Below are 576,716 nucleotides of genomic sequence, written 5' to 3' on the forward strand. Positions count from 1 at the left end.
AATGTCATCTATTGTAGAATTTGAAAAAGAAATTGGAAAAATATATATTCTGAAATAATTCTATTCTCTATTCTCTTCTGAATATAAGATATTTAACATACTAAGGTATTTAACATGAAAACAGGGACTTTTTTTCTAATGGAGACCTAAAACACGTAATGCATTTACGAAATAGCAATTTTATGAACAAAAGACACCATTATCTAATGACACGTTTTTAAATACATTTCCTTTCGTGTCAGCTTTGCTGTATTTTCAAACAGAAAGTATTATTCATTTCATATTTATTTTCAGAAATATTTAACAAGAATTTTAATCCAATAAATAAACCAACTGTACACCTGAAGATGATTAGCTCTTTTCCTGCCGTAAAAATGCCCTATAAATAGCTTTTCCCATTCCCTTTTTACTACATCTTGTATATCCTTTTCAGATTATTAAATATTATCCATTGAAATACAACATACAAAGGTCATTTTTATATTAAATTATTGAAATGTAGGCGACAAATTTACAATTTTATTAAGTTCCAAATTAATAACGAAGCATAAAATTTTATCGTCGCCTTCAAATCTATTCTTTCTATTTCGTATGTCATGCAAAGAATTTACTTTAGTCTTAATGACTCCATTAATCTAAATTATAATCATATCGTGCATCAAAGGCAAGATCATAGTCAAATCTTTCATTTAAAATTCGCATTAAACCAAGTAAGAAACTAAAGAGTCATTCACATGCAATACTCTAGAGCTCAGAATTTACTAAAGCAATTCAGAAAATTTAATGTAAGAGTTTATATTTCGACATTTTAGCCGTAAAACCCCACTCTGTAGAACAATTCTATTTTCCTACAACTCAATTGAATATATTTATATTCTTCTGAAAATTACAGTTCTTAAGCAACGCTGTGTTGATATATTATTTTATCGTTGAACTTCATTATAACTTATTTGAATCAGATTATAATAGTAAAATTTAGTTTGCTTGTTAAATTAATGCTTTCTTTTGACACTGCCATAGAGATTGAAGGCGGAAATTTGATTTTTTTTTCTATTTGCCTTCGAACTTGCGCAGTTCTACTTTGTTTGCAGAAAATGAATGAATTTAATAAAAAGAAAAATGAATTTAGTGAGATTTATATTTCAATTTAAATCCTCAAGATAATTTTAGGAATAGACTAGAAACGAATTTCATTAAATCTAGAATGAAATTAGACACGCATTAAATTATAATTTGTCTTACTCAAATGAGTTAAGATTGCTTTCTTATAGCGGTATACAACTAAAGCGAATAAAAATTCAATATATAAATTGCTCGAATTTAGAGTTTTCAAAATTCTGCCAAATAAAACAAGCATAATTCATAAGACAAATAATTCTAAACAATAGACTGAATACAAAATAAATCCGAAACACAAGCTTTATTTGCTAAATTTCTATACAGGTACATTCAATGCAATAGTTAACAAGATTATTGCAGCAATAAATGTAATACACGAATACATTTAAAATAAAAATTTAGTATGTATTAAATAAAGTATCAAAAGCACTTTTACATTAATAAGCCATACATGCACCCAGGCAGTTTAAAACATTCAATTTAAATTCGTATGCACCAACTTAAAATTAACTAGTATATATATAAATTTTTAATGCAAAACTAACATTTCCATCGGTGATTAATAAAAACATAGTACGAATGGAGGAAATAAAAATTACTTAATACATCTTTACAAATTACTATACAATGGATGGATTTTTTTATTTAGAATTTTTAAATGTATAATGCACATTAAAACATTTCATTAATATTAACATTATACCATAATATTTAACATTTCATTAAATTAGGAAGAATGTTCGTGCAGATTTTATTCATTAGAAGCTGATAATTCAAAATTCCCAACTTTCCCACCCCCATCATAATTGGAAAAGGAAAATTAAAAATTAAACTTTTATACCATTTACCATTCATTTCATCCGTTCGCTCTTCTAGAAGTAAAACGATATTCCCGACAATCTATCCATACAATTTCTCTTAAAAAGGCATTCTGATCACCATGGTGATCAGGCACAGTGATCAAATGCTTTTTAAGAGTACAAAGATATTTCCATTGGTTGGCCGGCCGAACCAATCAAAATATCCTTTGTTCGCAGATGAAGATTTACAAAAAAATAAAGAGCCAAAATGTAAAATAAATTTAAAATTTTCTATTGATATTACCAAATTTTATTTTAAATTTAATAAAAAGATTAATTTAAAAATATTTGTAAATGGATGCAATGAATAGACCAAGGTAAAGTATTTCTAAAACTTAATTTAGTTTAAATTTAATGATTGCATACATCTTTAAAATTTTAACCTAAAAACAATTAAGGCTAGAAGTTAAGATGAAGATGATACATGCAAAATAAATCTTACTATATAATTTACATTGTCTTTTAATATAAAAATTGTTCTCAAGCATTAAAATTAGAAATTTGTTTAAAGACATTTCGAATGCGATTAATAATACTTCTCTGCAATTATAAATTATTTTTTCAAAACTCGGGATTTCATGTGTGCCAATACAAGATTTAATTTAGAGAATAACTGCAATATTTTCAACCTTATTTCAAAAGATTAGAAAAACCAATATATCTGTTAACAATGCATCTTTCTACCTCATACATAATACAGAAGCATTTTTTTCATTAAGGAATATTTCATACATTAATCAAACAAGTACATATTAAACGCCACATATTATATTTTGTACAATTCTGAACTTTTAGATTGAAGCTCTATCAAGATTTCGAGATTGATAACTAACGGAAATTTAAAGAAATTTGTTTACATAGTTGATTCTAGCATTACAGAGATCAAAATCCTCACAAAAACAATGCACATAAACTTCGTTATAGATACAGGAATTAAACACCTATTCGAATATGAAGGATTCTTTAGTAATCGTCATTCAAAATCACGAAATGAAATATATGGTCAAGAAATAGCTTCAGTTACAACGAAGTGGTTCAGTTTTCTTTATAAAATTGGTTTGTAAATTTTAAGAAATTCTGCCGATATAATGGTTAAAAAGATTACTGTAATGAAAATCAGAGACTTAAGATTGTATAGTGGCAATCTGTCATGTCAAACAATTCTTATCAAATTTAGTAATAACAAATATGTTCTCAAATGCAATTTATAGAGAAAGGCACAGCGAAAATTAAATCTAGGTTTTGTTACAAATTTGTTATATCGCTGTATTTACAATATCCGTTTCTTCCATTGAGTCAATTAGTTCTGTTTGACATTTTCTTGTGAACATGTTGATAATGTAAGTTCAAATATAGTCTTCGCCCATCATTGAACTGTGCAGCATCCGCACTCCAATATGCGCTTGATGAAGGGTCCAGGTATTGTCTGTTATGCCGAGATCACTTCGATGAAAGCGTGTTCTTAACAGACACCTAAAGGGAATATTAAATATTTTAATCAATACAATTTCAATACCAATTCCATTGAATGTCAAATAGTATTAATATTGCTCATAAAGTGTAGTCCATGAATATAAAGATTAGAATTGAATAAATTGCCTATTTAATCTTTTTAAAGTTCATAACAAAAATTAAATCCTAATAAAGCTATTTGCACTATTTTAATTGCACTTGTAGAATTTTACTATGATAAATAATTGAAATATTTAGATAAACTCCTTTTCCTGAAAGTTTCGAGTATGTATTATTTAAGATAAACTGTGATGACAAATTAATAAGTTTCTTCGCAACCACCCTTAAAATACTCTAAAAATGGATGTCTTGTATACCGATACAATGAAATGTCGCTAGAAAAGCATTTAGTTTTCATTCTGTGGGCAGAAACCAAAATATTGGGATTTTCACATTAGACTCTTGAAAAAATGTAATTAATGTCCTTACCAAGATAATATATTATTAACTTAAAAATAATGAATCATTGAGAGGAAATTGGAAGTCAATGACAAAAAATTTTAGGCTCCTTGAAAATAAGTTAATCCGGAAACAAAACGAAGATTTAAAGGAAACGCAGTTACCGACATTTCTCGTTCTGTTACTGTACCTGAAGAGGCTGATAGTAGAGCAACATTTTAGTAGTGAGGAGGACTTGCAGAAGGCTGTCAAATGGTAGATTCATTCTCTATCGACCGATTTCTTCAACTATAGTTGCAGAAGTTGATCTCGGAATGGCATCAAATTCGCCGATTCGCGTATTGAGAAACAGCTGAATACACTGCTTCTGTTCCGATAGATATTTACAAATGATTGTGGTTTGCCTCCTTGCAGTTTACTGGAAATTTGCCTTCAACAAGAATAAAAGTGATTAGAAAATGTCATGTTCTTGTTATTTAATTTGATTAAGAAGTTGAATGTGTACTTAGAATTCCAATATTTTAATGTCATTTGTGGCGAATATTTCATAGCATTCAGCGCAGTTGCTTCCGGTTCAGCATGTGTGGAAACAAGAAAGCGGTATCTTCTGGTGATGTCTTAAGTCTTTTGATCTGTAGTCCTGATCTTTTGCTGACTAAACCTATTTGGAACTATACTGAAAAATTAAATTAAGAAGTAGCAAGTTAAATTATAACCTATTTTACATTCGCAAAGTAGGTTATTTAATGGTCAAATGAATGAATGAATATATCCCAAATTCATTTCGGTATGACAATGACCGAAATTCTTGCAACATACCGATATCACTTCAGAATCATTCAGGTAAATTTCTTGTGTTGAGAAATAGCTGGAAAGCCCGCTTCTGTCTTAATAGACGCTTTCACATAAATTATGTGTAGTTTACATCTGTATAGCTTCAGAAAACTTGCTTTCTAGAAAGAAAAAAAATATTTGAAAATGCCATGGCGTTTCGATTATTTCAAATAATTAATAAAATTATACATTAATTATATTTTAAATAATTCAGGAACTGAAGTTTAGCAATGGAAGTATATAGTCATTTTTGGTGAATATTTTACCACATTCAGCGTCAATGGCGTCAATTCCAAAGCTATATGGAATCCCGAAAGCTTTATTACTTCATGGATGGATAACATGTCTTATTCAGAGAAAGACATTTAATATAAGCAGTAGGTACTCCAACTTTTATATATCTATAAAAGGAAAATGTACATTGGTAAAGTTGCAATTTAATAATCAAATTCTATCTTCATTTTGGTACGACTATTATCAGTTCTAGCAACTTATCGTTATCTCTACGATACCATTCTGAGAAAAAAATAGTTTCTCGATCCCCCAGATTGCTGGTAGAGAATTTGTCAGAAACTGAAGTAGTCACTACAAATGAACTTTGAAGGATCATCAATAAGAATTTTATTTGATCAGGTGTACATGCATCGACATAATTAGTAATAAAAAAGCAAAGTACACAAGAATTCATTTCTTTAGAAGCCATCAAAAGCCGGCAGTATTTTAAATATATTTGTAAAAACATTCATCTAGACTTGTTATTGATCATACAAATGTGTTGGTTCGAGAATCTTTCGTGAGTTATGCAAATGTTAAAGAACGTAAGTTTTGCATTCAATTAAAGTACAGTCAATAACTGTCTAATGAAGATTGCTGCACAATTTCTCCACCAATCGTCATTAAATGCTCTTGAAATAAAAGCCATCATAAAGCGATGAAAAATTTCGTTTGAAAAACATTCATTTATTTTATGTAAGAATCCAACTGAAAATTTTGTGCCTTGTTATATTGAGACACTTGGGAAAATGTTTTGTACTTCTAATTAGTTGCATATACGCGTCTAATTAGAACTAAAGGATTTTTTTACAAATTAACAGTAAAATTATTCAGAAAATCAGATCCTCGAAAGCGAAAAGCTTTAAGAAATAATCCAAATTACCTGGAAATATTTGTTCTATTTTTGCACTTTAAGAGAGGTTCATGGCCTGGCAACACTTTACTTGTGACGAGGATACATGCAAAAGGCTGTGGCAGGTTGGTTCCATTCTCTGGCGATTGATTTGTTCGGTCCATCTACTCACGAAAGTTGATCTCGGGATGGCATGCGCTTCATTTCCTCTGCTTTTATATTTTTAGAAATAGCTGGAAATTCTGCATCCGTTTTAATAGATGTTTACGAGTAATTATGGTTTGCCTCCTTGCAGTTGAATGTTTTCTGGAAAATAAAATGGTTAGAAAATGTCATTTTTGTGATTTCAATATTATAAATAGGAAACAAGATACTTGAATTTCCAGCATTTCAATGTCATCTGTAGTGAGCATTTTACAGCATACATCGCAATAGATGTTAGTTCATAAGTGTGGGAACCGAGACAGCAGTCTCACTTTTTGTGTGAATGGGGACCCTTTATTCAACAAAAGATCTTTATTATACATCAAAACCTATTCCAATCCACATATATTTAAATAGCATTATTAAAAATAGTAAGCAAGTTTAATTATATAATAACCTACTTCACATTCGTAAAGTTATTTAATAATCAAATGAATAAATATAATCTATATTCATTTTGATATGATAATTATCAAAATTCTACAACTTACCTCAATGATTCTGAAGGATATCAGTAACACTTTCCAAGTCTTATTCTTAAGTCGACAAATAACTGGAAATTCTGCTTCTATTTTCATATATGGTTTCAAGTAGCAATGGTTTCTTCCTAATTTAAGAGAAATTTTTCTTTAGAAAAATACCACGGTGTTTTGGCTATTTCAGAAAATAAATAAAATTATTAATTATATTTCAGATAATTCAGAAACTAAACTATATACATGCGTTCCCAAAATTGATAATTTTTGTTGAGAATTTCACCACATTCAGCAAGAATGCCGTCAATTCTGGGCATATGTGGAATCACGAAAGTCTACTTCATGGATGGAAAGCACGTCTTGATTCAGAAAAACAAGTTAATATTAAACAGTATGGGTTAATATACCTATAAAAATAAAGTATACATTGTTAAAGATGCAATTTAATAGGTTTTGACTATCTTTATTTTTGTATGACAATTATAAATTCTTGTAACTTACCCTTATCTCTCCGATACCATGATGAGAAAGTTTCCATATCATCCAGATTGCTGCCGAAGATGTGTCAGATATTGAAGAGTCACTCTACAAATGGACATTGGCACATCTCCAATAAGAACAGAAATTTTATTCCATTAATTAAATCAGATATACATGTAATCAACACAATTACGTTTTTTTGAAGTTAACAGCAATTTAATTCCCTATTGATAATCAAACTACTCTCCGTATTTTAAATGCATTTGTAACATGTTAATATAGTTTTATTTATCTTACTAAAGTGATAGTTCCTCAATCTTACAAAGGTTATGCAAGCGTATTATTTTAATGACAAATGTTGCCATCAATTTATTAATCCTCCTTTTAACAATCATTGATTATACTCAGGATTACAGTACCGTTTTTCTTGCAAGCGCCATTAAATGTCTTCAGAAACCACCATATAGTGATAAAATGAAGTTATGCTTGAGAAACATTCAATTTTCATTCTGTATGAGAGCAGTTAAAGTTGTGGCTTGACATATTTAGACGTTATAAAGACACTGCTTTGTGATCATAATGAGCCACATGTACACATCTCATTAGGACTAATAGGATTGAAGATTTTTTAAATCAATAGTAAAATATTTCATTCACCCATAGAAATTCTCGGGAAGCCAAAGACTGTAAAGAAAGAAAAAATTACCTGGAAACGTTTATACTGTTTTAGCACTCGGAATGGTTCCTTCCTAGCCAGGCAACATTTTCCTGTCGAGGACGACATTCAGAAGACTTTCGCATACTGGCTCCATTTTTAGGCGATTTATTCATTCTACTCTTGCATTTGCAGAAGTTGATCTCGGAATGGCAAGCGTTTAAATTTCACAGATACTTGCGTTGAGAAGTAGCTGGAAATGTTGCATCCGTTTTGATAGACGTTTCCAGGTAATTATTATTTGCATCCTTATTAGCTTATGGGAAACCTGCTTTCTAGAAGAACAAAACGATTAGAGAATATCGTGCATTTTTTTTTTTTTTTTGAAATTTTTATTATAATTAAGAAACCAACTAGTATTTCCAATATGTTGGTCATCTGTAGCGAGTATTTCGAAGCATCCAATATAGTTGATGTCAGTTCAGTTCATGGGCGGGAACCAAGAAAGTAGTCTCCCTTTTTCATGGCGAGTGGTATCCAGCAATACTATAGGTCATAAGTGTTCTAACCTATTCCTACTTAATGTGCCCATTAGTAAAGTTGCAATTTAATAATCAAATCGAATGTTTATATTCTATAATCTGGTACATAATTATCAAACGTTATCTTCTATAGCATACTGAAAATATTTCCCAATTCCTGGAGAGAATTTGTGACAAACTGAAACGGCAATCATTCCATAGACGAGGGTTGAGGGATGTGTCATTGTTCCTATTATTAGCATCTAATGCATTTGGCAATCAATTCATACGATTCGACAGAACCTTCCGATATAAGTGAAGCATTTTAAATGTAAGGTAACTCCAAGTTTTTTATATTTACTCGCCTAATTCGCCTATATTTCTTGTACCAGCTACTACTAATAAACAGAAAAGTCGTAATGGTGCTCTGTTGCAGCAGACAATACCAAGTATCGCCTATGTAATTGTGGCAATCTCACCGCTAAAAGGCCGCTTCTGCTAAATATCTAGACATTACGAACACTTCTTCCGTACTCAATCAGCATATCAAAAGTATAGATTTCTACGGAATTCTGAAAACTTGGGAACGATTCAAAACTTCATAACCAAGAAATTACATTACTCTTGGCGGCGAATTTCACAAAATCAATTTCGGATATAATTTTTGAACTGTAGTTTTTAAGCCGAATTTATTCTTTATCCTTATGAAATCGTCTGCTCATTTTTAAGTTGACTGTTTCTATCGTTAATAAGTTAAAAAATACAAAATTTTATAACTTATTCACCTAGTTTGTTATGAACAAGTTTACTCTTCAATAAAATATACTTAAGACGCAACAATATTTTCCTCAAGTTTCTTTTTAACATATCTATTCCTTCTGATAATGCTTTTAGTATATCTAAATAGAAAACGGTAAAGTTTGATTCAAAATTGTTTAAATTGTTTCATTAAAATGAATAACTTCATTTTGAAATAATCTTAATTTATCCCGAATGCTGCATCCAACACAAATATATTTCTCAAAATTCATTCCAAGTTCTATTTTTGCCGATTTTTACAGATCATTAAATTGCAATTTAAATATGTTCAGATGAAAAATATATTTGTATTCAAATTTTTTTTTGTTTATTTGTAATATGAAACAAACAAAATAAGTTCAAAACTAGCTAAATATTTCAGCTCAAGTAGGCTCAACTATTATTAAAAAGATAGTTATTGCATCTTTAATATTTGTACATTTTTATGGCGGATTGAGATAGAATAAAGCCAGACTGTGTGAGATAACGGATGAATTGTTACTTCAACTATAGGAATGATGAATAGGATGATTCAACTGCATGGAATAGCAAAACATTGAGGCTTACTGGATTAAAACTTGCATTATAGGCAAAAGAGGAAATTTCATTCCGAGAGTAAACGAAAGACCTGAAAGTGCGAATGACTTCAGAACATTTCGAAAAAATTGTATAGAAATATGTCATGGAAATACAATTGGTACATTTCTGAATATTAAAAATTCCTAATTAATTTTTGAAGGAAATTAAATATCAACTATTTAATCAAAGATTTAGAAGTTTTGAAATGAATATGGTTAATTCTCAATCAACTACCCTTTTTATAAGGTCTGTTTAAGCGAACGTATTCGAAGAAATTAGATACTTAAAAGATTTCTATTAGACATTTCATTAGAATTTAAGAGTTAGGAAGGATTTTTTTTTATCAAGCTCTCCCACGAAGAAAATACAAGGAATATCTCTAGTAAAGTCACAAGAATTTCATAAAAATTCTACTTTATCCAATCCATTGAACTATTAAGTGCTGTGTGTGTTCTTCTCATACCATAAAGAAATAATTTCGATTATCTGTTGTAATCAACATAAATTACGATAGTTGACTAATATAATTCCAACTCGAATTAATTCTATGAAACACTGTCAGAAAAAGGACAATTAAATCGATTTAATAATTAAAATCTTCCTCAGAGTTTCCATAACCTGTAAATTAGTGAAATTCAAATACAAAAGTGCGTTTAATATTAACAAAGTTCTTAAGTTGTCATTATTTAAAATCGCAATACATTCTGTTCAATTGTTTCCTATTGATATGGGCGTTTTGAATTCTTAATAGATGCCCCATAGTTTCATCCATTTTCCTTTCCAAGATCACAATATTCTTCGCGAAGATTAATTTTCTAAACTGCTTTCCTTCAAAATTCTAATTTCCAGAACTTAAATCGATAATTCTCACAAAAGCACACACACTGACCACACTGCATCCACGACAACTCGTCATCTCACAAGCACACATATTAGTCAAGCCACACCACAACGACTCCAGAGTCTCATACACACAACCAACAGCCCAGAATCCACGCACTTATTACCCACTCCACCGACCAAAAACACGATTCCACAGTCCTCGCACTCATTACCCACGCCACCAACCAACGACACGATTCCACAGTCCTCGCACTCATTACCCAAGCCACCGACCCCAGCGCAATTCCACAGCCATCACACACATTACCCAAGCCTCCAACCTCATGAAGAGACCACACCTCTCTCGCACACATTGTACACGGCGCCTGCCCCACCGCGAATCTACAGCTGATACATTACCCACACCTCCAAACCTGACACGATTTCACATTTCCCACGCCGCCACTACCACACAACTAGTCCTCGGCTTTCACATGAATTTCTCACTCATAATTGCATACAATATCCAATTACGCGATAAGCGATATTTAGACATTTTTATTACCAAGCCCTTTCCATATAAATCCGCCTTAACAGGCCCACACCACAACTTCTGAGCATGGCCACTTAATTCACAGCTCCACATTACAACAGAGTCGGGACTCGCACATTGTGCTTACCTACTATGATCTCGCACTGTTTCTGTTTCACATACAACCATCTCTTAAGTATATTAATTTAACTCCATAGATCGCATGACAACTTTCTTAATACACATCACAATGCAATTTTCCCATTCGCATAATGCACCGCTCATTCCGAGGATAAAATGCATCCTACTTCCCAAGTTCGAAAAACATTTCGGTGAACATTTTATGTCCAAAACGATTACTTAAAATGTCCAAAAACCCAGAGTCGTTACTCCTAGTTTTGATGAGATATATCGAGTTAAAGCAGGTTAATAGTAATGCAGGACTTGCAATTTATTCAACAGCCATAATTTTGTAGATTCTATACAAAAATTCCTACATTCTGCGTAACTTGCAAAATTTTAAAAAAATTCCAATAATCGGGTTAAGTACTGACAGCTGTCAACTCCCGGCCATGCATTTTGACAGTTTCGTTGGTTACAATAAAGGTGCATTTTGAATATAAGGTGGATTACGTTTAATTTATATCAAGTATACATACGAGACCTAAGGAAGCCGATATCAAATCAGAAATGGTTAAATTGAAATACACTTCGACTGAAATGGTAATTGTAAATTACTCGTGTAATAACATAACAGAAAATTCACGATTTGGATACATAGTAAAAAAATATTCATCAAGTCAGAAATAAGTGTAGGGCACTAGTAAAATATAGAAAGTTAATATAATAGATTTGTTCGATTAATGGTAACTAATACGTACGATATTAAACCACTTTACATAAAAGATAACTCACACGCGCATAGCATCGAATAAATGAATTTTTAACTCTGCAGTTAAGTGTATATATGCAATTTAATGTATTAACTTTACATGCAAAATTCACAAAGGCTTCAATACCTCAAGTATATAATTAAACAGCAAAAGTCTCAAATAATTCATTAAGAAGCCATATAGAATAAGAATATATTAAGGAAAACAATAGAATAAGAATCTATATTAAGAAGCTAAGCAGAATCACTGATCAGAGAATCAACAAATAAGAAACTAAAAAGACCAAAATACAAATTATTGCTCGACAAAATCTAGCTAAAGGATATAATTCAATTAAAATTTGTAGCTACTTCATGAAATGATTAATTCTTTATAGAAAAGGATTTCATGTTTTAATATATATCTAGCAGAGACTAAACCTAAATTCGTGCAGGATTAAACTGACACCTATTTCTATCGTATTATTTTTTTGCATCTTCTTTCATTGACTGAGTGGAGTTCTTGGTGATAAGGCAAGCCTACTGAGTATTTCTAATAACAATTTGTAGCTTCATTAATTGATATGCCAATTATGTGCAGTTACAAATAAGTTCAATAAAATATTCTGAAGTTATAATTTTTTTTTTCTTCGGGTAAAATTTATATCGCCTTTTAATAAAATAATGAATAAACTCTGATAATAAACTTAAGCAGGCTGCGAGTTCAATTTAGATTTTATTAAGTAATCTGAAATTCGCTAATTCATAAATGAAGCTTTGAATAGCGACATATACTGAAGGTTTCTATTGCATTCGAAAAACTAAGCTTGGAGAAAGATAAACTAGAAACTCCAAAAATTATAAATAAGTTAATTTAAGCATTCAAGATGCGTTTGTAATATCCCGAGTTGAAATTATACACGAAATTAAGTTAAATGCTTTGGACAAAGACATTATTTAATGGATGGACTGGTCACTCGGTTAACGATCAGAAATAAAAGTCGTTGCTAAAAATGAATCCGAGTTTTAGTTTGCGATTCATTTCGGAAAATTACCTTAATTCAAATTGAGAGAATATCCCAAATTTAGGAGGAAAAAAATTCGTTTTTAATATTAGGGAAATTCTAGTTTTATAATCCTTATTCCTATCCGAAAATGAATGATTCAATTGTATGATAATCTGAACTAAACAAAGAATCTTAAGGCATTAATTTTTGAACTCTAATATTCTGATTAAACAGGCAAGAAATATCCATGATGTACAAATATTCTACATAAGTAGCCTCCGAGCAGCTAAGATACCACAATAAATAGACATACCCAGTGAAGTCCAGTGCGACAGACGTGAATACCTAAAATTTTACGCGTCATCCTTCAAGACTTAACATGACGTGGTGTTTTGTTACGTCATCAAGGAACTAGTATTGGATTTCAAATAAGTAACAAAGTAGAATACCACTTGCTGCGACTTGGGCTTCGACATGAGCACATTCCATCCTAAGGATAATTTGCACTTTTATGTATAACCCTGTTGTACTTCAAATTATCTTCTGCAAAACTGAGATCTGAAAAAAATGGGGATAATTAATTTTAAGTAATGGCATTCGAGTATGTAGATTCTAAAACTAAGGATTTTTTATAAGAAATATGCAACTGCTTGCACAGAATAGAGAAATCGAATAGCATTTCAATATATAGTAAATTCCATAAGAATAAAATGACATTTTAATGCTTGAAAATAGTATCTTTCACTTTCGTAATTCTTTGCCGGTCCGACCATTTCTTGGAGATGATCTACAATTGAGATGGCAAGAGTAAAATAACTAAACTGAATTAATTTAAAGTCACATTTTGAAAGACAAGAGATTTAGGAGAAAATGGTAATTTTTAACGATGGACCGAAGACAAGGACGAAATTAACACCAGCAATGGAAATGACAAACAAAAGCCAACAAAAAAAAGAGCTCTTTAGGTGACTAATCCACTTAAGACAATTGCGGCCTTTTGAAATAAAATTTATACTGTTGCAGTCCATTCGTATAGCACTATAATCTCAAACATTTCATCAAAGTAAATGTCTCACTGTAGAATATTGTGTGTATAAGTTCGTCATCGTATTTAAGCTGTTTTATATCTTATTACATTAACATTTTGCGTTAAAAAGACCTTCGGTTTTCAGCTGTAAAGCAGAAAAAGTTTATACATAAATATTTTTGTAGCTTCCAATTAAAAATCGCGAATTATTAAAATCATGAACTAAAAACTCGAAAGCAAGTTTTATCCTACAATAAACCATCTTTAAAATATTAAACTAGAATACATAACTTGTAAATTCTGCAAAATAAATATTTTGACAATGAAAAAAATTTATTCATTCACGGTTTATGTTTACAACAAGACAAACCGATTCCAATAGGTGCACAAGTCCAACTGAGCTTTATTTTCCACTTTATGATAAATAAAGCAGCCGAAAAAGTTTTAGTATAAGCTTAGAGGGGGTTTTTTGTATAGATATTGTTGAAATATCAAATACGTTTCATATTATGAACTGGCTTTAGCAAATTGAAAAGTTGGGATTATTGGGGTGATTAGTTTGAATTGTTATTCGGAAATTTTTTTTTGAATGATACTTTGTTTGGCCTACTTTTCTTATGTCTGAAATACAATTTGATTAAAATTCGATATTAAAGGAATGCATATTCGAAATTTCAATTGTAAGACATTTTATAAAAATGGCAACACTCAAATTTGAAAGTTTTGTTTGGTATAAATATATGAAAAATAAGAGTTAAAAAATCCGTTCGTAATTGGGTTTGTATCGAAATGCAATATTTATGCAATGTCGTATTACCTCCATTTATACAATTCCATATTTCAATTCAATACAACACCTTTCAGCGATTTTTGTAGTTTTTACTTTCTAAATAATAAAAGTTTTATCTAAATTCTCGGCTTCTATAAATTAACATCAATTATGCAATATATTGGTATAATTTTGTTTATTCAATAAAATTTCATAAAGCTTTTATTGTTATATGTTAATTCTACGAAATTAAAGTTTTAAATAACTGCGCCGCAGAATTTTTATTGTGAATATTCTGATACACGTCTTCGAATTTTCGAATTATCTTCGATTTTTTGCCTCTGAATAATGAGTAGTAAAATACGGGATAAATCGCTATATTTCAGACCAATTTATTAAAACAGATAGGAATTAAAACGACAGTCTTCTAAATTACTCTTTGAATGGAAATCTTAATACAACACAATTTTGAAACTGAGCTCCAAGAAGGAAATGAATTTCATTTGATAGACCTCAAATCTTCCGATATAGGGGCTAGTTTTATAGTGCAGGAAAATACACAACCGTTTTCATCTAGCGCAAAAAGAGATTTAATAGAAAATCAATCAAACTGAAGTAATTTAAATAAATTTTAGGGATTACCAAAATTAATAATTTTGCATTTAAGTAGAAAAATAAACGCAAAAAAATTTCAATTAACCAATGTTTAAATGAATAATTTCAGTACAAACGACTTACTTTCAAATGTTTCTGAATTCTTATAACTGAAAAACCAGTTTTAAAGAGATGAATTTGAATTAAGCTTTGAAACAATTCATGAATCAAACATTGAAACAAATAGAACCTTTCGTAAATAGTAAAGTTTAATACTACATTAGATAAATTTCTTTAAAAGCTATTTAAAAGAATTTTTCAATTCTTTCATGAAAAGAGAAGCAAATAGTTGCAAGAATAAATGGATAACTGCAACAATTTCAGTGGGAAATATACACAAGACTAACTAGAATTTTTTTTAGTCACATTTCATAAAACTAGACTTCTCTTTATGCGTGCCAAGAATTTATACATTTTTTTTTCAAACTCATTTATAGTAGGAAGAAAGTTGTAAATGTTATCTTTTAACTTACAGGTTACGAAATTGGAAAGTTCTAGATTTTTGGCGAAACTTCCGTCTGAATAAGAGTTTGAATATGAAATAAAAAGTTAATCTATGGATGGGGTTTTTTTTTCTGCCTCAATAAAATCATTGCCTTTTTCTCCGAAACCAACTGAACAAAAATAAGATTCTTAAAAAGATATACTAAATGTGTTGCTTCTATACTTTAAAAACAAACGAAATTCACAGACAGACGATAAAAAAAACCACCGTCAATGTTTAATATTTATTCTTTCGCCTTTTATTAAATAGAACTGCTATTTACACAAAAATGATTACCCTCATTTTTAAAACATGTACGATATACATTTAGTTCTCAAAGAAAATCTGGCTTTTAAATATTAACTATGTTAAATCTTTTCAAAAGAAATTAAATTATTGGAAGAGAATATTTTAGTGAATATAAAGGCTTCCAGTCTTCAATAGATGTGAAACGAAATAAATCATAACTCGATGATAAATAACTTGAAAGAAAACATAACTTACCGAATATTATTGGATACATCAAATGCAAAGAGCATCTAGACAAGTCTACGTAGCACCCAAAACCAATACGGAGGTAAACGGTAAGTCACGTAAAAGTAACTAATAAATGGTTATACCTATTGATATATTCCCTATTATAGCCATTTAAGGTTCTACGAAAACGTTAAAACAAATATACTTCGCCACGCGAAGAATCACAAAATGAAAAGCGATTCATTCTCTGACACTTTATCAGGTTGTATGAGGTATACATTGTTCATAAATTGTTGTCTTCTTCCAAAGATTTATAAAAGGTGGCTCTGCAGCAAGGACGAGGAATTTAAAAAATTGCAAAAATTAATATTCGAATTATTCGATAATAATTGCATCCACAAGAAATATAAATTTTATGAAATAAACAAAAATTATTGCGCAAATTGAAAAATAAATCTACCAAAACTATCGAAAGACGAAATAAAGGTGGTCTGTGCTCATACTGTAGATAGGATGATTACTTTAAATATTTTCTACCGAAATTTTATGTCAAGGGCATCAAAAAAAAAAACAATGGCAAGCAACATAGATGTTAATGAAGAAACAAGATGAAAATATTTGGTTTCGAATTTCAGCTAACTTTCGCTGATATTCCTGCATGACTCCCTTAGGGGACTACGGTGGCCTAGTGGTAGGGTCTCTCCCATGGAATTGGAAGGATTCAGTTTCGAAATTCGATTCCACTAAAGATTCATCGTTAATGCAGGCCGAGTGAACGCTAAATAGCTATTGCAAATATGCAGAATTTTGAAAGAGCACTACCAGTGGTGTCACCCTCATCATCGGAGCTCATATTTACAAGGTCCATCCCATATAAAAAAAAAAAGATAGAATCTAAAATACTAAGTTGAAAAATATGAAATGACCTAAATTATTTCAGATTAATGCCATATTCATCAAAAAAAGGGACATTAGTAACAACTCAGTGATATAAAGATATGATGAAATAAGTGGTTAAATTATTAAGAAAAAAAAAATCAATTCGCATTATACTTTTAAAATATGTTCCTAACTCAAAACATGTATTCTCAGAATCTAAAGAAGTCTCTTCGAAAGTTTCAGAGAGGATAAGCAGACATTTAAAAAAAAATCAGATGTCAGTATGTTGTTTCATTGACCTCTATGCATCGAAACCATTACTTTTTTTTTACTGTCCTTAAAGTAAAATTCCCACAAATAATATTTGAAATAATAATGACATTTGTTGAATGAAAGATAAATAGTCTTTTCATCACATTTTCCTAATATTCAACCATAGCTGGCAGATTTATTTTTAAATTTATAGCAATAATTGTTGGTTATTAAGCAACATTCATATATTTTATGCATGCTTTTTCCGGGTTCAAATTTGGAAAACTGTTCTGTATTTAAAAGAAATATCCATGCTTTCTGCAGAGCCACCTTGCATAGTTCTTTGGAAGAAGAGAAGGATTTATAAAACACGTCAATATCTTTACTATTTAAAAGTTTCAAAAGATTTATCAGTTTTCGTTTCGTAGTTTTTTGCACGCTGTGATAATTTTTTTAATGATTTTTGTGAAACTTTAAATATTTTGAGTAATGCTGGGATCGATATATTTTATAATTTAGTATATTTTGCCTTATTAAGTAATATCTTGGTGTTTTGATGCCATATTGACTTCTAAGTGGAGATGACCATTGAAGGATAAATTATAATGGGTAAGTTGTGTTGTTTCAAGTTAAGGTAAGTCTAATAATGAATATAAATTATTTTTTCGTTTTGCGTCAATTGTCGAATATTTTCTCGCTAAAATATCCATTTATATTAAATGCTTTCTCCAGAAAATCTGAACGGTGAAACTATTTTAAACTCGGACTTTCTTTTTTAAATGTTACCATAATTCATATAATTGACGAAAGATCAATTCTATCACATTACACCTTCGTTTGCTCGAAGAATGAATGAATAAATTTTAATTCTGAAAGAAAACTTTTTGTTTACTCTTTGGGAAATTTTTGTTGAAGCATTCAAATATAAAATCTGAAACGTCAATTATTTGTTTTTGTGAACTTTGTTTTGGCCGAGCGAACAGAATGATTTTTATATAAAACATTTGTTTGACATTTTAGTTTTAACGTGTAATATTTTGCTAAATAAACTTAAAAAATCAATTCTAAAAGCGAAGTCACTTTTTTATTATCTAATTTGAAATCTGATTATTTTAAAGAATAGAAATATAAAATTTTGTACTAATACTATATTATTGAAATTTTATAAAATCAAATTTTATTTTTTCTATTTGATAAAATTTAATGTGAATTTTCACTTCCGATATGTAAGATTTTATTGTTAGCAAAGCTGGTAAAAAATGGAGAATAGTTCATGAAACACTTTATAAATATATCTAAATCAGAAGCTACTTTTTCTTGTCTACAGAGAATGACATTTGAATAAGTATAAAACTTGCCTGAACTGTTAATTTACGTAGCAAGATTAACACAAAGTTTTGAGGCTGATTACTAGAAATAATTTACTTCATGACTACAAATTTTTCATAGCTGCATAGGACCATCTGCTTCTATTTTAAAGAATTTTGAATTATTTTTATGGTTAAAAACGGTATCTGGAACAAAAGTATGCACAATACTCGATAACTCATAGTTTGACCAAAAACCTCTTTCCTATTTAAGCATTTCATTAACGAGGTAATTACTTCAATGATGGATTGAGATTTATTTCATTGTCAAAAAAAAAATTTAATGTTTTAGGCAATCGATATTACATATATTCTGAACATTTTATCCGATTTATGTTATCTTAGTTCCGTTCTCTTGCTCTTTTATTCTACCCGAGTGTGATAATGTTCATTTTAGAAACGTCTGAAATTTAGCTAAGGAACATTTCAGGTCGTTTGAACTTCCAATATAGCACTCACTTCTTATTAGGTTAGTTAAAAATTATTGTATTTTATTCTGCACAATAAAACTAGCAAAAATGATAAAATCTTATGTTAGAAAATCTGAGGTTGAGCAACTCAAATCCATCTGCTTGCAAAAACCCAGCTTCAAAATATCGAATTAATTCAGTATCGTCATTGATAAAAAAAAAAAAAAAGCTTTTTAGTAGGCAGTCATTTCTATATATTGTAATAAATTGTTCCAAACCATAGATATATGTCCGATAATAATTGTATATTCTGAGGGGGAAATGAATCGGAATGACCATTGCAATAAAAGCTCCATAATTATTAATCGGTATTTATAGTTCAAGTATTTAAGAATTGGAATTTATAAAATTCACTTATTTATAGTAATAAAAGGATAATGCAGTTTTATTAGAAAAATATTTATACGAGTATATTGTAGTTAATTATTGCAACTTCAAAAAAATTTCATTCATTTTTAATTAAGGAAATAAAAACTATGAGAATCGTTGAAAGAAGTTATAATCGATGTTTTCATTATTGCAAAAATGAATGCAAGTTATAATATTTCTTCACGATTTGACGGTATTTCGTTCGACACGTCTACTAAATGTGACTATTTTTCAAAACTTTACATCAAAGGAAATTTTAAATAATTTGATTAGAATGCATCTAATGTTAAAGATTGCTAACAATGCTATTTTGGTAATTGTTTATTGTAATTTAACAATTTTCATGCATTTCATCCTTGCACTTTGAAATGTATTTCTTGTATACCGCATGCATTTCAAAGAATTTTTTTTTAAATTACGTCGAAAAATGTGCAGTACTGTACAAATTAATTTGCATAAACATTTTCACACATGTAATTTAATTAATATAAGTTCACTTACATGAATGGCACGGCAATTTAGTAAAATGTGTGTCTTCTTCTAGATTTAATGATGTCCTATATACAATTGGGTATGAATTCTATTAATTTAGAAAATAATTTTTAGCATTCTCAATCATTTTCTCTTTCTTGGGTATGAATTTTTTTTTTTAATGAGCCTACCCAATTTTAAAGTAAAACTACTTCTAAAAATACCATCTCTCTCTTCAGGCTAAAAGAAAAAAAATTAATAAATAAAATTAAATCTGATTTTCAATTTTTAAAAATATAAATGTATTTATGGAAAATTCCACCTTTTTAGAAACGCGTACAAATCTAATCAATAAAATTGTAGTGAATGCCTATCATGAATCATAGATATCTATCATGAATCATATAAATCATATCCATAAACTACACGCTCCGTCAAGGCTGAATAGCTTCTAAAAAAGCTATTCTTTCTCCTTCTCTTCGGAACTCTCTCGCGCATTGCCTCGGTGAAGTTCGTAGCTAAAATCAAATGTTTAATTTCTTTAATTAAAATGTAAAAATTATTTTTCTAAAACTTCCCAATAATTGGAATAACAACAAATACACGCAATCCTAATTACGACAATAAAAGCGTATTATCAATAAATATTTTTCTAATTAGAAATTTTTTAAATAAGTGGAATGTTGTAAACTGAATTTATACATTTGAAAAGTAATATATAATTTAAATTATTATGAACCTATTGATACACACCATCTTCAGGCGAAGATGGAAATCTGATGTAAATTAAAAGAATTGTTTTCTTTAATACTTGTATATGATCAAGAACGCACGAATATTCATATTTTCATTTATTGAACAATTTTATCATTAACAATAACTTTACAAGAAAATGTTTAAAAATTTAATAATAAATGCAAACAGTCTTCGGTACTCAAATTATTAATTAAACATTAAAATCAAGCCAATAATTTTTTTCCTAAAAAATGAATATATAAAATATTTTGTTTTATGAACGCCTTGTATCAGTCATTTATATAAAAGCGGTCGAGTTCCAACTGCCATTTTCAAGTTTCGGAAACTAGTAGCATAGTTGGTTCATTTGTTGGGAAACTATATACACCTGACTTTGTCATTTCGAGATAGCCTGGTTTAATGAACCCTCAGATAAAACACGCAATGAATAGTTGGATAATTTAAACAACACGTTTCTGTCTAAAATAGCATACAACTTTGGTCTGAAATGGAGCTGCATTTTGACCATCTAATTAATCCTTCTTGACTGTCACACTAAACTGAAGGAATGAATACAGTTAAAATAAAGATTTTGACAAAATTGTAACAACGAAGAAAAATAAATTTAATAAAATTCTAACCCCTTAATTGTATTGTTCTTTACTGTACAATTAACTGGCATTTTTGATTTGGAATTCAGCTGTCGTACTCATTCATCTTGGAAACCATATAATATTTTATATCTACGAGGATTATTTCTTATACCGAGTACTTGTACTCTTGAATGATTTCCTTGTAGTCTATATACTTACGAAGCGATAATTAATTGCTCTTATGACTTACGGGTGAACGGTTTTAAAAGCATTTTTGCATATTTATAAAGGCGATATGCTATCGGTTTGTAATCATTCGAATAAGATAAACTACAAAACGTAAAAAGCCGTTAGAAGCAATTTCACGTATAAATTTTTCATTGGTATTTTAAAATATATTAGCTATAATTTTAGATGTATATTAAATTCCGACCATATCTATCAATGCATGTGGTTGATCTGTATATTACCTGTCTTACTTGTGACTTAAATAAAATTTGGTTTCTGGTGTTTATGAAAAAATTATACATCTATATTAAGTTTGGAATCAGTTAAAAAGCAAGGTGTCCAAATTATATATTCAGATTATTTTATCATATAAAATTATATCATTTATGATATATTAATTCAAATTATTTATAATTACTATTATTTTAACACATTTTAATAAATTTAACAGAAAAAATTGGTGCTTTATCATTAAATGTAAAGATAAAGCTGCATACTGCGTCATTTGAAAGTAAGGGAAGAGTGTATTAGCTCTTGCGGTTTGCCGTGACCTTCGAGGATTTGCTTGCATCCCTTTTAATCATTATTTTTTCCATATCCTCATTATACACCCAGAAGAGGCAGAGAAGGACAAAAGGAGAATGGAAAAAGAAAGTATCATACTGTCTGGTATATGAGAAAGTCGAGGAGAGAACACATCTGCTGTTTTTTCCTCTCAGTCTGAAAATGGAAATAACATACAATAATTATTTCTAATTGTATCAAATATTCATGGTCTGTGTATTTTTACTACTCCTACGATAAATCGCCAAAGGAAATGCAAACCATCTTGGCGTCTTATGTAAAATAGATCTTGGCGAAATTTGGAAATCGTTAAATAAACTCATTATCCTGGTCAAAATAACTCATTATACACCGTTTATTTTTGCGCATAATGTAAAAATTGCGAAATCCAAAAATGCAGCTTATCTTGGTATTTTATGTTTAATTGGTATAATCTGAAAATCATCAAAAAAAAAACCAGATTGTTCTAAGAGTAGATAAGTAATACTTTCATTATATCTCCTGGCTATTTTTTATATTTAATACTCGACTTAAAAAATAGTTAAAAAAATAAAGCAAATGGTGGTTTAATACAAAGTAAATAGATGTATTCCGATTTTTTGGTAAAATTTTAAATCCACAGTATAATTTTTAAAATTGAAAAGTTCGAATCCTTGTTAAAGATGCTCAAACTACAATTTTTTTACAAAATTTCATTTACATAAATTTAAATAGAAGGTTGTTTTGTTATTCTTAAGAGACAATGAAGATAAATTTCAAATATTTTGACACAATTAGGAAATCGCATGAAACTATTAGAATCTTTGCTTCATCCAATAAATTATTGAATCCTTTCCATCAACCCTCATGAAGAACATGAAGCTCATGCGATCACATCCATTATACATGAACACTTGATCCAGAATAATATGTCATCTGTGTCTTGATCCTGGCAGCTTTTGCTCTCACAACACAATAAATTGAGCTTCTAAAATGACATGCTTCAATGAATATGGAAGCAAATGTTTACAAGAATTATTTATAAGAAAGATTTTCAAAGCTTTTTTTTCTAAGCAATTTATTGAAATCAATCAAACTATATCAGAAATTGACTAAAATAACCACATTTCTTTACACGTTACCATACCTGACACCTTCTTAAATAATTTCTCTAAAACTATGAAACACGATTATTAAAGCTCTATCGCTGTAGGTGCTAATTCATTAATCTAGTTTATAAACATAAAATGGAAAGGCACAAATTGGGGTATTGTCTTCGGAATGTGAAATTGTATATTAAAACTATGCTTTTCAGTATATTTCTATGAGTGTTAACTATAACTCAATTAATGGAATGAACAATTAATAATGAAAATGAACAGTTATATCATATATAAAAGTGATTAGTATTCTAATTAAAAAAATTTGCATGTTGTTAATTCTTTCAATATATGATTTAAAGTTATCTTGAAAAGACAACTTATATCTGTTTGGTTCTTTTCCTGTAATATTTTAATTTAATATTAATTTACTAATCTATTTTCCGAATTAGCAATTGAAAAAAAGATATGAGGCGGATAACTGACTTCAAGATGAGGAAGGGTATATTAAAACTATATCTTTGAGTATACAAGATATTTTTTAGTAATAATTCAAACATCGAGGGAATGACCAATTACTTTATATATAAAAATAATTAGTATTTTATTTTTTTAATTTGAAATGGTGAATTTTAAATCATTCATTTCAAAAAATCATTTTGGAAAAAATAAGTCTTGAATAGAACCCTGATCAGCCTTTACATAATTATTAGTCACAATGATAATCATTAATACAACAATAATCATTACATAATGATTAATACATTTAAAGCATTTTAAACAATTTTATTATAATGCCATATTTATTATAACGCCATATATTTATAAAAATAGTATTATGGAATTTCACATTTTTCTCTTATTTCCGCTGAAAATACTACTTGTTTAATTTATCATGTAGACGGAAATATCAATGGGTGCATTGAATTGAATTTCAATATATTAGCTAATTAAACTTTAATTCTATACATGGACATAACTATTAGTGAATTTAAGAACAAATTGATAATAAGAATCCATAATATTTATTACTGGTCACTTCTGTTGACCATATGGTCCAACGGGAATATTGATTAGATTAAAGTTAAATCGTTTAAATATAATTGTTCCCTGATTCCATCAAATTGTCAGTCATTAAAGCAGTATCATTTTAATTATCTTTCATATGTTCTGCTCATTGTGTATTTGGACCTTTCCAATCTAGATTAGTCTTGTGATGTTATAGCAATATTAAAAACGTAAATGTGAGGTTCATCCATTCAATTAGTTATGGAGTATTGTAACCATTTTTATATTCATCTACAACGATTTAAATAGAATTCTTATTCTTTCAAAAGTTAAAGAAAATCAAGTAATTAAATAAATATTTGATGAAACAATGGAAACGTTTTAAATTTAAAAGTAACAATTTAATCTATTGTCTAAAATTAGAGATAAAATATTTTTAAGTTATTGCTAAAATTCACAATAAATTTGCACGATTATCAAATTGATAATCCTTAAAGAGATTAATATAAATTTTGAAACACTACAAAATTTATTTTTATGCTGCTATATCTTCGAAAGTTATTACAGAAAAGCAACAAAATTTTTAATTAATTAAAATGTTAATTACAATTTCAAAAAATATAAATTTGCAGTGCATATTTTCATCGTCCACGGTATGCGTATGTGTCAGAGTTCGCAGCTGTAGGTAAGATGGCCTTACCTGTAGAGCGCCAATGAATTTATCTTTATTATTAGTTGCTATATTGATTTTTGTAACCCACGAAATATATGTCCGATGCACTCCTGGACTTGATGCCGACTAAACTAGCTTATAAGAGCTAAAATTTTACTTTATTATTCTATTTTCAATGCATGAATTAGCAATTTGTGTAAAAACATAATATTGAACAAAATATGTTTAAGATGCGATAGGAGGAAGTAGGTTACAATTGCCTTGTTGTAAATATATGTAAATACTAGTCTTGCACTCGTGGCTTCACTTACTTTTATTTATTCTATATGCATATTTAGGAAAAATAAAACACAAATACCTTTATATCATACACATTTTATGTTCAATTCTTTGAAAAGAAATTCACCTGTAAGTAAGTATTAATCTGAAGATTTCATATAACAAACAATTTTAGTCTTAAATTTGGAGCATACATAAATATATAAAAAATGCTTGGAGCTAATAATATATCATTAGAAATATCGGGTTTCCCATAAATTTGTAAATACTTTAAACATTCATAAAAATTGAAGGACTGGGTATATTTGAATGCGGTTTGCGAAACCATTATTCTCATGAAGGGGGATTTTTTTCGATACAGAAAAAAAATAATTCAAAAATTTGTCAATAGAGGGCGCAGCACACAAGCAAATCAGTGGAAATATGCAAATTAAAGTCTTATGAAAGACAGAGTGAGCGATTGACACATCATTTCTAAAGGTTTGCATAAGGTTTGTATTAAGATGTTGACACTGGTGGATAAAACACTATTGGTAAAGTTGTTTTATGTCAGCAACGAATCGGCGGCTGAAGCCTTACGAAAGTTTAGGACCCAGAAAAGATTGAAGAAAGGTTCAGGTCCGATCACTCCTGCTGGACTTATTTCCCTAGTACGCCGTTTCGAAGAAACTGGAAGTTTGTGTCATCGGCCACGCAGTGGTGCACCTCGTTTAACAACAGTCCGTATGTCTCTTCGCAAATGGACACGCTAAGGGAACAGTCTACAAGTGCAGTCAGTAGCGCACGAGAAGTGGCACGAATAACTGGTATACCAAAGACTTCGGTGTACCGTATCCTTCATGGTGTATTGCAATTGTACCCATACAAATTGCAATCGCTACATCAGCTCTTACCAAATGATACAGCTAAGAGATTGGAATTCTCAAATTGGGCTTTGGCGAAAATTGAAGATGATCCGCGATGGCTGCTGAAAATATTGTGGACAGATGAGGCTCATTTTGCCTTGCATGGAGCAGTTAATACCCATAACTGTAGAATATGGGCACATGAGAATCCACATGCTTATGGGCACATGAGAATCCACATGCTTATGGGCACATGAGAATCCACTGAGAAGCCCCTGCATTCACCACGGGTTACTGTTTGGTGTGGTTTCACTGCATCCATTATTGTAGGCCCTTTTTTCTTTGAAAAGCCCTGTAAAAAAGCAGGTTGGAAGACATGTTCAGTTAATGGAACAAGTGACTTGGAAATGTTACAGAAGGAAGTGATACCGTCCTTATTGGAACACGATGTCCTTGACACAGTGGCATTCATGCAAGACGGGGCACCTCCTCACATCGACACCGAAGTGAAGGCATTTTTGAGAAGAACTTTTACTGAAGAACGGATAATCAGCCGTCACTTTACACATGAATGGCCTCCATGCTCACCAGATTTAACACCCCTTGATTTTTTGGCTATGGGGTTACCTTAAGTCTCGGGTGTACTGCCATAGGCCAACTTCGTTAGTGCAGCTACAGGAAGCCATTCGCCACGAAATATCATGCGTTCATCCTGATATGCTGTATGATGCAGTTACCAGTGTTGTCTCCCGCTTCCAAACTGTTATTTGTGGTGATGGCGGACACATAGAACAAGTACTGTAGTACTGGTGTGATACGCATGTAAACAATTGCTTGCATGCAAGTAAAAGCATTTTTCCCGTAGAATTGTATGTTTTGCTTGTGTTTAGCGCCCTCTATCGACAAATTTTTAAACTATTTCTTTTTTTTTCTATGAAAAAAAAATCCTCCTTCATGAGGATTAAAATAATTCCCGCATTAAAATATACTCATTCCTTCAATTTTTATGAATTTTTAAAGTATTTACAAATTTATGAGACACCCGGTACTTCAGTAAGTACATATTTAATTCTGTCATTTAATTTAATTTTCGTAAATATTCATGATTTCTTTAATTATTAACATTTCTATTAAATTATAAATATGAACTTTACTAACCAAAATGAAAAACTGGTATCTAAAAAATAATTATTGCGTATCGCTATATTATTTATTTGCGTTTAAACAATTATTTTTGCTTTGCATTATTTCTGCTATCAAAAGTCAACGACATTTTTTTTCAACTAATTAATACGAAATTTTCAACAATAACTAACTTCTCACAGCATAAGAGTGTCCATCGACTTCTGAAATAATATATTTGTTTAAATCCAATATTTAAGCATCGTAGATATTATGGATGTGAAATAATATTACCTCGCTCAAAATAATATATAAATAATGCTACATTATGTTGCCGGAGTGGGAAGGTTATTTAATGTGAGAAATATATATGTTTAATGGTTAATAATATTATATATCATTATTTACACATTGCTTTCATTGTAGTTTTAACTATACATTATCATAATTACACACTTTATTATAATCTTATTTAATTGTATTACCTTTCATCTGTCGTTTAAAAAGTGGGAAAAGAAATTCTTATTTTGAGAACACATTTTATTTAAAATATCTATTTTACAATCCACAAATTTGTCCCTAAGGTGTGAAAAAGGTTAAATCTCTTAATGTAAAAGCAAGAGGGAAAACTTCATAAAATAAAACTCTTTAGAAATTATTCATTTTTTAACGCAAAGAAAATCGGAAGTAATGGAATTAACAGCCGTACATTAGATGGGAAAAAAGACAGCAGATAATCGCGAAAAGAAGAATTTTAAAAAGATTTCTTACTTTTCTTGCTTTTTATGAGCGTGAAGCCAAAATAATTTTCAACATTTGATGAACTAAAATAATCAAGAAAAAAATCATTTATAGGAAATTGAATATTGATTTTCTATAGTCAGAAAAAATTAAGTGAAGTAAAGGGGAAAAAATGGGAAACTGATAAGAACTTAGCTTGCTTAGAAGTTTTAAAGAAAATAAAATGAAGAAATATTTTTCCCATGAACTGGCTGTTTGATTTCCATTATGTGTCTTGTGGTTAAAAAAATGAGAAACTTAAGTCACTTTTTTGTTTGATAGATCAAACAATGTGGCAAAAAGATAGTGATACATTTACATGACTGCAATTTAAGTAATATTTAATGTATCTGCTGAAGAAAAATTGTATGTATAATTTTGTAATACTCTGATCTTCCGATCACTGTTGTTTTTGAATGCATATTTAGTTTCACCTGTGCAATGTACAATGTTCTAGACTAAAATCAAAGTGAAAATATGCCCCCCCCATAATATTATCATTCATAATAATATTTTTATGTCCCCTTCTGATATCCATTAAAGTCAAAAACTAAAAAAAAGCAAATATATGATATTATTTTCTTAGATAAGTTTGTCCATTTTTATTGCATTATTTTATATTTTACAGTATGAAATTCAAATTCATACTTAAAAAAGTAAATATTTGCAATTGGTTTTAATAAGTTTTCATTCACAACTACAGACTTTTTGCCTTTCTTTAATTCCACGATAATATTCAAATATCTTTTTTTCTCCTATTAACCATTACCATTAAAATACCAGGCTCAGGTCTAAGAAAGAGATCTTAAATATTTGATTATACATCACAGAAAATTCCTAAATAAGAGTGAATATCTTATCATAAAATTGAAAAAAATATATATTTAGCTATTTTCGCAATAAATAAATAAACATAAAGAAAGGTACTCTTTAAGTAATTGCTTATTTATATATACTGTTACGAACCTGTGATGCGGCTTCCCAGCATAAAGCTGGTTCCATAGGAGGTCCCAGAGCTTGGCGACCATTTGACGACTTGGCGATGAATTTGGCGACTTTGGCGCCAAAATAGATTATATCCGAGACATCGAGAATTTTCCCGAACCGTCCAGTAGGAACGGAGATACGCCTCGAACGTTCCTGATTGGTTGAGAGGCTTCTAGCCCTGCCTCCTAAGACCTATAAAAGGAGCTGCAGCTGCCGGGGAGTGGAGTCGAAGAGTAGTTGGAAGCGACGGTGAAGAACTCGTCTTCCAGGGACTAGCAAAGCAGCGACGGAGTAGAGCTGCTGTGTATGCTGCACGTCTCGGCTGAAGATAATCGTCTTCTGTGCTGTATATAGTTGTCGTCTTTGTGCTGTCATGTGTGTCTTCGTGTAAATAAACGTCGTTGTTTCATTTTCTACTGCTGATTGAGTTCTACTGCTGATTGAGTTCATTTTCTACTGCTGCTAGGTTCTTCACACCATATAACTCCCACTATCCAAACGATCCCCGGAAATTTCGTAACAATACGTTGGCATAGTTCAACGCGCACCTAGTATTTTACACTGAAATTGTCTTCCTGAAACATTCTAGAATACTCTCCAATAAAGGTCTTATAACTCTTACGTCCGGTAAAATTGAAAAACAGGTATACGCACTAGAGTATCTTGCTTGTTATTGGTGAACTATAGCTACGAAATATCGATCTTTGGAGTAAATCTAGCATATTTATGGAATTTATCGCAAGAATATGTATTTTAGATACATTTTTGCTGGTCAAATGTTATACAGTTTGACAAGAAACTACACCTGTATTCAAGCGATAACATTATGAATGTCAATTATTGCGTTTATATTCATGCGAAAATATGGACAGACCGACGGTCAACTGTTTGACGGATTTGGTTCAAAATTCGACTATGAGCAAGTGCACTAGACGCTTATACTATTACGTTTAATTATCGTGTTTCATAGTTCAAGTATCTATATTTTTAGTAGATGAAGTACTAAAATACTCAGTGAAGTACTCAGTAGATGAAATGGGGTGCATCAGCACCCCATTTCATCTACTGAGATATTTGTATTTCATAGCTATCAAGTTCACTTTTAGCTGAACGATAGACAGACAGTGAATGGGTTTCATTCAACATTTAATAAAAATTACACATTTTGTCGTAATTCCACACATCAAATTTAGCCGTGGAGCTGAAAGCATTTTTGAGATATTGTGTTCAAACATAGACATAATGCCGAAAGTGTGTTGTTTAAACTTTTCTATACTTCCTCTATACATCGCATATAAAAAAGTAAAAAAAAAAAAATGTTTTGAATGCAACTTTACTATTACTACTAATGACTAAGTATCTGCCCTAATTAGTTGGTTATGTCCAACAAGATTTGTATACAATATACATTTTTTCAAACTAATTTTCTAAATATATAATTTAAAGATAATAGCATTTAATTAAAAAATCAGTTAACAATTTTTATTTAAAATATTAATCATTTTTATCATAAAATAATTGTTCATTTTCTCGATTTGAAATTAGAGTCCAAACTTGTACTAACTTATCCAAAGGCATATATTTAATATACCATTTCTCATCCAAAAATGAATATTCCAATTCTTACCTTCCCATTCTTAGTTTATAAACTAGATTATTGACCTGATACTAAATTAAAATACTACGAGGAAATATCAGCAAGCAATGGGGGAGGGGTAAATTATCGTGTTTCATAGTTTTCGACAAATTAAATCCACAGTTGCCGGGTTTGAGAAATGTAGATATTTTAGTCGATTTTTATATGTTTTGATAGTTACCAAAAGAAATCATTTAGATTGATAATCAATTTTTGGTAAACTTCTGCTTCTATTTTTATTGAGACATCTCTTTAAAGATGCTTAATTCATCATGTTATGATAGCCACCACTGCTAAGATTAAGACACATATTGCACAATAATATTTAATTCATGTCCATTGAATGCAATCCCATAAACCTTAATTGTATGTAAGAGTATAAGCATCAAATGCGTTTTCGTTCATAATAATGAATAAGTAATTTATATGATGACATAATGATTCGTGTAGTTGCAATATCTATATAGTTCCAAAGTATTCTTGTAAAAAACAATGTCAGTTAAGAAAAGCGTGGTTGTTGAAGCGAAAATGTTGAAAGCGTTGTTCGAAGAGCGAAAATTGTTTACATAGCAAATTCTAAAAAAATGAATTTTGGAAAATTTTTAATTATTAGTGTATCTACTACGATGATCTAAACTTTTCAAAATAAAATATACATACATATTACACATTTTAAATTTTATGGAAAAAAAATTGAAATGCATATAATAATAAAGCTATTGCTTTCTTCGCAACCACAAATTACTTTATATATTAAAAATTTAAATGTTGTTTTCTTAAACTAAAGATTAAATATAAACATAATACTTAAAAGATATATTAAAAGCGGAACTTAAGTAAATTTACGAACCCCGTTTACTTAGAAACTTCCAGATTAGTTTAAGTTCGACACGCTCCATCATGCGTAAAATAGTTGCATTCCAGCAACTATTTACTTAATGATTTTCAAGATATGTAAAACCCCATTATAAATAAGATGCCACGATAGTTGCAGACTTCGGTTAGTGATGTTCCACATTTTTTGGCTATTTATCGAGGGCGTTGTAAATATTTACGAGAATTTAATTTATAATAATAATAATAATAATAGGACCAACTATTGGATGTTGCTTCCATTGTCGAAAAAAAACTTAAAATCGGTTGAAGTTTTCTCTCCTTGTTTTCTTTGAATACTTAGAAAATATTGTATCTTTTGTATTCTCATTTTTTCTTCTTTGCATCCCCTGAAAGAATAATGAGGGTAGGACAGTAAATAATGGTATGAAGAGAGTCGAGCGAACCCTCAAAAATCATGATAATCCGCAAGAGAGAGTGTCCCTTTTCTTTACTTTCATGTACAATGACTCAATAGAGCGCATTTTGTGATTTGAAATATGATGAATAAAGCTGAGTAAACATTTCAGATACTTGCTTTACACCCTTACGATCCAAAATCAGACGCAGATCTACAGTTATGTAAACAAAACCCACGTTTATTTATTTAATTCTTCGCTTTATTCATTCATTGTATTTATATAATCATGATATACAACCCAAAGATATCCTTTAACAGATCAGAATCGAAATTTAAAACATCAAAAATTTTGATGAAAAATTTTTATACTAAATTGAATCCATATAGCTCCTTTCGGGTCTGGAATTCCCGAATTTACATGAATACGAACAAATAGTATTAAATATTTATAAAAATTTTCACTGAGACCTATACCAGACTGCTTTCACCATTTAACCGTTGTGACTGTGCGTCATTTCTTGCATAGAATTATAGCTCATTTAATACATAGGCTAAAATTTAATCATGCAAAAACACAATAATTCGACATAAATTTACTCGTGTTCCACAAACATAAGCTTTCTAAATTTAATCAGCAGAATAGCACATCCCAAAACGACAGTATTCTGTAAAATGCAGAATTTGAAAATAGAGAAACATTTCTTATGTGTACAAATTAGATAGTGAATTTTGACATTCAAGTTCGAATCGAAAATTATTTTTTAATTTTAAAGTGGTGTGCACAATCATTTAAGTTATATATGTCACTTTTCAGTAGCATAATTCAGTTTCCACCATTTTAAACATTTTAAAATCTAAAAAAAATGCTTAAAGAAAAAACGTCGATAGTATGATTTTAATTAATTGGAATTTGTTAAATTATCTTTTTGTTTAACCTCAATTGGATCGTTCAGATACCGTCTAATGAGGAAGGCGCTCATTCTTCATCGCGGCAAATACAAACATAATGCATAAAGCAAACTGTTAAACTATAATAAAATTCTTATGTTGACTGACAGGAACTCTCCTTAGGCCTGTAGAGGTAAAAGATACTTGATAAGCAACGTTTACGTCAAGTTGATAAGAAACAAGCGAGAATCATCACTCAAGTTACTTACTTTTATTCAATATAAACCGCTATTATGACTCTAAAATACAGAAGATCAAACTAAGGAAACTATTAAAACAGAATTCTCGGTTCAGTAACATTCGCAAAAGAATTAACGTCTCCAGATAGCCAGCATCAGCATATATCGAGATTCATACATTAGGATCTAAGAAATGAATTGCAGTTTTGTTAGATTTTATACTCGTATTGCCAATAGGAAAAAAAGTCTTTACATGCTGTTTTATCGTATAATGCGTCTATGTTGGAAATATCCTCATTTCATCCTTAATTTGAAGTGTTAACAGCATTGAGTATTCTCGAAACACTCAACTAAAAAGTAAGAGAACTTTGACATCATTTAAGACTGAAGAGCTCTACTGTGAGTATGAATATGGATACACTGGACAAAACACATGTAAACTGATCTAGAACTACAAAATGTAATACTTTGAGAAATGTACATCTCGGAAAGATGTACGGATTTCTTAACATTTCATTGCTTTTTATTAGTTTTCATTAAAATGTGAATATTTAATTTAATAAGAGAATTATCTTCCTCTAAAATAATATATTGAAAGAATGTACATTTTAATAATTTATGATTACGCAGCCATTTATGATTACTAATTCTGAAGACCCTAAGCATGAAAAGGTCATCTCGTAAGAATAGCAAGCTTAAATACTTTATCAGAAAATAATGGATCTTGCTTGTATAAAAGAACATTCGACTACACGAAACATAGATGACATGAACATAGATGAAGCATTCCTTAAAGAAAAAGATTCCTTATTACAACCAAATTAGGTAGAGGTTTTCTGTAAAAGAATTATAAATCGAAGATCTGTCCTCTTCCTTCGTTTCATTAAATTCTTATTGGACAGTTTGGCATGAAACGGATATTGCTCTTCATCATTTATTCCCCTGTATCGAACGATAATTATTTTTAGACTAAACAAGATTATTGACTTTAAAATAAGTAATTAAATTCAATTTTCTTTTTATTTTCAAAACATTTATTTTTTTATTATTCAAGGAATGTTAAATTTCGATTTAATGTATATTTTAAATTATTACATAAAGATTAAAAGATAATTACTGCTATAAAATAATATTTCCAAGCAGATCTGCAAAATAAACTAAACAATCAAACTGAATTAACATCACACTTTTCAAAAACATATCACTTTAATGAATCGAAATTTAATATCTAAATTTTTTTATAAACTAAGCTACATAATTTATTAGAGTTCATATTATTTCTTGCTTTATTTTACCATATCATCCATCCCGATTAGATGGTTTCACATACTTCAAGAAGATACTTTATGGAGCCTTAAATAATAACTTTTGGTCTGAAATTGCTTATAAATTTGTCCTGTGACTTATTCAACAAAGATAAATGATAGCTCTTTACTAATATGTAACTAACAAAGCATTTTACTGCACATAATGAATATTGTTACCATAAATCCAAACTTTATTATAGTATTTCATGTGTAGACAATTTCCGTTCTCAAAGTCAAAGATGAACGTTTATTCTGTGCTTAGAAATCGGTAGAAGACTAAGCGTCAGAGGTAATTAAAGAGAAGATAAATTAATTATCAAGGAACTAACCAATTTATTATCCTCTAAGCTGAAAAGCAGTGAATATCTTCTGACAAAATTAAATTCATAAATTGTTCAGATCGGTGCATTTTTCTTCTTAGAATTTAATGATATTAATTTAGTAAAAGTAAAAACTAAATATAAGTTTCCACAACGTAGGAAAGAGGAAACTTTTCTGGAATGCCCGGCCATTTAGGACGATTTCTACATTTGGAACGAAGGACCAACATTGACGTTTCATTAATGAAAAAATTAAAGATTAAAAAGATAGGAATGAAAACAGATATTTTTTTCGAAATTCAAGAAGAGTTTAGTTACAAAAAATCATAATGAAGAAAATCTTGGAAATCTCTGAAATTATTCAGAATCTATGCATATTTGTCTTTAGTAGTTCTGCAAACTTACAAATCAACGTTCATTGTTTCTTTAAACTGCATATTGCAACTTTTTACAATATTCACAAAATATTGCAAAAATATTCTGCGATAGACAGGCTAAAAAGTTGTCTGAAATATCCATTAACAACAACATACCTTGTACTTTCTCCCCAACAGTCAGCTTTACAGTAAAAGAATGCAGTGCTAAGAACTCATCTACCTGACTTTATCCGAAGATCCCAAATACCAATAGTTGCATCTAAAAGATTAAAATACTTGTCAGATAGTCAATAAAAAATTTTTCTTCACTTCTATTATTTTTGGAATTATGTTTACATATACCCATTTTTATTCGATTATATTTTCATTCGATATTTGTCAATCACAACACAAGAATGGACCTTGACTCATCCAGAATAGAGGCTTCAATTTGTAATATATGCATTCTGGAGAGAATACGATAGATCTGTGAAAGTTATGAGAAAATATTGTTGGTATTAGTGGAGGAACTAAGACATAAGGGATTAAAACATATGAGCAAAGGAAAATTGTTAGCATTCTTTTGTAAAATATGAAAATTGTACACGCTTGAAATACAACCTGATTCAGTGAAAGAAGCTTTTAAAGGATTCTGTTTTAATCAAAACAACATTTTATCCGTTTCTCCGACACTGCATTTGTGGAAAGATCCACATTCTATTCGTGTCATAGCCTTTTAATCGAATAATTTACATTCAACTCTGTTTGCATTGAAATATTTGTCATATTCAATTGAAGTTTAATTATGAAAACACGCAATAAACTTTATGCTGTTAGAAACACGATATCACATCTGTCATTATTTTAAGCTATTTTTTAAAAAACTTAGCCCTATGATATAAATTCAAAATTGAGTTCCATTAAAGTAACTGATTACTAAAATGGATCTTAGTTCAACATTTTAATACGACAATATTTCAGTATTGTTTCTGATTGCTAGGATGAGGAATGGGTACTATTAAAAAGAAAAATATGAAATAGAAAGATTTCATGTTATCTATACGGTTAAAGCGTTTCAATTAATCTAAGTCTTTCAAGGAACTTGGAGAAATTAGAAAATAGTTAAAAAATAAGGGATACTAGAGAAACAAATGGTTAGAACCATCAATGCAGTATAGCGCAATTTGTTCGCTTTCTTGAAGTAAAGAATTTTTTTTTTTAAATATATGTAAAGACTCTACGTAAATCTCTACGCAGTGGAATTGATAAATTTACAACTGAAGAAAAAATTCAGAATATAATTCTTATTATGTTTAAAATTCGACTACAATATACAAATCGAGATGAAACACATCTGAAAATGAGTATAAAAAGGTTATATTTACTGCCATTTTTGGCTTATACCATTTTTATATTAAATTCGCTTACCATTTATCAAAGCAATAACGAAAGAAAATTTACTCATTTTTCTAAAAAAATTATTATAATACGGAAACATTCAATAATTTGAATGTTAACCAAGTGTTGTGAAACTTCAAACTAAACGGTAAAATTCATATAAAATAGTAAACGCCTAGTTTATCTGGTTTAGTTGTAGTCATATCCCATTTTGAAGGAAAAATACTGTTTAGAGAGAGACTTCCTAATTTGATAACTGTGAGTGGGCTTGTAAAGTGCCATAAGTCACAACACACACTTCCTAATTTCATATGACGATCAGGAGGTAACCATAAACGCTACTCCGAAAGAAGGTGTTCGGATACAACGGAAGGACAGGAATACTGTGACAGCATTAGCAGAAATTATGCATCTTTAAATTAAAAAGATCCAATTGTTGGTTTTGAGTAAGTCACTTCGTAAAATAGAAAAAACAGTAACATTCCACAGTTCAGAGTTCTATTAATAGATAAAATGGCAAAGGATTGAAAAACAAATCCGAGGACAGCAAACGAAAGATATTTCATTCTTATGAAGAACGTTTGGATTATTCGTAAAGTTAAACAAAATCCTCATATAAGTATTCCCAATTTAGCTTTTGAAACAAAAACAATTTTAAATAAGAATATTCACTTTGAGGCATTAAAAAAAATTTTCGTAGGAGTTGCGAGAAACAAGCTTTATATAAGAAAAGAAATTAAATAAAGAGGTTATGCTTTTCATTGTATTACATTAAGTGGCATTTAACATTTGGAAGAAAGCGCTTTAGGCTGATGAATTGTTTTAATATAATGGAAAGGTAAAAGTGGCGGAACTGTAATAAAGAAATAAATTCGGAAAATGCGAGAAAAACTGAGTATTGGAGAAGGAAGCATGATGGTATGGGGTGTATGCACACTTAGGCCGATTGATGTTTATTGAGACTATGAAATAAGCAACTAAAATCTATCAAAGTTAATTTGTCATCCAGTGCATAAAAAATTTGAGATAACCAACCACTTTCCAATTCCGTCATGATAATGAACCCAACTAATCTGTACTCGATATTCAATGTGCGGCTATTGTAGAATAACACTGGGGTCATTAATACTCCTCTGCAATCACCAGACTTGAACATCATAGAAAAGCATCAGATGTTACTGTAAAAAAAAATCAAATAAATATAACGCAATCAAAAGAATGTAACAAAATAAATAAAAATTAATGTCAATCTTATTCATTATATACCAACACGTTCGGAACATTTAATTAAAAATAATATATATCCAACAAAATACTAAAAGGAAACATACCATGTTTCTTGGTTTAATAAAACAGAATTCTGCAGAATGTATACGTTTTTAATTTTTTCGAAACAAGTATAGCATTATTCGGACAATATAAATCTAGAAGATTCGTAAAATAAATATTAAGTGCTTTACTAGTAACTAAGAAAAGTATTCAAATTGTTTTTATTATCTTATATCTGAAATTCGAATAAATATCGTAGTGTACGAAATTTGACTTGTATTCATTGGTTTACCTCTTGTTCTTACATAATTTTATACTTTTCCTTTCGCTCTTCAAATTCTTTCGTAGTTTCTGTAACGAAATTCAATAGATTTTTATAATTATTTCAAATATTCACGGATTTGTATGTATGAGGTAAGCAATAAACAATTTATACTCCATTTTTATTTTCATTAATAAACACTTATCTCAATCAATCTCCTTTTCATAGGTAATGATAATCAGTAACCAGATTTTTACATCAGCTTTCGGCTGCAATTTGTTACATCTTACGATAGTAATATAAACACAATCTAATTATTCAAAGATGTTTGATGCATCATAACCAATCCAAATTTATTTTGAAGTTATTTCCTGTAAGTTTCTAATGCCTCTATTTTTAAAATGCATAAATGCAAATAAAGCGTCGTCCAAAATTGAAATTTTAATACACCATCCTACGACATTTACTTGATCGCTTCTATAGCCTGTTACATTCTTATGAAATTTAATTTGTTTTTTGTTTAATTTATTAATTATTCAGGACAACTCAATTTCTTAATTCATTATTGAAAATGAATTCATCTTTGTCAATCCTGTGAAACTTTTGCATAGGTTATTATCTCAAGACAAGTTTGGAATTATTTGAAAACAAGGGAATCTGGTAATTTAATGAAATGTTACCGTTGACCTTTAAAAATGACCTTAACGTTAAATGGCCTTTGGATATGAATTATAAAGGAATTATTGAAAAAAGTTTTTAAACTTGAATACTTTCTATAAATTAAGGAGATAGTAAAATTGGCATACAGAGAATACAATTAATACACTTAGACAAGATAAAAAAAATACACAAAATCCAAATCTAAAATAGAGTTAAGACGCACAGAAATTTTAGTTTTCCAAAAACATTATGTGCATAGATGTATATAATGAAAATGTAGATTAAATCCGATTAAATCTAAATTCAAAAAGTAATGAAACTTTAAATTTTCTAGTAATGAGAACAATAAATATTGCAATGTAAAAAGAAAACTAAATGAAAAAATTCTAAAAACAGAAAACGTAAAACAAAATAGGCATTTTGATGAAACTTGAACTGCCAATTCGATGCAGTAAAAGTAATATTTAAGATGTGTACCTGGCACTTTCTATTCTTTACAATGGATTTCAAATTTATAAGCTTCAAACATTGTTAATGATGCGAAACAAATTGACTCCATTAAATGTAAATGTTAAAGTTGGGTTATTTGGAAACAAAGTTATTCGAAGTTTTATTTGACAAGTAAGCCATTAGGATAAATCAAGAGCTCGAAAAACTTGCAGTTAAAATACGTTTTTGCACAATCTACGAATCGTTGGAAAATTAAATACATGCCTGTGAACACGCTTCAGCAGAATTCTCAAACGTTAGATTAATCAGATGATTGAATTTTAACTATTTTTTAAATGTTTTGAAAGAAATTTTACTGATTTATTAAATAAACTTTTCTTATCCCAAACGAAATTAGTGTCCAAATTCTTATGCCAAAGAGAATTTTTAACTTATCCCCGATTATAATCATAAGACAGTTGGCGCAAACATAGTGTGATTGCTAATCAAATTCTTGAAGGTTTCATTTGATGTAAATATTTGAAAAAGAACCTGGTTTGGATGTACGTGTGTACAAACTTTAACATAACCGATTTTCATTTATTCATGCAGTCGCAAAAACATTCATCACCTTTAAACAATTCTTATCTTTCTGAATTTCTTAATTATAAAATAGTATATAATTATTTTAAGCACACAGTTAAATAATAATTTAACTGTAAAGCATTTTTCTAATCAGATCTTGTAATTCTATTACTGTTGAATTATTACAATTAACATACAGTTAAATATCAGAACATGATGGCTTAATAATTAGAAATTTTATTGAAATGACATTTTCTGATCTATTCCACACATTGAATTTTTCCCCTCTGCATAAAACTCATCACTAAATATTGTGAGATAATTCATCTTAATTTGTTTTAATAGAAATAAAACCGACTCCTAAAATATTCTATCAATTGAAAATCTGCATTGTTATAGTATTTGAAAGCGGGTTGCGCATGCAAACGAATTTGGTTAGGTGATTCCAAGCCTACCAAATGCACGAGCTCTTCACTTTTACTAACTCCAACGTGTAGAAAATATATAACATTTTTATTTAGTACAAAAAGAAAAGAGCGATGTATTTATTTTCAGTGAACTTCAAATACATCACTCATTCGCTCAATTTACGAAATTTCCAAAATATAAAATTTTACCCTCAGATGAAAGAAAAATAGAAAGACACTAAAACTAAACAAGTACATAATTCAAGTAAAAATTTCAGAATATCGTGCCGCAAGTTGTAGTCGCATATTCGAATATTTGCAGCTCTATAAAGCTGTTAATTGACTGAAGTGAGTCGAATTCATTCAATATAATTATTAACTCATGAATCAAATATTGAAATAGGAACGAATAATGTATAGTCAAATGGCAACCTATAACAGCTGAATACTTTAGTGTGTACACGTTTGATAGAGATGTCATTCTAAACCATAAAAACAGATTTCAAAATAATTTAAAAATAGAAGCGGACAGTCTCGTAGAAATAGGAATACCCAACGATTTCAATAATATCTCTACTAAAAACTCACTTGAATATATTCTCGTTTCATTTACTCTTCAAACCATTGAAGTAATATTACTAGGCAAATAATTCACGTAAGTTTTGCTCTAACTCAAATGGATCTTTTTCTTCAGAATGAAAACTATTTGTCTTTTATGCGGATATATTTATAAAACAAATCATAATCTACTCTCCATTTTCAGTGAAATTCTGCTTTCAATAAAATCCTTTACATCGAAACTGAAAAGACTCTACTAATTTTGCTTGAAGAAAAGACATTTTATCCATTACATAGAAATAGATTCAAAATAATAATTTCAGCGATTTTCAACCATATAATATTTGAACAAAATTGATTTCTCATTCTTTAAATAAAACGGAATTCCCATTGAACAAATAAAAACCGACTCCTGCTTTCAACGTTTATTCACTCCCTCGTATAGCAAATTCAAGTATGACTTGCGCTGTGATCTTGGTCAATGATAATGTATATAATAAATCGCATTAATTTCCCAAGAAAATCCCGGTATAAAATATTAATTATAAGCCTTTCTAAAAGAAATTTATTGCATATTTCAGTGTATAAAAGCCTACTAAACTTCGGTAGATAAAAATTCGAATAATGATTCATAGTCAACTACAGAAAAAAATAATGCAACTCATCCATTATTATCTAAAATAACATTAGAAAGCAGACCTCAATCCAACAAGGTATTCTTCATTACTCATAGATAACTAAAATGTTATTTATTTTCATTAAAAAAAAACTTCTAAACGGTGAAAAAAATCGAGTTCAGCTACATTCATAATATTTCGCTAACAGAATTCTAACGTCTACTGTAAAGAACTATAAAATGAAAACTGAATAACTTTTTGAATCTTTATGAAATTGTAAAAATATTAACGTTTCTTATATTCTCTTCTACCATATACAAGGTGGCTGTTCAGAAAGCACAGATATATACAAAAAATACTTACCAAAATTTGAACCCGTAAAAGACAGGCACATGATTTATAAATGTTGTTAAATAAGCAACAATTATTTTATAAATGAAACAATAAATATGCCAGCCTTTTGAAAAAACTAGGTCAAGGTGAAAGAAAGGTGGCTTAAATTTATTCAACAAACGTAGTGATGACTTCAAGTACTATTTGTGAGATTTTTATCCCAGGAACATCAAAAAGGAAGAGTCCAACAGTATAGATGGAACATAATGAACATATTTGTTTACGAATCCTAGCTAATGCTATTTTTGAATAAAAATAGTAGTATAAATGATAACTAAAAAACAATAACTGGAATGACCTTTGCAATAAATCGGCTAGTTTTCGTAGGAAACAGTGGCAAAGCGAACATAGGTGACCCCTCATTAATTCAACAAACACAGTGATTACTTTAAACACTATGAAATGGTTTTGTATTTTAGGATATTAAAATTAATGGCCCAGCAGCATAAGTATGAATGAAGAACAATGAAAATATTTGGCTTCAATTTCTGGTTAATCATTTCTGAAATATTCCAGTATGACTTCGTTATACACTGCTAAACAATCAATTATACAATCTTCGTTCCAACATTATTTCGTTTTCGTCAATCGTTTCATTGAATCAATAAATTCGAATAAATCAAGTTAATAAAGCACAATTACTCAATGCTTTTTATAGGACGTAGTTCTTCGAAGTATGTTGGTATAAAAACACTATTTGTATATATAATATAAGTGAAAAGTTGGTCACTGATGGCGTCATGAATTTACGGTTCCAATCAATTTATGAAAAAAATTAAGCAATTTCATGTTATATTTATTTGCGATTAAATATTTTATATTTATATATATATTTTGCGAAATTATTGTATATTTTTTCGATATATTTCTTTGCGAAACAAGTTAATAACGTTTACAAAAATCCTCGATAAAGCTCCGACATAGAAAATGCAGCTTACTTTATTGATTTTTAATCCTCCTTTTTATTCTTCCAGACCTTCTGCATCTTCTAATACTAAGCATTTTATACACACATTTTTTTTTTATCGAAACGATTTTTTGCGATGAAATGAAACCTATTTTATACGGTTGGTCATAAAATTGGTACTAAAGCATTTTGTTCACATTGACCATTGGTTTGGAATCTCAAACTTCCATTAAGTTTCAGGAACTAATTTTTCTTTATGGCTTTTCTTATGTCTTTCAAGGCATCTTCGAATCCAAGAACTCTATAGAAGATTATATTGATTTAATTGTTTCCTTTTTTAGCGCATAAATAAGCTTCCTCCTTTTAATGCGATTAACTTAATTTTTTTTAAAATTTTGAAATTAAATTTAGCTGGAATTGTAGAAACCATGTCTCAAACATCTTAAGTTAGATAGTATTGTAAAATAAAAATTTAAAAAAAAATTAAAAAGATAACAGAAAAATAATTCCTGTAATGATTTCAGTGTGTTTCCCTATAAAATTCTAGACGATTTATTGATTTGTCTGTCTCAGTAGATTTTAGAATGGGCTTTCTAATTAACTTAAAATGGCGTGCATGATTTTTATTTTATGAATTAGCAGCGGCTGTTACATTAACAACTAAGATGTAATTTGGAAGATGCTGTCAATGCTTCACCATTTCATAATGCATGTTTGTACAACTTATTTTATTTTGCAATTTTTAAATAATTGTGAATAAACTAATAATTATTTAATAAAATATGTACTTATTGTAAATTCATATGAAATATCTACGTATAAATTTCCATTTGATCTAAGTACTCCGCCTATTTGAAAACACAATAAAGCAGGAACAAAAAAAGTTAGCCAGATGAAATTTGGTATGTAATCTTTGAATCAAATTGCTAGGTCTTTATCAAATGTTGAATGGAATCGGCCAAATGGAAGTTTGTCTATTGTCGTTTGATTACGAACATTATAAATCAAAATTAATCTTGCTAGATGAATGAATTTTGGAATATCTATCATGGAATAATTTTATCATTAGAATTGTAGGCCTGAGTGAAATTTTGAACGCAGTCTTTTTTTATTATATTTCTGAGCAAAGTAAGGAACGTGTATTTGCTTTTAATTATATCCGAGAATTGAACAGACCTTAAAAGTGTAAAAATTAAAAGTAATAATTAGTGATATACATTAATCATGCATTATTAATTAATTATGCATTATTAATGATATGCATTAATTCATGTAGAATATATTTTTCTGTAATTAATTAAATCCATTAAATAAAGGCATGGCATGAGATAAATACTTCATTTATCAGAAACATTTTATTTTGATTAAAAGAACCTATAATCATAAGTGAAACTATCTTAAGGTTTGGGTTAAGACTTTAAATTACTGAGCAAGTACGGATAAATTTCATGCGTTGGTCATGCATATGGAAATTAGTTATGGATCTTTTCAAATTAGAAAATTAATTTAAAGTGAAGTCCTCAAGGCGTGTTGCAATGTTGTGTAGTTGTAACTACATATTAACTCTTATACATTGATTAACATAAGTTAGCAGATAATCTTAAAAACATAGGGAGTGAGCGTAAATAGCCTTAACTAATAATCTGCGTATGAGACAACGCATTTAGAAATCGAAGCGATAATTCTGTGCTTACGTAAATTCTTGATTAAATTATTATCAGTTAATGTTCTCCTCTTTAACGTTTTTTTAATTATATTTTGGTTGTTCATCTGTTAAAGAATGTTATAGTTTTAAGACCATCATCCTATTTGAATTATTAATAGGTTGTTTATAAACCAATTTGTTATTAATAGAATTAGATTCATTAATGCTTGTTACTCGATGGCGTTCGGTAGAATGTCAGAGCCATTGCGCTTTTCCGAAGGCTGAAGACCAAACAGAATCTTTAGAAAATTTCTGAAATTTAACTAAAAAGCATTTTAAGTATGCCTATAATGTTCACTTAGAATAAAGTTTAGGAAAGAATAGATAAATATTTGAATAATTTTAACTAAGCTTTACAAATCTTCAGACAAAAAATTCTAAGTCAATCCGCGTCAATTTAGGGTGGCCATTTTCAGTTTTTTTGTATAAGATATTTTTACAAATCTCCAGATTGTACAGCTCCTTCATTGGAAATGCACTTTTTTAATGCTATTATTATCTATCTGACTGTGAATGTAATATCTGAAAACTGATTTGGGCTAGATGGATGAAATTCGATATGCAGTGTTTGAACTAAAGTTGTATATTTTTGCCGAATTTTAAATAAAACCTGTTCACAGGAATCTTATGCCTGTCCATCTAAGAAAAATTAAAACGATATTTATAATGCGCGAAGAACTGTACAAATAAAATTTGCTTCCTAAATTTAGCATCTTAAGTGTTGATATTGATCAAATATTGGATTAAATCTGTCAAAAAGCTCATCACCTGTAGATCTGTGTTCTCTGAAGCATATAAAAGCAATAACTCGAAAATACGATGATTTAGATAAATGAAATCTGCTGTGAGATCTTGTAACTAAAATTTTAATTTAGAGTCAAATTTTAAGGGGTTTTGTTTTGTTTTTTTGTGAAAAAAATTCGTCTAAAATACACGCTTGGTATTTCTTTTCAGAGCACGAACTGGTTTTATGAAAAAATCTGAAAGTAACAGGATGAGCAGTCGCGATATCCATGTTCTAGACAAATGTCCGCATTGTTTATCGAGGGGGAGGGAGAAACACCTATATTCGCGAGTATACAAGACAGTTTCGAAGTACTACGCGTTCAATTTTGTTTTTACTTATATGTAGGCATCTTTCCTTTAATTGTCGGTGGAGGAGGTTTGAGATTTGATAATTGGGATAAGGATTCTTGATTTGATTAAAGAAGCTTCTAAGTAGTCTCCAAATGTAAAGTTAAAATATAGAAGTAGATAGAAAAATGTAAATAAGTATAAATAATAAAAAGATACATACATGTAGAGGTTTCTACAACTCAGACTCCAGGGAAATATCAAACTTTTCTCACCACAGGACTTCATCTCTATAATAACGAAAATAAATCCTTGAAAAGTCGCAGACCCTGACGGTGTTCTTAATAAAGCCATTGAGTATCTTTCTCGAGTAATTGAAATAAAATTGAACTCATAGCAACAATTGCAGAAACATGAAAATATACATTTTTTTTTTTTTGAAATTCTTGAATTACTGTTTTTACATGCATGCAAAAGTACATAGACAGACGATTAAGCATTTTATGGATTTGCTTGCAATACACAGTAGATTCTAAACCCAGGTACCAAATTTTATTTATCCAGCTCTTTTCATTTTGTAGTTATAGCGTACAATTTTTCGGACACTCATACGAACTTCCTTTGAATGAATTTCTTTCAAAATTTTATAGTAATCTATATATTTAACTAAAATATCACATGCCAAATTTCATTCGTTTAAATCAACACTTTTTTTATTTATCATATTTATAGAAAGACTGATATAATTCGAAAAATACATTGAGTTTTTTAATGGTTGTTCCGCCTTAGAGACGCCTTTCCCCTATTCCAGCTGTAGTCATCAGGAAACCGGCGCATGCGCAGTTTCTGTTGAACTTTGATACGCTTCTTTTTTATTACTTTATGATTCAGAATTTTGTAATACCTAATTAGAGATGTAACGGATGTGTTTCCTGTTGCTGTGTGTGCGCGTGCTTTTGTGATGTTATGTTAATGTGCTTTAGATGTCTTCGTCAGTAGCTGCTTTATGTATAATAAATGGAAAAAAGACAGATCAGGTCCCTTTTATTTGATTACCCACGAACATTTTGGCGCCCAACGTGGGGCCTGATCTAATGGAAAAGCAGCTATGAAGATCGAAAGGAATCAGTAACCAGAAAGGTGAGCGAATATTTTCCTTTATTTAAGAGAAACTCGGACATTTAAAATAATTTAATTTCATGGATTGGAATGTCCGAAGTTAAAAGGAATGAATGTAACAATATAGTGAAATTTGATTTTTATATTTGAAGTTGAATTTTTGTTACATATTGATACTATATTCGCTTTAAAGATATTGGTTACTGATAGAATACTATTGAAATATTGATTGATAATGCATGAATAAATCTAAAATTGATATTGAAATTTGATGTATTAGAAATACAATTTTAATTTGGAGTTTTTGAATATTAAATATAAGAACGATGGATGAACTTTCTAAATTGAGAAAAACCAGAGGTTTGCATAGATCTTCAGTTACAAAGTACATTAACAAAATTAATAGCGATTTGGAAGAGAAAATAGATTCTCTTACCACCAAAGATTTGCAAGAGGCCTTAAATTATTTGAATATATCGTCTACACAGTTAAAAGACTATGATAAACTTATACAAAATCTAATCAAAGATGATAAGGAATTCGAAACCGAAATTGAGTCGGCTTTCGAATACAATGAAAAAATCATAGTTTGTTTGTCCAAGTTATCAGCGCAATTAAAATGTTTACAAGACGAATCAGAGCGCCAATCAATAACACCAAATGTTTCTTTATTAGGCGCTACAGGAAATCCTAATTTAGATGCAATAAACAACACTCAGGAAAGTTCAGCCATTGTACCTGTAAACGAATAAAATTTTAAGACCATAAAATTACCTAAACTTACAATTGAAAAATATTTTGGAGACCCCTGTTGCTGGTTAGAATTTTGGAATCAATTTCAAAATTCTATTGATAATAACAAATCTCTGTCAAAAATAGATAAATTCTCATATTTAAAGTCACTATTAGGGGGTGCGGCCGCGATTGCGGTTAATGGCTTTGCGCTCTCAGACGAGAATTATGATCAGGCTTTAAAATTGTTGAAACAAAGATTTGGCAGAGAAGAACTGGTTATTAACGCACACATGTCAAAATTACTAAATCTTGTACCAGTAACTGATTCAAATAATATTTATGGTCTTAGGAAGTTGTATGATACCGTAGAGATAAACTTAAGAAGTTTAGAATCATTAAAAGTTACTTCAGAGATGTATGGGCATTTACTCTATCCCATTTTAATTAAATTGATTCCCGAAGATCTTGTCCTTGAATTTAATAGAAAAAAAGTTGATAATTCGGTGAAGTTCGAATTTAATGTAACTGAATTATTAAATTTTTTAAGAATTGAAATTGAATGTAGAGAATCCTCTGCGTTTATGCATACCTCAAAAAGCGATAAACGCAAAGAAAATTCGCTCCCGAAAGCGAAACAGAATCCTTTCAACAACTTCAGTCGAAACACAGCTAGCTCGCATGATATATTGCGAAGTCCAAGGTCAAGCGCAAAACCGAAAGATCTTCAATGTTTTTCCGCGTCAGCATTAAACGAAAATTGTTTATATTGTAAAGGCGAGCATCGATCGGAGTTATGTTCTCAAACCGACTTAGAAACGAAACTCGGTGTTTTAAAACAAGATGGCAGATGTTTTTTATGCTTGAAGCCAAAACATCGAGTTAATGAATGCCGCCAGAGAAGATATTTGACATGTGAAATATGTGGAAAGAAGCATAATAAATCTATTTGCTCTCAAGCAGACTCTAATACACCCGATTTGAATAAAGATAATAAGAACGTAATTACCGCAATTTCACATTACGATAAAAACAAAACAAACTTTTCTCGCGGTAATATATTTCTTCAAACATGTGCAGCCCTAGTACGCAATGATGAAACAAACGAATTTGAAACAGTACGACTAATGTTAGATAATGGAAGTATGAGAACATTTATAACACGTGAAGTTTCAGAAAAATTAAAGTTAAAAGTAATAAGAAAAGAATCTTTATCGGTATACTCTTTTGGCGCTAAACAAGCAAAGGAACATTCTTACAATATAGTGAGAGTAGAATTAAAAAACCGTGAGGATCCCTCTTTACGTATTGAAGTAGAAGCTTTGGTTACAGAAAACATTTCAGCCACTACTCTTCCTGTACCTAACAACAATATTACTAAAACGTACTATAAATTAAAGCATTTACAGCTAGCTGATAATATTGATAATAGAGGCAAGAATATCTCAATATTAATTGGTGTAGATTATTATTATGAAATCGTTTCAGGCAGAATAAAAAGATTAAACAACAAACTGGTAGCGACTGAAACAATTTTTGGATGGTGCTTGCAAGGTCACGTAGGTTTATCAAATGATTTAATGACCATGAAGATTGTAGTAGATGAAAAGGATATTTCGGACCAACTTAAACAATTTTGGGATCTTGAGAATTTAGGGGTAGAAGGGGTTGAAGAGGATGATTTCGAAAAACATACTGTAGATAAAGAAATTATGAAACAATTTGAAGAAAATATTGTTTATCAAAATAAAAGATATACTGTAAAGTTTCCTTGGAAAACAAATATGAAAGAATATTTAGCTAATAACTTTGAAGTGGCTAAAAGGAGGTTTTCGCATTTAAAATCAAAATTTATTAAAGATAAATCGTTATATTTAGATTATAAAGCTGTTATTGAAGATCATTTAAAAGAAGGTATCATTAAGAAAGTTATAACATGTGAAGAAGAAAAACCTTCATTTTATTTGCCTCACAGGGCGGTAATAAGGGAAGATAAAACTACCACTCGTTTGAGAGTGGTATTTGACGCGAGTTCTCATGCGAAAGGACAGTTGTCGTTAAATGATTGTTTACATACTGGTATCAATCTCATTCCAGATCTTTTTGAGATTTTAATAGGTTTTAGAGAACAGGCTGTTGCCATAACTGCCGACATAAAGAAGGCCTTTCTGCAAATACAGATTGCCGAAGAAGATCAGAATTATACTAGTTTTTTCTGGACGGAAGATCCGGAAAAGGAAGAAGAGGAAATTTTCAAGATGACTCGAGTTCTTTTCGGTGTCAAATCAAGCCCCTTCCTCCTTGCAGCTACAATCCAATACCATCTAAAGAGGTATGTAGAACAATTTTCTAATACCTGTCAAATGCTAGAAAAATCATTGTATGTCGACGATTTAATCTGTAGCCAAAGAGACTTTGATTCAGCTTTTAAAATAAGCCTAGAATGTTATAACATCTTTAAAGAAGCGAGCATGGAATTAAGGAAATGGAAAACTAACTCAGTTGAGCTTCGTGATAAATGGAGAGAGGTGGGTTTAGAAATAGATGAAGAAAAATATTCAATTAATGATAACTCTGCTTTAACTCCTTGTAAAGTGCTAGGATTGGCCTGGGATTCCGATTTAGATATATTCCAGTTTGACACTCGAAGCTTAGAGAAATTCCTGTCTAAAAAGGTAAATTCCAAACGATATGTTCTTCAAGTAGCTGGACGCATTTTTGATCCAGTAGGGTTTTTAGGACCTTTTACCATCAAGATAAAATGTCTAATACAGGACATTTGGTGCTTGGGATTAGACTGGGATGACCCTCTCCCGAAAACACTGATCACTAAAATAAATGAATGGTGCGAAGAAATAAAAAATTTGCATCTTATTAAAATACCTAGATATTTTTTCGCCGAAGCGAAAACCAATGAAATAGTTGAAGCTCAACTACATTGTTTCTCCGACGCCTCTAAGAGGGCATATGGAACTGTAGTGTACATTAGAGTCTTATTGAAAAACGGGGAAATCAAATCAAATTTAGTCGCTTCAAAAAGTAGAGTAGCCCCTCTAAAGACACTTTCGATCCCAAGATTAGAACTAATGGGTGCTCTTTTAGCAGCAAGACTAAGCTGTAAAATAGTTAAGTGCATTAACTTTCCTGTTACACGATTCTTCTGGACTGACTCTTCAATTGTTTACTATTGGATGAAGGGTGACCCTGAAAGATTTAAAGTGTTCGTAAAAAACAGAATTAAAGAAATCCAAAATCTAACCAATCCCACTGAATGGAATCACACTCCTGGAACTGATAATCCGGCTGATCTAATATCAAGAGGGTTAACGGTACATGAACTGAGAAACTCTAACTTCTGGTGGCATGGGCCAAATTGGTTGTTAAAAAATGAATGTAAATGGCCTAAATTAGCTAAAATAAATAATGAGACAAATATCAAAGAAGACGCAGACAATTTAGAATTGAAAAAGAATGTTCTAATAAGTTCTACAATAGCAAAAGTAAATCCATTAAATGATGATTTGATTAAAAGATATTCTTCTTTCAGCAAATTAATAAGAGTAACTGCATGGTGTTTAAGATTCTTACATAATTGTAAATCAGCTCTGCAAAACAGAAAGAAAGATCATTTAAATGTAACAGAATTACAAAATGCTACAAAATCTTTAATAAAAATTATACAAATGAGAGAGTTTGAATTTGAAATAAATTGTCTACAAAGGAATAAAGTTCTTCCAAAGAATAATCCCCTTCTGAACTTAAATGTATTCTTAGATAATGATGAACTTTTAAGAGTAGGCGGAAGATTAAAATTTTCTGATCTTCCAGATTCACAAAAATTTCCTCTACTCTTACCAAAGAAACACCATTTCACAGATATACTTATAGAATACTTTCATAAAAAAGCACTCCACTCCGGTGTTCAAACTACTCTGTATTTAATTAGACAGCAATACTGGATACCAGCTGGTCAAGCCAAAGTAAAAAGTGTAATCAAAAGATGCTTAACCTGTTTTAGAGTAAAAAATAAAACTATTCAACAGATGATGGGCGATTTACCAAGAGATCGAGTCATCCTATCTCGACCATTTGAAAAGGTGGGACTCGATTTCGCTGGTCCCATAATTACTAAACCTAATCTAAAAAGATCTAGGGTGACTTTAAAATCATACATTGCAATTTTCATATGTTTTAGTACAAGAGCTACCCATTTTGAAGTAGTGTCTGATTTGACTACTGAGAGTTTTTTAGCTTGTCTTAGGAGATTCATAGCTAGGCGGTCAAAACCCTCAATCATATGGAGTGATAATGCCACTAATTTTAAGGGCGCAAAAAATATTTTGGATTCTCTGCTAAAAGCATGCAAATCGGATTCCGTGCAAAGATTTTGTGCCAAGGAAGGTATAGTGTGGAACTTCATACCTCCAGCATCTCCTCACTTCGGTGGATTATGGGAGGCAAATATTGGAGCTATGAAACGGATCTTGTTGAAGGTGACTAAATCAACAGTGTTGACTTTTGAAGAGCTTACTACGCTGGGGACACAGATTGAAGCAGTTTTGAATTCAAGACCACTGTGTCCTCTTTCTGCCGATCCAGCTGATATTCAACCTTTGACACCTGGCCATTTTTTGGTGGGAGCACCACTGTTGTCAATACCAGAACCCAGTGATTCCTTGACTAACATTTCTTTATCTTCTAGATGGTCTCTCATCCAGTCTCTTAGATCCAAATTTTGGAAAAGATGGAGTCAAGAATATCTCAACTCCTTGCAGTCTCGAGCTAAATGGAAACTACCTGAACTGAACATCAAACCCGGACAGCTGGTACTCCTGAAGGATAATAGCAAGAGCCCCATGGAATGGAACTTGGCCCGAATTGAAAGGACATATCCTGGAACAGATGGACTAGTCCGTGTCGCAGACATCAGAACCCCTAAAGGAATTTTTCGGCGAAGTATCAACAGACTCTGCCCACTCCCTTTCGAAGAAGGTGTTGGACAACTGTCCAACGGGGGCCGGGATGTTCCGCCTTAGAGACGCCTTTCCCCTATTCCAGCTGTAGTCATCAGGAAACCGGCGCATGCGCAGTTTCTGTTGAACTTTGATACGCTTCTTTTTTATTATTTTATGATTCAGAATTTTGTAATACCTAATTAGAGATGTAACGGATGTGTTTCCTGTTGCTGTGTGTGCGCGTGCTTTTGTGATGTTATGTTAATGTGCTTTAGATGTCTTCGTCAGTAGCTGCTTTATGTATAATAAATGGAAAAAAGACAGATCAGGTCCCTTTTATTTGATTACCCACGAACAATGGTTAAATTAGGTTCCCTTTTTTTATGTGAAGTTTGTCGTGGAAGGCAATACAATTTTGAACTAAATAATTGATTGATTGATTGAATTGGAAAATCTGGGGTTTTTAGCAGCAAGGTATGTAATCCAGAGTCACATTTAATAAATATAAAAAAACTTCAGTGAACTAAGAAAAATTTGAAGAAAGCGTTTATGAAAAACAGTTTTTTGGAACAGAATTTTAAGAGACGAAATTTCTTGTTGATTAAAAGAAAACTTGTTCCAAGAATATCTTCATTGAGTTGAATTCTTTAGACAGTGCGCGAGAATATGTTCAATGTCATTTTCTTGGTTACCGAATGCAAACTAAAAAGTTGACCGTTTTGGCAATGTTTAACGGCATAATGTTGGAATATTTCAGCAAGGATTAGCCAGGATTCGACACCAAATATTTTCATTTTTTTTCATTAGCACTTATGATTCTAGACCATTACTTTTCGCCATTGACATGAAAATCTAACGGATAGTATTTAAAGTAATTACCATATTTGCTGAATTAATGACAGTCCACCTGTATTTGACCCTTTTCGTTATTTATACAATAGCTGACAAAATTATTTTTATATTTATTGCATTAATTGCTGTTTATTTAACAGCATTGATATTTCTTGTGCATAATACTTCTTTCGGGTTCGAATTTGAATAAGTATTTTTTTTTTTTTTTTGATTCCTTAAACTCCTCGCGCTTGCTGAACTGCCATCTTGTAAAGATCTTTGGAAGAAGAGAACGATGTATGCAAAATATCCATCTCTTTATTATCCTATAAAAATTCTATAGACTGAGCAATGCTTCTTTTGTAGTTCTTTGTGTAACCTTATTGATTTCTTTCATGATTATTGTGTAAATTGAAATAGCCACGATGCTGAAATTAATATATTTTAGACATTTGTTTCAATTACGTGATTGAGTAATATCGTAGAGAAGATAACCATTGATATTTACGATTATATTGGGTAAGCTTATCTGCGTCATTAAATTTCTCAATGAATTACGATTTAGTTGTTTTATTTAATATTTTTTGAAGATTGGGAAAACCTTTTAGTTGAAATATCGGTTCATAATAAATTTCTTTTTGCCGAAAATTGTTAACGATGTTACTACTTAAAATCTGAAGTTTATTAAAAAAAACCAAACGTAGACAAATAGAAAAGTTGATTTTAAATGCGAAAATTGGGTTTATTAGCTCTCTAGGGATTTTACTTTTTCTGAAGCAAAGAAACGTAATATATCGCAGAGAAATCTTACTTTGGTATCAAATTTATTTCTAAGAATTCGGCAATATTATCATTCTGAAATAAAACGTGTTTGGCGTTTCTGTTCTCATATGGAAGTTTTTTATTTATATAAAAATTTCATCTAAACTTCGGAAAATTTTTAGGTAATTCTATAAACATTCCTATATTATAATAGTACATATATTACTTTCTGCATAAAGAAAATTCTATTTTAGGAGTACAAACATTGTGTATCCTTTTAGATAACAAAGACTTTTGTAATCTTATGAAGTCTGAATGAAATATTTTTATACTCGCATCGATTTGAAGCATGGGGGAAATTTCTAGATTCTTTTATTCAACTGTAAAATATTTTAAGAGGGTTGTTTTAATGACATTTCGAGCAAAAAATAAAGAAAATGTATAATGGAGTGCTTCATATTTTGCCATATGATCAGAGTCCTATTTATTCAATGTTGCATTCATGAGTCTAAAAATTTTAATTTCGATACTAAGCACCTTCGTAAAGTCGGAGGCATCTTATGGGGAGCCAGCAATACTCAACTTTCTTGATTTACTTAAATACTTAAGTAAATGCAATGGTGGAGACAATTCTACCTGAAAATATGAGGAGGGTATTTTGGAAGCATTATAAATATAACTTAAACTATCTGCATGTTATAGTTTAAATAATTATGCACTTTTGTGCAATAAAGTTCTAAAAAAATGTTCTTGTATTAGGAGATTCGAGGTTTTCCAATTAGAGTGCATATACTTGTGAAAGACCAGCTTCAAAACAAAATAGCAGGACCTTTTTCCATGATTGAAAATTATGTAAGAAACTTAAATTTTAATTTTTCATTTGTTTTTAACTGTACTAAAATATCGCAATATTCCCAATAACGTCAATTCAATGAAAACGGTTTATACGAAATCTACTGCATTATAAATTCTGTAATAATTAGTGCTGCTCGGATATTTCTAGTTCAATTCGTATAATTAACAAATGTAATAAAATGAAATCATATTAGAAATATATATACCATGATGCACCAATAAAATTTTTGGTATATGCATTCAAAGATTTTTTTTCTATTGCAATTGGAAGTAAAATCTATTGAGCAGTTGAAAGATTCATTTCGTTGCAGTCCTGATGGTTTGCTTACGATTTCGTTCATCTGAACCTTATATTTAAATATTTAAAAAGTAATAGATATTTTGAAGTATTTGATTAGCGCTGGTATTAAGTGTGCAACAGGATGCTTTACCAAACTTTCGGATTAAGAAATAATTCTTTGACATTAAAAATAGACTTAGCAAGGCAGAAAGTTTTCCTTCAAATAATTTTGAAAAGAATGACTCGAATTCAAGCAATCGTCTGATTTATTTCGGGTTTTGAAGTTTTGTTAAAGCAAGTTCATAAAAACGCATAACGCATTTAATATTTCAATAATACAATTTATGCAAAAAAACCTATATAAGATTCGGAAAAAAATAGAAGTATTTTATCTATCTTAATGGTTTACTTGGCAATTCGAATCCAAACAGTCCGACTTGTGCATCTAAGGGAGTCAATTCATCTCGTACGGCAAAAAGATAGTCACAATTGAAAATTAAATAAAAAAGAAATATTATATCGTGCACTTTATGTTAACAAATGATAACTCTTGTCGTCAAAAGGTATTATTTCATAAAATTGGCAATTCAATTTACATTGGATTGCACATTGAACTTCGGCTTCCGATTTAAAATTGCTTCATTTCATTCCGTTTCCTATTTACATAAGGATGTTAGGTTTTCTGATACCAGCAGCTTTTAGTTAGGTTCCATCTTTAACAAAATTTACAATTGAACATAAATTTAAATATTTACAACATTGTAAAAAATAAAATTAAATATAATAAAGATATAAAATTAACTTTGAAAATAATTAAAATTAAAGAAACACTACAACGTTACTGAAGTTAATGTCTTTTTAATTCGTGCACAAACGATGCCATATATTACGAAATGATTCACAAGAGCTTTCAAATTGCAAAAATCATCCGAATATATTTCTCAAAGGTTTCTCTCAATAAGTAAAAAAATTTAGAAAATTCTTTCATGGTGACTACCTTTTCCTTAAGTTATCCATTATGATCCAAATCTGTTAACTCTAGGTCTAATTCTGTTCGAATAACGTTGAATGCCGTACATAATATATATATATAGGATTGCATCTTGCAATCCATGGTAAGCATGTCAGTCTGATATTAAGGTGTAATGTAGAACTAAAGCATGCCTTTGAATTTCGACATCGCACAGTTATCATAGCTAGGGATTGTTAGTTACAAAAAGGTTTCCGTACGATAATTTTTCTTCGTAGGAAAATGTTTAAAATTTAACTATAGATTCTTATTTATACTGTTCCAAACGCTGTAAATGGAATTAAGTGTTGTCAACTCCATGAATAGGGTTTTGTCACTTGGATTAATGAGGTTTCATTTTATTAGCAATAATTGTTTGTTTTTAACACTTATTACCCTTCTTGCTCCTTTCGTTTGTGGAGGGAAGGCGTGCCATATCAGGTATTGTGTTCATCTGCTGATTATGGTACAAAATTAGTCTACCTTCAAATGGATTTTTTGCAAAACGGAATATTAATAAAATTAAACCAAATGTTCATCTTAATGCTCTTGCACTATTCCATGAAAGGATATTGTATGTAAAGAATTATAAAGAAATATCTATTAAAATGCGAACATGTTTTTTCATTCAGAACAGTCTGTATTTCAACGTATGGAATATCTTGTATATGATTCGTCTATGATTTGAACTGTTTGCCTTTCTTTGAAATCATTCCATTTTTGAAATGTTAATATCTATTCATAATTAATCTTAGCCAGCATTCAATTCTATTTTTCTTACAGATCATTGCGAAGAAGATAGATGGAATTATGTGACACCTGCATCTTTACGTTCATATTTTATGTAACTGAATGTGTTGCCATTCTTCATCATGCCAAGTTAAAATCCAGTGCTAGCTTCTCTCTGGCTTTAAAGAAACGCCTTCTGGATCACCTCATCATACCTCAATGGGCCATTCGAGTCGCTTATAGTTAAAGGACGGATCTCCTTCTGTTGTATTGGACTATGCAAGTATTATGTCTGCATAATTGCGGTATCCTAGCTGCTCAGACTGCTTTTGTAGAATATTCAAAGATTGCGAATATTTTTCCGCGTTCATTAAAAACTAGTTTCAGGTTCTAACGCTCTATTTCTAATTTGATTAATAATCCCAGGCATTTTTAAAATGGATTTTAAATTCTTTCTGAAACTTGATAACGAATTAAGATCTATGCGATACCGTGAATTTCCTCGGAGTTGGAAACGAATAGTTCTTACACAATCTTTATTAAAACGACGGTAAATTTTCAAAAACTAATCTTGATAAAAAGTGGAAAAATTTCTTTTACTCTTGGTTTAAAAATAAATCGATGTTAATTTTTTAGGACTATTAGTATGATAATCAGTTTATCCACAAAATATAAATTCGAACTTCACTTAAAGCGTTTTCTTTCAGTTCTTAGTATAACTTCATTTAAGCATATTTCCCGTTCATCGCGAATTAACCATAAAACGTATTCACAATTCCTGCAGATTATTCCTGATCCAACTTTTCATTGAATATTGTAAATTCAAGTAATAGAATCGGTACAAATCGCTATTCGTTTACATATTATGGTACTGTAAATTTCAGCTTACTGAATATAAACTGAATTTGTTTACCAGCAAAGTCGTTATTTATTGACTGCGTTCAGTTATTTAATTAGATGGGTGATTGTAGGTATTGCATCTGGAAAAATTAGATTAGCGCTGATTTTTTTTATGGAGTTAAAGCCGATTTTGTATCAAATATGGAGGCATCTTAAATTTCCGAAGTTACAGATTAGAATTTTTTTAAATATAAACATAAGCGATTATGTGAATGCTGAATAACATCTCGGCTAAATAATTAAAGTTTAAATATACACAACTTTCACAATTCTAGATTTACGATTTAGAAATTAAAGATTACAATTTTTTGGTACTGCTTTAGAAATTAATTGATAAAGTATGGTGCATCTATTTTTCCTCTTCACGTCTAAAAAATGACAGTTGATCCTGTAATCTTTGTCTCTAAAATATGAAAGTTGCTTTAATTTAAAAAATACTACTGGAATTCTAATCTTATTAACCTTTTTATGTTAAATGAAATTATCTCATGCTTATTATATGTAGAAAATCCCACTAATTTATATTGTGCCTTCTCAAGTCGCCACTCGAAATCCTAAAGAAACTTCCTTTCTGTTTCAAATAATTCGAAATTGTTAGGTTTTCTTGAGTTTTATTAAATCTGAATTATATAACTTAAAATGCTTTTTATTAGTTTCTGTAATTAGTATTAGTTTCCTATTTATATTGTCTTTGACTTCCTTATTAGATAAATATCACCAAGATTTCATTTCAATTCCATTAATATACAAGGCATTGGAAGTATTGAGTTTTGTGACTTTCGAATTTAAATTGCTTTCATTTAAATGCAGAAACGACTTAATGCGATGCGCATTTCGGACACCTCGTATGTGTAGGAGTGAAAATCGTTAATGTTCAACTTCATTAACCTAGTAAATTTAAACTTTGTATATTTTATTAGTTTCGTTTACTTAATACCGAGTGCCATTAAGTGATCAAATCCTAAATTGTCAGACTTGTTATATTAAACATAAAATTTCAATCGATTGCGGCTTAAATTCAACTTACTTAAATTTCAAAATTTTGGTTGCATTTTAGAAAAATTTTCTATTGGTCTTGTATCCATTTGTTATAGGTAGTATAATGCTCTCGGATAGCTAGATTCCAAATTAAAATGCAAATCCTAAAAATGTTACAGAAACCATATTAGTGATGCTATGTCTTAAAAATAAGTGTTGCATTCAAATACCACACTTTGATTGGAATTAAATCGCTCTTTATTTTATTGAATAATACTTAAGCTAACTCTGATTGTTGTTTTGACAGTAGTCAATCACGAGATGCGAAAGGAAGAACTAAGGATTAACAATTTCAGAATGTCAAATTTGGTGCCGAACTTATAAATTGCTGTATAGTACAGAGCATTGGAAGTATTTAATAGAATTTATAAAATTAATGGATTTAATAAGTTTCACATCCTAGGTTTATTACCCTTTAACTCCTCGCACATTCAAGTTGGATAAGCGGTGCCGGGATCGGTATTGTTAAAAATTCGTTTTCATGTACCTATACAAAGGCTAAATATTTGATCCCTCTAGCGAAATAAGGCACTGAGATAAATTCATAATCTAGGCGAGATGTATTCGAAAACGGAATTGCCTTTTGATGTGCATTACGAAAATAGGGTATGATGTACGAAGTAGTAATTGGTAGTTGTGCGAGCAACGTAATCTGTACAACTTCTCGGTAAGCGGGAATGGAGCGAAAGCATAAGTGGAAGTAGACAATGTGTAGTCAAAAGCTCTGGGTTTTTGCAGTGGGTAAATGAAAAGTGAATGCGTCGTGGTCAATTGTTTTCGTATTGTTGAGTAGTGTGGATTTGAGAAGGCGGGTAATGTGTGATAGCTGCGAAATCTCGGTAGTTTCGATGTTTGAGTAGTGTTTGTGAGGGGTATAATCTGGTGGAGTTTGGAGGCGTGGGTAATGAGTGTGCGAGCTGTGGAATATGATGGGACTGGTGGCTTGAGCAATGTGAGTGAGTGGAACCGTGGTGGGTCTGGAACAATGGGCAATGTGTGCGAGAGCGAGATATGGGATCTTTATGGGGTTGGAGAGGTGTGAGTAATATGTGCGAGAACGAACAGTGGAATTGTAGTTGAGCTGACGGCTTCAGCAGTGTGTGCAAGATGTAGTCATGGCGTGGGTAATGTGTGTGTGAGCTGTGGAATCGTAGTTGGGGTCGGTGGCGTGGGTAATGTGTGTGTGTGAGCTGTGGAATCGTAGTTGGGGTCGGTGGCGTGGGTAATGTGTGTGTGTGTGAGCTGTGGAATCGTAGTTGGGGTCGGTGGCGTGGGTAATGTGTGTGTGTGTGTGTGAGCTGTGGAATCGTAGTTGGGGTCGGTGGCGTGGGTAATGTGTGTGTGTGTGTGTGAGCTGTGGAATCGTAGTTGGGGTCGGTGGCGTGGGTAATGTGTGTGTGTGTGTGAGCTGTGGAATCGTAGTTGGGGTCGGTGGCTTGGGTAATGTGTGTGTGAGCTGTGGAATCGTAGTTGGGGTCGGTGGCGTGGGTAATGTGTGTGTGTGTGAGCTGTGGAATCGTAGTTGGGGTCGGTGGCGTGGGTAATGTATCTAATTTGCTCGGGATGATCGTTTCTCGTTTAGCTTTTATTTCAGGCTTGAATATAGGAACAATAAGGCTTCAGAGACTGGCACACATAGTTGAAGTAGGAAAGCAAAGAAATGAGCACAATGAATAAGCAGTTTTAATGTGCTCTAATACTTAAATACTTTAAAATTAAAATTAATGCTCGCTTGATTTTAAATCCCACCAATTAGGCAGTAGGATTTTTATCGGATGGATACAAGATCAAATAATGCTAAATTCCCATCTTTCTTTAGAATAATTTCAAATTACAAGCGCGTTTTAACAATAAATTTATAAATAGATAAAACTGCTGCATTTTTTTTTGACAGGGCTATTTCATTCTTTCGTAATCGCAACACTTAGTTAACAACTGTAATTTATAAATGTAACAAATTATTGAATCGGCTCTTGTTTGGAAAGAATAGACACATGGGATTTGACTTTTATTCTGATTGGCAGAACAGAAATTTTGTTGAAATTCTTGTGCATGGACTGACACCGTTCTTTGATTTACAATCTCGTAAAGGAGCCGAAGAAAAGTTAGACCATAGCTTTTAAATGTCTAGTTTCTAGTTATATTATCTTGTTGTTCATTTTAAAGCTACAGTTAGTATCTTCTTGCGATTTAGTCATAGGTTATTCTAAAGCGTATCCACATTTGTTAAAAGAATTTATTTCGGCTTAAGTTTAAAATCTAAATCCACTTTTTACCAACTAGAATCTCCCTTTCCAAGGTGCATATTTTTCTTTCGCTATTCTCAATTGTTCTGAAGCTTTATGCAGATGTAATATTCTTTTATTTATAGTCTTAAAGTTAAATTCCGCTGTTAAGTTGTAGTCCGCTGTAAATTCTGTTTTCATCTTTATTAACCCAGAACTAACGAACTAATTTGCGATATCTCATTCTAGTCTTACTAGGTCCTGTGTATTATTCAAATGTAAATACGAACTAGATTTTAAGGGGTAATTGTGTTTGCTTTTTCAGAAAGTAACTTGTAAGTAGAAATTAAAATGAAAACATGTAGTGAATACGAGTGAATTAAAATTATATTTTAAACAGCGAAGTAGTCAAAATAGGATCCAGGTAATTTTTTAAAAATGTAATTTCTTAGACGAAAGATTTCGTTTAATTTTAAAATGTCCCAACATGAAACTACTCTGGACTTGCAAAAAATGCTTTGGACAAAGTTTGTGTTGTACTTTATCTGTGTGCCAAGATATAATGTTTACTATATATATTTGCATAAGATGGGATAGGTATTTAAAAGGTAACTTGAAAAAAAATGTGTGCTTAAAATTAAATCAAAACAGCTTGAAACAATCTTGAGCAAATTAGGTCTTGAAATGGAGAGGGGCATGAAATATTAGTGCAGTTCCGTCCGTCTGAAATCGGCATTGAATTTTAGTAGGATAAATACTTAAAATCACGATCATTTAATTCCTATTTTAATTAGTTCAAAAATTGTTCCTTTAAAATTGCTCGGACGTGTAATGTCGAAGAAATGCTCAATTAGGTTTCCTTACTCCTTTGGAAATTCACTTCTGAGAACTTTCTCGCATGGTTTAAAAGAATCATCTGAAAGCCTTCAGAATGCATTCGAATCAATATTTCTGATATCGTAAAATGCGAAAGAAATATTCGTAATCTTTAGATATTCTGTGCAAGCGGCTTCTAAGCGGCGAGATTGCTACAATTATGAGGTCATTATTTGGCATTGTCTGGTGCAATAAGATCTTTGATGTTTTTCATACCATGTACTTGAGAAAAGGAAGAATAGATAAGAATGACATTTTTGGGCACTTGAATCTTCAGTTTATATTGCAAGACTTGCTCTAGGTTTTTAATGTTGATTCATTTGGAGTCGTTACCATATGCATTAATTATCTATTGGAAAAAGGACATATTCCAATGCCTTTTCAAACACTGCTGTTTGAATTCCAAACTCAAAAGCTGTCGAAAGCGGATACCTGTATATCCAAGAAACCATTTCAGGATGGAATCGAAATGATATTGGTAAGTTTTCGTGAATTATAATTATCACACTGAAATAATTAAATACAATTTTGTAATTGCTACATAATTAGAATTTTACGGAGGTATTCTTTTTATTTTATTTGTTATGTATAGGTTGGAAAACATAAAACCTGCATTTTTTCTCTTCTGGTGAATAGACATGCCATCCACCAGAAAGAAGCAAGACTGCTTTCTACATTCCACATTACTTATGAATTGTCAACTTCAAAGGAATATTTTCTCGAATCCAGTAAAGTGACTTGTAATAGAAATTCAAGGCCAGGTAAATTCCTGTATTATAAAACACCTTAAAGCGATTTGAAAATGCCATGTAATTTATTTATTCTTCCAGAAGAGATTTTCCAACTTCTGTAAAGAAATTCAAACATCAGGATAGGGACACATCTTTTAAAATAGTTACAGCACTTTCAATTCCCTCAACACGGATCAATTCAAGCACGTGTCATTCTGAGATCACTTTCTTGGTATATAGGGACAGAATTAATCCGAGATCTGAGTTGGTCAGCGTGTGACATCCACGAGGAAGATGTTCTTCAATAGGACACGTTCGGCTAGGAACATAAGGAGCTGAGCACATAGCACAAGAAATGTTTCAGGTAAACTGGGTTTTTTTCTCTGTACTGTCAAGAACTGTATTAAGAATAGCTTATTTAGATGAACTGTTTCACAGGAATTTTTATAATACCGGGAATAATTTTACTATCTGCAGATAAATTTTTCAAAGCTCGGAATAGTTCATTTTACTAGTTACATTACACAAATAAAGCAATAAAATTCATTTTTATTTGAATTTGTATATATATGTCTAAAGATCAAAAATTAAATTGGTTACGACATTGCATTCTTAATGCCTGCATTTGTCTTGGTTATTTTAATCTTCATGTTAATCATTCTAATTTTCTAAATTATTGGGTGGTTTTTAAAAATGGTATATAAGCATTAATCGTACCTTTTTTTTTAGAACTGTTGCATACCTATCATCGAGTTATTTCATGACTATTGATTTTCATACTTCTATACGCTTGGATTTTCTAGACATACTTTGTTTCGAGTTGTATTAAAATATTTGTATCAATTTAATAAATGATTATGAAGATTTTGCCAAAATCAGCTTTTGTTCAATCAAACGCAAACTGGTTTAATTTATATATTTAATATTTTTTTCAGATATCTGCTAATATGAATCAACCGAAATGGGCGACGTTTAGCATTTTGAAATTATGTTTTACATTTATGGATGGAGAACCAGAAGATATAGCTAACAATCTGTAAAATCCTCAATGCATATCGCCAAAAAATGTGACTACGAATACGGATCTTCAGAACTAAACTAATAAATAATACATAATCCATTTCCCCTGAGTGGATTCTTTATGTGTGGTAACCAATAATTTTTTTAGCTGTCTATACATTTCTGATAATTTAGATGCTATTTTAAGAGATTAGATATTTGTATTTTATTTCAGTTCCCGACATAAATTCTGTGAATAACAATTTTGATTGCCAGAAAACGATGTCTTCGGTATCAACCTGAGAAATCGTTATGTTGCAATATTTGCTATCATTTTTAAATGAATATAGGGTATAATCATTTGATTTCATAACAATATAATTCAAAATTCAAAATAATGAAATTTTGAAAATCTTTAAATTGATATTCATTGGTTGCGTATGAATTTTTGTAGAATAACGACATGCCATCAACCATCAGAAGACCGGCTACATTCTCAACTCCTTGATGAGTTGACAATTTATACAGGAAATGGAAAATAAAGATGACATCGAAATAGAAATACAAATACAGTAAGTTCGTGAATTTTAATAACCATTGCCAAAACATGCTATTCTTAAATGCTTAATTGTGATCCTTAAATATTTTCTTGAAGCCTATAATGCAGATTCAAGCCATAATTACCTGGCAACATTTATCGAGACAGATGCAACATTTCCAGCGGTTTCTCAATACAAGAATAAAGGAAATCGAAACACGTATCATTGGATCAACTTATCCATGTGAGGGTAGAATTGATCGTTCGCCTGAGAATGCTACAATCGTCTACACGTCGTTGCATTCCAACCAAGTACCTCTTCAGATGGTGAAACTGATGGGATAAAGATTGTTCCCAGGTAATTTTATTACGCCTGTTTTACCTTCCGGAAAACTTTTCTGGGCGAATAAAATATACTATTCATAAATAAAACTTTCGTATTTGCATTTCTTTTCTAATTGTAACAACTAGCAAATTTATTTTCTGCAAGTTTCTAAGCGTCTCGGTAGCAATCAAATGCAATTCTGTGTAACAAAAATAGAATACTTCTCGATTATTTTCATTAAACGAAATGATTTCCTTTTGGAAAGTCCTGTAAATGTTGAAATCTTACTATAATAAATCTTATCGCTCCTCAGTCCGCCTTTCTGGTGGTTACATATAATTTAGACACAATACATTCTTATTAGATTAGAACATTTGTAATAGTACTACTAGCTTTCACATAAATCTTTATAGCAATTCTAACAAATTGGAAAATATTTCGTAGGTTTCTAAACCTTAAAGATTCCTTGTATTCGCATAAGTATAATGCATCGCATTAGTTTTCGGAGTGGGAAGCGTTACGTTGAACCATTTGAAAATAGGAATTTATTCATGTATGTATTCGCAACCTATGACTTGCATAGACTAAATACACGCAGAACTCCCGAAATTTGCAAGCACTGTTTCTTTAAGGAAATGGAAAGGTTATTTAGATTTTTTCAAATGAATTTCAATACTTTTGCTAATAGGCAACTGAAGAGGGAAATATTTAAAGCTCGCAACAGTTCAGTTTGTATTCAATTCCGTACAAAATGTAATGAAGAAAATTCTATTTTAGAATAATCTATATAAATTAAAAAAGCAAAATGAATCATAAATGATTTTGCATTTCATAGCATTCTTTACAGATGGAATTGCATTTAATTTGCCTTAATTGAAATACTTATCGTTTCAGATGCCTGTTAACATGTTTGAACTGAAATGATTGCAATAAAGCAAACATTCTGACCCTTCTTCAAACGCATTTTGGAATTCGATGCTTCTACAAGTGAATTGCGAGAGAAGACTGAGGTGATCCTATTGATACTTTGTAAATCATGCGATTAATTTCAAGCTCAATTTGTCATTAAATGTTAGTATAAAACCCCCAATATATGAAGAATCTGCTAGAAATATTTCTGCGATCTTCGTTAATTTTGAATATCCAGGCATGTTTAAAATGTTTGCTTCTGCATTAAGGTTAAGCGAAATTTGTATATTTACTTTTTGCAGAATACTATTGACAAATGGTGAACTACTTTGTTTGAAACTCTACGAAAGCTTGAAGTTAGAGCTATAACTTCCGTATGTTTTATATCGCCCTTATTTGTTCAAAACAATAATTGATATATCAAACAATATTTAATCTTAAAATCTTTGCTCATGTTTTATTCAGAAAGAAACTGAATACAATTACGACACATATTGTAATGGCTATTCAGTTCTTTCAAAGCATATTTTGTACTCTTTTGTAAACAAGCTTTGGAAAGGATTTTGCGATGGTAGCAAAATTCCTAGTGATATATTTTGTGGTTCACTATTTTGCTAGCAATCCCTTTTTCTTAAAGGATGGAAGCATGATACATTTGTTCGCTGTATAATGAATAAAATCTTTGTTTAAAATTCTACTTGTGACCATGCCTATTAGAAGCTCAGCATGTTAATTAGCCTATTATGAGCTCTGTATTCATAATAATTATTATTATTACAACTATAACTTGGAGTTAAGAACTGGAATTATTCCAATTATTTTTCCCATTGTATTTATGACGTCTTCCGACATTAAATGCAATTTATCATTTGTATTATGGCATTTGTGAATTGTTAATATTAAATGACGGACTTCCACTGTATAATTTTGAAAATTGAGCTTTTCTATTTTTGAAATCTTGTGAAACTCCGCTATATTGGTAGAATATCTTGCTGTTTAATCTCAAATTTTATAAAATTGCTGCTCTTCTTACTATAGTATCGAGTCGATTCATCTGTCTTCATTTTGCGAGTATGAATTGAATACCAAAGAATACTACACGATTAAAAATATAATATGGATAAATGTAGTACCTATATCGAACTTTGTATATTTTATAAGAATCTTGATATTCTCATTTGTAATAGTTTTATGATTTAGGAATTTGTTTATTTTATGTAATCGAAAATTTCTATCTTGAATAAGAGCGTTATTCCAAAAGCTCTAAAATGAAATTCTGTTTGATATGCAATATAAATTGTATAATTCAGTTAATATAATGCATGAATAGTCTTCCTTAACGGAAGAAACGTGTTTGTATTATATATAGAAGACGAGGTAGAAAGATGCGTTGTCAACATTCATGTTTTCCAGAAGATAATTCGAAATAAGATTGATCGAAATTTCAAATATTCTAAATTAAATTGTATTAAGGAGCATGCAATAATGCTGCGTTTTGATAAAATATTTTAATATTTATTGTATAAAAATATTAGCAATCGTATTTCAAATATTAACTTCTTAATTTGAGAATATTTCATAATTGTTAATGTAATTATTTTAAAGTGTTTCAATTTCTTTATCTTAAAATTCTTAACGTTCATTTTTTGCTTTGAAAATAACTATGCTCATTAATTTAAATTTAAGAAATATTTTTAAAGGTTTTCTAAACATTATTTCATTGCATCCATTTTCAAATGCTTAGATGTAGTAAATTTAATAATATAAATAGCAAGTTCAAAATTTTGATCTTAAATTTATCTACATTTCAGCTCTTTATTTATGTAAATGTTTATATCCGTGGATAAAGGATATTTTTGTTGGTTCGGCCGGCCAACCAATCAAAATATCCCTCTACTCTTAGAAAGCATTTGATCATCGTGTCTGATCAACAGGATGATCAGTATGCCTTAAGAGTAAGTATGAAGTACTCGCATGACTAGTATTTTTTATTCATTTTAGATTTTAAAAATAAAATATCGCTCTAATTGTTCGGTGAATGGATGTGATGAATTGTAAATGTAGGGTATTTTGCTTATAAATTTTTCATTTTACGGTAGTAAGAGGGAAAATTGTTTCAATATAGTACTTTTTAAGGCATCTTAATTTAATATTTTTCTTATTCACATTCCATTGTCTTCTTAAGTCAATATATTCCATTTTGAAAATTGTATAAACAAGTATGTAATTTTTTTACATTATAAATCTCGTGAATAAATTAATGTATGAAAATGAAATTTTTTCATTCATGTGAACTTTTTTCTTTCGAATGTATATATTAGTAATACCCATTGAAATACATAGGTTTCGCCTTCAGTGAATGCTTCGCAGGAATTCTTAACTTGTGTGAAACTGAGATTTTACTTAATAAATGTTATGAGTTCTTATTTCAACATTCTTAAGTCACTTTTATTGCATTCATCTTGTAAACAAAACCTTTTTGTGGCAAATAAAGCTTATTTCAAATTCATGGTGTATTTATTCAAGTATTCGTAATTACTATATTTGCAATATTTCAAGAAATTTTTAAACTTATTTGTACACAGAGTTTCCCCTCATTAACTTAAATTCAATTATCCTCAAATGAATTAAAAGTAAATACATAGGAATTTCTTCGAAAGTTGTCTTGCTCTTGAAATTAACCAATTCGTCTAACATCTTGTTCTTTGTACTCCCTTTTAACCAAAGTTTAGAATATCGTATTAGAATTTAAAAGGAATTTTAAATATTTTACGAGTTAAATAAAAAAACCTGAATCGGAAGTAAATAATATAAGTTTTTCATTTTCCTTTTAATCTTGGTATTAAATTCACTTCTCAACAGACCAAAATTCATTTAAATAATACCTCATTAAATTTTAATGACGTTTAACATTTATTTCCTTTGATAAGTCGGGTACTGTAATTAAAAAAAAAATTAGATTCTTGAGTTTGCATTTGGAGCCGAGATTTATCAAATATATTGGTCCTTATTTGAGCATAATCTCATTAGTCTCGTCTGTGTAGAGAACAGTAGGATACTTGTCAATATTCTGATCTTATTCGTATATTAATGCTTCTTTCTAAAAATTGAATGCGTATAAAACATATTTTAATATCGAGTTCGATAATCTTCCATTACACCAAACAGCATCATGGACATTCATAATCAAAATATTTTTTAAAGAATTGCGAATTTCTTCTCCATTTTAATTTGTTTAGATCTTCCGTTATTAAAATTGCATTCAAATACCGTTAAATATTCCATATGTTCACGTAGTTGCGCACATTACAATTTGGAAATCTTTGTAATAGATTAAACAGTATCCATTCTTTCTATATTAACTTGATAAATCAATTCTAGTGAAGATGTTTATCCTATGCTTTTCCATTTATATAATTGAAATGTTACGCGATTATCTTGGGAAATATTTGAGAAATCTTTTTTAGATGCTACTACTTGGATTCTTTGTCGGAAGTGTGGCGAAAGAGAATTGCTTGTTCTTTTATTTCTATGTGCAATGTTACTGGAATTTTCAGCTAATTTTCTTGTCTGGTTATTATAAATTCACCTTAAGTGATTAATGTAAATTACTCTGGGGAGCAATATAAAGTAACATGAATTGTGAATTTGCCCTCCGGATAATCGAAAGCAATGCAAATGCAAAGAATATTACTCCGATTCTAAATGATTCTAAAGTAAAAATGATTGATTACTTTTAGATGCGATTTCTACTTTCATACATCCAACTTTTCTCGATTTTCATTTCATCTTTAAATCTTTTCTTGGAAACGCTCAAAATACCCGCTCGAGCAAATTATGGTAGTCTACCTAAATGCCTGAATGTTGCTCGAAATTTCACCTTTCCTACGTTCATTGGATTGATTGAATACACTAAACTGAATTTCTTATGAGTATTCACCTTGGAGTTTAGGGGCTTTGATGACAAACAATTCATTTTAATACCCTTCAAAATATCTTCGTCTTCTCTGAATAAAATCTAAATACCCGATGACTATTGAAGAGTTCCCTTTACAACGTGGCTTGTCATTTCAATATTTTAGAGGATAAAGTTTTCTTTGAAAATATTACTTGCATATTTTTGAAAGAACTGGGGGTCTTCAATATTCTGAGGTCCCCAAATTCCATTCCTGTACTAGAAATCAGAAAGTTGATAAATTGTCAGAAATGATACGAATATATAACATCTGAATGATTTCAGAAAAATCAAAAATTGAATATTATCAAATCGTATATAATATGCTTAGTTAAATCCATGTACGTTAAGTTCGGATGTCATTTTCACATTCTTTAGTAATTAAACAACATTCTTCGCCATTAAATCATCTCATCGTCTGAAGCCAATGGAATTATTTATTATAGGGTTAAAATGAAAACTCACTAATTTTAATTGGATTCCTTAGGTGTGCCCTAATATGCATGCCATACATACTCTTTACTTATGTCTGTCTAGTAGGTACAGTTTCATCTCCTTCAGAATTCAATACATTAACAAACTTTCTAATTTCGGATCTTCCGATACCTACATTGCCAATAAATTCTGAGGGAGAAAAATTAATCATCTTCCGAATTTATGTGTTTAATCTTGCCAAAAGATATTCTCATCTCATCGGCTTCGTTGGGCAGTATGTTTAGTTTCAAGATAATTCACTCTCTTCTGTGCGATATCGATTTCTAAATAAAGATATGATAAACGTTCCTCTTTGATTAGTAAAGAGATCGTACATAATCTGGAGGATATTACTATAATAAAGTATGGATTTATAATGGTGATATTCATCATATGAAACAATGTACTTTATAATTAGCATATTTAATAAAGTACCATCGTGTTTGAGAAATTCAGAAGCAGCTTCAGAACAAAAATTCTGATTTAACATGGCATAAAATATTTATAAGCAAATTAAACAATTTAATCAGGATCGATACTCTATTAGAAAAAGTAAAAAATAATTGGAAGAGTTAGATATGTGTTGTAGCATAATTTATTGATAAATTAAGCAAAAAATAAACAAATTTAAGATTAGTTTTTGAAGTTGAAATTACGATAATATATTGATGAATGTAAATCTAATTAAGTTTGAATAATCGAGTTTGCATTGCCATTCAGCAAAAGAGAATGTGTTGATGATAATTTAATTCATGTATTAAATATAAATGAGTTTTGTAAATATAGAAAGGAACACTGAGTTTAATTTTGAAATCTAATGCATTCAATCCTCTTTAGTAGACAAGTAATTATCAAATTCGACAGAGAATATGAAATATCAAAGGATGATATTCGTCTGAGGCTAAATTGTGTTTTCAGAACTTAATGAATTACTAATTTTATTTTTTATACCTTTGAGAAAATTCCTACCTAACTTGAAAACCATCGTTGTGATTTCATTAATGAGATCCATCGAGTACACGCGGTATCATAATTTCTTAGAAGCAAGCAATAAACTTTAAAGCACTATTATGTTGGAAATGGAATGATGAAACTGCCGTTTTCAGGACATAATCTTTCCATCTTAGATTTTTCAGCGTTGGGTATTGCGAATAAATGTGCAGTCATTTGATGGTTTCAATACACTTATTGCATTATTGTAGAGAAAGATAAGTCCGAACCCCATACTATCAAATCCTTCAACTATCTCCTAGCAAACAAAAACTTTTAGATAGACTCCTATAGGAAGACTACATATTGCAATGGTTCTCATGACAAGATTTTGAAAAAAATTCTGCAGTTCTTCAGCGATCAAGGCCAAACCAATGCTTCATTTAAAAGTGTGTATATATATATATATATATATATATATATATATATATATATATATATATATATATATATATATATCACTTTTTCCATGTTATCTTGTGAACAAGATAAATAGAGTCGCTTTGTTTGGATTTTAACCAACTTGGAATATGTTGTAAGAAATGTAAAAACCTTGGATGAGTTCGTAGATGGGCCATCTAGCTTAAAGAAGTTAAATGAAGGAAGGTACAAATTTTTATTTCTCTAAACTTATAACTAGATAATAAAAAATTAGCCAAATTAGCCCTTTATTATGACGAATAAACTTTGCATTTAATTTTTTCGATAACTGCAATATCTAAGAAGTTAGGCTCTAAAAAATAATTTTCAAATCAATTTTGATGATTCAATTTTGACTTTTTCTAACATTTATGTCACTATTTTTGAAAAAAAAATGAAATGAAATATCCATTTCATTTCTTTAGTTTGAAATTGCTTAAATGCGCATTGAGTGAAGATTAAAAATTGAATAAAACTAATTAAATAAAAAAATAATAATTTAATGACAACCTTATGTAAAAACGATCAGTTAAGAAATTTCCAGAAGCTCCTTGTTTTTTAGCTCGTTATGTATATATATATATATATATATATATATATATATATATATATATATATATATATATATATATATATATATATATATACAGGGTGGTCAAAAAAAAACTTCCCCTATATATGAAACCCTAGCGGCCTATCCGCTCAACCAATCGAACCAAAACTTCAGACATGGTTGTTGAAGGTATGCGCTCGAGATTGTGATGATTCTAAACAACACAGGGTTAACGGTTACGGTTACAGTGAGAGAATTTTGAAATTTTCGAATGGCAACACCCACTTTTTCCTTGCGCAAATTGATCAGCGTATTGAAAAACCACAAATGGCGTTGGACCGATTAGCGTGTGACTAAAATTGCCGCCGTTAAGCATTTGCAAAGAAAAGCATTATATAGGACTAATGACAACACAGAGAGGAAAGAGAAAAAAAGTTTTATTGGAATTGAAAGTTATAATTGCAGGTTTTCAACATTTTCACCTTCGCAGGCGACAACGCATTGCATTCGGGAGATTGTGGACAACAATGCCAAACGTAACATGAAAGGAGGAATCTACATAACTTCACATGTTATGGCATCTTGCAATTCTGACACATCTCGTGGACCAGGCGTGTACACCTTAGATTTCAGATAACCCCAGAACCAGAAATCCATAGGAGTGAGACGAGAGATCGCGGTGGCCACGAAACTGCAAAGTTACTAGAGATGACTCTATCACCAGTGTTAATGCAGCACTGGTCGAACACATTGGACGACGAGTGGAGGAGCCCGATCTTGCCTCCATACAATGTCCCTAATGACATTTCGTTGCTGCAATTCAGGAATAACATAATTCTGCAACTGTGTCAGAATTGCAAGATGCGATAACACGTGAAGTTATGCAGATTCCTCCTTTCATGTTACGTTCGGCATTGTCGCCCACAATCTCTCGAATGCAATGCATTGTCGCCTGCAAAGATGAACACTTTGAAAACCTGTAATTATAACTTTCAATTCCAATAAAAACTTTTTTTCTCTTTCCTCTCTGTGTTGTCATTAGTTCTTTATAATGCTTTTCTTTGCAATTGCTTTACGGCGGCAATTTTAGTCACACGCTAATCGTTCCAACGCCATTTGTGGTTTTTCAATACGCTGATCAATTTGCGCAAGGAAAAAGTGGATGTTGCCATTCGAAAATTTCAAAATTCTCTCACTGTAACCGTAACCGTGAGTTCTGCATTGTTTAGAATCATCACAATCTCGAGCGCATGCCTTCAAACAACCATGTCTGAAATTTTGGTTCGATTGGTTGTGTGGATAGGCCGCTAGGGTTTCATATATAGGGGAAGTTTTTTTGTGACCACCCTGTATATATATATATATATATATATATATATATATATATATATATATATATATATATATATATATATATATATATATATATATATATATATATATATATATATATACAGTGGCTCAGAAAATTGAGAGTACACCTTATTTTTGCTTGATAAATCCGACTTTCAATATAAATAACACATTACCGGGAAGTGCAAACTTGTTTTTACTTTTACACATAGCAAATGGTTTATTTTAGAGTAAAAATAAAGAAAAATCAACGAAATTCTTCTAAATTGAAAAGTTTCTGGAGCATTTTAAATAAACATACGCAGAATTTTGCCTCAAAAAATTAAGAATACACCAATGAAATTTTTGCAATATCTCGAATAGAAAGAACGTGTCATTAATAAGTTGCATGTCTTTTAGCTCTTATAATTGCCTTTTAATGTCATAGTACCTATTCGACCAATTTTGGATGGTATCTGAAGATATTTTACTCCATTCTTCTGGCAACACTTGTTTTAATTGGGTTTTGTTTCTAATTGTGTGTTTTTGAACCACTGCTTCGAGTGTGGACCACAGATATTCAAAGGCATTGATGTCGGGGTACTGTGGCGTGTAACTGCTGTTTGCAATGAAAAAGACACCATATTTTGATGTTACGTGCATTCTGTTTGGGGCCGTTATCCTGCTGGAAAATGGAATTTCCATCTGAACCCAAATTTTTAGCACTTTCCTTTAGATTGTTGCGACCATATGGTTAATCCAACTTGTTTCAGAAACTTTTCAAATCATAGGCAGAAGTGTAAGTGCTGAAACTGTGCGAAATGCCATTAGACAAGCTGGATATAAAATTCGCATTTTTAGAGAGAAACCGTTCATCACCTTGCAAATTCGGAAATAGCATTTGAAGTTTGCAAAAACTCATCAATTGAAGACCAATAACCTTTGGAAGAAAGCTATATTTAGTAATGAAAGAAAACTCAACATTTTTGGCAGTGACAGACATTGTTCTGTATGGAGAAAGCCTAATACTGCTTTGGACCCAAAAAAATTTACATACTATAGTTAAACATGATGGTGACTCAGTCATGATTTGAGGTTGCATGGCTTCATCCGGGGTAGGAAATTTAATTTTTATAGATGGCATTATAAACGATAGGGTTTACTTGGATATACTTCGCAGCAATCTAAAGGAAAGTGCTAAACATTTGGGTTTAGATGGGAATTTCATTTTCCAGTAGGACAACGACCCGCATGTAATGTCAAAATATGGTGTCTTTTTCATTCAAAACAGCAGTTACACACACCACCACAGTACCCCGACATCAATGCCTTTGAATATCTGTGGTCCACACTCGAAGCAGTGGTCCAAAAACACAAAATTAGAAACAAAACCCATTTAAAACAAGTGGTGCAAAAAGAATGGTGTAAAATATCTTCAGATACCACCCAAAATTGGTCTATTACTATTGGTCAAATCGAGGCCATTATAAAAACCAAAAGACATGCAACTAAATACTGACACGTTCTTTCTTTGCAAGATATTACAAGAATTTCATTGGTGTATTCTCAATATTTTGAGGCAAAATTCTGCGTATGTTTATTTAAAATGCTTCTGAAATTTTTCAGTTTAGAAGTTTTTCGTCGATTTTTCTTTATTTTTACTCTAAATTAAACCCTTTATTATGTGTAAAAATAAAAACATGTTTGCACTTCCCCTTAATGTGTTATTTATATTGAAAGTCATATTTATCAAGTAAAAATAAGGTGTACTCTCAATTTTTTGAGCCAGTGTATATATATATATATATATATATATATATATATATATATATATTAAACGAGCCTTTAAATGAGGATATTTTATTAATTTAATTGTGATTTCGTTTGATGTCTGTTGCATTATTAAGAGTACACTATGTTAAAAAGTATTTTATTAATAAAAGGTAATCGTTATGGATTTAATCCAAATATGAGCACTTCTATCAAATTATACAGATATCAAAATTATACAGATAAAATCTTAATTCTGAAAATAAAGAAAACAGACGATTTTTCTCCTCCAATGTAATTGAAACATCAACTGATAAATTCTAAATTTGTACAATACAGCTTTATTGTCAACATTTAATTGAAGAAGAATAATTGAAAACGATAATTTATTTCTACAAATGTGTTTAAAATGTTGACGAAAAATTGCAAACGATAATCAGTTTTTTCAAATATGTTTAAAATGCAAACGATAAATTTTTAATTCTTACCGCTTGATACGATCGTTTGCCATTTGCTTATAGAATTCAATTTTCGATACTATTTTCTAAACAAATCCGAAAACAAAATAATTTTTCACCTATTAATCAACGGAAAACCTCGAAAAGATATCGGAAGATGATATGATATTGTTGAAAAAACGCTGCAAAGCTGTCATTCAAGGTAATTTTTATTTCATTTTCTTGTACTTGACTTTTTAATTATGAACATTAATTTTAAAAAATGGATTTAATTTTTACATTATTTTATAAAATTTTTTAAAAGCTGCAATTTTTTTTTTCTGTTTTTCAGTAGTTTTATTATTTTCAATTAAATGAAAAAGTGCGTTATTTTCATTTAAATTACTTCTGATATTTGATATTCATAAGTAATTCAATAATCAGATTCAAGCTGTGATTGACATTAAAATTGTGTTATATTAATGACATAAATCTTTTTTTTTTTTACATTATGTACCTGGATATTTTTCATGGATTAAAATTTTTTTGACATCATAGTGAAAATAAAAAACTGACCTGGTAATTTATTCTCTATTTAAATATTGCCTTTTGGGATTTAATTTTCTTATCCCTTTAATAAATCATGCAGATAATGAAAATGGATTGCACACACATACAAAGACATTTTGCAAAGAAACACTTCTTTAAAAATTGGTGAAAGTTCAAAGAAAATTATTAACATTAAAAAATAGGTTTTCAAGTTCCAAAACGGCATACCCTTCCATATTGGCCTTTCTTTTCATTTGATAGAGGAACAAAACGCGATAGTTACTCTAATTATTATTATGAAAGGCAGATGAAGTTACTTCCTAGTACTTCTTTTGGATCTTCTGAATGCCCTGTGTATAGTTAATTATTACTTTAAGAAAAGAAAATACTAATTAAAAAATAAAATGTGTGGCTAAGTAAAAATGAAGTGGTATTAATAGATTTCATTCGAAATTAGATAGAATCTAATCTCAGATAGAAATGGTAAATCTAAATAAGATTCACTTTTTTTATTTTGAATACTTAAGAAAGTTTGTCGAATTTTGATACATATAAAATTTTTGTTTTAGAACTTTGTAACAAAATGTATTGTGCTTTTTCTTAATAGACGTCTATTAAGAAATTGCAAATACCCAAAACATTTGCAATTTCAAATATTTTTGAACAATTTAGAAATTAGACGACACTACATGATTTTTTGTGCCATGCAATTAATTATTTAATAATTGTCGTCAATGTATATGAAGTTTTCACACACTGACGTTAAACTTACACTTCTGCTATCTCATCTATTATATATGACACATGACATTTGGGAAAATAATTTGTCTAAAGCTTTGGGCACGATAATTAAATAAGAAGTATTCCGGCGTCTTAATCCTGGCAGATTTTGCTCTCATAGCATGATGAATTAAGAATCTCAAAGGGCGTGTTTCAATGAATATGGAAGTAAATGTTTGCCAAGAATTACTGATAAGAAAGATTTTTGGAATTTCTATCTGTGGGAGTTCTTGGAAAACCAACAGATCATATCAGATATTGGTTAAAATAACTTAATTACTATTATTTACACTTTCTTATATATCCTAGTAGCATACATATATTTTGCAATATTGTATGATATTAAACAATATTCGCAATATTGTAAAATATTGGTGAATATTAAGTGTTATAATATAATATCACACAATATTGGAAATTATTTTGAAACAAGATGTATTACCTAGGATGTGCTTTTGACCAGATTGACACCGTATTTTAACTTTTAGTGGATAGCCGTGATGAGAATCTTAGGCCGTTCCGGCGCTCTCAGCATACGAGGCTTGGTGGCAAGATCTGCAGTGTGTGACATTAGTTTTTGCAGAACTTCAGTTCGATTCCCGAAACTTTGCAAATAGTTTTATATACTTTATTTTTTAAATTTATTTTAGCTATTTTTCTCCAATACTCCTACTGTTACTATGAATTATTCCAAATCATGTCTCAAAAAAAAAATTTAATCTCAAAATATTTCTATATTTAATCGAAATTTTACCAGTAGAGTTCACGCAGATGCGCAGATATCATTAATATTCTTAGCATTGTGCTTTTTGACCAGATTGACACCGTATTTAAAACTTTTAGTGGATAGCTGTGATGAGAATCTTAGGCCGTTCCGGATCTCTCAGAGTACGAGGCTTGGTGGCAAGATCGGCAGGGTGTGACACACCTTTTTGCAGGACTTCAGTTCGATTCCCGAAACTTTGCAAATAGTTTTATATACTTTATTTTTTAATTTTATTTTAGCGATTTTTCTCCATTATTAATACAGTTACTATGATTTATTTGAAATCATATGTCACAAAAATAAAATTTAATCTCATAATATTTCTATATTTAATCGAAATTTTACCAGTCAATTTCACGCAGATGCGCAGATATCATTAATATTCTTAGCATTGTGCTTTTTGACTAAGATTGACACCATATTTAAACCTTTTAGTGGATAGCCGTCATGAGAATCTTAGGCCGTTCCGGCGCTGTGAGGGTACGAGGCTTGGTGGCAAAATCGGCAGGGTGTAAAAGTCCATTTTGAAGGACTTCAGTTCGATTCCCGAAACTTTGCAAATAGTGTTATATACATTCTTTTTTAATTTTATTTTAGCTATTTTTCTCCATTATTCCTACAGTTACTATGAATTATTCCAAATCATATGTTTCAAAAATAAAATTTAATCTCAAAATATTTCTATAATTAATCGAAATTTTACGAGTCAAGTTCACGCACATGCGCAGATATCATTAACAATTCTTAGCATTGTGCTTTCTAACCAGATTGAAACCGTATTTAAAACTTTTAGTGGATAGCCGTCATGAGAATCTTAGGCCGTTCCGGCGCTGTGAGGGTACGAGGCTTGGTGGCAAGATCTGCAGTGTGTTACATTAGTTTTTGCAGGACTTCAGTTCGATTCATGAAACTTTGCAAATAGTTTTATACACTTTATTTTTTAAATTTATTTTAGCTATTTTTCTCCATTATTCCTAGAGTTACTATGAATTATTCCAAATCATATGTCTCAAAAATAAAATTTAATCTCATAATATTTCTATATTTAATCGAAATTTTACGAGTCAAGTTCACACACATGCGCAGATATCATTAATATTCTTAGCATTGTGCTTTTTGACCAGATTGACACCGTATTTAAAACTTTTAGTGGATAGCCGTGATGAGAATCTTAAGCCGTTCCGGCGTACTTAGGGTACGAGGCTTGGTGGCAAGATCGGCAGGGTGTGACACACCTTTTTGCAGGACTTCAGTTCGATTCCCGAAACTTTGCAAATAGTTTTATATACTTTATTTTTTAATTTTATTTTAGCTATTTTTCTCCATTATTCCTACAGTTACTATGATTTATTTGAAATCATATGTCACAAAAATAAAATTTAATCTCAAAATATTTCTATATTTAATCGAAATTTTACGAGTCAAGTTAACCCACATGCGCAGATATCATTAATATTCTTAGCATTGTGCTTTTTGACCAGATTGACACCGTATTTTAACTTTTAGTGGATAACCGTCATGAGAATCTTAGGCCGTTCCGGCTCTCTCAGCATACGAGGCTTGGTGGCAAGATCTGCAGTGTGTGACATTAGTTTTTGCAGGACTTCAGTTCGATTCCCAAAACTTTGCAAATAGTTTTATATACTTTATTTTTTAAATTTATTTTAGCTATTTTTCTCCAATATTCCTACAGTTACTATGAATTATTTCAAATCATATGTCTCAAAAATAAAATTTAATCTCATAATATTTCTATATTTAATCGAAATTTTACCAGTCAATTTCACGCAGATGCGCAGATATCATTAATATTCTTAGCATTGTGCTTTTTGACTAAGATTGACACCATATTTAAACCTTTTAGTGGACAGCCGTCATGAGAATCTTAGGCCGTTCCGACGCTGTGAGGGTTCAAGGCTTGGTGGCAAGATCTGCAGTGTGTGACATTAGTTTTTGCAGGACTTCAGTTCGATTCCCGATACTTTGCAAATAGTTTTATATACTTTATTTTTTAAATTTACTTTAGCTATTTTTCTCCATTATTCCTAGAGTTACTATGAATTATTTCAAATCATATGTCTCAAAAATAAAATTTAATCTGAAAATATTTCTATAATTAATCGAAATTTTACGAGTCAAGTTCACGCACATGCACAGATATCAACAATATTCTTAGCATTGTGCTTTTTGACCAGATTGACACCGTATTTAAACCTTTTAGTGGATAGCCGTGATGAGAATCTTAAGCCGTTCCGGCGCTCTCAGGGTACGAGGCTTGGTGGCAAGATCGGCAGGGTGTGACACCTTTTTGCAGGACTTCAGTTCGATTCCCGAAACTTTGCAAATAGTTTTATATACTTTATATTTTAATTTTATTTTAGCTATTTTTCTCCAATATTCCTACAGTTACTATGAATTATTCCAAATCATATGTCTCAAAAATAAAATTTAATCTCAAAATATTTCTATATTTAATCGAAATTTTACCAGTCAAGTTCACGCAGATGCCCAGATATCATTAATATTCTTAGCATTGTGCTTTCTACCTAGATTGACACCGTATTTAAAACTTTTAGTGGATAGCCGTCATGAGAATCTTAGGCCGTTCCAGCGCTCTCAGGTTACGAGGCTTGGTGGCAAGATCGGCAGGGTGTGACACACCTTTTTGCAGGACTTCAGTTCGATTCCCGAAACTTTGCAAATAGTTTTATATACTTTATATTTTAATTTTATTTTAGCTATTTTTCTCCAATATTCCTACAGTTACTATGAATTATTCCAAATCATATGTCTCAAAAATAAAATTTAATCTCAAAATATTTCTATATTTAATCGAAATTTTACCAGTCAAGTTCACGCAGATGCCCAGATATCATTAATATTCTTAGCATTGTGCTTTCTACCTAGATTGACACCGTATTTAAAACTTTTAGTGGATAGCCGTCATGAGAATCTTAGACCGTTCCGGGGCTCTCAGCATACGAGGCTGGGTGGCAAGATCGGCAGGGTGTGACACACCTTTTTGCAGGACTTCAGTTTGATTCCCGAAACTTTGCGAATAGTTTTATATACTTTATATTTTAATTTTATTTTAGCTATTTTTCTCCAATATTCCTACAGTTACTATGAATTATTCCAAATCATATGTCTCAAAAATAAAATTTAATCTCAAAATATTTCTATATTTAATCGAAATTTTACCAGTCAAGTTCACGCAGATGCCCAGATATCATTAATATTCTTAGCATTGTGCTTTTTGACCAAGATTGACACCGTATTTAAACCTTTTAGTGGATAGCCGTCATGTGAATCTTAGGCCGTTCCGGCGCTGTGAGGGTACGAGGCTTGGTGGCAAGATCTGCAGTGTGTTACATTAGTTTTTGCAGGACTTCAGTTCGATTCCCGAAACTTTGCAAATAGTTTTATACACTTTATTTTATAAATTTATTTTAGCTATTTTTCTCCATTATTCCTAGAGTTACTATTAATTATTCCAAATCATATGTCTCAAAAATAAAATTTAATCTCAAAATATTTCTATATTTAATCGAAATTTTACCAGTAGAGTTCACGCAGATGCGCAGATATCATTAATATTCTTAGCATTGTGCTTTTTGACCAGATTGACACCGTATTTAAAACTTTTAGTGGTTAGCCGTCATGAGAATCTTAGGCCGTTTCAGCGCTCTCAGGTTTCGAGGCTTGGTGGCAAGATCGGCAGGGTGTGACACTCATTTTTGTAGGACTTCAGTTCGATTCCCGAAACTTTGCAAATAGTTTTATATACTTTATTTTTTAATTTTATTTTAGTATTTTTCTCCATTATTCCTACAGTTACTATGAATTATTCCAAATCATATGTCACAAAAATAAAATTTAATCTGAAAATATTTCTATATTTAATCGAAATTTTACGAGTCAAGTTCAACCACATGCACAGATATCAACAATATTCTTAGCATTGTGCTTTTTGACCAGATTAACACCGTATTTAAAACTTTTAGTGGATAGCCGTGATGAGAATCTTAAGCCGTTCCGGCGCTCTCAGGGTACGAGGCTTGGTGGCAAGATCGACAGGGTGTGACACACCTTTTTGCAGGACTTCAGTTCGATTCCCGAAACTTTGCAAATAGTTTTATATACTTTTTATTTTAATTTTATTTTAGCTATTTTTCTCCAATATTCCTACAGTTACTATGAATTATTCCAAATCATATGTCTCAAAAATAAAATTTAATCTCAAAATATTTCTATATTTAATCGAAATTTTACCAGTCAAGTTCACGCAGATGCCCAGATATCATTAATATTCTTAGCATTGTGCTTTTTGACCAAGATTGACACCGTATTTAAACCTTTTAGTGGATAGCCGTCATGTGAATCTTAGGCCGTTCCGGCGCTGTGAGGGTACGAGGCTTGGTGGCAAGATCTGCAGTGTGTTACATTAGTTTTTGCAGGACTTCAGTTCGATTCCCGAAACTTTGCAAATAGTTTTATACACTTTATTTTATAAATTTATTTTAGCTATTTTTCTCCATTATTCCTAGAGTTACTATTAATTATTCCAAATCATATGTCTCAAAAATAAAATTTAATCTCAAAATATTTCTATATTTAATCGAAATTTTACCAGTAGAGTTCACGCAGATGCGCAGATATCATTAATATTCTTAGCATTGTGCTTTTTGACCAGATTGACACCGTATTTAAAACTTTTAGTGGTTAGCCGTCATGAGAATCTTAGGCCGTTTCAGCGCTCTCAGGTTTCGAGGCTTGGTGGCAAGATCGGCAGGGTGTGACACTCATTTTTGTAGGACTTCAGTTCGATTCCCGAAACTTTGCAAATAGTTTTATATACTTTATTTTTTAATTTTATTTTAGCTATTTTTCTCCATTATTCCTACAGTTACTATGAATTATTCCAAATCATATGTCACAAAAATAAAATTTAATCTGAAAATATTTCTATATTTAATCGAAATTTTACGAGTCAAGTTCAACCACATGCACAGATATCAACAATATTCTTAGCATTGTGCTTTTTGACCAGATTAACACCGTATTTAAAACTTTTAGTGGATAGCCGTGATGAGAATCTTAAGCCGTTCCGGCGCTCTCAGGGTACGAGGCTTGGTGGCAAGATCGACAGGGTGTGACACACCTTTTTGCAGGACTTCAGTTCGATTCCCGAAACTTTGCAAATAGTTTTATATACTTTTTATTTTAATTTTATTTTAGCTATTTTTCTCCAATATTCCTACAGTTACTATGAATTATTCCAAATCATATGTCTCAAAAATAAAATTTAATCTCAAAATATTTCTATATTTAATCGAAATTTTACCAGTCAAGTTCACGCAGATGCCCAGATATCATTAATATTCTTAGCATTGTGCTTTCTACCTAGATTGACACCGTATTTAAAACTTTTAGTGGATAGCCGTCATGAGAATCTTAGGCCGTTCCAGCGCTTTCAGGTTACGAGACTTGGTGGCAAGATCGGCAGGGTGTGACACTCATTTTTGTAGGACTTCAGTTCGATTCCCGAAACTTTGCAAATAGTTTTATACACTTTATTTTTTAAATTTATTTTAGATATTTTTCTCCATTATTCCCAGAGTTACTATGAATTATTCCAAATCATATGTCACAAAAATAAAATTTAATCTCAAAATATTTCTATATTTAATCGAAATTTTACGAGTCAAGTTCACCCACATGCGCAGATATCATTAATATTCTTAGCATTGTGCTTTTTGACCAGATTGACACCGTATTTTAATTTTTAGTGGATAGCCGTGATGAGAATCTTAGACCGTTCCGGGGCTCTCAGCATACGAGGCTGGGTGGCAAGATCGGCAGGGTGTGACACACCTTTTTGCAGGACTTCAGTTTGATTCCCGAAACTTAGCGAATAGTTTTATATACTTTATATTTTAATTTTATTTTAGCTATTTTTCTCCAATATTCCTACAGTTACTATGAATTATTCCAAATCATATGTCTCAAAAATAAAATTTAATCTCAAAATATTTCTATATTTAATCGAAATTTTACCAGTCAAGTTCACGCAGATGCGCAGATATCATTAATATTCTTAGCATTGTGCTTTTTGACCAAGATTGACACCGTATTTAAACCTTTTAGTGGATAGCCGTGATGAGAATCTTAAGCCGTTCCGGCGCTCTCAGGGTACGAGGCTTGGTGGCAAGATCGGCAGGGTGTGACACACCTTTTTGCAGGACTTCAGTTCGATTCCCGAAACTTTGCAAATAGTTTTATATACTTTATATTTTAATTTTATTTTAGCTATTTTTCTCCAATATTCCTACAGTTACTATGAATTATTCCAAATCATATGTCTCAAAAATAAAATTTAATCTCAAAATATTTCTATATTTAATCGAAATTTTACCAGTCAAGTTCACGCAGATGCCCAGATATCATTAATATTCTTAGCATTGTGCTTTTTGACCAAGATTGACACCGTATTTAAACCTTTTAGTGGATAGCCGTCATGAGAATCTTAGGCCGTTCCGGCGCTGTGAGGGTACGAGGCTTGGTGGCAAGATCTGCAGTGTGTTACATTCGTTTTTGCAGGACTTCAGTTCGATTCCCGAAACTTTGCAAATAGTTTTATACACTTTATTTTATAAATTTATTTTAGCTATTTTTCTCCATTATTCCTAGAGTTACTATTAATTATTCCAAATCATATGTCTCAAAAATAAAATTTAATCTCAAAATATTTCTATATTTAATCGAAATTTTACCAGTAGAGTTCACGCAGATGCGCAGATATCATTAATATTCTTAGCATTGTGCTTTTTGACCAGATTGACACCGTATTTAAAACTTTTAGTGGTTAGCCGTCATGAGAATCTTAGGCCGTTTCAGCGCTCTCAGGTTACGAGGCTTGGTGGCAAGATCGGCAGGGTGTGACACTCATTTTTGTAGGACTTCAGTTCGATTCCCGAAACTTTGCAAATAGTTTTATATACTTTATTTTTTAATTTTATTTTAGCTATTTTTCTCCATTATTCCTACAGTTACTATGAATTATTCCAAATCATATGTCACAAAAATAAAATTTAATCTGAAAATATTTCTATATTTAATCGAAATTTTACGAGTCAAGTTCAACCACATGCACAGATATCAACAATATTCTTAGCATTGTGCTTTTTGACCAGATTGACACCGTATTTAAAACTTTTAGTGGATAGCCGTGATTAGAATCTTAAGCCGTTCCGGCGCTCTCAGGTTACGAGGCTTGGTGGCAAGATCGGCAGGGTGTGACACTGATTTTTGTAGGACTTCAGTTCGATTCCCGGAACTTTGCAAATAGTTTTATATACTTTATTTTTTAAATTTTTTTAGCTATTTTTCTCCATTATTCCTAGAATTACTATGAATTATTCCAAATCATATGTCACAAAAATAAAATTTAATCTCAAAATATTTCTATATTTAATCGAAATTTTACCAGTCAAGTTCACGCAGATGCCCAGATATCATTAATATTCTTAGCATTGTGCTTTCTACCTAGATTGACACCGTATTTAAAACTTTTAGTGGATAGCCGTCATGAGAATCTTAGGCCGTTCCAGCGCTCTCAGGTTACGAGGCTTGGTGGCAAGATCGGCAGGGTGTGACACTCATTTTTGTAGGACTTCAGTTCGATTCCCGAAACTTTGCAAATAGTTTTATACACTTTATTTTTTAAATTTATTTTAGATATTTTTCTCCATTATTCCCAGAGTTACTATGAATTATTCCAAATCATATGTCACAAAAATAAAATTTAATCTCAAAATATTTCTATATTTAATCGAAATTTTACGAGTCAAGTTCACCCACATGCGCAGATATCATTAATATTCTTAGCATTGTGCTTTTTGACCTGATTGACACCGTATTTTAATTTTTAGTGGATAGCCGTGATGAGAATCTTAGACCCTTCGCGTCCTCTCAGCATACGAGGCTGGGTGGCAAGATCGGCAGGGTGTGACACACCTTTTTGCAGGACTTCAGTTTGATTCCCGAAACTTTGCGAATAGTTTTATATACTTTATATTTTAATTTTATTTTAGCTATTTTTCTCCAATATTCCTACAGTTACTATGAATTATTCCAAATCATATGTCTCAAAAATAAAATTTAATCTCAAAATATTTCTATATTTAATCGAAATTTTACCAGTCAAGTTCACGCAGATGCCCAGATATCATTAATATTCTTAGCATTGTGCTTTCTACCTAGATTGACACCGTATTTAAAACTTTTAGTGGATAGCCGTCATGAGAATCTTAGGTCGTTCCAGCGCTCTCAGGTTACGAGGCTTGGTGGCAAGATCGGGAGGGTGTGACACTCATTTTTGTAGGACTTCAGTTCGATTCCCGAAACTTTGCAAATAGTTTTATACACTTTATTTTTTAAATTTATTTTAGATATTTTTCTCCATTATTCCCAGAGTTACTATGAATTATTCCAAATCATATGTCACAAAAATAAAATTTAATCTCAAAATATTTCTATATTTAATCGAAATTTTACGAGTCAAGTTCACCCACATGCGCAGATATCATTAATATTCTTAGCATTGTGGTTTTTGAACAGATTGACACTGTATTTTAATTTTTAGTGGATATCCGTGATGAGAATCTTAGACCGTTCCGGGGCTCTCAGCATACGAGGCTGGGTGGCAAGATCGGCAGGGTGTGACACACCTTTTTGCAGGACTTCAGTTTGATTCCCGAAACTTTGCGAATAGTTTTATATACTTTATATTTTAATTTTATTTTAGCTATTTTTCTCCAATATTCCTACAGTTACTATGAATTATTCCAAATCATATGTCTCAAAAATAAAATTTAATCTCAAAATATTTCTATATTTAATCGAAATTTTACCAGTCAAGTTCACGCAGATGCCCAGATATCATTAATATTCTTAGCATTGTGCTTTTTGACCAAGATTGACACCGTATTTAAACCTTTTAGTGTATAGCCGTCATGAGAATCTTAGGCCGTTCCGGCGCTGTGAGGGTACGAGGCTTGGTGGCAAGATCTGCAGTGTGTTACATTAGTTTTTGCAGGACTTCAGTTCGATTCCCGAAACTTTGCAAATAGTTTTATACACTTTATTTTATAAATTTATTTTAGCTATTTTTCTCCATTATTCCTAGAGTTACTATTAATTATTCCAAATCATATGTCTCAAAAATAAAATTTAATCTCAAAATATTTCTATATTTAATCGAAATTTTACCAGTAGAGTTCACGCAGATGCGCAGATATCATTAATATTCTTAGCATTGTGCTTTTTGACCAGATTGACACCGTATTTAAAACTTTTAGTGGTTAGCCGTCATGAGAATCTTAGGCCGTTTCAGCGCTCTCAGGTTACGAGGCTTGGTGGCAAGATCGGCAGGGTGTGACACTCATTTTTGTAGGACTTCAGTTCGATTCCCGAAACTTTGCAAATAGTTTTATATACTTTATTTTTTAATTTTATTTTAGCTATTTTTCTCCATTATTCCTACAGTTACTATGAATTATTCCAAATCATATGTCACAAAAATAAAATTTAATCTGAAAATATTTCAATATTTAATCGAAATTTTACGAGTCAAGTTCAACCACATGCACAGATATCAACAATATTCTTAGCATTGTGCTTTTTGACCAGATTGACACCGTATTTAAAACTTTTAGTGGATAGCCGTGATTAGAATCTTAAGCCGTTCCGGCGCTCTCAGGTTACGAGGCTTGGTGGCAAGATCGGCAGGGTGTGACACTGATTTTTGTAGGACTTCAGTTCGATTCCCGGAACTTTGCAAATAGTTTTATATACTTTATTTTTTAATTTTTTTTAGCTATTTTTCTCCATTATTCCTAGAATTACTATGAATTATTCCAAATCATATGTCACAAAAATAAAATTTAATCTCAAAATATTTCTATATTTAATCGAAATTTTACGAGTCAAGTTCACGCACATGCGCAGATATCATTAATATTCTTAGCATTGTGCTTTCTACCTAGATTGACACCGTATTTAAAACTTTTAGTGGATAGCCGTCATGAGAATCTTAAGCCGTTCCGGCGCTCTCAGGTTACGAGGCTTGGTGGCAAGATCGGCAGGGTGTGACACTGATTTTTGTAGGACTTCAGTTCGATTCCCGGAACTTTGCAAATTGTTTTATATACTTTATTTTTTAATTTTTTTTAGCTATTTTTCTCCATTATTCCTAGAATTACTATGAATTATTCCAAATCATATGTCACAAAAATAAAATTTAATCTCAAAATATTTCTATATTTAATCGAAATTTTACGAGTCAAGTTCACGCACATGCGCAGATATCATTAATATTCTTAGCATTGTGCTTTCTACCTAGATTGACACCGTATTTAAAACTTTTAGTGGATAGCCGTCATGAGAATCTTAGGCCGTTCCAGCGCTCTCAGGTTACGAAGCTTGGTGGCAAGATCGGCAGGGTGTGACAGTCCTTTTTGAAGGACTTCAGTTCGATTCCCGAAACTTTGCAAATAGTTTTATATACTTTATTTTTTAATTTTATTTTAGCTATTTTTCTCCACTATTCCTACAGTTACTATGAATTATTCCAAATCATATGTTTCAAAAATAAAATTTAATCTCAAAATATTTCTATATTTAATCGAAATTTTACCAGTCAAGTTCACGCAGATGCGCAGATATCATTAATATTCTTAGCATTGTGCTTTTTGACCAAGATTGACACCGTATTTAAACCTTTTAGTGGATAGCCGTGATGAGAATCTTAAGCCGTTCCGGCGCTCTCAGGGTACGAGGCTTGGTGGCAAGATCGGCAGGGTGTGACACACCTTTTTGCAGGACTTCAGTTCGATTCCCGAAACTTTGCAAATAGTTTTATAAACTTTATATTTTAATTTTATTTTAGCTATTTTTCTCCAATATTCCTACAGTTACTATGAATTATTCCAAATCATATGTCTCAAAAATAAAATTTAATCTCAAAATATTTCTATATTTAATCGAAATTTTACCAGTCAAGTTCACGCAGATGCCCAGATATCATTAATATTCTTAGCATTGTGCTTTCTACCTAGATTGACACCGTATTTAAAACTTTTAGTGGATAGCCGTCATGAGAATCTTAGGCCGTTCCAGCGCTCTCAGGTTACGAGGCTTGGTGGCAAGATCGGCAGGGTGTGACACTCATTTTTGTAGGACTTCAGTTCGATTCCCGAAACTTTGCAAATAGTTTTATACACTTTATTTTTTAAATTTATTTTAGATATTTTTCTCCATTATTCCCAGAGTTACTATGAATTATTCCAAATCATATGTCACAAAAATAAAATTTAATCTCAAAATATTTCTATATTTAATCGAAATTTTACGAGTCAAGTTCACCCACATGCGCAGATATCATTTATATTCTTAGCATTGTGCTTTTTGACCAGATTGACACCGTATTTTAATTTTTAGTGGATAGCCGTGATGAGAATCTTAGACCGTTCCGGGGCTCTCAGCATACGAGGCTGGGTGGCAATATCGGCAGGGTGTGACACACCTTTTTGCAGGACTTCAGTTTGATTCCCGAAACTTTGCGAATAGTTTTATATACTTTATATTTTAATTTTATTTTAGCTATTTTTCTCCAATATTCCTACAGTTACTATGAATTATTCCAAATCATATGTCTCAAAAATAAAATTTAATCTCAAAATATTTCTATATTTAATCGAAATTTTACCAGTCAAGTTCACGCAGATGCCCAGATATCATTAATATTCTTAGCATTGTGCTTTTTGACCAAGATTGACACCGTATTTAAACCTTTTAGTGGATAGCCGTCATGAGAATCTTAGGACGTTCCGGCGCTGTGAGGGTACGAGGCTTGGTGGCAAGATCTGCAGTGTGTTACATTAGTTTTTGCAGGACTTCAGTTCGATTCCCGAAACTTTGCAAATAGTTTTATACACTTTATTTTATAAATTTATTTTAGCTATTTTTCTCCATTATTCCTAGAGTTACTATTAATTATTCCAAATCATATGTCTCAAAAATAAAATTTAATCTCAAAATATTTCTATATTTAATCGAACTTTTACCAGTAGAGTTCACGCAGATGCGCAGATATCATTAATATTCTTAGCATTGTGCTTTTTGACCAGATTGACACCGTATTTAAAACTTTTAGTGGTTAGCCGTCATGAGAATCTTAGGCCGTTTCAGCGCTCTCAGGTTACGAGGCTTGGTGGCAAGATCGGCAGGGTGTGACAATCATTTTTGTAGGACTTCAGTTCGATTCCCGAAACTTTGCAAATAGTTTTATATACTTTATTTTTTAATTTTATTTTAGCTATTTTTCTCCATTATTCCTACAGTTACTATGAATTATTCCAAATCATATGTCACAAAAATAAAATTTAATCTGAAATTATTTCTATATTTAATCGAAATTTTACGAGTCAAGTTCAACCACATGCACAGATATCAACAATATTCTTAGCATTGTGCTTTTTGACCAGATTGACACCGTATTTAAAAATTTTAGTGGATAGCCGTGATTAGAATCTTAAGCCGTTCCGGCGCTCTCAGGTTACGAGGCTTGGTGGCAAGATCGGCAGGGTGTGACACTGATTTTTGTAGGACTTCAGTTCGATTCCCGGAACTTTGCAAATAGTTTTATATACTTTATTTTTTAAATTTTTTTAGCTATTTTTCTCCATTATTCCTAGAATTACTATGAATTATTCCAAAGCATATGTCACAAAAATAAAATTTAATCTCAAAATATTTCTATATTTAATCGAAATTTTACGAGTCAAGTTCACGCACATGCGCAGATATCATTAATATTCTTAGCATTGTGCTTTCTACCTAGATTGACACCGTATTTAAAACTTTTAGTGGATAGCCGTCATGAGAATCTTAGGCCGTTCCAGCGCTCTCAGGTTACGAAGCTTGGTGGCAAGATCGGCAGGGTGTGACACTCATTTTTGTAGGACTTCAGTTCGATTCCCGAAACTTTGCAAATAGTTTTATACACTTTATTTTTTAAATTTATTTTAGCTATTTTTCTCCATTATTCCCAGAGTTACTATGAATTATTCCAAATCATATGTCACAAAAATAAAATTTAATCTCAAAATATTTCTATATTTAATCGAAATTTTACGAGTCAAGTTCACCCACATGCGCAGATATCATTAATATTCTTAGCATTGTGCTTTTTGACCAGATTGACACCGTATTTTAATTTTTAGTGGATAGCCGTGATGAGAATCTTAGACCGTTCCGGGGCTCTCAGCATACGAGGCTGGGTGGCAAGATCGGCAGGGTGTGACACACCTTTTTGAAGGACTTCAGTTCGATTCCCGAAACTTTGCAAATAGTTTTATAAACTTTATATTTTAATTTTATTTTAGCTATTTTTCTCCAATATTCCTACAGTTACTATGAATTATTCCAAATCATATGTCTCAAAAATAAAATTTAATCTCAAAATATTTCTATATTTAATCGAAATTTTACCAGTCAAGTTCACGCAGATGCCCAGATATCATTAATATTCTTAGCATTGTGCTTTCTACCTAGATTGACACCGTATTTAAAACTTTTAGTGGATAGCCGTCATGAGAATCTTAGGCCGTTCCAGCGCTCTCAGGTTACGAGGCTTGGTGGCAAGATCGGCAGGGTGTGACACTCATTTTTGTAGGACTTCAGTTCGATTCCCGAAACTTTGCAAATAGTTTTATACACTTTATTTTTTAAATTTATTTTAGATATTTTTCTCCATTATTCCCAGAGTTACTATGAATTATTCCAAATCATATGTCACAAAAATAAAATTTAATCTCAAAATATTTCTATATTTAATCGAAATTTTACGAGTCAAGTTCACCCACATGCGCAGATATCATTTATATTCTTAGCATTGTGCTTTTTGACCAGATTGACACCGTATTTTAATTTTTAGTGGATAGCCGTGATGAGAATCTTAGACCGTTCCGGGGCTCTCAGCATACGAGGCTGGGTGGCAATATCGGCAGGGTGTGACACACCTTTTTGCAGGACTTCAGTTTGATTCCCGAAACTTTGCGAATAGTTTTATATACTTTATATTTTAATTTTATTTTAGCTATTTTTCTCCAATATTCCTACAGTTACTATGAATTATTCCAAATCATATGTCTCAAAAATAAAATTTAATCTCAAAATATTTCTATATTTAATCGAAATTTTACCAGTCAAGTTCACGCAGATGCCCAGATATCATTAATATTCTTAGCATTGTGCTTTTTGACCAAGATTGACACCGTATTTAAACCTTTTAGTGGATAGCCGTCATGAGAATCTTAGGACGTTCCGGCGCTGTGAGGGTACGAGGCTTGGTGGCAAGATCTGCAGTGTGTTACATTAGTTTTTGCAGGACTTCAGTTCGATTCCCGAAACTTTGCAAATAGTTTTATACACTTTATTTTATAAATTTATTTTAGCTATTTTTCTCCATTATTCCTAGAGTTACTATTAATTATTCCAAATCATATGTCTCAAAAATAAAATTTAATCTCAAAATATTTCTATATTTAATCGAACTTTTACCAGTAGAGTTCACGCAGATGCGCAGATATCATTAATATTCTTAGCATTGTGCTTTTTGACCAGATTGACACCGTATTTAAAACTTTTAGTGGTTAGCCGTCATGAGAATCTTAGGCCGTTTCAGCGCTCTCAGGTTACGAGGCTTGGTGGCAAGATCGGCAGGGTGTGACAATCATTTTTGTAGGACTTCAGTTCGATTCCCGAAACTTTGCAAATAGTTTTATATACTTTATTTTTTAATTTTATTTTAGCTATTTTTCTCCATTATTCCTACAGTTACTATGAATTATTCCAAATCATATGTCACAAAAATAAAATTTAATCTGAAATTATTTCTATATTTAATCGAAATTTTACGAGTCAAGTTCAACCACATGCACAGATATCAACAATATTCTTAGCATTGTGCTTTTTGACCAGATTGACACCGTATTTAAAAATTTTAGTGGATAGCCGTGATTAGAATCTTAAGCCGTTCCGGCGCTCTCAGGTTACGAGGCTTGGTGGCAAGATCGGCAGGGTGTGACACTGATTTTTGTAGGACTTCAGTTCGATTCCCGGAACTTTGCAAATAGTTTTATATACTTTATTTTTTAAATTTTTTTAGCTATTTTTCTCCATTATTCCTAGAATTACTATGAATTATTCCAAAGCATATGTCACAAAAATAAAATTTAATCTCAAAATATTTCTATATTTAATCGAAATTTTACGAGTCAAGTTCACGCACATGCGCAGATATCATTAATATTCTTAGCATTGTGCTTTCTACCTAGATTGACACCGTATTTAAAACTTTTAGTGGATAGCCGTCATGAGAATCTTAGGCCGTTCCAGCGCTCTCAGGTTACGAAGCTTGGTGGCAAGATCGGCAGGGTGTGACACTCATTTTTGTAGGACTTCAGTTCGATTCCCGAAACTTTGCAAATAGTTTTATACACTTTATTTTTTAAATTTATTTTAGCTATTTTTCTCCATTATTCCCAGAGTTACTATGAATTATTCCAAATCATATGTCACAAAAATAAAATTTAATCTCAAAATATTTCTATATTTAATCGAAATTTTACGAGTCAAGTTCACCCACATGCGCAGATATCATTAATATTCTTAGCATTGTGCTTTTTGACCAGATTGACACCGTATTTTAATTTTTAGTGGATAGCCGTGATGAGAATCTTAGACCGTTCCGGGGCTCTCAGCATACGAGGCTGGGTGGCAAGATCGGCAGGGTGTGACAGTCCTTTTTGAAGGACTTCAGTTCGATTCCCGAAACTTTGCAAATAGTTTTATATACTTTATTTTTTAATTTTATTTTAGCTATTTTTCTCCACTATTCCTACAGTTACTATGAATTATTCCAAATCATATGTTTCAAAAATAAAATTTAATCTCAAAATATTTCTATATTTAATCGAAATTTTACCAGTCAAGTTCACGCAGATGCCCAGATATCATTAATATTCTTAGCATTGTGCTTTCTACCTAGATTGACACCGTATTTAAAACTTTTAGTGGATAGCCGTCATGAGAATCTTAGGCCGTTCCAGCGCTCTCAGTTTACGAGGCTTGGTGGCAAGATCGGCAGGGTGTGACACTCATTTTTGTAGGACTTCAGTTCGATTCCCGAAACTTTGCAAATAGTTTTATACACTTTATTTTTTAAATTTATTTTAGATATTTTTCTCCATTATTCCCAGAGTTACTATGAATTATTCCAAATCATATGTCACAAAAATAAAATTTAATCTCAAAATATTTCTATATTTAATCGAAATTTTACGAGTCAAGTTCACCCACATGCGCAGATATCATTAATATTCTTAGCATTGTGCTTTTTGACCAGATTGACACCGTATTTTAATTTTTAGTGGATAGCCGTGATGAGAATCTTAGACCGTTCCGGGGCTCTCAGCATACGAGGCTGGGTGGCAAGATCGGCAGGGTGTGACACACCTTTTTGCAGGACTTCAGTTTGATTCCCGAAACTTTGCGAATAGTTTTATATAGTTTATATTTTAATTTTATTTTAGCTATTTTTCTCCAATATTCCTACAGTTACTATGAATTATTCCAAATCATATGTCTCAAAAATAAAATTTAATCTCAAAATATTTCTATATTTAATCGAAATTTTACCAGTCAAGTTCACGCAGATGCCCAGATATCATTAATATTCTTAGCATTGTGCTTTTTGACCAAGATTGACACCGTATTTAAACCTTTTAGTGGATAGCCGTGATGAGAATCTTAAGCCGTTCCGGCGCTCTCAGGGTACGAGGCTTGGTGGCAAGATCGGCAGGGTGTGACACACCTTTTTGCAGGACTTCAGTTCGATTCCCGAAACTTTGCAAATAGTTTTATATACTTTATTTTTTAAATTTTTTTAGCTATTTTTCTCCATTATTCCTAGAATTACTATGAATTATTCCAAATCATATGTCACAAAAATAAAATTTAATCTCAAAATATTTCTATATTTAATCGAAATTTTACGAGTCAAGTTCACGCACATGCGCAGATATCATTAATATTCTTAGCATTGTGCTTTCTACCTAGATTGACACCGTATTTAAAACTTTTAGTGGTTAGCCGTCATGAGTATCTTAGGCCGTTTCAGCGCTCTCAGGTTACGAGGCTTGGTGGCAAGATCGGCAGGGTGTGACACTCATTTTTGTAGGACTTCAGTTCGATTCCCGAAACTTTGCAAATAGTTTTATACACTTTATTTTTTAAATTTATTTTAGCTATTTTTCTCCATTATTCCCAGAGTTACTATGAATTATTCCAAATCATATGTCACAAAAATAAAATTTAATCTCAAAATATTTCTATGTTTAATCGAAATTTTACGAGTCAAGTTCACCCACATGCGCAGATATCATTAATATTCTTAGCATTGTGCTTTTTGACCAGATTGACACCGTATTTTAATTTTTAGTGGATAGCCGTGATGAGAATCTTAGACCGTTCCGGGGCTCTCAGCATACGAGGCTGGGTGGCAAGATCGGCAGGGTGTGACAGTCCTTTTTGAAGGACTTTAGTTCGATTCCCGAAACTTTGCAAATAGTTTTATATACTTTATTTTTTAATTTTATTTTAGCTATTTTTCTCCACTATTCCTACAGTTACTATGAATTATTCCAAATCATATGTTTCAAAAATAAAATTTAATCTCAAAATATTTCTATATTTAATCGAAATTTCACCAGTCAAGTTCACGCAGATGCGCAGATATCATTAATATTCTTAGCATTGTGCTTTTTGACCAAGATTGACACCGTATTTAAACCTTTTAGTGGATAGCCGTGATGAGAATCTTAAGCCGTTCCGGCGCTCTCAGGGTACGAGGCTTGGTGGCAAGATCGGCAGGGTGTGACACACCTTTTTGCACTACTTCAGTTCGATTCCCGAAACTTTGCAAATAGTTTTATATACTTTATATTTTAATTTTATTTTAGCTATTTTTCTCCAATATTCCTACAGTTACTATGAATTATTCCAAATCATATGTCTCAAAAATAAAATTTAATCTCAAAATATTTCTATATTTAATCGAAATTTTACCAGTCAAGTTCACGCAGATGCCCAGATATCATTAATATTCTTAGCAATGTGCTTTTTGACCAAGATTGACACCGTATTTAAACCTTTTAGTGGATAGCCGTCATGAGAATCTTAGGCCGTTCCGGCGCTGTGAGGGTACGAGGCTTGGTGGCAAGATCTGCAGTGTGTTACATTAGTTTTTGCAGGACTTCAGTTCGATTCCCGAAACTTTGCAAATAGTTTTATACACTTTATTTTTTAAATTTATTTTAGCTATTTTTCTCCATTATTCCTAGAGTTACTATGAATTATTCCAAATCATATGTCTCAAAAATAAAATTTAATCTCAAAATATTTCTATATTTAATCGAAATTTTACCAGTCAAGTTCACGCAGATGCGCAGATATCATTAATATTCTTAGCATTGTGCTTTTTGACCAGATTGACACCGTATTAAAAACTTTTAGTGGATAGCCGTGATGAGAATCTTAGGCCGTTGCAGCGCTCTCAGGTCACGAGGCTTGGTGGCAAGATCGGCAGGGTGTGACGCTCATTTTTGTAGGACTTCAGTTCGATTCCCGAAACTTTGCAAATATTTTTATACACTTTATTTTTTAAATTTATTTTAGCTATTTTTCTCCATTATTCCCAGAGTTACTATGAATTATTCCAAATCATATGTCACAAAAATAAAATTTAATCTCAAAATATTTCTATATTTAATCGAAATTTTACGAGTCAAGTTCACGCACATGCACAGATATCATTAATATTCTTAGCATTGTGCTTTTTGACCAGATTGACACCGTATTTAAAACTTTTAATGGATAGCCGTGATGAGAATCTTAGGCCATTCCGGCGCTCGCAGGGTACGAGGTTTGGTGACAAGATCGGCAGGGTGTGACAGTCCTTTTTGAAAGACTTTAGTTCGATTCCCGAAACTTTGCAAACAGTTTTATATACTTTATTTTTTAATTTTATTTTAGCTATTTTTTCTAAATTATTCCTACAGTTACTATGATTTATTTGAAATCAGATGTCACAAAAATAAAATTTAATCTCAAAATATTTCTATATTTAATCGAAATTTTACGAGTCAAGTTCACCCACATGCGCAGATATCATTAATATTCTTAGCATTGTGATTTTTGACCAGATTGACACCGGATTTTAATTTTTAGTGGACAGCCGTCATGAGAATCTTAGGCCGTTCCGGCGCTGTGAGGGTACGAGGCTTGGTGGCAAGGTCGGCACGGTGTGACACTCCTTTTTGCAGGACTTCAGTTCGATTCCCGAAACTTTGCAAATAGTTCTATATACTTTATTTTATAAATTTATTTTAGCTATTTTTCTCCATTATTCCTAGAGTTACTATGAATTATTCCAAATCATATGTTTCAAAAATAAAATTTAATCTCAAAATATTTCTATATTTAATCGAAATTTTACGAGTCAAGTTCACCCACATGCGCAGATATCATTAATATTCTTAGCATTGTGCTTTTCGACCAGATTGACACCGTATTTTAATTTTTAGTGGATAGCCGTGATGAGAATGTTAGGCCGTTCCGGCGCTCTCAGCATACGAGGCTGGGTGGCAAGATCTGCAGTGTGTGACATTAGTTTTTGCAGGACTTCAGTTCGATTCCCGAAACTTTGCAAATAGTTTTATATACTTTATATTTTAATTTTATTTTAGCTATTTTTCTCCAATATTCCTACAGTTACTATGAATTATTCCAAATCATATGTCACAAAAATAAAATTTAATCTCAAAATATTTCTATATTTAATCGAAATTTTACGAGTCAAGTTCACCCACATGCGCAGATATCATTAATATTCTTAGCATTGTGCTTTTCGACCAGATTGACACCGTATTTTAATTTTTAGTGGATAGCCGTGATGAGAATCTTAGGCCGTTCCGGCGCTCTCAGCATACGAGGCTGGGTGGCAAGATCTGCAGTGTGTGACATTAGTTTTTGCAGGACTTCAGTTAGATTCCCGAAACTTTGCAAATAGTTTTATACACTTTATTTTTTAAATTTATTTTCGCTATTTTTCTCCATTATTCCTAGAGTTACTATGAATTATTCCAAATCATATGTCTCAGAAATAAAATTTAATCTTAAAATATTTCTATATTTATTCGAAATTTTACGAGTCAAGTTCACGCACATGCGCAGATATCATTAATATTCTTAATGATTTATTGGACGATTGAATCGTACGGAAATGTCTGGTCCCAATATCCTTCTCGTGCCCCCCCCTTTTCCCCCTACTAATTAGACAAATTAGCTGTAAATTTTATGTTACGAACATACAATAAATACCCTTCGTAAAAAGACTACTAGGATTCTTTTATGTTTGTTAAGGTCCATGGCTAGGCGGAAGAAAAATTAACCCTGTATGCAGGAAATAAGAAAGATACCTTATGAACGTCGCCTAATTGGAAGCAATCGACTAAAGACCGATCCTGCTTATTTCTTGGTCTTATACTCAAGAATGTGTTTGATATTGTCGATATTAAACACCATTGTTATTTACTTTATTGTTATTGTAATTAAGGGAAAAGAATAATATAAAGATAGATTAAAATGAAACCTAAAATAACATTATACTACGATATTTCGAATTAAAGGTTCGAATCACCTTAATATTTATTTTTTGTATAATTTCTGTGATAAATTTGAAAATAGTAGTCTATAGAAAATATAAGGATCTTTTTGATCTGCCGTCAAAGACATTTTTTTTTCTTAATCTGTTTTTTCCTAGCAGATAACAAGTGGTCAAGATCAATTACATGATTACAAAATTAAAACACAGTGCCTGAAAATTTGCCATTGTAGGATATCCCCTTTCCGAAAACTAAGAGAACTGCTCAACTTCGGGCTCCTTCGTGGGTTTTTTTCTATCTTTTTTCCTGATAGGTTTTCCAATATCCTTCTATTGGTAGCGTTTGAAAAAGTCATAACAATAGTTTTTGATGCAAATTTAATTGAATTTTTTATTTCTTAAGATTTGAAGTCTGATTGGAAAAATTTACTTTTTAAAATCAAATATCGTAAATCCCGTTATGGGTTTGAAGGGGTTTATACATTCCAGCTTATTTTCATCAAATAATCTACAAGCAAGTTCATTACATTTTCAGAGAATAAATGTAGATTATTCAAAGAATAGTAGTTGATTAGAAAAGATATGTAGAAATTTATAGAATAATTAAAGGTCCATGCTACACATTCAACATTAATATAACAATATAGGCGCATACCTGGCAGCTGAACATAAACACTAAACAGAGAATCAGTCAATAAATATTAATTTTGGATTTTAAGAGGAATCGGTCCATAACTAAGCAGGTATTCCATGTATGACATGGCTAGAGTCGAAGAAGAAACATGAGCTCTAATGTTAGCTAACTATTTAATATATAAACACCGCGTTCCCCAATGATATAGACTGTTTTGTTTCACATTGAAAACACATTTACATTATAAGGATGATTATTGTTAGACGTATACTTTGGAAACGAAATCGAAATAATTAGGGATGTACCAGCTGCTTTCGGTGACCAGCTGGTACGTCCTTCATACATTTAGTATTACTTTAATTATGTCATTTAAAGTATTTGCAATAAATTTAATTTTGTTTAAATTAATGCATGAATTGCAAAAAAATACCAAATTATATACAATTGTAAATTATTATAAAAAATACTGTTTATGAGAATTTTTTTTTAATTCTTAATTTTAGTTTAATTCTTTTTTAATTCTTAGTTTTTTTTATGAGAATTACTGTTTAAGCAAACTATACTATATAGATAATTAACATAACCTTCGAAAAGAATTATCTTGAAGTTGATGGAAGATTTATTTAATGATTGAGCTAAAAAGTGAATATATTAAAACTAATAGAAAGTTAATTTTTAAAATTGCTTTTTATTAAATGATAGAAAAAAAGCCATAAAAAGTTGGTCAAATAAAAAAAATCAACTGTATTTTATTAAGGGGGAAAAAAAAGATGATGCTCCAGTTATACCTAATTTTTAATCTTATATTAACCTAAAATAAATAATAGAAAGGAAAATAATGAAGTAGATTTGAATCTTCATCCAAAATATTATAGGAAGCCAAGATTGTAGATTTTAATTGTTTAGTTTTATATTATCTTTAAAAATACATAAAATTGTATTTAATATCACTGCAATGTGCTCATATAGAAGTATAGTTTACTAAACCAAGGAAAGATATTTTTGAAAAATATGTTTAAAAGTATTTTGGAAAATACTAAGATCAAAAAAGAAAAATATTAAATGGAATTAAAAAAAAAAAAAGATAACTGAAAAACTAATTTTTTTTAAATTTAAAATGTTTTTGATGAGTGATATATTTCGAAGTTATTAAAGAAATTGCTGGAATTTTGTTAATTTTTTATTAAAATTTTAATTTAATTTTTGAAACAAGATTTCTTAATATTGCTATTTAAGAAATAACTAATTGCCAGCCAAATTTGTAAGCTCTAAGTCCAACAACCTGCCTCGAAAGATGCAATTTATTGATAGCATGCCAGCCTATAAATTTTATTACATTAAAAGTATGAATAATTTTATCTCATATTTTTTAACAAAGAAAAATCGTTCAGCTTCGATTGAAAAATGAAAATGATTTGTCTTTCATTTACGATATTGCTGAAAATCAAAAGTTAAAAAATTTGTTAAAATAAAGAATATTATAAGATTTTATAATTAAAAAGATATATGTCTAAATATACTTTTATTTTAAAGATGAATTAATTTTTTTTTTTAATTTGGAAACATTTTTGGAAGTTATTGCAGAAAAATTTCAAACTTTTTCGCTGTTTTAAAATAATAAAAATTAAAAAATTGCTCTACCAAACATTACACTTTCCCACCCACCAAAACATATTTATTCTTCTCTGCATACACACGCGCACGTTCTCTTTTGTTAGAAAAAAATTTGCATATAGTAAAAAATTATATATATATATATATATATATATATATATATATATATATATATATATATATATATATATATATATATATATATTATATGGAGAGTCCTTGCAGTCAAATGTTATTTCGAATCGTAATAACATAAAAGCATTTGTAGCGGCTCGCCACTAGCGCGGAAAAAATGCCAAAGCGGCGAGAAGAAGAGAAACCGGTTTCAGCGGAGATAAAAGGAAGAACTCGACCTTCGACCCTTCACTTGATTTCTGGAAAGCGAGCGGTGAGCGACTTCCTGCATCCCGATATTGGTGACCTTTGGACTTGAACAAACCATGCGCTTCTTGTGAAAAATCCATCACCATCGAAACGGTTTTAACAGAAAAGCGACTAAAGTTTTGTGTAGAGATCTCCTTGAACTGTGCTCATACAAAATATATCGTTATTTTTATTGCTTATCGTAATTATGCAGAACGAAGCAAGTGGAAATATAGCACGTGTCGCCGTCAAATCCCCTCTATTTTGGCGTGCTAATCCGGAACTATGGTTCAAGCAAATAGAGAGCCAATTTATTCTCGCCGGTGTGACAACTGAAATTACGAAATTTCACCATATTGTGTCGGTATTGCAACCTGAAGAATTGGAGGTCGTCGGTGACATTATGCAAGATCCGCCTGCAGAAAGACCCTACGAAGCACTGCGAAGAAGATTGTGTTGTCAGTACGCTCAAAGTGAGGAGCAAAAATTAAAGGACGTTATTTCCGGGATGCAGCTCGGGGATAGAAAACCTTCCCGATTGCTGATAGAAATGAGGAATAAGGCCGGCAATAAGTTCAGCGAAGAGGTATTGAAGTCCTTGTTTCTTCAACGACTGCCTAACCACGTGCAGCAGATCTTGGCTATCACCAACGACAAATTGGAGCGGTTAGCGGAGATGGCCGACGGAATCATGGCAGCAGCAACGGATACTGTTTCGATCCAGGCTGTGTCATCAGAAGCATCCATGCAAACCACTCTGATGGAGATCTCGTCCCGCCTATCTCGCCTAGAGGCACGTCCCAGGTCCCGCTCCCGAGAGTCTGGTAGACGATTTCACCAGAGAGAGGCTAACAGAGAAGAGGGAAATCCTTCCCACTGCTGGTATCACCAGCGTTTCAAGCGGAGAGCACAGCAGTGCAGACCACCTTGCTCTTTTTCGGCGGAAAACTGAAACGGCCGTCACTCGGACCATCGGGTGACGGCTCAACTGAAATTCACCGTTTGTACCTGTCTGATAGATCAACATCTTCAAACTTCCTGATTGATACAGGTGCAGATATTTCAGTTATTCCACCCTCATCGCCCAAGCAACGCTCTGAAAAGGCGAAACTTCAACTTTTTGCAGCAAATGGCACTGAAATACCTACCTTTGGTCAGCTTCTCCTCAAGTTAGATTTAGGCCTGCGTAGAGCTTTCCATTGGCCGTTTGTAATTGCAGCAGTTTCGCAACCAATTATTGGTGCAGATTTTCTTCGCCACTTTGGACTGTTAGTCGACGTTCGCCAAGGATGCTTAATCGACCCTCTTACAAAACTTCAATCACGAGGAATAGTGAAGAGTGATCAGAGTGCCAGCATCAAAACAATCAAGGGAGATACAGAGTTCCATCAACTGCTGTCTGAGTTTCCTTCGCTCACTGAAGCTAGTTCGACGCACCAGGCTAAACACGATGCCAAGCACTGCATTCAAACTACGGGACCCCCAGTATTCTCAAGACCGCGAAGACTACCCCCTGACAAGCTAAGGGCTGCGAAGCAGGAGTTTGAATTTCTGGTGGCAACAGGAGTTTGTAGGCCTTCGAAAAGCTGCTGGGCCTCACCTCTTCACATGGTTCCCAAAAGCAATGAAGACTGGCGTCCATGTGGAGATTTCAGGAAGCTGAATAGCGTGACAATTCCAGATCGCTATCCAGTGCCACATATCCAAGACTGCTTGCAGGTGCTCGAAGGAAAGAAGATTTTCTCAACTCTGGACCTGGCAAAGGCCTATCATCAGATTCCAGTGCAAGAAGAAGACGTTCCAAAGACAGCCGTTGCTACGCCCTTTGGACTTTTCGAATTTTTGTACATGCCGTTTGGACTTTCCAACGCTGCTGCCACGTTCCAAAGATTCATTCATCACGTCTTGAGTGGTATGGACTTTTGTGTGCCATATTTCGACGACGTCCTGGTCGCATCAGAAAATAACAGCCAGCATTTGGAACATCTGAAGAAAGTATTCCAGCGCTTACAGGAGTACGGCGTGCGACTAAATGCTTCCAAGTGTGTCCTGGGGAAATCATCCGTGAAATTTCTGGGCCACATTGTTACGCTTGATGGCATTATTCCACTCCCAGAAAAGGTATCGGCTATTACGGAATTCCCTGAACCAAGTACGGTGAAAGAGCTCCGGAGATTCCTGGCACTCATTAATTTCTATCGGCGTTTCGTGCATAAACTCGACCTTCGACCCTTCACTTGATCTCTGGAAAGCGAGCGGTGAGCGAGTTCCTGCATCCCGATACATTTATTTATTCAAATTTTGCATGAAAATATTTCTATTATTTTCGACTGTTGGAGACGTTTACTTTCAAATAAAAAATAATTATACAATAATAAAATAAATAAAAAATAATAAATAAATACATTTATATTTTTAATAAGTTATTTAATAAATAATAATTTTTAACAAATGACTTAAAAAATTCTTAATAAATAAATACATTTTAATAATAATAATTTATTTACATCAAAATCAATTTAAAATAAAAAATTATCAGATGAAAGAGTGTAAAAGAAACGAGTAAAGTTTCAGAAAGAGTAAAAAAATCGAAAGAAACGAAAAGAAAGAAACGTTTCCAAGTTTTGGCGGAATAAAATATAAAACAAAATCGCGTAATAGGAAATGAAAAAGATTGGCATAATTCGCCACAAATATGCTTATTTGCCAAATCTTATAACCCCTATTATAGCTAATCCTGGAATTGGGATAGTTCTTGTTAACACCTATAGATGGCTGTAGACAGCTGGCGCCGTCTACAGGCACTAATTGGAACCTAGCTTGATCCTCCAATACGTCCTCCGGTTAACTCTACCCAAAACAAATCTGAAATAAATAAGAGATAATATCAATATAGCCACTCAAAACTTTATCAGCGCTCACACTTTGTAGTGACAAAATTCGTAACTACAGTCGTTACAAAATTCGTAATAGTATCTCAAGCATCTGACGCAATTGTTTTATTTCTGGTGTAATGTTTTTTTACGTTGAAGATTTAATTTTCAACATTGGAAATCTACTCAGCATTTTATTTAACGATTTTAATTAACATTTGAATTCTTTTTTATTATGGCTTGAGAACAATATAAAAAATTTGTTTTTATTTCAATTTCTTTAGATGTTAAATTTAATCTTAAATCTGAGTTTTTGAAATAACAATTGTTATCACTTTGTTTTGTAGCATTTTTATTGATACGTAAACTTGTCTTGTTTAAAAGTAACTGTAGCACTGCTTCAATTACTTATTTGAAACCTCACTGCTGTCTGATATGGTATACTACTCTGCAAATTTCTTTTCTATAACATTGCGAAGATGTTTGATTCTTCATTAACTGGACGGTAGATTTACGGCCGTATTCACGAACCGTTGTTAAACATCAGCTGATGATTAAATGCTGATCAGCAGTCAAATCGGTATTCACCAGACCAAATTCATTGTCAGTTTCTCCCTGTTTTGCCCCATTTTTTGATTCACGGACTTCCGATAATCAAATTTGATCAACGGTTTTCCGCATGCGCAGTTCTCAAGAAGGACAACTGTTAAGGTGGGTTCAGACGAGGCTTATTATTGCGCGCAATAGAAGGTCACGCCTACTTCAAGAAAATAACGGGACAATGGCAAATGGTTGTCCCGTCGGGACAACTATTAGCCATTGTCCCATCAACGTTGTCTCAACTGTTCACACGGGGACAATAGAGGGACAACAGTAGAGAGACAACGATTGCGCGCAATAAAAAGCCTCGTGTGAACCCAACTTTACATTAGTTTTCAAACAAACATGGAGGATTTAGATACATGGAACTATTGCAGTTGATATCAGATAGGAGGTGAATAATTTACACTGACAGAGTATCTGATTTGGATTTGCTAGATGAATACGATTTTGTTTCGAAGTACAGACTTCCCCATAATTCTGCTGAATGCATTTTATCTTTGAGAAGGAGAAATTAGGCACCAATATTTTACGAAACAGTGCTGTAACTACTGAAGAGAAATTGTTTATTGCCTTACTTTTTTTGGAAGTCATCAGCAAATAATTGGCGATTTCAATCAAACTAGCCAGTCATCATGTTGCCGGGCTATAAATGAAATATCTAGATGTATAGCTGAAATGAGGCCAAGATTCACTTACCTACCAAATAATGAATCTGTGCGACTTGAGGTATGCTTACATTAATCTCTTTTATATCCTTCATATGGGAATCCCTTTTTATTATTATTATATCCGCGTTGATTTTTGATTATTATTTTCTAGAATTAAAACTAGAATCTGTCCTTTGTATAATTCTTTGAACATTTAATTTTTTGAAGCAAATAAATTATAATTAAAAGAATTTGCTAAACGTATTAATACCTTTTAGATAACTCATCAAGTTTTGTATGATTATACTGTTTTTTGTCAAATGATTGTTCCTTAAAATGCTTCCATTAAAAACATTTTATTGCATATTTTCTATCTGGTTAATATAATGACTTGCTAGTAAAATAAGTTGTTTTGTATCTATACATATTTATATCATTTGTGTAGTCTTATAGTTTTTTTTTACTTATGTTATTATGGCGATATAAGTTATTAAAAATTGATGATGTTGGTATGTAATATTTTTTCAAATCATTTTTAATTAACTTTTAATATTATTTTTATAACTAGAGTTCATCTTTAACAGTTTTTTGCATTTGTCATGCTATAAGAAAAGTTTCCCATTCTTTACTAAGACAATGTTACATGTTAATCAATTTTAACCTTGTTCCTTTTATTGTTCAATTTTGTAAATCTGTAAAAATATAATAAAGAATTCAAGTATTAAAGGTTATTTGCAATATAAACTGAAAATTTTCATTATGCTTTATTCCATATTGAAAAATTCTTATTTCTCCACCCGTTCCGTTATACAGCTGTATATCAAAGATTATGGCAGATTTTTGTATGAATATTTAAAGCAAGAAGGGTTTTGGAAAAACAGCCACCTAAATAATAAATATGTTTTCGTTGAACTAATAATATTATAAGATTAGGTAAAAAAATATTCTTTCTGTAGAATATTTTCCAAAGTTATCTAAAATCACTTACAAATTTTTTAGAATGCACATTTCTAATGATTGAGAATAGAATATCTTATGTCTTTTTTCTTAATAATAGATGTACTGTATAAATGAATTCTAAATATTTATTCTAAATTTAGATTCAAAAAATGGTATTTTTGAATTATATCAAATATTTGTATTTATACTAGCAATTTTTTTTCATTACAGTTATTTATAATGTTATAATTAATTCTTATTTCACATTTCTCAGATTAAAGACTTGCCAAGATATGGAAGAAATAAGGAACAGCTTTTTCCTTTTGAAAAAAAAAAAAAAAAGAAAAGAAAAGAAAAGCAACAAACAAAGAAATCTTTTTCATCTGTCTGGTGATGATTATACAGGATTGCTTTTTGTATTTTTGAAACTTTCCTGTATGACTCATTTCCATGACTGTACACTGTTTTCACATGGATATATAAGTTTTTTTTAGTAAATTGATTTTTTATGTTATTATTTATATTATAGAAAAAGAATTATTGCAGTTTTTATTATGATTAATAATAAGAAATTTAAAGAAATTACTTTTGTTACTTATAAATTTTGTGATATAATAATGTGCTTAATCGCTCAATATAGCTATTTTATATTTTACAATATCAGTTTACTTCAGCTTTAATCTTCAACAATGTGTATAAAATTAACATTTTTTAAAGAGATCAAATCATGACCTTCGTATCTGCTGAAAATGATTCCCAATTTTTATTAATGTTTTCCTTCTCATTATACAACAAATTTTAACATTACTTCTAATGACTCTACCTAATTATTTTTTGAAAGATGTTATTCTATAATTTATCTGTATAGAAACGACTAAATAATTCCTTATTCAAATCTTTGAAAATCAAATATATTTTTAAATTGATGTTGTTCTTTTTATGATTTATAGAAAATGACATACATTTATGGCTCATATCAGTGTAGTTCTTTCCTAGTGGTTTTGTGTGCTCATTATATGATTACAATATATATGTATTAGAGAAATAAAGACACATATAGAAGAATTTTGTATTAAGAATCAGCATTAATGTTGCATTTTAAAGCACCTTTATTGACACTTCCTTGTAATTCTTGTAGAAGAATTTTGAATTAATAATCAGCATCAATATTACATTTTAAAGTGCCTTTAATGGCATTTTGTTTTAATGCTTGTAGAAGCTGTAACTTCAGAATTTTCTTTTTTAATTCATATAATAAGTTATTTTTCGAGTCAGAATTCAATAAAACAAATTTTTGTGTACAGAAGTCCTTTTTTAATTTTGCATATTTTAAGATATTATGAGAAGTGTGTAAAAAACAAAGAAAATAGATTAATTGGGATTTGAAAATTTTCGAATTTTAAAAACAAATGTAGATAATAACTTATCTGAGTTAATTCAAATGCAAATGATGCAAATATAAAATTAAAAAAAAAGAAGTTTTTATTTAAAAAATTCATTAACTTAACTGACAGTTTAATGTAACCTATTAGAATAATATTTAAGATTATTTCAAGAAAAATTTCTTTGTCAAAAATTCTTTTACTTTCTTGAAACATTTCAATTCGGATCATATTTCATCATATTTTAAATATAGAAAGAGATTCCTTGTTTAAATTCACAAGATTCCGAGTTGAAAAATTTGACAATTAAACAAAGGAAATTATGCTGACTTAACTGTATTTAGTTAGATAGTTGTGCTCATAGGTTTATGATTTCAGGAAGTAACGATTGTCATGAAGATATGAATAATTAAAAACATCATTGGAAATTAATATAATAAAGTGACAGATATTATTCAAGTATTAATAGAAACTTAACAATAAAATATATAAAAAAAATAATAACTTATTTGGTACAAAATTCTGGGGAAAAAGAAAAAAAAAGCAAGAGCTTGTTGAAATAAATGGAAAATATCACATTTTCTTGAAAGAATTAAAATATCATTACTAGTTTCTGACAGGCTAATCAAGTTAACATGTGTTGTTTTTTGATTAAGTTTGAATCATCAAGCAGAAAGTGTTAAAAATTTATTGTTAATTGTAGATGTTTTGCCACTCAATTTATTTGAACAAAAGTGAATGCTTATGATGTGCAAATTAATCATTTATTTTATTCAGGGATATCAATTCTAAAATAAGTATGGTTTTCATCAATATTTACATTATTTTTATACTGATTTATATGTCAAGTACATGTTGTCAAGCTAACAATTAGCCCATTTAAATTTAAAGAGTTGTTAAATTCATTGTTTACAAAAAGTTTTAGATATGAGGTATAAATGAGCTTCTTCACTTCCACAATAATAATATACTATACAAATTTATTGCATGAATATTTATTTTGGTGAAACAGCTGTTGGTCTTCAATATTCATATACAATTTTCACTGACTTTTGTTTATAATTTGAATCTTCTGATTTGCAGTATATATTCTGAATGTATATATTCTTCTAATATGTATATATTCTGACATTTATATCTATAAATTTTTTTAACAATTATATATGTAAAAATTTAATATTTTGATAATTAATAAGAATATTTTTCCACATTTGCTTTTCTACAGAAATAAAAGCATAGCACAGAATAAGCATTTTTTACTTTTTTTCTGCTTTGAGAAAAGAAAAAAAAAAAAAAAAAAAAATGTTATTTTGAAAACTACTGAAAATTTAGACAGCTAATACATATTTAAATATTGGCACCAAAAATAATATTACTATTTTTTTCAAATATAATACATATTGCTAAAATAATACATATTGGAAGTATAATACGTATTGGAAGCTTATACATATTGTGGAAGTTTAAAACTTATTTGTTTTCAAATAAATGCTGAAAGTCAAATAAAGAGAAATTTGTAATATACGTTATAAACTTCATACAAACAATTATATGGGATTGTCAGAGATATCACTGCTTTTAATTACAATTAAAATAGCTTTTGGAAATTTAAATGTTTTGCGTAAATGAAAATAATTTACTAATATGAAAGTCATAATACTTTGTAAGCAAGAATTTATACACTACATCCCCCCTCCTCTTTATTTTATTAAAAATTCAGGATACTAATCCATTGCTCATTAAAATGCACTCTTAACAAAATAAACACAAATGTTATAAACATTTTATGAATTCGTTGCCAAAGGCAAGGAAGTTGCTGTGTTTTAACAATTTGTATGATTATTGAATTTTCATTTCCGATTACTCAAAAAATTTGCAGTATATTTCAGCTTACATTAAATAAAGCTTCCCACATTTAAAAAGGTTATTGAACATTCATGAAAATTAGTTCTCCATTTTAAGGAACTTTCCTAAAAGTTAAAGGATTAAGAGTAAGCCTGGAAATACCTATACACTCACCTAAACCCAATTCCTTTATTAGAAGACAAAATGGTACGACCGGAGTTTACCCCCTGCTTGGCTCAATTTTCTAAAATCGCCACCGACTTTCTTGCGCCGTGTTTCGCGAAATGTTCAAAAGCGAGGGAGCAATGTCCAATCATAACCACGACCTTCGTATTACGTAGGTCGTGTCATAGCGCATAATAAAGACGAAAGATAATAGGTTTGTCAGTCTGGATTTGGCGCGTTATCGTGATTTGGCGAAGAAGGGGCTTGAATTCCGGTTCAACCAAAGGAACGAGTAAAAGAAACAAAACAGTTTTATTTAAAGTTTTAACGGATTAAAATGAAAGACAAAATCGAGTAATAGGAAATGAGAAAGATTGGAATAATTCGCCACAAATACGCTTACTTTCAAAATCTTATAAATCGTATTATGTCGTAGCCAACGATTATAGCTACTTACTGCAATAGAGATAGTTCTTGTTAGCGCCTATAGACGGTTGCAGACTGTTAGCGACATCTACAGGGACTAATTGGAACTTGGCTTGATCCTCCAATGCGTCTTTCTGTTCGGTTCGCTATCGGTAAGAACCGGTAAGTACTCTCTCAATGCAATTATATTATAATGCAATATTTTCATGTGAGTGTTTGATTTCTGTTACTTTCGCTCTTTTTCAATAGGTATTATCATTTAGATTAAAAAGGCAGTAATTTTCTTTTACATTTTGTGCATGGAGATTTTATACAGATAACTAGTGTGAAATATGTATTAAAACAATATATGGTTCATCCATATTTCTTTTTTTTTTTTGTTCTTTTATTTTATAACTAGATATATATTATTCAGAGATAGTCTTAGCTTAAATAGTTTCATTGTACTCAATTGCCTAACTTTTAAGGTGTAATTTTTTTTTTTCATTCACTCTTAATTAATACAAGCTTTTATGTTGTTTGGATATATCCAAATTCATACTTTTAGCTTTCTCAAACCTAGCATTTCCAAATTTGTAAAATTGTTGACTTTTTATATTTCTCAGCTTTTATTTTAGAAACAAACATATCATTCAAAGATTAATTTTATGAATGATAATAAGACAGAATGTTGAGTATTTTTTAATATTGATGGTTCAGATGATGTAAAGACTCTGAAATATTATTTGTTTTTTAATGAGAATTTTATAGCAATCAAATTTCTCTTAAGACTATTGATAAATAGTTTAAGGATAATTTGTTGAACAAGTTAATAATTTATCAAAACTTTACTTACCATAAATCCTTCTCCATCTGTTAGCAATTCTTAATTTTTAATACTTGTTTATTTATATGTTTCAGTTTTGCATCCAATACTTGCAAATATATATATATTTATTCATTTTATCCTTTATCAAAAAGTCTTTTTGATTATACTGAATCTTCAATTTTTATCTAAGAAAAATATGAACACAGAAATTAGAAAAAGCTAGAGATGTAGCTCTATGAAACAATTCATATAATTTAATTTTCATATATTTTTATATAGTTTTTCTTTTCAGAATAAAATTGTTTAAAAATGTGTGTTTGCCTATGTGTATATCACTTTATTATCATAGGTTATTTGAAATTATATCATGTTTTTGTCATAGAATTTTAATCAACCCTCTTTATAGTTTATTTTATGATTTTTTCCTTTATTTGTGAGGTTACCTAAAATATTTCATAGAAAATAGGGTTTATCTTTCCTAAAAGAAAAGGGTAGCAGGTAGAAAAAGCTTTCCAATTTATAGATGTTCTTTAGAAAATAGTACGTTAAATATCTTAATTAAGATTTTATTTCATAGGATATTTTAAAAAAGGATGTCTCTTGCTGATGAACTGCTTGCTGATCTGGAAGATGCTGGGGAAGTGGAGGATGAGCATCTCTATCAACTGGATGCCCCTGTCCAGGAGGTGGAAGATATTCCCATGGAAGTGGAGAGTAAATTTCAGACAATCAGAGATATAGCCAAACTTAGAGACAGTGAACAAGTAAAATTATTTTAAAAGTTCTATCGGTTGTAAGTTATGCAAAATCAATAACAGAGCTGCCATGTCTTTTGTATTCATTCCTAAATGTATTTATAATTTACTTTTAATATTTTTCATTTCTGTGTTGAAATACATGTAATCTTAAGGAATTGAAGGTAAAAAAAAAGTATTATAATCTATACCTTTCATGTGATTTCAATGATCTTGAATATAATCTATACCTTTCATGTGATTTCAATGTTCTAATAGTTACTTAGAACTAATCTTTTTTTTTTTTTTTTTTTTTAAACTTTGAAATAGCTTGAAAAATAAGTTAGTGTGCATACAGAAATGGCTTGTTTATGTGATTGAAGTTGCTATAATGTTAAGCTACCTTTCCTGAGTCATAAGAAAATTCTGAAGTATGCAGTCTTAATATTGATCATTTTTATTTTTAATTAAACATTTTTGGCGATCAAGTAGTTCACAAGAATTAATGGCTATTAAATTTTTTAATTATTTTATGTAACTTTGTCTTAATTGCGTTTTCAGCAAAATATTTGTAAGCTTCAAATTTTTATAGGTATATAATTTATACTATTTTAGAAGCCTTATGGTTAGTCATTATTAGCCTTATAATCATTCTGTCTATTTTCTTTTTTACAATGCATTTCGCTTATTTTCTGTCAGCTCTCTTAAAATTCATAAAATAAAAAATGGATACACTTTGCTCTTTCTAGCAAAATATATATGTGTCAAGGGTTAAATGGTCCAGCCTGTAGAACCCCAGCAAATGCAAATATACATTTATCTTTATTAGAAGTAAAGATGCTTCCACTTCAGTATTTGTTTGCTCTTTTGCTTATTATCCATCTTAACTTTTTCTTTATTTCTCTTAATTTAAATGTTTTCTAAATGATTAGTTGTTCATATGAAAATTTTTCTCTAATGAAGAAAATAAAATGTTCAGATTATATGTTTTAAAATCAACATTCATTAGTAATGAGACAGACATTAAATCCTGTAGAATTCAAGCAGACATTAAATAATTATATTCTGAAAATGTTTGGAGTGCTGTAGCTCTGCTGTACCTACTTCTAGCTGTAGATGGCATTCATATGTGGAAGCAGGTAAGAAAGTCAGTTGGGAAATGTATCTGTTCCATCCCCCTAATAACTAAACAGCACTGTTTTATGAACTATATTTGTAGTTTAAACTACATTTTTGCTAAAACATGCATTTTGATTCTTGGGGATACTTGATATTGGATTATTCAATGAGATGTACTTACAAATGAATTTTGTTGTCTGACATTAAATTATCTAATATTCTGTTTTAGCTAACAATAGTTTAGAAATAATTTAAAATCCTGAATTAGGAAATTCAAAACTTTATATCAATGGGTATTTGTTTTGATAATATATTATAGATATCAGCGTCAAACAGACCTCTCATCTTTTTTTTAACTATACAGCTGGTAATAGCTTAGAAAATTCAAGTTTATTATACTACTGTGGTACAAGTGTCAAATTAATTTATTTTTTTTAACCTTTTGTATATATTCTTAAGTCATCTTCATTGGTTTCAAAATCTCTAGATCTGTCAAAATATTTAATTATCCTGTAAAAGATCAGCACAAAGAAAATAAAGCCTAAAAGTAGAATTTGAAAATTTTTTGTTTGTTACATTTTTCTATAGCTGATATTTTTTTCCAGCCTGGAAACTGTGCTTTCATTTGATCGTATTTGAAGTGCAATCTTTATAGTAGCTTTATAACTTTTGTTATAATGATCTTATAAACTATATGAATTGTATAGATAATAAAAATTTTCCATGTCAAATGTAGCAAGAGACTATATACTAATTCTTTTTATGTGTTTTTACTGTGTAGACATTTTTTTTTCTTTTTTTTTTAAAGTGAAAATATCTAATTTTAATTTTGATAGGATTTGAATATTATGGTTTTATTATTAGTTCTTTGTTTTGGCTAAAGCACATTTTATTTATTTGTCACTATGAACTATATTTTATTTATTTATTCATTATTATTTTTTTAGCTCCAAAGAGTTATGCAAGAAATTACTGAGAGAAGACATTGTGAAAGAAAAGAAGGTATACTTATTCCTTTATAAAATGGAACTAAAGCATCTTTTGATACTGACTTTATAAAAAAAATTTATCAGTAAAAAATATTTAATTTCTTATTAAACTGCTGAATATAGCATTTTTTGGTACTTTGGGATTATCCCGTCAACCATTTTCGCCAAACCCGATATTATCGCCAATAACTGCAAATTACTTTTCATTATGATGGTGCCAAAGGATTGGCACATTTTCGCGAATGTTGACAGGTCAATGGGATAATCCCAAAGTATCAATTTATATATATATATATATTCAATTGCATATCATGGCTGCCATCAAGTTAGAATTTAATGATTTCCATCTCAAAAATCTTCAGTCATTTAAACAATCTTATTTAGAATTATTTGTCTGTTTAGAAATGTAGTTTTATATGTTTCCAGTTAATTTTTTTGAATATGTGGGATTAAAGTTTTGACAAATTCTTTTCTAATATCATTTTAAAGTAAGTTATTCTGAGCAAGTTATGTTGTATATAAACAATTTAATTTTACTAGAACTTTATTAAATGTGATATTTATTCACATTAGAAAAATTTTAATAAAAAATTAATTTATTCTTAATCTTTTTTCAGCTAATGATGTGATTTTTTTTATTAAATAAAACCTAATTGGTAGATATTCTGTTTTTTAAACACTTTTGTAATTCACATAAAATAAGATATTAAAAGTCTAATAGTATGTGACATGATTTTAGTTTCTTTTATTAACTATTAAAATTGATTTCGGGGTTTCTTTCAAAACATAAAATTTTATGTGAGTATCTGGTGCATTGAAACAATAAAGGATTAAAATAGAGATATATTTTTTTATCCTGAAGTTTATCTAAGAGTACAGTCATACCTCATTAAATAAGCAGCTCTCATAATGAAGTAAACAGAGTATAAAATAAGTGACTTGCTTAACCTTTTCTAAGTCTGTGAGAAGTATGCTTACCACCAAATTTATCAATCTTAGTATAAATTTATATAGGTTGGCATAAGTTCTGACAATTTTTTTTAGAAAGACAGAAACAGATGCTTCAGTTATTTATCTCACACAAAATGATGTGTCTTGATTTGCTACTTAATTATTAATTAACCTAATTAATTAATCAAATTAAATTTATCTAATAAGCTAAATGAATCCCTTTTCTTATTCTAATTTTAAGCCTAAAAATATTTTAACATGATATGACTAGAAAAAAATGGCCCTTTAAAGGGTTAACAATGTTTTGCAGAATGAGTAGCTAGATTGCTCCATTGGCATGTCTCAGTATGTGTTGAGAGAACTTTTATTTGACGAGATTTTGTCTCTGGCCAAGATTATGGAGCTTGATGTAGATGACAATGAGCTGATAAAAAGTCATAACCAAAACTAATAAAGGATTTAATGGAACTGCAGTTTGTGTCACAGTAAAAAGCTGCAGTAGAGATATGGTTAGGAGAGGAGGAACAATAGACTTCATAATAGAGGAAAAACCTTCTGGTGAAATGAAGGAGATACTGAAAGCATGAAATTATGAATCCTGAATATATATATTATGTAAAGAAGCATTGTCCTAAAAAGCCAATAGTTATGCACAGGACAAATTTATTTAACAATAATGCTATCTCTATAATGTCTCATTTTCATCAAATTTTGAAATGTAGCTAAAGCTAAATGTGCCTTATGAATAGTAAATCACATAATACAAAATTTATTGAATTTTTTTTCCAGAGTGGAGGACTGTTTCCTATTTGACATGATTTCTTATAAAAAAATGTCTTTGTTAATGAGCATTTCACTTTACAAGTAAGATTCGGGATCAAATTATGCTCATTAAGCAAGCTTCCATTGTAATTATGGCATTTCTGTAGAAGACTTAAAATTAATAAATTATGCAGCTTGACTTTAAAAGGATAGCTGAATAAAGGGTGAAAAACAGCATTTGTTGTTTAAAATATGAAGTTTTTGATGTCCCATTAATTTTTTTCAACAAAAGAAATCTAAATACTTTTTATTAAATTTTTGAATTTTTCTATTTTGAGTTATAATAACTTTTTAAATGTTCCATAAAAATTATTTTTTTGTGATTAGTAATAATAATAAACACAGATGCATTGTTTAATCTTCAACCTGAGTATATGTTTATTAAAATATTCACATGGCTGTAAAAATTTCAGACTCTTACATTTAAAACATCAAAAGTACATAAATATTCCTAAATATATATATTAAAAATAAGCAGACTATGGTAGTCAATGCATTTAATAATATATTATTTTTCATGTACGTTAAATGATACATTTTCACTATTATTTGATTCTTCTATATACAGCTTTACAAAATGATTTTGCATTTTTTCTTGGATTTCTTTCCCCTCCCCTCTTTTCCTTTTCTTTTCTTTATCTCTCTTTTTTGTGAATGACTCCATAAAAAGCATTTTCTATACTTTCAGTAAATTTGCTTTTTTTTTGTATTGCTATTTCTGTTATAATAATTATTGATCTTTTTTTTTTGGAATTTATTTATTTATTATTATTATTATTATTTTAGCTGTTGGACCAGTTGAGGCTGATCCAGAATATCAGCTCATTGTTGAAGCAAATAACTTGGCTGTTGAAATTGATAATGAAATAAGTAAGACATAAAACATTATTTTAAAATTAATTCATTGCCTGTAAATAAATATTTTATTCTGACTTGTACCATTGGTAGCATGTATTTATTTTCTTCCTGTTAAGAAATTGTTTTGATTAAGTTTTTCATACGCATAATATATATATAATATGGAGGATATATATATATATATATATATATATATATAATATGGAGGAACTGTAGATTTTGTGGCTTCAGAAAAGGAAATAAAATATAATAGTCTGAATTAAATTATTATTAATTTAATATTAAATTCAAAATGAATGTATGTGAAATTATGCACAGTTGACTTTCAGAATAAAGTAAGCTTGTGGAATATTATGCAGAATTGCTTATAAAATTTATATAGCTGAAAATTGTAGAAAGTTATTTAAATGATGTTTATAGATTGATATGTAAATGTGCAAAGATTTACATAAAGTAAATTTATGTAATTGTATGAAATATAATTCTAAGTAAGCTTGTTTCCTGTGATGTAAGATAATTGGATGCAAATTATTCAAAGTGATCTTTCTGAAGAAGTTTATGCAAAATGCATTCAATGAATATTACATAAATTGAACTTGCAGAAAGTTATGCAAGGTATACTTAAGGAATATTATTAGGAATAAACTTTTGAAACATTATATCTGTTGAATGTAGGTAAAGTAAATCGATAGCAATTTATGCAAAATAACTTTGTAATCTATCTATCTATACTTATATAAAGTTCAATGTGTGTGTGTGTGTTCGGGCTGTACAGGCCAGGCCATTTGACCTACAGATACCAAATTTGGTACATGTTTACCTTAGAGGTCGGGAATGTGCACCTGGGGTCCCTTTTTTTGAATTTTTAATTAGAATTTTAATTATTAATTAAAAACTAACTTTCCTGCCAAATCTTCCATTTTCCTCACCGCCAAATGAGTAAGTAATAAGGTCCCAACAGTAATAAGGCTAGGATTAACATTTTTTGGCCAATTATTTCAAACGATTCTGTTTATTTTCTTAATGTTTTATACATTTAAAATTAAACATTGTTAATTAATAGATCTTTCAGGTTCATTCTGAAGTACATTTGAATTAAAATAACAAAGAATAAAGGAAATTAAAAATGTCTAATCTGCGTAGTGTTACCCCAACTGACTAGAAAAATTCACACATTTGCGTTACCGTAACTGGCGTTGAAAATTCACGCATGCGCATTGTATTCTGATTGTTGACATGACAACCATTATCAACGGATGATTTAAATGATTTTTAGACTAGTTGCATGTTTTTGTAATTAAAGTGTATTTATGTTAGTTATATATTTTCTGTATATGCTTATAGTTTTAAGTCCATCGTTTTTTAAGTAATTTTTTTAAACCTGTTTTCAACCGATTATTTTAAATGATTCATTTTATTTTCATAGTGTTTGATGGATTTAAAATTAAACATTGTTAATTAATCGATCTGTTCATGATGAATCTGAGAAAATTTTGATGACAAATTCTTGAGATATTACATAAATTAAGAAAGATATTCTTTAGTGTCCATAAAGTTTAAACGCTTAGTGACTCTATTAACAGTAATCATATTATAAAAAAATACTTTAAGTAAAAAATATTATTATATTAATTGCAGATTAATTGGAATTGGTTAATGTTATCAAAATTCTTAAATTCCAAAATGATCACATTAAGCAGTATCTAGTGTGCCTTTATTTCTCATGAAATGTGTAAGCTAGGAATTATAATGTTTATCTTATAATATTCTACTTTATTTCTGAATCCAGTATTTTTTATATTTATTGTCATTATTAAGTCTAGTTTTTCAAATGAAAAATTAATGCATTTATTTGTAAATTTCTTCAGAAACTGTAATTTGTTGAAGTTTACCAAAACTCTTAAAATAAAATGATTTAAATCTTAAACTCTTGTTTCATACATATATTTGAAGGAAAAAAAGTCAATTTACATATCCTCTTTTTGCAGCTATTAGTTCAAAAGTTTAATACGTATATGATGATGATTTTAAAAAATTTATGATGGCAAATTTCAAGTTATCATGCGAGAAGATTATTATTTTTAAGTCATTATTTGTCTTAATTAATTTAAGTCATTAACCAGTTGAAACCGGTTCGAAACAATCACAAGACTTCTCTATAGGTCTCTATCCTTCTCTCTCTCTCTCTCTATATATATATATATAATTTTTTTAAACTTTCATTTTTAATTTTTCTAGCTGGCAAACAAAGTTTTGGAGCTCAACCAATTTTGTGATGAAAAAACCCATTGTTTTTCTAAATATCAATCCATGCGTAATCTGATAATCTCGTTATTGTTTCAAACCGGTTTAAACTGGTTAATGACTTAAATTAATTAAGACAATTCATAAGAATTCAGAGAATGAATAGTTTGGAAATCAAGTTGTAACTTTAGTTGATGATAAATCGCCAAATGTGACAATCTTCTGCGTTATTTTCTAATAAACCTAAAAGCAAAAAATTGAGGCCTCAAAAGCGATAAATCGCCAATTTGTTATCACATTTCTATCATATATCACATTTTCTATTTATTTCATTTCATAGAATCATGTGCTAAAAATTATATTTTTGTAGATTTAATTTACAGAAGTAATTAACTTATTTTTTAGTCAGAGCTTTTGTAAATGTGATAGCAACAAATAAAAGCTAATTTTTTGTGATGTTCATGTAGATTAAATTTTATTTTTATTTTGTGTGAAATTAATTGTTGAAAAATATAATTTAATTATATTTTTAAAAATTCATTAAAAATAGAAATTTAATTTATAGATCAAAACATTAGTATCATTGAAACGATTATTTTTTGAACTTCAATATAATGTAAAAATCAATTTTGTGCTTTAATATTTTCGCTGAATAAGTCGCCAATTTGTTGCCTAAGTATTTTGATTTTGAGGCTTCAACGATTTGTTGTCTACGCATTTTGAGATTTCAAAAACCTCAAGCAAAAACAACTTCATGTTCTCACATGATAATTAAAGAAAGGCTGTACTTTTATACTTTTTAAGCATTGATTAAAAGGGGGGGGGGACATTTCCAATTACAGAAATACCATTACAACTGATAAATTCATAGACTGTACCTGAAATTTTTATTCTTCGGTGATTTTAATGGAAGTCAGGATTTTTCTCCAAAATGCGTTATCAAATTATGTTAACGTTTAAAATTTTTAGGAAAGTATACATCACCCTTAAAACCTAATCTTTCAAAGTAGCATAATTTATATTTTGATATTTAATGCATTTATTAAATTATATAAGTGGCACTTTTTCATTGCTGTATTTAGTGAAAATTGTAATGAATATATCAATATTTTAATGCGATGAACTTTTTAAAAAAAAAATTTCTCTACTGTTTTAAACTAGATATTATTCACAAGTTCACTAGGGATAAATATTCTAAAAGGTTTCCAGAGCTTGAATCATTAGTTCCTGTACCATTACAATATGTTTCTACCGTAAAGGTAAATATAGATAAATATTGCTTTTGTTTTCTTTTTGTACATTTTCTTTATACTTTTAGTAGTTTTTGGTTGTTTTATTAAGAGAGTAATTTTCATTTCTAAAAAGGGGGAAAAACTATTTTATAAAATATTATATCTGTGAAAGATAGCTTATTTCACTGTTATATTAAGATACTTTTTCTTCAAGTTATTTCTTGATATTTTAGTTTCTCTTTTATTCTTATAGGTATTTTCATTTATATATATATATATATTTTAAAATTAGTGATTTAGATGTAAATGGACATCTTTCTCTAAAAATTAATAATGTTTAAAATCCTTAAATATGTTTTTATGAATTGTCCATATAATAGTAATTATATGGACAATCATGATGGACTTATATGAATCTACTATAGGACACTGGCAAATTTGATTGGTTAATCAATTAAAAATGCATTTATTTGCAAACTAATATTTTGAATAGAATAATTTTCTTTTATGAAAATATCATACTCAATTTCCATAAAACTTCATTGTCAAGCATTTTTTTTAATATAGATCTACTATCTATATATCAAGAAATCTGTAGTCCCTGGTAGCTTTTTCAGAAATGTAATTAAAAATAATTATGTATTTTTTATGATATATTTAAAAACTGTTTTAATTTTATTGAATTGTAGGAGCTTGGGAATGATTTAGACAAGGCTAAGAACAGTGAAAAATTACAGGAATTTTTAACTCCAGCAACTATTATGGTTGTCAGTGTTACTGCCTCAACAACTCAAGGGTGAGTTCATAAATGATGAAATTGAAATTTTGTGCATAAATGATGAAATTGAAATTTTGTGCATAAATGATGAAATTAAAATTTTGTGCATAAATGATGAAAGATATTTGCTTTTAGCCCTCATTATTTTACACATTATTTAAAAGTGTGCTCAAATTACAGTTCTTTTCAGGCAGCTGTTAACAGATGATGACTTAAAAATTATAGTTGAAGCATGTGATATGGTATGTTGATTCAATTTTCATTATATCTTTAAAGACTTTTAAAGATGAAATTATTTTTAACAATTTTGTTTAATCATGTTGTAATTAAGGATTTGTTGCATGTTTGTATTTTTTGATTTTTCACTCATGTCTTGATTTTCTCAAGGAATAAAATTTTGTGCTCAAATTTATTTTTGATAACTTCTAACTTTATACTGCTCAAATTCTGATTATGAGTAAAGTATTGATTATATTTTGATTCTGCACCTAGAGTTTGCCAAGTTTAAGAGACAAACTGTGATAAAATTTAAAAAATTCTGCTGTTAGTAACAAATGAAACTTGCTAAAATGGCACAGAGGTTGAGAGCTTTTGCTATGTGGCTTAAGTGTCATTCTCATATTATTATCACAGTTGAAAATTATAAGGTCCTTTCCAAAATGACCTTCATTTTACTTCAAAATGAAACATGTAAATTTAATCAAATTAAATTATATGAATATAAATGTGTTTTTTAAAGCATTTTGAAATTTTTTGTGATAATATTTATAACTAAACTTTTCTTTTAAAAAGTACACATTCTTCACGAACTTAAAAAATAATTCTCTTTATTATTATTCATACTTTTCAAATAGTCAAAATTCCATTCCATTATATTTAACCTTTATATGCATAGTATCCACTCTAATTCTTGATCTTTAACTGATCATTAAACATATATAAGTATTTACTTGCATATAGAAAAGTATTTTAAATGAAATAAAAAATATTACTATTACTTTTTTCTTGAGTTCACTACATAGAGTGAATCAAAATAAATGTCTGGATTTCAAAGCTTTACATTTTAAAAGGTAAGGTTCGTATTTATTTGAAATTACATGTGTGGAAAGGTAATATATTTAAGTTTTATGGGCAAACTTCAATATTTCCACATTTTGTTGTATGGCATATATCAAGTCTTTAATGCAGCTCTGGCTAAACTATCGTCAATGTTTGCAATAATAACTATCCTATGAGTTTTTAAATCAAGGATGAACAATCAGTGGCTTGGTTGTTTAAATAACAAAGCTAAAAAAAAACTGGTGGTGTTAGTTTGGTCACCACAATGCCAAAATTGCTCTCTAAGTGATTTATTTTCATGAAATTAGTCATATATATATATATATATTTAATATATGACAGTGAAAACCCACATTAACTATGGAGAATGCATTCTAATTGAACAGCGCTTGTCCAATTAAAACCGTAATAATCTAGATTTTTTGTTCATGAAATTTTCAAAAGAAAGTGCAGCGTCCAATTTTGATTCATTTGTGATGAGTGAAGAAAATGTTATGCTAAAAAGTGGAAAAATAACTTTCTTGAGCAATTACAACTGTTACAGGAAAAAAAAAAAAAAAAACCAGAATAATTTAAATGTTATTACACTTGATGAATATAACACTTTTTTTTAATCTGAGGTTGAAGAAGCAATACTTCTGTTCAGTACCACAGACTTAAAAGATTTGACATTCTTGAAATCAGTGGATTAAAAAAGTTGATTTCTTCAAGTGAGCCTATAAAATTGTATTTACCAGATGAAGAAATTTTTGATGTTATTGAAAGTGCATATGTGGCCATAGGACATGTTGGTAGATGCAGACTTAAAATTGAAACTTCAAGAAAACATGCTAACATGCACTGAGATGATACAATTTTTTTTAACAATGTGTGAAACATGTCAACAGAAAAAAAGTATGAAAACAAAAGATTTGGTTTCTAAACCTATCATTCACTTAGAAATGAATAGTCGCTGCCAAGTGGATTTGATTGACATGCAATCTCAGGCAGATAATGAGTTAAAGTTTATTATGGTTTACCAGAACCATATAACAAAATTTGTGTTACTACAACCACTTCAAAGTAAAAGAGCAGAAGAGGTTGCATTGCAAGTACTTGATATCTTTTTGATATTTGGGACTCCTTGGATGCTGCAATCTGATAATGGAAGAGAGTTTGTAAATTCAGTTATAGAGCAGTTACGTATGTATTGACCAGAACTGAGAATTGTTCATGGGAAGTCTCGTCACAGCCAGTCACAGGGTTCAGTTGAGAGGACCAACCAAGACATAGAATTGGCTTCATGAATGAAGGATAATAAAACTGCAAAGTGGTCTTATGGTCTTCGTTTGTCCAATTCATGAAAAACCGAGCTCTAATTCAGGAATTAAACAATCACCATAGGGAGCTATGTTTGGGATTGAACCAAGAGTTAGAATGACAACCTCAACCTTGCCATCAGATATTATAAAAACTATTGAAGACAAGGATAAACTTTAGAAAATTTTTGAGGAAATGAATGCAAACGAACATGAAACTGAATAAGCTCAATCTGGGAAGAATATGGTTGCTAATAAATCAACCAACATTTTTCAAATTAGAGAGGAAGCCAAAGAAAATTTAATAAAGCAAATCAAACAAATAACAAAGATCTCCAATGTAACTCGTCCTGAGGTTGATATTGGAGGTAATGCTGTTGTTCCCATTTCAGATGTTGATAGAGCAAAACCTGATTTGCGAAATCTTATCGGTATAGAACTTGAAAAATATAAGGAATTCCTGTACAAAATTGGTACAAAAGATGGAGTTCTGAACAAACTGTATATGAGTTAAGAAATGATATTTAAACTTAATTCGTTCAGTATTTATTCAATAAATATAATTTATTCAATTTATATTAACTTTAAATTTTATATTTATACAGTAGATTACATCTGTTCAGGGTGGAAGTTTGATACAAAAATTTAACATATTCACTGATTTTTAGATCTGAATTCAATGTATTATCGCAAATTTTCTTGACTAAAGAACAAGTACCGAATCAGGAAATTTCTCTTAGAACAGCAGCAAGAAAAGGAGCTATAGAAATAGGACAAAGGTTTGTCCATTATTCTTCAAAGAGATGTTTCTGTATGAAAAATGGTTCTCTTCGCAATTTTAAGTGTCTCTGTAGTTTGCCATGTCGAAATAAATAATTTGTAATAATAGTATTGCTTAAAACACTATCCAAATAAAGTATTTTTTTCTTCAGTGATAAGTTTTTTCCTCAAATACTGTTTTACTAAGTATAATTTAATATAATAATTTGGATAGATGCAAATAATTCTGTAACATATCAGTCAAGACATGAATAAAATGGTTATCCCTAGCACTGTTAGTGACAATGCATTTTCCCTCGTTAATTCGGGTTTTCACTGTAACACACATATATATACATAATATATAATATGCTTCACAACCAAATCTGTTTTAGGAATTACAGGTTTGGTTGTGAGATATATTTTCATTATATTATTTTACATAATTTAGTTTGAGCTTCCTGTTCAGAACATTTTGTTTCCATTTTAACTTCTATTGTTGTATGAAAATAATTTTTTAACACTTTTCGTACATTGATGTTTTAAAGAAAATTTTTTTGAATCCTTTTCATTATATAAATAAAGAAAGTTGTTTCATATATCAAGCAATTCAGTAAGCTATTTAATTTTTTTAGCGAATGTGTAGGTGATGTCTTCGCTTTGTGAATGTTTAGCATTGAAAAACAAATATTCAATATAAATGTTAAAATATTTTTTTTTACAGGCAATAGAATTGGATAATTATAAGCAAGAGATCTATAAATATGTTGAATCCCGTATGTCATTCATTGCTCCCAATTTATCCATTATTGTTGGTGCATCTACAGCAGCAAAACTGATGGGCAAGTACATTATTTAAATCTGGTGTTGTAATTAATTATCAATGAATAACTCTGCAAAAAAATCAGGTACTTGATTATTAAGAAATAGAGGGAAAACGATGATTTTAAAACATTGTGTTGACTAATCCAGTTGTTAACAGAATTTTGGAAGTAATTAATAGATATTAATGCCATTTTCCACCAGTGATAGATATATGTTCAAACAAGTTTTTATATAACACTTATGTGCAAATTATGGTTGTAGGTGTATGTGTTATATGTATGTAAGATTCCATGAAATGCAGGTAATCAATTCATAATTCAAACTACTAAGAAATACAAACAGCAGTTTTCTTTTAACAAAATAAAATTGTAATACATAATGTGGATCCATAATAATGTGAACATAGAGATATGTTTTTTTTATTTTAGAGTTGAGTTTTTCCTGAAACTTGCTTCAATTCACTCGGCAGTTACATCATCTTGAATAAAATTAGTATTATTATTATTATTATTTTACTACCATTAGTAATACAATATTTTAATTTTCAATGTGAATTTTAGCCATATAACCATTACTAATTGTTTTTTTTTTTTTTTTTTTTTTTACTCCAAGAAACACTGAAATTTATATCTTTCACTTAAAAAAATATAAACAACTAGAAGTTTTCACAACTGATCTTAATTCGTTGTTTACTGATGTCCTGGGATTGTGAAATTGCTTCTGTTACAGCTTCACGCCGATAGATGGTGTATCTGTCGAATAAGAAGTTTTTGTTAATTCTTTTTTGTATCTTAACGTTGAGTGTGTAAGAACGATTCTGTGACCTAGACGTGGCATCTGATTTTGAGAGGTGTCCTAATCTGTAACAGTCTACCTGAAGGGGCATAAAAAATGTGCCCGAAAATAAAATGGTGTTCACCTGAAAGAAATGAGTTTTATTTGAAGAGAATTACATTAAGTGGGCCATCGACTACGCAGTATTAAACCATCGAGAGTTTTGAGAAAAAGTTGGCAAGTGTTTCGGTTTTGCTGCGTGTGTTTGCTTGATATTGTTCTCGGTGATTTCTGAATTGTTAGTGATTTCCAATGGATATAAAGTGTAAATTCCTATGATTGGATAATTGTGTCCGTTTTGGTTTCAAGATAACTGAGTATACTTTTGGTTTCCAAATTTATGTATTAGTTTCGTTTTTATGAGTTGCATATATTCACTTTTCAAAATGCTTTCAAAACTTAAAAAGAGTGAATTAATTGAAGTTGCCGAGGAACTAGAAATTGATATTCCTTCGGGTGCCAAAGTAATTACTATTAAAGATTTAATTGAAAAGAGCGAGATCTATAAAGATAATTATGAATTCATAAAAACTATGGTAGAGTCAATAATTGAAAAGAAAAAATATTACGAGAAAAATGAAGCACAGAAACTAGAATTGGAAAAACTTAAACTCGCGCAATTAGAAAAACAACTTAAGCTTGCGAATTTACAAAAAGATGTAACACAAAAGGTTAATGTGACAAATAGCGATTCCGATTCAAATTTTAGTTTAGAAAGTTTGATAAAAAGTGTCAAAACTTTAACTAGACCAGTTCCCACACGAGCAGAGTCGTATAATTTAATTTTCCAATCGCTTGAAAGAGCTTTCAAAACCAAAAATGTCCCAGAACAATTCAAGTCATTGATCCTATTAAATATCTTAGGCGAAAAAGTTGCCAATTTAATGATATATTTAAATGAAGATGAATTGTGTATGTATGACAAATTAAAGGAATTAGTGTTAAAAGAATTTCAATCCACCCCACAAGAAGTTTTAAATAATTTCCGTAAAGCGAAAAAACGTCCAAATGAAAGCTATATCCAGTTTGCATCGCGACTTTCTGCAGCATTTGATTATTATTATCAATTAAGAAAGGTAAATGATTTCAAGGGGGTTTGTAAACTCATGATTTCCGAAAAAATATTTGATTCATTAGATCGCGAACTACAAATTCATATTGGCGTGAAACAAGGAGAATCTTGGTATGTGCCACCAGATTTGGCCAGGCATTGCGATATTTATGTATCGTCAAAATTCAAAAACGATTGTTATGTATTTTCACGACCACAAGTTGTAAACCATTCTCAAAAATATCGTCAAGAATACAGACCACAAAAAGCATTCGTAGCGAAGTTAAAACTCCGAAATGTGTAATTTGTAAATCTAATGAAAATCATTCTCTGAATGTATGTCCTGTGTTCAAAAATATACTTGTTAATGAGAGACTTGAAGTCGTTAAAATTAAGCAATTATGTTTTAATTGTTTAAATCACCATAAAATTGCTAACTGTTATTCAAAATCCAATTGTTCCATTGCAGAAAACGACATCACACTCTTTTGCACCTGGGAAATACTCAAAGCGAAAATGAAACTCGATCGCAGAAAGCTAACGCGGGATTGAATCCAAGGTCAAATGTATTCGTTCTGCGAATTGAAAATCCCAGTAATAATTCTTCGCAACTGACGAATGAATCACCTGCGAACAATACGTATTCATTCACTGCTACCAACTTAAATGTAAACAAAATGGTTTTATTAAATACTGCAAATGTGATGATACAGAATAATGTAGGAATGTTTACGAGTGCACGTGCGTTACTGGATGTCGGTAGTATGAGTCGAAATTTCATTTCAAAACGGTTAGCCGATAAACTGAATTTGAAAAAAGAAAAACGAAACATGTCGTTTCTGGACTAAATCAATCATCTTCTGTTATTAATTGGATCGTAAAAACGAAAATTTCGAACGTTAGCGGAAGCTTTGAAAAGGGATTGAGGTAGTACCACATATAACAGATTGTATCCCTTCCAAACAATTTGACATTGATACGCTAGAATTAGATAGTTTCAATTTAGCGGATGTGAGATTCAATGAACCTGGAGAGGTGGATATTTTATTAGGTGCCCAAATATTCTATGAACTTTTAAGATCGGGTCAAATTAGGTTTCCGGGAGCAGACATTGTTTTTCAAAATACTGTGTTTGGGTTTGTTGCTACCGAAAGTGTTCCAATCGAAAACGAAACTACTGTTCATTGTGGGTTGATAATAGAAGATTTGGATGCAAATGTAGGGAAATTTTGGGAAATTGAAGATGTTGAGGGACATTGGGAGATGATGAGGGATTGAGGGAGGGAAATTACAAAATGATGAGAGTTTAATATGTAAAGATCATTTCATAAAAACACATTTCAGAAATGACGATGGAAGCTATGTTGTTAAAATGCCGTTTAAAATAACACCCCCCCCCCCCATGTTTAGGCGAGTCAAAACACATTGCTACTAAAAGATTTAAATCATTTTGGCAACGTTTGTGAGATAACCAGACTATATGCAACTATACAGCGAATTTTTAACTGAGTATGAGAATTTGGGGCATATGCAGGCAACTTGCGAAACTCCAAGGTATATTATGCCTCATCATGGCGTTTTTAGGCCAGAAAGTAGTTCGGTAAATATCATAATCTAAGTCTGTTAATAGACATTTAGCAGACGATTCCTTTTCAGACATTTTATAACTGCTACCATTTTTATTTTGTTAAAATATTATTAAAAAGTAAAAGCAAAGGATTTTTTCTTTGATAAACATATTTTGTTAATATTATTTCGTTTATTTTTTGTATAATAGCTGATGATCAATTGTAAACCTACTGGAATCTGGCAATATTTGTAAGATACGTTTTTGGTGCGTGGCTTAACACGCATTGCCAAATTTACTTTAAATTTAAGTATTAAAACATTTTTATTTAATGAAAACTGCCAGCCATGTAGATAAAAAAATAAATTTTAATTACAAATTAAATTAGCAAATATAGATCATGATACATTGGCCGTAATTCCATCGACCAGCACGAGGCAGAAGTTCGGAGCAAGCCGGCGAAGCCAGGAAGTGAGTCACTCGTATTGGTTGGAAAGCAAAGTTCATCCCCATAGGTATGAGTGATGTTTGTCGCCATCTGGCTAAACAAACAGTCATTTATCGCCTGTTTGGCCGCTGCACACTCCCTCCACAGTCTCATTGGAAATGGACATAACGACGTGGGGGTCGAACTTGTCGCCCTGTGCGAGTTGTTTGTCTTGCTGGAACGACTATGGATGTCTCAGCTGGAAGTGTTTTAGTACACTTAGTAGTGGAACTTGCTTCTTGCTTGGCTGGTGGTACACTGGAACACTCAGGAGGAATTATAAAAGCAGGTTTCAGACGGTTTATAGAAATGGTATGGGAAGCTCCCTTGATCTCGAGATCAAACGTTTTCTGTCGCCTGACAAGAACTTTTTACGATCCATCATATGGTGCTTGTAGGGGTTTACGTACACTGTCATGTCTCACAAATACATGTCAGCACACGTTGAGGTGAGAATGCACAAAAATTGTTCTTTGGCCATGACAGGACGTAGAAACTGGTCTCATCGTTGCAAAATGACGTTTTAAGTCCTCCACGAGCTGCTTGGGTGATGCGTCTCCAGTTGTTGGATCGAAAAATTATCCTGGTAGTCGCAGAGACTTGCCATATACCAGCTCAGCTGTCGTCACTTGTAGATCCTCTTTGAAGACGGACCGGAATCCGAGTAACAAGGTGGGCAGTACTGCAGACCACTGATCTGTGTTGTAGGCTTTCAAAGTTGCCTTTAATGGGCGGTGGAACTCTTCGATCAGGCCATTGGCCTGAGGATGATAAGGAGAAGATCTTATCCTTTTAATTCCTAGTAGTTGAGAGAGAGCACGGAACAAATCACTCTCAAACTGTCTGCCTTGGTCAGTAGTAATTCTTACAGGACAACCAAATCTGGCTATCCAGTGCTTAAAAAAATTTTGTACTACTGTCTGTGCTGTCATGTCTGGAATTGGTACGGCTTCTGGCCATCTCGTGAACTTATCTATCATTGTTAAACAGTAATAGTTTCCTTCAGAAGGAGGTAGAGGGCCTACAAGGTCCAGGTGCACATGTTCGAACCTCTGTGATTGGTCTACAAATTTTCCTACTGGGGTTTTAGTTTGGCGAATTACCTTCGATTTTTGACACGGGATGCAATGCTTAGCCCAATTGTTGCAGTCTTTTCGAATGGAAGGCCAAATAAAACGCGATCGAGTTAATTTTGAAGTGCTGCGAATGCTAGGATGTAGTGATGCAAAAATTTGTTCGATTCCGGAATGTAAGGTCAAGCTGTACCTGTTGATACATCACAATAAATGGGCGTTTCACAATTTGGAAACGCCCATTCTTTTAAATTGTAATGTTTCAGAATTATCGATTAATTTTTTTAATTCAGAATCAATTTGTTGCGCTTGTGCAATTTCGTTATAATCTATGGGATTTGGCATGTTTATAGCGTTTATCCTCGAAAGTGCATCTGCTAATATATTCTCAGAGCCCTTTATGTGGTGAATATCGGTAGTAAATTGGGATATAAAGTCTAATTGTCTAGCCTGTCTCGGAGAGCATTTGTCCAAGCGTTGTTGGAAAGTGTAAGTTAACGGCTTATGATCCGTAAACAAAGAGAAATTTCTAGCTTCAAGCATATGCCTAAAGTGTTTGATGGCAGCATAAGCTGCTAATAACTCTCTGTCGTAAGCGCTATAGTTTCTTTCTGCTGGGGAGAGTTTCCGAGAAAAGAATGCGAGTGGTTGCAATTCTTCATCTACTAATTGGGACAATATCCCTCCGATTGCAAAGTCTGAAGCGTCGACTTGTAAAATTAATGTGGCATCTGGTTTTGGATGTGCCAATAAAACAGCATTTGCAATTAATTGTTTACAATTTTGGAATTCTTCTTCCGCTTTATCTGACCAGTCCAATTTCGTTTTATCATTCTTTTTTGCGCCTTTTAAATATGAAGTTAAATGTACCTGATGTTTTGCTATGTTCGGTAAAAATCTACGGAAAAAATTTTAAAAACCTAAAAATCTTTGAAGATCTTTAATTGTTTTTGGTTGTGGATACTTGAGAATTGGTTCAACTTTATGGGATAAAGGTTTAGTCCCCGAACTAGTAATTAAATGACCTAAGAAAGGAATTTCTGAGACGCCAAATATGCATTTTGAAACATTTATGGTTAGACCATATGTGTTTAATCTCTCCAGTACGATTCGTAAAAGAGCTTTATGCTCTTCTTGACTGGAACTAAATATTAAAATATCATTCAAATAGACATAGCAAAATTTAATATCTCCCAGGATTTCATTCATGAATCGCTGAAAAGTTTGTGCTGCCCCACATAGTCCAAAATTTAAGAATGGGAATTCAAACAGTCCAAATGGTGTACAAACTGCGGTTTTTTGTATATGATCCGGATGCACTGGTATATGAAAATAAGCGCGGACTATATCAAGTTTCGAAAAAATATTTTTCCCTTGGAGTGCATTGGAAAAATCCTGGATATGGGGTAACGGTCCGGTACAGTACAGGCATTCAATCTCCTATAGTCGCCCACAGGACGAATGCTGCCTGAGCTTTTGGAAACGACATGAAGGGGAGATGACCAAGGTGATTTTGATGGCCGGCATATGCCTTGGTCCATCATGAACTGAAACTCTTTTTTTGACGGCGTCATACATTTCTGGATTTAGTCTTCTAGGTTTACTATGGAAAGGCGGACCGGTTGTTTCAATAAAATGCATCGTATTATGTTTAACAGGTTTTACACCAAATGTTAATTCTGGGAATTCTTCCAAAATTTTATGGTATATTGATTCACCAGAAATAAGTTTTAGAGACGCATAATCTTTTGATTTTGAAATTATTCCGGGTTGGGTAAATTTAGTAACATTATCAATAAGTTTGCGTCCTTTGAGATCTATTAATAGGTCAAAGGTTTGTAAAATATCCGCCCCTGTTATGGGAACAGGCACATTAGCAATTAAAAATTTCCATGGGAAATTTTGCCTGAGACCTAAGTCCACATTTAATAATTTAGATTCATAAGTATAAATTTTGGAGTTGTTAGCTGCAAAAAGTTGCAGAGAATCAGGCTTTAGATTTTTTTGATTTTTGTTGAGTGGTATACACGAAACATCAGAGCCAGAATCTATCAAAAATTTTAAATGTGATCTCTTATCAAAAACATGCAACCGATACGATTGCGCGGCTGCCGCCGATGTATGTTGATCGACAGCCGCTATTGCGAGTTTCCCTGATCCGCGTTAGTTGAGTACGAACACGGCGATCGGCACTTCTTGGCCTTTTCTCCGAAACACGAATGATAATAACAATATTTTCTCCCACGATCACCGGAACGCCCGCGAGAAAAACTGCGCTGTCTGTTTTTCCGATGGAACGGGCCTCTGCTTCTGTCGCGGGAAAGCCGTTGTACCTGCTTACTTAAAGCGGCGATTTCGCTTCGGAGTGCAGTAAACTCATCCAGAGTGGAAGCTTTTCGCATGGCAATACTTTCCGCGCCTCGGCTGACGGCAAAGATGCTATTATCTGTTGAGGAAATACGGACCTCGACAATTTTGTCAGCCATGTTGGCCAAATTGTCCAGGGGTTCAGAACTTATTGATAAAATTGCCTGCATTTCTGACGGCAGTCTTTGCAGCCACAAAGTTTTGAGAAAATCGTCTTTTATGCCTGTGCCACCACCGAGTTCGCGCATCTTTCGGAGTAACTGCGATGGTTTATCGGCGCCTAAATGCAGTTCTGAAAGCAGTCGACGGATCTGTTCATTTTCCGAAGCGGAAAATTCGGCTATAAGTCGAGCTTTTAACGCATCATATTTGTTGGTGTCGTGGGGTGCGAGTAAAATATCAGCCACCGCTGTTAAAAGTTTCCGGATCAATAGACGCAATCAAATGATTGTATTTTGTAAGGTCTTTAGTTATTTTAGCTAGAACGAAATTGCTTTCTACTTGGATGAACCACAATTTTATATATTTCCACCACAGCGGCGGTATTTTCACCGAAAGATGGGACACCTGCGACTCTGTTGGAGCGTCAGCATTGACAGTTTTGAGTATTAAGCATTTTTGGTTACTCGATGTGGGAAACTGATAATTTTTACAATATTTACGAGTATCAGAAAAAGTTATGATTATTTAAAAATACATTTTTTTTTAAAAAAAATTTAGGAGTTAAGAATCATAATAATAAACATGGTAGCCAAAACGAAAGTAATACGAAATTAATACTTCGAATACGAAAAATAACACAAAAATTAATGCTGAATATAAATAAAGATTTCTTCGCCAAAATAATGAGGAAATGAAATATTGACCAATCGCAGAGAAATGAAAAGAAAATTCGAACACATACCTGGTCCTTTATGCATTACCTCTCGGCACAATAATCTCAAATAATCCATAATGGGTGGTATGTACGAAAAATAATTGAAGAGCTCAGTTACTAAAATCTGATTTGAGCATATTTTAGAAATTTTGAGGCTGGATTTCGCAAGTTTTAGAAAAGTAAAAAAAGAAAGTACCGGGTCACCAGTTTGGTGCGTGGTTTAATTCGCATTGCCAAATTTACTTTAAATCGAGGCAGAAGTTCGGAGCAAGCCGGCGAAGCCAGGAAGTGAGTCACTCGTATTCGTTGGAGAGCAAAGTTCATCTCCATAGGTATGAGTGATGCTTGTCGCCATCTGGCGAAACAGTCATTTATCGCCTGTTTGGCCGCTGCACGTTGTTATGTTGAAAGAATAAACAAGCCGATGGAATTCTAAATTGCTTGGAGTATTATTTTAGTTTTAAGAATTTGAGAGGCTCTGCAAGCTATAGTTTGAAGCTTAAGAAAACGGGTAGTTTTTTTAGAAAACATGCAAAATTGTGGCGACCCGGATGTGATTTAAGAAAAAGGTCAGTAAATTAAACTTTCGTTTTTCGTTGCTTTCGGTTTCGATTATGGAAGATCTGATGAAAAGACGTAATCCAGTCAGGGCGAATTTTATAAAACATCATAATGCAGTAATAACGGCGTTGAATGAAGAAAATTTAAATCGTGATGATATTGAAATAAAACTTTGTTCTTTAGAAAGAGTTGCTACTATTTTGGCAGAATTTGATGACAACGTATGTAAAGCATTAGTAGCTGCTAAATCTGAAGAATAGGAAGAAGAGTATTAAAAAATAGAAGAATATCGCGAAAAATTAGATGCTGCGCGGATTCGTGTAAAAACATGTTTAGAAAAACTCTTCTACATCCGAAGCGCCGGAATCAGTTAATGTAGAGAAAGCTAAATTAAAACTTCCCGAAATAGAATTAATTAAGTTTGGCGGTGAAGTTAAAAATTGGCTTAGCTTTTGGAGCCAGTTTGACAGAATTCACGAGGACGTTACCATCGGCGATGAAGTAAAATTTCAATATCTTATACAGAGTACAATAATAGGCAGTAGAGCGCGGGAAATAGTTGATAGTTATCTGCCGACTGCAAAAAATTATGCTAAAGTTGTTGACAGCCTGAAGGCTAGATTTGGCCGTGAAGAACTTCTTGTTGAATACTATGTAAGAGAACTACTTTCAAAAAATGCTGTTAATATGAAATCAAAATTGAATACAATGCAACTCTTATGATAAATTAGTCATATTTAAGGTCACTAGAGTCTATTGGAGTAACTACCGAAAAATATGCTGCTATGCTTTTCCCGCTAATGGAATCTTGCATTCCTGAAAATTTATTGAGAGCATGGCTACGAAATCCAGTGATAAATAAAGTAAACGATACAAATTCTTATGGCGATAAATTGTCGCAATTGCTATTATTTCTCCGAGCGGAAGTTGAAGGGGAAGAGAGGATTTTGATGGCAAAATCAGGCTTCAATTCCATAGAAACTCGAAGCGGTAAAAAATATCGAGAATTCGGTATTCCTGTTCCCACGGCTAATGATTTGGCTTATGAAGCAAAATATTTGGAAGAAAACAAGATATTTTAAAGAAGAATAAGGCCTGCTTTGCCTGTTTAAAGGTTGGACACGTTTCTAAAAAATGTGAATCTAATGTTCAATGTATGCTTTGTCAGCGAAGACATTGGACAATTATGTGTCCTGAAAAGTTCAATAACGCCAAACCTAACGCTGCAGAATGTCCCAGCACTGATGGAAATATAGTGTTATCAAATCAAAGTGAACCGGAAATTCTTTTGCAAACACCTTTAGTATTAATTGAGATGGGTGGAAGAAGCGAAGTGGTAAGAGCATTATTCGATACAGGATCGCAAAGATCATATATTTTGAAATCTACTGTAAATCAAATGAAAATAACCACAGAACGAAGCCAAAATTTAACGCATGTAGTATTTGGCGGCGCTAATTCCAAGAAGAAACATAATTGTTACGAACTGTCAGTGAGCAATTTGAAGAAAAATTATTTTTGTAAGATACAAATTTTGGACCAGGATATTATTTGTGGTTATATTCCTAGCATACAAAAGGGTCCATGGGTCAAGGAGCTACAGAATAAAGGTATCCAATTCACTGATGTTGGGAAAAGCTCGATGCCTATAAAGTTGTTGATAGGAGCTGATTATGCTGGAAATCTCTTCACAGGAAATATATGCCCCTTGTCATCTGGTTTGATTACTGTCGAAACCTATTTGGGTTGGAGTGTAATGGGAAAATCAAAGGCTGTTTTCAACAAAAACTCCTCTATATCTTTTTTTATACAAAGTAATGACATTTCAGACCTTTGGAGACTAGAAACTCTAGGTATAATGGACCCATGTGAAACTGACAATTTAAAAGAGTTACAAAGTAAAGCTTTTGATTATTTTTCCAGAAATGTAAAAATTGACGGGGATAGAAGATATGAGGTCAAACTTCCCTGGATGCGCAGTCAAGATGAACTACCTACAAATAGAGACATTACTGGGAATAGGCGCGTTTCTACTAGCATGAAGTTGTTAAAGTGGAATCAATTCGAGTGTTATGATGCTGTCTTTGAAGAATGGAAGAAAGAAGGTATTATAGAAGATTCTGATGAGGGTCCTGGACACTACCTACCTCATCGAGGAGTATTTAAACATGATTCCACCACCAAAGTGCGGCCAGTTTTTGACGCTTCATGCAAGTCAAGAGGTAACTCACATTGAATGATTGTTTGATGAAAGGTCCAAATTTTATAGAGACAATCGATACCTTCAGTACTTATGAAATTTCGGGAGAAAACTTTTGGTGTTGTATCAGACATCAAAAAGGCGTTTCTTCAAATATCTGTTGCTGGAGGAGATAGAAAATATTTGAAATTTCTGTGGTGGAAAATGAGAGCAGAGATGCGACTAAACTTTATCAGCATGCCAGAGTAGTTTTTGGCCTGAATTGCAGCCCCTTTCTGTTGAATGCTGTCATCCACCACCATTTGGACCAGTATTTATCTTCTCCTTATCATGATACTGCTGTGAAGTTAAAGAAATCATTTTATGTCGATAATTGTATGACATCTGTAGATTCAGAGCAGGAGCTGCAACACTTTATCGAAGATTCAACAAAGCTGATGGCACAAGCCAAGTTTGACCTTAGAGGTTGGGAATACATAGGAGAGGCAATTTCATTAAAAGATCCCAAACCAACTCCTGTTTTAGGACTTTTGTGGGAAAAATCAAAAGGTGTGCCTTTTTGTGATAATTCTTTACTGGAAATGCCTCCCGATGCAATTACTAGACGTGTGATTTTATCTAATGCCAATTTTGATCCGATTGGCTTTACTTGTCCAGTCTCTTTGAAACCTAAAATATTATTGCAAGAGAGTTGGCGATTGAAACAAAGCTAGGATTCGGAAGTAACAACGGATATAAAGGAAAAATTTCTTAAATGGATAGAAGATATTAAAATGTTACATCTTGTGAAAATTCCAAGAAAAATTTTTAGCAGCAGTGTTTCTTCCTTGAGCTTCCACGTATTTTGCGATGCTAGCGGCATTTCATATGCAGCAGTTGTATTCATCCGATGCCAATCAATCCATGGAACCTCTGTACAGTTACCAGCTGTTAAATCTAGAATAGCTTCATTAAAATCCATTGCTATACCGAGACTGGAATTGCTTGTCTGTTACATTGGTGCAAGGCTCTTAAAATTTGTAAATGAGAGTTTAAATATTGTAAATGTGAAAATACAGTTTTGAACCGACTCTACCACAGCTCTTCAAGGGATCAGATGGGACGAAACTTGGGAGTGTTTTTGTCCGCAATCGAGTGAATGAAATTGGGAAGCTATCAAATATAGACGACTGGGGACATGTTCCGGGACCATTAAACCCCGCCGATTTGCCCTCTCGTGGATGCTCCATTTTGAAGCTTCCGAGTTCTAAATGGTGGGAAGGACCCAAATGGTTACTCTTACGTGAGGATTTGTGGCCTGAATCGAATCGCCATTTTAATGAAGAGATTGTCTGTAGAAAAATGTGGCAAATTAATTAGTCTTGTAAACAATTCTCTTGTTACTGCAAGTCTTCTCTCGGTTTTCCAGCTGCGCCAAAATCATTAAAATTTTGGGTTGGATTTCAACATTTCAGCATAATTCTAAGACCGAAAAGGAATGCAGAATGGAGGGATGTTTGACTACATCTGAAATAAATGAAGCAGAAAAAAGGATTATTAGGATGATTCAAGAATCTTTCACCGAAGAATCAGAGGTTTGAAGACCCTCAATGTCTTTAGAGATGAGGAGAGTATTTTAAGGATTAAAACAAAATTAACTGAGAAGGACGGCTTGCGAAATTTTAGATACCCCATTCTTCTTCCTGGAAAACATAGGTTAGTAGAGCTTCTTGTCAGAGAGGCTCATATGGAAAACTCTCATGCTGGGGTGCAGATTCTATTATCGAAATTGCGAGAAAATTTCTGGATTATAAATGGAAGAAGAACCGTTCATAGAGAAATTAACAAATGCTTAAGAGGCAAGAGATACAATTCCAGGAACTTAGAGATCCAACCTATCGGTTTGCCTCAGGACAGAGTAGAAGAATCAGATGCATTTGAAATGAGCGGCGTAGATTTAGCTGGACCACTTACGCTTAAGGGAGGCGAAAAATGTTGGATAGTTCTTTTCACGTATGCAGTGTCTCGAGTAATATACCTCGAACTGACACTGTCACTTGATAATAGATCCTTCCTCCTTTGCCTTCGGCGGTTCATAGCTAGACGAGGCCGACCAAAGGTTATTTACAGCGATAATGGCACTAACTTTGTAGGCCCTGAAAATTTTCTTCAAAAACTGGATTGGGATGTGATTGAAAGAGAAACTTCTATTCAAAGAATAACATGGAAATTCATACCACCCTCTGCACCCTGGTGAGGTGGATTTTGGGAACGCATTGTATTAATGGTGAAAAAACTTCTTAGACGTGTTTTAGAGAATGCCTGCTTGTACTATGAAGAGTTAGTTATTATCTTATGTGATTGTGAGGCGGTCATTAACTCCATACCTCTTACGTATTTATCTAAAGATTCCAATGATCTCATTCCACTCACTCCATCAATGTTTATACAAGATATACCGTCGGTGGGAGTGCCCGATTTAGATCAACTCGACACTACCGATGTTAAAAGGCGTCTGAAATATCGACTAAATCTTAGACAACACTTAAGAAACAGATTTCGCCGTGAATATTTAGGCATATTATTAAAACCACGGAAGAAAAGCAATTATTATGAAGTAATACCTGGAGAAATTGTCTTAATTGAAGAGGATTCAAAGAAAAGATTAATGTGGCCAATGGCTAAAACTTTTGATGTTTATCCAGGTAAAGATTAAAACGTTAGAGTAGTGCGATTGAAAACACCAAGTGGTGAGATTGTACGTCCTGTTCGTCGGATTTAACCTCTTGAGATAAAGTGTACAGAAGATGAAAGCCCTCTTAGTGAAAAGCCTCTTACAACAAGAAGAGGTAGAACTGTAAAAGTGCCTTCAAGATTTCTGAGGACTTGAACAATGCAAATTATATTGTATCCAATGCTTATTTGCTGTTTGATTATTAACGAATAATCAAAGGTGGGAGTGTTCGGCAAATATCGTAATCTAAATCCGTTAAAAGACAATTAGTTTTTAGCATGAGCATAAAAGCTTTAGTATGAGCATTAGTTAGTAGTTTGAAGCTTAAGAAAACGGGTAGTTTTCTAGAACGCATGCAAAAGTAGTACTACAAAATTACGCGTTGTTTTTAACGCATCAGAGGCAACGTCATCTGGACAATCGCTTAATAATAATTTGTATTCAGGATCTGTTGTCCAAGATGATTTGTTCGCTATTTTGTTGAGGTTTCGAAAACATTCTGTTGTTTTTACCGCCGATATAAAAAAGATGTATCGTCAAATTTGGATACATCCAGATCAGTGTGATTTACAATGCATTTTATTGAAGGATTTAGAGGAAGAGAAATTACGCGCATTTAAGTTGCTCACTGTTACCTACGCAACCAAATGCGCTCCTTACTTGCCGACCAGGGTACTAAAGCAAATATGCTGTGATGAGCAGAACAATTATCCATTAGCCGCTGCTGCTGGCAAGGATTTTTACGTCGATGATATACTCGGTGGTACCGAGGATTTATCTTCTGCCATTGAACTGTTCAGTTAATGAAGATCAGTTAATATATTTGTTAAAATCAGCTGGTATGGAGCTTCACAAGTGGAGCTCAAATAATCCTGGTTTGTTACAAAAAGTTCCAACGTCGAACCGAGAATACAATTTCGATAACCCTAATTCAGCAACTTTAAAAACTTTGGGATTACAATTCAATCCTGAACAGAATACATTTAGTTTTAGTATTCAAAAAATTGTGAATCCTGCAACAAAAAGAACAATGCTAGTGGACATATCCAGATTGTTTGATGTTCTTGCAGAAATTGTGGATTTTGAGAATTGATCGGGACGATGAAGTTCCCTAACACTTAAATAGAGAGTGGGAAAAATTTAGTTCTGAACTGAGTCAATTGAAAAATTTTAATGTAGAACGTCATGTGTTATGTTCTGAGGCTCTGAAAGTAGACCTGATAGGCTTCGGAGATGCTTCGAAAAATGCATACGGTTGTGCCGTCTACACCAGGTCTTTATCAAGGTCTGGCGAGGTAAATTTGTGACTCTTATGCAGCAAATCTCGAGTTGTTCCCATCAAAGAAATTGATATCCCACGTTTGGAGCTGTGTGCAGCGGATCTGCTTTCCAAGCTTACCGTTAAGGTTCTGTCATCCTTGCAACTAGACATTCATGGAGTACATTTGTACTCGGACTCCACAGTGGTGTTTGTTTGGATCAAAAATCCACCTACATCGTTGAAAACTTTTGTTGCTAATCGAGTCAGTAGGGTTCAAGAGTCTATTAAGGACTTCCAATGGCATTATGTAAATACTGCTGAGAATCCTGCTGACTTGATATCACGAGGAGTTTTTCTTTCAAAGATCCGACAGTTGGACATTTGGTGGAATGGACTATCTTTTCTTTCATCTAGTAGCTGGCCAAACTTCAATGACGATCCTGGTATGTCAGATGGTGAATATCTTCTTGATGTGAAAGGAACTGCAAAGAACTCAGAATAAGGATCCTATGATTAACCTTTCCAGTTGTAATAATCCCAGATTTTTACAGTGTCTATTAGAAATAAGTAACAATTATAGTAAAATTGTTCGTGTTTTAAATTATGTTTTCAGGTTTGTCAAGAACCTAAAAGGAGCAGTGAAGACAACAGGTCCACTGAATGCTGAGGAGTTGAACTATGCAGAGACATTTTTAATTAAAAATGTCCAAATCCAAGAGTTTGCTAAAGACGTCATTAGTCTCCAAAAACATCATGTGTGTCTCCTGGTAGTAAATTAAAAACTTTGAATCCTTTCTTGGATTCTAAAGAATTGTTAAGAGTTGGGGGACGGTTGGGTAATAGTAATTTTAGTTTTAATAAAAAGCATCAGATAATTTCGCCAAAAGATCATAGATTAACTCTAATTATAATAGAACATTTTCATAATATATAATAACATGTTGTTGCTTCTTCTTTGCTCTATCTTGTTTTAGCCTCTAAATGGACGTAATAGCTGCAGAAAAATCGTTCATTAATGTATCATTTGTTTCAAAGCCCAATCAATTGCGCCTACTCAAATAATGGGCAATTTGCCCAAGGAAACAGTGTCTCCAGATTTTGCTTTTAATTGTGCTGGAGCCGATTTCTGTGGGCCATTTTATATTAAGAATAAGGCTCAGCGTAAAGGTGCTTTACAGAAAATTTATTTTTGTATGTTTTTGTTTTAAAGCTGTTCATATAGAAATTGTTTCAGAATTGACTTCTGATTTCTTTATAGTGATTTTAAAAAGATTCATGGCTTGAAGAGGTAAATGTGCGAAACTATTTTCAGATAATGCTAAGAATTTTGTAGGAGCTAATAAAGAAATTAAAAAACTTCATGAAATGGTTAGAAAACCAGATGAAAAGCTGGCAGGCTATTTAGCTGCAGAAGGTATTGAGTGGAAATTTATTCCACCAAGATCCCCACACTTTGGCGGTCTTTGGGAGGCAGCTATAAAGTCATTTAAATACCATCTAAAAAGAGTTGTTAAGGGGATAAACTTAACTTACGAAGAGTTCTTAATGGTAATTCTGCAAATTTTGAATTCTCATGTCAGCTAACGAGGACGATTTTGAGGTTCTTACTCCCGCACATTTCTTAGTAAATAGGTCTTTAACCTCTTTAAATGAGCCTGATTTGACAAATTTAAAGGAGAGTCATATCAAGAGATGGCAAAAGGTAACTAGACTTGTACAATGTATGTGGAAATTTTGGCATTGTAATTATTTAAATCAATTACAACAGAGATCTAAATGGATGTTTGACAAAAATAATGTAAAATTAGGAGATTTAGTGTTATTAATCGAAGACAATTTGCCTTGTTATAAATGGGCTATGGGTAGTACAGTTAAAATTTATTATGGTGATAAGAAAATTCGTTTTGTTAAGATTAAAACGCAGTCTAGTACTTGTAAAAGAGTCATTTCTAAAATTTGTGTATTGCCTATGGAACATAATTAATTTGTAATATTTAATTTTTTTTTTATTTGTAAGTTTTGAATTGTTATTTCTTAAGGATATTCATTATTATGTTTCTTGTGTGTTTTTTATAGATTTGTGTAAAAGTTGTAAAATTGTTTATGTTATTGAACATTGTAATCTTTTGAAACCCTGGGGTTTCAAGGTGGGGAGTATGTTACAGCTTCACGACAATAGATGGCGTATCTGTCGAGTAAAAAGTTTTTTTTTTTTGTATCTTAATGTTGAGTGTGTAAGAACGATTCTGTGACCTAGACGTGGCATCCGATTGTGAGAGGTGTCCTAATCTGTAACAGTCTACCTAAAGGGGCACAAAAAATGTGCCCGAAAATAAAATGGTGTTCACCAGAAAGAAATGAGTTTTATTTGAAGAGAATTACAGCTTCTAACATGCCTGTTATAAAATATTGAGATGTTCTGTGACTTTTTTTGTGGTGGGTCTAGATTTACATATCTTACATTAAGTTATTTGTTTTTGCATCATTTTATTCCTAATAGATGATATTTTAATTTTGGCTCTTTTTATCTAAATTCTGAGCGGGAGATTATTCTTGAATTCATTTGAAGTTACAAAAAGCATCTTTTTGAAAAAATTATATATATATATATTACATTTGAAATTAGAATTTTTCACATAAAAAAAACTAGGATTAGAATTGGATTTTTATTTACAGTACAAGAATAATTTCATCTCCTCTCACTTTTTAAAAAAATTTGTAAATATAAACATTGAAAAAAAAATTTGTTTTAAGTATGTTCTGTATCATTATTAGGAAACAATAGAAACCATTTTATAATGGGAAATATATTGTGTCTCTGTTCTTGAATCCATTGAATAATAGAATATTTCTAATGGGTTATCTGTTTCATCAGGTGTTGCTGGAGGGCTGAGTCATTTGGCTAAAATGCCTGCTTGCAACATTCAAGTCCTTGGGTCTCAGCGTCGCACTTTGGCTGGATTTTCGACTACTGCAATTATGCCTCATACAGGATTTGTTTACTCTAGTGATATAGTGCAGAATACTCCAGCTGTGAGTTTGTATTTTACTTACTGTGATGTCAAATTCAAATTACTCTATTTTTTAAATTTTATGCTCATAATTGGGATAGCTAGAAAATAAATTTAAAAAAAAGGCCATCATTTACATGTTTTTTCTTTTTGTTTCATCCTGAATTAGCTACTTCCTGAAATTCATATTTAAGTGATAATTCTATTCAACATGAGTGAATTACATCATTCTTAATCATTAAATATAGGGTTTAAATATTTTTTTTATTTAGAATTATTCCAATGTTAAATTCATTAATTTCGTAGCATTTTTGTTGATTTTTGTTATTTAAAATAATAAATTGTTCCATTTTTTTTAAAAAAAATTGTGAAAATCAAATGAAAGATTTAGAAAATTATTACCGTAATTTTCTTTTCATGTTTATAATATTTAAATATTAAGTAAATGTAAAATCTCTTTTATATATATATATATATATATATATATATTATATTTTTTAAATTTTAAATAAAAGAATAGTTTCTGAGCTTGCAGTCTTTATGTTGCAATAGAATCCAATTATAAATATGTCATTGCATGTAAATGCATATATTTGTATTTTTTAAAATCAAACCTGGTACAACTATTACTTTATAAATTAATTTTTTAAAAATCTGCTGTGCCTTAATATCTTAATCGCTGCAGAAGCAGTAAAAATCTGAAAAAAGCTAAATCTGGAACAATTATTTCTCAAATTAATAAAAAGAAAATGTCATACCTTAGTATCATAATTTCTGTAGAAGTGGGAATCTGGAATCATAATAAAAAGCTAAATTCTGCAATATTCTAAAATATTTTCAAATGCTATTACTTTTTAGAAATTTGTAGAATTACGTATCTAAATATATTTCTGTGGCATTTTGGAGTAACCTAGAGCATTATGCTATGCCATAGAACATCATTATCTTTGAATTCTTGATCAGTCTAGAAATTTTAAGTGTTTGAATAACATTTTGAAGAATTCCTCCTGTTGTAGAGAGGATCTTGAAAGTTCTTTTTCAATGTAATAGGAATCATAGTGTCCTTATTCAGCTTGGACTGAAAATTAATAAGTTAAGATTGAAGTGAAAGGTATAAAATCATAGAGCTGATATATAAATGTAGGGAGCTAGTTGTATGTTTCTTATCAAAATAAGTGCACCCAACATGAATCACATGACTTAGGGAGAATCTGAGTAAGAATATCTTTTTTGGTGACATATCGCAAATCTTGACTACTCAAAATCTGTCTTGCAGTCTTTTGCTTCCCGGCATTGGGTGCAGTCGATTTTTATTTCCTAAAAAGTTTATTTATTAATTTTTTTGTTTTGAGATTATCATTCTACTAAGCAAACTGATTTCGAAAATAATTTTTCTTTTTCATAACATCAATAGCTGAAATTGTTGATTTAAATCATGTTTAGTTTTTTACTTTGATTTTTCTTTTGTTGCATTAATTAAAAGTGGTTATTTTTCTTCTTTAAGTAAACATTTTATTTCTTTTTATTTACCTAAAAACGTGTTTTAATTTTACATTACATATTCAAATACTTGTATCATTATCTCAAACAGATAAAAGAAACTTTTATAAAAACAGATTATAAAAGTGATCTAAGTTTTTTTTTCTTGAATATTTAAAAACATGCCTTTGTATTTATAATTATTTTTCTTTCTAAAAATTAAATTTTAATCCAAAAATTAGGAGAATAAATATTTATTTTTACATAAGTGGAAAAGATATTAATTGAAACTGTTATATTATTTTGAAATAATTTAGAAAGATAATAATTTATAAGCTATCTTGAAAGTTTCAAGGTTGGTTATTGAGTCTTAATTTTTTCATAAACGAACATTCTAAATGTATACTATCATTATACAAAATCTCATCCCAAACTCAATTTAAAACCACGTGCCTTCCCCTTCTTAATTTTAATTTTAAATATTTCGCTTCTGGTTTATAATTTTGTCAGTAGCATTGCTTCTAACTACTGCAGAAGCAAAAGTAAATCACTTTTGGAATCTTAATTGTGTTGACTTTAATACAAAATAACAACAAAAAAAAAATCGAAATTTTTACGAAAACAATGATTTTAGGGTATATACATATTGCAAATTATTTATTAACTAGCCGCCTTTGTCGACCAGCCGGTTCGCCAATCTTAATGTTCATTAAAATTTTAATAATTTAATATTTTATGCAATTCCTACTTTAATAGCGTCTTCAGCAAAATATTTTAAAACTTCAAATTTTGATAGTCATATAATTCACTCATAATATTATAATGGCCTTCAGTCATAACGTAATATGTATCTCTCTAATTTTCTGTTAGCTCCTGTTAGTTTCTGTTAGAATTTATATTTTAAATTAAATTGGAAAGGATTAATCTGCAATTAATATAATAATAATATTTTTTACTGAAACAAATTATATTTTTGTAACATGAGTACTGAAAACAGTAACTGAGCATTTAAACTTTATGGGCACTAAAGAATATCTTTCTTAATTTATGAAATATTTCAAGAATTTGTCAACAAAATTTTCTCAGATTCATCATGACCAGATCGATTAATTAACAATGTTTAATCTTAAATTCATCAAATACTAAGAAAATAAAACGAATCGTTTAAAATAATCGGTTGAAAACAGGTTAAAAAAATTAAAAACGATGGACTTAAAATTATAAGCATATACAGAAAATATATAACTAACATAAATACACTTTAATTACAAAAACATGCAACTAGTCTAAAAATCATTTAAATCATCCGTTGATAATGGTTGTCATGTCAACAATCAGAATACAATGCTCATGCTTGAATTTTCAACGCCAGGCACGGTAACGCAAATGCGTGAGTTTTTCTACACCAGTTGGGGTAACGCTATGCAGATTAGAAATTTTTAATTTCCTTTATTCTGTTTTATTTTAATTCAAAAGTACTTCAGAATGAATATGAAAGATCTATTAATTAACAATGTTTAATTTTAAATGCATCAAACATTAAGAAAATAAACAGAATCGTTTGAAATAATCAGCCGAAAAATCTTAAGCCTAGCCTCATTACTGTTGGGAAAAAAAAACTGAACCCTTACTCATTTGGCGGTGAGGAAAATGAAAAGATTTTTTGGCGGGAAAGTTAGTTTTTAATTAATAATTAAAATTCTAATTAAAAATTCAAAGAAAGGGACCCCAGGTGCACATTCCCGACCTCCAAGGTATACATGTACCAAATTTGGTAGCTGTAGGTCAAATGGTCTTTTCTGTAGAGCGCCAACACACACACACATATTGAGCTTTATATATAAGTATAGATGTTGACATTCAGAAAAGTTTTATCTATAAAGATAGCATTTCTTTCTTTAATAGTTTCTTATCTTTAGAATATCCACTACTTTATTTTTAGCTCTTAATTAAAATTTATAAAAAACATGCAGTTATTACTACCACATTTATGCAGTTATTACTACCACATTTTACTGTATAACATTTTCAATAAAACATACGTTTTAGTTTCATTATTTCATTCACAATGATGATTTCATAGCGTTCACAGTATGATACGATTCGAATATTTATGGTAAATATATATATATATATATATCTTGGAAATAATAAGTAACTTTATTTGCACTAAAATAAATACACAATTATTAATCACTCAATAACGTTTATATATATACACTTGTATTAGTTAGAAAAGAATCATGCAAAGCTTGCAACCAAGTACATGCAACGCATTTGAGATTAAAATAAAGCAAGTAGTAAAATATAAAGCAGTTATATCAGTTTAAATGAAGCTTAATAATAAGTTAATTAAATTAAATACAATAACTAAACCAAACTATGAAATATTATTAAGTTATAACCTCAAAATCAGTGATCCAAGTTACAAAATTTTAAACTGACTTAAAATGGATATAAATAGAATATGTTTTTTGTATATAGCTGTGAAATGATACATTACTATCCTTAGAAGATTTTTCTTTGCATCCAAATTCACGGCAAGAGTTAATCATGGCTTAAATAAGCTTTGAAATTTAACAGTTAAGATTGAGAAATAGTCTGCCATTGAAATATAATGGAGAATGGAAAATGCGTTACAGCAAATACAAATTCTCTCCTTAAGTCATGTGATTTTATCTTGTCCTACACTAAAATAGGGTTGCACTCCCTCTGTCACTATTTCAACTCTCTGTATAAAACTGATTTTTTTTAACTGAAATAAATTCAGACAATATTTTAATGCATAAGAATATTTCAGGCCATATATCTGAGAAGTTTATAAGCTTTAGATCACAATCCTACAAGAAAATATAAGTGCATAATCATATTCAACCAAATAATACCAAGTATGCAGGCTTGCCTAAAATAAATATTTACATCCAATTATGACTTACACTGTAAAATAATAATGAGTAATTTAAGTTAAAATACCACATTCATTTTTCAATAGTAAAATATAAATAACTGTTGACAAAAATTAATACTCTTATGGAAAGTTATGAACAAGATTACCACTCTTAACAAAACTTAATGGCATTTGCTGCAATTGATATTTTTGAAATTGTAATGAATAAAACTGCATCAACTCTTTCAGTGATGCGGTATCTTCAGTTACCAAAGTCGCATTTTATTTAATGTCATAACTAAAGCTAACTATTATTTAATTAATAAAAAAAATATGTTCTGGTTAAAGAACTAGAAAATAATGTTCCAAATGAAATTATTGAACCTATCAGTGAATGATAAAGAATTTATTTATATTTTTTTGTAAATATCAATAAAATGGATGAAACAAATATTTCAAGAGTAATAGTGAGAAATAAGAAAGATAATAAAGTATTTCTTATAGGATTTGAGAAGGAAAGCTGCCCGCTTGGTTGCTGCTAAGTGTGCCCTTGCAGCACGAGTAGATGGCTTTCACGAATCCATAGATGGGCAGGTGGGCCACTCCTTGAGGGAAGATATCGAGAGAAAACTAGACAAACTGCAGGAGCCACCCCCTGTGAAGCAAGTGAAACCACTTCCTGCACCTATTGACCAGCCCCACAAAAAGAGAGGAGGACGCAGGTAAGGGAACTTAGTTTTGTGATATCCACATTCAGCTCAAAGACTGAAATTGATAGACATGTACAGTAGGATGGAACGAAAACGGCCTTAATATATATATATATATATTCGATTTTAGTTTGGTAATAGTGGGGAAATGTTGCCATTTAGGTTCATAAAGAATAATTGAAAATTTGTTGCAGAAAAGGTGCCTTTTAGGTTCAAGAAATTTTTTTAAAAATTTGTTTGCAATACTATAACATCTTGAGGTGCCGTAAAGAACTTAAAGTTTGTAAAAAATTGAAAAATTTGATAAAAAGTCTAAACTTTGATAAAAAGAAATTTATGAATTTTTCATGGATATGATGTTACAAAAGATGGTTTTAAATACATATATAAGCACTACAACTTGAAAAATTCTTAATTACAAAATATAATAATAAAAAAAATATATTGAATGTTAAAATTTGTTTCTTAGTTTTGTATCCTTAATGATTACAAATGCTACAGTTGAAAATCTTTTCTTCTACTTCACTGTCACATTAAACTGTTGTTGTTTTTTTAAATTAAATTTTGGCATATTCACACGTGAGTCAATTTTTGCTCTTATGTATCCTTCTCTTGCGATTGAACCACAGACATTTTTGGCCAGTTCGGTCACCAATTTTACAGCTCTTTCCACAGCTTGCGTGTGACAAGGAAGCCAGAGAAAGTCGATAACCAATTCCGCTATTATTTGGTTCAACTTCAGATGCCTTCAGTATAAAGTCTTTGAAAGAGTCACTGGAAACACGTTTTAACAAGGGGGCTCAGTTACGTCATTTTTAGACCATGAGATCAACCATGTAATCCTTAGCATCGAAATTTATCTTTGGAACTTTGAACTTCCTAACTATGTCTCTACTTCCTGTTCTTGCTTTTAAAACACGTTGTAAACAAGTTTTCTTTGAATTTTATGTTCATCACTTAGCATGGATCAAAGGATATTTTCTGGAACAGCAAAGCACACATTTCTTTGAATAATCGAGTCTATAACGTTCTTGAGATTGTCAGAGAGATAGCGTGGATATGAGATAAGATTAAACAGATGCTTGGAACCATACGTACATGATGGTTTTAACTTAATATTAAACCCCACAGGCACATATACTTTCACAATATACTCAGCTAGAGTTTTCAGTTGCCACATACAATCGAAGCAAGCAATTGGCTAATGTCAACCACCTGGAGGGAGCAAATTTTTCAGGGTTTCTTAATGATAAAACTAGTGAGCAATTTCCACTTGATACAGTGATACACATATCCAATAAATATTTTTGATCTGTATTTAAATCATTTTTGTTTTCCAGAAGAGGAAGTTTATTTTGTATTAGCAAGAAGGAAACCATAGAAAGACTAGAACAGTTTTCTAGCTGCTGACCTATTTTCCCTTTAAACTCATTGAGTCCTTTTATTTTACCATATAAATGACAAAAAAAAAAAAAAGAAACGTTGCAATGATAGCTTATTACAATAGAACAAACAGATTAACTATTGTAAAGGTCTTCCTATTTCCTTTTCCATCAAAGATATCACACCATTATTATACCCAGTCTTTACAACGGTTCCGCCGCACCCAACAGCAGTAAAGTTCAAAAGTTGTTTGTTGTGTTCTCTATCTTTAAGAAATTCCAGCATACTGTCTGCTATGTCTTTTCTGGTGCCAGATTTAGGTGTTAATGGCCTAAAAACTTTGAGTTCGGAAGGCATGCACTTCCGAAATAACTTTTTTATACAACTTACTACCTTTTTTTTTTTCTTGAACAATTGTTACGCTTTTTCCCCCATCAAAAACAATCCTCTATTACCAGTTATCTTAGTATAACGATTGTCTTTAATGAGAATTTTTCGATTTGTTGATCTTGCTCTTCTAATTGTCATCCTGTCAGTTACATAAGTTTTGTCTTCTTCTGTGATTACACCCAAGTCCTGTAAAGCAGCACTAGCTGATATTCTGATACAGTCAGCAATGGAAGCTATAGATGGCAATTTAATGCACATTTGTGTGCTTTTCTCTTCGTTTGAAGGGTCTGGTAGTTTTATCTCTTCTTGTCTATTTGATGGATCTGGTTGGTCTGCATCTTCTTGTGTGTGCTCTCTTAAAGAACATTGTTGTTCTTCAGCTCTGTCAATAACCATTTCTGGCGCACTAGTATTTTTTGCCCGCTCTTGATTAAACTTAACTATTCTCTGTAGTTGTTTATTTTTTCTTCCTTCTCTCTTCAGCAAAGTGCTTGTGGTAGCAATATCATTATTGGAGAGGTTCGATAATGATGACGGACCTTTTTTGTATTTTAAAGATTTTATTGTTTCTCCGCTTTCGGGAGTTGGATTGAGCCTTGCCTTTCGGCGTTGCTGCTTCGTCGATGATGTTACAAAGACTGATGGTTTTTTACATATACCACTAGAGGGCGTTACAAGTGAGAGGCGGGGCAACATGCTTACATAACATACTCCCGCCTTGAAATTGCACAATTTCAATATTCAGACACTATATGAATTTCACACATCACAATAAATTCGACAGAATTATTATAAAAAATGAATAAATGTAAAAAATAATAAAAAAAATGCTGAAATAATTCTTATATATAAATTTACACAAAATAATGCTGAAATAATTCTTATATATACAAATGAGTTAAAGTCTCTATATATTATTTACAATCATATACACATATAAATCCAATTAAATTTTTGGGAGTAAACATATTTGACTAATACCTCTTTTAATAACACCATTCGAAACTCTTATTACAACAGTTCTGACTAAACCATTTGAATCTTTTATTCTTTTATTAATTCTTGAATTCTACCCAGTCTCCATTTATATGGAGGCAAGTCTGGATCTTTGATTACAACCATATCATTAAGATTTACATTATTCGTAGTTAACTGCCATTTGTTTCTAAGATGTAAATTATTCAAATAATTACGTTTCTAATTTTTCCAAACTTGTTGTACTAATTTAGTTAATTTTGCCATTTTGACAAATAATTAATTTCCTCTGAAAATTCAGAAGGTTGCACCTTGCTTACCATGAAGTTGGATGCTGCTTGAATTTCCATTATTATTATCTTACCTTTTTTACATTTTAGAAGAACACTTCAAATGATTAATAAATCTGAAAAGATAACTTACAATTTTAGTATAGTTGTTACTTAAATTTAAAATATTCAAATAAAATTATTAGAAATATTAGTTAGTCAATTCAATTCACAAAGATTTTTAACTTCTTTCATAAAGTCATTATTGATTGCACATACTCGCGATTTGTTGCACAAAGATTTGTTTTCACTTCACTGGATTTATTTTTTGAGAACACATAGATGACTGCACCGTAGTTCTTAACTGAGGCATCACAGAAGCAATGTATGTCTATGGTGGCGGGATTCTTGATGATAACACATCTTTGAATTTTTAACTGTTGTTAAGTCTGGAAATTCAAAATTTAAGTTTTGATTTATTCCCTAATAATTCAGGATGGTTTGAAACCCATTTGTGAAGTTGCATGCCTCCTTTACTTAAAAGTTCTATTAACTGCTGTTGTAAAGCTTTGGTTTCTGGAAAGTTATTTGAACCAGTTAAAATGTCGTCAATATAAACATCAGTAAGAAGTGCTGCAGATGCTTGAGGAAATTCACTTTTTTCTTTCTCAGCTAATGCCTTGAGTGTTCTGGTGGCTAAAAATGGAGCACATTTTGTTCCATATGTCACAGTCCGTAGTTTGTATGTTTCCACAGGAGCAAATTCATTAGATTTCCACAGAATTTTTTGCAGGTCTCTATCTGCTTCTGCGATCAAAGTTTGGCGATACATTTTCTTTATATCTGCACTAAATGCAAATTGATATGTTCGGAATTTTGGAATGATGCAAAATAGTTCCTGTTGAACTGTTCCGCCGTTCAATAAAAGGGAATTAAGTGAAACGCCATTGTTAGAATGTGCAGATGCATCAAAAACGACACGAAAGGCTGTTGATGTGCTTTTTGGACGAAATACGGCATGATGAGGAACATAATATTCACTATTGGCAATTTCAGGAGAATCTAAAATTCCTTCCATATGATTTAACTGGAAATATTCATCCATGAAAGCCTTGTATTGTATTGCCATTGTTTTATTTTTATCTAATCTTTTCCAAAGTAAATTTAAACGTCTTTCCGCCATTTCTTTTGAATCGCCTAGAGTAGAACGTTTTTCTTCAATTATTGGTAATTTAACATTTCTTCCGGTACTATCTCTCTTATCAGTGGAAAGAAAATGTTCCTCACAGTAAGTTTCTTCATATGTTTTTGATTCGACTGAATCATCTGTATTATCACCAGGAAAAGATTCTAAGTTAAAGAAATTTTTAACAGAATTCTCCAGATTATCATTTTTAAAAATTAATCCAGAAAAGAAATGAGAATTTCTGCCGTTGATTGTTCCAGTTACTAAATATCCGAACACACTATTTTGTAACAAGAGTGAATTATCATATGATCTAAATTTTTCTGCCTTCAATAAATCAAAGAACAACTCGCATCCGAGTAATGCATTAATTTTACTAGGAATATGAAAAGTCTCATCTGCAAGTTTTATCTCACTTGGGAAGTTAACTTTTGAGATATCAATTTCTTTAGAAGGAGTTAAATGCGTTATTTTAGGCATAATTAAAAATGATACAGTTCTGGAAAAATCATTGTCTTCATTAAAAATGGTAGTGGTTAATTTATTTTTAACGAAGAATTCTCCTCCGTTAATACCAGAGATGGATGCATTAACCTTTTCCCGCTTCAAATCTAAAGAATTGGCCAAATCTGCAGTTATTATGTTTACCGAACTCCCTGAATCCAACAGGGCCTTTATTTTTATTTTTTGACCAAATGCGTCTTCAATAAATAACTGCGCGGTGCATAGAAGGTTTGAAGATAGTTTCGAGTTACTTGCAAGCGCTGACTCAGCCTCAGGGGTCAGTTTTTGGGGGAACCTCGACGAGCCAGACGGTTCATTGTTTACATAAAGTTGCTCCCCCGCGTCTGGGGGCGTTACCTCTGCAAGGCGCGTACTTTTAGGATCCAGATGTATCAAAGAATTATGGCCTGATTTTTGACAGCTTCGGCAGCGGAATGTGGATTTGCAGGGTCGTTTATGCAATTTCAAACAGTTCTTACAAATGTTATATTTTTCTAAAAGCTCGATTCTTTTCGAAACACTCAATTTTAAGAATTCAGAGCATCTTTGTAAAGGATGTTCCAATTTACATAAAATACATGGCTTTACATTACTTAGTTTATTCGCATTAAGAAGAAAGTTTTTTGGCTTATTTATTGCGCCTTGAAATTCCTTGTGGAATTTGTTACTTGTAGGGTATTTTCCTAATTGATCGAGTACCATCGCTCTTGATTCTAAAAATTGCAAGAGCTCCTTCAATGACGGTATTTGTTTTGATTGGATGGACATTTCATATGCCTTTCTGCTCTCTTTGTCAAGTCTTTCTAATATTATATTTACTAATATAGCATTTGTTAAGTCATTACATTCTAAATTCAAACTTTTTAAACCTCTCAGACTTTTATTTATTGTGTCTGTGATATTTCGTAAGCCTTTTGCAGACTCAAAATTTAATTTTTCTAGTTTTAGCATATTTCGAATGTGAATATCAACAACTGCTCGCTTATTTTCAAAGCGTTCTTCGAGAGCAGCAAACAGTGACTCAAATGTATCGTCACTTGTTTCTATAAATTTAGCTTCACCACGGAGGGCAGCTTTTAAATAAAATAACTTTTGATCATTCGTTAATTCGGTATTATCGTTTATTAGACACATAAATTGATTTTTGAAATTACTGAATTCTTCCATTTTTCCGTAAAATAACGGTAAGGGAATTTCCGGAAGTTTCGTTTTTAATTGAATATGATTGATATAAGCGTTCAAATTTGAATCTTGATCATTTATATTATGCATTACACTTTCGTTAACATTATAATTAGAGAGTAAGCATTTCAAACTTACCTCTAATTCGTTTCTTTCTTCTTCGATATCCAACATTTCTTGATCACACTTTTGGCTTAACGTTTCATCTTCGTCGATTTCTAAATAATCCTTGAATAAAATTTCTAATTCTTGTTTTATTTCTTCCACAATTGCCAGCTTTTGTTGACAGCTTAATATGAACTTATTTTCTTCTTCAACCGTTGAACTACTTTCAACAAACTTTTTAACACTTGTTAGTTTCGCCTTTATCCTTCCACGGATTCTATTTAACTCTTTGGCTTTTTGAGTTTTATTTTTCTCCATAGTTTCGCTAATTCGTCTCCGGCTCGACGGACCAGAATGGAGAGGTTCGATAATGATGACGGACCTTTTTTGTATTTTAAAGATTTTATTGTTTCTCCGCTTTCGGGAGTTGGATTGAGCCTTGCCTTTCGGCGTTGCTGCTTCGTCGATGATGTTACAAAGACTGATGGTTTTTTACATATACCACTAGAGGGCGTTACAAGTGAGAGGCGGGGCAACATGCTTACGTAACAATTATTACCTATAACTATTTTCCTGTTAGAGCGTTGACTGTTTAGAAACTCTTGTTCCATAACTGGTACTTTGTTTTCTTTTATACAAATGCAAGTATTAAAGTTTACGCATTTATAGGCAGCAATATTAAATAAACGTTTAGCTTCTCTAAATTTTCTGAGGTTGGAATCGAACTTATTTGAATCTTTTCTGCTTTTAGACTTTAATAAATTCCTGTATTTAGCATGATAAGCTTTTATTATTTGTAAGATTCTTTTGCTAGATATATTGGGAATAGAAGCTCTTGACCATATTTGTTCTATTTTGCAAACTAAAGTGTCACATATTTCACTGACAGAAAGATCCTTCTCTGAAGCAATTTTGAGGTTATGTCTAATATAACAATAGCACTTCATAACAGATTCGTAAGTAGGCAGTTCAACTTCAAGCAAATCACTAAATTTCCCAAAAACAGGGCATTCTGACATTTGTCTTGTCTTTACTAACTTAACTTGAGCCATTTTTATTAACTACAAAGTACACAAACGCATAAATACACAAATCAATTATGTTAATCGTTACACAACAGACGGAGCGGAGATTCAAACTCAACTGAACTCGGCACCAGCTCTGATCTCATAACCAAATGCAGACATAACTCAGCCTCCCTTCAAAAACATCTACTTCAGTGATGACTCAACTTGCTAGATGCCATACCAATGCAAGAGTAAAATTGTTTTTATTTTTCTATTCATATTATAACGCCTATTTAAAGCTTTTTATTTCCAAATCGAAACTCGCAAAAATTTTTACAAAGTTGCAAAAAGTGTGTTTTTATGAAAATTTAATATCCTTATGGAACCACAAGATGTGTTCGATTATTTTTTTTATCATTTTTATTTATCTTATCTATATTTTATCTGTCTTTTCACACTACTACAAATTTAAAATCAAAAGTTGATTATTTCGTTAAAAAAACCTTTAAAATGTAGCAAAAATTTCAATTTTTTAAATCTTTAAATGCTCTTGTGGCACCTCAAGATGTACTCTAATATTGATCATATTTATAATTTATTTTATCTACATCAAAAGGCAACTTTTCCGCACTATTCCAAATTAAAAATCAAAAGTTCGTTTTTTCGTTCCACCCTAATGTAAGTCCTTATATATAAAGATATATAAATCTTCAGAGATGTGAAAAGTATGCTGTAATATTCATGGCAAAAAAAAAGTACAATTTTCTTAGAATTAAATTATACTTTTTAAGGATATTTCGGAATTTTATTGAGGTTTAAGAATTCAATAGTTGAAAAACTTGACAAAATCATAATAATAAAAGTTTGCTACTTTAGAGTAGATATTATTAAACATTTTTCCCCCTCACAATCTCATCAGTGACAACAATTTTAGTACAATGATGAAAAATAAATAAAAGTGAAGTATCAATAACTAAAATCAAATTTAGTTAAAAACAGCTATTCCACAAATTTTATTAAAATCTTGCATCAAAATGATTTTTTTTAAGTGTCTTTGCATATTAAGTTTTCTGAAGACTTTGAATAAAAATTGTCATTTATGTATTTAATATTTTAAGAATGTAGGAAATGTTCATTGTGCAGATGTTAAATATATCTATCTTATAAGGGCTGTAATTATGTTCTCTCTTATCAACTCTGCACTCTCGAAATGTACTTATTTCTCATATTTTCGTTAAATAATTTGACAAAAGAGGCTTAAAAATATTCTTCTTATATAATGTCATAAAAAACACATGGGTATCCAGTTTCATTAACTTTTTATCATATATGAATTGTTCTTTTTGTAAGCATTACAATATAGTGATTTTATTCTAGTTCTTTTCTGCTGATCCCTTGTTAATTCTTTTAAGAATCTTATAAAGATGTCATTTTGCAGTTGTCACACATTTTCTAAATTTTTTTCAGTTTTTATTTTAACTGCAAAACTAGTGAAATTTATTGTTAGTTTTGCAATAATTGGGGGCTATTTCAATATCGAATTCTAATTGAAATTTATTTTATCGAATTTTAAATTGATTTTTATTTTAAAACATTATTTTGAAAAGTAATTTTTTCAATAAAATAGATGCAATACCTTTTATATATATATATATATATATATATTTTGATGTAAGGAAAATGATATAATGACAATTTTTAATGCAACTGGTGAAACTGGATATTTTCCTATTTTATTAGATGTTCAATGAGATGCGATTTCTTCCACTTTCTTTTACAGGGTTCGAAAAATGAAAGAAAGATATGCTATCACAGAATTCCGGAAGCAAGCTAATAGAATGAACTTTGGTGAAGTAAGAAGTATTATATTAATTTTTAAATTTAAAAGAGTAATTTTTAGTTTTATTACATTTTCTGATCTTTTCAGATTGAAGAAGATGCATACCAGGATGATTTAGGTTTCAGCCTTGGTCAAGTAGGCAAGGCCGGTACAGGTCGCATCCGTGCCCCCCAAATTGATGAAAAGACCAAAGTGCGAATTTCAAAAACACTACAGGTTGGTTTTTTCTCTTACTTGTCTTAGTCTTAGTTGGTTGTCTCTTACTTGTTTCAGATATTCATCTAATTAATCTTTGAACACTATTAATAGATACATGTAAGATTTTATGTTTATTCATGAGAAATAAATTTTTCAATTGGAGAAAAATTATATATTTACCTGTTTTCGTTATGTTTTATTCATATATATTTTCGGCAGTTCAATATGCCAGAAAATTAATGCTTGAATTAGTCACAATGACATATATTATTTTTTTTTTATTGCTAGGCATGTAATATGCCAATGTGTGTAAGTTATTTCTTTAATATCTGGGGGGGGGAAGTCTGAAATGTATATTTTACTATTTAAATAAATTTATTTGTTTTGATAGTTTGGTGAAGTGTATATAAGTGATACTCCATTTGATTTTTAAATTTTGGCTCCAGTAAATTTTTATGTGCTTTTTCAAGATCTTGCTTTCTTACATTTTAGATTATTTTAATTACAACATGAATTATTTACAGAGAACATCTGCTGTCAAATCATTATTTCTTTTCTTTCTGTCTGAAAGAAAATATTACATCTCTCAAAATGCTGTCATTTTTACTTTCCTCAAAATAGTTTTATTCTATTGAATAGTTCAAAAAGTTTGTGTCCTTAACATTTGAATTTTCTTTTTTGAATATAATATCAATTTTGTCAAAAATTCTATTTAATTGTAATTATGCATTTTACAGAAAAATTTACAGAGGCAACAGGTGTGGGGTGGAAGTACCTCTGTTCGTCGACAGATCTCTGGAACTGCCTCAAGTGTTGCTTTCACTCCATTACAGGTAGATTCAATTTCCTATTCTAAAGATTTGAACATCAGTCATTGCTCTGGGATTAACAAATGTTTATGATAATATCAGAAATTCAATTTTCTTGATAAAATATTCTAGTACATCAAAAAATGAATGGAATATTAAAACCACTTAAAAAATTTCATTTTTTAAAAATCTGTTGTTGGCATTTTGTGAAGTTGTATATTCCTGATAATAACATTTTAAAAATTTTATATCAATTAATTTATTAAATTTTTATACCATATGCTTGCTACCATGTAATAAAGATATTAACAGAAAAAAAATATTTTAAGATTCTATAATAAACAATGAATTCTTAAACATATTAAAAATTGAAAGGTAAAAATGTCAGATTGTTTCCAAATTCATGCAGGCATTTGGTTAATTCACTCAATCAAGTTTTTGTGAACAAAAATGTTTATTATTTCAGGGTCTTGAAATTGTGAATCCCCAGGCTGCTGAGAAGAAAGGCACCGAATCGGCAAAATATTTCTCAAATACATCAAGTTTTATAAAAGTGGAAAGGAAGACATGAACACTTTATTCATTTTGTATGTACAACATTTCATTTGTGCAGTGATTAAGACTTTTTTAATAAAAGATAACTTTATTACAAAAAAAAATGTTTACATTATTATAAAGAAAAAGAATATGAACACATTTTGGGTGCAAACAAATTTGCTGTTTTAATATCTTTGCCCAACTGCACAATATATAGTATTGAAATGCACATTCAAATATTTATCTATAGTCTTGTGATGGCATTCATTTATAGAACATCTAAAAATGCAAATAAATGGGTTGGATTCTCAAATATACATTAAATATGGCTGATTAAAAATAGCACCATAAAATAGCAATCATTGAATCTATAACAGTGAATTCATTTTTGCTATAGAGTATTTTATCCTGCTTTCTCATATTTCAATACATGTCTTCCTCACCTCAATTAGAGTTTAAAAATCAAGTTTGATGCTAAAACTGAAAATTTCATTGTTTTATCACAAACTTCCTTTGTAAAATCCAGCTCTGAATCCAGAAGTATGTTATTTTATTTAACTTGGTTTACATCTGTTTGTATTTAAGTAAGGTACTTCCTCCTTCCCATTTATGATTAATATTATGATTTGTAGTTTTCTAAGCTTAATTTCTTCCTAAATTTGATGCAACTGGAATCGACTTTATTTTGGGTGTTATTTCAAATTTCTGCGTTAGGAATCACATTAATTTATTTTTCAGAAACGTAATGTTGTATCCAACTAGATTAGTAAAATATCTGTTTCCAGATGTAATAGAAATGGGCATTTGTGACATTTAAGATTCTAAAGATTATTAGACATGATCACTTCTCAAAACATGTTCTCAAACTGCACTGTTGGAGACAAAATTGGTTACATCAGTTTCTATGATATTTAAATATTGAGTCACCTTAGTTTCAAAACATTTTGCATTTTTACAAAAATATAGATTTTGCAAAATTTTTAATGTTAGCTTAATGTTTTATCAATTTCTTTTAAGATTATGACTTACACTGAATCATGAAAAATGTTTGTAGATTGAGTGGAAATCCGTTGCATTTTAAAGTTCTGTGACAGGGATGTTTTCTTTGTATGAGGCTTTGCTGTATTTGAGGACCTCGATATCCTCTGAGATCTCCTCCGGGACGTCGCTCAGTTGTCGGTTCATCCGTGCAAAATGCACAGATGAGCTTCGTGGTTTGTATATAAATTGGGGTTCATCTTCTTCACTAATGGTCAGTTTTTCCAGATGTTCTGCCTGATTAAAGGATGATTTCCTCCGGTTATTCCTATTGGACATTCCTTCATAAATATCCTGAAAAAGAAAGGCAACAATACATAAACAGCAAAGGTCTTTCGATAAAAGTTTTTCTTTGTTTTCTGAAAGGTCTTAAATGATGACAACATTAGTGTAGCACATATCATAGTGAACAGAACAATGCAGTGATCTACAAAATTTTTAGATTCATGCACCTTTGAAAGTATGTTTTTATGGTGGAACCGAGTACTCTGTTATTTAGATGTTTGTAGCTATATTATTCCCGTCACTATTTGCTATATTATATAATATGAGTTCCAGCTGAATTTAAATGTATAATGTTATTTTATTTCCCGGTTTAATAATATAAACCAAGCTACTGGTATCAAAAATGATAAAAAAAATAGAAAATATTAATAAACCAATGATACATTTTAAAAATGAAAAATAATTATTTAAAAATAAAAATAAGTATTAATAATATCCAATTAAGAGATGAATTTTAAGTAGAATCATTTACATTAATCTCCGATATCGAGTGTTCATTATGTAATTTTATTTATTTATTGATAGGATCGGTGTTTCTGCTATCGAAGGGATTAAGGTTTTCGACCACTTAATAATACGATACTTCTAAAATAGCATTCATGTCTATCAATATTCAAACACCTTTTGGTGAGGAAGCCATTAAAATTAGCTTACATATAAAAGATTTATTCGGAATTTTATCCCAATAACCAGTTGATTGCCAGTAGTGATTAGTAATTAAGTAATTGCTTAATTTTTTTTAACCAAAAGTATTAAATTATTGGATTTCATAATATTTTGCATTTTTTTAATTAGAACTGATTTTGACGTCCGTTATAAATTTTCACGATATTTTTGTATTAAACCACATGCCAACGATTAGTCGTCAAAAAAGAAGTCGCCAAAGATCGCACTCCAATGGGATTTTTCATAATTAATGTTTGCCAATGGCATACGATTGGTTGATCAAAACAAATTATTTTCAAAAACGTGGAAAAGTATTAAGATTATGAATAATCTGAGATCTGTCATTATTGGCTGACTTTATGATCAAATGACTGATGAACTCACCGAGCAGTAACTCTTTCTGCGCCTTTTGTTCTGACGGTAAACGAACAGAAGTGCGGTCAGAGCCAGGACAAGAAGCACCCCGAATCCCAGTCCAATACCCAGCACTAGGTTCTTAAAGACCGGCTTCGCTTGCCGTTGTAGCTGCACCAGGACGTCATTAAAGGAGTTGGCGATGGACTCGAGACCTTGGTAGTACCACCCGGACTCAAAATGGGCGCGGCACTCGGACACGATCCGTGTGGCCGTCGATTCGGAAAAGATTTTGGCGACGGCGGGACCTAAGCTGAAATCGGACTTTGAAAAGAAAAAGGAGAATGTAAAGAAATAGAAAATGTAATTGAACAGTTTTCTGTAAAATTATACTAAAGAGCAACTCCTTGAATCGGAATTATATTTGTTGCGTGAGAGATATTTTCCGTGAAACGGAAGCAGGACTGAGGGAGCAGGAACTGACGCCTCAACTCGAAAAAAAAGAACCCTGAGAAGTAGAATGAACTGAAAACGAAATTGTGTAGATTGGATCTTGTAGCGTTCTTAACGAAATGTTATGGTTAATGCAGCTTTGTAAATAAGTTTTTTTCATTTTAAAAGAAGTTAGTATTATATACTCGTTCAAAAGTCAAGAATTTTATTTTCACAGTTAAAAAATCTGACAGGACTAAAGATCAACCATCTGATGGAGTTTTTTCATTACACCCAAACTAAGGACCGTTTTCAGTGAGATGGTTAAAAGTTTAGACCATTTCTAGTTTTTTTTTTTAAACCTTATTATTATTTCTGGAAAAATTTGCCATTGTCTATTATTCTGAAACTAATTATCGCACGTGAAAAGTCACTGCTGTAATGTGTTCTCGATAAGTGTATAAAATATTTTTTCAAGCATGGAGTCTTCTATATACCTAAATTTAAAAACACAATTTTTTCAGGATTCTTGAAAATTTTGCACTAACAGATAGCAGCATTCGATTTCAAATCCATGTCCAAATTCTCCAGATTAAAATAGCTCGAACAGATGTTAAATTTTGTATTTTCGGGTAAGCAGTTGAGAAATTATACAGAACTAAAATTTTTAATTTGCAATGTCTTGAGAGTTATCTTTTTTTTATCAATATATTTCAAAGTATAATAAATTTTGTCACTAAATCTTATTTTACATTAAAACATCTAATAAAAAAAGCAAGTAATGCATTTAAAAAGATATTTTATATTTTTTACTAATTTATAAATAAAAACACAGATTTTGAAGCCAATCAAAAGAACAAGATCTAAAATATCGTTGAAAATTTTACCCATTTCCGTAAAATAGTTTAAAGGGCATATAACAATAAGCACATGATTTCGGCATCCTTTTCATTTTCTTTGGGTGGTATTACAAAAGGATTCTCTGGCAGGGGAAAACAAAGCACGTCTTTCAACGTTACCTTAAATTAACTTATTTTATTTCTTCTATACTTATAATAAAGCTCAATGTGTGTGTGTTGGCGCTCTACAGGCCAGGTCATTTGACCTACAACTATCAAATTTGGTACATGTATACCTAAGAGGTCGGGAATGTGCACCTGGGGTCCCTTTTTTTGAAATTTTAATTAGAATTTTAATTATTAATTAAAAACTAACTTTCCCGCCAAAAAAATCTCCCATTTTCCCCACCGCCAAAAAAAATCTTCCATTTTCCCCACCGCCAAATGAGTAAGGCTTTAGTTGTTGTTGTTTTTCTCCCAACAGTAATGAGGCTTAGGTTAACATTTTTCGGCGGATTATTTCAAACGATTCTGTTTATTTTCTTAATGTTTTATGCATTTAAAATTAAACATTGTTAATTAATCCATGTTTCAGATTCATTCTGAAGTACTTTTGAATTAAAATAACACAGAATAAAGGAAATTAAAAATGTATAATCTGCATAGCGTTACCCCAACTGGCGTAAAAAAAATTCACGAATTTGCGTTACTGTAAGTGGCGAAGAAAATTCACGCATGCGCTTAGTGTTCTGATTGTTGCCATGACAACCATTATATGGGGACGATTTAAATTATTTTTAGGTTAGTTGTATGCTTTTGTAAGTAAATTGTATTTATGTTAGTTATATATTTTTTATATATGCTTATAGTTTTAAGTACATCGTTTTTTAAGTAGTTTTTTTTTAACCTGTTTTCAATGATTTAAATTATTTTTAGGTTAGTTGCATGCTTTTGTAAGTAAATTGTATTTATATTAGTTATATATTTTTTTGTATATGCTTATAGTTTTAAGTACATCGTTTTTTAAGTAGTTTTTTTAAACCTGTTTTCGACCGATTATTTTAAACGATTCATTTTATTTTCTTAGTGTTTGATGCATTTAAAATTAAACATTGTTAATTAATAGATCTGTTCATGATGAATCTGAGAAAATTTTGTTGACAAATTCTTGAGATATTACATAAATTAAGAAAGATATTCTTTAGTGCCCATAAAGTTTAAACGCTCAGTGACTCTATTATCAGTAATCATATTATTAAAAAAAATGCTTTGTTTCAGTAAAAAATATTATTATATTAATAGCAGATTAATCATTTTCACTTTAATTTAAAGCATAAATTCTACGAGGGGTAACAGAAAATGAGAGAGATACATATCACGTTATGACTGAAGGCCTTTATAATATTATGAGTGAATTATATGACTATCAAAATTTGAAGTTTTAAAATATTTTGCTGAAGAATCTATTAAAGTTGGAATTGCATAAAATATTTAATGGCACGACCGGAGTTTAACCCCCTGCTTGGCGCAATTTTTAAAAATCGCCAACAACGGCCTTGCGAAATGTTCAAAAGCAAAGGAGCAGATGTTCAATCATAGTGCATAATAAAGATTGCCAGCTTTGGCGCGTTATCGCAACTTGGCGAAGAAGGGGGTTAAACTCCGGTTCAAGCTATTTAATTATTAAAATTTAAACTAACATTAAGATTGGCGAACCGGCTGGTCGCCAAAGGCGGCTAGTACTTATAATAAAGCTCAATGTGTGTGTGTTGGCGCTCTACAGGCAAGGTCATTTGGCATACAGCTATCAAATTTGGTACATGTATACCTTAGAGGTCGGGAATGTGCACATGGGGTCCCTTTTTTTGAAATTTTAATTATTAATTAAAAACTAACTTTCCCGCCAAAAAAATCTTCCATTTTCCAAACCGCCAAATGAGTAAGGCTTCAGTATTTTTTTTCTCCCAACAGTAATGCGGCTAGGGTTAACGTTTTTCGGCGGATTATTTCAAACGATTCTGTTTATTTTCTTAATGTTTTATGCATTTAAAATTAAACATTGTTAATTAATCCATGTTTCAGATTCATTCTGAAGTACTTTTGAATTAAAATAACACAGAATAAAGGAAATTAAAAATGTATAATCTGCATAGCGTTACCCCAACTGGCGTAAAAAAATTCACGAATTTGCGTTACTGTAATTGGCGAAGAAAATTCACGCATGCTCATTGTATTCCAATTGTTGCCATGACAACCATTATCAACGGACGATTTAAATTATTTTTAGGTTAGTTGCATGCTTTTGTAAGTAAATTGTATTTATGTTAGTTATATATTTTTTGTATATGCTTATAGTTTTAAGTACATCGTTTTTTAAGTAGTTTTTTTAACCTGTTTTCAATGATTTAAATTATTTTTAGGTTAGTTGCATGCTTTTGTAATTAAATTGTATTTATGTTAGTTATATATTTTTTTGTATATGCTTATAGTTTTAAGTACATCGTTTTTTAAGTAGTTTTTTTAAACCTGTTTTCGACCGATTATTTTAAACGATTCATTTTATTTTCTTAGTGTTTGATGCATTTAAAATAAAACATTGTTAATGAATCGATCTGTTCATGATGAATCTGAGAAAATTTTGTTGACAAATTCTTGAGATATTACATAAATTAAGAAAGATATTCTTTAGTGCCCATAAAGTTTAAACGCTCAGTGACTCTATTATCAGTAATCAAATTATTAAAAAAAATGCTTTGTTTCAGTAAAAAATATTATTATATTAATTGCAGATTAATCATTTACACTTTAAGTTAAAGCATAAATTCTACGAGGGGTAACAGAAAATTAGAGAGATACATATCACGTTATGACTGAAGGCCTTTTTAATATTATGAGTGAATTATATGACTATCAAAATTTGAAGTTTTAAAATATTTTGCTGAAGAATCTATTAAAGTTGGAATTGCATAAAATATTTAATTATTAAAATTTTAACGAACATTAAGATTGGCGAACAGGCTGGTCGCCAAAGGCGGCTAGTTTTAAAATAAATATGAAAGATCGATACATCTAACAGATTCTGCTTAGAGTATTGTTATCAAAATTCTGCTGATGACATCGCGAGTGGAGGACAAATGGGAGTCGATTACAGTTGCAGAAATGATTTGTGAGATTTCTAATGAACAAAAAAGAAAAATTCCGTACGAAATACGAATTTCTGTGTACATACAATAGCAATTCCTTGTGAATGGATGATGCAGTGTAACTGGCGCTTGGCAAAATATTAAAAGAAAGAAAATCTAAAAAATATTTCGGCAAATTAGAAGAAAAAAACAACTAATGAACCATTTGCCAATCACTGGTCCGATGTCGGCAAGTTTTGTATCACACGAAAGCTCATGACTTCTAGATATATCATTGGATCACTGCCTCCTACCACCCTCCATTTTTGAATAAATCGAAAAAAAAAAAATCACCATGCATTTTCTAAGGGAAAAAACCTTGAACAAAGTTTGCCATCTTCAAATATTGATTTCTAGACTGATTTCAAAAAATTAACTTTCTTATGAAATTTCACAACACTTATATATATATATATATCATCCAAGGTTACTGCCACCTTCTGTTCGTCGCTTTTGAGAAAAATCGAAAACACATTACTGTACTATACATTGTCTTTAAGAAAAAAAAAAAAAAAAAAAAAAAAAAAAAAAAAAATCAGCGGAATTTCTAACCACAACCATTGTATCGAGAGAATCGCTATTGCCGCTCACCTCGACATTCATCAATCGTTGCAATTATTTTTGAGGACTCCATTGAGTTCAGCTGAAACACTGTTTTTGTTCATTTTCCTTCGCCTTATTCACATTTGCAGATCGTGTTAAATGGTTAGCAGAATTCATAAAGGTCTTAATAGTCTGTAGTAAGTAAGTTTATGTATATACGTATACATAAACTTTATCGTATAATTACTTCGTCTAATTTTGAAATGGCATCCTACATAGTCCACATATAATTAATAACTGCAAAATAAAACTTTCGTACCACCATCAACTTCAACAAGTCAATGGAAAAATGTCGCCACTTTGAATACAGTTAAGAATGCAGAAGTCTCCAAAATTATTGTGCAGTTTTTATTTATATTACGATAACTATAACATTTGTTATACTATTATTGTGATGAGATTTAGTTTATCAAAGCTTACTGATATGACTAAATTATTCTTAGTATTACCAATCATCTTTGCTGCCATTTTAATACCATCAGTATAGTCATCATGACAAATTTTAATGAAATATATTGTATCGAAACGAAAGGAAATGTTATTTTAAATTACGACTGATTATAATGACAGGTATTTTAATTAGCTGCGATTCAAAGCTAGAAATCAGTCCCGTTTTTGAGGCTAGACACTTTGTAAAACGAATATTTCATTGATTTGATATGAATTTCATATAACCATTGGTGAACTTTAATTTTAAATGAAATAAAAATGATAATGGGAATCCATGACACGTGAACATTAGTGGTCGCTGAGAGATTGAGCAAAGAGGGTGAAACGGCTCTTTGCTTACTTATCAAGATCATTAACTCATTTAAATATGGCGCATTCCACCTGCGCACCAATGGTGCAGGGAACAACCCCTGGCACTCTGCTGGAAATCAAATGTGACTATGGCTCCCAGACTGTTGTGGCTAGACTAAAAAGTAGCCAACTTAAGTGTCTATTCTTTGAAAGCGGTAGAAAAATCAAAATAATTTAACAGTTTTAATTAATATCTGGTACGAATTTACCATAAGTTAAGCTGGTTCATTTAAATTTTTTAATAAGTGGACTGTATTCTTTTAAAAATCAAACGACAATTCGAAAGCCAACTTTTTATTTCATCGAGGTGCAACGACCCCGCAACGAACTCCTCAGTACGAAACTGTTTTTCAAACTGACCCCATGTCAGCAGGGTTACAATAATTTTATCACTGAAGCCAAGTCAGCGTAGGTTTGCTACATTCCTTACAAAATGCGCCAACAAGGCGGTAACATTCCGCCCCGCGTTGCGTGTTTATGCAACACAAGTTACAATACAAGATTCAAAGTTATAATCCACAATATACAACAAAAAAAATTTTTTTTTCGAGTTCAAACATGAAAATATATATAAAAAAAGACATAGAAATATAAATAAGTATAAAGCATAAATGTACAATTAAATATGTAGAAATAAAAAATAAACATTTGAATATGTACAGAATAATATACAGTTTTTTTATGTACAAATTAGAAAATCAAGTCTGAATGGGTAGGAGGCAAATTTTAGAGATTGGTCTTTTAAAATGACCATTTTTAGTTTTGACAATTACAACACGAACTTTGCCGTCCTGTCCGGGAATAACTTGGCTTATTCTTCCAAGACACCATTTAAAAGGTGGAAGGTTATCCTCCTTTAGTATAACCATATTATTTTCCTTAATATTATTTTTTGAAAATCGCCATTTTTTTCGGTCTTGCAAATGATTTAGATAGTCAATCGACCAGCGTTTCCAGATTTGTTCTACTATTTTTGTCAGTCTTTGCCAACGGGTTAATTTACTGTCTAGTTCATTTATTACTGAAGGCTCTGGGATAGAATTTATGGGTCTGCCTATTAAAAAATGGCCTGGAGTTAATGGTTCTAAATCCGAAGCATCAGAAGATAAAGGTGAGATAGGTCTTGAGTTTAGGATGCCTTCTATTTGAGTAATAACAGTTAAAAATTCCTCATAAAATAATTTTGCATCAGCAACAGTTCTTTTTAGGTGATGCTTGAAGGACTTAACTCCAGACTCCCAGAGTCCTCTGAAATTAGGGGCCCGAGGGGGAAGAAATTTCCAGGAGATATTTTCCATTGCCAAAAACTTGGATAAATTTTCATCAGGAAAATTAACAAGTGAAGCGAGTTTTTTCAATTCTTTGTTGGCTCCTATAAAGGTTTTACTATTATCACTAAATAAAGTTGAGCATTTCCCTCGACGTGAGAAGAATCTTTTCAAGCAAGCAATAAATGCTTGTGATGTCAAGTCAAAAACTATTTCAAGATGTATAGCCTTAGTAACTAGGCAAACGAAAATAGCTACATACACCTTATGTAAATTACCCTTTCTTTGATTTTTGTACTTTATGAAAAATGGACCGCAAAAGTCTACACCTGTGTTAGAAAATACAGGGTTGGGATTTACTCGCTCTGGAGGTAAATTCCCCATTAATTGGTCTAAGGGAGTAGGTTTGCACCTAAAACAAGTTATACAGTTGCGCACAACCTTTCTTGCGATATTTTTGCCTCCAATGGGCCAAAATTCTTGCCGAACAAAATGTAATAATGATTGAGGTCCTGCGTGAAAGTTTTTTATGTGATAATACTGGAAAATTACAGTGGTAATTTTGTGTTTTTTAGGCAGTATTATCTGATGTTTATAATTATAACTTACATCTGCATGAACCAATCTACCACCTACTCTTAACAAATTGTCTGCATCTAAAAAAGCATTTAAATGACTTATAGGACCCTTCTTCAAAGTTACTCCGTTTTTTAGGGCCTTTATCTCTTTATAAAATTCACTTACCTGAATAATCTCCATTAATTTCCTTTTTGCTCTTTCCAATTCACTATTTGTGATTGGACCGGTAATTTTTGTTTTATTCTTAATATTGAATAAAAACCTGCAAAGAAAACTAAATACACGAATTAGTTTTACATAGTCATTACTAATGGCTAAAAAATCCTCAAGAAATGAAATATTATTTACAGACGATAAACTAATGTTTGATTGTGATTTCAGTTCAGTCAGATATTGTTCATCTGAAATTGCAGACTCATCAAGTTCAACACTAGAATAATTTTTAGAGTCCGGTAAATAGTCAGGACCACACCACCATAAGTCGTTGGTTAAGAGTTCATGAGGGTTCAAACCTCTAGATATTGCATCAGCAGGATTCAGTTGGGAAGAAATATGTTTCCACTGGAAGCTTTCTGTTAGAGTTTGTATCTTTGATACTCGAGTAGCGACAAAAGTTTTTAGTTTATATGGAGGTGTCTTTATCCAGGCAAGTGCAATTGTTGAATCTGTGTAACAGATTATTTCACTGATTCGCATCTGAAGAGAAGGACGAATTCTTTCTATCAACTGCGAGAGAAGGAGACACGCTGACAACTCCAAACGAGGGATCGAAATTACTTTAATGGGAGCGACTCTTGATTTACTGGCAATAAGTTTATTGACAGCTGTGCCATCTTCCATAATAGATTTCATGTAAACTACCGCTCCGAAAGCAGCTTCAGAAGCATCAGCATAACCTACTATAACAGTTCTTTCATAAGATTCTGTCAAGATATGTCTAGGAATTTTGAGATTTTCGATGACTTTCAAAGATGTCACAAAATTCGACCATTCTGGCTGAATTGACTGAGGGAGAGTATCTTCCCAGTTCAATTGTTGGATCCATAATTTTTGCATAAAAATTTTGGCCTTTGTGATAACAGGACCAACGAGACCTAATGGATCATATAAACGAGCGATAACAGATAATACGTCTCTTTTAGTGTAGAAAGGCTTGATCTTTAAGTCTACCTTAAAGAGAAAATAATCTTCTTTTGGTTGCCAATTCAGACCCAAAGCTTTTACTGAAGAATGTCGATCAACGAGAAAATATTATTGGTTAGTTTCCTCAGAGCTATTATTTATGAGTTCAGAGGAATTTGAAGTCCATTTATGAAGCTCCATGCCACAAGTTTGCAGCATTTGTATCAACTGCCTTTGTAATTCCTGGGCTGCTTCTAAAGTAGCAGCACCCGAGACGAAATCGTCCATATACACGTCTGTTAGTGTAACTTGCGAAGCTAACGGAAATTGTTTCGCTTCATCCAAAGCGAGTTGCTTCAAACAACGAATGGCCAAAAATGGAGCCGATTTTGTGCCGTAAGTGACAGTGTTAAGGCGATAAGTAGTTGGAAACTCATTCATATCATCTTTCCATAATATTTTTAGGAGATTTCTTTGCGATTCATCAATTAATATTTGACGGTACATCTTTTTAATATCTGCCGTAAATGCGTATTTATAAGTCCTAAATCTAGTCATTATTTCAAAAATATTTTCTTTCACTGCACCGGCAAGAAGCAAATCATTTAGACTTTGTCCCGATGTACTAGGGGCGCTGGCATTAAATACAACCCTTAATTTTGTGGTTGAGTTTTCAGGTTTATAAACTCCATGATGCGGCAAGTAATAAGATCCTTCACAAAGGTCATTATTCACTTTTTCCATATGACCCAAACTTTCATATTCTGCAATAAATTCCCTATATAAATTTTGCATCATGGGATTCTTATGCAATCGCTTAACTGTTTGGTTAAGTCTAACGTTGGCTAAGGCTTTAGAATCACCCAACAAACCTTCTTTCGTCGGCATTTTAACTACGAATCGACCATCCTTATTTCTGGTGTGGGTTTCTTTAAAATGAGCCTCGCAAAACTCTTCTTCACTACTAAGAATAGTATTTTCTTCACTAATATTTTCCACTAACCAGAATTTTTCGATTACTTTTTCAATATTTTCATTTCGAGAAACTAAAGTACATAAATTAGTACATGGCTCCTGATTATTTGTATTTACATAGCCACCAGCGACATAACCAAATACAGTATTTTGAAATATTAATGAATTTAGAGATGAACGTATTTGTTCACCCTTAACAATTTCAAAGAAGGTTTCAGCACCTAAAAGAGCATCAATTTTGGAACTCCGTGTAAATTCCGGATCACCAAGCATAACCTGTGGAATTTCTAAATTCTCTAAATTAACATTTGTTGCCGGAACCATATCCGTAATTTTATCTATCACAAAAAAGGTTTGTGATAAACAGAAAGATCCATTACAATTGGCGATATTAGCAACAGCCTCATATTCAATCGAAGTAGAAATTCCTCCCAATCCAGAAACCGATGTATTTATTTTTTGTTTTCGCAAATTCGCGCTGTCAGCAAACTGCTTTGTTACAAAATTTGCCTGAGAAGCACTATCTAGTATTACTCTAGCCCTCGAGAAGTGGCCATAAATATTCTGAATAAGTACTATTGCAGTTGGAAGTAGAACGCTTTTATTTTTTACGACTAAGCAGGCAGAGGAAGTATGCTGTGAATCGGCCAAGGTCACATCTGTGGGGGATAAATCAGCCCTCGTCTCCGAAGGAATTGCTTCGGAATGAGTAACATTTTCTCCTCCGATCGAAGGTTTGCGATGTCTGTGCAAGAGATAATTGTGATTACAATTGCAGATGTTACACAAATACTTAGATTGGCGACAAAAAGCTAATTTGTGCCCTGGTTTTAAGCACAACACACACAGAGAGAGTTTTTTAACCATATTAAAACGTTCCACAGCATTTAAATCAAGAAAACTTTTGCATTTATAGATAGGATGATTTGCTGGTAGACGACAAACAGGACACTTTGATGAAGTGTCATTTACCTTTGTTACTAAAGTACGTGGTTTAGAACTTTGGGAAATAAATTTCGATTTTGGTGACTGAACGATATTACTTTGCAAATTTTCTAAAATTTGACATCTTTTTTCAATAAATTTTATAAAGTTATTCCAATCAGTTAGCTCATTTGACGTCAAAGTCATTTCAAATTGTTTACGCGATTCTTTATCCAATTTCTGCATAACAATGTTAATCAACATAGCTTCACTTAGTTTATCCAAATCTAAATCCAATAATTTTAGAGCTCTTAAATGTTTATGTAATTGATCAACTAATGATCTTAAATCTTTGGCACTTTCATTGTGCAACTTTTCAATCGAAAATATTTCATTAATGTGAGTATTAACAATAATTCTTTTATTATCAAATCTATCTTCCAAAGCTTTCAATAAGGAATGAAATGTATCGTCATTCGATATCATCCGAGCCGCACTTCCAACTAAGCATGATTGTAAATAATAAAGCTTTTCACTACAAAGTTGTGAAAAGAGATGAAGATTTAGTGGAAATTGAAAATAGCTTCGAGGATATCGACTCGGATCTCCTAAAATTGGAGGTAAGCTTGAAAAAACTTTTTAATAATTGCATGCATGAAAATGGGAATGCAAAAATTAACGAATCAAATTGAGCTTTAAAAATGTTCCATTCCTCAAAATTACCCGAAAATTTTGGTAATGGGATTTCTGACAGCTTGATATTAACATCATTAGATTTATTAATTTTTGCATTCCCATTTTCATGCATGCAATTATTAAAAAGTTTTTTCAAGCTTACCTCCAATTTTAGGAGATCCGAGTCGATATCCTCGAAGCTATTTTCAATTTCCACTAAATCTTCATCTCTTTTCACAACTTTGTAGTAGTCTTGTCTTAAAAGTTCAAACTGTTGATTTAATTTACGTACTTTATCCAACTTGACTTCAATTTCTTCTATTTCAACATCCTCAAACTGCTGATCCTTTATTGACGTTAATAGTCTAGTTATTTGCGCCTTGATTCCACCACGAGTCCTATTTAACGAAGTAATGTCTTTCTCCATTATTATTTACTATTCAAATCGAAATTTAATTAAAATTCAAACTCCGGCTCGACGGACCAAATTTTATGGTACGAATTTACCATAAGTTAAGCTGGTTCATTTCAATTTTTTAATAAGTGGACTGTATTCTTTTAAAAATCAAACGACAATTCGAAAACCAACTTTTTATTTCATCGAGGTGCAACGACCCCGCAACGAACTCCTCAGTACGAAACTGTTTTTCAAACTGACCCCATGTCAGCAGGGTTACAATAATTTTATCACTGAAGCCAAGTCAGCGTAGGTTTGCTACATTCCTTACAAAATGCGCCAACAAGGCGGTAACAATATCTTTTTTCATTTTTTGTTCAAAAATAAATATTATTCAGAATATTCAAGAAAAAAAAAGAAGACTTGGGTCATTTTTATAATCTGCTTTTATTATAAAAAGTTTTTTTTTTATCTGTATGAGATAATGATAAAAGTATTTGAACATGTAATGTAAAATTAAAAGATGTTTTTAGGTAAAGAAATGAAATAAAATGTTTACTTAAAGAAGAAAAATACTCACTTTTAATGAATGCACAAAAACAAAGTAAAAAAGTAAACATAATTTAAATCAACAAACTCGGCTACTGACGTAAAAAAGAAAACATTATTTTCGAAACCAGTTTGCTTAGTTTTCAAAGAACCGGAAATGAAAACCGACAGGAACCAATGCCGGGAAATAAAATGTTGCGCGGCAGTTTTTGAGTATGCCAAGATTTGCGATATGGCGCCAAAAAGGGCTAGATTTCTTCCAAGTTACATGGCTCATGTTGCGTACACTTGTTTAGGCTAGAAACAAGCGAGAAGTGGTGTAGTTTAAGGAGAGCCCGCTTCCGTAGAAGCTATCTCCTGTAGATGGCAGGAAGTTGAGGAAATTAGCCTAGCGTTCCTTAAATGCCGTGGACTTTTTACATCGAGAGGAGCGGTCCGAAGGACCGCCCTCTCTCGTTGCTAGAGAGAAATGAAGCCTTGCAAGGTGGGAACCGGTGAAGCAGGAAAGTCAAGGGGAGTAGGTGCGGCGGTGACCAATCAGGAACGGTTAGCTGGGGGAGTGCGGGTGAGGGTGTTGTTGACAGTTTTCGGAGCCAGGTGGTGGATAATCCATTGTTTGAGAAGGGCGAATCAGGAACTTGCTTATTGGGGGTGGGCGGGTGGGTCTGGACTTAGTCGAGGAGTGCGTTGAGGAGGATCAGTTTTCTTTCATCTTTGGATGTAGTTTCCTTTAATTTGGCTGCAACTGTTAATAAGCCGGGAAATTCTTTCAAGAGATTCCTTATTTCTCTAAATACTTCAAATAGTTCTTTCATCTCCTGGATGTTTATTTGAGGGCTGTGGGCTTCTAAAGTCGGGGTAGCATTAGGTGCCTGTTGTTGGTGCTGGGGTCTCTGTCTGGGTGCAGGTGGGTTTTGGGCTGATTCGGTGGCTTTTTCAGGGTTACTATTTCTGTTTCCAAGGATGTCTGCATATGATCTTCTATTTCTCGACGTTGGGGCTGTTGTAGGATAGGCAGGGCATCCTTTCCAGGAGGCCAGGTGACCTGAGTTTTTGCAATTAATGCATATAGGCTCTTGGATTTTTTCCTTCAGTTGGCATTCGATGGTCATGTGATCCCCGTTGCATTTTATACAGCGCGGATTGCATCTGCAATTCCTAGCGCTGTGGTGAAATCCAGCACATCTGAAGCACATCGTGGCCTTTGCCGGTCTCCTGTAGGTTTCTATTTTAATTCTGATAAAGGATAGGTGGGTGATGTTATAAACGTTATTGAAGTTCCCAGTTTTCTTGATTTCCACGAGGAAGATGGGGTAGAGGGTCTTGTTTCTATAATTTTTTAGCTGGGAGATGCGTCCAATTTTATATTGCAGGGCTTCTAATTCTTGTTTTAGCTCATTTATGTCGTGATTTATTGGCAGTCCCTTGACGATGATTTTCAGAGGTCTTTCTGTAGGGTCTTCAGTCAGAACGTACTCAAGCTTCTTTTCACAAAGGATTTCAAGGATTCCTGATCTTTCTGCTTCGGTGTTGGGGGCGATTCTGATGAATACGTTACTATAGATATTGTCGGTGTTTGGGTATTTTCTATTAATTTCTTGTAGCACCAGGTTATATCCTTCAGTTAGCTTTAGATGTATAGGGAGAGTTTCTTTCTTAAGTTGCGGGGTTTCCTCCTCTAGGATTTGGAATTTGTTACAGGTGGATATATCAGGGTTTTCGACAGAGTTTTTCCTTTTGGCCGTGTGTTTTTTGTCAACAGTTGGAAAGGCGATTCAGATTCGATATCCATTTGAGCGGGCTGATCTTCGTCCTTATTATTCTTTTCTGGTGTGTTACCGGTATCCATGACTGTAATTTCTCTCTCCGTTGTGTGCTCTAGGTTTTCTGTTACTAGGGGCTGTCTTACGTTGTCAGGGGTATGCCTTTCGCAGTTATCAACAGAGCAGGGGGTTACGTCATCTAGTTCGTTTGCAATTTGCCTGATCTCCGCTTGTATTTTCTTTAATTGGGCGAAATCATCAGTGTACTGGGCTGTGTGTTCTAGATTACTTTCCTTCATCTGTTGTAAAGTGTCAAGAAAAGTCGACGCAGCGTAATTGAGTCTTAGCATTCTTTCCTGGGATGTGGAAATGTATGCACATAGATTTCTATCTCCGTCATGAGTACGGCAGCCTTTATTCATGCATGGTTTTGCGTTTTTTAATTTTTCCTCGTTGCATTTAATTAATCTATTTAAATCCTCTAAACGCTTCAAAAGTCCAGCCTTTTCAGAGGGGCTACATCCTTCCAGCCTATAGTTGGTTTGGCATTTTCTATTTACAGCAGAGGTTAGTTCTCTGTTCCAATTCTTTAGATCCCGGCAATGGTTCATAATGCTCACTACAAATTCAGAAGCGACGGTGCTATTTCCATTGCAAAAGGTCTTATTACTATAGACACTCCTATTACTATAACCACTCTTGCAGCTGCTAGAGTCATCCGAGCGTCCGTCTCTTTCCATGGCTAGAGACTGAATCCCAAAATACGAATCAGCTAGAATACGCTAGAAACAAGCGACTAGTTTCCTCCATTTATATATCAGCTCTATGGTTACATCGGACTTTCTAAGGGAGACTTAACATCCGATCCCCTTATTATTATAGATTTCTCGGCGGTCAACAACCTACTGAAGCTGATTTGACATATGTCAGATCTTTTGTGGATAAGCAACAACAACAAAAGTTTTAATTAATTTAAATAATATGCCTCGAAAATGAATTAAATTCATCTAAAATTTTTAATTAATTAAAAAAATGTCTCGAAAATACTATTTATTATTAATTTTTTTTTTGTAATTAAACATGCAAATAAAAGCATATGTTATACATTCTTTTTTAAACTTGTTTCATTGCTATTAGCATCCAACTTCAGAGAGGCATTAAACTTTCTAAGAGCAAAGTTACCCAATTATCGACTAAAATGAATTCGAATAAAGGAAAATATTGTTAGGGCGACTTATTTGCTATTTTGGCAAATATTAAAACAGTTCCCAAGCCTTTTTTTTTTTTTTTTTTCCCTCTTGTATCACTGTTTATTTTGCATTGATTTGTTTAAAATTTTATGCATGGAGATTTCTCAAATGCAATTTCTCATTCATTCAGATGAAACACTGGAATTGCAACTGAAGATTATGCAAACAGCCTTACACGACTGCGATTTGAAGAGAATGGCATTTTTTTCCTTCCACTCAACTTATACGGATCGTGAAGCGCTCTTCCGACGAAACGCGCGTCTTTGCAACTTCAAGCTGAATGATCGAGCGTCGCAGCACCGGTGATAGTAATTTATTCAGAGATCGATGGATTAATTTACATGAAGTCGCAGCCTTATGAAGAAGGGAATGCTCACGTCAGTTAAAGGCAGGATTAGCCGCCTTTGGCGACCAGCTTGTTTGACGGAATCAATACTCGCAGAAAATTTGAATTAAATATTTTATATAATTTGGTCTCTTAATAGATTCTTCAACAAAATATTTCTTAATTTAAAATTTTGATAGTCACATAACTTATACAAATATAAAAGCCTTATGCCGTTCTGTTCACTGCACTGTGTATCTTAATAATTTCTTCTCAGTTTTCGTGATTTGAAGCGAAAATGATTATACTTCAATTATACATTTAAAAAAAAAAATTTTTTTTAAATATGAGTACAGAAAACAGAATCGTTCAGCATTGAAGTCTTATGTGCGCTACAGAATATATATATTTTTTAATAATTTATGCAATATTTCAAAGAATTATTCAATAAAAATTTCTTTGATGCATCCTAAAATTCAGTTTTTGAATTTTACTTTCAAAAAGAATAAATGACTTAAATAATAATATTTTATTTTATTTCAATCAGTAAATTTACTTCTGAAAAAATCACGAAGTTTAAATTTTATGCAAGCTTTCCATTTCTTGAACTTCATTCAGTAAAATAATTTTGAATCTAACATTTCAATTTTCTGCAATCAAATCTGACCGAGTTTTAAAGTTTTGAATATACTTTTATTTAAGATAATCAACATTTTCTCTATTTTAGGTCTCTCAGCTTTGGGAAGACTTTCGGACGTTTCTTGGCGTATTTTCTTTGAGATGGTCAGTGGAGGTATCTAAAATCGCACATTTTATAGAATAATGTTATTCAGATTTTAATTATTCAGTTAATTTTAGGCCCAAAAGAATAAACTTTTTTTTTTATTTAAAATATTACTATCTCAAGAATATTTTATTAAATATAACTCACATGACGGAGGGTTTGTGTAGAAATTTAAAATTCGTGACTCTTCAGAGCCTTTACTGACTCAAATTACATAAGAAATAATTATTTACTTCATTTAGAACATTTTTTATCAGATGCATATGCCTATTATTAAAGGTTTTGAATTTAGCTGTTGGGCTCTGATTAGAGTGAACATTCTCTCTAAATATAAACCATGTTTGCTTTAAATAAAACTATTATTGAATTAATAATATAGATATTTTAAAAAGTCACTGAAAACACAATAAAATATCAGAGTTCATGTTTATTTCATTTCTTACAGATACATGCTAAAAATTAAATTTGTTTCTCAAGGTTTAGTTTCTAGTTATTTTGCTCTAAGTTTAATTTTCAGAAAGAATTGGCTTACTTTTTTAATTTGAACATTTGGTTAACATGATGGTACATGTTGAGAAAAACCAATTTTTCCAAGGCACGCAAATGTAACGTGCTTGTGCAAATTAAAATTTATTTTTATTCTGTGCAAAATATATTATTGGAAAATATGCTTGAAATATTTTTTAATTGATTAAAATTAGTAAATTTATACGTATGTTAAAAATCGGTATCACTGGAAAGATATTTTTTGGAACTTTAAGGTGATGTAAAAATTATTTTTGTCCTATAATATTTTCCAAAGCTACTGCGGATAAACTTTTGTTTAAGTTTTAATTAAAATTTCAAAAAATCTCGCTAAAAGGCGCTCATTTCTACCCTCCAAAGTATGTATGTGCCGAGTTTGTTACTCTAGGTTACACTGTCTGGTCTACAGAATGCCAACACACACATACTCACAAACATACATTTGTTCTAATTATTATTAAAGCCGATATAACGGCTGTTTTCTTTCATTCAAATGAGCAATGAATTCCAGAATTAAATCGCGAGGAATATCTTATGTGACCACCTGGCTTTTTTCGCAAGTGAGACACGGATCACCAGTTTCACTTGAAATTTTATATATATATATGAGGCCAGAATTTTTTTTTCGTGAAAAACCAGTTTAAATTGGTTTTAAACAATCACGTGACTATCAGATTACGCATGCGTCGATATTTAGAAAAAGATTGATTTTTTTTCATCTCAAAATCATTCGAGCTCTACAACTTTATCTCGAAGCGATGGTTTAGAACGATGACGTGATTACTTTATTGCGCAATGGTCACCTTTTAGAAAAGCGTTTTTTTTTATTCTTTTCCCCCCATCTCAAAATCGTTCGAGCTCCAAAATTTTTTTGGCAGCTAGAAAAATTGATAATTAATATATATAACTTTTGATACCTCCCCTCGCTGTTTCGCGTTCATTCCTTTTTTTTTTTTTTTTTTCTCAATGCTTCTTTGGGAAATAACTTCTTACGACCTTGTCCTTTATTGGCCATACACGAGAATCGGATTCATGGCGGACTTTCGCGCCAAGTTGTAATTTTTTGTCAACGATAAGTAGCCAAATGCGACAACTTTCTTTATTATTTTATAATAATTCTAAAACCCCAAAAATTGATGTCCCCAAAGCGATAAATCGCCAGTTTTCTGCCCGTGCATTTTGGGGCTTCAAAAACCTCAATCAAAACAACATCATTGTTCAAACATGATATATATATAACTGCTGATATATTGCAGGTAAATCAGACTCTGGCACTTCAAGGTTGTAGTGCCTTCAAAACATGCCATTCTCCCATTTTATGCAGTGATCAGACCACAGGACCCCATTGCAAATAATAATGGTTTAGAATAAAAAGCTTTTATTAATGTGTATTGAAGTATCTAGGGAATTGATTGAAAGCGATTACGCGCTGTCATCTGAGTTGGATCACGATGAGCTATGCTCAATATAATTATGGAAAAATCAGCTGCATCCGGTGGATGTATGATGAAAATTACAACACACAAAATAACAAATAATGACGCTTTGTTCGATTCAAAAATAAGATAAACAAGTGACATATTCCAAATGAAGCGTATACAAAAAGTCACTTGCACTACACAACAGTATGGAAGCAGTAAATAGGTAATAAACAATCGTAATAACATAAAGCTGTTAGAGAAAAGTCAACATTCCAAAGCGGCAAGAAATCAACATTCCAAAGAAGGACTTGGTTCAACTAGTCATTTGAATTCAACTCAACTGACTTCTATTGGCTATTTGCAACTCTATGTACGCCTCCCCTTTTTTATATGTTTCAGAACAAACTCGGAATATGAGCCTTAATAAAGCTATCTCCACGATTCTTGATTATTCGAGATTTTTCATTTTTGCCACTAAAGTCGCCAAGTCCAGGGGTTACTGACTTGCATCTATTCAGCAGTTATTATTATACCTGTAAAACTATTTTTACGGCATAGTGATTTATTATATAGAGAAGCAATTTTATAAATTCGTAAAAAATTATTGAACAAAATATTCATATCTTTATCTTCATTACGGTAAAGGTCGAGGATTTGAGATTCCATTTGTCCAAATATCGGCATTTGTAGATAGGATATTTGAAATCTGTCCTTCCATTGGTGTGATCATTATCTGACTACGGTTCAGAAGGACATACATACCTCATATGGTCATGCGTGCGAGTATTAAACTGGCTCAAAATTTGAGAAAACAGAAAGCTTTTTTGTGCTTTACAAATCCCTTTATAAGGTAAACTCGTGCACAGGTGTCGCTCCGATTATGTTTTGAAGCCCGTTGTCTAATTTCATTTCTCTCGCATCTTGTAGGATCTATGGCTGTTTCAATCATGCCCCATGAAATAAAACCGTCGAATTTATCTAAAGGAGGGATAGATAAATTAGAAGTAAATTTAAACCGCATCTGCACTTTAATCAGAGTTCTTTAGATCGCCATCTCTTAATTTTCCCACGGCAAGTTTAAAGAAATTGTGAGGAACCACATATTTGAAAAAAATAATCAAAATGAATTTTTTTAAATTATTTCTGTAAAGAAAAATTCAATGATCTGAAAGACGATTACGAAATAGTTTCCGCGATTTCATTAGGAGGCCAACTGACATTAGATTTTTAAAAATGAATCTTCGGAATATTTGTGAAATTCCCGTTCCTTAAAAACAACCGCTTATTGATTAATGAGGCAAATGATTTCTGCGTGAAAGAAAAATATTATTTAGCAAGAGGAGAAAGATTTCTGTCACCGATTGCTTCAGTTACGGGAAACAGACAATCTATGCTCTATTCTGTTTCTGATGGGCTCTCAACACTGATACACAACCCGGCCTGGTGCGAACTTCCTAGAAAGCCCCATTTCGCCTCTGGAATTCACCTAGCAGTTTCGCACTTTTGCTTCCTCCCTATTTGCTTTGCTGTGGCTTGGCGTGACGTCTTCATTCGGACAGGTTTTGTGGATAATATTGTGATGTAAATTTTCCCCTTTCTTTTTCTGTCCCCCCCCCTTATTCCTATTGTTCGTAATTTTTATCATTCCTGTACTTAGAAATGACTTTTGTCAATTTCTTTCTGTAAAACTCATTCCGTCATGTAACTGCATTTGTTGCATTGTTATTCTCCTCCTGCATTTTCAGGTGTGGAGTCTTTGAGTTCAAGCACTCCGATGAAAGAACGTCAAATCGGCTAGCGAATTCAACCAGTCCATCAAAAATAAGAGGAAAATAAAATACAATCAGGCTTTATTAATACTTCTGATCAGATTTCCAAGAACCCGTAACATATTGTTTAAATTTGGCATTTTGAACGCGTATATTCCTTTCCGGCCGTCTCTGCTTCCGAGTGTCATTTTATTCGTTTGTGTTTCATTTGAAAACGATCTTTAAGACATTTCCTATTTCGACTGAGGTTAATTTGGACGATTTGTTTAGAGAAGAGAGGATTCTGAGGAGGCTCTCATGAATTATTTCAATTTAAGAATTGAGCTCACCATGTTTTGGTGCGTGAGGAGCACGACGACGATGTCACTGCCGCATGGGGAGAGGGCCCACTGCCTCCGCAGCATTTCAGCCAGCGCCTTGCCAGTCGGGTGCCGGGTCGCTGCTCTGAAACAGATCACATAGTTAAATGATTCACTCTGCTCCAGTCCCATGAGCACGGTAACCTGAGTTCCGACTGATGGGAGAGGAAAGTCATTTCTTCTTTAAAACAAACTGGACGTTTGAACACTGCTTGGGATTTTTATGCTGATCGCTTCGCCCATTTAATTGCCACGGATTGAAAACGATTTTTAATCCTCACCTCCATTGGTTTAGAAAACTCCTCTTCCACCCTCATAGCTGCAACTTTTACGTAATCAGTGGAATGTCCAGCTAAAGATAATTCCCTTTTGTCTCCCTCTTCGTGAGGCACAGACCTGCAAGGCTTTGCACCTCTTTCGATGAACGGACGTGTCTTGTTAAAAATACTGAAAGCAAGTGCAAATGGCTCAATATTTTTAATAGTGAATTGGATGAAAGAGTGAAGTTATTTTTCATTGGGAAATATTTAATACTTTGAATATGCAGCAATAGTAAAACTATCCGTTGCACTTCGGAAATAACGTCTCTTCCAGTAAATTTTCTTAAGGGTAACATTCGCGACCTATTCTACTTTTCTTACATTAGAAAATGGATCATGATTAAATCAACAAATAATTTCGATTATTAGCGCACGACATGCGTTACGGACGTTTCATCGAAAGCATCGGACGACTCAATTAATCATGATTATCAAATGAAATGCACCCGAACGAAGATGAGCGAGAAGGAAAACCATGATCCTGATAATTTTCAGGACAATTTGAGTGTAAGTTGATTTTCCATTCAGATAGCATGACAATTATGGACAGGTAACTTAAATGGACAGTTCGCAAAATTTTTTGGCTGGCGTAACATGTGTTCCTACGAATTGAAAGGCTGAAAAAGGAATAAAATGAAAAAAAAAAAATCTTACGTTTTTATTGCACAGAATATTCAAATTCTCTTCATACATTTCAGTTAACAAATGCATATCATAGGTCAAGAATTAGCGTGAAAGTTTGGATTTTTATTCTGGGTGGTGGCTCAAAAAATAAAAATAAAAATGGAGAGCTATATCTATACGCTACTGCCCAGAAAGGGGAGAATGAAATTAATCACTTGATATGGCAATAAACTCGCGAGTATCAAAACAGTCCATTCTAACTCGAGGCCAGGCCACTCGAGGCAAGTATTCGTTACCTTAGAGAAATCGGAAAAATATTTATATCTTCTAAATGAATTAATTTTCGACCTAAGATTGTGCTCCGGTAAATTGTGTTCCTGCAAACAATCTCGAACCTCAAATTTTAGTTCTGCGACGTGCGTGTTGACGGGTGCAATACGTTCCTGGCGGTTCTGTGACAAAGCATATATGCGTGAATGGCACCGCAAGAAGTTAAAGCAGCACATTTGAAAAGAATAATTTTACATCAAAGCAACAAGACGGCAGACAAAGGAAGAAAGGTCACATCGAGTCAGCAACATCTGGCTTCAGGCTGATTTTTTAAAAGTGAAATTAGTTAGAAAGATTGGCTGGAGCATAATTTCAGTATTTATTGGTTACGTTCTATTATACAGTAGAATAATGAATGCAACTGGTTTTATTCACTTTCGGGAATATCGGACCAGCCATCATGCGGCAGTTCGGACTAAACTCTAGGGATACTTATGCCAACCTAAGAATAGCGGGGACATGCTTTTTAACGACAAAGAAGAGAAGTGCAGAAATTCATTTGATGAGTGACAATTATTAGCTGCCGTTGCATTTTTGCTCCTTCTCGAATCATCGATAGAAACCGACGGGGATATAATTTTCAAATATAAACTGACCCTTTCTCAACTTTCCCAAATTAGTTCTCGGGCGCACTGTTAAAAAAAGCTTCGTCGCTTTCGGTCTAAAAAAATCAATTAGACATATATCTCATTATTAGGCCAATGAAGATTTGGTAGGTGGCTGAACTAGTATAATTTTTTGAATAAGGTTTAGAGTTTAATATAATGTGTCAATTAAGATGTCTTATGTAATGACAACTGAAAGAGAGTACAGAAACATTGTACAAGATGTACAGAGCTCTGTATTCTAAAAAAAAACAATAACCTATTTTAACAATATAAAAAAAATACGCTTCAGCTAAAGCAAACTGAAACGAAAGGGAAAACGTTAACATCTCAAATGCATTGACAGAAATCGAGGGCTTTGAGGTAACATCACAGTTTAAGGCTGTTTTTGTTTTCATCCACTAAATCTTTAAGGTTTTAAACGGTTAAAAAGAACTGAGCGCAATAATTACGACTAGAATATTCAGTTGAAATATGGATAATAGAGTTGATTGCACTTTAATGACAGCCGGAAGACATTCGTTCTCTAAAAAGCAAATAAATGTGCCAGTAATATTTGTGGCCGATGCAGATACGAGTCCATGTCTTGATTTTCCAAAACCGGCAACTTAATTATAGTTGGTTTGATTAAATGTAGTTCATTATTATTTTGAAATTCCAAATTCTCTATTACTGCAAATTATTGTATGATATTTCCTCGATGTTATTCAGTATTCTGAAGGTCGGACAATATTCATGAAGATGTCTAAATAATGTTGTGGGGTATTTTGTGATATTAAGGCTGCTATTACTTATAAATATGTTGTTTAATGAATATAAAAATTTCAGATGTAGTAAGACAGTGATTGTGAAAAAAAAGACTGACTTTACAGCACTGTCGTCTTGTTCATTACTGCGCACGCTATTTGCAACCTAGGGTAATATTATATTATATAAGACCTTTTTTTTCAGCGACGCGTTCTATTTAATGATACTGAAAAATAAAAGAGAAAGAGTTTTGCAACTCTGCAAATTCCGCAAAAATTCACAACAGGATGCAGTATCCCCTGAAAATCACAGACCACGTTTTTAAAATGATAAAATTTTAGAAATGAACACATATTGCGCCATTACTCAGCACAGATTAAAGACTATACAACAAGACGAATTACACAAGCAGCTGGTGGTACTTTTCGGAAAGGCGAGCACCGCTGACACTTGTTTAGGGATATTCGTTGCACAACTAACACTGAACTGCACATTGAAATGAATTTTAAAATATTGCAAGTCAGCAGAAATTTAAGTAACCGATTCACGAAATTCCTCCAATCGATGGCTCGTTAAATACAGAACACGACTTTCATAGATTCTCTCATAGAAAAAGGAAGACATCTTACTCTTTGGAGATGTTGTGGCTGAGGAATATTCCGAGGGTTACACCTATCTCGCACCTGGAGCACAAGCAGGAGGTGGACTTGCGAAATTCCGAGGCTATTTGGTCCAGTTTCTCGACTACAAGGAAAACCGACTTAAGTGCTCATATGAAAGATAATCCCACAATATGTAAAAGAAAATGAAAATAATAATAATAATGATACAAGAACTTTACGTTACATTAAAACCTGTATTTTTTTCAAGAAATGAATAAAACATCGCTCATCGGTGGTGCAGTCTCTCGTATTTGGTTAGCTACAGTGCTGCTTTTTTTTCCGAGTCGGGAGTAGAATTTTTAGCGACTAATCAAATTGTTGTTTCCAGAAAGTGCGAAACCTTCCTCGGAATTAAATATTAAAATGGTTTTCCACACACACACACACACACACACACACACACACACACACACACACACACACACGCACACACGCACACACACACACACACACACACACACACACACACACACACACACACACACACACACACACAAAATGTTTAACAAAAAACAAAAACAACCTTGTCCTTTTTTCTTTACCTCTTCTAATATATATTCTAAATAGGGATTGCAATACCGGGATACCGAATACCGGTATTTTGAGCCATTTGTACAATTTTGTAATACCGGTATTCACAAGTTTAAATACCGGTTTTTCGGTATTTACTAAAAAATTTTTAAATTGTCTCCACTATATGTTCAGGGATCGCGAACATAGCAAAATAGTATACGTTTTTGTTTTTATGTCTCCCTAACGGGCGAAGTTAATTAGCTAATTAATGGCTTAATTAATTGCTTAAATCTAAATTAGCGATACATGGATTATCCCCGAAAGAAAATATTGTATCCATAACGACTAATGGAGCAACAGTTATGAAAAAAAGTTGGAAAGTTGATTGGTGCAAATCAGCAATTGTGCTATGCGCATGGAATTCAATTAGGAATAATAGATGTATTATACCAAAAAAATAAAGAACAGAAGAATCCAAATACTGTGGATATAGAAACTTCGGATTCCAACTTTGAATAAAGTAAGAGTGAGAATGATATTGACAATGACAATGTAATTTTTGAAGAAGATATTGCTAATGAGGATGAAATATTAACCATCAAGAATTGCTTCCTATAATTTATAAAGTTCGAAAAATTGTTAAGATATTTAAACGTTCCCCTATAAAAAATTATATATTACTAAAATATATACTAACTGAAAATAAAACAGAATATATGTTGATACTAGATTATAAAACACGTTGGAACAGTTTACTCCTAATGATGGAACGATTTTTGAAACTGAGAAATCCAATCCAAAAAACAATAATCGACTTAAACCTGTAAATTAATTTTTCAGATAGTGAATTCGACTTAATATCCAGAACTATATCAGCTCTACTTCCAATAAAACTGACTATTAAGGCATTATGTCGGAGAGATTCTAATTTATTAACAGCTAATGCAACAATAAATTTCATGTTGCAGTCACTGAAAGAACAACACACATCACTATCTGAAGAATTATATATTACATTGAAAAATCGCACAGAAGAAAGGCATACGGAAATAAAAATGTCTTATGGTATTTACATAATTATAATGATTTTAAAAATGAAAATGAAAAAGAAGAAAAGAAAATAACCATTTCAAATCTGATTAAGTTTAGAGTAAATTTTCTAAAAATTTTTTACCCACAAACCTATCTCCCGGTTCAGTTATCGAAGATTATGATGACACTAATGTCGATAGTGAAAAGGAATTGTCTCTTGAACAAAAATTAGAATTTGCGATGAATAAAAAAATTTCAACGAACCAAAATACAATACAGAAATCAGATATATCCAAAACCATCCGACGAGAAATTGATTTATTTGAAGATGAGGGATTTAGAGGTAAATACTTACAAAAAGTATATCGCGCATTGCTAACAGTACCACTAACTAGCATAGATGCCGAAAGAGCGTTTTCGACAGCTGGTAATTTTTACACAAAACTTTTTAGGCTTAATGACAGTACAATGGATGCATTATATTTTTTAAGATCACATTTCAAAAATTTGTCATAGTACCACAGACTGAATAGTGATATTTACACTTGTTTTGTGATTGAAATAAATAAGATGTTCCTTTACTTTTTTGTGATTCTTTATATACTATTATAATTTATAAGTTACAAATTATTTTTTGTGATATTTACACTCTCTAATAAAACTGGCAAATAAATCAAAGAAACACCTGTGTTTTCTTTCTTTTTCTAAAATTTCTAATACCGGTATTAAAACCGGTATCCCGGTATTAAGATCTAAAAAATACCGAATACCGGTATTGAAATTTTGGTCCGGTATTGCAATCACTAATTCTAAATACATATCAACCAGAATAAATTCTTTCGTTGATATTTATTCTAAGATACACAATTATGTAGTTTCTAATAAGTTGAATTATCGATACAATCTACAATTATAAAATTAAATAAAGTTTAATTATAAAATTAAGAATTTAATTAAAAAATTATTATTAATCTCATTAACAGTATGCGAAATTCGAAAATGTAAAGAATGGTAAGTTGAAAAGCGCAAACGAGTGATACCTCTACAAGATTAAACTGCCTTATTTGCGTGTAAACCAGACACGAGATTTTAATTATCAACTTTTACTAAGATGCCTTTCTCAGATTGAGAAGAACTTTCCCATTTGCCCATCTTTCCTGCTAACTATCCTAAACAGGTGTTGTTCGGTCTAATCCTAAATTATTTTTTGATGATGGTCCATTCTGTCCTTAGCGGCCTGAAGCGTGCACTTTTGTAAAACTGAACGAACTTAAAAAAAAAATAGCGGAAATAGTGCCCTTTGCGCACTTCTGGTGGTTATTTTTGTGGTAGTGTCAATGCGCTGACAGATAATTAATGTATTGATGGAAAAGATACACCATGGCCATACATAGCTAACAAGTCCCACTTTTGGAGAAGACAAAAAGAGGCTTTCAATAGCTGGCATGAAACCATTGTCACTCAAATGCTACACAAGCACAAGGAAGATTAAAATTACATTCATAATTGCCATTATTTTGTCTCACTCGTTGCATCATATTTACAGTTGTAGTCACTGTAATAGTCATCATATCTATTACAGTTGTATTAGATATGATGCAAACCTTTTTCTCCCACAATTACAAGTCATAAAGATCTCAGTTTTTAGAATGTATTTAACGCATTTCAAAGAGGATTTTTGCTTCTTTGTTGAGATATCAAATTTTTGAGATACATAAGAGATACAAGATATAGAGATTGCCGTATTTTAAGGTATTCTATAAAAATGGAGACTGCGACTGACAAGTGCTTTCTGCCATTTCCGGATGATGCCCTTCTCTTCCTGTATTATGCATTGATGGAGACTGAAACGAACAACTGCTGGATTAAAAGTTTCCACGGGTCATAAATGAAAATACGCTTCGTCGTAAGCAAATTTTTATACCGCAAGAAAGAACTCACCATCCCCTCTGGACAGGATGAAGTGCGGGTCGCAGACGAAGGCTGGCCTGGGCATTCCGCACATGCGCCATTCAGTTTGCGGGTTGGGGAACTCTTTCGCTCCTCCCAAGACCAGCTGCAAGTTGAGCAGGAGAAGCAGAATCGTCATCGTCGCTCCAGAAGCATCTGACGAGAAAGAAGAAAAAAAAAGAAGAAGAAGGCTGGTTTATTCTCAGTACTAATGCGATCGCTGCAGCTTATCCAACTTTTTCCCGATCACGAATTTTGAAAGTTTAACACTCAGTAATCTAATGCACTTTTCTTTTTATCGTTTCGTTTCGTTCGTTTTATCCATTTCTTTTTATCTTCAGGACAAGTGGACGCGGAAAGCGGCGTGCTTCTGTTCAAAATTCAGAAAGAATTAAACTTTTGCTTCAGCACCGATTTCCTGCTCAGCACGCGCAGAAATGAAGTGTACTCGTTTAATTTATACAGTTTGTGAAGGGTACTGTCCAAAATGCAGTGTCAGAGATATTAAAAAAGAATGATTTTTCTTTGCATATGACGAGCTTCAATTTTGAAAATAAACAAAAATATGAAAGATTTAAATTAATGACAAATAAAAAATAATTTAAAAAAACATTGAATTATATTTTTCTACACATAACTTATATGTCATGCATTTTAAACTTACACTTTTAAAATTTCTTTAATTAATCAATCGTAATTGTATAGATTTTCATATGTAGAGCATTCAATCAAAAAATTACTTCCAAGTTCTTTTTTGAATTGAAATTAAGACTGCCGGCGTCCTGGCCTAGGGCTTTCCCCTTGATCTGGGCGTCCCGGGTTCGAATCCTGGTTCGGGCATGGTTGTTCTTTATCCTTTGGTCTATCTGTGAGGTATGTGAAAGACCCTTCCCTCTCTGTAAAAAGGGGATGTGCAAGCGAGTGTGCTCAGGAGCCTTTACCCTCAGAAACTATTGCGCAAACTCGGCTTAAATCGTCAGTGGGTTTGTCTATGTCATAACTAACAACAGCAGAATTAAGGCTAGCTACGACTACAGCGCATGAGCTACCACCAACATTATAATCAGTGTCTGCTTGTTGCGTCGTGTGAATGCGAATCTCGTCTCTGGGAAACGCAGAATGTCCGTTCAGTTTGAAACACTCGCCAACTTCTTCGTTGAACTGTTACTGCAATGTTTGTCATTTTGAAACTTCTTCACTATTATATCTTGCTGGAGCTTTCCAACTTCCAGCCGGGCAAAAAACACCTCATTAGGAAGGTTTGAAAATTCGATTCATAATTTTTAACTACCTTGTACATTCAAATATATAAAATAATAAAGAAAAGTTCAACAGACCCATCCATTAGATCGATTTTTCCAATCTGTTTAATGTGGAAGCTTATATCCCCTAGATACATTAGCAATAGTCTCCATCGTAGTCTAGTTTGGTGAGAAATTTCAAAAGCACTATTTCACTGTTCATTCTTTAAGGTGGAAAATCGTGACTGAGTTCTTATATAGAAGGGATTTGGAAAATTACAATTTTATGTGAAAGTCCATGGCCCATAGAAAGTTTATCAATGGTCTCTTCTTTGCCTTAAAGTTTTGATAGATGCCTAAAAATAAAACTTTGGTAGAGCCCCCAGCCTTATTAATTGGACCAATTTTACCTATATGACTGTAAAATAAAAAGGAAAATTAAAGAAGTAATTCTTCAAGTCTAATCATCAGTCCACTTTCGTCAGTTTGGGCAAAATTGGACCAGCCATGATTCATAGATCATTGGTTGACTACTTATCGTATCTTCATTTTAGAAAAATATTGTAAAATAAGCTTTCATAAAATCATTAGCGCCAACAGCTGAACCAATTTTATTAACTTTATCCGTCAATAAATGAAGAAAATCAAGGAATCAATCTTCCATCTCGAACTATAGTTCTGATTTTATTAATTGTTATTTCATATGGAAGCTTAAGACCTCTAGATTGTGTTATGAATGCTCGCTTTATTGACTTGTTTTCCCCCAGCTCCAAGAGGATTCTCAGATACCTTTTCAACTGCATATTCTCAATAGTAAAAAATCTCGAGAGAGTTCTGAAACGATTTTGTTAGTTTTTTATTTCTATTGGAAGTTTATGACCTTTATATACCTATATCAGCAATGGCCAGCTGTCTTTCTTCCAGTAATCTAGCTTGAGTGGTCCTGGAAGCCATTACCAGAGGATGGAACAAATTAATTGCATTTAACACGGACAATACGGTTGCCTTTTCATTCGTTGAAGAACCCTTCTGAACATGGAATTGCTGGTATCGGAATACAAACAAAACTTTATTCCAAATGAGCTCAGACCGGAAAGGAGGAGAAGCAATTTATCGCTGTACTTGCGCTTTTCATAGTTTATTTAACAAAACAATGTTTACACATTTCTATAAAAACTGTAATTCGTTACAAACCTGATTAATATTCTGGTGAACTTAGAATAATGGGAGAAGACTCTTTGGGAGAGGAATCTTGATGGCTCATCAGTTGCACCTAAACTCCGTAAACCAGTCTTGATGTACGACAGGATTGAGATGTATTTAAAAATCCTTCATACGTTTGAACACTGTTTAGATTTAAACCGTAGGTATTCAGATTTCAGCCAAACTCTGTGTGTAAGATTTTACTTTAAAAAATGATTTAGGGGAATCATTACTCACGGCGCGACTCTCTTAGGTTTAAAGTAATTGCAGTTGTCGCTGCTGCGACGTCACTTCCTTTTTCTCCTTGAAAGAGGAACAGTGTATTCCAGAAGTGAATTAACCAATGAATTAAGAGATTCGCCAAACAAGAACAATCGAGGACCTTCGATTGAAGTGTTGAACTCACTGTTCTAAAAGTTTATTTTCCGAACTTGACAATCTATAAATTCGCTTCTTCATCGAGCCGTGAAGTTCTCGTGCATCTTGAACGCTGTTGCTTTTCGATCGGTGCTGATTTATTGTTGCACTCGGCTTCTCATTCGAAACGTTGCGAAGCTAAAAGTCAGTTTCCGTTGTACGTGACATCAGATGCAGCGTTAGAAAGGTGCTCCTGTTGGTTTGAAGTTGAGAATTTCGTTGGCAAAACTCTGTTTCGGGATCATTGTGGAGAACTGGGCATTAACGAATGTGATAATTTAAGAACTATCTTAAACTCTTATAAGCAATCAGAATATCTAAGTAATGGTTTCAGTTGACAGAATGACCGATATTTGGAAAAATAGCCGACAAAGTGACATGTTGCATTTTATCGATTGGCCAACAAAGAAATTGGCCCACTAAGATGATCTAAAGTTCATATATTTTCAGACATCTGATTCAAATATCATTCATTCAGCTTATAATTTGCACTATATATGGCAAAATAATCCCCAAGGTGGCAAGTTAATATGGTATCGCATTTTTGCCCACTATTCTTCATCTTTGAGCTAAGATATTATCAAGATTTACGAAAAAAAATTTTCCCCCACAATTTTGATCACCTATCGATGGCCTTATTAGAAAAATTGAAGCATAGCTCTGAAAGGGAAAAAAAGTACAAGAAACAATAAGAACCCGTGCCTAAAAATGAAGATTGGGAAGTTGAAATTCCAATTGTTTTAAAATAAAATTCAATATTTTTTAAGTCGTAAATATGCACATAGAAAAAAATACACTGAGAATATAATACTTAAGCAGTTCATTTTTCGCAAGTGCATTTTTCATATTTATTAAGTAATACATAAAAGAATAAATCTATATGTATGTTTACAAAATACTTTCCCCGGTTTTTTTAAAAACAGTATCATCATATGTTTTCCGCACTTTATGTTTTTCTTATCCGAACACAGAATCGCAAAACATCTGGATTCTTGATCGTTGTTGTAATCCTTATTTAAAAATTCTTTCAAGTAGGTGACAAATCGATCGAAGTAAAAAATCGATTTGGAGTGAAAATAACGAACATGTTTTATTACTCACTCTATATTTCTGAGAAGTTTTTTTTTTTTTTTTTTTTTTTTTTTTCAGAAAACCGTTCGAATTTAGTTCTCACACTCATTTTATATAGCCTCCATTATAGGAGCATATCTTCTTTTGTTTCGCATGATTTGTCATTCCGACGAAATCGATATAAAGTTGAAAGCGTTTTTTGTAAAGAATGCATAGCTTAAAAAACACGAATATTAAGCATTCCAAACAACAACGGAGAGCTACGGCCTTAGAAGTGGGAATGAAGAATTCATGGGATATTATTTCATGAAAAGCTTCTGACTTGAAGACGATGGAAGATAAATTTTTTTCTTTCTTTCCGAATGGGAAGAGATTTATAAGAATAAACATACGATTTTTTTTCTTACGTTGACAATGTCCATTTATTCTTTTCGTGCAATAACATACTGTTGAAGCACTGTTAAAAAAAATTAACTAATCAAGAAAACTTTAAATGAATTTTTAGAATCACTCATTTCACTGTATTATTATTTTGCATGTGTCCAATATGAGGCATTTATAAATTACTGCAACACTGCTTAATTAATTCATTTTTGATGCAACTGATATATTTTACAGGTATTGAAAAAAGACACAGAAGATGAAGAATTTTGTTAAATTCTAATCAAATTCAGTTAAAAATTTATTCCTTATTCATGTCAGATTAAATATTTCCATACTCAGGCTACGACGAATTTCTTGATCTGTATATTAAATCCGTAATGATGTTTACAGATCTATATACTAAAATCTAGAATGAAATTTAAATATTTTTTCTTTCTAGGATGAGATCTCAGCGCAATTAAATCTCATAAAAATAGACTTAAATTTTGATCATCTTTTGATTGTCAGTAAAAGAACAGTTTTTTACAAATATCCTAGCAAATTTTTACCGATGAGAGACAAATTAAGGCAGAATCTGAATAAAAAAGAAAATAAACTTAAGAGAATGAAACATTTTACTGAGTTTATTAATAATTAGTTTTAATTATTGCAACATTCACTTCTAGGATTTATTTCATAGCTAAATTAAAGAGCCTGTTGCTGTCCCCTTGTCTTGCCGCCCCATTGGTGAACCTCTACTGCTAGCCTGAAGAAATGAATGCTGAAACGTCGGCATTATTACTTAGAAGAAACAAAGTGCCTTCAAGCGGTGGTTATCTTACAATTTGATTCAAGAGAGAGAGAATAAAAAAAAAAAAAAAAATGTTGAAATGACTCAAAGTTGGACGTTGCTGACCCCGCCAGTAAACTAATCCATTTTCAATCCGAAGCAGGTCTGTACTAATAGTGGATTTTCGGTGCACCATTTTGACGAGCGCTCTTTGAAAACAAGCGAGAAGGCGAAGGGTGAGATATACTCTACAGAGTGCAAATTTTAACTTAAAGATAAATACTTTATAGGCACATTTTAAGCATCTTTAGTGGTAAAAAAATGAGAACAACATGACGCAATATTTTTTATTACAGAACAATATAGGATGAAATGCATTACGTTGGCTAATTAAGTAAGTATCCAACTATACACAAATAGAAACATGAAATGTCACCAATAATTGCTAAATATTTTTCACCAACAGTGAAACTAAGTTATTAAAAATGTTTTTTACGCAAGATTCGTTTAAAAATCTTAACAAAGCACTTTTATTGCATATCTTCAATTTTTTAATAGCAGTAGTGATATTTAAAAAAAAGTTATATCGCCACTTCATTGCATTTCCCGAATATATATCTGGCAACAGCCAGATTAGAGAAAGGAACTGTTATGTATCTGGCAACAGCCAGATTAGAAAAAACCTTCCAGGTTGTGTGACGCGCGCGTGTTTGTACCTTTTTGAGCTCCGTAGTTCTTCGTATTGTACTTGTTCGGTGTAGTTGTTGTTATGCTCGTTCGTGCCTGTGCATCTTAATACTAACAAATATTCTTTGCGTGTATGTAAAACGAATCGTATCGTCTCTCGGTCTACCTGGCATACATGACAAAAGAGTTGGCGACGAGGATGGGATCTTCGAACATTAGTTTTGAATCTTATGATGCGTCTGTGGAAGACTGGTCCAGTTATGTGGAACGTTTAGAATCTTACTTCGTTGTTAATGGGATCGAAGATAAAATGAAAGTCCCTGTTATTTTAAGCCTTATGGGAGCAACAACGTATAAATTGTTAAAGAATCTGGCCACTCCGAACATTCCTTCTGAATTGACTTATCAAGATATCGTAACATTACTTTCGGAACATTTGAATCCTAAACCACTGGAGATGACAGAACGGTTTCGGTTCTACAAGAGGAAGCAATTTGAAGGCGAGTCCATTGCAAATTATTGTGCCGAATTACAAAAACTGTCGATACACTGTAACTTTGGGAACAATTTAAGTACGATGCTTCGTGATAAATTGGTGATGGGTCTCAAAAACGAAAATATACAGAAAAAGCTGTTAGCAGAGGATAAGTTAACATACGAAAAAGCTAAGAGCATTGCATTCGCAATGGAATCTGCTCAGAGAGATGTGTGTGAAATTCAGAATCAAATGGTATCGATAAAAAATTACATAGCTCGCAAGATAAAACTATCAAAAAAGATTTTTCTAAATTTAAGAAATCTGAACTTACAAAGAAGTTTGATAAATCTCGGAAATGTTACAGATGTGATAGTACTCAACATTTAGCTCACGAATGTAAGTACAAGAACACTCAGTGTAGGAATTGCTTAAAGAACGGGCATTTGGCAAAAGTCTGCCGCTCAAAACGTAATGAAGCAGTTAAACAAATATAATCTTGTTCTGAAACTGTACTAGTTAATAGCGTTAAATCACCACGACATGCAAGGGATAAGATTTTATTAGAAATTTTTGTTGAAGGGAATAAGTGTTTATTTGAATTAGATACTGGAGCTGCTATTAGTTGTATGAATGTGAATGAATTTAAGAAACTTTGTCCGGATGTAGCCATTAAGCCTACCAAATTATTGCTTAGGAATTTCGATAATTCTATGATAACATCAGCTGGCCAAGCAGTGGTGCAAATTCGATACAAAGATCAAATTAATACAGAAACTATTTATTTGGTACATGCAAAAGTAAACGCAGTTTTTGGTCGTGAATGGTTGAGAAATTTCCAATTAGACTGGAGCTCAATTAAAGCAGTTCGGGTTGGAAATTGTAATTCTCGAACCAATAAATTAAATATCTTGCTTCAAAAGTATGAGCATTTTTTCTCCGGGTATCGGGAAACTGGAAAAGTTTTGTTGCCGTCTTCAAATGAAACCTAATTACAAACCGGTATTTTTTAAACCTCGACCAGTACCATTTGCTTTAAAAGAAAGAATAGAAACTGAACTTAAGAGGTTAGTTGCAGAAGACATCATTGAGCCGGTGACATATAGTGAGTGGGCTACACAAATTGTTCCTGTTATCAAACAGAATGGGAACCTACGAATCTGTGGTGATTATAAGGTGACTATCAACCCGGGACTAAAAATTGAGCAGTATCCTTTACCCCGTATCGAGGACATTTTTGCTGAACTGTCAGGAGGGGAGTTCTTTACTAAAATCGACTTATCTGAGGCATACCTTCAAATGTTAGTTGATGAGCAGGATCGACATCTATTGACGATCAATACTCACAAGGGTTTGTTCCGTTATAAGAGAATGAATTATGGTATAGCCTTAGCTCCGGCAGTGTGGCAGAGAGCCATTGAACAAGTTTTATCAGGCATCGCGGGGGTACACGTATTTTTAGACGATATTACCGTAACGGGGAGAAATGATCAAGAGCATTTTGAAAGGTTAGAATTAGTACTACAGAGACTAGAAGAATATGGTCTCAGAGTAAATAAGCGGAAAAGTGAATTTTTTAAGAAATCTGTGGTCATACAATTGATAAATTCGGCCTCCACAAAACACAAGAAAAAATCGATGCAATTACGAAGGTACCAGTTCCAAAAAACTGTATCTGATTTAAAAAGTTTTTTGGGTTTAGTCAATTACTACGGAAAATTTATTCCCAACTTATCTACTCGTGTCTCTCCTTTCAATAATTTACTGCAGAAAGGTACTACATTTTTGTGGACTGCAGAATGTGAAAAAGCTTTCAAGGCATTGAAACAAGAAATTGCTTCAGACCGAATTTTATGCCATTATGATCCTAAGTTGCCTCTTGTATTACAAACTGATGCATCACCAGTTGGAATAGAAGCAGTTTTAAGTCACATTATGCCAGATGGTTCGGAAAAACCAGCCATGTTTGCATTAAGGTCATTGACTAAAACGGAACGTAATTATTCGCAGATAGACAAGGAAGCATTGAGTATCGTATGGGGAGTAAAGAGATTTTATCAATATTTATTTGGTCGACATTTTGATCTCGTAACCGATCATAAACCCCCTAGTATCAATTTTCGCACCTAATCGTAGTTTACCATGTCTATCAGCAACACGAATGGTTCATTATGCACTTTTTCTCCAGGCATTCAGTTATACAATCAAGTATCGAAACACAAAGAATCATGGCAATGCCGATGCACTTTCACGGTTACCACTAGCAGTTGACAAGGACTGTGAGTACTTGACTGAAGCAGACGTGACAAATATTTCGCAAGTTGAATTAATGCCTGTTACAGCAACTGACATAGCTAGAGCTACTAAAAATGATAGGAAATTGTTCGAACTGTATGAAAGTTTAAAATCTGGAACTGAATTACCTGTGCCTTGGAAAAGTAGAGAATCTGAATTTTCATTGCAAAATGGTTGCATAATGTATGGTCATAGAGTACGCATTCCTGAAAAGTACCAGAATCAAGTTTTGGAAGAACTTCATGTTGGACATCCTGGAATTGTCAAAATGAAGGCCTTAGCTAGAAGCTATTGCTATTGGCAAGGTATTGATGCCAGTATAGCCAATTTTGTTCAGAACTGTTCAGCTTGTATCGCAACGAGGAACGAACCAGCAAGGATAAATCGACATCCGTGGGAATGGCCAAATGGACCTTGGCAAAGGATACACGTTGACTACGCTGGTCCTTTTATGGGGAAAATGTTTTTTGTAGTCTCTGATGCATATTCGAAGTGGATAGAAGTCATTCCGATGAAAAATATTACAGCTAGTTTTACAATTCATCATCTTCGTATCCTTTTTGCTCATTATGGAATTCCCTTAACTTTGGTTAGTGATAACGGCGCAAGTTTTACTAGTTACGAATTTCGACATTTTTTGAAACTGCATAATATTAAACATATAACTTCAGCACCTTACCATCCTGCTACGAACGGACAGGCAGAAAGAATAGTGCAGTTGTTCAAAGCTTCGTTGAAATCGAGTAGAGGTGATTCTGGAGATCTAAATGTGAAATTACAAAGATTTTTATTACAGTATAGAATAACTCCACATTCTCTCACGGGAGAAACTCCGAGTGCCTTGTTTTTGAAGAGATGTATTCGCACTAGGCTTGATCTTTTTAAACCAAATTTGAGAGACAAAGTTGTTCAGAAACAGAGTTCGAGACTTGGCACAGAATCTATCTTGCGTGAGTTTCAGGAAGGGGAGAAAGTAGCCGTAAGAAATTATTCCGGACCTAACAAATGGAAAATTGGAACAATTATAAACCGAGATGGAACTTTGAGTTATAGCATACAAGTTGGAACTGAAATTTGGAAGAGACACGTAGATCAAATAAGGAAATGTGGGAAGTCGATTGAATTATCCCAAGCTGCTACTGAAATTCCAATTTACGATAAAGAATTGAATTTTCCAGATGAGCCAGTATCCGATGATGTTGCTGAATCGGAACCGCCTGCACCTGTACCTGAAGTTTCCCCTGAACCTAAGGATGTACCTGTATCTGCCACTCCAAGTGATGATATGCCACCTAGCCCTGTACCAGACGCTTCCGGAAAGACGAAAACTGATGTGCCACTCCGACGCTCAAACCGAATCAGGAGACCTCTAGAGAGACTCCACCTGTGACTCTATATTTTGTCGGGGAGGAACTGTTATGTATCTGGCAACAGCCAGATTAGAGAAAGGAACTGTTATGTATCTGACAACAGCCAGATTAGAAAAAACCTTCCAGGCTGTGTGACGCGCGCGTGTTGTTTGTACCTTTTTGAGTTTCGTAGTTCTTCGTATTGTACTTGTTCGGTGTAGTTGTTGTTATGCTCGTTCGTGCCTGTGCATCTTAATACTAATAAATATTCTTTGCGTGTATGTGAAACGAATCGTATCGTCTCTCGGTCTACCTGGCATACATGACAAAAGAGTTGGCGACGAGGATGGGATCTTCGAACATTAGTACATTAGAAAGTACATAAGTAAACAAATCTAGAATACAAAAATGATTCCATTAAAGAGTTTCTTTTTACAAATTTTTTCAATTTTAAATTCAGTAAAATAAAACCTTAAATTAGAATAAATAATTAAGATACTGATATTTTATAGATCGGTTTTGTGGAAAAGAGAGACCTCTTCATGTGCACTGCCGTCACGTGGCAGAGCAGAACGCAAGGTTTCGGAGGGCAGTCCTCCATTCGTCGCGTGTTTGGCGGTGGATTGTTTCTGGGCCATCTTAGACGAGAAAAAAATGAAGTTCACAACGAAAGAGCCTACCACGTAAAATAATTGAGAACTGCTCTCTGAATAACGTCTCATGATTTCGTGAACTTTTTCAAGCAGCATTCTTGATTGCCCACGGGAATAATTTTAACAGTAAGATTATAAAAAAATTTTTTTTTTCTATTCTATATATGCAATTAATTCAGAAATACTATAATATATTTAATATTTTTATTAATCTTTTTGTAATTTATTATGGAATTTTGCATTATTTAATTGATAGAAAAGCACTCATTTTAATTTATAACATAAGAAAAGCCCTAGCCGCCTTCGATGACAATCTAGCTATTCGTACATCATATCAATAGTACTAATTTAGTTTATTATCAGCATTTTCTAAATAGTTTGAAGACCGCTGCAAGAAACCTAAAGGAATCAAGTTATTTAATTAAAGTTATGCGATGACTTTCTAAAGCTCGGTGCATCGTAAAATAAACGCGCTCCTTGCAATATGCTGGCGTTTTCAATTAGCCTACGAACAGCTACGCCTTCCTTGATGGTCATCTATTAACAAAATAAGATCTATTTCATATTTTGTTGAAAATCTTCTTTCATTAGATATCAATTCTAAGTTAAAACGAACTGTCCGGCTTTTAAAAAATACATATAAATGAATGCAAGAAATATTTTCGCAATGTAACTTTAAAAAAAAACTTATCCATACTGCGATAAAAAATGAAACCAAAACTCTTGGAGCGTCCACTGTGTTTCTCATTTTCCGAAAAGCTACTTTCTTCTCAATATTCGCCTTGTCGCAACTTATGAATGCACTGATCAATAGCAGATGTCTCACTCTCACAACAACTTCGTGTGACAATTCGTCTATTGATTATTTTTACGACCCTTCATTGATTCTTGTGGCTTTTTTATTCTCTCCCATCCTCCATGAAAAAAAGGATGAAAATTCTTCAGAATACCTTCGCTTCACGAAACGTTTCAATATGCGCCTACCTAGTTCACTTGACAAGCGTCAACGCTACATGAGAGTGTAAGGATGCGCATTAAAGAACCGCGGTCAGAACGGAAGGTCGTAGATTCCAGATCTGATTTGCCGTACTCTAAATTCATCAGGGTCAAGCGTCTTCCTAATAATACATAGTCGAGGCGAAAGAGGGATGGCGGCTCGTTTTATAAGGGGGTTCCAAAAAATATTCCTCTCGCAGTTTTAAAATAGGCCATAAATCTAAGTCAAATAACGCAGAATTGTGATATAATGTCCTATTTTCTTCTGAAAGTCCAGGCGATTCCAAAATAGGTTGGCCGTGCTTTTCAAGTATCACGTAAAAACCCCACTGACAAAATTCCTTTCTCTTTTCTTTTTTTTTTTTAATAAACCGCTTTAATTTAGTTAGTTTGCTTCGCGACTCTGTTTTGTACTAAGTCTCATTTTCTTAGATGGTTATGCAAGGGGGAAAAAATGTTATTACAGATAAATAACCTGCACGTGAGATTGCATCACTCTTGGGGTCCTCTCGCCTCTTATATTAGATTAAAAAATGAAAGGCACATCCGTTCCTTTGAAAAGTGCGAAATTTTGGGATGATTCAGTATAGGACATTCAGCAAATGCACCATCAGAGGATATGCCACAGCGTTTTGCCCTCACTACAGTTATGTCTCGTTTTAAACACGATGGCTATTTACATTCGGGTCAGATACTTTAGAGAAAGATACTTGAATCGTCCGAATTCCCCGCTCCAAACTTGCTAAAGGGTGCCTGATCCCAAAAAATTTAGAAAGACTCTCTTACGTGGCAGTTCGTAAATACAGTCATTGTTGCTCGTTAAAACCCATAGTACACTGATGGAGCATTTTTTTTGAGGTGACACAAAAGTTATCTATACTATTCAAGGAAAATTTATTTTTACAAATATTGACCTGATAAGTTCAAGCATTTTTAAATTTTTATTCTTTAATCAATACGCTGATTCCGAAGCTACTGCTCTATGTAAATTTCTTGGAAGGGAATTTGACTAGGCTTCAATAAGACAAAGGACTTCATAAATGACATTGAAATTTGAAGAAAAGAATCGTTGGCTATTTGTTATTTTCTCCTGAGATATGGAAGAGATTTATTGCTTAAGTTGAGAGATATGGAAATTCAAGTTTTTTGTCCAGCACTGTCCGCTGCATGTTCTCTGTAAATATTTTAAATCGTTTGTATCACGCCTCAAAATATTTTGTATATTTACTATGAATTTCCAAGGGTAATGCGCCTCTACTGGCCATATTTTGAAACTAGTTTTTTTTTTTAATTTTTTGAATGAGTTTGCCATTTGTTTATTAAACTTCTCACTTATGACTTTTATCTTTTACTCCTTTTCTGATGATTGGTTTTAATAATGGACCTCTGACCGCTGTTACGCCACCCAAGATCAATTCAAAAGAACCCGATTGAAGCAAGGAAATAGGAGGCATAGGAAAATAAGACATAGCAGGAAAAATCTTTAATATCTCAGTTAATGTTTTAATTCCACTAACTGCATTAGAGAAAATGCTATTTTTTAAAAATTAAACATGTTTTTTTTTCCTTCCTAAATTCAGCACTGCTGGGATTGGCAAGGTGCTATCGAAAGCACGCTCTCAGTATTTGACGAAATCAACAATAAGCCTTGCAGGACGGAAGAAGTCGTCAATAGCTTCAAACAACAACAACAAAAAAAAAATCAGAGGACAATTAAATTCATTCGTCATCTAAGATATATTCCTGCTCTGTACTTCAATGTGCAATCATCCAATAACTTCGACATCAAAGTGTCTCACATTCAGCAGCCAAGGAAAGAACACCATCACAAATTCTCAATTTACTATATATACGTAGTTATCTATTTCAAAAAGTTTCAATTTCCATAATTTGTGCATCCAATTATTGTTCTAATTTACATCATGATTTTATACTGCTTTATAAATCGCCATATACTGCTAAGAAATGTACTAGGTTAGTATTCTTCATAGTATAACTATATTTATTATTATTATTGATATTTCTTTTTTCACAGTCACAAAGCAGCTAGTTCTTTTGAAGTCGGATACAGTTATTATCATTAACTACATAGGTTTGTATTTTCTGTAAATACTTTGTTTTAAATCAAATTCTCATGCCATGTACATCAAATCATTCATTGATGGTTCTAGGTAACAGTTTTTACTGTGTGGTACTTTATTAAGCCCGGATACTTTAATGGCCGGAGTAGAATACCGTGCAATGAAAAATATGTCTTGTGGATTCTGCCTTGGGTTAGAATCCATCAAACCAGCCTTTCGCAGCACATCTGGGGCAGCGAAGAAAAGAACTCACATTTTTTTAAGAGATCCGCATGCATCTATGCGCCTCTGGATAAATAACTAAAACATAGCATCCTAGTTAGTATAGTATGCTCTGATTTAATTTTGTCACCTCATGCATTTTAAGGATCGCCAACAAAGCTTTTCTGATTTCATTCCTTTTATGTCTGCACTCGATTGCGCGGGCTGATATAATATTTTAGAATTATCAAGGACTGCAGAAAAACCTGAAATTATTATACAATTGCATGCATTGTTTTCTGCTATCAGCATTGCTTTTTCTCAAAATTAGATTTTTAAAAAAATCAAATTTTGAAATAGCAAATTCAATTAACGTTAGAACACATTGTTCAAGGTAGATGACTTCGTTGAAAAGTCGATTTTAGGCGAAATATCTTTTATTTAATATTTTGGGACAGTTTCTTTTTTATTAAATCGTTTTTGAATTTTGTTTCTATGTTCGATTTTACGGAAGTTACATTGATTTTTATATATTGTTAGCTTTCGCTTTAATGCTATTTTCTTAAATCCTAAACTTTGATAAGATCTCACAAATCAAAATCTACTGTTATTCTGCAAAAGAACCCCCCCCCCCCCGCCATATACATGCTCCTACAATAACGTTTGCATTCAAGCAATGTTAAATCTCTATCCCGACCTTCTCAAAATTCTCTTTTAAAGATTCAACACAATGCGACTATTTTAATTCATAATTGTGGCTTTTTTAAGTTGTAAAATAAAAATAAGTGAATCTAAATAAAATATAAAATTTAAGTAAAAAAAAAAAAGACAAAAAGCAATAATTCATGAAAATTATTTTTATTAATTTTATTTGTCTTCAGATTGTTTTTTATAGCAACAAACAAATAGATAAAATTGATAACAATTCCCAAAATCGTGATTAGGAAAAACGCACTCAATCTTATCCAACGAGTTCAAAATCTCATACGAAAATTTCATCATGAAAACGACCCATTTTCATGCACTCCTCCGCTGAACTGTTCCTGCGAGAAAGCCATTTTGTGATCGGTCTTTTCTATAAAACTATGTTGTAGCTATCGCATAGCCGCAGTTATGTTGTTATAAAAGAGATGCCAGAATAGGAGAGAAAAACTAGAAGATTGTTTTTTATTTGATTCTTCTGCGTATTAACACGAGGTGAGTTTGCAACTTTTCAGAGTGTTTAATATGGTGGCTAAAAAATAAAATAAAATAATGCTTTAGAAGTGAATGGAATTGAAGATTCTAGAGCATTCCCTCTGTGTCTCACATATAAAAAAAAATTTTATAATGAAAAAAAAATCAAACATTCAAATAAGCATGAAACACGTGCAAAAAGTGATCGGGAGGATGAAGAAAAGCAGAACTTCAACGTGAAATGAACTTAAGTAAAAATACATTTTCAAAAATAAAGTCGAGTAATAACATGACTAATTCAAATTTTGTTGCCGCTTAAGAAACGGTGAAACGATAGAAGCCATTTGCAGATGGCCCTTTAGTTTTTCTTGAAAGCCTGGATATTTTTTCGTGATTTCATAAACTAATGCAGAAAAATTGCCGATATTTCATTTCCACCAAAATAGTTAAGAGGCAAAACTGTGGTCGATGTCAGCAGGTTACGAATTTAAATTCAACATCAGAATCTTCTATTACCAATGATACTATTAGTTTTGCTTTGTGCACATGTATTGATAACTGATTCCAGGACGCTGTCAGGCATTGGCACCACAGTCACCAACATTTTTGAAGACATCGTCGTTTTTGATAAATTGCAATGCTGCACAAGACTTAAAGATCTGATGAAGATGCGCTTATTTTTCCAAGGAAATAAGATGCGCCTAAGCTGAAAAGACGATTACAACAGATTTTACAACTTTCCGATTTGCTGACACATTTTGCGAAAGGAATAGACTGATAAAAAATTGCATGCACTCTATCAGTGTCAGTATGTGCATGTGAAAGGAGTTTCAATAAACTGCGAATAATTCAAAATTATACACGTGCCAGACGCATAGAATAAGATTAAAAACGTTTTTTGGAAAAAGAGTTGTTTCATGTAACAGAAGATAAAATACATAAAAAAAAACTGCATAAATATCTTTAAGACCTACTATTAGTTTCAGTGGTGTATCATATTTTCCAATAAAACACAACAAATTTGTCTATTTGTAGTTACGTCTATTTTGTAATATATATATATATATATATATATATATATATATATATATATATATATATATATATATATATATATATATATATATACTAATTTTTTTGCAATGTGAAATATACTATAAAATATCTGTAGAGGGCTGCTTTATTTATTTGTAAATCGAAATTTATTGCTTATAGCACGCTTAAATATATAGCAAACGCATTCTTACATTTTTCACTCTTGTGATAAATGCAGTAAAAAAAAAAAAAAAAAAATGCTAAAATGTTGTGTAATGAAAGGTTACAAGGGGACATATAAATAATACATGTTAATGTAATTGAATTCAAGGATTTATAATTTAATCATTAGATCCCATTTTCGTGTTTTCTTTGAGCTTGAATTAATTTTAAATGGTTTTAACTAAGAAAACAGAATTACGCTATTTGAGACTGACTTTATAAGTGATGGGGGTAATCATTATATTTTTTGAAGTATACAACCAGAATAATATTTTACGAAGAAAAAAAATCTTTGCTACATTTTGACAATTTTCTTTTATACTCTGTTCCCTCCATCGGGCAGATCGCAAATCGGAATTTAATGCCATTCCTGACAACGATATAAAAGAGATTACATGCTTATTTATATGCCCATTACTCTGACGGAAAGAGTTACTTGCCACTTGTTGGGCAAACTCGAGACGAATCTGTTGTCACTAATTGCTTGAAAGTAACTTCAATAAAACAATATCAGTAGCAACTGATGGAACATTAAGCATAGAAAAGCGAAACGGAAAGTTCCGCGTCTTCGTAAAATATATATATATACACACACGTCTTTTTATTGCGTGACTCATCAAGAAATACCTTGTTTACACATCTTTTTGAAGTGGATAACTATAGTTATGAGCTTGGCTAAAAACCATGAGTTAGATCGCGTAAGACCACTACATCACTAACAATGACGAAAACATCTAGTTTTCTTATCTTTCACACAATAAACGGAAGAGCAGCATTTAAAAGATTCGCTGCTTTTGCTGAAGAAATAAAATTATGTTGATAACAAAAAGATTTTGAATCTGCTGCGTTCAATGATCACAACTGGCTAAAATTTTTAACCTTTGGATGGATATGACCTCGCATTTAAAACGACTTTAAACAAGATATTGCAAACAGTTGTTTCGCCATTAGAAGTTATTAATTTCAGACAAATATTATGCTTGCGCACCGCAGAATTAGATAAAGGTACTCCGTAGAAGAAGCCGATAAAAATGGCAGATGATTTTAATGCCAGTGGTTTGTTTAACCTATTTAACTGAAACGAGTAAAAAAAAAATAAAAAAAAAATAAATAAAAATAAAGCAGAAATATTAAAAAAAGACTAAAAAAAAAAAAAAAAAAGGTTTGAAAGAAAGGGAAAAAAAGTAGTTCAAAGTTCCACCTTTGCCAGCAAGAGTGTATCTATAAATTTCCTTACTTCGGAATCGATTTCAATTTTGAAAAATCAATACAAAACAGTATCCGAAAACGATCTTGAGTGGTGTTTCTCGATGCGAAAATTTGAGAAGAAGCTTGACCGAAGAATACCGCACAAAGAAGAAGATGGCCCCAAAGTAAATTTAAAACGACAAAAATGAAGGAGATGAAACGGAAAGTTAAATTCATGAAAAGGTAAAATTTTGAATTTTAAAATGCAATAAAAATATTTCTTGTGCTCTGTAGAGAAACAGCTCAATTTTCTTTAATCGAGTATTGAATTAACTTTTTGCAAGTGGATGATAATCCTTTTCTTGACTTAAATAATGAGTGGGAAACCCAGCGAGCAGGTGGAACAATCGAAGTATGCACAACGGCTTTACACAACGGTACGCACAACGGTGACGATAAAACTTTTAAATTAAAACACGTAGTTCAAATGCATATCATTTGAAAATCGGTCAACTTCCAAACCAAGAAGTTCAATTTTGAAAATTTTTTGTTGGCAGTTTTTAGAGGATTATATTTTTACGATTCTTCCATTTTAAGCGCTCTTAAATGCAAAATAAGTAATGCAAAAATATATAAGTAAAATATTTGTGGGCGTTTCACAATTTATTAAATGCAAAAATTCTGACATCGTGTCTATTTCTTTGAAAAGTTGGCTTTAAGTCATGGAGAATGATTCACTGAAAAGTACATATTTGAGAGTAATGTGGCTGGTGCTGTTAACGCGTGCGCATGACAACTTCAGACTTAGCTTAAGCTTCTACTAAAAAAGTTCTCGACAATTTTGAAAATAAAGTTGCGAGGATTCCACAGTAGCGGTTCGAACTTTTTTTATGATAGTTCTAATTTTAAACTCGCAAGTTTAACCTTTTCAATTTCTCTCATAAGTAAAAAAAAAAAAAAAAAAAAAAAAAAATCGGAACTCGAGGTTTTGATGAAATGCCACGTTTTAGACCTCTTAGAAAAACACATTTTTGGCATTTGCCTGTCTGTCTCTGACAAAGATAACTCAAGAATGCTTATTAGAGTTAGAGAGATGAAATTTGGTATACCTGTCTATCACCAAAGTTTTACATTTCTATCAAATTTTGAACAAAATCCGTTCAGAGGAAGGAAGTCTGTTACAGTATAAGTTAATAAGATAATTAAAAAACGAAGAAAACTAGCTGGATATAATTCGGAACATAGATTTAACATTCACAGTATAGACAACTATAAAATTTTGAGCCAAATCGAACAAAGGGTTGATTGTCTATGGGTATATAGAACTTTCAGAAACATGTAAACAAAACATCACGCAAATACAATGTCCCTAATTTATCAAATTTGGAATGTGATTTTGTGCTGCAAATGTAGTTCTGTGCCAAAATTGTTTCAGTCGGTTGGGAGAAAGTTCTCTAAAATACAAATTTGGCTTTCGGTATATATTATACCAGGGATTAATCGCTAAAGCAACTCGTCAAGGATCAAACGATAGATTCAGCAAAAATGCTAAATTCAAGCCAATTGTAAATATTTCGTAACTGCTGCACTCCAATGCTACGCAAGGCGGGTTGAATTCTACTTTAATGCATCCACAATTTGTCGCCAAAATGGTAAACCAAATAAGTAATCTTCTAGCAACCCTAATGCTTATGTGTTACTATATTTTACCCTTGTTGATATGTATATGAACTATTTTATGAGAAATGCTAAATTAAAAATAATCGATAAATAAATATCGATTAAAGAATTTAATTGTATATTATAATTAAAAAAATTATTGCTAATAAAATATTTTAGTGTTATTTTTAATATGAATTATGAAGAGATAATAGTTATTTCTTAGCACTTCTAACTGAATTATTTTATGTTAATTGAAAACATATTTTTAGGATTATACTATTTTATTTAAAATTAACTTATTATTCTAATTAAAAACGTCTGCACAGGCTTTTTGGAATCATTTGCATTGTTAATATAAATTCTTTGTAATCTGGCAATTCTGTAAAGGATTTTTCCCCCCTATTACGTAATGAATTATTTGCACCTTTTAAAATTCTTTTCTTGAATGAACGGTTCCCTTGATACTTTGTCATTTCTTTATAATTAATGCATCTCCTCTCTGTACATGAGAAATGAATGGAATGAAGTATGTGCAATAATTACTTAAAATTTCTTTTGAAAAATGCCTAAAAATGCGCGTGTAGCTTCTGAACTAGGAACGGACGTTTTTTTTTTAATTATTATTATTATTATTATGCAGTACTGTTTCTGTCATTCTCAGAATCCTTATGCTCAATGTGCTAGAGAAGCTACCAAGTTCAGGTTCCCGCAGCTAGCGAAATAGTAGGATGTTTTTTTTTTTTTTTCTTTTCTTCCTCTTTTTTTAAAAAAATTCTGCGGATGTTTTTTCAGATACCGAATTCATCGCGTGTTTTAATTTTATTGTCTAAATCAGAGATCGGTGCAGCCGGTTTGCAAAGTTTCTTCATTTCAGAATTGAAAGGATATTCAGCATTAGTGATCCATTAGAGTTAGGAAAAAAAAGTGTCCTTGCATAGAATAATAGTGATCAATGCATCTCATAATTTTAGCAAACATACTAGCTAACAGTAATTGTTTATCTGGCCCGCCATCTTAATTGGCGAGTTAAGGGACACACTTATTGTCTGGGACAACACTTTTATTGGAGAGTATGCGAGAAAGTTTTGGGTCGACCGCTAGTTTCGTGTAATTATTGAATTGAAGAAATGCAATGCTGAAACTGATAGGATTTTTATTCATTTCAATAATGTCTGAGGAATTCTCTTAAAGAATTTACAATTTTCCCAAAAATCTCAATACATTTTCATGATTCTAATTGTAGGGTCACCAATCGCCAGAGTACTTTCAATATTTCATAACAAAATTCTTATTCTTCACTATCTTTGGGGATGCTTTCTTTTTCATCATTTGGATTTTGATAATATTTCGAAGAGTTTATCTCTTGTTTGAATTTTTTATATGTATTCAAATTATTTCAAATAGAAATAAATTATTTCCTGAAAAATCGAGCAGTTAGGTGGTTTTATATTTATTAAATAGAATAAAAATTGCACTTTTGCTTTACTGAAATAAAAGTCAATAAAAATGGATTTATTGAGGAAAAATATGAAACCGTGGAATTGTCTTCACTAATTGTATTACCTTAAAAAAGTATTCTGCCTTTTAATTTTGGAAGTGGAAATCAAAAGCGAAAAAAAAAAAAACTTTAATAACCACAAGTTTTGTTATTTTTAATTTACAAGCTATCAATTTTGCTTCAACCAAAACACTTTTAAAGTGAAATAAGAGCTATCTATTATTTTCCTGTACCTTACTAGATTAATTAATAAGTCTTTAAATTTTATTATGAAAGGGATTTTAAAAAATATTTTTTCTTTGCGATTTTATATAGTTCTAAAGCATAAAAATAATATTTTCAAAATATATACTTTGAATAGCAAGATGTTAATAATCAACAAAAATAATGCGTTCAGTATCCTTTTCCGCCAAAAGGAAAGCATTCATGTCACAAAAGAAGCATCAAAATCATTGTAAAAAGAAAATTTTTTAATACGTCCAAATATACACTGTAACAATGCATATACATAAAAATTTAGTTCTTTAAAACTGTGGCATTTTTATAAATAAATTCAATGTATTTCTATACTCCACAAAAAGAATATTTCGCCGAGTTCATCGAGCGCTCTAACATCTCGGAAATACTTTCACGTCTCAGTCGAGGCTCAGAGAAATCCGGTATTCAAGAAAAAGAAAGAAAAATTACTTTAAAAATTAACGGTCCACCTATTCTCGCTCGCTCACTATCGCCCGGACTTTGAGTGTTGAATGCATCATAAATATTTAAATATCGCTCTAATGGAATGTAACATTATCAACAGAGAAGTGGTCTCGGTACATAGAATAAAAATTTCTGTGTATCCAATAGAAAAATCCAGAAACAAGAATTTTGCATATATTGAGACAGTGAAAAAATAAAAAGGAATATATATATAAGAAAAAAAAGGGGGGGGGCATTTTAGAAATAGAAATTCACAGAGGATTGAAAGTTGTACCTGAAAAAACAATACACACTTGTCTGAGTCTTATGTTATTCTTACTCTCTGTTCCAATAGCCGTCTCTTTCCTAACTAAAAGAATCATTCTTACTTTAAATCCCACAAAGCTTCCGATTTATTAAAATTACATCAAAAATCGTTTTTTAAAGTGAAATTGAGCTCAATAAACAAAAATTGGGAATATAAAGAAACAATTATATATATATAGTGAGAAAAAAAAATTTAACAAATAAATCTTCATATTTTTTTTTTTTAAATTGCAACTCAGTTATAAATATTTTTGACAGCATAAGAGATCTAAATTCTAAAAATCTGATAAGTCAGATGAAGTGGTATCGAAATATATAAAAATAACAGTAGACTTAAGGCTTGTCCAAACATTGGAAAACACATTCAAAAAGCATTTTGAAATTCCAGAATATATAAAGAATTGTATTTTGCAATTTGCATTATTATTTATCGAATCTCTACATATCAAAATCTTTCTACGAGTTTTCAAGTTCGACATATAGAAATTTCACAGTACTTACTTTTTTCATCAACATCATTCAGAATCATAATAACAATATGAATAGAAAATTTCGCATTTTTTTTTTTCTCCTACTAACCTATGTGAACGAAAGGATAATTAAGACGGTAATGGCTTTCAGCGTGCATTATCAATAATTACTAATCTGTATATTTCTTTTAAAATTTAGAGCGCATACGAGAGTCTGAATTACGATTCATATGGGATTTGTAACCACTTTTGCAGAGCAGGTATTTCAAAACGTCTTCTACCCAAAAAACCGAAGGAAAGGAAATGGACAGTAATTTTCTTTAAAAAGGAAAACATTCGAGAAGGTAGTTTTTCATCGAATCTTGCAATTCTTTCTACGGCCACGAATACAAACAAGAATTAAATGCATATTTAATAATGACCCATGAAACGAGAAAAGCCGAAACTTACTAGTGATCGTGCGAATTCTGTCTTAAAAATGACGTTCTTCGGTGGAATGGAAGTTATCGAATCAAACATCAGACGTTCTCGAAATCCGCCATTTTTCGCCTGCTGTCACGGGAACGAATCGTGTTGGCAGTAACAGCTCGTTTGTTAGCATACGCTACACCTGTACACCAAAACAATGTCAGATAACGGGCTCTTTAAGAATGATAAGAGACTCTTACCTCTTTCTTCAGTAGCGAGTGGTCTCCGAAATCGAAAGCAGATGCAGACGGCAATGCATTGGATCGAACACTTGTTATTTGAAACCCATAAACGAATGAATCAACGGCTGGATGCACGTTCACCGGTTGGAAATGGACTTCGGACCGAGATAAAAAGCGCAGGACAATAAAAATAACATTAGAGTGGGAAACCGTTTCAGCGCATCTGCCGTTTGACTCCAATGTGATTTATTTCTCTCTTGGGAGAGCAAGATGCGGTTTCCACTGACCACAGTCTTCGAAAACAGGGGCATAGACACTAAAGCACCCCGATTATTTTTTCATAGTATAAATATCTATCTATATATAAAATGGTGACGCGTGTGGCACAAAAAACGCTTTTATTACTTATTGCTGAATGGCAACAGTCAAATGTAAGCAAATCACTATATGAACGTTTTAGATTGCTAAATAGATTTTTTTTTTTTACAGCTGCATTTAATTCAGAACTTTGCTAATTAGTGGAAATGCAAAATATTATTAGAAATGTTCTGGAAAGTATTGCATTTCATTCAGTTAAACAAGATGTAAAAGAAATAACGAAATAAACACCAAATAGAAAATTTGTCAAGTGCCAAAACGGGCTTAACCATTGCCAGATAGAAAATTTCCCATAATTTATCCCATCATTTAAAAATCACTATATGAACGTTTTAGATTGCTAATTTTTTTTTTTTTTTTTTTTTTTTTTTTTTTTTTTTACAGCTGTTATATTATTATCTGTTCAATTCCGGTCGACAGTTTGAACAGGAAAGAAAATGCAGCCCGAAGGACAGCGCACGCGCACCAACAGCTGTGGCAGAAATTTATTTCGCAAACAATTAACAATTTAATTAAGAAATAAAGCGACATTTGATGGTTAGCACGAGTAGCTCTTTTCATGCACAGCTTCAAAATGCATGTATGATACATTAACAATGAAAAGTTCGCAATAAAATGAATTAAATTTAATCTCAATGTTACTTTTAACGGTATTCTAATTTTTACGTAGCTTAGTAATATAGTATGAATCTTCAATCATAATAGCTTTGGAAGCAAAATGCTGCAAATTGTATCAGAATACATCGAAATTCCTATAGAATTCTAACTGTCTGTGAGCAAACCAATGAAAGAATTAAAGAAACGATTTTAAAAAATTCAATAATTTTGTAAATAATAATTGCGCAGAAAATTAGACACATGACTGAATTCAAAACTTAATCCGATTAAAAAAAGAATAAAATTTCTAACGATGTAATAATTAAATTAAATAAACTAATGTTATATCTCATTTCATGATGTATAGCATTTTTAACTTGTTAAAAATTTTATTATATTAAATTAAAACTATAATAACAATTGTAGTGTTTTATTTAATTCGTACAATATCAATATAACAGAAAAATGAACATAAAGTTTGAAAAATTCTTCCAATTAAAGAAAAATTATAAAGGATGAGCTTCAGGGTGAAATCAAAATCCGACACACGTGCACTTTTCAACATCTTGCGCCACTTTTGTTTCGTTATTATTTCACATTGCCTGACAATACATCTTTTCAGTTAAACTGTTTCAAAGTAAAAGCTGACATCTCTATATAAAACTAAATGTTTGAATCTTATACATTCCACGTCTCTAGACGGATTCAAACAAAACTAAGCGACATTTTTCTTGGCATCTAAAAGGATGAACTGCGCCATTAAAAAATAATCATAGTCATCAAAAGGGGGGTGAAATGGGGGTAGTTTCTCCAACACCTCCTAATGTACTTTAGGAGGTGTTGGTTTCCCGCCTCAACAAACATCATTCAAACATTGTCTATAAATATTCTTAAAATTATATAAAAAAAGTTTTTCAATGGCATCAATAATTTCCGAATGACTATTTCACTAAAGGAATCAATTTTTCCACAGTAACACACACTTTATTATTTTTTTTTTTGTTTAAATATTAAATTCATTTCACTGGTTAACCACATCCATCATTCGTCAGCTTTTGTCGATATTACAATTTTTTTTCCCTTCCAATATATTTTCCATTCGTGGTAAGTGAATTATAGTGTACACCCTGCTGCGCCAACAATGCCAAGTCGCCAATAAAAATGGCGGACAAAATAAACAAATACTTCCGCGGAACAGTTACGATTAGCATTTCCTGCCATATAATTAGAACTTTTTACTGATAAGTATTGTTTTTTTTTTTTTTTTTCCATACTGCCCGGCATTTGTAGAAGGCACCGGGCAGAATTTTTTAACTTAAAAAAAACATCCTACGGCTTCGCTAGCAGCGGGAGCGGGAACCTAGTAGCTTTACTAGCACATTGAACATAAGGACTGTGTGGATAACAGGAACTGTACATAATCAATTGAAAAGAAAGAACGGAGAAAGTAGGAACATTTTCCATACAAAATTTCAAACAAACATCCTTTTCCTAACTTCATCAACTCATAAAAAAATATATTCCACTCACCCTTCATCCATTCTGCCGGTTCGATATGAGACCATTCTCAATACAAAATTTCAACCAAACATCCTTTCCTAATTTCATCAACTCGTAATATATATATATATACTAGCAGACCCGGCCACGCGTTTCTGTGGCTAAGGTTTTTGTTTTATTACATAGTAGTAAACTATTCAAGGGAAACGGTAGGAGAACACCAGTCATGGGGACCACCATGCTTTTTTACACAGATGCCATTTGTAAAAAAACATGGGGACCTCCATGATTGATTTTCTACTACCGTTGATATTGAGCAAAAATCAATACAAAAAAAAATTTAAATTTCTTTATTTTTTATATTCAAGTTTGTAACAAATGAGTATATTACAAAGTTGTTAGTAAAAAACACGTAACATTTAAACTTATAAATGAGGTAGGTAGGGCAGATAGTTTTAAATCTTTGATAATAATGTTTATTATTTTGAATTATAAATACTTTTAATTTCAATTTAATTTAGCACTAATCGGTGCACAATATTTTTGGTTAACATGTCTTAAGCTAACACAAATAGATTTGACGGTTTTCCTACACGTGAACATGCTACATATAGTTGCCCATGAGAAAAACACGGATTTTCCAAATCTAAACCACAAATGGACATTGTCTGGCCTTGAGACATGGCAAAAGCTAAACGAATTGGAAACTGTAACCTTTTGAAGAGTATCGTAGATTCTGATGGTATCATCGAAATACGTGGCAACAGGACCAATTCTCCTTTAAACTTTCCAGTTAAAATGGTAGCTTCAAGTATACCGTTGCATAATCGAGGTGGATTCAAATTACGCAGGAGAATAATAGGTGAAGCAATCTTTAATCGAAGGTTAAAATATTTCTACACTTATTGAAAAAGTGTGAGAAGCTTTGTAACACTTTTTCATATATATATATTAATTAACTTTTGATCCTGAAGCCTTAAGTACCTCATAACCATCAAAATACATATATCATACAGTGTGATTTGATGTATAGCAAATATATAATAATATAACTATCTGATAATACTTACATGTATATATTTAAATTAAAGATTGTTGAACAATGAAGCACTAATAATTAAAAAGCAAGAAGAATTCCACTGTATTACTTTTACTATAATATGAATTCAATTTATACTTCAGTCTAAATAACACGTGGTCGGCTATGCTAATACCAAAAATTGAAAAAGTAAGAACAATTGAATTTCATTGTATTGCGTTTACTACGAAATAAATTTAACTTATACTTTAGCCTCAGCAACACGTGGTGGTTATGCCATTAAATTGTAGCTTATGTGAAACGTTGGTACTTTTAACACAACGCCATCTGTTAGAATACTTACTCAATCCAGTCAACAGATACCGCCATCTGTTAGAATCGCTTGGAGCTAACAGATAATTGTGACTGTCAAATAATGAACAAATAATTTGTTCCTTCTTAATACCTTCCTTCTTAGTATAAACCCTTTATGATGTATAATAAATCCTCTAACTTCAGTGATACAGATTCTGGCTTCCTCAGCTTAAAGGAAAGATTTAAAAAAAAAAAAAGTTCTATATTCCACACATGAAGTTGCTATGAGATTTATTCCGTCATTGATACATTTGTCTGTTGCAATAATTCAAAATTTATTTACAAAATGAAATCAGTTTCAGATACATTTATTAAATAATGATAAGCATTGTTTGTAGTTGAAGTGAATGATAGCCGAGTTGATGATAGCTGACATAACTTGATACGTACATGCAGTTTATTAGTAAAGAAATGAAAAACTGAAACGATTATTGCAACCATTTTTTATGCGAGTTCGCAAATTGTACAGACTAACTCTATGGCAAAGGATACCGACGTGCTCTGATTGGTTTAAGCCTTGGCATCTTTTTGGCAATGTTTTGCACTCATTATAGTGTAGTTATCGCTTATTTGGCTCAAACCTTGCAAAACTGAGCCAAACTGTTTCCGATCTTTGTTGATATTCTTGAATCCATTCCTAAAATATGTGTTAAAGAAATGCAAGAAATAAGTATTCAAAAGAAAGTATAAACTGTTTATATATTTATAAATCTGAATATTAAGTTAATAACAAATATCAAGATTAATAATTAGATTGTTAATAACTATATGAATCTAAATATCTTAACAAATATAGGCCATTGGCAGATAGACATCTTATAGTAATAATTTGAATACGAAATAAATAAATAAATATCACCTTGTGTTATTTTATTTTGCATGAATATTCAATAAGAATTATAATGATTTCTATTCCGTTTAATGTCAACTAAATATCTTAATACATACACTATATTTGCATATAAATATTTTATGGTAATGATTTTAACGTGAAAATTTAATAAAAAAAATGGCCGATCATTTCCCGTAAAATAAAAGCTTAATTTTCAAGTCTTATTTTAATAATACTTCACAGAAGAATTGCTTCCTGTGCTAATTCTTTATTTACAAGATCTGAAATACGAAAAATAGCTCTATTCTCATCAATCTCAATTATTTTATAATTGTATTTCTCTAGAAGATTTAATTTCTCCATTTTGAAAAATGGCAGGCAAAAAAGTATGTAGAAAACAAAACAATGCAACAGGGTTGCAGCAGCTACAGCATGTGCGAAAGAAATCGACCAATCAGAGCACGTCGGTATCCTTTGCCATAGAGTTAGTCTGTACAATTTGCGAACTCGCATTTTTTATTAACGTATCTTCAATAATTTATATAAAAAAAGATTAAATTTCATTTAGCATACAAATGAGTTAATATGTTTTTATTATCCGATTAGAGGAACTTATTATTGGCTCGTTCACTTAACTTTTTTACGATATCCTTAACAAAAGAAATAAAATCATTTAATTCAATGAAGGCAACAAATAAATGTTATTGCCGTACAACATTTTTCTTAGTAAACAGTCAGATAAAGAATCGGAATTCATTCAAAACGAAAAGTAATAATTATCCGTGTGCACCTCCAAGTATTTTTCCAAACTTCTTTATAATTAAAAAAAGCAGAATTTTAGTATGTTATATTAATTAGTGATCCGTTAAAACGTTTGTAATTAATCATTTTCAAATAAAATATCTTATTTCTGAGAATTGCCACCGTGCACAGTAATACAAAATTCAAACATACGATCGTGATACTTTATCCGTTGCAACGTATCAAATTTATTGTATGCATTAAAAAATAATTGTGGAAAATGATATCTTATTCTTGAGAAACGTTTTCGGATAGGATCATAAATAATTCGATCATTCCGATTTGAAACGTAACGCAAATGCGTGAGTTTTTCTACGCCAGTTGGGGTAATGCTATGCTGATTAGAAATTTTTAATTTCTTTTGTTCTGTTTTATTTTAATTCAAAAGTACTTAAGAATGAATCTGAAAGATCGATTAATTAACAATGTTTAATTTTAAATACATCAAACATTAAGAAAATAAATAGAATCGTTTCAAATAATCAGCCGAAAAATCTTAAGCCTAGCCTCATGACTGTTGGGAAAAAAAAACTGAAGCCGTACTCATTTGGCGGTGGGAAAAATGAAGATTTTTTTGGCGGTAAAGTTAGTTTTTAATTAATAATTAAAATTCTAATTAAAAATTCAAAAAAAGGGCTATCCTATCTTTTAAGTTAGATCAAACTGCACACGGTGTGCAAATTTGATTAAAATCGGTTAAGTAGTTTAGGAGTCCATCGCGGACAAACCACGTGACACGTAATTTATATATATATATACTCCCGTATATATGAAATTATGAAGAGAACCAACCGTTAGAACACCAAAAGAATTACAAGAACTGCGAAGAATTCCATTGCAGCTGTCTTTTAAAGTGAGAATGCAAACGATAAAGCGCATACTGAGAATTAAGAATTGCAAAAGAATAAATATTTTCTGTTCGTATTCACATTAAAAAAAAAGAAAGAAGAAAATAACTTTTAATTATAAGCTTAACTTTCTTTATTTAATAAACTTTTAATTATAATAAAGAACAAAATTAAAATCTTTAATCGATATTTTTTTAATATTTTTAATTTAACATTTTTCATAATATAGTTGTAGTTTATGTACAACTCAACCATTGCAAAAAAGCAGTAAACAAAACAGCATTATGGTTGCTAGAAGAGCGATCCGATGGGTTGCAATATTGGCGACAAACTCGGGAGCACACTATTCTTCACTTTATCCGCCCTTTTTAATATAGAAGCTCAGTCGTTTAAGAAAATCTTTTCCCTTCTTTTGAAGTTATTGCATTTTCTTTCACTTTTTGGCTTCATTTCATCTCATATTTTAGAATTAAAAAATTTAATGCACACCGCTAGTATCTCGTATGTCTTTTATTTATTTAATTTTTAGCTTAGACTTATTTTATTTCATGGATAACTTTTCTAATTATAACATATTTTGTCGCGCCAGCTTAAAATTCATATTTCATGAAACATGTCACCGGACATTTTCTTTTAACTTTCGCGGACTATATTATGATTTTCCTAATCCTCAAGTAAATTACTCGGACATTAAATAGAATCTTTCTTTGTTTACCTTTGATAAAAGAAGAAAGTTACGCGATTTAATATTCAATTATATCAATAAAAACAGTTTGAATTTCATTGCAACATTGGATTCTATTGTTGAAAATCATGCAAAAAAAAAAAAAAAAAATGTTTTGCAAAATTGTGACAGTTTAGGGAAAAAAATGCAGAACTTAATGAGTATCATGAAGGAAAGTTATTTAAAAATGCGTGAAAATAAATTTTTTGCAATATTTTCGGGAGTTTCAGCGGAGTAGAAATGTTGGCTTTATTTTTAGTTTGGTAGCTTTATTATTTCCATTTATGACAAAGGTGGACGTGTGCGCATGATGCGTTGGTCAATAACAACAGAATTGGGCACAGAGGCATTTTGGAAGAAAAAAATGCGCATTTCGAAAAAATTTTTTTAAAAATTTTAATTAATAAAAATTAGGTAGAAGTTTGGCGTTTCTTTTAAGTTCAGCCGTTGCAATTTCTGAATACAGATTTTATAATCCTACAATCATTTATCTACAGTGGCACCTCGCTCAATAACCACAATTCGTTTTCTAGTTTTACTCCTCTCGTCAAATGAAACAATTCTTTCCATAGAATCAATGTAAAATAGGTTACGCGTTCCATTCCCCTAAAATATATCCAAACAAATTTATAACAATAGAATCTATGAATATATTTCAAATGCTACACAGAAATCGCCCTAATCACTTACAACCGAATGGCAATAATCGAACATAAACAAAGCGCCACACAAATGTCCAAGATTGCTTCGTCGAACATTTTCATAACTGCGCTTCATTTAACACTTCGCTTTAAGAAATAACAGAGCTGCAAAATGTTGTTATAATTTCTTAGGTGCAGACTTGCCATGTCACCATGAAGTCGATTCAGCTAGAAGAAAGAGTATCTGCAAGCAGTAGAGATGATAGAAACAAACAACAAATAAAGTTTATACGAGCGCAAAAATAAGCTCAAACACCGCCCAATGGATAATCGCAATGATTTTCCTGCAGTTCCAAAACTATTATTACTCTATTCATCTTCCAAAACTAATATCTTGAAAAAATGGTTTCTGTAGTACTTAAAATAATTTTTAAAAATTCCTTTTTAAAGATATCCATTTCATTTCCGTACCATTTCTTTTTATTTTTAATATATATTAATTTACTTTCGTTTCAATCTGAAACAATGTTATGATAAACGATTTAATTCATCTATTAAAATATTCAATCGCGTGCTTCTGCTAATGTTGGATTTAAGATTGGAAAGACAGTTATTTCTAATATATACTTTTTTTTTTGTTTTTTTACACTCAAGTTATCTATAGTTATATGTTTCTCAAGTTATATGTTTAACTCAAGTTATATGTTTGCCTATGCTTCAAAATTTGGCGAAAATGTTATTGATAAATGAATTTGTTGCGATCATAGCTACAGCCTTATTCGGATGATGCTTCTTAACGTACGCTGCAACAGTTTTCCACGATTACACTAGATGGTTGATACGATACTGAGGCAGTTACCCTTCTGACGAAATCTCCACAATTTCTTGCTATGGTACAGAATGCAGCTCCTGGTTATGCTAGACTTTGTGCTCGCAAGCTATTGAAATATTTCTCACTCATATTGCAGTGGTAAACCACTAAGTATTTCCATTTTTTGACGTCATATTTTACAGTTTCGTTTTTCATTTCAGTAATAATAATAATAAAGAAACACGTCACCTAACAAGAGTTAAAAATAGACCGAAAGCCTAGATACATGCGCGATTCTGCATGTGATGGTGCCTGTTACATTAGTATTTTGTCACTGTATCTTTTTGCATACATTGTTTCTTCCATTCAACACAGAAAAAAGACAATTTTTATCCTCAGATTTTCTTGAAATTTTGCACAGCTGTATCATTGGTATAGACTTGGAAAAATATGAAATTTCACTTAGATATATCGAGTCGTTTATGAATTTGTTTCATAGTTAAGGGAATTGTTTCTACTTTCGATGTGCCATAATTCTTGCATTTCAAAGTTGTCATAAATAGGGCTAAAAACAGGGAATAGCATTAAAAAAAAATCGATGTACAACCTTTTTGAATTGTGTTAGATGCTCGGGTTCAGTTACCATTTTAAAACATATTGATTGCTCTTTCCAATGATGTCCAACACCAAATAGGTTCCAATAAGGAAATAAATAAATTTAAAAATTGATAATGGCTTCATTGTTTAAAAAAACAAGTCTATAATTGTGATGTATAATTAATGATAAATAAATGGTTTCAATAAGATAGTGGAAAATAGTAGATGGAAATGCAAGAATTATGGCGCATCGAAAGTAAAAACAATTCCCTTAACTATGAAACAAATTTTTTGTTGCTGCTGCTGAAAGTTCTTCATGAAAAGGTGATAATGACATTGTCCACAAATTAAGCTTTCCAGATGTTCAAGTAGGAGAAAAAAAATTAATAATTCTAACATGTTTACATGGAAGTTGGAGCAATGCATAATTATAATGCATCAAACTACAAGGTCAAGCAATCAAAAAGAATTCTTAAAGAGAAAGGCCTTTTGAAAGATATAAATTTGAAACTAGGGAAAAGCTTGCCAACAGAGACAGATGGAAGTAAATCAAAAATTTCGAAAAGACTCACAGTGAGTAACTTTAAAAAAGCATATAAACATTTTCAGGACAAGTTTAACATCATAAACATAAATTTCTCTAAATATGCTGAATTGACACTTAAATGTAACGTGTTAGCCGGTTAGCTCTATCTGAGTGTGCATTTTTTACCAAAACATGAAACAAATGATAGAAAATACTACATTGAATATTGTAACAAATAATAAAAGGGAAAATTACAAGCATACCTAGCAAAAATGCTTCGTAATCCATCATCTTTAGATTACAACATGGGAAAATGTGCTTACTGTCGAGATAGAATTGAGATATGTAACATTTTGGAAGAATCTTTTGCTGATAATTCAGCTGAAAAAGTACATTTATGCCAATGGGCTGCAGTTGAACATTGTAACCTAAATATTTTGGAGAAAGGTTCTGAAAAATTTAGTGATCTTTTTTTCTGCAGCAGGTTGTCTTCTTTAGTTCAGCATGATTTTGTTGTCAAGTAGCAGAAATCTTTTCTTAATTATAAAAAAGGAAATATGAAAAAATCAGAGTTCATTGCCATCTGTGATTTTTCGGTAAATTGCAGCATAATCTTAGAAGATAAAGCACAGAGCTACCACTGGACAAGTCAGGAGATCACAATCCATCCTTTAGTTACATATTTCAAAAAGAAAAACAGAGTTCAACATGTCAATTACGTTATTATTTCCGATTCCTTAGAACACAATACAGTTGCTGTGTACACCTTTTCGAACAGCTTTATATTTTTCCACGCCGTGGTTCTATACTTTTAGTGTCGCACAACATTATGAAGATATAGTAACATGTTACTGGTACTCCGCCGTTAATATGGAATACTTTATCCCTTGTTTAGTACACTGAATAAAATGACGCAAGGTTTTTATAATACAAGTTCCATATCTATGAAATTGGAAATTTAAAGAGGCTGCCATTAAGGCCAAGTTACATAAAGTATTCGTTTAGCAAGCATTAACCTTGACGAACCAGCTGGTTAGTAATAAAAATGATCTGGGTTACCAATTTCTATTGTAAATATTGTTTTAAATATTCTTCATCGTAAGATTTAATATTGCTATTTTCGTTTTTACAACAGGCGTCTTTTCATCCAAAAGCTTTCTTTTATATCTTTGCCATAAATATTTCTTTTATAAATTTCTATTCAAGAAAAGATAAAAATAATGTATGTTTATTAATTAAAAGTATTCAATAAATGACACGGTAATAATAATTCCTTTCATCTTCTTAGGTTCGTTTTTATTTTATGAAAGAGGAGCAACAGATGAGGGAAAAAAAAAAAAAAATCTGCTGTTTCTGAAGGAAAAAAAAAAAAAAAGGTGTGTGTTTAAAAAAAATACTTAAGTTTTTCCTTATAATTCTTGAGCAAGAAAGCTGTAAGGTGTCACCAAGAAAATAAGCACCATTTTAATGAATACTACTTTTTTTTTTAATTGCGAGTCAGAACACTTAATAGTCAGAATCATAAAAATAAAATTAGATAAAAAACAACAACAACAACTATGGTCTGATTCCTGTTTTGAATTTGTCTGGCATCTGGACCTTCCGCTTATAATCAGGTGTCATACCATCTTCAGCAATTTTGTACAATAGATGCTCCGATAGGTTCCGATACACCACCTCCATCTTGGGCTCCTCTTGGGGGTTCTTCTTCCGAGCGATCTCGGCCAGCACGGGAGGCAGGGAGTCGTACTTCGGAAGGATTTTGACCGTTTCTTGCGACTGATAATTCAGATACTCGTCCTCATCCTCCCTGGGTATGAGGTGCCAGTCCGGTAGATAGGTGGGATCTTGAATCAGTTTCATGCCTTCCAATTTTCGACCTAACAGAAAAATGAAAAACTATTCAGTATAATCACTCTTACCTATATAAACAATAGAGTAGACAAACTGCCTGACAAATAAATTTAACACCTGGAACAACAACCAGTTTTCATACAAATTTCATTTCTACTAGCCGCCTTTGACGACCATCTAGTTTGCAATCATTATTGACTTTTTAAGGTATTCAGCAATTAATATGGAATGCATTTCTTAAATTTCAGTTTATTTGATATTATTTAAAAAGTTAAATTTAATTGAACAAATTATTGCGGGCACAAATAAAAAGTGTAATTGTATTTCTTACGTAATAAAAATGGAAGTGAAAATCTTAAGAATCTTAATGTCCAAAAAACGATTTAAGTATTGGCAAAAACACGAGAATGAATATTTGGACGGAAGATTTTAAATTTGCTTATAATATTAAAAGCAGCATTAAAGCTTGAAAATTTTATTAAATGCTGAGAAAAAAAAACTGTAATGAAATCGATATTATTAAATAAATAATTTTTTGAGTTTTAAAAACTGTGTAAAAATTATTTTTGTGAGATTAATAGTTTTGGAAGATATAGTCATCTCTTTTCATATATAAGTCATAGCAATTATCATCTAGTAGCGGTTAAGCCTACTTTCGCGTTCGATTAAACTTTGAGGACTATTTCTTGATCTCTTTTACATCTTCTTTCCTCTGGCCGAATAAGGTGTTTGACATGGTGAGGTGCATTTATAATAATACTTTATTAATAGATCATTAATTAATAAAGTGTTGAACTAAGTAAGTACAGCTATAAAAACGTTGAATGAAGCAATCTGAAACGTTCGCATATCGATTTGCTTATATTTTATTGTTGCCATTCTTCAGTAAGTAATAAAAGCGATTTCTGCCCTACGCACGTTAGCGTCATATATTATATATATATATATATATATATATATATATATATGTAGTATGAGCCCCTATGCTACTCCCTGTACCTCGCCGGCAGATGGCAGTAGTGTTCCAACTAGAAGTATAAGTGAGGCAAACGGCAGAAGAAAGACACGGGGTGCGGGAGTGTGTGAGCTTCTAAGTTGAAGGATAATAGCCATGCTATGTTCGCCTGAACTGCAATCAACCCTATACTTTTGTTCTTTTGCTTAATGTTCGTGTAGTCCTGTGTTCGTTTATTAAAATATGGAAAAGACAAACGTGCAGTCTTCTTTCGATTGAGGACACGATCCTACATGGGAGCTCTGGCCGGTTGGATTTTGGCCACTCAATACCCTAGACAAGGATGATGATCATACAAAAGTAGTATCTTCCACAACGGCAAACTGTGAGTAAAACTTTAATTGATCATTTTATTCGAAAAAAATATTTGATGCTTAATCTAGAATTTTGATGTAATACAAACTCTTAAATTTGATGAAAATTTCAAGTGTAGGAAAATTGAGGAATAATTCGTGAAGTTATTTGATATTGAAGAAACAAATGTTCTTTGAAGAAATTTGTTGATATTAATCGCCTATTTGATGTTCCTTTGATGCTGAATTTAATTCTTCTGTTTTCTTCCACGGTTATTTCATTTTTGAAGATAATTTTGAATTACTAATTTGAAGATTTCCTAACAAATTTTGAATTACTATTTGATGTTGTATTAAAAAATTTGTTTAGAAGAAAATTGTGAATTTATAATTGGAAGATTTCGTAACAAATTTAGAATTACTATGTGATGATTAATTAAAAAGTTTTCTAGAATATTTAGAATAATATTGCTGCTTATAATGAAGTTGATGCTTATTTGAATTCATTTCTTAAGATTACTGGAATGAATATTCTTTGAACGAAATTTCGAATTAATACATTGCATCAAAATATTATTTTTTCATTTTTGAATTTATCTTGCATATTTTCTTAACATTTGTTGATAGCATATTCTGATTGAATATTTGGTGTCTTCATTTTGAGTGTATAGTAATCGCATAAATTTTTGAATAATTCTGTGAAAATTGTCTAAAAACATAGAATAATGGCTACTCTTAACGATTATCCACAAATTGCAAAGTCTTTAAAAACTAGTAGTACGAATAACATAAAACTTCTGCATCGTCTCGTTTTTGGTGAAGACGGCGATAGACAAAATCGATCAAGATTAAGAAAATTTTCGGGATTTCCAACTCCTTTCAATCTAGAGGAAACAAAACAAAAAATACTCCAAGATTTCTCCCTTAAAGATTTAATCGCGATTTGTAATATACTCCATTTAGAATTCTTTACTGATTTGGAAAAATGTTGTGATGTTATCCTTACTAATTTATGTGATATCTCATTGCTGAAAACGGAAGTTTCCGATTTGAGCACTGACAATGACCTTGAAACGGAGCCACAACAAAATCCTAGCCATAACGAAATTCCTGATGCATCGAAAGAACTTCACTCTGAACACCGGAAATCGCCGATTGATTTAGATGCGCTGACTCAGAACTTTCCCCTTTCCTTGAATACTTCTGAGAGTTATTCCGAAAAAACTAACACTTTTTCTGCTTTTAGCTTGAAAGATATTGTCGAATTAATAAAACCTTTTTCGTCTCGTGATAACTATAGTGTGGAAACTTTCATTTCTGATGTGGAGGATATTTTTGATTTATACCAAATAAAAAATCCAATTCATCAAGTTATTTTTGTAAAGAAATGCTTAACTGGCCCAGCTTTAACTCTAATAAGGTCTATTCGCGGAATTAATAATTGGGAACAAATGAAAAAACACTTGATAGAAGAATTTTCTCAAAAAATTAATGGTCTTCAATTACATAATTTGATGCAAGCTAGACGTTTGAAACCTACCGAAACTTTGCAGGAATACTTTTTGGCCATGAGAGATTTAGCACATAAAGGCTCTCTTGATGAATCGTCCTTAATAGATTATGTTATAAATGGCATTCCTGATTCTTCAAACAACAAAATTATTTTATATGGCTGTAAATCCATTTCTGAATTTAAAGAAAAATTGAAAATTTATGAAAAACTCTTTTATGCTTCAAAAACTTTCAAACAACATGTAGATAGGAAAAATGATAATCACACACATGATGCAAGGCTTGACCACAAACGTATCACGCAACCACAACCCACTTGTTACTCATGTGGACTTAAAGGTCACAAAAGTACCTCGTGCACAAATAAAGAACGTGGTAAGAAATGTTATGGATGCAAAAACTTCGGCCATATACATGCTAATTGCCCCAAAAATTCTACCAATTCTATATCAACAGCTAATCGCAACACCTCCACCCCTTCGGATAGAACTGTTCACCCAATTTCTGAATCGTCTGGACAAATTTCCGCAAATCCGATGCATATTCCCATAACTCTTGCCAAAATTCAATTTACTGCTCTTTGTGACACCGGTTCACAAGCCACTATAATTAACGACAAAACATATCGAAGCATTGGATCCCCACCATTGCATCCTTCATGCATAACATTCTCAGGAATTGGTCGAGACAAAATACACAGCATTGGATTTTTTCAAGATTTTATTACAATTGAAGACACAACACTCCCTGCCAAAATTTATGTTGTTAGCGACACTTCAATTCCCCTTGATGTCATCATTGGCATGGACTTTTTGCAACAAACCGAGTTTACATTTGGTAAACAGGGCATACGTCTATGTAACAAGAGTACGGATGACATGTTAATTGCTATCGCTAATGTCTATGAAGATTCAGCATCTGTTGTTGATCTTTCCCACATTATTAATAACAAAATTCGTGATGATGTTCAAAACTTGATAAATAGTTACAAACCTAACAAAATTAAGGACACTAAATTGAAAATGAAAATTGTTTTGCAAGATGACATTCCCGTTTGTCAAAGGGCTAGGCGACTCTCTTTCCCTGAAAAACAAAAGGTAAACGAACAAATCACCGAATGGTTAGATAAAGGAATTATTAGGAACAGTTGTTCCGATTACTGTTCTCCACTAGTGTTATGTAAAAAAAAGGATGGCAACTTAAGATTGTGCATAGATTATCGTAAATTGAATGCTAAAACAATTAAAGATAGGTATCCGTTACCGTTGATTGAGGAAGTTCTTGATCAATTACATGCCGGAAAATTTTTCTCCACCATTGATCTAAAAAATGGATTCTTCCACGTGGAAATGGAGGAAGACAGTAAGAAATATACCTCATTTGTCACACATGATGGTCAGTACGAATTTAACAAAGTACCATTTGGCCTTTGCAACAGCCCAAGTATTTTTCAAAGATACATTAACAATGTGTTCCGTGATCTCCTTAAGGAAGGCATTGTTATTATCTTTATGGATGACATCATTATACCCAGTTCCAATGAGTTGGAAGGTATACAGCGCTTAGCCATGGTATTAAAAACTGCATCTGAATATGGATTGGAACTAAATTTGAAGAAATGTAAATTCTTAAAATCAAAAATTGACTTCCTTGGCTATATAATAGAAAACGGCAAAATCGCTCCCTCTTTGGATAAAACCGCCGCTGTTCAAAATTTTCCACAGCCCAAAAACGTCAAACAAATTCAAAGTTTTCTCGGACTCACTGGCTACTTCCGAAAATTTATCAAAGATTACGCACTAATAGCCAAGCCATTAAGCGACTTACTTCGCGCCAACACAGTATTCTATTTTGGTCCCGAACAACAATCAGCATTCATAACTTTAAAGCAAAAGCTTTCTGAAAATCCTGTATTGCATATTTACAGACAGGGTGCAGAATTAGAATTGCATACTGACGCAAGTAAATTTGGCTACGGCGCAATTCTCTTGCAGCGATCTGACGATAATAAGTTTCACCCAATTCACTATATGAGCAAAAAAACATCCTCCCAAGAAGAAACTAACTCAAGTTACGAACTTGAAGTTTTGGCGATTATTGAAGCTTTAAAAAAATTCCGCAACTATTTGATAGGCACTAAATTTAAAATTGTAACAGACTGTTCAGCTTTTCAAAAAACTATGAGCAAAGCACAGCTCACACCCAAAATTGCTAGATGGGCATTGTTTTTAGAAGATTTTCATTATGAAATTGTACATCGCCCAGGGAAGCAAATGAAGCATGTAGATTGTTTAAGCCGATATCCTATTATGATGATAATACATGATGACTTGACTTCTAAAATCGTCCACTGTCAAAAAGCTGACGAATATATCAATTCCATTAAACTACTTCTGGCAAACAAACAAATTAACGACTTTATTCTGAAGAATAACATACTGTATAAAATTGTAAACGATTCTGATCTCCTAGTGGTCCCTCAACAAATGCAAGCTGAAGTCGTTAAAAATTTCCACTCTAAAGGACATTTCGGTATAAATAAAACAGAAAATAGTCTAAAACAAAGTTTTTATTTCCCAAACATGCGTAAATGCGTAGAAGATGTCATATCGAATTGCATTGAATGTATTCTCGTGAACAAAAAGCGAGGTAAAAGTGAAGGATTATTAAACCCCATTCCAAAAGACGATGTACCTTTCAGTACATACCACGTTGACTTTTTAGGACCCCTGCCTTCGACTAATAAAAAATACAACCACATTCTTACAGTAGTCGATGCATTCACAAAATTTACTTGGATCTATCCTGTTAAATCTACATCTTCACAAAACGCCATAGAGAAACTCAAACAACAAGAAATAACATTCGGAAACCCAAATCGGATCATAACAGATAAAGGCAGTGCATTCACATCTAAAGAGTTTCAAGAATATTGTGACACTGAAAAAATCCAACATTTAAGTATTACAACCGGAATTCCCCGCGGTAATGGACAAGTGGAAAAAATTCATGGTACAATTATTCCAGTTTTAGCCAAACTTTCTATTGATGACCCCACCAAATGGTTCAAATTCGTCCCCGCAGTCCAAAAGACACTTAACTCCACAGTTTCAAGGAGTACACAAAGAACACCTTTTGAGCTTTTAACAGGAGTAAAGCTCAGAACCAAACAAGATTTACAAATCCTTGAGCTTCTCGAACAGGAGAACATCAACGCTTTTATAACTGATCGTGAGAATATCCGAGATGAAGCCAAAAAGAACATCCTAAAAATTCAAGAGGAGAATCGACGTACTTACAATAAGAACCGAAAAACTGCTCATCAGTATAAAAAAGGTGATTTGGTGGCAATACGAAGGACCCAGTTTGGTACTGGCTTAAAATTGCGACCAAAGTTTTTTGGCCCGTATGAAGTGCTACAAGTCAAGCCTAATGACCGCTATGATGTTAAAAAAGTTGGTCAGCACGACGGACCAAACTCTACCTCCACTGCAGCCGACAACATGAAAATTTGGTGCAGAGACACTTGAAACACCGACTTACTGCACTAAACAAGAAGCATTTGTGTTTTTTTTCTCCATGTTATTGTCTACGTACTTTGTCTGTTTTGGTTTTTTTGTTCCTTTCAGGTTTTTCTTCAAATTCCCTCTCCGCTGTGGGCAGCTGGAAGTGTCAGGACGGCCTGTAGTATGAGCCCCTATGCTACTCCCTGTACCTCGCCGGCAGATGGCAGTAGTGTTCCAACTAGAAGTATAAGTGAGGCAAACGGCAGAAGAAAGACACGGGGTGCGGGAGTGTGTGAGCTTCTAAGTTGAAGGATAATAGCCATGCTATGTTCGCCTGAACTGCAATCAACCCTATACTTTTGTTCTTTTGCTTAATGTTCGTGTAGTCCTGTGTTCGTTTATTAAAATATGGAAAAGACAAACGTGCAGTCTTCTTTCGATTGAGGACACGATCCTACATATATATATATATATATATATATATATATATATATATATATATATATATATATATAGAGAGAGAGAGAGAGAGAGAGAGAGATTGCTTAATACTAGACAAAATTATCTCAAATACTGCCATCTGATATAAAGTCGACGATTTAATATTCACTTCGGATGGTGCTAAGTGGACATCAAGAGAATGAAACAGATTAGATGTCCATATCCACCAGATCACAGAGCTATTCATTAATAAATGCTAAATTGCAGACAAGCCTTCATCCAGTGGTGGATTTTCGACTAAACAGCAGCCTAGAGCCCCTATATTATTAAGCACTATCCTTCCCGGCGGAGCTGCCTATGGCCGTTAGGCAGAGAGAGGGCCGAAATAGAATGATTTAAAAACTTTAATTTCTTAGTTATCAAATAAATAAATCTGTAAAATATATTATATCCATTGTAAAATATTAGGATAATATTAACAAGTATTATTGGTCAAGTTTTTATATATTTTATTATGTCTGTTTCGTTAATTACAAATGGCGAACACATGCTTCAATAATATTGCGAGCACACACGGATTTCGGCCTATTTGGTGCCATCACAAATAAAGACAAATACATTTTTGCAAATAAAATAAACCATTAATAAATAAAAAAAATATGAAAAGTCCAATTTATTGAAAGAGGGACCCCATATTGTACATTGCTATGACTGCCTTCTCCAAGAAGTTCATCAACAATGATCATATGAAGCAATTTTGTTATTAAATGTTGGTATTTTTGTCTAGTATCTTTTAATAAGGACAAAGCAAAGTCGGAATTTTACTACTTTTTTTTAACAAAAGTCTTTTTATTTTTATATCTGAGGAGGGAAAAATATTTAATAATGTTTGAAGAAAAAATTCAACGTGCTTATATTTTGAAGAATTAAAAAGCCCCTCAAAATCCCACATTCGCATTCTGACGTTATTAGCAAATGATTTAAATGCCAAAATGCAATTTTGAATTCAAATATTTCACAAATAACAACCATGCTAATGTATGTTTCACACAAGATGCAAAATCACGAAAGTGAAACGTACCAAGTAAAGTGCGCGAGAATTCACGGATAATTAAGCTTAATACTTGGAAAAGTTATCGGTAAGCACAGTTAATGCTTATAAGCATATGTGAGAGTAATAAAGACAAAATTAAAAAAATAGTAAAAAAAATAAAAAGAAACGCAGAAGATTAAACAGAACAATTAAAGTCTTCGGTGTAGCTTCGTACAAAAATAAAAGCAGAAATTGTACAATAGGATATTTTTTTTTTTAATCTTTTAAGACTTCAAAAAGTGTTTTTATCACAACATCGACACATCTTCTCGCTCGATCAAAAAGCTACAGATGTTGACTTTCAATTACCCTCAAATGTAAAAAGCAATAGAATTGGAATAAGCTAGGCTTTCAAATACATACGTAGTTCCTTTATTAATTTTGATTTTGAAATTTCGCGAGGAAAGTTCTCCATTCATGAAGTATTCCTTTTCAATGGTGAATATACCAGCTGTTGGCTAGTGGTGACGTTACACTGATGTATTAAAAGAAGTTGTATTATTTCTAAAGCAAAAACGTCTACAGATGAATGCGATTATATTGCCGCATAACCTTTGGATTCTTACTGATAGCCGCAGCTCAATGGAACACCTCAACAATTGGACCTATGTTGGAGATAAAGCAAGTTTGTCTATTCTTCAGAAGTTGAAGCTGATTTCACTCCAACATGATATTCATTTCTAGTGGATCCCATCTCATGTGGATCTACTTGGTAACGAAATAGCAGACAGGCTTGCAAAGAAAGGAAGCAGCCTAGCGACTTCATCTTCTGCTGAGCTCACATACTCAGAACTGTTCTCTCAGGTGAAATTCCTAAATAAGAAGAATTGGATGGTTCCCCCTATTCATGATTGGTATAGAGCCAATAAGCCGGGCCAGTCCTTAATTCTTCCTTGTGATAGAAAAACCAACACTTGCCTGTCGCGCCTTGCCAGTGGCCACCTTAAATGTCTTTTCTTTTCTCAGGATGAGAAATTTTACCCTATTTGCCCGAAATGCTGCCAACATCAGGCCTCTGCTGAACATATTCTAGACTGTTTAGGACTTCATTGGAGAGAAATTTATTCTTCTCCCTTACTCGTTTTTGACTTTCTTCTTGTCAACGGATTTTTGGTTTGGTCTCACTAAGTCAGGCCATGGAGATTAGCAACAACAACAACAATATTGCCGCATTGAAAAGAGGCAGTAGATTCTCCACCGCCGAATGGTCATAGCACTGGTCTCTTAATCAAGAGATCGTAAGTTCGAATCTTGCTAGAAGCAATGCGATTCACAGTCTGTGTAAATATTTAATTCCTTGATTTTATGTTTTCCTTTATTTCATGTTCCAGAAGATGCTGGACATTTCTTTACTTTATCTGGCAAGTGTTCTGGACTTCTCTTACTGTCCCCAGAAAAGTATTCTGGAACTTTCTCTGCTAGTATAAAAGCAGAAGATCTGTAAATCACTGTGTTCTCAGTTCAGAGTTGAGTTAATAAATTGGTTTAGCTCTACTTCTGGTGTGTGTCATTGAATTCCACACTAAAGAACCTACGTGACAATATATACGCAGGGTATTCCAAAGAAAATGGAACAAGTGTTTATTTAACTAAATATTGCAGTTAGATGTATATACTTCCAGTTATAAAATTTCATTAAATAAAGTGGCCAATTGTATGAAAATACTTCTGTGAATAGTAAAAAAATTAATTTTGATATATTCCCCATAGTAAATTTTATATCTTACATATATCTATGTAAAAACTCAGTTGAACATTCCTATCTATGAAATTTGTAAAGATACTACTACTATGTTGTTTTTTTTTTAATTTGGGAGACTAATTACAAATTTATATGAAAATAATTTCAAAAACTTTAATTAATTCAATAAAGAAAAACTGTCATATGCAAATATATATTTAGAAGTACTTCCAGGGTGGGTAGTGAAAAACTGCTGCAAACAGTAAGTACTTTTAAGCACTTTTTAAGCAACTCAGTCCCAAAAATTAAGCACCTTTGTATAAGTATGCACACAGGAACTGTGTATTTTCTAAGCGTAGTATTTTTTCCCTATTTTATCATAATGCATAGTTTTTATTGAAAAAAATTCTTAAAAATTAATTTCAAATATTTATTTTTTAAAAATTTTAATATTTATTTCTGTATTTGTACAACATCTTCCATTGTAAAATCACGCCTTTCTGAATTTGACAAAAGCATAGAAATGATCATCAAATTGAGAAAAAAAAACAAAACAAAAAACTATTAATATCAAAAAAATTAAGCCAACTTTTAAAAGATTAACAATAAAGATCTTTTTCAACTTTTCTTAAAATTAAAATAAATATCAGATAGATACAACATTTCTGAAAATGTCGATAATGGTGTAGGAGCTCAGCATGACCAAATATTTTGTATTTGTTTTCAACATGATCCAAGGTTTTTATATAGGCAACAACAATTAAGATCCAACATTACTGGGATGGAAAGAGTAAATTTCTCCCTACACTGAGTTATTCTATTAAGTAATTTCAATTGCACTCTTATAACGCTAAGAACTAAAGCATTCATATGGCCATCATCATAACACTGGCAAGACTGCCATGAAATTGATGATAGAACAAAGTAATGTTCTAAATAAGCTTTTTAAGTCATTTTTAATAGAAAATAATAGCAGCATTTACAAATGATCAGACTAAAAAGAAATTGTCTTATCGCCTTTTATTTTTAAAAGTGTAGTAAAAGTCTTTTTTGAACGTTTAACGTTTCTAAAATTTAATGAAAACCTGCTTTTTAATCTATAAACAACAATTCTTACTTTAAAAAAAAATTGCAGAAGAAACGGTATACATATAATTTCCGAAGAAATGAAAATGCTTTGAAAAGTTCATAAATAACGAAAACAAGTGAAAAACAGCTCTGTAGTTAGAAGTTAAACGGAAATGAATCAGCTAGAGCGTCTCCCCAACATTTTCTCGCCTATTGCAGAGAAATGCCTTGTGGCGTACATTACGGAATATTATCACTAGGAGTGAATTAAATATTTTTACTGTTTCTATTTACTATTTATAGTATTATTGTTGGCAAGTGTTTTGGGATTCATCTCTGGCATGCGGTTGAAAGCATCCGAAAAGCAAATTTGGGTTTTAGACGCATTCTTCCCAATTCATTAAAACAAAAATTTGACTCAAAACTACACTTATCGTCACAAAATTACATACCAAATTTGCTATATTTTTGAGTTGTCGCGTCTACATATTTCTGAAAGTACAGGCGGACATGTGGCGCCTTTGTTGGATTTCGCTCAAAATTTGACAGATGTTTATACAATAAATACTAAATTTTAAGTATCTAGCTCTCTTCGCTTTGCAGTTATCATGCTGAATTATATTCGAGCAGTCAAACAGATTTCCTCTGAACGGATGTTGCTGAAAATTTGATCGAAAACTACAAGTTTGGTGTGAGGACCGCATATCAAATTTCATCCATCTAGCTCAAAATCTTTCTTTGCCACAAACAAACACTTTCTGAAAATGTGTTTTCAAATTCAAGGAGGTATGAAACGTGGAGATACTCGATTGCAATATTTTTGTTAAATTTGGTATACGGAAAAGTAAAAATGCCAATTGAAGCTTTTTTTAAGAAAGTCTTTCTTGAAGCCAGCCCGAGACAATATATCGCATTGTCCAAAACTAATTTCTCAAAATAAAAAATAATGAAAATTTACATTCAACCAAAAAAATTTTTTTTATTATTCAAAAACTATTCTTTTTTAACCTTTAAAACGGTGTTAAAATAATGTTATGCCATAATATGCTTTGATGTTATGAAAACACGTTAAAATTCTATTTTTTAACTAAACTTCGAATTAAAAGTTTGAGAAATCCGTTCTTAGTGTGCCTCTAATGCCCAAAAAATAACTTCCCAAACTTCATGCTCCTAACTTCAATGGCTTAATGCTGGGCGTTGCTCAGGACAAGGCTTTATATATAAAGAAATATTTTATGGGGAAAAAATTTCTATAAGAGGTATAAAAAAAAACATTATAAAATGATAAAACCTAAAAAAAAATTCTTTGTAAATTTTAAGTATCAGATACAGCAGTTCCTTTTTTTTCTTAGTCAAAAAAAAAAAAAAAAAAAAAAATGGTAAGATTAGTGAAACAAATAAAAATGTTCAAATGGATGGGGAAATTCGTGATATCATAGCAGGAAGAATGTCTATGGAACCGGTTCCGCGATTACAAAAGACAGGGTGCTAATACTTCCACGGAAAAGACCCTTGGGTTTTAAACATGTTATGCAGAAATTAATACTTTGGCTTATCTTGCAAATTATCAACATAGTTTAGTATACGAATAGTCAATCTAGAACTCAATATTTCCAAAACTGATAGTGTGGAAAATATTTCAGCGTAGTATCTGGCATCCGTAGCCTTTGAACAGCGCCACGAGCGAAGTTTAGAATTTTATAATTGGGCCCTATCATGCGTAAAATCAAATCTTTCTTTTCTGAGAAATGCAATTTGAACAGATGAATGGTGCTGTTATCGAGATTGAAATTATAAACTTTTAAGCATTTCTGATGCTTAGTGTTATCTGATCTTTTTTTTAAAAAAATTAATGAAAGTAATAAGGTTATTATTTTCCGATTCTACCCTTTAAATAATCTTTCGAGTTATGAATATTATCCTTGAATATTATAGCGAAAGTCTCCCTCATATATCAATCAGTGGTGTGGAAAAATGGTCTAAATCAAATTTGCCTTTTAATATTTCAGCAAATTTTACAGGTAAAAGTTTGCAACATGGTGATCTGATAGATAAGTGAAGGAAAAACATGAATATATAAAAAATGTTATATAAAGCAGTATAAAAAATTATTTTACTTTTTATTAATTTCCTCAGCTAAAGTCAAACTATTTTCATATATTTGGAATCTTATCTGATAAAACTTTGCAACTGGTAATATACACCGACGGAAAAAAAAAATTCTCATCCTTCAAATAGCCAAAAGGTCTGCTATTAAGAGTGTGTAACAAAGACATTTGCTTTAATTTCGAGCAGAGTTAATTGCATCCACTTATTGTTATAAGCTTTTTAATGAAGTAATTGATTACTAATTTAAAAATGTACTCTATCAAGCTTTTAAAAAGCAATCTCTTTTTATAAACATTATGTAATAATAAAAATGTCCAGTGAAATCTGTAATATATAAATGACCGCCAAATGAATAAAGAAATCAAAATTAATTATGGGATCTTAAATTTCATATTTTATTTATATTTTCAAAGTAACTCAACTTTCACTTTACAGATCAATTTTAAATATTTTTTTTTTCAAGACCTTTCATCAGTATTCTGTATTTGAATTGCACTTTTTTTTGTTAGTGTTTAACTGCTCCAATCTGATTTTAGTAATTAGTTTTAATTTCAGAATAATTTACTTTTAATATTTATATCTAAAATGCAATATAAAAAATAATTTTTTAAAAATGTCTTAAGCCTTCTGCCAATGTGCATGAGATTTCCTACTACAACTTTTGTTAATAAATCTGTGATCATGTCTGAGATATTGTTAACAGAATTTAACAGCTCATTTATATGGACACCTTTTCTAACACATATAACAATAAACTTCATACATGAAAGTCTATTGCAATAAGCCTGAAAGAAAAACTGTTTGAAAGAAGAATTATATGCTTTCCAAATAATTTTAGAAAAAGCATGAGTTTATTGCTATAATCTTAATTAGAAAGTGAGTAAAATTTTCTAATTTATATGTTAAATTGTGAAATGCAATGCATTATATTCTTCGATTAGTCTATAAAATATGTAATTCCAGACTTTCTCTAACTGCCTCTGAACTGAAATAATAATGCCCAGGTCACTTCAAGTGAAACAATGCCCTCTAACATAGATACATTACATTTTCACATACATGCTTCATTAACATTGACATGCCCAATATATACTTAAAATCTTATCGGAATCCTTTGAAATCCCACAGTATTGCTTTTTCTAGGCCAAATAATTTGTTCCAGAATGAAAAGCATCCAGAATAAAGTAGCACATATTATCTGCAGGTTCATCAATTTAAATTTCAAAGTTTGTCAAATGATAAATCTAATGTTGACACAACTGTTAATGAATTATTCATTTCTAAAAAATAGAGTTATTACCTGTTATTTTTCTGATACTGATCTGAACTTCTTGTTATATAGTTGAAATTATTTGAAATGAATTATAATTTTATGTACGGAAAGATTATAAAAAATGTACCAATATTCATAATTCAGTCAATATTAACATTTAAAAAATTATGTGGAACTGGCAAATATTTATAAAAAAAACTTACGCATGGCTGAAAAAGTATTAAGATGCTTTTTAATATAACAATTCATTAAGTGTTCCATTCTACTTAGGGTATTTTAATTGAATTTATTAAAAAATTGATTCAATAGGTATAAAAATAATATATAAAATTTCTTAAAAGATTGCAGATCAATATGTTTAATATGAATGAAAAAATAATTCTCCTCATTTCAAAATGCAAAAGCATTTAAATTGTTTGAAAACTATAAAAGAACCAACATTTATCTTTATCTAATTCATTAAAAACTTAAAACTTCAGAATAATTTTTTTTCCCCTCAGTAATGAACTATGGACCTTAAATACCTCCGGCCATATTTTTAATAATCTTGTTTATGAATAGCAGATAAAATTAGGTTTTTCTCAAGTAACCTTCCATTAATTTTAATTTAAAATACAACAAAAAACAACAACTGCCTTCACTTTGGACAGGAAACAAACATTTCATGACTTTGAAACAAGTAGTATGGCCAATCTAGTAACCTCTGCCGAGTTATGAACAAGAGACAATGCCTTTAACTTTCTTTCAATATAATAAAATTTACATCATAAGAGATAAAATTTTGCTATTCATTATAGTTTAAAAATATTTTTTGTTTCCCGCAATAATTCTGCCACAAGTCAAGGGTAAGAAAATAAGTAATAAAGACACAATTTGATTTAAATAAGTAAAATTCAAACAAAAAGACATATCTTCTGCATTTAAAATAATTATAAATTTGGTAATAAAATGTTAAATGATTTGATTTACAGATTATTCACAAAGAATTCCTGTTTATTCATATTAGAGATATATTTTTATTGACAATAAGGCTGAATTTGTGCGTGCGTGTTGGCACTCTACAGGCCAGACCGTTTGACCTACAGCTACCAAATTTTGAATATATATATATATTTTGGAGGATGAAAATGTGTACCTTGGAGTGAATTTTTGAAATTTCAATTAATTAAAAATTTTTTTTATTCTGGCCAGGTGCCAATTCAATACACGTGTGACCTTTGACACCTTTTGAAGGGTAAAAATATCACTTTCATTTAATACGTAGTACTGATGGCGCATTATTTTTACAAAGGAATTAATTAAACCGAAAGTGGAATTCGATCACGAAATAAGAGAATATTTTAGAATGAAGTTACTATGGGCTAAATCGAGATAAAAACTTGGAAATTAATTAAATTGAAATTAGAATTAAAATATCATTACATTCCCCCCCCCCCACACACACTGCAAGCTATGTAAGTGTATCGAGGCCCTCGACACACCGCCATACCTTACAGTGGCTTTCAAGAAAGAAAAATTAAAAGTATATTGCTGAGTAAGTTTAATTTTAAAGGTATACTGAAAGTGACACCTCAGTTTCCCTTACCTTTACATTATACAAACATTAATACAGACATCATTTTTTCATACAGACAACAAGATTATTTAGAACATAAAAAATATAAAGTGATATCTGTGAAAATATTAGATAAATTTAAATATTCAACAACACCAAAAAAAAAAAAAAAAATTAAAATGTATAATATAAAAAAAAAAAAAATGGTTTTCTGCAGAAACTCAGTCAATTGTCTCTCAATCTGCAAGATTGTCTCGATTTGGTGAGGAATGTCTCTAAAGAATGTTTGCACACAGTGTCCTTTAAACAGTAGAAAGCTCACCAAAATCATCAAATGGGATATAAAATAATGGAATAACAAATTGAACTTATTTAATAATAATTTATATAATATATAATAATATCAACTTATATAATAACAATATATCAACACAGTTCTGATTTTTGTATGTAAAACTTGAATCCGGAAATAACGAGATTCAAAATACTCTTATTATAAACATTAATACTAAAAAAAAAAATGACATAAAAATGTTTAATTGTAAAAGAAAAAAAAACTTTTAACCCACTAGTTAGCCAAATAGTGGTGCATAGTTAAACCTTGTCCACTAAGTTCTAGTAGTGGGTGAAACTTAATGACCTAAAATTAGGACGTAATTCTTACTCTCTTTCTACCTTCATCCAGGAATATTTATTTCCAACGTGGAGAACAACATATCCAGGATAAAAATAGAAAGAGATAGAAATTAATTGTGTGGTTGACCCTTTACTCGCATCTCAATAAGACTTCTGTATTTGAATTTATGTTGTGATGGCGCCTATCACATCATCATCATGAAGAAACGAAAAACTAACTCTTACGAGTGCAGACAACGGGCCAACCTAAGTTGGGGATTATTTGGAAGAAACATGGAAAATAAAAGAATTTTTTTATTTTAATTATTATTCATGACTTAATTTTAATTTTTCTGGAGGATAATATGTTCTTAATTTTGATACATGGATAATATCAGTAGCTTTATTTGTTAATGCATTTGGTTTAGTTATTTCATAATTTACATCTGAAATTTTAGTTACTATTTCATATGGACCTGAAAATACTGGAGATAATTTTCTACGATTTGGATAATTAAATTCCTCATACATTACAATGTCACCAGGTTTGAATGGAGAATCTATAAATCTAGCATCATATCTTATTTTATTTTTATCATGATATTTTACTGTATTATCTTTAGCTAATTTTCTGGCTCCTTCTACTGGAGGATACAATTGATTTTGAGTTACGGGAGGAGAATAAGGTAAAGTGCCAAATAACAAATATGCAGGAGGAAATTTTGTAACTGAATGGGGTGTTAAATTATATTCATTGATTACTTGTTCCAAAAGTTTAGCCCAAGGAATTTTAGTAGGAGAAGAATTGACTTTGCACTTTAATTAAGTTACTATTGACTGGTTGACTCTTTCACATTTCCCATTAGTTTGTGGATGATGTGAAGATGTTAACAGATGCTTAACACTGTAATTTCTGAGGAAATGTTTGAATTTAGATGAGGTAAAAGCACCATTTCTATCAGTTAATAATTTGGAAGGAACCTGAATTTGGAAAACTTGCTTTAATATATTAATATAAGTTTAAGAATTTTCATTTTTGGAAGGAAAAGCCCAAACATATCTAATCGCATGATCAATTACTATATGAAGAAATTTTTTAGTTGAATTGTAATAGTTAAATCCACCAGAACGACAGAAATACATTCAAAAGGACGATCTGTGTGTGTGTGGTGGTGGTGGTGGGGGGGGGGGGCACAGCCTGTAAAAGGCCAAATCTTTTTTGCTTTTTATTTAATTGACAAATATCACAATGTTTAACAAAAAGTGCAATATCTTTAGTAATATGGGGCCAATAATACTGAGAAGTAATTAAATTTATCATTTTTTGAGTGCCTGGATGCCCAAATTGTTCATGAGCTGTTTGCAAAACTTTTCTCCTAAGAGAAAAAGGTGTAACTATTTTAAATAATTTTTCTTTTTAACTACAAGTACATCATTAATATTTTTATATTTAGTATTATCTAAATTGTCTAAATTTTGATAGTGTTTTATCCCATCCAATTCCAATAAATGCACAGAATGTTGGATATACTGAGCAGTAAGATGCTTTGATAACATATCAACTTTAACATTAGCTGTTCCCTTTAAATATTTAACTTCATAATCAAACATGCTTAATTTTAAAGACCAACAAAATAATCTTCCCCTTAAATTTTTTACATTTTTAAGCCAAACAAGAGCAGCATGATCAGTATGAATTATGAATTTTTTCCCATGTAAATAGTAATAAAATTTATCAAGAGCATCTACTAATGCTAAACATTCCAACTTAGTTATACAATAATTTTTTTCATAAGGGCGTAAAGTTCTTGAATGATAAGATACAGGATGTAATTTACCAGAACAGTCGGGCTGTTTAAGGACAGCTCCAATGGCTACCTGAGATGCATCACAAAAAACATGAAGAGGTAAATTAGGGTTATATAGTTGCAACACTGGTTTAGTTATCAATTTATTTTTTAACATTTCAAAAGCTTTTTGACAGTCTTCTGTCCATTGCCATGATGTATCTTTTTTAAGAAGATTATTTAAGGTTTCTCTAATTTTAGCATAAGAATCAATAAACTTATTATAAACATTTACAGAGCCAAGAAAACCTTGAAGTTGTTTAACATTTTTTGGAGGTGTAATTTTTTAATACTTACAATATTATGATTATCAGGAGAAATGCATCCTTCTTTGACTTCATACCCCAAGAAATTAATTTTATCTTGAGCAACACACATTTAGAAAATTTTAATTTAATGTTTTCTTTTTCACAGATTTGAAAAATCTGTTTTAAATGATCATAGTGTTCCTCTAATGAGTTAGAGAAAACTACTATATCATCAAAGTAGTAGCATGCAAAATTTGAAAATTTATGCTTATTTAAAATTCTACGAATAGTTCTATTGTATATTGCAGGTGCATTTTTAAAGCCAAAAGGTAAGACTTGAAATTCATATAAACCTTCAGTAGTTACAAATGCTAATTTATGTTTATCTTTTTCATGCAAGGGTATGTGCCAATATCCAGATGCAAGATCTAACGTTGAAAAAACTTTAGCCGTACTTAATTTATCTAATAAGGTATCTATTCTACGGAGAGGCTCTGCTTCAGATTTGCAAAGAGAATTAATTTTACGATAATCAATACAAAGACGACTTTTTCTATTTTCATCTCTTTTATATGTTAAAGTTACAGGGGAGGAATAGTTACTAGTAGATTCTTTTATTAAACCTGCATCTAACAAATTTTTAATTTGCTTACTTATTTCAATTTTATCGGTAGCAGAGGTTCTATAAGCCTTTTGTGAAACTGGTAAATCAGATGTTAAATGCATTCTAGGGGGTTCCATTCGTATTCTACCAACATCATATTTATTTTTTGCAAACATATGAGAATATTCTGACACCAGAGATAACACAGGTCCAGATAGTTTGTTTACAGTCAGAGGTGGAAACATTTCCACTGAGGTATTCACTACCTTGGCCTTATTATCACCAGTGTCATTATTTTCAACAATATGTAAAGACATATAATTATTATTAGTATGCAAGTTTGTGATTATTTTTCCATTTTGAAATATTTTGTTTTTATCACAATCTATAATTAATTTATATAAACTACAATGTGGAAGTCCTAAAATAATATAAAATTGTCCATAGTATATAATATGATTTTCTTATTTATTTGGCCAATTTTTAAAAATACATCACAAATTTGGGTTAATTGGAATGTTCCACGAGCTTGTTTGACTCTAGTAGGGTTTACATTTTTTCTGGTGAAGTTGAGTTTTTTTACAATATCTGCAGATATAATTGAAAGAGTAGATCCTGTGTCAATAACAATATTTACATTACTATGAGGGTTATAAACATTGTCCAAATTAGCTAGATTTAGTAAAGTTGAGATGTGTCCGGACACTAATAATTGTAACTGTGCTGGGCTAGAGGCCTCCTTAGGAGAATTTTGTCTTGCTCGAGGATTTTGAGAACAGCCAAGAGGGACTTCTGTGCACGAGGAAGTCAAATTGGCTTTTATTTTGTCATAAATTCGGGTTGATGAAAAGGACATACTTGGGTCCAATGATAAGCATTTGGAATACCTTTTTGAGTACAAATTATACATGGCGAAGAGGGTAATCTTTGTTGAAAATGCAAATTATGACTATAATTATTGTAATTATTGGGAGGTGGCCTTATTGAATTCTGATAATTTTGTCTAAAATTAGTGGGAGCTCAAGGAGTAAAAGAATTTTGAAATCTATAATTAAAATTATGCCTAGGTGTAAAAGGTGCTGGTTGCCTTACTCTGATTCTGGTTTCATTATACCGGCCTGGGTTTGGTTCTGAAGATTCTTCCAATTTTAATAGTTTAGTTGTTATTGTAAGCCATTCTGTAGGGGTACAAGGAGCTTTTATGCTTACCAAATGTTTTAGTTGAGTTGGCAGTCCATCAGTAAGACCTTTAAAAATCAGTTGTGGAGTAAGACCCAACTGTCTGCCACAATTTAATTTTTGATGAAAATAATCAACTAATTTAACATTTTTTTGAATAAAATTTCAGTTGTGAAAAGTCAGAAAAATTGACATTATTGGGTTGAATAAACTGTTCAGTTAATATACTATATAAATCATCAAAATTATCAATATTTAAACAACTATTTATATAATGAGTTAAAGCTGACCCTTTTAGAAATTTAGCAATATATTTAATTTTCCATAAATCAGTTTTGTTATTTTCTTGACAAATTTTATTGAAATATCCCAACCATAAATCCATTTTCATCCCATTTTCAGAATCAAAAGGGATTATAGAGGGTTCTATTTGATCATTTTCTTTTTTACCAATTTTATTTTCTGAATTTTGAGGGTCAAACACATTTGTTTTATCTTGGTCAGTCCTTTTTCCAGATTTTAACAATATTAAAATACTTTTCACATAAAAACATTATTAATTTATGCATAAAATTTTAAAACTAGACTTGATAAAAGACTAAAAATTCAATATTTTAAATAATAGTATAAAATAATTTAAAATAATATTAAAATCTAATATGAAAATTAAAAGAAAAGCAGACAATATAAATCTTCATCTTCCCCCATTCACCCAGGAAACACGAATTTAAGAAATCCCAAAAGGTAATTTTGAACACTGATTAACTGGAACTTCCCCATGATGACAAGGAGCACAAAAACACCATGCTATCGAGCCGAAGTGTCGGTTGATGTCACAGGTTAATGCGGCAGGAGTAACGATGATGCGGTAACAAAAACGAAGTAGAATTTCAACTACGTGGAGAATCTATCTGAAGAAGCTATGCCATGATCTGAAGACGCTAACCTGGCAAGAATCATCTTCAGATTACCGGCGGATCAAGGAGCCGTACCGTAACATCAAATTGCCTCTCATTCCAGGGATTTAATTCTTTTCATTCATTTGAACATTTTTTTCACAGGAAACTATCCTTGTCGACTAAATAATATGTAACATATTTTGATTGAAGTAGAATGCAGGTTGAAATAGTGAAGAGAATTGGTATTTTTAATTACGTTTTATTCTATTCCGAGTGGCAGGCATGATTATATACAAGAAAACGCAGCATGGCACACACAGAAGTAAGAAATGGGAAAAAAGGGCCAAACAGATAATCACTAGCCTTATATAACATTGAATTTCTGGCCAGGTGCCAATTCAATACACGTCTGACCTTTGACACCTTTTGAAGGGTAAAAGTATCACTTTCATTTAATACATAGTACTGATGGCACATTATTTTTACAAAGGGATTAATTAAACCGAAAGTGTAATTGGATCACGAAATAACAGAATATTTTAGAATGAAGTTACTATGGCTAAATTAAGATAAAATCTTGGAAATTAATTAAATTGAAATTAGAACTAAAATATCATTACATATATATTGCTTAACTTCCAATAACAGATTATTTTATTGCTCTGAAATTGAAACCATTTTCATAGTTTCATCAAACACTTAATTGTGTGCGATTTTCTTCCATTGTTGAAATGTAAAGAATAATGATCCCATTTAATATCTGTGTTATTTACAAAACAAAAGTTACAATATTTTAAAATTTAAAAGATAAATAAGGCGAATATTTACATTTTTAATGGCATCAGGGTGTTACAGACTGCCTCCATTCGAAAGGTTCATGTACAAGATAAATAGTTTTAGTTAAATTCTGTGTATTTTATACATGAACCTTTGTAATACAGCTTAGGCAGCCAATTTGGATAATCATGATAGTTTGGTAGAATCATGAAATGGAATTATAAAAAAACTATTTATTTGAAATCAAATGCATCCAATACTCCTGGCTAACCAATTGAATCAACTAATATGTAAAAATTATTTTTCAAGGAAATACAATAATATATTTATTTCTTGTATCATCATAAATTGACCTTTCAATTCTTTCTTTCAATGCAAATTCATTTTTTATTTTAAAGTTGAGAGTTTTGAATAATTGCAATGGCAGAAAATGTGTTCAAGACAACATTATTAATTATTCAGATTTTTTTTTATCAATATAAACTTATTCCATTCAATCAGAAGCATAAATAATACCCATATAATAATATAGTATTGCTCAGACAGCCATAAATTGGCCTCCTTTGTCATTCTAAATTCATCTGAATCCTGAAATCAATGTTTTGAATAAAATATATCATGCACATTCTAAACAAATATTATTGAATCAAGAAATTTGCTTTTCTTAATACTGATTAACTGTAAAAAGCTGATATATAATCTGAAAAGCATCTACTAAAGATCAAGAATAATTCCATCTGTCTATTATTTGACACATTATATGGATATAATCAGAAATTCTGAAAAATTGAAAAAGAAACCAGATAAGCAAGGACTTTGTTTCCTCTCAGCAAAAAATAGAGGGAAAAGTCCTGCATTTTTTTTACCATAATAATAATAATTATATTGGTTATATGGAAAATTTTGTTTAATGTAAACACTATACTTTAAAACAAAATTCTGAGATTTTTAAAATACTATTTTTGGTAACAGTTTTTCCTTTTCCCAAGAACATAGATAAACAATTCACAGGGAAAATATGTAAGATCAGGACAAAATAAAAAGAATAATATAATTACCTCTAAATACTTCTTCAGCCCATACATTTCCATATACCATTTCCTACAACAACAACAACAAAAGTTAAATTTCCAACAATAATTGATAAAAGGAATTTGTAAACAAGTAAGTTATATTTCCAACTAATTAAAATAGTAAATTATTATTTCTATAGATATGAAATATTTAGTCAGATATTTATAAATACAGGCATTTCAAAGAATAATCTTTTATATATATACAAATACAGCATGTTACTTCAACAGATAACTTTATGATGCACAAAAGTTAATGGTTTTGATAAGAAAGTACATAGAAAAATAATAATTATTAGATTCCTGTGAAAGTGCTTATCTTAATAACACAAACTCCCTCCCTCTCCAAAAAAAAAAAAAAAAGCACTTGCAAATATAACAAATGCGTTAATTAATTAATTAATTTTTATATATTCTAGATGACAAACACCCATTCCATCTTTCTATATCACAAGCTAATCATGTAAATTCATACAGAAATGGAATGATTTGTCCAATTTTCACACAAGAGAGAATGGAACAGAGGATATACACTTTTTGGTTAAATCAATGCTATTTGAAATCCCATACTATAACATTTGTTGCTTTATGAGGATCTGCAAAGCTGTTATTAAAAAAACTGGCATTAGTCTCTCTCTCTTTTTTTACACATCTTATCATGGTTTAATGATTCTTTGTAACTCAATCATGAAGATCTTCGGTATGATTTCAATGTTGCCCTAACAAACCATTCATTGCTGGACGGTGTTTAGAGTAGCCACACAGGATTTCAGATAATTGAAAAATAAATAAATTGAGTGACTGATATTAGGACAGGAAGGGTAAAATTTTATTTTGTTGAACCAATAAATATATTTCTAAAAAAGTAATGAAATCTATCTTTTTATATGGTCCTCCTATCTCAATTATAACTAGTGATATATTCTTGATACTATAACATTTTAAACAAAAAATATCCCACAATTCATCTTTGATTAAAACTCATTAAGCTAAAAAAAATTGGAAATCATCATTTTAGATGAACTTCATGGCTAAATTCGAGGTCTCAAGATGGACTTTAGGAGATAATTCGTAATTTTCCCAAGAAGATATATTACCATTGCTTTGAAAAATATTTCTAATACATAATTATTTTTTAATCATTCTTATTTTCTCTTCTTAATCCTATTCTTTAGTTGTTTCATTCAAAGAACAACTTTTAATTTGCATTTCATATGAGCACTTTTTGAACTGAATTCAGCAAAAAATTTCAAATTGCATTTGAGAATGTAAAACATATGATATTAATAATAAAATGAGTCATAAAGAGGCCAAGTAGTTATAAAAGGAAAAAAGAAAAGAAAAGTATTGATATTTTTAAATGAAAAAAATAATGTCTCGCAGACCATAAACCAACTATCAACAAACAATTGAAAATTTAAAGCCTTCTTCTATAATCCAAAATTTCAGCTATTTGTAACAATTTTTTCAATATTATCTTAGTTGTTTTTTAAATATTTTTATTTATATGGTAAAGTAATTTTTTTTTATTTGAGTGATTATTTTTTAATTAAAATCAGGTCAGTATGATAACACTTCTGTTATTCTTATTTACACTTTGTCTGCATAGCTGTGCACAAGGCCAAGAATTAATTATACAATTTATATTGCTTTGGATATAAAGACTAATAGTAAATTGATTTTTATTTCAAATCTTTGAATTTATTGATTATAATTGGTTTTTAAATATTACTTTATTTTGAATATTACTTTATCAAAAATTACTCAAGTTTTTTCCCATGAAATCTTTAAAAAAATTATCAAACAAGCAGTATTATACTTCCATTATTATTTCTATGCAAACTGAATAGCTATTTTATATTCTTGCAATGAATATGTAAACTATTAAAAAAGACTACTAAGGCATTTTTCAAAACATCCAAACATTTTAAATTTTCAAATTGTTCCTAAAAATAAATTTGTTTAAGACCTCAATTTTGTTTAAATAGCTATAATTCAGTCAATTTTTGTCCTAAAATAATAGGATATTTTTTATTGTATGTTTTGAGATAAATACTTTTTGAGACCATATAAAAAAAATCAGAATTTGTAACTTCAGAAATACATTCTTTGACTCAAACAACACATAATTTTTTTCATTACTTAAAGCATTTTGTCCCAATTTGAACTATCCGTCTATTTCTAAAGTTTCAGAAATTAGCAATTGAGCCTCCATAATAATAGACAGTCTCTCACCTCCCTCTCTCTCTCTCTCTCTATATATATATATATATATATATACACACAATCTAAAACTAACTTAAGGGGAAAAAAATTACTTGCATCCATAACAAAATTTACTTCCAAATAATATTGCATTAAAAATTTTTTTTTATAAGATTTAAAAAAAAGCAAATTACTAAACAGAATTTTAGAAATGGGAAAATGTAATGGATATCAAGTGATTGCTATAAAATATATATTTAAATTCTCTATTGTAATTTTGATAATCTACAATTAAAGTATATATGAATACGAGAATAAATAGTGATAACTTCTTTTTCCTTTCCATTTAAACAGTGACAACTTCCTTTAAATGTATATAACAAAAATTTAAATTTTTTTTAATCATATAAAAATAAAATAGAAAATGTCAGCTAAACATTCAGATAAGCATTAAATTAAAAAAAAAAAAACGGTATCATAAAAATGAAAATTAAGATGTGTATATATTTCTGTTGTGAAATTGTAATGAATAAAGCAATGAAATATGTGTCTGGTAAGGGAAATTATAAAATAACATACATTGATTGATTTGCAATGTATAAAAAATATTATTTCTAAAACATTTCTCAAATTTAATACCAACATTTTAATCTATAAATGCTGGATTTTGACCATTTGTTTAATCAGAGAATTAATTTTCAATGCTAGAGAAAGGAAGATTTCAGTTCATTTCTATCAGCATAAAAATATCCAGAATGCAAAAAATAAAGAAATATCCCTTTGCAAAAACTCACAATTTTGTAACATACTGTTATGTCCAGTACTAAAAGGAAAGATATATTTTAATTCTAGTTACACTTGACAATAACCAATGTTGAAGTAAAGGAAAAATATCTAAAAAATTTTTCTCCCAACTATATACTACTATAAAATTTTTTCTACCAACTATATACTTCAATCCACATTGAAGTGGAGATGGAAAATTAGTTCTAAATAATAGTACCTAAGGCTACTTTTTAACAAATAATGCCCTTATGCTTTAAATAAAATTTACACAATAGAGGAGGAGATATAGATTTATTATTATCAGGAAAACTTAACATTTTCTCATCAACTTCATTTTGTTTATTGAAATAAACTCTGCATTAAAAATCGTAAAGATAAATAATTTTTTTGGAAGAAAATATACAGTGAGAGTCAAAAGAAAGTAAAGACCCATGATTGATTTAGAAAATATGTTATTACAAATCTATTATTGACTTAAAATATATATATACAATTAACTTATTTAAGCAGAATTAAGTAATAAACATTCAATTAAAATAAAATACTTAAAGAAATAACTCAACTTTAATCTAAGAACATCCAATTTTATGCATAAAAAAAAATAAACACTCATAACTCTTTCCCCTTCAAATGTTTTAATTTTATAGATATTAACTTTTTTTCGGAGAGGATCTTGATGTAAGTTAAAGCCATACATTCTGCAACAATTTATGTAAATTTCTAGAAAAATCTGGGAGATTTTGTGATGGGGAAACAAATAACACTAGAAATGAGAAAATCAATAATAAACTTAAAGCAAAATGGTTAATCCTTAGATGAAATAGAAAAAATTGCTGAAAATAGCCATCGCACTGTCAAGAAAATTCTTGACAAATATTCCAAATACAAACAGATAAAAGGCCCATTCCATGGATTTTGAAACCAAGGGGCAAATTTTTTTTTAATCTATTATCATGGTTATAACACATAATTTTAATGAAAAATATCTGATTTTGCTTGTTGTTGACTTGATTTTTGTGTAAAAATATTAGATCTCATCAAAAATTGCATTTTTTAAAACCTTGGCTGAGAATTTGTAAATGGCCTGTTTCATTATTATATTTTTTAAAGGTTTCTATAATTATTTCACCTTTCATAAGGTGCCTATAGAATTTTAATTTTCAATTGTTAATATGTTTTTAGTAATACTATATCAAAAAATTACAAATTAATGTCTATTTTGGCTTTGTTTTAACAATCAAAGCTAATGAAGATTGTGGAGTGTCACATACATGACCATTAAAACTTTTTTTTTATTTTTTGCATCATTAAATTAATAGAAAGTTCTAAATTTTTATTTTCTAAATATAATCATACTATTTGATGAAACTGCATTTAAAAATTTAAAAAATATTATAATTAATTTATAATTTTCAATGGTCAGGTATGTGACTTCAAGCAGTTATGTATGTGACATTGAATTATAAAATCCAAAGCAGTTATTTTAAATTCATCTCACCAGATGGCAGTACATTCCTTTACTTCTCCAGCTATAACCTAATGTTTGTTTTTAAGCAAAGGTTCACAGCACACTGTGTTTGAAGTATGCTGCAAGTCAGATTTTGCTATCTTTAAGCATCTTAGTCTTATTTTGCTATTTTAAGCTTAAAATATGGATGATGAACAAAGAATAAAAAATGCTACTAAACAAAAGAGATATTATGAGAAAAAAAGAAATGATCCTGATTTTAAAGAGAAAGAAAAGCTAAGGCAGAAAAAAATAAGAGATTTAAAAGCAGCAACTATGACAAAAAAGGAGAAAAAGAAACAAAAGCAAGCAGCTAGAGAAAGGCAGAGGAAATGCAGAGCAGCCAAAAAGATAAGTAATTCTACAAAAATTTCAAGTTTGAATTCTTCTATTGCGACTACCCCAGAATGTTCTCCTTATACAGTTCCCCAGACACTTGGCAAAGCAGTTAAAAAAACTTTGAAAGCCTTACCAACCTCACCTCGAAAACGAATGGCTGTAGTCAGCAATTTAGTGGAAAAGGTAGGTTTAAAACTGCAAAAGGAAAGAGAGTCCAATATCAGTGATAATAATCAAAACAAAGAACTTGTGGCAGACTTCTTGTGCCGAGCAGACATAGTCTACACTGCTCCAGGAATGCATGATGAAATGATAATTTGGGAAAATGGCATTAAAAAACGTGTTCGTAAACATTTTCTTACAATGTATATGAAAGAAGCACATGCTTTGTTTAAGGAAGAAAATCCAAGCATTAATATTGGATATTCAAAATTTTGCAGTTTAAGACCTAAAAATGTTCTTCTTCTTAAAGACACACCTAGTGATCAGTGTAAATGCAAGAGTCATGAGAATTTCATTCTTTTGTTAAAAGGATTAAATATTGATTATAACAATGATTTTTGGAAAGAAGTGCTGTGCAATTCAGACTTGGAATCAAAGTGTTGGGAAACAAAATGTGATAAATGTAATGCTGGAAAATTGCTTTTAGATTTTATTGGCAAAAAAGGATTAAATAATGCTTCTAATGTACAATGGCACCAATGGGTTAAGTCAGAAAATAAGCGCTTCTATAAAGAAACCAATGAAGGTTGCATAGCTGAATTAACTGATAATGTTTTAGAAAATTTTCAAAGTTTTAAGCAGCATGTAAAAATTAAACGAATCCAAGCTGCTGCCTTTCAATCTGATATAAAGCAAAGCAATACTGTTGTATTGCAAGTAGATTTTGCTATGAGTTATTCATGTGAGTGGCAAAGTGAAATACAGTCTGCACTATGGAGCCGGGAAAACGTAACTTTGTTTACAGCTGCATTATTTGAAAAGAATCATAAAACACAGAGTTATCTTATTGTAAGTGATACTAAAGATAAATCTAAGCTATCTGTGTCTGCTTTCATTTTGAAGCTTTTGGAAATTATTAAATTTCAGGCAAATAAACCAAAATTAATAATTTGGAGCGATGGACCATCCAGCGAGTTTAAAAACAAATTTATTTGTTACTTCCTCTTTATTTTATTCAAAACACAAAAGCATTTTTCTAGTTTCGAATGGAAATATTCAGCAACTTCCCATGGAAAGGGAGTTGTTGATGGGATAGGAGGTACTGCAAAGTCCCGAGTCTATGCGGAAGTAAAGGCAAGAAGAGCTATAGTACAGAATGCAGTTGATTTTGCTACAGTTGCTGCAAAAGTAGTACAAAATATCACTGTCATTCCTATGCTGCAAAAGGATATAGATAAAACTCAAATTGATTGGAATTTAGCTAAGGATGTTCCAGGAATTAAAAAAGCCCACATAATTAAATGTTTGGATGAACACATTTGTTTATTTACAAGTCAGCAAAATTTGGATACAACTGTGCAAGAGCTATGCTTTTGTAAAAATACAGAACAGTGTTTGAAAAGAACTCCATTACTTGCACAAAATCACACTTCTGCATATATTTCACTTGGCAAGTTTTTACTTGTAAAAGTGTTTGGAAAAAAGTCCTGGAAGCCTTATGTAGCACAGGTGTCTGCATTAGATAACACCGAAATCAATGTTATTTTCCTAAAGCAGGTATCCGTATGCAACTTCATTTATCAAGAGAATGATATAGGAGTTATTCAGCGGGATGACATAATTAGAGTATTGCCAACACCTATAATTAACGGTCGCAATACTGTAATATTTCAAAATGCAGTTATGTGAAATTGAACGATGTCACATACATGACTACTTGTCACATACATGACCTGTAAAGTTACATTTTTTTTTTAATTGAAAAATTAAAGAAATATTTAATGCATTTATTAGTTTGTCTTCATTAAACCTTTTTCTTATGGGAAACTTTTTTTAAGCACGTTTCATGCATATAATTCACTGATTTTTTTAAAGAAAGTTGGTGTTATCAAATCACAGTTCCAATTTTTGTCACATACGTGACTATCTAAAAAAAATTTTAAAAGGTCTCTCAAAATTTAAATACAAATATATTTTTCATTACCATTTATTAAAACTCTTTTTTAATTGTCTAACAAAATTAAATTTTTGACTTTCACTACATTTGTACATAAATTTATCAGATATTTATGCATATCTTTTAGTCCGATTGTCACATACATTACCGTGGAATGGGCCAAAAGATTTTCAGAGAACAGGAAGCCCAAGATGACTTACTCATACAGAAGTGAAATCAGTAGCACGAGAGATCAAATATAATTCAGCTGCAATTGCTGTTAAAATATCTCAAAGCATCTCTTAAAGATCAGTGAAGACAGCAAGTAGAACCACTGTAAGGAGGATTGCTCATAAACATGAGTTACATTGCAGGATACCATGTAAGAAATTATTCATCACAAAACAGAGCCAGAAAAAATGTGTGTTGTTTGTCAAAAAGTACCTTAATGAGGATTTAGATTTCTGTAATAATATTTTATTTAGTAATGAGGGGAAAAAACTGAATTATTTGGCACACAGAAGTTTGCAAAAATATGGAGACCAAAACATGAAAAATTCACTAATAACTATTCAGTTAAGACAATTATACATGGGGGAGGGGGGTATTTATTAAGATCTGGGGGTGTATGTTGGCAGCAAAGGTCAGTAATTTAGTATTTGTTGAATCTACAATGAACAATCTAAATATTATTTAAAAAATGTTGTCCCTAGTGTTGTGAATTAGGGATTATCACAAAGCTAGTTCTTCCAAAATGCTAATGATCCCAAATAACATCAAAGATTTTAGAAGAATGTTAACTCTATTGTGTTGCAAAGGCTTTGGATCATCTTTTACAGTCACCTGACCTATACCCCATTTAAAATTTAGGGGTATATCTTAAAAAAATATCTCATAAGGAACAGTTAAAATAAATTGATGAAAAAGGCAAAAAATCCCACATAAACTAACAAAAAAAGAAAATCTTGTCACAGCTATGCCTATACAATTGAAGGCTATGATAAAATCTAAAAGATTGTAGACAAAATATTAATATTAGAGCTTTTATCGTTTTTTTCGGTTTCAGTGTTCTCTGTCTACTTTTTTTTTGACGCATGAAATCTGATGATTTTCTGCTTTAAATGAATTATTTCTTTTTGTATTTTGATTTAATTAAATCTATACAAGTCGTTACATCCTACATGAATAAGTTAATAATTGTATATATCTACTTTATATTATAAGTCAATAATATATCCGAAATAAAATATTTTTTTATATCAATGATGGGTGCTTACTTTCTTTTGATTCACTTTATTTGTTAGAGAGAGGATATTTCAAATTGAATTGAAAATTTTCAAAATATAAAATACAAGAAATATGGAAACTTCTGATAAAATTAAGAGAGAGTAACCAACAAATTTAGTAATTTCAACTGATTAAGAAATTTTACTTGATTTAAAAATATTTATAACGGAAAATAATTTTTTGGTAGCATCAATTTCATGGACTTTATGACAGCAATTCTTATCTTTAAATTTTTAAGCATGTTTTTTTTTTTTTTTTAAATAATGGTATAAATGTTTACTTTGGAAAAAAAATGATAAGCATTATTTTATTTCCATATAATTCTTAAATTTGTATCTTATTAGAGACATCAATATTTTTAACACTTAACTGCTCAGAATTGCTTAGATTTTAATTTTCATATTTTATTGGAAGAATAACACATAAAAATCCAACTCTTTCGAAACATAATTCAAGTTTACATATTTTTAGAGTGCAGACCACAACAAAGGAAATATATAAAATTTAGCACATTGGATGAATTAAAAACCTAGTATATTAAAAGAGTGAAAGATTAATATTTAATTCTACTTACAATTTGCAATTGATCACACACAAAATCGATAATATTTCGAAAAAAATTCTATATTTATATAAAGCAACATATGACTAATAAAATGTAACGTTAAAACAAAATAAGATGTCATTATAGAAAAATATTTATTTTAATTTATAATATACTTCTAAATTGAACTTAATACAATGTAAAAGAACCTTACTTCAGGTCCAACACCAATAAGTTCACGCAAAGGTACAACTTTTCGAATGACGTAAAAAGATAATTCTGGATACTTTTTATAACTATTTCGCATTAGAACACGACCTATGCCATAATTCTTTAAATTATTTAAAATTTCAAAGAGATAATTGCCCGTATAAGGGCTTATTTTACCAATTAATTTCACCGGCATCTTCCGATTTTATTTAAATCATAAACATTGAATTTAAGAGCACAATAGTCTGCTTTCAGCAGATATCGCAAAATTATTATCAATTTCCAATAATTGAAATTTAACGTAAATATATCAAAAAATATGAAGAGGAAATATTATATTTATTAATTTATCATGGTAAATTAATGATTATCGATAAACACTTTTTACTAAGGTGTTTTGAATGACATTCTAAATGAGAACTGAAAGGAAAAAGTAAACATTTCCGGATCCGCCACGCGAGAAATTGACGAAATTAACTTTAAAAATCAGTTTGCAGCAGTTTGTTATTTGTATTGTTTATGTATATATTCTATTATTATATATAAAATATTTTCATAAGTAAATGAACTCATTTTGGTTAATCTGCATTTCTTTTAGAAATTTAATTTTCAGATAGACCTTTTTTAAAAGTTCAATTCATTGGAAAACTATTCGAAACGCAGCTGATATGCCAATTCTCAATTCAAAAGACAGCAAATGCTCACATGTTTAGTTACATAATACAGTGGAAATTTAAAATATGCTTGCTTAATAATGTATAGTCAGAGAAACAATCCCAAGAAAAACTTAATAATATCATGTAAGCAAATCGATGAGTTTGCTTACATGATATTATAAGCGAGAAAATTACATCACATTGTTTTCTCGCTTGATCGCCCCACATTTCTTATACATATCTCGGAAAGAAACAAAATAAAAATAAAAACATGAAAAGAATCCAACCATCAGCTGATAATCATGTGATATATCTGGACCAATGAAAATCCATTTTCGGTTGAAAAAGGCAGAAAAAGCTGCCTTGATGCTTAGTCGTAAAACTAACATTCGTGAATACCAATGATCATTGGTTGATGATTTGTCATTGATCATGGGTTGAACGATCCTTTGTTTAGCAACCGGTTTGGTGAATACGGCCGTAAGACATGATGCATCCGTGAAACAATAGCCACAACTCTAAAATACAATACCAAGAGTCCAAATTCATGATGTAACATTAAGATCATCTTGTTTGGATCCATCACAGGTCCCCAAAGTCGGATTATATGTCTCAGGGATCTTTCGATAGAGGTGAGAAATACATTTCGGAAACTTTCCGATAGAGTCTCGGCTAGGCACTCCAGGTTGCGAGGAAGACTCCTCAAATTGTTCGTATACAGGCGCATTGATTTCTAGTGCGTCCCACATTGTAAAAGATTTAATGCAAGAAAGATAATGGAAAACTCTCAAAGGGTCTGAAGAATTTATAAGCCAGCATGAGAAAAAAAATTTTTTTTTTCATCTGTAGAGTGCATTGTTTTTTACTTTGATGTAAAAATTTTTGTGTTCCAATTACAAATTCCATAAAAGATACTTTTTTTCCGATTACTAATAAACAGTCTCAAACCGCAAAAATTACCTTTCCAATCTTGACAATAGATTGATTCAAACAGATGGAAGAGTGTTTGATGTAATGCATCGAACGCTCTTCCATTTTTCTGGGAGATATCAATTAAATCTCATGACTAATCATGATTAGAGTTCATTTCTGCATCTTCAATATACCATCGTTCTGCAAACAAAATGAGAATATCGCATGCGTCCGGCGGCGTTTGGCTCATGAGACAAGCTATCCAAGTTGTCCAACAGGCACAACAAGTGATGAACGCAACCACACTCCAGCAAGTGGAGCTCTTCATTGTTCCATAGTACTGAAATGTACATTTCCAGTGAAATATGCATGTAAATGGAACATTTCACTTTTGCAACAAACTCTTTAAAAATTCTGAAGCACATGGTGAATTTGCACAGCGATATTAGCAGAAAGTGCATGCTGAGTATTTTGCATCCTCTTTTATACTGAATTCTGAGTAACTGCCTCATGCGCAAAATGCTTTGTGAGGGAGCCACTTTCACTGGCTGTTGGTGAATGATTTACAGAGTGTACAAGATTGGTTTTAAAGAAAATAAAATATCTTTTCAGCTGCTGTCATCAATTTTTTTCCATGTGACTTTTTCAATACAATTTTGGAATTTTTGCATTAGTTTTTAACAATACAACCAAAGAAATTATGCGCAAAACACGTGCTTGAAAATGTAACGTTAAAAGTAAAACTTTGTGCAAAAAACGGGGCAAGAAAATTTCTGAGCCCAAAATTTTTTTCAGATCAAGACGAAGCATGCCTAAAAAAATTAATTAATTAATTAACCTGTGTTTTGTCTTACGCGTCAAAAAGTTTCCTTGACCAAAATTCTTGTCATATGTTTTGGGTAGATTATTTTCCTTTAATATAGGATGTATAGGGATTACTTACGTTAAAGATTATTTAGTATTTTATCAAGTTTTATGGGTAACTTAACCATGCTTTACATCAAATATATGGTCACACACATATATTTCATATCAGCACATAAAAGATTTTACCTTTTGATTTCACCATGTCCACTTTCCCTAAACGCATAGTGAAACAACTATTTTTTTTTTACCATTAACTTATTTGGCATAACTCATAATGAGTTTTACCGTAGAATTTGTTAATGTACACACCTAAGATGCCTTTGTTAATACCAACGAAAGAAAGGTTTTACCTTTTGGTGTTACCATGACCACCCACCCTCCACGCATGGTAACACAACCATTTTACCAAGACTATGGTCATACACACACACACACACACACACACACACACACACACACACACACACACACACATATATATATATATTACCAAGAATCTATTTTTTACAATACACATCTTTTTACCATATACCTTTTGTTGGTACCAACACATAAAGATTGTACCTTTTGGTAATATCACCAACTCATATACACACATATTTATTCACTATTTATTTGTAACACCATTTCTTATTAATTTGTAATTTATTCACTATTTATACACCATTTATTTGTAACACTATACAGAGATTTTATCTTTTGATTATACTACTAAGACCATATATATATACATACTTATTTATCATTTTATCATTTAGATAATTTTTACTATACACCGTTTATTTTTACCAAACACAAAGACGTTTTCCCCAAATCAAACACATATCACCCCCCCCCCCAAGCACAAAGATATTTCCCCCTCCCAAATCAAACCATTTTGTCCCTCAAACACACACACACACACATTTTGCCCCCTGAACACATCATTTCACTCCCCCCCCAAAAAAAAAACATAAAACCCATTTTACCCCAAACACACTTATATAGGTTATCACTTATATGTAATTTACTGTACATCATTTTAATACTTATACATTTCATATGAATATCGTATTAACCCTTTCGCGGCGAACAGCGTCTTTAGGTGCTCAGGCAGAGTTGCTCTCTCCGAATGAACAACGCCTTTTGGCGCTGTTCATTTGTTATCATTTACTGCCCAATAATGTCCATTAACTACTTCGTGGTGAACAACGCTTTTAACCATTGTCCTGAGCGAAAGGGTTAATACAAATTTCCCCTGAATATCATATCAATACACAAACAGTTTTTTACCTTTTTAGTGTTACACCTGTTTAAAATTTTATTTATTTTTTGTTATCATGCCCTTCCACCAGTCCCTGTAATTCAAACTCGACCGTTTGAAATCAGAGTTCGGACCGTTTAAGTGGATTAGTAAACACGAAACACGTCAAGCAGACAATCACAAAACATATAACCATGAGCTCAATGTACAGTAGTTGTCATTTCATTCTTTATCTATAAAAAAAAAGAAAAGAAAAAAAAATCTTTCAAATTTAACTGATATAATTCGCAAGACAAATAAATGCACCCTGAAGAGCTTTATTATTTACGAGGGAAAAGAAAACCTTGAAGAGGTTTCTTATTATTGAAATTATTTTTCTAAGCGCAAAATAATTCTCACGACGAAAAAAAAAAAAAAAAAAAAAAAAAAAAATACTAGTTTTGTAAGGAAGCTTCCATCTTTACTTACAAACTATCACTAATCTAGCTAACAAAGTAAAAAATGTAATCTAAAAGTGGCAAAATAGCATCCAGCACGAAGAGAGAATGCAAGGCAAAAAATTTTTTATTTTGCTGTTGGCCGTACGCTGACGCTGTTAGGTTTCAAGCCAAGAGATCAAGCAAGTGAATAGACAATAGCAAAGATTTAAAAGCATAGAGAGGATAGCTAAAATGTGCATTTACCTATCCGATGAATGCCACTTTTGGATCATCATTATTTTCTTCCACATTCTTCTGGTTAGCCTTCAACAATCAATATTTTGAGTGAATCTACCAAACGCATGCCTTTTTGTTGCTACGATTTCGAGGACCTATGAGCACCACCGCGCCTTCTTCATGAGCTCTGACAACGTTGGCCGGAGCTCAATGACCAGATGGGAGAGTTACTAAATGAACTCAGTTGCATTCGAAACCAGTTGCTTTTTCTGACAAATAAGTAATTTGTAATAATTGAAATGGAAATCATGAAGTATGAAGCAGCAAGAGAAATTTAATAAACAAGGATGGGTTTTTATGAACTCAGAAAACAGTACAGAAAATGCTTCATTAAATATATTAATTTGGATTAAATAAAGTATAATATATATATATATATATATATATATATATATATATATATATATATATATATAATACTTTATTTAATCCAAATTAATTTCCTAAATTTTTGCCTGATTCGGTCCATGTTGGGCTCATTCTAAAGTGTTCTCTTGTTTCCTGATCTCATTCCACTTTTGAAGCTTTGTAAAAATGATGCGCCATCAGTTCCACGTGACGAGTGAAAATGATCCCTCCGTTTCTCTTGTCAAAGGTCGACACGTGGCGAAAATCCCATATTATATAAGATCAGGGATAAAATTTTCAGTTGGCCTTCATTCTCTCTTTTCGCTCTGTGTCGTTGTTCTGCATTATGTGTATTCTTCGCTCCTGCTTGTAAATAATGCATGCTTTTCCTGGATAAAATAAAACGATGTCAATAAATCGAAAGTCTCTTCAATGTCTTCAAACCTGCCTTTTGCTTTCAAGAATTATAAACTTACATTTTATATATATATATATATATATATATATATATATATATATATATATATATATATATGTATAGAATATGTATTTGAATTATTTATCTGAAAAACAAGCATTTTCTATTGGAGTAAAAATCGTTTTAGAAACAATTTGGAATTAATCGTATACTTTTCTTCAATACACCAGTTTATTGTTCTTAAAATAATTAGGTATTAGCAATTGAAATTATTAATAAAAATCAATTTGATATTCATCACTTCTAGAAATCGGAAAAGTTCTCTTCTATGATCAATTTATATGGCGTAATTTATATATATATATATTGATGTATGCTTATTAATTTGAATGATCAATATTTCACAGTGGAAAGAAATTCATTGAAAATCACACTAAAATCACGAAAAAATAAACACGCTACAATCCTTACTTTTTTGTTCGTATTTTTGCTTCTTGTTTTCCTAAATGGGGGAATTGTTTTCCCTTCTTTTTAATTTCGGTTTCGAATTAACGAGCATCCTGAGTTTTAAATCCCTCTTGCTTTTGACTTTTTCAAAGTTTGAAGCCTGGTTTAATTTCTATTAAATTTTTAACTGTCTCTTTTTATGACCTTGCTACAATGGAATTGTATGGGAATTAAAGGAAAAAAAGTCTGGCCCAGAATTCCTTTTCTACCACTCTCTTTTGGGTTTTTCAAGAGACGTTTCTTTTCAAAACAAAAAATTTTGTTCTTTTTAGAACAGAATTTTTTTCCCCTACACACAGACAAAATAAACCGGGTGGTGGTCTTCTAGTTTGTTTCCCTGGCAACCTGTTCCGCAGAATAATTTCCAACAATATTAGAGAAGACTTGAATTTTGAAATTTTAGCAGTCGAAGTGCAGTTCCAGGACACCAAATTCAACATTATTAATTCATATGCTCCATAAGCTTTTGATATTGATAAAACAAAACACTTCTTTGATTAGTAATTGAAAGTAGTCCCTGCCTACTTTCATCTTTGGCAATTTTAATTTGCACCACACTCTTTGGGGAACATCCCGTTCATCAGCTCTTATCCTTAACTATGTAATTTTTAATGTAATTATTCCCAAATACAGTCCTCTAAGAATTCAATCATTCTTAGATCTTACTGTTTGCTCATCTGATATTCATAATCATCTGATATCTTGCCATGTAATGCATTCAGCTTTCAATATAAATCACAGCCCTATAGGTGCCTCCTGATCGATAATAGAAACTGCATGTCGCAATTTAAAAACAATTAATTGATAGATGAATATGCGACAAACACATGGAATTTTTTATAATGTTAGCGAATGTTCCATAGAAAGAATTATGGTGAATGCAACTAAGATGATAATCTGGTATGCTTCAAATAAACTGCCGTCGTCCTCCTTGATGGAATATTTCTTGTCATAATTATGAAAAGCTAGGTAAGTAATTTCGTGACAGAAAAAAAAAAGCAATCAGAAACATTTTCGCGACAGATTGGATAAAATACAAAAAATTTGCAGGTCGGTGCCTTTTTTACGTTAAAATGGCGAAAAGAGATTATTTGAAAAAAATTTGCACTTTATCACCTAATCCAAATATGTTTTTTAAAATCCTAAATAAGCTTTCGAATCACACAAATCCGAACTTTAAACACAGCATTATAAAGTAAATTAGTATTTGCAAATAACTTTTCTAATGAAAATACAGTTATTGAATCCATAACTTTGGATTTCTATGAAATAAATTCCTTTCTTAACAGCAAATTAGGAATTTAGGGACTTAAAAAAGCAATCTATAATTAAAAAAATTCTAATCCTGGATTTGATAACATCTCAGACAACTGAATAAAACCTCTGAATGGCGATCAACTTCAAATTATTTCAACAGCATTTTGATTCAACTTACATCCACAAAGAATGAAAACACTCTGTAAACATTCCGAAACCAAACAAGAATAAAACTTTTCCCCCTCGGCCAATCGCCTTAACCACAGTTTTTTTGCAAAGTGTTTGACGTATCCTCACTCAATGCATTACTTATTACATAATTTCTAACAAAAAGCTTTACAATAACCTACCTAATTTAACATCCTTTAGAGATAACCAATTTTCAATTTATAATATTGAGACAAAAATCAGAGAAACTTATGAACGGCAAAATTTTTTTCTTTGGTTTAAATCTTGATATCAAAAGTGCATATAATTCAGTCAATATTGACTGCCTTATTTTTAACTTGATACAACAGGCAATATGGCAAATTGGTTGTCCAAAGTGTCTTCCATCAACCCAAAACTTTCCAGATTCGTTTGAAGTACTCTCTTTTTAGTATCAAAGCACTGAACAGAGGCTTACTTCAAGGCAGTGTTCTTTCTCTCATTCTGCTCGTCATCTTTATGTACAACTTCCATGAAACATAGAGGACGGGGTTCAATGTATTCTCTTTGCGGATGATTTCTTTATTTTTTATAGTCATTTCTATATTTTATATAGTTTTTGGGAAATCATTATCAAAAAATTAAAAACACATTGGAAAACATTTACAAGGGATTACTGTAGGGGGCAGAGAAAAGTGCAATAGCTGAGTTGTCCAAGAAAAAAATCTCAACGTATCCACGTGTTTCTTTTGTGAGGCACCCTTTAAAATTTAATGAAGAGATTAAGTTTCTTGGTATATATTTTTCTAAAAAAAAATAAACACTTAGTAATCCTGAAAAAACTCAGAAATAATGCACTTAAAAAGATAAACAGTGTCAAGATATTTGCATAGAAAAACCATTGCCCCAGAAATAAAGCATAATAACAATATTTTTAGCATATTTTACAATGGTTGGAACCGTAATCAACTAGTTTTCTAAGACTTAATTTAAAGCATTCAACACTATTCAAATAATAGATCTGAGAATTGTTCTAGGTCTTCCAAAAGGGAACCTGAATACTGTAAAGTTCTTCACAGGAAATTCTTTCAGAAAAAATTAAGCAGCTGATTTCCTAATTCTTCATTAAGAAAACAGCTAATGTCTTACATTCCCCATTTCTAACAAAGCACTCCTATAATAATCGGAAAATCCAATTAAGTACCAAAGACAAAAAACCCATTTTGTTTATTTTTTTAAATGTATCTTTTAGCCAAATTATCACCTTTCCTGAAATCCCATTGACTCACTCCAATCGCTTCAAAATTTTCCTTACGGATTTTAAAATTCAAGATAAAAATCTGCTCCATCTTCACCAAACTAAACCAAAAAATATCCTTCCTGTGGGAATTTGAATTTTACTGGCACAAGAGCCATATCTGGCTAAGCTGCGCCACACATCTGACCTTCCTGTGGGAACAGGGTCACTCGAATATAATCTGGAACGACCTTGCATATCATTTAGCAGGTTGCGAAATAATTATATTGTGCTCTGGTTTCACTTATCTTCATTACACCATTGTGTGCACCTCATAAGATTTTTTCCATAAACTTCACCTCTGAATAAGTCTCACTACAGGTCTTTGACCAAATTCTGCTGAACATATGGTACACATATTTTTAAATTTCTTCTGAACAAAAATGGCTGAAACTATGACTTTGCAATTCTCGGCACATATAGAAAGGTACACAAGATCAATATCTGTCAAGTGGTTTCTTTCCTCGCTTTTAAACTGTGAGGGTGAGACAGCAGTCCAAATACTTTTTGATCACTACTTGTGTCTCGGAATTCACTCACCTGTTTAGATGGACATAAGGTTGTAACTTTTGTTCGTAGATTTTGCATTACTGAAGTGAAATATTTAACCTCAACTCAATTCAATGATAAGTTCATTAGCTGTGGTATAATGAAATTCATCACAATATAATCCTTCTCGATTCTTAACGAGTTGTGCATCGCCGCCGTCATCCAGAAGAGTTTTAGGTTTAGTTGGAAGAAAAGGGCTATCGATACTGGTGCAATTTCGAATTGAAAGTTTCATTCGGTGAAGTCAAGAAGGCTGAATTTTACCAATAATGGTCAAGTTTGTAAGTATTCGAATCATTGGAATTTTTTTTTACCTTCTATATTCGAAGAGAAAATAAGATAATCAATGAACAAAAAATTCAACCGGGGGATTTTACTGAAACGTCACGTTTCAGATTCCCTTGAGTTCGAATTAATCCTTTATTGGACTTGTTTCCAACTATAATGGCACAATGAACTAGACAGATAAAATTGAGCTTGTAGTCTTTCTACTGCAATTGTAGATCTCTCATATTTTGGACGAAACCCTTTAACCCTACCTGATCATTGAAATCATAACTGAAAAACGCAAAGAAATGGAAATAATTTATGATTAGAATAGTAAATGTACATCGAATACTGGACTAAATTCAGTCTGTCTTGATCCAGTCTCCAATCTTGACTGTGCTTCGTTTTGTTTATCCTTGTTGATAACCCAATTATTTTGAGTAATGAAGATAAATGAAATTTAGTGCGTTAATTTTCACCCAAATTGTAACTCAGTATCAAATTTCCTACCCAGATGGTCAAAGAGAAGACATTTATTCTGCTTATTTCTTTTCTCTGTACGAAGCACGAAAGACATTATATTATTTTGCCATTTTAAGTATGCAAACAATTCGAAGAAAGCCACTCTCTTTTCTATTTTTTTCTTCTTAATTTTTAAGTTAAATTTTTTTTATTGCATTAAAGACTGCTAACTTTTCACTAAAAAAATTACTTATTTGAACTTCTCACTGATCAAAAAATTACTTAAAGAGCTATTCCAGTTTTCTAGAGTATTGAAAACTTTTTGCATTTAACGAATTTTGTAAAAGGCGAAGCAGATGGTAGTTCGATGAAAAATTGCAAATATTTCGAAGTTAAAGATGCACATTTTCCCCTCAAGTCCAGCAGATAGCCTCATAGCCGGCAAGGTGGTGTACTTGGGGGGAATGAGGGAAGTACGTCGAGAAAGTAATCTCCTGGTAGGGAGGGTCACACAAGGCGAGAAAGCCGTTCCATTATGCTCAGCTAAGGCTTGTAGGCAAAATAGTAAAGACATACTTCTATCATTGGACATTGTCTAGAATGTTCCTGTCTTTTAGACCAACAGAAGCTGCTAACTTCCTCCTCCTTATGGTTTTATTGCTTACTGAAAATGATGCTGCATCGTCCGAAGTGCAGAATAATTAGACACGCGTTCGAAATTTAGGCAGAGGGCTCCGTTCGAAAAGTAATCTACAGTCTCCTTATAAACTAAAAACCCTGAAAATTCTACAATGCAGCATAAATGAACTCTGAAATGTAGCTACTAGAGTTAGACTCGAACAAATGTTCGATACTGTAAATACCCATGATGTACAAGTTATTGCAATCCAAGAAACGAAGATAAAAATGACTTCGAACTTGAAAATTAAAAGATACAACATTTACTGGCTTGAAAGACCCTCCGGGAGAAGAGGGGTTCTGGCGTTTCTGATCAGAGGAATCAATTCCAAGAGCACTGATTTTGTAACTCTTAGTTCTGACTTCGAGATACAGGGCATAGTTGTCATCTGGAGAGGTAAACCATTTCATATATATAGTTAATACCATTCCCTAATCAATCTCGACTACCTTAAATCTTTATTTGGCTCTGAAAGACAACACGCTCATTTTAGGCGATCTCAATGCCAAAATCCTTCTTGGGGTTGCTCTTTAAGCAATGGCAGAGGAGAAAAATTGCTGCATTTAATAGATGACTATGCTCTCATTGACGGTACTCCTACACATGCATCCAATAGCTATAATACCACAGAGGTGCTTGACATTTCACTTATCAGTTAAAACATCCATCAGTTATGCAAATGGACTGCGGTGGGCCTACTGCCACCTACCTATTTTAATATATATAAGGAAAAATAGCGCATTCAAATAATCAAAGAATCTTACTAAAATTCAAAGAAATAATGCTAAATAATGCCAGGATATTTATTCCTAGGAGAAGCATAAAACACTATGTGCCATTCTTCATTCATAACTACCCACTTTTGGAATCACTTTCAACTGAGAGAAAACTCCTGTTGCAGGAATCTGTCGACAACAATAATAATCATAGCTCTAGAGCCAAGATAAATAAAATAAACGATAAAATCAAGACTGCTTGCTCACTTCTAAGGCAAACTAAATGGAGAGAGCTATGTAATAAACCTGATGCTAAAGTGTCCGTTTCTAAGCTTTGGAAAATCATCAAAAGCATAAACAAAGAATAGCCATAATCTGAGACTTGCAGCATTTTAACGAACTCTGAAGGTAAACTCTCCCCTGTTGATAGGACTGCAGCCAATTTTCTGGGTTCATTTTATCAAGAAACTAGCAGATTGAACTTCTCTTATGATGACAGACCTTATTCTCTTATGATTAAGCAAAAGGCAAGGAACATAATCAATGGTTGTCGCAATACAGATTTTGAGTTCTCCCAACTCACTCGGAGGTATTTCCCACAAGAATTACTCTCGACTCTGGCCTTCTTGGATTTGACCAAGTTTCCTGGCCGTGATGTATTACACGGCCAAATGTTGGAAAACCTTGTCATAATTGGAAAGCAAAGACTTTTGGGCATAATTAATTATTTTTGGACCTGTGGACAACTTTCTGTAGAAGGAGAGAGATCCACTGTTATTCTTATCAGAAAACCAGGCAAAGAAGCAAGCTCTCTTGAGAGTTAGACCTATAGCCCTAATCAGTATGACTTATAAACTCATAGAAAAAATATTTCTTGCAAGACTTCATTACTTTCTGGATCTCAATCATTTAATACCATCTGAACAATACGGTTTTAGAAAAGGACATAGTACCACAGATCAAGTCCTATATTTTTGTCAAAAAATCAGGGACACTCAAACAAATTTTGAACCAACTCGACATACTATGGCGATCTTGCTTTACTTATCAAAGGCTTTTAATAAAGTCTAGAGAAACAAACTTATCTTTAAACAACATTGCGCTTTCAATATTAGGGACTCGGCTTTGGATTGGATAGTTGATTTTCTGCATCACAGATCCATTAGAGTTGAATTCAAAAAGATATTTTTGGATCCTTTTAGACTGAGACAGGAATCAGACCTCAGGGATCAGTCTTAAGTTCTATTTTTTCCTCCCTATTTTTGGACGGTGTAGAAAAAAAGAAACCCAAACTTGTTGATATTGAAATCTTTCCTAACGATATTGTTCTTTGGAATTCAAGCACTGATGTGAGTAACATTGAAGCGATCTTTTACATAACTTTGGTTGCACACTCTGAATTTGCAACAGAACACAAATTGACTTTCAATGCAAATAAATCAATAGAGAATTTTTTAACTACTAATAAACAACTATATAATTATAAACCAAAGTTGTATTTCGATGCCCAGCCTCTCACATACGGAAAACATCCCAAGTATCTAAGATTCATTCTTGATCCTGAATTCAACAGTAACAGACATATAGACCATTTGGTTTGGGAGGTCCGTAAGCGCCTAAACATCCTCAAATATCTAGCTGGCAGAGATTGGGGAGCTGATGTAAACACTCTTAGAACCACATATGTTTTGCTAATAAGACCTAGAATATGTTATTATGGAATTTATTCCTGTGCGTCTGAAACCAATCTTCAGAAATTAGAACGCTTACAACTGAGTCCACGTTCAATGGATCCCACCACACGTGAACATTAGTGGTAATGAGGTCGCTGATAGATTGGATAAAGAGGGTAATGAGAATAAAACAGCCACTGGCTCTTAGCTTACTTATCCAGAACTATACTCAAATGAAAGATCTAAACAATTTAATATGGCGTATTCCACCTACGCACCAATGGCGCGGAGACCATCCCCTGGCACTCTGCTGGAAATCAAATGTGATTGCACTCCTAGATTGCTCTGGCTAGACTAAAAAGTGGCCACCTTAAGTGTCTTTCCTTTGAAAGTGATAGAAAATCCATCCTACTTATAAAAAGTGCTGTGACCATCCATCTTCACCGGATAATATTATGGGTTACATCGGATTTTCTGAGGGAGACTTAACATCCTATCCCTTTATTATTATAGATTTTTTGGCGGTCAACAACCTACTAGAGCTGATCTGACATCTGTCAGATCTTTTGAGAATAAGCAACAACAACAGATGCACATTTCAAATATATGAATGAAATGTTTTAATGTAATTGAACAGCTATATTTTTTTAACATGAATGGCAGCAATATAAAATAAACAAAAAAATGTCTCCCTATTTTTACTGATGTCATTTATTTGCCAGACTAATGTGGCTGAAACTTCAGGTAAGACCCCAGAAAATATTCTCTGTTTTTTTTAATGCTTCTTTAAAGATTATCATAGTGATTACTGTTTTTTCAGTATTCTTTTTACACGTGACTCAATTTTAGCTGCCGAATTTCTGTGGTAGTAAGGGATGGCAGTCTTTCCCGCTAAAAGTCCCAATTTATCCATTTGAATGTTAATAATACATAATTATAATAGCTTGCCAAGCAATGTCTGATGGGCAAAAACATTAATTACTTTTTTTATTTTCAATGATATTTTTTTGGTATTTATCATTTTTGTCATATTGTCTTTTTTTATTGCAAGTTACAAGTTGAAATATAGTATTTTGGATTAAATTTAAGAACACAGAATTGAAATATGTCTCAAAGTGTTAATTCACATTACCAAGGACGCCATCAATGTCAAATTACTAAAATGAAAAATCAAGATGGCCGGAAAAGTGAACAATACCGTGCATAATGTAGAATTTGAATGTAAAGAGCATGCGACATACAACAACAAAGACTGTTATTCCCTTATTGACAGAAGGTGCAGTAGTGGTTTCAAGGACCAGATGAATTGCTACACTTACTCTTGTTTTACCGTATTGGTGACAAATTCAAGGAGTACGTTAATCTTAACCGGACGTGATTCTATCTCGTTGTCAAATTTGTAAAACTATCATTCGCTGATACTTGTTGGTTGTAACAGTGACCAAAAGGCATCATGCAAAAAGTTCGCCAATTTGGCGATTTCAATCATTAAACTATATAGCGTGTGGACATTCGCTTTTTGAGTATATTTTTATAATTTGGCGAAATTGTTCCTTGGCGCTTTTTGGTTGCAATTAAAACCGAACTGTACCCATTCGCTAAGATGATTATCAATCATTTTATTTTTATCATATTATAACTGATGTCAAATTTAGGGAGTTAACACTTTACAAAATTCAAGTTTGGCGGCTGTACAATGCTTTAAAATTTAACAAATGCATGTAAGCATTCGTTGCTAATCTATACTTATAATAAAGCTCAATGTGTGTATGTATGTATTGGCCTGTACAGACCAAACTCTTTGACCTACAGCTACCAAATTTGGCTTATGTATACCTTGGAAGTCGGAAATATGTACCTCGCACTATTTTTTTGAATTTTTAATTAGAATTTCAATTAATTAAAAGTTAAGTGAAATTTCGGAGTTTTTTGCTGTAACTTCCGAAAATATTATTGCGCAAAAATGATTTTTACATCAAGTTAAAGTTAAAAAAAATAATCTTTTCAATGATACTAATGTTTTAACTTGTAAGTTAAATTTCTAATTTTAATGAATCTTCAAAAACATAATTTAATCATATTTTTCAACAATTTAATTCGCACAAAATAAAAATAAAATTTATCGTGCACGGAAGTTACGCGTGCATAGGAAAAACATAGGCACTGATCAACGACTTGCCATCACATTGACAAAAGCTCAAATTAAAATTAAGTTTAATATTACTGCAAACCTAGAAAAGCGTAATTTTCAGCATGAGTCTTATGAAATGAAATAAATAAGAATTACAATATTTTCTAAAAAATTGAATTGCAAGACAAAGTTTTCTGTGATCTTTTACACCTACAATATTAATTCAATAAATCAGCTTAATATATATTAAACAAGGTTTAATATATATTAAGCTGTTAATTGTATATTCTTTCAATTTGGAGTCCAACGGCTTTAATTTGTAAACCATTAATAATAACAATACATGTATTAAAATGGTCTAAACGAAGAAAATAATTATATTTTATGTAGCTTGAGTCAATAAATGTTCTAAAAAATAACGAATGTTTAATTTTTATATAGATCAACTGCTCTGTTAATCGTATTTAACACTAATATCTTAATTAAAAAGACCTGCATTCTAATTAACTGAATCAATTTAAAAAAACTCACTGATTTATGAAAATTTGAATATTACTATTCACTTTTAGACCATTTTATGACCGTCTCAAAGAGGATACACCAATTAGTGCTCATGTTTTCTCTAGACATATTCACCTAAGATTATGAAAATGTATATTGATCTAAAATTGTTGTTATTGAAACTTCTTAAGTTGGACAGTTTTGATCACAGAAAATAGAAATGTTCATTTATTTATTTAAAAGTTGGAGTTTCTAGAATGCTTAGCAGAATGTGATACCTTAGGACCAAGATACTGTATAAAATTTAGACTTCATAATTTTTTGAAGTATTTTTATAGACAGAAACCAAATAAAATATTGTCATTGATGTCATTTAAATCCTTTTGAAAATAAAATTAAAAATTGAATATTATGATGAATCCGTGAAATTTTTGTTAAATAATTCATGAGATATTACATAAATTATGAAAATTATTCTGTAGCATACATAAGACTTGAATGCGGAATAATATTGTTTTCAGTACTCATATTAAAAAAAAAAAAAAAAAAAAAAAAAAAAAGGCTTGGTTTCAGTAAAAAAATGTTTTTATATTAATAGTTGTTTAATCATTTCCACTTTATTTTAAAGTTTAAATTTTACGGGAGCTGATAGAAAGAGAGGTACATAGTGCATTATAGCTTAAGGCTTTTATAATAGTATGAGTGAATTATATGACTATCAAAATTTGAAGCTTAAAAATATTTTGATAAAGAGGATATTAAAAGACAAGTTACATAAAATATCTGATTGAAAATTTTAACGACCATTAAGACTGGTGAACCGGCTGGTCGCCATAGGCGGCTAGGGTAGTAATATAAAGAATAGACATAGATAGGGGTTTTTCATAGCCGAACTGTCAATTAAACACAAACTTCTAACCATCTTCGGAAAATATGTAATTTTTTAAATTTTTTTTTATTTAATGAATTTTTTTTTATTGATTTATTATTTTGGAAAAATTCCGTTCCACTAATCTTCAAATGAAGGCAAACGAGATTTTTGTTAAGAAGAGGATTTTAGAACAGAAAAATAAGAAAATTGCTTTCCCCTTTTTTATTTATCAAGGAGCAATTTCTCTTACTTGCGATGCAATTAAAAGTAAAAAGCATTACTATCCAAAGTCCAATATTATATGCGCATCTGCAACTCCAGCTAAGAAAGGCTTTCAAGAGTGAATATCGAAGTAAGTAAAAGAGGTATGATGAAGTGAGAAGGAAAGATGCGCCAACAAATTGGTGATCTGATTTTATTTTGTCTTCTTAGGTTTTACTAATGTGTTTAGTAAACAGTTTGCAGTTTCAAGGAAAATCTTAAATAAAGAATAGTTTATTTTTCTTTGGATAGATTTTATTTAAAGAGAAAAACATAGTTTATAATATATTATTGTACTCCAAAAGTTCATATGATTAACATTGTGCTGTTATTATAAAGACTAAGATTTTTTTTTTTTTTTTTTTTTTTTTTTTTTTTGTGTGTGTGTGTGTGTGTGTGCATGCCAGGTTTAGATATCTAAATGCGAAAGTTGTAAGTATAATGACGCATAGATTCAAAGAAATTTACATTCAAATTATAAGTAATGACAAATTTTTTTTAATAATTGATATCTAAAGAAATTACAGAAAATATTTAAGATTTTTAAGACCTTTTTCATTCTAGATATGTGTAATCTAAGCAATACACTTTATGATCACAAAACATGAAAAGCATACTAAACCTGCATCATACATAGTATTCTTCATACCAGAAGTTTGAGTATTTGTAAATTACAGATTTGGCTGTAAATTACAAATTCGATGCGAAATCTGTATAGAGTTACGTGATTCAAAGTTATAAGCCCCTCTTCTTTCTTTCTCTTCAGAAAACGTACAGAACTTTGTACCAAATGTGAAAAACTTTCCTCAGCTCTATATTAGGACGCCCCGAATTCTCAAAGTTAATTAATAAATTCGAAAAGGAAAAGAAAAACTTTTCTGCCATTATTCAAAAATCATTCCCTGAAGATGAACAAAAATCAACTCAAACCACCGAAGAAATTGTTAAGCAAAGCGAAAGATTTCTCAGATTCCACTCCTAGGAGTAACGAATTCCTCCTGGGAAATGCCATGAACATGATGGAGTTACTACAAGAAGTCAAAAATCTTTTACAAGATCTAACGATTAGGCTAATTCCATTCTCTGAACTATAATTAGAACTCCTCTGCAGACTTTTCCTTAATAACAAACTGCGATTTTTTCCACCAGCAATTCATTAATGCCCGCCGACCTCATCACGTGATTGTTTCGCTCTCTTCCGTTTCCCGTTTTCACTTGCATTATCCGATTTCCCGCCTGGCATTTGGTGAAAATGATTCTGTTTCATCATTTCAGAAGCAAATGTATAGAGGAGGGGATCAGGATCCCGACCCTTATTAATATCAGGGAGGATAGTAATTCATAAGATCTGCCATTTCTCCCAAAGTGTTGTTTATGCTTCCCTTGTAACTCGAGTAGCACAGTGCATTGTACAATATCATAAAAATGAAGAAACGATATTGTGTGATGATTAATTACAATAATGAAGCAATGCTAGATATAAGACATTTGTTACATTATGGAATGTCGGGTTACGGTCCTATAGTTCCTTCATCATACAACTTACTCTTTCGACATTGTACAACATATTTTCTAGATAATAAATTCAATTACCTAATAGAATACGAGAAAAATAAATTTGTTACTTTGTTCAACATTTGTTTATTCCATATATTCCGTGTACCACTTATAATTTATTTTGACAATCAAACCTAAATCTTCAAATCGGTTAATCAACATTTTATCCTTTTGAATAGCGAGAATTTGAGAAAGGTAAGTAGAATATGGGTTCGGAGAATCTGCTATCCGGACATTTGACTCTAAGTAACTTATTCTGAAATTTAGAATAATTCCTTGAATTAAATAAATGTTCTTAATTTCACATCAACAATGAAAACCATTGAAAATTTTGCGTAATTTTTTTTAAATTTCAAATTAGGAAACAAATGGACAATAAATAATTATATTTAAAATTATAATTTTTGAAATTGCAGGTACAAATATTGATTTTATGTAACAATATATTTTTGAAAATTATCATCCAAAAAATACCAAAATCTTGCTTACTTTTTACTTTATCAACATTCTAATAAAAATTTCGAAGATATTGCTACGATTTGCACATTTCTATCTTCCAAAATAGACTTGGACCAAATTTCGAAACTCTAGGTGAAATGGTCTCTCTCTCTTTCCTGTAGAGTGTCAAAAACGAACACACACACACACACACACACACACACACACACACACACACACACATACACACACACACACACACACACACACAATTTTATTTTTATTATATTTTAAAATAATAATAATAATAATGTATAATAGTCATGTAATACATTAATTGAAGCTCTTAAAAGCTTGTTCAAAATGACAAACATTGACTATAAAGTAATTTGTCTTTTTGAATTTGACAGCAAAAGTCGAGAACATGTACTGCCAATTCAATTGTACTGTGTCACCAATTTAACATGAGTATTCAGAAATTATCCTAATCAGACTGAATATATCGGCCACAATTCAGCACTCTTTTGCATAAAATGGAACTAACAGAAATGTCTCAAAAAATGCTACACTATTCATTTATAGAAAATTATCATCACATTTGTCTGTCCAAATATGATTTTTTCGAAAGAAGAATTTGATTTTACTTAAAATAGAGTGTAATTGTAAAATTTTGGACGTCTATCACATAATTGTTTATGTAATTGCTGCAATAGCCCATGGACTGAACAAATACTGTATGAATATCAATTATTGCATTGAAATAATCTCTACGATGTCGAATTTTAGAATGCTGAGTTTTGAACTGACTGTTCGTACACTAGTATGAGTGTAATTTGAAAATTAAGCCAACATGTTATTTCTACATATGTATGCCTCTTGATCCTCCACGTTCCTCGCTAACAAAATAAGGATCTTGCAGTTTGTAATCGTTAAATCGTTCTGTAGACCCACTTCGTAGAAGGATACCGGGAATTCGGAAAACGACGCTTGTTTCTGAACTACGACTAGACCTTATATATTTAAGATTACAATTACAAACCACATATACCGTCAACATATCCAAACACTCTTTGCAATAGAAAATGTCATTCGTTTAGAAAGAGCACAATGCAAATAATTTTATTTTCTTGCTTGGCATTCCAATACATCTCTGAGATATCTTAAATGTTCAGATAGTCAACTATCTCAACTCTTCTTCAACTATCAAACTCGCTGTTGAAACTGTTCGAATAATCAAATTGAATCATGTTGTGCACGATTAGCAAAAAAAATTGAGGTTACGATGATATTGAATTCTTTATTGAATAAATTTGTATTTCTGAAATAATTATTTTAATATAAATTTCTAATTCATTCCTCCAAATAAAAAATAAGCATATCTTTACAAATTTTGTAGATGAAAACGTATAGGCAATGAAAAAGCAGATCAACTGGCAAAGGACGCAAAGCAAAATGAGCAATTTTATATGCAAACAAAGCTTCCTAAACCCCATATAAAAGCCCTCCTCCGGAAATACATGCTTGAGGAATGGCAAGGATATTGGAGCAATGTTGTCACAGGCAGAAAATTTTTTAATATTCTGCCTTCAGTCAACCTCAATCCCACTAACTGGATCAGAGAGGAAATTATTTTCTTCTCAGAACACGGCCCTTTTCCTGCCTACCTCAAAAGTTCAATGTATATGCAATCTGTCTGAGAGTGACCAGTGCAGTTGTGGTGGGATAGGCACCACACTTCATTATGCTACGGAATGCATCCTTACAATCTCTTGGCATATGAAAAAACCATCACCAAGCCATGAACAGGAATAGCTGAAAAGTGTCGCCAGCAACTTCCTTTCCAGGCAAAAAATCCACAGTATAATCAAATTTATAAGTAAAAATAGAGACATATTCTTGCCTCCATAGCTCTCAACATCAAGTCTCATACCAAAAAAGACTAAGGGAAAAAACAAGCACCGCAGTCTCCTGTCACACATTTCAATCAAACAGAGATTTCCATCATTTCCATTTCTCAAATTATTTTCCATCTGATTTTTTTAACTGCATCCTGATCTACTATATTATAAAAAATAAGTGAACACAGAATATATGTATATTTTTACACATTTTATCTCTCAGCATTATATTTTATTACTACAAATTATATTTCTAAGTTGAAAAACTATGTAAACGGTCTCATCTTCATATCATTTCTTATATTATTGTAAATTCTGTAAATAGTTATTTTTGTCCGTTTTTCTACTGTAAATATTTTGTTAATTAAATAAAATTCCCGTAACATGCCCACCAAGCCGTTCAGTGACCAGAATGGTCACGGATACGGGGGTATGAGACGGCGCTCTGTTCTGTAGATAAAAACGCCAGACTTTGTATTTGCAGAAATGAATGTAGAATAAACATTTTACGAATTGTTGCTTTTACGTTATGGGGGACATATAAAAATCAAATTTTTTACTAGCCATAGAAACTGAAGTGTTTAAATTGAAACTTTACGATTGAAATTATAAGACTAGGTACAATATTTAAGAAAATAAAAGCATATTACATTTTTTTCTAGGATATCTTGTATATAAAAATTCAATAACAATCAACTGATAATGTTTCGAGCGGTTTTCCTTCAGCTAACATTCGGGTTTTACTTAAATTTCTCAAGAAGGAAATGGCCAAAATTGGGATTAATTCATTATTTTTCGTGCCCCTAATCTTTGGGTTTTTGTGTGATTAACCGAACAAATAAAATGCGAATTCTTTTATTTTCTTTTTAGGGGCAGAAAAAGCAAAGTTTGATTGGTTGGCTCTTTAAGACATTGTATTTATTCTGTGCAAGTAAGTTGTTTAGTATTTTTATAGAATACGTGCCAACGAAGTCAATTCATGCCACATCACAGACAAGAGAAAAAAAGATAATAATAAAAATAACTGCGCATAGTTGTCTGATATTTAACAGCACATTTTTATTTTCTCGTATTTAAAAATCGTCAAAAAATTCGGACTTTGATGAATCTCTGCATTTTAGACCTCCCCGAGCTCGAAAAAGACATTTTTGGCATTATATTTGCTTTTCTCTGTTGGTCTATCCGTCTGTCTGCTTTTCTGTTTGAGAGAAAGGTAACAGAAAACCGCTTTGAACAAGACTGAAATTTAATACATGGATTTTATACCAAATTTGTAAATTTTTATCGAATTTTGAGCGAAATAAGTTCAAAGGAACTCTGTCTGTCCAGCTGTTTGAATATAAATTAAACGATAACTAAAAAATAAAGAGAGCTAGATGAATAAAATTTAGTAAACAGATTTAACATCTAAAGTAACATCGCATTTGCAACCAAACCTGTCCAACGTTTGACTCCTTGTCGGCCTATTGTTTCACAAGTATGAAAACCAGATAATTCAAAAGGCAACGACGGCATCTATTGTGAAATTCGAGGAATTAATCTTCCCAAAAAGTTGCCAAGGTTCACACTATATATTCAGCAACTATCTTAAATTCCCGCAGAGATCAATATTTCTTAACTATCGTGCACTATTACCATGAAATACATTCACTGCCTTGTCCAAAGTCAACAATTTTATGTGGGGAGGAGGGAGATAAAATTTTTATTCGAGAATATTCGAAAAAAATTTGGGAAATCACTCTCGCTCTTTTTATGGCGTAATGCCCATTTTTTTTTACTCAAAGATATGTATTGAATTGCCACTCATTTGATGAATACCAAGTTGGTCGTTTCCATTATCTAAATAACACTTTGGGTGGAATGTGAAAGACTGCAAAGATGAAAGCAAAATTATTCTTTACTTAAAAGGAAGCTAGTTTGCTCTGCTTTAACTTCTTACTTTCTGGTGATGTGGTGGCGTTAATCAGTTGCTGAGGCTGAAACACAACCCGCCAAGAGAATATATAGACTCGAATCCTTGCGAGAATCGGCCACTTTAACTAAAATTATAAAAATTCACAGCCAATGGATATGGACATGCATGGAAGAAAAAATAAATTCTGTCCACCTTTTCTGAAAACATCGAAAAGAAAAAAAGGAGGACAATTCGGTGTAACAGATGATGATATATTTTTTTTAAAATTACTCTAGAAGAAACGTTTATATTTTAAAACACTCAGCCATCGTTCTTGCGTGGGAGGAGCAGAATTTTGATTTTGTACCAATGATTCTCACTGTAGAAGGAATACCAACCAAAGTTCTTGTTGAAACAAATTCTTTCGAGTAAAAATTGTAAATGTTCATCAGTTTGAATTCTCGCCAATCAATGGGCTTTGAAGGTTGCATTTCTCACTTTGAGATTTGTAAATTTTGAAGTGTTTTCACCAGAGAACTTCTTTTAAATAAACGTAGATAAAAATAAATTTTGACAGAGTTTGAAAGTAATCATCCAGTGCTGTGTAGTGACAAATTTTTGCAAATATGCGTTTTTTTTGAAAAGGTTTTTTTAACCATATATTTTGTAAATAAGTTAATATTCAAGATTTAAATCATTCTCATAAAGTTTTCTTTATTATATATGATTTGCTGTAAATAAATATTCAGAAAAATCAATTTTTGTCCAAATTGCTCACGACATTGCAGCTTTATCATATTTATAATTGGTCTCAATGTTCTACATTCGCAAAATAATTGCAAAAATGGCTGCACCAAGGATTTTTTACAAATATGTATTGAATCTGAAAGACATTGTTACCAAAAGAAGCGAATTTAAAGAGTATGTAATATAAAAAGTACAGAAGAATTGTATCCTGAATTAAATTCCATCAATTTTCTGTTTTACTTTTGCATCGTTGAATAAGTTTTTATGCACAATTATTCCAGGAAAAAAAATACGTTTTTAAAATATTAAAATAAACTAATAATTAAATTTATCTCTATCTTCAGCCGCCATGTATTGTAAGGTGCTAAAACTAATTTTTTGTGCCTTTACTAGTACCGTCGGATTTTAATTTCAGTATTAGTTATATTAATGTCACGTTTTAAAGAAATACTAGAGATATTTCGAGATGCAAATCTTAATTTTGAACGGCGATCAGATAGCGAAGACATCATCTAAGCTCGTGCTCACTGCCTAAACTTCCGCCCCATGCTAGCAAGAGGACGTTAGGGCCCGACGGATTCCCTGTCACACGGCTGTTCTTCGGTGAAATCTAGTCTTTAACCTTAAATCCCCTGGTTCCGAAGCCCTGAGCAGAATTGGAAAAAACGATAATATTGTGAAGATACAAGCATGAATAAAGATGTTCTTTCAAATACCATCAGAATATAAAAGGCAAACTTCAACAAGATCCAAAAAAATACAAGAAAAGAAATAAAATGGAGACACTTTATAATTACTTAATGGAATCCTCAAATGAATAAAAAGAGAAAAAAAATCAGGGAATCGGATAACAAAAAAAAGGATAAAAACATATCCATATCATTAGAAAAATACCTGTGAGTCCAGAGAGAGGAGGAAAAAACTCTTTCATTGAAGAAACCATCTGATCCGATCACTTTTGGCAAAAACAAAAATAGTCCAGCAATATTCATTTTCATGTTAAAAATGCGACATACCTTATCTGTGAGAAGCTTTTCATAAAAACTCTTATTCTTTTCAATTGCAGTGCAATTATTACGTGCCTACCTTTGCCGTCCTTCCGATCTTCCAGACGGCGTGAACCTTATCGGAACCTGCAATCACCCTCGCCAGAAAGGGTGTAAGGTCATATGCGAGGTGAACGGCACTGTCGTCTGGAAGGAGACTGTCAACTGCCTGCATTCCAAAAAGTGGAGCTCCTTGCCTCCCTGTCGAGCCCTGGAACTGCTTCGCTGCAGTAAATCGAATGAGTTTTCCCAGACTTCCCCTTTGGCATGTGTAAAGATTCACATCGCTATCCCGGGGGCCAACCTGGCTATGAAAGCGATATGTCCCGATATCCTTCGTCTCTTTTTTGTTTTTGGAAACTGTAGCTCGGTGTCTGGAACCAAGTGCGCAATCAATTGTAATGGTTTTGTCCTCTTGTGTCTGGTAAACAGCAAGTGGTCGCCGAAGTGCTCTCTTCCAGTTCCATCGCTGTGTCCGGAACTGACATTTGGAGATCTTCTGAACTGCTCGAGGATTGAAGGAGTGTCCTGTAAGGTGAGATTTTAGTCTTTAAGTCAGGCTCAAGAAAAATGTTTGATATTCCCTTAAGATAAAAAAAAAAAAAAAAAAAGAAAGGAAAAGAATAGAATTTATGTTTTTCCAAGTCATTAGAAAATGCGGGATTATCAACTTTTCCCTTCCCTTAATCGCAATATATTTATCTATCATGCATATCTTGGAATAATAAGTATGATTTGGTGAGCTGAATTTCAATTAGTACCGCTCAAACACATGAATAGTCATCATCATCATATAAAAATATCGAAATCGGAAATTTCAAGTTATCGTGCAAGAACATTATTTTTTTTAAAGTCACGTGGTGTCAATACGACAGAAAAACATCACGTTCTTACATGACTCATGTTTCGCATCACCAACATTCAGAAAAGCTATGTTTTTTGACCGTCTCGAAATCGATGGAGCTCTACAATTCTTTTCTCCAGACCAGAATATTTTTTTTGTGAAAACCAGTTTCACATTTCCCAAGCGTCGTTATTTAGAAAACGATGTGTTTTTTATTTTTCTCAAAATCGTTCGAGCTCCAAAACTTTATAGCAATGCCAGAAATTTTCATTTTTGTAAAAATGAGTTTAAACTGGTTTGGAATGATCACGTGATTATTGTATAACGAGGTGTTTTTCCCCCCACTTCAAAATAGTTCGAATTTCAAAATTTTTTTCGCCAGCTAGAAAAATTTAAAAAAAATTATTTGTATATACAAGGTAATCGAGAAGAAGCCTTCTCGTATGTAAATTTTTCATGCGTTCGAGAAAAAATAAAAGCTGCGAGCAAGCATTCATTAATGAGCATTGCAGAATTGATGATCGTTATACTTCATTCACAAACTGCAAGTCAGATTTCACGAATGTAATTAAAATGTGCTGGTGAGACATCATGCATTAACCACATTTTCTGGCGTACAATTGTCGATATACCCTGTAGTAAATTAAGAGGAACGTGCTGGAAGAAAACAAGGTTCTTCGTGCCGCTGAGGCGCTCGAGCAAAAGATACGGTCGAAATAGATGACTCTGCCCAGGTGTTAATATCAAACTTGTGTTGTACGTCCGACGAGATAGTGATGTGGGGATTTTCGAATGACCAAATATTCGCATTGTGCGTGTTGAAGACACCTTATCTCGTAAAGCAGGCATCATCTGAGAATAAAACTCTAGCAGAAAAGTGTGCATCTTCCTGTGTGGCATCAAGCATCCTCCACCAGATTTGCGATTTTCATTGAAAAACGTTACCTGCGATCCTATGCTTTCTGATAATTTTACATCTTCTCAATGCATATTATCCTTGCTCTGAATTTGTCTTTTGCTCTCTGCAGCAACGGTACTATGTGCTCTGCAGCTATGTTTTCTGGTTCCGATTTTAGTTTTTCTTGAATATTTTTAAAACTCCCCAGTTCTCATACTACACACGTATATCAAATTATAGAATATAAAATTCCTTACATTTTCAAGCTTTTATTTTTCTTCAAGTTTTAATATTTTTGCAAATATGGGTTTTAAGCTACGAGCATGAGAAGAAAACTTTTAAGAATAATGTGCTTTCACTTAAAAAAAAATCATAATTGAAATACCATTTGTTATTTTTTAATTAATTTTCTCTGACTCTCTAGATTTTTGCAATTTTCACCAATTAAACGTCGTCTGGGACCCCATGTTGTATGGTGATTCTTTATCCTCCTGATGCCTACTATCAACCCTCTGAATTTGTCGGTCGAATTCAGCAACATCCCGTATATTAAATTTATTTATATTTATAGATCTGCACGAGGTTTAAAGGTCATTGTAATATCGCAGTTAGTTAAATTTATTTTCAGATTAGATGATTTTTATTTCATATGAATTCTACTTACTTTAAAAAAATGAATGCTTTTTTTTCCCATTCAAACGACATAAAATTAGATTGCAGGACAGAGTAACTGTTGGACCCACACTGCCGGGCAGAGTAACTGTAGTTTACCCACACTCATCGTTTGCAAGCAACTGAAATAGCGATCCAAATCATTTCTGGCCATTCAGTAAATTGGATAAGGCTAAAATATGAAAATTAATTAACATCTATTATTTATATATTCAGTGGCTAAATGTTAATTCATAAATTTCTTTAATTATGTGGAGAGTATTTTAAAAATATCTTTAGAAGGATTCCCTCAGAGTTATAAAATAATCTCCTTTTTGCAATTGCGTTTATAAAAAAACATTGTTCCCGAACCCTTACTTCGACATGAAAATGTGCCTCGCTGAATTCGTTTACATTTATTAATCTTGATTATATCAGCCGTTGCATAATAGAAAGAATGTCTTACGATAGCTTACAGTAAGTAAACTTAATAAATCTTCTACCCAATTAACAATTATTTCCGCCTGAAAATAAAAGTCCATCTTTTTAAAAATACCAATAATTTCATCGCTTAAAATGTCTTTAAAATATGGAAATTAAAAAAAATGGGTTAAAATTTTTGAAAAAAAAGGTTAAAAACGTATTTTATTCGTCATAAAAATTGATACATGTTAATTTTACATGGCCAAATCAACTAAAAAAGACTGAATTGTGAATTAATTTTTAAAGTAATGGAAATTCATCCATCTATATCTATACTTATAACTAGCTGATCCGGCAAATGTTGTTCTGCCATATAAATTATTTCTAGTGAATATTTTCGTAGTTAATTAAAAAATAACGAATATATTGTAAATGTGGGGATGCGATTTATGACAGAAAGAGGAATGGAGCGCTGTAGACGATGATCGCCGATAAAAGAAAAAAAAAACATTAATTTTCTCAATACAATGTATTTTATTAACGTAACGCAGCGTTTCTCAACCTTTCAGTATTCGTGGCCCAGTTTTCAATCATAATTTTCATCGCGCCTCCCCGATTACAATAAAATGTATACAACAGTAATATATATTGGGTATTTTGAATTCTGTTTTTAAATTATTTTTAACTAACTGCCAAAACAAGAGTAAAAGCGAGACAACGTTGGCGAGAAACCACATCTGGCATTTTGCGAAGCGAGCGGTGAACAGATGAAACGTATGAAAATGGGTAAAATTTAAATATTATATTTGAAATGAAAGCGAAACAGAAAAATAACGTCAAAAGAATATGAAAGTAGAAAAATTAGTTAATGAAAATTAACCTAGACTGGGTGAGCTAAATTTAGAAACTAGGAATACATTTTTCCGAATGATAAAAGAAATAAAGCAGAAGCATGACTAAACAAAAGAGAAAGAAATAAGTAATATGTGGAAGGGAATCCACACGACCGATGCCGTGTTCTTCAGCTTCTCCCCTGGGTGACCACTGTGACATTCCTTTTTCCCACACTCGATAATTTACATTCCGGGCCATTCTTCATCAACGAAACTCCCACAGTGTTAAGTGCCTCCAGATTGCCAAATGGAAGACCCTCCTTTTAGGTACGGTCGTCTGGCCAATTAGTGCTAATCCAGATAAGGAACCACACGTGCGTTTCCCAGGGAAATAAATCGTGTCTTCGAAAGGCGAGAGTGTCAAACACTCCAGATGTCCAGATGTCCTTCATTTTTCCCATTGTGGAGGGTGGATCATCAATGGACATTTCCCACGGGCGACCAGAGACGATTCAGGTTGTTCTGAATGGTGATTGGGTAACAGGGAGTGGACAGGAAAGGTGGAGTCTGAGAGAAAGATAAAAGGTGAGATTTTTCGGAAGAAGGGAGAGAGAGGAGCTTGGTATGAAGTGGACTTCTGAGAAAAATTCAACCCGAAGGAAATTCGGTGGATTCCTAGAGCTAACCCTGCAGTAGCCTGAGACGCCAACCGCCTGTTAGCTGTTCTTGTGAAGGCGTTTTCTCCAAATTTGTTCGAGGAACTATTCTTGTTTAAATTTCGTGCTATAAATAGCATCATTCATTTAACCTAGATGAGAAAGAGTTGTCTTTATGTAATAAAGCTGTAAATAAAGAATTTGATCATAACGCTACCTGTTATTGGATCGAGACTTTACACCGTCTTCAGCATGCATTGAGCAAATATTTTCTCATAGGAAGAAGGAAAATGTTCGATAACTCAAATTTCCTAGTCTCATTCGAGTCGATCTTTCCATCATTATCGATTCTATCGTGAATGTTTATGTTATATATGTTTTCGTGTTAATTGCAATTCACCACATTATATATTCAGACTCACGGATAAATTTTTAAGCGGAAGTAAGCTAGCATTAGACGATTGTCAAGAACAAGTACACAGACCAGCGTGGTTCCGAAAATAAAATCAAAAAAATATTCTCAAGAATGCTTAAATTTTGGGTTTACCAGTACTGAAGTAAATGAAGAAGAAAGGTGCCCCGTGTATCATTTGCTCAAAAATGTTGGCTACAGAAAGCATGAAACCTAATAAACTTAAACGACATTTGGAAACCCTTCATAGTGAGTACGTCAACAAACCCAGAGAATTCTTCGAATTAAAATTAAAATCCGGTTCAATATCCGGAAGATTCCAAGGTATACAAGCACTTGTAAAACAAAAATCGTCTCAGTGCGTCTAGACACATTACATGATTCACAGAGAAGTTTTGGCTTCGAAAGAAATGAGTCCTGGTCCGAATATTGTGTTAAATACGGTTGTAACCGCAGTAAATTACATAAAAATGAAACCCCTGAAATCGAGAATCTTTTCCGCACTTTGTAAAGACATGAGCTCAGTACATTCAGTGTTACTATTTTATTGCGAGGCAAGATGGTCATCACGTGGGAAATTTTTGCAACGTGTTTATGAATTAAGAGAAGAAATCGCTATTTTCTTAGAAGAAGAAAACAGACAGGAGGCCGAGAATTTTCGCGATGGTTTATTTGTGATGAAATTGAGGTACTTGGTCGACATATTTGAGAAATTAAATAACTTGAATCTTCAACTCCAAGGAGTTGTTGGATACAAGTGATAAAGTTAATGCTTTTTGTAGGAAATTGGAATTGTGGAGCAGAAATTTAAAGCAAAAAAACCTAACAATGTTTGCAAATGTTGATGACTGTGCTAAAACTTACAAGGCTGAAGAAGAATATGTAAAAGTTGATTTTGTAACCATTGAAAATCATTTAGCCATGCTGGCAAAGAATTTGAAAAAGTATTTTTTTACTGACGACAAACTGATAGCAAGTTACGAGTGGGTTAGGGATCCATTTCATAAAACTCCCGAAGAACTCTCAATTGATGAGGAAAAAAAAAATCATAGACTTCACGACAAGTGGCGAAACTAAAAGACAAGTTAGTAATAAATCACTATTTGAATTATGGGCAGGACTAGAGGAGGATTTTTCTGCACTAAAAACAAGGACATTTCACCTTCTATTACCATTTTCAAAGTCCTACCTTTGTGAAACTGGCATTTTTTGCTGTGGCTTCTTTGTAGACAAAATATGGATCTCGGCTAAATATAGTTACAGAACTGAGAGTGGCTATTTCTAATATTAAGCTTTTTTTCGAAAAACTTTGCTTTGCAAGAAGGCCCAAGGGAGTCACTAATAATTATTAAATTTGTTTTTAATTTAGTATGTTTTGATTATGTAAGTTGTTTTACTTTAATACGTTATTAAATATGTCGAAATGTATTTTATTTTCTTTGTGTATGTATGCTTTCCTTTCGATCAGTTTATCAATTTTCTTAAATAATATTTTCTCTTGGATATTCTCGCGCCCCCCCTAGTGTGCTCGCGCCCCCCTAGGGGGGTGCGCCCCACAGGTTGAGAATCGCTGACGTAACGAACATATACATTGTTTGATCTCTTAAAGGTTGAACTTAAAGTGAAAAAAGTAATATATTTTTTATCCTAAAATATAAAAATGAAATAAAGAAAATCAATATTCATTTCGAAGAGCAATTGAGTGAACGATATTTTTTTATGTCCGTCTTTAGCCAATACAAATAAGCTCGATGCTTTGCCCACGCGAGAACATGCCACGTATAATTGTCCGTGTTAAAAACAGACATCGTTTGGCCTTGCGATTTAGTGATTATCATTGGGAATGCCAATCTAATAGGAAATTGAACGCGTTTGAATTTGGAACGTCTGTGAGAATCATTGGAATTCGTGGCAGCAAAACATTTTCGGTTAGGAATTTGCCATTCAAAAGGGTGGCTTCGATAACGTTTTTCATCAATTTTTTAATTACCAATCGCGTGCCATTGCACATCCATAGTGGGTTCAAATTCCGAAATAAAATAACCAGAGATCCAACTTTCAGTCATAGAAGGTGTGGTGACATGCCTGGCAAATCCAGTGAGTTCAAAAACTGTTGAATAATTTACAGCTTCGTTAGCATCGCAAAATGTATCGATCGATTTGTTTGATACTCAGTCGCCTGGCAACAACTGCTGTTTCTTGAAGTTTAAATCGTCCACATTTTTTGCTGCCAAAATGGCTCTTTCTGCCATCCACGCATGATTTATGTATGGTATGAGTACATCGGGAAATATGCGGTCAATGAGAGCATTTTGCGTATCAACAATAGTACAGAAATTTGTGGGCAATTTTATGCATCCAATATTTTTATAGACAGCAACTTTTCATTTGCCGATATCTAACAAGTGGTCCGAGAATGTGTCAGCAGATGGATCTTATAGCATTTGGACGCGCATGTTTATTTTTAGCTGCACTTTTTCAACATTACGTCACAGTGGCGATGATATCAAGCAAGCGTTGATCTCAGCGTACGTTGAACGTGGATAGGAACACCCTAATTACCTAGCTTTATGAAATATACTTTACGACCTATTCTCATACCTACCAAATACACATAAAAAATTTAATAAAAATCGATCGAGCCGTTTTGGAGGAGTACGAACACAAACACCGTGACACGAGTTTTTTATATATTAGATAAAGCTCAATGTGTGTGTGTGTGTGCTTGTGTGCGTGCTGACGCTCTGCAGGCCAGACCGTTCGACCTACAACTGCCAAATTTAGCACTTGTGTATCTTGGAGATCTGGAATGTGCACCTCGGAATGATTTATTAGAATTTTTAACCTAAATTAATTAAAAATTAGACGAAATTTTGGCGTTTTTGCGCTATAACTTCCGACAATATTACCGCACAAACAGGATTTTTATATCAAATAAAAGTTCAAAAAATAATCTTTTCAATGATAATAATATTTTAACCTATAATTTAAATTTCTATTTTAATGAATTTTAAAACATAATTTCATTATATTTTTCAACAATTTATTTCGCACAAAATAAAAATTAAATTTAATGTGCACGAGCATTACGCGTACATAGGAAAAAATTAGCTTTGATCAACGAGTTGCCATCACTTTGACAAATCTCAAATTAAAATTAAGGTAAATATTACGCGAGTTCGCAAATTGTACAGACTAAGTCTATGGCAAAGGATACAGACGTGCTCTGATTGGTTTAAGCCTTGGCATCTTTTTGGCAATGTTTTGCACTCATAATAGTGTAGTTTTTGCTTATTTGGCTCAAACCTTGTACTTTTCATTAGTTTTATGGAAGATACGAGTGAATATCAACACGCTCTAATTTTTATTAATATAATTCTTTTCTCTAAATATTACTAGTAATACTACTAATACTAATTATTATTATTAATAATAAATATTACTAATAATACTAGTAGTACAAGTTAGCAATGTTGTTTATGCACAGAAGTATAAAGACTATATGAAAGTAATTACTCAACATATGATGCAGCAATTAAATAATTCTTATTTTTCTATGATTTTCGTGTCTTTATTAGATAATTTATGCAGTCATTGCAACTTGTTGCTGAACGTTTGTTACTTTCCCATCAACTACATATGGGGAGATGATTACTTATACGCAAAACGTATAAATATGCAAGCTTTAACACAATATGTGATTTCGTAGTTAATTTTTTTAGTTATATCAAAATAATATTAAAAAGAAACACACATAAAAATTTTTTTTAATAAATTGTAATTTTTATATTTCCTGAATTTAGGTTTCAGGATTTGATCTTTTCTGCTGTATATGTGTTTCAGATTAATGTTACATGTAAACCGTAAGAAATAGGGGGGGATAAATTCCCATATTTTATTTATTTTTATAAAAATTTAATTCGGTATGGCATCTTTTTGGCACAAGATGCCATACCGAATACCATACTTGGCATCTTTTTGCCAAAAAGATGCCAAGGCTTAAACCAATCAGAGCACGTCGGTATCCTTTGCCATAGACTTAGTCTGTACAATTTGCGAACTCGCAAATATTACTGCAAACTTAGAAAAGTGTAATTTTCAGCACGAGTTTGTATGAAATCAAATAAATAAAAAATACAATATTTTCTAAAAAATTAATTCAAGACAAAGTTTGCTATGATCATTTATAATGTCTACATTATTAATTCACTAAATCATCTTTATTTAAGGCAAACATGGTTTAATATTTATATGCTTTCAATTCAAGACTCAAAGGCTAATTTGCAAACCTTTAATAATATAACTGTATGTGTTAAAATGGTCCAAATGAAGTAAATAATTATATAATGTGCAACTTGAGTCTGTAAATTTTCTAATAAATGATGAATCTTTAGCTTTTATCTAGTTTTTCTGCTCTGTGAATTATATTTAACAAAATATTCTAAAGAGACTAATATTTTAAATAAAAAGAGTTGCACTCCAATCAACTGAATTAGTCAATAAAACTGACTGATTTATGAGTATCTGAATATCACTATTCAATAAAAACGGGTGATTTTGGACCACTTCATCGGCCGTCTCAATGATGATACTTCAATCAGTTTTCTCAAGACTGATTACCTTAAGTTTATGAAAATGTTGATTGTTCTAAACTATTCTATCAAAACTTGATAAATCGATCATATTTCATAACAGAAAATAGAAACGCTCATTTATTCATTTAAAAGTTGTAATGTCAAAAATACCTCGCAGAATATGATTCCTTAGGACCAAGATACTGTATAAAATTTAGACTTCATAATTTTTTGAAGTATTTTTATAGACAGAAACCAAATAAAATATTGTCATTAATGTCATTTAAATCCTTTTGAAAATAAAACTAAAAATTGAATATTATGATGAATCCATGAAATTTTTGTTCAATAATTCATGAGATGTTACATAAATTATGAAAATTATTCTGTAGTACACATAAGACTGAAATGCTGAATGACTCTGTTTTCAATACTCATTTAAAAATAGATGAATAGTTGCAGTAATTTTTTTATATTAATTGTAGTTTAGTCATATCCACTTTAATTTAGTAATGAAATTTTGCGGGAGCTGAGAGAAAATTAAAGCGGTAGTACATTACGGCATAAAGCCTTTATAATGGTATGAGTGAATTATATGACTATCAAAATTTGAAGCTTAAAAATATTTTAATGAAGAAGCTAATAAAAGACAAATTGCAAAAAATATTAAATTGAAAATTTTAACAAGCATTAAGAATGGCGAACCGTCTGATAGCCAAAGGCAGCTAATATTTAAATAAAAAGGAAAAAAAAGTATTTATATTAAAAATATTAACATTATCGATAAATCTGAGTCATCATGTTTGCTTCTCCTGGAGAAAAAACGCTAAAGAAGTCTTATTTTTTTATTAACAATCAGAGCCTTGCTTCATGTGCGGCCTCTGGTGGTTTGGCTCATTTTGGGCGGATTCTTCAGCAAACAAAACTAAAATATCTCGAGAACTACTAAGCATTTTCAAACCGAAATTCGATGCACTTGCATAAAAAAACTCAAATGATTAAAAATTCTTGATTTAGGTAATGGAAATTCTATTTTAATTAACTCGGTTGCCCAGTTTGTGTATGCCAACAAATCTGGGCATTTCATTAATTTCCATAGACAGCAGTTTTAAGAAGTTGCAATGATAAATAACAAATTAACAGAAGGATTCCATTTCTTTTGTTGACTACTATACCAGTTCATTAACAAGTCGAAAATTTCTGGGTGTACTTTCGAAAATCCGAAAGAAACGTATTCAATTCTTTTTAAAGTAAAACATATTGAGTCCTTTTTAAAACTGATTATTTCAGGATTCATTGTAATCTGAATGGAATCGGTAATTAAATGTGAGTGAGAATCACATTTAATTACTTATACCATCAAAAATACAAAGAGAAGTAATTGTGAGCATGATTGCCAGGTTTCTCACACGTTCAAAGATCTGCGAACATAATTAAAAATACACATATATTGGCTGAGTCATTTCAATGCAAATACAAAACATAATGAGGGACGTCTAAAAGAGCGTCATCTCTAAGATCTATAAAATAAAGTAAAAAACAAAATCGGAATCATAGTCTTGGGTAGACTGGTAAAATAAATAACCTGGAGAAACAAATTTGATTTCGATGGCTTTGATGACTTTATTTGATCGAAGATTATTCGTTATGGAAAATTCCTCTACAGCTCCTTTATAGGAATGCTACCTATTACAGTGGTTTTCTGATCGCAATTTTGAGAAAATTTCTGCAGATTATGGTCCCTCGAGTACAAAATCACTCTTCATTGAAAAATGTATATCTGCGTGATATGAGTAACAAACGAGCTGAATTATCACCATTCATAAAAAATATATTGATTTTTAATTCTTCCTATTCATAATCAAAATTAAAAAAAAAAAAAAACCTTTTAAGATGTTTAGAATAAATACTGTATAATATGTGAAAAAAACAGACGGGATTTCTGATTTATTCTAACAATTTGATGTTGGAAAAAAAAAGAAGGATATTTTTTCATTTTTACAGAGATGGAATTTTTGAATTGGTTTTTTACTAGAATTAAAAAATTGCACTAATGATTTCTAGATGACAGTATATTATTTTTATATTTTAGGAACTTTATTATAAATCAATCGAATTATTTAATTAAATTTCAAATTCATACAAAAGGAACCTCTACCAGATAATTCGGGGAAAAACTGATTTCAAGATTTCATAATGCATGTTATTATAATGAATTATGAATTAGATATCCTAAAGTAATACAAGAAAAAGTAAAATAATTAAAAAATAAGAAAAGTTTTTACTTTTTAGCACAGCAAGAAAAGTGCTTTTTTAACTTATTAAGATTTGTTTTTTATTTTAGGTTCGATGTCCGAATGGCAAACTAGCGGACGAAGAAGCCATTTGCCTGTCGACCCTGGAATGGTCTCCTCTGCCGGACTGCCGATACCGGCGGCAGTGCGCAACGCAGAAACTTCCCGATAAAATCCGCTTCCTCGTACCCTCCTGTCAGAGCTCAAACTCCCACCATTGCAAAGTGGGATGTTCTGTCTCTTCACGTCTTGTTGCAGTTCAAGATGCAGAGTGCACACCCTGGGGCGAATGGAGGGGATTGCCCGACTGCAAGAATCTCCCGATTCTCTTCAGTGACAGCATTAATCAGAAAAAGAGATGCGCGAATAGACGTGATAAATGCATCAGGTGTGAGGGGCGATCCAACATTCGCTGCTCCAGTTCCAAGACACACAAGCGTGACATTCCCTTGTGTTCACCACTGCCTCAAAGATTCGAATTAAGTGGAGCATGTTCCCGGATGGTAGGTTCAATATGCATTGTACATTGCAAAAATGGGAATTTGGAAGGAAACAAAACAATTTTTTGTTTCTTGACTGGGCAATGGTCCGAGCTTCCTCTTTGTCTACAACGAAATGCTACCTGCCCCAGAAAAGTTTCTCCCTTTTTATCATTCGTTTCTAACTGCTCGTTCGTTGAAGGAGCGAAGTGCCAAGTTCGATGCCAAAAGGATTACGTGCTGACTGGCTTGCACATTATTACCTGCGGGAATGACTCTTGGAAATATGTACCGAAATGCTTTCCCGAAGTATTATCTCCTTACAAAGCGTTGAAAGTGGAATGCAGGTTCCCGCCTCTCTTACACAGTAGCTTAAAAATCGTCGGCTCATGCAGTCCTAAAGGCGGAATGAGTTGTGATGTTGCTTGTAAAGATGAATCCGCTACCCTAAGAGGTCCAAACGCCACCACGTGTCTTTCGCCTGGTCACTGGACCGATACGAAGTTTTGTATTGGTGGTGAGCCATTCTGTCTAGAGCCAATATTGTCCAAATATTTAGAAGCAATTGAAAACTGTTCTGATAAAATTGTAGGCTCAATATGTCAGGTTCGATGTCGGGCCAGGCCTGACATCAACTTTACTATGATTTGCAAAAATGGACTGAAATGGAGTGCACCACCTAAGTGCGCATGTCCAGAACCTTCATTAAAAATAGGCATGGAATTGATTGAAAAGTGCAAGAATAAACAACCAAGCGAGTCTTGTTCTGTTAAATGTAAGCATGGGTTTTCGATGAATGGTAAAGGTATTATCATATGCAACGACGAATTGAAATGGACATCTATGGCTTTCTGCACAAAAATCCTTTGTGAAAAACCCGAGGTGGGTAATATGCTTATTTTTAAAAAAGAGTGCATGTCGAAATCACCCGGTGACAGCTGTAGATTAGAGTGTAGAAAAGGAGGCAAGTTGCTGGGACACAGCAAAATTCAGTGCACTGATGCAAAACATTGGACCAAACCACCCAAATGCGCATGCCCACTGCCAATTTTAGATGAGAGTTTGAAAACCAATCACAATTGTAACGAGATACTTCCAGGTCAAAAATGTTTTCTGAACTGTAAAGACAACTCATTGATAATGAATAAACGATTTATTACGTGTCAGAAGGATCTGTCATGGAGCAAGGCACCTGAATGTGAGAAAAAATTATGCCCAAATCCGAAACTTTCTGATGGTCTTACATTTGTAGAAGACTGCTCTTCAAAAGAACCAAATGAGCACTGCAACATAGAATGTCAAGAGAAAGGCAAAATATTTGGGACTAACTACATTGCCTGTATAAATGCAACGCACTGGAGTTCTCAACCTCTCTGTTTTTGTCCAATCCCTATTTTAGCTATTTTTTTAACAGCAAAAGGGGATTGTAGAAACAAATTACCTGGTCAAAAATGCCATCTAACTTGCAAAAGAGATATGACACTTATTGGTGATGCTTTTATAAGATGTCAGAAGAATATGACATGGACCAAAGAGCCCATATGCAAAATAATCCATTGTGAGAAAAAGAAGTTACCTTCATTTCTCCAATATGCAGGGGACTGCACTGCTGTATCGCCAGGTGAAACGTGTTTCCTCAAGTGTAAAAATGGTGGTAACTTGATAGGTCCCAAATTTATAACTTGTAAGATAGGCCTTCTTTGGACATCTTTGCCGACTTGCTCATGCTCGATTCCAAATTTATCGGAAGATTTAAGTACGACCGAGAATTGTAATAACAAAACTATAGGTGAAAAATGTCATTTACTGTGTAAAAAGCATTTTTCTTTAATTGGTGAAAACTTCATGAAGTGTCAAAAAAATAGGCAGTGGACTACGCCGCCAACATGTAAGAAAATGTTCTGTTCAAAATTGAAATTACCAAAAATTCTTGCTTTCAAGGAAGATTGTTCATCAAAGTCGCCGGGGGATTACTGCTCGGTTACATGTAAAGGGAATGGGAAGATTGTAGGACACCAAAGAGTGATGTGTATAAATGAGAAAAAATGGACTGCATTGCCAAAATGCTCTTGCCCTCATCCGAAAGCACACAGTAATTTGGTTACTTCTGAAGATTGTTCCAATAAGTTTCCAGGCCAAAGATGCAGCTTAAAATGCAAAGGAAATCATGTCATCTATGGGAAGAGCTATATCATTTGTGGGAAGGATACACAATGGAGTTCTATGCCAAGTTGCCAAACTGTTCACTGTAGTTTTCAGAAACTTCCTGAAATATTATCTTACGCGAGCGATTGTTCCTCAAAATCGCCCGGTGAGTCATGTCTTCTAAAATGCAGTGAAGGAGGAAAGCTGATTGGAGCTAATAAAATTACATGCCTTAATAAGACTAGCTGGAGTCCTTTTCCGATTTGTACATGTCCAGTGCCACATTTAGTAGATAATTTGTCAGCAATAGAACCGTGTCAAGGCAAAACAGTCGGTGAAAAGTGTCACTTGACGTGTAAAAGTTCTCTGTTATTGATTGGAAGGCATTTCATTATTTGCCAAAAGAACACTCGATGGAGTTCGATGCCAAGATGCCGAAAGATATTTTGTCCCAAACCTAGAATAAGAAATGATTTGGAACTTTTGGAATATTGTTCTTCGAAAAAAGTTGGAGAGAAATGCAAGTTGAAATGCAAAGAAGAAGAAATCACCTCAATATCTATTACATGCATAAAAGCAAAAGGTATATTGATTTGGACGCCTTCGCCGCAATGCGCATGCCCGAAGCCGATGCTGGCGGAAGGGCTATACGCATCTGAAGACTGTTCAAGAAAGGTACCCGGAGATAAATGCAGACTCGCGTGTTCCAAAAATTTAACTCTGATTGGAAAAGGCTTCATAACTTGTGAAAATAGTACCAAATGGAGTCTATTACCTAAATGCAGTTAAGTGTCTAGCTATAATTCAGAAACATTCGTAAAAAAAACTATTTTTATTTTATCAAGCAATTATGCAAGATTATTGAATGAATGAACTATGGAATGGATATGGAAGTTTCTGGTCTGGAAATTTTGACTTTATTATTTCTACCTGCCTTCTGAAATTTTTGTAAGGTTACGATGAATTTTTAAAATATTTTCTAATTAATGAAATAAAAGTGTAACGAGTAAGTAATTTTTACTGTTAAAATATTAGTCTACCAAATTGCCTAACTAAAGCAGTTTCATTTGGAAATCAACAGCTTTAGGCTAACGACTATCAGTTTCTTACTATTCGATGGAGACTTTTTTTTAATCAAAAGCTTCTAAAGATTGCAGACATTAACTGACATTATTGAATAAAGAGAAACCAAAAGAATCCGTATAGACAATTAGAGCCAATCTTTAATTTTATTAGACTAGTGGGCTTGAAACTGTGCATTTCAAAACACTAAATTCCTTTAATTTTTTTAAAGGAAAATATTATATAAAATCTGCGACATTTTCAGAACTTCTGTCTTGAAATAGTTGTTTCCCTAGTTCACAAATGTTGAGCATGTGTGTTAGGAGCATGTGCAACTGAGAATTTCAGATAGGAAGAATTTCTTGCCTCAACCTATTTCTATTCGAATTAATTAAATAATGAAGCGACTGATAAAAATGTGACACACAAATTGCGTTAAAAGCAAAGGAATCTAAGATATTTAGCGATGAATCTAGTCCATTGCGATGTCGCCATAAGTATCTCAGTAGAGACACAAAATGAAAAAACCAAATTACGGTGAGAGAATGGAGAGATAAAAAATTCAAGTGCTGAAAAAGGTATATGAGGGAACAAAGGTCAAAATATATGAACGCATTAAGAAGAATTTCAGATCTGAGGAAAAATTTGCAGAATGCAAAATTAGGAATCTTTATAGAATACCTTTACAGGAAGACTTCGAATCAATGAATTCGTAAAAAGCGATATCTGCAAAGAGAGCACATTTTCATAAAGAACTTTATCTGCCATTGAATACTTGTTTATTTATACACTTTCGTAATGTTTTTTTTTTTATTGTTTCGAAAGAAAAAAAAAGGTATGTATCTGCTTTAAGAAGCAAGAAGGCACCTTTTCTGAGCATGAAATTGTATGCTATTCTGAAATATTTTCATCCTCTATTGTTCTGAAGATTACTGATTTCTAGAAATCAAGCAATCGCTAGGTAACTTTTTAATCGCAATTGCATAAAAAATTAATTTTTCAAAGTTATTTTTAGTACTTTCCTCTTACAATATTAATTAAAATTTCAATTAATTCTGAAAATGCGAGTTGTGTGAAATGCAGAAAAGCCTAGTGAATGCAATATAAGTGTTTTTAAAGTTAAGTGTACAGACCTAGTGAACCATTCCAGAAACAGTAACCAGAAATCCAGAAACAGTAACACAACAAAACTGAAAGTTGAAGAATCGAAATCTTTAAATGTAATTAATGCAAAGCAAAGAACAAAACTTTCTCTAATTTCCAACTAAAAAATTTTTTTGTGACTTTTTTTTGTTTTTTTGTAAAACTGAGTGACACGTAGATGTCTTTCTTAATTACATTAATGAGTTGTGCATTAAAAATTATTTTGTAAATATCTAGATTTTAACCGTATAGGTAAAGCTTAAAACGATTGGTCATAAAACGCTTTTCTTAAAGGATGTAACGCCATTCTCACATGCTCTTTTAATGTTCATCCCAAATGAATTGGAAGGAACCAGGAATACTTTGCATTTTTGTTTAGTTTCGATTTTCGTACAGTGATTCCCTTCATCTTTCAGAACACAATAAATAGCTACAAATCGTTTTTTGATCGCACGCTGTTTTGATTGGATCTGATTTTTCAGATGTGGAAAACGAAGAAAATCTAAGCACTCTGCATCCGTTGGAAATGCATGTAACGTAAAAGTTTACTTGTTTGATTATATTGATTCTGTTCTTAATACTGTAAAAACCTTTTTTTTTAAGAATAAAAGTTTTTTTGATTGAAAAGTTGTCACTTTCTTTTATTTCATAGATAAAGGACAGAAGTACTAGAAATTTTCTTAATGCAAATAAATATTCAGCTAAGATAGCAACTTGAAAAAAAAAAAAACAGTGAAAATAGTGATGCAAAAGTATAGTATTTATGCTCCTTCAATTGATAAATGAAATTTGTTCAATTGATAAATTTTTTGCTCACATTTTTATCACCTTATTCAATTTTATCTACATCCTCACCTCTCCGTGACAATCATTCGGTTATTGGAGAAATTAGTCAATCTGAAACTATTAAATTCATTAGTTCGTAAAACGTGCCGAAAGATGGCGCCGCAGAAGAGTTCATTATTTTCTATATGTTCGATGGTTTCGGTTTCGCCTTCATTCACTGTTGACTCTCTCGGATGGATAGCAGCAGGTTGAGAATCTCGTGATACTTTCGGCGTGGATATGGATTGTCTCTGAGGGAATGTCGTTCATGGATACGGATCGCTTCCACCGGGCCGCCCGGGACGGATACTTGGATTTATTGCAAGAGGCGAATAGGAAGGAGCTAAACTCGAGGGATGAAGACGGCATGACCCCTGCCATGTGGGCCGCCTACTATGGACACCTAGACGCACTCAGGCTCATTGTAGGAAGAGGGTAAGTCTTTTCTGCTAATTGGGAGCAACTGGAATGAACGGAACGCTTCGAATGAAGTTTAAATTGCTCTCATATGTGGCAATTAGTGATCAAAAGAGCAGAAATAAGTCTTGGGGGGGGATTAATTAATTTATATTTTTACAAATGGTTAAAAAAACATATCAATTTTTTAAATACAATCTAAGTACTCTTAAAGAAATGTGTTAGGATTATTGCTTCATGATTCTGTTAGTCAACCGCAAAGATAAATGAAAAAATAAATAACCAGCACTGATAGCGAATTTGAAAACTCGAAAAAATACCCTTTTAATAATGCTTTAAAATTTAATCGATGCTTAGTTTTAATTTGCATCAGTTCCAAATAAATTGTATTCGTAAATGAAATGTGACTAAATTATTCTGAAAATACCACAATGAATAAACAAATCAAGTAGGGTTTTTTTTTGTTTATTATTCTAGCCAGTTACTTACTTTAGCTGACTGGCTCTGGTCACCTCGGTTTTGAGATTCGAACTGCGGTAATTCCTTCGATTGGCAGAGGGTTTTGATTAGATTTCCGGATCGTTTTGTGTTGATAAGAATTGGGTGTTCCAAAAACTTCAGCCCCTTTCTGATAGCTGAGTTTTATATATATATATATATATATATATATATATATATATATATATATATATATATATGAAAAATGTTGCTTTCGAGATATTTTGAAAAATGATGCTTTCGTCTGTACTTGCCGTTGCATATCCACCAACATTGGTGCTAGGATGGAGAGAGAAAAATACTGTTTAAGCATTTAATGATTTTTAAGCGCTGTGTATTTATTTTCTATCACGATTCAAATGTATATATTTCTATTTGTAGAAAAGAGAAATGATAAATCAAACAATCTTTTAATTGTGCAATGACGCTATTTTTAAAATCTTGTATTCTATGAATCTCATACTTCAGCTGAGGTAGTTTAAGTTTGGATTCAGGCTTTCCTGCCTTCATGGAATATCGTAAAGAGTTCAGAAAATCCGGGTGCTGAATAAAAGATTTTATTTTAAAATCATATGTTACTGAAACATTGGCTGACTGTGCATCGTGAAGTCCTCCTGCAATAATACTCTAAGTTAATCCGACACAAATCTGTAATTCAGAGTCAGAGGCTGATTTTTATAAATGCGTTTCGAAAGTTTTCAGACGTGATTTGTAAGGCCTGAAGTATTGTCAATTTTGCTCCATTTCTGGATGGTTTGTGGGCCAAATACTGAATTCGTATTTATAAAAAAAAGCAGCATATTTCAATTTTTGGTAAATTTTAAAACATAAAATTCCTCCCACAGTTTTTAATGCAGCAAAGATTCATCAGAACTTGACTGATAGCAATTCATAAAATAAATTCTTTTCTTTTATTTCACCGTTAAGGGTGAAATTTTATTAAAGTTTTGATGACGTTCTCTCATTTGTACTTCTCTCTCAAAACATTTCACATAAATCTAATGTACTCAAAAAAAAAAAATCACATGCGATTGTGGATTTTATCGCTAAATCTTTACAAGACTTTTCGCCATAAGCGAATCTATAAATGAATCGAATTTTCCTGCACACAATTTCACGACCCGTATGCATCCCTTAATATTAATGAAAAATCATATAACGTGTACAACCAAAAGAGATACATTACTTTACTTCCAAAGAATTGAAAAGGGAGGAGGGGGACTCCCCGTTTTTCTCTGCAAGAATCGCTGTTTCATTTTTATCTTAAGCGTGCATAAGAGACTGGCATATTAAACTGAAATAAAATCACCACGAATTACAAAGAGATAAATTAACATACCATTAAAGTAATGCAAATGAATGAAAGATAAAATATATGTCAAATTATAAAGAAGTGACTAAATTCACTGATTAATCAGCGTTTTTTCTAATTTACAAGTTACAAATGCAGTGACCTAGACTTGATGATTTTCTATAAAATAAAAGATTATACAGTTTAAGGCAAAAGAATCCTGCTTCTAACTGTTACGTTTTATTATTTATTTATTTACGAATAATTATTTCACGTAAAAAAAAATTCGAAAATAATAGCAAAATAGGAAAGAAAAAAGTAGATACCGAAGAATTCTCTTTTCTATAATCGTATCACGCGCATGATTAAATACATAATCTTCTTTTTAAAGTGGACTAGTGAGTGACTATGCATCTGGAGTGGGATCGGATTGTTAAATAGACAATTTCCGAGAACTTTCGAAAGTTCCAAACTCTCGAAATTTTGGGTATTATTTAAAAAGTTTTTTTTTAATTTTATTCATTTCTTTAATTATAAAGGCATTACAATTGAATTTAGTTCAATCTAACTGAAAATATTATTTAAATTAATTTTAGTACATTATTCTTTTAACATTCTTAATGAATTACCATTATCATGTATAATACCAAGTTATTTTATAACTTTAAAATAACGTGGCTCTTTAACATTTTAAAGAGTGCCATATTCTATTAATATTGTCTAGAGTGTTTTAATAAAAGTTTTGTGATATTTTTTACAATTTTTTTGAAATTATTTTTTTAAACGCGATATTTTGAAACGTGATCTATATTTGAGCAGTTTCACTCTGTTACCTAGTCTACTTGTATAGCGGTGAAACTTTGAGCCCACTGAATAGCTTTTTTTTCTTTTCTTTTCTCCCGCCGGTTCGAAAAGTCCAAATCAATCCGAATGCAGTTCGCAACCAAGACGTCCACTGCGTTCTTCTGCTGCTTGCGAAATCATTGCAGATGCCTGTTTTGCATTTTCTTGGACAGTTTACAGTCGGTTCTTGCGACAGAATTTCAATTATTAAGAAATTCATTTATCTCTTACTTATAAGTTCAGAAAACTTAATTTCATTTTCCGTCTATTTTAGAAACTTCCATTGTCATTATTCGTATTTGTCTAATCTAAATTATGTATTTTTAGTTACTTTACTCGACATATTTATGAGATTACTTTTCAATTTTCATAAATTAACCGAAATTATATAATATACTAAAAAATACTACACTAGAAATGTATATAGTTCTAGAATTAGCGAAAGCCTATATGATTAAAAAAACGCGTTTCTCAGTTCGATGTAAGATGTTTCTTTCTAATTTTAATAGTTCATACTTTTAATAATTCAGGACTGTTAACAGGAAATTTTAAAAACGGTTTCGAACGATTAGAATCTTTTTCTTTTGCATTACAGTGGCTGAAACATGAACAATAGCATTTTTTCCAAAAAATGCTTCAACGGATGTTAGATGATCAGTGCGTATGCACATTGCGTAATGCCCTTCAACATTTAGTGTCATGCAACATGCATAATTATTTTTTCATGTTAGTAAAAGTGAATATACACATATATACTTTGGAGTTTGGGAATGTGAACCTTGGAGAGATTTTTTTAAAATTTTAATTAATTAAAAATCAAGCAAAATTATGGCGTTTTCCGTGATAACATCCGAAAATATTAAGCAGAAAAAATAATTTTTATATCATCTTAAAATTCAAAAAAATATTTTTTCAACAATGAATTTTTTTTAAACATTTGAGATAAGATCCTATTTTTAGCCAGAAAAAAAATAAAGACAAAATAACCTGCGCGAGCACGTTATGCTTTCGTTACTCAACACGTTGCCATCTCGCTGACAGTGCAGTAAGAATGAACTTATTCTTTCAATTTAAGATCGAGTTAACTCTCACCGCAAACTAAACCTAGAAAAAGTGTTATTTTGAGCATGTGTTTTTGTAAGAAATGAAATGAACATGAAAAGTATTTTTTAGAAAGAAAAGTGCAAGCGAAAGGGTTTTTTTTAAAGAAATTCTGTAGTGTTTAAGGCAATCATCTTTTATATATACAGGAGTCCATTCTAGAAGATATCCAAACAATTTTGGTCATATTCATCAAATAGGAAAAAGGATCCAAAACAAGTACAGAATAGGATTTGATGCAGTTGTAATCAATAAATATCCTGATGAATATTCAGATCCTTGGTCTTGTGAGTCATATTGTGCGAAATATTCTTGAAAAGAAATACCCACCCTATTGCGAATAGAAATACCCACCCTATTGCTGAGTGAATTATGAAAATTTGAATATTACGCGCGATTTTAGACCATCCATTGACCATCTCAAAGAAGATGCGCAATTAACTCCAGGTAGATTAATCTATAATTTTGAAAATTGCTGATAGTCAAATTTATATTCAAAACTTCATAAAGTGGTCACATTTTGTTGCAGAAAGAAAGTTCTTTTGGTTTGAAAGACGAAGTATCAAATTTTTTTCACTGAATATGATTTCTTAGAATCAAAGGACAAAATACAAAATTTAGACTCCATATTTTTTCACGTATTCAAAAGTACATTTATCGATTGGAACAAAATAAAATAATATTTACGCCATTTAAATCCTTTTGAAAATAAAGCTAACAACTGAATTTTATGTGTATCAGAGAAATTTTTTGTGAATAATTCTTTGAGATACTGCATAAATTATATATATAAAAAATATGCTGCAGTGCATGCAAGACTTCAGTGCTGAACGATTCTTTTTTCTGTATTCATTAAAAAAATATTTGGTTTTAGTAAATAAGCTATTGTCTAATTGAAGTTAAATCGCTTCTGTTTCAATTTGAAGCCAAAATTTTATGGGAGTTGACAAAAGCGAGATACATAGTATGATGGACAAAATGAAGTAAAGCTTCTATATTGGTAAGAATTATATATATATGATTATGAAGCTTAAAAATATTTTGTGAAGAAATTATTAGGAGATCAAGTTACATAAATTATTTAATTGAGAGGATTAATCGGGGTGAAAAAGTTGATCGCCAAAGGCGGCTAGTAAAATAATGCTGCTATTTAAGTTTTGGGAAAAGATCATTGCGGGTTATAAAAGAGTCTCTCTACTGCTCTTCCTTGAAACAATCTGTGTCTGGATTCTTTGAAAGAGAACAAAGCGTAAAGAAGGGGCGTTGCAGAAACTGCTTTTTTTTTTCTTTTTACGGTTCGACCTCTTTTAAACTTGGATGCTGATGAAGAACGCCTCGCCAACGAAAAAGAAGCATAATCTGTTTTTTTAATCCAATCGAATTGTACTTTTCCCTGAAAAAGAAACATAGAATATCAAGCTTATTGGCTTAAGTTGTTGAATTGCAATCTAAAACAGATTTCTAAATTTACACCGCATTGTTATCGGAAGTAGAAACGCCGATTTTTGCCATTTTAATCCGAAATTATTAATCGGAAAGGAAAACTTTAAATTAAGAAGCTATGGGTTGTATAAGGAACGCTAAATGAGCTAAAGAAAATTATAATAGCTCAATTAGGCCAGGAGAACACTTCAAAAAGTGCAAATCTGGAAAAATATATGTAATTTTAAAAAATTGAGCAAATTCCACTTTGGATATCCATTTAGGAATGTGTTATATAGAAAAGAATATCTGGTAAAGAATTAAGTCAATATTTACACGATTTTTTTTTTAAAAATTAGAGTTTGTTAAAAATGAATACACGCACACATTAGCGGGGGTATTCTCTCCAAAATTTTCGTGCATTCTTCAATAAAAAATTCTTGCATATTCTTCGAACCCGCATAAAATTGTGAAATTTTGGTAAGCCAGAGAAGGCATTGATTGGCATTTGGAGAACAATAGTTACGAAAACTTTGGCACGAATCTAACATTTTTACTGAATATATCGTGAGAATATGTAGTTTGAACCCTTTTTAGACCACTAACTGATGCCAAAATATTGCACAAAATTACAGTTGTAATGACAAGATAACATGCCGATGTGATTTAAGTACTGCATTTACATGTAGGCTCTAACTCATGTATCGTATCAAAATTTGACATTGAAAGCTGGAAACTCTTGAAAATTTGCATCAAAAATTATTTTTGTGTTTGGAAGAATCTTCAGATTCCTTGTAATTATTTGAACTAACAAAAGTTATTTGAGTTTTTAATTTTGAACGCATTTAAAATGAAGAAATACGCAATTTCGAAAAACGAAACAATTAGAAAATATTAATCTCCATTTCCAACGGAATTCTTTTTAGCGCAGATCTTTTAGGAATAGGCAATAATTTAGAGAAACGTCTTTTTTTTTTTTTTTTTTGTTCTTGCTTATAATTTTTGCTATGTCCTTTGTTGTAGTCAAATTACAGCGTAAGATTTTAGAATTAAAAAACATTGGTTCTTCAAATGGCAAAAAATGTTTCATACAATACCATGCATCTCTCATGAAAAAGGAGGTGGAATATTAATGACGGGGGTTGAAAGCATTCGTATAAAGCAATTAATTTCCGAATTGGTACAAAGGCTGTGGAGAATCCAACGGATGTTTTTGCACCTAGAAAATGTAAAAAGAATGGGAGTTGTTTTCTATTTCTCTAGAAAATAGAGACTGGTGACCTTTCATAGGAAATTAAAGTTACTGAAATCGATCAAATGTTTGTGCCTTGTATTTCATTAAAATACATTTGAAATCTTTTTTCTTTTGGTAGCTTCATTTTAAGTTTTCCTGTTTTTGATTTCGCTAATATTCGCCCGTTTTTATTAAATAAAATGAAATATTTTGAATTGTTAATGGAGGAAAGAAATTCTCACACTTGCACTTTCAAATCGAAGTAATAGAATTATGAATTATTTTATGGCATCATTTAATTATATTTAATAAAGATTCATTCAACTCTTCTCCCTTTTTGAAAGCTGAAAAATAAAAAGTTGTTTTTAAAAGTGCTTCATTTAGACGAAGGAATTCCAGAACTGTATTTGAAACAAATCACTAAGCGCATTAAAAAAGTCAACGAAAATAGTATGTCTCTTTTTATTTTGATTTCGTTTAAAGTTTTAATTAAATATATTTGATGTTGAAAACTTATAAGGATATCGGACTTCATTCTTGACAGAATTCAGTATACGAAACAACGTTAAAGCAGGGCATCCGTTCTGCATGATCGAAGCGGTTTTTTTATAGCATAATTGAATAAAAAAATTCAGTCTCTTTAAGTCGATAACTGACCTTAATATCCGCCAGGTAATCACTCACTTTTTAACGACTTATATTTTCAGGCGAAAAGGAACTAATGAGATAGTTCAAATTCCTTAAACATCAATAAGAAACAAGGGTATCGCAACGCGCGAAAGGCGAAAAAACAATGTTAATTGCTGTAGAATACTATTTCTTAATACTATTTCGTTGATTTTATACATGCATATTCCGGAATAGTTTAACCGCCATTCCAGGAAAAGTTTGCTTATCATTGTCCTAAAAATGAACTGCAAAATACTTCCTTGTCAGTGAATATTCTGCACGATCTGGTCGAATAAATAAATAAATTCAGATTCCACAACAAAAAAAGATTTAAAAAAAGAAAAAAAAGAAAAAAGAAAAAGGGAATGGAAGGGAAGATTCGTACAGGAGAAAAGGGAAGATGGAAAAGAATAAAAAAGTCTGCTTTCTTTTTTTCCTGTTTCCCGCCAAAAAGAATATTCCGAATCGTGATTACTATTGCCTTTTCCCTTATTGGACAGCTTTCTCACGTTTCTCGTGCAAGATGTCTCTTTTGTTGCTGCTGCTGTTTGTTTGTGAACTGGCGGAAGTCTGCGGCTGTTACGAATACTATTAAAAAATGGCGAAATAATGATGTACGAATGGAATGAAATCAACCGAAAGTTCAATTGAAATTAAAATTACTATTATTAAATGAATAAGTTTCTTGTACTGGATTTCGTAATATAACAAAAGTCAACGCTAAATTTAAATTTTAACGTGAAAAATATTACTTCTTTTTACATTGTTACTTTTTATCGGTACTTTCTTTACACATTCCCTGCCACGGGTTTTATTTCTCAGACTACAATTGTGAACTTAGTAGAATCAGTTCATGTGTGTCTTCTAAATAATAATAAGGGAAAACGCGCGTGTATATATTGATGCTGTATAGAACATACCGTTTTCTAATTTGGCATACACATACTTTGGAAAATGGAAGCATACACATTGAATCGATTTTTTAAATAGAATTTTAAATAATTAAAAATTAAACAAGATTTCGGCAAATTTCCCCTGACAAGTCCCGAGAATATTATCGCATAAAATTGATTTTTACATTATATTAAAAGATTCTTTTTCATGATACCAATTAAGGCGGCATGTAGTTTTTTCCTGCATTATGATAATTTTTAAAATTATTTTTTTTGTGACCTTCGTTAATCGATTCATTGTTGCAATGGAAATTCAAATCATTCTTACTGTTCTATTAAATATTTAATCGCTTGATTTTCTTTAATTGTTGAAAGTTAAGGAAGAAGAATTCTTTCAATATCTGGGAAATTACAGGATAAATACGAAAATGAGGTTACAATCCATCGAATATTAGAAGATATATTAACCAGATAATAATGTTTTGAATAGCGCTATGATGTCTTGAAATTTGACTCTATTAGGATGGCTTATATACACAATGAATAGAACAAGTGTAAGGTTATTAAATTACGTCACAATTTCGTACTTAAAAATATTTTTTTTGGGAGGAACATTACGCATCAGAGATTTCATTGGAAGTATCGAAAATTCCGACGAACCAACGGAATCCGAAGGTTAAATATGCCACATCCATTTCATTTTGAAATCCATTGAGAATCTGGCTAGTGGAAATCCTAAAGCAGTACAAGATAGTTTAAAATTATATGGCTTTAGTTGACCAGCGTCAAGTAAATAAGTTGTCATACGAATTAAGTTTATCTTGTTTTCTTTTGTCTTAACCGCCACGCATAAGGTATCAGTAGAGGGATTTTTTTTTCACCTAGGCATATAGTAAAAAGTCAGGAGCTGTGTTCATTATTTCCGACACTCCAAACTACATTTCTGTTTAAAACGCATTATTTGCAAACATTTAAGAAAAGAAATAAAACGTCACTGATATTGTGACGTGACCACGTAGTATATGCAAGGGCTATTGAGAAATGATTCAAGAATTGCTAAATCTAATAATATTTTTACACCAAACAAATAAAAATCTAGAAGATAACATTCTGGCATCAAATATTGTTTACAAAGAAGTGGCATCAAAATTCTAAAGGCTTTCTTTTTAATAAATTCCCTTCGCCATTTTGTGTCACCGAAAGTTTAGTTTCACTCACTGAACAAAAGATTAAAAAAAAAAAAAAAATCGAGTAAGGGGGAAGGTCAAAACGAGCTTGGGTTTTGGTAAAAAGAGAAGCTTTTTCGTGAATGAACTGACTTCTGGTGAAAACTATGACATTAAGAATTATAAAGTTATCTTCCCTAAAATCTTTAAACTTTGCAATAGTTCGGGTTTTTCTTGCTAATGTGAATGATTCATTGCATTTTGTAGTTAGTTGAAGATTACTAAGGAAGAGTTAAGGAGGTTAAGGAGGGAAAACAAAACAAAGTTATCTTCAAAAAAAAAAAAAAAAAAAATTGAATTCCACCATTATTTTCTCAAGCCCAACCCTGAATACTACCACAATTTAAATTGCCCGTTCTCTCTCATCTGAATTTGAATAGACTCGAGCCCATTGCAGAACTAGAGCAACTCAACCTCACTCTTTTAAATCGAAGTTCCACAAGCTAGTCACGCATCCAATAGAAAGGTTCTTCTGCAGAACATTATTGGATAGTCTTTTGTTTGCTTGCATTTCAGTGCTCTGAGAGCTAGCAGGTAGGAAGGAATGGGAGGGAGGTCAAAACCGCACTTGAGACGACACCCAAACTTGGTTGATGGTGGAGCGAATAGAAATGGAAGATTTATTTTTAATGAAATAAACTCAATCCAGTGCTCAGAAGATAATTAAAATGATGAAATATATTAGATTTCAGCAATAACTTTTGGATGCACTTGTATGGGTTGATGCAAGATAAAAATTTTATTTTAATTGAATTCTTTAATTTATGTATTGTTTTGTTTTATTTTACTGACCTTTCTGAATTCGAAGTACATTTGAAACACAACTCAGTACCAGTGTGGCAACCTAAATGTGAGGAGGAAAAAACATCCTGTTTCAGTTATTTTAAAGAGCATAAATAACAAATTTTCAGTCTATCGCTTTCTCAGTGTCAAAAATTAAATAATCGACATTCTATACTAACATCATTTGATTTTATTTAAACGTAAAAATTCTTAATATGAAGAAAATGACAAAAACAACTGACATTTTTTTACGAAATCTTCAAAGGTTTGATGGGCCACACATGCTTCTAAATGTTTAAATTTATAACATAAAAACGTTAAATCTCATGTTTGTAAATTTATTTACGGTAAGGTTCACAGAAGAGAAAAAAAAACCTGTCACATAAAAAATCACCTAGTACATTTAAATCACTAAGAAGAACTATATTAGTCAGAAATTCCCAATTCGAGATTATACAAATTTATCAGATATTGTTCTTGATACTCATCAAAATTTAAAGAATCAATGAAGGCAGGTTGGTATTTGCGCTTACATTCATCTACGCTTATCGAACTGATTTATTAATTCAACAAAACGAAAGAAAGTGAAATTTAAAATTTTTGTTCTTCTATTTCTTACCGATTCATTTAAAGATGAAGACTCTTTTGTACTGTCTTAAATCTAAAATAAAGTTACGATATTTTCAGAATTCGTTAGATATTGGAAAGATGGAGGCGAAAAAAATGGGACAAACTGAGTTCATGTACATGGTATCCTAAATTAAATGACCCTATTTTTAAGTTGTTTATGGATAGTATCCTTCAGAAAGCTATAAAGAAATAATAAAGTGATGGAATTTGTTGGAATAGATAAAAATAACAGTTCAGAATTTCAGCATCAAAAGGCGTTTTTAATGAATTACGTATTTAACATATATTTATGATAATTTACAGATTTTTATTACTATAAAACACGTTTAATATGACAAGCATCGTTTTCAGCTGCCATCTGGAATTGTAAGACGGCGTGTTCCACAGTTAACCGGAAGTCCTGGAAATGCTACATCTCGAAATGCTGTCTATAAAATTAGGTAAATTGCTTGAATTATCACTCTTTACCAGATGCCCCCAAAGCATGAAATGAAACGGGGAAGGCCACAGATGACGAAAGTGGGAGTTGATGATACGTTTTTCTGTGAGGTGATTTTTGAGGAAGTTCTCAACATAAAGACGCGCGTACGTGTTACAAAAAAATTGTGAGTGATGACAGATTCGGAACAATTTTATTCCGTAACAACGATGGATATCGAAGAGCAGTGATAGCACATATTACTGAATCTCTAGCGCTAAATTTCTTATAGAAATACGGGCCGAGAACAAGTAATGCGATCAACCACAATTTCTTTTAGTGACTGCAATGGAACCTACAAGATTCACATTTTTCGGTTCCCCAATTCGGCAGCTGTGAGTATTCACCGAACCATTCAAATGGCGCTTCTTTTATCCAGAAGCAGAGCCTGACTAAGGCAGGGGCATACGGGACAGTTGCCCTCCCCCCCCCCCTCAGAGGGGGCCCACAAATCGAATAGAAAGTTTATCTTATGTTCCCTTTTTTAATGAACGTTTTTTAAACAAAATATCAGTGCAGTGTAAAATCCGTCAGTTTTATGTTAGCTTCTTCATTAATCTATCGTATGAACACAAAAAATCTATAGCATTTTGTCAGATTACATTTTAAATTCAATGTTTAAATGTGGTACTTCGAGTTAAGACTAAGAGTTTAAGTTTAAATAGCATTTTGTATTAATTAACGAAAATTACCATTGACAAGTTCTATATACTTCTATGCACAGTTATTCATTACTGAAAGCGTGAAGCAGAGAGGACCCCAAAAGAAGTTTTTGCCCCGGAACCCAATTAGGTTAAGTCGGGCCCTGTCAAGAGGATATTCCAAAGCCATTTTAAATCGAAAGCAATCAACAAATTGAAGTAAGAACCGGTGTTGAGTCTCAAATCATGTGAAAGAAACCTCTGCACATTTTGAATATGTTTGTGTGGGTAATGCTAGTGGATACGCCGTCATTTGGCCATTTGAAGGGGCATATCCAATTCTTCTGCCGTATGACGGATGCTGGTACTAACATTACGTTGGAAGTTCTGTCCTCTTCAACTTTTTTCAACCTTCTCTATTGAAACAGGCTCTCTTCCTAATTGAGAATGAACATTAAGCTTTTTCTTCAAATCTGGCTATCATTAAGTGAATGGTCATTTTTGTATCGTTTTTAAAGTCAGTTATTTTCGTATGGAGAAACTAACAAACACGCAACGACATTTTGATCAGCAATAGCGAGAACATTGAAAACAAAATCTTTGCGAAATGCTGTATGTTTTAAAATAGCTGTTGCATGACGTGGACAAAAATGTAAATTTTTGCTTCTTTTTTGCTCTTTTAAATCTTTTGTTCGAAAATTAATGGTATAACAAGTTTTCGATCGAGTTCACTTATCAAATGACACTCGTTGTGCTTTGCAGCTACATTCAAAAATAAATTTCGTAAGAGTTCCTCTATCGTAAGAAATTGCACCGCTTGAATGTTTTATCGCGTGTTAACTTTCAGAAGGGCCGTTTTTTTTTTAAGTTGCACTGGAGAGTAGTGAGCTCGGGTGTGTCCGTTGGCAGTTCGTGTCGAGGATTTAGCTAAGAGGATTTTTAATTGTTTTAATTAAAGTTACACATAAATAAAACATAAAAAGTTACACATACATAATACCTTAAAAACGCCTCTGGCAGGTAAATTTTGAACTTATATTTTCATTCACTCAAATAAATTCCCATCCCTTCATTATGTCCTGCACAAAATCTCATAAGCTTTCAGAACGTTAATTTTATCAGTAAACTTTAAAACTGGGTCGTTTCAAGGGAATTTCAATTTGTTTATAAACTTTGTGACAGTTCCTTCAATTCATCTTTTTATATTATTACGTTCAAAAAATCTCGTGACCTATTTTATTATAGAACAACTGCAAATGGAATCAATTTATTTGGTGAAGTAACTGGCCTGTGCTGTTATGCTTTCTTGACTTTGTTATTACGTAAATGCAGACACCAGGCATCTTCCCACCACCTTTGTTCTGGGAAACTTGAGCCTGACCATAATCATCAATCATCATCAGGCCTGAGCATCATTGCCTCATAAAAAAATTCTTCATTCATGGAAAAGGCAATTTGGAGACGCGTTTGGCGGAGTATATTTGGCCTTTCATTCTTCGGGCTCTCCAACAGGCGGTTCAGTAAGACTATACATTCACCCACTCTCTTTGGGGATTCAGTTCTCCCTTGATGGCCACTGCAAAGGAGGGACTGGTAAGAATTTTTTAGTCTGCCATTACCGGAGATAAGACCCTGCTGGGGCTAGGCGCCTCGTCAAACCAACTCACATGGGATTCAGTTCTTCCCTTGCTTTGCCAAGCATAATACCTTCATCGGAACAATTTTGCCGAACTTCTGTTATGTAATTCACCCCCCCCCTTCCTTTTATGTTCTTTTGTTCTCCCCTGATCTCCAAAATTTTCATTTTTATTATGTATTTGAAATTTTATTTTACTTTTCCATTCAGCATCTTCCTTTATACAAATGCTTGTTTGGTACTATTCTTTCAATATTGTTAAGTCCGGAGATTAAGAACTTCGAGTTCAAATACTCTGTTATCAACCTCTCAAATAAGGAATAAATTGATTTATTTTATTACAGAAGAATAGTGAAAGTATAGGAATGGGCTATTTCGATGGGTCATTTCCCACTTGGAAGAACTTCTGAATCGCTATTCCATCCTAACCTCTATATAACTTAAAATGTAATATATAATACAATCTTTATATAACTTAAACAAATTGTAAAACTTTGACAGATTTTTAAATCTATTCACAAAGGCGACTGGGTTTTAATAAATGTTTAGGGATTTTACTTTTTATGATAATTTAATATAGTTTAATTTGCTTATGCCATTACTTTTCTCTCCTCACCTTTTTATGAAACCCAAGCTTTTTAAGGAATAGTAACATTTTTTTAAGAATGCTTGTTTTAATTAAGTTTTTTTTATTTACATTATTTACTGATTTTGGTTTTTATGTATTATTATTATTGAAAATGTTATGAAATCATTTCTTTTTGAAATGTATTACTGAATGTCACTGCTTGTATTGAGTAACAACTTATTCAAAGCCAATCGATTAAATGAGAACTACGTTCTCAAAAACATCGAAACTGTAGTATTGTCACCAAGAACGCATGACTGCAAAAAAATTAAGAGTTTTGACCTATCAGGATGTGAATGAAAAATAAATCGCAAAATTCCATCTTTACAAATACGAGAAAAATGAAAAAGGAGTGAAAACATTAATAAGATTCCAAGAAGATATTTTAAATGCTGTCACGATAAAGCAGCGGGAATCTTGTATCGAAACAATAACGATTGGAAGCCAGCTGTGTTCTGCTGTTTTCCTGTTTGTGATTATTTATGTTACGTGCTTACTACAGTTTCAAAGTAATGAGCAATTCCATCCGCGTTAACCTTAGCATGTCGCCATTTCTTGAGCGCAGAAACTGCGTGAATGCAGGAAGAACTGAAGAAACGCGCTTCGATAAAATTCAGTCATGGGTCCCATTTAATTGTTATCCGTCATTTCTTAAAACGGAGCGAAGTAATTATTCGATCTCCGTGGAGGCTTCTTTTCTTATTTTTATTTTTAAACATTAAATTGAAAGTGGTTTGAGGAATGTTCCTGTTGATAAAGTTAAAAAATATGTAAAATGATTCTTTATAATCTAATTGGAACGGGAATCAGTCGAGTCTTTGCGAATAACATCCAAAACACATTTTCCTATAACCTTTAAAATGTATATTTACTTTAAGTAGATATCAAAATCGGGAAATAATAAAATAACATTAATGTATATTTTGAAATTATTATTATATATTTATTTTACTTTTTTTTACAAGTAAAACATGAATATAATAAAATATTAAGAAATAAATATTTTAAAATTTATGGTAATTTTAAATTATATTCAAATTATTTAATATTAACGTAAAATTGCGACATGAATATATATTATTGAGAGGAAAGAAGGACAGGTCACGGAGAAATAATAAATATAATTGTGCTAAAGCAGGCACATTTCCCTTACTACTCTATGGAGCGCTGTTGCAGAATTTGTAATGAAGATCTGAGAATGCATGATTCATCTCCGTTTTCTTTTAAAATGGACTCATTTGATGTAAAATATTTCCTGTGTCGCAATCGCCGACTCGCCAGAGCTAGACTATAATACAACATGAGTTTTCAGAATCAAAATCTGAAATGCCTTCAGATATTGAAACTAATATTTTTCTCCAAGCCAGAAGAATTACTACTACAACTACTTTCCACCACCGTTTATTATTTTCATTGATTTGAAACACTAATAATACTTTTGAGCGTAAAGGGAAAACAAAGATTATGCTGTTATATCCCAACAAAATTTTGCTTCTACCACCTGTTATGATAAATTGTGCTTTAATGAAAAGAATTTGCAACACAATTCTATGACTGCATTCTTTTATATGGTTTGGTTATATTAACGTCCCGTTTGAAGCAACACTAGGGCTATTTTGGGACGGCTCTCGTAATTTTGAAGCACGGTCAGATGAAGAGGACGACACCTGAGCTGGCAGCCCCTCTCCACACCACACCACACCACACCAGCGGGAGGATGACGGTTCTTCGGTAGAATCGGGTCACGAACCTGAAACCCTCTGGTTCCAAAGCCGAGACCTTACCACGAGGCTACCACGGTCCACATTCTTTTATATAATTAGTTGCGGAAGCTAAGAACCGCCGAGTTCAAGTACTCCATCCATCCTCACCACATATCGGCATATCGCGTTGTTTTATAGAGGCATTTTATAATTTTTTTTTTCCTGATGAAAAAAAAAAAACTTTCGTGGTTTCCACTATACTCTTAGTTTCCCACCTTGTTTATTAAGAATGTTTGTTGTATAAAAAGTTAATGTTTGATGGGATAATAACTATTTCGACGCCATTCGCTTTTGTTTTAGCTGCTTTAGAGCTGTGACAGAAAGTTTTAAAGATTCTATACGAAATAGTTAAACATTCGAAACGATTCTTTCAGAACTTCAAAAATGTTGATAACTACTTAAACTTTCCACATTTTAATTTGATTTGATTTGTTTGATCTTCATAACAATTTTTTTATTGGCTTTCTGATATGTTGGTTTTGAAATTTTGTTCCCTTTCACGTTCTCGATAGCAATACACAATCTTAATACTTTCAGAATTTAATTTTCAGCTAATCGGTTCCTTCATTTGATCTCATGTATGCGATATTACCTAACAGTGAATTTGAGAATATTCATAACATTAACAAAAATGAAATGGTAAATGAGAGATTAAAATTTATAAGATTCATTAAAAGGATTCTTTGTTTAGTATTCTATTTAGTTGTACATTTAAAACGGTTGTTATTAAAGTTATTTGCTTCCTATTTAAGCTATGCACAAAATTTCAATACACGCTTGTTCAAACGACGCTCTTATTCCATTCGTTTACGATTGATCCGAACTTAATGATCCGAATCGGATGCCACTGTTTCATTTCTCTTTTCGCGGAGTGGGATTGTGGTAAATGCGGCTTCTTGCAGGATTTCGTGTTTCGAAAGATCCTTCGCACTAAGAAGATTCTTTCACCTGGCAAATCCCCCAGATATGACCCAGTAAACCTGAAATCAAATAAACAGGGCTCGTGTTTCAGTCAGAAAAGCAGTAATAATTTTTGTGAAAAAATTTTTTTTTTCGAAATAAATTTATCTAAATGAATACCTTGTTTTAAAGATACACGAGGGCTATAGAAGGAGACGTTAAAAGTTTGACCTCCTTTTGCCCGAAAAAATCTTTTTCGGGCCTATGTCGATCTGTTCTCTTTAAACATAATTTAAAAACACAATGATCGAGATGTATGGAATTGGATGCGTGGCTTTTATATAAAAATAACAGACATCTATCATCTTTCGAACGGCATCTGCCTTCAGCAAATCTGTTTATCACCTTTCAAATCCGTATAAAAACGATAACCCAAAAATGCAAATAGATGGGTAAAATTTAATATATAGTTTTAACATTATAATACAGATCTATTTTAAATTTTGGACTTAATCTGAGACATCTAAAATAAGTATTAGATTTTTTTATAGTATGCTACGAAGCACAAAGCATGCAGTATTGAATACAGGAAACGAATGCGAATCATCTTACTAATATGAATTGTATGAAATAATATCTATTGCTTTTCACAGTAGAGTTACCTGGATTTTCAAAACGGGGCAGCCATCTCCTCTGACATTGTTGTAGCGTCAGCCAGCGAAACATTTCTTGTAGGCCCGCAGGGTAGCTGGCCCAACAAATCTCCGAGGAAGTGATGCTTCATTTATTTGTTTGATGGATTGCGAAGTGGAGATTCACCCTACAAGGGTTTCAAAGATCGGACCTCGGTGGCAATGGGTCAGCAGCGCTGACAAATAAATAAATAAAATTCATTTCTTGGACTCAGAATGGAGATAATTGTTGCACTCAGTGCAGTATCTTTGAACCATTAAGTTGTTGCTCCCCGCCGGGGGCTTACTTGAAATCATTCCGGTGTCTTATTTCCCACATCGCAGGCAGCCCCAATCATCAGTGTTTTCTTCCGTCTTTAAAAAAAAAAAAATAGTTTTTTTTTTTTTTTTTCTTATTTCGATGAGATTGGTCGAGATATTATTATGAAATATATTTATTAAAACTATTTTTTGATATATACTTTTATATGCGCACTAAAATAATAATTTTTCTCATTTCAATTATTTTTTCCCAATTACTTCACGGATTTATTACCAATAAATATAATTGATTAATTCACGATTATATTCAAAAAAATGTTAAGATAGTGTAATGTTATCAAGAATACACAAATGTTAAATATTTCAATAAATAAAATAAAATGAGCATTTTTTTTTTTTACACAAAAGGAAGTAAGTAAAAAATAGATTAAAAAAAAAATCCATCTTTGCAAACTTGAAAAGAATCAAATTATGTGTCTAAAAGAGCGTTACTTTTCCCCCTGATATATGGTACAAGGGCTAAATTTTTATTTTATCTCTTAAGGGAAGTAAATTTCTTTTTCTTTACTTTATTAATTTTTAATAACCTTATAGGATTGACCTGTTGTATATGTACATACATGAAAGAAAATCTGGTTGTAGATGATGGACGGCCCTCTCCCCTGAGTCTAGAGAAGTGCAACTAATGCAATTAATACAACTAATGAGAATTCACTAGTTGGGCATTTTTGTGAGGGAAGAGCCGATGAAATGAGATGGAGAAAAGGGGTAATCCCCCACCCCGTCAAAAAATAGAGAGACTTGAATGAGTTAGACAATGCTTTGTATGACATTGGTGTACTATAAAATAGTTATATTAACTGTTTGTGCAAAATTAGCATTTTCACTAAATCTATTTTGTGATCCTTGGCGAGTTTTTTTAGCAATCATGAAATTAATGGTATCCTAAATTCGAATTTGTGACATGTTTTCACGCCAACCGATTGAAACCAAAATTTGACACAGAGCTACAATTGCAGTCACATACTGAAATTTGATTATCATGCACAATTTAACACGAAACTGTACTTAAGTCATTGCATTTTTGATTTTACATGCTTCTGAAACTACAAATTGACAGTCGCGAACATCTTGTTGGACTCTCAAATTTCGATTTGTGTTACAGCTTAGATGTTAAATATGTGTAAGTTCCTTTCGTTTTGTAGTTATTCTGTTAACTTATATTCGATCAGCCGGACACACAGACACCCTCAGGATGAATTTTGCACAAAATTTGATGGCAAAATACAAATTTGTCGTATATACCAAATTTCACCCGTATCGCACTAAGCGTTTTTGGATGATCTTTGTCAGACAGACGGACGGCGAGTCATGATACCAAAAATATATTTTTCGATCAGAAGACTGAGTGTTCAAATCACGTCCGGGTCACCATATCATAATTTCAGTTGCGTGTATTTGTTGTGACTTCAACTATTGGGACGTTTTAGAAAAATAATTTTAGTTACTTTTTAACTAAAGAAATGAAACATTTGACTTTTGCTACGAGCTTCAACGAGGCAGTGTGCGAGAGCGTTCCGAAGAGAATAGCTTTTCTTAGAAGCGTCAATACCTGGATGATGAGCGACGCGTCACACACAGCCTCAACGGAGCCTGTAGTTTACAGATATTTGATATGATTTAGAATAGGTATATATATAACTTATGATAGGTATTCACTACAGAGATTACAATATGTTCTCTATATTTTATATACGAGAAAGTAAAAAGAGACTCGCCCACTCACACATAGAGTGTAATGTGTTTATACACGCAACTTAGTTTTTATATCTTAAATTATCCCATATTACTATATTCTAATTTTTTTTCTTATTTCCTGATACAAATCCGATTTTCTTATTTAATCATTTCTAGAGCTCGTTTTTTAAAAAAATACCACAGTTGCTCTAGTAGAAACTGGGGTATATATACAGTACTGTGCATATTAATTGGGACAAACACAAAAAATTTCACAAATGTTATTTAATTAGTATAGGTTGACTTACATGCGCAGTATAGCAATCTAATACAAAATAGGTCCTCCTCTAGCTTGATTGAGATCCTGTACACGGTTAGGCAAGGATTCCACGAAATTAGAATATAAATTTTTGATCTGGTCATCACGAAACCAAACTTTTATAGCATTATCAGTCATTGTTTTCTTTGTTGAGCAATCCATTTTACTCAGATGTCTCTTTACAACGCTCTACAAATTTTCGATGGGATTTACATCAGGAGAATTACCAGGCCAATCCAAAACCATTATTTTCTGTTTTTGAAAAAAATTCGTTGTTAGCTTAGAAGGATGGCATGGAGCAAGATCTTGTTGAAAGATACCAACACCAGCAGCAAACCTTTCCATCATAGGCACAATTTTACTTTCTATTATAGAAATGTATTGTTTAGAGTTCATCATCCCTTCAACTAGTAATAAGCTGCCAGATCTTTCAGAAGTAAAATAACCGTAAAGCATCTGTTTCTGAGGGTGCTTAACTGTTTGAATAAGATGTTGTTCCCTAATGGGTTCTCCACCACTTCGCCTGACAAATCTTGGTCGAAACCCTTGTACAAGAAAATGCGTTTTGTCGCTGAATACAACCGTCTTCCAATCTTGTGCAGTCCAGGATTGATATTTCCTATCCCAACCCAAATGTTTTTTCTTCATTGCAGGTGTTAATGACTGTTTTTCTATTGGTTTTCTTTCAAATCTCCCAGCTTCACTAAGCCTTCGTCGAACTGTCGATGAATCCACGCTCACACCAGTAGCTAATAATTCTCTCTGAAGATCTCTACTTGTTTTGTAAGGATGCATTGTACTATTTCGTACAAGAAATTTGTCTGTTCGAAGCGTGGTCTTACGTTTGCGTCCACATTTACTCTTTCATTTTGGAGACACTGCCCCAAAATTCTTTTGCTGATTAATAATCCTAGAAACACTGGATTTTCCAACTCCAATTACTGCAGCAATATCCCTCACAGCCATAGAAGTATGCTGACTAAGGGTAACAATTCTAGTCCTTTTCCTGGGAGTGATATCCATTTTTTTTAAAATACACGTTAGAAGGAGACAATTCAAACAAGCAACCACTTTTTAAAGCAACTGAAGAGAAAAATTTTCGACATGTCGTGATCACGTGGTCAAACCGGTTTAGACTAGTCAAGGGATAGTCGCACGTTCTAAGAAAATGCAGGTGAAAACGGTTTGAGGCAGAAAAATCCCGAGAAAGGAACAATTTTCTTAAAAAATCTGTTTGTTCCAATTAATTTGCACAGTACTGTACATACATAAGATGCCTCACTCCGATTTTAATCCAATACCTAATTTCTAACCCGCCAGAGATAAGCCAAATGACACAAAATTTTTTTTTTAATATTATTTTATTCACTTCTGAAAAAATTACAAAACCTAAATTTTTATGCTTCCTTACCTCCTGGCAGTCATATTTAGAACATATTTGTTGGTACACAATATTATTAATTTCCTACTCTTCCGCAATCAAAATAAACCGAAAACTTTCAAAATGAATTATGAAGCTTTGAGTATTAAACGATTTCAGAGCAATTCAAATTGTATCCTTCAGTGCATTGTGTAGCCATTTGGCTACACGTTTTTATTTTTATTTATAAATTTTGCATGATTGTTCCAAAAGGGTAAGAATGAATGTATGGAAATCTGTTTTTAAATTCTTTTTGATAAAAAAAAATGTAGAAAAAACGATAGGTTACAATATTGGTATTAGAATTAGACTGAAAACTTAAAAAAATATTTGGAGGGCTGTTATATGCATAGTTCTATCATTAAAAATACAATCAAAATAATTTTTTTGCTCCATAAAAAAATATTAGTAAAAAGGGATTTTTATTTTTATTGCAGATTTTTTATAATATGATTTGTGTCATTGAGGTATTGTAACCATTTTGTACATTTCAATTTTTTTAAAAAATTTCACAAAAAGTATTTAAAAATTTTCAAAATAATTTTCTTGAATTATATACAGTTATTCAAATCACATTTTTTTTTTTTTTTTTGTAAAAGAAATAAAAATCCATGCATTCTAGAATGAAGTTCCTCTCGGCACGAGGTCCTGCGCGTTTGCGTGCTTAGAGAAAAACCTGTTCCATATCTCTTTCCGCTTGTGATAAATGATCGAGAAGCGGTATTTTTGGGAAACGCAAAACACGCGACACCTCACTCGCCTTGAACTCAATAATGGTTTGGCGAGGAGAAACACTTCTCTCATTTCTGTAACGACTGATTTTTCGAATTTCAAATGAGGAGGCTTCTAAGGAGGTGGGATGAGATTTTATTGTTCCTCAAATATCGAATGAAAGCGCCGTTATTTGATTTCGCTATTGCTTTTAATGTTTTTGCTTTCTCATAAACATAGAAAAAATATCGCAATCGTCAAAGAATTCGAAGATTTTGACGAATCTCCACGCTCCAGACCTCCCCGAATCAGAAGACACGCGTTCGGAAAGGGCTTCAGAATGAGACGGATAGAATTCGGTGTTTATATCAAATTTAAATAAAATCCACCCAGAGAAATTTTTTCTGTCCAACTGACCGATTCTAAGTTCACGATAACTATAAAGCTATAAGGGCTAGATAGCTAAAATTTGGAACACCGATTTTTCATCTAAAGTGTCGATAAGATTTGAAACCATACCGTCTATCCACCTCTACTTTCGCATGCAAGCAAATGCAATAGTTCAAAAAATGCCCTAGCCTAAATATGTGAAATTTAGTATTTTGTGGCTACCATTTGAGTTCTTCGTCAAATTTTGTTTTGAATCGGTCGAAAAAAAGGCGTCCATTTTTTCTTTGGTGTTTATGCATTAATTGTATCCCATCGATTCATCGCCCCCCCAAAACGCTAAAGACCTCTCTCTAATAGGCTTTCCCATTCACATTGTTTCCATTCGGACGCCTTAATTCTGTGTAGTAAATGCTGGGGGTGGGGGAGGGCGAAGATTCTGTTTTACTTTGCATTTTTTTGTTAACTTAAAAAAACATTACACACGAGCAGAAAATCGTTACTATGCAATCGCTACAGAACAAAGCGCCAAAAGAGAACTCACTGAAGATGAATAGTCCAAAGAAAAATTCTCTCGTCTACTGACTTTCGTTCTTATGAAATTCAAGACGCACCCACCTCCTTACCTCTAATGACAAAAATTTTCTAATATCTGACTTCGAATAAAATGCAATACATTTATTACTCTGATCATTGAATAAACGATAGTAGAACGCAGAACCCGTATCTAGTTAAGGAACCGATTCGAACGCTCCCTCCCTGGAAAGGCTATAGAGCAGTTCTCTTATGGGAATTGGTCAAGATCTTGATTTATGATGATGGATTTCAGTACCAGAAACGGGAGCCAATCAGAGAGAAATGTTACATGGGTGGTTGGGAGGCTACAGGAACATGAGTTATATTGAATTGTAAGGTGATGTTTGGAAATCAATCCATGAGTACATTGAGTAAAATCAGCTTCTGTTCTTCTTGGCTTTTTTTATTTTCTTAATTACTGAAATAAAATGAGGGAATTATTTGACTAGTGCTCTAATGTCTTAAGGCCGTCCAAATCTTCTTTATTATTGGGAATATCGATTATATTTGTTGCGTTTCTATCTTATTGGTTATTTCCTTTTTATTTCTTTTTCGATATTTGATTATAGTTAATGCTTATTTTTTGTTGTTAATTGAGACTTTCTGGGTTGAATTTTCTGAATTACTGGAAATGTTTTGTAGCCTTACCAAGGGACGAGGTGTTCTGCATTAAAGTTCATGCAGATAAGTTTCTCTATTTTTTTTCTTTACACGTAAAATTCTTCAGACGTCTCCATTGCATTTCTTGCTCCTTAGCTTGCATTTATAATTCTTGGTGCTATGATAAAAACCTGCACATTGGTAGCCAATTATTGCTCTTTTACAATAAGCTTTTATCTTAATTTTTAAATTGGTTGGTTGCAGGATCTTGAAAAGACATCTGTGCACTCGAGTTCCTTAGCTCACGTAACAGGTCATCGAATGTTGTAAAACAAACGAGTCCTGGTAGAAATGTCACCAAAGTTCTCAAGTATTTGGGATCTTTCATTTTTCTCATCAAAATTTCACGCCAGTGCCAGGGGTCATAAAAACGGGCATCCATTCAACAACCATTAAAATACCTTTAAAGTTCTCTTCTTTACCATGAAACTAACTGCGTAGGGACGAATATTTTTTGGGTGTTTGTAGCAATTAGCAATAGCAATAAAAAAGTGGAAATAAAATTCCGTTTTGAAATCGATGTCCAAATAAAGCAGCTATTGTTATCACAACTCCAACGGTGGCTAAATCTTTCAGTGAAGCCATTTGATGAATCAATAAAAACAGTTTTAATTACAAAAACTGAAAATATTGTTATGAATTATGTGTAAAGCAAATTTATTGAAAAATCAAAGGCAATTAGACGGCACCAATAAAAAAAAGAACCGTTTGCTGTTTTAGATGGTATGTGAACAATTTTCGCGAATTATTGGAAAGAAACCGAGCGAAAAAGTCAAAATTTGATTTAATTTTTGTTATTTAAATAAACATCTTAAGTATTAAAAAAAATTGAAATATGAAAATAACATAGTTGACTCTCAAATGGTCCAGAATGAAGTTCATACACTGCCGTTCATGGTTTCGGAGAAACTCTTATGAGACACACAGGCAGGCAGACTTGCATTTTCTGTTTGGTATGTATTTTAAGAACTGGAGTATAAGCAAAAATTTCTTAATTTCTTATTTTTTTTTTTATTTATGCTTAAGAATAATGCCTAATTTCTGGTGATCAAAGTTTTTCGATAATTTGCTCTTTTTAAACCCCATAATATTATTGATAAAGCGCTCAGAAAAGCACTCGTCACAGAGCAGAAATGCATGTCTCAGAGCAGATTCTTAACCATTAACACATCTTGCGATAAAATAACAATGAATAGGACGAAAAGAATTGCATTCTGCAACTCAGACGATATAAATTTATTCAGAAATTAAATTATGCTCATTTTATCTGGAAATGCATGTCTCAGAGCAGATTCTTAACCATTAACACATCTTGTGATAAAATATGAATAGGGCGAAAAGAATGGCATTCTGCAACTCAGCTGATATAAATTTATTCAGAAATTAAATTATGCTCATTTTATCTGGAAATATCGAAATATCTTCCAATAACGAAATTACTGCCGGTAGAAAGCGTTTACCACTATCATTAATAAAAGGGGGCTATCTAAGCGAGAGAAGTTTGGAATATGTCTTAATTTAAAGTCGTTCAAAGACATTTTCGCGTGACATTTGGTAAAGAACCACCGAATAGTCGCGATACAGAACAGTGGTTGACTGCTTGTGTAAGGAAACTAATCCAGGGTAAACACTGACTAAAACTAAAATGGCTGAAAAAAATCTTAAAACATTTTTACGAAATCTTGAAAAATCATTGACATAATCACGTCAATACCTGGATGGTCGTCTACCCCGTCGCTGGATCAAAAGATAAGCAGCTGCTTTCTTGTCCCCCCCCCTAACGATTTTTTCTTTTGGTGTTTTGTTCTTCGGGCGTTTACTTCCACAGGATTTACAGCTACTGAGCGGGGGATGATGGGCGTATTGACATGGGATATCCTATCAGGAATGCGGCAGGAACTGAAATGCTTTATAGATATTTGATATTTGCCACTTCACTGTAGGGGGGGAGCACATAAAACGGCTATAGAAACTCGGATAATAATAGTTTTTCAGTAAATTTGATTTATCAAAATAAATTAAATAAGGCGTTCGAATGTAGGCTTTATTTTGTCCCATTCACTGTGAATCACCCTTTATTTTAAATTAATTGCAACCTATTCTAACTTGCACACACACGTTTTATTAAACAAAAATACTAATAAATGTTGGAGTATTTCTTTATGTCATCTGAATCACTTATTAAAGATGCTTTGAAATCAAATAAAAGAATTAAAAAAGTTATTAAACGTGCGAAAAGTTTATTTTTACTATTAATAAAAGGGGTTACTACCCAGTAAATTTACTATTTACTAAGGGTGCCCTCTAAATATTTTGCTGCAGGTCACTGCCTTGTTACATAATGTAAATTTATTGGGAAAATAAGTTTACATTATGTAACAATCGAGAGGAATCGAAGGGCCCCGTTGAGAAAGACATAATAAATTGCATATCGCATATAAGAGAAACGAAGTCCATCCACAGTCGCATACAAAAGTTCTTGTTGCTCTGTGTTATGATATTTCTTCCGGATACACAATGCATTCAATCAACAAACTATTCTATGTTCCATTTCGAATCTAGATAATATCTGACTGGGGAACGTCAGAGAACGACACCTCTTATTTGACATCATCGTGCGGACATATGACTCAAGAAAGCAAACTTATTGTCCACCATCATATACAAGGTTCGTTCGATGGAATCGGGTTTCCCACCGGCAAGCCGAAACTCCGCCAGGGCATACATGTCTTTCATTGGCACGAACCGGTTGATCAAAGATATGACGAGCGGGAATTAAAATATGAAGCACTTTAAAACATTAACATGTCCTGGCAGTCATATTACGCATATTAAAGATGACTGGCAAGAAAGGCTTAAATCATGCACCAGATGCCACTTACCCTTCTTGAACACTGGAAAAACAGAAAAACAGCATCTTCTGGAATGAAGAACTGAAATGGAAATTGCAATGAATCCGATTTAACATAAAGATATTTTTAACTGGTAGAGGCTTGTAGCCAGCCTGTGGTCTGCTGGTTCATCCACCTGGAAACAAAGATCCAATTTCATTGAGCTCTGTAAGTATCACGCATTAGTACGTTACCGCTACTTTATAAGGTTTGACATGATGAGGGGACGAAAAATAATAATGTCTCCCTGACTCTTGTTATATCATAGCTTTTTCATCCATCAAATGAATTAAATTAATTTCGTATTGTTGTCAAATTTTAATTTAATTATTAAACTTATTTACTTATTGGGAAATTGAAAGCATTAATTGTTACAAACAACCAGGAAACAAATTGAAAAATATGGAGAAAATATATTAATATTTAAACTAAGTTTTGATGGATAAGAAAAATGATGTATGCATTGAAATTTATACTATTATCAAGTTGATGATTTAGCCTTTATATTAACTGTTAAAAACCGAAGTGAGCAAAATTAGTTTGAAAAACTTTAATTATGCTTATTCATCATTATTATTTCTTTTGATATTGTTACCATGCATTTCATTTAAGAGTAATTACAAACTGCTTAAATAATAGTAAATGCACAATAAATACAGATTTGAATACTAAATTAATCATTACAGATACTTATCCTAAACAAAACAACGTTACTATTTGGGGTAATTAGATATATCTAAAAGCCAAAGTAACCATCTCTTATCCATTCATCTATTTACATAAAAATATGCTTCGCATTTCAAATATAATTCTCAAAATATAAAATTTTTATGTATTTGTAATATGTGTACAGAAACTGACATATCAACTATAAACTGTAAACATCTGGAATTCTTGGCAATATTACACACACACACACACACATAAAGATTTTTTTTAGCTCCCCCAAATAAAAGTAGAATTAATTGATGTTCAACTCAACGATGATGAACTCAACAAATAACATGAAAAGTCTAATCAGGCTTTAGAGTACCTAGTTAAATATCCATCACTGAATTTTCTTTATTATTTGAGTAATACTAAATCTATATATAAATGTGTGTGTGTCAAAAAATGATTCAAAGGAACTCTAAAAATCTTGGAATGAATTCCCGTTTTCCCCGCTTTAATTTGCTGATTAAAAATAAAGTAAATCCGCACTAATTATTTGCTTCAAATCTTGAAAAGACCACTAACCAATCAGTATGAATAAGAAAACTATGATATTTTCTGCTCTTGTATAAGGTCGGCTATTCTACGAAAATAATCCATGTATTAAAAAAATCCAGATTTTTTTCGAGGAAGCTCTGAAGATGATCAAGTAGACTTGTCCTACTCTCCTTATTGCGAAACAAAAAATTACTTAAACAAATTTACCTTTTCAGTCTTATTCAGCAGATATTTGTAGCACACATAATTTGCTATTGTGAAATCTTGGCTCGAGTCGGTGGTTTCCAGGTTGCAACAAGGACAAGTATGCTCTCTGACACTTCATATCGGAATCATTTAAATTTTTAAGAATCTGAGGGATAAGAATTCAAATAAAATAATAAAATAAAAGCGTAATTTTCCCTTAAATGCTATTAGTTGACGCCTTACTTTTTCCCCCACCTGTGATCTCAGCTTGTTCCTACCTGGTTCGCCCCACCTTACTTGCGCCACTGGAACCACCAATACCACCCTCAACTCAGCTTCCTTTCCTTTTCTTCCTTCTTATCGCGACCGGTTTTCTCCGCAACTCAAAACAAAGAGGAGGGGAGGGAGGGGAGCGAGGTTGTTTTGTGGTTGCATCCGCCATTCATTCGTAATCACCACGCAAACGATACCCTTCGACCCAGATCCTCGTTCCCGTTCTCATTCCATCCCTTACTTTCCCACAAATTAATTCTGCGATTGATCGAGACTCGTGTCCATTAATTTTCGATTGGATCCCCCCCCCTCCTCACTTCAGGAGAGAGAACACGTGGAGTTTCGTTTTTGTTGATGAGACGCTAGAAACTCTCTTTCAAAATGAATTAGTAATGATCTGAGGACATTTTATGCTTTATTTCCCATTCATTTCTGTCTTTTTAATGAATTGGTACTTCGGATTTAAATATCGAAAATTCCGCTTTTTAACGCACGTTTCTGACACGTCATTTCGGTACGAGTTCATAGCTAATATACCATTCATATTGATATGATTTATTTACTGTTCTTTGCTGCAATGATCGGCGTGAGTAAAACTAATTTGCAACTATGTTATAGAAAATCTGAAGCAGCGCAAGTTCTGCCGATGGTTCCTATGAAATAGGTTATCTCGCTCAGGATTTTTAAAAATTTGGTAGCAACATGTGACTGCAAAATTGTTCATTGAATCAATTCATATTCCCTCCCCCCACCTCTTTCATACTCGCAAATGTATAGACTGGCAGAGGGTGGTTGCTGTGAAATACTTGATGTAACATTTGATATCGATTTAGAATTCTAATGTTAAATTTGAATTTTTAATTTCGTCCATCCAGCTATTTGCATTTTTGATTTAGGGTCTTCACATGGAACGCAGACCAGACAGACTTTCCATTGATAAATTTCTTCTCAAATTGTATACAGATCTAGAAATATGGCAGAAATATCAGATTTCATGAGTCTGGCTATTTGTTTTCTTGGACAAACATGATTTTAAAAAAAATGTTCACACACAAAATCTGGAGTCGTTTTTTGAAATTCCTTTAGATTTTATGATGGATTTTTCAATGTTTACAATAGTTTTTCTTTGCATTTTTTTTAATGCGAGAAAGTATAAAAACCTTCATGCGTTTCCTTTTGATTAGGAGAGTTCTCCTTTCACTGTTTGCAAGCACCGAGCTAGAGGCATGCGTGTTATTAACCGACTTCTCATACCGCTGCAGGCAACGCTGTAACTGAGGCGGTAAATAACTGGCAATCTACTGTAGTCATTTCAAAAAGCGTTAATTTAAAATTTAAAAAAAATCTTTCATTCTAAATTACAATAGTATGATTCAAAAGTAAATATGATGATCGAATATAAATTGAATAATATAAGAATAAATGAGTAAATTTCAACTACAGAACGGCTTAACTCGACATTTATTCCTTTCGACATTTAAGGACTTGATTGCCATTTTCGGAAATGCATCTTACATATCAACTTCCGGGAAAGAGAGTGGATTTGGATTTAGATTTCTGGCGCAAGATCCTAATATAGAATATGCTGCGCCGAAGCAGTTTAAAATTTTCACATCAAGATAAAAAGTAGTTTATCGTTACAAAAAGTGCAACTGACAGTGTTCCAACTGATCAAAAGTTAAGGTAAGAAGGTATTAAAACTATAAGTTATATTTCATGGATGATATTAACATCTTTAATGTACGAAAAAATGTTTGGACCGGGAAAGAGAGAAATAATATTCCTTTCAAAGAAAAGTGAATGATCTGATGAAAGCACATCAGCTGAACCTTCCGTCGTGGACCACAACTCTTAAGTGGAACATATTGCAGAACCGCAGTTTTCCTTTAAAATTCTCTAACACTATTACTGCCACGACTTTCACTTGATAATTGAACCATATATCTAATTAAACGAAATTTACTTTTAACTACAGTTGAGAAGGAGCTATCTAATTGGATAGCAGGTGTGAGCCACAGGTAAATCACGCGGAAGTCAACATGTTAATGTTTGCGAGTAAAAATGGAATTCATAGAATTTCACTATTTAATTCAAATTTTCTTTAATTTCATGGATGTCTTCTTTTTACTTATGATTTCTGAGGTTTACTTATGATTTTCAAATTTTCTTTCTTTTTTTTATCTTCATAAAACTCAAGAAGTTACCTAAATCATATGTAAATGTCCTACCGCTGGTGTGGTGTAGAAGTTTGGAGAGATGAGTTCTAGCTTAGATGCCGTCCTCGTCATCTGGCTGCGGTTTAAAACAACGAAGTCCGGCTTAAAATATTCCTTGTATTGCTTTAAAAAAACGCTACGTTAATATAACTAAACCAATTAAATAATTTCAAGCAGGGAAATGACGCGTGCTATTAAATAATATTGAATAAGTTGTATCAATGGAATTCATACAACTGGATCAAATATATGGTGAGACCTTACTGAGCGACCAGTCTTCCGTTCGGAGAAAATTTGGCCGCTCAGAGGAGGTGCGGGTGGCCGCTTTGAAGGGTTTTCGTTATAATTGCATGATAATTACTATAATACATAATATAAGCAAGTCTGACACATTTAACACACAATAAGCTCGAGACTTATATAAAGAGAAAATAAGTCTATTGCTTTATTTAATGCTTTTTGTTTATTTCATCGAAAAACGATATTCTGTTTTAAATTTTTAATCTTCTTACAAACAATCGCTTTTCTTTTCAAGCTCGTCTTTCAGTTTAAATACGTTTGTCATTGCGTTGATTTGTTTGCTATTGTGTCAGAATTTCTGAATTTATTTTCCTCAAAGTCATTTGAGTTGAAAGTTAGCTGGCTTATGACAAACCGCATCAGAAAACTCCCCGCCAAAGACGGAATCAGAGCGTAAAATGTCACAAAATTTCATTCGAAAAAAAAGTTTAAACATACAACGTACTATCTAGTTCTTTTAAACAAATGAATTTTAGATTTGATTAACGGCAACTCCTTCATCAAAAGGCCATCCCGTATCATTGGTGCTTCGTGCTGGAAGGATTCTATTCCAGGAAGCTTTCGCCGTCAATTCGTGGAATAAATCTGTCTCTCTTCTACTGATTGCACAGCTAACACGAAGCATTTAGCGATCGCTTTGTATTTTTTTTCCAGGAGGCTTTAAAATCATCTCCGACAGAAATTTTCTTTGAAAGTTCACTAGTACTTTCGTATTCATCCATATGTGCAATGACATGTCGCAGAGCGCATTGTCTGTATTCCATCTTAAAATATTTTATAGTAGCATGATCGAATGGCTGATGTTTTGATATTGTATTTGGAGGTAGAAATAACAGCTTAACATTTGTGATCTGAACTCCGTGTTCATGACACGCCGCCTTCTCAACACGAGGAGAACATTCCTGTCTTGATTCCCCCTTTTTTTTTAGTCGAAGTTTACCAACCATTATTCAAAAATGAATGACGTCATCCATGTTTTTTTGTTCGGATACCATGACACACCGAGATGGTTTAAATATTTTTCGTCAAAACTCTCGGGTCTTTGACATCTCCAAATGACTCCTCTTTCTCTTCGGCTGCGCTCACACAAAAAATAATGATAAGCCTCTATTTCGGAATTTTTCCACCTTTTGACTTCTTGGCATTTTTGAAACATACCTTTATTGGACAAAGGGCCGGAAAAAAAAAGAGTATGTCGTTTCGTCCATGTTGAATATGTCTTTGTCATCATATCCAGCCGAAAGCAGTGTCTTCACATGAACTGAATTCGACATCGGCCGCTTCGCCACACAGTGATTGGAAAGTGATGTGATTCCGTGTACGAAATCTGTTTAATCACCCATTGTTGGTAGAGAAATTTTCAATTCTCAGAACATCAGCAAGTTCTTTTGTCTTGTGTTGAATCATAGGTTCACCGACAGGAATTTTCTTCGCACGAACAACTTTAAGACATTCCAAAAAAGAGTCTCATGTCGGTGTACTTTTCAAATTTCATCCGTCTGCCACCACGAAATTTGAAGTCCTCAAATTCTTTCACAATCTAATTCTTTTCTTTAATGATTCTGTTGATTTGCATTTTTCCGAAGTTAAATAATTCAGATAATTTTCACATCGATTTGTCATTCTCATAATGATGCAGAACTTGAATATACTGCTCGAGTTTTAGAAAAAGGCGCTTCCACATCGTTGCAACTCAGATCAATAATCAACTAATGAACGAAGCTTGAATGACGTTTTTGTTCCAAAATTATCGAAATTCACTAATAGCCAATAAGAAGTGAAAAATATAAATGATCATTTTTAACATGACCTTGAACCTTTCGATTGTGCGCTACTTGCGCTCTTTCAGATCTGCGTTCACTCATTAAATATGTAATATTAAATGTATTCACGCATTAAAATGGCTGCCATATTATAATTTGCATACAAGGTTTCGCGCATTGACAACGAACAACACAAGATAATCAATCGATGACATCGTAATTATGACACCTCCGAAACGGATTGGAGCTTGCGTGGAAAATTGCTGATATCCGTAATTATTGCTCTTTTGAAACGAACAATTAATACCGCGTTTCAAAATTGCGTTGAAAATAATAAATAAAACGAGAGAAACTTGCTTCTAAAAGTATATTTAAAAAGAATACATCTATAACTCTGCCGTATGGGACACATTTATAAAAATTATTAATTTGATGTGTATAATACTAATTCAATCTAATAAACCGAATGTAATTTTCAAATTTAATTATTATAGCTTGCAAATTTAATTTTTATAACTTTCTTAATTTATTCAACAAAATGAATTAAAATATACAAAAGATATTTTAAACGCACGTTTAAATGAATATCAATAATATTTTGTCCTTTCACTTGTATTTAAAATTCTTCAGCAGTACAACTGTCTTCTAGTGTATGTTACATATCTATTATGCGGTAAACTATGCAGAAATCAGTTGTGAAAGTGATTAAACGTATGAAAGAGACCATTTCGTACCGTCATCGCGGAAATTAATTTATTAATGTATAAATGAAAACTATGGATGGTTTTTATATTTTTAAAATGATTTTAAAGATTACATTTAAACATAAATAAATGTCGCAGATTTCTCATTTCCCTTTTTATCACTTTAATGAAGATTGATAGATTAATAAATATTTAAAAGATTGAAAGTATACTAATTTATCTTCTATCATGATCTAAATTGTGTTGAAAACTCCTACAAAACTATCAATTTCACAGTTATAAATTTGAAAAAAATTACAAACTATTTAATAGAACATCTGATTCATTAGAGCTGTGGAAAAGTAAGAAAATCAGTGCAATTCTTGCAAAATCATAGTTAGCATCCTGATTTAAATTTTGTGGGGTCAAAAGCTAAGAAAGCTCATACAGGTTCGTCTCATACATTTTCAACTTCCTTCGTTTAAATTGCTACGAATAATAATTGAAAATATACAAGCTTTTTAATTATTAAAAAATACACTTTTTGAATTCTTTAGGATAAATAATTATTTGCTAAAAAATGAAGCTAGAGGATACTTTAAATTCCAATTAAAAATATTTTTGTCCATGGTTATCCAAAAACAAAGCATATATAATGCAACTTATTGTTTTCAACGCTCATAATGCGCTATAAATATCTTTCTTTAATGCAATTTTTTCAGTGTGTTCTTAAAAATTTATTCAGTTGGCATAATTGCGTTTTATTGAAAGATTTTAAGAAATTTTTACATTACTGGCTCGTTGCACATATTTTTATATTTTTTCAGAAATGAATTCTGGGAACACATTAATGAATGCATTTTTTACATTGAAATTAATCAAACAAATTGCATTAAATTCAGTTTTTTTTTTTTTTTTTTTGCAAAATGATAAGCATTCTAGTGAAAATAAATTCGACAGGACTCATACTAATAATATTAAAATAAAAGCTGTTTAATTCTCAGAACAAATATATTTTTAGTTAGAAAATATTAAAAAACACTGTAATTTGTTCAAATCTGAAATATATTAATTTGTTTTACTCTACGTAGGAAAACCTATTTAATGTCCATTTTTTTCCGTTATGATTCATTTGCTGTCATATTTAAATACATAATTCTATGTACGTGCAATTATGCAGTTGCAATAACTACACATATTACTTCGAAATCTTGATTCTTAAATACAATATCTGGAATTAAAATTATGCTAGGTGGCTCCGCCCCCTGCTCGCCAACCCTTAGGAACTGCTAATGCAGTTCCTCTCGTATCGCTTCTCGATCCAAGCTCGCTCGCCATCTACTGAACCACTTTTGTCCAGCAACAGATACATTCAGATTCAATTTATACCAAAATATGATAAAACAATGAAAGTACACTTGCAAAAATCATCTGCATCAAAGCTCTTTGTAATTACAAATAACCTTTCATTTAAATAACAATATACATCCTTCAAAGAAACAAATTAAAGAAAAATGTGTTTTTCTCACAATTTTTCAAATTTAGGAACTATACCATAGAAACAGAATAAAAAGTTGATATTCACAAAAAAAAAGAAGAAAAAAAAATGTGGTTTTCTCACAATTGTTTAAATTCGGAAGCTACACTACAGAAACTGAATAAAGATTTGATATTTACAAAAAAAAAAAAAAAAAAAAATGTCTGAAAGCAGCTATATTCAAATTCAGTCCATTCCAAAATAAGATAAAACAATGAAAGAACTAAAAGATGCAAAGTAAAAAGTAGGCTCGAAAATTGAACCTAATTCTCTTCATGGAAACAGCAAGAGATAGACCATGGCATCACAACATTGGTTTAATTTAGAAACATTTTTGCAGCTATCACCTACAGGATAAATACAGATGTCTAGATTAGCAGGTGGTTCGTGATTATCTCCAACAAATATTCTGTTTTTATAATTTCTGTTTTTATAATAGATTGGTTATATCTAGGTATATCTAAATTTCTAGTCTCCATGAAAACCACCCTGATATTTGCAGCAGGATTTTCTCGAATTATACGATGCATCTGCAAGTAACAATCGATGAACGGATTGATTGCTCTCAACATGGAATCCAATCTTTCCATCACAGAAAGCAAACATCCTTCATTTCTCTCCATTTGTTTTTCAATGGCTTCACTGGTATCAATCACAAATAACTAACCATAACCTGGTTTGTTATGACCACTGTATAAAGGAAAAACCATGTGGTATATCTGACTATGAATCCTATAGCAATATAGCCCTGATCCAGGAGGAGATTGAATTTCAGCTCCCGTGGAAGCAAGGAGAAACCATGTGGTATATCTGACCATGAATCCTATTGCAATATGGCCCTGTTCCAGGAGGAGGTTTGATTTGATCGATCTGTCTTCTCTTTTTTTGACGATTTTGTTTTAAATTCGATGCGGCGCGACTTAAACCCATCGTAAATAATTATGTCCGTTTTTTGACCGTTATTTTTTTTGTTTAAAAAATTTTCAAATTGATGCAAGAAAAGCGTTCGCTTGAAATCTTACCAAACTGTGTGTTCATATTCATACGAAGTGTTGCCAAACAGCGTTTAACAAACTCGGCCCGATTTTGCGTCCATGTAAGCGTTTTATGAAAATACAGTTGTCACCAATCAGAATACACTGCGCTTGCGTGAATTTTCTACGCCAGTTGGGATAACGCAAATACCTGAATTTACTACGCCAGTTGGGGTAATGCAATGCAAATTAGAAATTTTTAATTTTCTTTATTCTGTTTTATTTTAATTCAAAAGTACTTCAGAATGAATCCGAAAGACCGATTAATTAACATTGTTTAATTTTAATTGCTTAAAACACTAAGAAAATAAACAGAATCGTTTGAAATAATCGGTCAAAAACATGTTGAATCTAACTTCGTTAGCGCGGGGAAAAAAAACTGAAGCCTTACTCATTTAGCGGTGTCAAGTGTTGCCAAAAGGCGATTAACAAATTCGGTTTGATTTTGTGTCCACGTAAGCGTTATATATATTAGTATGTTAAGTTACCACGTTAGTAGATAAACTACTAGCAGATTACTATTTTCTTAAAAATATTGCCAATGCTTTCATACTAATTTTCAATTTTCTTTATATATATATATATGAGAGCTAGGGCTTAGCATACAATTTCATAATTATTTTACATTTTGTTCTCTTTTACTTCCCTCAATATCTTGTCCAAAGGGGAGAATTACCACATTTGGACCCTCTAATAGATTGGACCTTTAATGTAATCTCAATTCCATTAAATATTTAAATGATAAAATAAGACCACAGCTATATAAGTGTGCTTTCTGGAATCATTTTTTTGGAAAAGCGGTGTGTGATTGTACTTATGAGAAATTGTTTTAAATTTTGATATCGTTGTTAATATATTTTAAGAAAATATCCTTTAGCTGTCATTCCAAAAATAGTTAACTTCCTGCCTAAAGCAAATAGTAAAATAAATAAATAAAAATAAAAAAAAAAGCTACATCCTCAGAATGGTATTTTTTTTTTTTACTTCAGTTAGCTATAATAATGTTGTTCAAATATTTTAAAAATAAGCGAGGTGAATATTTTGTGGAAAAGTTGCTCAGATCATTGCTTGAATTCGATAACCAAATCGACCAAAAAGTATCTCTCAAAAATACCAGTCCTTACGAATCGGAACTGAGACAACAAGAGCACGCAGTGAAGAAAAGGCGCCTATTTAAAAATAGATTTCGAAATACGATAGTAGAGTTTCTATTTCTTTAAACAAAAAACCATCCATTCATCTTTTTCTTTGTTTGTAAATTTTTATTCATATATATTCTCGTTTTGCATAAAACATCTGATTTTGAATTAAATATATGCAAGATTAAATGAGGTTTCTTTCTTCCCCTCTAAATCCATTTAGTACTGTTAGTCTGAACTATCAAGAATTATATTATGTTGAGTGTTAAAAATTCCTAATATTGGTGATAATTTAACATTGCTTGTCTTACATTTAGGAATATAAAAAAAGTTGTTCCGCTTTCTGTTGAAGACAGTATTCTCCAAATTACAAAAATTATTATATAATTATTCCATTTGCATTACGATTTCGATATTGGAAGAATTTTCGGCAGTCGAAATATTTATTGATTATCTTATGATAGACATTTTTAAAAACACGAATGGTATTTAAATTTGCAATTTGCAAAGAGTCATATCTATTTTCACTTTGAAAAAGAGAAGACTTTTCTCTCGATATATTTTTGAGATGTTTTCATCAGTCTCACAAACTTTCTTTTTAATTCCCTGATATCGATCTCAGCTTCACCAGGCTAACAAAAATATGTAATTCTGAAGAGAATGCTGTTGTTTTCAAATGTTATTTACACTTTTCAGATTTTTCGTTAAAAAAGCAACATCTTATAACATTGTTTAAGTTACTACGGTATTGCCAATATTGATATCTATTATACACAGATTAACTTTTTATGTTTCGAGAATTTCAATAGCATTATTCATATTTGAATCGAAAGCTCTTAAAAGAAGAGCTCAATCAATTTCACAGAAAAAAGGTTATTATTCCGTCAGAAAAAACCCTTCAACCATCAATTATCTCTTATCAGAAGTCAGGATAGGAAATGGGCCCTTCCCTATGAATCCTAGCCAGGTTTTGCTGCGAACGGCAACCAAGCTCTCATAAACCTACCAAGTGATTGTAAATAGCACAAGGTAATGCGCGTGCGCAAATGTGACTGAGCGCAAGCTGCACTGCCCCGGACCTTTCGACTCATAATTAGAAACTGAAAGTGATTGCCTTTTTCGGAAAAATGGGATAGGCGAACCGAAGCTGCGGCCTTTCAGAGGATTTAGGTAATCGTTGCTTTATTTTAACATTAGGTCTATGGGTCAAAAACTCCGTGCCACGAAAAATTGGAGGGGTAGTCGTTAGAAGAAGTTTTACTGTAATCAGAATTATATTGATACAAAATATTCTGAGGGAATACTCTGAAATGAATGTTCTTTCATTTCTTTGGACTCATTTTTTTTCTGTGTAAAATGAATAATTTTTACTTGCTCGTATACGAAGAGGATTCATTTGTCGTCAAATATTAGATTCCATAAATTTGACGTCTTTCCACGCTTCGGTCCGTTCAGTAAGTGTGTGTATCTGTCTGAGCACACGCACCGAGTTGAACTTTGGTGTGGGTTTACATCAGAATTTTAGATTTGTATTAAATTTTGGATTGCTCGTCCGATTGTATGCCAGTAAAATGGGCATTATTTAACAGATGTTTCATCACCTTAATTGTCGTTGTGTATCGAATTTCTGTTGGCACTTTAGAGAATTTTTCAATTAGTTTCTTCCAGTAAGATTTAATAATGGAAAGCTGTGCATGAAATAACCAATTAATTTTTAATTAAGAAAATTTAGTTTATTTTATAATTCTTACATATTGTTAATTAAAATGAGATTATTGATATGATATATTTGTAATTCTTAAGTTTATATTCAAAACTTCTTCAAAAACTTCAAATGACTTCGGATTAGGCACTAGTTTTAGCATTTACGCCAGGAACTCTCGTAATTTTTTTTTATTTTATTTCAGGCACATTATTTATTTCCTTCCAAATGCATTCTTCGGATGATGTGTCTATGACTCCAGAGCATTCACTAAAATCACTCATTAGTAGTCGCTTATTACATTTTCGTCTTGGTAATATTTCATTATCATTAGTTTCATTATCAATATCAGGTAAATGTATGCTTATTTCTTCTGATTTTTCCGAATTTCTCCAGTCACCTTGATCCTCAGAGTTTACACTACTCTTATTCATTACAATGTTTATTTCAGAACTTGTTTTCCCTTTGATAAGACCGATGTTTTCACTAAATCCACTGACTAACAATAGTTTGGCCGGACTTGTGCCAAGACAATCTAACAGTAAACAATATGTGATAGTGATTTATGATATAACCTTAAGTAATTAAAGTGTTGCCGGATTCAGTACACTAGAAATTTTAAACCAAATTTATTATTATATTCAACAGTAAGTATAACTCGTCATTGTGCTGCATGATATGAAAAACCAATGACGAGCTATACTCGTCATTTTACAGGAAGGGGTTAAAATGCCGAGACATTTTCTGTATATGAATTAAAATATAAATTAACAAATTTCTATTGAGGGACAGGCTATCCATTGATTCTTAGTGCAAGTCGAGGGGGCTCCATCGGGCACTTTAGGATTTTTTCACTTAATGTGATGTGACTTTATGTGCATATGCAATTAAATATAAATTCATCAATATCTATAAAAAAAACTCTTTAAATGGAAATATATTATTTCGAAAAAAATATATATATATAATTTTAAAATGTTCTAGGAAATTTAATTTAATTTTTTAAGATTATTTTTTTTTTCCTTCTTATTCTATATACATTTATTTGAAACAAAAACTGATTAATTCCAATTTATCTCATTTCACTTAAAAGGTAATATTTTAGAAATATTTTTATACACAACCTCATAAAAATTTTATGTTTTCTAAACTGAAATTGATTTTCAACAGCCTAAAAGAACTCGAAACAAAAAGTGCAGACAATTTATTTTTAATGTTTTACCGAAATATTTAGTATTATATTTAATTTCCTAAAAAAGTATTTCACCTGGAACATTTGAAGGCGATTTAAATCTAATTCGTACATCGTTTTAAGAAAAGTTATTGAATTTTTTCCGCTATGCCCTTCAAATATTTATTTTATTGAAGAATATATATTATAATGCTATTTTATTTGAATATAAACTTATAATTTGGTGATGAAATAACAGAAAGATAGTTTCATATTTTCGTCCATTTTTATTTATTTCGGAGTCCAAAGTGTATGCTGAAATAAAAAAAAGCAACAAGAATTGTGAAGGAAATTTGTTACGCTTCTTCAACGCACGTAACTCATTTTTGGCTCAGTTAATCAGAGAGAAAAGACATAAATGAAGAGAGACATCGAAGAAATGTGAATGTCGAATTATGTACCAATATTCATATATCATGTGAACATTGAGTTATGAAAGTCGAGGGGAGACCCCTTCCGCTGTTTGCTAAGTGACGTATGCTCCATTGTTTTAATGAGACGAAGGAATTCCATCCCCGATCCGACTGAAGGCTTTGTTTTCGCCCATCTGGTTAGCCTCATTCTCTGGATAGTTTGTGCTGCCTTTGTCTCTATGAAAATGCATCCGAGCCGTTTCGCATGCAAAAATACGAGTTGTTTCTCGCCAGAACGGAAAGCGTAAAAGCCGACGGATCGCGCTTCCGTCAGTTGCGTGCTGCAGAGCAACAGGCTTTTCCATTTACTGAATTAAAGAAGGGATTGTAAAGCTATTCGAAAAAAAACCCCACCGAGATAGCCTCCGTAAAACTTTCTCGCATAGTTTCTAATAATGGTAGATTTTTGTTTTAGGCGCGTTTTTCCCAGCTGATTGAAATCAAAATTTGACACACAACTATCATTACAGTCATAAAATCACATACCAAATTCGATTTATTCAAGTCCTTGTGTTTTTCATTTATCACTTTCAATGCTTCTGAAAGTCCAGACGGTCAGCCACTTGTTGGATTTGACTCAATATGGGATCAGTATCTACCCTATCGGTGTTAAATCTGTGTACCGAATTTTATCTATCTAGCTTTCTTCGATTTATAGTTATCGTGTGGATGGACCTTCTCTGAATAGATTGAAATAAATCAAATCATAGAATAGATCAAAATTTGATTGCACTGATTTTATACAAAGACCTCATTGCACCCGCCTGTCTCGAGGAGTTGTCTCTGCCCCGTACATTTCAGACTCGGGGAGGTGGAAATGCATTAATATCTCGAGTTCCATTTTTTTCTTCTCAAGGCTTTGTAAGAATGGTTTCCGGCCCAATTTCGTTTAATGGAGCTTCACTGAGATCAAAACGGATACGCACCTGAGTAAGAGTCATTCCACTCAAATTTTTATTCAGCAAAGTTGAACGGGACTTGTGAATTAAAATGTTATCTAAATTATTTTAGCTTACAAGCAGCGAGGAGACTGAAATGAAAAAGCCAAGCGAGAATGCTTAAGTTTCAAATATTTGTTTCTAATCCAAACTTTATAGTTCCGACTTAAAATTTACAAAGCAATGATTTAAAGGGTGAGTATCTCCCCCCCCCCCCGTCATTCTCATGTTCTAAAACCATGCGACGCATTTAGGGCGAAAGCAAGGCCAGAGAAAATTTTATACTCCATCTTTCAACTTCTCACATGAACATTCACACACAAATCCAAACTTAACAAATAGCGCACACAAGTAAATAGTTAGAAAAAAATTTGATACAAAACTTTATTGTTTCTTCATTACCGAAACATTATTCAAAATGCATAAAGAACAATTTTTTTAATAATATTAATGAACGTAACATTCCTAATTCATTAACATATTTAAGAATACTTTTGCTATTAAAATTAAATAATATTGTACTCCAATATTTATTATGATGGCCTCGTGAACAGCTCCGCCCCACTAGCAGGAGCTCGAATATTGGACCCTGGAGTGGGAGAAACAACTGTTGCAATATCTCTGTTCATTTAATTGCTTTTTCACCAATGACAACAATTATCTGCTTCTTTCGAAAATCGATATTAATGAACAGAAATCGGAAAATGAACAGTTGAACTATAATTTAAGTGTTAAAAATTGAGAAGAGGAATTCTTAAAAGCAATTTTTTGAAATTAAATCTAGTTTACCTAACTTTACTTTCAAGTCTATGTTGTATAGATAAAGCTTTGCATTCTTCAGAAATTTCGACGAACTCTACGTTCTAGACCTCCCTGATTGGAAAAACAAATATATATTCTTGGAAAATGTCTGCCTGCCTGTGACAAAGATAATTCCAAAACGTTTTAAGTTAGACGTATGGAATTTGGTACACTATCTTTACACCAAATATGGGATGGGAACTTGATGTGGGATTTTGTAAATGCATGTTGTTGTTTTGTGTCAAAATTTTGTTTCAGTCGATTGGAGAAAACGCGTCTAAAACGCGTCTTCGATACTTCATGCCAGGAATTAATCGCCGAAAAACTCGCCAATGATTACACCTTAGATTCAGTAAAAATGCTGAATCCATGGCAAGGCTAATATTTTGTAACTATTTTTCGCCAATTCCGTGCAAGAATATGGGAGAAGATTTTGGAGGAGAGTACTCTCGCTGGTTCTTTATGCAGTAGCTGTTTCTTAGTATGTATATATATGTGTATATATATATATATATATATATATATATATATATATATATATATATATATATATATATATATATATATATATATATATAATGATATTTTAAATTCTTAATTTAATCCAAATTAATTTCCAAAACTTTATCTTAATTTAGTGCATAGTAACTTCATTCGAAAATATTCTCTTATTTCGTGATCCAATTCCACTTTCGGTTTAATTAATCCCTTTGTAAAAATAATGCGCCATCAGTACTACGTATCAAATGTAAGTGATACTTCGGTACCCTTGAAAAGGTGCCAAAGGTCACCACAATTGGCGCGTGGCCAGAAATCCTATGTTATATAAGACCAGTGATCATCTGTTCGTCCCTTTTTGCTCTTCTTTACTTCTGCTTTGTGCCACGCTGCGTCTTGTATATAATCATGCTTGCCACTCGGAAGAGAATAAAAACGAAATTAAAAATACCAAGTCTCTTCACTGCTTCGAACCTGCATTCTACTTTAACCAAAAATATGTTATATATATATAATGATTTGAAACAGCTAAGATCGAGGTAGGTCCTGTACCTTTTCTGAATCCTGGATGATGAATTAAAATTCGGAACTGTTCTAAAAATATAGAGCCAGGAACGATTTTTGAAAATAATAAGAAAGAACAATATGTAGGAGGGGATAAAAAACTTTGCCAATGTGTCGGAACTGTTTTTACCTGTTGCAAATTCTCATATTATATATAATATCCAGTATATTGCGGGGATCATTAAATTCAATAGCTTTTTATTTTTACTTTCCATTTCAAACCTGTCTTTTACAATCTGCTCTATTTCGGCATGCCTCATTATCCTTTTTATTTTATTTATTTTTTTTTTTTTTTAATCAAAACATGTGGCTATTTATGCCATTGTACGGCACAGAATTGATCACCATGACAACGATCTAACCAATGTCATCCGTGTGTCGTCTGGCACAATGACCCCGCACGTGAGGAGGAATAAATCTCGAATTTCACATGCATTGGTCAGAAATGTGGATTAGTGGGTAACAATGTTTGTGAGAATGTGATTTGCGATCGACCGGGTAATTGAGTCGGGAAAAAATTCTACTTTAAATTCGGATTTACAAAAATTTTATCAGTAGACATTTTATACTGCTGTCATTGTGAATATCCGAATTTTATGGGATAAACGAAAAAATAGCTTGGCCTTATTTTCGAAAGCAGCCCTTTTGACAGCTAGCTAGACAATAATAGCCGACTTGCGAAATTTTTGACGAGGTGCTTTGAAATTCCACTAGCTGCGCTGTTTTAAAAATTCCAATTCTTTTCAATAATTTAACATCTCGATTTCTTTTGCTAAATCTTATTATTTGGAACGTGTCTCCTCCATTACTTATTTTGGCTGTCTCGGAAGCCAGGAACGCAAAACTGCAGAACCCATTCGTTGCAAATAAGAGTAAAAAAGATGTGTACTATTGTAAGGAAAACGGGTATACTATTAAGAAGTATAAATTTTTCAGAAGTATAAATTATTAAAATGTGTTATGATAGAATAAAAAAAAAGATAAGTTCAATTATTTTTTAATAATTTTTATTTTAAAAGGAATGGAAACAATGTAGTCAGAAAATGTAAAAACAATATATAACTGGTAAATGAATTAAATGACCCGAAAGTAAAATAAATGAAACTGCCGGCTGAAATATTTCCATCCATAGTTCAAACATTGGAAATAAAAAAACACAATCAAAATGAAGATATAAAAAGCAAGAAGATAGTTTCATATTCTCTTCACTGCACCGTTGCAGTTCGAGGAAATATACTTAGAATGCTCCAAACTTATGAATACTTGGAAAATCTCACAGCTAAACGTTATGATTCTAATCTAGTTATCATTTTGGCAGGTGTGCATGTTTTTTGGCATGGCACAACGTTCACTTTTTCAAAATCTAGTTCTGTTCTTTTCATTACTTTTGGTTTTAGCTCGTTTTGTGAAAGGTTAGTGTTCCTTGCTCAAAGTATTCTTTCATAATATCGTTTGCCAGCAGTTGTAGATATTTCCTTCTAAGTGGCATTTCATTACTGTTTTCCTATTGAATAATTACAGCTACATTATTTTTTAAAACAACAACAACAAAAAGAAGACCAGACAAAAATGTTCCTCAACGGTCGCGTTATCTTTCAAATACAAACAGCAGATTCGGAAGGAGGAATACTGAAATAACCAGTCACACTTTCGTTACTCCCTGTGGTATGCATATCTATCTATCTATCTATCTATATCTATATCTATCTATATCTATATCTATCTATCTATATATATATATATAATCGCTTTTTATCTGTCTCTCACATACGCAGGCTGTTGGACGGTTAAATCTTATTCTCCAGATTAAAATAAATAAATAATTAAAAAATAAATAAATAAAAAAAAAATCGAATCAAGTGAAGAACATGGAAAATATCTTCGTATAATCTGAGAGCTATGTTTCTTGACAGGAACTTTTAACAGAGATCTGATGATATGATCTTTAACTGTAAAGCTGCAGTACTTTTCAAAGAAGGTGGTGGGGAGAAGGGATGTAATTGACGTTTTAAAATATTTTTAGAAAAGGGAATAAAATACATCAATTAATTTCTCACAGCACATATGACGATAAAATGCTATGGATTTTCATTTTCATAAGGATTGCATATTCATTTCGTGATGAATTTCGCATTGAAATTCGTGATAAATTTTATTCCTCTTTTGAAACAAGGAAACAAAATATTTTTATTTGTTGAGGAAAATTTAAAGAGAATCAATTCCAAGTTATAAATTTTAGAATGATGCATAAATGATTTTTTCATTATTATTTATTGAATCAAGCGTATGATATGAATTTTAAGTATAAAAGTATGAGATCAAACACACACACACACATATAATATTTAAATTTTACTAATGTATGAAAATTTTCGTACAAATAGCTGGTCGAATTTCTTTCAGCTATTTTTAGAAATGTAAGCCTTTTTTAAATGGGTAAATTTATAATGCATCAAATTATCTGAGCACCTTTAGTAAAATTTCATTAAAAAAAACCCTTCGAAACGATATTATAATTATTTTTAAGCATTTTTAGTGATATGTATTTATGTTGTTTTTTAGATTAAATGTATCCATATTTAATCTAAAATAATATCCATATTCAATACCTATCGCGGAATGATTTCTTTTACCATTAAAAGACAAAATTGCCAATTGTATGTTGTTGCTTTCCTCGGGAATACCCTTTGACTTAAAAGTTACTGATGTATATTTGGCACATTTTTACTTCACAGGTTGGAACTGAAAAATAAAAAAAAAAGTTTTTTTCCCAAAAGTTTAAAATAAGATTTTAATTAAAAACACTTATATAACAAATGGTGGGCTCTGTAGTACGATTAAAGAATAAAATAGTATTTTTACACTGATTTTTTTTCCTTGTAAGAACCTTTTTTTCACCTGATATGCATGTTTACATAACATTACAAGATTGATGGATAACTAGTTGTAAACTTTAATGATTTTTTAAATCTTAACAGATTTAAAATTATAATAAAATAATTTTTAGATCAGAATTAAGATCAGAAGGAAATAAAAATTTTTAAGCAACTTTGCATCCCTAGGCTACATCTCATTTTGTCCATTGGATAAGATGTTAGCAGCACAGAACAGAACAAAGCTTAGAAAATATTTCTAGAAGTATTAAAAAAAAGTTATAAATGGGGAATTGATTGCTATTAGAAAGAATTGCGCCTCAGAGTGCAAAATATACGAATTTTAACTCCAAATCATTGCAGACACACTCATAAAAATGAAGTTTGAGCGAACACTCGTTGAAAACACTTTTGTCTCAAAGCTGTGGCTGTAACCTGCACTGGAAAATAAACATAGACTTTCAATGGAGCTAAATCACACGCTTTCCTTGTGCAAAAACACTAAACCGGAACGCAAATCGGTCTGCTTTTTTATGCATATATATTCCCTGCGAATGTCTTTTTAAGCTTTGTCACCGAGAGTGAATAAAAAATAAAATAAATAAATAAATAATAATAAAAAAAAAGCCGAGCAAATGTGACCTCGATTCGACGCACCGATTCCCAGACACGGCAGGAAATGGATCTGTTAACGACAGAATTCGTTCGTAATCTATATATTCACATCAAAGAATGTACTAACAGACTCAGAGATGATTATAATATAATGTAATAGTACGCATAAGAATGCACAAGCATTATATAGAAAAAGAATGATTTTTTTTTTACATCTTCCTCCAATTCACTCTTAAATACACCATTTATTTAGTGAAGCTGCTTTTGGGATTAATTTTTGTGCCGGAAAAATGGGTCGCATCTGATATGAATTATATATTTTTTTGCACAACTTGATAGCCATTGTTCCTTCAGTAAAGAATTTTCAAATTTCAGATTTAATTAGAAATTTAAGCAGTTATGTAATACTGTAACTTCATCTCCTTATTCCTTTTACATTATTGATTCCGACATTAAACTGGTGCGTGCAGTTTATATGCATTGCAAATTCAACATCATATTTACTGTCACAATCCTAGCCTCTTAATCGAAACATCTACCTAATTATGTTTACTATCTCTCAACTGCAGTCATCTTATTAGATAGGTGGTTCGGTACAGTTAGATAATAAGTGTGAACTAAGGGTGGGTCAAGCTGCAATCAATGTGTTAATTGAATAGAGATTTACCAATGAAAGAATTTAAAGAACAGCAAACACAATCATTCAACATACCGAAAATGTTTTATTTTCAACTTACTAATTACATACTTTTTCAACATACCTGTTGTTTATAGATTCTACAAAAAAATATAAAAAAGTAATGCAATTGCTAAATGGAAAAAAAATAGTATAAAGAAACAAATAAAATATAAATTTCTAATTTTTAATTTTAACATTTCAATTTGAAGTCCAATTGTCTGATTTTTTTTCTATAGGTAGATGAATAAACTAATCAAAAGAAAGGTGCACTTTTAGGCCTGTGTGTACTTACTTTATCCGAAAGATCTAGCTCCACACAGCTGCTGCTGCCAACGAAGATTTATTGCTATCTTCCATAATCTGCGCGCTCGTTTCCACTTGCTAATCCAGATACTGATGAGCCTCTCAGAGTCTTGCCTACTTTCGTTATGTGTTTGCCTGAGGAACCCTTTCAAGTTTAGTTTAGTTATATATTGTCCCGTTTTTAAAGCAACAATAGGGTTATTTTGGGACAGACCTCATAATTTTGAACTGCAGTCAGATGACAAGAATGACACCTGAACTTGGACCCCCTCTCCAAACTTCCACAACCCACCAGCGGGAGCACATTTGGCCCCGACTGATTTAACGTGCACCAGACCTGCTTACACGGCGGTTCTTCGGTGGAATCGGGTCTCGAGCCTGAAATCCTCCGGTTCTGAAGCCGAAACCAAACCTCCAGGTCACTAGGGCCCTTTCAAACAACTTATGAAAGTCAGGACTGACTATACACGAATAAAAGTGATATCAGTATGGTGCGATATCTACTTGAAAACAGACTTAGTGTCTTTTCTCAATAAATAATTTATAATTATTTTGGAAAGACTCTAAATTTCGCATTTGATTCTTTCTATCTTTACTTTTTCGTATACGAAAAGAGAGAAAGTAGTGTCATCGCCAAGAATTCAAACTCGAGATTTTGACGAAACTCCACATTTTAGACCTTCCTCAATTCGAAAAACACACTTTTGATACTGTGTCTGTCTGTGATAAAAGTAACTCAAAAGCGCTTTGACATAGATGGTGAAATTTTGGTCTTTACATAAAAACTGCGGATTTTCATCAAATTTTGATCAAAATCTATTGTGGAAGTCTGTTTGTAAAGGCTAACACATTAACTACGATACGAAGAAAGCTAGATACATAAAATTAGGTAACCAAATTTAATATCTATGGTGTAGATACCTATTAAATTTTGAACCAAATTCAATGAGCGGCTGACCGTCCGTCCATCGGCATTTTCAGAAGCATGCACAGCGATAACTTAAAAACGCAGTGACTTAAATTTATCAAAAATATCACGTGATTCTGTGATTGCAATTATAGTTCCGTATCAAATTTTGATGTCAATCGGGATGGAAAAACGCGCCCGAAATACAAATTCGGTTTTCGGATATTATTTACCACATGCCAGGGATAAATCGCCAAAAGGCTCGCCAAGGATAACGCAGTAATGATGATACATTCAGTAAAAATGCTAAGAATTAACGCCAAGAATTAATATTTCGTAACTATTGAACGCCAATGTCATGCAGATCGCTCTCTGCCTTTTCCAAGATCCTTCATTTTCGTAAGAAAATTTTGGGGAGACCACCACCACTCGTTTGAAGATGCGTGTTCTCAACTTGAGTGTCAGCCTGGATATAGCAACTGTGGTTGCTAACGCACCCTATAACTGATTAAAGTCGAAATTATGCACTGAAAAATCCCAAGAGAATTCCTCTCTCAGCACCTCGACTGAAACAAGATTGTTCACAACCCTCAGAGCGGAAAGGAATTCCGGATTTTTTCGTCTTTCCCCAAAGGCATTTTTTTCTCCCGTCTTTCTGTTGGATGGAAAAAAGTGGAATCTTGTCTTGCATCTATTTGCCTCGTATTGTCTGGAACTCATATTGGAATATTTTTTGCGAGCAAGTTCGGAGATGCGAAAAGAGTTTTATTTTCATTGGAATTCATTTTTGTGAAGTTCGCCTAAGAGTTCCAAAAATATGCGTCTATTGAAATATTTTCTACATTTGTACAATTCCACTGAGTACCGTCTGGTGTATCGGAATGTCTGTCAGTGGCGGATTTAGCCATATTGCGATCCCAGGTAGTGCACATTATGAGACCCTTCTTTTAATGAAGTTGTCAATTTAGTTTCATATCGCATCCCAATTTCACCTTAATAAAAATGTTAATGATTATTTTAAATCTTAATTTGCACATTATGAGGCCTTTCTCGTCATGTGCATAGGTCCTTCTCATATCATGCTTCATTTCATATGAATCCTTCTTATAATTTGCACATTGTGCGGGTAAACTTTTTTTCAACTCGACGTGAAATGAACTCAACAAGTCGTTGGAAGTTTCCTACAGAAATATTAAACCATGCTGCTTCTATAGATGCCCGTAATTGCGAAAGTGTTGCTCATGTGGGATGCACGAACTGAAATGTCGATCATCTCCCAGAAATGTCCGATGGTATTCACGCTGGGCCATCTAGTTGGCCGAATCACTCACTGGAATTATCGAATGTTCTTCAAACCAATTCCGAAGAGTCTTGGCCCGTTGATATGGCGCATTGTCATCCATAAAAATTCCATCTTTATTCGATTGCATGAAGTCCATGAATGGTCCTGTTTTATCTTCGGAACTCAAATACCTTCTGCTGCTCTTATCTGACCAAGCCACGGTTTCCCAGTCGTCTTAGATTCGAACTGATATGATCACGTTGCCAGGAGAGGCGATGCCATGCTGTCAGTAAAGGTCTTCTGCTGTCACAGCCCATTACAGCATAATTTCGACGCGCTGTCCTAACAGTCACTTCCGTCTGCATTGATTCCCGGTATTATTTCACGCAGTCTGTTAACACTGATAATTCTAAGCACAACGTATGTCTGAAATCAAGCATTCTCAGCATATTGACACTGTGGATCACAGAATGTTGGATTCCCAAACAATTTCCGAGATGGAATGTCCCATGCGTTTAGCTCCAACTACCTTTTCGAGTTCAAAGTCTGTTAAATCGTGTCAAAAACCTTCTCACATGAATAACTTGAATACAAATGAAATCCCCGCAAATGTGCTGCCCATTTATATATTTTGTAAGAGATACTTTTGCTGTCTATAAATTTGGATATTGCTAATTCTCGACTTTTGTCACCTCAGAATATATCTAACAAGTCGCTCGTGGTTATAATAGCTGTAACAATTAAATGAACATTATGAACCCGACAAATGATGCGAAACAAAGTATTAATATTATTCTAATATTTTGTAATTCTTATATTTCTTTTTTATTTATAAATTTATGCATTAGAAAAACTAGCGTATTAACATATTTTTAATGGACCAGCTTACCTTTCCCTTTTGCCCAGTTGTTCTAGACAATTATTATTGGTTGCTTTGTGGTAAGATGGTTTCGAAATTGGAGAGTCGTGGGTGATTTGTCTAATTATTGTTATTATTTTTAATTTAGTAACTTACGAAAATATGGAAGTTTTTGCTTATTTATTATTAATATTATGTTTATCATGGAAAAATGAGTAAAGTAATAAAATTCTTGCGAAATCAATCGTAGTTAATAGGGAATTTGTTAATGTTTTGCTACTTACAAATAAAAGCACTTGATTATTATAATGGAGTACAAGAAAATAATAAACTTGAAACTATATAACAATTAAAATTATTATTTTACTGGTTCTGCAAACAGAAGATAACATAGTCATTTAATGGATAATTAATATTCTTATGTATTATAAATATCCGGTCGATTTTTTTAAAATTTATTTAAGAATAATTCAGTGTAAACACACGTGTAAGTCTTCTTTTTCATAGAATTTGCATAGTTTACATATTTATTTATTCGGCTGCAAAACTAACAAAATAAAGATGGCTTGAAAGTTGGGCAAAAAAATGCTTCTGTGCAGGTCATTTGGCAGCTGTCGTTACGCTCAAATGTAAATTCGCCTCCTGTTTTTGCTTCCCTCCTTTAATGGTTTATGAAAATAAATAGGGGTTCCGATGAGTCAACAAAGAAAAAATTTAAAATAAAGGCGTGCATGGTTTTAAGTTAAACGCTCTGTAGTTCACTTCTTATTTCTAATTCATTCATAAAATTGTTGTTTTTAATCCTGCCCGCCAAAACTGATCTCACCCGATACACTGAATCAGAGAACTCAGAATAACTTCGGAAATTCCTAAATCTGCCAATGTGCTTCTAAATGAAAGAAATGAGTGCCCTGACCATCGCGAAGTGTGGGGTGCTGGACAAAATATTATTACACTTCTGTTCCTCGGCGTAATAATTTTAATAAGACAATTAAAAAAGGATGTAAAATGTTTTCATATTTAATTTAAAGGCTTAATATATATTGCACTAAATATTGTTATGCCTTTACTTCTCTTCCCATTTTTTTTTTCTTTATCGTCTGCGTGTTCAATAATTTTTGAAACTTTTTGCTACGTTTTAAATTATTATCTGATGCCCATTCGGAAGATGAAATTTTATTTTGAATGTTAAACTCAACAGGGTAGGTGGAATGAAAAGAGGCTCATTCACGTCAGTATTACTTTCTCAAGAAATGAAACATCCTAAAGTCCGTTCTAGATCTATGATACTCATTTTTATACTTGAAAATAGTCTTTACAAAGAGAAATAAACTGGAATCGCAAATGAAAATTATCGAAAAGAACACAACTTTCAATCTCCTGGTTGTTGTGGATGAAAATCTGTAAACAAATAACGAATTTGTAAGCAAAAATGTAACGTTTAAAACACTGCCAAAAATATTTCAGGCAATAAATCTCTATTAAGTAAAAATGATTACTATTAAAATGAAAGTGTGTGTGTGTGTGCCTGCGTGCGTTAATATCTTACCAGACAAAATGTTAAATCTAGAACCACCAAATTTAAGACATGCATGCACTGATTATTTCATGTTATATCTTATTTTACGTTGGATATCGTTTGAAATTCACTAAACATTCGTCTAAATTGAAATACACAGTGAAAACTCTTGTATTCATTTCATTTATATAATATCAGTATAACAGAAGAATTCAAAGTTGCTAGGACTTCCGCGCAAAAAAATAAATAAATAAATAAACATAGACATTCAAGCGTTTTGGGAAGAAATCAAATGAATAAAACACACGCACATTTATATTTTGCAATGAGAATGCATTTCTGAAAGCGATTTGCTAAAATTTTAATGAATTCATATGAAACGAAAGTTTGATTTTTTTTCTCTTTAATTTCCAAAAAAACATTATAACGCAATATAACTTTTGCACCATTTTAAAGTTGGGGCAAAAAAGTTTTTTTATTGATATACATTTAGATTATATCTATAAATGGCAATATTCGAATTTAAAATTGAATATTGCCATTCATTCAATTTTAAGTAATTAAAAAATATTTTCCACACATTCATTCGCATCAGTACAATTCATTGTTTTAGGGAAACTGAAATCGTTTTCATTGTTGTTGCAACTATTTCATCTTCCATTATTTTTAATAATTGATGATTATGTGTAGAGATTTGGCATTTGTTTCCATACAGAATAGGTTTTTATTTTAATCATGGCCTTAAAGTTCTTAAATATTTTTTTTTGTTTAACTTCAAAAGTAAACAAGAATGATCGAAGTCTTAAGATTGTTTCTCTCTTTTCTAATATAAATGGACATCTTGAATGCTCACTAAAATTTTCAATTAAATATTTTATGTAACTTGGTTTCTTAATAGCCTTTTTTTTGTAATTTTTTTTAGTTTTAAATTTTTATATTTATATAATTCACTCATACTATTATGTGCGCCTAAATCATTCCGTACATTGTGTTATGTATCTCTAATTTTCTGTCAGCGCCCTCAAAATTCCAGTTTTATATTAAAATAAAAATGATTAAACTACAATTAATACAAAAGTATTTTTACTGAATTCAAGTATGTCTTTTTTTTAAATATGAGAACTGAAAGCAGAGTCAAATAGCGTTGAAATCTTATGTGAATAAATTTTATCATTTATATGATGTCTGAAAAAAAATTCTCTCATTCTTCGTAAAATTCAGTTTTTTAGTTTCTCAAAGGGTTTTATATAATGGAAAAAACAATCTTTTTTTTATTTTTTATTTATTTTTTAGTCTATAAATATATTTTAAGAAATTAAACATAAATTTCATAAGTCCTTTGGTTCTAAGGAATCATATTCTGCGAAATATTCTTGACACTTCAACTTATAAATAAATAAAAGAACGTTTCTATGTTCTGCTATTAAATCTGATCGATTTATGAAGTTTTGAATAGAATGATATAGAACAATCTGCATTTTTATAAACTTAAGCCGATCAGTCTTAAAAACTGGTGTATCATCTTTATATCGACCGTTTTTTTTTTTAATAGTGATATTCAAATTTTCATAAAACAGTCAGTTTTAGTAACTAATTTAGTTGATTGATTGGAGTGTAAATCTTTTCATTTAACCCTTTAAAGGGTCATTTTTTTCTAGTCATATTATGTTAAAATATTTTTAGGCTTGAAATTAGAATATGAAAAGGGATTCATTTAGCTTATTAGATAGATTTAATTTGATTAATTAATTAATTTGGTTAATTAGTAATTAAGTAATAAATCAAGACACATCATTTCGTCTGAGATAAAGAACTGAAGCATCTAAGTTTCTGACTTACTAAAAAAATGTGTCAGAACTTAAGCCAACCTACATAATTTCATACAAAGATTGGAAAATTTGGTGGGAAGCATACTTCCCACGGCCCTAGAAAGAGTTAAAATATTAGAATATTTTATCTCAAGACTATTTTGTTAAATATGATTCACAGAGCAGAGGATATATATAAAAACTAAACATTTGTAATTTATTAGAATATTTATTGATTCAGATTACATAAAATGTAATTATTTACTTCATTTAAACTATTTAACACATGTATTTGTATTTTTAAAGGTTTAAAAATTAATAATGTAAAATATCATTGCAAATCTTTTTGCATTTATTTCTTAGAAAACATCACATTTTATATTTATTTCATTACATATAGACTCGTGCTGAATATAACACTTTTCTTGATTAATTTCCAGTAACAATTAACTTATTTTTTTAATTTGAGCTTTAGTGAATATGACAGCAATACGTTGATAAAAGCAAATTTTTTTCCTATGCACTCGTAAAGTGCTTGTCCAAGCTAAATTTTATTTTTATTTTGCGTGAAATAAATTGTTAAAAAAATATAAAAACAATATATATATATATATGTATATTAAATTCATTAAAAATAGAAAACTTACTTTGTAGGTTAAAAGATTGATATCAGTAAAAAGGTAATTTTTTTAAATTTTAAATTAATAAAAAATTATTTTTGTGCAAATATCGCGGAAGTTATCGGAGGAAAACACCGCAATTTCGCATAAATGTTTAGTTAATTAAAATTTTAATTAAAAATTAAAAAAACTCGCTCCGAGGTGCACATTCTCGATTTCCAAGATATACATGCTCCAAATTTGGTAGCTGTATGTCAACCGCTCTAACTTATACACACACACGCATTCAGCTTCATTATGAGTATAGATTAAAGAGAAATTAAAAATACTGCAATACTTTAGCATTTTTCATACAGTTTAATCCGTTGCAATTATTCATTCGAATTCAAATAATTTTGGAGCAGGTCCTAGGAAGAACTCCTTTATAATAAGAATTTAAGACAAAAATTAAGCAAATTATTAAAAGTAATTTTTGTAATAATTTATTACAAGATGAATGGAAAGCGATGATGCCTGTTTATTAGCAAATGCAAATTATTACATAAAAAGACTAAAAATGGAATCAAAGAATCACTGGCAAAACGTGAATTTTCTTGCAGCATGAATCAGTAAAAGCATTCTTCAAATTCAACTAATAAAAGGGAGACAATTGACCCGCTTGATATTAACAAGAGATTGTTATCATTTGTAGCTATATAATAAAATGAATATTTCTTTGCATGATTTGCAATGCGTTTTCTGTAGTAATGTCCATCAAGCTATGTCACCCTCTCATTTGACACTAGCGTCACTTATGCAGAATGTGATTTACCATGGACTTACTTTGCGTTATTTCTAACTCTTAACACTGTGCCGTCTGTTCGTCTGCCCCGGAATCTTTTGTTTGGTGCCGGCGGTCTTCGGGAGATCATAATTTTTTATTTTCTTAAAATATATAACTATTACCGATAATAATAATGGCGTTCTGGCTTAGGTGTAGCTCGTCTTCCCAGAGATCTGGGTGCCCTGGGTTCGAATCCTGGTTCAAGTATGGTTGTTCTTCCCCTGTGCTCTATCTGTGAGGTTTGTGAAAGAGCCCCCCCCCCTCTGTAGAAAGGGATTGTGCAAGCGATTGTCATGTTCAAATGAGCTGGAAGTCAGACTTCTGCCCTCGGGTGCTCAAGGATCTTTACCCGCAGAAGCTACTGCATTCCCTTTCCGTGGTAAAGCGGACACGACATCATCGTCAATAATAATAATCTTCAAAAATTATGGTAAATAATTATGGCAGAAAATCGCTGGCTATTTTCTATTTAATGTTAATGATTATTAACTTTAAATGCTAACATGGAGAGGTGCTATGAAAACTTGAAAATAACCCTTCGAAATGCCTGTCATAGGAGCTGCGATTCAGATGTCCCGTTCCAGATCAGACGCTAATTCCAAAACATCAGATGTTATTCGGCGGGATTTCTGTTTGCTTTGTTCACGTGTTTCTGAGAAGAGACGCTTCTTCATTCTATGAATAAATAAGATAGGTTGCGTCGATTGTGGACAGAGATGCGAAAACGGCGCATGCTTCTTCTCAAAGAGAAGGTCACGTGACAGAAAGAAGGGCGTCCACCTTTCCTCGAGATAATGAGGGATTATCGGCCCCGAGATGGAGGGTGGAAGGACCGCGTCTCAGAATGCAGTGCCAGGTCATGCTACAATTGTCTTCTTGAAGGACAAAGGAGAACACTGTAATGGTCTTTCTTTTATTGCTTCGCATTATTTCGTCATCGTCTAATGAAGACTTTCATTTCGGAAAGCATCTTCTCTCCCACCTGTCGGAATGCGCCTCGCGAAGAATTGTCGCTTGAGAATTCAGAAATTCAGCGGATGTCACAATGCCAATTGATAGAGGTTCCATTTAAAAAGAAGTATTTTGATAGTGTAAGCCTATATTTTTTCCAAAATAAGAAAGATCTTACCATGTGAAATAAATATTACAAAAATAATTTAAAATCTGATGAGGAGATACCTCAGTGACTTGTTTGCTCAATCTCACCCTACGAATTATCTACTGATAGAACAGTGGTCTAAGAGTTAAGAATAAACACTGTGGGTCAGACATTCTGGCTTAACTCGACTCTTTCTATTCTCTCTTATACGAAGTATACAAAGAGAAAGTATTGCGATCCTTAAAAAAATGTCTGATATTTTGACAAATTTCCAAATTTTGGAACTCCCTGGATTTGAAAAACACAATTTTGGAATTGTTTCTGCCTGTTTGTCGGTCTGTGAACAGAACTCAAAAGCTCTTTGAATTAGACGAATAAAATTTTGGTTGTAGTATTAACATTAAATGCGTAGATTTCTATAAAACTTTGGATTCAGTTGATCGGCAAAAAGTTGTTCACAATACCTACTCGGTTTTTTTTTCTTTTCATTATCTATTAAGCACGAAATACTGATATGCGGGTCTCTTGAAAATAAAAATCTGAGTATTCATGACGTTTACAGTCTTGCCACGACCTGGAAGTTCTATGTGGAAGGATTACTTTTATGAAAGAAAATGTTTCGGTGAGAGCATGTTTTTTTCTAGATTGAAAAAAAATATCACTTTTGTCTCCATTTAGTTAAAATTGTCTTTTTTTATTCATAAAAAATCTTTTTTTTCCAAAGAAAACCAGAAAATGAACATGAGTATGATTTTCAAAAATTAACTTCGAAAAATTATTATTTCCGTCTGTCAGACACAGAGATTCGACATTCTGTTCGAACCCCGCGGTGAACTAGCCTGAAGGAAAAATGCTAAAAGCAGTCGATCTGTGACTTGGATCTTGTCGCCTCGTAACTATTAATTGATAATTAATTGCTCGATTTTTTTAAAATTACTTTTTTTTCTTTAATTTATGAATTTTGCTTCGTCTCCACTAAATTGCGAGACTAGTTTGTGATGCTTCCCTGTTCGACGAATCCAGTTTTCTATAAAGAGTAAATCTTTTTGATGGAGACATCTGCAAAAAGTAATTAAAGAAGTGGCGATATAACGAGCGATTCAATTGCAGATGTGTATGTTAGACACAACCCAAATTTAGGAGTATCACTGAACGAATCTATGATCTTGAGGCGGTTGTCATGCAAAAATGTTAAAATTGTCATTTATTTTGTCCACCTATTCATTCACTCGTATCCGGGTCCTCACACTAACTTTTATGTACATATTCCGTTCGCTACGGGCGTCATAACAGCTGCTTAACTGAACAAGAGGAAATTTTGATTTTCGCCTATCGATGCGATCTTAATGGTTAAATTGCCATACCTTTTATTACTGTTAAAAGAGTAACCCAAATACATATATTTTATTCTCATTTTCTCTCTTCTTTCGTCCCTTTCTCCCCCTTTTCCTTTTTTTTTTTTTTTTTTTTTTTTTGCACTGTTGACTATTATGGAACTATCAATGTGGAAAAATAATGGAACACGATTAACAAAGAAAGAAACAAGCTTTTAAAATAATTTCAGCAGTTGTTGCTGTTCTGCAACCCTAATGGAGAATCAGGCATTGCCTTCCGTGAACCTGTGCAAGGATGCAATCACTAAGAGATGAAATTTGGCGCAAAATTGTCACCAGACTTTCGTACCAGCCTGTCGATGGGCCTATTGCTTGGTGATCGAGAATTATGTAAATGCGATCTCACTCCAGAATGGAAAAAGCTATGCTCATGAAATCTGCTATCTGGTTTTAACATCAACCTTAAAAATATAAAACTAACTATCTGCCTTTGAAGGCCAACTTTTTCTCCCAGGTATTGACTTTTCAGGATATATATATATATATATATATAATATTATGAATTAAAAGCAAAAGTGAAAATCCTACTTCGGAATTATTATCAAAAGAAAAGCAATTTTTAAAAACTTTATTTTAAAATTGACAAAAGCACGCGTTTGAATGTTTGATGAATGACTTTAAATTTCAGTATCTGAAAGATCTGGCTTCACTCTGCAGTTTTTTTTGTTTTTTTTTGAAGAAAATGTTTAGAAGCGAATCACACACTGATTATATATGAATATTTTTTCAATCCCACCTACATAGGAACTGGTCATTTAAATAAAAAAACATCATGAATGCACTTAAGAACATGTTATTCTAATTGGTTAACTTGATAATAGCTGCTATTGGATGTGAGCCGAACGTATTCGTATTCGGATGATGTCAAGTACTGCCATCTCACAATATTGTGAGGTACCAGTAGGTTTTCATCTTACGGCAACAATGCAAATACTACAAAAAATTACGAGATTGCTCTATGTGACATTGTCAGCATGAGAGCAAATTAAAAAAGTCTCTAATGAATAAAAAATGCTCTTTTTCGTGTAAAATCGTATTTTTTTAGAAAAGATACCTATACAAATATACTTAAATAGCAAAATCATAGCTAAATATAAAATTTTATCCAAATCTCTAGAGCCGTTTTCGGGATACCCGACGAAATAAATTTATTTATGCACACACACACACACACACACACACACACACACACACACACACACACACACACACACACACACACACACACGCACATATATATATGTTATGGCCAAAGCCTGAAATCGGCCAGTTCGCGAATTGCCCAACCAGTTCGCGTTTTGGACAACGTTGCTGTAAACTTACCGGCCAATGTCCGATCTTTCCTTGATTTCGGGCTTTGGCCGGCCAATTCGCGAAGTGGCTTCGGACAATCGGCCAAAGTAGGAAGAAAGAAATCTAGAGCAGATTGTTTTTTACACACTGTTAAAAATGAAGTATTTAAAACTAAGTTTGTAATATATAAAAATATGATCTTGTCTTATTTTGTGCTCATATTAGAGAGATAATAGAAATTATTCAGTGAACGTATATGCTGTAACAACGTGATAGCGTGAAGAAGATTAGATTTGCTCCCTTCAAAATGACGAATTATATCTTGAGCAAATGCGTTGCGTATTGTGTATGAATACAAAGGCAAATTGAATGATCAATTTGTCAACTTCCTTTAATGGTCATCCTTAGTTTTTTTCTGTTACATAGACCTAATGTTAAAGATCCTAGATCACATTGTCTCCCGAAATATTGCTTCAAAAAATATGAAATTTTTTGCAAAGGCAAATAGAAAATATAAGGGCTAATTAAAACAAATATGAAGGAAAATAGTTTTTATATTATTTAAAGACATTTCTTTGTTGGCGCCATCTGTCAAATTTAACCTTATTTATATTTTATACATAAATGTCATTATATGTATTTTAATTTACTCTTAATATTGTTTTTTTCCCTTGTAAAAAAGTTTGTATTTCATGAATCCGATATTTCGGAACAAAATGTAATCTGGAAAATTTAGCATTAGGTCTATGGGGCGGAAAAAGACTGACGATCACTCTTAAAACATTTCTTGGAAAACACTGTACTTGTGCGAGCTACCCTAGTTGGCAGTGCATTGGGCTGCAGATCGAACGGTCTGTGTTCGAATCCCTCTGGTTCCAACCATGTCAGTCGAGACTTCTTTTTGCAAATTTAGACTTGCATAATTTCAGCAGATTTGGAAAAACACATACTCATATTCGAATCCCTGAACGTATTCAAAAAGTGAGTACATGCATTTCTCAAATTTAAGTCTATTGTACTATGAGCTATTATAACAATATGAAGTACTCAAGAATGAGTACATTTTACTTATTTTTAAGTATTCTGTTTAATGTGCAGCCTACCGGTCAATCTACCATTATCACATTGGGCTTTGGCCAAGGATTCCTAGCCAATTCGCGAAATGGCCAGCCAAAGTAGAATATACAATATTAATTGCACGCACTTCGGACTTTGGCCAAAACGCGAATTGGCTGAACTTCGGACTTTGGCCGTAACATATACAGGGTGTCCCATAAATATAGGGACAAACTTTTAAGGGAGGTAGGGTGCATCACAAGGATTCAAATTTGCATAGCAACCCGTGGTCCGAAACGACTTAATTCGGCGCTAGATGGCGTTTAAGGAAGCAGACCTGCAATTTCTCAGTCATTTGAGCTGCGATCGCCCGCAGAGGAGTTTGGAACGTTTTACGAAGACAGAGCTGGCAGATATGCACCTGATTTACGGATTGGCAGAAAGAAATGCAAGAGCGGCTGAAAGGTTGTATCGGTAAAGGTACCCACAGAGAGATGCACCAGACCGCTAGATGTTCAGTAATTTGCATCACAATTTGTGTGAATATGAGTCGTTAGGAGGTAATAGACACAGTGAGGGCAAGCCACAAGTGAATTTAACTCCCAGGATGGAAGAATATGTGTTGGATACCATTAGAAGGAATCCGAGTGCCAGCGTCGCTACTGCCGTTGCCGGATCTCGGAATAGAGTTCATTGTGTTTTGCAACGTGAAGGCCGTACGACCCTCTGCAAAGCGTATAGTTACTGCTGCCCGCAGATTATCCACCTCGCGAACGTTTTGCACGGTGGTATCTCGATGAACGTTGCCAAGATGCGAATTTCCCATCCTACGTTTTAATGACGGATGAAGCGCACTTAACGTGAGATGGGATGTTCAACTACCACAATGCGCATTTATGGGCTGGCGAGAATCCCCATGGCATAAGACCACATGCTGCCAAACATCGCTTTTCAGTGAATGTTTAGGCTGGTGTAGTTGGTGACGTCTTAGTCGGACCTTATTTGCTGCCATCGCCACTGCACAATATCTCATCTTCTGGCAAGAGGTTCCACCAATATTACTTGACCCTGTGCCATAACATATCAGACACCATATGTGGTTTCAACATGATGAGGCATCTCTCCATTATGACAGATATGTTCGTGAACATTTGAATTAGATGTTTGGTCACCGATGGATTGGTCGTGGTGGACCGGTTCCCTGCCCACCTCGCTCTCCTGATTTAAACAGCAACGATTTCTTCCTTTGGCGTGCACTGAAAAGTGCTGTGTACGCAACACCTGTTGATTCAGAAATGGATCTGGTTGCAAGAATCGTCTGTGCTGCTTCGGATATCCAACAAAATCCGGGTGTATTTGAGAGAGTTCGCCAGTCTATGGTCCGACGGTGTAACGCATGCATCGCTAATAATGGTGGAAACTTTGAACATCTTTTGTGACATTTTTAAATATCATGTACCACAGCACATGTAATATCTTTGACCAATAAACATTTCAGATTATCTCAATCTTGTGTCTCTTCATTTCTTGTACCTGTCATACTACTTTCCCATGGCGTTTCTAACCATGGGTTGCTATGCAAATCTGAATCCTTGTGATGTACCCTACCTCCCCTTAAAGTTTGTCCCAATATTTATGGGACACCCTGTATACACACACAAGAATTGCTCGTTTAAAGTTATCTTATAACATTAAAAAGTAGCTGTTGCAAATTTCATATTACATAAAAAATATATTAAAAATAAGAAAATATTACATAGATATGAATTCTATTTATTTATAAAGTACTTTTTGAATTTTAATATAATGCAAAAACCAATTTTATAAGATAATAGTCTTGGATTATCTGTTTCCATGGGCAAGCCGCAGCATCTACTGCCTGTTTCTTGTTACTTTATACATTGTTTAAGGCCTATTCCTTGGTTCCTTCCAATGAGTGAACGGAGTTTTTGGTGAACCCTTTCCAGAACATTCCTAATAATTTTTTCAGCTTCCTTAATTAGCAAAGCGTTGAATTCTAAAAATGCTCAATGAAACAGTCTGAAACTTTCGTATAGTTATTTATTTGTACCTAACTGTTACCATTCGGCAGTAGCAATAACAGAGATTTCTGTGCCTCTAAACATCTAGATAGCACACGAAAACATCTAGAGAGCACTTTCCCATTGGTTCTGCTTATAATTTGAAGTATTTTTCCTCGTTTTCTTTTCAGAATTTAAGTGTTACTGCAACCCATTCAATGAAGCAAACAAAGCCAAATCCTCTTTTAACTATTTAGTCCATTCACTTCATGCCCCCCATCCCCTACACACAGCTCGTTTCAGCAAAGTAAATGAAGCCTCCTTTACGAGACGACCTCCGCCTCATAATCAAAGTCGTGAGCGAGGGAATGGCGTGGGAGTCGTTGATCATTCAAAGGTCGCGTTCACAAAGGTAAGAACGAGAACAGAGCTGAAGAAATTGAGATTGACTCGATGGAATCGAGAAAAATTTAAGCTGTAAGAATGATATTCCTCTCATAATAAATGTAAATGCCACAAACTAAATGAAACTTTTAATTAAAAGAACTTTTTTTTTTGAGGTTGAATCTATTCTACTCCACTTTCTCGTCTGTAGGCGTAATACATCGAATTTCGTGTACAACGAAATGTCTACAAATTAAGTGTCTTCTTTTCTACAGATTTTGCTTAACATTTGGTGTCATTCTAATGGCAAATCTTTATACTTATTTTCACCCACCTAGCTATTTACCTTTTCACTTTAACGTGTTCGCAGGCCTAAGGACGTGTACGATTATTTGTTCACTCGTTTCGTTAGAAATTGGATTGAAATCTTGAAATTTGGTGTAAAGGACATTTTACATATAGATTTTGTACTCGTTGCGCTTTCAAGATGTTTTAATCATAAACAAACAGACAAACAGAAAAATTTGAAGACTGCGATTTTCGCATTCTCGGAATTCTGAAGGAGCGGAAATTCATCTAAATATCCAGATCGAATATTTTTGACGATTATAATATTTTGCATACTTAGTAAACAAGAAAGCTAAAAAATATTAGATAATAATTTAACTAAGCCTTCTTCTTAGGGATTATTTAAATATTTACGAAAAAAAAACTTTTTTTTGCTTAAGATTGAAAGCGTCTAATTTATCACTAGCTCTACTTTCTGCAGCAGTTTATCCTAATTTTGCGCTGTCCTTTTCTTAAACCACATTTGGCATCTTTGGTGATCAGCTCGTTAAGCAAAATGATGGAGAATTTTCAGTTAAAGGGAATTCGATGCCCCCAAAAATTATTTTCCACAATTTCGAAGCATTTTGCTTTTATTTTGCTGAATGTAACTGATATAGAAACTTATATTTTTAAAGTTTCGGAAAAAGCATACTGAGAAAGCGGATTTAAAAAGGCAAACGTAGAAATATTGTGATTCAATTAGCTTATATCAAGTCATGGATTTTTCCAGTACTAACCAAATATTTATGAGTGAGAAAGTGGCAGTACAATTTTATCTTTCCCTAGTTAATAATATCCCTAGATTTATGTCACTAAGGTTAAATTTTATTATTTATTATTATTTATAATTATTTAATTTATTATTATTATTTATTACTTTTATAATCAATATATTTTGGAAATCATTCTTAAATCTTTTCATAAAAAATTTATGAACAGATTTTAGAATTATAATAAAAATAAATAAAATATAAACCGAAAAAAGCAATTTTAAAACCAGTAAAGTATCTAGAAAAACGAATTGAATAAAAAGGGGTTTAAAAATATCTGCAGAAACGTTTTAATCCCCTTTTTTAAAATATTGTCGCCAAAGGAAGATGTACACACGATCAGCGTGCTCAGAGGTAAAGTGCGCGCCTGCAGAACGGCGGGGATTCGAATCCCAGTTAGCAGTCGCATTACACTAAAGTTTGAACTTTAATTTAAATTTCTTGTTATTCATTTGTCAATGTTCTAGAAACTTCTATAACCTTCTTTATAAATCTAGATTATTCTGTAAAGGTATAAATTCTGAGTTCCCCAAGCAGTGGGATCAGTGCATTCATTTTTTAGGAATGTCTAAAAAGGAAGCTATGGCGAAAAGGCAATGTACTCACCCCAGTCCTGCCGACATGGAAATTGAATCCGCTAGCTCGGAGGGCATTTGTCATTGCGTAAGCTTACAAGAAAAGGAATCATCACGAATAAGATTGTTAGAGCTAATTTTCGACTGGATTACTTAACATCAATGATAGCCATGCTCGAAAATGATGGGCTCTCCGCTCGCCCTGACTACAGACAACACGTTGAGCAAAGGAGAATTGAATTTAAAAAAAATGAGAATGTAACTTTTGAAAGTTATTACGAGTTTATTAATATTTAATTATAAAAATTTTAGCCAGAATCTCAAAAAAAAAAAAAAATCGCATTGAAGTATACGTTCTTAATCTATTTGCCATATATAGTACCTTCAGGTCAAAAACCCAAACATGCACACTATTAGGAGTATGTTTGACATTTTCCCCCTCTGACTTTCACCACCTGACCTTACTTTTTTGATACTGAAGAACTGTTATCTTCACAATGTTTCATCTGAAGATTTGAATGAAATCTCCGATAATAATAATAATAATAAAAAAGTCTATACATACGCCTAACTATTTTTTTTTGTCTGTCTATGTAAAATGCAGCAAAAGTGAAAAAAAAGCAAGTTTAGCATTTCAGTAAACAGTATTTCTGTATCTGATAATTTCTGACTTAATGTAGAAGCGGACATAAGGACTTCTCTTAAATACATATTATTTTCTTTTTTGTCATAAAAAGTGGCAGCTTGTGCAACTTTACGCAATTTTTATAACATCATTTTTCAGTTTTTGTAATTTAATTTGAATAATTTAATAATTTTTTAGTAAAAATCATAAAAAGATTTTGATTTGAATAGTTGGTAAGTTTATTTGTAAAAATTTTAACAGAGCACTTATTGTTTTTAATTAGTTTTAATTTAAAATCTAGCATCAAAAAAGTTTGTTTCAATTGCTTTTCCTAAATTGCTTGCTTTCACCTGTAAAGGTTGACGAAAGATAAAAAATTAAAGTATCATGAGGGACAAGATTAAAATAATCAGAGTAATATGTTTCTTCCAATTATGTTTCTTCTTATCACCTCTGGCAACCGGCTGCCTCTCCAAGGATATTGGTTACAGATAAATTGTTTAGATATACCTTCATGTCCGCCAAACTGATGGATATTAAAGCCGTGTCATTTTAAATGCCTCACTTAAGTCCAAAAATATCATAGCATAGTTATTAAGAATAACGTAAGTATCCCGTTCTTTTAAATTTCGCATCGTGATTTCATTTTTTCAACTGTCTTTTAAACGCCACTGATATTAAAAAGACTCGTTCTTCTTTAGTCTTCAGAAATGAAGAAAAATGTCAACCCGTTAAGTATTTGACGAAAACAATTTGAATTTCAGGGCAAAAATACCTTTCTAAAAAATGATTAGAATTCAGGAAAGATTCGCACGATTCTACATCGCTATCATTAAAAGAACAAATTTTCAATTTTTTTAAATTTGAAAATGGTGAAAATTTTACTATTGTGCCATAATAGCTTCAGAAGTTATAGCGAGAAAACGTCAAATTTCGTTTCATTTTTAATAAATTAAAATTCTAAAAAAAATCGCTCCAAGGTTCCCACCTACTAAGGTATATGCACGAAATATCGAAATGGTTTGCTGAATGATCTAACCTGTAGTGCGCCAACACACATACACTCTTCTTTATTATTAGAAGAGATTCCTTTTCCTTCTTGTTTTTGTCATCTTTTAATTATCCTCTGTTTTCAGATCGATTGCGGAAAACGTGTCTAAAAAAAAATTCAATTTTCGGATGATATTCATCGCATGCCAAGGATTCATCTCAAAAAAAATTGAGGAGGATCACACAGTTTAGTAGAAATGCTAAATTCACTTCAAACGTTAATATTTTGTGGCTATTGTATGCCAATACCAAGCAAGGCGTTCTCCGGGATAACAGTCTGATTAGGGAATATGCGAGGGAATTTTGGGGAGACCACTCCCACTTTTGCTTATAAGCAGTTGCAGTGCGCTCCACTCCATTTTAACGTGCAGCGTTTTGTTTTTCTTTCTGAAGAATCGATCGCAATGGTTGTTTGAAGTCCCGAGGAAATGCGAATGTGACCGAGATCATTCAGTGACCATTTTGTGGCAAGATTACAGATATTTTTCAAGTTTCACAGTCAATGAATGGTGAAGAATGCACCTGAAATCCGTTCTCCGTTTTCTTCGTGTCTTGTCATACAAAAAATACCACATAAAAGTCGGGAGAGGGACTTTCCCGCTAGTTTGATGCTACAAAAGCAGAAAAAAAAATCTGTTCCAGATTTATATTTTGATTATCTACTTACACGCATTTCAGCTACTTATTTTGATTATCTGCTTATCAACGGAAGTGAAGTTCTTTCTCATAAAAACCAAGCCAAACAGAAACTGTCCTTTTGTGTAGATGAGAATGCTGTCCGGTTTTGACGCACAGTATTTCTTGTGTGCTTCCTACATGAATGCCATTGGTTGGTCAGGCACTAACATGTGTCGCATCATTATCCCTTCTTCCAAACATTTAGAAATGGGTGGAGCGGGAAAAGACTATTCAAATCAATTGTTTTTGAGTGTGCGGAAATTCCCCCCCCCCATTTCTCTTTCACAGAGGAAATGTCACAAAGAGGCCTTGAACAGTAAATTCTCGATCATAGGGCGGAAATTTTTAGTGCCAAATAATTTCATTCACAAAGCAAAATACAGATGTTTTATCATCCAATTATATCATTTTATCACATAAATGAATGATCCATTTTTTTTTGTGTGAAAAAAACAATAAATCATAATTGTTACACATACGTGTAAACCCCTTCCCATAGAAGAAAATTTACTCACTTTTCGAGTCGAGTTCTCATTTTTTCCCCCAGCCATTTCATGGCTTGATTCCCCTCGGTCGCTGTGCGTCACAATTTTGCGGATAATGCAGCTTACATCGACAGCTTACGGAGAATAATAACGGCCCTTTCAAACTCAACGATTAACAAAGGAAGAAAGTTATGTTTCAGCTTTATAGGAATAGAGAGAAGATAAAAAAAAATATGCTAAAATGCAAGGTATCTGAAGGTAATACGACCAATTGATAGTTTCAGAATTAATTTAAAACTTTATTTAAAAACGGGGGGAAGGGGGTCTACTATCTTATAAAAATAATACATATATAGTACATATATACTTATGTACCGAATTATATTAATCCGATAGTACACCTTATAGTTGAAGAAATTTAAGTTCGTTTGCCTCCTAGAGCTGTCTTTGTTATTACTGTATTGAAAAAATGTTATCTACAATAGAATTTCATAGAATTTTTTTATGCTTTTCAGTAATATTGCATGTATTACCTCACTACATTTATAGTACTTGCATGAATCACAAGGGATTTGATAAACCTAACTTCAGAAACAAAAGATGTGTGGCTGTTGTGTTTGAATGCGTTATTTCCACAAAATTTTAAAACTTTTTTGTTTCATGTCTTAGTGTATTTTTTGCTGAACATTTCAAACATTCTGGCCATTTTTTTTAGCTGCAACAGAAAAATTACTGATCTTTCGAAATTTTTCTTATGTGTGTTTTAATTCTTTTAAATAAGCTGTGTTTTTATATCATAGTCGTTTTTTTTTTTTTTTTTTTTTTTCGTTTAGTTGTGAAACTTAGTTAAATGGATTTATTGAGAGAAAATAGGAATTGCTTTCACTGTTCTACATTGCTTTCAAAAAGAGGTGATCTGCAGATTTTGTTATTTGACGACTTATTAACATTTTTTAATAATCTTTTGATATAATTAATTTTAGCTAGATTACCTACAACATGAATATTTTAACCATACATTTGGCGCAATTTAACTGAAAATTGGCTCTTGCGCCAATAAAATCATCAAACATCTGAATGAATGTTATGGATTTATGCAGCTGTAAACAGTTTTATTTATGTTTGTAGAACGGTACATAACTTTAGTTATATACGTCTAGAATATATATTTACTATATTTGGAGGTCATACAAATCAGCTTTATTCATTCTAGAGTTAATTAGGGGAAAAATGCTTTTTAATCATTTGGATTAAATGTGTTTTTCTTTCACTTCGGATCTCGAATGACAACATCTCACTGATCCGAAACGAATGTCCCTAAGTAGAGAAATGCTGTTTTACACTCCTAATGCGATTTTCCCCCAAGAAAGCGATTTGCTTGGAGATGTCAAGTGTGTGTAACGATGGTAATTCCCGATACGTGTTTTAAGGGCTCCGAATTCTCTAAGACGATAACGAAAAGATTTTGGTTTGACGAAGAGTTGCTTTTTCTGACTGAATGGAGGAATGCTCTCCGGAAATTCCATTGAATCGTAATACTTCAAAAGCCGAGCCTCGAGCAAAACGTAATACGATTTTTTAAAAATATTTCTTAATTTGTGTTTTTCAACGTATGTCTGCCACATTCATTCAAATGAAAAGAATGAAATAAACTTAGAATTGTTTTATTTATATCAACCTTCACCAGCTTATTTTTTTGAAGCTATGCTTGGCATTTCTTAATGCATGTGATAATCCTTTTTGTTATTGTTTTGAATTAAGGACTTTCAATGGTTGTTTCTGACGGCTTATTTATTACACACATATTTATGTACAAGAAAGTGACACGGCATCCTAAACACGCAGCTTCATCTTTAAGGGTTTCGGGGAGATAGATGATCACATTAGTGCAGTGATATTCTATAAAAATGGTTTGTACATTTCATCCTAAAAACTTTAAATATGTTTAAAGCGGCATTTTTTACTTTCTCGTATAAGAATTATGGATAAATTATTATAAGCGGCAAAAAAATTCGAACTCGAACTTTGACGAATCTTCGCGTTTCAACCCTTTCTGAGTCCCTTAAACACATTTTTAGCATCTGTGACAAGGATAATTCAAAAACTCTTTCGTTTGGTATACTAACAAATTTTGAGCGAAATTCATTCTGAGGAATTATGTCTGTCCGGCCATCCGAATATAAATGAAAGCAGTCATTGCGAAGCGAAGATGGATAAAATGTGATGCGCAGATTTAACATGTTTGGTGTCACCATTTATACATTCTCCCCCCCCCCAATCCGCCAAGCGGTCTGTACTTTCATAACTAAAAAAAAGCAATAACTTAAATTTGTAAAAATTGGTATGAGATTTTCTGCAAATTTTTTGTTCCAATCGGTTGGGAAAAACGTGTCTAAAAGCACAAATTCGGTTTTCGGAGAGTATTAATCACATGTCATGACCGATAAATATCGTGGATAAAAAGAGTTTCAAGTGAATTGAAAGATAAAGCTGTAACTGCTACAATAAACGGAATTGAATTTATGATTAAAAAATTTACAAAATAACACCATTAATTCAATGAATTAAAATACAAAATCATAATCATAATGAATCATAAAAACAAGAAAGGAAAAATCTCGCTAGATTATTTTAATTATATTATTCATTTTAATTATCCTTTTGCATGTTTAGAATTCGGAGCGTTATTGCATAGCAGCGGCAGTAACACTGAAGGGGTGGGAAAAGACTTCTGTCGGAGACCGCTTGTCCTCTCATCGTCGTGAAAATAAAAGTTTTACCGAAAAAAATATTTATTGTTTCAAAAAATATGTCGATTCGTGTCTGATAATTTAAATCCCATCTTCAAGTTATTATATTTTATATTCTCTAAATAGGCCAATTTTCCATCGAATTTGAAAACCTTATTAACATGGGTCATGTCAGCGGAATGTAGGACATCTGATGCAGTTGTCTTCCATTCAGTTCTAATTTGCACTACACTGGTAGAAAAAGAGGCATGGTAATAACTGAATCTGATGTGTTTTACCGATTATTTTTAGTCGCGTGGCTAAGAAATCAATACAAAGGATGCCGATGACGTTAATTCGGCAAAACGTTGAACATCTAATTCAGTTGCCGTTTAGTTAAAGAATAATTTTTACTACATCTGGTAGAATAATTGATATGGGACAAGTGAATGTCGCATTTTTGTTTTTTAATCCATTGACTAAGAAAAGAATACGGTGAATGTCGCCGACATTAAGTCTTATTTTACTACATCTGATTTATCTATGATGTATTAAGTATCATTTAGACTAATTTGCTCTACATTTCATAGAATAACTGACACGGTGACAACTGAATCTGGTGTTGAATTTTACCGACTGTTTTTGACTGGTCGACTAGAAACCAACAAGATGAATGAAAATTTGTATGAATTGATATCGTCAATCCATTGTTTCTTCCGATTTCTTGAAGTAGAATTGTTATAGAAAATGAGAATAGTATTATTAGGCAAGTCTGTAGTGTAAGTATAATACAGCGGAGGGCACCTTTATGTCAGCACCTTTATCTTGATTAAATTATTATTGAACCCATTACAAATAATTGATAATTATAATTAAATTGATTATCTTTATTTAAACATGAAATTAATTTTCTAATTTATTTTGATGATAAATTAGAGAAATGTTATTTGCTTCTTTCAGAACATTTCTATTGACGTCTCTGTTCTGTAGCATTGGAAAGTAGTAGTTGAAAACTGAACGAAATGTAGCTTTTCCAAGTTAAGAATTTGTTTTCTCTATTTTTCGTTTTAAACTTTTATCTATGCTTAAAAACTCTTCCATTTAAACTTTTAACTATGCGTAAAAACTTTTCTGTTTTAACTATGCGTAACTTTTTTAAATGTTAGAAAGTCCCAAGGAGGTAAAGACATTTTATAAGATGGCTCATCAGATCGAAATGAAACATTTTCATTTCCATTACTTTAAAAGAAGTGTTTGATTAAAATGCGATATTTTCATCAAGAGTCACTGGCGATGAGTGTTTTGTTTCGAATTTAGAAATAGTATCAGAAGGTATATTGAACAGATTGGTTTCGTTAGGCAAACTTGTTGGTGGAGGAAGATTAAATTTATCGCACTGCCGTGCAAGTCTCTTCCAGTAGAAAATGGAGTCATGTTTGAAGATGCTCGCGAGCGGTTACCATAATCGACGTGCAATGTGCCCAGTTGCTTCGCGATTACCACCAATTCTAACAAACATTTTGTAAACGAAATTTTTACAAAACAAGCAGTCTGTGAATCCTAAAGTTAATTTATTTTATTAATTAATGCCTTCTTTAAACCCATAATAAATTCCCAACATTTTTTATTACATTAATATTTTTTATAACATTGCAGATTGCCCCGTGCAATTCTGCCGATCTATTCCAAAATTTTTATATGCTTCTACTGGAGAGGGTTTCATGTTTTCAGCATTCATTTTTTGTACTATATCAATACTAACAATAACAATGACCGCACATTTAGAAATCGTATTGTTCGAGAATCATAGAAACTTCTTTATTATACTTCGTAAACAGGAAAATAAAAATTACTGTTTAGAATAGAATGAGAGAATTTGTTGGCTATCGCAATTTATGTCGCTTTTATGATAATTATTGCAAATACGTGACATTATGTGAATAATGATTTGTTAAGTTTTAAATGTTTATGTTCGATTGGAAAAAGTAGAGGGGGGGGGGTTGCAACCTCCTGCTGATTATACGATTTAACTGAGCACATAATCAACGAGTTAAACAAAAAACTCTTTAAAATAAGCACTTCACTGTTTCAATTAATTTTGAAAAAACTAATCAATCAACTTTCCTTTCCTGTCTTGGAAAAGCAGCCTTTATTAACGAAGTTTTAATTTGCCTCTTAATGATTTTGAATTTACTAATTTTATAAAAAAAAAACTTAATGAAATTTTTCTTTCTATATCCCTTGAGTTTATTTATATAAATTTACATTATTTTTTTAAAGGTATGATGTAGAATTAAAAAGAAACAAGTATTATACAAAAAAAAAAAAAAAAAAAAGCGCATCAGGGAGCGAAACACGTTTTCAACACTTATAGCCGGGGCAGAAAGTTTGTTTGAAATAGTCAGTGATTAAAATTTCCACCAAAAGTGCACTTCCGATTTTTATCAATGACAATTTTTATTAATAAAAATAAATTATTTCTTCAGTATCATGTGATAATGATTCTGATACTAATTGTTAAATGTTACAAAAGGCTATTTGCATGCCCATTTGTATTCCTTCCATATGTTTATGCTTCTACATTTATAGAAATAGCTTACATTTATTTTATTTAATTTCAGTTATAAGATTAAAAGATTCAACCCATATTTCAAGAATTCACTTGTTCAGTAATTAAGATAACGTTTTTATTTTTTTTATTTTTAATTCAGCTGAAGGCTTAGAATGTTTTTATTTTTGATTCTACATTTTCTGTTGACTGGCATGCAAAGGCATTCGAATCTATTCAAAATTTAAAACAGACTCATTTAATATTTTTTTTTTCGTATCTGGTTTATCAACAAAATCTGTGGCTTCTACGCAACAGGTGCCTAAACAATCCCTACGTCTTCCGAACTGCGGAAAGAAGAAAAGGAAAAAACGCGTGGGTTTGGAAACCGGCCAGTTTATTGCGCCAGCACACCTGCGGAATATAGAACGTGGTAAACAGGGTTCGCTCCGGAATATTCCATGAGAATCGTCTGCATCTTTTGACAATCCTGCAACTAAGATATCAATCACAGCGTTCTTTTATGTCAAAGAATTCGAGGAATGATGTAGAGAGAAGCGTAAACATAGAAACATGTTTTGAAACTACAAAGTGATCAGAAACGTATGATTCTACTGGCAGTATTTTCCTTTGGAGGTTTCGACTTAATTTATTTTAACTTAGTTACATTTACTTTTATTATGCTTATTAGTGATTCTCGGATTATGTGAAGAAATGAACGATAAAATAGAAGAGAAGAGAGTTAAGATAAAAGCGTGAGGAATGTAACAAACAAACAAACAAACAAAAAAAAAACCCTCGAAGAATTAATTTTTGAAACAACAAACACTGCCACCAACTGAAGCAATATTTCGTAAAATCTAAAGAATTAATTTAAAAAAAATGTTTCTCAATTCACTGTCATATTAGAATTTGCTTGAATTTGTTTATAATAAGATTTGTGATGATTGGGCTTAGTGACGTTTATAAACAGAAAATACAGTCGAACATTTGAACATTTACATGACAAATGTGAAGATTAATGGAAAAAATTCGTTATATATATATATATATATATATATATATATATATCGATAAAACTGAAGTACAAACTGCAAGTTTATCTTACCTTTTATTGAAAGTAATTATGCATAGTTAATTTTTAAAGGTTAAAAAAGACTTGAAATAATTAAATTTTTAAATAAATTCATTTTAAAAATATGTAAACATGTATAAGTAGTTTACCAATTTACTTGCAATGCTCATATATGAAAAGTAAAATTAATTATTTTTATTTTTTTGGCATTTTATTTCCTATCATTCTTTTGGACATATTATTTTGCCGAAAATATTTCAAAGCAATGTTTTCAAATTTAAAATTTTTGAATGAAGCTTGAAGAATATAACTTAAACCGTGCCTTCCGATTCATTAGTATTTACTTATGAGCTCATCTCGATCAAAATGCGTCCTGATTGGAGATATCACCAGCCGCGCTTCTTCAGGTAAAAATTGTTCCAATATTTCATGTCGTCATGTATTAGTACTGGGCGAAAGGAATTATTTCCTTTATTCTTTTTTTTTTTTTTTTTTTTTTTTTTTTTGGTATCGGTTTGCTTTTTATCACCTGTCTTGATTTTCCTTCGATCCATTTTCTATAAAACCTGCTTTAGTGAAATCGTGTTTATAGTAGTACAGGGTTAGCAAGATTGTTGCAATACAGAGTGTATTAATCACATCGCAGTGATTAAACGCCCCATTATCAGAATCTCACTCTGTCAGACTCTTTCATAACTGTTATTCGGCGATGGCATTTGTTAGAACATTCATTAGAGTTTGGGGAAGTCCAATCTTACTGATTTATTACAACTTGATCAAAATGTGAAGAATTTCCAATTTTTTCGACTGTTTGCAAATTGAAAGTGAGAAGCACTTCGTATTATTTAAATTTGATGATTTTTGGGGAGGTCTTTATTTTTTCCGAGCCATTTTCTTTCGCTCGTTATATTTTCCATTTAAGGGCCCAGACTCACTCTAAGAAATTTCAAGGATCCAAAATAAAAATCTCACACCAAGTTATGACTTAATTACAAGTGTTTATTATTTTTTTATCACTTTTCCGTTTCTTTCTCCTAAAGAACTGATGAAACAATTTTTTTTCATTTAACTTTTATTTCTTCGAATAAAGAAATCCATCTGCACTTTTCGACAGCATTGGCTGTACTTTAAAGTTTTATGCAAACCTTTTTGTTCTATAAATCGAAATTTTATTCCAAATGAAAACATATTTTCCTATAAAAATCGAAAATTCATAAGACAATTGAATCTATAAAAATTTTCAGTATTTAGACATTCGGCATATGATAGCTTGTACGATATTCAATTCATCGTATATGATGTAGCTTAAGCATTAAAATAATGTGAAATACTTACTCAATGATAATTCATTTTTAATTGTTTTTTTTATTTGACTTATAGCTTCGTATAGGTCAAATAATAGGTAAAATAGGTCGTATAGGTCAAATAGCATTATATGTCGTACATAATGTTGATTATTTTGAACGTCAAGGTCATAGTAAGATTTTTGCCTGATCCATTTAAAAACATTTAAATTTTAATCATTTATGCTAAGGATCCGTCTTTCTCAACAGCGTTCCTCAACATCGCATTTATGTGTTAAATTCCGCTTGATTGCAATGGAGCGAAGTGCTTCGTTTTCTTAAAAGAGAAAACGTCGGTATTTTTTTTTTTTCGGGGTAATTTCAAGATTATTTTTTGAGCTCGCAGCACCTGATCGTAAAACCTTGGCTTTAAAGTGGGAGGATTTCAGCTTCAAAATAATGAAACGGAGATTTCTTCACAGTAATTAGCACAATTTTTATTACTTATATTGTAGGTGGAAGAGTGTAACTTTCACAAGTTAGCAATGCTGTATAAATGAATCTACCAAATTTTGTATTTTGCATTTGCTTTTCTTTTGGATACGCCTCGCATTTTTGGAAGCTTCACGGCCACCGTATATTTTTGCTACGCGAGTCAAGCAGCTCGTCGGTATCATTTATTATTCACTTTAAAGTACACCATTGTCCGTAATGTGCACACAAGTGTACAAAAGTAGCTGAAAGAATTTGAAATTAATACCAGACATAAGAAATAAATGTTGATTGATCAATGAGTATATATAATTATTTTGAACCTTGTTATGCTTTAATCACATAATTGGATATAAGGTGAGGAGGGTCAGAGTGAAAAAAAAAGATATTTTGCACACATTATATACATATATTATTTATGTTCGATATAAGTAAAGATATAAATATGCATATCAGAGCATTTGTAGATGATTCTATCAATGGAAGAATTGCAAGTGAATGAGTTGCCAGAAATTATAATTTCAGTCGATCAACCGGAACTATTACTAATCGCTACGCGCAAACAACAATCGTCAAATAACAGCTCGTACAAGGGGTACGGACAAGCACGAATTAAAGTATATCGCTCCAGACGGCAATTAGAAGTTGGAGCTAGGAGTTAGGAGCGCATGTTGGTTGGTTCGGCTATAAGCCAGTTAGATACGTTCTCTTAAGTATTTACAAGAACAAAGATTAGTGTAAAGCCTTCAGCTGGATCGATTATGAACGGGAGCGCTGCCTGCCACCTTGTTGAGTTCAAATAAATCTGGTCAAGAATATGTGCATTGAAATGAGGGAATGGACTATGATGCAGGAAAGAATTTATCAACTTTTTTTGGTGATTTTCATCTTTCTAAAACCCGTAAATTGATATATTTACTGTACATTCCATTAAATTTGTTCTTTCTTTTAGATATCTTTGTATTTCATGTATTAATGCTCTAATAACATAAAGGCATTAATGTAGGAAATACAACATATTTTTTCTTATAATGCGTATTTATTTCTTAATTTCAAATGCACAGCGAACTTTGTCAATTTTGGATATTATATCGAACTCATCCTTGAATAGGAATATACCTTTCTTTTCTTTCTCTCTCTCTTTTTTTATGTATTTGTATCATGCTTTAAAATGAAAAGCATTCTAAGAGGGAGAGGAAAATAAGGAGCTTTGCAATTTGGAATTCGCTTTAATCTGGTATTACAGGGTTTCAAACAATGTACTTCTTTCCTTTAATCTTTAGAATCTTTGAAAAAATAATTAGATTCAGATTATGAAGTTTTGATTTAACTTGCTTAAACACTTACTAGTTTCCAGAGTTCGATAAGACTCCTTAAAGAGGGTTGAACAACCTCCCAACTGTGAAAATAACTATTCCTGTTTATTTCTTTCTAATTTAAAAAATCGTACTCACGACTCACCCTTTTACTTCACAAAAGAAAGTTTCTCGATCAGCCTGATGATTACGGATTCCCGAATCTCTGCTCCTTTGGAAAATGACTACCACAGGAGGGAAAAGAGGACGCCTTCGTCCTGTCCAAGAGCGAGCAATCAGTTTTCTATTATTATTCTTAACTCCTGTTTTTTTCAGACTTACCAAGTCTTATTCACATTCCAGTACATTGATGTATCAAAGAATTTTCATAAGGTCTTCTTTAATGCACTTAATTGGAGCTTAAGCATTAGAGTCAAAAATATTTTTTTCTTTTCATCGACTTCAGCAAATTTTTCCCAGCAGGAACCACATCGCGCAATAAGAAGCGAGCGTTTGATCGAAGGCATTTTCTTCTTTCCAAGATGGCACGTCTGATCGCATTAAGCTCTTTAGTTTAGAAAAGCTCTTCTTTCGAGCTCGTCCATTCAGCCTCTTGCGAACACTCAAGATTGCAATCAAGAGTGTTTCATCAAGAGTGCGAGTTTCGCAACTTTTACACTGTTACACAAGTGACGAGACGTTTTTCACGAGCTTAGATTTTACTAGAGCCCTTGGGTTGGAATTTAGAAAATGACCTGAATTTGTTCAGAATTAAAATCAAATGTCCCTCTTCGACACATTTTTTAATTCCGAGCTTTACAATGTTTATAATTTTAATATTTATATAAGAAAGCCAACTGATTCATTCGGGAGTATTAAGTGCATTTGACTTAAGTTAAGACTCTTGTGAATAACATGATATTCATGACTGCCTCAACAAAGTATTTTTAGTATCAAACATTATGGCCATCTCATTTTAATAGATTTGCACCTGTCTTAGGAATGCGAATTGTGTATATGAACTTTCGTAAAGAATTCGCATAAACGTAAGGCTTGACTAAAACTAAACATAAAACCTTGAAGACTTAAGTTCTTGTTTAATTTATTTCGAAACTCATCTTCTGACATTTGCGAAAATGTGGATTTGCTTCCTGACTCCTTAAGTACACTATCATGTTAAAATAAAAAAAGCGAATTTTTCTTCCTTAACTTTCAGAAATGGTAGAAAACCATACTATTAAATATTTGATAGAATAATGATAGGAGTTTGAATTACATGGCAACAGTAAAAGGTATTGTTGAAAAATCATGCAAATATATATATATATATATATATATATATATATATAATATGTTTAAAAATTTCTACGGCAACTTTGGTATCATAAAAAGTATAATTTTTTAAAATTTTCAAGCGGTATAAAAAAAAATTTCCTGCAATAATAATTTTGGAAATATTGCGTAGGAAAGCCAAAATCACGCTTAATTAAAATTTCATTTATTTTAAAGCTTCAAAATATGTTTGTTCTAAATGTGGTAGCTTAAAGTAAAATGGCCCAGGCTCTAGAACTTCAGCATAACCATTTCTTTTATTTATAATAGAGAGACTGTTTAGATGACTTAAAAAAATAGTTTCAGGAGAATTTTATTTATTAAAGGAAGGAAACTGCCATCTCCTCTGTTCATCATTGATTTGTTAGTTGGGGAAAGAGGCGAAATACATCTTGCTTAGTGATATAATCATCCACATTTTCCAAGATTTTGCTTAAAAAAAAACTTTAACGCAAAATAAGTAAAACTAAAAAAGAGTTCGTGTTTTTCGTTTACTTTTAAGATTACCAGCAACTCCTCAGTGTATTTTATTTTAGTCTTATATTAAATATTTCCTGCATGAAGCATTATAATAAAATTAATTTTGTCTCAAATTCGCAGACAATTGCTGCCACTAGTTTGCAAACAGAATGCAATTAATTTTATTAATAATTCAACTGTGAAAATCGATAATTAGCACAAGATCTAGTGTAAGAATCCCTTTTCAGAAAATGAAATGATTCCAAGTAAATAAATCAGGACATGCACAATCCCAAACCAGGCAAGTGCTGTGATGACACTCCAAAAACGTCATATGTGATCTTTGAAAAATATCAGTTTTTAATTGAGCGAATTGGATATTCAATCTGAGCTAATTTTTGAGTCCCTTTTTATCGCAAAGTTTAGACTGGGTCCTCACTGAATGCCATTGCGAAGGCGTAGGCTTGGAAATGACAGAAAAGGGGGAGGTTCGGCGTACTCTAATGAGATATTCACCAAGGGGTTACGTTCAATGATAGTGAGCAACTCACTGAAATGAATGAGCAAAAATACTCAATGGCCGACTTAAAAAGCGTTTGATGTTCTCTATCTCCCTTATGTAACAAAATAAGACATGCAACGTATTAAATTAGAAACCTATCCCACAATTTCCATAATTTGGAACTTCTTTCTTTTGCTGGAGTGTGAAACTGATTTTTGAGAGGAGATGGAATTTAGTTTGACCTTTGAAAAGAGCTCTTGAACTTTGTTTTTGGAACTGCAGTGTTCTCTTCAAAGCACATTGTAGCACCAATTGTATATTAAAATCTGTCTTGTAATAAATAATTGTCTTCTATTTTATAATCCGGCATGTATAGGGCCTCGATTATATCATAAAGTTTAATTCAATAAGTTTGATTCAGATCAAGATCAAAATTTCACCAGCGCAAAATGTTACGAATCCACAGTAAAACGATGGAATGAAGCTCGAAAACTATCTGCCACTCGAACTCGTTTGAAAGCGGACGAGTCGTGGATAATCAAATGATCGTAAGTCAATTGCTCGGGTTCGTTGTTTTCTCTTGCATTTGCTGTAGAAACTGTGGAAGCGTAAGCCGTTTGCTCTCAAACTGGAGACCAAGGATGTCTGATGAAGGAATCTTTTTTTTCTTGGGGGGGGCTAGCAAATACCGATGTGTTAATTATGGAAGTGCCGCTTATGACATCGGGTGTAGACGAACGAATTCCTAAAGCACTTGCAGAAATGTTCAGCCATCTGGCTCATGATTTCGATTTCTAAATGCCCTCCTCTCTAATTGGAACAATGATATTTATGCTCATAAGATCAATAAGGTTTTATAGGACTTTGAAGTTCTGATAATAAGCAGCGTCTTTTCTGGTATTCGATGACTTTTATTCAAATCTTATTCTTCTCTCCAATTTCAGTTTACAACAACTACAAGTAACTATAAAAATTTCATACCAAACAATTGCATGTCCTGCAATCTCACCAACATTTAAAATAATGTAAAAAAATTCCTTTTCTGGTAAATTAGTAATTCTCTTAGAGGATAGAATAACAAATTTTTTTATTTGAAACTGAATTGAAATTAAATTTAAAGATGAACTCGAAGGAAAGTGTTCCCTCGAGATTCAAAATTATCAGCGGAAAGAATGAAAATTATAACCTGGAACAGCATCCATGACGTCGTGGCAAAGCTCTCCTGGACACGTTTATAAGATTTTTCAAATAACAGTATTGGGTTGAAAATAGAACTCGGATGTGTGTCGGGACTTTTGATTTCGGGCTGTGCGTGACATTCTTATATGAAAGTTGTATGGTTGATCCTTTCTCTATCCATGACAACATAAATGGACAGACAGTTGCACCCTGTTGATATCGCGTCATTCAACCATCCCTCTATCTGGTTCTGAAATAAATATATTTCATCCACTCATTAAAATCCGCCCACCCCGCATTGACTTCCGGCGCACGCATCGCCGAGCCTTGCGGATACCGCTTCGAAGTCACGGATCAACGCTCCTCCCTTCTCCGGTCACGGTCACCGGCGGCATGAAACGAGACTTTCTCGGTTGAGATCAAGTGTAAACAATTGTTAATGCGTCATTTAGTGCCTTTTTGAAACGATCGGCGGGATTATTCTCCCCTCGACATTGATGCAACAACGTGCGCTTTGTGCTTCTTAGTGAAATGCAGAAAATCGCTTTCCTTTTTTTCATACCTTCCTTTTACTGACTGTGCCCAAAGTTTCATGAGGTTTCTGAGCGATGCGGACGTTCTTATTGCCAACTGAAATTGAGTGGTGCTGTCGAAAAAAGAAGCGTGGCTAATAGTAAACATCAGTTTTCTCCAAGCTTTTTATTTTTTTTTATTTCCATATTTGATTTTCATTTTCAAAATAAAAATTTTGTAGAATACCTTTTTTTTAAAGAAATTTTGTTCCTATTTTTCTCCATAGATTCAATCTTTTTTTTTTCTTTCAAATTTCATTTCAATGAAGCACAGACAAAAAGACAGTAGTTTCATTATTTTTTGAAGATTACTATTTTTTTATTTAAAATAACTGGAATTTTAATTAAAAAAAATTTTGAAGAAAAAAATTCAAATCTTTCCAAATATTGCCAAATTTAAAAAGTTGGAAATCCTCATCAAAAGTACTCGAGGCAGAGCAAATAAAAAGTTTTGTGTAAAAATAGGCAACTGTTTATCTACTGAAACCGAGTGAGACTTTTTGTCATTCGCGTCGCCCAACAGAGATTAAAGCCTCTATTAAAAATCGTTGAACTTTTATTTTTCCAGGGGTGATCCGGACAAGTGCGACTTCTACGGCAACACGTGCCTCCACTGTGCGGCGGGCAACGGCCACATCGACTGCGTCTCCTTTCTGGTCAACTTCGGTGTCAACCTGTGGGCGCTGGACAACGACTTTCACACGGCCAAAGACGTCGCCGTCCTCAACCAGAAGCACGACGTTCTGCGGCTGCTGGACCAAGCCCAATCAAAGCATGCGCTGGTCAACAAGAAGTTGGTGCAGCGGCTCAAAGAAAAGAGCGTGTACGATGCCGAAAAGAGAATAAAGCAGTACCGAAAACTGCAGACGAAGGCAGCCAAGAGGGCCGAGAAGGAAGAGAAGGAGAGGGCATCAGCAAGGAAAGAGGTCAGGTAAGTACACACATCAAAAAGGCCTTTTAACTCCGGTTTATTCCTAGGAAGGTGTGATATACCCAGATGCAAAATTTAAAAAAAAAAAAAAAAACACGCATTGGAAAAAGCGAATTTTAACTCATTTTTTTTTCTGTCAAACAAAAATAGAGATTTAAAATCTAAACATACTTCGTTTGCTTGATTTAGTTAATTCATTCCGTTTTGAAGGAACGCTAGGGATATTTTTGGGAGGGATCTCGTAATTTTAAACTATGGTCAGAGGACGAGGAGGACTCTTAAGCCAACGACCCTATCTTCAAATGTTGGCTCTTACGAGCGGGAGGACGTTTGAAACCGATAAATGTAGTATATTTTAACTTCGGCTCTTCTTTGGAATCCTCAGGCTTTACGCTTTTGGCACCGCGATCCCTCCTGCTCCTCGTTTGTGTTTAGATACCTTTACTGTCATACTTTGGAAAGGCCGTTACCCTGAAAATGCATTCGACGTGATTTTAATTATTCATTGCATCGCAAGTCCTGTTTTGTTTTTTATTAGCACAGAATCCAATGAAAGAAAATTCAGAATTACACTTAACGAAGTTCTTGGGTACCTGTGTTAATGATAAAGTACAAAGGTCAGATTATTGTATGCTACTTAAATAATCGGCAAATGAAATGGGCCATTGCATTAACTTACAACATTGTTTAAAAAACTTTTTTAGAAAAGCTCCCCTTTTCACATCACATGGATAATCTACAAGACTCTCGTTGGAGTGAAAATAAGATCGAAAACTGCTTGATCAATGCTTTAGTGCGTTGAACTAATTATTAAGACAATCAAAGCAACATTTCTGGTTTTCTCACTTTGTTTTGTTTAGTTTAAAAACAATTTTATTTTCCTTGGACTGTGTTTTTGTTAAGCACGTTTCATTGATTGATCATTTTGTCTCGTCTAAACAATGAACGAAAGGAAATGAGAGAAACAATTTTGTGATCTTAAGTGATTAATATGCTTTTAGGTCTATTACAAAGGCAAATCGTGGAAAGCTAATAATTCCGCACTTTGATGATTGAATTAATCTCAAAATTACCTAGAAGTAGCACATGATAACTATTTCCGAGCTTTAGCAGAACAAATGGAAAGAATTGTGGATTTTTTTTTCCTTAAAAGGAGAAAATTGTGCGAGATTTTATGAGATATTTACTGTTTAACAAAATGAATCATCATGTAACTATATACCTTCTTTTTAATCCCCCATTGATCACAATTTTCATCCATAAGCGATTAAAAAGTGTCTTGCAGATATATATCCTTATATATTTGTGTTCTGGTATTCATATCATATTCCTTAAAAAATTTGCATACTCGAATGCCAGTTTAGTGTATAGATGGAAATACGCTACCTATTAACCTCATGTCTCTGCTCTACAAATTTCTAATGACACCAGTTATGTATCCAAGTGTGTAGTTCCACTTCTGTAGGTAACATTAAATGCAAGTTTTCAAAACAAACACCTGATACGAGTAGCTAATGATCTTTGCCATGTCAGAAGAAATGTCGTAAACACGGCGACATCAAAACTGAACTTATTTTAGAATTTATCTAAAGATCATTAGCAAAGTTCTTTGAAAAACTGCTCCAGATTTACGTCTAACTTTTACGTAAACCAGCGTGCGATCCTGCTATTCCAATTTGAAAAAAGAAAATTTGGATAATGTCTATGGTAATTTTTTTGACAGTAGAAACAAGAAAATGCAATTCAAATATTGCTAATTTAGAGAATTAAAATTTTTCCAATTTTTTTCCGTTAATGCGCTAATCTCAGAAATTTTTCTTTTTTAAAAATATAAGATAAAAATTAATCCCTTAAATGTTAAGATTCAAGCCACGAACTTTCATTAAATGCATGTCCTCAAACAGCTCAATAAAATAGTAATTATCAGACAAAATATTTAATCTGATATAAGAACGCTTTCCTAAAGTAGAACAGATAATTTTTATTTTATTCACCAACTTCAAAGTTTAATTTCTTTCTTCCAAATCATGATATGGATGTTCTTGTGTTAGCTTCTCACGTTGCAGAACCCTGTAGCATTATCTTGTTGACGTTGCTTTTTGGGTTTGTTAATTTTCGGGTTTTGATGGCTTTTCTCTTTATTGTTATGATAATTAGTCCTTGTAATATTATGAAGGAATTCGATTTAAAAAAGTTTAAAAATAGAATGAAACAACATAAAATGAAATAAGGAGTAAAAGTCCTCATAATCTGACTTAATCTGATAGGCTCATCTATGAATGTATCTAAAAGAGGGTTAAAGATAACACAATCTTGTGAACAAAGTATATCATCCCTTAACCTGCACTCACATGTGTATCGATTTAAGTGTATTTTCCATATATTTACTTTTACATCTACAATTAGAAGAATCACGAGTTATTTCATAGATCTCAACAATGTATAAATTAAGATGAACTAGATAGCAAAAACAAAATGACGGATTAATCGTCCCATTTACATGATAGTATTTAAAAAGCAACTAAAAATGTCTATTATAAGTGATATTTTCCAATAAAATTAGTCAATTTTATGATGCTGTTATCCAATAATTATGCTGGGCAACAGCGTTATAAGAAGCTGTAAGTCCACAGAAATTAAATAATAATATGGAACTCGAAAGTTGTAAAACGATCCAATTTTCTAAATGCCATAATTTTGAGATAAGCATCTGATGACTCAGTCTTCTGTTTCAGATTCATCAATGCCCCAAAATTTTCTGATATAGTCAATTCTGGAGAGAAAAAAGAGCAGAGAGCAACCTCCACAGACCGACGCAGGAAGAACGTAGCCTTCAGACCGGGAGATATCTTGAAGCGAGATAGTGACCCAGACTCACAAACCCTAACAACGCGCTCCGATTCGGCCAAAGAGAGCGACGACTGCACCTCCTCACCAGAGAGACCCGCGTCCGACAATCAGTCCAGTGATGATGCAAATAGTGATGTACTGCAGACAGCCGATTCAGGAATAGGCGACGAACTCCATGATGGCCATGTCAGTATCTTTGACAGACCTGGTTTTGGAACAGTCTCCTTCAGGAATTCCGTCGTCCACCTGACTGGGATGGATAACCACCCTGGCAGAGACGGTAACCGTAACTTGATTACAGAGTTGCAGTGCAGAAACCTGAAGAACACCATCAATGATAGTATCGGAAGCGCCAGCAGTTTGGTAAGGCGACACATCACATGGGAGGACGAAGAAGATGACGAAGACAGCGAAGAAGATGATGAGCTGTCCAACGATGAGGAAGAGAGCGACGGTATGGAAGAGCCACTGTCCTTGCTGCTGGCCGCCGTTGGCCTGAGCGAGTACCTTCCTCTTTTCCAGTCAGAGCAAATTGACCTCGAAGCTCTGTCTTTGCTATCCGAGGAAGACCTTAAAGCACTCGGAATGCCGCTAGGTCCAAGAAGGAAGCTCGGCAGGGCTGTTCAGGAGAGAATAAAGATCATGCAGGATCCTGGCGCTGTGCAGGATAGTCCGCTGTAGCATTCGTATATAAGTAATGGAAATTCAAGCTGCAGAAGATATTACAGTTCATGGTCTAGTAGCAAATCGGTCTGAAATAACTGAAACTGAATACTGATGGTTGAGTTGAAGAACTATTTTCAACTTAACATAGAATTCAAATTAAAGAGCCTCAAAAATGGCTTTAGTGGTATAAACTTCTAGAAAATGAAATTTTATATTAAATACCAAAGTCATGTTGATAATAGCTATTGTCACATAAGACATAGCATGGGCTTAGAGTTACAGAATCTTTAATAGACATCTTTCATGTTTAACATACTATCTTATTACAAAGATTGCAATACTGATAAAACACATCTCTATCCACACAGATAAATTGCCTTTTAAATAAATATATTAGGATCTCATTCAATGTCATTTAACTTTGCGTAATCGAAGGAAACTTTTTTCTGGTTGTAGAAGACAGCACCGGACTGCATTGTGCGTTTGTCCAGCTAATTTGAAACGATGCAATAATCGTAAAACACAGAAGTGAAATGAGGAGCACTATTGGCTGAAAAAAAGGGTAGTTTCGACAGCACATCTGCTTCGTCGAGAACTGATTGTAACGATAATTCACTGGAGAAAAAAAATAGAACTTTCCATTGATGTCATATTAACATTCTGGCGAAAGAATTTTTCTAAACATATCTCAGTTTACGATTCTTTTGGTGTCTTTTCTGAGTTTTTGTGCTCCACAAGAAATGTAAGCAGTTATTCTAAATAAAAACATAAAACCCAGAAAGTATTATTTTTATTTCAGTTTCTCCTTATTTTGCTCTTTCTTGATTTAAAAATTGTTAACTGCAAGATTTCTTTTCCAGATAGATCAGATTTTTTTCCAACAATGAAGATAAGATTAAAATTTAATTTGCTTCGTAATTAATTTTTTTGTTAAAATTAAAATAAGATGCCTTAAGATGAGTATATAATCCAGCAAGCTGCCTAATCTTGGTATAAACAAATAAAAAACGAGCAGCATCTTGAAATGAATGCGGCCTGCTGACGTGTGGGACGCAAGCACGCATTGATTACACACGTTCTGTAAAGTTTCACAATTTAGGAAAAATCTTTTATTTCACAAATGCGTGATTTATTGTGATGAAAAAATAAAATACTAAAATATTCTATTAAATAAATTCTATCTAATAAATAGTAAATTGCAATTACTAATATACTTAGAACGGAAATATCCTGGTGCTTTTAAATTTATACTTTTCTTTGAATTTCTGCAGAAAGGATCGACACGTGAAGACTGCTACGGTTAGCAATTTTCTGTGCAGATTCGATCGTGAGGACATTTGAAGTAACGACCAGAAACTGATGAAGGTAGTTTGGGCTTAACAGGTTTCATGGAAAGCTGATGATATTTGCAACTTATATTAATGGCTTCATTTGCCGTGCGCAATACTCATGTGTACTTTCATAACAACAGCATTACATTTCAAAAGATACAAGTATTTGAAAAAGTAGTCTACCGCTTATAATACGCAGTTATATCTAATGACACGAAACTTGGATAGGATAGGTAGCATTACGTAAATTTAAGGAAATCTTTTGAATATTTGAGGGGGGAAAATGAGGATTTGCAATAAATATTTTTTAATTATGCATGAGCAAAATACAGAATATTGAAGAATTGAACTTCTACTAATGCCTAATTCTCATCACCTTAAAAGGTCTTTAGAATAAACGTGAAAAACCAAATTAGAGCTCCCCGTAGGTAGAACTTTCCAGTTTTCTTTTATGAAATTGTGGTAAAATTCTGCAAAAGCATGGTAAAAAAAACTAATGGACAGTCTTCCTCAATGTGCAGAGGTTGTTAATAAAGCAACAGATAGAAACATTTCAAATGAATTGGCATATGTAAGACAGCCAAAGGACTGAAGTCTCTGAAAGCTCTCACTTATATAATATCTATATCGAGTTACGCAGTATTACAGTTCAATATTTATGTCAATATTGTGAATAACGTATTCAACGTTACTGTTACTAGCGATACCGAATTTATGGTAATTTAAATTATGTACTTAATTTCAAAATACACTAAAGTACTTAAACTTTGAATCTTTCTATAATTCATTATAACCAATCGAAAATTCTAGCTTTAAAATAAAAATTTTACGGAAATTCCCTCAATTGGAATTCATTTTAGCTTTCTTATCACGATATTGTAACAAAAGTGCGCGTGAGAACCACTCATGGCAAACGAATATCGCGCAGCATTATCATCTGTCTATGAAAAGAAATCCTCCTCTTCTCCAGCAATTCCTAGTCTGTTACTTAAATCCTTTCATAACCCGAATTCAAGTATACTCTTTACAGACGTTTTTCTGTAAAAATTCGAAAAAAAATGTGTGCTAGAATGTATTTTCTCATTGAGTATACGTTGCTTAACAGTACGAAATTAAAATAAATACATTCCCTAAAGAAAGTAAAAGGGCTCTAAAAATTTGTTTGAAAGAAAAAAAATGCTTTATTTTTGCTGAAAATCTTTCTATGACAAACATTCAAGATTCATTCGATAAAAAAAAATATTAGCTTTGTAAGCGAGGACTTCAAAAGGAAAATATTAAAATGAAAAATAGTACAATAACAATAATTTTGTAAATAAAAGGTGTATCGATTAGTTTTCTTTTCATTTGCTTTTATCACATTCTGGCAGTGAATCATTTCGATCCATGTTATGTTCAGTATTTCCCAAAATTCAATGATAATATTAAACTGTTTCCCATCGTATTTAAAAGCTGAACTTCATAATAATATGAACAATATAATATGTTCAAAGATGAAAGATATTTACACTTTTATATTAAGATCAAGCTATTAAAAAACGTTGATAATCCAGGCATTATTTGAATCACTCAGAAGCCACAAATCCATTTTTTGATATCTGAATAAAAATAATAATATTTTGTATAGTGATTAAAGCGTTTACTCTTGCTTCGTTTTTTATATTAAGATCAAGCTATTAAAAAACGTTGATAATCCAGGCATTATTTGAGTCACTCAGAAGCCACAAATCCATTTTTTGATATTTGAATAGAGAGAATAATATTCTGTATAGTGATTAAAGCGTTTACTCTTGCTTCGTTTTTTGAGCCAATTTGTATTAATAGCTATTATGTAAATTAAAAACTATTTATATTTAAAAGCACTTATTTCTTTAATTTTTGTTCCAAGGACTCAATTGAAATGATATCTTAGCGTTTAATTTATAAGGAACTAGTTTTAAATTTCATTGAAAATAAGAAAAATGAGACATCCTCTGTCACTTGAATTTTTGGCCTTAAGGGTTCCAGTCATATACATGTTCCTATCGACCCCTCAGGCAGATCTGATTCATTGTGACGATTCACCTGCTTACGAGACTATCAGACTTTCCCTTTTCATTTGTAAAAAATGATACATTTTGTATGTACTGCCTAAAATAATTCATTCTTAAAATTTTTTATAGTGTCTTCTTCTTTTAATGCTAGTAATATTTTTAAACATCTGAAACTATCTTAACTAAACTTTCTTTCATCCGATAATATTGTGACATAAGAAGAACAAGATTTTATTAATGAATGTATGCACAGCCGGTGAGTCTAGAATAATTCATTCGCGCTACACAGATAGAAATTATGCCATTTCTCATTACGAGGTTCGTTACATCGAGATATTCCGCCGGATGACGGCGAGTTTCAACGGATCAAGTTAAAAATCTCACCTTCACTTTCGGGAAGCAAGATACTCTATTCGATTTTTTTGCTCTCGGACGCAACTCATTTTTACTTTCTCGTATACATAGTATGAAATACTGTAATCGTCAAAAAATTCATCATGAATCTCTATGTATAGAACGAAAATCATATTTTTTAGTATTATGTTTGTCTGCCCGTTTCTGGCAGTGACAGCTCAAAAACGCATTGAGCTAGGCTGTTGAAATAATGAAGAAACGGCAATTTAATAAGTGATGTTATAATTGCAAGTATGATTCACAGCAACAAATGTTTTTTACATAAATAAGGCTTAGTATAAGTACCATCGTACCCTGGTAACACCAGGTACACTTCCAATAGACTCCTCGGAGCAAAGGACGAATGCAAATTTCGTCTAGAAAAATTAACACCAGATTACTTTTATGAAAATTACTGTAGTTTTTAGCATAGGCATTTGAGATTATCACTTCGTGACCAGGAAACCTTAAATTTATTCGAAATAACTAAATGAAATGCTGGATGGGTAAGTCATATCACTGACTCTCCGACCCGGAGGCACATGGATAAATAATACTGAATGACCGGACCGCCGCAACAGCAACATTGGCAAGAGCTGTGGTTGAGTCCTAAGGGCCATCACCGACCACGATACAACCCTTCCCGAAGGAAGTACGTCCCGTCATCGATGGGAGCAGCCAGATCCCACACCTATTTATGTACCCACCAGGGTTGTGAGATCCAACCACCATATCGGAAGCATCTCATCCTCATATCGAGGTGCCCTTCAGGAGATTATGCTGGGTGGGTAATTAAGCCCAAGTGTAGTAGTAACATATGGGAATCATTAGTTAATAACTATCCTGAAATCAAACGAGAACCTATGTGTGATATGTACAATATGAAATAAGGAGAAAAAAAATGGATATGACCATTCTTAACTGTTTCTCAAACAGTTAAGAAGGAGAAGGGTTAAATTTGAAATTAAAAATTTTAATTTCAAATTTTTTCTAACAAAAAGCATAATTTTTTAAATTTTATTTTCTAAATCTTTTTTTTTTTTTTTTTTTTTTTTGTAGATTTACTTTCTATTGAGATCTAATCAAAGTTTTTTTCATTTATATATTAAATTTCAATAGAAAAAAAATTATTTCTGCAGTACATAGATGATGGTAAAAGCAAATTCTTTATCATAATTTTATCCAGAGTTTCAGTTTACAAATGTCAGCTGCGACGAACACTGGTTGAGAAGGTCGGAAATTTTGCAAAAACAAGACTAAGCCATTTTCAACTTTGCCTTTTTGCCTCAACTTTGTCAAGAGAGAACAGATATTGCTTTTGATTGCAAGTTTTTTGCCATTTAAGAAGTGGAGAATTCTTATACTTCTTCATTTGTTTGGATCTCTTTTCCTTTCTGCCCCCCCTTCTTTGTTTCTAAAAAGCAAAGTTCACTCCTTATTTCTTAATCATGCACCTGTATCTCTTATTAGGTTTCCTCTTTTGTGGGCTTTGTTTAAAGAAAATTCCTTGGACTTGCTAAATTATATTTTTAACCAATCAAATAGATTAATTTTGAAGAGAATTGATGATGTTTTGCTGAAATGAGAAAAACAAATGTTTCTTTGAAAAGAGATCTATCTTTTTTTGAGGCATTTTCCGCGATTTGGAAATGGAAATTTATTTTAGAAGTAGCGTAAAATATCTGGTATACCATAAAGTCTTCCAAACAGCGAAAACATTTGTTTTTTTATTTTACGAAGCCATTAGCGATGTGTTCGGAAGTACGTTAAACCAAGTGAAAGAGTGAACGAACTAGAACCTTTATAATTTTATTTCATCTATTTATCTTAATTTTTGCAGCAACAGCTTTGTAAAAAATTTTATTTTTGTAGAATAAAAATTACAGTTGACTGGAAAATGATGTTCTTTTAAATTTGATTAGAAAGGAATCATTTCGAAGCTTAAGGAAGTGGTTAAATTTTCTTAAAAACAAATCATATTCGGATGTAGACTCTTCAGTTCTGTCCTATGATGAGACCCCGACTCTGACGTTTATGACAGTGTGTGCTAATTCGGTTTCTAAAGTCTCACTAAATCCAAAAACAGAGACCGGTTATCTCCAATTTATAACGGAATTTGCGTTTTACATGTATGATGCTACAACGTTTCTCCTTTTGACGATTCTGCTATCAACTGCCTGCACTTTACATTAACGATCTTCAAAGTTTCCGGCTTCTGCTGTCAACTGTCGGTTTTCTAATGACAGTGACTTGACTATCTGTAGATCTCCACCACGGAATCAAAATTGTTCTGTCCTCATGCAAGTCACCTATGAAATGCGAGAATATCTCCGCTATTCAATCAGGATTTCCAGAACTGAAATTCAATCCATCTTTAACATCATTGATAAATGTTTCGTCTACGAATTATCTTTAAGATGAGGTAAAATATTTTAGATGAAAACAAGGAAAAAGAAATTCTTTTTCAGAAATATTATAAAAGTCTGTGTTCTTTTTCAAACTGATTTCGATACTGAAATTTTATTGAAAGAAAATAAAAGTACGTGAAAAATTTCTACTAAAATATTAAAAATAAACTTTTTATTTGTGAATCATTTTATGTCATATCTAACATTGTTCGGGAACTTAAATTAATATTATTTGAGTAAGTAATAAATCAAAATATACACCCATTTTTTTGGTTTCAAAAGGAAAAGATGAAGAAAAGGAGTAAACACACACACAAGAAAAACACACCGAAACACACACAAGAAAAACACACCGAAACACACACAAGAAGTCTTTGCATCAATTTCTTTTATAGCTTTACATATATCATTACTTATCTTACTGGATCTCAAAGCAAATTGAACTCTAAATGTTTGTTTCATACTTGAGTGAATTTCTGGAAAGAAGCTGAAGAATTTAAAAGGAAAGAAATTAACATTTAGAAATGAGAAAATAATAATGAAATCGAGTAAAATTATATTATTGCATGGCAGGAGAAATTGTTCAAAGGAATTATTTCAAAAATACAAACAATTTTCTGGGAGAAAAAAATGAAAGTGTCTGCCAAAACAAGAAACAAAAATTTCCAAAGAAATTATTAAAGCTATCTTTCGAAAAAAATAATAAATGTAAAAGATAATGTAGAATTATCCAAAGAAGGTAGAAATTATTCGAAGCTATCCCTAAGAGCAAATCTAGAGAAGAGAGCAGGATGGTCACAATTATTTACTAACACAGAAGTGAAAACTATAATATGGGATCATTACTGCAAAAATGTCATTAAATATCTTGCAGAAAACAGGAAGAAAGCATTACACAAAGGACATTTATAACCATTGGTTTACCAGGATTATTGGTTGAGTTACTTTCAATTTAAAATCTCTGTGCTCATGGTTCCGCCAAGAAAAAAAAACAAACTTTAAGCCTTTAAATTGCGGCAGACATTAAAGTCACTATTTTAACTATCTTGGATATTTTTATTTTATTCATTGTGTATCGAACTATGTGTGTGGAATCAAGTCACATGATGTCAGGGCAATGTTAGAAACATGGCTGACTGGTACATCTATCTTTTAAATTTTACGGTATTCCAATTTGTCTTCCTTATTATTTTAAATCACACACACATATTAAAGAGATTTCTTCTTTCTTAACTTTAAAAAAATGGAAGAAAAGCAATTGAATGCTGTTAAACATTTGATGAAACAGTGAAAAAGACTTCGGTTCAAACAATGAAATCAATCACTAAAAATTATGAAAAAGAATTTTAAGAAATGCCGCAACCCAGAAAAAACTCTACACAATAATTAAATTGCTATCATTACAATTTCATATATTTTAAAATAATGTATTAACCGCTTTTGTTCAATAATATTTCCATGTTTTATTTGAGAAAAATTATCATTTACTAGTACCTCAAAAACATTTTCCAGGTCACGCACATCAACTTTTCAGGTTATGCCAGTGCCAAATTTTGAAGTTCTAAACCTAACAGTTTGTAATGCAGAATAAATACTTACGTACGCAACGCAATGTTATTTATGCATATATTACATATTTACTACTTATGGAGACTGTTTGTTCAACGAATAATTGTTTATACTTACTTTCATTCATATAATTTAGATATAACTTTGTGTTCATGATTCTGTCAAATTGTAAGATGTTAAACCTGTTCTGTTTATTGTGTACATAAACCATCTTAATAAAGTCAAGTTTCATGACATCAATCCTGTACTAAAAACAGAAATATCCGGTAATTTTCGCGCCATTGTAACTTTAATTTTTGTTCATTTTGTAAACTATTATACAAAATCCCCTTTTTTTACCTTTCAAGAATAGAAAAAAATCATGCTATAAAATATTTGGTAAAAATACTTAATCAGCTGAAACTGGTTCGTATCAACGAATTAAAGGAAATGGTTTAAATAGCAGTGTAACAAAGCAATCTATTATTGGAAATCAAGTAAAAAATATTTTTAAAAAAATCGCAAAAATTCAGGGTAAATCTGCACTATTATTAAGTTGATATCATTAAAAACACAATGTTTTAAATTTTAAGACGGTGTAAAATTCATTTTTGTGCAATAAAATTTACAAAAGTTATCGTGGGAAAACAGCAAAATTCATTTCCATTTTTAATTAATATAAATTCAATAAATTAAAAAAAATATATCCCTTCTGGATACACATTTTCACGTTCCAGGCTATATATGTTTATTTTTTTTTTTTTTTTTTGCCAAATTTTGATGCTATAGTCAAATAGTCTACATAGTCTGTAGAGAACCAACACAAATCCCACACACTTAAATGTTATAAATGATTATACAAATTATACATTATTTCAACTCAAATTTAATTGTAAAAAAAATTGAATGTTTTCAGAGTAATAACCCTTTTGATTCTTGGTAAAAACTATTTTTCGCACTCAGGCCAACATTATCCAGACTACAACCTATTATAGATATATCTTGATAACTCAACACGCCACATAGAAATAGAAATTGAAGTAAGGAAAAATTGAGGAGAAAAATTCTATCATGGAAAAATGGCAAACATTGTTTGGCTAGAACCGACAAAGTCTAGGGTTCTATTAATGCCAAGAAAATTAAGGATAAGGGTAAAATTACAAGGCAGATGAAATATTGATTGCTGCTTTTTATTTTACCTTTGTAGTCCTTTTTTTCTGTTTATTATTATTAAAACTAGCAGAAATGCTGCGCAAGATGAATTATTTAATTTGAATTTTGCTTTAATTGTATGTTTAAACTGTTTTTTTTTTTTTTTTTTTTTTTTTTTTTTTTTTTTTTTTTGCATTTTGATATTTATTCTATGCTTCAATAATATGTTTGAAATAAAACATTATAAATGAATCTTGGTTGTGTGCAAGTTTGAGGTTCGAACTCGCAACGTTAGGGTTCATAGCCGAGTAACAAAGCCACTAGACAAAAAGTGTACGCTCCTTTTCGGAGGTTGTTATCTGGCTTATGAATTTACCACCACAGTGGTTTGTTTTTCTTGTGACTCTCACTGTATTGCTAAAAAACGAGTTTCGAATTCGTGTCGTTATCTCTGTGTCTATAATAATATTCTGTTTTAATATTTTAAATATCAATTAATCTAATTAATTTCTGATTCCATACAAGGCTCAATGAATTTTGATTCCACTATTGATAGAGAATATTAGAGCAAATTTTGGATTTTACTATTTAATTGTAAACTAAAAAGAGAAAAAAAATGAAAGTAAACATAATTTAGATTTTCTTGGTATAGTAATAAAAGTGTGTATTAAAAACTGTTTTTATTAAATTTATTAATGAATTTGCGTGAAAATGCTCGTCTTAAACTTTGCTCGAAATCATGATTTTGTGATGATACGAATTGCTACAGTTCAAAACGCAAGTGGTCTCAGGAAAATCGATCTATCAGGGCAACACCTCCTAAATATACTTTAGGAAGTGTTGATCAGGGAAGCCTCAACTAATTTTGTGTCTTCAATATATGCAGTCAGTTCCGTTTCTATTTTAAAAAATCACGATAAAAGAAATCATCATTCAATCTACGTAATAAGTTGTGATTCTATGGAAATTCTTTTATGCTAATGGAAGAATAAACGTTATATTTCTGAATTATCTGAAACTGAATTCTTCTGAACTGAAAATTAAGCATGTTTAATAAATTCAGATATTATTCGGATTAATAACGCGGCTTTTCCTTTTTGATATTTCATTATTTCTTGGGAAAATATCAAATATTTGCAATGCCCTCTGTTGGTTCTCTACAAATTAAAATTAATCTGTTAACTTCATTCAATAATCTTAAAGTATTCTTCGGCATGAACCATATTTCGTATGCCAATTAATTGACAAAAATTTTATCTTCAATAATCTTTAAAAGTAACATAACTAAGATATTGTTGATTTCACCGGCACTTATCATCCATCACGATCGCAGCGTCGTAAAGTGGCAGCTTTACAAAAATTTATTTTTTTCCCCTGCCGGAGACTGTTCAATATGGTATTGAAATTTATAAGGTTTTTTTTTTTTTTTTTTTTTTGCCTTTTTATTAATTGAATTCATGTGTCCGTGCTTTCTTTTCTTTCTCTATTTATTTCTATAAGTTGTAGCAAACTTGGAATAGCAAAGTTGTTTACATAAGAATATTATTTCAAACTGGTGTCATCTCCCGATTCAAAACTGTAACTTCTGCAATATATTTCCCACTCATGCCGACATTATCTAGACTATAACCCAACTGTTTATTTATTTGCATATCTTGATAACTCAATATGCCAAAAAAGCATTGAAATAAGGAAAAGTTGAAAAAAAATTATATTACGGAAAAATGGCAAAATTTAGAACTGACGAAAGTCTGGGGATTTATTCATGCCAAGAAGAGTAAGGATGAGGATAAAATTAAAAGAAGGCAGAAAAAATATTGATAGATACTTCGTTTTATTTTACCTCGGTTGTCATTGTCCTCTCCCTTTTTCTTTCCTTTTATTCTTAAAATTGGCTGGAATTCTACGCTCTTTTGTATTTTACTTTAATTGAATGTTTAGAATATTAAATTCGACGATTAAAATATTGTTTTTTTACATTTCCATATTTATTCTACGTTTCAATAGTATATTTGATATAAAACATTAGAATGGAATCTTGATAGCTTAATTTCTTTTGACTCTCATTGGATTGCTAAAAATCAAATTTCGAATTCGATTTTTCATTTACTTGTATCATGCATCTACGTGTCGATAATAATATTCTGTTTTAATATTTTAACTATCAACAAATCTTATTGATTCCTATTTCTATATAAGGCTCAATAAATTTTGATTCCACTATTAATTATTAATAGTGAATTTTCGGTTTTATTGAAGAAAAGAGAATAAAAAATAAATAAAACAAAAAATGAAATCTACTATCGCAAATTTTTTGAAACTTTCATTTTCAATTTTTCTAGCTGGCAAAAAAAGTTCTGGAGCTCGACCGATTTTGAGGTGAAAAAAACCCATCGTTTTTCTAAATATCGACCCCTGCGTAATCTGATAGTCTCATGATTGTTTCAGGCCGGTTTAAACTGGTAAATGATTTAAATTAATTAAGACAATTCGTAAGAATTCAGAGAATGTATAATTTGGAAATTAAGTTGTAACTTTAGTTGGCGATAAATCGCCAAATGTGACACCCTTCTGCATTATTTTCTAATAACTCTATTTTAATTAATTGAAATTATCCCTGAAACAACAATCTTTATCGATTAAACAAACTTGTTTGGTTTATTTTAAAAAAAAAAGTTGCGGGAGTTAGGCAATAACACTGTGGTTTCCAAGGGAAATACTACATTAATGTTTGAAGACATTCAAATACAACAAATGTTCTTTTCTATTTTAATATGAACAACCACAAGAATTTATGTTTGCAAAACTTTTTTAGATATATTTAAAAGATATCATGTTTCTATAAATTAATACAAGATTAAACTAAGATAATAAGTAGGATATTATTCACCTCATATAAAGCAGGTTTAGTTCTTCTATACAAGTTAGAGTATTTTTAGCTCAGTCTTGTAATTGCTTCGATTGAAAGTACTTGTTTTGAAGAACGTTGTCTTGAACCTTTGATAACAACTTGCGACATTTAGCCAATCGGTGCTGAGAGGATCGAGTAATTTTACAACTGAATTTCCGTCGGCCATAAATTTAAGAAGGTCAGCCTATTTTAAAGATGTGGGGTACCCTTTTAAAAGATGTGGGGTATCATCAAGTTACAAGAGCTTGGTAAATGTTTCTAATGCACAAATAAGATATTGCTCTATTTTCCTGATAGTTGTGTACACAAGAAAAAGAAGTAGTGCACTGCCAATGCTTCAGAACAAAGTTCTTAAGAATTTATTTTAGATAGGCGCACATTTTACAGAGGAGAAAGAAAACTCAGTAAACTATAATTTTTATGTTTTTCTAACGTTAAATATATACATTAAAGAATATGGACATATTTGAATTACAGAAGTATATATATTTTTCTAACATTGAGATAGCAAAAAAGCAGAAAGATTTATTACGGAATGATTAAAAAATATATGTAATTCTTCAAAAAGAAATGTTATCTTCTTTTTTAAAGACACAATTCTTATGAATCATGCAGAATGCTTTTTAAAATTCTGATGCTGACGAAAATCAAAATTGCATATTTTTCAAAAGCAAAAATAAAAAGGAGCTTCCCACTTTTTTTTTTTACCGGAAACGAATAATTCGTGTTCTTATTATAGTTCTTAAATTTCATAAAACAACTTATAATCTGAATAATGTAATTATTGAAATGTTTATATAACTTGTATAGATATATAACGCGTATCTATATTTAAAAGAGCTAAGAATGAAATTACTTCTTTATTTAAATGTAATTCGCGGAACTTAATTATTTGACAAGTTTCTTCATGAAGCTACATATCTCTTACAGGAAAAAGAAATTTCATAATTGAGATGGAAAGAATGAAAGAGTCTAATTTATTTTTAAAAAAGCAATCAGAACAAAAGGTTAAAATGTGCAAGTGTTAGGCTCCAATAATTTGTTTTTATACCTGTTAGTATTTGCTATTAAAATCATTTTTCAATTATTATTTACTTCTTAATTCTTTTGTTAGAAAATTGTTACATATTTTTTTAAATCTTGTAATATATAAAGAAAATGCAGAACTGATGAATTAATTCCCTTTAAGTCATTCAGAAATAAAAGTTTTTAAAAAGTACATTTTTAATTTTTAAAATTGCATTTATGTATTCTATACTCGTCAAACGAAACTTGAAAACTGGCTATCTTCAAAAACTCGGTAAAAAAAAAAATGCCAATATCTTGAGAGAATTAAAAATATAATCTTAATATAAATATAGGACACTGCGGCTGTGTATATATGTTATAGATCTAAAGAACTGGGCCGAAATAAATCACATCTTGTATACTTATTATTTGAAAAAAAGAGAGAATACTGTTAACTTTTCAAAGTATGAAAATTAATTAAATATTCAATTAATTAGAATACACTGAAATTTTATCGTTTTTCTACATTAACTTCGGAGCAAATTATTCTACAAAAAATGTATTCAAACCTTAAAAATCAAATTAAATCTTAGATTCAAACTCCTTCCTTTTCACTGATGCAATTTCATTTTCCTGTAATTTTTCTCTAATTTTCGTCAATTGTTTTCCGAATTTAAGAAACAATTAAGTAAATACGGACGATTGTGAAATAAAGAATTTTATCGGCATTTTTAAAAAATAGTCTGATTTAATTGAAATTCAGATTCTAATTAAAAACATGAAAGGCTAAAAGTATTATGTATATTATAATATTTTATAAAGAATGATTTTTTTAATTTTAAAACTATTACTAAAGAAGTATTTTGATTGCGAGCAATGTCGGATGTATAAACTAGTAGTTTAATAAATGAGTACAGACAGAAAACGAGAATAAACAGAGATTCTACAGAACAATGTCAACCCTTCTACATAAGATCAAGGATGTATATGTCTCTCCTTTTTATCCTTGAAAGGAGTGTTCCCTTCAATGAGACAAGTGGAACTATTTTCCGAATTACTGATGCGATTTTCTCTTCCCCCCTTCTTTTGTGATCGCAGGGTACGTACTTTATAGAAGGAAATTGTTGAGTCTTTCAGCTAACCATAGAGTTGAAATAGTGATAGATATCAGCTCTATGCAACTAACTAAGCATGAACAAGACCTCACTGATTTGCAAGCATTTAAATCTGGGAACATGAAATGAGTTTTAAAAAATATTCTGCAATTTAAACGAATGTTGATTTTATTTAGAATATGTTCAAGTAGAATGTCCTTATAAAAAGAAATGTCTTTGCATCACAAAAACAAAATTAAAAAAAATTCTTGGATACCCCTGAAGTTGTAAGGGGCCTTAGGCAGTAGCCTACTCTACCTATTCGATAATCTGGCCATGTAATCACCAATTTAAAAACCTAAAAGAATTTTTTAATAAGAATTGTAACCATACTATCGGCATTAAAATATCTTCAGAGCACACGCATAGGAACCATGTAAAATGTGAAAATTTATGGGGATGCGATTGTTTTTTAAGATGGACAGAGAAAAATTTATAACTTTAATATCTCGTAAATAGTAAAGTTCTTTCGTCCTGAGTGGACTCATGTCCAAAATTAAGGTCACAAACATAAAATCTGCGAAAAATGAAAAACTATTCACTGTGTTGCCACGAAATTTCGCACAGAGGTACACTACAATGGAAGAAAGAACATAGACATATAACAACGTGGAAAAGATTTTAATTGGGAATTAAGAAATATTATATATCAAAAAGTGTTACATTATGAATCAGAGATAAAGCATTTATCTCGGGAAAATTCCTGTCTAATATGGAATGTGACCACCGTGCACTGCTATACTGGCTTCACAACGAGCTTTCATAATGTTTATGTGGGTGTCAATAAATGCTTGGAGCAACAAAGCCCACTCTTCCAAAAGCGCGGCTTTTAACTCTTGGAGGGTATTAGGAGGGGGGTTACGCTGTGCAATGGCTCTTTCGAGACCATCCCAAACATGTTCAATAGGATTGCCATCCGGAGTCCTCGAGGGCCAGTCCATACGTCGAATATCCTCTTCCTCAAGAAAATCATCAACGATCTGGGCTCTGTGTGGAAGCGCCTTTTCATCCATAAACATGAAGTCTGGGCCAAAAGCACCCCGGAACAACCTCACATAGGCTTCAAGGATCTCATCCCTATAGCGATGTGCATTGACAGTACCCGCATCCAAGACGTGCAGTGACGTACGTCTGCCCAACATTATGCCACCCCAAATAAGGATTTCTCTGCCACCAAATCTGTCGATTTCTTTTACGTTGGAGGGATGATAGCGAGCTCCTCGCTCTCTCCAGATGAATATTCGACGAGTGTCACTCTGTGTGGTAAATCGCGACTCATCACTGAAAAGAACACGCCCCTAATCTTGCTGTGCCCAAGACTGATATGTTAGGCACCACAACAGCCGGGCTTTTCTGTTGGATGCAGTCAAAGGGACGAACTCAACTGGTCTCCGGGCATAAAGAGCCCTTTCAGCTAGACGTCTGTATACGTTTTGTTTGGAAATTCTTATTCCAGACGCAGCAGTAAGAACATGAGCAAGTTGAGTAGCCGTTGTCAGCCTATGCTGTCGTGCGCTTAATGCCAAATAGCGATCCTGTGCAGGCGTCTTTGCTCTATTGACGGTCTTGGCCAACCTTCCTGGTTACGGTACCACTTGTTTAGAATTGATTCCACAACCTGGATACCACATTCGGTGTCACTTGTAACCATCGAGCCACCTCCGCTTGAGACTGCTCAGCTTTAAGCCTATCAACGGTTCTCCGTCTCAAGACATCGTCTAAACGATTATGAGAACTCATTCTCACTGGAAACAGGTTAAAATTTTTGTTTTAATGCAATATTCACACAATTGCAGGCAAAAATCCCAAATGCCTAAACGGTCTAATTTGAGTAGTTCCCCAAAAACTAATGCTAAACAACATTTTTTCTCACAAAAAAACGGTTAATATCGTGTTAGTGGTCCTTCACAATATATAAAATACAATTTGTTTAAATTTTACTGGTAGCCATTTAGAATTACTTTCAAAAACATTTTTGTGACCTTAAGTTTGGACATGAGTGTAAATGTCATAGTAAGATGTGTACAATGCGCGTGTAAAAAAAAGAAACTATTTAACATGTCATTATGAATACGTGCCTATTTAGATTAAAAAATGACTACATTTTATTCAAAAGCAGTAAGATATTGAATTTGCGCTCCCTTATTTTTATTTTTAAGTACGCTTTATTGTTAAATACTTTTCGCATTCAGAGCTTTAGTAAACTAATATTTTCAGAAAGACAGAAAAGTTACACTGAATTTGCATTATAATATTAAATGTAGAATCTAAAAGACTGAGGCACTAATTCATTGAACAAATTTGTCCGTCGTATTAATTTCAAGGAAAAAAAATGTAACAGCGATATTTCATTTACTTGTCGTTTCGTCAATTTTTCTGCCGAATGTGATGCAAACTACAGGTTGAATATCAGACAATTAAATTAGATGTCAGATTACCTCTCATTTTAACATCTGCCCCTTCTGTTTTATTCGTCGACCGACAAAGTATAGTCGGCAAAATGCGACGCTTTTCACCTCGTCGGTTATTATGCCAAATGTTGAGCAAACTATGGGTTGAATATACGACAGTTCCATCTTATGTTCAACAATCTATCGACAGAACTCCACAGAATCTATCGCATATATATCTTACTCGACCAATCAAAAATAGTCGGCAAAATATAACATCCAATTAACCTGCCATTTTATTGTTTGTATTGCCAAATGTAGAGCAAACGTCACCAGAATCCGTCATATTGATTTCTTTGATTAAAAAAAATTGCAAATGAGTTATCTTATTCACTTTTTCGTTTCGTCGACTTTTCTGTCGAAAGTGATGCAAACTATAGGCTGAGTATCCGACAATTAAATTAGATGTCCGATTACCTCTCATTTTAACATCCGTCCCTTCTGATTTTTAGTCGACCGACAAAGAATAGTCGGCAAAATGCGACGCTTTTCACCTCGTCGGTTATTATGCCAAATGTTGAGAAAACTATGCGTTGAATATATGACAGTTCCATCTTATGTTCGACAATCAGTCGACCTAACTTTGCATTGATTTTTTTAATCGACTCACGGAGAATTATCGAAAAATATATTCGCCAGTTGTCTTGTCGGTTATTTGTCGAACATTGTCATTTTGCCAACTTAAGTCATTCCTCGGATATTTTGATTATTTGTAATACATTAATTCTAAGATGGGTTTTAAATTATTATATTCCTTAGTACCAAACTCGCCACACCTACGTTCCGAAGTAATAAAGACTTTTGCCGACGAAATTTTCAATTTCTTGCCGACGGGGGGGGCAATTGTCCCCCTTGCCCCCTGCTGTCGCCGCCTCTGGATTCTTCTTCTTTCTTTCTTTCTTTTTTTTTTTTTTCAAGAAATTATCTGAAAACTATGGGGTCTCAGATTTCAAGACGCATAAGTTTAATCTAGCGAAGAGTATAATTCCTGCCCCCCTGCCCTGCTTTATCGTTTATTAAATTTTAGCTCAATTTTTTTAACTTTTAATAAAAAGACCATTCAAAATTATATCTGGAGATATAATGATAATTAATCCACATCAAACAGAATTCTGAAACCAGTTGTGAGTATTATTGTAAAACTGTTAAGAATATCTGAACAACGACGAAAATATAAAAGATTTTAGATTAACTGTTGTTATCAAGTTAGATCTTTATACTGTGAGAGCAGAAAGTCTGTAAAATGCATGCAAAAAAAGAAAAACCAAAAAAATAAAGAAATAGAAATGCAGTTTGTATCAAAAGCATTAACAGAAAATGGGATTTCTTTTTAAAGCTAATACAATAGTGCCTTAGAAACATGACAACTCTCAGACAAAAACGGTTCCTAGATAAACGAAAAACCTCATTTTATTGCATCAAAATGCAAAAATTAAGCAAAAAAACTGTTTGGAAAATATTTTGAAATAAAATTTAGTATCTGAAAAATGAATATCTTAAATGAAGATAATTGAAGGAACCCGTTTGTATATTTTCTTTGCCTCCAAGATATTTTCGTAGAAAAAACTAAATACAAAATACATTTTCAATAATATGCGGAATGTTATAAAATTTCTTATGTATTCTATTCGTAAAAAGTATTTATTTTCTTTTTATTTCTATTAGTTATGAGAAAAATTTCACGCCTGCTTCAATTAGAAGGAGAATTGACAACTTAATGGCGGACGACATTATTGCCGATGCGAATCGGACGAAACACAGAGTAATGGTGCCGCGTATCAACTTTAAGTTTTATTAACATTGTGTCTTTATAAATGAAAATTATTTGCTGATGTATAATGAAAGTGGTAAGGAATATATTGAAACTAATCTTATAACGTTCTTCGTCTTAAATATTTACATGGAATTTCTTTCTGTTTGATAGATGGCGTGGCGTGTGAAGCAGACGCTACCTTTAATTCTCTCGACATCTTTTTCACATACCCACATCTTTGCGAATATTTCACCTTTTCATTTTATATTTAATAAATTTCTCATTTTATCATGTAAGCGTTTGAATTCAGTATTTTATGACAAAAATTTGCATATGATCTAGTTCTTTTTCAAAACTTCTTTTTCATACCTTATAAATAATTCAAACTTGTAATTGATTTGATTATCATTGATTCAAAAATCGAATCTGATCTTTAATTTCAGTTTTAAAAAATTGAATTTAAGGTGATCCTCCAAAGAGCCAAAAAAATGCTGTTAACAGTTTTCAAAACGGCAATATTCCTTCGTTTGTTAAGCGCTTTCCTTGGCTAACGCTACACCGTTAGGTACACACTTAGCATGATTAGACCAAGAAAATAGAAGCTTTTTGTCTCTATATAAATATAATAAGTTTTTATGACTGATTTCTTAGAAACAAAAAGTCTTTTCATGTAACAAAAACCTGCCTAAATGTATTCAAAACAGAAGTTTGGGCTTTTGTGTTTAGTAATCTGGCAACCTTATGGATACTGTCATCTGATTGAAGAGACCTGTTCAGATTTTGACGATAAGTAAGTTTTGCATGCTTTCTAGAAAACTACCCGTTTTCTTAAGCTTCAAACTATAGCTTGCAGAGCATCTTAAATTCTTAAAACTAAAATAGTACTCCAAGCATTTTAGAATTCCATCGGCTTGTTTATTCTTTCAACTTAATAGCATAAATTACAAACATTGCCAGATTCCAAAAGGTTTACAATTGATCATCAACTATTATACAAAAAATAAACGAAAAAATATTAATAATATATGTTTATCAAAGAAAAAATCGTTTGTTTTTACTTTTTAATAATAATTTAACTAAATAAAAATAGTAGCAATTATAAAATGTCTGAAAAGGAATCGTCTGCAAAATGTCTTTTAACAGATTTAGATAACGATATTTGCCGAACACTCCCACCTTTGATTATTCGTTAATAATCAAATAGCAAATAAGGTAAATAAGCATTGGATACAAAGTAATTTGCATTGTTCAAGTCCTCAAGAATCTTGAAGGCAATTTTAGAATTCTACTTCTTCTTGTTGTAAGAAGTTTTTCACTAAGAGGGCTTTCATTTTCTGTCCACTTTCTCTCAAGGGGATAAATCCGACGAACAATCTCACCGCTTGATGTTTTTAATCGCAATACTCTAACGTTTTTATCCTTTCCTGGATAAACATCAAGAATTTTAGCCATTGGTCATATTAATCTTTTCTTTGAATCCTCTTCAATTAAGACAATTTCTCCAGGTATTACTTCATAATAATTGCTTTTCTTCCGTGGTTGTAATAATATACCTAAATATTCACGGCGAAATCTGTTTCTTAAATCTTATCTAAGATTTAGTCGATATTTCAGACGCCTTTTAACATTGGTTTTGTCGATTTTATCTAAATCGGGCACTCCCACCGTCAAAATATCTTATATAAACACTGATAGAGTGAGCGGAATGAGGTGACTGGGATCTTCGGATAAGTACGTAAGAGGTCTGGAGTCTGAGGTAAGAGGTCTGGCCACCTCACAATCACATAAAATATGAACTAACTCTTCATAGTACAAGCAGGCATTCCCTAAAACACGTCTAAGAAGTTTTTTCATCATTTGTACAATTTTTTCCCAAAATCCACTCCACCAAGGTGCAGAGGGTGGTATGAATTTCCATGTTATTCTTTGGATAGAAGTTTCTCTTTCAATGACATCCCAATCCAGTTTTTGAAGAAAATTTTCAGCGCCTACAAAGTTTGTGCCATTATCGTTGTAAATAATCTTTGGTCGGCCTCGTCTGGCTATGAACCGCCGAAGACAAAGGAGGAAGGATCTAGTATCAAGTGACAGTGTCAGTTCGAGGTATATTGCTCGAGACACTGCACACGTGAAAAGAAATATCTAACATTTTTCACCTTCCTTAAGCGTAAGTGGTCCAGCTAAATTTACGCCGCTCACTTTAAATGCAGTTGATTCTTCTACTCTTTCCTAAGACAAACCGATAGGTTGGGTCTGGTTGTTCCCGGAATTGTATCTCTTACATCTTAAGCATTTGTTAATTTCTCTACGAACGGTTCGTCTTCCATTTATAATCCAGAAACTTTCTCGCAATTTTGATAATAGCATTTGCACTCCAGAATGAGAGTTTTTTATATGAGCCTCTCTGACAAGAAGCTCTACTAGCCTATGTTTTCCAGGAAGAACAATGGGGTATCTAAAATTTCGCAAGTCGTCCTTCTCAGTTAATTTTGTTTTAATCCTTAAAATACTCTCTCCATCTCTAAAGACATTGACGATCTTCAAACCTCTTTGGTGAAAGACTCTTCTTGAATCATCCTAATAATCCTTTTTTCTGCTTCATTTATTTCAGATGTAGTCAAACATCCCTCTTTTTAGCATTCCTTTTCGGTCTTAGAATTATGCTAAAATCTTGAAATCCAACCCAAAATTTTAATGATTTTGGCGTAGCTGAAAACCTGAGGCAAAAGACTTGCAGTAACATGAGAGTTGTTTACAAGACTAATTGATTTGCCACCTTTTTCTACAGAGACAATTTCTCCATTAATATGGTGATTCTATTCTGGCCACAAATCCTCATGTAAGAGTGACCATTTGGGTCCCTCCCACCATTTAGAACTCAGAAGCTTCAAAACGGAGCATCCACGAGAAGGCAAATAGGCGGGGTTGAATGGTCCCGGAACATGTTTCCAGTCGTCTATATTTGACAGCTTCCGAATTTCATTCACTCGATTGCGGACAAAAATGCTCCAAGGTCTGATCCATTGAAGAGCTGTGGTAGAGTCGGTCCAAAAATGTGTTTTCTCATTTACAATATTTATACTCTCTTTTACAAATTTTGAGAGTCTTGCACCAATGCAACAGGCAAGCAGTTTCAGTCTCGGTATAATAATGGATTTTAATGGAGCTATTCTAGATTTAGCAGCTAGTAATTAGACAGAGGTTCCATGGACTGATTGGCATTGGATGAATACAACTGCTGCATATGAAATGACACTAGCATCGCAAAATACGTAAAAGCTAAAGGAAGAAACATTGCTGCTAAAAGTTTTCCTCGGAATTTTCACAAGATGCAACATTTTAATATCTTCTATCCATTTAAGACCTCTTTCCTTCATATCCGTTGATACTTCCGAATCCCAGCTTTTTTTCGATCGCCAACTCTTTTGCAATAATATTTTAGGTTGCAAAAAGACTGGACAAGTAAAGCCAATCGGATCAAAAACACTATTGGCATAAGATAAAATCACACGTTTAGTAATTGTATCGAGAGGTATTTCCTGTAAAGAATTATCTCAAAAAAGCCCATCTTCTGATTTTTCCCATAAAGGTCCTAAAACAGGAGTTGGTTTGGGATCTTTTAATGAAATTGCTTCTCCTATGTATTCCCAACCTCTAAGGTCAAACTTGGCTTGTGCCATCAGCTTTGTTGAATCTTCCACAACGTGTTGCAGTTCCTGCTCTGAATCTATAGATGTCACGCAATTATCGACATAAAATGAGTTCTTTAACTTCACAGCAGTATCATGGTGAGGAGAAGATAAATACTGGTCCAAATGATGGAGGATGACAGCACTCAACAGAAAGGGGCTGCAATTCAGGCCAAAAACTACTCTGGCGTACTGATAAACTTTAGTCGTCTCTCTGCTCTCATTCTTTCACCACAGAAATTTCAAGTATTGTCTATCTTCTTTAGCAACAGATATTTGAAGAAATGTCTTTTTGATGTCTGATACAACATCAAAAGTTTTCTCCCGAAATTTCATAAGTACTGAAGGTATCGTCTCTATAAAATTTAGACCTTTCATCAAACAATCATTCAATGTGAGATTACCTCTGACTTGCATCATCAAAAACTGGTCGCACTTTGGTGGTGGAATCATTCTTAAATACTCCTCGACAAGGACGCTCATCAGATTCTTCTATAATACCTTCTTTCTTTCATTCTTCGAAGACAGCATCATAACATTCGAATTGATTGCCCTTTAACAACTTACACTAATAGAAATGAGCCTTTTCCCAGCAATTTCTTTATTTGTTGGTAGTTCATCTTGAATGCGCATCCAGGGAAGTTTGACCTCATATCTTCCATCCTCGTCAATTTTTACATTTCTGGAGAAATAATTAAAAGCTTTACTTTCTAAGTCTTTTGAATTTTCAGTCTCACATGGGTCCATTATACCTAAAGTTTCTAGTCTCCACAGGTCTGCAATGTTATTACTTTGAATAAAAAGAGATGTAGATGAGTCTTTGTTGAAAACAGTTTTTGGTTTTCCCATTACACTCCAATCCAAATAGGTTTCGACAACAATCAATTCTATTTCGGGAAGTTTTAATTTAGCTTTCTCTACATTAACTGATTCGGATATAGAAGAAAGTTTTTCGAAACATAACTTTACACAAATCCGTGCAGCATCTAATTTTTTGCGATATTCTATTTTTTTCGTACTCTTCTTCATATTCTTCAGATTTAGCAACTACTAATGCTTTATATAAGCTGTCATCAAATTCTACCAAATTAGTAGCAACTCTTTCTAAAAAACAAAGTTTTATTTCAATATTATCACGATTTAAATTTCTTCTTTCAACGCCGTTATTACTGCATTATAACGTTCCGTGAAATTGACCCTGACTGAACTATGTCTTTTCATCAGATCTTCTATAATTGAAAACGAAAGTTTAATTTACCTACCTTTTTTTTCATTCACGTCTAGGTCACCACAATTTTGCATGTTTTCTAGAAAACTACCCGTTTTCTCAAGCTTCAAATTATAGCTTGCAGAGCATCTTAAATTCTTAAAACTAAAATAGTACTCCAAGCATTTTAGAATTCCATCGGTTTGTTTATTCTTTCACCTTAACAGCATAAATTAAAAACATTGCCATATTCCAAAAGGTTTACAATTGATCATCAACTATTATACAAAAAATAAACGAAAACATATTAATGAAATATGTTTATCAAAGAAAAAAATCGTTTTCTTTTACTTTTTAATAATATTTTAAATAAATAAAAATAGTAGCAGTTATCAAATGTCTGTAAAAGAATCATCTGCTAATTGTCTATTAACAGATTTAGATTATGATATTTACCGAACAGTAAGTCTCTCCTTCGAACATATTCAGACATCGAAGGTTAGTCAACTAGTGTTTCCACATGCATTTATACCTAGTTCTGTTGTAAGAAAAATAGAATGCAAATGCACCTGTAAAAAGAAGGTTTAAATTCATGAAACGCTTGTCGAATATCTGTCCCAGTCAGGGGACTAAATTCGCAATGAGTAGATGAGTATTATCCATGACTTTCGCTATATTACAGTGACTCTGAGGAACCCTTGATAGATGGAAGATGAACGATAAAATAAAAAAAGCTGAAGTCTGCTGATGAAGTTCTTGAAATGGATGTTATGACTATGAACTCTATTTTCGTTTCAGAATCAATTTATTTTTGCACTCCACAAGACAGGGATTTTCATGACTCTATTTACATATGGATGATAGAAATTGATCAGAGTATTTATAGATAGACTAAAATTGATTAAACGATCCGTACATCAAAGAGATGAATATCTAATGTAAAAATTCCATTTCTTAAATAAACAAAACTGGATTGCTATATTCCAAGATGGAATAAGATTCAATTTCAAACTCTAAAATGAAAACAAACAGAAAATATAAAACTTATCAGGATTAATAACACTGGGAGAGGATGGAGGGGTCAGCTACATTGGCCAATAGTACAGCTGCATTTGAGCGGTGCAACAGCTGACGCACGTGGAAGAGGAAAGAACATAGCTGAATTTTGCAGTTATGATGCTGCATTTACTATTGTTCGTAATAATAAATCAGGAGTCAGCGATATTTCAGTGGGATGGTGCAAAAAAGACTGACTTCATTTATTCCATAGGGACATTGAGAATTATTCTCTTTGGATTATTCATCTCATCGGCGAATTTTGTTGCTTTTAGAAGATTGCAGAATTCCTTTAAGATGTTAGTAAGTTTTTTGAAGGCTTCAATCGTTACTTTAAGTGAGTTAATTTCTTCTAAAATTATATTATTTGCAACGGGGATCTGGGTTTAGCTGCGAGATTGTTTCTCTTCTCATGTTTCTTTTTTAATGATTTTGAACTATAAGAAGCATTTTTTTTTCTATATTGTAATTGGGGATATTTTTTGCAGCCTTTCGCAGTCATTCTATGCACTTTTTCCAGGATATGACATTTCTGGCCTGGTGCTTGTGTAATAAATGACTTCTAAACGCAAATGCAAACGCAATTCGACTTCCTGTTTTACTCAAACTTAAAATCGCAACAACAATTGCTCCAAACTTAAAAAAAAAGAGTTGAGTTGTTCTAGCTATGCACAGAAAGTTGAGTTGTTACAAAGTGTAATATGAGTATCTCATGTATAAGCAATAACTGTTTAAAGTCACAACTGAATTATCTTTTACATTCGACCATCCTGACTATGGGACGACCTCGTCTCTCTAAAACAGCTTATGGTCCTTCTAGTGGTGTGGTACGTTTCTAACCCTTGTTGATAGAGTGTTCTTTATACTTGAATTTTCATCAAAATCGTCATTGCAGTAACTGATAATTAGGTCCTCACTGTCACCATCAGATAGATCTTCATCTTCTGTGATAAGATGAAACAGTTTCAACTAAGAAGTGTGAGCGATAGTTGTATAATTAGGTTGTCTTTTTCTCCCTTATCCAATTATGCGTAAGTTAACTTGATAAGTATCCGATGGTAATACCTTGATGACTGTTAAAGGACCTCTGTACTTAGCTTGAATTTCAAAATTCGGTAATAAAGTTTGTTCAGGCAGTCTTACAACCACAAAATCAACTATATTGTAATTTTGTGCTCTACATCGATGTTTCTCATAATTCTTTTTCATCTTTTCTTGCTCAACCCTAATATTTTCCTGGGCATCTCTTTGCAATTCGGTTGGCTTTACATATTCTTGCAGATCTTGAGGAAAATATCCCAATGTTACTGGTGTGTATCCATACAAAAGTTCAAAAGGAGGTTTTCCAGTCGACTTACTCAGGAACCAGTTAATGCATCGTTGTACTGCTGGCAATATCTTATCTCAATCTTTGTGAGATTCTCTTTGAACACTTGATGATATCATTGGAATGAGTATACGATTAATGCGTTCAACTTGTCCATTAGCTGGCGGTCTTTGACTAGAATTTAATGTATGCTTAATTGCAAACTATTTGCAATAGTCTTCAAATAAAGATGACGAGAAACAACGTCCTCTGTCTGTAACGATACGCCTTGGACAACCAAAGTTATTTGTAAATTCGTCTAGGTACTTTAAAAAGCTTTTAGTTGAATAGCTAGGACAAGGACGAAGACGTACAAATTTAGTCATATTGTCGACAAAAACTAACAGTTCCTTATTCCTAGTCGTACTTGTCACAAAAGGACCAAGAAAATCCATGTGAATAACTTCAAATGCCCGACTTCCAGGTGATATAGAATTCACCTTGACTTTATTCTCTTGGCACTTTTGAATATGTACACACTGTCTAATATGTTGCTTAATGTATCTTGTCATACGGGGAAACCAATATTGTTTACGTAGCATTTGAATTACTTTTTCCATTCCAAAATGACCAGCGAAGTCATGGAAGCGAACTGCAAGGTACTTTCTCAATGATTTAGGCATTACAAACAGTTTTCGCATATTCATGATGGATGAGATAAAGTATTCCATCAATGAGATCAAAGATTTCAGCAAACTGCTTTTCTTCTCGGGTTCTTACTTTCTGTGGCGTTTTTAAAGAAGATATAATCTTTTGTAGATCCTTATCTTGAGCTTGTATAAGAGCTATCCGGTAGAGATATAAAACACTTTAGGCTGACTAATTAGTTCTACAGGACTCATAACTTTTGCTTCATCTAATGGTGTACATGTTCTCTCTTCAATTGGTGATCGACTAAGAGCCTCTATATGAGCCATTTTTACTTTCTCTTTCGCCGAATGATACTTCTCTTCTTGCTGAGGGGTTCGACGGCTTACACAATAAACTAACTGAAATGTATTACTATATTTATTTCGTTGTAACAGCATACCTACTAATCCTACTGAACTATCATTGATGTGTAATTCCTTTTCATCCTTTGGATAAAATAATTTTAATGCTGGTCTTGATATTAACTTAGATCATAAGTCTTCAAATGCTTCATTTTGATCTACAATTTGTATAAATAAGGAATTTTTCTTTAGTAACTTTGTGCGGGGTTCAGCTACTGAAGCATATCGTGTTATAAAACGGCAAAAGAAACTAGTTAAACCAAGAAAACGACTAATTCACTCTTGGTCTTAGGAACCGGATACTCGGCAGCAAGTTTTCTTGGACCTAGTCGTATTTCGTCTTTATCAATTACAAAACCCAGATATTCAATTTCTGACATCCCAAATTCCCATTTAGAGAATTTCAGTGTCACTCCAGTATTTAGCACTTTTTCAAGCACACGTCTCAGCTTCTCTATCATATAATCAAATCTGTCGAACCAAAGAATATGTCGTCCACAAAACCTGAGACATCGTTTTCCATAGCAAATCTCCTAGAGCCAAAGACATGGCTCGTTGAAATACAGGAGGTCCATTCGACAATCCAAAAAATAAACGTGCCTGCTCATAATGTCCATCAGGTGTGGTAAACGCCGCTTTTCATGAGGAATCTTCATCCTTGGGTATCTTATTGAATGCTTGGCATGCATCAAGAATACAGAACAAACTAAAACCTGAAAGTCTCTCAAAAAAATCAGGAGCGGAAATTTATCTTTAATAGTCTGCAAATTCAAATGTCTGTAATCAATTGCCATTCTTTTATCTCGTGTTTTATTTCATACCAGCAAAATTAGACTCTATATTCCGAACAGCTATCCTGAGTGACATCCTGTCCTTTCATCTCTTTAACTATTTCTCTTAAAACTTACCTTTCGTAGTTAGATGCTCAATATGGTGAACGAGATACAGGTTTGCTACCTGGAGTCTCAGTAATATGCATTGTTGTATTGTTAATACATATTAGTTCATCTTCTTCTTCTTGTGTACAGCCGACCACCCCGCCACCACTGAACGAAGCATTATCTACAGGAACATCCTAGTTCATTTGACTTTAGAGCAAAACACAGTTTAAATTCATTCAATATTGCCCAAAATTTGTTTCTGTTCTTCATTTATGGATGGACCAAATTTCACAGACGTTAAATCGATAGGATTTAGCAAAATTTCTTTTGTTAAAAGTACAATAGACGTTGAAGTAATTTCTTCTTCAGTTATAAAGTTACATTTGTTTTCAGGCACTCAATTTCCTATAAAAATTGCACGATTTTTCTTTAGTTGTAAATGTAAATTGCTTGGATATTCACTACAGGTACTAGTGTTTTGCCATCATATACAGCCAAAGTTTTGAGTACTGTATGATACGTATCCATCACGTTTCTTATCCTCACTAAAAACGGTGACCTATTGAAAATTCGCGTGGTTCAGTCACAAATTCTTTAAGAGTCCTTAACACTGCTCTATCAGACATTTCATCCATTTGAAAGTCACGTAAAAAGCTTAACTCATCAATTTGAACTAATTTGGATCTCCCTTGATTTTGAACCATAATTACATTGGGAGAATCAATTACGTCATTGCCTATAAGGACGTCAGGACCCTCAAAAGTATCGTCATACACAACATAAAATAGCACTTCATGTAGCTACTAGTAGTGCAAAATTTTCTCAATTGTGACTGCCAATCAACTTTTGGCGCCAATGGTAATAGTTTTGAGCCAACGAAATCTGAAGTTTTAACAGCAATCTCTAACTTTTTAAGTTCTAAAGCATGTTTTCTTTATGCTTCTTCCCCCTTTTCATGTCTCTCGTCTCCTTCTCGCTTGGCTTGTCTCTCGGCTTCTTCAACTAAAATATCACCCATTCCTCTTACCACTTCTTCATCATAGTTTTTGCTATTTAATATTAATTTTCCCAAATGTGGAATTTTTAAGCCACTAGATGTAACATCTTCGGATAATTCTTCGGCTTCGAAATTTAACTGTTGCTTACGAAGTCACGTTAAAAACGACAATTTGTACTTTAAACAGAATTGAAAATTAAAATGGCCTGTTCATCCCACTTCTGAATTGTAATAAATGACGGCTAAATTCTAGAGACGGGTACCGCCAAGTTTGGCGCCAAATTTTAAAGCTAAAGTTGCCAATATGGCAACCTCTCTACGACTGCAATGTATGGCAACCCTGTGAAGAGAATGGGGTGATGTCGATGATGTAATTATAAACTAATCAGGTATGAATTGACTTTGAATATCAACCAATTAGGTATAAGTGCAGTTTTTCGCGGGGAATTTCTAATTTCTACTGCTTCCCAAGTCTTGTAACGTATTTTTTTTTTTCTTATTTTCTTCGATATTTCTTGTGGTGGCAGCTTTTCGTGGGGAATTTCAAGATTTTCTCTTCAGTTAATTGACGATTGGATTTATTCTGATTTCTTCTGCTCTCCAAGTCTTGTAAAGTATTTTTTTTCTTTCTTCGATTTTTCTTGTGGTGTAAAATGGCTGGTATGAATGTGACAAATGAGGAATCCCTTAAATTGAGGGGTTTTTTCGATTTAGAACGTTTGGGAGCGAAAGCGTGTGTTGAATGGTGCATTAAAATGGATTTAATTGCTGATGGAAGTGCGGTAAGTGCGGGCAGGATATGGTATTAACAGAAAGGAAAGGTTTTTAGAAGAGAAGGGCATTATTGTAAATTAACGAAATTATCATCGTTCAATCGGGTGAGTTAAAAAAAAATTGTATTGTTATTTTTGTGCATTTTTTTAAATTTAACATTGTTCAAATTGTGCTATTTTTAATTATTTCTAATTCTTATTTTTGTTCTTTTTGTATACTTCATGCCAAATTTTTCTCCTGCCATAGCCCCATGGACGCTGTAATCTTCAGAAAAAAATCTCTTGAAAATAGTCATAATATTGAGAAATACAATTCTGAAGATTACAGCGTTCGCGGGGCTTGGCGGGAAATCGCCAAATGGTACCCGTCTCTAGAACTGTACCTAAATGACTTCAAAACGAAATTCGAATTCTTGTTTTACTCAAACTTAAAATCGTAACAACAACATTTCCAAACTTTTTTAAAAAAAGAGTTGAGTTGTTCTAGCTATACTCAGAGAGTTGAGTTGTCACAAAGTGTAATGTGAGTATCTCGTGTATAAGCAATAAATGTTTAACTTCACAACTGAATTATCTTTTACACTTCACACAGCAGTTTATTCTTTTAGGTTTCAGGCTGCGATTTTTCAAGGAGAGGAAGAATCCAGAGCAATTAAAGCAGGTAATAGCAATATTATTTTTATGCATATTATGAAGAGATAATTAAGCTTTAAAAAGTAAAGAGGGTTTTTGCATATTTTCATAACGATTTTGTTTGGGGGGGTGTTTAATTAATAAAATGTAAAGATTTTACTAAGTGTTCGATCAGATAATCGTTTTTCTGGACTATAAGTTCGCATTTCCATGAAAGATGGGCCTTTCGTAAAATTTCTGCAAGTGTTGTTTTTTTGTTTCTGCTCTTCTATTTTTAATGAGTTTGTATTTAGAAAGAGCTCCTTTCAATAGACAGAAGGCCCAAATGTCTATTGGTGAAATGGCAGGGCTTACCAGGAATGTGTGGAAAAGCTATATATATGTAATGATATATCTTAATACAATTTAAATATTAATTAATTTCCTAATTTTTAATTTAAATTAGCCAATATTATTTTAATCTAAAAATCTCTCGTATTTCCTGATCCGAACCCCACTTCATTTAATTTCTAACAAGCACTCTAAAATATTGATGACATTTTAAGAAATTATAGTCCGAGAGAAGAAATAAAAATTAATAACGCCCACAGCATAACTTCCAAAGGTACATCAGATTCCCTGAATCGATACTTTTCGAAGAAAACGCTATAAGAGTCTCTTAGTTGAAGCGCCAAGGGAAATACATTTGTCACTTTTCTTTTGTGTGTCCCGATGTAAAAAGACTTGTATTATTTTGGTCCCCTTCATGTACAAGCCATAATCTCCCATGGAAAAATAAATTGAATTTAATGCCCAATCTGTCTTGTTACCAGCTACTCATTTGCAAATTTATGTTTCATATATCTACCTATGTAGTCTCCCCCCCCCCCCAAGAAATGCTGTGGTAGTATTAGTTTGTATCGTTGCATGCATTGTAGTTTGATCTTCATGAAATTCTCTTCTTTGAAACTCATTGGGATAAAGAAATGTAATTTCTGCTGTAAATATCGAATACAAATTTTTCACTTGATAATGTGTTTAGATTCATTTCAACATTTTTTCCCCATTCTTCTTGCTTTTAATTTCCTATTATAGGAGAACCCTGCGACATTCATAAAATCCATCTTGAAACTTTTTCACTTTTTTCACTTTGTTTTCAACTATAAATAGATCTATTGTCTTTGTCGGCATTTAGGTAAGTCCATGCTTCATTAAGGCTCAATGAATTTTTCATTTATCTAAATTTAAATAAATTTCACAAGGGTTTCACAAATTATTATATATTGAGCCACTTGTCTCAGCAAAAGTTGGTGATACTGCGTTTTTTTACAAACTTTTTTAAGTTGTAAATCTCGGTTTAATTATTGTTGCATCAAATGTATTTGAAGATTTTACAGTTGATTTGGGCAATGGCGGATTTTCTTTTTCTTTCAACAATTTCATTTTAGAAATATTTGAAATAGTACTTAACATTTTAGGGTATTTATTTGGAGTCTTCTTTCCCTGCAGAATTTAATGGTCAATGGTTTTCCCCTTTTTGAGTAATAATTTTGCTTAGAAATTTGAATATCATGCATTCCACAACGTTTTCGAGTCGTGGAACAATAATATTTCTATACAGAAAGTGGAAAATTATATACTTCAATCTACAGCTTGTTTACATGTGACATTTTAAAAGAATAATGAATTTAAACGTAGCAGACAATATTTCCCGTTTCAAATAATAAGCTGTTGCCATAAAGTTTTATATTAAAGCATAATTTTTTTTCAAATTCTTTATAGAACTCGTTACAAAAATGCATAAATATCCTCTCTAGTTATGATTAAAGAATGGAATATGCATTTATGAAAATATGAACTTCTTTTACAAAAATTGTCATAACCAGTTCCAATTCCCTTTAATCTGATTCATCCTGAAGTTCCTACTGAAAAAGTGAAGAAATAACTTGTTTATCATCATTTTAAGAGATTTATCAGGGTTGCGACAATCGGATTAAGCAGAATAATTATTTAGACGAGTTCTTTAGACAATTAGAAATGATTGAAGATCCAACCATTAATTGTGGTAAAAAAAAAAAAAAAAAAAAAAAAAAGGAGAACTGTAGTATATTTAGACAACTTGAAAAAAGGAAGGTAAAAACTGAAGAATCAAAAGACAAGATAAAGAAAACTTTGAATCTAAAGATATAGATTACCCAAAATATATATTGCTTATAACAAATGATAGAAAATTGGACGAATCATTGATACTAGATTAAATCATTTTATGCTGAAGAAATCTTGAACACATTTGTAATGGGAAATACTAAAGGCGCATCAACTACTTAAGATCCTGGTATGAAATATCGTCTACTTTTTCCGATTTCCGAAAAATAAATATACCCAACAGACAAGTACTTACCAATTTACTATATTTAACTTGTGTTAATGACCAGACCGGTCACATCTGGCATCCATTCGATGGACACCATTCCGATGAGAGCAGATACTCATTTTCATGCATGTGTATTTTCAAGCAGACGGGGGAAAGGGAAAGATTTTCTCGGATATCGACTGTGTCATCGAATCAGTCGTGCCTCTTTTAGCAGATATGTTACTATGGTGGGAGAAATAGATAATTAACGCTCTCTCTCATCTTCAAAAGCGGACTTTACTACCAAAACGCTCAAGAATGCCAAAAACCAGGTCACGTGGGAGAGCACAATTGACTTACGGAGTATTTCTTCTGGATCTTGCGGAAAGGGGAGCGCTGACTTTTATCTATGTACTATAGAAAGACATGGCGGCTGATAGTTTTACAGGGTCTCTCAACAAACAAACTTTGTTTAGACTTAAACGACAATTGATTTGTTACTTCTTGGACGCATATCAACACAAATGGGAATTATAATTATAGGCTAATATATTCAATTTCTACCTACATGGTATATTATCAATACTTCTCAAAGTAATTCGATGTATAATTATTTGTCTAATACAAGGATTTGTTTTTAGCTCCGAAAAATAAAAATATATAGATATTTTAAATTGAATTTCTCTGAAAAATTAATCTGCATCTTTATATCGCTTTGTAAACCTTTTTAACAATCGAAATTTAAAAGAAAAAGAAAACATAAGAATATGCATCATCTTGAATGGTGCCCGAGAGGAGAAATCAGAGTGCTGAGGGTTAAAATGCTATATTTTGAAAAGTGATAAGCCAACTTTTTTTTTTTTTTTTTTTTGCTTTAATGGACCAATATAAAAATTCCTACTAGTAATATATTGCTTTCAAGCAGTTTATTTTATACATAATAAATCTGCTTTTGTTTTTTATGTTCGGAAATTTTATTTAACACTCAAATCTAACAAGTAAGATTTTAGCGCACCCGGTTGACATGTATGTATTTTTTTCATTATTTTTTAAATTTAATACTATTGTATAAAATTTTATTTCAATTCATAAATCTATCATTATTTTCTAAAATATATCAATGGATGTTTTTCTAATAGCTTCTCATCTTTCATACATATTAGAAATTTTAAAAAAAAGCCAAAAATATCTAGAATTCAAGCATTTTTCCTTTGCTTTTTTTTATTTGCCATTGTTTCGTATAATCAGGCTCAAAATCTAAGTACATAGTTAAAAAAAAGATTAAAAATTTAGAATTTTTTTTTAATATCAAATTTTCTATAAAGTATGAATATAAATGCCAATCACGAAGCCTATACAAAGTCAAAAAATTTTCACAAAAAAATATAGAAACATAAACAAAAATGTTTTCTGAATATATCTTTGTTTATAAGCGCGTTCTTCAACGCTCACGTTTCTTAAAAATGATTTATTTGTATATTATCTGAATTCGTATCTGCTGGAATTCGGTTTGTAGAAACAGTTTAAATAAGCATCAGTAGAGGGACAATTATATTCAGGTTGCCATTTCTTGGCAATTTTAATCAAATTGATTCTCCTAAAAGAGTCAGTACGAATCTAGAAATTCAACGTTTTTTCAACGTCATATGTCATTTTCACCAATTAGATATTACATATATAAGAGTTCAATTTGAAACTAAAGATGTCATTTATCCATAACCTTTAGATTAATAATGAATTACGGTTAAAGGTTTTAAAACTTCTTAAGGGGTGGACTATAAGCTATAGGATATAATTTTTTTTTTTTTTTTTTTTTTTTTACTATCTTGAATACGAATGAAGAGAAAGTATTATAATCGTCAAAACGTTCGAACACGAGATTTTGATGCCTCTCCATGCTTCGGACTTCCCAAAGCTCGGAAAACGAATTTTTTGGCATGATGTCTGTGAATACAATAAGGCAAAATTGTTTTGAGTTAGGTGAATGAAATATGATGTATGGATTATAAGCTAATTTTCTATCAAATTTTGGGCGAAATTCATTCAGAGGAAGTCTGTCTATTTTGTTGCTCGAGCACAAGTGAATTGGATAAATATAAATAGATACCATTTGGTCTAGCATTTAAAACGCAAATTCTTATAAAATTTGAAATTCAATTTATAAAAGAGTTGACCGTCCGTACTTTTTCATGCATACAAATGTAATATGTTAAATCAACGAAACTCGAGACTGCAACCGCAGTTTCGTATCAAATTTCCATTAGTTCAGTCGGTAAGAATAAAATATATTCGCCGGCCGGATTCAGTAGAAATACTTGATTCACGCCAATTATCTTTGCCAAGTGTCGGAAATTTATGCCGAGGAGTTGACTCCCGCTCGTTCGCTTACACATCGTTAGCAAAGGGGGCGAGCTTTACATAATCTCTTTTCAATACTTCTATGTGCGTGCACACACGTATGCAGGTGAATAACATAATAACGTTCGATTATAACTTGGCTAAAAACTACAAATGTTGAAAAAAAAAAGTTCTTCAGCCCATATTAAACAATGAAACATTTAAAATGTTCGAAAATAATTTATTGAGCACCGTATTCAAATATGATGTGCTGTAAATGAACCCAACATTTAATGTCCGAAATTTAAATCAAGCGATACTGAAATAACTTATATTAAACAGATAAAACCTTAGATCATTTTGGAAAATATAATTTACTGAGTATAATAAAAATAAATAAAGAACTTTATTCACCTCACATTTATTTAATCGTGTAGAAGAATCAAAATGATTTCAGATTCATCAAGCATAAGATACCTTCCCCTGCTGGCCACTTCTCCTGTGTTTACTTGTAAAAATATATTTAAATTATCATTAACTTCGCAGAATATTTCCGATTCTCGAGCAAATCCAGTGATTATTTGTTTGATATATATATATATATATATATATATATATATATATATATATATATATATATATATATATATATATATATATATATATATATATATATATATATATATATATATATATATATATTTCATTTTGAGTTCAGAATAGAAATATGCAATGGGAACATTAATAGAGTCTAAATTTTAGCACGAGAAGGGAAGTAGTGATAGTCCCGGCTCTGAATAGAAGCAATGAACGTTTAACCCATTAGCATTAATACAAAGAAAAATATTACAATTTCAATTCAGCGAAATTTTTTTGTATCGTCTGTCGACAGTTATTTCTAATATAAGCAAATCAGCAATGAGAGCACCATTCTTCAAAGGAAAGAAAATTATTATTCTTTCGCTCATCAAACAAACAAAAATCTTAAGAGCCGAGACAGTCAGCTCTGCACCTTTTGGCTGTCCAGCAAGTTGTGCTACTGCCTGAATGAATGCATCGCGTTAGTTCAGTAGCGGTGATCTGAAGACCGAGGATTGCAAAAATATTATTTCGGTGTACCTGGAAACTCCTGTACCCCGTTCCCCGAATAGTCTGATCGAAAGTGCACTTTGAAATGGAAAACAAATGCACAACAACAGTTTTATGGATTTAAGCAACGCCGCTTTTCGCATTCAAATGAAAGGTCGTGAAAAAAACTTTAAGTTGTAGGTATTATAAAGAACTGTAAAATTAGCTGAAGAATATTACAATAACCTAATTGGCTTATTTATAAATTCGCAAATCTAGAAAAATAATTTTTAACGTTTCTGCGAATTTTTGGAAATTAAAAAACCGAAGAACATTATTGTTACTTTTTCGAACCTCGAATTCCGGTTGATAAAACTATATTTCGATTACCTTATTTCGTATAACTAAGTCTAATTTTTCGAAAAATAATGCAGATATTTTCTTGAAAATTTTGCACATTTTTGTTCTTTCTATGCAAGACGTACCTAAGAGAAATTTTTTAAAAAAATCGAAAAATATTTTTTATATATGAATTTTAAAAATTTATTCCTGACATTCTACAGCTCTTTTTTATTGGTCTTTTTAATGAGTACAACATTTTTTTTATTTTACTTAACCCCGGGCAAATCATTTTCTTTTTTTTTTTACTTAAATGCGAGAATTTTTTATTAAATCAACTCTTAACCTTATTCGGCAATACAACCGGGAAGAAAGTTAGACGCATGTTCTTGGGAGCCGACTCAATAAAATTGTTTTGTGCACTTTTTTCCATATTTCGATAATTTTCATGAAAATTCGATTAGACTAAAACCCTAATGATTCAATCATCTTAAATCAGTCTTTGAAACGAGGCACCCATTCAGAAGCTTTTTACACTGAAAAAAAAAGGGGAATGAAAGGTTGATAGCATGATTATAAAATTATATATATCTGAACAGCTTGAATCTCATGTAGGTACGTTAATTTTCCTTCCTTTTCAGAATATTGAGTTATGTCTCTTTTCGTTTAATTCGGTAACACTGGCGTTTAGAAGGAAAGCGTATAACCAACTCGTGGTTTGGAAATTCCTTCAATCTATATTAGAAAGAAAGAAAAAAAAGAAAATCTGATGGTAGCAGGAGCGAGACCTGAAATCGTATTTCACCAAAGAACTCCCTGGAGAGCAGACCTGGTGCGCACTAATCACTTCGAAGTCCTTTTGTTGCAGTGTCGTGTCGCAGGAGTTTGAAGAAAGACTACCAGAGTTCGAGATCCATTCCAAACCCTCGTGTTACCACGAAATGGGATATAATTGAACTTAAGAAATACATGAAGATTCAGGAGTGCTTTACACCCCACTTTGAGAGTTCTTATAAATTCATATGGTAAATTTATGTAAAATTAAATGAATTTATAAAACAGCAAAATCAGGCTTGTGGATCAAACATTGTTAAATTAAAACAAATTAGTAACCGTTTCAAGACAAAAAATGTTTAAAAGAAAAATTGGTTATGGATTAAATTGTGATGCATAAATAAAAATGTAGAGTTTGCTTATTCAGATAATTTTAGGTGTAGTATTCAGAATACAGAATAGAAATTCCTACAATTTTAGATCTCACAAAATTTACTTCCGATTTCAAAATGTAATTTATGCAAGTAAAAAAACCGTTGAAACTTCCCAAAAGAATAACACAGAATCAATAAGATTCAAATGGGGTGGAAAAGAAAAAAAAAAAAAAAAACAGTGAGAACGTTCTTTCCACAACATGCTGTTTTTTGAGCTTCTTTTTTTTAAAAACAATTCTCCTTTTACCTTCCTCCTTCTGTTACATTTCTTGCATATATACATACATATAACAAGGATGGATTAGTGAAAACTGAGAGGCAAACTGATGAAGATCGTGGTAGTCCGTCATCGTGGCTCATCCGACTCCCGCAAGTATTATTTTCTCGCATACCAAATATAGAGAAAATATTTTAATCGTCAAAAAAATCGACGGCGAGATTTTTAATCATTTCCAAGTTTTAAACCTTACTGTGTTTGTAAAACACATTGTTGGCATTATGTGACTCAAAACCACTTTGAGCTAGACGGTAAAATTTTGTATATGGTCTTTACAATACCAAATTTATAGATTTCAATCAAATTTTGAGCAAAATCCATTTTTGAGGAAGTCTGTCTGTCCAGCTGTTCGAATATGAGCTAACACGATAAAACGAAGAGAATTTGATGGAAAATTTGATAAGCAGATTCAACATCTTCATCGATTAAATTTTGAACTGAATGCAACAAGCGATTGGCCATTCATCGATCTGTCCCTTCAACAACAGGTAAACGCGATAACTCAAAAATACATTGAAAAATGTATCAAATTTGGTATGTAATTAAAAATGTAGTTCTCTGTCAAATTTTTTGTTTCAATCCGTTGCGTTTAAAACACAAATTCGATTTTCGGATTCTATTAACCACATGCCAGAGATTAATCGCCAAGAAACTCGCCAAGGATCACGCGACCGATTCAGTAAAAATGCTAAATTTAAACCAAGGATAACTATTTCGAGACATTTGTACGCAAATACCATGCAAGGTGTTATCTGGGATAAGAGAGAAAGATAGATAAGAAAGTTTTGAGGAGATCATTGCAGCTGGTTTGCTTTGTAATGTAATGAATGCAGTTGAACGTGCACTTTTAAAACTTTTTCTCTTCATTGGTTAGAACCAAAATATAACACAGGCCTACGATTAAGACCAAAAGGCATTTTACTGATTATATTAAAAGGCATTTTACTGATTCAAAACTTGATATGGCTCTGTAATCCTAATGATAAACCTGTATTTCGAATAATAACCTATAAATAAAATTTCATTCACATAGCTGTTTCCGTTTTTGCTCACATTCGTTCAGACAAACTAGTTTTCGGCAGGTCTCACCCAAATATTGCCAGAAATTTACAGATTTGGTGTTAAGGATGCACTTTGGATTAAATCCTTTTTAATCCTTTCTCCCTTTACAGACAGACATAATTCCAAAAGTGTGCTTCAAAAGTCGGACTTTGGAAGGTCCGCAATATGTAGAGTCTGAAAAAATTCGAATTTTTTCAATGCTTAAAATGGATTCTCTTCTTATACTTTGAGAAAGTGAAAAACGTTAGATTATATTAAATTCGTTGTTATTATTTAACGTTGCTGTAATTCAAAATTTAATTAGAAATTTTTATTAAGTATTCCAGATTTGTATTATTTTGAAGAGTGGAACTTCAAAAAGAATAAACAAATAAAAAATAAGCTCCCTTAGGCTTTTCTATTACTGAAAAGGCAACGTTAGCACGAAGAAAGGTGTTCCCAATCTGACACAATCAATGCATCTGCTCTTCGTTTCCTGCTACCTCTAAGCAAACTTGATAGTCAACGTTCCTGAAAGGCCGATTTATGTCTGTCCAGTGAAACTAGAGCATTGCAGAGAAGAGATATTGCCTTCCGTTTTATTGAGAGAACGTCAAAGCTTTGATTTCAAAAAGTGAATTAGCATCTTGCAGATATTATGCCAATTATAGATTTGTTGCTATTGCGTCTTTTCCTTGTTAATGTTTGTAATGTAGGGAATTTTCCGTTGGCTGGATTTCTAAGATGCCAACAACAAATGAATCAAACGATAATAATGTCGAAAAGGAAGCTGTCCTTACAATCTTGGAGAGTAGAAATATTAAGTTCATTTTTTTATGTTTTTATTTTCTAAAAATCAGCGAAACTTAACGATTTAATGTTAGTACGGACTAACAGATTAGCTTTGATTGAAAGACAAGATTGGCTTCAAAAGAGAATAAATAAGCAGCATTCTGCTCCGTTTTCCCCCTCAGGGGCTCACCTACTATAGGTGAGTACGGGTGTCCCAATCCCGAGGTACCCAGGGATCTTTACTCCCTTCATACTTATTCTCCTCTACGCCTTCTGCTATTTGATTGATCCTTCCATCCCTCGACGGCAAGCAAGGGGGCTCTCCATGAGAAGCTGTCGCCGCTCAGTTTGCTTCTTGCTTCTCATGGACAGCCAAAACCCCACGTGTTGGCCGTGCGTGGCGACCCATTAGAAAGACGGGTGGTGCACTGTGGTCCCCGGTGTATCAATCGGCTGGTACCTAGTCACCTGTGTGGCTAGACTGCTGGGGATCAAGCGAAGGGGTCACTCCTTGGGCTTGGCGTTAAGGGTGGTCACTGTCCCCTGGGGGTGACTCCCAGCGTATAGGTACCAGTTAGCATTATGGTAAGTGCTGAGGCTAGGAACATTTAGAGCCAGTTACTGCCATCCCTTGTAGGGCTCCGTGGTGGGCGATGCCGCTGGGCCTGAACCCCCATCAATATCGTATGGGCCGCAAAAACTTTTCTCCCTTCAGTGGGCATCTCGTAGCACCAAAACAATCTGAAAAACCATTTGACACTTTTTTTATTGTCAAGCGAATTTCAACTGAAAAAGAAACTTTCCATTCCGTTTCACCATTTTTGGTAGAAAAATCTTTAACTACAAGAATTGGAGAAGTTGCATCTGTTCGGAAGCTTCGATCGGGTGACTTACTCGTCGAAGTGTCATCGCGACAACAGTCTAACAAAATTTTAAAATTAAAATCTTTTGGACAAATACCGGTTTCTATTACTCCTCATAGCTCTATGAATTCCTCGAAAGGGGTTATTACCTGCGGGGAGTTATTTAATGTTACTTTGGAGGAAATTACCGAGAAGTTGAAAAATCAGGGAGTGACACATGTCCGGCGCATAGCAATCCGACGTGATGGACAGCTACTTAATACGAAGCACTTAATTCTGACATTTCACTCGCCAAAACTGCCAGATTCAATTAAGACCGGCTACTTGAAATTACCCGTAAGACCTTACATACTAAATCCTCTAAGATGCTTCAAGTGCCAGCGTTTTGGCCACTCAAAGACTAACTGCCGCGGGACTTTGACTTGCGCCCGTTGCGCAGTAGATGGCCACGAGAGCACTGACTGCAAATCAAAAGAAGCCCGTGTGAATTGTAAAGGGGATCATACATCTTTCTCACGATCTTGCCCTAAATGGAAAGTTGAGAAAGAAATTATAACAACTAAAGTGAAAAAAGATATAACATATCCCGAGGCCAGACGCTTGGTATTAGGACAAATGCCTAAGGAAGGTCGAACGTATGCTTCTGTAACAAAGACACCCCTTGCAACTTCTAGTACACAAACCAAACATGTTGTCATAGTCTCTACTGACTCTGATTCAGATCAACTCTCCAGTCCTAAAAAAGAAAATTCTGCCACAAAATTAAAGAAGAAAAAGGTATCCAAATCACAAAAAGCTTTAACCTTGAAGATTTCTAAAAAAGGCAACCAGCTAGGGGCATTAAAATCAAGGCGTTCTCTAGCTCTTGATCTAGGCAAAGCTGGTCTTGCTACTAAAGATTTACCCTCGTTGTTTGGTAATCCATCTACCACCGAGCTTTTAAAAATTCATCCTTCTGATGATGACGATTTCCAAATGAGTTGCGAATTATAAGCAACTCCCACTACTGGTATTGAAAAAACCCCTCCTCCTGTTAATTAATGGTTTTTTTCGCTTCGTGGAATTGTCGCGGCATTCGGACAAAGCTGATTGACATCAAAGCTCTCATTAATAAATCAAATCCTGTTTGCGTAGCTCTTCAAGAGACATTTTTGAAACCAAATATTCACTTCAAATTAAGAGGTTATAATTGTGCAAGGAAGGATAACGAAACTGGTGCCTCATTCTCTGGTGGAGTGTGCATTTTAACCTCCAACTTTTATCCCAGTACTATCCTTAATCTACGCACTAACTTGCAAGCTGTGGCTGTGCAGATTCATGTCAAATCCTTAGTCACGGTCTGTTGCCTTTACTTGCCTCCAAATGAGGTTATTTCGCAGGACGATTTGAATACTTTGGTTGATCAGCTTCCAACTCCTTTCATTTTGCTTGGTGATTTTAACGGACATAGTACTTTGTGGGGTTCGGATAGCACTAACTCCCTTGGGCGACAGATAGAACAATTCATTTCTGATAACTGTCTCTGTCTGCTCAATAACAACGAAAAGACATACTTCCCTGAACCCACTGGTACTTTCCATTCCCTTGACCTCGCTATTTGCTCTCCGGCAATTTTCCCATTATTGAATTTGGCAGTTGAAAGCGATTTACATAATAGTGATCATTTTCCTCTTGTCATCTCTCATGATGATAATAGTAATTTGGTGCAAAGCCCACCAACATACATTTTCCAAAAAGCAGATTGGGCTACATTTACTAAGCTTGCATTGATTACAGAAGAAATGATTTCATCTGCCGATATTAGTGAGGCTGTCCAAAATATCACTGATTGCATTATTAAGGCCGCTGATGCTTCAATTCCAAAGCGTACCCCTCTTCCACGCAAATTTCGCAAAGCATGGTGGTATGATGAATGTCGTAATGCTTATAAGGAACAAAGAAAATGTTGGGGTGTTTTCCGCAGGTATCCTACCACGGAAAATCTTGTTGCATTTAAAAGAGCAAGAGCAAATGCTCGTCGTATTCGGCGCCGCAGTCAAAAAGAATCTTGGCAAAGTTTTATATCCCCCATCACTTCCAATACATCTAATGCACAGTTGTGGAAGAAAGTTAAAGCGGCAAACGGAATTTATAAAGAATTCGCTTTCCCCATCTTAAATACAGAAACGGCTTCATATTCCTCGCCACTTGATATTGCAAATGTTATTGGCGAAACCTTCGCTGATGTTTCAAGCTCTGTTCCTAATAATCCGACTTTTCGTGCGATTAAGAGACAAGCTGAACAAGTGCCTTTGAAGTTTAGAAACCTCAGGGTCCTCTCTTATAACTATAACTTTAAGATAGTGGAATTAAGGAACGCTCTTTCTCATACTCGAGATACTAGCACAGGTGTCGACGGGATTACCTACAGTATGCTTCGCATTTAGACGAAACCTCTCTTTTGCACCTCCTGCACTTGTTTAACAGAATCTGGAGTGAGCAAACTTTTCCTGAACAATGGTATGAAGCCATTGTGATACCTATCCTTAAACCTGGAAAGGTTCCTACCAATCTCTCAAACTATAGGCCAATTGCTTTAACTAGTTGTCTCTGTAAAACGCTCAAACGCATGGTAAATGCCCATTTACTCTATGAACTGGAGAAAAATGGGTATATTTCACCTTTCCAAAGTGGTTTCCGTCGAGGACGTTCTACCAGTGACAACTTGGTTATGCTTGAATCTCAAATTCGAAATGCATTCGTCCGGAGAAACCATCTAGTTTCTATATTCTTCGATATAGAAAAGGCGTACGATCGTACGTGGCGGTATGGTATCCTCCGTACTTTAGGTGATTTTGGTTTTAAAGGTAACTTGCCAGTTTTTATTCAAAATTCGTAATTTCGTACTTTTCGAGTTCGTATAGGTAATACACTTTCTCATCATTTTATTCAAAGTGAGGGTGTTCCTCAGGGAAGTGTTTTGAGTGTCACCCTTTTTATTCTCCATATAAGCCAAATTATTCATGTTCTACCATCATCCGTTTGTGGAACACTATATGTCGATGATCTACAAGTCTCCTGCCAGGAGTCTAATATGGTTTTAATAGAGCGACAACTTCAGAGGGCTGTTAACAAACTCATTTCATGGTGTGATGAGAATGGACACACGCTTTCTCCTTAAAAGAGCCGCTGCGTACACTTTTGTCGGAAACGGAGTCTCCATCCTGATCCTGTAATACAAATTCGAGGTGTTGATATTCCAGTCGTTGAGGAAGTACGTTTCTTAGGGGTCATATTTGACCGGAAACTCACTTTCCTTTGGCATGTTCTTCACCTGCGAAAGAAGTGTGAAAAATCCCTCAACATCTTAAAAGTCCTCTCGACTACAAGATGGGGGGCAGATCGAACATCTTTACTTCGTATCTATCAGTCTGTTATTCTGTCGAGAATTGATTATGGATGCGAAATATATGGTACAGCTCGTTCTGGTGTTCTCCGAAATTTAGACACAGTACACAACAGTGCTTTGCGTATATGTTCTGGGGCTTTTCGTACATCACCAGTTCATAGCCTGAATGTGATCTGTCATCAACTTCCACTTTATCTGAGACGGAAAAAATTATCTGAACTATATTTTTTCCGTATTGAATCTTCTATCAATCACCCTGTTCGTAGAATTAATTTACCCATTGGCCTGGGACGATTATATAATGCACGTCCTTCTAATATCCTACCTTTTCGTGAAAGGGTAAAAAGGTCTTTTGCTGATGTAAATATTTTAAATCTGCAGATTCATAATACTACTGCTCTTGCTTTGCCACCTGGGATGTCCCAGAAATATCATATCTTAACCCTTTTCTCACCTGTGACAAGTCTACCACTTCATCTATTGTCTTTCAACAACTTTTTCTATATCACCGCAATGAATACTCTACGCACATTCCTGTTTTTACGGGTGTCTCAAAGACAGCTTATCATGTGGGTTGTGCTGTCGTCATTGCTGAGAACACAAGCAGTTTTCATTTGAGTACTTTGTGTTCGGTTTTAACTGCTGAACTAATGGCGATTATGATTGCTCTTGAAAAAATTTCTAATCTTAGTGACCATAAATTCTGCATTTATTCTGATAGTATGAGTGCTCTGGAGGCGCTCAGCCATCCTCATACTAAAACACATCCACTAGCTGTAGATATCCTACATCTTTGGAGAAATTTGCAAACTCGGAATTACCAAATTTTATTTTGTTGGTTGCCAGGCCACGCTGGCATTTTTGGCAATGAATCTGCCGATGCTGCAGCAAAGGCAGCATACACTTCTCTACAACGAGCTATTCCGTACACAGATTTAAAAAAATATATTTCTCAACGTATTTTTTATTTATGGAAAGAATCATGGGATTTGCAGATTTCTAATAAGCTGCATTCTATTCAGCCTGGCATCACTTTGTGGCCGGTAGTTCCAGTGCGCGAGTTGGACGTCAAATTGACTCGACTTCGCATTGGCCATACTTGCCTCACACATAAACATCTTCTATTTGGTGAGCGATGCCCAGTCTGTAATGCGTGTCATGTTAATTTAACTGTCATTCATATTTTATCAGAATGTCCAATTTTTAATTCTCATCGATTACATTTATTCGGTACATCATCTTCAAATATTCGTGACTTGGTGGGAGAACATCCCCATCCAAATATTTTTACTTTCTTGAAAGAAATTGGTTTTTTCCATTTTATTTAACTAGAAAATTTTATCTCCACATTTCTTGGTTTTGCAAATTTTACTTTAACTTTTTAGAACTTCACTGAATATTTTTTTTATCTTCAACCATATGTTTGGCGCAGCTTAGCCAGATTTAGCTCTTGTGCCACAAAATCCAAAATAACTAACTAACTCTGCTCCGTTTTCCTCTGCTTTTTTTTTTTTTTTTGTAGTTGACAAGAGATCCAAAATTAATCCCTGAAACAGAATGGTTTCAACATTTTGTTCGATTTCATCACGGAATTATCTTATGATATCGTTTCGGAGTTATCTTATCTGTTGGAGAAATAAACTCCTTGGTATTTATTTTCCACTAGATGACCCATCTTTCTAGTTGGCACTGATTCTCTGGCAATCTCAGGCTGCGATATTTTAATGCAACGAATTGGTTGTGTGATCTGCGAAGAGAAGCTACCTTCTGGAGGCTATGGGGATGAGTATACAAAATGAAATACCTGGTAAAAATGAAAGCAAAAAGCTTCTTATTTGTTTAATATAATAACCAGAATTAGATTATCGAAGAAAATTAAAACAAAAACTAAACAGTTCAACATAATTTCAATTAATAGAATCTCCAGTTATCTAAGTCGGTTGTGGAAAAACAAACAAATAAAAGGAAAATGTAAAAATTGAGAAAATAAGGGTCAAAGCCACTGGGAGAGGCGATCAGTGGTCTCGACATGTTCTTTTTCTATTAAAGGAAACTGCTTGAATAAAAAAAAAAAATGTAGTTTATATTTGATTTGCACTTCCCTGTTAGACGATAGTTACATTTGTCATATGCCTATGATATCATATCGATTCACTCCTTCATCTACTTCAAAGGGGTGAATGTATAAACTATTAAACTTTAAAGAAATGGTGAACAGTATTTAATAAAGGATAGCATATAATATAAAGGCTGACATAATTGGTGTTTGCTTATATAGTTTTCCTGATGCACATCGAATCAAATTTTTTTCTTTTAATTTCAAAATATTTTGTTTACTACAGGCATATTATGTCATAACATAACAAAGATGGCATATGTATTTGCTTCTATCACGTGATAATGACGTCACATGAATCGACTTCACTAAGCAGGGAGAAAATATTCTTGTAAAGCTAGAAAATCGATAGCGCTTCACAGCAGAGGAATATTTCGACGTCATACCACGTGACTTTTATTGATCGTTGCGAAAAGGGGGCTCTGTAATTGATCACGCAAAAATTTCGTTCTTATAACAACACTTATTTTAATGATAAATATTTCGATAGTAAGTCATTTGGATGAGCAAATCCGGGGGATTTGCTGATCATCATTGTTTGCAGGAAGTAAATAAAAGAACATTCCGAAACCATCTTTCAGAAAACGAATCACATAATCGAATAAGGTACGTATCATTCTTACATTTCTGAAGACTTTTCTACATTTTTGTCATCGAGAACTGCAATGGAAATATATAATAACTTGAAATGAATAATATATAATAACGAAACTCATTGGAATGAAACATGTTGTTAAGGAGAAATAATGTTTAAAACGTGCTCGACTGGAAGTACTGAAAGATGTCAAACAAAAATTTCATTGCGATCATTTGTCTATTAAAAATAGTCGAAAACCTATTATTAACTGATCAGGACTATCCGTTATAATTTTTCCAACTAATTTATTTTCGAATATTCTGAACAGATGAAATTTCATATGTTCAGAAATATCTAAGCTTTTCAAATTTTTTAAAAAAGCGTCTTTTTCTGAAGAATATTATGTTTTATAATAATTGACGTACATAAATTTACTTCGATTCTTTATTGAAATTGTCATACATTTTTATATTAAATCAATTAGAATGGTTATATCGTTCAATAAAGAATCTTAATACGATGATTATGTAGAATCTACATCTTTCTTTCTTTCTTCATCATCTACATGTTTCAAAACACTCGAGAAAATTCAAAAGCTGGAGTAATCTTCGAAGAACCGCCTTTCAACGACTAAGCTCGTTCTTAATCAAGATTATGTTAATCTAAATAAGTGCATTCAATATTTTCGCAGAACAGAGTAGCAGGGTGCGTAGAAATCAATGCAGCTGCTAGGAATTATATGATTTTCTTTTTCTTTTTTTAGATTTTCAGATGAAATGAATTTTTGAAATTTATAGTATTTTATTGGTTTATATTATTAATTTGAGTATTATATTGGATAAATGAACTTCTCACTTTTACTTTATTTTCAAATATTTCATAAAAGATGAAAGAAGAAAATATATTATTTTAATTTCAAGAATTATGACTTAATTTTTTTGTTTTTGTCACGTTTTATTTGAACGTTTAGCTATAATCAACATGAGTGTTCTTCTCCCGAATTTGTCGTATACTTTCACAATATTGGGTGCTTCATCATAGAATCGTGATTGGAATAGAATATGAATTTCAGAGCAGTGCCTCTTCTCTTCGACCTTCATCACATCTCATTTGCACTTTCGTCCAAAACCTGACACAAATCCACATTTCAACACAAAAATCGTAAAATAAAACTCACGTATTCAATCTGTTGCACGCTTGAGTTATTGCTTCCAAAAGTAACTGGATAAGCAAATGAACAGACATTCCACATAGAATGAGTTGAAATCAAAATTCTGATATAAATCTACAATTCTGAAAAGTAAGCCAAATGCCATATTCAATTCATGTAATTTATGCATTTCTACATTGTTTTGTTCAATACACACAAATGGACAGACAGATTTTGTTCAAAACATAGAAATCTATAATTTTGGTGTACAGAGTACATACCCAGTGTTGAATTATCTTGCTCACACACACACACACACACACACACACACACACACACACACACACACACACACACACACACACACACACACACACACACACACACACACACACACACACACACACACATGTATGTTTTATGAAATGCAGAGAGATCTGAGATTTGTGGAGATTCATCTAAGTCACGAATTTATTGACGATTATAATATTTCATTTTTTATGCTTCGCATGAGAGAAATGATACAACATATTTCACTTATAGGGAAATACAGGCAGGTTTGCAACACATTTCTTGATTTTTCGCATTCAAGTTTTTGCAAATTCATTAACATACCAAAATTTTGTTTTAAAATAGACATGCCATTCAAATCTGATACCCCAAAACTTTAGCGATAGGCCAGAAAGCAAATTCTTCTCTTACGGGCGTGATTTCTGTAACAGAACATAGGATCGTAAGCTCGAAGGATGACCGTTGCAATGGATCACCTGTCAGTGAATTAGTAGAAGCAAAGATTTCTTCAGGTATGCAACTCGTATTTAATGTTTAGTTGGGGAACAAAACTGAATGAATAACATTTCACGGATGTGCATCGGCAAATTAAACGTATCAAAGCTTCGCCGTTATATTAGTGATGCACGCATGAGTTTGGTGTTATATAAACTCTTCTGTAATGCTGTCATTCTTGCAACCCTATTATTGTACCAATGTGAATTTGCTGTTAAATATGCAAAGTTCCTACTTCAGCGGTTGCTAAATAACTCATTTCTGAACGATTAGAAATTGGCATATACTTTCAAATAAAAAGATGTTTTAAATGAGGTAAAGAATTATGTTTGAATTAAAAAAATGAAAGGCTGAAAATATTTTATTCTTTCTCTTAGTGATGCACGCATGAGTGAGATTTTTTTATTTATTTAAAATATTAATATTCATTATATTAGTTTCAAAATATTAGTACGCCAAGGATGTTTTACTAAACAGAGCTGAGGAACTTTATAAAAAGTGAAATTTCAGCAGCACATTTATCGACTCAAATTATTTAAAACATTTTTTAATACATTATTTAGATATTTTTTCTAGTTGGATGCACACGCCTGTCTCTCAGAGTTTAGAAATAAATTAATGGACCGCAATATCCCGACGCCTCATCCCTGCATTCTTCTTTTCGAATTCACCGACACGGGCCCGCTGTCGCGTTTGCGACCTCGTGCTCCACTGTAAAAAGGGCTTTTGTCATATCCTTAAAGTTTATAAACACTCTTTTGGGACACTCTGTTCATAACAGAATGTCGAGTTTGTGAATTCGAAAATTAATCTCGAAGCTTTTACTGATAGGAATTTCAAGGATGATTTATTGAAGAAAGTTATTAAAACTCTTTTATATTCCACGAGCAGTTCTCTATCTATTGTTATGGTTACTTCCTATTCTTATCCAAAACATGTAAGACTAAGTATATATATATATATATATATATATATATATATATATATATATATATATATATATATATATATATATATATATATATATATATATATGTTTAGAATGAGATTTTCTTTTACTTATGATGAATGTGACCGCAGTATTCATCATCATTAAAACCGAACTCATTTTTTCTCATCTCTCCTATATATGCTAGAAGAAAACTGACAATTATTTTTAAAAATGCTTACAAACCAAAAATATATTATTACTTTTGCGCCGAGACGTGTGTGTTAAAGTGAATTATTAAGAATATATGAAGATAGTATAAAAATAGGTATGAGTATGTCATATATATTATCTGAATTGTCCGAAACAAAAATAAATTCTTTCTCCATTGTAATTATCATAGTTTTTGAAATATGTCCACTATCATTTCTGACGATTGCATAAATTTTACGGAATAGAGCAATTCAACGAACATATATATATATTTGTTTTTATATTTTGAAAGAGGCATTAATCAAGGAGAGGAAAAAAAAGAGAAACATTTGGCGAATTTCGGAAAAAATTGCGCAGTTGAGAAATAATAACAATAAATTGATCGTATTCTTAAAAAAAATAAAAAAATTAAAAAAAAAAAAAAAAAGATTCGGTAAAATCATGAAAATTGGTTATATAACATTATTATTAGAGCATTATGCTACAGATTGTGCTTACAATTGATCTTCGAAATTTTATCTTAATTTATCTCTACTTATAATAAATATGAATGTGTGTGTGTTGGCGCTCTATAGTTACACTGTTTGTTTACACCAATCAAACTTGGCATATATATATAACATATATGCCGAGTGCGGCATAAATTCGGGCAAACTTCAAAAAATCATTAAAAAAAATTAATGCTCGAAAAATATTGCTGTTTGCGGGAATATGTTCAGAGAACCTTTGGATTTTGTCATTTCCATTAAAAAATTTATTTAAAAAATGACCGACAGATGGCGCTCACATGTCATACGAGACTGTTTATGCAAATCAGTATAGCTATAAAACACAAGGCTGGAAATGGATCTGTCATTCGACGCCAGTAGCATTAAATATCGCTACCGGATCGAGAATTAGTGGTGAAACTGTTCTATAAGAACGGTGAATCCGCGACTAAAGCATTGCGAAATTTACGGGCGGTGAAAGGAATTAAGGCGAAGAAAAACCCAATTTCATTGAATGCGATATTGAATTTAATTCGCTGTTTTTGAAAGGGAGATTAGAAGATCGTTTGCTAACGGAGGAAACGGGAAGATTAGATGATCGTCCGCGAAGTGGCAGACCATCCGTCAGCGCTGACCGCGTCCCTGTTGTGCAAAGGGTCATGAGAAATGTGGCAGCCGAGACTTCAACGGGGAGTTCCAGTGCACGTGAAGCAAGTAAAATAACAGGAATGCTGGAAAGGTCAATCCGATGCATTCTGCACGAAATCTTGAAACTGCATCCGTACAAGATAGAGGAATTTCACCAGTTGTTGCCAGCAGATTGGGAGAAAACACAAGCTTTTGCAACATGGGTGCTCGCACAAATGGAACGTGACCCACAATGATTACTGAACATCATGTGGATAGATGAAGCCCACTTTTCATTGCATGGTGACGTCAATACTCAAAGCGGCCGTATCTGGGCAGCATCAAACCCTCGTGCGTACATGACCAAACCACTATATTCTCCAAATATGACTGTTTGGTGCGGTTTCACTGGGTCCTTCATTCTAGGCCCTTATTTTTTTGAAGAGCGTTATCCTGTATCTAGTTGGAAAACCTGTTCCGTCACTACAGAACGCTATCTTAGGCTTTTGCGAGACCACGTTATGCCTGCTTTGCAGCAAAGACGTGCGCTATCTTCCGTCACCTTCATGCAGGATGGTGCCCCGCCCCACGTTGCTAGTTCCGTTAAGACGTTCCTCCTAGACACATTCACTGAGGACAGAGTGACAAGCAGAGGATGTAAGAATGAGTGGACCTCACGACCACCAGATCTTTCTCCAGCGGACTTTTGGTTGTGGGAATACCTGAAGTCTCGTGTCTAGCGGGGCTCTCCTGCCACTTTGATAGAACTGAAAGATGCCATTCAATTGGCCGTTAGTGGCATCGATGCCGACATGTTACACGCAGCTGTAATAGGCGTAGTGACGCGCCTCACTTGCTAAAAACCTTGTGACGGTGGTCATGTTGAGCATCTTTTGCTTTAAAATAAAATGTACTATAATGTTACTGTGCTCTGTTTTCCTGATTTGCATAAACCGTCTCGGTATGATCGTGTGAGCGCCATCAATCGGTCATTTTTAAATACATTCTTTTAACGGAAATAACGAAATCCAAAGGTTCTCTGAACATATTCCCGCAAACAGCAATTCTTTTCGAGCATTACTTTTTTATTATGATTTTTTGAAGTTTGCACGAATTTATGTCGCATACCCGGTATATATATATATATATATATATATATATATATATATATATATATATATATATATATACTGTGAAATAGAAATTATGCTACTTTGTGTAATTTTAATTTTAATTAATTTAAAAACCGCAATTTTTGTGTTTTTCCGCCATAACATCCAAAATGTTACAGCTGAAAATAATAATTTATCTTAAAATTCAAAAATTATCGTTTCAGTGATACCTATTATATTGCCGTACATTCTTGTACAAACTTTTTCGATTCTTAATCATTTAAAAATATTTTAAACACATTTACCACCAATATATTTAATTTTAATCTTTATTTTTACCTTTACTTTTCATAATAAAGATGAATGTATGATTGTGTTTGAATTTGTGTGTGTTTGTGCTCTCGGTCAGACCGTTTCACCTAGTGCTACCAAATTTGGCACAAACATAATTTGTAGGGTAGAAATGTGCACCTGGGGGACTTTTTGAAATTTTAATCAATTAAAAATTAAACGAAATTTTGCCATTCTTCTGAAAATATTGCAGAACAAAAAAAGATCTTTACGTTTTCTGAAAATCCTTCCTAATAATAATAATAAATTATTTTTTCAAAAATAACTATTATTTTACCAAATACTTTTTTCATTTAAAATAAAATATTTCAAATACACTTTCCACCAATATATTTCACATAAAATAATAATAAATTTAATTTTAACGATCAAGATATGCTTGTAGAGGAAAAAATTAGCTTTTATCAACGTATTGACGACACGTTGACAAAAGTTCGAATTAAAAGATTAAATTAACTTTACTACAAGCTAAACACAGAAAAGTGTAATTTTCAACATATATCTACAATAATAATGAAAAAAAAGAAAGAAAGATATGAAACATGATATTTCTTGGGAAATTAAATATTAGAAAACGAGTTTTGTGACTTCTAAAATATCTGTATTATTTATTCAAACATTCTGAGTCACTTTAGCAAGCATAGTTTATACAGGATATCGAATCTAATCTGGGCCCAACATCTACTTTCTACACAGTTTAGTAATAAGCGTATACATATAATAGGGAAAATGGTGCTAAATAAAGTAAAGAATTATAATTAATGTAGTTTGTCAATGAATGTTTTGAGGAATTGAAGAGTTTTATTTTTTATTTAGACACTCGGTCTTATAGTCATATTTAATAAAATAATCTTGAGACAATAATATTGAAATTAAAAAAGTTTTACTCGTTTGCGTCTAAGACTGAGGAAGTTATAAAAATTTTAATATATCTATTTTATTTGCGATTTTAGATCACTCCAGAGAGTGTCTCAAAAAAGACGTGTAAGTCAGCGCACAAAGTTCTCTCAAAGCTGATTGGTCTAAATGCGTTTGAAGCTGCATAATTCGGTCCCATTTGGTCACAGAAGATTGCAGCTTTTTTATTTCAAAGTTAGAATGTCAAGAATATTGTATTGAACATGATTCAAAAGATGAAACATTGAATAAAATTTAGATTAAATAAAATTATTGATTGAAACAAAATAAAATATTATTATTGTCGTCATCCATCGTATTATTGGCGTTTTTGATCCTTTTAAAAGCAAAGCTCAATTTTATGATAAATCATATAAACATTTATCAAATAATCCGTTAAGATTTTGCATAAATTATATAAAAAAAATTCTGCTATAAATATCAAACTTCAATGCTGAATGATTCTATTCTCTGTGCATATATTTAAAAAAATATGTTCGGCTTCAGCAAAAACGTTTTTGTATCAACAGAAGTTTAATTACTTCCATTTCAAATTAAAGTTTAAATTTTGGAGCAGTTGAGGGAAGATTAGGGGAATGCATCATATATAGTGATGCGTAAGATCTGAAATAGCATACATTTTATGGTATCAACTTAAAAATATTTTTCTGAGGAAGTCATTAAAATAAAGTGACATAAAATATTGAATTGAAAATTTTAGCGACAGTTAATTTCGGCTGTCTCTAAAATTCATAAAATAAAGAAAAACTACATAAAATTCACTGCAATCACTTTTAACCAATGAAAAGCCAGTTTTTTAAACTTTGAGATGGTAAAAAATTATTATTGTGCGGTAATATTTTCGGAAATAAACTGAGAAAAATTACCCAATTCTGCTAAATTTTTAATGAAATAAACTGAAATAACTCGGTTTAATGCGCACATTTCCATTCTGAAAAATATGTTTTATGCAAAATAATAAACTGCTCAGCACAGTAATCCATTCTTTGCCCGACATCTCACGAAGATTACAGAAACGATGCAAGTCTATAAATAGGGTCCTGTAATATGCATTAGCTTCCAGATTTTGATGAAGTATTTAATTAAATGAGAGACGAAATGATTTGAATCGTTATTAAAAAATATTTTGTTTCCCATGTTGCATAAGCAAGTTTTAAAAATTCTATGTGAATAAAAATATCGCATTATAATATAACAAATTTCATGCAAGACATTTACTCTCACGAATGTATTCGCTAGATCTCTTCACCAGACTTCCACATTAGGGCGTCAGTTATGATCTATGATAAAAGATAAATTTATCTTTGACAGAATGACAACAAATAAACGTTCCAGATTTTTATTCATCCTATACCAAGAATTTCATCCTTCCTAGAATAAATATTTCATAAAAGATTGTGGCATAATTTTGAAGATATGGGTCCTTTTGAATCTCTTGTATGTCATTTTGTAACCTGCATCCTTTCATCTTATTCGCATTAAAAGAACATTTTTTAATCATTTAAAAATCAAACATCGAAATTTGGATAATTCTCCCCGTTTCTAATCTTTTTGAATCCAAAAAATCTACTTTTTAAAATTATGTTTCTCAAGCGATCTTCGAATTCGATAATTCAAATCTATAGACATTAAATGTATATTATTTCTCACTGAATGTGAAAATTTTTGTCAAATTTTGAGTGTCATTAGAAAATCTGCACATTAAAAAAAAATTCAAAAACGCGGATCGATGAAATTAAGTTCAGAATTAAGTTCAGAATAAGATGAGATTAAGTTAAGTTATTCTCAGAATTGTAGATCAAAATCATATCCAAAGAATAGGTCGTCTACTGATAGGTCCATTAGCGAGTCTATGAACGCGATTATTTCACAACTTGTACCGGTGGAATATAATATGCAACCTTGTCACTTAACATTGCATTGGATGCGATTGGTAGATGGGAAGACACAAAAAATCCATACTCATTTTCTTCTGCTGCACTACGAAGCACAATGTGTGGCATATTGTATTAGTATACATGAAATTAAGGGGCAGAACACTCCCGTTGATTTATGAGCTTTTTTCCCCTTTATCTCGTAATTTTTACATCTATCAACTTAACATGAAAACATTTTTTACAGGCAAATTCTCTGCGGCCATTTATTCCCGTAGAAGAAAAGAATGGATTTTTTTTCTGCCGAATATTCGTCAGATGCTGATCTCTGAGAAACCAGAATGCAGCCACGCTACGCACACCCCACTACTCCAATGGCTGTGCCGAGCTTGAAACTGTACGATATCTGCATGAGGAGAGTATCGATGATTTTGAAGGGAAGGTTTCGGGATGAGGCTCCAAACCCTTTCGTCGTGCTTCCGTCTTGCATTGTACACGATTTAATCGCTTTTATTTTCGACCTTTATTCAACAGGGGGTTTCAGAGCTTACTACATCGAACCCTTGCTCCTGACCGGTCGAGTAAAGCATATCACTCTGCAGAATCTCAGACTGGAAGAGGAGCTGCTGCCTACCTTGAGGTCGTTCACTATTTGTAGGAGGCTCAAGTCACTCAACCTGATCAATGTCTGTGAATTCGACCTTGCCATCGTCAGCAGATTGCTGGAGGAGCTCCTGAAAGCGCTGAAGAACCTGGAGGAGTTGCACTGCTCTGTCTCTTTTAGCTTGGCAGCCATCAGGAAATGCAAAAAACTGAGGATAGCGAAGCTGCACTTTACTCCAGAGAGCTATCTCGATGACCTTCTAGAAGAAGTGGATGGTCAGACTCAAGCTCACGAAAACCTGTCTGTACTGACCTTGTGCGGACGGCGGGCGGAAGAATTTCTGCATTTCAAAGAGGTGGCAGAACTCCTGGTGAACTGTCCGAGGCTGCACTCTCTGGGATACCTCGACGTTTCCAAGGCTCTTAGATACCTGCACGGTTCGGATACAAGCAATATTCGCAAGTATGGTTTGGAGAGCTGCTGTTGGAGAGAGCATAAAGTCCTCGGTTGGAGTGAGTACGAAGATGATTTCCTTTTGTCCATTCGAACTGCGGCTTTAGCCTGCCCGATGCTCAAAGAACTCGTCGTAAAAATACCAAGGCGACACTACGAAGGGGCGATATCTGTTTTGCGCACGCTTCGTAATCTCACTTACCTGGAAATCGAATTCGACCGCGGAAAAAAGGATTTCCGCCCCGAAATCTTTTCTCTCCTGTCCGAAATCGGATCGAATCTGCAACACTTGGCTCTACATAGAGTTGACAATATTGAATTCGATGCCATTCTAAAGTTTTGCCCTGAACTGGTGTCTCTCAAAATCGATTGTAAGCACGTGGTTGGAGACTGGACGGAAACATCTGCAAATCCACGGCAACTTCAGCGACTTGCTTTTTTCAGTTCAGAGGGATATAGTGGCAGCAACAGTTTAAGACTCTTACTTTCCAAATGTTGCAACCTGCAGGAGCTTTTTCTGAAAAATTCCGAATTCTTAACCGACAGTTTTTTGTCGAGGCTTCTGAAAGATAACCCGATAGTACTGGCGCAACTGAAGATAGCCTGCATCTGCGATTGTTGTTTGACGAAAGATGGCTTGAAGAACTTCCTGAGCTACGCGAAGAAGCTGGAGAAAATTTCTCTGGAGTCAACCAAGATATCCGAGGAAGAAGCAGAAAATTTGATACGTGAAATGAACTCTGAGGTGACTATTATTCCAGACTACGACGAAGGTATATTCGAGGAGTTTTTTCATCGAAGAAGATATGTATGCGCTTAAAACTTGGTGCTTTTATACCTTTTGATGCTTGGCTAACTTTTGCATATCATATAAGTTTTATATTCAAATGAAGACCTTAGTCTATCATTTATACAACATTTTCATTGAAGGTGCAACTTTTTTTTTTTTTTGAATTTTGAATTGGAATGACAATGTAAATTTAATTCATCATTCTTTTCCAGAAGAAGATTAGGGTTAGTCCATGATGGTTTCTTATTTGTTGGTAAGAACAATGTTCACATTGATTTTGCTGGAAAGTCTGTCACATACAGATGAGTCGTTTTTATAAGGAACTTGTGTTAGAAAAGGCAGTATAAAATCTATAATGATGAATATTGTCTCATTTTAATAAGTAACTTTTATATTCAAAATTTTTATAGCTGCCACTCCTTAGAAGTTGAGAAATGTTCTTGTCAATAAGAAACATTGTATTATATATATATGTTACCGTTAAAGTATGAAATCCGTTATTTTATAGAATACCTAGTTATTCCATGAAATAACTGATCGTGCCCGTTAAAGTGTAAAACTCTCTTGTATTTCATGGTTTAACTAGTTATTTCATAGAATAACGATCTGTAGTCCGTTAAAGTGTAAAATAATCTATATCATATATCTCGCACGACAAAAACATATACCTTCCACCCCTATTTATGAACTACAGCTCAAAGTTTAGGTACTGGTCAGGGATTTAAAAAATGTTCGTGTAAAACCCAATGTGCCAATAAAAAATGTTTTTGTTTTAGAAATAATTTTCTTTGTAATTCCAAGTGTCATTTTAGTAATCCTTGTTGTAACAAATGATTTTATGGTACGTTTCCATAAATACCATTTATACGCTGCATAAATTAGATAAATTGCTTCTTTTTCATTTTAATTGTCTATCATTAGTTTAATTTCATTTTAGATAAATTGTTTATTTTACACTTTAACTGTCTCTCATTAGTTAATTTATAGAATACCTAGTTATTTCATAGAATAACTAGTTAAACTGTCAAATTAATAACATGTTACACACTTTAACGGACACGATCAGTTATTTCATGGAATAACTAGGTATTCTATGAAATAACTGCATTATATACTTTAACGGTAACATATATAAGTTTTGTTGATTTTTATTCGGCGAAAATATAGACACCTCTTGATAAAGTCAAAGGTTTGAAAGCTGATTTCACGGAGTATTTGTCGTATATATAGTCTTGGAATACGTAAAATCTTATGAGGGTTAAACGTTGGTGGGAAAGTTTGGGTTGTGAGAGAAGGAAGGGAGGACCAGCTCAAATTGGTAAGCTCCATCTCAAAATAATATTGTGTCGCTTCGAAAATGAAACGTTAATTTATCTACACTAATTTACTCAAGTTACTGTAATAATTCATTGTTTTTTCATTATCCTTACAGGTAACTTGCTAACCTTAAATTAGATGAATACGAATCTGCCTTCGCCTATCGGCTTGAAGATTTTTCGTTTTTTACAAACGGAACTACATTTTCAAGAGATCGTAGTGCATAATTTTCCAGATATCATTGTGCCTCTGGGACCGGGAAGTAAAAGTGCTGGCATCGAAGCCGGAGGGAGGCAAATTGGAAACCTGAATCCGTTGAAGAATCGACACGTAAGTGTGCCTTCTAGTAAAGGGAAATGATTGGTATCCATCGGAATTTGCCTTTCCGCTGAAGTTCTTGGACTATTGGATTAAGGTATCGTTCTTGTCATCTGACTACGGTTTACAATCATGAGGTCCAATCCAAAATAGCTCTCGTGCTACTTCGAAATAGGATAACATTGGGGCAACATGAGAATGATGTTTGAATTGGGATTGTGAGAATGTTGGAGCCATATTTGCTGCTGACACGACCAGGGGCCGATGAAATGCTGTAAGAGACTTCATGCAATGCAAGTTTCAATCTTTTGTCTCTTACCTCATTGCAGATGGGTCATATTAATCGATTTTAATTTAATACAGTATAGAACCAATTTCTAATGAGCTAAAATCGTTTATTGCAAGTGGCCTTTAAGAGGATTGGTTTCATTATCCCAACTAACAAAAAGTCATATACGTATTTGGACACTAAGAATAATTTAAAATACATTTCAAGACTATCTTATTACGTCTGAATGCTTTTAATTCAAAGTTTGCCTAAACTGCTGACTTGTGAGTGAATCAACCAATTGAAAAATAAAATAAACCCCTCTGGTCTTTCAGCAAATTTGAAAACGCGGAAATAATACTAACGATATGTTCTGAAATTTGAACAATAATGTATTTTGTTTTGAATAAGTTCGAGAACATGGCAACTGTTAATCTAATGAAAGCGCAAAATTAAATTATTGCAAAGAGCATTAAAAGTCTCTTCCCCTTGTTATGTTGCAAGATTTGATCTTCTGGCTCCGAATACGGCTCAACAAATGTTCAAAGAGGAAATTTTTTCAAATTTATGTCCTTGCAAATATTCGCCATGAAATGGTTTCATGCACATTTTTATTTTTATTTTATTTACGACATAATTATAACGACCCCTTCAGAGGTTTAAAATTACAACTTCATGTTCTTATGTAAAAAAGACTCGTCTGTGATAATATGTTCTGGTAAAGTCATTATTTTTTTATCGCCAAAAAATAATAATTGAATTTTTAATGTTAACTCGAATGTTTTTTTTCTTCTTTTTTTAAGTTAGACTACATTGTTTTAGTGATTACAATGAAATTTTTAACCAAAATCCTGGTACAACTGCAGTGTTTTTCAATGTGCTAGCGATTCAATCAAATGTTTATAGCTCTTGCGTGAAGTATTCCAACCCCGTCTTCAGGAATGCTTGATCAAAGATTATTTCTTGAAAATTTATGTATTAGATGAAACCTGCTTTGCTGTCTTTAACCACAGTAGGGAAGAGTCGACTAGATGGTAGGAGACGGGATATCAAATAGCCTAATAGTAGATGGTAGACGAAAATGTGACCAATGTTCTAAATGAGATACCGATTAAGGATCTCCAAATCCTCAATTCGAAAAGCTGAGCCTTCGGTAGTCTGAGAGGGAACCCGAGTAAAAAATGCTAAGTACTCTTGCTAATGTATATAAACTAGTATATCTAGCCGATAAAATAAGGGTCGTTTTCCTCTGTGTTGTAGCAGTGTGTCTATACCTTCAAAGGTTGGCACTGCAAACCTGCTATCGATACACATATTATTAGTTTTGTGATTACTGCTCAGAAACGATCTTGTCTATAACTTGTGAGGAATCGTGTTTCTTATGTGATCATCTGTAAATTAAAAGAGACCAAATTTTTTTCCATGATCATTTGTTTTAGTTTTTAATTTATATAGCATTCTGGACGTGGAACAGTGTCTTTAAAACATGTTAAATTTTTCTCTTTCACGCATCAGAATTATTTGCTGCAAAATTAATTGCATGGTTTTAGCAGTTTCTTACATATTAACGAACATTTTAAAAATTAAAATGCCTAATTAAAATAATATTAAGCCATTAACGTGAAAATATATCATATCCAATTTAGCAGTATTTTCTTAAAATTTGTCTTTAATTTTTTTTTTTCTTCTTCAAATATATTTTTTTCTTAGTCATATTTGAATTTTCCTTGATAATATTATTTAAAATAAAATTTTCTCTTAAGTGTTATGTGAAGAGAAAAAAGAAATATGAGTGAATATTTTTGCTCGATATTTGCTGTTCATGTTTTAATTTATTTTTCAAGAATGCACTTCAAGCATTCAAATTTATGCTGTTGATCCAAAATTGTGAAACTTGCACGCTTGAGTGTATTGTACCAGACATTTCTTGATGTTGAAAAAGATATCGTTAAATGTGAGTGGCTTTATAGATCTATAGTGTGATTGCATTTTAGACGGTATTCATTGTTAGCCAAATCTTTTCAAGCTTTATGGAAAATTGCAAGTGTACATTTTAAGATTGAATGCTATTTTGAATAAAGATTGTCTTCGAAACTGATAAATATATTCATGGCATTTTTTTAAAAACAAAATAAGAATTTGACCTAACAATAATCATTATATTTTGTCACATAATTAAATCAAAAATATAAAATAAATATCTCAAATGAAATCAATCCTGCAAATATTATCAAAAAATTTAAGTACTGAAAACATTTCTGGGTCAATTTTAAAACATTTGAATTTTTTTTTTTGTAATCAACCCTTTTTATTAAAATTTTATTTATTTTTCTCTTTGATGATACCCCACTGTTATGTCTCTGGTTCACCTTTTCCTTTTCTCCTTGTTAAATTTAGAAGCGCCACTTTATATAAATCCTCCACAAGAATTTTTTTTTTCAAAAATCTTAACAATCTTTGTATAGATTGCGTAACAGTAAATAAAACATATTTTACAACTTTTAAAATTTTATTTAACAGACTTTCATAAAAAGAAGAAGGAGTGGAACTTGCCAATCGTTTTATATTTAGACTGAACTGATGCACAATGAAAGCACACAATCCATGCTATTCTACGGCCAGCAATGCACCTACTCATTAATGATTATGAAATGCATTCTTAAACGTCACTTTTATTCACATTAATCTGATAACTGTACGTATCTCGAAAAGTTATTTCTAGATTTAAAAAAAAAAGCAAAAGGAAAAATATGTGTTGCAGGGTTCATTTTTCATATTTCGGCATACAAAATATGACATGGTGTTATAATGAATCAGTTTCGGCCTCTTTTTGAAATTGCACAAACACTGTTTAAAACTGGAAATTGAAGTGTGATATAATGATGAGGATGGTAATTGAGTTAGCAACTTCAATCTCTTAAACCGCATTAAAGGAATTGCTGTCATTGACTGAAGGCATTCGGTTAAGAACCGCTTAGGAACTAGAATCCGTACTGGATTCGAATCTCAAAGAGGTGGTCTTCGAAATACGACACAAGCTTCAGGGAAAAAAAAAAAGAAAAAAAAAAAAAAAAAAAAGAGACATTTGTGACGCGCAGAAATTTTTTCAAATCTGATTATTCGAAGTCGCCATTTATTTTGCAATATAATTTATTTTCTTTCTTTTGAAACATTTCCTTCATTTAAGTAGAAACACGAGAGTAAAAGCAAATGTTGAAATAAATTCTAAACTTACAATTTCCACTACTATCAAGAAATTAAAAATAAAAGTATTTCTTACAACTTTTTTAAAACCAAGACGAAAAAATACTCCGGAAAACATACACAAAAAAGGGACTTTTGACATATAGATTTTTTTTAACGTTTTTCAAATATATATATATGTTGCTTTAAAAAATTTAATAGATTATTGATATCTTAACATGAGGACATGGAATTCCTAATGATGTTGAACCACAATCAGGTTGTACTCTATTCTTAAAAACATGCACTTTACACCTTCGTAAACATGATTTAGCAGTTGCTAGGCCTTTTTTAATTCTTTCGCATGATAATAAAATTTTAAACCCCACTTAAAAATGGTTCTTTCTACGACAGCACATGTAAAAGTAGGATTTATCTGCCCGATAGGAAATAAAGTCTGATCTGTAGGACAGCCATTGGGGCCGAAAGGATTAACTAAACTATTGCATGATCATCTGATCATGCAGTCTGCCACAAGGAAAAATGATGCATTGAGTTTAATGCTGCAATAGTGAATTTGTCGAAATTTCTTTTAAAATTATTCTTCACAGTTACTGCCTTTTCAAAATTAAATATTACTGGTTGCAAAAATAATAATATAATCCTATTCAAATGAATCACAGCAAAAGCCTTTAACTGCGGGCAGCTGAACTGAAATAAATTTATCTCAGCATGTTATCACTTTTTAGTATCAAGAACGATTAAAAGTCCCCCTTCTCCTCCCAACTTCACATTTCTTGTCTGCGAAGTATATCTGAATAAGAATAGGGGGTCTGATGAAGGCAAAATCTTCAAATAAACAACGACATTTATTAATTTATTTTGCATTAATATTATTTTATATAATATTCTACTATCATAGTAGATTTAGTGCAAAATAGTCTGGAATCGTAGAATCCAGACCCTACACGTGGGATCTGATTACGATGCGGATAAAATAAAAGATGCCATAATAGTGTCTTGCACATATGTGCTGTCCAATTTCTCGGTTTATCACCAGATGACGTTAGGGGCAGCTAGTTTTCACATCTAACTAATAGAATCTGCATGCATGATATGAATGGAAGATTATGCTCTTGTATTCAAATTTTCACCTCATTTTACAGTTAGAAGGCGTTTCTGAATTCATGGGCAAAATTTTAAGAATAGGTAAAACACATACATATAAGGAAGCATTTTTTTTTTTTTTTTGTAAAGCATTTTGTTTCTACTTTTTTTCAGGCAGGAAATGAAAAGTATGGGCAGAACAAATAAGTGTAAGTACTGTGTCCACCACGAGAACGATTCCAGACAAATGTCTATGTTTAAGGTAAACCTTATAGAAACAGGTTTTTGTAGGGAAGATTCATTTTGAATAGGAGGAATCGGATGGAAGTCTGAGGGTTATATCTTTTCTTGGCGTCAATTTGAAGCGACATTGGGCGTGAAGAATTTTCAACCCCAAATGATGAAATGAATGCAGGATCCTTTACTGCTCATGACTACTGATATACATTGAAAAGAAAAGCTCATTTATCACAATATTATTTGAAATGACAGTTCGTGAGAAAAAGTTTTATTTAAAATAATTCGATTTTTTTTTTTTTTTTTTCAAGCCGGGGAAAATTAATAAATGGTCATCTGGAATACTATCTTAAAACAAACTTTCACATTTTTTTTTCGGTAAATAATGTACAACGATGTTGCGTTTATTTATTTGGGTTTTTCTTTAAGTTTGGGACCTCTGGCAAGGGCCTTAATGAACACGAATTATTTTCAAATTCAGAATACTTTTGCATATAAATTTTGAGAAATTAATTATGTTGCAGAAAGCTTGTGCATATTGAAAATAAGTTACAAATCAAAGTTAGATTTTTTTAAAAATCTAAAAATTGATAATATGGTAATTGTTAATTTTATATTTTGGAAAATAGTGTAGATTTCAGAAAAAATAAATAAATTTCGGGAAGTTTTAAGATATTTAAGAATGAGCATTTTACTTTATATTAGAATATAAACAACCTTTTATAAAAGTTACGAAATAATTACGATCAATTACATTATTGTTTTTATGTTAAAGTAGACAGATTACCTCGCATTTTCTTCGGTGAATTTTATATTAAATATTTACATAAATTTAAAACAAAAAAGACGATTCATTTTTTGTAATGCATGATTCAACTTTAGATTTCCTATGGGATAACAGCCTTTGTCGCTATATCCCTCACTATTTATATTCAAGTTCAACTTTAGATTTCTTAATTATATTTTTCTTCTAGTGCAATCGTTAGACATATAAATAATTATTTAGTTTTTCTATTTGATTTGCATTGTTCTTTGCATACATATGATAGGAATATCAGATATTTTCAATATTCCGAATATTCAAATGATTTTCAGCTTAATAAATTATTTTTTGAATTTGTTTTTAAAAATTAAATGCAATAATAGCAAATATTGCCAATTTGGTGCTAAATCAGCCAATATAAGAAATTTGAATGAATTTCTACCTATGCGAAATGAACTCTTCCTGCAATAACTTGTTTCTTCAGAGACCACCGTAAACATAGACATTTGTCTGGAAGTGTTCTCGTGGTAGACACACAGTACAAGCAAGACGGGAAAATATAAAGAGATTTCAATTGACTCTGATGAGGACCTCAATTGCAACATTTGCAAATGCTGCTACAGCTGTAAGTGATGCACTTGGTATCTTTGAAAGACTACGCCAATCACTTACTAGAAGCTGCTGCTAGGCCTGTATCGTTGTTAGTGGTGGTACATTTAAAAATTAATATTATGAAAATAAAGAGTTTTCTTTTCATTTCCCCAGCATATCTTGTTTTTTCGGTCAACGGTTGTGATTCCCAACCAATTACTTCACAAAAAATGCTTCTTTATACAAATTTTACCTACCCTTAAAGTTTGGCTCATAAATTCAGAGACATCCTGCATACTATCACAGTATAAACTTCTTTTTACATATTGCCAATTGAAAAGTCAAATTAAAAATTATAATAAATAAAAGCAGTTTTCCAAGTTTCCGACTGGTAACCAATGCAAAGAGTAGTTGTCTACATAATTTTAGAAACGTCATAGATTTGTTAAAAAAAATTTGCATCATGTTGGCATATGATAATGAAAATAAATAAATGTTAATCATCTAGATCATATGCTAGTTGAAATTCTTTTAGAGAAGGATTTTGCAGCAATATCTGGAGCCCAACAGCAGAATCCAAACACTGGCAACCATACAGTTTCAAGACTTCCAAATATTTAAATCGGATGGATTGGACGCACGCATCACTTGTTATTAATGGATTCTTGCTTAAATCCAGTGTTCTTAATTCTCTGAGATTAGAAAGAGGCACGCAAGTTTCTGGGGAGGAACAATCCGAAATCGCCGAGTTACAATCGTGCTCTCCAGTCAATCCGGAATTGTATATGCGCTTGCAGCTATTTATAATCAAACATTTCAGTCGTGGGAGAGATTTGGATATAAAGTGGAGAGTCGTATTCGAAATATCGGTAAAAGTTAAATCTAAATGTTCGATATCTCGATTATGCGATAGCAGTTTCCTGAGAGTCACATCACTGATCTTCGTGAAGGCCAAATTCAAATACTTCAAATTAGCTGTAACTGACTTCAAATCAGAGATTGCCGCCTGGAAACTAAATGGAGATATATTAGTACAAAAATTGAGGTTTAATTTTTGAAGATGTTTCAATTTGAAAATATCTATAACGCTAACGTCGATTTTGTGCTTGAATACAACGACTAATTCTCTAAGGTTTATCAGGATTCGACAAATATTACTCAGAATTTCATCTGTCAAATTCAGAGCTGTGCTAAGATCAAGAGAAGTTAAAGTTGGTTGATTTCGGCAAAATGTTTCGATACGGCTACCGGATAAATCATAACTAAATAACATTGTATGTAATCTTAAATTATTGGTGGTGGAAATTTCTATTGCAGCAGTCGGAGACAAACCTGTTCTAGAAAAGTCCATCGAAACCAGCGTTTTACTTCTTTTTGCTATGAAATTTCTGATAGCAGGAAAAGATAGGATGGCATCGGATGGTTCATTTTCTACGGAGTTTCCTTTAATATAAAATCGTTTGTAAGCTCTTGGATCACACGCTACACGATTGGCGAACGTAAATGTCACTAAATTAGGCATGGACTTGTCCAGTTCGTGTATATCCCGGTCTGTCAGATCAAGACAGTAAAGGATTTCCAGAGTGGTAACATTACGAAGAGACCCAAACAGAGCGAAAGCGCCACAACCGCGAATTTTCAAAAATCGCAAGTTGTCACAGCTGGGTATTTTTTCTTCGGGATTAGTGTAAAAATAATATTTGTCGAGTTGACAGTCGATGAAGGTCAGGGAGATGAGTTGTTCACTGAAATGCTTCAAGAACTGCAGGAAGTAACTGTCGATCGCGACTTGGTAAAACGTGAAACACTTGAACTGCCTCATCATGCAGGGAAGGGCTTTCACGGCTTCTTCGTTTTTCGGAGAGATAAAGAGGCTCACATCTTTCAACAAAAGGCGGCAGTTCGTGGCATCCAACCATTCTTTGCATACCTGCCCCACAATCAGCCGGTGACGAATATCCAGATATTCGAATATGCGAATCAGAACCTGAAATGAAAATGGAATGCTACTGATCAAATGAATTGCGACTCGTGAAGCTAAAATTAAAATAACATCACAAATTATCCTCTGTGCCATCGAGTGGTACAGACTTCGCTTTTCGGACTGTTTTGAAATTCTGACACTTGTGCTTTTTAAAAAGTATAAATAGTTTCGTAAATAACTTCAGTTTATGCAAATTTAAATGAATTGTCTTAGTATTTGATGCTCTGTCTCTGTCATTGGCATATGACCATGTATAAATATTTTCTTTCAATGCACAGTAGGTGACCCTATCCCAAGAAGTTAGTGTATTAGAAAGTAAATAGAAAAATTGAAATCTGCTGTCGCAAATTTCAAGTTATAATGTAAAAATATATATATATATTTTAAGTTACGCTGTATTGATCCGAAAGAAAAACATCACGCTCTTTCTTACATGACTCCTATTTCGTAATCACCAGCATTTAGAAAAGCGATGTTTTTGACCCTCTCAAAGTCTGTCGAGTTCCAAAATTTTTTTTCTCAAGGCCTGAAAAACAGTTTAAATCGGTTTGAAACAGTCACGTGCCTATCAGATTATGCATATGTCGGTATTTAGAAAACGATGGTCTCCCCCCCCTCCTCATCTGAAAATCGTTCAAACTCCAAAACTTTTTTTGGCAGCCAGAGAAAATTTCTTAATATATATATGCTCATTTCCTTCTTTGTGCTTCTTCGGGCGATAACTTCTTATGGCCCTACCCTCTATATAAAAATGAATTTTTTCACCGGGAAAGGCTTCACTTCAGCACAACTCGTTGTTCAGAAATGAACGCTCTCTCCAAAACTTTCTCTTCAACGAAGGCGAATCCAACAGATTGAAACCGAAAATCTGGCACAACTGCAGTCACAACACCAAATTTGATATAGTTAAATAATTGAATTTTTGAGTTATCGCGTTGACATGTTTCTGAAAGTACAGACGCGTCACCACTTGTTGGATTTGGCTTAAAATTTGATAGGTGTCAACACTACAGATGTTAAATGTGTGTGCCGAATTTTACCCATCTAATTCTTTTCGTTTTGTCCTGTTGACTTATATTTGAAAAGACGGGCAGACAGACTTCTGAATAAATTTTATTCAAAATTCGATAAAAAAAAATATACAAATTGGGTGAAAGACCATAAGCGAAACTTTGAAGCGTTTCAAAATTTCAAACTCAAAATATTTTTGAGTTATCTTTGTCACAGGCAGATAGACATTTTTCAAAAATGTGTTTTTCGAACTCAGAAAAGTCTAAAACGTGGAAATTAATTAAAATAATTAAGAAACTTCTTTTTGGTGATATCACTATTTCCTCTTATATGAGAAAAAAAAAAAAAAAAAAAAAAAAAAACTCATAGCCCACAGACCTTTTCGTTTGTCAAAATGAATGGCAAACGTTTCAGATCGGGATGCTGAATTCGCTCTGGCTGCAGAAAATCGCCTCTTTTCGATACAGATTTAAAAGTGCCTTTCATTTCTATTTTACTTTTCCGATTTGAATTTTATCTTGGAACGACGGAAAAGTTTGAAAAAGGCTCTGAAAGAATCTCTCTCTCTCTCTCTCTTTTTTTTTTTTTTTTCATTTCATACAACTTGCCTGTGTGTAGTAAGCTTTTCTACTCATTTATGACAATTAAATATTTCTTGAAAATGTAATATTCTGTTTCTTGTACTTTCAAATATTGAAAGTAGAATCAGTTTTTAAAAAGGCTAGAAAGAACTTAAGCAGCATAATTTTTCTCAACTTTTCTTTCGTATGCGTATATAAATTTAATGAACAAACTTTGAGAAAAAAAAAAAATCAATTCAAAAGTATTTATAATTTAAGAATTTTCATTTGAATGAATAATAATTATAAGAAAAATAATTATAATTAATATATAAAATTAATATTTTAGATGTAGAAGTGCAATGATTCTTCGTATTCAACGAAAAGTTATATTTTATTATCTTTCCTATTTTATGAGCTTTTGATGTCATTTTTTTTTCTTTCAAATCTGAAATGGATCGTAAAAACTTGCACACTTTAAAACGATACTATTTTTTTTTTTCTTTCTTACCTGTTTACATCTAAAGTTTTTAAAAATGGGTATAAAATCTTGAAATTTTCTTTAATTTTTAAAAAATCATCTTACACAGGAAAAATTTTTATCTTATCATCATTGGAGAAAAATTCATTTTTAAATTAATTACTGGAAAAAACTAAGATATTCGATTTTTTAAAATGTAAAAATAAGGATTTTAATCCGGGAATCATTCAAAATACATTGAATAGTTTCAACCGTATTCAACATTTACTTCTGTAAATAAATGAAAAATGCAGAAATATTCGAAAATTATTAAACATAAAGTAAACTTTTGAAGATAATTGATTCAATGGCGGTTAAGAAAAGCTAAGCAGTTAAAGATAAAAAAATTAGAAAAACATAGTACAAAATTTTGTTTATTCAAAAGAACTAATATAATGAACAATTCATCCAATGAAAATCCTTATCTTTCTTCCCCAGAAAACTTTTTCAAGTTATAAATTTGAAATCAGTATTCCACGCTGTAACATTCCCCGTTTCCCAGTACTGATAAGACATTTACAGCCAGCTGTGTCGTCGCTGTTACTTACTAAACTAGCCAGATGGTGGCTCTTTTCACCTGGGTGGTCTCGCATCTGTTCATTAGCGACTAGTGAAAGACGACATGTGGAATTCCTCGTCCAAGAGGTATTAATAGTACCTTCAAAGAGAAAGGGGCGTCCAAACATCTGGATGCTAAATATTTCTCATTATGAAAGAACTATGATAACTCCGTGTTCCAGAATAGTCAGTTATGAAAGGTGCATCGCACAAAGGACCTTCCCACGACCGACTGGGTCGTTGAGAGAACATCTTGCTGAACCCCGATTGGCCGAAAGAGAGCTCAAATGACCAATGTAAATTGTGAGGCAGAGATTGTCGCCGAAATAAAGTGCGCATACTTTTTTTTTTTTAAAGGAGAAGAGAAGAAACGAATTGTAGGCAGACTGTTGGACTACGTCCACGAGTTTGGAGTCCGAGAAACAACTGAGTTTCAAGAAAACCCTTCGACTTCGACTGTTGTGTCTCCTACTACAGGTGTAAATAACTATTTATTTAACCAAGATTAGAACAAGTTGTTCTTTTGTATATATAGGGCTGTAAAATAAAGAATTTTCTGGAAATTCTGCTTCGTTATTTGATTAGTCTAGATCAAGACATTACAAAGCTTAGATCAGTAAGTAAAAATCACTATTTTCATTCCAAGTAATACAGATTCTAATCGTCCAAATAAAATATATATATATATATATATATATATATATATTTGTACTTTTCCGTTAGCCGGGCGCAAATGTCGCCAATTGCGAACCAAACGCGAATTTGGCGGAATTCTACATTATTTGACGACTTTTCGCTTGCGCCCGGCTAACGGAAAAGTACCGATTCATTTTAATACATAATCCATTTTTATAGCCAATAAATCAGTCACGGTTCAACTACCAACGTTTCTTTGTTTCGATTGAAAGAGAATTTATTTCAACAAGATTAGTTACAAACGAATTAAATAATTGCCTAATATTTTTGGTGAAAGATAACTATTCTACATAATTTTCAAAATAGGCGGACCTCAATGTTTAGAGTATCGTTTGCACTTCTATTGCTTTTAAAAATCCTTTTCTTTAATTATCTGAATTTAATATGTTTTGGAATATTTTCATGGAACAACGTTAAAGGGAAAACTTTAAAAAGAATAGAAATTAGATTCCAGAAAAAAAAATTTCTTGGCAATTTAAATCTCAGAATAAATTTAATTATATATATATATATATATAAGAAAATATCCATCAGATATAGTGGAATCTAATTTAAATTAAAGCCATTATCAACAGCTCTCCGAGTTTGAACGAGGTCGTGTAATAGGGCTACGAGGAGGTGGACTTTCTTCGCGCGATATTGCAGAAAGACTTGGCCGGAATGTATCCATTGTGAATGATTGTAAGGAGCAGTGGTCAATGGATGGTACTGCCTCAAGAAGACCGGGTTTTGGGCTGCCAAGTGGCACTACTGAGTGTGAAGACCGTCATATTCGGCGTACGGCTGTGGCGCATCGTACTGCGTCTGCGTCAGAAGTTCGAGCTGCAGTTGGCAGCACAGTGACACAACGAACTGTTAGAAATCCGTTACTTCAAAGGCAGCTCCGAGCCAGGCGCTCTGTAGCGTGCATTCCACTGATTCCAAGCCATTGGTGTCAAGCTAGAACTCATTGGTAGACGGAATGGAGATCTGTTGTGTTATCTGATGAAAGCAGGTTCTGCCTTGATGCCAGTGTGTTGGTCAGGGGGATACACTGGACCTACAACTGGAGTCATGATCTGGGGAAAAACGTCTTATGACAGCAGGAGCACTCTCGCGGTTATCCCAAACACACTGACTGCAAATTTGTATGTCAATCTGGTAATTCAACCTGTTTAGCTGCCATTTACGAACAGCATTTAAGGGGGAGTTTTCCAACAGGATAACGCTTACCCTCATACCATTGTTGTAATGCAACGTGCTCTGCAGAGTGTCTACATGTTACCTTGGCCTGCAAGATCACTAGATCTGTCTCCAATTGAGCACATATGGGATATCATTGGATGACAATTTCAGCATCATCCACAGCTAGCACTGACCGTCCCAGTATTGACAGAACAACAGCATAGAATTCCATAGCGCAAAGTGATAATCGGCACCTGTATGATACAATGCATGAATTTTTGCAGGCTTGCATTCAAATTTCTGGAGGATACACCGGTTATTAATGTAACATTTCACATTTGAAATGCATTTTTTTGAGCTTAAATTAATCTGTGATCTTGAAAATTTAATCAATTAAACATGTTAACTAAAAAAATTCATTGCCCAAATTTCATTACTCTATAATAAATTTTTCTTGGTGTTGGTATTTTTTTCCCCGTCAGTGTATAAGGGTTCTTTTCAAATAAGTGTTCAATACAGACTGATATAAGCCTATCTAACATGTGATGTCTTTTCGCCACTTGTTCTGCGAAACATTGCTCGTTAAGCGAGTCACTTTTGAAAATTGTGTTTTGCTTGTTAAGTGAGGTTTGACTGCATTAGTAAAATGACTCAACTTGTGTTCAATTGATTTCTTTTATTTGGTAACATTTTTCGGAGATCTTTGTGCTACGACTGATATAATTATTATGAACTTTCCGTAGAATTCAACAATTTTATCCGTAGAAACGTTCTGCAATTTTTAGTTTTGATGCTATGAGTTTTTCTTTTTCCCTCGTTAGAATCATTATCAACACAAAAAAATTGTACAATATCATTATAAAATTGATGGATATTCCGATATTCCATACAACATATAATATTGTGGAGCATTTTGTGCAATTTGAGAAAGACTGCAAAATCTTTTTTGGGTAAATATGGGATTATAAAAGAATAAAATCTTGATAAGATTGATTGTATGCATAGGTACTGAAGTTGAAACATCGAAGAATTTAGGCATCTTTTATCCCTTGTCCTTGCTAATAGGTCATCTTTCTCATATCAGTTTCACAAGTATGTATATCAATTATATATCTCTAAAATAACCAATAATTTCTTGTTGAAAAGACGGCAATAAAAAGCACAATAACTAATAAAAAATTAGTGCTATCTCTTAGAAAAAAAAAAAGAATAATTTAAAAATTCTATGAAATTAAACTTCCATTTATAGGCAAAATATAAAGGAATAAAAGCATGTTATTTCTTTCATTTCACAACTTATGCACATTCCACAGTTTGAAAATCCTGCATAAATTAGTTAAATACAATTTAAGTAATCAGAAAACATCTTCTCAAATATCATTTGTTATATAAATAAATAAAAGAAACATGTTTTTACTATTGCAAGTAGGATTTTTTTAAAATCGAATATGTTTTATAAAATAAGGAGAAAAAAAATTAAATTTCTCTCAATAACCAAAAATACACACCTGCAATATTCTAAATTAAATACTTTTGTTTATCATGTTTTCAAACCAAATGAATTCCTGAAGACACAAAACTTATATATCTTGAGCCAAATGAAAACATATTTTAATTAACAGTGAAAAGAAAGTTTATAAGAAATGTTTTATAACAAATACAATAAAGAAAAATTTATTTTCTAAATCTATTGTAATCTCAAAAGCTCATATGTGTGAAATTAAATAACAAAGCATCAAATACTATTATAATATTCCATTAACACAGCCCCAAATATTAGCCAATAAAAGCCAGCAAAATAGTAGCCAACTTACGACAATAAATCTTTGCGACAAATATTGATGTTAATAGTATAGTGCATATGTTCCCCAACATTCAAGCCTGATAGTCACATGGATCCCGCTAAAGAAATAGTGCTAAACATATCTGTGCAAATAAGTAAGTAGAACTATTTGTTATATGAGATTTTAAAAGTTACTGTTTCATGTTTTTTATTTTTAGTTTACTTCTTACATACATATTTCATATAATTAATACTAAAAAGTATTACTTTTATTTCAAGTTTCTGAAAATGATGGACATTGTAAAATTGTGCCCTCATATCCAGGGAAGTGCATTATAATTATCACCTTTCACTAACATGCAATATTTTTAATGAGCACAGGGTCAAACTCCAAGCTTTGTTAGATTTTAGCATCCTTCAATGGAAGTTACATTTCATCATCCAACAAGAAAGCTTGCTTCGCTGTTCTGAATTTTCTTGAAAGCACCAAATTGTTTAAGCTATCTATTGCTGACAAAGTCAGTTTTATCTTGTAACAAAATCCAGTAAAACATTCTTCAACTTCAACTTGTGGTGTATTGTAGGGAGAGTTATATGAGTAATATTATAAGGAATAGATTTTTCTTAAAATTCATTTGAATTGAAATATATAATTATTTAATGAGCCTATAAGCAGGCATAAAATAAAATATCACATTTGTTAAATTGACACATAATTGAATAATTTCACATGTGGGATAAAATAAAAATAATTGATTGCTCATGTTTAAATATTTTAATCAAAAGGCAAACAAATATTAACAAAAGAAAATTTTTCAAAAAGTAAGGAAATATTATAAATATACTATAAAAATATGCAAACCTGCATGGAAAAAATCTTTTGAAAAATTAACCAATTTATTTCTGTTATCATTCATATTTTTCATTACAAAATCTTTAAATGAAAAATGTAGAACTATTAAAAGTAATAACATTTATTTTGTGAAATATATGCTTGTTTGAAAGGTGATAATTGGAAAAATTACACATGCAACAGTGTATGTGCCCCATTTCATTCTGCAACATGGTAGGTACTCCATTTGACATAGTTTATAGAATTCTTTTCTTAAAATTATTTAACATAGTTTGGGAGTTTTTCAACTGAATTGTTATATATTATAAAATAAAAACCATTCATGAACAAAGAGAATTTAATTACAGATATAAAATGTTAGTTTTAATTTATAAAAATAGAGATTTATTTATAGAAATATAATTAATGATTAATTTTTTCCAACACACATGTACTTCAGGTAAAGATGACAGACAAGATTTTAAATAATTAAAACTAATGTTGTCACCATTTTTAAAATAAAATTCATTATAATACTTTACTCGACCTTTAATTATATTTAAAATGAAATCAAAAACATAGTATGAAAAAAGAACCCCATTTGTAACTTCTGTCTGTAAAATGAATTATTTTATTTCCATCTCAGGAAAGCACAAGAACAAGTATATTATATGGTGACAACAATAAAAAGAGAGATATGCTGCATATTTTTACATACAAAAAAAGTTACAGACGATGTTTAAGATGAGCCAATAAGATCATTTGACACTTTTTCATCAGGACATTTTGCACTTTTTTAAAATTCATGATTTTTAAAAAAAATAAAGGATGCAATATTTTCAAGTATATATTTTGATAAAATTAAAGAACATAGCATAAATTTTTCACCAAAATCTGCCAAGCAATTGAAATTTCACTAAATATTAATGATAAATTATTATATTTGGCTATTTATTGCAATTCTTTAGTAAAAGTACTTCAACAGAAAGAATGAAATTTCAACAGAAATATTAATAGCTTTTAATTAATAAAGTAAGTTATTACATATTCTTTTTTACATATTTTTTTAATGAATTATCTTGAACAAAATATTTTTTTTTAAAAAACTAAAAACAGCGAATATGACAAAAGCACCAAAAACCAATGTTATAGTATATTCCTGGTATAGCCCTAAGATACCAGAATTCGCAGTTGCAGTTGTTTAACACTTTGGGGGGGGGGGATTTTCGATTTAGAATTTTTCTTTAGTGTGTTTTATTATTTTAGGGTATTGAGTACTTTAAGGTTTTGAATATTTTAATGCATTTAAATATATATTTTGAAGTGTATTTGAACGTTTTTAATTAAAACTAATAAGAAAACATCATTTGGAGCCTGTTGAGCGAATTCTAAATGAGATGTTTTTTCAAATACTACATGATTTACCAATAGGAGAGTATTTAACATTTAATCTTGAATAAGATTCCTTATCTACTAAGGAAACAGAGCCATAAAATGTTATTCAAAAGAATTTCTATTTCTGACATTACAAACAAACTTATAAGATTTGATGAAAATGATTGAACATTATACTATACTGTATTACTATAGAATAATGCTCGGTAAATCATTTAATTAAATAATTATTTGATACAAGTAATGGATATTTATATTTCTGATTAAAGTTTTTTTATTTTATTTCATAATATTTCTAATTATAATATTATACCCTGTTACATAGAAAAAACTGATATACAAAGGTTTAAACACTTCTTTGTTTTTCTGTAAAAGTATTTTGTCAGTAAAACTGAAGAACTTGGTACAGACCTTTTTTGCCAATCTTTATCAAACAGTTGTCAAAATTAAGTATAGAATACAGATTACCATATTTGGTAATTTATCATCATTGTAATTGCAATTGTATCAAATTCTTTAGTTTAGCATTAGTTTATTTGAAGTTTAAATAATAGTTTAGTAAAAAAAAAATTTGAAAAATATATATAAAAAAATAAAAGACAGAAAAAAAAAAAAACTGAGATGCAAAAATGAATTTATTCATAATTTTTTTATTATACAAATGCAGTAAGTAAGATAGTAGCAAGATAATTCACAATAAAATCAGAATGATTAACTTGAAGAAATAATTGATTTAATTTAAATAACATTTTACTACACTCCAAAAAATGATATATTTTTTTTAAATGTATTTTAATGTTTTAATGCACTTCACCTTATTGAGGAAATAATTATAGGATTGTTTTTTTATAGGAATAAAATCAAGTAAATGAAACCATGAACACTAATTTATGTGCTTTAACAAATAATTTTGGTATTGATTCCTTTGTTAAATGTAAATTTCACTTTACATCTATTTAGGCATAGGGATAAAAAAAATTACAGTTATTTTGACACACACACAAAAAAAATAAAAAAATCTGAAATTCTCAACAAACTCATAGATGAAAATCATATTTTAAAATATAATGTCTTATTCATTAGAAGCAGACAAGTATTAGTAACTATTTAATATTATTCTAAATTTATTAATTAAATAAAAAATAAATAAGTTTATTAATCTTTAAAAGCAAGAATTAAATGAAATCTGAAACATATTTTTAATAACTAGAAAAACTATAAGCAAAATGAAAGAATCATGGCTTTTTATTTTTATTGGAATAAAAAGCAAATAATTATCAAAAATTCTGGTTATAGAAAATTCAATCAATATTTATTTAGCAATAGATTTTCTTTCGCCTTTTTAATTAAGTCAAATAAACGCGGGTTATTTGGTACTAAAAGCATTAAAACAATTTTACATACCTCTCGAGGTAAAGAAGATACGCTGATTTCCATGAATTTGATGAAACAGAAACTTTATAAAGAGTTAATTTGAAACATATATGGAACGAAGTTATTTCAAATTAGCAATCATTGCATGATCATGTGATCCTTCCAAGATGTGTCAAGGAATGAAAGACAATTTTAGACACAGAAGGTATCAAATTTAACATCACATCAACTTATACGGTGTTTGTTTATTATCTAATAATATCCACTAAGATAGTAAAGAAAGTCCTTAATTAACTTTTCAATCCCTGAGGTTGACGAACATTTTTCAGTAAACCTGAAGTGATATTTTACCGTATAATGAAAAAAAAGTAAACAATAAAAAAAAAAAAAAGTTAAGAAGGATTCTTTTTTCACATGTTAGGCGATTAGTACGAATATGTTACTGTGACAAAAGTGACGAATAAGAGAAGACAGGTAGAAATGATTAAGCCTGTGCATAATGCTTTATGAGTGGCTATAGTAAGGGAAAGATCTTTTTACGCGTTAAGGAAATGTGTTGCCATACTATATTCGAACTAAAATTCAATAACACGATTAACAACTACAACTTTGACTGCTAATGAAAAACTAGAATTATGTTTTCGTTTTATTATGATTTCTGACTGGGTGATGTTTGACAAATGAAATGTTTTACGGAATTTTACATCATTTATTTGATTTTTTTTTTGTTGCGAATTTAATGCATGTAGTTTTCAATTAATGAAAATTTTATGACTGAGCGGTATTTAAATTAACGCTATAGGTACTTGCAACTTTCACAGTTAAATAATTTCATATCTGTAAATTTTGCATTAAAAGATATACCTATGTTTATAGTATTGTTCCATTATCTTTAAAATAAGAAATATATATGTTGAATTTGAATTTTAACGTCGACCTTCAGTGAACATATTTGTAAAAGTAAGCTGCTTTTTTTTTTTATAATTATGTATTTTCTGTATGGAAATTTATTATAATTTTATGATAATGTATGATATGACAGTAGTGAACTTTTACTTTTTAAAGATTTTAATTTTATTCTTTTCTAATCCATAAGCTGATTTATTAAATTCATATTCTATTTGTTTCTGTTAAATTTGAATCTGAGGGTGCAAAGTATTGTGATTTATGTCGTTAATCCTAAGATTTGAAACAATTATCTGTTATTAATAATTAGGAAATAAAAAGAATGTCGTTTTTTGTTTGCTATAAAAAAATTGTCGTCTGTTATTTTTTTAAAAAATGTTGTCTTGGAACATATAAGAAGTATGCCTTTTCTAAAAAATGCTTTAAGGAAGCCTGCATTGTTAATATTATTTTCTTTCCCTTAGAAGTTAAAAGAATTAAATAATAATAATAATATAAATAACAAACATAAAGGCATTTAATGGATAGATTCTATTGGAGAAGAATGTGAGGAAAAACATGTTTTATATTGAAAATAACTATGTAATTTTTGTTTTTTATCTAAATTCATCCATTAATTTATTCATTTAAATATGATAGGTAAAAACTTATCCCTTAATTTAATGCATTAAAAGCCATTAAATTTCCATAAAATTGAAAATTTGTTAAGTTGCTTAGTGAACAATGTTTAAGATATTGGAGATGAAATTGTTCTGTATAATGTAAATGTAAACTATTTATTCACATTATTAATAAATATTTTTATTCATCTGTCATGAGATTGAGAATAAAAAAAAAAAAAGTCAAGTATACAAATCATTTTGAACATTTCAAGATCTGTTAGATCAAAGATATGTTGCATTTATTATTTTAGTAAAATTCATGGGAAAATTGTATTGCATAACATACAATAATTTTAATTGTATCGAAGTGCATGTAACTTTATATATTCCTGAACGCCGTGATATTTTATTTCATTTTCAGAACCAGTAGATCTTGATTAAAGGCTGGTTGACAAAATCATAATATAAATTAAATTCATCCAGAAATTTGAATCAAGTAGAATTGCATTAAAAATTAAGTGGAGCAAGAGAAAAGGATAATTTTGAAATTGAAATTAGTAGTTAAGATTCATTTTTAATATTAAATGGTTTCATAAATAATTAGATAATAAATAAAGTATGATTTTCCTAAAGAAAGTCATAGTAATTATATTTAAAAAAATGATTTCCATCAATAAGTAGTGTTATTGTATTTCTAAATAACTATAAAACTTCTAACTAAAAATATTAAAATCAGTGTAATATTTTGGATATTTTTGCAATTAAGTTTTTGTGTAAGTTAAATGCTTTAAAAATTCATTCATTTGTCAGAAAAAAATATGTAACTAATGAAAATAATGCAAAGAAATATTTTTAATATATATAATATATATATATTAAAGAAAGAACATATTTTTAATTTTATGTTTGGTATATATGGATAGCAGAAAATAGTATTATGTTAGTGATCATAGAAAAAAAAAATTGAATTATCTTATCCATAATACACAGAATTTTTTTTCTATAATTTTTATGTGCTTTGTTATCTGTTTGACTTTTAAAATAAAATGAAATAATAATGCAGCCTTTTATGAGTAATATATTATAAGACATCATAATATTTTAATTTTCTTGATTTAGACTTTAGAAGATTGATAATGATATTGATTATCAACAAATCTTTCATAACTTTTGTTTTTATTCAAAATATTTTTATTAAAAATTTATTTTAGCTATTTCATAATTTTCATGATGTGTTAAGAATAACTAAACATTAAAGTGAAAGTTTTTTTAAATCTTAATTTTTTTCTAATATTTTCATTATAATGTTAATATAATTGAAGATCTAAAAATTTCTAAATGCACAGAAACTTCTTTAATAAATTACTTTTTACTATATTTGTTAATAATCAGTTTTCATTATTAATTCATTTATGTTCATTGCAAAAATTCAATAAAAATTAGTTTCAAAATCTTTATAGTATTGCAGGTATTTAATAATGTGTTACCTGCTCAAAATTTTCAGTATTCTTGCCCTCAAGTTTGCATTCATTTCATTTAAAAATGATTGCATCTCTTCATCACCATCAATATAGCATATATTAACTTGGTATGATTTTTTTTGTAATATAGTGATGAAAATTAAATATGCTTTTTTGGCATTTTCCCTTTCCTAAATGAATCTAAAATTCTTTGCATATCCACATTTTTAGTTACAAGATTACATATGAAATTCCACTTATTTAGTTTATTCTGTTTTAAAATTGTATTTACAAATGCAAAATATATGGTCAACTCATTATCAAATTTGGTCGGAAAAAAAATATATGCATTTACAAATGCAGTGGTAAAATCATGTTCATGAATAAATAAGATAGATTTAATCGACACATGAAATTTGATGTATATTCTAAAACATAATTTCATTTTATGGTTTTGAGTTGTCAATTTTATTGAATTCTGAAAATGATATATTTGGACTTGAGAAATTCTGTGCTGTTCAGATTCTCTTAATTTTTAGGTAAAAATTCTTTAAGATTATTATATTTTAGAAATATTTTTTTAAGAAAAAGTGAAAATGAATAAAAATATTTCAGAGACAATTGGAAGTGCTTTAGAATATTAACCGAATTTAATTTCATGTATTAGCATGTTTTCAATTTAGGATTAATAGGCATTGGTAATTATAAAGTCATTCCATCATTTTTCCAAATCATCAAATTCCATCATTTTTCTATCATCATTCCAAAAGAGAAAGAAAATTAGAAAGAAAACATGAACAAAAAAGAACATGTGTAAAATCCTATTAACCAGGAAAATTAGCACAAATTGTTTTTGCCAAAATGGGCTTTTAACAGAAAAATCGCTCATTTAAAGAAACACAAATGGTTTATCAAAGTAATAGCCATAAATTTGGTATATAGTTTTCCATTATTAGTGGAAAATTTGTTAGTGTTGTTTGTTGTTTAGTGCTTTTTTTTTGTTTGTTTCAGTGAAAATGATTTGCACTAACTTTCCTGGCCGATGAGATTTTATACATGTTCCATCAAAATTTTTATGGTGTGAATTCTATTTTTCAGTCAATGTAATTAAAATCTAAAATCAAACAATGTAGAAAAATCTAAATTTACAGAAATTTTTTGGGAACAAAATTTTAATTTGAACATTTTGCAAACATTTTTGAAAAGAAAGGGGAAGGTTGCTTAAAAAGAATTAATGAAATAAAGAAGTCATATTCAGGCAGATTCTTAAGCATACTTTATTATTATAATAAAAGAGGGATTGATTTTAAGCTTCTTTTTTAAAGCCTTATGAGAGACAAGGACAGGTAATGTATATATATATATATACTAGCTTTTACCCGCGACTTCGTACGCATGGAAATAGATTGGAATTTATAGCATCAATGGCTTTATCTTTTGTTACTCCTGCGCATGTGTGAATTTTCAATGTCAATTGGGGCAACACAAATGTATGAATTTTCTACGCCAGTTGGGGTAACACAATATAGATTATAAATTTTAAATTTCCTTTATTCTGTTTTATTTTAATTTAAAAGTTTTTCAGGATGAATCTGAAAGATCGATTAATTAACAATGTTTAATTTTAAATGTATTGAGCAGTAAGAAAATAAACAGAATCGTTTGAAATAATAGTCAAAATCATGTTAAGCCTAATCTCATTGGCGTGGTAAAAAAACCCCTGAAGCTTTACTCATTTGGCGATTTTTGGCACGAAAGTTAGTTTTTAATTAATAAACAATTAACCACTCAATTAAACGGAATAAATAGTAGCCTATGTCCTATTCCAGACTATAATCTATCTCTCAGCTAAATTTCATCCGATTCTCTTCAACCGTTCTGGCATGATTGACTAACAAACATCCATCCATCCATCCAAACTTTCACATTTATAATAGTAGTATAGATAATTATTGGTAAATATTGCTCAAATTGTAAAAAATAATTTTTAAATTTATGCACAGTAATGAGGTTTTTTGAATTTTTTATATCATATACTGCATTTCTTATCTTTTTAGTATTAATCCATTAGTGTGTATCATCTAATTTACAGGGTAGTTATAATTAAACTTCCCCTATAAACAGCATTCTTCAATGCAAATGGATGAACGGATTGCAACGAAACTTGACATACAGACTATACATAAAATGCGCTCAAAATTTCGAAAAAAAAAATTAATTTCAAAATTTTCACCAGAGGGCGCCTTTTTTGAAAAAACATTAAATTTAATGCAATTTTACTGAGGAAAATCAAATTTACATTACCAGAAAAATTAGTAATTGCATGGATATAGTTTTAATTGCACAATGATGTTATAGAATTTGACTCTATGAGGGGGATTTATATACACAATGTACAAAACAGGTGCAAAGCCATTAAAATAGCACAGCTATAGTGCATATCACAATTTGATGCATAAAAACATTTTCTTGGGGGAATAATTAACATCAATTTATGAATACAAGATTTAATTTAAGTTTAAAACAACTACTGTTGTCAGTGAAAAAGCTTCTCGCCACAAGTGGCTAGCATGTATATATATATATATATATATATTCAGTGGTGGCCAAAATTGTGGACACATTTGAAAATTTTAGTTTTCTAACTTTGTATGCTTATATAAAATGCAACATTTAACAAAATACAAACTCTTATATATCATTTTAAAGAGAATGCAATGCTGATTTCAATGCAAAAATCAAGATTCAGATATTTACAATACAAAAAAAGTTGAGCGGTAATAATTATCGAGATACATTAGATCTTGATGACTGCAGTGAGTTATCGGTACTTAGTAGGGTAGCCTTTATTTTCTATTACAACTTCACATTGATGTTTTATTGAGATGACAAGAGGTTTAAGATCTTCCTGATCTGATTTCTTCACATGATGCCAGGAAACAATTATAGACTCAGTTAATTCTCTTTTATTTGATGAACGCTTCATATGTACAAGAGTTTTCAAACAGTGCCATAAGCTCTCAATTTTTAGGTCAGGACGGCTTCCTTGCCATTATAATAATTCAAAGCTCTTTATTCTAAATCACCTTTTCAGTATTTTTGCTGTGTGGCAAGAAGCTGAATCCTGCTGAAAAATAAATGACATTTTGTGCAGAAAGAGATCACTGATGAAAGGTGTAAGTTTTGGCTCTAGTATAGTTTCAATGTATTTTCCTGCATTTAATATCCCATACATAACATGAAGGAGATCAATACTGTCTGCTGACATGCATGACCAAATCATAACGCTAACTGAGTTTTTTATAGTTTTCTGAATGCAGCCAGGATGTAGCTCTTTGCCTGTTCTGTGTCTTACATATTTTCGACATCACTACTGAATAACAATATCTTTGTTTCATCACTCTGTATAACTTAAGATCACCGATCATCGGTCGAATTAATATGTTCCTTTGCCCACTGTAATCTTTTTATACTCTGGATTATAAGGATTTTTTAGTTGAATTCTACCTCTTAGTTCAACATCTAATAATCTTGAACTGACATAAATACCAGCATCATTCAATTGACTTCTGATGACCACTGATGACATTCTTCTATCTTGGATACATAGTCATTTTATTCTTCTATCATCAAAAGATGTGGTGCACCTTTTTCAGCCATTTCCTACTTTTTTTTTAAATTGAATTTGTCTCCTGATGTCGTAAACAAGACTCAGACTCCAGTTGTAGTCACTGATTCACCTACTTGTCTTGCAATTTCAGTATAAGAAAGGCCACATTCTTGTAACACAATAATCTTAGTTCTCTTTCTAGGCGTCCAATCTATTCTTTGATTTGATATCATTGCTTCTTTACTAAATATTAGAAATATTTACAAAAATTCCACCTGTATATTAAAAAGTTTAATAAAATTTCTAACTTGCAATTTGATTACATAAAAAACAATCTTTCTTCTACAGAAAAAAAGCACAATAATGACTTGTTCCAACTTTAAACATGATGTCAGCTTCTGTTAGCAGTTATTAACATTCGTTTGGTTCCAGAACAAGAACAGTGATTTATCAGGAAAGTTAGAAATTATAATCCATTTCATCACTGTGTTTGTTATTCAGATTAAAGTAAGAATACCTTTTTTTTTGTATTGCAAATATTTGAATTCTGATTTTTGTATTGAAATCAGCATTAAATTCTCTTTAAAATGATTTGTAAGAGTTGGCATTTTGTGAAATGCAACATTTTCTATAAACATATAAAGTTAAAAAACATAACTATTTTCAAAAGTGTCCAAAATTTTGGCCACCACTGCATATATATATATATATATATATAATTGTGTTAATGTTTTGTGATAGAAATTAAAAAAAAAAAATGGATGGTTATTTAAAAAAGATTGTTGGAAAAAAAATTGCCATTATCTCTTCATTTATTTAATTTCAGAATAATCATTAATTAAAAATTTTTGTAAAATTTTAAAATATTAATTTTATTTATAATTTGGTTATTATTAATCTAATAATGTATAGAACTTTTCTAAATCTGAGTAAAAAGTAAATCTATATCATTATTCAATAAAAAAAAGATTTTTTTTTTTTTTTTTTTTTTTTTGTATTTTTAACCAAGATTTGTTTATACATCATTATTATTAAAATACCGAGTTAGAGTGGTCAGTTAGATAACGTACAATTGAGGAAAACATTCGATCACGTAGATTAATTTAAGAAATTCAAAGATTGTCTTTGGATCTATTAATTTCTTTTTTATAAAGGGAAAGTATTATAATTTATGAACCATATGTCTTTAGGCTGTTGATAAATCTTGTCTTCTGCAAGTTAAAATAAAAACATTTTTAAAAAGTTAATAGAAGAAGTTTATGCTATGTGATCTTTGCATCAAAGCTGTAGATTTGAATCAAAGTGTGGATTTAATTTGTGTACTTTAAAGTTGATTCTTAAAAAAGAATAAATGCCAGATAGTTACAAAAAAAAAAAAAAAAAAAAAAACCCCTTACAATTTTGTCATTAAAGTAAGGATGAGTATCAAATTTTGAGTCTAATTCATAAGCAGGTTGATTCTGTTAATCTGTGTGTAGTAACACAAATTCAAAATAGCACTGCTTAGATAAATAAAATTGTAATGTTTGTTGAATTTTAAATTTAATTGATTGAAAAAAAAAACTCTCTCTCTCTCTCACACACACACTCTTCTGGTTATCTTGTGCACCTTATTTTTTTTTTTTTTGTATAATTCTAAAATAATAATAATAATAAGAAGAAGAAATAATCACTTTTTTCTAGGCTTTTTATTATTTGTTAGTGAAAATGAAAAAGGTGTTGTATGAAAAAGGCGATGACTTAATATTTCACTGGAAATTTTTAATAATTTTTTTTTCCTATTTTTTAAAGTTCTAATTAAATAATACTTCCTTCTTTTTATTTAACCTCAAACTTGTAGCAAGTGTTATGACATTTTTTTTTTTTTTTTTATGCAATGGTAACTCAAATGGTAAGAGTTTAAAATTAATCAAGTTTTACAATCTTTCAGCAAACATAAAACATAATTGTAGTAAAAAAAAGTGCATCAGTAATAGAATTCAAACACAACTCTTTTATTTAAACATTTGCTTATTTATAATCAAGTAATCTAAAGGGAACTTTAGATGCGAAATTTTCAAAATATTTGTATCTGTAGTAATTTTTTTTTGTTTTAATATAAGAAAAATCTTAGAATTTTAATTAAAATTATAATTTTCTGTAGAATATTGTATTTTAAATAGTTTTGGTTTGTGAGCCTATAGAAATTTAATATTAGCATTAAGTTTTTCTTCATTTTATATATTCATGTATTTATTATCTATTTTAGATCTACAATATGCCTGCCTCTTCTGTAAAACAGTTATATGTTGCAAAATGTATGAAAGATCTTGATTCTCAATCTAAAATTGAAAATACTTTTAAAGGAAAAAATACAAACATGTAAGTAATTATTTCAAGTTTTCTTTAATATGCATATCGCCAAAATCTTTGTTGCTTAACTTATCAATTAGATTGAAGTAGAATGTTTTTCCGAGTCACTAATAAGGCTTGGAATATAGAAAGCCATTTTTTTTTCTTAGTTCAGATGTCTTTATTTTAAAAGGGTTCATATTTGGGATAGTTGCTGGTTAATGAGTTCACCATATATTATTTTTAAAGATTATAATTTAAATATTTTAGATCTAATTTTTTATGGGCTTCTGTAAGTAGAAATGAGTGATAGAAAAATTCAGGCTATGGTTATATTTCAAAATATATTGAAATTTACTGATATAATTTGTGGGTGCAAGGCATTTAGGTGCAAATAAAAATAAATAAATAAAGTTATAAAAATCAGTAATTTTTATAAAAACTGTAGCTAAGAATTTATATAATTTTAGATTAAGTTTTTAAACTATTAAATTGTTTCATTATTTTTTGAAAATATGATTTCAGTATTTTCTTTTCAAATTAATTCTTATATCTTTTGTCTTGATTTAGAATGTCTTTCAGTCAGAATATCATCAGTTTCTTTGTAGTATGTGATATTGAAAAATTCTGAGTAATCCTATGAATGCGATTATTTTCATACTCAGATAAGAAATATTTGGAAATTTTTTTTGCTTTAGTATCATAACTGTTCCATTTAAAACAAACCAAACAGAAATAAAAAAATTCTTACACTTAATCAGCACATTTATTTGTAAAATCTTCAGAAATATTTAATAACTCCTTATTGTTTTCATTAAATTTTGATATGCAAAAAAAAAAAAAAAAGGTTTTGATTTGTTTATTTTTTTCTGTTTTGTTTACATTTTCTTATTGATGGCATTTAGTTTTTCCTAAATTCTAAAATCTAATTTTTTATGATTTTTTTTTAATATCTAGTAGTCTGATAGCTGATCTCAAATACTTTATAGTTCTAATATTCCGGCACTTATATAAAACTTGAAGGACTAAATGCAAAGACATTGCTTGCGTGAAAGTGTTTGTTAATCATTCTTGATTTAAAATTATATCAAAAAATAATATTAATCTAACAATTTATAAAAGCTTAAGCTGTGTCTCTCCCCAAAAGAGCAAATATTAAAACTTTTATTAAAACATATGTATTGCATGCATGATTTAAAATAATTTTGGATAACTTTAAGGCTATTTAAATAAATTGCAGTCACTTTTAATATTTTTGTATTCCTTGTTCTCAGCATTATTTCAAAATATTTAAATTATTATTCATTTATTTACAGCTTAGTAATTTCAGCTGAAAAGGTTTTTAAAGCTGCAGAAGCTTCTTACATTGATAAAGATGAAGAAAAGGCTTATGTTCAATATACAAGATTTATTGAATTGGTTCTTCTTTTACGAAAACGCAAGGATTTTGCAAATGTAAGTATTTTATTAACATTTTTAATTTTATGAAATGTTTTAGTGAAATTTTACATAATTTCAATTTAAGCTTTACATATCATTTTTCCAAATTCTAACATTAAACAAATATACTCATCTTTCACTCTTGAAAGTTGTTCACTCATTAAAAGAAGGGTTAAACAATCCTTTCCTCCCCTTCGTTTAAATAAAGCTTTTTTTTTCTTTTAATTCTTTTCACTCTTATAAATATAAGTATTAGTGAAAATTAATACTTTCTATTATAATTAATACTTCAATATTAATTATCAGCTCACTTCACCATTTTCAATTTCCAATTCATATTTTTATGAGCAAATAATAAGCTTTTATATCAAATCACTTTGAGTTTTAGTATACAGTGGAATCTCATTTGTTGAGTATAATTCCTTCTCAAATCTTGCTCATAATGCAAAACACTCATTAAGTGAAAGATTTTTTTTTCCATAGGAATCCATTCAAAATTGGACAATGTGTTCCATTCTGAAAAAGTACTCAAGCAAATTTATAATAATGTAATTTGCTTTGGTGAAAATGATATACAGCATTATCATTAAATGAATGTATAACACACGTAGCTGCTACCTTATTAAGGTATTGCTTCTCAACATATGTCAATAATTTTCCTGTTTGCAGTATTTTTCTTATTTCTTTGAAAGGTTGTTGCTCTGTTGAATCTGTTATTTCCTCTACTCTTAATCAAACTTTCTCTGCTTCTTTTTACTGTGTTGCAGAATACAGCTTTATTAGTTCTTACCAGATTTTCCCCCCATGTTCTAACTGAAATCCTAACATAATCTCAAAGATTAAGGGTCCATGTGCATTTACTCAAATCCCTCATAGTCTTGTTCAACAACATTATCTAGCCAAAACGTCTTTCATAAGGGCCACATGTATCAACACTGACTGACACAGACAAATCCACCATATGGCATCTCAGTGTTTCTTCACCATTCCAGTGTTATCATGGCACTGGGAGAATTCAAAAATACAGAGAATTTAAAAATCATGTAAAAATAATAGGGAAAAAAGCAGGAACCAGTTCTTCTTTTCTCCTTCAAAATGCCGATTTCTCAACATTTCAAGAATAAAAGATTGTAGCCAATGGCTTCTGAAATGAAACACACCATTTCCAACTATGTAATCATGAGGTTTGCCCCATTTTTATTCACTCTTCTTTTTCTATATATGAGTAGATCAATCCAATTTTGAGTTGAATGATAGTTGGTCTTTTTCATGAGATTCCAGTATTGCTGCCAATGAAAATGCACAAAATTGCTTTACTATAGAGTGAGAAAAGAATAAATATCTTAAGGAATTTGTAAACAATGAAAAAATAAGTTGTAATATGTTTTGATGAAGCTTTGAGCTGCATTTCACAAAAATGCCAAATGGATCTTGTGTAAAATATTGATGTGAATCAACCAATAAAGTCTCCAGGAAATATTGGAATTCAATATTTTTAAGGCATCTCTCTGCCCAAGAATTGTTTGAGAATCTTAAAGACGTTATTCCAAGATTGGACATGCATTTACTTTTGGAAATTAGTATAGATAGATTAAATATAAATTTTAAATTTTAAAAGATATCAAAGAACTTTTGTGTGAAAATGACTGTAAAATTTTTGATCTAGGTATTTATTGCATGACCATAATCCATGGAGCATTTCAGTATGGACATAAATCTACTGGATAGAAATTTTTCTGCATACTACCCCTTATGGAATTGTAACCATCAAATCTTATAATGATTGAGAATGACATTTTTATTTGACTTAGATTGAAAAATGGAAAAGCATACGGAATATTTTCATCATTCTTTACGTTTTTTTCCTTACACAATGGAATAATTGATGTGATAGGTTACAGAAAATAATGCATTCTGTGTAGAGTCAAAACTTTAAAACAAATAAATAAAAACTTTTTCATGGTGGATTTGCAAAGTTTTGTATTAGTGATTTTTCTCTATAAGATCATCCTTTGTCATCCAGTTGAAATGGTGATGATCAAATTGAGTGCAACCTTAGAAATCTCATAGAGGCTTTATATCTGCCAACTGAGTATTGAAAAGTCTCTAAAGCACCAGAAATATTGAAAAAAAGAATTTAGAAGGATAAAGGAAGGACGAAGAAAATTTTTGATTTATATGTTTTTCATGAACTGCAATACATTAGCCAATAACATCAGTGTATGTATTTGCTCATGAAACATAATAAAGGCTATTAATTTTTAAATTCTGTCTAACTGGTAGTGAAAAATGGGTTGTTTGAAATAATGTCAATTGAAAAAAGTCTGTTGCAAGAAATGTGAACAGCATTTAAACATTGAAACTATATTAGTCTTTATATATTCATTCAACAACTAATAAAACTGAACAATGCAGTTTAAGAAAAATAAACATCATTGACAAAGCAAAGAGGCATTGTATGTCACTTTGACAATGTGATAGCCATGCATTTTTGTGACTGAGCTAAAATTATGGGAATTTGGCTGAGAAGTTTGATATTTCATGTTTTGGAAAAAATTTTAAATGGTAAAATTTTCAGCGAAGGTATTGATGTCAAATTACACCATCATTACATCTTTATTTCCAATTTCAGCAAACACTAAAAGTATTTTTAAACATAAAATTATGATGCAAAAAAGTTTGCAAAATGCCTTTGACAAAATGGACAAATTATTTTAGAATAAATTTATTTGGACTCATGAAAAAAATGTCTTTTTTTCTTTGAAAATTCTGCAGTTACTTAATTTTCAAACAGTTATAAGGTATTAATTATTTAAATAAAAATCTTGAGTTAGAAGAAAGGGAATACCTTTGAATTTATAACATGCATGTGTTTAATATCTATGCATTATTACTAAAAATTATTACTAATTATTATTATTATAGAAGTAATTATTACTAATTACTTCTCCCCTTCTTTTGCTACCTATCATTTTTGTGACTTTCTTCTTACTTTTGTTTGTTATAGGTTTTTAATGCTATAAATCTTTATTTCAGCATCCTGATTGTAAATTGCTCTCTAGAAATGCACAAACTGCTATTGCAAGAGCAGAAGATTTAAAAGCAAGCCTTTTAAAAAGGTTAGTGTTTTTTGTGCCATTTTAATACTGTTTTGTAATTTTCAGAATAAATTGTAAATTTCACTGGTATTCAAAAATTTAAACTTATTTAGGTATTCCATTCTTCAAGAAGCAAATTGTTTAGCTGAAAATGAAAAGAATGAAATGATTAATTCCCTTCAAAACAACAAACCTGATGTAGTTGTGTCATCTGAGCAAGTTACTCCTGAAGTTGAGTTACCAAAAACTGAAGGTGAAAGAGAAATAATGTTACAGGTTTATGTTATTAGTTTATTTAAATCTATGTAAAGTTGTCAATATACATTTGAAAATGTAAAATATCAACATCATCTGTGATTAAGGATAGGGCTTATAACTGAATCAATGAGCAAATTTTAATATGTAACTAATAAGTGTGGGAAAAATCACTAAATTGGTGCAGCATTACAAGTTGTCAGTTCTCTTGAAAAAAAAATTTTTTTTTCTGTGTATATGAAATTTTTATTATTTCTAAAAACATGGGATTATTTGTTAATATCAATAAAGAAAGTACATGATCTTTTTTTAATGGCACCTAAATAGTTCCTAAGGTGAGAAGAAAATCTTATTTTGGTTTGATAAATAAATAAACTGAATAAGATTGACATATATTTATTGGATTGACATTACAAATCATACTATGAAAAATAGTTTCTCTTGGAAACTAATTGAGTTTTCTGTGGCATGTTAAGAATAAATGAAATTTAGGATATACTTTGATCTTATTGGACCATTATTGATTATCAGTAATGATTGCATTAAAAAAAGTCATTTTAAATGTGTTTTTTAATTGCTTAGTTTTGTTAGTAGCTTAATTTAATAACAAATATTTAATAGGCGTATATGTGTATATATGGAATGAAAGAATATTCTGAGGCATTTGAAAACTAAATGAAATTACATGGAAAAGAAAGTTAATTTTCAAAAATAATTCAAAGAAAAATGTTAAAAATATTTAAAAAATGATAGCAATCATTATTTTCTAAATAAGAAATTTTCTGAGGATTAAAATTTTCTTTACATTTTTTTCTTAGTTTAAAATGTCTTAGAGGGGGAAAAAATTCTAAATTATATCAATTTCAGAATTGAAATGAAGCTAAAAATCTGTAATAAGAAACCATGCTGTGTAGCTAATGAAATATTAAATGAAATGAAAGCAAATAAAATATCAAACAGATAAAATTTATCAAATGAAATAAAAATAGTTTCATTTATGAACTTGAATTGCAATACATATTTTGAAAAGAAACATAGTTCAAAAATGGAAATAAATGAATATCTACTTTGGAATTTAATATTTCAAAGGACACTAAAATAAGTCTGACTTTCATTACAATAATAAGAAATATTTTTGAAATATAATTATTTTGAATTTTAAAATGATCTAAAAATGCTATTTGTAGGATAATCTTTTCCAAAAATTTCATTGCCAAAATTTTTATATTTTTAATTAACTGAAATAGACTTTAGACTTTAAAAATTTGACATTATTATTCTCCTGTTTTGATAAACTTGTGTACCGAATTTCATCCAGATCAGTGAAAAACAGTAGATATGTATAAAAAACAAATAGATAAACATTGATTTTTAAAATTTAAAAGATTACTTTATAGATTGATATAGATAAAAATCATTATTTCCTTTGTATTACAAATTAAAGGCCTTTTTTATTTACTTATTTTTTATTCCTTTACAGAACATTTCTTTTTTTATTGTTTTAATAAGCCACATTTAATTACTTTCCAGATGTCCCTGAGCTCTCAATTTCAAGCTCAAAACTTTTTTCGCTCTTAACAAACCAGCAGTTCAATATCATTCTTATGGATACAAGACCTCCAAAAGACTTTGAGGAATCTCATATTAAACACAGCCAGTGCATCAACATACCACAGCATTTACTTGAGCCTGGGTAATGATTTGCCTTTAGGATATTAATATTTTATAATAGGCTGCTTCTATTAATTGGAGAATGAATTAATTATAATTTAATCTTTTGATAAATCTGTTAGATCAAATTGAGATGTGATTAATCATTAACAATTTTTTTCAACTTAAAGAGTAAAAAAGAAATTGCGTTTTTTATCATGAATGCCAATTAAATTAAATTTCAGTTATGTTATCTTTAACTTGAATATATATAATTCTGAAATGTAATATTTAGTGCAATTTTTCTAAAGTATTTTTTTAAAAATCTACCAAGTTAAAATTTATTAAAGTTAATGATTTGGTGAACTTTATGGTAACAGACAAGAAATTAATTTTAGAAGAGTAAATGTTTATTTAAAATTTATAGGGTTTACGATTTGGTTTTTTAAGGTACATGTTTTGTGTTTTATTATTTTGCCTTTTTATAATTTCATACTGTACTGATTTGAAATTTGGAACAAAATTCAAGATAATGCAATAAGTAGATCCTGTGAGAAAGTGCGTATGATTTGTTCATGTAAATCAAAATTTGAAATTATACAGGGTTGCCACGGTATCACAAAAAATGTAAGGAATTTAAAAATTATTTAATAAAAACAGGGAAAGAGCAGGGAATTGTGAGTTTCTTAACTTCTTTTTTTACATCCACAAAATGCTAATATCTAAATATTGAAATTAAAAAAAAAAAAAAAAAAAAGAAATGTTGCCAAAAGCATCAAAAATGATACACCATCTGCAACTGTAAATGCAGAAATTCACCCTATTTTTTTTGTTCATTACCCTGAAGACTCAACAAATCTAATTATCTATATATCTATTTAAAGATATATTTTTATTGATATTAAAATTTATTGCTTCACAATCATACTTTAATAGATTCAATAATGCATTGGAAATATTTTTTGCGCATGATCATCGATAGTTAAATAGCCAAAAGTACTACATTATGTTTAATAGATTTTAACTATCTCTTAAGAAATTTTAAACAAACATTTATAATATGCTTTGATGAAGTTTTGAATCACATTTCACAAAAATACCAAATGGATCTTATTGTTGGATATTGGTGTGAATCAGCCATTAGAATCTCTATAAGATATTGAAATTCATATTTTTAAGGCTCAAGAACTGTTTGAGAATTTTAAGAAGTTATATCAAGTTTGGACATACATTTACTATTATAAATTAGTGTGGTTGGGCTAAATATAAACTTTAAAAGATATCAAAGAAGAACTTTTGTGTAAAAATGACTGACATTTTAGATTTAGTTTATTATTGTCTACGCAAAATCCACGGTGCATTTCAGTATGGACATAAATATCCTAAACAGAAATTGGATATTACTCTTAGAGCAACTTATAGAATATTTCAAGATAGCCCAGCTGGCGTGCAAATTTTGTGGAAATTACAGGTTTATCTGAATTGCCATTTTGTTTTATCCACTGGGTAGGAAGCATCAGTATTTGTGAATATGTTCTAAAAGTTTAAGACAATATAAAGAAATACATAGATTTCAATTAAAAGCTTTGCCTGTATCTGTCATGAATGATAATATAAATGCTTGTCTGGATAAATTGATTCTAGCTAAAATTGGCTTCTTCTCTTATATTCTAATATTCTTCAGCCATTTCTTGAAAAAAATTCAGATGTCTGAATCAATTGTGCCTTTCTTACATGAAAATATTTTCATTCTTACTAAACAATTAATAAAAGACTTTGTCAGAAAAAAGCATAATCAAAGAAGCAAAAACATTAGACAGCTTATTTTTGATTGAGGCGGCTTGATGACACTAAAAATCTGAGTCAGAGATTAATAAAAAAATCCATTATTAGAATAATGATTACAAGCTGCTTGAATATTAGTATAATTATTGAAGCTGAAAAAGAGGTTTTTAACAGTGTCTTATATTTGTAAAGAATGTTATTAAAAAAATATTTGAATGCATGCCCAAAAAGTTTAATGGCTGCATCTTATTTAAATCCATATTTATTGATGAATGATGGATTATTATGTGAAAAACGAATAATCGATTTGCTTTAAATTCTTTTTTGCAAAATGTAAATTTCCCCTGTTTGTTCAGAAGATGCAAAGATTGAATTTGAAAATTTTCTGGGAAAACTAAAAAGTTTATACAAAGAACTGCTTGATTCATTTAATGATCAAAATTTGTTGAGATAATTTCTGTTCTAATATTTTGAAGTCAAAGGAATTTTCTGATACTTGGAAAGTAGTAGAAATAATTCTGGTTTTTCACATGGCAATCAGCCATGGAAAGTGGATTTAATTTAAAATCTGAAACATTATTTAATTGGTCTAAGAACTATGTAGGATGACATGGACTTTTATGGAGGTGTTTTAAATATTCTAATTTCAAAAGATTTGCATTAGTCTGCTAAATTAAACTGTGTAAGTTATTATACAGCTTTAGCAAGCAAAAAGCATAAAAACATTGATGAAATTGATGATTGATTAAAAATATTGATTCAAGAAAAAGATAGGAGAAAAAAAGATGTCCAACAAATTACAAATAAATTTGTTGCATAAGGGGGAAAAAAAAAAAAACCCTGCAAATCTGCAAAAGTTGCAGAAATTGATGTCCAAATATACAAATTGGTAAAAATAAATAAAAACATGAATCCTTCTTTGTTCCTAGGAACCTGTTTTTTTTGTTGTTTTATTTTACCCAGGTTTGTAATTTTGTGTGACTTATAATTAAAGAGCATAAGAGGTAGTTAATATGTGCCCTCCTTTAATATATACATATATGTCTTGCTAAATTCTAGGCAATAAATATTTTTTTTTTGTATTTAAATATAAACATTCTTTAATTATACTATTATTTTGAGTAATGATAAATTGTTACTTCCTTGCATTTTTCACTTATAACTAACCGACTGTTCATTCATTTCCTCTTATATTGCATATATATACTGGGAAAACATAGGGAATCTTTTTTTCAGATTTGAATGGCAAACCTCTTATATGAAAAGAGACGGTTTTGCATATAAATGCATAAAAATTTTAAGGCAGGGATAAGAAAAAGGTAATATTGCAAGTATATATACTTTAGATAGTTTCCAGTATTTTTATCATGTAATTAATTGCATGATTTTCTTCCATTGTTGAAAGCTAAGGCAGGAAGATTTTTTATATATATATATATATATATGGTAAGAAGATGAAGTTACCATGTGATATTTGATGATAAATTATGCTGACATTTACATTTGTAATGATGCAATGATGATTTGAAAATTTACATAATAAACAGAACAGGAGAAATGTATTGAAATCAATTGGCTCTAATGTCTAGCATAATTCGATGCTTAAAAATACTTTGTTGAGGTAATTATGAGCATCATATTATAGACAAGAGATTTAGCTCAAACAAAACATAACTAGAATTCTTATCAAATGAGATGATTGATAAAGGCAGCTTGTACTAAATAATTACAATTTTTATATTCAGTATTGAAATGCCTTATATGTTACGGATTTCTTCACATTCATTTGGGCAGCATTACAAATTAGGCATATAAATAATGTTGCTTGAACCCTTAAATTGTTTATTGATACATTAAAAAAGTCTGTTTTTGTATTGATATGCTACATTACATATCTGTATGTGCATGCTGGACATCTCCACAATTTAATTGCAGTTTCTGACATGCAATCAACAGTTCATTTAGTCTTTGGTGACTAAATATCACAAGGTAGATGAAATTTAATATATGATTTTATCACTAATATTAGACTAAATCTGTGAAAGAATTGATTATTTTATATGTTTGATGGTATGTGAATTCCAAATTTTAAGATTGCAACAACATAAATAAATAAAATTTGGTATACAATCTTGACATTAAATCTTGATATAAATAAATCTCAAATTAAGATCTATTTGGGTAAAGGAGTTTAAATATGTACTCGATTCTCTTTATTGAAATATGAAGCTTTTTAAAAAATGTTCCATGTTAAGTTAAATTGAGATATATATGAGAAAATTGAGAATAGAACATTTCCCTCATCTTGCAATATTTTTTGGAATTTTTGTTATGATAATCAAATAGTGCTTAGGAATTCCATCCTTTTGTACTTGTGCTTCCTTCTTCTTTTAAGGGTATAGATTTAAGTCTTTTTTTTTTTTTTTTTTCACAATAGTGATCCAATTTTTAACTGAAACACTGATCATTTCTTAAATTTATTTCACAATTCATTTATTATTTATTTTGCAAACATTTTATTATGATGCAAGAATTGGGAAAGAACATTTTAAAAAAATAATTCATTTGCTTAAAACTGAATTAATTTTTTTTTTTTTAAGAACCTAAAAGAAGGATTTACTTGGAAGGTTTTCATTACCTTGAAATTGTTTCATATGACCTTGCTTGGGGTCATGTTGAAGATCTCTAATATAACTCAACATTTTCTAAAAATTTATTACTTTTTAAATAAGCACAGTTTTCTCTGTTTCTAATTTGTTAAAAAGTTTTCAACTGCTTTTATTTAATGTTTCAAGATTGAAATTGATTGTGAAAATACCATTTTTAATTGTTTTTAGTTGTGATTTGTGAATTATTTTTTGAGTATTTGATTAAATCGATTTTGTTAATATTGATAAATGATCTATTCTAAAGCACTACAGCAATGAAACTTGAAGGCGTTCTTCCACCAGCATCACTTGGAAAATGGTATATGCGAAGTGAAGCTGATTATGTCATTTTAATTGATTGGGACTCCAAAGATGAATCTTCTTACTCTTTACATCTAGAAGTATTAAAACAAGCAATGTCTAAGGTAAGTTGATTAAAATGTATGATCTCATGTAGATATGATATGATGTGATTTGAAAGTCATATGTGAAATTTTTAGGTAAACAAGACATACAAAAACAAGTCAATTTTGCGGTAAATCGCTGAGTATTAAACATAATAGACATTCTCTACAGGATTTTGTCAATCAGTGATTGTAATCAAAATAATTGTACTAGATAAAATATGCATCACAGGTTTAATGAAATACAAGTTCACAATAGCACAATAAAGCAATTGCATAAAAAGCACATTATAAAGTACACAGTGACAGATAAAATATCAAATAAACACTGTATAAGTAAATAACACATTAAGCACAGTGCAATATTACACATATAACGCTAATTTCTCATCCACTGATATACCTTAAACGTCAGTATTGCATCATACTGCTCTTCTTAAGTAATCTAACCAATGTATATTTAGTCTTATAACAGGGTAAACGTACAGGGTAAAAAAGCAGGTAAATAGAAAAACTGTAATGCATGATTATTAAAGTGGTAAGTAATGCCAAATATGGTAAACCTTATATTCATGTTACTCATTCTGTGTTAATATTATATATAACTTAAAGTCTGATGAAATCAAGGTGCACTTTTATACAAACTTATGCATCTCCTTCTTGTGCATATGTGTTTTATTAAAACTTCTAAAATTCCATTTACTTTGAATTATTATTTCAAAAATTAATTTACTGTTGGAAATATAATAATTGAATTACATCAAAGGACATGGCGACAATGCTGTATCTGTTGGGAGCACACCTGAGATAAAATATGTTTTTTCACTCTTAATTGACATAATTACATACCATTAGTGCCCTCAGGGGTATACCTTCTTCAGGTGTGATGGACTTCATGACCCCAAGGTTCTCTAGTGATTTACTGCATCTATCGGAAGATGAGGATGAATTTGAAATGAGTTGCAATGTTTCTGCAACTCCTAATCTTGTTCTGTGACACATCTCTCTTAATGGGTACCTTCCTTTCACAGAAATGTCTTGGCATGCAGTTCAAACTTCATGTTATCAAGACCATTGCCAACACTTTTCATCCTGTTCTTGACACCCAACATCCCATTAAAACTACACGGCTATAATTGTGATTGGAAAGATGCAAGCACTAGAGTATATAATTCTGGAGATGTCTGTATTTTGACATCAAACCTTTACCTGAGCTCACCTTTAACTTTACATACACTTCCACAGGCTGTGGCTGTACAAATTCACACCAGAACACTAGTTATATTCTGTAGTATCTGCTTGCCACCTAATGCCATTAACCTACAGGCACTTAATAACTTGGTGGACCAGCTTCCAACACCATTTTTGATCATTGGTGATTTCAATGCACATAGTTCCTGTGTGATTCTGGAAGTACTAACACTCATTGGTGACAGATTGGACAATTTTTAACTGATAAATGTCTCTGTCTGCTCAATAAGGATGATAAAAGGTACTTCCATGAGCCCACAGGTACCTTCCATAACCTCGATTTGACCATATGTTCTCCTGAATTATTATCATTTTTTAATTTGAAAGTTGGAAATGATATCATTTCCTTTTAATTATCTCTCATACTGATAGAAGCTGTGGAACCCATCTACCACAGCATTATCTATTCCAGCTAGTGGATTGGGCTGCTTTAAAATAACTAGCAAAAATTACTAAGTCTATGGTCAATACTGCATACATCATGGAAGCAGTATGAAAAGTTATTGAATGTTTAATAAGTGCCACTGACAAAACAGTTCCTAAAAGTCCACCACATTTACGAAAATTTCAAAAACTCTGGTGGAATGAAGCCTATTGAGATAGCCACAAATTGTAGAAAACATTATGGAACATCTTCTAAAGGGACCTACTACAGAAAATCTTATCGCATTCAAATGTGCCAAAGCCATTGCTCATCATAATTGCCATTGTAGTCAGAGGGATTCTTTTATAAAATATCACCTTGTACTGCAAGTAAACAGTTGTGAAGGTGAAGGCAACAAATGGAATGTATCAGGAATTTTTTTCCCCTGTTCTTAAAACTTGAAAGTAAGACGTACTCTGCTCCATTGGATGTTGTTAATATTCTTTAACAACATCCAATTCTTTCACAATTTGCACAACATTCCACTGTTGATTCCTACAGTTATTCATTTATAGCAAATAAGAATCACATGAAAAAACATTCTTTGAACTTTCATGCTCAAACACTTCTTCCATACAACTGAGAGTTCAAGATGGTTGAATTAATTTCAGCATTATCTCAAGTTCATGATACCAGCCCTGGTCCAGATGGAATCACATATATGCTTCGCCATTTGGATGAGGTATCACTCTCCAATCTCCTATATCTGTTTAACAGAGTCTGGAGGGAGAAAAATTTTTTATTACAGTGGCAAGAAACTTTTGTGATTCCCATTCTGAAACCGGCCAAACATCCTGCTAACCCTCCACACTACAAACCTATTGCTCTAACTAGTGTCCTTTGCAAGATGCTTGAGCAAATGGTCAATGCCTGACTTGTCCTTGAATTGGAGGGGGAAAAGAAAAAAAGCTTGCATTCCGCCCCTACTAAGTGGTCTTCCTAAAGGATGTTCAATTATTTATAATATTGTCTACTTGGAAAACAAAATATATAATGCCTTTGTTCATAGAACTCTTGTCTCTATTTTCTTTGACATAGAAAAGGCATATGACCATACATAGCGTTTTGGGATTAAAAAAAAACTTCTTGACTTGGGTTTCTAAGGAAACTTTGCTAGTTTTATTGAATATTTCTTGTTGACTTGTACGTTTTGAGGATGTCTGGGAAATTTTTATTTTGATACTTTTATTCAGACTGAGGGTGTTCTGCAAGGGAGTGTCCTCAACATTACACTTTTTATCCTTCATTTTACTGAAATTTTAAATACTTTGCCAATGTCTGTAACTGGAATGTTATATGTTGGTGACTTTGCTGATCTTTTGTCAAGGGTATAACATGCATTTAAATGAGCAGCAATTACAAAATGCTATCAACAAATTGGTTAGTTGGTGTGATGAGAATGGACATAAACTTTCTGCTGAAAACAGTAAGTGTCCACTTCTGTAGAAACAGGGGCATTCATCTTGAACCTATCCTGTGCATACAAAATATTACTATTCCTATTATTGAGGAAATACAGTTTTTCAGGTGTGGTTTTCGACAGAAAGCTGATTTTCCTCCCTTGTACCTTGCAACAGCAGAAGTGTGAAAAGTTCTTAAATATCCTCAAGGTGCTCTCTTGTACATCTTGAGATGCTGATCATACATCCCTTCTTCGTATCTAAATGCTGTTATTTTATCTTGCATGGATTATGCATGCATGGTATATGGATCTACCTGACCTTCTGTTTTACGCAGATTGGCTACCATACATCATACAGCTTTCCGCACTTCATCTGTGGAGAGCCTTTATGTTTTATGCCATCAGTTATCGCTTGATTCATGTAGAAACAAAATTTCCACTCAATACCATTTTTGAACACTTTGTGTCCCACAGCATCCAATTTCTTATATTCAGTTTCCTGCTTCTCTCCACAGACTTTGATGTTCACCTTTCTCACATACTGCTTTTCAGTGAGAGAATAAAAAACATTGTACATGATTTCAACCTGAGCAACGTTATTATATCAACTACTGATCCTTTGACTTTTCCATCTTTTGATGTACCAGATTTTTCCTTCTTGAATCCTTTTTCTGGTTTTGATAAATCTACAACAGCTCCGGTTGTTCTCCAGCAAATTTTTAATTTCCATTGCAATCATTATCATTCTTATACACCAATTTATACCAACAGTCCTTGTTTAGTCTTTACTGCAGAACTATCAACCATTTTTTGTGCACTTCAGCAGATTGCATTTTCTGCCCAATGTAAATTTTGTATATATTCTGATAGCATGAGGCCTGTGAAAACCCTTTCTAAAACAATTGGATTCACTCAGTTACTGTTGATATTTTATCCTCTTTACGTACCCTTCGTAATAAGGTTTTAATATTTTCTGTTGGGTTCCGAGCCATGTCAGTGTTTCTGGAAATGAGTTGGCGTATAAAGCTGCAAAAGAAGCTTCTTCATTTCTGCTGCTATCTCTTGTATATACTGAATTTTATTAATCAGTTATAGTAGAAAGACTGGGATACACAGGTCCATATTAAGTTTTATTCAGTTAAAACTTCTGTCAATTTGTGGCTTGCCTTACTTATGCAAGAGATTGATGCAAAACTGACTCATCTTCGCATAGGACATGCGTGTTTTACTCACTCACAAACATTTGTTGATTGACAATGAAGCACCAATATGTTTGACATACCATGTAGATGTTACCATTTTACACATTTTAATGCAATGTTTTCTTCATCATTGTTATCGTCATTTTATTGGTGACACACCAATAAAATCCAACAAACTAACCAACCTGGCTACCTAGCATTTGTTAATTGTACATAGGATATTGTATTATTTTTATGCCTCTTTATATTTTATTTTATATAGTGATTCAAGCACATTAATGTTTTGTCTCCGTGACGCCATAGGCATCTGTATTCTCCTTCGCCTGCTTGTGCCGAATATTTTCTCACTTCTTAATATTTTGTCAAAATCATGATGATGGAGGATTTTCCCGAATTCAGGCCAACATTATTTGGACAAGAAAACCATTATTGTAAAACACTAGAAATATGATTGAGGTCTTCTTTGTTGCTTGAATTCACCAGTCTTCCTGTTTTTGAAGAATTTACTCCCTCCTTTGAAATGTTTTTTTCAATTCGAAAAGAGCTGTTTGTTTTTGTACATTAACTTCTTAAAGAATGGTTAACATTTCCTTAATTGCCTTAGAGTTTCTCAACAAAAATTTCTTATTAATCTTTGTTCCACTTATTTAACAAAAAGAGCAAAAACAAAGCATTAAAAAAATTCCTGTCATAAGATATCCAATTATTGACTTTGTAGTAAGTTCATTATCAGTAGAACGTATGGATAAACATAATTTCAAGATCTGTTAATTTTAATTTACTTTATTAACTTATAGATATAATTTACATATTTGTAATCTTATTAATTTATATAGTTTTTAGATAGCCTACATAATATAATATAGATCAGCATAATGTAAATAAAGATCAGTGAATAATTCTTAAAATTTTTGTAATTCATTATAAATTTACATGTTAATTTTTAAAAAAATGTGTATATATATATGAAAATTTTTTATGAGCACTGTGAGTAGAGTAAAAGCTAAATTCAATTGCTTTTTTTTAAAGCAATTTTCTGAATTATAGCTTTTTCTTATTGTTGACACATGCTCATTACAAACTATAGTATTCATGCATATAGAAAATGTTATCATTGATTAAGTGCAAAATTATTTCACATTTTTTTGTACAAGTGTAACTTGGGCTAATGTTCAGTTTCATTTTCTTTTTAAACATTTTATTTTAATAATCAGAAAATACAAAATCTTTTATGATAATTTTTTAAAATCTGTGCATGTTTTAGCTCTGATTTACTATTGGTTAGCTTATTGAAATTTGACAAAATTTTATCTAACAGTTGTGAATGAGCGCCTTAAAAGATTTTCTAAAAATTTTAGTTAAGAATTTATTGAAATTTTAGTATTATTCCTTGATAACTTGGAAAATATTACAGTAAGTATACCATATTTATATGTATATATGTGTGTGTGTATTTGTGTATATGCATGTATGATACTAATTTAGTTGCTTTTTAGGTTTTTTTCCTTCAATTTTAATGCATTAAAAAATCTAAAAAAATTATTTTGGTATCTATATATATATAAAATTATGTCTGTTTATTTGAATGCTATACAATTTTAATTCCTTAATTCAAACAAAATATGATGCATATATTGTACATTTTAAAAAAGTTGCTATACCTGTGCTGAAGACAGCTTCATGAGATTGTCTTTAAATATTAATTGTTATAAATGAAAGCTACTGGATCTGGAAATTAAAAGCAGTGAAAGAATTATTATCTTTTACAGCTGTTTATCTGTAGGAATAAGAGGAATACAGGAAATGGAAATACTTATTTATTGTTACCTGTAAGGATAATTATTGTTTGCCAACGGATTCTAATACCCTAAGCACCTTTACACATGTGTTAGGATGGGTTTAATTCGACAAAATAGGGGTGAGAGGAAAGATGAAAGGAGGATATGTTTATATTTAGCAATAAAGTTAATTCCAGAAATATGCATATCCTTTCGCTTCTTACTTCTTATTGAGAAGAAATCGTCGAAAAGTGGTAGTCTCACGATACTGAAACGAACAGTACATAAATTATTTTGGGCATAGTTTTGTTTCATTACATAGTTTAAATAGATCTAAATTTTTCTATGCTATATTGGAGGAGTTAACTTTTAGATTCATTTAATATGGTGGTATTGCCTGTAGATTAAAAGTTTTTGCGGCTCAGTAAGTATCTTGCTCTTCATTCATCATAGTGTTAACAGATATTTATTGAGTAGAATCTGTTAACTCTTTAAACATAACTTCATTTATTGTAGTAACATTACACACACACACGCACACGCACTGGTCTTTATATATTTTTATATTTCTGGGAGAGCATTTCAAAGAAGGTATTGACATACAAAAATTAACCTTGGCAAGCTTTTTTTTTATTGTTTTTTAGAGAGAATTGCTTATATTACCCATGATAAGCAACTGCTTTGCAAACTTTTCAAAAAGAATGTCACTGAGTGCATACATTCTTATGTTGTGTATTTAAATTTTTCTTTGGATTTATTGACAAAGTTCTAAGACTAATCTGAAGCAAAATGTTTACAAATATATATGGCAGTTGCCTTACCAGACTATCTGCTATATTTATATTGCGTGCTGAGTGCTTAATTTGTGGTAAGTTCTTAGGTATTTGTAATACTAAATACCCTGTTCAAAATTCAGGTAATACAAATGTAAATAATATAATTTCATAAAGCAAGCTGTAATCTTCATTTGTTAAAATGTGAATGCTTATTGAATAAACATTTTTTTTTTTATTGCTTTTGTATTTTTGTGAAAGTATTTCTGTTTAGGCCCAGATTATGTGTTCAGCATTCATACTTAAGCTATTTTAAAAACTTTGCTATCAAAGTTTATTAAATGTTTAATTAAATATTCAAAATCTTATTAAATATTCAATCCAGAATAATGAAAACAAGCAAAACCACATGTACAACAGCTAATTCTTTACAATAGTAGTGTTTATCATTATAATGAAATTCAAATTAATGTTAAAAGCATTTTAAGTTGAGAAAAGGGGAGAGAGGATTAGCTCATGAATAATTTCTCAGAGCAATGGTTTCTATATACTTCCAGTGTAATACAAGGAATTCTTATTAGATGTTGATATAAGAAATTATTTCAGAACTCTAGCCAAAGGAATTAAGCTGATCTGTATGTATAGTTAAATATATTCAAAATTTAATGATGCTGTTTCAGAAATTCTTTAATTAATATGAATTTTAAACTTCTGTTTCTTTTAGTGGGACCAGAGATGCTCATTAAAAAAACCACCAGTAATTTTACAAGGTGGATACAAAGACTGGATGTTAAAATATCCGATGTATACAACACAAGCTTTAAGTTTTAGTTCAGTGAATGATTTCAAAACTTCTTCTGTAATTGCTGATGTTTCTGGTAAAGTATAAATTCATTTGTACTATTCAAATTTACAAAAAATAAATAATAAAAAAATATTTGTAACAATTTTTTTTCATATTTCTTTTCCTTTCACTTATATATTATGATTAATGTGATTAATTTGTTATATTAATATATAACTTGTAAAGTTATTAATTGATTTATCACCTTTACTAGTTATGTATAATAATAACTGATTAATAACATTGACTAACATATTTATTTATTTATATATATGTTACGGCCAAAGCGCGAAGTTCGGCCAGTTCGCGAAAGTCCGAAGTACTTACAATTAATATTGTATATTCTACTTTGACTGGCCATTTTGCGAAGTGGCTGGGGATCCTTGGCCAAAGTCCAATGTGATAATGGTAGATGTAATTGCAATACCAAGAACAGATCAAATATCTGTAAATGTAGGAAGAATCAATGCTTATGGAATTCAAAATGCCATGGAAGTTCAACTTGTTGTAATAAATGATGCTTAACACTATCGTAATTGTTTTCATCATTTGAGATTAGTAAAATTCACTATTAAAACAGAGTACTTAAAAATAAGTTACTATACTCATTCTTGAGTACTTCATGTTGTTATAATAGCTCCGATTAAAATAGACTTAAATTTGAGAAATGCATGTACTCACACTCTTTTAATATGTACAGGGATTTGAATATGAGTATGTATTTTTTCAAATCTTCTGAAATTATGCAGGCCCAAATTTGCAAAAAGAAATCTCAACTGACATGTTTGGACCCAGATGTATTCGAACACAGGCCGTTCGACCTGCAGCCCATTGCTCTGTCAACTAGGCTAACTCGCACAAGAACGGTGCGTTCCATGAAGTGTTTTAAGGATGATCATCGATCTTTTTCTGCCCCGTAGACCTAATGCTAAATTTTCCAGATTACATTCTGTTCCAAAATATCGGATTCATGAAATACAAACTTTTTTACAAGGGAAAAAAACAATATTAAGAGTAAATTAAAATACATATAATGACATTTATGTATAAAATATAAATAAGGACATGCTGTAGGTGAAATTCGACAGATGGCGCCAACAAAGAAATGTCTTTAAATAATATAAAAACTATTTTCCTTCATATTTGTTTTAATTAGCCCTTATATTTGCTATTAGACTTTGCAAAAAAATTCATATTTTTTGAAGCGATATTTCAGCAGGCAGTGTGATCTAGGATCTTTAGCATTATGTCTATGGAGCAAAAAAAAAAAGACTAAGGGTCATCCTTAAAGGTAACTGATAAATTGAGAACTCAATTTGACTTTGTATTCATATTCATACACGATACGCAGCACATTTGCTCAAGATATAATTCGTCATTTTGAAGGGCAGATTGTTACAGCTTATACGTTCACCGAATAATTTCTATTATGGCTTTAATATGAGAATTAACAACTATTAATGAATTACAACTATTAATATGAGAACAGAATAACACAAGATTATATTTTTATATATTACAAGCTTATTTTTAACTCAGAAGTGTCACTTATATTTGAACTTGTTTCTGAAAAAATTGTACTTAAAAAAACATAGAACACAGAAACAGTACACAGAAGTACTCATTTTTAAATACTTCATTTTTAACAGTGTGTAAATCAATCTGCTCTTGATTTCTTTCTTCCTACTTTGGCCGATCGTCCCAAGTCACTTTGTGAATTGGCCAGCCAAAGCCCGAAATCAAGAAAAGATTGGACATTGGCCGGTAAGTTTATAACAACGTTGGCCAAAATGTGAATTGGCTGGCCAATTCGCAAACTGGCCAATTTCGGGCTTTGGCCGTAACATATATATGACAACTAATACTTTCATAAAGGACTATTACTTCATTTAAAAATGATTTTAAGGAAACATAACATTAAATATTATATCAAATCATGTTAAATTTTACTATAGCTGTTATCTTTTATATTTGTGATTTAAGAAAAAGAATTAAATTGTGAAATTATGTTGTCACTTTTATGCAATTAAAAATAATAAATAGAATTTAATTTAACATTAAAAAAAAATTCTCAGAGTTTTGTAGATTTTTCTGATCTCAATTTCATTTCATCTCTAAAGAAGGAAACATAGAAGCTTTTCCTGATAGAATTAATTTAACTTCTTTTTATACATTAGTATCAAATTTTTTTAATGTCGTCTTCTTGACTTCGCAGCATTCAACATCTGTTGCATTAATAATTGTAGCATTTGTTATATGTACTTTTGAACTTGCTCACAGATAGTAAAACACTAGAAAGATTTCATGAGATGTATAAATTTATTAACCTGAAAATTAAAAAAACCTGAATAAATTTATCTGTATCAAACATTGATTAGAACATTTTAATCCATCAGCCAATATCAGATATATCATGAGCTTGATGTGAATTCACTTTCTTTTATTTTGTCCATTATTGCAGGTAACATAAGATAGATTGAGTGATGATAATCAAGTAATTAATATGTATGGATGAAAGCTAGTAATATTGAACAAAAATGGACTTACAAGGTTTATTATCATTGAATAGGAAGATTTATCTTTTAATTATGGAAATTTTCATATTATATTGATTTTATAATTCTTATTACTTTTGTGATTATTAAAAAAAGAATATCTTTTCAATGAATTTTCAATTTCCATGCAAGGGTACTTAAAAATGCCTTTAGTTTTGAATGGAAATGCATGCCTCTTATTATGAAACAATTCTTTAAATATTTGTGGAATTGTTCAATGAATATTCATTTTTGTCTCCAAATTGTAAAAGGGGGATCTCAAGGATTCAATAATAATATTAATATTTTTAAACATACTTCAGGTGTGGAATATCCAAATCTTGATGAACCTGATAAAACTTCTGCAAATAAAGAAAACCTGAATGGTCCAGGTATGCTCTTCAGAAAATCAAATGTTCCACCTCCTGTGCCTAGTTCTGTTTCTCCAGTCCCTTCAAATGTTAGAAACAGCAAATCTGCTCCTGTAATTGACAGAAAATCTAAACCCACAATTGATAGAAGTGCTAAAACTTCTGCTGGTGAAAGAAAAAATATGCAAACCTCTACTTCAAATCAAAGCTTGAAAGATGAGAGAACCACATCTGGCATTCCTGTTTTGTCTAGAAATAATTCAGAAAAAGCAGACTCCAGCAACAAGGATAAGAAAGAGTTGATGAGTTCTTTGAATTTAGAATCATCATTGGCTAAAGAAAATCTGGAATTTGCTAAACAGCAACTTGCTAAAGAACAAGAACTTGAAAACTTGCGATTGCAGAAAGAGTTAGCAGCAGAAGAAAATATTCGACAAGAGATACAAAAACGAGAAGAGCAGTTAATCGACACTTTAAAGAAATTAGAAATTGAAAGTCGAAATAGAGATCAGGATTATTTGAAAATGAAAGAAGAAAATATTACATTAAAAAAGGTAAACATTCTTATTGAATGCAATTTTCAATTAATGTAATGCAGTTGTATTTACTTATGATAGAATATAAAATACACCTAATCAGTTTATATTAATTTTTGTATCTACTGCATGCGATTTCTTTTTGTTATTTGAAAAAATTATTTGTATTTCTCTTTGTAATATAATTTCAATTTTCATACGCTAAATCTTAAATAAAATTCTTTATATTTCATTATCTTTAAACATTTATTTAATTTATTTAAAATAATTTTCTGTTTCTAATTGTTTTACCTTCATTAGTAATACTTAAATATATCTGATGAAATTACTATTTATTGTTCTACTATATAAATAGTAATTTCTAAGAATATTTACTATATTATATTAAATATTCTTAGTGAAATTATTTAACTACTTTTTTATAATTTGATATATATATATATATATATATATATATATATATATATATATATATATATATTATACCGAAAAAAAATCTGTAAGGGTAAGTGAACACAGTATACTATATTATTTCAATTTAAAAAGAAGCCCTATACTTTCAGTTTATACACTCCATGGTTGTAATGAATAAGTAACATTTTTTGAGTATAACACATGGAAGCTTTTTTTTTAATATATAAATTCATCTTCTTTTGAATTTTAAAAACCAAAATATTAAATTATTAAAACACATGTAGTTTGTTTTAAGACTACGTATATTAGATTTTTTTTTTTTTTTTTTACAAGCAGTTCTACTTATCTCAATTTTCCATGTTTTACTAAGTTTAGAAAAAAAAAAATTGAATTTTTCACAATTAGTGCTAATATTTAATCACCCCCCCCTCACCTCTCATAAGAAAATGTTTATTTTTATACTAAATAAACATAAGCATTATAATAATGTTTGTACTAACTGTTAAAAAAAATCTGATATTTGTCATTAGTTATAAAAAAAAGTTAGCATTTTCTTGTTTGTATAACAATTAGGATAAGGTGTTGATTAAATGACAAAATGTTTTAATAGCATGCAGTTATATTTGTCATGTGACTGTGATGTAATAATTTAATTGTTTTGCAAATAATTTTAATTAAAATAATTTTTAAAAGTACTCTTTATTATTTAAAAAAAAATTTCTTTTAATGGGTTCCAACTTTTTAGGGTTTCAACTAAATTCTTTAGTATTAATGTTAATGTTTAGTATTGTTAATCTTTCAATTAAATTTTTTTAGTTTCTTAAATTCATTTTTTTTCTTTCAAATTAATAACCTGGTTATACTATTCATATGAGATCAAAATTTACTTAAGATAATATGTTGAAAATTAAGTAAAATGAAATATTAGTGTAATATCACTAATCCAGATTCTATCTTTCTAAATGTGTATATTAATAATAATAATAAAAACTTGGCCATAAAATTAAACTTTAAAAAAAAGACAGTTTTGAAGAACTGAAAAAATTAAATTAATGTAAATGAAAATGGTAATTGTTTTTTTATAAATCTGCTGCTTATTTCAGTTGTTAGGTGAAAAGAGTATCAAAAAGGAAGAGGATAAAGAAGTTCAGAAGCAAAAAGAGGAGATACTTGAGGCAGAAAAGCAAAAGAAAGCCATGCAGGAATATGTGGAGAAGTATGAAAGTCTTACTTTTTTTATTTCATTTATGCAGTTTAACTACATTCTTTCAATTTCTCTGATTATTCCCACCCCCCTTGAATTTCCTATTAACTTGTTTATTGATAATCCACTATAAAAAAACACATAAAAAATGACTTTTATTCTACAGTGTTTTTGTTATCTGTATGCATCTGTGCTTTGTATCCTCAGGGATAAATGTAAGTCTTGAGAACTCTATTACTGTATAATATAATCAGTCAAGAAAATAGTTCTTGCTTTGAAAAGCAAACATACATTTTAGATATGAATTATTTTGTTCATTTTACTGTTTTATTTCTTTATTATTATTATTAGCTTTTTTATTAACAATATTATTTTTATTGTTAGTTGTACCAGTGTTCAAAGTGCTGTATACTCTTTATTTATTGTAGTTATTAATCTAAATATTAATCTTTTTAAACTGCTTAATTTATTAAAATTTCTTATTGATTATGTGGTCTTTATTGAAACTGGTTAATATTGAAAATAAATCTTACTCAAATTTTAATTTTAAAATTTTATTTTCCTTTTTATATTAATTTTTAATTTCAGTTTTCCTTAATTCAAAATTTTATGTGGAGCTACCAGCTTCTAAGTTGCCGAGATGAACTGAATTTAAATTTTCAGATGAAAATTCTTTGGTGCATGCATGTTTTCTGTTTTAATCATGATATAATTTTGTGATTCATTAGAGCATTATGATTTATTTGCATTATCCTTTTAGATCCTCTATTTATTTCTGCATTTAATTTTTTCTCTTATCTCCTTTTCCCTAGTCTTTAATTTGTTTCTGCTATGAGCTTCAACTTTTTGTCTATTATCCAGAAATCATAAATATACTGCTTGTTCTCAAAAATAAATCTTCAAGTCCAGTCATTATAACACATACTGTTCTTTCAATATATATATATATATATATATATATATATATATATATATATATATATATCATTACTTTTTTATGTCAATGGATGTCGTATCACCAATGCCAATAAGCAAAATATTTACTATGTTAAATTATGCAATAAAGTGATCATAATTAAAGGTTAATTGTTTAGTGTGTAAATGAATTTCCTTTTTAACCAAAGTATTGATTCCATTGCTTTTTTTAAAATTGAAACTTCAATGGCTGTGATTACTCTATTCATGTACCACATCAAAAACTTTTACTGCCATCTTGCAGTTTACTTCCATTGATGATTTGAAGGGAAGAGAATTTTAACCAAATGGGATTTTTGGTATACATTTATGAAATTTACTTTTTTAGTGATGGCATCATATATTGTAAATTCCTAGATTTATTTGATAACATTTCTTAGTTATTTATAACTAATAAATATGCAGTTAAAAGTAACTAGAATGGAATTCAAAAGTCAAAATTAAATTAAAACCATAAAACAAAATGAAAGAAGTGTCTCAAATTCTTTTTTATTGAGAAAAATTCTCAAATAATTTTTATTAAGTTAACAAGTTAACCAATCTATAAAAACTGACTTGACTTTATGCTGTATCTATTCAGTTCTATTTGGGCTTCGGATTTTAATTTGGAAATCCAATATACTAGAAAACAGATATTGAAGAATTTGGAAATATAAATTATTATTTTTTCTGAAAAATTTGACAAAAGAAACTTTGATATAGTATGTAGATACTTGTTATTATAAAATTATAAAAATTTTAGAACAATTAAAATTGAGTGTTATTTTATTTATGCTTAAAAATTTATTGAGAAATCACAGCTGTACCAAAATCTATAAAATTAGCTCATATATTTTGGGCAGAAGTATGTGGTATATGATTTGTAGAATCAAAAATTGCTGAAATTTTAGTTTACCTTCTAATTTAATATATCAAAGCTAAAAAATAGTTTTTGATAACATATCTGATTTTACTTCAGAAAAGTTAAAGAAAGTTAAAAATAAGTCAATTTATCTTTGCTTAATATACCTAAATATTTCACAGCATTTTGCAATCAGGAAAAGGTTTTAACATTGCAGGAATACATATTATATTATGGTATACAAGTAGATGAAATGCATGTCTAAATTTTCCATTGAGAACTAGTATTAGAAAATAAATTAAAATACTAAGAATTTATTAGATATAGAGAAAAACTTTTATGACTACTAAATTGGTTATCACTGAAAATGTTTTTAAATTTAAAAATAAAAATTCTTTTCAGACTACATTATTTTTAAAAATATATCTAATTTTTGATTAGTTTTTAATTTATCAAAAAAAAACATTCTGAAATTTACATTTTACTTTAGTTTATATTAAATTTGACAAATCTAGGTCCAAGAAGAATGTTCTGTAGGGCCCTAATGTACAATAACATGAATTGTGTTATATATATATGGGTCATTTTCAAAATTCGGTGCCATTTGAAAATTGAAAAGACAAAAATAAAAAAAAATTTAATTAGTAAATTTTTTTTAATATTATTAAACAGACATTATTTCTGTATATTACTTGAATATTTTTGATACATTTTTTTCTTTTATATATTTTTAATTGATGTTTTTTTGGTCAGATATGATGAAAATTGTCATGTCTGTTACCGGACATTTTTCTTGTAATTTTTGTATTTAAGTTCAGTGTACAATAATGTAAAGCTATATTTAATATAAGTATAGGGTCATTTTACCCAAATAATAAAGACTTTCGAATAAAAAAATATTTCTTATGGTATTTTTATACTTTCGTTTGTCATGTCTGTTACTAATATAAAATTCTTACAAGGATTTTTTTAATATAAAATACTATAAAAAACAATTAATGCAAAATGTCTGTCATTCTTATATATACTAGGCAGAGTCAATTAATATGTAACTCTAATTGTAGCAATATTATGTCAATTTAAACTTTTTAAAGAAAATTTTGAAATGCTAACAGGCATGACACAAAGTAACAGACGTGACACTGAGTAACAGACATGACATAAATTCAGGAGCCAAACTTTGATGTAAAGCTTGAAAGATAGAATTAAGCTAAAATGTGTTTCTCTTTTAGTACACAACTTTTTACTATAAAATAAAAAAAAAAATATGTATATATTATTTGAAATTCACAGATACAGAATTGGAACATGTGTACACATTTTATTTTTTAGTATTTTCTTGAGTTACAATGCTATTTATTCAACATCATATTTGGAGAGATCCACATCAAATATTGTAATTGACAAAAAGAGCATCCAGTTAGATTTGGATTTGAAAGTTTCATTACAGTATCCTCTGCTTCAATATTATATTCTTTATCATCCTCTCAAAAGAACTTTGCATGATTCCTGACTTTTTTTAAATACTTAACTGTAAAATTGTTGTCCTGGATGTCGATTATTTCTGAAACGAAATATTTTATCGATCGTTTACCCTCCAATTTTACAAGTACGAAGCTTCTTTCTTGAATATCTTGTTGAAAATTGTTGGATAAAGGAGAAGAAAAAGATGTACAATTATTTTCTGCGTTATTTATTGTCATGGCTGTGCTTTCTTGTTCATTTTCTTTTAATGCAAATACATTAACTGTAATACAGTCAGACATTTTTCTGTCTGCAGAAACAGCTTAAATCCCTAAAAAACATTGAGTCGTTCCCAAAAGAAAAAATTTGATGTACGCTCATCATTCCTTTTAAAACCGGAATATCAGATGGAATTATTTTTTTTTAACATTTCTACATCTGTTTCACACATATAATGAAGCTGAATGTTTGTTTTATTTATTAAAACATTAAACAGAGTTTTTGCATCGGGTATATCTGTCCCCTGTGCAACTATTTTGTCAGCAGCTCTCTTAATGGCTCCCCCTATTCCATCAGCAGCACCCTGGCCTTGACCAGCCTCAAAAAAGGATCATGATCCATACTTATAACCATTATTTGCTATATGCTCATTCAAAAGGAAGAAATCTTTCTTCTGCCGATATTGTGTGGTAGGGCCATCAGAAAAAAAGTGGATAATTTCAACTTCAGGGGAAATTCTCTTAAGCTCGTTGAATATTGGCTGAAGGTGAGCCCAAATTGCCGCAGGACCATGGTTGTAACATTCGGAAATTGTGCAGAACGAAATTGGTTCGTGCTGGTTTCTTAGATATAAAACGCCAGTATGCAGAGTTGCCTGCTTTCTCAATCCTCCGAAATGAAATGCCTGCACTTCTGTAGCATGTTTGCACACGTAATTTCCAGAAATAAAGTTTAATAAATCAAATGATTTGATAACATTGCAAACATTAATCAATTCAGTAAATACAATGTGATAATAAAAAACAAAAAAGAGAAGAGAAAAAATGAAAACTGTAACAAATATGCACTTTTAAAAAGTAAGAACTTACATTTATTCCCTTCCCCCCCCCCACCCTTAAAAAATTCTTCCTAAAATATCAACTAAAATTTAAACAAAACAAACCCAAAAATTGAACCATATTTCAAATCTTGAAACGTGTCAAGTCTGTTACCAAGATTGTCATGTCTGTTACTATATAGAGTAACAGACATGACATTTCAAAGTACAAAAATTAAGGAAACTAAATAATTCCATAAAAACATGAAAATAAATTTTAATTAAAATTAAAAACCTAAAAATCTAAATTAATCAGTTGAATAAATTAATAAATAAATATATTTTATATAAAATATTAAGGTAACAGACATGACATGCAATAAAAATACTTAACACAAAAAGGCTTCAGCTTCTTCAATCAAACATCAAACATTCAAGATGGCTGCTTGCATTTCTTTCTTATAACATGTTTCACTGGTATACAAGTGTTGTCATTTCAAAATTTCAATCTTGTTGCTTAAAATGTTGAAAATATTGTATGGTAACAGACATGACTTAATGTCTGGACAGCTGTATTTAATTGGTAAAAATCCTCTATTCTTCTTAAAAGGTTATTAAAACCTTCTTTATAACATAATTAAAAGTATATTTCATAATAAAAAAATATGTCAGAATAAAAATTTTAATTTTTGGAAAGTAATGCAGCAAAAAACATTTTGAGTTTTATGATTTGGACAGCTGAACTTTTGTTTCCTCTCAACTTCTTTATTAGAAAAAAAATAAAAAATAAAAAGTCAGATGAATTATTTTAATTTTATTGTTTCTCCACTGGAAATTGCCTGCTAAAAAGCATGGAAAAAAGAAAAATCATTTAAACTTTATAACATCTTGTAAAAAAAATGCGTTTCACGTGGACAACAAATGGCACCGAATTTTGAAAATGACCCATATATATATAAAGGGTACTCACTACTTGCCAGGATCACTATTCTGGCAAGTTGAGAGAGTTACACTGTTGCTTAGAATGACTTGAAGAGTAAAGTTTCTATAACTGAATTGCAACTGTTTTATGTTACAATAGAGATATAATATATTAATAGGAAATGTAACATAATTAGATCAACTACTGAACGTGAGTAATTTTATGACTTTTCAGATTACGGGAACAAAGGAAGAAGCAGGAGATAATGAACAAAAGAAAAACGGAGCTTGCAAAAACAGATGTGATGCCTAGAGAAGTTGTTTCAGCAAACACAGGTTTAAAAAGAAATTTGCAAGATCAAAATTGTAAGTAAAATTATTCGAAATATTTCCAGATGTGTTTTTAGATTTCAGTTTTGTTGTGTAGCATCAGTTTTGTTTTTATTTTTTCTAGCTCAAAATTCTGAATATACAGTTCCTCTTTCAAGGCAGTCATCAACAGATAGCTCGGGCCGTGGCTTAGTAAGATCTCATTCATCTCCAAACATAGCTCAAATGGTGAATCAAGAAGAAAGTTCCCAACGAAAAGTTCCAGTTGTAGACCGATCTTTGAAACCTAAGTGAGTTGAAAAGAATTATATTTTTTATCGTTTTTTTATTTGTGTTACATATATTTTTGTAATAAAATTCATTAAGATTTGTTTACAAAAACTAAAATATTTTGTTTTTTCAGAGCCATAATTCCTAGTCATCAAGTTATTGAAATAAACAGAGCTAGGTTGCGAAATTTGAACCCAGTTTATGGCAATTGTCCTGTAAGTTTTTAAAAATGTTATTTCATATATTCTTCATATGAGATTGCCATATATTAATCATTCTTTATTATTCTCTTTTTGAATTTATTAATCATAATTAATATTTGGCAATAATACTTTTTATTTTGTTGTAAACTCAGTGTGAAAGTATCAGAATATTAACCACAGAAATATATATTTTTTATAACATGTTTTTAAGCATCTGCCTTTGAATTACACTGTTATTGCCTCTAAATTGCATAATGCAAAAATAGTTCAAAACCTGCTACAAAGTAAACTGTTACATGTACTTTAAATAAATTTTGCATATATTGCTCTATTAGATGGTGTGTGTTTCTTAAGAAAGAATTTTCAAAATTGTAGTCAGATTTTAATGTCATATCTTTCTGCAATAATGCTGTAGCATATAATCAAACAAAGCTGTCTTAACAACTCTTTAAAATTAGAAAAAGTAATTTTTCAATGTTACTATTAATTTTAATGCTATGCTCTTTTTTAATGTTTTAATAAATGTTTCATAATTTTTCATACGTCTGTTTAGTTACAGAATTGAATAAAATTAGTCAAAATTTGTTTCCATATTTCTTTTTCAAATTTAAAAAGTGTTTACATTTTTATTATTATTATTTTGATATTGTTTTATGAATCTGAAAACTTATACAAAAATGAAATGGTATTATAAAATAGCAGGCTGTAAAATAAGTATTTTTTGTCATGAAAATATTTTTAGACCAGCATTCCTTCCGTAATTGTGTAAAAATCGTGCATAAAATATAAATATTCAATGCAGTTAAAACAGATGAAAATATGTGTAACAAATTAGGCATAAATCATTATTATGCTACAGTATTTTGAATTAAATATTCAAGTGTCGGTTTTTATACTTAAATTAGATGCATTAAAATTAAAGAAGTATATTTGAAATTTTAATATTAAAAACAATAAGTTTAGTGAAGTTTTATTATTTATTTCCTTTCCTCTTTATCAGAACCTCTCGATGCTATTCTCCAAAATTTTTAGTATTTTCCCCCATGAAGATTTATCCATATATATATATATATATATATATATATATATATATATAATATTTTCGTTATTTATTTTATATAAAATTGGTAATAAATACAAGTAAATTAGTTTTTTTTTCATTATTTAATAGATGGCAGATTAAGAATTTCTTTATAATTGTTACGATTTCAGTTATACTTTCTTTTCTGCTTTTCAATGTACTTATTAATTTTTATTTAAGAAGTAATTAACAAGTATCTCATAATTTCTTAATTTTTATTTGTTAAGGTATGCATGAGTAAGTTTTTTTTTTATACATATGTAGTTATCAAGTAAGTACTTGATTGCTTACATACTATTTATAATGATTGCTAAAAGAATTGATTTGCAAACAAATTATATTGATTAATTTCAAGTATGAAATAAAATGTTTTCTTTTAGGTTCGACCTGCTACTGGCTTGAGAAATTTGGGAAATACTTGTTTCATGAACTCAATAATACAGTGTTTATCAAATACCATTCCACTTGCTGAGTATTTTACTTCTGGGCAGTACATGGAAGATATAAATCGGTGAGCAAAATTGCTATATTTGCTTGTTTTATTTGTAAAGATTTTTGCCATTGTCTTTTTATAAATTGCTTAATGTGCTGAATGTTCCAGATAACAAATTGTATGTTCCAATTAGTTAACAATACTTTAGTATCTTCAGAGATATTTTCATTTAGTCAAATAGTTTAATTAAATCTTGATTTCATGCAAATGCAACCACCTGGCAACGAATTTGTGTGAGAAAATTGATTTGTAGATTGCATTAGATTCATTATAATGGAGTAATTAAAGTCTAGAATTAGAAAATTATTTGAATAAAGATAATTTCATATTTTTTTCTACACTAATAAGAATGTGTTTTTATTAAAATTATTCTTTGTAATACATTATTGTGTAGCTTTTATAGTTTCTATTTTATAAGAATTTATTTCAATTTTATTTTATGCAGAGATAGCAAAAGTGGAACAGGTGGAGAAGTTGCAGAGGAGTTTGCTGTGGTCATTAAATCATTGTGGATGGGGCAGTATAAATCATTTTCCCCAAAAGACTTTAAAGTAAGAAACAAAAAGATTTAAAGAAAAATGCATTTAATTTTTTTCTTTTCCATGAAAGCTATGCAAACTGTTTATATTAAATTGAATAGTTCTCTATTGCTCATGTGATATATAATTTTTTATCTGTTATTGGAGTATGTTTTTGATGGTTTGCTGTTTCTCTTACAGAATACTGTGAGCAGATGCCTTGCTGTCTGTATTGGCAATGAACAGCAGGATTCACATGAATTTTTTGTTGTCCTAATGGAAAAATTGCATGCTGATTTAAATAAGGTTGAGAATTTTTTTTTCTTTTGCTTTAAGTTTAAATTTTGTTTAATAATTGCAAAGGAAATTAGAAATATAGAATTTATTTATTTTTTGTTCGAAAAGCTGGCGGATTAATATCAATATTATTCATGTTGTTGTGTATACAGTCAAGCAAATGGTCGAAATAAAAACTTAATTTGTCTGTGAGATCAGTTGAAAATAAATGTTGAAATAGAAAATTCTGTTAAATGCTATGTGAGTAAAGCAATATGATTTTTATGTTTGACAGATCTTTGAGTAGTTGCAATTCTTTTCAACCTGTGTATTGTGTTTTAACCAAGCATAATCAGGAAAATGTCACATATTTAAAACTAAACAAAATGTTGTATATAATGAGCCAAAAACTGGGTATAAACTTTAATCAACAACGAGTTCATGCTAAAAATTGAATAAAGAGCCTCTGAAGTCTGCTAGTTCACATTGTCTGACATTTTTTTGCAAAGTTCTTTTTCTCTCTTTTTCCTTCTGTTTTCCCTAAATTTTCTCTCTCTCTCTCTTTTTTGTTTGATACTGTTTTGATGCTCTATAAGTTGTGTTATGGAATAACTTAATTCATTGACAATAAATGCTTTTCGAAATAGGAAATTCAAAGATAATTTTATACTTCGTAAAATTTTATGACAGATACCTCAATTTGAACTTGATATTGCATATTGTTATGTACTATTCCATTTTCAACTGTACTGATAAAATTTTAATATCACTTTTGATTATCATAGAAATTAAATCAAGACAGTTTTCGAAATTTAAAAGATTGACTTTCGGATAAGTTATTAAAAAATGTAATTTTTGGTCAAAAGCAGCTTATAAAAATAAGGCATATGCTTTAATTCCAAAACATTGACTCCTTCGAGAATTCCATTTCAGATATATATTATGGATACTTGATAGTGTTCTGTTAATTTAATTACTATATCTACTCATTATGTTACATTATTACCATTTTAGAAATCATTTATCTCTTAACAGTTTTAAAAGGGATTTTCATGTAATTCATATATCATCTTATTATATGGGACATTCACACATATTATAAGTATGAATGACCCATCATTTTTTAGTATCTTGCTTGTATCCACCTAATCAGTGTCTTTTTACTTCGCTTCTGCGTAGTTTGATGTTTCATAGTGGCAGCAGCATTCCAGTGGTATTTTCATCTGATGATCGACAATTCTTAATTCAATTTATTATACATTTTCATATTTGCAAAAATGCAGTTTTGTGAATGATTCCCTGTTTTATACGTGATATTATAGAGTTCTGAAATTTTCTGTACTTGTAGGTTCTCATTGACAATACGCTGTTTGAATATTTCCTGGACTTACTTATAAATTGAGTTAATAAAGTGCAATTTCTTATGAGTGAAACCACTTGACTGTGAATTTGAAAGACATTCAATTTCAAGATTTCATTATTGATTTATTAATGAAGTATAAATTAAAGATAAAAAATAGGCAATAAACTTCTACATTTTAGTACATTAATAAAAGTAGTTTTAAAATTTAAAAAAAAAAAATATTTACCCTACAATAGGAGGGACAATTATCTAGAATTCTGGATTTATGTATTTATAGATTTCTCAAATTTGGAATTTCCAGATTTCTGAAATGTATTCATTAATTTATTCAATTCTTATTCTTGAATATATACACACACATACACACCAAAGAAACAGAGATAAACAAGAAATAATTCAAATGCTTTGCAAAGGGTTCATCATAAATAAAAAAAGAAAGAAAAAAATTTTAAGCTGGAAAATCCTTTTAAAATCTAAATGGTTAGACAATTTAACTATATTCTACGAGCAGTTATCTTTATACCTATAGTTTTTCATTTTTAATTTATACCTGTAGTTTTTCATTGTTTATTACTTTAATTTCTCATCTATAGAAATTGATTGCATTTGGAGAGTACAATAAATTTGTACATCATAATATTATGGTGTCACTCACTTTTAAGTAGTCCTATGAAATGATGTAGAAAAATATAACTTAATTTATAATAATTTTTTAAAGTAGTATTTTTCTTTACTAGTTAATCTTTTATAAGGCTGTGGAATGTATTCTTCATTAATTTTTGAATGTTGATGGGAAGCTATTATTCAATTTAAGATTTGTGCAATCTGCTAATAACCTCAGAAAATAATAATAATAAAAAGAATCGCACACTAATGAAATTAAATAAATTATGCATTATTGTAATTGTGTATATTAATAGTAATATAATAAATTGTGTATTATATTTGGCAGTTTTTTTTTTCTTTTTGTATTTGACCTCACATGGAAATCTCATAATTTGTAATTGAATTATTTTTTTTGTATTTGCAATGAAAATGTATAAAAAAATACTAGAAATATACAACAAAGGAAGCTATTGAATTATTTTTTTACCCTCCCAAGTGACCTGGAAGATTCAGACAGTGATACAAATGAAGAATTTTCAGTTGAAGGAAGTAGGAATATTGATTTATTTGATCTATAGTTAAGTATTAAACGAGGTACTAGTAAAACAATCAAACAAGTGGTTGGAAACCAAAGAATGATTCAATGTTCAGAATTATAAAGGTTCAAAAGACTTGTAGTGTTATTGAAAAATATTATGTAAATGATGAAGATGAGGGCTGGTCTGATGATACAAGGTATTTTGATTCCCGTGTTGTTTGTATGGATAGAGAAGTCACAATAGTCGAACAGGAATCAGTATAGAAAAGGACTTTTTTATGTTGCAAGTGATGTCCTACCTTTGAAGCTCTCAGTGTGAAACATACTTTTCATTAAAAAAATGGCCTTAAATATCAAATTAATTTTAAGTAATAAGCCTAAATGAATATCTTTTTTATTAATCTATACCAAATATATTTTAGCATAACATTACTAGAAAAAAATGGTTCTGTATTGGGTTAAATCGTTTGGAAATATGCATGTGCATTTACATTCTGAATTATTTGATAGACAATTTACATTCAATTTTATTAAAGAAAGCTTGCATGCTGTGAATTAGATGGAATATTTTCAATGCTTTGCTCTGTTTTTATTCTGTTTTATTTTTTCTCTAATATTAGAGAATCTCTAGATCTGTGCCTAAGCTTGAGTCTTGTGCAGATGAAAATACATTTTGGATTCATCACAAAAGTCTTAATAGTTCTAGAATATCCGATCTGTTTGAAGGCTTGTTGAAATCCACTCTCCAGTGTATGACATGTCGAACAACTTCAGACAGCTTTGAAGTGTTCTCTTGCCTCTCTCTTCCTATTTTGTCCAGCAAGTGCTCTCTGTCGGTAAGTAATGAATTAACGAATTTGCATAATTAAACTGCAATTGCTGATATATTGTACATTAATTATGTGCAGTATTTCAAAATTTTGAGGCAGGATGAATATTTCTTCTTGAATTTTGTTAAAGTGAATTTAAAATAATGCTCATTACTAGCTCCTGCAGTTTCATTAAATCCTTTCTAATGTGCAAAAACAGAGTATTTCAAAACTTTATGAAAATCAGGATATAATGGTATTGCATGTATAGAAAAGATGGAGAAATACTTTTTTCTTTTTTAATTTCTTGAAACCAGACTGTAACATTTTTCTTAGTGAATGCAGGATAGTTACAAAATAATTATTTGACTTAAATTTGTTGTATTTCAAAAAGTATTACAACTATGTAAAGAAACAGTACTGCCGAGAAAAAAAGAAACATTTTATTTCAATCATCTAAAAGTATTGTCTGTATGCTCTTTAGTGTGTAACACTAGCACATACAGTAATCTGTTTTTTTTCTGAAATGTTAGAGTATTTCATAGTAAGGGATCTTTATTTGATTTATTTGCTGTATGTGATGGGGTTTCACATAATTAGATATATTGGGTCTTCCAGATAATTGATTTATGAATATCTAGTATGGTATGTTTGTCTTGTACTTTAGTTTTGTCATTGAACGATCTTTAACTGTTGTACTACACTTGTAAAACTCTTGGTTTTAGGAGCCTTTTTGTAATTGAAGCAACTAGTTTTTCAAAATATTATTTAAAAAAAGTTAAATGACTAAGCCAACAACTTTCTCTAGCCAATTTTTGTATAAAATAGAGAATTTAAAATAAAAATTTTAATATTTAGTTTCAAAGTTTAGTAATTATGCTTAAGCTTTACTTTAGGTTTCTGAATTAAGTAGTTTTGATTTTTAAAGGTGAAAAAGTAAAATCACAAAATATCTGTTATAAGTTGATGATAACTAAAAGCATTTTCTTTTTTTTTTTTTTTTTGAATTAGAAAATTCTTACTAAGCATAAAATGAAATTTTGCATGCAGAAATAAATTGGAAGCTCTATTGTTGCTTTTTTCCCCACTACTTTTTCCTTTTCAGACTTGTTTTGAACATTTTTTAAAATCTGAGAAGATATCTGGAGAAGCTGCATGGGATTGTCCAAAGTGCAAAACCAAAAAGGAGGCAGAGAAACGTTTGCGTATTTGTCGAGTGCCTGAAATATTAGTTATTCAATTGAAAAGGTAAGTCTTTTAATCACTGAATATCTTTCAGATAGAACTAAATTGTCATGCAAGTATATTTTCTTATCTTATTTATTATGTTTCAAATTTAATTTGAGCAATAATGTTCCAAGTTATTTTTCAAAATACTTTTTATTTGCAGAATACAGTATTTAAGACATGACCCTGCAAATATTTATCATTTGTCTATCTGGGAGTGTAAAAAAAAAAAAAAAAAAAAAAATCACATTTTGAGGGAATACTAATATTAAGATATATTTATTTTTCTATGAAAAGGAGCCTACGTTTAATAAATCAATCTTTAATCATCAAACAAAAATTTGCATTTGAAAATAAATTAAAGTTTATATTTTTCAAATAAATAAATAAATAATAATTTTGACTGCTTAGATAGAACAACTAATAAATGATGCAAAATATTTTTGTATGTTTACTATAACTACAGACATTAACCAAAATACTCTCCTTCCCCCCCCCCCTCAAAAAATTTGTGGAGATATTTTCTAATCTGTTTTTTTTTTCTTTTTTTTCCCCCCAGTTTTCCTAGAACATTTAAGCTGATAATTTCTTTAAAAGCATTCAGCTCCTTTTTTTTTTTTTTTTTTTTTAAATTATCTTGTTACTTTATGTAATTACTTTAAATATTTGTAAATATGGAATCTGTGTATTAACTGCATGTTGGTAAATGTTATTATATATTCTGTGATTTTTTTTTTTTTGTGTGTGTGTGTGTGTGTGATTAATCACTGGCTACAAAACGCATGACATCTTTGGTGATATTTTTTGGTAGTTAATCACTGGAATGCATTTAATACACAAATACCATAAAATTTGCATTGTCAAACCTTAAAAACATATCTAACGCTTTTTTATGTAGTATAAATGCAATATATGCAAAATCAGGGTGACCAGCCAACTGGGAATTGTCAGGGAATTTCAAGAGATTGGGAAAATCAGGGAAATTTATTTAAATTAATTGAGACTGGAAAATCAGGGAAATAAAACAGAATTTTTTCCTAAATTTCTAGTTTTTATTGAACATGCTGGTTTGAAAAAGAAAAAGAAAAGGGGGAAAAAAAACGTTTGTGATAAACAGTTAGTCCAAGGAAAAAGCTAATGTTAAAGAAAGCTGGAAAAAAGAAATACTGGTAAAGAAACCAAATTGTAGGGAAATGAAGTCCCTGATCTCAAAAATTTCTTCCACATCTGAGTTTTATATAAATGAAGTCTTGTCAATTAAAGACCTGTAAAAAAACAATAAAATCAGAATGTATCCGAGATATTCAGCTAAGGTCCATTGACCATTAAAGAAATAAATGTGTGTTAAAATATTCTAGCGAGTTATATTTACAAATAAGTACTGACTGTTCTTCTGTATTTGTTGTCCTATATACATTTAAAATTATTCTGGACAATATACTTTTTAAATTGTCTTTGGGAAAATCATATCTTTTGATATCTTATTTTTATAAATATCAAATTATATATTTATTATATATTTTGAAATGAATATAACAGCTAATTGATCTGCAGTTTTGATAATTTTTTCTCTGTATTGGCTATTTAATTCATACTTTGTGTATTGTTTCGTGTTGCTTTTTGTATTTCCTCTTTCTTCTGTTCAGTTACATTCTTGCCATTGGTGTGGTGTGGAAGTTTGGAGAGGGTGGGTAATTCATCTTTCAAAATTATTGTACTGATCATCTTTCAAAGTGAAGAGGTCTTTTCCAAAATAGATCTCATATGGTTATATTAGTTTAATAATTGTTAAATTATTTGATCAAGAACTTTAATACTTTATTGAAACAGCAATATTTCATTTTCATTACATATATGTTAACTGCATTATACTGCATGAAATTTTTTATTACAAAGCTAAATCTAAAACTCATCTGTTTTAGGTTTTCATATGAAGGACTATGGAGAAGAAAACTTCAGACTGCAGTCCATTTTGACTTTCAATTTGATGTGCCTTATGAAAAAAACACTGAAGTATATAATCGAAGATACAATCTTTATGGAATAGTTGTAAGTAAGATGTTATAATTGAATATAACAGTCATCTGCAAAGTGTTTGCAATTTTACTTTTTTTTTTTTTGGTAAAACAAATGAATGTGACAATTATTATAAAATGCTAGTAATCATTCAGGTTTATTTTTTTTTAAATATTCTTTTGTTTCATTTAATGCCATATAGGAGCATGATGCATATCAAATTTGTAATTATTTTTCTTTTTCTTCATCATATTAACTGTAATATACTGTTCGTCAATGGATTCTAAGAAGACCACATTTCGACGATTCCATCTCATTAAAAGGCGAGACGCAAAACAATGAGCACATTTCCGCCATTCCCTTTGACCTTTTTCCCCTTTTTCACAGATTTGTGAGTGTTGTGTTATTTTTGACACCATTTTATTTTAACTCAAAATTTCGTATTGATATGGCTAGTTAAAGTGGTAATAAAGCTTTCAGCAGTATTACAAAGAAAATTTTATATAATATCATTAAATAATGTGACCAGGAAGCAGAAAATGGTGAATTATTTATTCCTGTTGCACATTCTTTGAAACGAGCCAGTCATATTGCCAGTGTTTCTATTAGCACCATTAAGAAGATCTGATGGGAAGCAAGAGATGAACTACATCCAATTTTAGTTTAATCTAAAGAGAAAAAAAAAAAGTGAAAAGAGATGTTCTTGAAAAAACATCAATTGACAAATTGAATTGTAGCATCATTAGATGAATTGTGCATGATTTTTATATCAAGGAAAGAAAAATCCTTTCTTTGAATAAACTTCTTCCATTTTGAAAGAAACAATGAATTTTAAGTGGAATAAGGAATATTTAAGAAAAATTCTACTTAAAATTGGCTTTAAATGGAAAAGATGTCAGTATAAATGGAAAATGTAAGTTTAATGCATAAGATATAAAAAATAATTTTAATATTAAAAAAATATCATTATTATTTTGGAAAAAAAAAATACTTACCAAATTTTAAGAACAAAAATTTTTCATTTATTCTTCAATGTTTATGCCCCTTACATTAAATAAAAATTGCTCTGAAATATTTTACTGTGCATTAGTAGCTTTTTCCTTTTGTATTACTAATTATCTGTAATGTTTGCGTCTCATAAAGCCACGAGTCTCCATTGTTAAATGTAAACATCTCCTCCTTTCGTCTTTCCTTTCACCCTTATTTTGACAAATTAAACTCATCCTAACACATGCACAAAAGCACGGAGGGTTTTACAATCCATTGTTGAACAGTATTACAATAGATTATGGCCATAACACCAGTACACATCTTTTTTTTGTTATTGTTGTTGTTCAATACAGTTCATATTTCTGCATATTTCTTATACCATGCATAAATTGATGCATTTGATCGTAGATAACTTCCATATTTATCTTACAATTTCATTAAATCCACAGATCTAATTTTGTTTTTATAAATACAATGAACATCAAGCTGTCCTTTATAGTAATCATTTTATAAAGAATTATTCAAAAGCCCTTCTATATCTACAGTGTGCATTAAATAAATAAATGCAATAGAATAACAAAATTTGACAAATTTGGATATATGGGACAAATTTGGTTAACACATTTCATCAGTTGTATTGTTGTGCAAGTTTAAAATTCTCTAGAGACTTCGTGAATAACTTCTACTTAAATTTTAAAAATGGTTGATAACCATTACTACTTCATCAATTTTTCTGTTTGAGTTTAGTTCTGTATTTATTTTTATGAGGGGGTTTTTCAAGACTGAATCTGCAACATATCAACTGATAGCAACACAAAACTTCACACAATTTCACAGGCAACATCAATGTCCTTAAGTACTGTCTGTCAAGTTGTATCATACTGTGTGTACTGCAGTTGTGCAGCTTGTTATTTTATGACCATGTATTACCACTTTTTGAATCCTAACATGAACAGTAAGCAAACACCTTGAAGCGATATATGGGGGGGACAAGATAATGCTGCTATGTGTTTTGAGTGGCATGCATGTTTCAAGAGAAGAACAACATTCACTAAAAAATGTTTAAAAGCCTAATGAAAACTGCAGAAAGTGTTTTTCATGCTTTGAAACTTGAATTTTCTGGCTACATTCCATAAGGGGGGGGGGAGGAAATCATGTATTGTGTTGCAAGGAGATTTCATTGAAGGTGGTAGTGCATCCATGTAGATTTTTAAAAAATTGGTTTTGATTGCATACTACATAATTTTGAACTTTTTTGATATCCACTTTTAAGATATTGTAAACTGGAATTAAAATATTGCTTGATTGCACTTTGATTTTACATGCTTTTGATTAAAAAGATTTTTTTTTCTCCAATAGAACCATTTTGGAACATTAGAAGGAGGCCATTGTAAGTCTTTTTCCTTTCTTTCTCTATTTCATTTTCTTTTTGAACTCTCTTTTATTCTCAAAATTTACTTTCATTTCAAACTTAATATAGATGTGCCAATTTTTAAATGTAAAATAAATGTTCTAATTATAAATGACTAAAACTTTCTATATAAAGAGTGATAGGAAGGAAGAAATTACAGACATAATTCTGAAGAAGCTTAAAGTTATATGTGTAAGAATAATTGTTCTTTGTGATATTTCTTCATCACAAAGGCAACATCAAGATCATAATCCCTTCCATGACAGTCATTGTGAAGCTTATGTGTTTTTTTAAGCATTAAATTCTTTGGGTGAATCTTCTGCATCATCTTTTATTATTACTGACTAATTGGATGCACTTAAAAGTATTTAGAACTATTTTAAAAATTGGTTTAAATATTTAAAATATACAATTTGTATAGTTATGCATGTGGTCATTTAAAGCTTCTTATACTATTTCTTATATTTTCATTCCATTGGAGTTTAATGAAAACTTTGTCTTAATATCTTTTTTGCCTGCAACTTTGTACAGATAGACTATTGAATTTGCTATTACTATAAGACAACGTTCGGTAATAGTCAAATGGATTACAGCTTGCATATTGTACCAATGATCAAGGATAAGTACATAAAGCAATTATTATATACATAAATGAAGTTTCTTTCTTTTTATTTGTATTCCAAATTTTTCTTTCCATCATTAAAAAAAAAAAAAATGTTAACCATTTATAATCAGAGAATATAAGTCTGAATTATCCAGTATTACATATCTGTTCATCATTGGAATTCAAATGGTTATTGCATGAAATAATAGGAGAGTTTGCATTTTGTAGATACTGCTTATTGCAATACAGCTTCCAATATATGGTTTAAATATGATGATCATGAAGTTTCAGAAATAAATTCAAATATTATCAGGGTGAGTAAATTTTTTTAATTTCTGAATCTGTATTTATAGCTATTTATTTATTTTTTTTCCCAAAAATTATGTAATATGAGTTGAATTGTCATTTTTTTCATTATATTTTGAATATAGATTACTTTAAAATTTATCTAAATTTTTTATTAAGAATTCTAAATTTGAGTTTAAAATAATACTTATTTTGTGAGTGTTATTAAATTGTTACACTTTATTAATTTTGTTCCATTTTAAATTTGTTTGATTTGATCTCACATGCTTAACTATTTTTGGAAATATCAATTTTATTGTAAATATATATTTTCATTGAATTTTAATTTTTAAAGTGCAGAAAAAAAAAGCAAAAATTTAGGTGTTTCTTATTATGAGTCGGCTAAGTACACAGATCATATACAAAAAGTGCAAAGAAAGTACAAAGATCATGTACAAAGCACACACTACAAAGAAAGTACAAAATTTGCATGTAGCAAAGTCAACATTAACTGCTGCATGCTGAATAAGTGAACATGTATAGTAATTGTATGTTAAAGTATGTCAGAAAAGAAGTGGGCCTGGTGCAAAATTGACATGTGGAGATTTGAAGTAAATTTTGTGCAGCGAAATAATAACTTAATTGCATTTTGTTGTTTCTAATTAGTATAATAGGCCTTAGGAAATATATGAAAATGATAAATAGTTAAATCTTTTATATACATTTAACATTCCAGTCACATAAAAAAGTATTCATAAATTAAAAAAAATAAGCAAAAACAATTGCATTGTAAAACCTTTAATCCAATTTTTATGTGGTACATATTCTTACTAAAATAAGATTGTGTTATGTGACTTTTATTACATTTTCTTACATGCTTCATAGCATATTAGTTGATAATGTCATAATTTAGTTTTTAGCCTAGTTTTGATTGAATAAATAAAATGCCAAAGGAGGTAAGTTATTCTTGATTAATAATATGTCTCAAGTAATGTTCTTATAATTTTCAATCCTGATAATGAACTTCCTGATGGAAATTTGTGTGGGAAATATTATTTTCAGAATAACAAAATATAAATGCATTTGAAATAAATTATTTTTGAGTAAATATTGTAATATTGCAATAAGCAAATAGGAAAAATAAATTTTTATTTATAAATAAATTAATATAATCATTATTGTCTTGAAAAGTAATGTTTAAATCTTTACAGAATGTAAGAAATGAGAATTATGTAGTTGTCTATAACTATTTTTATGAGAAATGAAACTTAAAATAACCAAATTTACCTTGGATTGGTGGACATGAAATGAATCGAAATGATGTAATGATATTCAGATTAAAACAATAGAGGGGAGAAGGGAGAAATGCAATTACTTACATTTGTAAAATCATTATGATGTGGGTCCTTGTGCTCTTGCACTGTTCATACTCTACAAATCAAACTGCATGAAGAAAATACTAAAATCATACATTACATTTTAATTTTTTTAGGACATACCTTCATCTTATATATGCTGTTTTTTTTTTTTAATTTCTAGTTTTAAATTCCAAAAAGATTTTTTTGTTTCCTATTTTTTTTATGAAATCTTTAACCATATGATATTTAAATGCCTTAAAATAGCCTTCTATATTTACTATAATTTTTAAGCACCTATATCAAAATGCATTTTTTAAAAATATGATTATATTAATAATTTCATGATATGTTTTATATATAATATTGTAAAATTTTTACAAGTTTTCAAAGATTATAACAGTTTTTATACATTCTTCCACCTATCACTCACTGTTGCATTCTCCCCTCTAATAAAATCTTATGCCATTTTTGGAATCATCACAATTAGTATCAAATGTTTACTATGATATCATAGTTAATCATATCATTAAGAGAATTGAAAGCATTGCAACACTGTATAGAGGGTTGCCATCAGCAATGCAGACTATTTCTAAGAAGACTGACTAAGACTATATTCAAGTTCGAAGATGCTAAAATAATCAAATGCATACATGTGTTTAAAGCTTTCATTGATTGACTTGTCTAAATACCAATTCCTGAACTTAATAAAATTACAATATTTATGATAAAGTTTCAAGCAATAATTAATTAAAAGGATGGACTTTTATTCTCTTCTGATTATAAAGTGCTCATAAAACATAACTATGTTGTCAGGGCCCTTTAGAGTGGTTGTGGAGTCACAAAAACTCAGGTAGAATTCAGGGTTTGGAGCTTTATAATGATGTTATAGAAGAAAACACGTTGTATTTGAATAAACAACAATTTTCTTGTACATCAAAACTGAATGCTAACTATGCATTTAAAAAATCCTCTTAAAATAGCCTTAAATTTTGGTGCAAAATTAACATAAGACCGAATTATATTTTAAGAGAAATAATTTATTTATTTATTTCATTGAAAATTTATTGAAGAACTTATTTCTTTTTCTTTTCCCAGACGCCTGCTGCCTACATCTTGTTTTATAGATCAAGTGAACCTCACTCCAATTTATAAAAGTTAGCACCAAGAATATTTTTGGCAGAAGAAACAAATGAATGTTCATCATAACTTGTATGAAAAATGATCCATTTAATTTTACATCTTATTATACTTCAGTATGTTTGAAAAGTTGAATTGTTTAGACAAGAAGTGTATGTGTTTTCATTCAAGTAACATAAACATGGGATTGTGTTAATGTGGAGAGAAATTGCGATCTAATGTTTTTGCCTCTGCACTGCAGTGTTTAGTGCTGAGTGTAATAATGCATTCCGCTGCTTCTTTTATAGTTAATGTGATCATTGTCAATAATGCGTTAGCTTTACACTACCAAATTTTAATGTGCAACATTAATAAAAATGAGTAAATTGCACCAAGTTCTAGGGTAATTATAGATTTTAAATTTTTATTATTGACTGTATTGGCAGATTAATAAAGAAATTGCAGAGAAATAATTAAATTTGATAAATAATTTTTATTTGCTGCAGAATAATTATTTATATAAAAAATGTCTCCTAAGCATTCTCATTATTTAATTGATAACATTATATGCTTGTTTTAATAGTACATTTTAACTTTTATAATTGTTGGGAAAATAAATAATCTTTCTAATAATATATATAATTGTTATTATGATCAAAATGCTATAATTTGGATTCTAAATTTCTAATATAAAATGTCATGAAAGTAGAGTTTTTATTTTTAGGAATTTTTTCTTTATATCATCTGAGATAATTGCTTGAGAGGGGGCTTGTGTTTGTATCATCTGAGAGGGAGCTTGTATTTAAATTGTTTTCAAAGATGTTAAATGAAACAAACATACAAAAAATAACTAGGACTTTTAAAGGAATGGAAAAGTTACAGAATAACAACTGAAACATTATAACCGTGAGCATTGATATTCTGCCCTGTGATGTATTAATAAATGCATTTTTTATTGGTATTGATTCATTTAGTATTAAATTAAAGAAAAAGATTATTGATTTGATGTATCTAAATTGTTATAAAAATGTAAACAGGCTGTTGCTAACTTTTAATAAATTTTAATTAGGAACTAAATTTGTCCATATATTTTTCCTAAAGCCCCTTGCTCTTATTTAAATATTTATCTGAATGCAATGAAACAATTTTTTTTTTTAAATGTATTTTTTTTTTTTTTTTTGCTTAGAATAAATGTAAATATTAGGATATAATCATCATTTGTATTTATTAAAGGTATTTAATATTCTATATTAATTTAATAAATTTTATCATTCATTTTACTTTTTTTTTTAATTCTGTGCTCATGGAAGCTTTTCTACGATGGAGAAATTTTTAAAATCTTGTTTTGGCCATTTTTTTTTTATTTTTTTTTAACTGCTGATGAGCTATTGTAGGAAACTGCAGTGAGGAACTACAGAGTTCTCCTTGAAGTTTTCTTCTGCTGTGAAGAGGCATATGGCGTTTCCTAGAAAACTCTGAAAAAGGGAGTTTAAATATTATGCTCAAAATTAGGAATTCAATCTTATATACTGAACAAATTTGGAAGTGTTTTAGTACTGAATATATGAGCCAACCCTAATGTTAATTGGTAAACAACTAAGTTTTTTTTTTCTGAAAATGTTTTTTTCATATGTGATAAAATTCAAATGATATGGAAATTTTAATATAGGCATGAAACTTCATTAAATAATTTAATATGATAATACTACATATATGCAGACAGGCAATAACCTTTCATTATTATATTATATATCTCTTGTTTTATTTTATTTCATATCTCTAAATACCATAATTGTATCAAAGCAAATATTATGTCAGCAATCATTCTTTGGTTGAAAAATCGCTTGTTTATGTCCTAAAGCTTCACATATACTTAGATGTGCAATATGCTACAAATGCATAAATTACGCTCAAAAGCCTAATCATGCTGATTATTATGATTGATATAATTATGTATTTTACATCACAGAATTTGAAAATACTACAATAATATTTAATATTTGTAAATTTTATGTATATAATACATGAATTACTTTATTTCTGTAAAAAAATTGTAGATATAATATTACAGAGTGTATTTTATGGAAACATTTACATAAGCAGAATGATTGTATAATTGTTTACTTGATATTTTATGTAATATTTATTTATATATTTCTTTTATTTTGTCTGTACTTATTTTTCATTTTGTAACACATGTATAAATAATTATTAGTATTTACAAAAGTCACTACTATTTTAAAATAAAAAAAACAACAATAAAAGCTTGTTTCAAAAGAGAGTATTATTGTTATTATTTTGCATTATTTTTTCCTCTGTTTCCCTGTTCATTATGTTTTCCTCATTCTGTTTCATCGAATTAGATTAAATTATTATCATCTGATGTTCAAATTCAGTTTTTTCATTCATTGTTTGCCAGTGGTATGCAATTAACAGTACACAAGTATATTAATTAGAGATTATCTTAAAAAGTTTTGGGGAGAACAATCCTGTTAGGTAAATTTTTAAAAATTAGCCTTTTTAGTGATACTAAGTTAGGAAAATAAATTTATTAAAAAAAAAAAATACAAATTCCATCAGCTCTAAAATATTAAGTTAATAATTAATGACTCATCAGTTATAATTGGTTAATTTACTATATATTTCATTACATTTATTTAGCTATTATGTTCATTTGACTAATTTTTTCATTTTAATAAATACACTGCCTATTTCAATAACATTGTTTGGTTTTTACAAAATTGTTTTAAATAAATAAGTGTAAATAAATGATTTTTTTTTGTAAAGTAAAAAATAAAAAAAAAGAAAGAAAAATCCATAAAAAAATATCCTTTATATTAAGTGAAAAATATATTGTAAATGAAATTAAATCGATCAGTTTATTGAAACATGGGTCCTATATACTGGATTGTAAAAAGTCTAAATCTTCCATAGTTTATAAGACTGCTGAGACTTTCTACAACTGTTTGAATGATGATTTCATTTTTATCTTGCCCTTTCATATCTCTGATCATTTCATTGTTACCAAAAAAAGAATGTTTCTCGAGTAGATTGTGTACATCTATCCGAACTGAAAAATCTCGATGGTCGTTATAATAAATCGGCTTGATTATGATATCGATTATTAAATAATAATCGATAATTATTTGTATTAACAGTGGTTAATGTAATTCATCCATTCATCACAACGCTGGGTTAAACTAAATAATTGCCTTTTATTATTAATGATAACATTAAATCACATTGAGTGCAACATTTATATTTTGTTTTACATTTTGATTTTTGTTTACTGAATTAATTATTCTACTGAATATATAAAGCGAAAGTACTGCAATCATCAGAAAATTCTAACTCGAGAGTTTCACGCATCTGCACGTTTCATACCTCTCTGAGTCCGTAAAACACATTTTTGGTATTATTTCTGTCTCATACGATGAATAAAAATAGCCTTCAGCTAGATGGATGAAATTTGGTACATGGTCTTTACTGTTATTTCAATTCACAGGTAGGCTGCTCAAGTATGGGTGAAAACAATAGTTGGATGATGACAAAACTGGAAATTAAGTAGGGAAATTCGTGAAAATACTTAAAAATTAGTAAAAATTGCCAATGAGATTTCCGAGAAAATTGCTAATGTTTTGTACCAATCGAGCGGCGATTTCGCATAATAATTTTTTTAAATCCACGCTTAATGTTGCCAAAACGATCATAGGCACAGGTCTGGACAACTTCCTTTTAAGACCATGGCGACGTTTTTGGAGATTCGTTATGTTAAGATCGATAATGTAACTAACAACCCTAATGAAACTTATGGAAATATAGGTTTTCATTTTCCAAAGAGGATTAATAGATTTTATTTGATCTGCTCTTGTAAATTTGCAATGATGTTATGTCGTTGTGAGCGGTTGCATAACTCTACTACCTTCTCTTTTGATACAACAGATGACGTTACTGTATTAATATCAAGGTATATATTCCCATGATCCTTCTTGAGGATCATTATTAGGTGGTATTCTAGTGAGTGTCGTGTATTTTCACCTTCGTGTTTGTCTAGTCTTGTTTTTTTGTGTGTTTTATTGGCGCAAGAGCCATATTTCGCTATACTGCGCCATGTCTAGTCTTGTGAAATGCGTAACTTAGAAAATAATTAATTAACTGTTCTTGATACTCGTCTATTAGTTTCCTCTACCTCATAATGAAGTTATAAAGAATCTCGTCCCTCTGCAGTGGTAAAAAATGGTAATGATACTTTTTCACGTGAGCAGTAAAGTTGAGAGAGAATCCCCGATCAATAAAGGTTGTCTGTCGCAGAGTATGAAAGAACAAACACTCATTACAAGAAGACTTGCATTCAAGATAATGATGGAATAATTAATTTTGAAATGCAGTTTTTAAAATAAATTGTTTTTTAAACAATTGATTTTAAATGCAAGGAATTCACGAATCAAATATGAAAAGTACAAAGAGAAAAAAATAAAAGGAATTAAGTGAAAATATGAAAAGAAAAAGGGAATTAGTTCCAAAAATTAAAAGCAAAGAAATTTTTTTTAAGTCTTGAGTCAATACAAGAAGAATGCTTAAAAGTCGAAAAAGAAATTTCAGGCTTCAAAATTCTGCTTTTTAGTTCACTTAATACAGTATTGGTTGCTTTAATCGAAGTATTTTTATTAGTGTTTTAATAATTGATGTTTCAGTTTTGGAATTAATATTTGTTATTTGTAATTTTTTTTTCATTTTTAAGTATAATAGGCCAGGAATTGTTATTTGTTTCTAAAATTATTTGTAAATTAGTATCTTATGTCTAGCATTATTTGTAATAATGAATGGAAAGTAAAGAAAACAAAAAACACCCTATATTTATTTATAAAACCATAAACAATTAATGGTTAAAGTGAAGATTAGTGTGCCCTCCAGTTTGTCGCCAATATGGCAACCTAACGGAACACACTTCTAGCAACCCTAATGCTGTTTTGTTTACTACTTTTTACAATGGTTGAGTTGTACATGAATTACAACCATTTTATGAAATATGTTAAATTAAAAATAATAAAAAAAATTTACAACTAATAAGACACTGCAATTTTATTTTTAATATGAATACGAACAGAAAATATTTATTCTTTTGCAATTTTTAATTGTAAGTATGTGCTTTAAAAATATCGTCTGAATTCTTACTTTACGAAATCGACTGCATTCTCACTTTAAAAGTCAGTTTCAATGGAATTCTTCGTAGTTCTCGCAATTCTTTTGATTCTCTAACGGTTGGTTCCCTTGCTAATTTTTTATATCGCCAATTGTGCAAGAATGGATGTCGGCTAAATGGGATGGAAGATAGTATTTCCAACTTGCAGAATAAATGAAGGGTGAGTGGAATATATATATATATATATATATATATATATATACAGTATCTCACAAAAGTGATGGGACACTTGTGCTTTACAAAAGGAAACTGTAATAAAGTAAATAAATAAACATGTACAAAAAATTTTTGGGTGTGTTTCATATTTAAAGTTAGTAACAATTATTACATAACATACATTTTGTCAAAATATTAAAATATTAATTTAATAAAAATACAATTGTTTAGAACGGAGCAAAAAATGGCTCACATAAGTGATGGGGCACTTACTTTTCCATCAAATATTTATCCAAAAATTTTACTTTTTAAAAGGTTTTAATATTTTCTTGGATTTCCTTTTACTTTTAAAACATTGTTTAATCTTCTTGGAATGGATTCGACTAATTTTTTTGTGATTTTACCCAATTCTTCTTGAAGCACCGATTTTAATTGTTGTTTTGAAGAAATGGTGTGTTTGCGAATTCTTGATTCCAATTCTTGCCAAATATTCTCTATGGGATTTAAGTCTGGAGATTGTGGTGGTGTTTTTATTATTTCAGGACAGTTATACAGCAGCCAGAGTCTAACGTTCAAAGCAGTGTGCTTGGGGTCATTGTCCTGGTAGAATTTAAAATCGTTATGAAGGTTCAATTTTCGTGCTAAGATTTCAAATTTTGCTTTAAAATGTCAATATACTGTCAATAAAAACAAGATTTCCAACTCCAGGGGACGACATACACCCCCATACTATAACTCCTCCTCCACCATGTTTTACTGTTGGCACCAAGCTCTGTTTGGAAATTCTTCCCTGGGTTTTCTCCACACCAAAATTCTACCGTCAGAACCAAATATATTACTCTCATCAGCAAATATAACTTTATTCCAGTAATCAGAATTCTTATTTATGGTGGATTTTGCGAAAGCTAGTCTGAGTTTTCTATTCTTTTCACTTACGAAGAATTTTTTCCTGGCTACTCTACCGTGATATTCAGCAGATTGAATTACCCTTCAAATAGTCTCAGGATTAACAATTATTCCATATAATGCTTGTAAATCAGCAGCAACTTTAAGAGCACTCTTTCTTGGATTTTTTTTTTTTTTTTTTTTTTTTTTTAATATTTCGAACGATAATTCGTTTTATTCCATTGGATAGCTTTGATGGTCAGCCAGGTCTTCTTTTATCTTGAATAATATGATTCTTTTTATATCGTTTAACGATATTGAATGACTCAAGTTAACTGTTTCAGCAGTTTTTCTAATAGATTTTCCACGTTCAATATGCAAATTAATAACTAATTTTCGAATTTCAGGCGGAGTTTCTTTTCGTTTAGCATTCATGGCTGCACATAACTAAAAAACACAAAAATTCCAAAACAAACTGGAGAGAAATACTGTAGACGATTTTATAAATTATTGCCAATTGCTTTTGAGTAAAAATAAAACCACCAAAAATATTTTTATTGCTTAGTTCAGATGATTTTTGTTGCATATCTAACGGTTCCCATCACTTATGTGAGCTATTTTTTGCTCCGTTCTAAACAATTGTATTTTTATTAAATTAATATTTTGACAAAAATGTATATGCAATAATTGTTACTAAATTTAAGTATAAAACACACCCACAAAAAATTTGTACATATTTTTTTAAATTCATTTTATTACAGTTTCCTTTTGTAAAGCACAAGTGTCCCATCACTTTTGTGAGACACTGTATATATATATATATATATATATATATATATACGAGTTGATGAAGTTAGGAAAGATTGCTTGTTTGAAATTTTTTTTGGAGAATGGTTTGATTGCTTCTAAATGTGCATGTCCGGCGTGTGGTGAGTATATGAAATTGATTGATTTGGCATGACAGAATCGACGGGAAGATCAGGTGTTGCAGAAAGAAAGGATTGAATCCTCACCGTATCCCTTCATTCTTTCTTTTCTATTAATTATGTACTGTTTCTGTTATCTGCACAGTCCTTATTATCATGTGACAGGATGATATTGTTTTTGTTACAGGGTTTTGAATAATTGAAGGCAATGAATAATTGAAGCTCGAAATCGCGTAGGCAATGAATAAAGCATAAATGGCAATTTTCATCTTCATCTGCTTCACCTGCTTTTACCAGTACTGCATTATTATTATGTATGCTTTTTTGAAAGCAGATGCATTTTTAAAAAATTGACCTGCTGTTTGAGACATGCGGTTTTCACCATAGTAATCCTACGGGGTTATAGAAGACCCCCATGGAGTCATCTACTGCGCATGCGCAGATGGTTTTCGTTATATCTCATAAACTGTATATGTTAGAGACATGGGGTTTTCACTTAGAAGTACCCACGGGGGTCCTCTAAGCCCCCCGAAATTTTGGATCCATTTCACATGCACAGTACGGATTTTACTTAATATTTAAATATCAATGTCGGATCGATACCATAGACTCCCTATGGGTATCGGGATGTCGATGACGTCAATTTCCGGTCAGACCGGAAGTTATAATATCTCAGATTTTATGAACTTAGAGACGAGTCACGACATTACGAAGATCGTGGACGAGTGCGACCCGTCTAAACACTCGTCTCGATGAATATGTCGAATGTCATTTTTACTGAAACTCGGGTCTCAATAGGGTCCGAGATCTTGCCTCAAAATATTATAAATTCTAGTTACATTGCATTTGCTCGTATCGTTGGATAGTACTCGCTCGTAATGATACGAGTTTCACGTTGCTATTCCTGGTGATTAGCGAGTTACGGGTTGTCAAGTTCGTAAAAATTAGAATTTTCAAGCGAGGTTTTCGACCTCGTTTTTGCAAAAACTCTCTTTACGACAGGCATTGATACACTCTACTCGATATCCTTTATCGAACGATACCACATTTACGTCGCTTACATTATTAGGAGCCGAGAAACGGAAAAAGAACATGATGTTGTTTTGGTCAGGGGGTATTTGAAGCTCAAAATCGCGTAGGCAATGAATAAATCATAAATGGGGCGTCCGAAACTTTCTCCCGATGAAACCCTGCAAAGAAAAAAAGAAAGGGAACTAAAGAGCAAACAGAGGCCGGAACAAAACCTTCAATCAACAAAAACGAATGATGAAAATTTAAAATTAGAAGATGATCGAATTAAACATGAACGTAAAATAGCTTTACAACGGTAAAGCCTAAAGGTATGCAGTGTGCTACAGATTCTCAATCGCAACACTCAACTTCAAACACAGAACGTGTCCATTTGAATTCTGAATCATAACCGTCAATGCTCAACGCAAAACGTGTCCGTTTCGATTCTGAGTTTCAAATATCGCTTTTTTGCTCTAAGCAATTCATCGAAAAAAAATGCTCTGACATGATAACTTGAAATTTGCAATAGCAGATTTGAATTTATTTTTCAATGTGCTAGCGAAGCTACTAGGTTCCCGCTCTCGCTGCTAGCGAAGCCGTAGGATTTATTTTTTTAAGTTAAAAAATTCTTGAAAAAAAAAACAATACTTATCATAAAAAATAATAATTATATAGTGGGAAGTGGTAACCGTAAATATTCAGCAGCAGTGTTTGTTTACTTTGTACGCCATCTTTATTGGCGACTTGGCAACCTTGGCGCAGCAAGGGCACACCAAAATTCACTTTTACCCAATTAATTTCTTATAATTTGTTAAAGGAAAAAGATTTGTAGTAATACTTCATATTTACTTCAAATACTTGCTTTATTGCTTTTACTTACTTGTTTGAATCTGTGCTAAAAATATATAATATTAGATACGTATAATTATACTATTATGCTTATAATTACGCTGCAACTTGTTATTCTGGTACTCATGCAGAGTGTTCTAATTCTAATAGCACCGGGAATATCGGGAAAACACTGAGAATTTAAAAATCATCTCCAAAACAGGGAATTTTTAATTTCTTAGGTTTTTTTAAAAAAAAATAAATCTAAACAATGCTTGTCTCTTTAAACATTCCAAGAATAAAAAATAGCTCTAAAATTTAAATACCTTAAGCCCCTATTAAAATGCGGATTCTCATCCCCTTTTTCTTTTGGATAGATCAGTCCAATTTCCAAGAGCGAGAAAAAATGCCGATATTGGAATAGTGAATGCTGCTAATTGATTAGTAGTGGAATGACTGAAATTGATAAATAAATAAACACTTTTTAGCAGAGGTATATATGAAACTTCTGAAATTTTAACTTTATTTCATCACTGGGGTCATTTTATGTACAGGAGAGAGGCAAAGATAAATTGACGTTTGCTTTTGTATCGCGATGTAAACAAAGTGACAGAAATTTTTCCCTTCAGTGATTTTAATATGAGATTCAATGAAAAATTTCTTTGTCACGTGTCGGTTTAGGCAAGGGAATCTTGGGCATCTTTTTAAAAAGATATGCAGGTGTTGAGAATTTTTATCCCTTTGTTTCTGGCTTGAGATCGAATGAATCAGCAATTTTGTTAAGCGTGTGTTAGAAATAACTAAATAAAAAAAAATGGGAAGTGATCAGGAAATAAGAGAACTTTTTAGAATGAAGTCAATAAGGGCTAAATTAAGATAAAAATTTAGGAGATTAATTAATTTAAATCCTAATTTTTAAAATATTATTAAATACACACACACACACACACACACACACACACACACACACACACACACACACACACACACACACACACACATTTGTAAAGAGTGCTGCAAAGAAAAAAAGTGCAGCATATCGAAAAAAATTTTCAATTTTAAAAGCTACATCATATTTAAGTCCACATTTATTGAAAAGCAAGGCAATATTATGTGAAAACAGAATGGTTCATTCGCTTCTACTTCGTACTTCTAAAGCACAAATTTCCTTTGCAGGATCAGAACATGGAAAGGTACATTTTGAAATTGTTCTGAAAACGATTTAAAATACGAATGCAAAAATTGGATGAATTCATTTAATGAAGAAATTTGTTTGGATAATTTCTATTCTAATGTTTTGAGAACTAAAGAATTTTCTGATTTTGCTTGTTGAAACTCAGAAAGAAAATACTTTAGTCTATGTCTGAAGTCATCAATGTTTCGATCTCAAGAGATTTACTGCAATATACAAAATTAGCGCTTGAGAGATACCAAAGCATAAAAAGCAGGTGAAAGTTCGTTAAGAAAACAAGTCCAATAAACGCAAAGCAACTTTACAAATTAAATTGTAGAAGAAAATGAAACAGATGACTGTAGAAATCTACAAAAATTGATATTCAGATATATAAATTGGTAAAAAAAGCTTTGTAATGTTTCTTATTAAGTAATCATTAAACAGTTTGTTAAACAGCAAGAATGTTATTTTGTGTTTTGTTTCTTAATTTTATGTGGCTTTAATTCAGAGAGCACGAGGAGATGATCCATATCTTTTCTCCTTTTGAATTTGCCTTTCTGAATTCTAGGCAATAACAAAGAGAAGTCTTTTTTCTAAAGAAAACAATACATAGAAGCATTTATTGAATCTACTATTGTTTCAAGTAATGCCGCTTATTTCCCTTCGCTTTTTCTACTAATAAAAATTAGAAGGTATTGTTATCCTACTGTAACCAGCACATGAGTTCCTCTTATACTCATGCAGGGAAAGCACAATGAATTTATTTTCCAGACTTACGTGGCAAATGAGTTATTGAACTGTTTAAAAAATTTGAGCAAACATAACTTTTACTGTTAATATAAAATAACTTATATTGCAAAGACAGTTTCAATGTTTCTTAGAATTCTTATGTAGTTTTAGAAACAAACAAAGTATTCCGTTAAAATTTCCAGCATTTTGTCGGATAAGAAATACAATATAATGTTTTCATATCATTTTTAGGACCATTTTAAAACAAATTAAATTTCATAAAATATAGCACTTTTCTCACATCAAATCATTTGCGAGAATATTTTTAATATGCATATTGTGAAAATGCAGCAATTCTGAATAAAGAGAAAGCCGGGAAATGAATATGGTTAGCAGCTGTAAGTCGGGGAAATTTTTTTCACACTTTCTCCAACCACCCGCGGAGCGTGAAGCTTAGACGGATGAAATTCAGTGCAGCGTCTGAAATGCGGATCTTTATCCAATTTTCAACTCAATCTGTCGAAAGATTGACTTCCTGTCGGTCTGTCCTTTCGTATGCATATAAACTCAAAAACGCAATGATTTAATGTGTGAAATTTGGCATGCGATCACATTATTAAAATTCTATTTCCAAATTTTGATTTTGATGAATCGAAAAAAAAAAATGGCAGATTTGGTTTTTCTTTACACGAAGTATGCTCTCATGTGCAGAACTGCAAAAGTAACATTTTGAGCATTCGCGGCCACTCGGTTCGAGGAATTATCTCCCGGCATATAAACACAAAGCAGCCTGCTTTGTGTCTCGTAAAGCAAGCAAATGTGGATATCGGGCGTTCAGTACCGGTATGCATTGTTGGTGACGAGACTGCGCATCAAATTGTAGGAGTCCAACTGGAAATGTTTTCGAGTGCAGACTGGCCATTTAATCTTTGATGCATTGAATACTTGTTTTAGCACGGATCTTGTGATACACTTCATTTCATCCATCTTTTTGTGAGCGATGTTTACGCTGTCACGTGGATGGACGGCTTTACTTATGACGGATTTTTCCAGAATTCAATAGAAATCTCGGTGCTTGGTGTAACGGTCAGATTTCAAATCTCTTCCACCTAGCCAATGGCGTTTTCCGCTTTCAAACTCGCAGGCCAGCCGCTTGACAGAGGCAAAGAAATGCACCCAGAAACTAATTTTTGAGTTCCGGGCCATCTAGAAGTCTAGACCAACCCAGAGTCTAAAAATCCATTCTTCGTGCCGCAATACTTTCGATTTGTACGAGGACAAATGATTCGAACCTGATCATTTCCGGCTGTAAAATGTGGGAAATCATCAAAATTTCCGTTTAGTCTAAAAGTAAATAATACATTTTAATGAAATGTATCTCCACTCGAAAAGCAAGGGGAGAAAAAGCACATTTCAAAAATATTTATTTCACGTCATTTTAATGCTGAGATACTAAAGTCAAATGACACTATAATGACAACCTATCTAATAGTTGGAAAATGCCCTCCTCTTTCAGCCAATACAGCAGTTAAGGTAGGTGACTACATAGAAAAGCTGATTTTTTTGTGAAATAATGAAATTTCTTAATTTAATATTTTTAATGTCTGAACAGGTTCTTTATAAAATCATTAGAATTTTGTTTCTAAGTTTATTTTTTGGAAAGTGACACTGATTTTTATATTTGCCTTTACATATGTTTCGATTCTATTATTTCAAATTCTAATCTTTGATGGAACTTCTTATGAAAAACTTCATACATTAAAATCTAATGCTTATTTTTCGGTCAAATTTAGTAAAATAATCTCTCACTATGTTTTGTAATTCCTGAACTACAGAATAAATAATCTGTTCGTTGAGAAATATTTTAGAGTTTTTTTAAGTTCTTCAAATGCGAAAATACAATTGTTCAATCGAACCCCATTATTTAAAGAATTGATATAAATACTGCTTACATTTTAGTTCAAGAACTAGATAATATATTTCTTAAGCTATTTACAAAATTTTGCGCAAATCTGTTGATAAACCTCTATTGTGGAAGATTTTTGCTTTATGCCTATTTTTAGACCAAAAAAAGTCCTTTCTTCCAATTTATTTTTTAAAAAACACTTTTACCATTTAACTAGTATGTTTCGGTTTCATAATTTTTTTTCAATCATTTTTCGTGTAAATATTCAAAAACATGAGTATTTTTGAACGTTTTTCAAAAAATTCACCCCGAACGTAGTTGCCCACTTTGCGGCGGGGAATGGATTCAGTGCGTGCTTGGAAGGTGGAGACGCGAATTTTTGATTATGAGAATAGCAGGGCATCCCGTAACTCATGAAGACTTCGGGGAAGATGATTTTTCTGCTGGATGTCTCGATCAAGATATTCCCACAGTGGTTTTGCAAGGATTAACACCTGGGCAATTTGGAGGCCAGGGTAGTAACAGGAACGCTTCTCATGTTCTTTGAACCATGCACAGACAATTTCGGACATACGACATGTAGCATTATCTTGCTCAAACACTCCGTCATTAGCAGGATACTCAGTTGCCATGTAAGGATGCACCTTACATGAGCATAACAATGGATAATTAAGCACATCAACTGAAGATACCTTCCACAGGAATTCATAGACCAAAAGCATGACAAGAAAAACATTACACCAGACTATCGCACTGTTTTCTCCACTTTGTTGGCACCAAACCAGAGTTTCTGGAAGTTTGGTTTCTGTCCAGTGCCCGTTGATGCCATGAAGTAGGAAATGAAGCCCAACAGAAAAAGCAACCTTTCCCCACTGTTCCAGGGTCCAGTGTTAGCGCTGCAATGCAGATGCATAACGTCTCTTGCAATACACACTTGTGAACATGCGGGATGAAAAAAAATACGCCTGCTTTGAAAATCGATACGCCTTAATGTTCAATTCTGGTACATTGCTGATTCATCTGGGCCGTCAAAGTATCGACAGTGGCGCGTCTTAACAAGTGTCGCAAGCGACTTTCAACCATGTTACCCATGGCCCTTGGTGCCCCGTCATTTGCACACGCGGATTGTTCTTCCTCCACATTATTGTGCACATTTATTATGATATTAAATGAACATTTCCCGGTAGCTGCGCTTTCAACAATGCTATTGTCGCGTAGTTTTGATTCGATGATCTTATCCTTTTTAATGTACGTTAAATAGCTTGACCCATATTCTTTGCAGCAACTACTGCTATGCGAGCACGTAGTCTGAAACTACCTTTATATCCCTTCCAACGAGCAGGTTTTTAACTCCTACCTGTGATTAGCCACAACTGTGTTACATCAACCTGCTGGTGGTCATAATATTGTGACTAGACTGTGTAAGCAATTATCTGAAATATTTTCATCGCAGATGAAGGTGGAGTTTGCGCTGGAATTCTGATAAACGAAACTTTCACAAATGAACATTCCAACTTAACCGAACGTTCGACAAATTATTATCGAAATGCAAATTCTAAATTCCAATTTTTATGATAGTAACCCTCTTGCTGCGTAATTTTTAAAAATCACTATTTAGATGCAATGTTTGCAAATAAGTTCAAATATTTTTCGAAGAAAGTGAGCTGATACTTTATGTTACACAATAATAGTATAATATAATACAAGTCTGTCTAAACTTGTATTATATTATACTAATTTTTTATTTCTAAACTGCGAAAAACTCAGGATGCAACAGAAAATGAACTGATTCCCAACTCGCAGAAACATGTCCTGTTCCTGCAGCGTACTAATGTGAGCGAGCAGCTATAAAACAATGCCAGAGATTTCAGCCTCGTAACTTTTCGAAAGACAAAAATAATCGGAAACTTTGACTAAATACCGGAAAATCGAACGTGTATGTTTGACGTCCTTTCTTCGAAAGACTGGAACTAGAATCATAATTATATCTGATAGTCACGAGATCACGTACCAAAATTCATAAGTCATGCACGTGAGAGTACAAATCAACAGATGGTCAACTTTTTTTAACAGATTTGGCTCAAAACTTTGAACTAAATATCATTCACCCAAGACGTTACATTTTTGAATTGCTGCGTTCGCATGCGTGAAAAAGGCAAATCGACAAATGATCAACTCCTTGAAGAATTCGGTTTCAAACTTGAGTAGGATTTACATTTTAAATGCCAGAACTTAAGTACCAAATTTTATCAACCTAACTCTTCACATTTTATTAGAAGAATCGGTTTTTGGAGAGACCTCCAGAATTCGTCAAAATTCTAAAAATTTGGTATAATGTCCTGTATGTAAAGTTCAGTTTTAATAGATTGTATTCCCAGATAGACATAATTCTAAAAATCTGTTTTTCGGGGTCTGAGAACTCTGAAATGTGGATATTCGAGTTAAAATTTTTTGACGATTAGGTACTTCCTTTTTGTACACTGTATACGAAAACAAAAAATCTCGATATAAAATTAATCCATTTGAAAAAAAAAATGCTTAGCCGAGGGGAGTCTTAAGATTTTCTACATTGAGTATTTGTTAATTATGAACAAGAAATATGTATTAAATAATAATTTTAATCGAATCGAAAGTAAAAATATATTTAGAACTTGCAATTAGACAGCTATTGACTATTGCATAAATATGTGCATCAGTTCAAACGACATACACTCAGTCACCGACTGATGTCACCCTAAACTATGTTTTTTATACAAATATGTAAAAATATATATTTCATACACATATTATAAATTTTATATCAATTCGAGATTTTTAATATTTTTACACAAGGAACCAGATTGGCATAAAAATATTCACTAATGGTTTACATAATATTATTAATTATTTATAAATGAAAATAAATATATGTTCAAGAAAAGGTTGGGAAAAAAGTTATTTCCTGCTTTGAATTTTTAAGATTCATATTAATGATCTCAGTCAATGTTGTTATTTTCCTTTTGACCGTTAAATAAATGGTGATTAAATAAATAGTGTTAAATAAATGGTGACAAGAACGAATAAATCAGCTCTGCATACTGTCCTTTTAAAATAACGTGATTGAATTTTAGTAATTTTAACCAGAGATCCTCTTATACACAATTTGGTTGTCTGTTAGGAAATGCTTATATAAAATTTATCATCTGGCAAGAAATAGAATAGTAAACATAAGTAACGCCCAAACTTATACAATACTGAGTGTAGTGCAAACTTTTAAAGGTATCTGAAGTATGAATAATTCAAAAATGTCCATACATAACTGAAGATAGAATAATGATAATTCATTAAAAATATGCGACAAATATAATATAACATCTTGGCGGCACATCTAATGCTTATCATTGAATAGGAAATGGATCTTTAAAATAGATTTAAAAAAAGGGATCTATAGGCTTGAAAAATCTATTGTTATCATTGATCCGGATAGTTATAACACCATTTATTGAAAAACAAAAGAATATTTGGAACAAAGTAGGATTTCTCGTGTTGCTTTGAACAAAAAAAAATCTATTTTCTTCATTGTTTCAGAAATTCTGGTATTTGGATGACAATGCACAATTGATTCAACCATTTTTATATTTTGTCATTAAATAAAGTCCTTATCTGTGGTTCCTGTAATACTTCCTTGCGTTTCGCCACCAGGTAGCATTCTGTATCTTTCAAAAGAGCTTGTACCAAGAATGTTTATTAGATCGTCTGCGGTAGTAATTGAGACCTGAATGTGTGCACTCGCAGGGGTGTTGATAGAGTCAGTTCGTTTCGATGTAACAGGACATTGCCACTGACAGGGACTGGATGAAATGTCATCTGAACCCGCCATTGAGGTAAGACAGTTCATCTGGTAGTATTGAGTAAAAGGCCAAATTAATTTCACTGCTAGATAATTCACATTAAACTCAAAAACTGATGAAGAAACTGTTCGAAAATACGTAGATTCCATCTTTAAAAATCAATAATCAATTTAATTTTTTGAGCACATATGAGAATAATTCAGAAATTAAGCTCTGCTTGTTCTTGAGCGACAAGTTGGGCTATAACGTTAACGTTACTAGATGAAAGTGTCCATTAAATACTGACGAGGAGGATTGAATAGCCATGCCGCAGTTTAGCAGTGCACTTGTCTGCTGGATCAATTTAAATAAATGCCAAAATTGAAACTCTTGCCGCTCCGATTAAGTATATGCGATTTTATAAATCCGAAAAACCTTTCAACAAATGGAATTCCTTTCGAATTATTTAGGTTGTTCAAAATAGACTTGGAGGCATATTGTTTACAAGAATAATTTTAATTCACTGAAATGTTCGAAATCTATATCCATTTAATTTTGAAACAGTTTCATTGGGAGGGTTCTGATCATCCTCTCATCCCAGGTTTGGTCCCAAATAATTGTTAGTTCAGATGCATGAAGCAATGTCTTTTGTTGTAGCGTTTTGGCTACGAAGATACACGTCAGGATATTGTGATAGGGCGACTTTATTCTTTGATAGTAAATATTTTTGGAAAAGAAATGTTAAAACTAATATAAAACGTTATGAAAACTGCTCGATTTAAATGTCATTCTTAGCAAAATGTAATGTACTTTTGAGTTTTCTTTTTAAAGTGTGTAATAAAAGTTTTGTATTTGCCAACATTTGTAATTGCTTGCTAAACGCAGCGATTCTCAACCTGTAGGACGCGCCCCTTAGGAGCGAGCGAGCACAATAGAGGGGGGGGGGTGAGAATATTCAAGAGAAAATATTATTTAAAAAAATGATTAACTGACTGAAAGGAAAGCACACATACACATAGAAAACAAAATACATTTCGACATATTTAATAACGTATTAAAGTAAAACAACTTACTAAATCAAAACTTATTTAATCAAAATCATACTAAATTAATACAAATTTAATAATTATTAGTGACTTCCTGGGGCTTGTCTTGCAGAGCAAAGTTTTTTGAAGGAAGGCTTAATATTAGAAATAGTCACACTCAGCTCTGCCGAGATCTATATTTTGTTTTCAAAGTAGCCACAGCAGAAAATCCAGTTTCACAAAGGTAGGATGTTGAAAATGGTAATAGAATGCGAAATGCCCTTGTTTTTAGTGCAATTAAAATCATCCTGTACTCCTGCCCAAAATTCAAATAGTGATTTATTACTAAATTGTATTCTAGTTTCGCCACTTGTCGTGAAGTCTATGAATTTTTCTTTCTCATCAATTGAGAGTCCTTCAGGAGTCTTATGAAATGGATCCCTAACTCACTCGTAACTTGCAATCAGTTTATCGTCAGCAAGAAAATACTTTTTAAATTTCTTTGCCAGCATGGCTAAATGATTTTGAGTGGTTACAAAAACAACTTTTACATGTTCTTCTTCAGACTTGTAAGTTTCAGTACAATCATCCACATTTGCAAACATTCTTAGATTTCTTTGCTTTAAATTTCTGCTTCACAATTCCAATTTTCCACAAAAAGCACTAACTTTATCACTCGTATCCAACATATGTGTGTTTGCTCTTTGGAGTTGAAGATTCAAATTATTTAATTTCTTGAATATGTCGACCAAGAAGCTCAATTTCATCACAAATAAACCATCACAAAAATTCTCGCCTCCGATCTGTTTTCTTCTAGGAAAATGGCGATTTCTTCTCTTAATTCATAAACAAGTTGCAAAAATTTCCCACCTGATAATTATCTTGCCTCGCAATGAAATAGTAAAGCTGAATGTACTGAATCCATGTCTTTACAAAATGCGGAAAAGATTCTCAATTTCAGGGGGTCTCATTTTTATATAATTTACTACGGTTACAACCGTAGTTAACACAACATTCAGACCAGGACTCATTTCTTTCGATGCCAAAGTTTCTCTGTGGATCATGCAATGTGTCCAGACGTACTGAGGTGATTTTTGTTTTACAAGTGCTTGTATACCTTGGAATCTTCCGGACATTGAACGAGCACCATCGGTGTATATTCCGACGCAGTTTTTCCATTCTATGTTTGCCTAGTTCATAAAATCATTTAAAATAGCAAATAATGCGAGGACCGTTGTTTTGAATTATATTGGTTTGCAGAAAAGTAGTTCTTCCACTACTGACATATTATCACAAAATCAAACATAGGCAATTAAATGAGCATCTTTATTATTATCTGTTACTTCATCAAGCTGCACTGGAAACAATTTTTCACGCAACTTCGAGAAAAGCTGACAATGTACATCTTCAGCTATATTACCAATTAGACGAGCAACAGTATCATTTGAAACAGGTACGGACTGCAATTGTTTTGAAAAATTATCTCCAAACATAGTTTCTACAATCTAAATTGCTGCTGGCAAAATAAACTCTTCACCAATGGGGTGAGGTTTTTTACATCTGGCTATTTTATATGAAACTTTGTAAGATGCAATTAAAGTTTTTTTATTCATAGACAAAATTATTTCTTTAAAAAATGATCTTTGCTTTTTATATGATTTTAATGTTAATTCGGAGAATTCGCTGGGTTTGCTGACGTACTCACTATGAAGCCTTTCCAAATGTCGTTTAAGTTTATTAGGCTTCATGCTGCTTGCGGGCCAACACTTTTGAGCAAATGATACACAGGGGCCTTTCTTCTTCATTTACTTCAATACTGGTAAACCCAAAATTTAAGCATTCTTGAGAATATTTTCTTGATTTTATTTTAGGAACCACGCTCGTCTGTGCACTTGTTGATGCTTGACTGTCGTCTAATACTGGATTACTTCCGCTTAAAAATTTATCTATGAGTCTGCATAAATCTGCGGCCGTAAATATTTAAAATTGTGAATTGCAATTAACACGAAAACATATATAACATACATATTCACGATATATTCGATAGCGATAGAAGGATCGACTCGAATGAGACTGGTTGGAATTGAAACTTGCGTTATCAAACATTTTCCTTCTTCCTATGAGACAACATCTGCGCATGCTCGAGACGGCATTTATCGTGTGGATTCTCTTCCACAAACATTACTTATTTTTCTCTCTTTTGTTTAGTCATGCTTCTGTTTTATTTCTTTAATTATTCGAAAAAATGTATTCCCAGTTTCTAAATTTAGCTCACTCCGTCTAGGTTAACTTTCATTACCGAATTTTCTACTTTCATATTCTTTTAACGTTATCTCCCTGTTTGGTTTTCATTTCAAATATAATATTTAAATTTTCCCCGCTTTCATTCGCTTCATCTGTTTATAGCCCACTTTGCAAAATGCCAGATGTGGTTTCTCGCCAATGTTGGCTCGCTTTTACTCTTTTTTTGGAAGTTAGTTAAAAATAATTTCAAAACAGAATACAAAAGACTCCATATACAATGCAAGAGCGGGGGGGGGGAGATGAAAATTATGATTGAAAACTGGGCCACGAATACTGAAAGATTGAGAAACGCTGTGCTAAACGATTTTAATTTCTATGTTAACTCATAGTGAGTACGCTGTGTCTGTGGGAGAAAGGGAAAGGATAAACTGAAATCTACAGGAGAAACTGAAACAGCACATGAATAAAATTGAATTTACTACCACATTTTTAGACTACAATTTTAAACGTAAAATTTTCAATAGATAAGATTAGTTGTACATAAAAACGGCAAGAAACAAAAATATATCGGTTGATGTGCGAAATTTTGTAATAAGTCATTGGAAAAAATGGAAAATCAGTTCGCTGTATGGGACATATCTTGAAATTGAGTACGTCTACTGTTCGAGAAAGCAAAGGTAAAGAGAAAGCAAATAGTGTTAAAAAAATCAGAGATCAGGGCATCCAAAGACATTTAATGAACGTGAAGAGAGGTAGGCTGTGAAATAAGTTCACTTCAATCCAAAAACTAGAGCAGTAAAATTGACTTTGAGACGTAAAAATAAGTTTGAAAAATCTGTAAATCCTGAAACTGTCAGAAGTGTTTTCAGAAAAAATAATTATCAAGGCAAAGAACCTCAAAGAAAGCCCTACACCAGCAAAGCAAATTCACAAGCTAAGCTGGTATTTGCTAAAATGTTTGTAAAACAGTCAAAAGAATTTTGGGAAAATGTAATTTTTGTTGATGAAAACAAATATAACATTTTCGGATCGGATGGCAGGAAAAACGTTTGATGGAAACCAAATACAGCTATGCATGTCAAAAATTTACGACCTACTGTCAAATATGGATGTAGAAACCAAATAGCCTTGGGTTATATGGCAAGCACTGCTGTCAGGAACTTACATTTTATTGGTTGCACAATGAATAAACGTATCTATCTTTACATTCCCAAGCAAAATTTAAAGTAAAAGTGCGAACAAGCTGGGAATCTCAAGATATTTAAATCGTATGAGCATAATGACCCCAATCATGGAGGACCCATCACTAATATTTACAAGTAATGGGTTCTCTACCGCTGTCCTAGTGTTATTAAGACTCCTGCACAAAGTCCAAATTTTAATCCCATTGAACATGTGTAGGATTATTTGCAGCAAAAACTATATGCACATCAAATTTCTAACAAGCAGGAGTTAAGAAAACATTTGGTCTAAGTGAGGGCAAAAATCGATGGATCATTTTCCAAAAAATCGGCCCAACTCATGACATATAGACTATGAGAGGTCATAAAAAGCAAAGGTGGACCATCCAGATAATAACTGTTAAGTTTGCATTGTTTTCCTTTATTTATTGGGAAGTTTCCCAATACATTTTTGAACATTTTTTTTAATTTGATTTCTTCTATTTTCAATTATAACCATAATTGTATTAATATGAAAGTTTTGTTTGAATTAATATGATTTGTATATATCAAAATAATATTTATTTTTTTATTTTAGTTTTTACATATTTAAGGGAAATGTTATGATAAAAATCTGTGAACTTGTAGGGTGTACCAATACCTTTTTTACAGACTGTATAACTGCGACATGCGTATGCGATTGCATTAATTCTTTTTCTCACATAGGTTTATTCTTGTTTTACTTTTAATCTTAAGGCGAAAGTGAAATAGACCATCACCTTCTTTAATTTATAGAGTGTAGCTGTTTTTCGTGCATATGCTATAATTTCAGTTCGGCATATCATATGTGAATGTCCTAAATACCGCTTTCTAAGAATAAAACATTTCGGCAGAGATTATCCAAATTTGAAAGATATAATTGGCGAATCTTACCATATTAATGTATCTTCCTTTTTACTTGACATCAATTTCATGCATATATCTAATTTTTCATGCATATATAATAATATCTAATTTCTATTTTCACTTTGTTATCTTAACTTTACATCCCCTTACTGCATTGAGTAAATTTTTTGTATTTTAAGTTAACACGAGTTTGGCACAGCTTGGCCAGTATTGGCCCTTGCGCCATAAAAAACAATCAAATCAAATCAATAAAACTTTCTTTGAACAAGGGTAGGAGAGTGCAGAATAATTCATTGCAATTGTATATATTAGTTGTCTGAATCCCTTCAATAAGGAAAATGAGATTAGTAGAACATGGAGATTCTAAGGATTAACTCTAAGCTAAATGTGTAGCTTTCACAGCCAAGATATTTAGATCCTTGTATTTTATCACCAGTTAAAATTTGACCATCAGCAATTAGCTTTGGATGACGGACGGAAAGACCATTCGAAATAAATAGTCTTCATGATATCAGTTCTGCTCAATGTAACAAAGCAGGCAACTTGTTCCGTCTCTGGTTTTTGTTCTTGAACAATTCAAAATCTCCTTGAAGTAGATAAGTCACGCCAGCTGGTGTTGTAACCTACTAAATACGGCCCCTACTTCCTGCCAGAATGAATACGAATACGGGGTTGCAATACAGAAAGAATATCGAGTACAGCAGATATATATGTTTTGTTCTCCTTAAATTTTACATGTTAATCATTGCTCCTGGCCATCATCGCACATTTCTGTCTCTACAAGTGATTTTTAAGAGCGAGAAATAAGCTGAAATAGCAACACCATTCCTGTGGCACCGCATGCACGTATGCGTTAGACACAGGAGAGTGCAGTTACAAGGATGGGTCACTTGTTAACCCGTCAGCTAAACTGATTACAAACGGATGCCGAAAAAAGAAATTTATCTAAATATGAAGTGCATGCGGAAGTGAGATTTTTATGTGCGAAAAAAATGTTTAGCGTTTGGAATTCATTCCGCTAAACAAAATAAAATTCATAGTGGGGTTTTGACTCATGATGATATTTGCCCTTCTTCGAACATTGGCATCTAAGTAATTTTACAACTGTTCCATTCGAATGCTTTTACTTCCCCTCCTCACATTCCGGATTTGAGGAATCTTTTGGCTCAAGACCGAATGGATGCCATCTCTACAGGCATATGAAACAGTGGCTAGCATTGTACCGCTTCGATGATGACGATCAATCCATGATTTTGATATAGGGGCAAGGAAAGTCTTTAGCCAATTGGGCCGTTTGCTTCCAAAAGGGCAGGGCGTGTAATGGCGTTAAATAATGGGGGAAAAAATGTTCTCAAACATCAAAAATAAAAATAGAGTATTAGTTAAGTTTTAATTTTAGGATTTTTTTTTTTTTTCATTTTATAAAATCGTATGCTGACATACGTGGTTCATTTTTTCTTTCTTTTATACGAAGTATAAATAGAGAAAGTGTTTAATTGAAGTATTATAATAGTTAAATAGAAAAAGCATTATCGTTTAAAAATTTGAACTTGAGATTTTGACGAATCTTCAAGTACTAGATCTGTCCCAGTTGGAAAAACGAATGTTTTCAAAATGTTTACCTGTCTGTCTGTGACAAAGATAACTCAAAAATATTTTGGGAGACGGATGGTGATACTTGCACTAAATCTGCAGATTTCCATCAAATTTTGAGCCAAAATAGGTTCAGAGGAAGTCCGGCTGTTCAAATGCAAATTAACACTAATCGACAAAATTAAGAGAGCCTGATGGATAAAATTCTGTTCACAGAATTAACATCCATAATGAAGATACCTATGAAATTTTGAGCCAAATCCAAAATGGGTTTGACCTTCTTTTGATCTACAATTGTAGTTTCGTGTCAATTTTTTTATTTCTATAGGTTGGGAAAAACGTGTGTAAAAAAAAATTTGATTTTCGGATATTATTTATAGAATAAAAAATAAAAAAACCGCGCCAAAGTCAGACGATAAATTTAGTACAAATATTAAATTCACGTCAAAGTGAATACTTCGTAATTCTTGCACTTCAATGCCGTGCAAGGCGCTCTCCGAGAAAACAACTTTATTAGAATGTAGGCAAGAAAGTTTTGGGAAGATCACACTAGCCTGTTAATCAGTAATATTAACAAGGAATTCCTAGTGAATTGGTCTTTAGTCTTCTAATGGAAAGGCGCCAGTACCGATACCGATTTTATTAAATACCTCCCGGATAATATATGGGGCTTTGCACATTTTGGTCTACAAATGTTAATTGAAAGAACACGCTTACACTCAGGATCATATCTTAGCATATTAACATTTAGTAAAACAATCATCATAAACTGGTATTCCGGTCAAAGTTTTGAGTAACTGCAGGTTACATTCCTAATTTTTTTTAAAAAAAATTTCAAACGTAATAAGTTAAGAAATTTTGTATTGTTGTTGTATTTATAGAATCTTCAGCATTTTTTTTCTTTTTGTTCCAAACAATTATCAAAATGGCAGGCATATTTGCAATTGACGTTTTTGACAAATGAATGAAAATTCCGATTTGATATCAATCCGAAAGATATTGAAATTGCCACATTAACTGTTCGTTGTGTTGGATGAAATGTTCACTCGGATAGCATAGCTTTTTTTATACCCATAATTTTCATCTTCAATTATTCTTGGCAGAGCATCTAAATGCATAATTAAGTACAGAATAATCAGAATTATTTTTTTAAAATGTAATTCACTTATATCAGCATCCCATTTGGAAACGACATTAGGGATGTTTTATGCTCGCTTTCGAAATTTTGAATATCCTCCGTAGGAGACGAAGACAAAACATCTTCTATAAACTTCCGTCCCTCACCAACTGGATAGCTTTTGCCTATGACGATCAATCTCACAAGCATCAGACCCGCAAAACCAATGGATCTTAAATAGAATCAGATTTCAAATCCTGAGCCTTTTGAAGTGAAGCTGAAGTTTTACTTTCAGACTATCGCATTCCTTCAGAATTAAAGAATGAGTGTTCAGAGTTCAGCTATATAGAAAGTGCAGGAGAAGCGAAGCAGTATAAACTCTTTGCACTCGGGAAAAACTTCCTTAAATCATCCAAATCGGTGAATGATTGATTGATTTGAATTTTGTAATGGAGCAGAGCCGTATTCTTCCTCATTATCCGATGCACCGTGCTTTTGGACATGTCGAGTTATCGTGCCACCTGTTGTACAGAAGTTTATGGACTTGCTTCACACATTTCTTTCACTTTCTGAACATTAGCTTCCGCTCTTGCACGCATCTCTTTTTTCCCCATTTCTAGCACATTGTCTAACACAATGCCTGTCTCCTTAAATCTTTCGTACCATATCTTTTGGACCGTCTGCCGTTTATTTTTTCTTGAATTTTTCACCACAGCCTCTGGTGATTGCAATTCATGATAAGTGAGCCCCATGAAAATACGATGTTCAATCGAATATTTGCTCATTTCAGAACCACAACGATTACCTTCATTACACAGTCATTTCTTATCGAGTAATGCTCAACTCATTCTTATCGAACTTGTTTTCTAGTCTTATATGCCACTACGGTCATCTGCATATTCACTTGCAAACACGTTTTTCCTCTCATTGCTTGCCACAAGTCTGTATAGTCACCTAGGAAAGCTACCATGTTGTGCATTTAATTTGGAGCATAAACGTTCGGATTCGTAATGAACGTTCGTCGTGCAATTAGACTATGACGCTATATTCGGTATAGCGAAGTGTGTATACTATGACGCTATATATATAACGCTCCATATGTTATACATCAAAATGCTCGTCTTGACATGTTCTATCCTAATCTGTAAATATTAGACACTGCATACCATGTGGGGCACCCTGTAGATACGTCATCTAAAATGATGACTTAAATTCTGTAAATGGGAAACGAAACACATTTAAGAAATTAAATGATTGCATTAAGGAGAGAGAAGACGATTCACAACTTATGCGCATTCAAGGTCATTACAGAAATGAAAGCTAATCAGCTCTTCTTCCAAATGAGATATATTTTCACTTCATAGAGATTTACTGTACAAATTAGAAATGAAGACAGAAATAGAATTAAAAAACAATGACAATATCGTTTGAATAATTCTCTAGAAGGCTGAAAAACAAAAATTTTTCAGAATATTTAATTCAATCGAACAAAAAGCATACTTTATCAAGCAAGATTATCTGGTTAAGACAACAAACGCCAATGTGACAGACAATGAGAATGATTAATCGTCTTGCATGTGTCAAAGCCAAAGAAGGTCAATTGACTGAAAAAGCATATCAATTAAAGATATACTAAAAGATGCATGCGATTGCAATCGTTTTCCTACAGTCACTAAATGAAAAACTTGTTACTAACACACTCTATTAAAAAGATTTTGTTACCTTCACTAAGTATTGAAACTTTTCTACTTGCCATTGAAATTGAGAATCTGCTGGCGAACGGATGATCAGAGTGAATCTTCCTTAGAGGGCATTCTTCAATTCTATGATAATGGCATTAAAGCAAAGAAGTTAATTGATTGCAATCATTTGGTTTTTTTTATAACCTGTATGGTATTATTGAGCCCTGAGATAGGATGGGGTTGTCTGCATTGATGTGGCTTCAGTTAAGGGGGAATAAGATTCTGCATTTAAATAATATTCCTGTATGGACAAAGAAGCAAAGCAAGTCACTGAAGCCCGAATTACGACTACCTGTTAGGCACAATGTGTACCATCTTCTACTACTGATGCCGAGTGTTATTATATCCATCTATTGCTTGTATAAAAATCAAATTCAGCCCTTTTTTAACTAACCGATCGTAAAATCTCCTAACCATGATGTCCTAGGAAATTAGAATCCTTAAGTAGTTAGTTATTTACGGGTTAAATCAACCTATAATATATTTTGAAACATTTTTCATTTGGTTTAGCAAAAATACTTAATTTTTACTTAATATTAAAATGCTTTATTTCAAAAGCATGGCTTGAAAAAAAGTACGCTCAAATTTCAGTTTTCACTAAATTTGCATTTTTCAGCCTTATCAAGCAACAAGAATGACATTTTAAATATATGCCGGAACTTCATTATTCTGGTCGAACACATTGAAAGCAGATATGTTCCATGTATGAGATCCGATAGCACCGAAGAAACGCAGTGTAAGCGAGTTCGGAGAACATTAGACCGTAGGTACGAAATGGCTTCTCCTTAATATAGTGCGAAGTTTGAAAGGTGGACTGTCAGCTCAGGTGTTATCCTCTTCTTCTGATCACGATTCAAAATTGCGAGGTACATCTCTTAAGAAGCATCTTTAAAATGCGACGTTAATGTAACAAATTTAAAATTCGGATTCCTAAACCGAGACTTTTTCACTTGGCTACCGCGGTCATAAAACATTGCCAGCACAGAACCTTTTGTATATATTGTAATTGTATCTTTGATTGTTTCGAGACGATTTGTAACAATGTTATTCACATTTTTCAACCTGAAAGAATTCTGATGGCAGTGAGTTGTAAGGAAGGAAAACTAGACATACCAGATGGACATGAACTGTTTCTTTGTGTATTGTCTTGCTAGTAAGTTGTTTTGGTATACCGTGCATGATTATGACACTGATTGCCGTGTCTTGCCAACTCCATGGCTGTTTGAGATGCAACTTCGACAGGTGCCTGACAATGGCTTTGTCAGTATTCCAGTCACTTTGAAGAGAAACGACACCACGTACAAGCCAGTGATGCCGACGATCTGATAGCTTTCGGAAGAAGAAGCGTTGCGCCGGGCGGAGAGATACTAGGAAATATTCAAAAGGTCATACGATTTCCGGAGAAAAATAAATCGTCCATCGTCATAAGAATTCCTAGTTGCCACGGCGACATTACGAGTCCCCTTAGCACCGGAGGAAGGAGAAAGTTATGTTCAATGATGCAACTCCTTTTCATCATAAGCATTCTTTATTTAGCTCAGAATAAGTGCCAAAATGAGCTTTTAAACAAGTGACGATCTTAAGATGTTATGGTTTAGTTTAATAACAATTCTGAATTTTCCAAAGTAAATTTAGAATACTGTAGAGTACAGAAAATATGTACAGAAACGATAAACTATATCTTTACAAGTTTCTTTCTTGTGCGATGCCTAACAGATTGGAATGTTTCTGAAGATCTCTCTTTACATCGGCATTTCACCGTTTTAAAAGTAACGTGTCTTCGAGTTAATTTAATTCATTCAGTGAATGCGTCATTGAATTGAAGATTTTTAATTTCTTGTTATACAGTCTACTTTTTCTGGGCTTTATTAGTAACCCTCAAGATATGTGGAAATAGCAATGCAAAATTCTTGAATGACAAATCGCAACCCCATCGATAGTTTGATATTATTAATGCATAATATCTGTGAATAAAAATACAAACTCATTAGTAATTTATATGCTATTGAATCAAATTTTTCAACTTTTGTTCCCAAATATCGTGAAGTAAAAAAGTTGAAAAAAATTCTTTTCTTAATTAATAATTTATATCAATTTAAAAATTTCTTATATGGGAAGAAAGTTTAAAGTTTCTATTCCTATTTAAATGAAAATATTACAGATGCTTTAAATAATTTTATTTATATGCCTTCGAATGACATCTAGTGATGTTTGATTCTTTAATAGAATTTTCAAGGCATCCGAACATGTTCGGAGCACTTTTTTAGAAGAACATGATGTAGACATACTTTAACAATATTTCTGGGTTTAAGACTATTGAAAATTAGCAACCGAATGTCAATATTTGAAATAAACTTTAATAGTTTTTGAAAATTGTTAGTTAATAGCATAAATTTAAGCAAATTCCTAAACTTTAAATTTGTTACACCAAAAACTATTACTCTCATCCGAACAAAACTTATACCAAACGAAACTGCATAGTTTCCTCTAGGGAATGAATTACAATCGTATGGTTATAATAATAAAAATTTTAGAACCAATAAAAGTTTATTATGGAATTTTTAGTAAATTAATGATGTTATTATTTAAACAATAGGCTATATATTTTAAAAAAAGTCATTCACTCAATCTATATTCTTTTAGTTCATTCCCTAGAAAATAATAGAAAGACAAAGTCCACCCAATTTTATAGTAATATGATTATATTATTTTGAGTTATTTGATTTGAAGTGAGCAAAAAATAAATAAAAATCAATTGAGAAAATTGCATTTAAAGTATACAGTAACATATTTTAATAATAAATTATGTGTGCACTTATTTAAAATTTACCATATTTATAGGTTATACCTTCTTCCTCCTCAGCTTTTAATAATTTTCTTTTTTTAATCATTTTTTTTGGCATTTGGCAGTGAATGCCACCTGGATTAGTTTATTCTGTTTTTGTCGAGCTCAGAAAATTCTCCAACTGCATTTGCACTAGGATGCACTCCAATAACCTTAAGGATCATCAGTAATCCCGTAAAACCTTCGTTAAATTATATTAAGACATAAATGCCCCTTATCTGAAGTTTCGGAGCTCAACAAAGACATCTTTAGGTACAAACTTCCACAAAACACCATTGTAACTCTTATTGGCATTTTGCGTTTTTTCGTGCAAACAATTTTCGATATTTAAAACTAAATGAGTGTTTATACAAATTTTCAACATGTTTTTGGCCCTTTAAATCGGTGCTTCCGGCTATTTAAATGTCCATTTCCGATCATTACGAAAGTATTAATATTTGGACTTCTAATTAACATAGAGTGAAAAGTAAACCCGTTTGGATAGCATTTAAAAGAATTTTTTAAATGCCATTTTTAGCGAAAATCAACCTTTTCAACGTGTTCGGATACCTTAACTTTCTAAAAGAATTTCATTTTTGGAATTTAGCGAAATTTCTTTTCATTTTTCGAGGAACAATTATATTTAAATATTGTGTGATGCTATAGACTGAACTATAAATGAAGTTCGAAAAAAATCGTCTATCCTGGTAGGCTGCCTCAAATACTAAGGTTCCTAGTGGTTACTAAGATCACCGACAAAATAGTTTGCAAAATTCCATTCTGTAGGAGTCATTAGGATGGATGACAGCAGCCACACTTCTATCACTGCATCTTCCAAGGGAGCGAAAATTCGCTCACTCTTCTACCACTTTAGTCTCATATTTGAGCCCCCCCCCTCCCCGGACAAGACGAAGGTAGCAGGACCTACCCTTACGCGATTTCACAAGATATATACCGGTCATAAGCTTCAGGTCTTGTTCGACTTCTCTCGTACACTTCACACCGTTATATGAGAGACAATAGCTCGCCAAGAATGCCCTTTTCTTTGATCACAAATGCTGTGTGTCATTTCACTATTCCCGCTTCCTGCCCCCAGCTTATCTTAATTAAATTTGTTTAAATGCACACTGCAGCGCCACAGCACTGCTTGCATCAGTACGAAAGATCTGTGATGTAAAATAGAAGGAGCTTGCGTAGATAAATTCTGTTAAGGTGAAATGTTGTTCTCTCTCTCTGCTGCGACGTGGAAGTTTGGAAACTCAAAATTGCAGGGTTCATCCCGAAATAGCCCTTGTATTATTTGAAAGCATGACGCAAACAGGAATAAATGATCGAGCTCTTCACCTTTTGACACGGCACTGAACGATGAAGGAATAGATAAATAAAAACAAGAACCAGCAACAAGAACTTTTTTTTTTGATATTGATGATTCTATTATCATAAACAGAATTTATGCATCAAATAAACCAAGAAGGGTTTTCCTGTGTAATGTTCCATTGCTCTAACTGCAGTTAAAATTGAAGAAAAATACATATTGCATGCTGTTGGCCGCAACTTTCAAACCTTAATGCCGAAGCTTGGTCACAGCTCAGTATCTGAGGCGCTAAGAATTATGTTTTTGTCGAATTACGCAAATGCATCAGCATTCACAAAAACTTTAATACACACTTCAGTTGAGTTATTAATTAGTTTTCAGATGCTAAATGTTCTACACGTACCTACTATCTATCATAATATATTGAATTAATACATTGAAAATTTAAATATTTATTGACTCATTCATTAGATTTCATTTTGATCCCTATAAATGTTTTCAGTTGGCAGTTCATTTGTTAGAATATAGTATTCAATGGTTTTCATGAGATACCATTGGTTTTAAAACAACGAATCCTAAAATGAAAACTGAGCTGACGACAGAATTGAGTTAAAAATTTGCTCTTTGATAAAAATGTTCTAAAAACTATTTTTTCTTAGATTTATTTCAATTCACTGTCGTTCATTAAAATGCTAAGCATCACTGAGAGGATGGATCGAACAAAGATTTTGCAAATGAATTAAAAGAGACGAAAAGGCATCGGTGCTCGGCTTCATCGTATAAGGAGCCAAGAAATGCATTTCGAGACTTTGATTTAGCAGACCTCACTGAATTCGAAAATAATAATAAAAAAATTTGTTGGAAAAATCCATCTGCCTGCAAAGGTCACTCCAAAACGATTTGAACAAGATGAAATTTGGTATACGGTATGTAAACCAAATCTAGAGATTTATATCTAATGTTGAGTCATAATATATTGCGAGGAAGTCCCGCTGTTTGAATATAAGTTGACGCGACAGTCACAAAAAGGTTTTGGAGAGACTACTGCCTCTGGTTCAGTTATCGCGTCTATGTTTGTGCGAAAAAACAGACTTCCCAATGACCCGGATGTTCTGTGTGAACGGGATGACAGAGTGCAATTGAAAAAGACGAATGAATCAACTTGTAGATTTTTCAAGCGAAGATGAAATGGGAACTCCACCCTCCAACGCACCGTTCATTCCCGGGGTTTGAAACCTCCGCCACTTTACGCACGCGTCAGGAGTGTTAATTTTGCCAAAAAAGAAGGAAATGTTCACGTATAGCTGTCGGGAAAACACAGATGATTTGCAGGAGTGATAACCATTCTTTTTTCTGCGTGCTACACCTTAACGAAGTGCGCGAACCTGAATTGAATAGCACATGTTTACAGTTCTCCTAGTCAAATGTTATTAAACTCTCTATCCACTTCAAAATGGAAGACGATAGTTATTTGGAACTATCGTCTCCCACTTTTGACGTGATCACATTCATACAGACGGAATGACAGCCACACCTCCGCCGAGTGAATTTTGTTCAAAATTTGATACTTATATAGGTTAAATACTTAGAGATGCATCAACTTAAAATGGCAGCCAAGGCAAATAGCAAAACTGCATTCTCCGTCCACTTATCCTCTTTTTTATAAATGCGATCATAGCTTTATTTAAAAAAAAATTTATAAAACACAATGTAACTTAAAATAATAAATTATGAAACACTTTTAATTAATGTGATTTACATACTTTAAACGAAGTAATAATACTAATTAAATAGGGTAGATGTAGACAAAAACAATTACATTTCAAATTCCTCTTAAAATCATTTCAAAGATAAATTTTAGTATAATCATTTGTTTTCTTTTATACAATAAAATTAAATAAATTCGCCATTAGATACAATTACAAATAATATATATTTGGAATTTCTGGTTATCCTTCAGCTTGGTGATTGTATTTAATCACAAGATTATGTCTATTTCTTTTTTTTTCGATCCTTAACTGCGTTTGCGACCACATGTTCTTTTGAAAATATTATTAGGTTAGGAGTTTTTTTCCCACTCTCTAACGTACCAGCTATAAATTCAAGGACACTTTGAGGTTGTTTGAATCACTGCATAAAAAGAAAGGGGGGGGGGAATGTCATATAGCTCTAGTATGTCAAATTAGAAGTATTGCAAACTTTACCATAATCATTGAGGAAATGCTGATATTAAAAGTGCTCTCTAGTATGTCGAATTCGAAGCATTACACACCTTAGCGTAATCATTATGAAGACGATGATATCAAAAAAGAATCAATAAAAAAGTGAAATCGAAAGGCCTCGAACTGCTGAATGTGAAGTTTCACATCCAGTAATTTAAGGCTGTTGAATCCTGATAAGGTTATTTGTGATACTGCAAGATAGGCTATAAACTACAATCATAAGAAAGAATTTGATATGAGAAATTTACAGTGCTTAATATATTTTTAATAGGAGCATATTAAGCTAAAAAGTCAATAGCAAAATTAAAATGCGTAAAAATCGTAGCAGTTTGCATACATTATGGTAATTCTGTAATGGGCCAGATTGAAACGTTTCAGTGGTTTTGAGCAGAAAATGCCATTTCATCTTTCATCACCAGGAATCACTGGATTTTGATTACACTGTAACTGCGACTCTGTCTACCAGTGTTCTTATATACCAAGCGAATAAGTGGAGTTCAGATAGGTTCTTTCAATTCTAGAATTAAACAGCACAGTTTTCTATTTTAATTCATCTTTAACCATCGAATCAAAAACTTCACATCTTGTAAAATGACAAAAAATGAAGTAATTTGTTGCACTGCGAAAACGGAAAAATTAAATGTACATCAAGTTTCTTACACGATCCTTTTGCCTATTTCCTCTGCAGTGGAAACGTGGAATTTCGAACGGGCTATCCAGACCCAATGCCAAGTGTTGCCCGTGTCATGCAATCTTCAGATGACTTTTCGTAAAATGGATGAGAACGAAACGATTCTGTGCTCTGTTGCATTACGGAGAACTGATGGCTTAAGCCCTCCAGTAAAGGTTCTGATTCGGATTGCTTTCAGCGGTTCTACAAATCCGATAAATTCTCCGAAAATTTGGCGAAGACCAGAAATGAGATCTGGCGATGAAATCAGAGAAACTGTTGATGAAGTCGTACCTTTCGGCGATACGAGTCGATTGCCAGACCAGAATTTGACTGCCAAAGTGTCAATATACATCATGCACTGTCATTCGGACAGAAATCTCCATTTGCCGGCAGAATCGGTGCTTGAAAGGGACGTAACGAAATTATTTGCTCTTCTCTTCACTATTGCTTTGTGTTGCTGGCCTCTGGTCTTCGGAACAGAATATTTGGCGACTGTTTGATCAATTGAATTCGTTTGAAGCAGTCTTGTTCATGAAGTGCTTATCTGAAGTTTTTGCAAATTCTAGTCGCTTTGCTTTTTAGCTGCTTCGATTTATTATAAAGCAACTCGATTTTAACAAAATGAGCGAATTTTTTCTTTTTGCAATAATGCAATTTAGTTCCTCAGTGCATTGCAAAACTATTTATCGTGCATTTTTATGAAAATTTTAAGAATGTTCTTATATTTCATGCACTTTATATTTTTCATTTCAATTTTGAACCATTTTTCGATTTTGTCGTCTTTTGTATAGCTATCATTTGTTTTTATAACTGGTTTTTGAATGCAGTTCTAATTTATTAGGGCAGAATTTAACAAGATTTAAATTTTGCAAAATTTTCTTCTCGTATGTTGGAATTTGTTTCACAATCTATTTGAAAGAATTTGTAATTTTTTTTATTAAATATAATTTTTGTGGGATATTATTCGCATGCTTATTTCTCATTGTAATTAAAAAAAATTCTGTCTTCTGCCTTATTTTTAATATTTAAGTTTTACGATATCAATTAAAGTTAAAATGTCATTATGAAATTTTCTTGCATATTTTTATAACTACTTCCATAATTTCAAGATGAATTTATTTATCTGAGTTTAAATATGTAAATGCTAATTTCTATTCAAAAAGCCATATATATCATATAATTTATGAATTTGATATCATTGATGAAATTTTAAAATAAGACATCTTTGAGTAACCCGAGTTAAATTACAAATTTTTGTCGAAGGTCACCTTCTACATGATATTCAATATTTGTAGAATTATTTGGGAAATTTTTATAGTCTTCCAGGAGACACGCGATGCTCCATTTGTGACATTCTTCCATGCTTATGCTGCACATGTTCAGCTTTGTGATCACACAAAAAGCGTCAACTCGCATATTTGTTTTTATGTCCGATATTTATAGAAGCCAACACTTAAAGATTCGAAAACTTTTCTTTTTAGATCATTTCATCGTAAATATGTCATGTTTATCAGAATCGCTGTGGATCTTTTTAAAGACTCCAAGTGCACTTGGAGCCACATGACTTCAAGCGCAAAACTCGATTTCATCAAAAGCCTGCAGTGACTAGAGCCATGTTAAATATGACACGTCTTCTCGCTGGTATGGTGCGAAAGTTCAGAAAAGGAAATGGAGATTCGGAATCCAATCCGGAGAATTCCAACGAACTGAAAGGTTTTAAAATTTTAAGTCTCTTCTAAAATAACCACCGTTCTGTTTTCAAAAGGCAATGTCTACAGAACTAAACCGATGTGTATGCCGGGTTGTGTTTCTATTTTAAACATTACATGTATATATAATATGAAGCTGAAATTGATTGTTTGGTAACAGAATAGTCAAATAGGAGTTTTTAATTAAGGGGATTTAGGCTTAAATGTAATCCAAGGAGCTTTTGTTCCTGATTTATTCATTTTAAATTTAACTAATAAACGCATTTTTTTTTTTGAGAATTGAATGCTTATCTTCGTTTAGATTTAGACTAAGTTTGATCCTCGTTTCAAGCTTACTCGAAAATTCTCGTCCCTTTTTATGCTCACAAAATGTTAAGTTCTAATTTAAATTTCGCCAATTTCTTTTTCTAAATATTATCTATATAGAAGCCGTTTTAAATTGAAAAACACTTTTGGAATACGATTTTAAAAACCTGCGCATACTTGGGCAAAGAGAAAAAACAACAACTTGGAGAGCATTTTATAACGACTGATGAAGTCGAAAAATAATGTAGTTACAGATCTGAAATTTTTACCTTCTTTAAGATACACTTCAATAGAATGATATAAAAAATTGACTTAAATTAAAAGAGGTAGTCATTTTTATTTTCCCTCGCATTTTAAAATTTATTTCTCAATCACTTGAACTCGATCTCTGAAATGTGCGGGCTTTTCATTTTTTACGCTAACTTATAGGCAATGCGCTCCTCGAAAGGCATTTCAGATTTTACTTCTGATTTAATAACAGATTTCGTTTGCTATCTCGGACGATATTGTGGAGAAAGCACAGGAAATAGGATAGAAGCAAGTTTTGCGCATGCGCGTCGTCCAAGAATGACAATAATTGCATTTTACTATAAATATCAATTTTATAAAATAAATGCAATATTTCGCTGAAGTTTCAGAAATGGCATGGAAAAAGATATTCAATATCCGTAAAAAAAGGGCGCTGCCGCTATTCGGATGGGTCTTGAAAATAAGCGAAATTTCATTTTGATTCATTTATTATGCCCAAAGCTCCCCGAGAAGCTGTAGAGTTTGAATTTCTCATATGAGAAGTTTGGTATTTGATGCGATAACTATTCCAAAAAAGCAATGTATTGGATTGAAGATTTTGAATGTGGGAGATGATAAGAATTTTACACATCATTTGTAGTAAAAGGAACGCAACACTTCATTCACGGTTCGCGAATAATATGGGAAATAGTACCCAAAATGCATCGATTAAAATAAATATGGTGCCGGTATTCAGATTTGAATGGATGACTGAATAATTGTATACGAAAATTCCCGCACATCACGAGTTGTGTGGATTTAGTTATAATTTAATAACCAATGGGGTTTGTTATTTCATGCTGTATCTATTCTAAAAGTACAATGCATTGTGTAGCAGAAAGCTTTGCGCATCTACGAGACCCATTTCAAAATTATAGGAATTGTACGGATATGTTATATTAAAAATCATTTTTGAAGTAAAATGAATGAAATATTTCTTTGAAGTTTCAGAAATGGTATGAATGATAAACAATATCAGTAAAATAAATAAAAGCCCAAATGATGCTTCGATTTTCAGAATTGAACTGATGACCGGAAATAACTAGCGAAAAGTAATGCTTTCTATTTCATCACAAGCCACGCAGATTCAGCACTCATTTGACAACCAGACTTCGGTTGGTATTTGAAGCTACATCTTTTCAAAATGCACAGTGCATTGGATAGAAGTAAGTTTTGCGCCTGTTCGAGTTCCTACAATCTAAAAATGAAAAAGATTGTGTAGATGTATTGTAATTTCCATTACCAATAAGAATTGTGCTGCCGTCATAAGATTTAATAGAGCTACAAATCTGGCAAAAAATGTTGCCATTGCGTTTTATAACAGCTGTGGAGATGAAACTTCCAACCAGCCATTTTCTGATATTTCTTATTCCAAAAGCACGAGGTACGGAATGTTTTGCGAATGCGCGAGATCCAGATATCTAAAAATTATAATTGTGTAGATATTTTGTAGTAAACAGAAATGGCATGGGAAATGATATACAATAACCCTTGAATTTAAATACCTGGTTATCGAAATTTAGATTTGAACTGAAGACCTATTTGCCGATAAAGTGACCATGCCGAGAATTCCTATGTGCAACGGATCCGTCGAGAAGCACTAGAGATTCAACTTCTAGATTGGTAACAAGATTTCGCTTGACATTTTTTGCGATATGAAACCTAAATACCTAATGTATTGGATATAGGCAAGTTTTGCACTTCTGCGATACCTCATATTTAAAATTTATATGAATTATATAGATATTTTATTGTAAACTAGCCGGCTTTGGCGCCCAGCCGGTTCGCCAGTATTACCGCTCGCTACAATTTTCAATTAAATATTTTAAGTAACTGCTTTCTAAATAGATTCTCAAACAAAACATTTTTAATCTTCAAATTTTGATGGTCATACCAAACTTATACTGTTGTTTAGATTGGTTCGTTCAATTTACTATATATATTTTGCTAATTTGTTGTCATTTCCGGTAAAACTTCAACTTTAATTTAGAGTGGAAATGATGAAATTGCAATTAATATAAAGATATTTTTTAATAAAACCAAGAGTTTTATTTTATTTATCATCTTTAATGTTATTTATTTATTATTATTATTATTGAATATGAGTATTGCAAACAGAATCGCTCGGTATTTAAGTCTTATGTGAAATGCAAAATATTTTTCATAATTTATGTAATATCTCAAAGAATAATTCAACAAAAACTTCTCAGATTCAGCATAAAATTCAGTTTTTAGTTTTGCTTTCAAAAGGATTGAAATGAAATCAATAATAATATCTTGTTCCGGCCTATAAATACATTTAAAAAATTATGAAGTCTAAATTTAATGCAGTAAGGTATGCAGTTCTGAGAAATATTCTGGACACACCAAATTTTAAATAAATGAAAGAATGTTTCTATTTTCCACGATCAAATAAGACTTATTTATAAAGTTTTGAATGTTAAAAATTTAGAAAAACTCAACATTTTCATAATCTTAGGCCAATTTATCTTGAGAAACCTGCGCGCTGATTGGCGTATTTTCTTTGAAACGATCGATGGAAAATCTAAAATTATCCTTTTTTTTTATTGAATAGTGATATTCAAATTTTCATTAATCAGTCAGTTTAAGTGATTGATTTAGTTGATTGGAAATTAACTCTTTTTGTTTAAAAAAATAGTGTTTCAAGAACATTTTGTTAATCGTGATTTCCACAGCAGAAGCTTTATGTAAAATCAAAAATTCGTTATTTATTAGAGCCTTTATTGAATGAAGTTACATAAAATATAATCATTTTCCATTTAGACCATTTTAGCATATCTGTGTCTTACTAAAGGTTTACAAATTAGCTGTGTGGCCGTGATATGAATGGATATCCTGTTCATATTAAACAAAACTTGCCTTAAAATAAAACTGATTTATTGGATTAATTATATAGAGAGTGTAAAAGATCATAAAATATTTTTTCTTGAATTTATTTTTTTTTTAAAATAATATTTCATATTTGTTTCATTTCCTACAGACACGTGCCGAAAATTATATTTTTGTAGATTTCATTTCCAAAAAGATTTAATTTATTTTTAGTTGGAGCTTTAATCAATGTGATGGCAACACTTTGAAAAAAGCTAATTTTCCCCCCATGAATGCGAAACGTGCTCGTGCAGCTTAAATTTTATTTTTATTTTGTACGAAGAAAATTGTTGAAAAATATAGTTAAAATATTTATTTAAAAATTCATTAAAAATAGAAATTTAATTTTAAGGTTGAAACATTGGTATCATTTAAAAGATAAATTTTTGGAAGTTATAGCAGAAACACGCCAAAATTTCGCTTCATTTTCAAATAAATAAAATTCTAATTAAAAATTCGAAAAAATAACCCCTAGGTGCACATTTCCGGCCTCCAAGGTATACACGTGCCAAATTTGGTAGCTGTAAGTTGAATGGTCTGGCCTGTAGAGCGCCAACACACAGACACACACACACACACACACACACACACACATTGAGCTTTATTATAAGTATAGATATAAGTTTTAAACGGAATAAAATAGTCTGTTGAAGATCTAATGTGATCTGTTTGATCTTAAAGATCTGATATCTAAAATGATTCGGAAAATAAAAAATAAAAATATAAATTGTCTTGCCGGATTTTATATTCAAGCTGAAGGCCTAAAAAGAAGAAGCGAAATAGCGTGCTGATTATTCCGCCATGCTTCGCGCTCCTCGAGACAGCTTGAGATTTTTCTAACTTGCTAACCTGAGGTCATTTGTTATTGGATGTCATATCTATTCTAAAAAGGCAATGCATTGAACGGAACCGAGTCTATACATCGAAAAATGATAAAATGTATGCAGAAATTCATACTTAATATCTGTTTTATAAAATAAAATAAAAGGAATATTTCGACGAGTTTACATAATCTGTGATAGCAGTACTGTACAAAATTTCTGAAATAAAAAAAATAATTAAAAATCTGGTTCACATTATTCGAACTGTATATTTAAAAACAGGTGAAATATTATGTCGAATATCCCATGAAAACAAATTTTCTTTGCGAGGCACTGGAGATTGAACTTCTAATTTGAGAACCAGACTCCGTTTGATTCATTCTAAAAGCACAATGTTTAAGATAGCAAGTTTTGAGTATGTCCGAGACCTAGAACTGATAATTATAAGATTCTTAAGCATATTTCGAGGTAAATTTTAATTTTATGATGGGAGTATTTCGTTAAAATTTTAAAGCAAGGTTCCTAAAATAAATAACAATACAGGTGATCTAAAATAATAGTAAAATCTTTCGAAATGTTTCTTCCGATTTGGTAACCAGATATAGTTTGCAATTTGATGCATTCTTAATTATCTTTTTTCAGACTTTGCTATTGACTAGCATGGATATCACACTACAAACGGCAAAAATATATATTAAAAAATGTTTTTGGAAAACACCACTTTTATTGAACCGAAATTTATTTAAATTGATCGTATTACTAATAATTAATTTCTGAAAATATTAAGATGGTATGTTTTCTTTGAGAACTCAGAAATGGCACATATTTCTAAATTTCAGAAATCAAGAAGTTGATTGAGTTAAAAATATCTTCGTTGAAACCAACCATGGAAAATGACAAAATTGTGTAAAAAACATTCAGATCTATAGTGACGTTTTGTTCCCTTTTTTTTTTCTGCAATATTTAAAAACTTTTCTTAGAATTGCTACAAAATTTCGAAGAAAAACACACCATCAGAAAATCTTATGAAAGAGAACATAAGCCTTTCTTTGAAAAAATGCAAACACCGGAATAAACTTTGAAAATAATATTTTCTCACAAAGCTTAAACAATGTCCGAACTTTCTTAGAAATTCAAAAAAAAAATCAATTTATTGAAGGACGATCGAAGATTTAACTTTCTTTAAAAAAGCCGTCTCTCTCTCTCTCTCTCTCTCTCTCTCTCTTTTTTTTCTGTGGTGGGAGGTTCTTATTTTTACCATTTAAGAGAGCCAAATTCCGAAGTGTCTATGCATCTTATTACTTCTAAGTCTCTTCTCTGTTCCTCCTGAAAGAGCCACATGTACTCTTTTTTCACCACTGCTAAAGCGCTGAAATAAATTTTCAGGCACGTTTGAACTGAATTCGGTATTTTTATGTTAACTCTTAGCAAGCAACTACTGATATAAACCGAATTGCATTTCTTGAGAAAATGCATCTCATAGTTTTCCCTCTGCCTCCAAATCTTATTTCGAAGACTCTGGAAAATCCAAGCATTGCGGCAAATGCGATCAATACGGGGACTGCACACGATCGCCGGATATAATTTTTATTCGAATAATATTTTTGGATTTTATGAAATTCCAGCACTATTTATAAATAAATGCTCCAAATTTAGCAGAACGAGGTGTTTTTTTAAATGTGTCGTCGAAATGAAGAGAGAGAGTCTACACCATGCTTAGAAAGTATGCCAGAGAAGTACTAACTGGATGGACTAGAGGCCATTTCTCTATTTCAAATGCTGTAGACGAATTCTAGCCATAGTAATTTCGATTTGCGATCGCACATTCGGTGGATGATTTAGATATTTTGCCGCCCTAGGTAATGCACATTATGAGGATCCTGTGTTAATAAGATGAGCGGTTCAGTTCCACATTTAATAAACATATACAATCATGAGTCCAAACTGGCCAAGGTACATGCTTGTGCACAATATTATTGAAGCAAATGTTCAATTCAAATAACTAAGTGAGCATAATGAAATACATAGGAGCCTGACTAATTATACTTGATAATAAAACGTTAATATTTTATCATTCCCAGAATTTCTATCTTTTACAAACTTATTTGGCAACAAATAAAATAAATTTTTTATAGACTTTACGCCTAGCGGCAATGGGCTGCATAATCTGTCTTGTTAGGGATTCGCTATTATGCCTACGGAGGATTCGCAACAATATAAGGGGTGTCAAATATTAAGATAATACTAACATGCAACAATTTAGGGGTTTGCGCATGCAATAATTTATGGTGGACAAGCCAGTTACTTTGCAAGAATAATTGAAAATGACCGATAAAAATTAGACATACCGGCAGAAGGATTTAATGATTCAACTGTAGAACTTGCAACTATTGAGGTCCCAGCTTAAGTATTAACGAGGCACTTGATTATTATTAAGTTCAAGACTAAACACATTCACATACTGTCCAAGTATACGGTCAAATTCTTTTTGCTTCCTTATGAGCTTGCTACTTCGACATCACATTAGCGGAGTTTATTGCATTTAGGAGTTAGGTGTAAAATACTGTAGACATAATTCATGAATTTATAAATTAAAAACTTTCTTTGGATGCTTTACTTCTCAACGGTCAACTTATTTAAATACACTGTTGATTTATTGAAAAATTTGACTAAATTTTACATTTCTAATCAAGGATAATTTCGATTAGAAATGTAAATCATATTACATAAATGGCAGATAATTTACCAATACTTTATTAAATGGTTCGCGAACCAAGAACGCATGATAAATTAACCCAGTTATACATTTTAATTAATATTCCAAGATATTAATTAATGCCTTAGTATACTTTTTCGATTCTACAAACGTATTGAATTATAAGATTGCATAAGAACTTTTCATTCCCTCCTTGTAAGTTGCTTAACTCCATCAGAATATAACATGGGGAGCAGGTGTGCTTTAAGGAGCATCCGATTGCTTAAGGGGAGGTAGAAAAGAAATTAGAATATTTTAATGAATGCTCTTTGCTGAACAACGGTCGAATTTGGTTGGTCCGAGGATACTTTATTATTCCGAGAGTACTAAAAGCGATTCTCGAAATGAGCGTAAAGAACCGATTTAGACTTTGGTGAACTGTGATTGCGGCGGTAACGCTGGTGATGAATGGTTAGTTTCTGTAGAATGAGCTTGAAGGGTGCAATCGATTCTTTTAAGGACATAACTGTAGAAAGGAATGACAGTTTCAATATGAATTGAAAGAATAATTTTCAGCATTTTCGTGTTTGGGCATGATTTTGGATTCCAACTTGTTAACTATTCACAGTAATTGGAATAATCATAATTAATTGGCTTACTTAGTATTGCATTAATTGGCAAGAACGCGTTTAGAAGATGGGATGGAAGGCGATTAGTTTTTAAAGACAGAGATTCTTATAGCATTTGGATTATAAATTTCATAAAGAATTTAGAATTTTTTAATGGCTTATTGATGCAGGTTTTCTGCAGAAAACTTTCTATTGATACATAATATGTATTACACTCAAGTGAAATTCTAATAAATAGCTGGATGAAATATAAATTTAAACAGTGATTCAAAGTACAAAAAGTTAGTAAGTTTTAAAAACAAACCAAAATCACATCGAAATCCGTGGTCGGATCGCCAGCCATTCGAGAAAGAAATTGGGTAATTCACATTGCATATCGAAAGTAATCTGCAGACAGGGAAAGAGTAGATTACATAAATGCCAAACTTGTTCGCATTAATTTTTGTGAACAATGTACTAAGTTATGAAGCAGGCATAAATGTTAGTGTTAAGAACTTTTAGCTTTTACCGTCAAAATGAGCGCTGCAACTTTTGTGAAGAATAGATTTCTGGCAAATTGAGTTTTCACGCTTTATTGGAGGAACGACACTCTGTGTACTCCAGCTAATCGGTGTGCAGTTTCTAATGATACATTCTTTCAAGATTCATATTTTTGTCTTTCCAGCTACTTTTATAATTTCAGTCATGGTTTTTGTATAATCCGTATTATTTTTTTTTGTTGATTTATTATTTTTAAGAATGGTAGAAATAGTTTTGATAAGAAAGTATGAGTTTTATCAATTTTTTCGCTGAAAATTTTTACATCTATTTGCATAATTGGCAAACATAAGTGAGTTTGTTACACATTAATCCTGCCCAAAGCAAGGTTAAAATCTTAATTAGCTAAAGTTATCGGCGAATCAGAAGCTCGCTGAAGTGCACAAAGAAGCACCATTCATCATTTCAGCCTTGGTGCCACCTGAGGAAATAATGACACTTCCGGTGAGAGATGGCGTTCCTCCACTCGGATCTGGTGCTGACACGGCCACTTGATTTATTGTCTTGTACCACTTAACATATCGTCAATATTTATTCTTTGCTTGATTTGATAATATTCTTGTGTTTAACTCGAAGAACAAAAGAAAAACGTTTTATGTTGTAGAAATAAATTCTTTTAATGATGTTATATGAATGCCAGAAAATACATTCGACTTTTGTAATTTTAGTTTATTAATTGCTGGGTTTAAAAATTTTTTAGAATAATGAATTCATGTTTTGCACTTAAACTATTTATACTAGTTGTAAAGAGGTCTGCCGCGGCATGGTATTAAAGCTTCGGCATCAAAGGATTTGAAAACAGATTACAATAAAGAACCATTATATGATTAGGTTTGGTACATATTCAAGGTAGTGAGGTGTGGAAGCTTGTACAGCTGGCTGCTGATTCGGAAGTTTATCTATTATTCTTGGTCTCGCCTATCCGAAAGGGTGTAAGACATTGAAGGTCGCTGGGGGGAGAACCGTTATCTATTTATCTAATCTTGATTCAAAATTTCCATGCCCACCCCTAGCCAAGCAAATGTATTAATCTATAGCAGGTAATAAATATAGTTAAAATTCAAGCGAATCTAAATAAGGGTGGCATATGAAGAGGGGATATTTACTCAAAATAGTTAATTGTTTGGGATCAGTGAGCTTTAAACACATATTCGCCTTGCAAACAAACGCCTTGGAATCCAACGCATGTTCTTGAAAGATGGGGAAAAGATGGTTAGAAGTCATATGCAGTTTTGTTTCTGATGTAAATGGATAGTATTTTTGAAATTTTAGTAGATTTTGAATGAATTGAATGCTTTATTTCCTTATAATTAAAGAGACAGAAAAATAAATTTCTTAGCGCATAAGAATTACCTATATAAATCAGTTTTTTTATTGATAAGAATTGCAGTTTCCCCTTATTTTAAATCAACAGTCACCAGTTGTATTTGCCCCGAAATTGAAATATCAACAGTCACCTGGAATTAAATCTGCCATTCAATTGACCTTGCTAAATCGTGGCGGCTGTTGATTAGTTTAAAGAAATTATAATTCAGAGCTCCATAATTATTTTTCTCTTTGACACTCAACTCTTTTTTGTTTAAAACATAACATTACATAACAAATAGAATTTATACGACTGCAAAAAAAAAAAAAAAAAAATCATAATTGTTAATGGTAGAAATATTTTTTGAGTTAATAAATTTACAAAATAATTTGACCCTCATTCATTTAAAGCATTTTTCGAATCAGAGAAGCTATATCTAATGGTGTAGAAACTTTTTGTTATGCTTAGAATGAATTCTGTATACATGAATCGTTAGTATTTAATTTATGATAATACGTTCTAAATATTAAAATTTGATTTCCACTTGTCAAGATTATTAACTTTATTCTTTGGAATCATTATATTTTGTATTAAACAGTTTTAATTAGTTGTATTTAAAAAAATGAAAAATGTAAATCTTCTTTGAAACGATTACAGAATTTAAAAAACGATAATGGAGCATTATCGTTATTTATCATTTTTATTTTGTTAGAACATTAAGATGAATACATCAAGGGAAAAAGTGTTTGGAACAAGTATATAAAAGAATAAAAAGAAATGGCGCTTAATTGTTCGTCTAAAAACAAGTTTTTAAATTAAAAAGTGTTTAGCTGAAAATTGAAGTAACCTGTTTCTTTTAGGTCGATAATTTCCTCTTAAGTTGATAACTTTTTCTGCACATTTCCAGAAAAATTATTTAAGAGATTCTGAAAAATGTAAGCAACTGTAAAGAGACTGTGATTAATTAATGCAATTTGCGACACATTTTTATTAAAGAAGGCAAATCTTTCAAAAGGATAAAAAGATTAGAGATAAAAAAATACTAAAAATATCAGAAAAAATGTGTTACTCTAAGAATAGCGAAGGAAAGAATATCATTCTGCAAAGTTGAAACTTCGAGTGATAATTATTAAATATTTTTGTCTGCAAAAGTATAAATATATCCGAATTATTTTATTTGAGTCATTTTTATATTTAAAAAATATATCTTCAGGATAAAGGTCTTGATAAAGTGCAAGAGAGGAAAGGAAGAGTAAAAATGAAGCTTTACTCTTTCTCACGTTAATCAAAATATTAATTTTTTACCAGATTTAAAACTGTTTATTATGTCTTAAACCTCAAACAATATATCATCAAAGAGACCAAGATTGTAAAAGCATTTGAAACTTATATTCTTTGAAAAGGAAATTTTATATGAAGTCAGGAAAGCAGGACATTTATTTGAGCCGTGTGATTTTATTATGATATTCCAGCCTAACGTCAGAAAATTAAAATTACGAAAATTAATTCCTGAGAAGTTTGGCGAAACCAGAACCCCTAACAAGCTAAAATGAAAGTGAGGTTTGAATCTAGGTAGTAAGAGAGTAATCATTCTGAAGAAAGCTGAAAAATATATAGGAATATATATAATTTCTTTCATGTTATATACATATATCATCGTAGATATTCATATACATATTTTATAAGTATCAATACTTTATAGAATTTTATACTATTTCAGTGATCTCCTTGATAAAGTTTCACCGTTTAGTAGCATTTGTTCGTGGAGGTCATGCTGAACTTGATCAGTTTTAGTCATGGAAGTATTTAATTTTTTCTGTAAGATAACACTGAACAGAGATTATTTTACTTAATATTACTAATGGGAAAGTAGAGTTGCTAAAAACTTATAATTTAAAATAAAATTTTGTATAATTTATAATTTAAAAAATATTCATTATTTTCTCAGCTGTACATTTACTGACTCTGTGTAAAATGCCACTCTTTACGTTGTGGTGGATTGGAATGAACGAGGATAGAGCCTGGGACCCTGTCTTTCACCACAGCGTCATTTGACATATTTCAAATAATAACTGTTTGCTTATTTCTAACATTTTAGAAATTATCTACCAGGACACGATTAATGTGGGCACTGGGCATCCTTTATGCATATATATATATATATATATTAGTAATAAAAACCAAGTTAATAGAATAAAAGTATCAAAATTAAACCAAATAAAATAAGAATACGGCCTGAAGACTTTCTTAAGGGTCATCCTCAGGCAGGGATTCAAAAAAAGGGATTTTTTTCTGGGAGGACTAAACGTATTTTACGTATTATTTTATGTTTCAATTTATTTTGCTATTGATATATTTAACTTCGGTGGCGATACGTTTATATAAAGGCTTTGATGGAAAATTTTGAACTCATATGTTATTTATTAAATCTTGTTTTCAACTTCCAAGTAAAACAAATAGTCATTATATTGATAAAAAAGTCAAAATTTTCCATCAAAGCCTTTTTATAAAGCCTTTTTTAAAGTTAAATATATCAATAGCAAAATAAATTGAAACATAAAATAATACGTCAAATCGACGCCATATTGTACATCGTGCAGCAAGCTTGAGCCATAAATCAGTTTTTTAAGAACCCAAATATAGGATCTGTGTGTGTTATAAATTTAAAAGCTCTAAAATACAACGCATAAATTTAATAAAAACTATGAAATAAAGTTGGGAAACAACTCAACTCTGAAGGGGGTAAGAAAAGGGGGATATCAGCAGGAGGAGACAATTCAACTCGGAATCGGTAGTGGGGTATATACTACTATCTCTCTATGGTGCACTCACTTTTTCCATGCTCCTTTTTATTATTAATATATTAAGGATATACTACGGAGTTTCACACCCGCTGAATTTTAAATAAATTTAAAAACAGGATCACTTCAGTTTGAGCAAGGAGGTGAGAAGCGTCCAAGAAAGAAGAGAAACCTCAATACACAATTTTTGAATCATTAATAAAAGATGGATAAAGTGCGGTAATTTAACGAGCAGGGCACTTGTCCTGTCAGACTTCAAATTAGCTGTCAATTATAATGCTAATAAATTAGACTTCCTCCCGTAAAATGCGAGATCTGTGCAAATATTTTTGATATTCTAAGATAGGGTGCTGTTCGTAAAGAGAAATTTGTTTAATAAAATTTCATCAGAGGAAAAGGACTTGATTTTCTTTTAAAAAATAAAGTTTAGATGCACATAAATAATTGACCATGCAGGCAAATTTTCATTTAAGAACAAAGCTTAAAAATTTTAAAGGAATGAGCATTAAGGAAAAATCTGCTTGAACTTTCTGAAGTTCGCATTTTTTTGTTGGGGGGGGGGGGAGCAAATGCTGACTTTTGTTAATGAGGTTAACTTTTGAACCAAGACTGACAAGCTGTCATCTTATTTCAACGCAATGCAATTATCAATTAATTTAATTTCGATCGTAATACCTAAATTACTCTTCAATTTTGCTTGCTTTTTCTTTTAGTGCCTTGAATTTTTAGTAGAAATGTATTGGAAAACGGGTTGATGGTGAAATGAAACTTCCTCAAGAGTTCCAAAGCACGAGACGCAAGAGCATCATACCGTGCACAGTCGTTTCTCTGTTGTGAAAAGGAAATAGTGGCGTTGTGATTGGGAGGGTACTTCTGGAAAAAAAAAGCAATCTTTCAAAATAGTATACATCAAGATAATACTTTGCCTTGGCACCATTTTTAAGTCACTTTTCCTTTCCTATAGGATTGAAAATATTCATCTCGGAACTGGGAGCCACTAAACATTGCTAAGTCACTAAAGAAAGTAGATGTTATTTTTAAGAGTGTCCTCTTATTTTTCGGAAACGTTAGAAGAAAAATTTTAAAAGTTTTCGCAACAAAAAATTCTTTCGTAAGCCTCAAATTTGATAATAAATTTAAAAAAAAATTTAGGATATTTTAAAGATACATAAAATTGGTTGAAAATATTGTGCCATTATTTTTTTCGCAAATAAATAAATACGAAAGTGATATGTATGCATTCCACGAATACATGAATTTTATGAATTTTGGCGTCACGATTATATGTGCTAGTCAACATCAGTTGAATAAATCGTTATATGTAAAGAATGCAAGGAAAATCATCGAAGACGTTTATTAGGAAGTTTTTAAATTGAATGAAAGTTTATTAAGAAATTGAAATTGCGTGGTTACAGTTTATTTGTTTTCTTTAATGCATCATCCATTATTTTCATTGGTTATTAAATTATTCAGCTTCAATTTTGAATTTAATTAATTTTAAGCCAAAAGGCATCAGTGAGCAATAGTTCACTGTTTGAGTCACCGCTCTTAATTATTTAATAGAATCTTACAAATTTAATAGAGTGCATTTTTGGGAAATTTATTTTTAGCTAGAAAGTCTGCACATGCATTTTTATCCACACTATTTTTTAAATGTTATAAAGTAAATGACAATAATCAGAACAGTTACTACAGTGTATTTCAGAAAATTTCTTTTTTACGCAATGATTTTATTCAACTCAACTGATTCCATGTTTACGAAAAAGAGAATTATTTAATCCATATCTTATTCATTTCTTGACGGACGAGAGTTTTTAAATGAGGGATTTCCTCGAAAATCCTGCATTATTTACATATTTTCATCATTTAATTATTAGTTAATCGTTCGATTTCATTCAATCTTGATTCCATGCGAGAGGAGTCACCTGGAAACTAATCGATGGAAAAATTCAGTCTAAGAATCCATAAATTTTGTAAAATGTAAATAAAAATAAAAACCCAAAACGAAAAATAATTGAAATACAAGACATTTCTACTTTTTATTTTATTAACAAAGATCCATTTTATGAACTGTTTTAATTTTATTCATTTTATTTAATACGAAGCATTTGCAGTCTTAATTTGCATTATTAGAAATGACGAGGCATACACTTCCTAAATCTACGCCACAACAACCAGAATAAATGTGATCTCTGTGGATTTACTGTGTCAGTATGTCGATATACATAATACTTTTTAATACTAGATAGCATCTAAAATGGAGAACTGCTGTCATCACAGAGCGTTCGGTGAGCGAAGAGAATGAAAGAATTTCGCATTTATAGCATTATTCAAAGTAGCATTTATTGGAAAGCAGTCAATTCTCTTTCGTATTGTGATATCTTTTTGTAGAAGCAGAATGAAACTTAAAATTAATTTTTGTTATGTTGCATTTTATTAAACGTGTATCTGGAAAAGCAATTAAAGGTTTGAGGGATATTACAAATACGAAAAGTTACAAAACCTGTAGTTACAGTCATCTCCTTAATGTATGTGATGAATGGGACCTATGAAAACGGTGGAAACAATCGAATCGCAAATCATTGTTCAACTTTGCATATATATGCATACTTACTTAATCGTAAGCAGAGGCTTAAAATAGCTATTTTTAAGAAAAATTTGTAACCCTGAATGTTGTTTCGAAACGTACTGATGCGAAATAGCGGGCATTAAAATAAGACTATTACTCAAAACGCAGGCAATTCGATGTCGATGACTTCATACACACTCATATCCATAAATTAAGGATAATGCAAGTTCAGGAAAATAAAGGGTCAGAAACAAAACAAATGTGACTTATTTGTAAAACCTATTTATTAAACAAAAGGTAATGAGCAAAACAGATGCTATATGTTTGATATCATTAATAAAAATTGCGATTTTTTTGCTCCCTGGAGTAAATTACAAACAAAAACAAAAGAACAACTAACAAAAACCAATATTACATGGTTGGTATGATGGTTAATACATAGTATATCTTCCAGACGATGCAATACAGTCCGTACAATGCCTAGGCATGCTGAGTATCAAATTATCTATCTGATCTTCGGGAATATTACACCACTCATCAAGCAATGCTCTCCGAAGTTCCGGTAGACATGTAGCAGGTGGTTGACGGGTTGCAACTCGTCGGCCAAGCATGTCCCACACAAGCATGTACTGGATTCAAGTCCGTTGAGAATGCTGGCCAGTCCATACGGGTGATATCCTCCGATCGAAGGCATTCGTTTACGATGTTTGCACTGTGAGGACGGGCGTTGTCATCCATAAACAGGAATTCAGCGCCCATAGCGCCCCGAAACAAACGTACATGCTCTTCAAGAATGACGTCCCGATAGATTTGGCCTGTCATGGTTCCAATTTGAACATGCAGGTCAGTTCTGGAACCCAAAATAATTCCTCCCCAAACGAGCATTCCTGCTCCACCGTAACGGTGTCGTTCAATGATGGTCTCTTGGTGGTAGCGGGTACATGGCGCTCTCCATATGAAAGTACAGAGAATCAGACTACAACAGACAGAGAATGAGACTACAAGCTAAACTTGGACTCGTCGGAAAACGTCACACGATCCCACTGTTGCGGTGTCCATAATGCATGCTTTATACTCCAGGCTAACCGCAGGCGATAGTGAGTTGCAGTAAGTGGAACGCATCTGACAGGCCTACGAGCATATAGACCAATCTGCTCTGAGCGTCTGTACATGGTCTGCCTTGAAACCGTCGTACCAGTGGCTAAAGAGAGCTACGAGACAGGTTTGATGCTGTGCTCCGTCTGTTTCTTTTGGCAGTTACTGCCAAATACCGGTCCTCATTCGGCGTTTTAACTCGTGGGCGACCTGTGCTGTAACGTCTACTCACATTACCATCATTTTGGAATCGTTACCAAAACCTGGAGATGACACTTTGGACGATTCCAAGTTACTCAGATACTTCCAGCTGGGTACGCTCACATTCCAGAAGGCCGATAATTCTACCACGTAAAAAATCATTCAAAATGCGTCCTTTGTGTCATAACTATGCGGTTATTTCACTGAAAGGCTTATAAAGCGCTTGCGAACCATTTTACTTCTTTGCCTGTATTCCTTATGCATCACTCTCTTACACTCTCGTCATTGTGACGCGCTATCAGTGTCATGTGGTGGTTTCCTGCAATTTGCATATGATTCTTGAAGATGTGTGCAGTCATTTTACGGGTGATATATGTATGTTAGAGTTCGGTTTCCGCGTGACTCTGAATTATCCTGAAATTATGGACATGAGCGTAGTTTAACAACTCATCTCATGAAGCAATATTTTTCTCATGTAAAATTTCCTTGCAGCAAATGAATGTTTTTTATTCCTAGTATTGTATTTTATTCCTAGATATAACTTCATCATTCGAAATGCATTGGCGAAATGTTAATCGAAGGTATCTTTGAATAGTATTGGCTGAATTTCTGCCATGTTTGCAATCATCCATTGTTTTTCTAATGGACCTAGGTCTGACTCCTAGAGCAATTATCAGTACCCCCTATTTTCTTGGTCAAATATTTTTTTTGGATTACGATGAATTGCTGTAAAAATATTTAAAATATTTTTGTTTCAATATTTTTCTTATAGCTGTAGGAAAACTTATAAAAAAATATAAACTTGCGCATCAGTTGAAAAATCTTTACTATTATCCATAAAAGAATATTAATATAAGTTTGATTCCTTTTTATTTTATTTAGTGACGGCTTCGGCTTTGACAAATAATCTTCATGACATCATGTGCGCTTTTTAAATATGTGTCGCCCTTGGAGTGGAATAGCGTTCCACAATAAAGTATTTTACAATGATTAAATTATAATTTCAATAAATATCTTTAAGCGATACTAAAAGATTTTAAGGAAACAAGCATCAATAAATGCATTTTAAAACAAGTAAATAAATAAAAGATCATGATGCAGTCTTCCTCCCCCCTTGTTGCTTCCTGTTTGCTATTTTTAGAAGGAAATAATAAAATTGTTGAAATGAGGGGCGGCCTTGCATAAGCACAGTGGAATTTCAACACCTCTTGTGTTACTAGTGTATCTGGGGGCACGGCAGTGCCCCCGCCAAGTCGAGCAAAAACAAGCGGCAAGCCGTAGCATCCTTTTCTCGAAGCAGCTCAGGCCATTTTTGACCCCCTATAACTTCATTGTAAATAAAACTAGAAGACTGAATTTTCTAGATCCAAACATTGTAAATAAAACTAGAAGATTGTAAATAAAACTAGAAACTGAATTTTCAGAATCCAAACAGGCATTATATAAATACGGTATGTTTCAAATTTCATTAAATTTGAACCAGTAGTTTAAGAATTATAACTAATCAAAGTTTGTGAATTTTGTCAATGACTGACCGATCATCAAAACTCTAGACACTTCTAGCAGACATAGAAGCTTTAAATTTAGAATACAATTAGTGTTTAGTGTATAAATCAAGTAAAAACTAAAATATGCGTGTAATAATGGACGGATCGATAAATTTCTCGAAGTTTCGAGCATTATCTATTTTCTCGGCAAATTCGTCGCCAAATGGTCGCCAAGTTTGTCACCAAGCTCTGGGATCACTGGCTCGCCATTCGACAGCATTCAATACAGATTAATTTAAAACGGTCTTTCTTATGATGACACTATTCTCGCTGGGAAGCAAAATTACAAGCATGTGACAATATCTAATTTTAAATAATTCAATTTGAAGCTGTGGAAGCTGCAAACGCAATGAGTGACTTTCAGAGAATCAATCTGGTAGAAGAAGAGTAAACTGATCTTCAAAGTATGATCGCAAAACTTAATGCCGATCAAAAAAGTCTTCGATATGATCACAAATAAAATGGACATAACTGATAATAACGCTGACGTTTTACGTTGTTTTGTGAGTGGAAGTGGGGGCACTGGAAAGAGCTTTTTAATAAAAACTCTGAAAGTTTGGGTTAAGACGTATTTAAACAAAAAAGTGGCAGTTAGTGCTCCAACAGGAATAGCTGCATTCAATGTGAATGGATTGACTATACATAGACTATTGCAGCTGCCTGTAGAACACAAGCAAACACCGAAGTACAAACCACTTTCTGGTGAAGTGCTCCAAGTTCTGAGATCAGATTTGAAAGAAGTAGTGTTGTTTATCATAGACGAAGTGTCGATGATATCCAATGTTACTTTAACATATATTCATTTACGCTTATCTGAAATATTCGACACAAGTGATGATCAGAATGGGTGGTTTGGAATAAAAACATCTTATACTTTTCGGAGATCTCTTACAGCTTCCGCCAGTAAGAGAAAAGTCACCTTTTGAAAAACTATCAACTGCCGAAACTAACAAATTGTTAGGTTCCCTCAGTATACCGAATCTGTTGATTGAACTGTTCATATACGATGAACTTACAATTAACATGCGACAGCTCAATGATTCTAACTTTGTTGAAATGCTAAATAGAATAAGATTATGTGTGACTACAGAAAAAGACAGCGACTTACTCTCGATTAGAGTAATAACCCTCAAATCCAATTCAAATGAAAACATATTAATTGAAATAATTGAACACCTCTTGAAACTTCGTGATGATACCGTTTGCTTATTACCTACAAAAAACATGTGTCAACAATTAAATACTGCAATGCTTAAATCTCTTCCACATCCCGAAATAAAACTTACAGCTGTAGATAGCATAGATTGCCCCAGATACCTAACAAAAAGAGCTCGTGAATGCATAAAAAAAATAGGAAGACGATGCTTCTATGACTGCAGGCCTAGAAGAGAACATAATTATAAAAATAGAAGCAAAATTCATGTTAAGGCGAAATATTGACGTGAGTCTTGGTTTAATTAATGGTTCTATCGGTATAGTGCAAATAGTAAAGGTTGATCCGGAAAATACAAAAATAATTAAGAAAATATACATTACATTTAATAAAGAACATGTTTACGAGCTTAGTCCGGTCAAAACTAAATTTGAAATTATTAATAGAGCTTATGTTCATCGCGAACAGTTTTCCATACAGTTCCTATACTATAACCATACACAAAAGTCAAGGCCTAAGTCTAAATAATGCACTGATGGATATAGGTTCTGCAGTATTCACATCCGGTCAAGCTTACGTGGCACTTTCGAGAGTTACAAGTCTGGATGGCTTACATCTAATTAATGTCGACTTCGGAAGTATTAAAGCGCAGGAATCCTCAATTTGTAAATACAAGAGACTAAGAAGCATTTACCGTCCAGACTTATCAAAAATTGTAACATCAAAGCTTACGAGAAAAACCCATAGAGACAGGGAGTGGGCTTTAAAAAAAAATGTAGCTGAAGCTCAAGAAGTAGTACCGGAAAAGGAAAAGAGGAAGACTACATACAAAAAGAAATGAGATGCCATCAAAAACATAACTTGTAAAAAAAACCAATTCTCGCTACTCAGTTCTTCTATCGTAAAAAGTTGTGAGATCCATTTAATACCAAGTCGGTCAATTTATTCAGTCCCTACTTAAGGGTGCTTCTGTCTTAAGTTATTACGTAATTAGCTAACTTAACAACATCTTATAGTAACCATATCAATATTAAAAATCTTTTATGGTTAAAATAAATAGACTGACTTGGCAATCGCACTAAACAATCTAATTTAATATAATATGTTAATGTAATCTAATTTAATGTAAAGATACATTGTGATTTCATGTGATGGGGTCTCATCCCGAAGTTCACCGAGAAGCCAAGTCATTCTATGCGATGGCCAAGTCAATCTATTTATTTAAACCATAAAAGATTTTTAATATTGATATGGTTACTATAAGATGTTGTTAAGTTAGCTAATTACGTATTAAGACAGAAGCGCCCTTAAGTAGGGACTGAATAAATTGACCGACTTGGTATTAAATGGATCTCACAACTTTTTACGATAGAAGAACTGAGTAGCGAGACTTGGTTTTTATTACAAGTTATGTTTTTGATGGCATAAATATTACTCATTTAATTTTGAGCACGGTATTTTAATCCATCAAGTGCTGTGCGTTTTGTTCAAAAAAAAAAAAAATGAAAACCTTATAACGTGGTTTTACATAAGCTGCAAAGTTGCAAAAAAAATTCCATTTAAAATATATTCAAGTTGAGCGTTTTTACAAATACGACTGCATTTTTGAAAATTATTTTTTTAAGCAAAAAAATTATTTTACTGTGCTATGAAATATATTGTTTTCATTGCACATACATTCATTACATTCATTTTAAAATACCAGTTAAGGTAGGAAACTACATTAAAAAGGCGGTTTTTTTTTTTTTTTTTTTTTTGCAAATATTATTCTTTAATTTGATAGACTTAATGTTTGAAAAGTTTTCTTTATAAAACTATAGTTTTTTTTTCTAAGGAAAAGATTTGTTTTTTGAAATTGCACTAATTTTTATATCAGCATTTATATACATTTTTAATGCTATTTTGCAACTTTAAAAATTATTTTCTCAAATTCTATTCTTTGTTACAATTTTTGTCGCAAAACTTGATAAATTAAAATCTAATGGATATTTTGTGTTCGAATTTGGTATAGTAATTTCTCAACATATTCTGCAGTTCTGAACTAAAGAATGAATAACGTATTCATTAAAAAAACACCTCTAGAGCTGTTTCGATGCTTCAGAATAGTGAAAGAAATTGAAGATATCTAATGATATCTCTAATTGATATATCTAATGATTGGGTAAAAATATTTGCTTATTTTTTTAATTCAGGAACTAGGCTTAGGTAATATTTTTCTTAAGCCATCTACAAACTTTTAACCATATTATTTGACAGAAATCTAAAGTAAAATATTTTCGATTTATACTTCTTTTAGCCAAAAAAAGGAGCCCTTTTTTTCTAATTAAAAAAATAATAAACTTTTGTCATTTTACCGATCTATTTAAGATCATATAAGATTTTTTCGATCTTTTTTAGGGAAAAATTCCAAAATATAATTATTTTAGGATGCTTTTCATAAAAAATAGCATCCCTCATGTAGTCACATACCATAATGATAATTTGTAAGCGGGAGGGGGAGATTTATTAAAAATTTAAAGTTCCAGAAATTCAGGTGCTGTCCCATACTGTCCGGCACTTTTGAAGAACAGTGGGGTATTTTTTTATTTCTGCTTTTTCCAATTTCGGTAAATAATGAAGAAATTCCAATTTTGGGCGATGAATTTGTTTTGAATGTATTAATGAATTTTAAAGATTTCATGGCCAACAATAATTTACTCTGAAAATCATCTTCTCTTCTTATAAAAAAATGATCATCAAACAAGCTCGCAAGTTTAAGATTATTTCTAAAGTATTCTAACTGAATTAAATGACATTGAATATTTTTAAAGTGAGATATATTAAAATAATTTTTGTGGTAAAATAACCACTTTATGAAAAATTGTTGAAACACGGTGGGGTAAATGCTGTTCCATCGCATCTACCCCACCTTTAATGGCTTTAAGTAAGTTTTCATGAACAAGAATAAATAATGCAAGAAAAACAATCAAAAAACATTTTTTAGTAAAAATTGAATAAAAATTAATATTTTCTTAGTTAAAATATGTTTGCTCAATTTTTATCTACATCATGTCGAAAATTTTTGCATTTTAATGATTAAAATATATAAAATTGTTTACAAAAGCAAACTTTAAATTATGAGGAAAGGAATTCCTGCGCAATTTAGAACAGATTAAAACACCCTCTCTACTTCAATGCCCGACTCGGCTCTTAGAAACGATAGCAATTGTGAAGGCTTATGATAAAACAATAATTTAACCCGAAAAATCAAGGCAAAATTGCTCTTCCTGGTATTTATATTTAATTTATTGTCATGGAAATATTTTTTTCTGAATTAATGGGAATTTCATATCTGCTAAAAATAACCTCAAAAACTAAATGTTATTGGAATCTTCATCTAAAACCAGTAAAGTCTTTAACATTATTTGAATCACCTCCATTAAGATGCCGGTGCGAAATTCTCGAGAGTGGGTATATTTCTAAATCACTCCCAAGGTATCCCGACTTCGTGAATTCTAAAATGGAGGGAGGGAGTCATTCAACTCACCGATTTAACCAACTCAGTAGGCAGTTCCGTATTGAGAACAATAAGATTAACAAAAGCAGACATTTGGGATTAGCACACGGCGGGATAAACAGTTTAATGCAGTAGTACATTCGATGAACAATGTCGGCACAGATAACGTAATTGTGATTTGGAAACAATTTTGTAGATCAAAAGGAAATGACTGCGAATAGTCGCTCATTATCTATGGATGTTTGATCATAGGCTTGTAAATATCGAATACCTGGAATAGATTTATTATTATTACTCTTCCGGATAGGCAACTAAGCACTTTTTTTTTCCGTTGTTCATTCTGTATACTGTTTAAAATATTTTGTACAATATTTATAAATACTAAGTCAGCGATTCTCAACCTGTGGGGCGTGCCCCCCTAGGGGGGCGCGAGCACACTACAGGGGGGGCGAGAATATCCAAGAAAAAATATTATTTTAAAAAATTGGTTAACTGACTGAAAGGAAAGCACACATACACATAAAAAACAAAATACATTTCGACATATTTAATAACTTATTGAAGTAAAACAACTTACTTAATCAAAACATACTAAATTAAAAACAAATTTAATAATTATTAGTGACGTCCTTGGCCTGTCTTGAAGAGCAAAGTTTTTCGAAGGAAGATTTAATATTAGAAAAAGCCACTCTCAGTTATGTTTCTATGTTTTGTCTTCAAAGAAACCACAGCAGAAAATCCAGTTTCACAAAGGTAGGATGTTGAATGGTAATAAAATGTGAAATGTCCTTGTTTTTAGTGCAGAAAAATCATCCTTACTCCTACCCAAAATTCAAATAGTGATTTATTACTAAATTGTCTTTTAGTTTCGCCACTTGTCGTGAAGTCTATGAATTTTTCTTCCACATCAATTGCGAGTCCTTCGAGAGTCTTATTAAATGGATCCCTAATCCACTCGCTATCAATTTGTCGTCCGCATGAAAATACCTTTTAAAATTCTTTGCCAGCATCGCTAAATGATTTTCAATGGTTACAAAAACAACTTTTACATGTTCTTCTTCAGCCTTATAAGTTTTAGTACAATCATCCACATTTACAAACATTGTTAGGTTTTTTGTTTTAAATTTCTGCTGCACAATCCCAATTTTCTACAAAAAGCATTAACTGTATCACTCGTATCCAACATATGTGTATTTGCTCCTTCAAGTTATTTAATTTCTCGAATATATCGACCAAGTGCTTCAATTTCATCACAAATAAACTATTGCGAAAATTCTCGTCCTCCTGTCTTTTTCCTTTTTCTAGGAAATGGCGATTTCTTCTCTTAATTCCTAAACACGTTGCAAAAAATTCCCATGTGATAACGATCTTGCCTCGCAATAAATTAGTAACGCTGAATGTACTGAACCCATGTCTTTACAAAGTGCGGAAAAGCTTCTCGATTTCAGGGGTCCCATTTTTATATAATTTACTACGGTTACAACCGTAGTTAACACAATATTCAAACTAGGACTTATTTCTTTCAAAGCCAAAGTTTCTCTGTGGATCATGCAATGTGTCACTGAAGCGATTTTTGTTTTAAAAGTGCTTGTCTAGCTTGGAATCTTTCGGACATTGAACGAGCACCATCGGTGCATATTCCGACGCAATTTTTCCATTCTACGTTTGCTTCTTTCATAAAATCATTTAAAATGGCAAATAATGCGAGCACTGATGTTTTGAGTTCTATTCGTTTGCAGAAAAGAAGTTCTTCTACTGACATATTATCACAAATTCGAACATAGGCAATTAAATTAGCTTCTTTATTAGTATTTGTTGCTTCGACAAGCTGAATTGAAAACAATTTGTCACGCAACTTCGAGAAAAGCTGACAATGTACATCTTCAGCTATATCACCAATTAGACGAGCAACAGTATCATTTGAAACGGGTACGGACTGCAATTGTTTTGAAAAATTATCTCCAAACATAGTTTCTACAATCTAAATTGCTGCTGGCAAAATAAACTCTTGACCAATGGTGTGAGGTTTTTTACATCTGGCTATTTTATATGAACTTATATTTTATATTTTTATTCACAGAGGAAGTTTCTTTAAAAATTGAATTTTGCTTGTTATATGATCTTAATTTTAATTCGAAGAATTCTCTTTGTTTGTTGACGTACTCACTATGAAGCGTTTTCGAATGTTGTTTAAGTTTAATAGGTTTCATGCTGTCTGCGGCCAACATTTTTGAGCAAATGATACACAGAGGCCTTTCTTCTTCATTTACTTCAGTACTAATAAACCTAAAATTTAAGTATTCTTGAGAATATTTCCTTGATTTTATTTTCGGAACCAAGCCCGTCTGTGTACTTGTTGATGCTTGACTATCGTCTAATGCTTGCATACTTCCGCTTTAAAAATTTATTCATGAGTCTGCATAAATCTGCTGCCGTGATTATTTTATATGGTGAATTGCAATTTACACGAAAACATATATAACATACACATTCACGATAGATTCTATAGCGATAAAAGGATCGACTCAAATGAGACTGGCTGGAATTGAAACTTGCGTTATCGAATATTTTATTTCTTCTTATGAGGAAACATTTGCTCCGCGCATGCTCGTGACTGCATCCGTCGTGTGGATTCCCTTCCACAAATATTCTTATTTTTTTCACTTTTGTTTTTTCAGGCTTCTGTTTTTTTCTTTTATTATTCGAAAAAATGTATTCCCAGTTTCTAAATTTAGCTCACCCCGTCTAGGCTAACTTTCATTGACGAATTTTTCTACATTCATATTTTTTTTAACGTTATCTCCCTGTTTGACTTTCATTTCAAATATAATATTTAAGTCTTCTCCTCTTTCATTCGCTTCATCTGTTTACCGCCCGCTTGTCCAAAAAGCCAGGTTTGGTTTGGTTTGGTTTAGTTATATTAACGTCCGGTTTGAAGCAACACTAGGACTATTTGTCCAAAATGCCAGATATGGTTTCTCGCCAACGTTGGCTCGCTTTTACTCTTGTTTTGGCAGTTAGTTAAAAATAATTTAAAAACAGAATCCAAAATACTCAATATACATTATTGTTGTATACATTTTATTGTAAGCGGGGGGGGGCGATGAAAATTATGATTGAAATTTGGGCCACGAATATTGAAAGGTTGAGAAACGCTGTACTAAGTAATTTTGATTTTTGCTTTTCTGTACTTTACTGCTTGATTTGTCTAATTTTATGATTTGAACACGTTTTTATTTCGCCGAAAGTTATGGTGTTATACACTTCGTGAAGTGGAGTTTTTTTCTTCTTCTATTACATTTTTGCCCTTTTCACATAATTAAAATTCTTGTAAAATCAAGCATTCATTGTAAACTTTTATAACTATTTGTAAATATTTTTATCAGTCGTATTATTATAATTGCTGTAGTATTATCGTATTTCTCAAAATTTACCACTTCTGTTAAAATTTACGAATTTCATAAATTACTTTTTTGTTTTCCTTCTAGAAATTTTAAAATCCCAGGGATATATATATATATATATATATATATATATATATATATATATATATATATATATATATATACAAAAGTATTAAAATCAAGTTAATAGGAAAATAAAAAAATAAAAAAACAAATAAAAGAATATAAAAAAGAATCCGGCCTGAAGACTTTTTCAAGGGTCACCCTCAGGCAGGGATTCAAAGAAAGGGATTTTTTCTTTGAAGGAAATGCAGAAAATAGTCTAATAATGATTCCTCCTGACCCGAAAATTCCCTGAAATTAGGCCCAAGAGATATACCATTTTAACAGAAAGGAAAATACAAAACAACAAATTAGAAGAAAATAACCACTACTAAGTCAAAATACAATAACAAAAATAACAATAAAAACAAAAATACCATAAAATAACACTAAAGAAAAACGAAAAGGCAAGTCCATACCATCAGCAGTCAAGGAAATTTTAAGCTATCGATTGTGATTCACGCTTTTTAAAAACACAAATCTAACGGTAATTTAGGTAAAAAACTGTAAGCTCCCAGCGCCATCTATGAGTGATCTAAAATGCAAGGAAAGTTCTATTTTTATTTAAGCCAAAGGATTAATCCCAAACCCTACCTTGTTTAATTAAAAAATTGACATTACAGTAATTTCTAGGAAATTCATTTTTAATTACATTTTTAATGAGGTTGTTTGATACTTCAATATAGGAATTTTTATTATTGCAAATCCTTTTGATCCTGTTAACTTGTGAGAAAATTAGATTTTTGAAAATTTTAGAGTTTAGATTGGAATGGTAGTTACATAGTTTTGTTATTTTAAAGTTTAATTCATCCCTTTTATCGTATATACCAACTATTGTTTTATCATTAGCAATTTCGATTTTTAAATCCAGAAAGGTAGCCTCAAGTTGATTTTTATTTGTTTCTGTTAGAATTAAATCTTTTGGATAGCAATTAGTAACAATATTAGTATTGTCGAAGTTAATCAAAAATAGGTCATCAATATATCTCCACCCGTTTATTAAATTATATTTAATTATTTTTTTCTCATAATAATGTAGGAAATTATTAATTAAAGCACTTGAGAAAGCTGTTCCCATTGGAATGCCCTTAACTTGTTTATAAAAATTAATACCATTAAAAACGTAATTTTCAGTAATATTAAAATTACATAACTCAAGCCAGTTATTTTTAGGAATGATATTTTCATTTAAATATTCGTCATATATAAAAGTGCAGACCTTTATTAATTTTTCATGAGGTAGATTAGTGTATAATTTTTCGAAATCAAAAGTATTAAGTTTATTAATGTTGTTATCTTTAAGAAAATCCAGTACTTCTTTGTTACTAGAAATAATAAAGTTGTCTTCATCTTTTATTTTGTCCAGGATAATTTTTAAGTATTTAAAGAAATGTTTATCCGTATAGTAATTATAACTGCCAGTGCTACAGGTCGCGAATCTGAATTTTAATGGATTTTTATGGAATTTAACTGCTGGGAATAAATAAGGATAGTTAAGAGAGCAAGTCTTAGTTTTGTTTTGTTTTTGCGAAAGCTAGCATTCTTTTTATCTAATTCCTTTTTCCCGGTGTTCTTTAAAATATAAGTTGCGTTAGAGTTATATTCATTAATTAAAAGTTCTTTATAATAATATTTACAAATTAAACAGAAATTATTTGCTGATTTATCTATTACTGTAATAACAAATTTTTCTTTTAAATTTTTTATTTCGTTTTTCAATGTTTTACTAAAATAAATCTCACGTTCTTTAGATCTGTCAAAATCAGTATTCATTTTTATTTTAATTTCCTTTAAAATTCTCACTTTTCATTCTCCGAAACCTTCCGCAGGCCAATGGTATTTTCTAGATAATTTAGCAATAAAAACATTCAAATTATTACCAATAGAAATCAAAATTTTGTTATGGTTTATTTTTTCTCTTAATCTAATTTTTGTTCCTCTTCCCATCAAATCTCTTAAAGAGTTGCATTCAATAATTTTTAAATTACCTGTAATAATATGACCTTTATCAACATTTTTAAAATCTTTATATTTTTCTTTGTTACAGTAACAATCTGTTTTATTTATTTTATCTAAATTTTTGCTATAGTAATTATAATTACAAATTTTTTTCTTTAAAGTTGAAGTGTAACTAAACGCTATTGAAACAGTTGTTTTATCTGATAGAGGAAAAAATATATTATTATTATGTATAATTTTGGGTAATTTTAATATTCGAAGTAAATATCCAAGAATTTAATCACACAGAATTCTTTGTAAACATTATTTTCATTATTAAAAAGTAAATAGTTTTTTCCAATGTTAAGCTTACATTTAATAAGATCTAGAATAATACATTTTGTGTACGAATTTTTAAACTCTAATTCCCCGAATTTATTATTTAAAAACCATTTCATTTTATTATTTCTAAGACCAAAAATGTATTTCCTAATTTTGTGAATGTTTTCACTATCGTGTTCCAGATTACAGTAATTTTGAAATTCCTCCAATATAATTTGAAAATTGCCCGCTTTTCCTTTACCTCTTTTAAATCTTTTAGAATAGTTATCTTTATTTAGAAAATTTTTAAATATGTTAAATTTGTTATAATTGCAATTATTGTTTAAATCTGCATAACCTTCCCCATTTAATTTACTATTGAGACCATAAGGAAATAAAGTTTTCAGGTTGCAAATATAAATGTTTTCCAGATCTAATTATTTGCTTAATTCGTTAATATTGTCTTCTAGAATGTAGATATTAATATTGTTAAAGTTATGGTTTTGAAAATGCTCCAGTTCGAAGTCAGTAGTCCTATTTTTTATGAAGTTTTTTTATATCGGATCTGTGATTGTTAATTCTTAAATTAAGCTCGGTGCTAGTTTGGCCAATATATTTTAAATAACATTGTGAACAATTAAAGAGATAAATCAGTTTTTGTTTTTACAGAATATTTGTAATTTTGAGTTTTTATTATTGATCTGTTCCTTATCTGCTAATGGACATGTCTTACACTTCCCGTTTCCACAAATTTTATATATATATTTTTGTATTTTTAAGATTTTTTAAACAAAACGATTGTGTCAGTAATTTTTTCTCCGTGAATGACGTGAATGACCGTGAATGACACAAAGCTATCCACAGTGCCCCTTGGTAGAGCGCCCGACGGGCCATGCGCTATGATAAATTCGTTATTAACTTCTTGCATAGTTTAATTTATTTATTAAAATGAATATATATATATATATATTAGATAGAAAGATAGGAAAATTATAAGCACATATATTGAATTCTTGATTTTATTTATTTTTCATCAACTATGTTTTATCTATTGGTCATTGTTTATGAGTAAAAAAAAAAATTAAAAAAACAAACAAACTAACATTTAGAAGAAAAAGCATGAAATAGAATATGCTCTTTTGGGAATTTCATTTCAGCTAGATTATTTAATTTTGGCGCATAGTTCGAAATTCAAACCTGATACGTAAATCCTTAAAAAAATTTCAGGACAACTGCACATTCGACGCCTAATTTCACACCTACTTCAAATAATGCACATCATTGTTTCCTGCGAGATGCATTTCGGACAGATCCATGCCCCTTGAATCGAGGAAAGAACGTTCGTCTTCAAAACGATCACTTTTGGAACGGTAAAAATCCATTCTTCATGTATAAAGAATTCTTCATCGCTGCCGATTTTCTTTAATTGCGTGATATGGCATTTCGCCATTTTGTACAACAATATACTGAATGGTTATTGATACATTCCGTTAATTTTAATTGGTTTTATGTTTGAATTGGGGAATGGATTATCTTTGGCAATATATGTCGATTAATTGAAAGTGTCCGTTCTTTATGCCACCAGTGATGAATTGGACCTCATATGCACTAGTAAAAAAAACTTGGTATAGATGACGAAGAATGCGTAATTTTTTAAATTCTTCCTTTTAATAAACCTTTGTGATATTATTAAGCCTGTAATCACTGATCAGATGTATGGAAAAATGGTGTAAGGCAATAAATTTACTTTTCAATTTCTCAGAACATTTTAGAAACGGAAACATGAAACTTTTTTTTAAATAATAATTTGTGAGTAATGAATGAATCTTAAGTAAGCTAAGAGAAATATTTTATTCAGTGACTCTTCTTCGATAAAAATTTAATTTTTATAACTTTTTATTATTACCCAGACGTTAAAATATTTTCATACATTTGGATTATTTGACGAAATTATACAATCAGAAGTACATGCCTGATAATTTAGGAAATAAATACAAGTGTTTGGAACCCTTTGTAAATGTAATTGAAATACCCATATTTATATTAATGCCTACCATTTTTATGATTTTGTTTTGACGTCAGATAAGTTTTGACGTCTGGTAAGAAACAATATTGTAATGCACTAAAATAGCGTGACTTTAAATCCTTTTATTTGTACTATATTATTGTTTTGCCCATTTAAGACATCGACTTATTTAAAATAGTCTAAAATTTTTAACTTCTTATTTAGATGAAAACAATAATAAAAATTCCTAAAAATTTATAGATGGATTTTTTTTAGAATACGATATTAGAAGAATCTTTTTCTAAATATATTTCTAAAATTCATAAAGTGAAAAAAATCTCCCTTAAATATAAAATTATCTTAGCTTCTTTTATTTTCTAAAAACGAACTTGCAACCAGCTGTACAATTTCATCTGAAAAATAGCTGAGAATAACATATCCTTTTTTTTAAAATTATACTTTTAAATAATAAATTAAAAATAATCATCCAAAACGGAAGCAAATTTTATTCAAACTTCGCAGTAATCACTCTAGCTTCAAGTAATAAAAGCAAGAGATAATTCAGAATCTACAAAAAAAAAAAAAAAAAAAGCACGGAATGAAAGGGAGCCTGCTATTAAGGCTTCGTTAAGTAAATTTATTTTTAATGAAAGTAAGCTGCTTTATTTTGTTATTAGCTAGATAAATGTGGCAACAGCTCGAAGGAAAAGTATTAAATCGTCTGAGTAGCAGAGAAGTTGCCATTTATATAAAGATTGCATCTAAAGAATTTTCTAAAATATGCAGGATAATTTATTTATTTATTATTTTTCTCTTTTAAAATATATTAACAAGGTTTATATCGAAAATAAGGAATAAAGTATTTTCAACAAGTTTGTGTCAAAACTGGTGATAAAAAGATTATTAATCTCTTTCTTATAACTATTAAAAATAAATTTGACAAGTTTGGAATTTTTTAAATAGAATTTTAAATTTTCTTCTCGAAAAGTAATTTCCTACATTCTTCAAATATCTAATTTTCTAAAAATAATCAATATTTGTCTTCAAACGCGACAAAAATGAAAAAAAATGAAGATATTGAACCGTTTTTAATTTCTCGTTTGGAAAAATGGAGCAGTATAATAGTAAAACTCAACTTCCAAATTTCGATGAAAGGTTACGTTTCAGAGTCCGAAAAGACTATTTTAGTTTAGTTTTCGGGTCACGAGAGGTCAATTTGTTGGACGAAAGTCAGACCCCTCACAGAAAAAATCCCTGGTTTGAATCCTTGCCTGAGGGTGACCCTTGAAAAAGTCTTCGGGCCGGATTCAGTTAATCTTTCTTTTTGATTCTTTGACTATTAACTTAATATTTATTTCTAATTTGGTTAGTTTGAGTATGTTAGTAAGTTTTATAATACGTGTAAATTCATAATGGGAAAAATTCAAAACAGTTTGCAAGAAAGGCCATTCAACCTAGAATACATCGTTAGCACGTATTTCTTGGATAATAAGGACTCATCAAACAGAATCAATATTTCAACTAGATATTCATTTATAAATTAATGAATACCTTTAAATTTTTCATCAGTGTTTCTTAACGTTACACGACTTCAAAATTTATCTATCTATATATAATAAAAAATGTTAACGAACTTGGCTTAAAAATCTCCTTACTGTCAGATGACAATGGTCAAAGCAAACAATTCACTATACGAACGTTTCAGACTGCTTCATCAACAACTGAAATGAGCGTTATTCTCAAAGTTTCAATCTAAACTAAACTGCTTTGTTGAACGTTTTTACGTCTGGTTTTAGTTCAATTCTTCGTTAATTAATAAAGCTGCTTATTATTATAGAAAATTCTCTGGATAGGGCCCACTAAAATATTAATTTACTCAGAGGAAATCAGTTGCAAAAGGAATTTTTTAAAAATGGCGCTAAACAACGCTGAATAGAACTCGAAAGTAGGTTTAACCAATGACAGATAGATTATCGCTGTGATTTAATAAGGACCAAAACTATTTTCTCTCAAATATGATTTTTACGTTATCTTAAAACTAAAAAAAAAAAAAAAAAAAAAAAAAAAAAAAAATACCTTTTTAATGATATCAATTTTATTTATATGCACTTTTTTTTACTTTTAATAAATTTCTTAAAACAATGAATATTTTGTAGAAACTAAAATTTTTAATGTAATGAAATTTAAAACACATCATCAAAACATTTATTCGCGTACTTTTCCAAAATTAAAATTAAGATTTAAATATGTTTTTTTTTATTTTAATTCCACAGTAGGATATTTGTTTCCCTTTTTATTTTATGACTTTCTAATTTTTTGATTTGTTAAAATAATTTCATACTTTTCGATCTCATCAAATGACAAGGTAAATTTAAAAAATAACATGCTTTCTGCATTAATATTTAACAGCTTAAAATGTCAGTAATCTGGATGAACAAGCAGGTCTCCAAATG

General features: G+C 31.5%; 13 protein-coding genes and 2 long non-coding RNA genes across 22 annotated transcripts; 11 read left to right on the forward strand and 4 right to left on the reverse strand.

The window, feature by feature from the left end:
* Positions 1-4,726: 4,726 nt before the first annotated feature.
* Positions 4,727-6,661, reverse strand: LOC129957703 (uncharacterized). Its single transcript, XR_008782815.1, has 3 exons — positions 6,546-6,661; positions 5,881-6,156; positions 4,727-4,843 (listed from the first exon to the last, which is right to left on the reverse strand). It is a non-coding gene; the product is annotated as an uncharacterized LOC129957703 (long non-coding RNA).
* A 40,405-nt stretch (positions 6,662-47,066) lies between these two features.
* LOC129957234 (uncharacterized) lies at positions 47,067-52,109 on the forward strand. The gene is made up of 2 exons (XM_056069477.1): positions 47,067-49,334; positions 51,705-52,109. Exons 1-2 carry the CDS (start codon positions 47,296-47,298, stop codon positions 52,036-52,038), a joined length of 2,373 nt encoding a protein of 790 aa, XP_055925452.1. The 5' UTR covers positions 47,067-47,295; the 3' UTR covers positions 52,039-52,109.
* An 8,248-nt stretch (positions 52,110-60,357) lies between these two features.
* LOC129957235 (uncharacterized) lies at positions 60,358-66,355 on the forward strand. 2 transcript variants are annotated; one of them, XR_008782744.1, is made up of 6 exons: positions 60,358-61,940; positions 62,055-62,557; positions 63,129-63,341; positions 63,647-63,764; positions 63,848-64,088; positions 64,950-66,355. It is a non-coding gene; the product is annotated as an uncharacterized LOC129957235 (long non-coding RNA). The 2 variants fall into 2 exon arrangements; XR_008782745.1 differs by having other exon boundaries at positions 62,099-62,557.
* Positions 66,356-100,594: 34,239 nt separating this feature from the next.
* LOC129957265 (uncharacterized) lies at positions 100,595-102,627 on the forward strand. The gene is made up of 2 exons (XM_056069519.1): positions 100,595-101,210; positions 101,279-102,627. Exons 1-2 carry the CDS (start codon positions 100,595-100,597, stop codon positions 102,625-102,627), a joined length of 1,965 nt encoding a protein of 654 aa, XP_055925494.1.
* Positions 102,628-109,342: 6,715 nt separating this feature from the next.
* Positions 109,343-157,307, forward strand: LOC129957341 (U4/U6 small nuclear ribonucleoprotein Prp31-like). 4 transcript variants are annotated; one of them, XM_056069614.1, is made up of 14 exons: positions 109,343-109,428; positions 110,652-110,838; positions 112,875-112,929; positions 115,476-115,559; positions 118,953-119,050; positions 119,713-119,819; positions 119,992-120,043; positions 123,642-123,759; positions 141,609-141,766; positions 146,615-146,832; positions 155,602-155,674; positions 155,749-155,877; positions 156,597-156,692; positions 157,135-157,307. In XM_056069614.1, exons 2-14 carry the CDS (start codon positions 110,668-110,670, stop codon positions 157,237-157,239), a joined length of 1,464 nt encoding a protein of 487 aa, XP_055925589.1. In that variant the 5' UTR covers positions 109,343-109,428; positions 110,652-110,667; the 3' UTR covers positions 157,240-157,307. The 4 variants fall into 4 exon arrangements, with proteins under 4 accessions (XP_055925589.1, XP_055925590.1, XP_055925591.1 ...); XM_056069615.1 differs by having other exon boundaries at positions 109,414-109,474; XM_056069616.1 differs by lacking the exon at positions 109,343-109,428 and adding an exon at positions 109,493-109,515.
* Positions 156,570-209,902, reverse strand: LOC129957342 (uncharacterized). 3 transcript variants are annotated; one of them, XM_056069619.1, is made up of 7 exons: positions 209,405-209,583; positions 186,865-187,029; positions 183,346-183,460; positions 180,061-180,175; positions 159,579-159,872; positions 158,235-158,537; positions 156,570-156,711 (listed from the first exon to the last, which is right to left on the reverse strand). In XM_056069619.1, the coding sequence occupies exons 2-6, from the start codon at positions 187,010-187,012 to the stop codon at positions 158,283-158,285; spliced, it is 927 nt and encodes a 308-aa protein (XP_055925594.1). In that variant the 5' UTR covers positions 187,013-187,029; positions 209,405-209,583; the 3' UTR covers positions 156,570-156,711; positions 158,235-158,282. The 3 variants fall into 3 exon arrangements, with proteins under 3 accessions (XP_055925594.1, XP_055925595.1, XP_055925593.1); XM_056069620.1 differs by lacking the exons at positions 156,570-156,711; positions 209,405-209,583 and adding an exon at positions 209,623-209,902 and having other exon boundaries at positions 157,299-158,537; XM_056069618.1 differs by lacking the exon at positions 156,570-156,711 and having other exon boundaries at positions 157,299-158,537; positions 209,405-209,582.
* LOC129957267 (uncharacterized) lies at positions 192,821-193,510 on the forward strand. Its single transcript, XM_056069521.1, has one exon. It carries the CDS (start codon positions 192,821-192,823, stop codon positions 193,508-193,510), a length of 690 nt encoding a protein of 229 aa, XP_055925496.1.
* Positions 195,282-196,805, forward strand: LOC129957268 (uncharacterized protein K02A2.6-like). Its single transcript, XM_056069523.1, has one exon. It carries the CDS (start codon positions 195,282-195,284, stop codon positions 196,803-196,805), a length of 1,524 nt encoding a protein of 507 aa, XP_055925498.1.
* A 10,812-nt stretch (positions 209,903-220,714) lies between the features above and the next one.
* On the reverse strand, positions 220,715-253,194 carry LOC129956961 (uncharacterized). Its single transcript, XM_056069023.1, has 3 exons — positions 252,875-253,194; positions 243,880-243,922; positions 220,715-221,132 (listed from the first exon to the last, which is right to left on the reverse strand). Exons 1-3 carry the CDS (start codon positions 253,064-253,066, stop codon positions 220,810-220,812), a joined length of 558 nt encoding a protein of 185 aa, XP_055924998.1. The 5' UTR covers positions 253,067-253,194; the 3' UTR covers positions 220,715-220,809.
* A 1,404-nt stretch (positions 253,195-254,598) lies between these two features.
* LOC129957269 (sushi, von Willebrand factor type A, EGF and pentraxin domain-containing protein 1-like) lies at positions 254,599-291,926 on the forward strand. The gene is made up of 4 exons (XM_056069524.1): positions 254,599-254,775; positions 274,112-274,172; positions 276,949-277,463; positions 288,564-291,926. The coding sequence occupies exons 1-4, from the start codon at positions 254,599-254,601 to the stop codon at positions 291,924-291,926; spliced, it is 4,116 nt and encodes a 1,371-aa protein (XP_055925499.1).
* Positions 291,927-294,353: 2,427 nt separating this feature from the next.
* On the forward strand, positions 294,354-380,103 carry LOC129957462 (pre-mRNA splicing regulator USH1G-like). The gene is made up of 3 exons (XM_056069775.1): positions 294,354-294,602; positions 375,444-375,806; positions 378,542-380,103. The coding sequence occupies exons 1-3, from the start codon at positions 294,427-294,429 to the stop codon at positions 379,335-379,337; spliced, it is 1,335 nt and encodes a 444-aa protein (XP_055925750.1). The 5' UTR covers positions 294,354-294,426; the 3' UTR covers positions 379,338-380,103.
* A 39,001-nt stretch (positions 380,104-419,104) lies between these two features.
* Positions 419,105-420,307, forward strand: LOC129957270 (uncharacterized). The gene has a single exon (XM_056069525.1). The coding sequence runs from the start codon at positions 419,105-419,107 to the stop codon at positions 420,305-420,307; it is 1,203 nt and encodes a 400-aa protein (XP_055925500.1).
* A 4,939-nt stretch (positions 420,308-425,246) lies between these two features.
* Positions 425,247-436,561, forward strand: LOC129957663 (uncharacterized). The gene is made up of 2 exons (XM_056070110.1): positions 425,247-425,424; positions 434,090-436,561. Exon 2 carries the CDS (start codon positions 434,184-434,186, stop codon positions 435,717-435,719), a length of 1,536 nt encoding a protein of 511 aa, XP_055926085.1. The 5' UTR covers positions 425,247-425,424; positions 434,090-434,183; the 3' UTR covers positions 435,720-436,561.
* A 3,521-nt stretch (positions 436,562-440,082) lies between these two features.
* Positions 440,083-455,880, reverse strand: LOC129957130 (uncharacterized). The gene is made up of 2 exons (XM_056069294.1): positions 455,381-455,880; positions 440,083-445,460 (listed from the first exon to the last, which is right to left on the reverse strand). The coding sequence occupies exons 1-2, from the start codon at positions 455,411-455,413 to the stop codon at positions 443,970-443,972; spliced, it is 1,524 nt and encodes a 507-aa protein (XP_055925269.1). The 5' UTR covers positions 455,414-455,880; the 3' UTR covers positions 440,083-443,969.
* Positions 455,881-455,979: 99 nt separating this feature from the next.
* Positions 455,980-511,206, forward strand: LOC129957094 (ubiquitin carboxyl-terminal hydrolase 8-like). Of its 2 annotated transcripts, XM_056069239.1 has the most exons (23): positions 455,980-456,310; positions 462,277-462,435; positions 464,177-464,289; positions 465,576-465,714; positions 468,736-468,818; positions 468,911-469,050; positions 470,583-470,745; positions 475,401-475,560; positions 483,094-483,247; positions 486,071-486,672; positions 488,172-488,284; positions 493,745-493,875; positions 493,964-494,129; positions 494,243-494,324; positions 495,774-495,904; positions 496,332-496,437; positions 496,606-496,710; positions 499,808-500,023; positions 501,102-501,244; positions 503,146-503,272; positions 505,589-505,619; positions 506,473-506,558; positions 508,983-511,206. In XM_056069239.1, the coding sequence occupies exons 3-23, from the start codon at positions 464,186-464,188 to the stop codon at positions 509,037-509,039; spliced, it is 3,039 nt and encodes a 1,012-aa protein (XP_055925214.1). In that variant the 5' UTR covers positions 455,980-456,310; positions 462,277-462,435; positions 464,177-464,185; the 3' UTR covers positions 509,040-511,206. The 2 variants fall into 2 exon arrangements, with proteins under 2 accessions (XP_055925214.1, XP_055925213.1); XM_056069238.1 differs by lacking the exon at positions 462,277-462,435.
* The last annotated feature ends 65,510 nt before the right edge of the window (positions 511,207-576,716 follow it).

The sequence above is a fragment of the Argiope bruennichi genome, chromosome 11, assembly GCF_947563725.1.
Source record: "Argiope bruennichi chromosome 11, qqArgBrue1.1, whole genome shotgun sequence".
In the NCBI taxonomy this organism is placed as follows: domain Eukaryota; kingdom Metazoa; phylum Arthropoda; class Arachnida; order Araneae; family Araneidae; genus Argiope; species Argiope bruennichi.

Excerpts from the sequence above, each read along its gene's own strand:
- LOC129956961 (XM_056069023.1), bottom strand. The coding sequence starts at position 253,066 with ATGCCGGTGAAATTAATTGGTAAAATAAGCCCTTATACGGGCAATTAT. Across the intron at positions 243,923-252,874 it reads TTATTGGTGTTGGACCTGAA|GAAATGGTATATGGAAATGT; the intron begins GTAAGGTTCTTT and ends TTGTTGTTGTAG. Across the intron at positions 221,133-243,879 it reads GGCTGAAGAAGTATTTAGAG|GTCGAAAATTGGAAGGCATG; the intron begins GTAATTATATTA and ends TTTTTCTGTTAG.
- LOC129957265 (XM_056069519.1), top strand. The coding sequence starts at position 100,595 with ATGCAGAACGAAGCAAGTGGAAATATAGCACGTGTCGCCGTCAAATCC. Across the intron at positions 101,211-101,278 it reads GTCCCGCTCCCGAGAGTCTG|CGTTTCAAGCGGAGAGCACA; the intron begins GTAGACGATTTC and ends TGGTATCACCAG.
- LOC129957094 (XM_056069239.1), top strand. The coding sequence starts at position 464,186 with ATGCCTGCCTCTTCTGTAAAACAGTTATATGTTGCAAAATGTATGAAA. Across the intron at positions 496,711-499,807 it reads TGCATGCTGATTTAAATAAG|AGAATCTCTAGATCTGTGCC; the intron begins GTTGAGAATTTT and ends CTCTAATATTAG. Across the intron at positions 500,024-501,101 it reads CCAGCAAGTGCTCTCTGTCG|ACTTGTTTTGAACATTTTTT; the intron begins GTAAGTAATGAA and ends TTTCCTTTTCAG.
- LOC129957341 (XM_056069614.1), top strand. The coding sequence starts at position 110,668 with ATGTCTCTTGCTGATGAACTGCTTGCTGATCTGGAAGATGCTGGGGAA. Across the intron at positions 123,760-141,608 it reads TACAGCAGCAAAACTGATGG|GTGTTGCTGGAGGGCTGAGT; the intron begins GCAAGTACATTA and ends CTGTTTCATCAG. Across the intron at positions 141,767-146,614 it reads TAGTGCAGAATACTCCAGCT|GATTTGAGAAGGAAAGCTGC; the intron begins GTGAGTTTGTAT and ends TATTTCTTATAG.
- LOC129957663 (XM_056070110.1), top strand. The coding sequence starts at position 434,184 with ATGCAGCCACGCTACGCACACCCCACTACTCCAATGGCTGTGCCGAGC.
- LOC129957268 (XM_056069523.1), top strand. The coding sequence starts at position 195,282 with ATGGTTCATTATGCACTTTTTCTCCAGGCATTCAGTTATACAATCAAG.
- LOC129957267 (XM_056069521.1), top strand. The coding sequence starts at position 192,821 with ATGACAAAAGAGTTGGCGACGAGGATGGGATCTTCGAACATTAGTTTT.
- LOC129957462 (XM_056069775.1), top strand. The coding sequence starts at position 294,427 with ATGTCGTTCATGGATACGGATCGCTTCCACCGGGCCGCCCGGGACGGA. Across the intron at positions 294,603-375,443 it reads AGGCTCATTGTAGGAAGAGG|GGGTGATCCGGACAAGTGCG; the intron begins GTAAGTCTTTTC and ends TTATTTTTCCAG. Across the intron at positions 375,807-378,541 it reads TCAGCAAGGAAAGAGGTCAG|ATTCATCAATGCCCCAAAAT; the intron begins GTAAGTACACAC and ends CTTCTGTTTCAG.
- LOC129957342 (XM_056069619.1), bottom strand. The coding sequence starts at position 187,012 with ATGACGATTCTGCTTCTCCTGCTCAACTTGCAGCTGGTCTTGGGAGGA. Across the intron at positions 180,176-183,345 it reads AGCCACAACATCTCCAAAGA|AGCAGCGACCCGGCACCCGA; the intron begins GTAAGATGTCTT and ends GATCTGTTTCAG. Across the intron at positions 158,538-159,578 it reads GCAGAAAGAGTTACTGCTCG|GATATTTATGAAGGAATGTC; the intron begins GTGAGTTCATCA and ends TTTCTTTTTCAG.
- LOC129957270 (XM_056069525.1), top strand. The coding sequence starts at position 419,105 with ATGCCGCTGGGCCTGAACCCCCATCAATATCGTATGGGCCGCAAAAAC.
- LOC129957269 (XM_056069524.1), top strand. The coding sequence starts at position 254,599 with ATGATTAGAGTTCATTTCTGCATCTTCAATATACCATCGTTCTGCAAA. Across the intron at positions 254,776-274,111 it reads GAGCTCTTCATTGTTCCATA|GGGCAGAAAAAGCAAAGTTT; the intron begins GTACTGAAATGT and ends TTTTCTTTTTAG. Across the intron at positions 277,464-288,563 it reads TTGAAGGAGTGTCCTGTAAG|GTTCGATGTCCGAATGGCAA; the intron begins GTGAGATTTTAG and ends TTTTTATTTTAG.
- LOC129957234 (XM_056069477.1), top strand. The coding sequence starts at position 47,296 with ATGTCAAAATTACTAAATCTTGTACCAGTAACTGATTCAAATAATATT. Across the intron at positions 49,335-51,704 it reads ATCCAATACCATCTAAAGAG|ATGGTCTCTCATCCAGTCTC; the intron begins GTATGTAGAACA and ends TTTATCTTCTAG.
- LOC129957130 (XM_056069294.1), bottom strand. The coding sequence starts at position 455,413 with ATGGAAATCAGCGTATCTTCTTTACCTCGAGAG. Across the intron at positions 445,461-455,380 it reads TATCTTCTTTACCTCGAGAG|GTTCTGATTCGCATATTCGA; the intron begins GTATGTAAAATT and ends TTTTCATTTCAG.